At 35.6% G+C, this 576,716-nt stretch overlaps 2 protein-coding genes across 6 annotated transcripts; one reads left to right on the forward strand and one right to left on the reverse strand.

Moving 5' to 3' along the window:
* Positions 1-180,684: 180,684 nt before the first annotated feature.
* Macc1 (MET transcriptional regulator MACC1) lies at positions 180,685-356,603 on the reverse strand. 5 transcript variants are annotated; one of them, XM_047560819.1, is made up of 6 exons: positions 356,585-356,603; positions 198,899-199,021; positions 195,461-197,502; positions 192,845-193,033; positions 181,418-181,573; positions 180,685-181,145 (listed from the first exon to the last, which is right to left on the reverse strand). In XM_047560819.1, the coding sequence occupies exons 2-6, from the start codon at positions 199,011-199,013 to the stop codon at positions 181,047-181,049; spliced, it is 2,601 nt and encodes an 866-aa protein (XP_047416775.1). In that variant the 5' UTR covers positions 199,014-199,021; positions 356,585-356,603; the 3' UTR covers positions 180,685-181,046. The 5 variants fall into 5 exon arrangements, with proteins under 5 accessions (XP_047416775.1, XP_047416776.1, XP_047416773.1 ...); XM_047560820.1 differs by lacking the exon at positions 356,585-356,603 and adding an exon at positions 262,163-262,181; XM_047560817.1 differs by lacking the exon at positions 356,585-356,603 and adding an exon at positions 241,294-241,404.
* On the forward strand, positions 355,367-442,036 carry Itgb8 (integrin subunit beta 8). Its single transcript, XM_047560822.1, is given in 18 exon segments — positions 355,367-356,868; positions 388,324-388,409; positions 393,869-394,043; positions 406,804-407,050; positions 408,344-408,509; positions 409,091-409,249; positions 420,710-420,805; positions 423,869-423,958; positions 427,229-427,363; positions 429,254-429,302; positions 429,305-429,479; positions 429,481-429,656; positions 432,077-432,302; positions 433,233-433,339; positions 436,438-436,485; positions 436,488-436,514; positions 436,517-436,596; positions 436,694-442,036. Coding segments are annotated over 18 exon segments (2,292 nt in total). The 5' UTR covers positions 355,367-356,741; the 3' UTR covers positions 436,817-442,036.
* Positions 442,037-576,716: the final 134,680 nt, after the last annotated feature.

Raw genomic sequence — 576,716 nt, forward strand, 5'->3', positions numbered from 1 at the left:
TTGAGACTTTCCTGCTTTTCTCAGAAAGCTTTCATAGATAAGTAACCAACTATTTCATACATTTCTGGTGTGAGTGACATCACCAATCTCGACATAGAAAGCAAATGTTAGGTAGGATTTAATACCATCCCCACAAACTGATCTCAACACCTGCCATTTTGCAATAGAACAAAAATTGAAATGAAAATGAGAAGACTGAAATGAAAGTGAGGTAATGGCTACTATGACTATGATGCTATGAAAACCTGAAAATTTAAAAATTGAAAAGTTATATATTGTGTATGTCCAACAATGACAAAATCAATGCATGAAGATATTTAAAAAATAAATAAAATAAACCATCGAGGTCACATTTGATCCAGAATCCATTTAAAATTAGAACCACCCTTTTAGTCTTGGCTTGCCTTCTACTATATACTTTTAGATAAATGTCAAAAATAAAATGATGAGAGAAAATATGTATAACTAGAATGTACTAATAAAAATATTGAAATAAATAAATAAAAATTTGAAAAATAAAATAATGACAAATCTTAAAACTAATGATTTTTTAATTTTAGGATTGAGCAAATTTTCCATTCAAATGTAATTATAGAATTGAGAATTCTAATTATTTTAAAAATATATTTCAAAGGATAGGAGAATCTTAAATGATAAAAATATTGTATATATTTCTAAGAACCAATAAAGAAATATTTTCATTTGATTCTATCCATATTTTCTGACAAAAAAATGTGAAAAGCAGAAAAATCATTCTGGTAAACACAAGGATACATTTATCCTTTAGTCAGTATAAAAATGCAAAGTGGACTTGAGTGATATCTCTGCTCTGACTCAGTGTTCCATTTCCAAGGAGTGCCTTAGTTTACATCTGAGCTTGAATTTGAGTATCTCTGAGACTAAGATGCTTCCTGCTTACTTTTAGTTAAGGAAATTTGTCCCTAAAATCCAATATCTATGTTTAATCATTAATACTTGCTTCCAAATACTGCTGATGCTAACTGCACTTCTATATGGGCTGCAATGCAATGTTTTGGTCAAACAGATAGAATTCCCAAAAGCATACATCATAAAAAACAATATTAGTGAACTGATGACATCAACTTCGGATCATATGTATCATATTTCTGAATTATGTAAGTTTACAAAACAACACAGACCAGAATTAAAATGCTAGACTTATGTAACAAAAGATTAGTATTCAAAATGTAAGAATGTTCTACTAATTATAGAAAAGAAATGATCTGATAAGGAGAAAAAATTATGAACAATTGGAGAGGAAAAATGCAAATGATCATAAATTTGAAGAGGTACTCAAACTTGCCAGTAATTAGAAAAATGCAAATTAAAGCAAATTAGCAAAAAGTCTTAATAAAATCCAGTAACAGTGAGAATGGAATGAAATTTATATTCTGGTGAAACATAAATACCAATGTTGAAGTGTAATATACAATGTCCAACAAAATTAAAAGTATGAAGGATTAAATACATAATTTTCAACCATGGGCCATTTTATCCCCCAGTACACTCTAAGAAACTGTTAGAGATATTTTTACTTTTCACAACTGTGAGAGTGCTACGGGCATCTAAGGGTAGAGGCTAGGGACGCTGCCAGACATGATAAAATGCACAGGATAGTATCTCACAGCAAAGAACTATCTGACACAAAACATCAATCGCACCAAAGTGAGAAACCTTAGTTTAATGTACAGAATTTTTACCTCTTTCTCTCATCTCTCATCTTACTTAGCCATAAGGTAATACGTACAGGAGTTTTTTAAACATCTACTTCGAGATATAATTTATATGTAATAAAATTCACCCATTTAAATTATACAATTCGATATTTTAGTAAATTAACAGATGTGTAGTCATCTAAATTTAGAACTTTTTGTCACCCCCAAAAGTAATACGGTATGCTTTAGCAATTGTTGTTCAATTCTCTAGCCTCTGGGCTATAAGCAAACTCTAATTTACTTACCAGTCTCTATGGATTTACCTACCTCAGACATTACATACAAATGGAGTCACACAATTTGTGGTATTTTGCAATTGGCTTCTTTTACTTAATATATTGTTTACAAGGTTCACTGACCTATCAGTTCTTAATTATTTATCTTTACAGTGCTGGAGATTGAACCCAAGGGCACTTTGCCAATGAACTGTATCTCCAACCCTCTCTTTTGATCTGTTTGTTTGTTTCTTGTTTTTTGTTTTGAGATAGGGTCTGGCTAAGTTGCTGAGGTTGGCCTGAACTTGTGATGCTCCTACCTCAGCCTCTGGAGTTCCTGGAATTAAAGGTGTGCAAAACTGGGTCCTTCCTTTATTTCTTTTTAATACTGAATATTTGTTGTATAGTATTCTATACATTTTGTTTATGTACTGATCAATTGATCATCATTTTAGTTGTTTAAACACTTTGGCTATTATAAAATGCTGCTATGAACATTCTTTGTATAAGGATCTTAATGCAGAATTATAATAGTAAAATTAGAAAATAACCAAAACTAAATAAAATATTCTATATTCATGTGTTTGAACATTTTAACAAAATAAGCAAAACCTTCAGGCATTAACATTATCATAACAACATTATGAAAGAGAAAATAATTGGAGAGGTTAGTGTTGCTCACTGCATTTGTAGGTGAAAATTTTTTTTCTTAATTAACAAAATATGGAGGAAATATATGCTACCTTGAAAAAACTTTTATCAAAGTTCATTGCTAACTATTACATAAAATTATTTATTCTACCTCTTGCAAAAGGATATTATTTACTCAGAAAATGCTTATGTTAGGAAACTTTAATGGAAATGTGACATTATTTTAAGCCCTGGAGTTCCTTTGACTTTTATATTCTTTCCATTTATAGTGGCAACTGCATACTTGATTTTAATCATGATATTATCAAACTAGTATACAAAATGAAATTCTTAAAATAACCATAAGGTGATATGTACAAGGGCTTTTTAACACTTAAAATATTTTTTTCTAAAAAAGAGTTGTATATTTTATATACTAAATTATAACATATTTAGGTAAAAATGCAATTAAAGAGTAAAAATATAATGTGATAAAATTTATTAGTTCATAAAGCAAATGCTTTCATTTCAGTAAGATCTTCTATCATTACATTTATATATCTCTTAAAAAAAAAAGGTAATTAAATCAGTCAAATATCTTGGTACCATTATAATCAAATGCAAAATATATTTTCCTTTTATTTTTGACTAAACAATTTATTTATTATTTTAGGAATAGAAATTTTATTTCTCTTTCATACTTAAATATTTTCAATTTTGAAATAAGGAGTAGCAATACAAATCAAAATCTTTTAATGTTAATAACAAACCTTGATTTGGTTAATTTGAATGAACTGTTCAGGAGGATCTATTGAAAAATTATCAGGTTATTTCTAGTATGTGTTTCTTTCTAAAACATGGGACTTATATATGTAGAAGCATTAAAAAGAAGGGAATAGAGAACAATAATAATCATTATTTATTCATTTGTATGCTTACAAGAGGAGAGCTAATGTGAATAGTCATATTCTTTTTAATGAGTTTATATATTCTTTAATTCATAAAACTGCCACTGAAGTAACCCTTTTTTCTTTACTTGAATTTTCTTTACTTGTCTAAAAGTGCAATTAAAGAAACCTAAAGGAGAAAAAAAAATCTTTTACAAAGTAAGTGTTTTTTTTTGTTTGTTTGTTTAATTGCCATGTCCCTAGACAACTCACTTACAGAAATGTCCCTGGTGTTCTGGATCACAGCATATAATTTTCAGAAGCTGGGAATCAAATTTCAAGAAGTACTCAGTTGCTTGTATGTCCTGAGTGTTCGCTCCTCAGTGCTGAAATGAATGTGCACCCATTTACTTCTTCTAGTGAAAAAAATGAAAAGAAAATCATAAACGTGTAACTTCAGAGACATGGAAGAGAAGAGCTAAACCTCTATTTTTCCTCATTCTACAGAGGCATTATTATTTTTTTTTTTTTGCAGTGCTAGGGATTGAATCCAGGGACTTGTGCTTGTGAGGCAAGCACTCTACCAACTGAGCTATATCCCCAGCCTTCCACAGAGGATAATGGATAAATTCTCAAATACATAAGCCTATCAAGCCTTTGAAGACACATATAGTCAAAGAAGTTAGAAAAAGCATTAGACAGAATTCAACATTGCTTTGTGATTATAAACTCTCAACAAATTAGATATAGAAGTAATGTACCTCAACATAATAAAGGTCTCCTGTGACAAGTTCATAGCTAACATTATACTCAGTGGTAAAAAGTTAAAAACTTTCCCCTAAGATCAGAAACAAAATAAGAATTACCAATCTCAACAATTCTATTTAATAATGTAGCATTAAAAAAAAAAACCTAACCAGAGCAATTAGTCAAGAAGAATATAACAAATAAAAGGTATTCAAACCAGAAAGAAAAGAGCAAAATTGCAAAATTGTCTCTATTTTTGGATGAAATTATTTCATATGTAGAAAACTTTTAGCCTCCAGGAATAAACAAAGGAGGGAGGGCTGGGGGCAGATCTCATGAAAATCTAAGAGAGACAGAGAGACCAGAGCAGAAAAAAAGGACCAGGAGGAGGGAGGAGAGGAGAAAACTGTAAAACACTGGTAAATAAGATACCAAGTTATATTGTTATAGCAGGTGTACATATGAATATGTAATGATGAATCTCATCATTATGTATAATTATAATGTACCAATAAAAAATATGAAACTAAGAAAACCCTTAATCTCCATAAGGAAAAACTGTTATAAATTTAGTAAAATTGCAGAAGAAAAAACAAAGATATAAAATCTGTTGCATTTCTACATACTAATAATGAGTTATCTGAAAAACAAAGCTAAAATAATAATTCCATTTACTGTAGTATCACGCAAAAGTCAAATTAAAATACTCAGGGGTAAATATAACCAAGATTAAAGATCTGTACTCTAATAAGTAACAACATCGATAAAAGAAATTGAAGAGATGGAAATAAGTAGAAAGTTACCCTGTATTCATGGATTAAAATAATTAATATTATTAACATGTCCACACTACTCAAATTTAACTACAAATTCAATATAATCTCTGTAAAAATTCTAATACCATTTTTAAATTTTTAATTTGTTCTAATCTGTTATTGACAGTAGAATGCATTTGAAACACTGTACACCAATGGAGCACAACTTCTCATTCCTCTGGCTCTACATGGTGCAGAGTCACACAGGTCCTGTAAACACCAATAGCAGAATAGAGAAAATATTCTAAAATTCACGTAGAACCACTAAATTCTCTAAAGAAACAAAGCTTTCTTGATCAAGAAGAATAAAGCTGAAATACCATGCTACCTGATTTCAAAATCTACTAAAAAGATAAAGTAATCAAACTAGCATATGTTGGGGTCTTTAGCCCCCTTGCTCTTCTGAACCAGCAACAAGGGAAGGGGACACTCCCCAACAAGGCCAGACCCGGAAAGGTAGGGCCGACTGACTGCCTGCACCCAGCCCTCCAGGAGGAGGACAATCAGACGCCTCAGGGAGGCCAGTCACAGCAGAAACTCGTTTATTGAGGAAGTCACACAGCTTTTATGTAGGGTGGAGGCTAGGCGGGAACCAATCAGCTTAAAGGTCATCAAGGCAGGGGGGGCAGTTCATGCACACGAGAGTCCCATAGGACTATATAGCAAGCACGAGCTGATCACGTTCGTGGAACTGTTGTTAACCAAACCCTGACGGTGGTCCGATTTATTGTCATTAACTATTGAAACCGCCTTTGAGGCCTTGATCTTGCTCATCAGCCAGGAAGTAAGGAGTCAGCCTGAGTTAGTTAACGTGTCATTAGTCCCAACAAGCATACATCTTGGATGGTATACAGACCTTTTTAATTGAGTAAAGAGCCCAGAATGAAATTCACATTCTTACTGACAGAATGTCAAAAAACACACAAAAGTGAAAGGACAGTGTCTTCAATGGAAAGTATTAGAAAAACTGGACATCTACATACAAAAGAATGAAACTAGATACTGATAACACACCATTTTCAGAAATCAACCCAAATGTACTAGAAACTGAAATGTAAGATCTGAATCAGTAAAATTACTAGAAAAAAACACAGGGAATCATTTCCTGACATTAGTATAGGCAATAATTTCTTAATCTGACACCAAAAGAATAGTCAACAAAGGTAAAAATAATAAATGGGATTGCATCAAACAGAAAGTTTCTGCATAGCAAAGAAAACAGTCTGAGAGTGAAGAGATAGTCAATAGGATAAAATATTTGTGAACCATAGATCTAGTAAGAAATTATTATTTAAAGTATACAAAGAATTCAAATAATTCCACAGCAAGAAAACAAATAAGCCAATGGGAAAAATGGGCAAAAGACCTAATAAGACATTTCTCAAAAGAAGAAATGCAAATGACCAATAGTATATGAAAAGATGTTCCACATCACATCATGAAAGAGATACAAATTGAAACTACAATGAGATATCACTTCACATTTTTAAGGATGGCTGTTATCAAAAAGCAAAAGTCAAGCATTGGCAACCACTGGATGAAAGAGGACACTTATGCAGTTTTTGTGGTAATGTAAACTGATAAAGTCATTATGGAAAATATTGTGAAGTTTTCTCAGAAAATTTAAAATAGAAATACTTTATGACTCAGCAGTACCACTCCTGGTTATATATTCAAAGAATTAAAATTAAGATGACAAAGAAGCATCTGCACTCCTACGTTCACTGCAGCATCATTCACAATTACCAAGACAGGGAATCAACATAAGTATTCATTAGTGGATGAATGGATAAAGAAAATGTGCTACACACACACACAGACACACACACAGACGCACACACACACAGGAACATGATTCAGCCTTTAAAAGAAAGAAATCCTGTCATTTGTGACTGCATGGATAAACCTGAAGGACATTATGCTAAGTGAAGTAAGCCAGGAACAGAAAGACAACTATTACATGATCTCACTTACATGTGGAATCTAAAACTTGAATTCAAACAAGCATAGAGTGGTAGTTGCCATGGGATAGGGGATGGGACAAATGGGATAATGTCAATAAAAGGGTACAAAGTTTTAGTTATTCATGATGAATAACTTCTATAGATGTAATGTGTAGCATACGACTACAGTTAATAAAACAAGTCTGTATATTTGGAATTATTAAAGAGAGTAGATCTTAAATGTTCTTATTTCAAAAAAGAAGGTAATATTCTGAGATGAGGGATATGTTAATAAGTTTAAATGTGGATCTTCTCACAACGTGTATGTATACCAAAACATCACATCATACACTATAAATACATAGAGTGTGAAGTTTCATTAATATTAACAAAGTTGGGAAAAAACAAAGAAATCCTTATAAGAAATGAAAGTGTTTCAGGTAATCATAAACCAAAAGGGATATTTGAAAGAAAACAGGTAAACCTCCAAACCGAAAAAAATAACAATGTTCTTCATCATTTTTAAGAAGGATCTTTTTTTTTAATAAGAAAATTTTATCTACTATATGGAACATATTATGGAACTGTAGATTCTCCTTGTTTCCTTTAATTCTAATCATTTCAGGATCCAAAATTTATCTTTGACTGTCTTCATGGGTACATGGTATTATTATTTTAGTTCTACAGAAGATGAATGAGTATTTTAGGGTACAAACATAAATATTTTCAATGAATAAAAGTAAAATATTTTCTAGCCCAATTGCTTGTATTACTTAGAATTTGGGAAATCAAAATGGTAATTTTCTACCTATTATAAAGTTTTTCTTTAATACAGAAAAAAATGGGATTATAAGTTAACTTTTTAAAGAGATCACAGATAGTGTTGATTTTTATAGCTAAAAGGAAAATCAACACAAAGTTCAAAATTATCAGGACATTTCTTTACATTTTCTGTCTTCTGAAAATAAGGCAAGTTAGAATCCAAACAAAATTTAAAAGTGCTCCTTAAGCATCAGTTTCCTTTTTAAAAGGTGAAAAGTGACAGAGCAAAGGGTTTATTAAGGATGATTTTCCCTGACTTGTAATCTTATGCAATTAGTATGACCTAATTAGGACAATTCTTGCAAAACCATTATAAACATATACTGAAGAAATGCTTATTTTCCTGAAAACACCAACAGAGACATTCTTTAGTCCTATGTCAGACACAGTTTGGTTTCAACCTCTCCCTGTAGGTGATATCACATACCATCCAGTGCAGACAAATCTACAGTTAGGTTTAAAAAGTTAATCTTCCTCAGGGCAAAGGGACTTGAAGAACACACGCTCCTACTCAACAGGAAGTACCCAGTCAGTTTTTCTGCTTCCCTTGACTGATTATATCTTCAGTTTTGCATTTTTCACAGGCCAACTACCAGCGTTAGCCCAGTTCACTAATTTCTGATACATTTCTTATGTCATAGCATTATATTTTAGTACTGACTAACCCTCTGCTTTACCGTCACTGACTCTTTCGTTGAAAATGAGATTTTTCCCCCTATGCCCAGGTGAAACACTAATGCCTTTCATCTGCAAGAAGACTGAGACACTGCACATCTAGATGGTTCTTCTTTCCTTCTTTCGGTACTGTCTTACTGGTATCAAGCTCAAGAGATAAGGAAATGAAAGGCACCACACGTGGAAAATAATTCAACATTTTCTCTGTGTTTGAGAACTCAAAGAGAATGTATAAAAGAAGAAAGACTGTTGAAGACAAATATCTAAGGGTTACCTTCTTCCATCTTTCCTTGAATCTTCTTTAATTAATGGAAAGGGAGAGAAACAGAACGTACTAAGATAAAGAATGATGAAGAAAAGTTGAAGCCCGCATATGGTAAGGAGACAGACATGAAATCTTGCTGGAATCAAACTCAATGTCAGAAACAGAATCAACAACACAAGATACAAAATCTAAAAATGGTAGCCTGAATTTAAAGTGGTTTGGATCTTAAATGTGTACTAGAGACTCATGTGTTTAGGGTTTAATCCCCAGCTTGGTGCTACTGGGGAGGAGATGGAATCTAAAGAGCTGGGACCTAGTGCAATGTTTTAGGTCATTGGGGGTATGCTCTCTGAGAAGATGTGAGACCCAGGTCTCTTTCTCTATCTTTTTACTTCCCCTCTATGTTTAATCTACCACACTCTGTATGTTATAATGTGGGTTACCACAGGACCAAATGCAACTGAGTAGTCAAATGACTCTCTGAACCCCTAAAACTGTGAGACAAAATGAACCTTGTTTTCTCTGCAAGTTCATTCATCTCGGTGTTTGTTATAGTAATGGAAAGCCAACACAACACTAAGAAATTTTTTTCTTGGAGTCAAGATGGTGGAATACAGAAAGGAAGCAGGTCCAGCAGTTCCTCTGCATAAATAAATTAGGAAGACTGCTCCTCAGCAAGGTTAGTAACAAAGGAGCCTCAGTGAAACACAATACTAAACTAAACATCAAATAAATTTTTAGAAATTCATAAAGCTACAGAAAGTTGGAAGTTGAGCTTAAGAAATAATACCTTAGAGATGCGCCAGCTCTGGCCACCAGCAGAGCGTAGCCGGAGGCGCAGAAAGAGACACAGGGCCAGCAGATAAAGAAATTTTTAAAATAAAGAAAAATCGACTTAGGAAAACCTGTGTGGTTTACACAGGAAAGCTGATTTTAATGGACACAGTTGGTAGGGAAAGCATTTCAGTGAAAACAAATCCAAAGCACTCTGCTGGGATGCAAGTGTTCTGTAGGTATAAGCAGCCCTCTGTGGGCAGGCTTCCGCTAGTGCGCGGTGGAAAGCCCTCCCCTGTGCAGCGTGGAAAGCCTTCCGAGAATGTGGAACATGATAGCACATGAGGAAAATGTTCCCAGGTGCTGAAAGCTGTCCTCTGGCAGCTTGCACAGCTGTGAGTCCAGATGGAGGACTAGAAGCTCATAAAGGAAGTTACCAGAATCTGTTGAAAAAATTCCCACAGGGTGCATGAATCAGAGAAACTGAATATTTTACCTGGACCGTTCAGCCTATGGATAACAAAGGAGAAAAATTCCACAATAACTGGCACCCCATAAAAACTATTGTGAAGATGCTCACTGTGGCCACACAAGTGAATCTGTCCTAGGGTGCATGCTGGTAATTCACACATCCATAGAATTGAAGGTGAAAACTGTGGAGGCTTAGTCCCTATGTCTTAAAAATTAATTTTTCCAGAAGCCCCAGAGATCGAGAAGCCCAACAGAGATAAAGCTCCACACTAATAAGGGAAGTGGACCAAATCCCAAATACCCACCAACAGAATTTCAAACCCCACTGAAGTCCAAACACCAACAACTGGAAATGGCAATCTAGAACTCTGCATTGACCCCGCTACAGGATTACACTATTTATCAGCACTCCCCAGTCTCTCTCACCCAATACTGGGAGATTGGAAACTGAGCACTACTACAACCAGCTGGCAGCTAGGTAAGGAATGCAAGGATAGTGGCCAAAAATACAAGGCCAAAAATAAATATAAAGACTGAAATCCCATCCTTCCCATCCTTGTTCTTTCTTTCCTCCATTTTCCCATTTTTTTACTTTTAAAAAGTTTAATGTTTTTTTCAATGTTTTTCAAATGTCATTTCATCATATTGTATTATTCTTCACATTTTTTCATTATGAATAAATTTTTGTGTATATGGTTGTGTATGTTCTTACTCTGTGGATAAGTTTGAATATATATATGTATATACATGCATATATATCTATACATATATGCATGTATAATAATTTATACATATATTTATATATAAATAAATAGTTACATATAAATAAATGTTTATGTGTACATATAAACACATATATGGAGAATTGGGAATTTGGGGGAAGATTTGTTTGCCTTTTTCCTAATGTTTTCAGAGGTTTTGAACTTGTACATCAACTGAGATGGATTCCTCTCTTTTGTACACATGAGCTTTTGTGTGCAATTATCTTATTTGTTCTGTGACTTCTGCTTGTTTTTGATATATAAGTAAATGTCAAGGGGTGGGACCTGAAGTCCCTCTCTATTTATTCTTTCCTGGGTTTTATCTCCTCAATTCTTTGAGTTGGAGTAATATTAAGGCTAGGTTGGGCTAGATTTTGTGTGGACTGAGATTCACTGTTTCTTGATCAAGATGCAAGTATTTCTTAGCATCAAGACCTCTACTATGTGAACTTGAAATTCCCAATTCCTTTCCAAACCCTTTTGGACGGGGAGCCAGGAATGGTACTGATGCCAGCAGCAGATGATCAGCCTTAAGATAAATGTTTTGTATCTACTTTGATACCTAACAACATAAATTGCCACCTGTATAATAGTGGCAATGTTTAATAGCAATAGTAACATTAAAAAACTGAACTAGATTAGGCATTCAACAGAAAGTGTATACTGTGTATATTAATGTTTAGAATACACAAAGAAAGTTTTAAAAACTTAACACCAAAAACTAAGTAAACCAATCAATAAATGAGGGGGAAAAACTAAACAGAAATTTATCAAAAGAAGAAGTACAAAAGGCCAAAAATACATGAAAAAGTGTTCAACATCTCTAGCAATCAGGGAAATGCAAATCAAAACTATATTAATATTTCATCTTACTCCAGTCAAAATGTCAATGATCGAGACTAAAAATAACAATAAATGCTGGCAAGGTTATGGGGGAAAGGTACACTTTAATTGTTGGTGGGATTGCAGACTAGTCTAACTACTCTAGTAAGAAGTATGGACATTTCTCAAAAAACTAGGGACGGAACTATATGATGCCACCTCTTGGTATTTTCCCAAACGATCTAAAATCAGCATACTATAGTGTGATACAGCTACCTATTTATAGCAGCACCATTCACAATAGCTTAGTTAAATCATGGAATCAAACCTAGTTACCTGTCAATAGGTGACTGGATTAACAAACCATGAAATATATATATATATATATATGTATATATATATATATATATACATATATATATATATATAAATGTGTGTGTGTGTTTACATATATAGAGTTCTACTGAGTCACAATAAAGAATAAAATTATAGCAGTTGCTGGTAAATCAATGGAAATGGAGACAATCATGCTAAGTGAAATAAGCTAGACTAAGAAACTCAAAGGTCAAATGTTTTCTCTCATATATGGAAGCTAAATAAACTAAAGGAAAGAAGGGAAGAATGAGACATCAAAACGATCTAGGGAAGATCAGCAGTGTAGAAGAAAACTGAGAAAACTGAGAAGCAGAAAGGAGGAATGGGAAAAGGAAGACCATGCAGAATAAATTCTTTTAAAAATCATGTTATTTATATAAGAAAATATACCACAGGGACTTTCGCCCTTATGTATGAGTAAAAAGAACCAAATATATATAAAAAGAGTAAAAAGGAAAGTCTAGTAGAGTAGAGGAAGGAGAATGGGGGAGGGGAAGGAGGATATGAGGGAAAAGGAGGATGGTGAACTGAAATCCAATTCCAGGCATGTATGAGTTTGTGTAAATGAAACAAACTACTATGTATAACTATAAAGCTCTAATAAAATTAAGTAAATGAAAAAGTAAATAAAAAGCAAAGAAAAAATTAATTCTTGTTTGCTTGGTTTTTATTTTGTTTATTTTAGTGGTTCTCACCAACTTCCCAGAAGAAAAATAAAAATCCAAAACAACACAAGAATAACAAAACAGGTTTTCCTAATCAGAACAATGGGTATGGTCTGAATTAAAGGACCTGGATTTGGGTATATATTTCACTTATATTTACTTCCTTTTCAAGTGTCTTTCAGTTATATTTTAATAAAATAAAATGAAATTATTTTATCACATTCTGTTCTGAAGTGTCTGGTTCTACTACTTAAAAATTTTTTGACCTTGAATGAATTATTTTATGTCCTTAAGCTTCAGCTTCTTCTATAAGACAGTTATAATAACAGTCCATACTAGAAGATATTGACATGATTAAATGAAGTGATGCCTACACAATAGTTAACTCAGTGTCTGGCACACAGCTAATAATTACTTGATCATAATCATTAGTGAAACTAATAACTATTATTATTTAAAATGGAAATGGATATAATCTCCATCTGACTACATTCATTTCTAAGTAGATCAATGTACATTTCTTACATTCTCACAAATACAATATATACTTATATTTTGGAAACATTTTGAAAGGAATCTTATTTTTTAAGAAAATTCAAAAGGTGATCTTTCATAGAAATAATTTGATTGTGAAAAAGCTGTTTAGAAAAGTCATGCCTTTTCTTAGATATTAATCAGGTAAATGGAGAGATGGCACCAGAACTTTCATCTCCTTAACCTGGAGGTTTTCAAAGACTTCCCACAAGGTTTAAGTGTTTCCTATCAGCTGTGGTCAATCTGTAAAACCATTCAAATTTCCGAAAGCAGAGCAGGGACAAAATAAACAATTTCCCTGTGATTGCTTAAGTGCTCTACTGAGAAAAAACAACTTGGGCAGAGTTTCCTTCCATCATGTACAAGATCTATGGAATCTAAGTTAAGAACATGTGAGGGGCCCCAGCAGATCTCCAGCATCAGCCTGCCCCATGCAGACCCCACACCCCTGTACGAACCCTGCTCTCCTACACCCCCGCATGGCATGGATCTACCAACACTTTGGGATGCCTCTGCTGCCATCTTGGATTATCTCCACTGCCACTGCAGCCATCTTTAGTTGGGGAAGCTTCCATCTGGGGACACCTGCCATAGACTAGAAGCTCATTATCAAGGTACCTACCTACATGTTAGTCTTTGCAGTTGTCACCAACTTCGGATGTGGTCACTTACAACCAGGGATAACAGCCAGGACCTGAAAGACCATCACCAAGGACCCTGCAGGCTTGGTTGCATCGAAGGTATCCCTGCTAGGTGTGCTAATAACCACCATCTTGATACAGAGGCAGGAGAGAACCTTGCAAGGGGTTGGTAGATGGGGAAATGGTGTGAGGGGATCTTGATCCAGGCTTGTCCAACCAACCAGCCTGGCACCCACCAGGATCCCAGAGACAACTTAGGAGCATTTGTTGGTACCCAACATCATGCTGGTCCATGACTCCACTAGCATGTAGTCCTACTAGTTTGGTAACCAACAGGGCCCTCTGACTCCTCAATTCATAGTGTCCAATTATCCCTTAGCCACCAACCGGCTCAGTGTTGGCAGCTACATGACCGACCCACAGCTTTCAATGCCTGGTCCTGATTTTCCAAATACAGAACAACTTTCCAAGACAGGTGCACATGTTTCAGTACTCAGCTCTCAGGAACTCCAGGGAGAGAAGTTCCTGATTGGGAAATCAAAAGGACAGGGGCAGGAGAAATACAATTTAGAGACTAAATTTTAGACCATGAGTTGTGGGGTCCACAAGTGAGGGAAAGGGCTAATACCAGGCTCCTGTGCCACATGAGTGGACCCCAAAGGAGAGTCCTGGGGTGCACTTTTCCAGAAGGACTAACAATTGCTATACCCTGCCTGCAGGAGTCCTGCCTCCAAGTCTAATTCTCCCACCTTAGAAACTGTCATCATCTTGAGAATGGAGTTACCAGCAAACTTCAAACAACCCCACCTATCAGAACAGAAAGAAGGCAGAGAAGATAATGAACTCTAACAGAAAAAAATTGTTCAATTTTCCCTCAGTACTCTTTTTTTTTACTTCATTTTTTTTCTTTTTTCTTTTGTCATTTCCTGCTCTGGCATCCCCATAATCTTTGAAATCAAGTACTATTCATGCATCAGTCTACTGAAGACTGGGAAATTTGAATAGTATATTACAGCTTTGTTGTAAAATTTTTAAAATTATCTTTATTTTTTGTTTTTTATTTTTCTCACTCTATTTTCCTCTTATTTATCTGTTTCCTCAGAGTCTCTTTCTCCCTTTTCTCCTGCTAACAACCAAATTATTTTGATTCCACTTTCACTCTTCCTATGATCTAGTACCTATACATTTTCACTTCTTACCTCATTAACATTACATGCTACACCCTCCCCCATTCTCTTTGTCCACCATTAGAAATGGTAAGCCTTATTGCAAACATATTGTTTATGCTGTAAATAATAATCAAGCACATTATCTCTTGTTTATTACAATAATACTGTTAACATCTTAATAGGGGCTATTTGGTTTAAGACTGCAAGTTGTTTGCTTTGGGTGCTGTTAATATTGATCTTCCCTTAAAAGTGAGTCTTGGAAACCTGCAGGGACACTATAAATCTATAAGAGGAAAACTGCAATACCTCAGATCTGCACAGCTAGAGGGAAGATACATGAACAACATGAAAAAACAAGGGAAGAAAGTGTCCCAAACAAACCAAGAAGCTATATTAATATAATCCATTGATAGCATGGTAGAATTGTCAGAAAAGAAGTTCAGAATGTACATACTTAAAATGACCCATGTATACAATCATATCATCAGCAAATAGGGATAGTTTGAGTTCTTCTTTTCCTATTCGTATCCCTTTAATTTCTTTGGTCTGTCTAATTGCTCTGGCTAGAGTTTCAAGGACGATATTGAATAGAAGTGGTGAAAGAGGGCATCCCTGCCTTGTTCCAGTTTTTAGAGGGAATGCTTTCAGTTTTTCACCATTAAGAATGATATTAGCCATGGGTTTAGCATAGATGGCCTTTACAATATTAAGGAATGTTCCCACTATCCCTATTTTTTCTAGTGTTTTGAGCATGAAGGGGTGCTGTATTTTATCAAATGCTTTTTCTGCATCTATCGAAATAATCATGTGATTCTTGACTTTAAGTCTATTGATATGGTGAATGACATTTATTGATTTCCTGATGTTGAACCAACCTTGCATCCCTGGGATGAAACCCACTTGATCATGGTGCACTATCTTTTTAATATGTTTTTGTATGCGATTTGCTAAAATTTTGTTGAGAATTTTTGCGTCGATGTTCATTAAGGATATTGGTCTGAAATTTTCTTTCCTCGATGTGTCTCTGTCTGGTTTAGGAATCAGGGTAATATTGGCTTCATAGAATGAGTTTGGGAGGGTTCCCTCCTCTTCTATTTTCTGGAATACTTTGAGAAGTATTGGAATGAGTTCTTCTTTAAAAGTTTTGTAAAACTCGGCTGAGAACCCATCTGGTCCTGGACTTTTCTTTGTTGGAAGGCTTTTGATGACTTCTTCTATTTCATTACTTGAAATTGGTCTATTTAAATTGTGTATGTCCTCCTCGTTCAGTTTAGGCAATTCATATGTCTCTAGAAACCTGTTGATGTCTTCGAAATTTTCTATTTTGTTGGAGTATAGATTTTCAAAATAGCTTCTAATTATGTTTTGTATTTCGGTCGTGTCTGTTGTGATATTTCCTTGTTCATTCCGAATTTTAGTGATTTGGGTTTTCTCTCGTCTTCTCTTGCTGATGATATGATTGTATACTTAGAGGAACCAGGAAATTCCACCAGAATACTTTTAGATCTCATAAGTGAATTCAGTAAAGTAGCGGGATATAAGATCAATGCACATAAATCGAAGGCATTTTTATATATAAGCGATGAATCTTCAGAAAGAGAAATTAGGAAAACTACCCCATTCACAATAGCTTCGGAAAAAATAAAGTATTTGGGAATCAATCTCACAAAAGAGGTGAAAGACCTCTACAATGAGAACTACAGAACACTAAAGAAAGAAATTCAAGAAAACCTTAGAAGATGGAAAGATCTCCCATGTTCTTGGATAGGAAGAATTAATATTGTCAAAATGGCCATACTACCAAAAGTGCTATACAGATTCAATGCAATTCCAATTAAAATCCCAATGATGTACCTTACAGAAATAGAGCAAGCAATTATGAAATTCATCTGGAAGAATAAAAAACCCAGAATAGCTAAAGCAATCCTTGGCAGAAAGAGTGAAGCAGGGGGTATCGCAATACCAGATCTTCAACTCTACTACAAAGCAATAGTAACAAAAACGGCATGGTATTGGTACCAAAATAGAAAGGTGGATCAATGGTACAGAATAGAGGACACGGACACAAACCCAAATAAATACAATTTTCTCATACTAGACAAAGGGGCCAAAAATATGCAATGGAGAAAAGATAGCCTCTTCAACAAATGGTGCTGGGAGAATTGGAAATCCATATGCAACAGAATGAAACTAAACCCATATCTCTCACCATGCACAAAACTAAACTCAAAATGGATTAAGGATCTCGGAATCAGACCAGAGACCTTGCATCTTATAGAAGAAAAAGTAGGTCCAGAGCTTCAACATGTCGGCTTAGGACCAGACTTCCTCAACAGGACTCCCATAGCACAAGAAATAAAAGCAAGAATTAATAACTGGGATAGATTCAAACTAAAAAGCTTTCTCTCAGCAAAGGAAACTATCAGCAATGCAAAGAAAGAGCCTACAGAGTGGGAGAAAATCTTTGCCAATCATACTTCAGATAGAGCGCTAATCTCCAGAATCTATAAAGAACTCAAAAAACTCTACACCAAGAATGTAAATAATCCAACTGACAAATGGGCTAAGGAAATGAATAGACACTTCACAGAAGAAGATGTACAAGCAATCAACAAACATATGGAAAAATGTTCAACATCTCTAGTAATAAGAGAAATGCAAATCAAAACCACCCTAAGATTCCATCTCACCCCAATTAGAATGGCAATTATCAAGAATACAAGCAACAACAGGTGTTGGCGAGGATGTGGGGAGAAAGGTACACTCTTACATTGCTGGTGGGGCTGCAAATTAGTGCAGCCACTCTGGAAAGCAGTGTGGAGATTCCTTAGAAAACTTGGAATGGAAACACCATTTGACCCAGCTATCCCACTCCTTGGCCTATACCCAAAGGACTTAAAATCAGCATATTACAGAGATACAGCCACATCAATGTTCATAGCTGCTCAGTTCACAATAGCCAGATTGTGGAACCAACCTAGATGTCCTTCAATTGATGAATGGATAAAGAAAATGTGGTATATATATACAATGGAATATTACTCAGCCATAAAGAATGATAAAATTATGGCATTTGCAGGCAAATGGATGAAACTGGAGAATATCATGCTAAGTGAGATAAGCCAATCTCAAAAAACCAAAGGAAGAATGATATCGCTAATAAGTGGATGATGACACATAATGGGGGTGGGAAGGGTTAGTGTTGGGGTTGGAGTTGGGTTTAGGGAGGGGGGCAGGAATGGAGGAAGGAAGGACTGTATAGATGGAGGGAAGGGTGGGAGGGGAGGGGGGGAAGGGAAAAAATGGCAGAATGAATCAAACAACATTACCCTATGTAAATTTATGATTACACAAATGGTATGCCTTTACACCATGTACAAATAGAGAAACAACATGTATCCCATTTGTTTACAATAAAAAGGAAAAAAAAAAAAAATAAAAAAAAAAAATAAAATAAAATGACCCATGAAGTAAAGGATGATATAAGAGAGCAAATGCAACAACAAAAGATGACTTCAACAAACAGTTAAAAGATCAAATGCAGGAAGCAAAAGATTATTTCAATAAAGTGATAGAGATTCTGAAAAAAAAAATCCCAGAAATCCTTGAAGTAAAGGAAACAATCAACCAAATTAAAAACTCAATAGAAAGCATCACCAAAAGATTAGATCACTTGGAAGACAGAACCTCAGACAATAAAGATAAAATATTTAATCTTGAAAATAAAGTTGACTGCATAGAGAAGGTTAGAAATCATGAACGGAATCTCCAAGAATTAGGGGATAACATGAAAAGACCAAATTTAAGAATTACAAGGATTGGGGAAGGCACAGAGATACAAATCAAAGGAATGAACAATCTATTCAATGAAATAATATCAGAAAATTTCCCAAACCTGAAGAATGAAATGGAAAATCAAATAGGAGAGGCTTAGAGGACAACAAATGTACAAAATTACAATGGATCCACATCAAGGCACATTATAATGAAAATGCCCAACATACAAAATAAAGATAGATAAAGAGAGAAAAGTATCAAATTACATATAGGGGGAAACCAATATGGATATCAGCAGATTTCTCTGTCCAGACCCTAAAAGCTAGGAGGCCTTGAACAACATACTTCAAATTCTGAAAGAACATGGATGCCAACCAAGAATCTCATGCCCAGAAAAACGAACCTCCAGATTTGATGATGAAATAAAATCCTTATATGATAAATGAAAGTAAAAAGAATTCACAATAGAAACCTGCACTACAGAGCATTCTCAGCAAAATAATCCATGAGGAGGAAATGAAAACAATAATGAAAGTCAGTAAAGGGAGGATGTACACTAAAGAAAAAGCCAATCAAAGGAGAAACCAAGTCAAGTTAAAAACCACGAATAAGCCAAAATGACCAGGAATACAAATCATATCTCGGTAATAACCCTGAATATTAATGGCCTAAACTCATCAATCAAAAGACATAGACTGGCAGATTAGATATTAAAAAGTCCAAAAATATGCTTCCTTCAAGAGATTCATCTCATAGGAAAAGACATCCCACAGACTGAACGTGAAATGAAGGGAAAAAACAAATCATGCACATACATTCAGTAAAAAAGCAGGGGTTTCCATCCTCATATCAGATAAAATGGACTTCAAGCCATATTTAGTCAGAAGGGATAAGGAAGGACATTTCACACTATTTATAAATCATACATTATAAATCAATAAAACATAAAAATTGTAAATATTTATGTCCCCAAACAATGGAGCATCTACATATGTCAAATCCTTTTCAATTTCAGGACCAAATAGTCCACAACACAATAATACTGGGTAACTTCAACACACCTCTCTCACCACTGGACAGATCTTCCAAACAAAAATTGATCAAAGAAACCATATAACTCAATAATACAAACAATAATTTGGACTTTACAGACATATATAGAATATTCCATTCATCAACAAGTGAATACACTTTTTTCTCAGCAGGACATGGATCCTTCTCTAAAATAGACCATATGTTATTCCACAAAGCATCTCTTAGCAAATACAAAAAAAATAGAGATACTACTTTGCATTCTGTCAGATCATAGTGGAATAAAATTAGAAATCAATGATAAAATAAAAAATAGAAACTACTCCAATGCCTTGGAGACTAAATAGTATACTATCGAATGAATCATGGACAGCAGAAGACATCAGGGAGGAAATAAAAAAATTCTTATAAGTAAAGAAGAATACCAGTACAACATATCAAAATCACTGGGACTCTATAAAAGCAATACTAAGGGGAAAATTCATTGCATTGAGTTTATTCATTAAAATAATAAAAAGTCAACAAATGACCTAACATTATATCTCAAAGTCCTAGAAAAAGAACAGATCAACAGCAAAAGTAGTAGAATACAGGAAATAATTAAAATCAGAGCCAAAATCAATGAAATTTAAACAAAAGAAATAATTCAAAAAATTGACAAAACAAAAAGTTGGTTCTTTGGAAAAACAAACAAAATTGATAAACCTTTAGCCACAGTAAGAAAGAGAAGGTGAGAGACTTCTCAAACTACAAAAATTCATGATGAAAAAGGAAATATCATGACAGACACTAGTGAAATACAAAACATAGTTAGAAGTTATTTTGAAAATCTATACTCCAACAAAATAGAAAATCTTGAAGACATTGACAAATTTCTAGAGACATATGATCAACGCAGACTAAATCAGGAGGACATACACAATTTAAATAGATCGATTTCAAGCAATGAAATAGAAAAGTCATCAAAAGCATACCAATCAAGAAAAACCCAGAAACAGACAGATTCTCAGTCAAGTTCTACAAGATCTTCAAAGAAGAAGTAATAACAATACTCTTCAAAATATTCCATGGAATAGAAAAGAAGGGAACCCTTCCAAATTCATTCTATGAAGCTAATTTCACCCTGATACCAAAACCAGACAAAGACACATCAAGGAAAGAAAACTTCAGACCAATATCCCTAATGAACATAGATGCAAAAATCCTTAACAAAATTCTGACTAACTGCATTAAAAAAAACATATTAAAAAGATAGTGCACCATGATCAAGTGGGGTTCATCCCAGGGATGCAAGGATGGTTCAATATAGGAGATCAATAAATGTAATTCATCACATTAATAGGCTTAACATTAAGAATCATATGATCATTTCAGTAGATGCATAAAAAGCATTTGATATAATATAGCACCCTTCATGCTCAAAACACTAGAAAATATAGGAATAATAGGATCATACCTCAATATTTTAAAGGTTATCTATGATAAGCCCAAGACCAACATCATTCTAAGAGGAGAAAAAACTGAGAGCACTCCTTCTAAGAAGACAGGGATGCCCTCTTTCACCACATCTATCCAACATAGTCCTTCAAACTCTAGTTAGAGCAATTAGACCTAAGAAATTAAAGGGATATGTATATGAAAAGAGGAACTCAAATTATAACTATTTGTTGATGACATGATTCTACATTTAGAGGATCTGTAAAAGTTCACCAGAAAACTTCTAGAATTCATAAATGAATTCAGCAAAGTAGCAGGACATAAAATCAACACACATAAATCTAATGTATTTCTATTCATAAGTGATGAATCCTCTTGAAAGAGAAATTAGGAAAACTAATAGCCTCAATAAAATAAAGTCCATTCACAATAGCCTCAAAAAAATAAAATACTTGGGAATCAATCTAATAAAGAGGTGAAAGACCTCTACAATGAAAACTACAGAACACTAAAGAAAGAAATTAAAGAAAACCTTAGAAGATGGAAAGATCTCCCATGTTCTTGGATAGGAAGAATTAATATTGTCAAAATGGCCATACTACCAAAAGTGCTATACCAATTCAATGTAATTCCAATTAAAATCCCAATGATATACCTCAAAGAAATAGAGAAAGCAATCATGAAATTCATTTATAAGTGATATATGAATCAAAGAAAGCATAGATCAGGTCCATATACATGTTATATGCACGGTCTCTCATATACTTTACCCTTCCTGACAATTCCCGATATGATCAACAGGCTTGCAAGTCACAGATTGAAGATGTCAGGCTTCAAATTAGAAGGGGCTAAGGTTCTTCAATCACCAGGTAGAGAAAAGTTTTCTTCTAATCTGAAGACCTTTCACAAATCTATGCAAAAAAGGAATAAATGGAAGTTAAGTCCGTTATACCTTTGGAGTTAAGAGCAAAGCAAATATTCTACTCTAATTAATAAATCCACTTTTAAGGAAAATTATATTACATGATATACTTTGCTTTGTGGCAGGGATTAGTTTTAAAAGATAAAAAAGTAGAAGTAAAAGAGGAAATCAAAATTGCATAGGCCATTTTTCATCTTTGTTTGTTATTTCATTTGTTTTGTAATTATCTCATTCAGCCATCAGGTTGTGTGATTCACCATGATATTTTATATTTATAAAGTACTAACAACATCTATGAATTGTGATTGTGACACAAAGATGTCTACAGAGCTATTCATTTCAACTGAATCTACTAGTTCCTAATCAACAGATACACTCCCCAATATAGTGAGCAGATATAGACACAACAAATACTTCTGAAAACAACGAAAATATGTCCTCACATACATTGTTAGTAATAATGATTCCTTTTTTCTGCTTATGATAGTAATAACAAAAATAAAAATATATCAAATGACAATTTTAGTCAGAACAACAGAACAGAACAGTCCATTGGGACTAACAACTTTTTAGTGCCAATATTCTATACTCATATATATACTTATGTGCTCACATTAATGGGGATTTTTTAAATATGCTCACTGTCCAGTAACACTAAAGAATTCACTGTCAAATAAGACTCTCCGTATTTTTGATTTGTTTTATATTCAGGATGCAAACAGGTCACATATTTTCTTTCCTTAAGTAGAAAACTCAGTATTTCTGTTAGATTTCATCTAAGTTCAGTTAAACATTGTATCTTGCCAAGGTCGTTTTGGACCATAATTCTGTCCTTGAACATACCAGCAAAACTTTATTTGCTGCTATGTTTAAATTTTTAAGTATGGTTTCATTTTCCTTGTCTCACTTAGGTTCACCTGGCAAATGGAGGTAGATGATCAAGAATGGAGGACTTTGAGCATGCCACTAGAAACCACTATGCAGACTGATATTAATTAGCAACATTTTGGGGAGAATCATGTAAATAATTACTTTTTAACCTAATTGCTATTGTATTTGTCCATGTTTTCTCTACCTTGACATTAAGAACATCATGATAAATCTTTTTTTCCATCTCTTACACATGCAGATGTTGAGAATAACAATAATGGCAATAAAATATGGTGAACTTTATCCATGGCAAGTAATAATATTATGTTTCAAATTATGATAAAGAGGAAGTTAAATGTGTACAGACAGTGTATCAAAATAACAGAGTACTTTCTACTATTCATTTCTTATTTGTATGCGATGACTTAACAAATATAAAATTCTGGCTCCAGGATCCAAGATATTCATAAAAGATACTTGTTTACAAACACAGCAGTAATAGTTCATCAAGGGGCTGGGGTAGGTGTCTAGTTGGACTTGTATTTTCACATTTCATAAGCTCTCATATATTTAGGAGGATGATTGAGCCAGAATAAAGAATTGGTGGTTCTCTGTTTCCTTGTTCACCCTCCGTGGACTCAAGGATTTACATGCTATCACACGAAATATTCCTTGTGACCAACCTCCCTTTCTGATTCTGTGGACATGTATCTGCTGCTATGATACTGTTTCTGGGATTTTGAAAGCATCTGTCTGTTTTTCCAAAATTTTTCTCTCTCTTGATATGCAGGCACCAGACACAGTGATCTTCTGTGGCCTATAGGCAAACTGGGGCATTTGCCCTAATTGAAATAAAAAGAAAAATTCTTGAAGGAAGCTTTAATATGTGTAGGCTCGATAAGAATGCACATGATTTGGATATATTTGAAATCTTTTTTGATTAACGTTTTATATATATATAAATTATATATAATTATATATAATATATATATTTTATATAATTATATATAATATATATATTTTATATATATAAATTATATCTATAATTTTTATAAATATATATTATATTTATAAATATATATATTTTAATATATATTTATATATATAATATATATATTTTTATATATATAAATTATATATAATTATATATAATATATATATATAATTATCAAATGTAGTTTAGAAATAGAATGAGGACATCTCAATCCAGAATTTAGAAGGGCAAAAATGGCAAGGGAGGACCATTTAACTCTTGTTAAATTGTTTGCCTAATCTCATGCTCAATACATTTTTGTGAGCCTTCTGTTTAGTAAACCTACCAAAAAAGAAATGTATTCACTGAGACTAGTTCTAAATGCACACATGCTGATTCTTCAGATCACTTCATTTGTAAGAGCTCAAAAACTATTCTTTTAATAATGTTTCCTAGAATATTGCTAAGATAAATTCCAAGCTATGGGGCCATGGTTCATAGAACAAGACCTTTGCCTGCTAGCTAATAAGCATACTCTGGAAGAAGAAGAAGAGAATTGAAAAATGCTAAATAATATCTCCTGGAGAAAATTAATGCTTTCAAGATATGTACAGAAAGTTAAAATGAAAAGTAAAGCAAAAGGCACAAGATTCTGAGAAGGAAAAGGGAACTTAAACTTTCATCAAGAAAAAGATAAATGGAGAATGGTAACAAGAAAAGAGAGAAGGATACATAAGAAGGGTATAGTAAATAAAAAGTATTGGCAAGATCCAAAAGAAAGGAAGAATGGAGACATTTTACAACACTCCACTGTTCTTTATACAAAAAGTTTGATGTACTCCCCCCCACACACAAACACAAAAAAATAACAGCAATTTAAGAAAACCTTTTTTTAAGAAATTTACTATAGTTCACAACCTCTTCCTGACAATTCATTCATGTGGACTAAAACTAAGAAAGCAATATAGAGGCCAAGATGGTGGAGAATGGAAAACTGATTAACTGTGATTCACATCAATCACCACACTGCAACTCTATCAAAGCAATCATGATTGCTTATATAGCACTTAATATTTACTGTATAGCAACCTATGCTTTACCCTTATATTGATTATCTTTTTGAATACCATGCTTAAATTCTAGTCCTAAATTCATTTTGTGGATAGACAAACTGAAATTAAGAAAGTAAAAGCAATTCGCTCCAAGTCACACAGTCAATAAGTAGTAAAAATGGCATATTAACTTAGGAACTATTAGTTCCAGATTCTAAATTCCTTACCAGTAAGTTGTTTAAAAAACATTTGTTAACATGTATTAATTTCAAATGTTAAAAAGATTCGGTGTGGTATTTTAAAACATGAATACAGCATGCATTGAACAAATCCAATCTCTCTTTATCCAACTTTCCCACTTCCTAACTTCTAGTAATCATTATTTTATGCTCTGATCAACATTGTTAAGCTTCCACATAGGAGAGAGAACACATTTTATTTGCCTTTCTCTGTCTGGTATATTTCACTCAACATCATGTCCTTCAGTTTCATTCATTTAGCTGCAACTGACAGAATTTGCTATTTTTCTTTAAATAATAGTAATTCTAACTTGGGTGAGATGATACCTCCTTGTAGTTTTCCAATGAATTTCTCTAATGCTTATTACTTTTGAACATTTTTCACATATATTTTGTTGATTTATGGTTATTTTTTTTTCCCCTGCTACTTGGAATGAACCCAGGGGTGCACTCTACCACTGAGTTATATCCCCAGCCCTTTCTACTTGTTATTTTGAGATAGGGTCTCACTGAGTTTCTGAAACAGTCCTTGAACTTGTAATCCTTTTACCTTAGCCTCCATTATGATCATATGTTATTTATCTTTCATTCTGTTGATGTAATATGTCACATTTATTGCTTTACGTGCTTTCCCATCTTAACATCCTTGGGATAAATTCCAACCTGATAATTGTGAATGATTTTTTAAAATGCTGTTGGATTAAATTTGCTAGTATTTTGAGAATTTGTGCAATCTCTCTCTCTGTGTGCGTGTGTGTGTCTGTGTGTGTGTGTGTATGTGTGTGTATGTGTGTGTGTATCCTTGTTTAATATTGACATCAGGGTCATACTGGCCTCATAGAATGAGTTTGGAAGGATTCCCTCCTCTTCAATCATTGGAATGGTTTCAGAATTCTTCTTTAAAGGTTTAGTAAAATTCATCAGTTGGACCCTCCAGCCCTGGACTTTTATTTTTTGGGAGATCTTTTTTATTACTTAGTCAACCTCATTACTTGTTATTTTTCAATTTAGGCTTTTTATTTCTTCATGATTCAATTTTGGTAGGTCATATGTGTCCAGATACTTATCCATTTCTTCTAGGTTTTCTAGTTTATTAGCATACAGTTTTTCATAACCGTTCCTGTTATTATTTGAGCCGTAGATGCCCCTGAAAACTCATATGTTAAAATCATAATCACTAACCTGTGGGTCTACTGGGAGGTGGTGGAACTTTTAGGAAATGGGGCCTAGTGGAATAAGTTGAGTCATTACAGTCATGCCCTTGAAAAAAATATTGGCACTCTGGTCCCTTCTTCTCTTTAATTCTTCTGTGCCATGAGCAAGTAGTTTTTCTCTTTTGCATTTTTGCCATGCCATCATGATATACTGTGCCACCATGGCCTCAAAGCAAATGGCCCAAGTAACACAGACTGAAACCTCTGAAACCATGAGCTGAAATGAACCATGTTTTTTTTTTTTTTTTCTTGGTACAGATTGCATTTTGATTCATCGTACAACTTTTCATTTCTATGGCTGTACACAATGTAGATTCACACCATTTGTGTAATCATACATGTACACAGGGTTATAATGTCTGTCTCGGGAAATGATCCCTGCTTTTTTAAAAACTGATTTTCTCAGGTATATTGCCACATCAATGGAAAACTGACTAAAACAGTGCCTAATTATCCTTTGTATTTCTGTAGTATTGGTTGTAATGTCTTCTTTTGATGTTTGATTTTTGAGTCATCTCTTTTTTTTCTTAGTTTGTGTAAATTTGTCAATTTTATTTATCCGTTCAAAAATCCAACTCTTCATTTTACTGATCTTTGTATTTTTATTGACATTATTATTTTTAGTTTCTTGTTTCTCATCATTTCTGCTCTGATCACTGTTGTTTCTTTCCTCCTGCTGATTTTGGATTTGTTTGTTGCAGGCTAGGTCCCTGAGATGCATCATTTGGTTTTTCATTTAAAATTGTTTTTCATGCAAGTGCTTATTGCTATAAAATTTCCTTAGTACTGCCTTTGCATAATGGTGTTTCATTATGCAAAATCCATAATGATGTTTCTTTGTTGATTCTTTTCTTTGCCTTTTATTTTGGGTGGGGGCTGGATGATCTGTCTATTGATGAACATGGGGATTTGATTACCCCATTATTAATATGTCAGAGTTTATCTCTTTTTTTTTTAGATCTCCTACTGTTTGCTTTATAAAAGTGAATACTCTGTGTTATAGTTTGGATGTGAGGTATCCCCCAAAAGTTCACACGAGAGACAGTGCAAGAAGGTTCAGAAGAGAAATGATTAGGTTGTAAGAGTCTTAACCCAGTCAATGAGTTAATCCTCTGATAGGGATTAACTGAGTGGTAACTGAAGGATTATAGTTTACCACTATAACCTATAATAGTGTTATAAATGGAGGAGGTGGGAATTGGTGTGTGGGGTGCATACTTCTATCTGGCAAGTGGAGATGTCTTTTTGCTTCCTGATCTCATGTTGCTTCCTTCTGCCACATACTCTGCTATGATGTTCAGCCTCACCTAAAGCCCCCAGGAATGGAGCCGGCCTTCTAAGACCTCTGAAATGGTGAACCCTCAAATAAACTTTCCTCCTCTACAGTTGTTCTGGTCAGGTCCTTTAGTCACAGAGGTGAAAAAGCTGTTATAGCTTTTTGTTGAGTTGATCTCTTGATCATAATATAATGGCCTTATTTGTCTCTTAACTTTTTTGTCTTGATATTTATTGTTTTTCAGATGTAAGTATAGCTACTGTTTTTTTTTTTTTTTCTATTTCCATGAAATATCTTTTACCATCCTTTCATTTTCAGCCTGTGTGTATCTTCAATGGTGAAGTGAGTTTCTTAGAGGCACTATATTGTTGACGCTTGGGTTCTCATTTGTTTAATCCATTCATCCCATCTGTATCTTTTCATTGAAGAATTTAGTTCATATAGATTCAAAGTTATTATTGATGAATAAGAATTCCTATCATTTCATTAATTCTCTTAAGTGTACTCTGAGTAGCCCTTGTTCTTCTTTTCTCTTGTTCATCTTCATGGTTTGATGGTTTACTGCACTGCAATGATTCGATTTGTTTCTTCGTCTTACTTTTATATCTGCTTTACTAGTGGGTATTATACTTTCACATTTTTTTCATGGGGGTAGTTATTTTTCTTAACCTTCTGGATGTAGGACAATGTTAAACATCTTTTGTAACAACGGTCTGGTGGCAATTCTCCATTTTGGAATGTTCTTATTTCTGTTCCACTTTTGAAAGAGAGCCTTGCTGGGATATAATATTTTTGGTTATCCATTATTTTCACTCAGGAACTTGAAATGGGTCTTCCATTCCCTGCTAGACTGTAGGTTTTCTGCTGAGAAATCTATTGGTTTTAAATATGACTTGGCTCTTTACCCTTGTTTTTAGAATTCTCTCTTTATTTTGTACTTTTGGCAGTTTGACATTAATATAACATAGAAAAGATCTCATATTTTCATGTCTTTTGGGGGTCTCATAGGCCTAATGTTTATAATATACATATCCTTCCTAATATTAAGGATATTTTAAGCTATTTTTAATAGGTTTTCTATGCCTCTGTCCTTTTTCTCCCCTTCAGATACTCTAAAAATATGAATATCTGTTCTTTTATTAGTGTCCCAGAGGCTTCTAAGTCTCTCTTCATTCTTTTGTATTTTATTTTATATTTTGTTGGACTGGGATATTTCAAAGGACCTGTCTTCAGATTTGGATATACTTTAACCTCCATGAACTAGTCAGTTGTGGAGGTTTTCAACTATATTTTTATTTGACAATGATTTTTCATTTACAAGATTTCTCTTTGATTCTTCTTCAAGATCTCTGAATCTTTCTTTCTCATTCATACCTTGAGTTGTTTTTCTAATTTGATTGGATTCTCTGTTATTTGAATTTCACTCAGTTTTCTTATAAATATTATTTTAAGTTATTTAGGAGACATTTCATTCATATTCTTTTCTTTGAAGTCTGTTGATAGATTATTGGTTCCTTTGGAGGTGACATGTTATCTTGCTTTTTCCAATTTCTTGTGACCACGAATTGTGATTTGCAGATATTGTGGGTCAGTTGCTTCTACCAGTTGTATAAAGTGGCTTTCATAATAAATGATTCTCTCCTGAGAATATGTCTAAGGTGTCATTTTGGTAAGCCGTTAGTTTTGTTTTCTCTTACTATATTATAATCTTCCTATAGCTTCTTGAACTGTAATTATTGGGTTTGTGTGTGGTATGAATGGTGCCATGGGTTGAAGAGCCTCAGGGATAGAGTAGGATACCAGGTACACTCTAGTGGCCTGGGCAGTTTTGGTACATACAACAATAGGGGTAGAACATCAACTGTGTGGTCACTCCAGTGATGGAAGTGGAAACACTAGAATTGTGGACCATAGTAGGTATTTTCTTGGCAGGTACAGCTCTACCACTAGTCTTTGGCCTTAGCAGTAGCTCAGGTGATTAGAGGCCATCTCCAATCAGGGTAGTGGTGGTGTGAAGCATGGAACTGTGCCTGGAAACAACCAAAACTGGGACTAACGAAGACATTCAGATTGATTAAATTCGCAACTTGGCTGTCCAGCAGAAGACAGAAGTGGAACATCCTCAATATGTTGCTTGTGCTGTAAAAGCCTGGGATCTCAAAATACTGCTATTTGTTTTCTGTTTCTTCTTTGTGGAGGAGGCAGTGAGCAGTGGGGACCTTTATTTGGCAGTCTTCCCGTTTCAACCAGTAAATTCTTAACCTAGGATCACCTCCCTTTATATTTTAGTTCCCATATTAACAACTAAATACAAAATTGAAAATTTTTTCCGAATGCATATATAAAAAATATTTAAAGGTAATTCCAGATGTGAATTATCTGAAGATGAACATGTCACATTTACCTCAAATAAAAAGGGAACATGAATGTATTATTAGAGCTTATATTTAAAAGCAAAAAATTAGTTCATATATTATTTAGGTATAGCAGCTTCTGAAACTTAGAGGGCTCTCTCTTTTGTATATACAATTAGACAGATGGTTAATCTAAGCTGCTGTATTTGAGTTTTGTACTCATTCACCAGTATAAGAGAACATAATGTACATTGGAACACAAACTCTATTTCTTTCAACTCATTTCATAACTGAGTCAACAAAATTTCTCCAACTCTGACATTTTCAATACTGTTAGAGCTGTTATGGTCCTGAGGGATTTAGCTCCAGCAGAAGGTACCCAAATGGAAGGCCAGGTTGGAGCAGTGCTGTTGAATACTCCTAAGTATGTAGGTTGTGGTGAGAGTTGGGTCACAGACCCAAGCAGCCAGTGACCTTTCAAAAGTAGGTTGCAGCAGAGAAAGCTAGTTGGGAAACTCCAAACCAAATTCCTCAAAGGAGATATGAGGAGAGATAAAAGGCCAAAAGTGCAGATGCCAAAGTTGATTCCTTCACAACTTTCTAACATGAAACTGGTTTATTACAAAATTCCTAGAAAAGTGACTCAATCTCATAAAAATGTCCAATTTGAGCCAATTGAAATAAAAATATGCTTATATTTTATCGGTCACCCTTTTGGGTTTAACATATGAAGTCCTAGTATATTTCTTTTCATTCTGACATAAAATATAGAGTTTGGGTGTTAACATGAGACTCAGAATTTCTTTCCAAACTTTGGGGCTATGAAAATGTACTGAACCATGGTCAACAATCACTTGTATTTTTTAGCCAGAATCATGCTCCAACATATTTCCTGTTGGTAAGAAAATAACAAAAGTACAGCCTTTTCTGAAGTATTTGGCCATTTAACTTTTAATTATTTGACAAACTTTAAACATACTAAATGTAAGAGTGAAAAATTACATATTATAAACTTTCAAAACTAGTAAAGGGACAATAAAATTCCTTCAGAATATTTAGTAAAGAATTTAAAAAGAAATCATCAAGAATGTAAAGGTTTTATGAGAAATAGCTGTTTTACACAATTTGCATGACTTAATCCATATAACACTAATTATTAAAAACATTAGATAACTATAACCTAAAATTAAAGAGTAAAATATATATGAATCTGTGTTTGATATGTTGAATTAATTTTCTTGGTGCTCTTTGATGGGCAAGATGATTATTATATATTTCAAAATGGGGTAAAAGTGATAATTAGATAAGACATTAACTATTACTCTCAAATTCATATTGCTCTAAATCTTAGTTGAGAAAATTCAACAATGGAATTTTGAACCATTTGCAAGCATGTACCATATCATATCCTAAATTTCCTCTCTACCTGAAAGAGGTAGAGAATGATAAATTAAGATGAACATAAACAGTATGAAAAAGAAAAATTCCCGGCTAAACTTTATATGGCAGACAGGTCTAGCAGCACCACAAAGGTAAGCAAGCTAGTCATGACTGCACTAGGCTATGGGATTTGGTCTAGACACTGTTAAAGTCAGGTTGGCAATACTGAATTTGATTTAGGACTTAGTTAAGAATCCTGAAGTGGGTGGTTCTGAAAATAAAACTCCACTTAAACCATCTGGCCTTTTAACTATGCAAAATATAAAACAATTTTCCTGGTTTCTTCTTTCCATAATTCCTAATCTCAAGATTTTCCTTGCTAGGTTCTATTTTTGGTATTTTTTTGGGGGGGTATAGTTTAGTATACTAAATCCTCCTTTATCAACAGACTTTGATAGCAAAACTTTTCAAGGAGTAATATATAGATAGCTATAGATAAATTTCCTTTAGAAGAAAAATACATATATACCCCCCACACACTCATGACATTAAAACAGTGAGTTTCATACTGCTTTTAACTATCACATATTTCTACTTTTTAAATGACGTTATATATGGAAACAACATACGTAGTGCTCCAGTGGCTGTATTTTAAGGTTTTATAAGCTATCACACGATTATGTAACCTACTCAAATAATAAATCTTTTAAAATGGAAAAGAGCCAATCATAAAGTAACGATATAGAACAAGAAAATAAATTCAGGTAACATTCATATTTAATGGATATAAACCTCAATGGACGTGCTACTGAATGCTAAATAATTAATCTAATTTACTAGACAATGTCTTTTAAAGCAACCCATCCTTTTGGAGAAAATTAAATAAATATTACACACATATTTTTGGAATCCAAATTTTCTTTTATTAAATGCATTTAGAAAAACACACAAATAAGGATTAACAATATAAAGCAAAATGAAATGTGTGGTTTTTGGATTTAATCTTTTGCATTTTAGTCACATTGCTCATTTATCTTAGCAATTGTCTCTTGATTCATAAATATAAAAGTATATATTGTCAGTAACAATCAAAGAATTTCATATATTGATGAGACCACTTAAAACTACCAACTTAAAAATTATAAAAGATATTAGGTACTCAATATTGCCAAAATGATGAAGAAATATGCATACTTGCACACTGTCAAGAATGCAATATACTTACTCTTTGATTCAGATATTCTATATCCAGCAGCATATTCTGGTGGTATAATTGGATCAATATGAAAAAACAGATTAACAGATGTATAGCAAAAAAGGTAATTGTTGAATATGTATGTATGTTTACATATTTTATGTGCACATGCATATGTGTATCATAGCAGTGTTATTTCAAAATAAGTAAAGTGGGCTAAGCATTTTTGTAAACTCTGCCTGATAATAAATTCAAAGAATAGAATGCTATGAAGCCAGGAAAAAAATTTAAACTGATTTTTATAAACACATCAATCTTTCAATGATACCAGTATTAAGAGAACTTTTACACTGTTTCTGAGAAGCGTGACCATTTTTCTGTTTTTTAAATGTGTTTGGTTGTGTGTGTGTGTGTGTGTGTGTGTAAGTGAAAACTGTGGTCAAGTGCAAAGAGGAATGGTAGGATGTTGAAGCTGAATGATGTATACATTACAGCACATTTTATTAAACTAACTTTGCTCATTTTGGAAAATTTTCATAGAAATATTTTTAAACAGAAAACAATGCAACCTTTTCATAGAAATATTTTGTGTGTTGAAATTGTGAATGTTTCTTTTCTGCTTTTGCTTATCAGTGAATATATACTACTTGGTAACTTTTTTAAATGTAAAAATGAAGAAAAACCTACAAAAAGCATGCTTGTTTCCTTGTTTCCCTAACCCTGCACTCCACCTATGTGTTGTGGACAATTCCACCTTCTCTCTGCTTGCCCTCCAAAGCCTATTCTTAACCAGAGGCAAATGGACATGGTGTGTTGTACCCCAAAAAACTTTGGTTCAGCATCATTCCCTTTGCTGCTGCTGAAATCTTCATTTAGTCTATTGCCCATCTCTATTTTATTTTTTGCTATAATCCAGAATTGAAATGTAAGTCCTGGCAATTTTCCTGGACTGAGTTCTTTCTCTGTCATGTTTGAAAACCAATATTTTGGTTTATATTTATGCATATAGGACATACACATCTGCTTGCTCTCCCTCAAGCTAGTCAAGCTCCATCCTCTCAAATCTTTCCTCACACCTGCCTTAGGACCCTTCCTGCTCTGACCATTGTCCCTGGTCTCCCTAGACACTTGGCATCACTGGGTTTTTCTGTAGTTGATTATCTTCACTCATCTGATTTACATGGCAAATTGTCCATGTTAGTTCCATCTCCTGCCTGAACCAATTATCTCAGTGGACTGCATTGTTCTGGTGCTACCTGAGTACAATGAGATCAATCTTAGCAGAGAAAGTCAAACCAAGATGTATCAATTGTGAATGTCAGATGCAGAACTTTTTGACATCTTTATGTTCTTAGAAATACAGCACATGACTGAAGGCAAAGCTCAATTCTGAAACTAGACCACCTGGACTCAAATTCTGGATCTGAAACTTGGTAGGTATAGAACCTCACACATAAAATGTCTCAGTTAGCATTTGTAAAATGAAAGCAATTCATTTTACAAAAATAAAATGTACTAATATACATAAATGTACTAATATACATAAAGTCCTTAGAGCAGTAATACCTGACACATGGGAATACTAAATTAGTAATGGTTCTTAATGTTAACTCTTTTATTTTTAATTCCTTTGAACATAGTAATTACTTTAGTAATTTACAATAAATATTAAATAACAGAATAACAAAATAAAGAAAACTTTGTCTTGAATGAATGTATGAATTCATTCAGTTCTTCACGAATATTAAATTTCTTTATGTAACAGTGACTGTGCAAAATACCGGGTATGTGACTGGGAACAAGGTAAATGCAGCCTTGCCCTATGGTACTTACATTATAATGGTGTTTAAATTTGAATTAATGAATACAGACATCAATTGCTTTGTGAATACCAAGGAATATGATTCTAACCTTTACTCTGAAGTGTCTTTCTCTTTGCTGTATAAGTAAAGTCATCCTGGGTGTGTTCAATTTTTTGAAAATTCTGTCTTTATTCTTTGTGATCTTAAAAGACAATTCATTATAGTATGTTTACTAACCATGTTAAAGTTTGCAATTAAATTTTATAAGAACCACTTTGAATAACAGGAGGTTAATAAATCCCCATCTGTGATGCCTTACATTAACATAGCAAATAAAATATTAACCCTGATGAAATATTCAACCTTTTTTGGTTTTGCTTTTATTTTTTGAAAAGAAAAAACATAACCTTATTATGTTTATCACACACTTTTCACATTACTGTTATTCTATTAGACACATTAGATATATTTATTTTATGTTGTGTATATTTTGCAGTGTCTGTGCTTCAGACTTTATTGAGATATTTTGTTTGTAATTGTAGAATTTTTAAAGTGCTATCTCTAAGAGTAGAGTCTTAAGTATTCTAGATACATGCTCATATCATTAGCAAGCAGAGATAATTTTTATTTTTCCCATATTTTTATCAGTTATTCAAGTTTCCTCCCTAACTGCACTTACTGGTTGCTTCTAAACAATATTGAATGTAAAATAGTAGTATGTCTGTCCTCTTTTTGGACAGTTTTTCTATTTAATCATGTTTACTACTCCCTAATTGCGAACTGAAAATGCTGATTGGTAACACACTGCTGACTAGATAGTCAAAATCTATCACAAACTCAAAAATCTACAAAATGCAAACAAAACTACATTTTTAATCTAATAATTATTTTCAAGGAATTGCACCTGAAAAGCATTATTTGGTACTGTTCTTGCCCTTAAACCAACAAAAAAAAAAACAGGAGAAATGACATAAGTCACAAAGGACATAAAGTGTACAAGTATAAAGATAATGTTTTGGAAACGAGGAAGCAAGTGGATGGTGGATGTTTTACTTTCCTAAGGCTGCTTAACACAATACCACAAATTGGGTGACTTAAAACAACACCCAATTATATTTTTTCCATTTCTTTGATGTCAGAATCCAAAATGTTTTCACTGAACTAAATGAAGGTAGGTACTGTCTCCCAGAACATTGTGTCATGATCCCTTTCCTTCCCTTTTTCAGGTTCTAGGTAGCCCTTTCTCTATGTTCAAAACTATCATCTTCAAAGCAACTTCAAAGCTAGCTGTCTCTGCTTCTGTTACATCACTTTCTTCCCCTTTTGTTATCAAATCTCACTTTGTCCCTCTTTTATAATGATACATATGACTACGTTTAGGGAAACCTGGAAAATAGAACATAATCCCCTTTTTCAATGAACTTTAGCTTAATCACTTAATCTGGGAGGCCCCTTTTGCTACACAAAGCAATGTTACCATGGTTTAGGTGTTACATCTCTTGGCACCATCATTCAGCCTATTCCAATTGGTAAGGAGCTTAGTACATCGAAGCTAAAAACTTCCCTGTCTATAAGGAAAACAATAGAAAGAGGGTATTTTGTCACAGAATCTTAGCAAGGCTCAGGAACGGAAGACAGCAACCAGGTGCCTCTGTAATACGAGGTAGTGTGTAGGGTGGAAATCAGAACTGGTTGGCTATGAAAGAAGTTACTAGATTCTATAGATGGGTCCACTGTCCTCCCCTAACATGACGGACTCAAGGACTATGTGTATTGCTAATCACAAGGACACCATGTGGAAAGTAATGAAATTTATTAACAAATCATTGAAACCAGTCACTTTCCCAACTTGGCACTAAAAATTCTTATAGATAGGCTCATTCATCTCATACAGCAGGACTGGTAATTATTCTTTGTGGAAATTACCAGGATAATAGGAGAACAGCAGACATCAACAATCACAGATCTTCCTATAAAGTCAAATTAAGCACTACGACATAGTAAATTCCACCAGTAAATAAGGCCCACACAATCACAAGTACCTTGAAATAAGACTTTCATTATTTCTGTCTTTAATCTGCATGGAAAGTCTTATATATAATCAGGCATATAAGAAAGTCTCTAAAATTCTTTGTATTAGAATTTCCTTTTTTAAAATAATTTTTTAGATCTTCAGAAAATGAGTTACTATACTTAAAAAGTGGGAGGATGACATAAATTTTATTATGTTATTCCAGAAACTTGCAACACTGAACATTTAGAATTCCAGAAAGATAAGTAAAGAAAAAATTATCAGGAAAAATGTTTAAAATTTTTCCAAGTCCAAGAATATAAATTTTCACTTTGAGAAAAATCATAAGACCCACACAAAATATATCTTTGTGAAATTCCAGAACGCTAGTTCCAAAGAGATTTAGAAGCCTCCCAAGAGAAGAGAAAAGGAGTCTACATTTTCAGGAATCAGAATGACAGACATCCCCTCAGAAACAATGGAAGCTAGTAACATTTAAACAATGCCTTCAAAAATGTCAGGAAATCTGATTTCCAGCTAAGAATTGCATATCCAGCCAAACTGTTGAATCAAGGAGAATAGCTCAAATTAACACATGCAAATTTTCAGTAATTTTACAACCCATGCATTTTATCTCAGGAAGATATAATTAACTGAAATAAAGAGGTTAATCAGGGAAGAGTGAAACAGGGGACCCAGCAGCAAAAGATCCATATAAAGATTCCTTAGATGAAAGAAATGATAAGAATTCTCAGAAATATGGTGATAAGAACTCCCAGAACAGTTTTTCCTAAACTGAGGGTGATGTTATCTCCCAGGGGACACATGACAACGTCTGCAGTTTTGTCATCACAAGTGGAGGAATGGCGGCGAGGGCTACTATTATCTTTTGGGTAGAAGCCAGGGAAGCTGCTCAGTATCCTGCAGTGGACATGATAATCACCTACAACAATAATTGTCTAGCCCAAAATGTTAATAGTGCCAAGTAGGTGGAGAAGCCCAGTCTGAGGCTGGTAAGCTGTATAACAGGAGAAATGGGAACCAGTGTAATTCAAAGACAATTTGGCCATGGCCAGTTTAGAACTACTGACTAATGAAAGCTAAGTCTCAGAGAGTACTATTAAATAAACATCAAATTGTAATACAGCGTGAGAAATGTATTTATAGAGTCAGTCAGAAAGTACATGGTTTTGGTTGCTACTTTACTATTATTTCTTCCCAAAATGAAAGACTCTTTATGACCACAAACTAGCATTTTCTCATGTCAATTCCTCCTTTACATGATTTGTGTATTTCTGTATACACATAGATTCAATTTTCCTTTTAGGGGACATGCTGTTCTTTTCTCTAGAATTTCTATAACTTGTCCTCATAAACAATTCATCATCATCCCCAAACTAAACTCCAAAATTTAATAAATTAGAAATCAATTAAAAGCAAATAAAATGACCCCAAATAATAATGCATCCTTATTATTTTTGGACAATATATATTCATCATATAAATAATTGGTATATGCATTAATTAAGATAATGCTACCTACTGAATTCAACAACTCCCAAAATATACAACAGTTCAAGCATAATAGACATTTTTTGCTCACTCATAAAAATCAAATCCCTGGTATCTATGTGACTTGTTCTCAGTAGTGATTAAAAATATCATGCACATTTCACTTTATAGTTCTATCCTTTTGATTTCTATTTTTAATTTGTCCATTAGCATTAAGTGGGAAGATGGATAAGGGCATACAAAATAATATGCAAGAGATTTTTATAGTCCAGGTCTATACATGGCACATGACACTTCCACTCATGCTACATTTGATAAAACTCAACCACTTGGGATACGTAACTGCGAGGAAAATATTATTTACCTGCATGTCTGAGAAGAAAATGACTGCTGACAATATGCACTACAAAACTTTTCTAATAATGATCAGGAGAAAACAAACAGAAAATGTGCAAACAGATTTGTTTAGTCAGGCGAATATAAAATACTTGACTATCACATAGCTATTGGAATCACAAGACAAAATTGACAGTGAATGGAAATGTTAAGGCAGAAGCATTACAAAATACAGGGAAAGTTCCAAATGATGAAGTATAAAATAAAGGAAGAGGGAATGATTATCAAACAGTGTCAATTTCATACAAGGGGATGCTGTTAGAAATGGTTGCAAGCAGTGAGCCAAAATTGCTATAAAATAGAAGGAGGGTGCTGGTCCTTTTCCTGGAAGTCAGGAAAAAATCTCTGTCAGCCTTAAGAAAAACTGGAAATACAATTTTGTCCAGTGTGTAGAAAAAATAAATGACTTGTAAAACATAGGAATATATATATATATATATATATATATATACACACACACTATATATATTATACAATTTATATATATATTGTATAAAGATATTATATATTATATAATATATATATATATAATCTGATGTGTGGTGCTGAGTTGGATGAATTGAATTGTATTTAAAATGTATGTAGGATAGGGTGCGTGAACATTCTGGATGTGATGCTCTTATGAAGATAGTCATTTGCTTCATAATGTTGGAAGCAATAACAAAAGGCAGAGCCCAGGCAATTTAAATGTATTCCAGTGCTTTAACCATGTAACCTTTCATAGTAACCTTACTTCGCCAGGTATTATGCCAATCATCTAATCCTTACAATCACACATTGAGGTGGGAGCTGCTATCCTGTGTCTTCCGGGAAGCAGATCGGTTGCTACATGTTATGCAAGAAAACAAGAGATCAAGGTGGAATTAGAATACTGGTCCAGTTGCCTCCAAAACCCTTTAACATTTATTCAACCTGACTACATTTCATTATTGTTACTGTTTATCTGTTTTGTTGTTGTTTAAACAAACCTACAAAGTTGTATATAGTAAGTGTTAAAAGAATGTTTCATATCTAAAGAATATTTAAATGTTTAAAAGAATACTATATAATTTCAAACTTATTTTTCAGTGTCCATTAAAATGGTCACCACAAATAATAATGACTGAAAACAATGCAGAGCTCTTTTGTAGTAATTTTAAATATGAAAACAGGACTATTAAGTAAAAAATAAACTAAATGGCTCATTGGTAATTCCTAATGCTAGCATCCTATTTTTAAATTTAAGATTTATAAGGGTAAATATATATTTAAAACTTCATTCATCAAATTTCATTTAGAATATAGTAGTGGTTGCCTACCATGCAAATTGTGAGTTTAGAAACTCCACTGGAGGTGGAAAATATTGTAAACCTTCAGTGTGTAAAGAGTTATATGAATTGTTATTTGGACTTACATTTCCAAAATGAAATTTTATAAAACAATTAATTTGGGAAAGTGTCACAACTAATATTAAATTGCTACTACATATTTAGGAATTTTAGCATTTTTACAAGTCATGTTAGCAAAAGATCACTAGAGAAATTCATATTAAGAAATTGTACACTCTTATTAAGAGAACTAGAATTTAAATGAGCTAGCTAAGCCTCTCATATTTAGAATATTCTATCTTGAGAACTTTGAAAATAAAAGAATCAAACTCAGACATAGAAAATAAAATAGCAGTTGCTAGGACCAAGGAGTCAGGGAAGCAATGAGGAAATGGTCAAAGGTATGAAGTTTTCATCCAGACAGAAATATTCTGGACCCTAATGTATAGCATGGTGACCATAAATAACAGTATTGTATAAGTGAAATTTGCTAAGGGAGTAGAGCTTAAGTGTTCTTCACACACACACACACACACACACACACACACACAATATCTAAAAATAAAGAAACAATTGTATGTAATGGTGACTATATTGTATAATGAAAGTTAAGCAGATTTTGGAAATAAATATTGTGTTTCTTCCACTTATTTGGAAGAGCTTAACATTGGCACTATTTATTTATCGAATATTTGGAATAGCTTATCAGGAAACTCATTTGGTATTGGAATTTTCCTTAAAGGACATTTTTACCTGCCAACTTAATTTTTTTTAATTAGAGCATTATAGCTTTACATAGTAGTTGGGTTCATTTTGACAAAATCATATTTGCATGGGTTTTGATTTCAATTCCTGTTCCCCGCATCCTGCTTTCCCTCCCTTCCTCCCTCTGGCATTCACCTCCCTCATTCACCTCCATTTTACTGATCTTCTTTTTGCTCCTTATTTAATTTTGATTGGCACTTTCTACATATACATAGAGGTGAAATTCCCTGTGGTACATTTTTATATGCATATAACATGATTTTGTTAAATCCATTCCATATTTACTCCCAATTCCCGTCCTTCCTCTCTCCCTCAAATTCTCCTACGTCTACTCCCTCATATTCTCTTATTTCTTCCCTATACTTTGTGATATCAATCCCCCCACCAACTGCCTTCTTTCCATTCCTTTGCTCTAACTTCCACATATGACAGAGAATATTTGACCCTTGATTTTCTGAGACCGGGTTATTTCACTTAGGATGATGTTCTCCATTTCCATTCACTTACTGGCAAATGCCATAATTTCATTTCTCTTCATGGCTGAGTAAAACTCCATTGTTTATATATGCCACATTTTCTTGATATACTAAGGGACATCAGGGTTGATTCCATAATTTGGCTATTGTGAATCATGCTGCTGTAATCATTGAAGTGGCTGCATCACTATAATATGCTGATTTAAATTGTTTTGGACAAATACTGAGGAGCCGAATAGCTTGGTTATATGTTGATTCCATTGCTAAATTTTGAGGAATCTCCATACTGCTTTCCAGAGTGGTTGTACCAATTTGCAGGTCCTCCAACCACACATCAGTGTACAGTTTCCCTCACATCCTTGCCAACATTAGTTGTGTTCTTGAAAATTGCTATTCTGATGAATGAGATGAAATTTTAGTGTAGTTTTTATTTATACTACATTGCTAGAGATGTTGAACATTTTTTTCATGTATTTTTTGGCAATTTGTTTCTGCTTTTGAGAAATGTTTGTTTAGTTCTTTTGCCCATTTATTGATTGGGTTGTTAGCTTATTTTTGTATTTTTTGAGTTCTTTATGTATTCTGAATAGTAATCCTCTGTCAGAGGAACAGATGGCAAAGCTTTTCTCCCATTCTATAGGCTCTCTTCATTCTCTTACTCTTTTTCTTTGCTATTCAGAAGCTTTTCAATTTTATGGCACCCCACTTATTGATTCTTGGTTTTATTTCTTCAGACTTAGAGGTCCTGTTGCAGAAGTCAGCTCCTGCAACTATATGATGAAGTATTGACCCTATGTACTCTTCTAGCTGTTGCAGTTTCTGGTCTAATTCCTAAGCCTGATACATTTTGATTTGATTTTTCTGCAGAGTGAGAGATAGGAATCTAGTTCCATTCTTCTACATATAGATGTTCAGTATTCCTAGGATCATTTGTTGAAAAGGTCATCTTTTTTCCAACATATATTTTCATCACCTTTGTCAAGTATCAGATGTAAGTATGTGGGTTTTTCTGTGTCTTATATTCTATTCCATGGGTCTTCATGTCTATTTTGATGCCAAAATCATGCTGTTTTTCTTATTATAGCTGTGTTGTATAATTTGAGATTGGTTACTTGATGCTTCTGCATTGCTCCTTTTGCTCAGAATTTCTTCAGCTATTTTGTGTGTCTTAGTCTAAAATGAATTTGAGGACTGTTTTTTCCTAGTTCTGTGAAGAATGTCATTGATATTTTGATGGGATTTGTACTGAATCTGTATTTTCCTTTTGGCAGTATGGTCATTTTGACAATTTTAATTCTACCTATCCAAGATCTTGAGAGATCTTTTCATCTTCTAATATTTGCTTCAATTACTTTCTCTGGTGTTATGTAGTTTTTATTGTAGAGATCTGTCACCTCCTTGGTTACATTAATACCCAAGTGTCTATTTATTTATATATTGAGATTATTGTGAAAAGGATGGTTTTCCTGATTTCCTTCTTAACTGAATTGCTGTTGGAGTATAGGAAATAAATTGATTTATGAGTGTTCATCTTATATCACACTATTTGGTGAATTCATTTCTCAAATTTAAAAGCCTTCTGGGAGGTTTCAAGATGGCAGACTAGAGGGTGACTGTATTTCATGTTGCTCCAGGACTCGGGATTCAAGAAGAGGAGATATTGAGAGACTTGGAACCAACTCAAAGTCGCCAGTGAGTCTCTCTCTTTGGGGAGGTGTCCCGGATGGGGAGGTAGTCCCAGAACTCAGGGAACTTTGTGAAGTAGAGTTGCCCAATGAGACAGCCCTCCCCCCACTGGAACAGTGAACTCGGACAACTGGGAGCATTGGAAAGGAGGCTGCTCAGAGCAACACTTGGACTCGGAGCAACCCACCGGGGTTCCGGGTGGCTGCCCGGAGGAGGAGGCATGTGTCAGGTCACTTGGACTCGGAGCGACTGCTGGGGCTCTGGGCGGCTGCTGGGAGGAGGAAGTGCACAGCGAGTTGCTTGCACTTGGAGCGACTGCACCAGAACTCCGGACGGCTGCCCGGAGGAAGAGGTGCGTGGCAGGTCGCTTAGACTCGGAGTGACCGCACTGGAGCTCGGGCAGCTGCCCAGAGGAGAGGGCCTGTGGCGGGTCGCTTGGACTCAGAGCGACTGCACCGGGGCTCTAGGTGGCTGCTCAGAGGAGGGGCTGCACAGCCAGGCGATTAGGTGCAGAGCACGGCCCCAGGACCTAGGAGGCATCTTGGTGGGAGAGCCACACAGAGACAAGCTGAAGGGCTGAGCAAAGTTTCCAGGACTGAGAGCAGGTTCTCTGAGGAGGGGCAGCCTAAGGAGACTGTTCTGCACAGGGCGAGGCTCCCAGGCCCAGAAGGTAGGTCCCGGCCCCTAGGAACGTTGCAGAGGAAGGCTGCCCAGCCCAGGCAGTAGTTGTGGATTGAGGGGAAGCTCTAGGAGGGGAACTGAACAGCAAGACCTCCCCACTGAGTGAGTCTTCCCTGCCGGGTGAGGTTTTCCCACAAGGACGGTAAAACCAGAGACACAGGCCCAAACAGACCTTGCCTCAGCCCACAGCCTAGTCCCCCTTTGGATGACCATTGGTCAACAAGTGTAGGCGCCTCTGCCCACTAGCAGGGAATATACCCCACCTGAAGGCCACCACCCCTAGAGAGGCAGCTTCCTTGTGGAGCACCGCATTATCAACTTCCTCCAAGACTTCAGGCTACTGAAGGTTAAGAGGGGATATACAAGAAATCTTCAGGGACACTATAAGTCAATAGAGGAAATCTGCAATATCTCAGCGATCCACTGATACCTGAAAAATATGAGAAAACAAGGGAAGAAAATGTCCCAAACAAATCTAGATGTTGCATCAATAAAATCCAATGATAGCATAGCAGAAGAAATGACAGAAAGGGAGTTCAGAAAGTACATAATTAAAATGATCAGGGAAGCAAACGATGAGATGAAGGAGCAAATGCAGGCATTGAATGATGAGATGAAAGAGAAAATGCAGGCATTGAATGATCGCACCAATCGACAGTTAGAAGAGCAAATACAGGAAGCAAAAGATCATTTCAATAAAGAGTTAGAGATATTGAAAAAAACAGAAACAGAAATCCTTGAAATGAAGGAAACTATAAACCAAATTAAGAAGTCCATAGAAAGCACAACCAGTAGGATAGAACACCTGGAAGACAGAACCTCAGATATTGAAGAAAAAATATTTAATCTTGAAAACAAAGTTAACCAAACAGAGAAGATGGTAAGAAATCATGAACAGAATCTCCAAGAACTATGGTGTACCATGAAAAGACCAAATTTAAGAATTATTGGGATTGAGGAAGGCAAAGAGAAACAAACCAAAGGAATGAACAATCTATTCAATGAAATCATATCAGAAAATTTCCCAAATCTGAAGAATGAAATGGAAAATCAAGTTCAAAAGGCTTATAGGACTCCAAATACACAAAATTACAACAGACCCACACCAAGGCACATTATAATGAAAACACCTAACATACAAAATAAAGACAGAATTGTAAAGGCTGTGAGAGAAAAGAACCAAATTACATTCAGGGGGAAACCAATAAGGATATCAGCAGATTTTTCAATCCAGATCCTAAAAGCTAGAAGGGCCTGGAACAACAATTTTCAAGCCATTGAAAGAAAATGGACACCATCCAAAAGTCTTATACCCAGCAAAACTTACCTTCAGATTTGACAATGAAATAAAATCCTTCCATGATAAAAAAAAAAGCTAAAAGAATTTACAAAAAGAAAGCCAGCATTACGGAATATTCTCAGCAAAATATTCCATGAGGAAGAGATGAAAAACAAAGATGCAAATCAGCAAAGGGAGGAACTATCCTAGAGGAATTGTCAAATAAAGGAGAAACCAAGTAGTGTCAAAAAAAAAAAAAAAATGAGCTAAATGACCAGGAATACAAATCATATCTCAATAATAACCCTGAATGTTAATGGCCTGAACTCATCAATCAAAAGACATAGATTGGCAGATTGGATTAAAAAGAAAGATCCAACAATATGTTGCCTGCAAGAGAATCACCTCATAGAAAAAGATACCCATAGACTAAAGGTGAAAGGATGGAGAAAAACATGCCATGCACACAGACTCAGCAAAAAAGCTGGGGTATCCATCCTCATTTCAGATAATGTGGAGTTCAAGCCAAAGTTAGTTAGAAGGGATAAAGAAGGACATTTCATACTGCATAAGGGAAGCATAAATCAGCAAGACATAACAATCATAAATATCTATGCCCCAAATAGTGGCTCATCCATGTATGTCAAACAAATCCTTCTCAATTTCAGAAACCAAAGAGACCAAAACACAATAATACTAGGTGATTTTAACATGCCTCTCTCACCACTGGACAGATATTCCAAACAAAAATTGAACAAAGAAAACATAGATCTCAATAACACAATCAATAATTTAGATTTAATGGACATTTATAAAATATACCATCCGACAAAGAGTGAATACACTTTCTGCTCAGCAGCACATGGATCCTTCTCTAAAACAGACCATATATTATACCACAAAGCTAATGTTAGCAAATACAAGAAGATAGAGACACTACCTTGTATTCTATCAGATCGTAATGGATTGAAATTGGAAATAAATGAAAGGGTAAAAAGCAGAAACTACTCCAACACCTGGAGATTAAACAATAAGCTATTATATGATTAATGGATAACAAAAGATATCAGGAAGGAAATTTAAAAATTCTTAGAGGTAAATTAGAACAAAGAAACATCATTTCAAAATCTCTGGGACACTGTGAAAGCAGTACTTAGAGGAAAATTTATTTCATGGAGCACATTCAATAAAAGAAGAACAAATCAACAAATAAATGACCTAACACTACAGCTCTAAGCCCTAGAAAATGAACAGACCACCACCAAAAGTAGTAGAAGACAGGAAATAGTTAAAATCAGAGCTGAAGTCAATGAAATTGAAACAAAATAAATATTAGAAAAAAATTTACAAAATAAATAGTTGGTTCTTTGAAAAAATAAACAACATTGATAAACCCTTAGCCACACTAACAAAGAGAAGAAGAGAGAAAACCCAAATTACTAAAATTCGGGATGAAAAAAGAAATATCATGACAGACACTAGTGAAATACAAAACATAATTAGAAGCTCTTTTGAAAATCTCTACTTGAACAAAATAGAAAATTTCGAAGACATCAACAGGTTTCTAGAGACATATGAATTGCCTAAACTGAACAAGGAGGACATACACAATTTAAATAGACCAATTTCAAGTAATGAAATAGAAGAAGTCATCAAAAGCCTACCAACAAAGAAAACTCCAGGACCAGATGGGTTCTCAGCCGACTTCTACAAAACCTTTAAAGAAGAGCTCATCCCAATACTTCTCACAGTATTCCATGAAATAGAAGAGGAGGGAACCCTCCCAAACTCGTTCTATGAAGCCTAAATTACCCTGATATCTAAACCAGACAGAGACACATCGAGGAAAGAAAATTTCAGACCAATATACTTAATGAACATCGACGCAAAAATTCTCAACAAAATTTTAGCAAATCACATACAAAAACATATTAAAAAGATAGTGCACCGTGATCAAGTGGGTTTCATCCCAGGGATGCAAGGTTGGTTCAACATCTGGAAATCAATAAATGTCATTCTCCATATCACAGACTTATAGTCAAGAATCACATGATTATTTCCATAGATGCAGAAAAAGCATTTGATAAAATACATCACCCCTTCATGCACAAAACACTAGTAAAAATAGGGATAGTGGGAGCATTTCTTAACATTGCGAAGGCCATCTATGCTAAGTCCATGGCTAATATCACACTAAATGGTGAAAAACTGAAAGCATTCCCCCTAAAAACTGGAACAAGGCAGGGATGCCCTCTTTCACCACTTCTATTCAACATTTCCTTGAAACTCTAGCCAGAGCAATTAGACAGACCAAAGAATTAAAGGATCTGAATAGGAAAAGAAGAACTCAAACTATCCCTATTTGCTGATGATATGATTATATACTTAGAGGAACCAGGAAATTCCACCAGAAAACTTTTAGATCTCATTAGTGAATTCAGTAATGTAGCAGGATATAAGATCAATGCACATAAATCTAAGGTATTTTTATACATAAGTGATGAATCCTCAGAAAGAGAAATTAGGAAAACTACCCCATTCACAATAGCTTCGAAAAAAATAAAATACTTGGGAACCAATCTCACAAAAGAGGTGAAAGACCTCTACAATGAGAACTACAGAACACTAAAGAAAGAAATTAAAGAAAACCTTAGAAGATGGAAAGATCTCCCATGTTCTTGGATAGGAAGAATTAATCTTGTCAAAATGGCCATACTACCAAAAGTGCTATGCAGATTCAATGCAATTCCAATTAAAATCCCAATGACGTACCTTACAAAAATAGAACAAGCAGTCATGAAATTCATCTTGAAGAATAAGAGACCCAGAATAGCTAAAGCAATCCTTCACAGGAAAAATGAACCTGGGGGTATCACAATACCAGAACTTTAACTATACTACAAAGCAATAGTAACAAAAACGGCATGGTATTGGTACCAAAATAGACAGGTAGGTCAATGGTACAGAATAGAGGGCTAAGACACAAACCCAAATAAATACAATTTTCTCATACTTGACAAAGGTGCCAAAAATATGCAATGGAGAAAAGATAACCTCTTCAACAAATGGTGCTGGGAAAATTGGAAATCCATATGCAACAGAATGAAACTAAACCCATATCTCTCCCCCTGCACAAAACTCAACTCAAAATGGATCAAGGACCTAGCAATCAGGTCAGAGACCCTGTATCTTATAGAAGAAAAAGTAGGTCCATATCTTCAATATGTCGGCTTAGGACCAGACTTCCTCAACAAGACTCCCTTAGCACAAGAAATAAAAGCAATAATCAATAAATGGGATAGATTCAAACTAATAAGCTTTCTCTCAGCAAAGGAAACTATCAGCAATGCAAAGAAAGAACCTACAGAGTGGGAGAAAATCTTTGCCAATCATACATCAGATAGAGCACTAATCTCCAGAATCTATAAAGCACTCAAAAAACTCTACACCAAGAATACAAATAACCCAGTCAACAAATGGGCAAAGGAAATGAACAGACACTTCACAGAAGAAGATATACAAGCAATCAAAAAAATCTGAAAAAATGTTCCACATCTCTAGTAATAAGAGAAATGCAAATCAAAACCACCGTAAGATTCCATCTCACCCCAATTAGATTGGCGATTATCAAGAATATAAGCAACAACAGGTGTTGGAGAGGATGTGGGGAAAAAGGTACACTCATGCATTGCTGGTGGGGTTGCAAATTAGTGCAGCCACTCTGGAAAGCAGTGTGGAGATTCATTAGAAAACTTGGAATGGAACCATCCTTTGACCCAGCTATCCCACTCCTCGGCCTATACCCAAAGGACTTAAAATCAGCATACAACAGAGATACAGCCACATCAATGTTCATAGCTGCTCAATTCACAATAGCCAGATTGTGGAACCAAACTAGATGCCCTTCAATTGATGAATGAATAAAGAAACTGTGGTATATATATACAATGGAATATTACTCAGCCATAAAGAATGATAAAATTATGGCATTTGCCACCAAATGGTTGAAATTGGAGAATATCATGCTAAGAGAGATAAGCCAATCTCAAAAAAACCAAAGGTGTAAGGATCTCTCTGATAAGCGGATGATGACACATAATGGGGAATGGGAGGGGTTAGTGTTAGGGTTAGGGTTAGGGGTGGAAATAGGATTAGGGAGGGAGGCAAGAATGGAGGAAGGAAGAACTGTATAGAGGGAAAAGAGGGGTGGGATGTGTGTGGGGGAAGGGAAAAAATAACAGAATGAATGAAACAACATTACCCGATGTAAATTTATGATTCCACAAGTGGTGTGCCTTACTCCGTGTACAAACAGAGAAACAACATGTATCCCATTTGTTTACAATAAAAAAAAAAAAAAGCCTTCTGGTAGTTTTTTAGATCTTCTAGATGTAGGATCATGTCATTAGCACACAGAGGTAATTTGAACTCTTCTTTTCCTTTTTGTATCCCTCTAATTTTCTTCTCTTGCCTGATTGCTCTGGAAATATGTTAAATAAAGTGATAAGAGTGGACAGCCTTGCTTTACTCCATTCAAACAATCTATGCAAACCCAAAACCATTACTTTTGGTTTGCATAGATAGCCTTTATAATGTTGAGGTAAGTTTCTTCTATCCCTAGTTTCTCCAGGATTTTAAATATGAATGGGTACTGTATTTTATCAAAATCCTTTGCTGCATCTATTGAGATGATCATATGACTGTTATTCTTAGTTCTATTTATGTGGTATAAATGTAATTACATTTAATGGTTGCATATGTTTAAACTATTTTAAGCCACATTGATCATGGTGTATATTCTTCTTGATGTGTTTTTTTAATAAAGTTTGCTAATATTTTATTGAAGATTTTGGCATCTATGTTCAGAAATACTGGTCTATAGTTTTCTTTCTCTGGTGTGACTTTGCCTGGTTTTGGTATCACAGTTATACTGAGAGTAAATGTATTTGGGAGTGTTCCCTCCCTTTCAATTTCATGGAATAATTTAAGAAACACTGGTGTTAGTTCTTCTTAAAATTCTGATAGAATTCAGCTGAGAATCCATCTGGTCCTGCACTTTTTTTGTTGGAAGGCTTTCATTTGCTGTTTCAATTTCTTTATGTGATATTAATGTGTTTAGGTTTTCTATATATTCCTAGTTCAGTTTGGGTAGAACATTTATATCTAGAAATGTTTCAATGACTTCTAGATTTTCCAGTTTATTGCAGCATAAATTTCAAAAGTTTCTGATGATCCTCTGGATTTAGAGTGGTATGTGGTGATATCTCTTCATTTTCACCTCTAATTTTATTTGTGTATTCTTTCTTTTGATTGGTTTGGCCAAAGGTTCATCAACCTTATTTATCTTTTCAAAGAACCAACTCTTCATGGCATTGTTCTTATGTATTGGTTTTTCATTCTCAATTCTATTAATTTTGGTTCTGATCTTAATCATTTCTTGTCTTCCACTGATTTTTGGAATTAACTTGTTTTCCTTTTTTCTAAGGTCTTGAGGTAGAGCCTGATATTATTTATTTGGGATTTCTCTAGTTTTTCAAAGACATACCATACTAACCTTTTTTCTCTCAGAACTGCTTTCATACTGTTCCAGAGATTTTGATATGTAGTATTTTTCTGCTCATTGTTTCTAAGAATTACTTTATTTCTCCTCTCATTTCTTCTATAATCCATTCTTCATTTAAGAGTATTGTTTAATAACTATGTGTTTATGTGTTTTTAATTTTTGTTCTTACTATTGATGTCCAGTTTCATTCCATCATGATCTGATAGGATTCAAGGAATTATATCAAACTTTCTTTTGTGTTTTATAAGGCTTACATTGTGTCTTAGAATATGCTCTACTTTGGAAAAGGTTCCATTGTTTTGGGGTGAAATATTCTGTATATGTCTATTAATTCCATTTGATTTATGGGATTATTTAAGTTGTAAATATCTTTACTAAATTTAAGTTTAGATCACCTGTCTATTGGTGATAAGGATGTGCTAAAATCCCCCAGTATTATAGTATTGAAATCTGTATGGGATTTCATATCGACAAGTGTCTTTTGTATGTAATTAAGTACACTGACATGTGGGGCCTATGTATTTACTATTTATGTATCTTGTTGGATTGTTTCCTAAAGTAGGATATAGTGGCTTTCTCCAACTCTTCTGATTAATTTTTGCTTGAAGTCTGATTTGTCAGATATGAGAATAGCTACTCCTGCTGTTTTCAGACTCCTGTTGCATAATATATCTATATCTATATCCATATATCTATATGTCTGTATACCTATATATCTATACATACACATATATATGCCCTGCCCATTCCTTTTACCTTCAGCCTGTGGGTGTCTTTGCCTATGAAATGAGTCTCTTGCAAACAGTACATAGCCAGATCTTGTTTTTTGATTCAGTTTTCTAAATTATGTCTTTTAATAAAGGAGTTGATACCATTTACATTCAATGCTATTATGAATATATATTTGCAGTTGCTTGCCTTTTCAATTTGTTTACTATATTTAATCCATTTTGATTTTTATTCAGTGGTTTAGTCTTCTAGTAATCTTCATCTATTTGGGGACTTTGGGGGTTGTTTTTATGTGCTTCTGAATATAGTATATCTTTGAGTATTTTTTGGAGTGCTGATTCAGTGGGCATGAATTCTTTAGTTTATCCTTGTTATGGAAAGTTTTATATCCCTACCATTTGTGAAAGAAATTTTTGCTGTAAATAACAATCTTGACTGGCAATTGTTTCTTTTAGAAATTGAAATATCTCATTCAGGACCTAACTGACTTTAGGGTCTGAGTTGAGAAGTTGGGGTTAGCCTTATTGGTTTGCCTCTAAATGTGACCTGACAATTTTCTCTCACAGCTTTTACTATTCTTTCCTTTCTTTCTATATTAGGCATTTTAATTATGATGTATCTTGAAGAATTTCTTTTCTGATCTTGTCTATTTGGTGCCCTCTGTGTTTCCTGTGTGTTGATATCTACTTCATTTCTAATATGGGAAAGTTTTTTTTTTTTTTTTAACTATTTCATTGAAAATTTTATTGATGCCTTTAGCTTGGGTCTCCAGGTTCTCTGCTATTCCAATGACTCTTATGTTAGTTCTCTTGATGCTGCCCCAGAGTTCTTGTATTCTCTGATGACAGTCTTTTTTTTTCTCCATTTATTGCATAATGAGTAGTAAAGGTCATATACCCTGTCTTCAAGGCCTGAAATTCTGTCTTCAGGGCTGAAGTTTTATTTTCTATACAATCTAATCTATTAGTAACGCTTTGAAGGGAATTTTTAATTTGATTCATTACATCTTTCACATCTAGGAATTCTGATTGGTTCAGTGTTTCTATTTATTTATTGAAGTGGTATTTCATCTCCTGTATTTGCTGTCAGAATTCATTCCATAGATGTTACTTTATCTTCTTAAAAATTTTAATAATCAGGTTTGTTATAAACTTTCTCTGGAATTTCATTTAATTCCATGTCTGTATTTTGAATTTTGGGGGCATATTTGTTTGCTTGTTTCCTCATGTTTTCAAAGGTCTTGGACTTGCAAATCCATTGAGATGGCTTCCTCTTCCTTTTTTATACAAGTGTCCTTTTGTGTGTAGTTATTTTGTTATTGTCATTGTTCTGGGATTTCTTTCCTGTTTTTGATATATGAGTAGATGTCCGGGGATATGACCTGAGAAGCCTTTCTGATTGTTCCTCCTTGGGGCCTGGTTGTTGATGGGTATTTTTGTCTCCCCAATTCTATGTGATAAAGTAATGTTGAGGTTCAAGTGGGGCTAGATCCTTGGGGTGAGATACACTGTTACTAGACTGAGTTGTGCGCATAGCTCTGCTCTGCATGATTTCAACTCTGTGAACTTGAAGTGTCCCGATCTCTCTCCAAGCCAGGAATAGCACTAATCTTAGCAATAGATGTGCAGCCTTAAGATAAATGTCCAGTGTCTACTTAGATATATATAACACTATTTGTCACCTATACAGGATTGGTGGGGGTCAGCATTTAACAACAGTATACACAATAAAAAACTGAATTAGATTAGGAATTAGACAGCGGGTGTATACTATGTAGCTTACTATATTAATAATCACATAGCATGAATGGGGTAGGAATTATATAAAATGTAATATTATATTATTTAATGGAATTATGACTTCTTAAATAAGAAAAGTAGGGTAGGAAGGAAAGAGAAAAGTTTTAATTATTTAAAAAAATGAATATAAAGAGAGGCATAAGATAGGGAGCAGATGTTAGCTATAAAGAAGGAGGAACAAAAATTAACTAAAATTATTGAAAGCACTGAAAGAGTGGAAGAGGGAACAGGAAAATTTTGCTGTTAATGGGGGAAGGGATTGAGGAAGGGGTATTAATAGGGACAAAAACCAAGATGCAAGCCTACATGCAAATGTAAGATCAAAACAACTCAAATCCACATAAAATTATCTCCTATCTATCTCAAACCAAGGCTAAATAATAAACAGGTGCAAAGAAAAGCAGTTAAAATGAAAGTAAAGTTATATAAGTATGTATTTATGTACATATTAACATGTATGTATTTTTAACCTATTTGCACAGTGAGAACACATACACATACATCCACAAAATTTGCAAAATGGAAAAAAAGCAAAAAGTAAAATACAATGAAATGACATTTCAAAAAAATTTTAAAGTTAAAATTTTAAAAAAGAAGAGTGAAAATAGTATTTTTTAAAATGGGCTACATGGAAGGAAAAAGAGAAAAAAGAAAAAAGAGAAGATGAGAGAAAAAAAAATAAAAGGCTTGTGCTGAGGAAATGTTGGGAAGTGCATCCTTCCACTAATCTTCCCATCTTCTCTCTCCCTTGTTTTTAATACTTATAAAGCTATTCAGTTTATTCATTTTTTCAGAAACCAAATTTAGTAAGATTTTTTTTTCTAGGAATTTGTTTACTTCAATTATAGCTTAAATTGTTCACACTATCTTTCCAACCAATGACCATCATTTTAAATAAACATTAAATTGTGACCAGAAACTATGCTTTGTAAGATTTCTGAAGTTTACCAAAATTTGTATTATAGCATAACATGTTGTCTGTTAGAAAAAAGTACTTATTCTGCATTTGTTGGGCGTGGTGTCTACCTATGCCACTAGGTTAAATTTGATTATTGGATCTAAGTTTTTCTTTTTTCATTCTAACTTCATGCTTGAATAAAAGTTTTTTATTTGTGCTATTTTCATTGCCAAGGTAGTTTTTTTTTTTCCCACCGTGATTGTGAATTTATCTATTTATCTTGTAATAAGAATTTTAGACATTATATGTAGATGTGTGTGCATATTTGTTATCTGTATAAATGTTAACAATGTGTTATTAGAATTCTGAAAATATGAAAACTTTAAATGTTCCTGTTTGTTTAAAGTTTTTTGTGAGGTAGCCTTCATCATCTGTAACAGATTTTTTCAGTTGAGTTTTTACATTATGCACATTTTTCCACTTTTACTTTCAACTTTCTATTTCATACATTTTTCTTGTAAGGATAATATGGTTAAATTTTAAGATATATTCTGATGTTGTTTAAGTTGAAGCAAATAATCTATCTATATTGTATGCATTTACTGATATATGATTTGTGGTTTTACCTATTTATCCTGTGTCATTCTCTATGATTCCTTTTTATCTCCTGTTATAGTTTGGATATGAGGTATCCCCCAAAAGCTCACGTGTGAGACAATGCAAGAATTTTCAAATATAAATGATTTTAAGAAGTGTAGCCGAATCACCTAATCATTAGCTGTGTGGTCATTATGGGCAAGGTGTGGTGGGAGGAAATGGGTCACTAGAGGTGTGCCTTTGAGGTTTATATTTGTCCCTAGTGGGCAGAGCCCTCTGCTTCCTGGTTGACTTGTCCTAAGCTGCTTTCCTCTACCATGCCCTTCCACCACGATGTCCTCCCTCACTGGGTCCAGAGCTATGGAGTCAGCTGGCCCATGGACTAATCTTCTGAAACCATGAGCCAAAATAAACTTTTCTTCCTCTAATTGTTCTTGTTGGGTTTCTTGGTTACTGTAATGCAAAAGTTGACTGAAGCATTTCCTTGCTTGTCTCCTACTGGACTGACTGAATACTTTTAAATTTTTTCAATATTTTCTATCTTACTGATCTGGAGGTATTCTCTTTTTCTGTTAATGGTTACCATTAGAAATTCAAAGATAATTACTTACTTGTCAAGGTTTTACTTCAATAAATTTATTCTTCTTCCAGATAGTATGTAGAAGTTATATTATTTTATTCCATTTAATTCAGCACAATTTCTACATTATTGCTTTATTTTAATTATAAAGACCAGAAGATATTAATACTATTATAATTGTATACTTGATATGCATTTAGAATTCATCAATAATCACCACATCGTTTGCCCTTTATTCATTCCTTCTCTCAGAGTTACCTACTGGAATCATTTTAACTCTGCCCAAAATATATTCTTAAAATTCCCCTTAAGTAGAATTTTCTTGTGATGAATTCTCTCAATTTTAAAATTTTTGTATGTTTTACTTTTATATAAAAATGTTTTTTACATCTCATTCTGGCAATCCATTTTGGCTGGATAAATAATTCTGTTATGATAATTCAAGGCATTTCAGATATTCCATTGAATTTTTGCTTGCTTTTATGCTACAGAGAAACTAGCTATAAATTTAATAACTATTTTTTTTACTCTGGCTACTTTAAATTTTTTTCAGTCTTATGTGGTATGTTTCCCTGTCACTTATTGGAATTCTGGGATATAGGGATTGGTATTCTCAGAGCTCAAGGATTTTCAGACATTATCTTTTCAAAGCCCCTCACAAAAATGGAAGACTCTTTTTCTGAAACTTATTAACTATAGTATGTACTTTCTCAGTTTATATTGCATCTCTTATATTTTCCTTGGTAATTTCCAACACTGTGTCTCTTAGTTCTATATATTAGTTTATTTCTGTCAGCCTATTTATGAGTTTTCTAATTATCTCCTCAGATGTGCCCATTTTGTTCTTTACATCATTCCCTGAATTGTTTAATTACAATAATTATAATTTCATTTATAAAATTCCAGCTAGAAAAACTGTCAATTTACAAATCTGCTATGTATTGTTTTCAGTTTAATTATTTGCAGATATTTTCAACATTGTCTGTTACTTAAACATGCATGCATATTTCTTCCTGTAATATAATACCTTGTATCTAAATCTGAAAATTCCAATTAATTAGAATCTTTGTGGGTCTCTTCTTATTGATGGTACAGTATATCTTTATGTGATTTTTTTTGACTATTTATTCTTTATCCTTTAGGAAAAAAAAAAAACTTTTTAATAATGTGCATCTAGGTAAATGTGGCTACTTCCAAAAAGGACTTACAATTACTTTGGCTAAGTTCCTTGGGACAGCTCCTGGTAGATTCACCTGGTAGATTCACCTTAAAGCAAGCATGGAGCCTGAAATTCCTGGACTGCTGGAGCAATGTGAATACATGATACAAACTAATATGTCTTATTTATCTCTCTCTTTCAACAGTCTATCAAATGCGTCACACAGTAGGTGTTCACATGTACAGTATAAACAAATGCAGCAATTTAACAAACTGATATGATTTATTCACACGAATTTTGATGGAAACAGGAAGCATCATCTCTTAAACCTACAACTGTGTAAACAGAACTTAACATTAGATACTTACTCATTTCTCTGGAATATGAGGGTAGGAGGGGAAAATCTCTGGAAATTTAATTTGGACAGAGGTCTGGAAAGGAAGAGTAAACACAGAACTATTCTGTACTCCATTCTTCTTACATGGGGGAAGGGTAAAAGTATTTTTAGGGTTGGGGGGAGAGTTCTAAATCATACAAATCTGAATGTAAATCTCAGTTCTGTCATTCTCTGCTAATTGATATTAGGCAATTTTCTTAATCTCTTGTGGGAAGATAATATATATTTCATCACGTAGGATCGACAGGCAATGAAATAATGGAGATAACACAAATTTCACATTGACAGAAGCTTAGAAAATATTTGTGATTATTATTTATTATTCTGTTCTGAGAGAGTCAGCACAAATTCTTACTATTGATAAGCATACAGAAAATGAATAACAGAAACTTTTAATATCAACTACCCATTCTGATAGATAGCTGGTGGCTGTTTAGCACACAATATTGAGAAAGATTGAAAAGAAAGGCTATGTACAAACAGAGAAACAACATGTATCCCATTTGTTTACAATAAAAAAAAAAAGAATTATACCTGAAAAAAAAAAAAAAAAAGAAAGGCTCTCATAACTTCATATCAGCCACTTTCATGAACATAGATTTAAGAATTGGATGCACACTGCCGGTTTTTGTTGTTGTTGTTGTTGTTTGGTTTTTTTGTTTTGTTTTGTTTTATTTTTTTATTTATTTATTTATTTTTGTACCAAGGATTGAACTCAGGGGTGCTTAACCACTCAGTCACACATTTTTAATATTTTATTATAGACAGATCTCACTGAATTGCTTAGGGCCTCACTATTGCTGAGGCTGGTTTAAACTCTACATCCTCCTGCCTTAGCCTCCCAAATCACTGGGAACACTATTGACTTTTATCTGCTATGACTAACATAGATTGATGGAGGGAAATAGACAAACATACTGAATACATTGTTAGTAATGATGTTTTCAGTCCATACCCAGATTTATTTGTCAGTTTTTGCTCAGATTATATTTTTTGTATTTATAAACTTTAAGCATACCCCTTCTTTTCCACATTCACCAAATCATTTGCTCAGAAAACAAAAATAATCTTCAAAGTACAGAGTTCAGAATATTATACTAATTTAAACAGATTAGCACTAATCAACACTGTCTAGCACAACCACCTAGGTATGTGTATGGTGTCCCTTTCTCTGATTTCATATCCAGTTGAAATCACCAACTCAAATCATCTTTTGTGTTGACATGCATTGTTTGAGTTCTTCTATTTGGTTATGTATTTGTTTTTGCTTAATCAAAGAGTATAGTCTCATTGTAATATGTTGCCTTTACTTAATAAACCATAAAACACTTCAAAATATAACTTTCCATCTTGCTTCTTCATTTGTTTGGCAATTTAAATAAGGCATAAATTTATCTGAATCACTCTCCTATCCACTTGCCAATGTTTAGAAGAAAAGAAGTTAAAAATTTCAAAACGTGGAGCCAGAAAAGGCTCTACATTTGTTTGAATTAATGCAAAGGGCATGAGAATCTGACATTTTGATCCATCCGGTCAGACATAAATGTCCTTATAATGATCCTTTGGAAAGTTACTTTTGAATTTCCATTTGGTTGTACTATATAATGAGAGTGGCACCAAGAGTTGCATTGTCTGTATCACATTCCCACTCCCCAGAGATGGATCGTCCTTTGAAGCATTTGAAAACTTAAAAATAGATTTTTTAATAGAAGTCCCATCCTTTAACAAAGACTGTCAGTCCTGATGTAGAATATTTTGTAGGTCTTTTATTCTTATTCATATGTACTAATTTAAGAATGGAAATGCCTTTGCAGATAGTAGAAAAACAACTACCCACTTGATGAGCAAAACAACTAGTTCTTCCTCCCACAGAATGAATATTTATTTCCTGAAAACCCAGTATTATTCATTGTTATTTTTAGCAGTAACATATCAGTGTTACCAGTGAGGTAACATTATATCCTTTGCTGTTTCTAATCAGCTCTTACACTCACGTTAAAGAAGGAAGAGAAATGGAAGATGGAGGGATTAAAATGAGGGAGATACGAAGAGAGGAAGAGAAAGAATGTGCTTCTGCTATCATTCTCTTAAGCTGTGCTGTCACTAGAGTTAAAGACTTCAGTTTATTTCCTCTACAAATCAATCTGACACCTCTGAAGTCTGATGCATTCACTTGCCTATTCAATTATTTCTTTAGACACCAAACTCAAAGATAAGCACTTTTAGAGAAAATAAGTAAACAAATCCATTGCCTGCATTTCATCAAACTTTCTCACACAGAAAATGCAGTCAACAGAGATCAACCTACTGAGCTGTGGATGACTCAAATGTCACTTCTACTGGGTATCTCCCTCCAGGACAGATTTTGCTTTTCCAGAGGAAAATACTTTCCAAATACCTTTTTTGGCCTAAGCAGTCTATAGGCATTTTAAATCCAACACAATATCTGTGCTGAAGGGGCCAGTGGTGGCTCCCTTTTGCTGAGAGACCATAGGAAATCTAACAATTCCAAGGTACAGAGAGAAATCTTGGGCCGGAATGACTTTTGCTTTCCTGCTTTGCCAGACAAAATTTGCATTGTTTCAGTGAATTATATTTACAATATTAAAGCTGATTCTTCAAATCATCATGATTCTGTCTCACCAACTGTATTAATTTTCCATGTCTTATATGACTCAGGAGCTAATTCTTACCCTTAAAATGTAGCAAGGATATTTGTTTGACAAAGGACAATATAGCTATGACTACTAACAATGAAACTACTTTGCAATCAAACCACAACACATTAAACAAAAACAGGGAACCTAGTAATTTTGTGGGGAAGGGTTGTTTTGCATTTGGAGTCATTGGGACACATTTCAAAGTTAGATTCTTTATTGACTTTGTGTACTGTAACTTCAGGAATCCTCTATTTAACATCTTTGAGTTTCAATGTCTTCATATTAAAAGGAAATAATATGTCATTTCAAGGGGAATGAAAGTTATAAAGAGACAATATATGCAATGCATTTGCAGGACATGTGACATACTTAAAGCACTCAGAAACACTGGGCTTCTTCTTTTCCTCCTTCGTGGAGAAATTATGACTCACATTCAAAAGAACTCCTTAGTGGGCAGGAGATGATTGAAGTCATTGATTGTTTTTAATGGTGTTACTTAGTTTGTCTCTAGTGTTTTCTTCTTGGTTTTCCTGTTGCGCTTATCTGATAGAAATACCATGATGCCTAGGCAATTATTCTTATGATGACATTTTATACAGTTCTCACCAAATGTTTGAAGAAATAGGAGGATCATGAGAAATAATGTGCTGTTTTATTATTTTAAATAAACTTTCATTTTTTTAACTTTAACTTCTTAATTAGCTATTATAGTATATAACACTATAAGCTGGGAAGTTAGTCTGGTTTACTGTGTGCAGTCATTTAGAATTTACAAGTTATTTCAAAGAAAGTTGTTTTCCCATTTGATTCTCATAAGAACACTAGGAGTTGATTCTGGGATTTTTTTCCTCTAAAGTAATTATAAATTGAGGATTGTGTTAAGATCTTATGAGAAACTTATTAAGGAGCCAACACTGAGTTAAAAGTCCAGGACTAGAAACTTAGGTCTCCTATAATGAAAAAACAAAAAACAAAAAACAAAAAACATTGTCAGAGTGGGGAGGGAAATTCTCTCATAAGCACACAAACTGTACTCACATGTAACTGGGTCACCATGAGCAGGACATATAACCTTTCTATATATTATGGAGGATAATGACACTTGACTGAATACATCACTGGGGTTTTAGGAGAATACACTAAGACAGTGTTTATGAAAGATTGTGAAAAGCTTAAAAGAATTATCATCATCATTATTCATGAGAGAACTGGAAAGAATTCCCCATATGACTTTGTAATATTCTAAATGATTTATATGTGACATGTTGTGTGTGTGTGTGTGTGTGTGTGTGTGTGTGTGTGTGTGTGTAACAGAGGAACATATCAGCTATTTTCTGAAACAAAATTCTAAATGGTAGAGTGTATTACTGATCATTCTTCCTATGAATTATGCCCAAAATAATGGAAAAAAAAAACTGTAGCCATCTTAGAGAAACAGTCATAGTTCATATCTCTAGACCATAACTTTATAGAAGATCATCTATGATGCTTAACAAGTCACCTGAAAATTAAGTGATTTGAAACAAAAAATTATTTCCCCTACGATTATGTGGGTCAATGGGATGTCTTCTAGTCAGATAAAGTTTAATGAGATCAGCTTCTTTCACATGACAAAGACTGCCTCTGGGACATGTAGGGTAACTGGGGCTTCTCTCCACATGGTCTGTAATTTTCAGAAAGTCAGTAAAGTTGTTCATATAGTGAACAGTTCCCTCAAGAAAACATCCCCAAACCTTGGGGCACAATCACTTTCCAATCATCTTCTTGCATTACATTAACTCTTACCTAATTTGCCATTTACATGGTCAAGACCCAAGCCAACAGGAATCTGAGACTGGCCTCAGGGTATGAACACTCAATTTGTCATAAAGTTTTTTACTTGCATATAGTTTTTTCTTCCAAATTTTAATTTTATTTTTTGCAGTGCTGGGGAGTCAAATCCAGGGCCTCATATATGGTAAGCCAACACTGTATCACTGAATTACATCCACCGCCCAAATTTTTTAAAAATATTAATGCAGTGTAGATATAAATCATTTCCTCTATCACATATGAGTTCATTCCAAGAATCAAAAGTATTTCCTCATAATCATGTTGTAAAATAATTCATCCTTTCCATTTGTATTGTTTGTATTTTTTTTCTATGTCTTTTACACTTAGAGTTCTAATCGATTTAGACTCTTTTATGGTATATATTATGAGACGTAGATTCAATTATATTTTTTCTCTGGTTCTGTTAAGTTGTCTTAATATCATTGATAATAAAGACTGAATTTTCCTCAGTTTTCAGATGTTGATGTTGTCATAGACTCAATTTCAGTATGTAGTTGGGTCTACTTCTCATCTTCCCATTCTCTTCTATTGATCTGTTAGAAACTGATGAGTGAATATATTATTAACCAATATTTTAATGACAGAAGTCTTAGAATATGTTTACTATCTCTCAAGGCTAGATTTTAGATGTCTTTGATGTCCTTTTACATGGTTTTACTGTTATATTGTCTCCACAATATTCCTATCTTCCATGTATTTTTCCAAATGTACTTTAAAAGCTGCAATAAAGTTATTGATATTTTGAATAACATGTTTGTGATATTGAGGCATTCCAGTCAACAACAAGGAATGACGTGTTTCCATTAATGAAAATCTATTCTTGAGTTTTTCAGGCATGTTTTAAGGTTTCATCAAATTTTATAAGTTCTTTAAGTTTCTTCCTAATTTACTTTTAATGTTATTATAAATGAATTGTTTATCCATTATAATTTCTAAGACATTTTCTTCTCTATATGTGAAGTCTATTTTGTAGGCTGATTTAATATATTTATTACCTTAATAGATTCTTTTCTTCTATTTGTGTTAAGTTTCATGTGGATTTGTTTGATTTTTCATGAATAGTTTATGTCATCTGCAAAACTATTTTATTTCTGTAGTGGAAAAAATCATGGCCCCAAGGACTTCAAATCCCCATTATCTATAAATGTGTTACCTTTCATGGCCAAAATAATTTTGCAGGTATCATTACATTAGAGTTCTTGAAATGAGATTATACTCTATTACACCAGTAGGTTCAATGTAATTGCAAGAGTTCTCATAAAAGGAATATAGGGAAACCTGAGTCAGAAAGGAAAAGTGACAACAGAAACAGAGGTTGAGGTGATGCACTCTGAATACGATAGGAAAGATCACTAGCCAAGAAACTAGAAAAGGCAAAGAAATATCCTCTAGAGTCTCCAGAAAGAGCACACCATACCAACCCAGAGATGCTAGCCTAATGTGACCTATGCCAGACAGACTTCTGACCTTGAAAACTATGAGGTAATTAAGCTGTGTTTTTCCAAACCACTAAATTTTTGATAATTTTTACAATCATAATAACAATTGATTAATTCCCCTCTTCTTCTAAAAATTTGTATGTATTTCATTTCTTCTTCTTATATAACTGCATTGGATAAAATCAATAATAAACTGTTAAGCAGTTATGAAGACAAGGAAGCTTATCTTCTTTCTGAATTACTTAGGGGTTGCCATTAAGGGCCACCACTCATTGTGATGAAACATAACATTATATATATATTATATATATATGTATATATATAATATATATATGATATACATATATATCATATGTATAGTATGCATATCCATGTGTCTAGCTTCAGAAAGAAAATGTATTTAATGACCTTAGGATGTTGAGCCACCCCAACATGGTATAAATGCTTATCCAACAGAACAACCTCTACTGAATGATGATACCTGGCTGATCTAGTCTAATTGTCTTTCTTGGGGAGTTTTAATTCAAAATGCAAATAAAGTCAGCACATAACAGAGAGGCAGAGAGTGAAGAAAAGTACAGAGCAAATGTAGTAAGCAGAAGACATGCAAGTGTTAGGTGTTGTACAAAGGGGAAATATGAGTAGGTTTTGATTACATGAGGTGTGAAGATGCTTTCTGCTCTAGGATCAACATACCTCTCCATAATATACATTGATGTGTTTTGTAAATTTAAGAATCCATTAACTTAGGTGTTCTAATTCTTTCTGAATCTGCTACTCTGAAATTTAAACAGTGAATAGTAATAACAGCAACAAATTAAAATGTCAATATATCATTCTCATAAAATGTATTTTAAAAAATAATTTAAATTATGCAAGGAAGAATAAGGTTGAGGTTCCCAGTTGAGAACTTCCTTTGCATAAAGATTTCTAAATATATATGCTATGTTCTATGTATGAAATAAAGAAATATGGTTTCAAACAGAAGGGAAGGAAAAGTCTAGAATGCTCTAGACAAACTCCTAAGGAAACACTGTATAATTTGCCTTCTAAAACAGACAGTAGGCCTCGTGTGGTGGTGCATGCTTGTAGTTCCAGAGACTTGATAGGCTGAGGCAGGAGGATCAAGAGTTCAAAGTCAACCTCAGCAAAAGTGAGGTACTAAGCAACTCAGTGAGACCCTGTCTCTAAATAAAATACAAAATAGGGCTGGGGATGTGGCTCAGTGTTCCAGGTACCCCTGAGTTTAATCCTTGGTACCCCCACCCCTGCAAAATAAATAAATAAATAAATAAATAAATAAATAAAACAGATGGTAGAAAACTGTTAGGGGTAACTTGACACACAGGTGCAAATCCTGAAGCAAAATGGCAGAAAACTAGTGATTGCTGATTTATCCAAACTCTACAAAATCATTGCTATCCTTTTTCTGTTTCTTTTGTCTGCTTTTATGAGTTGTGCATGTTCTACATTTCTTACACTGTCATGTTTTATTGACAGTTAGTCCAAAGTGGCAAAAATCAAGTTATAATCTTCTCATTTTAAAAATATTTTTTAGTAGTAGATGGACACAATATCTTTATTCATTTATTTTCATGTGGTACTGAGGATTGAACCCAGTGCCTCTCATATGTGAGGCAATTTGCTCTACTACTGAGCTATAGCCCCAGTCCCTCTTCTCATTTTTTGTTGCTTAGAATAAAGAGTAGAGATACATACTTCTTTCAATGCATCTAAAATTCTGGCATTTTCCAGTTCTTGAGCATGGCAGGGGAGTGAGGGTGAGCAGTGGAAAAGGCACTACAATACTCTCAGGTAGCGCCCACCTTGGAAGTGTTGTGTTTAAAGTGACTCTCCATCATTTCTTAGGACTTCACTGGAGTGTCCCTTGATATCCTTAATTGTAGTTTTCTTATCTGGAAACTATTAAGACCATTAATTAGGTTAAATTATGTTTTATAAACTGAACATTTATGGAATTTTATTAATTTACATGTGTTTATATATTAACATATATTGTTTTTAAATATTATATCTCATTTACATCAATACATATAAACATTTACATTACACATATATTATCTAAACACACAGAATTTAGAATACAATGTCAGGCACTTTCAAAGTATCTTAAAATAATAACAAGTTATTTAACAGGATTTAACTTATTTGCACAAATGTAAGAGCCATTGAAAATTTTAAGTGAATACATTGATCCACATTATATACCAGTTTAAAATTCCAAGGGAGTGTCTTGAGCACTAAATTGGCAAAGAATTTGGGAAGTAATAGAAAGAACATATGGCATCTTTCATGAACTTTCTCCTTATAGCCTTTCCCTTATCCTTAAGGCAGATTAAGAGCTATGATGAAATACATTATTTTAAAACCAGATATATATTTGAAAACAGGCACAATTTTCATTGACTTGTATTACTTCTGTTTTTCTGATGAACATTAGATGTATGCTGAGTTTTAAGTTCTTAAAACACTTTCCCTTTATTCCTAAGGTTAAAAAAATTTAGAAGAGTATGATGCATTTTGTTCTTTATAACTCAAAAATATATACATCCATTTGTCTAAGATTTAAAAATAGCAGTTTACTTTAAACTAAGCTTAGGCAGTTAGAGTCATAAGAAAGTTTAAGGGAAAGAAAATAATCAGGAGATAACTGCAATTGGGTAGAAAATGAGAATGTGCTAAATACATTCTTTTTTAGGGCCCCACATTTCTAAGAGGCAAATATTGCTCTCAGTTGTTGAATTTATCTCTTACAATATGCAAGTAAAGAAGAAGAAAAAAATTTTTTTTTTTTTTTTTTTTTTTTTTTTTTGCTTTTAACAAAGAAAAATCCTGAAGAGCTCAGTTTTGCTTGGGAACAAGAAGCAGTCACAGTTGGTGGGAGGTTCCAGTCATTGCCCTCAGAAAAGAATTTGGCAAGGAGCCCCCAACTCCTCAGTGTGCTCACTCTAGGGGGGATTTGTGAGACTTCAAGCAGAATTATATATGTAGTAGTCAAATGCAATGACTCAAAAAAAAAAAAACAGTTTAGTAAATTCTATGTAAGGAAGGATTTATTGTATACTGGCTGAATGGAAAGGGTATTGTGAGACTTTAGGCTCTCAGGAAGTTACTGAAACTGGAAGGTGCTGAGTTACAATGAAGCATCTAATAAATAAAAGATACCAAGACTATAAACCAATCCCCCAAAATTCAAAGGTCAAATGTTTTCTGTGATAAGTGGATGATGATACCTAATGGGGATGGGGGAAAGGGGGGAGGAAAGAATGGAAGAACATCAGATTGTGTACAGTGAAATGAGGGGTGGGGAGTGGGTGGGGGGAAGGAAAGATAATGGAATGAAACAAACATCATTACCCTATGTACATGTATGATTACAGAAATGATGTTACTCTATATCATGTACAACCAGAGAAATGAAAAGTTGTACCCCATTTGTGTACAATGAGTCAAAAAAATAAAATTTAAAAAGATACTAAGACAAATAATGAGACCCAAACTGAAAGAAGTCCCATTTTTCAGAACTAAGGCCCTCTTGTCAAGTTCAGGACCAACAGTAGATCCTGTATAACTACACTATCATTATAGTCATGGGAATTATTCTGAGGAATTCTGAATGACCATCATTATTATTATTTTTTTTTTGTAAACAAATGGGATACATGTTGTTTCTCTGTTTGTACATAGAGTAAAGGCATACCATTTGTGTAATCATAAATTTACATAGGGTGATGTTGGTTGATTCATTCTGTTATTTTTCCCCTTCCCCCCACCCCTCCCATCCCTCTTTTCCCCATTATTCTTAACATAAAAAAATGTTGTCTGTTTTGAGTATATGATTTTGTTTGTTAAGTTTTAGCCTTATAGCAAACATTCAGTAAATCAGGTCTGGAGTGTAAGAGTTATTTCAAGCATTTTAAATTATTTATTGTTTTTTTAATACATTATCAAAACATAAGGGCAACTTTCAAGGATTTTAATGAGAATGAGGTTTTCAGAGTGCTTTATTGAAAAACTTTAATAAATGAAAAAGTGAAATCTGAAGAGTAATAGAGCTGCCCTGCTTAGAAACTGTTGTTTAAAGGTATCTAAAAGAAGGGACCCAAAGAAAGATGTGTGCTGAGATGAATTAATGGAAATCAAATGGTAGAAAATAGACAAGACTAAGAGATCCAAGATGGTGGAAAGAGGAGGTCACATTCCTGGTTGCTCCTGGTGTGAAAGGAAGAAAGCAGAGAAGCAGCTTCTCCCCAAGATGGGTGAACAAAAAAAAGGTACTTTACTGGAACCTAAAACTGGACATTCAAAGCAGACCAGGGACAGAGGAGGTCAGATATAATAAAATAAGGAAAAAGTCCCCAGCAGCACAGTCACTGCCCACTGTGGGCAGAAGCTCCAGCCAGAGTGGTCCCTCCATGAACATAGCAGAGGGATAAGGGAATTAAAGGAACCTGCATTTTGGGGAGACCCAAGGCATGTCTGGGTATAGAGCATTTAAAGACTAAGGACATTACCCAACAAACCTGAAGGACATGCTGCATGATATCTGAGTGTGGGGAAAGAAGCCACCATCTCTCCAGGTGGTATTCAGAGGACAAAGGAAGGAACCATTTTGCAGCTGTGGTTGGGGGTTAGCAAAGGAGGAAGCAGATTCCTGACAAACCCGAGTTTGGCCCAAAATACAGGCCCACTAAACACAGGATGCACAGAGTATGCTTAAGTGATCAGGAGAAAATCAGATGTGGAGAGAGGTTTACACAAGTCACAACCAGTAGAGGTAACCCACCTAGCTCTATCCTTCTCCCTCCAATTCAACTGCTTACAGGACCCCCTGGGAGAGAAGAATCTGGCCAAGAACTCAGAAGGGCTGGGGTAGGAGATATAGTTTGGAGACTGAACCCAAAACCAGAAAATAAGGTGTCTGCAGGTGATGTAGGGGACTAAGAATTGGCTCCCACACCACACAAGTAGAACCCAGGGGAGCTCTGGGGTAAAGTCCTTCAGCATGGACCAGCAAGTACTGGGCACTGTAGGTACCCTTATTTAAAATCTCCAGACCAATCAGCATTCAGTGAAGCCTGGAGCCCACCTAAGCCTAAACCTTGCCTCCAGGAATTCTGCCTACAGGATTACCTCACTTACTCCAGCAATCCAGAGGGTGAAGCAGAAAACCCCACCTAAAACTGCTGAGAAGAGAAGCTGAGAATATTATGAAATCCAGTGGAAAGAATTCTTTAATTTTTCATCAAAAATTCTTTTTCACTGTTTAATTGTGACCTTAATGGTACATGAACATTTATGTAGTTTCTTCTTCTTCTTCTTTTTTTTCCCTCATCTCTAGCATTTTTAGAGCCAATTATATTACATAGAGTAGTTTATTTTGTGAACTAGGATGTTTGATTTGTATATAGTATTTTTTGTATTCTTTTATTTTTAGTTTTTTTTTTTTTTACTTAAATGTTTTCTTTATTCTCCTACCTGTTTCCCTTGATTCTCTCTTTTCTTCTGCTAACAATCTCTGCTGTTCTCCCTTTCACTCTTTCTTTAATCTTTTACTTCTGTCTTCTCCTCCTTCATAATCATCCCATCCTATTTTACTTCAGTTCTATCCCTGCCCACCATTTGAAAATGTAAACCCTTTTGCAAACTTGCTGTTTTTATTATAGGCATAAAGGATCACATCATTTCTGTTTATTGTGATAATTAACATTATTGATGTTGTAGTAGGAACTATTTTGTTTAATGCTCTAAATTGTTTGCACTGGTTGTTATTATTTGTCTCCCCTTAAACAGTGAGGTACTGGAAACCTTCAGGGACACTATAAGTCCACAGGGTAGAAACTCTACTGCCTCAGATCCATACTGTTAGATAGGTAGAAACACAAACAGCATTGAAAATCAAGGGAACAAGTCACTCCAAGCAAATCAACATGCTCTAATAACAGAATCCATCCACATAACAGAGGAAGAAATGTCAGAGAAGTTTAGAATGTACATAGTTAAATTGATCTGTGAAGTAAAGGATGATGTAAGAGGGCAAATGCAAATAGCAAAAATTCACTTCAATAAAGAGATAGATTCCCCAAAAAAAAAAAAAAAAAAAAAAAAAAAAAGCCAAATGGAAATCCTTGAAATGAAGGAAATAATAAACCAAATTAAAATTCAATAGAAAGCATCACCAGCATCCTAGACCACTTGAAAGACAGAACCTCAAGCAATGAAGACAAAATAGAATTGATCATGGAGAGAAGATGTTAAGAAACCATGAACAGAGCTTCCAAGAATTATGGGATAACATGAAAAGACCAAAATAAAAAGCACTTTTTATTTACTTTTCTTGTGTATATTCCATTCCAGAGTACATAGAATAATTATAAAATATATTATGGCAGTCTCAGATCCTTCAAGAAAGAATTTTCCATTTTGCTGTGATAAGAGAAGTTAACTGATAGTTATCAGCTATTGGTACCTTCAAAATCAGCCTGGACTTCTTTTTGAGGCCTGGCTATTTTTAGGTAGGCCCCAGTCAATGATTGACAAGAGGTATACCAGGGCCTGTGTTCTGCCCATGGAAATCCTCTCATGGCCAATCTTTGTTCTCAAATCCTAGTTTGGTATGTCTGGGACTTCTCAGATCTGCACTATAATTTGAAATCTCTTTCCCCAATCTTGCTTTCTTCTTCCTGTCTTATCACATGGGTAATATTTTGGCATCTTGAATTGAAGGCTCTTCCAGTCCTATTCTACTTCTTCCTCCTTTGACCCTTGCCTTTTAAATCTCTTGTACATTTATCTCAGCATCTGTTTTATGGAGGATCCAACTGATGTATCTGACACTTTTCACAATCAGGTACACAATTCATGATGCCCAGTGCAAAATGAAAATGCAGATCTCCTTATTTAAAAATTACTATTTTATTAAAATTTCTGAATTTGTTTTATAATTTTTCCGTATGTTCTTATTTTTCATTGGTATTTCAAGTCACTGCTGCCTCTGCTTAGCACCTCCAACAACACTGAGCAGTAGATAGTGGGCCTTCTCTTGAGCCCTGTCTTAAACAGCAGGCTAGCCATGGTTAAACAGGATAAGATTTGATGTCTGGAGTGTTGATTGAATTATGGTCCTTGAGCTGTCCAGTGACAAAAACAATTCCTTTTCCAGGAAATTTTGGTGCAAGGGTGCCAATTGATTGCCTGGTTGCTATGGTGACACCCTGTTCAAAAGGAGGTTCTGTGCCTGTTAAAGAATTATCAGTTCTTGACTTTAAGTTCAGACACCAGTTGCCTGGGGCCAGAGAATTATGGGCACAAGCTGATAAGTATAATTGGGTTGCACAGAATTTTGTCCTTCATTTTGAGTGTTTTGCCATTAAATTCTTTAATTGATAAAACATATAATAAATGTACTGAGCTGGCTCATGATCATTATACTCCTCCAGAACGTAATGCCCACTGGGCCTCAGCTTTTTCTCTGTTTGTGTGTCTGTCTTTTCTAATCTTGCATCACCCCTCCTCGGGTTTCCTGAAGTAATGCCATGCAGGTTGAGGCAGTGTGCTCTGTTTTATTGTAAATATCCCTGAGTACATAAAGGCAATTTCCTTTTCTTCCCCCCTCTAAGAATTATGAACATGAGTAATGGTTAATTTTGTCAAAAGTTTTCTCTACATCTGTCAATATGATCTTGTGATTTTTTTTTCTCTTCTAACCTGTTTTTTTGTTTGTTTGTTTTTGTTTTGTTTTGTTTTGTGGTGCTGGGGATTGAACCCAGAGCCTTGTGCACGCGAAGCAGATACTCTACCAACTGAGCTATATCCCCAGCCCTAACCTGTTTTTGTGACAAAATATATTGAATTACATTTTAACATAACACTAATCCTTTAAAGTCAACCAAATTCGATCCTGGGATAAACCAAACATTTTCATGACATATAATCATTTCTATGTATTACTGAATCCTTGGTTTATGAGTTTAGCAAGTATGTTAAAAAATGAAGTTGATTTCTTTAAGTTGTCCACTGCACTTTCACCAGTGGCCCTCTCTCAGATCATGTCTAGAGTACTGAGCCAGAGTTTGTATTCTCCTGTTTATAGACTGGCTCTATCTGATTCGTTAAACTTTCATCTTGGTTACATGGCATTTAGCATGAGTGCTTCATTTGGTATGTTCTGTTGGGCGTTAGTATATGGTGACACATGCCAAGCCATCACTTGTAAATGGGTCTGCTTCAGGTTTGGCTGCAAGCCAAAATAGAGAGCCTCTGTATTGCAACCACACTCAAGAGTGATCTATCAGGATAGTGACAAATGGCATGGCTGATCATGTACTTTGCAGGAGAAAATGGTCTCAGATGAGACTATTTGTAGACTCACAGGCAACAGGGATTGACATGGCTAGCTGATCAGGATTCCAAACACACACAAAAAAAAGTCAGAAAGGTTTGAGACAGGTCTGGAGTAGAGTTTAGGGGTAAGCAGATGGGAGTTGGCCTATTTCATCATGCACTAACACCCACCAGAAGGCAGTGAACTACTCAGTAAAAATGGGAAGCTATTGTTGGAGCTCCTGCATTAGCCCCCACAGATCAGAAAAAAACAAAACGAAACAACACATGCTAAATGCCATATAACCAAACTGAAATTTTAAGAAAGCAGATCAAACCCCAAACAAACCAGCTTTTTCCTGTGAATAGGACATTGCAGTATACCTGAGTCAAAGTGATATGGGAGTCCTTTTGTCTTCAATTCTTATCAAAAAGTAACTGAAAGTAATTGATGTTAATCTATGAACTTTTTAATCCATTGTTCCTTTTTCATTTTCACACCTTTTAAAAACCCTGGTATTGCCCAGTGGGAGGTAACTCTCATCCTGTTTTATAGAATAGAGGCCGCTCCAATTCATGAATCATGAATAAAACCAGTTAATCTATAGCTTAATTTGTTGCGATTTTGTCTTTTGACACTACATTTAAGAGCCAAGTGGACAAAATGAATCGTCCAATTTCTATTTAACAGCTCATGTCACCGGCTACTCCCAAATTAAAATGCTGGGCAGGCACATGAACAAATTCACCATAATGGAAGAGTCAGAGGTCTCATGCACCATGAAGTGTCACTCAGACAGTGACAATCTGTTTTATTCCTTTCTTTCTCTGTTCCATTGATTATGAAGGAAGCCTCATGGTGAGATGGCAGAACCCAAAGAGCAAATTCCTAAATAGTTGAAATTAGATCATTTAACATATGACTTAATCCCAACACTACCAACATATATAACACAAATGTAACAGCTTAAAACAAATCTGTCATTTTACAGAGCTGGGGCCAGAAGTCTGAAATGGATCTCTCTGGGCTAAAATCAACAAATTGACTAGAGCTGGGAAGTGTGGAAGTGGTGACTCAGAACAACACTGCATTTGTTTCCTGTTGCTTCTGTGACAAACCTGGTGGCATAAACAATGCAAATTTTATTATTTCAGCTTTAAGCTCAGAAATCCTAAACAGTGTTTCAAAGATAAACTCAAAGATGTCACTGCAGTGCACCTGGAGGCTCTGGAGGAAAATACACTTGCTTGCCTTTTGCAGCATCTAGAGGATACCTGGATTCCCTGACTGAAGGCCCCCTATGACCTTTAAAGCCACAGTGCTGCATCCCTTAGTCCCTTTTGAACTGACAGCACCATCATCCCCTTTGATTTACATAGGAGCTGTGTGATTACATTGGGCCCACCCAAATAATCCAGAATATTCTTCCCATCTCAAGATTTATTAACTAGACTATTTTAAATTCCCAGTTTAGCTAGAGGGTAACTGCCCTAAAGAGTCACTTAAATCAACAGAAGACTGCATGCATGCATGAGAAAAACACTTTATTGTGTTAATTGTGGTTTCAAGGACATTTGCCACAGTATATCTCATGTTCCTAGTTTATCTTGTTAGGTAGAACATAGGTGTAACCTTAGAAATTCCATTACTTGTTAATGTTCCTTCTGACATATGTGCACTAACAAAAACTAGACAGGGAGAAATCAGATCCATATGATTTCAGATATTAGAATTACAAAATTTTAAAACTATGTTCACCATATTTAATGATATAAAGGATGGCATTTATATCATTAAATGTGATGAATAGACTTGACTCGAAATGTCTGCAGGGAAAAATTATAAGTGAAAATGCAGACTTGAAGAAACTACTAGCAGATATTCTAGGAATAAATATGCAATAACCAAAATAAAGATGGTAATGAAGATACTTGGCAGAATTCTGAACACAAAAGAAAAGAGACTGATGAACTGCAGATACAAAAGAAGACACACCGAGAATCAAAAGATTGGCCAGGTGTGGTGGCTCATGCCTGTAATTCCAGCAGCTAGGGAGGCTGAGGCAGGAGATTTGGGAGTTCAAAGCCAACCTCAGCAAAATCGAGGTACTAAGAAACTCAGTGAGACCCTGTCTCTAAATAAATACAAAATAGGACTGGAGATGTGGCTCAGTGATCGAGTGCCCCTGAGTTCAATCCCTGGTACCTGCCACCCCCCCAAAAAAAGAATGGGAGGATGAGGAGAAGAGTAGATAAAACACAGAGGATGACCATAATGGAAGGTTACGTGAAACTGAAAAATAACAAAGAAAAGAAATTATTAAAAACAATCAGAAACACAGATGCTGCACTTGCAAAACCACCTGATATCTAACCTTATATAAGCACAATTAAAGTCAAAAGTCAACTCAATTTTGATCTTCAAAATGTTGAAGGATACTAATCTTCAACCTAAAATTCCCTATCTTTAAAAACATGGTAATATTTTGACATTTTAAGATGAAAAGTGTTGAGTGGTCACCAGCAGCACTTACTAACAAAAATTCTACTTATACTATAGACAAAAAGGAAATACTTTCAGATTAATGTTTTTGGCTGCAAGAAACAACTAAGAGTAGAAAAAGTAGCTTAAAATGTGGAAAAAATCAGTGGTTGTATGAAACAAAAATAATGTATAGTAGCATCTTGAATTTTTATAGGTATTAAAATAATAAACACATTCTTTTATTTATCTAAAATAAATGTGCTAAAAAATTAAATAAAAAAATCAAAAATATGTTTTTAAGTAATTAATTGGGCAAGGAAGAAATCTGTATGGAAAATAGAAGCTAAAGTCTTACAAATCAAATAATGACTCAAATAGCATGCCATGTAAGACAATTGTTAAAAAAGATTAAGCAAAACTAAGAGGAACAATCATAGTTGTAGGTGCTTTTTTTGAAAAACAAGATCAAAATTTAAAGACTAAGTATCCATTATAAGATGCTATTAAAGTGATGATGGCAAAAGCCTAAGAGAGAAATAAAATCTGTAAGAACAGAAATTAGTAAAATAAGTGTAAAAGCAATACTGATCAAATAGCTGAGCAACAAAGCCAGAATGAATCTTATAACACAGCATAAAAATTGACAAATCTATGAGGTGAATAAATCAAGAAAAAAAAGTCACAATAACCCATATAAGGAATGGGTAACTATTAGATAGATTATAAAAATTCATTAGTAAAAACAAAAACAAAACCAAAAACAAACAAACAAAAACATTTCTAAATACTAAAAAAGAAGTTACTGAATTTGAACATTTGTATTACCATTTTAAAAAAAGTTAATTATCTTCCCACAAAGAAAACTTCAGGAACATATGGCTTCACTGACAAGTTCTAAGAAACACAGAAGAAATAATTCCAATCTTACACAAACACTTCCAAAGAAAAATAAATAAATAACACATTCCAGTTCATTTATGGATTTATTTTTAAAAGATAGTAAATGGGGAAAATTAGAGGTCAACTTTATTTTTGAATAAGTTACAACACTCATAAACCATGGATTCTGTAATACATAGAATTGATTATATGTCATAAAAATGTTTGGTTTATCCCAGGACACAATTCAATATATTTTGTCACAAAAGCAGGTTGAAGGAGAAAACAAAAAAATCATGAGATTGTCTTGGTAGATGTAGAGAAAATTTTTGACAAAATTCACCATTATTTGTGTTATCAACTCTTAGAAAACTACAGGGACAAAAAGGGAATTGCCTTTACCTAATAGGGGACATTTATAATTTAATGTAGAGCAAACCTCACACTTATGGGAGCACTGGTGACCTGCAGTTTAAGATAGGCTCAAGAGAAGAAGGCCCGCTATCTACCACTCAATATTGTGCAGAGGCCCTAGGCAGAGGAAGCAGTGAATAAAAAGACCATGAAAAATAAGAACATATGAAAAAAAAACATAAATCTTTTATTCAGAAAAGTTAAATAAAATCTGAATAAATGGAAAATCCACAAATGCATGAATTGAAAAAGTCATTATTATAAAGTGATAGCACTCTTTACATTGACCTATACACTTGATTCCTATTTAAATTCCAAGACTGGTATATGTGGAACTTGAAAAACTAATTATAAAAAAAAATATTAAAATGCAAAGGACCAATTATATCCATGACACTCTTAAAGAAGAATCAGGTGAGAAGACATATTTAGTAAATAATTCTTTTAAACTCTTTAAATAAATCTAGCATGTTACTATTACATGTAGACCAAAAGACCTAGGAAAAAATTAAATGAAGTAAAATAAAATTTAATTTTCAAAGGCCAGAAACAGAACCCTGACTTATGTATGGGCAATTGGTTTATAAAAGAAACTTTGTTGGTATATGGGTATTTAAAAGTTATATATTTTTATATAGTCCTTATTTCACACTGAGTACAAAATTAATTCAAGAGTATTAAAATTTAAAAATGAGGGGTGGGGGGAAGGGAAAAAAATAATGAATCAAACATCATTGCCCTATGTAAACGTATGATTACACAAATGGTATGCCTTGACTCCATGTACAAATAGAGAAACAACATGTATCCCATTTGTATACAATAATAAAAAAAAAAAATTTTAAATGAAACCTCAACTTCTCATAGTGTTAGAAAAGAATACAAACAAATATCTTTATATCTAAGAGGGGGCTTAACAAGTGGTAATATGAAAGGAAAAATGAGCATATTTTATAACACAGAAATTAAGAATTTCATTTTTTAAAAGATATTCTAAGAGTTAAAAGAGAAGTCATAAAGTAGAAGATGTGTAACACATTGTAGATAACATCGAAAACAATGTGTATAAAGAATGCCTGCAAGGTGGTGCACACCTGTAATCCCAGCAGCTCTGGAGGCTGAGGCAGAAGGATTGCAAGTTCAAGCCAGCCTGAGCAACTTAGCAAGGCCCTAAGCAACTTAGAGAGACCCTGTTTCAAAATAAAAAAATTAAAAGGGATGGGGATGTGGCTCAGTGGCTAGGAGCCACTGGCCAGTACCAAAAATAAACAAACAGAACAAACAAAACAAACCCAAACAAAAAAGAACACCTGCAAAGCATGTGACATAAAGGTCTACAGTCCCATTAAAAAATGAAAGACTTGAATAGGTACTTTCAATACAGAGCAGTGTTTATAACCAGGACAGTTCGATTTATGCCACTCAGATTTTTCATAGCTTATAATGAACCCTTGTATTCTCAAAAGCATCCTAATATCCTCCATAAATTATGTCTTCTTTCAAACAATATTTATACTTTGAAACCCCCTTCAGCCCCAACTTCTTCTTTTTTTTTTTATTTTTTTTATTTTTACAGGCTGCACTTTGATTCATTGTACACAAATGAAATACAACTTTTCATTTCTATGGTTGTGCATGATGTAGATTCATACCATTCGTGTAATCATACATGTACCTAGGGTAATGATGTCTGTCTCATTCCACCATCTTTCATACCCCCGCCCCCTCCCCCTCTCATTTCCCTCTAAGTGATCTAAAGTTCCTCCATTCTTCTCTTACCTCCAACCCCCCCCAACCCTATTATGTATCATCATCCACTTACAGGGAAAACATATGACCTTTAGTTATTGGGGATTGGCTTATAGCAACCCCAGCTTCTGAAGCAGTTGATGCTTCTGATTCAAGGGCTTGTATTAACTTTCTTGCTTTTACTAAACTTCTCCATCTTCGAGCTTTAGCTTTCTGCTCTTTGGGTTTCTATTTCACAAACTTCTCTCATCACTTATCTCCTTTCCTCTTTGTCCTTGTGAGTTTATAACACTGTATTTCTTTACTATCATTTCAGAAGGATAGAGATAAATCCAAAATAAGTGATTGAAGTCACAAGCACACTTTAACCTTTTAAATACTCATTTGCTGCTTTCTGTGCTATCTGCTCAATTATATGCCTTGTTGAAATCATATCTGCTTTAGAAATCTTTCACAACAAAAACATAAAAGAAATGGTAATGTTTTTCTAAGAAGAAAGAAGCCTTATTATCTTGAGAAATACATTTTCCTTTTTGCTTATTTGATCCTGTTATCTGTTGATCTTACTGCAGTATTTCTTTTAAAGGCATTTTTTTTTTCAGAATTACATATGGTCATTGTGTCTACATGTTATTAATTATACACTGAAAAGCAATCAATGTCTATAAAGCAAGACTGTTCCACACTAAGAGAATTGTTAACAAAAATTTCATCTATGGAGTTGGGTGTGGTAGTGTACATCATAATCCCAGAGGTTCAGAAGGTTGAGGGAGGAAGATTACAAGTTCAAACCCAGTCTCAGCAATTAGAGAGGCCCTAAGTAACTTAGCGAGACCTCGTCTCAAAATAAAAACTAAAAAGAGCTGGAGATGTGGCTCAGTGGTTCAGCAGTAAACACCTCTGATTTAATCACCAATTTAAAAAAAAAATGGAATTTCATTTATGGCCTTCTGTGCAAACTGAGGTCCCTTTAATTTGTTGTAGTCTCTATAGTCAGAGATGCTATGTTTGAGACTCATGAGAATGAACTATTTTCTGTCTGTCTCTTTCCCCCCAGGTCTTTATATCATTAAAGATAGGGACTTAATCTATGAAAAGATACTTCCTGTTCAAGAACATCAGATTCTAGGGAAATAATAATTGACTGAACTTATTTTGCTTGCTGTCTGATAGAGGACAGGAGACATGTTCTATTTTTTCTGATTGCTAGTCCCAAAGAAGGTTTAAACAAATGGGCTCCATATTTGATGGGTAGTTAGTGCCTATGTATGGTACTCTCCTCGAGTAGAGATGCACTTGCTATTTTAACTGAGAGAGATACAATGATGCTCTTCTATTTCCTTCCTCCAAGTTTTCTCTTCTTAGCAATAAAAGCAAAGATATGAGATGACTTGTCTGAAAAGAAATGCAGTTGTATCAGCGTGTCACTTAAGTTTGAGTAAGAACATCTGTCCTCAGAAAGTTTTTGTGAACTGATAAGCTTCTTGAGAATATGAGACTTCGAAAATAGCAGCTTTCCCTTGCAGAAAAAAAAAAGGGGAAAAAATGATACCTTTACAATTGCAGATACTTCATTTCTATTTTTACTAGCATAATGAAAAGATCATCAGAAAGTGTCATTGTGAAGGAAACAGATAATTGTTTTCTATACACTGACATTATGTTCTGAGATTCATAGTCCTGAGCCTTAAACTGCAGTAACTGCATTCACAAGAAGATAAATCTGTCTGTAATAATTTCTCAGCAGTCTATATTCACAAGAAAATTTTCTCACAGAGCCTTTGTGAAGCAGGTCAGGAGTATGATGAGCATCTTTATTTGAAATCTGCTGAAACTGAGAACAGAAAGAATTTAAATAACAAGAATAAAATTGCTTTGTCTGTAGTGGACTAAAATTAGAATGTAGAGCTCCTGATTCAAGGTTGAACCACCCCCACTGGGTCTGGTAGAAATCCAAGTGCAATCACAAAAAACAACTCTTGCCAATATCACAGTACCTCTGGCACTGGGAACTCAGTCTTCATTTCACTTCTCAAAGAGGGAGCTGGATTGAAGAGCACAAATGCCAATTTCCCTTTGATAATTTCTGTCCCGGTGGAATGAATGAATGGCAGTGACCTAAAGGTCCCTGGTGGTGCGAATCTAAAGAGAACAGCTCAGTTAGAGAGCACCATGTTTGTTTGAGTCTGAATGGAAGTAGTGAAAATGTAAGGAAGGATAGCCTAGTCAAACATTCTGATCATTACACTAACAGTAAGCATTTAAAATAAAACAGTAATGAGTATGTATTGAATATGATTGAAAATTCAAATTTTCTACACATATCAATTTATTAGATGTATGTAATCTTCAAGACATATATCTATGTAATAGATATTGTCATTTCTATTTCTGTAAATGAATAAATGGGCTCATGGAAGTTAATTACTTATTCCATATCATCTAACCATAGAATAGTGAAGAGAGTAAGGATAGTTGTCTCCATCAACACTTCATATTCACATCTTTATTTTTATTTTTTGCAATAGGAATATCATTAGTAATTGTGATTTCAGAGCAATGTGGGTGACTTGAAGCAGAATTTAACAGTCTCAGTATGTTGTTAATTCTAAGAGAAAATTGTATTTGGTATAAAACATGTTGAGTACCATCATCTAGAAGAAAACATTATCCTTCTTTAGGTCATTTGTAGTAAGAATGAGAGAATATAGAAAATTTAGCATCAGTCATACCATGCTGAATATTAGATCATCCCAGTATGTACACATTTAGAAATATTTTCATTACCATTTGCTCTAATAGCTTCCTATTGGAAACATTTTATGTAAAACTTGCTTAGTAATTGCTTCATCTTTGAAACTTAGCGCTCCTTCATTATGTTATGTCCTTCATATATGTGTGTGCCAGGCATGTGTGAAATTGGGGATCAAATCCAAGAGCTGTCTATCACTGGGCTACCCTCCCACTTCCTTTAGTTTTGTTTTGACACAGGCTCATACTAAATTGATGAGAGTGGCCTCAGACTTGCTGTTACAGTTAGATATTGGTCGTCCCTCAAAAGCACATATGTGAGACAATGCAAGAAGGTTTAGAGGCTAAACAATTGGACTATGAGATCCTTAATCTAATCAGTACCTTAGTTCCCCATAGGGATTTACCAAGTGGTGACTGAAGGCAGGTAGGGTGTGGCTGGAGGAGGTAGGACATTGGGGGCATTCCTTCAGTGTATATATTTTGTAATATTTTGTATCTGGAAGTGGAGTCTCAGTCTCCCTTTCTCTCTCTCTTTCTCTCTCTCTCCTTCCTCTCTCTCTCTCTCTCTCACTCTCTCTCATTCCTCCCTCTCTCCATTCCTGGTGTGATGTCTTGAGCTCCTGAGCTGCTTTCCATCTCCATACCTTCTGCCATGATGTTCTGCCTCACCTTGGGCCCTGAGGAATGCAGGTGACCATCTACAAATTGACACTTCTGAAACCAAATAAACTTTCTTCAGTTGTTCTTGTAAGGTCTTTTGATTGCAAGAGCAAAAAAGCTGACTAAAACACTTGTGATCCTCCTGCCTCAGACTCTCCCATCGCTAGGAGAGATGTGCTTTTTTAAGGATGAAAATATAAAGACTTCCAAGAAAAGAGGATATTGTGAGAGCACATAAGAGACTGTATTTGTTGTGAATGCATCAAAATCTTCTTGATAAACACCAACAACTCCTATACAGTGACTAACATGTACATCATCAATCAGGAAACCATCCAGACTGCCCACAAACCAACTAAATAAAACTAAAAAATTATAGAGGGGGATCCTAGAAGAACACCTACAAACTAAATGAATGAATATTTACATTATAAAACAAAAATTTTGGGTTAAATATCATAATATCTACTATTTTTATAGGATAACATCAGTTTAATAAATTTATGGCACACAGACCTTTCAGTATTGAGGGATTTAACTTGATCTTCTATTTTCAAATTTTCAAAATGTCTCCTTCTTTGGATCCTTGTTAAACATATTTTTCTAGTGCATGGTTTCCACTCTTTCAATTTAAAGAGTGATAATAATAGCTACTATTTTTCAAGCATGGACAATTTGCTGGATTGCTTTAGACACGTTCTTATTGAATCATTGCACTGTCAGCAAGCTATTTTTCTCATTTTACAAACAAGGACACTGAATCTCAAAGAAGGTAAGTAAGTGTATGTAATAGTAACCAGTAGATTCAAGATTTCAATATGGAATTAAAGTCCATGAGGATGAGACAGTAGCTTTTTTTATATCTCCCATATTAGTAATTTGTGTGTTTCCTATATTAGTATGTCCACTGGAATCACCTAGAAACTTAACACACTTTCCTATTTCACACCTTCTGGAGATTCTAATCCTGTTGACCTAGGATGGAAGAGCAGAATGTACATTTCAACAATTTCCTTGGGATGGTTCTTATGTAGCCAGTTGAAAGATGGGCTGTTCAGAGTTGTTGGCAAATTAGTGTCTTCTGTGTAGTTGGAAATTTATATATATTAAGGTTTTTGAAGAAAATTCCAGATAACAAGGGTGGCACTGAGTAAGCTAGGTAAATCTTCTGCTCATTCTCACCCCCATTTCTATCCCCAATGAATTCTTATTCTCAAGCAAATTATTGAATTTGTTATTACCTATTCTGGTGTTAATCTCAGCACTTTGGTTTGTTTTTTATTTTTATTTAAAAAAAATACATTCAGACACAGATATGCAAAATCACTTACAGAAGGCATTGTGTAAGCAGCACACTTTGTTGAAGTTTTAGAGTTTAAACAGTTTCAATTGCTGCAGTAATAACAAGTTAACAGTAATCATCAGATTTACCCATGTTTTTTCTTGTAACTTTCTGCTTCCTGTATCTACATTTCCAATGCAGAGGGGCTTTGCTCTCCCTCTGTTTCCTGGTCTTCCTCTAAACCTCTTCTCATGGTCTCATATTCCATTCTGGATAACCTATCTGGGTATTTTCCTATATAAAGAAAGTTCCCATTGGTGCCAGCTATTAATATTAATATTTATTTTCACTCTGCTACTGAAGACATTTACCTTCTCATGGGAAGTCTTCATTTTACTGTAAGATGTCATCTTAGGTCCATGATTTAAATTGTCCCCTTCTTAGGTTTGACTTTGTATTGCTATCCATAATAATTGTACAGTAATTACCTTTTCTACTTAGCAGCCTCTGAATAGAGTAGGGTGGTCAGAGAAGGGCTATTGGTCCTCTTACTTTCTTTCACCTGTAGATTACACCCACACTATAGAACATGTGGCTTGAAACAGATTTCACCAAATTCCTATTTCACAATTTATAGGACCAGGAGAAATTAATGACAAACAAAAATCAGAAGTACAATTGTAAGTTCTAATTGGTATAAAATCACTGGTAAAGGAAGGAGGGTAAAAAAAATAAGTAACAGTGTCCCATTTTGCTTGAGTGAAAAAAGAAAAAAATAGAATCCCACTGCTTACCCTTCTTTTTTTCTTAGCCTCAAAATTTTGAAATTTGTCAGGGCTCAGTTTTCTACCCTGCTTTTACTCTTTCTCTGCTCACTCTCTACATGACCTCATCCAATGCCATCAGTCAGTGCCTCCCAAAGAAGTCTCCAGCCTCACTGGGTCCCTGAACTCTGCCCACTCACTGACTCCCCATAGGTGCCTAACGCACTTCAAGACAACTTCCTATTCAAAATTCTCTAACACCTTATCACATTTTGAAAACTGTAAAAATGTGTTAACAAGTCCTACAGCTCTACATATTCTGGCTCCCAATTTCCTCTTTTACCACAATTCCAACAGTTTATCCCCCCTCTTCTTTCTTTGGCTACAGCATCATTGGGCTTCTTATAAATCCTTGAATATCCTAAAATGTTCCCATCTAAGAAATCATATGATTCTGGTACACTTGATCTGGAATGAACTTTCCAAATCATTTCTTTTCATCAAAACAGGCAACACCACATGAGTCTTTTTCCTCTCTTTTATGTTCTCTCTCTCTCTCTCCCTCTCTGTTTCTTTCTATAGACATAATTATTTCTTCCACTAAACTTTATACTTCAAGATGGTATGGACTTTGTGTTTTTTCTTACATTTTAAACCCTCTGCCTAGAAAAATATCTGACACAGATTAACTGTTGAATAAACATTTGTCGAATGCATGGATGAATAGATCTATTTTTCAAATCTTAAACAAGTACAGAAGATTAGATATATTAAGCAATAAATATACAGATAATAGATAATTCCTAAAATTATAATTCATATTGACAGCTTGCATAAAACAACCAAAATAAGCAATATTTATTGCACATTTATTATTTTGCTTGCATTGAGCTAAGTGCTTCATGGATAGCATCTCATTCATTTCTCACAACAATCCTCTTGACTTCCTATATTAAGAATGAGCACCCTGAGTGTCATAGAGGTGAAATGACTCATTGTCCCAATGTCACATAGCTTTTAAATAATGGAGTGGGCCCTTGAGCTGATTCAAACTCCAAAGTCAAGGTTTGCAATAACTGCATTATACAAAAGTAACATGGTAATTTTTCCTTAAAACTAATTTTCCTGAATCCATGTCTATGTTACTTGAAGGTTCTGGTAACCTAATCATTCTATAAAAGAATATGCTGGAAAATATATTAATGTACTATAAACAACATGAAGAAGAGGAATGGGACTGCAGAGAATATTAGATTAAGGATCAGAATATTGAATTCCAGTTTTATGTGGGCTGCACTCTAGTTTTATAAACTGCATTGCAATTTTTTTTCACAAAAGAAATTAGACTAAAATAAAAGGTTTAAACTGGATAGTTCTTGAGCAAAATTCAGTTAACAGGCATGTTTTCTTAGGTTCTTACAATACTTTTCTTTTTTTTTTTTCATTGACAGATATATATTTATTAAGTATACCATACTTAGTAGGTATACATTTTGAAGTAACTAAATCAAAGACATAAATTAACTCAAATAGTAATGTATTTTGTCGTGAAAACATTTTACATCCAATTTCTTAGCATTTTTAAAAAATATGATATATTATTAAGTGTAGTCCCCATGTTGCAAAATAGATATCTTGAAATCACCTCTCCTGTCTGATATTTTGTATCCTTGACCGACATTTCCAAACCCCATCCTCCTTTTTAAGGTTTGTACCTCTTTGGTAGGGAATTCAGTCCACTCCCAGAGTATCCCAAGGAGCTCCTATTGTCTCTCTACTTACTTAGTAAATATTTCCCATCTTGATCCTCAGTGTATTTGATTTTGTGACATATGAGCTAGATTCTGTGGTGTTGCAATCTTTTTTCATGTCAAAACTGTTATGAAAAATTCCATGAGGAGCTACCAATGAAATAAAAAAGAAACTTTAATAATTGCATCATTTTTCAATTGTCAATCTAAGCATAAGTTAATGTTTTTCATGTCTTTCATAATTGTAAAAAACAAAAGAATACTAATTGTATGTTTATAATAAATCTGCTGATTTTCAAACATCTTTATAGCTTTGAGTTGACTAATATGTGAGAGATAAATAATTTATTTCATCACTCTTGTTTATAATCTTCTACATTCTAAAGAATCATGACAAGAAATGAATGTTTCATATAAACAACCAAGAGAATATGTCTAGCAAAGCATCCAGATGCAAAGTGGAAAATCCAATCATGTGACATTTTCTTTACAGAATAGCAAACATCTGGAGGTTTGTGGAGAACTTCACAGTTACCTAAATATTTGATTTCTTATCTGAATGTTTATTTTCCTGTATCTATGTTCTAATTTGGGACATTGTCAGTAAGGGGCAGGGTGGGAAGAGTGTTGGATTTCAGCAAAAAGTTGTTTGTTTCCCCCTGAGAACTATATAAAGATTTTATTGTTTAAATTATTTTTTAAAGATTTTTGGTCTGATCAAAACATTTTGTAAGTTTGCAACTCACATAACACAATTCTAAGTCATGAAACTTTTGATTTTCCTTGTTTGTTTTTTAATAGGCATAAACAGTGCAGAAAAGAGTTATAATTGCATCCTTTCTTTCTAAAATTGCAGTAATTTATTATCAATCAAGTTACAATGCATAATATGTACATTAAAAATACTAGGAAAAATAAACTAAATGTCAGAATTTTTATTATACACTTTAGGATTTGAGATGATTTTCTTTTTCTCTTAGTCAATTTTCTATATTGGATTAATAGTATTTAGAAAAATGAAAAGTTTAGTTTTTCAGCTGACTGTAAATACTTGTAGATTTATTATTCAAAAAAGGAAAAATATCTTGTCAAAGTCATATTCCATTTTAAGTTCCTAATCAGTGTGTTCCCGTATGAAGAATACCCAAGTTCCTGAGAATATGAACGTGGGGCCTACTAATATCAAGACTGCACCATTGATACTTGATACTAGGTAAATAGGGTAATACAGTTTTCCTCACTAATTAGGGGAGGCAAACATCCTCAGGAACATCAGACTCAAAATAGTACATAGACAAATCACCCACTAATTTTTTATTGAAAGTAGTAAGAAACTAAATGTTTAAGAAAACTAAAGAATTTCCATGAGACCTGTCTTTATATTTTATCCTCCTCATAAAAATAAATGTATTAGGAAATTTTTGAAATATTATGACACCTGAAAAAGGCCTAATGTTAATTCAGATACCTAGATAATCTACAAATTAAGTTAAAGATCACTTATTGGTAAGTTGTTTTTCTTTTATTCAATTATCCTCAATCCAAAAGCCTACATTCACTACACTGAATAATTTCTTAGAAAAATAAAACTTCATCTTAAGATGTCGCATATTTTCTATGACAAGAAAGTTTAAGGAGTTGCATATGTTCACATTCTGAAAAGAGATGCTATTTAATAAACTATTTAATAGGTTGCAACTGGATGATCCTGCGGTTGTAATAACAACAGCCCAGCAGTAAGCTGATAAGACAACACCAGAATACTCAGAATGGATCACTTGTAAATGATTCCTAAATCTTCTGCATTAATCAGCAAATCTACTGCATGCAGTGAATTAGTAACTATATAATAAAGAAAACTGTAAAAGAGAGTGTAATTAGATTGGGCTTGTTCATTATTCTGCTCAGGCTGCCATAACAAAATATCACAGACTGGTGAATAGCTTAAAGAACACAAATTCATTCCTATAGTTGTGAAGGCTAAAAGTCTGAGATTATGGTCCCTTCAAGGTCCAAGTCTGGCTAGGGCTCTCTTCCTGGTTTACAGAGTGCCACTTTCTTGCTGTGCACTCATATGAACTTTTCTCAGAGCATGTGTGTGTTTATGTGTATGTATGTATGTGTGTGTTGGAGGTGTGTGGGGAAGGATATTTGAGAAAGTATTTACTGGCCCAGTATTGTTAAATATTTGTGTAGGACTGTACAGAATAGATAAAAATATCACAGTATTACTAAGATCCTTACACACCAACTGGTGAAGTTTTCCATCAATCAATGGATTCATTTTACTCTATAACTCATGGTATTAATAGCATGGTTTGAACTAATAGCAAAATTACTGATGAGAATATGGAGCATCTGGAATACTGCATGCTACTGGGTAGGGGAATAAATACAAATCTATCCACATTAGAGAAGTTGGGCAATCCTATAAAAAGTTAAGCATATGTTAAGCATGTGACACAACCACACCACTACTAGGTATTTGCAAGAGAAAAATGAAAGCATATATATACATGAAATCTTGTGCAAATATGTTCCTAGAATATTTATATTTGTAATGGTCAAAAATGTAAACAAACCAAATGCTCATCAAATAGTAAACAGATAAACCAATTATGGTATATCCATACAATGGGACGGTACGCAGCAATAAAAAGAAGCAAAATAAAATGCACAATTATGAAAGAATCTTAAAATAATTATGCTGAGCCAAAGTCCCCTAAAAAAATAGAAGATACATATGTATGATTCCATTTATATAAAATTTGAGGAAATACAAAATCTGTAGTGACAGAGGGCAGGTCAGTATTTGCCGGAGGATGGGGAATCACAAAGGTCAGAAAAGTTTAGGGATGGTTGATATGTTCATTATCTTAATTTTATATGATATATGTGTCAAAAATCATAAAAAGTACATTCTAAATATGTAAAGATTAATATATGTCAATCATACCTCCATAAAACTGTAAAATATGGGATTAAAAACAAACCTATGGACATAGGTGTCGAGGTTGCCCTGGCTAATGACTGGGGAGTCAGTGTGAGAGGGAGTACCTTCTGGGTTTGTAGTAATGCTCTTTCTGGGTCTACGTACTAATTTCATGCATGTGTTCACTTTCTGAAAGTAATTTAACTCGCACATGGGATATATATGCTTGTCTAAATGTATGTTCTTCTTTAAACATTTGACATTAAAATAAATATAAATTAGGTTTTGCCTTTTCTGTGTAGATATGACTAACATGAAGCATACCAAGTAGGTTTTTGGAAATGTGAATAACAGATGGAAACAGAGGTAGAGAGAAAGAAAAAGCAGTCAGCTAATATTTAATTCATTCTATATTGAAATATAACACAAAAACTTTGCCCAAATTCTTAATCTTGTAGGGACCTTTATCCTAATTTATCACTAGAAGTCTTTGTCAGAAACATCATTTTTTCTTATATTCCTTTCTACTAAGACATTATTTCTAAAAGTGGAATTTTCAAAAGTCTTCCGCAGCACGTTAAGGAATTATACGGTGAAAAAATGTTTTGTAGGCAAGAATGTTTGGAAAATTTGTGTTAAAGTTAAAATGTTTTTCTCTGAGCAGTATTTATATATGAGACTTAATATATTAAATTGTGTAATGATTCACACACAAGGAATATGCAATGTTTTCCAAATTTATATATCCACATAACCTCCTATTTTGAGTGACATTTAGTGGACTAATAATCCAAAGAATATACATTGCAGTTCTAGAAATGCAATACCAACTATGATCAATTATTATTATGGTTAAAATATGTGTTTTCAAGTTAGAACATCTGGGTTTGAATTCTGGTTCTGTTCTTTTTTTTTTTCCTGGTGTGACCCTGAGTGCTGAGTTCCTTTCTCAAAAGGATATTAAAACTTTGGTTGTTATGGGTTAAAAATGAATAAACACAGATAAAACACTTAGAACAATGCCTGCTACATAGAGAGTATTAAATAGTTAACTCTTGGTATTAAGAAAAGTTGCCTAAGCCAGAACCACAGGGATGAGGTCATTTCCATTATTGGTCTGGATAGACTAGAGTCTGTCTGCTGCTCACCAATCCTGCAAAGATCCAGCAATAGAATTACATGGGATGCTATATTTACAACCACAGCTATTGGTATTCAGGGTTAAATCATAAATTCCTTGACAGAAGAAACACAATCTGTCTGCTCATCATCATCCTTTCTGAGTTAGAGTTGAACTTAATTAGCCTTAGCATCTTAGGAACTTTGGAATGTCCAATGATTCTATTAGCATGAGGGAATCCAGGCCCTTTGGAGTAGCTGTGCCAGCGAATCCCCAGCCAAGATGGTCAGTGCCTTGGGTCAGCAAGACAAAGATGTGTCAGCAAAAAGATGGTTAAAGGCTGTTTTTAGGAAGATTTTATTTGGGTGATGTATTTCGGGTTCTTAAGCTAGGATTCTTCTCACTAAACCTCCATATTAGAGGAGAGCCTAGGAATAGAAAACCAGGAACACTAGAATGGAAGAGCACTGAAGTCTGCAGTTAAAAGCTGCTGTGGTTGTTACCGAAGTGCTTGTTTTTCCTGAGGCTAATATGATAAAGACACAAGGTCACATGCTGATCTCTACTTGTATATATGGATATTAATAAATAAGTTATTTTGAGCATGTGGTATGATCAGAAACTGTAGTAATAGTTCAAGAACTGACAGGCACCATCTCCACTCTAGTTGGGGAAGGAAAGATTAAAAAAAAAAAAAAGAAAGAAAATTTAAAAAGAAATGAACGCATGATACAGAAAAGAAGGTTTTTACAAGGAAAAAAATTTATTTGCAACAAGAATCATGCTTTAAATCTCAAAGAATGGAGACATAGTATGCACCTTCCAGTCCTTCTTCAAAGAGTTAATCTGGTGAACAAAGAGCTCTGCAACTGTGGTTATGAAAACCACTTAAATGCAGTCTCACCAGGGCTGCCTGCTGCACTGTGTAGCTGCTATTTTTAGCTCACATTCATGCTGCTCTGGGTCAGAGTTGGGGACATCTGTGGAGAGAGGAATGAACTGCTTGCAGCAAGACAAGTTTTGATGAATAATTACTTGTGCTATAATGCACAGTTGGGGCCAGCTTCATTCCACACTCTAAAAAACTAAGCCTTCCAGGAAGTAAACTTGGGCAGGTCCTCAGCAGCTGCCTATGGCTTCTAGCACTAATGACACTTGGCAGTGCTGCCAGGATGATCAAGAATTAATTGATTTGTTGTGAACTCTACTAAAGGTTAGCAACAGGGCTGATGTTATATAATGCAGCTATATTTTTAAAGTACTTTATGATCATTAGTTATTTTTATTCCAGTGTTCCATGCAAGTGAGTAAAAATATCTTTTCCTTGTGATTTTAATGTTATCTTTGCAACTTTTTATTTCTAAGACCTAGAATATTGACCAAGTGTTAAGTTTCTTTTGCAAATTCCATGTTCCAAAAGCTAGGGTAACAAAATTTCTCATTTTTAAATGTTTGTTTTTAGCTGATTTTTAAAGCAGGGCTTTCTTTATTTTTCTACTTTCTTATAACGCAGTGGTACCAGCACCTGAACAGCTTTAACTTCCTATAAATATCTGGTAAACATCAATAGGCATGAGATGCTTCAGCCCTCATCTTGAATCCAGCTTTAGGGAGTTAGGAGATGCAATTTTGATTCTTTGAAAATAATACATTTTGAACACATTAAATGAGCTTAACTGGAAATATTAGTATTTGTTGAGGTTTTTAATTATCAAAATTATATATTTATTGTGGAAAAACTAGAAAAATATCACTGTTCAACATTTGGATACATGTCCCTCTTTTTTTGGTGCATTTATACTTATATGTCCAACATTTTGAGCTTGATTTTTTGTTTGATATTTTGTGAGTGTTTCTGTGTGCAAAAGCATTGTCAGAAAACATGATTTAATTATTTTTAATACTGAAATATCATGATTTATTTAACCAATCTCTTGTTTTGAATTCATAGGTATGTTTTTTATTTTTTCTAAACTTTTTGCAATATACATAATATTGTAAAGCACATTCTCCTAGTAATACATTCATGGATATCTCTGATTTTATATATATATTCAGAGTGAAGTTATCATGTCAAAGATATATTTGACATATAATGTTAAACATAAATGTTAACATATAATGTTAAATTTCTAAGATCACTTACCTTTTTTTGATGTTAATTACATTTCTATCATAGCTCAAATAATTCATCAATTATTTGTCTTTGGCATAATTTACAGTAAGAGGGGTTGATATAATGAGGCTTTAAATTTTTTATATAGTGAATTTGATAATATCTTTTCCAAAATACTTTAGGGTTTGCATCCATCCTCTTTTTAAAAAAAATCTATGTTAGGACTAGAAGTGAAATGCTACACAACCCAATGTTAAAACCTGTACCATTGATTTGGGAACTAGACATAAACACAGACTCTACCAAAAACTTGAAGTACCAGAAGAAAGTAGTAGGACCAACTAGAAAGAGAAGACCCAAGTTATCCTAGCAAGACAATTAGTAAAAATCACATTGTAATAGTATGAGATTAGAAAAGGTACTTAATGAACTCATGATTTTGGCTAAGACGTTTTCCAGCCAGATGTGTTGAAAAGGATGCCTGTGATGAAATAGAGTAGAAGAAAGGTAAGTAGAATAAAGAAAAAAAAAAATAAGAAAGCTATTCAACTTTCAAGCAGAATGTAAAGAGAACATAAAGGAGCAGGTTCTCCTTTACTGACTAATTGAACTGTTTCTCTTCAGACAGCAAAATTCTACTAAAATATGAAATGACGGGATCCAAGATGGCGGACTAGAGGGAGGCTGCGTTCCTTGTCGCTCCAGAACTCCGGTTTCAAGCAGAGGATATCTGTTTCTTGGTGAGGCAGTTTTTGCTGCTTATCGATTCCCTGCTGTTTACCCCATTTGTCTGCTGTGATCACTGGCAGTCTACCAGCATATCAACGCCTTTTATGAGTGTAGATGGCTCACTGTCAGGCATCTATCATCCGCCATTTGCCTGCCTCTCGCCTGTCCATCGCCTGCCTTATACCTATCCATCACCCAACTCACGAAGTTCACCTCCCGATCATCTGACAACAGTCAGCAAACTGATCGCCAACCACCAGTGCAGCACCAGCGGCCTTCAGTTGCCTGGAAGTTCACTGTTACAGTACCTGCAGGTTTGATTACACGTGGCTGCCACCATTTTGAGACAACAGCCAGGCCCCGTAGGACCCCTGACCGGAACTGAGCCCGTCTCCAGGATCCCTCAGTCCAAACGATCACTCCCTGCCTTTGGGACCCTCACATGGACTGACTGCTCCCTGCCGCCAGGACCCCCAGACCAACTGACTGCACCCTATCAACGGGAATCCAGAGAGACTGATTGCACCTGGCCTCCCGGATCCCACAACCACACCAAACACACCCGACCTCCAGGACCCCTGCCTGACCAACCACATCCCACCTCCAGGACCTCCAACTGACCACGTCCACACCCTGAGCTGCAGCTCCCCATTTGCCAACACATTTGGAAACCAGAGTGGTCAACTTAGATAATCCTGGAAGCCATAGCTCCGATCTTTAGGTGGGGCAAATCCCATCCTGAGATGCCTGCTGGAGGCTTGAAGCTCATTGTCAGGTACCTCTCATGCATCAGGCTACTGAACACTGGGAGGTTTCATTACTCTATGACTGTTATACTGTAGATTTTCTTTTTTCTCCTTATTGAAAAAATTTAAGTTTTTATTTCTTTACTTTTCTTGCTCTCTTTTCCTTTTGTTTACCTGTTCCCTCAGAGTCTCTTTCTCCCTTTTTTGCATGCTAACATCCAATTTCTTTTGATTACACTCTCACCCTTTCTATTATCTGGAACTTCTCTATATTCTTTTCTTATCACATTAACAGCCACAGTCTGCATCCCTCTGCATCCTCTTTGTCCTCCATTAGAAATTTCAGACCTTATTACAAATCTGTTTGTTTTACTGAAGATAATATTTGAACTCATTCTGTTTATTATGACAATTTTGCTATTGTCCTCATAGGAGCTATTTGGTCTAGGATTGCCTAGTGTCTGAATTGGACACTGCTAATATTGATCTCCCCTTAAAGAAAGGGTTTTGGAAACCTATAGGGTCACTATTAGCCTCTAGGGGGAAATCTGCAATACCCCAGAACTGCACTGCTACAGGGGAAGATACATGAACAACATGAAAAAACAAGGGAAGAAAATGATCCAAACAAATCTAGATTCTATATTAATAGAATCCAATGACAGTATGTTAAAAGAAATGTCAGAAAAGGACTTCAGATTATTCATGATTAAGATGATTCACGAAGCAAAGGATGAGATAAGAGAGCAAATGCAGGCAATGAATGATAATACCAATAAGCTGAAAGAGCACCTGCAGGAAGCAAAAGATCATTTCAACAAAGAGAGATTCTCAAAGAAAACCAAACGGAAATACTTGAAATGAAGAAAACAATAAACCAAATAAAACACTCAGTGGAAATCATCACCAAAAGACAAGAACACTTGGAAGACAGAACCTCAGACAATGAAAACAAAATGTTTAATCTTGAAAATAAAGTTGCACACACAGAGAAGATGGTAAGAAATCATGAACAGAATCTCCAAGAACTATGGGACATCATGAAAAGACCAAATTTAAGAATTATTGGGATTGAGGAAGGCACAGAGATACAAACCAAAGGAATGAACAACCTATTCAATGAAATAATATCAGAAAAATTTCCAAACCTGAAGAATGAAATGGAAAATCAAATACAAGAGGCTTACAGAACACCAAATGCACAAAATCACAACAGACCCATACCAAGGAACATTATAATGAAAATGCCTAACATTCAAAGTAAAGATAGGATTTTGAAGGCCACCAGAGAAAAGCATCAGATTACATATAGGGGGAGACGAATACTGATAGCAGCTGACTTCTCCATCCAGACTCTAAAAGCTAGAAGGGCCTGGAACAATATATTTCAACCTCTGAAAGAACATGGTTGCCAACCAAGAATCCTATACCCAGCAAAACTAACCTTCAGATTTGAAGATGAAATAAAATCCTTCCATGATAAACAAAAGTTAAAAGAATTTCCAAATAGAAAGCCTGCACTACAGAATGTTCTCAACAAAATATTCCATGAGGAGGAAATGAAAAACAACAATGTAGGTCAGCAAATGGAGGAACTACCTTAGAGAGAAACCACTCAAAGGAGAAACCAAGCCAATTTAAAAACCAAAAATAAGTCAAATGACTGGGAATAAAAATCATATCTCAATAATAACCCTGAAGGTTGATGGCATAAACTCATCAATAATAAGACATAGACTGGCAGAATGGATTAAAAAGAAAGACCCAACAATATGCTGCCTGCAAGAGACTCATCTCATAGAAAAAGACATCCACAGACTAAAGGTGAAAGGATGGGAAAAAACCTACCACGCACATGGACTCAGTAAAAAAGTGGGGGCTTCCGTCCTTATATCAGATAAAGTGAACTTCAAGCCAAAGTTAGTCAGAAGGGATAAAGAAGGATATTACATACTGCTTAAGGGAACCATATATCAGGAAGACATAACGATAGTAAATATTTATGCCCCAAACAATGGTGCATCCCTGTACATTGAACGAATCCTTCTCAATTTCAGGAATCACATAGACCACAACACAATAATTCTGGATGACTTTAACACACCATTGTCACCACTAGATAGATCTTCCAAACAAAAACCAACCAAAGAAACCATAGAACTCAATAACACAATCAATAACCTAGACTTAATAGACATATACAGAATATTCCATCCATCAACGAGTGGATTCACTTTCTTCTCAGCAGCACATGGAACCTTCTCAAAAATAGACCATATGTTATGCCAAAAAGCAGCCCTTAGGAAATGCAAAAAAAATAGAGATACTGCCTTGTGTTCTATCAGATTATAATGGACTGAGAGTAGAAATCAATGACAAAATAAAAAACAGAAATTACTCCAACACCTGGAGAGCAAATAACATGCTATTGAATGAAACATGGATAACAGAAAACATCAGGGAGGAGATAAAAAAATTCTTAGAGGTCAATGAGAACAATGATACAACATATCAAAATCTCTGGGACACTTTGAAAGTGGTAGTAAGAGGAAAATTCATTGCATGGAGCGCATTCCAGAAAAGAATGAAAAGTCAACAACTAAATGACCTAATATTACAGCTCAAAGCCCTAGAAAAAGAACAACAGAATAACAGCAAAAGTAGTAGAAGGCAGGAAATAATTGAAATCAGAGCTGAAATCAATGAAATTGAAACAAAAGAAACTATTCAAAAAATTGACAAAACAAAAAGTTGGTTCTTTGAAAAAGTAAACAAAATAGACAAACCCTTAGCCACACTAACAACAAGAAGGAGAGAGAAAACTCAAATTACTAAAATTCATGATGAAAAAGGAAATATCACAACAGACACCACTGAGATACAGAACATAATGAGAAGCTACTTTGAAAATCAGTATTCCAACAAAATAGAAACTACCGAAGACATTGACAAATTTCTAGAGACATGTGCTCCTCCCAAACTGAACCAGGAGGACATACACAATTTAAACAGATCAATATCAAGCAATGAAATAGAAGAAGCCATTAAAAACCTACCATCCAAGAAAAGCCCAGGACCAGACGGATCCTCAGCCAAGTTCTACAAGACCTTCAAAGAAGAGCTTATTCTAATACTTCTCAAAGTATTCCAGGAAATAGAAAAGGAGGGTACCCTACCAAATTCATTCTATGAAGCTAATATTGAAGCCAGAATTAAGGACAGGTAGTTAGTGTAGAAATATGGGATTGGGTCAAATCGAGGAAATGAAGTCATCTGCCTCTGGAAGTTGGAGATTGTTCCTGGAGGAATGGAATGTCAAGGATCTCCAGAGCCCATTGATTACCAAATTTACCTGCCTTATCAAGGACTACAAGCATGGAGCTGCTAATTAATGCCCCCTGGGCCCTTATCTGCCTGAATCACCCTCCCCCTGGCCATGGCTTCTCACTTTATGCAAAACCAGGCCTAATCACTTAGGCAGGAAGGAGAGATAAGGGGGGAGACTACTGGAGAACAAAAGAGACCTTAACCTAAAAAAGATGTAGGGTGCGCTCACTTCTTGAGACTTTAGAACATCAGCAATGGCCCCCTTCTTCCTGCCGGGAGAAGTCTGTATTATTGCCTTTAAATAAAACCTGCTTAATATGCTTTCCTTGGCACGCTTCTCTAGTGTTCAATCTTCAACATTAGAAGGAGCAGAACTCGTCACCAGTAAATGGTGGTATCAGATTTGGAGGTCCCACCGAGATTTAGGCCAAGGTAAGTAAGCTTCTCTCTCCACACACCCCACATCTGTTTGAGGTGCATCTTTCTGTCTCTTTATTTTTGGAGGGCAAAATGGGCACCCGTTGGCTTAAATGCAGTTAGTGCAGCTGCCATTCTTCAAGACTGGGGTGAGAGGTTCGTGGTCTAGGCAAGTTCCAATCACCTGCTCTGTAGGCATGTTGGACTCTGCCAAAGCCGTTTCCTACTTTTTTGTCCAGGCCTGGAGCGCAATTGCCGCCAGTACACTGTGTCCTTAGTCCTGATCTACCCAGGATGCGTGGAAGAGGAAGAAGGGTTGGAACAACTGCGGGGTTTTCTGGCCCAGGCTACTCTCAGGCGGACCCTAAAGGTTCCTTCTCCGGACTCCCCCTGCCGGCCACCCTGAGGGGTATCCAGGGTGATCGGTAGACAAATGGCACTGAGGGAAAGCGCCAATTACCTTTGCCTCCGTATGGGTCACACAGCACTCCCCAGCACATCCAATCCCTCCTGGATCCTCCCCTTCCCTTGCCGGTCAGACATTAGGAATTCAAACTGTAGGATTAAGGCCTGGGATGATTGGTCTGAAAATGCCCAGGTTCTCTTTGTTCGCATAGTTAACCTTCACTAGTCTAGATATCTAGAGTCTCCCCATTACTGTTCCTGTGTTTAAATGTGCTCACTGTGTTCTCTTTAAGCTGCAAGAAGGAGGCATTTAAAAACCCCTCCCATGAGACCCTCCAAGCAAAGGGTGTTATACGCCTAACAACCAACAGATGTCCCCTCGCCCTTCAGAGATTCCTTTAGTCTATAGGGCAAAAAGATAGGCAAAAGGCATACTTTTTACTTTTGTCATCATTTTCATAATTAGGAGTTTTTAGTGGTAGGGAGGAAAGCAGTAATGCCCATAAGTCTGAATTCTCCCAGGGTCTCTAGCACAGGGCAAACTAGGACCCTAGCACTTTGCCAAATAGGGCCAGAAATAACTTTGGCAAAGCCAGGTAGTGAGAGATGGGTTTTTCTGGACTGTAAGGAAGCTCATAGTTAGGGAGACATCCCTAATACTTCTAACTCAGAAGGGAGCTTCTCTCTCAACAGTATTGCCAGGTTCACCACTAGCCTGCATACTGCTAAATTGCAAATGAAAAGTGCCTTTCATATGTTACCATGCTTGACATCAATAATCTCTACCATGAGACGAGAAAGCCTTGAGGAATCACCTACTAAGGGAGGAAAATCGAGGGGACCCTCCCAACTTAGGACAGACAAAAATTTAGGGAGGTTTTTGGAGGATCCTAATAAATATTGAGATGTTTCAAAACGTATGCCAGGTATTTGACTTCATCTGGGAAATTATGCTGTTATCCATCTAGAAAACAGGCAGTTCCCAGAAACCATCATAACTGGGATTCAAATAATGAGTAGGATGCCTAGAAAACTATGAGGCCTTCAGGAAAGTCCTGCTATTTTCATGGAGAGATTTAGGAAAGCAATAAGAAAACACACCACCCTGAATCCTGAATCCATAAAGGGCCACCTACTTTTAAAGTATAAATTTATCATTCAGTCAGCCCCAAACATTTAGAGGAAATTACAAAAATTGGCACGTGACCCTGATCAATCCTTAGATGATCTTCTCCAGCTTGCGTCTTCCATTTTTTAATAGAGATCAAAAAGAAAGAAAAGGGAGCATAAAGACAAGAAAAAGGACTTATTAAAGATCATTCAAAATGACAGAAACTTTTAATGCCTTGCAATAGTCCATGCAATTCACCCATTTTAGGAGTTAAAAAGCAAACTGCCTAGTTCAAAACCTTAGAATAATGAAGCAGTAATTTCCCCCATCCTGTAGTTCTTAATCTATACACTTTTATCTTGGATTCCAACTGCTGCTTGGTTTACTAAGTTAGATTTTAAAAGATGGCTTTTCCTGTTCATGCTAGACTCTGAATAGCAATTTATGTTTGCCTTTGAGGAACCAGATACTGTGTCTCAACTAACCTAGACAGTGTAGCCTCAGGATTCAGATGGCCTTCACCTGTTCTGGACAAACCTTAGCTAAGGACTTAACAAAATTCAGAGATAAAACATCTGTGATTGTTCCCCAGTAAGTAAAGGACATCCTTTATGTGTCTCCACCCAGGAGGAATGTCAAAAGGCCATTGCAGAACTCCTAAACTTCTTAACTGATAGGAATTATGAGATCTCTAAATAAATAAATAAATAAATAAAGCTTAATTATGCCATCAACAGGTTCAATACTACAGAAAATAGCCACCATAGGACAATATTCTGCCCCAGGAATATCAAAAAGGGGCCTTACTTCAAGCTCCTGTCCTCAGCTTACCTATGAAGCAAGATTTAACGTTTGTCACTGAGGGGAAAATAAACCCCAGATAGGCAGCTATAGGCAGCTCAATAACCAATGGTATATCTCAGTGAGGAACTTAGCAAAGTAACTTCATTCTCAAAAGTAATGGAAAATAAGGTCTCATAATTTTCTTTGACATCCAAGCCTGTCCTGATAGAAATGGCTAAAATGTCCTAGGCACAAGGTTTCTGTTAAAACCTGTTAGATACTTCCAGATCTCAGTCAAGGCTTACATTGAAATGTAAATGGAGGAAGCCTAAAGGCTCAGTAAGAGACCAGTCTCAAACCCAAGGCAGAAAAAAAAAGGTAAAAAGAGTTACCTAAACTCCAGCAAAAGTAAATTTTATGGTGCTTTACTAAAGTAATTAACGGTCGTATCATTTTTCCAGGTCTCTTGTCTTTTTATGAATTCTACATTTTTTTTGAGCTCATGACTTTTTGATCAGTTCTATTTTTTCATTCAACTAGAGTTTTTGAACATCTGTTACATTGCAATGGAGATTCACCTATAAAGTTACAAGGCCTTTGATTTTGTGTTATTTGTATTGTCCTGCTGTCTGTTGTCATGTTTTGTCTGTATCGAAACTGAGTGCTCCTAAAATTAAAATTTAAAAAATGGATCCAGATACTCTTAATTCACGTGATTTTAAAAAGGTTCAATTCAAATTGGACAAGCTAATAAAAGTAAAATGTCTTTGAAAATAACTCTCAAGTCTCTAGTTGGTCAAGCTAATAAAATTTTGATGTTAATAAAATGTCTAATATCAATTGTTTCTAGGACTTTTCTTCAACAGGAAAGAGACAGCAAATACTCTTCAGGACACTTGTCTGATATCTTGGTTTTTACAGAATAAGTGAATTAGAGTTAACATGTATGGGATTACTCAATTGTGTTTGTAGAGACATCTGATTAATTTACAAAGTTAAAATGCTAATTGTTAAATAATATCGAGTACTTTTAACTCCTTAAATTCCATGGGGTAACATACTTAAACATTATTGGTGTTTTCATAGGTTGGTAAACAAAAAGGGTTTACAATTACTTTGTGTCCTCACTAAATTAAAAACAAGGTTACTAAGAGTTATGTCCTAACAAGTGCAATTCTATATACAAAGGGTCCCAAAAGTTTCAACTGTGTTTCAATTAGAGTACTACAAATAACAAAATATTTAATCTTATTAAAATAGAGTAATTTATCTAAAATCAGAAATATCATAAGTTGTTTCAGAATGTGAACAAAAAGGGGTCAACAGATAGGAAAGAGAAAATAAAAGGTTCTGGGTGTGGAAATATATTTAGTAAAAGGGAAAGGGAAATGTTTCTGGGTAAGAAAGTGCTTGTGTGATGAAATACATGAGTGTCTAAGTAAGTGCTAAGAAAGTCTGTGTAAGTAAAGGGCAAATTTCAACAAGTTTGCATGTAACTAATTTGGTTGTATGTATGTGAGACAGTTAAAGCTATTTAAGGTTTTTCCTAAGGTGAAATACTAATGTCCTGATATAAACCAAACTTTAATCTATATGGTAAAATAACAAGGATTTCTTAGAAACACTAATTTACTTTTAACTTTGTGTCTATTAAGTTTTGTTCTTTAGAACAATTAGTCTTAAAAATTGGAGTTTATACAATTATGGTTAAGCAACTGTTATAAAGAGTATTGTACTACGTTACAGAGTCTAAATTTTTCTTTAAAAACTAAATTTGATAAGATAAATGTGTCAAGGTAATTGTGAAATGGTCACTCTTTGCATATTAAATGGGTTCTTATTTTCCAGGTATACAAGTTTTTAAAACAGAAAATTTATCAAGCTGCTATTCTCCAAACTAAACTTGTCTGTAATGGTAATTTTAAACTTATAAAGAGTAAATTTTATTGGGAATTTATTTCTATCATTTAATGTTCTATTATGGGACCTGTTATCAATAGGGTATATGTAAAATTTGTTACTTTTTACACTGAGATAAAGAATTTTAAATGTAAATATATTTCTAAATGTTAGAGCCTGATTTGTTTAAAGGTTAATATTGTGAAACATAAAAGCATTTTGTCACTTTACCACACAAAAGAAATGTTAAAAGCTCCCTCAGCCTTTCTTTAATTCATGTTTTAGATATAATGTTAAATTGTTTTAACTAGTGTTCACATAGACTCAGGAATCAATATATGTAAACTTCTTAAAATGACATTTAAGAAAGAAACAAAGAACAACATCAGAATTAGAACACTTAAGATTTGTAAAGAGCCATGGCTTACCTGAGATAAGGCTCTGCCTCCCACCTTACTGCATGTTAGAGTGACTCCAAAATAAGTCAGACTTCAGTTTATTTACAGTTATAGTCAAAAGATTGGTTCTTGTTGTAAAAGTACTGTGATCTCAAATAGGGGATATAATGTGGCTCTCAGTCAAAATTCAAGATTGCTATTATACAAGCTGAATATATTTTTACTCTTGCTAATTTCATTTTGTAAAACTGTTACCTATTAATGTTTTGCATAAGTAGCTGCTTCAAGAACACATAACCTAGGTAACTTGTGATAATAAGCCATCACCTATAGAACAGATAGTGGTAACTTCCAGTACTAATACAGACTCCAGTTAGATAAAAGGGTAAATAACTGTAAAGTTATAGACATTAAAGTTAAAGTCCAGTACTCTTACTTTATGACTGGTGAGACTGGTTTGCTGGATGGTTAAGATCAAATTTAGAGATTGAGATTAAATACAGAAAGCAAGATAGACCAGTATTTGGATCTTTTGCCCTCAGTCAGCCTGAACCCAGGGATCAAGAGGACTTCTCTAAGGAGCATTGCAACTCTGGGTCACACAACCTCCTGATCAAGGAGATTGAGGAGGCCACTAGAGAATGAAAAGTCAGTGCACCTGCTGCAGAGGAGGGTCATGAAAAAAGGGAGACATTCCTTGATGCTTCCAAAGGAAGTCACCTCATCAAGGAGACCCTGCCTAACCAATGGCACAGGTGGAGCTAAGAAGCTGCTCTTAAGTTCTCTACAAGTGAGCCCTGTGGGAACTCAGCTGACTCCTTAACAAGACAGGAACAGGTCAGTTTGACCAGCTTGATCTGAGACACCCAGCAAACAGTTAAAACCAAAATATAGCCATTCTTGGGCATTTAAAATAAATAATAGTTAAATATAACTGAAGACGTACATTTGTGTTAGTCCACTAGAATAAAGACTAAAAGCTACAAAAGAGAGATTCTTAGGCAAATGTGCCTGATAACTATCAAGAGAAACTGCCAGAGTCAGAAGTATTTAGTCAGTTTAAAGCCTGCAGACTTCCTAAGTTACACAGGTAGACTTAATCTATGTTTGCTAGTATGATTATCTATCGCTAAGTAACAGAAGTATAGAGGTCTCTACTAAATGTTGTGTTTACATTCCTGATAACCTGGACAATGTTAAAGTTCCCAAATAAAGGCCTGGTTCTCTCCAGCCTTTGGTAGGCCTTGTTATGGGAACAACTTCTCAGTTCTTCCACCCCCTGGTGAGGAATTATTGACTTCTGTCATCTTTATTATATTCATTGGCATGTTCCAGATGCTGCAACATTTACTTTGTACTAATCTCATTTCGTTATTCATGTCTTTTTGTTCTTCTCTCATAAAAGCACCCACCCCCAGATGACTTTACAACCTGCTCTTCTCCAACCAGACTTCTACCTCAGACCCCTAGATTGACCCGATTTTAAAAAGGAACTCCAAACTGCTTGCCCCTCGCTGCCCCCTTCCAGCTTCGAAGCAGCCAGAACGATCGGCATCCCCTTTTCCTTACAGCAGTTAGGAGTTCCTAAAGCAAAAGAGGGGAATGAAGCCAGAATTAAGGACAGGTAGTTAGTGTAGAAATAGGGGATTGGGTCAAATTGAGGAAATGAAGTCATCTGCCTCTGGGAGTTGGAGATTGTTCCTGGAGGAATGGAACGTCAAGGATCTTCAGAGTCCATTGATTACCAAATTTACCTGCCTTATCAAGGACTACAAGCATGGAGCTGCTAATTAATGCCCCCTGGGCCCTTATCTACCTGAATCACCTTGTCCCTCTCGCTGGCCATGGCATCTCACTTTATGCAAAACCAGGCCTAGTCACTTAGGCAGGAAGGAGAGATAAGGGGGGAGACTACTGGAGAACAAAAGAGACCTTAACCTATAAAAGATGTAGGGTGCACTCATTTCTTGGGACTTTAGAACATCAGCCATGGCCCCCTTCTTCCTGCCGGGAGAAGTCTGTATTATTACCTTTAAATAAAACCTGCTTAATATGCTTTCCTTGGCGTGCTTCTCTAGTGCTCAATCTTCAACATTAGAAGGAGCAGAACTCGTCACCAGTAAATGGCAGTATCAATATCACCCTCATACCCAAACCAGGAAAAGACACATCAAGGAAAGAAAATTTTAGACCAATATCCTTGATGAATATAGATGCAAAGATTCTTAAAAAAATATTGGCAAACAGTATCCAAAAACATATTAAGAAAAGAGAGCACCACGATCAAGTGGGGTTCATCCCTGGAATGCAAGGATGGTTTAACATCCGTAAATCAATAAATGTAATCCATCATATCAATAGACTTAAGGATAAGAATCATATGCTTATTTCAATTGACACAGAAAAAGCGTTCAACAAAATACACCACTGCTTCATGCTCAAAACACTAGAAAAAATGGGGATAGTAGGAACATACCTGAACATTGTTAAAGGTTATTTATGCTAAGGCCATGGCCAACATCATTCTTAATGGAGAAAAACTGAAACCATTCCCTTTAAAAACAGGAACAAGACAGGGATATCCTCTTTCACCACTTTTATTCAACATTGTCCTCGAAACTCTAGCCAGAGCAATTAGGCAGACTAAAGAAATTAAAGGGATACAAATAGGAAAAGAGGAACTTTAGCTGTCACGATTTGTTGATGACATGATTCTATATTTATTGGATCCAAAAAACTCCTCCAGAAACCTTCTAGACCTCATCAATGATTTAAGCAAAATAGCAGGCTATAAAATCTACACACATAAATCTAAAGCATTTTTATACGCAAGCAATGAAACAGCTGAAAGGGAAATGAGGAAAACAACTCCATTTGCAATAGCCTCAAATAAAATAAAATAAAATAAAATACTTGGGAATCAATCTAACCAAAGAGGTAAAAGATCTCTACAGTGAAAACTTAAAAACATTGAAGAAAGAAATTGAGGAAGACCTTGGAAGATGGAGAGATCTCCCATGTTCTTGGATAGGCAGAATTAATATTGTCAAAATGGTCATACTACCAAAAGTGCTATACAGATTCAATGCAATTCCAAGTAAAATACCAATGATGTACCTTACAGAAATAGAGCAAGTAATCATGAAATTCATCTGGAAGAATAAGAAACCCAGAATAGCTAAAGCAATCCTTAGCAGGAAGAATCAAACAGGGGGTATCGCAATCCCAGAACTTCACCTATACTACAAAGCAATAGTAACAAAAATGGCATGGTATTGGCACCAAAATAGACAGGTAGATCAATGGTACAGGATAGAGGACACAGACACAAACCCAAATAAATCCAATTTTTTCATACTAGACAAAGGTGCCAAAAATATGCAATGGAGAAAAGATAACCTCTTCAACAAATGGTGCTGGGAAAACTGGAAATCCATGTGCAACAGAATGAAACTAAACCCCTGTCTCTCACCCTGCACAAAACTCAACTCACAATGGATCAAGGACCTTGAAATCAGACCAGAGACCCTACATCTTATAGAAGAAAAAGTAGGTCCAAACCTTCAACTTGTTGGCTTAGGATCAGACTTCCTTAACATGACTCCCAAAGCACAAGAAATAAAAGCAAGAATCAATAACTGGGGCAGATTCAAACTAAATAGCTTTCTCTCAGCAAAGGAAACTATCAGCAATGTGAAGAGAGCCTACAGAGTGGGAGAATATCTTTGCCACTCATACTTCAGATAGAGCGCTAATTTCCAGAATACATAAAGAACTCAAAGAACTCTACACCAAGAATACAAATAACCCAGTCAACAAATGGGCTAAGGATATGAACAGACGCTTCACAGAAGAAGATCTACAAGCAATCAACAAACATGTGGAAAAATGTTCACCATCTTTAGTAATAAGAGAAATGCAAATCAAAACTACACTAAGATTCCATCTCACCCCAATTAGAATGGCGATTATCAAGAATACAAGCAACAATAGGTGTTGGAGAGGATGTGGGGAAAAAGGTACACTCATACATTGCTGGTGGGGCTGCAAATTAGTGCAGTCTTTCTGGAAAGCAGTGTGGAGATTCCTCAGAAAGCTTGGAATGGAACCACCATTTGACCCAGCTATCCCACTCCTTGGCCTATACCCAAAGGACTTAAAATCAGCATACTACAGAGATGCAGCCACATCAATGTTCATAGCTGCTCAATTCACCATAGCCAGATTGTGGAACCAACCTAGATGTTCTTCAATTGATGAATGGATAAAGAAACTGTGGTATATATATATATATATATATATACAATGGAATATTACTCAGCTATAAAGAATAATAAAATTATGGCATTTGCAGGCAAATGGATGAAATTGGAGAATATCATGCTAAGTGAGATAAGCCAATCTCAAAAAACCAAAGGTCGAAGGATCTCTCTGATAAGCGAATGATGGCACACAATGGGGGGTGGGAGGGGGGCAAGAATGGAGGAAGGAAGGACTGTATAGAGGAAATAGAGGGGTGGGAGGGGTGGGAGGGAGGATAAAATAACAGAATGAATCAAACATCATTACTCTATGTAAATGTATGATTATGCAAATGGTATGCTGTTACTCCATGTACAAACAGAAACAACATGTATCCCATTTGTTTACAATAAAAATAAATTAAAAATAAATAAATAAAAAAGAAATGACTTCAGGGAAAAAATTTCAAAGCTAGAGAACTTCTATTGAATCCACTTACTACATAAACTTCATCTCAAATATGTGACTGTAGAGGGAGTCATGATGGCGGATTAGAAGAAAGCTACATTTTCAGTTGCTCTGTGTCTCAGGACCCAAACAGCAGGAGTAATGCTCCTATGTGAGGTGTATTAAAGAGAATTCACTGAAAATCAATAGTGAAGAGTCAGAGTCTCTTAGAGACTTAGAAATTTGGGTGCATTGAACAAAGAACAATAAATTGTACATTGGAGCCACGCTGGTTGCAGCAGCAGTGCTGTTTCACTGCAGAAGTGAGGGATAAGATATAGAGAGAAATACAATGGACAAAACTCGTATGGAAAATCCTGTAGATCAGAATAGTGAGTCTGGGAGGCAAAAGGACATTGGGTGTAGGCAATTAATGTTTGGGACGGACTGGGAAAATGGGGGCTAGTTGGAAAGAAAAGGAAATAAAATGCTAAAACCTCCAGAGCGCTTCCCCCTTCTCCACCTGTTGCCAAGGTGATCTGCCCCTAGGGAATTATTCCTCTCTACAAGGAGTTGTTAATGATGAATGCCCGCTGGGCTGCTCCCTTCCCCTCTGTATCCCTGAAAGCTTCATTCTCTCCTTTGGATCACTCCACCTTTTGGTCACTAGTTATATAGGCAGGTTGAGGAGAGGAGAGAGCATGAGAACAAAGGAAATATAACATCTATAAAAGGGGCAGGACACCCCCACTTCCTGGGATACCCAGCTCTGGGGTCTCTTCTCTTCAGAGAAGTCTATCTCTGTTCTATCCTTTAAATAAAACTTGCTTTCTATGCTTGACTCAGCGTTTCTCAGGTATTCAATCTTCAACATCAGCTAAACAGGACTGGGCCCTGATGCTCTTCACTGTTATCAATAGCAAACTGAATTTAGGTGATCTAGAGGCTGCACAGTGAACTGGTGTTTGAAAAGTCCTCTGTTTCTCTACAGGATAGCAGAATGCTGAGACAGGAGCCATCTTGAGGAGGCCATGCAGAGCCCAGGAGATCATAATAAACATCGCCATACTGTCCCAGAAAGTGCCTATCATGTGGCCTAGGATGTATTTAGCAAAATATGACTGAAAAAGGCACAGAGAAGATTGTGCCCAGGGAGATTCAAGTCAGAAATATGGAGGGGAATGCAACTCACTTTCCTTTTGAGTCTGGAGACTCACATGACCAGAGGAAGAGGATCTGGAATCTGAGCAGTGTGAAAACAGAGACTAAGCCTGGAAAGGCTGTGTTCATGGGCAGCTGAGTAGGAGGAGGATTAGCTCCCCAGCCCCATGAGTAGAATTCTTGTGAGTCTCTTGAGATTCAAGTGAACAGCAAAGATCAGCCTCTGCCTGGCCCCAGGGATGCATTGGTCTAATCTCTTCAGAGTAGATTAACACAAAAAAAGTTCCTTAAGACTGGGTAGGCTGAAGTTCCAGCAGCTGTAAACCTCCTTTTAGAACTCTGCGGGCAGCACCACCTTGAGAGTACATTCATCTGGTATACCCAGACAAAACTCCAATTGATAGTACTTTCCATTCCATCCTACTTTATACTGGTGATAAGGGAAGCTGAGAGTTATTTCAATCAGCTTCAATTTTAGGCCACTCCAGCTGTCAGCTCTGTGAGCAACACAAAATGATGCAGGGATTAATGACCCCCCAGCCCTTTGTCCTTTCTATCTATCTTGGTACATAGCCCAAGAAAAAAATTTAATGAAGACAGTAGGTCATACTTTTCAATAGTTTTGACCAGTTTGGTGGAGAGAATTCTTTCATTTTTTTAAAAATATTTTTTCTATTTTTTTTTTTTTTTGTGTGTGTGTGTGCGCATGCCATACTTACTGGCTTGTGTATAATTTTACATATACATATTTCTTTATTGTTTTCTCTTTTCTAGCATTTTTATGATAGATTCTTTTTCTCACCTTATCTATCAAGGGTTAGGTCATTTTAAAAAAAATTTGGTTTTACTCATTTTTTTCCTCTAATTTCCTTTCTTCTCTCACTAACAGTCAAATTCTCTTCTCTTTCTCTCCTTTGACTTTGTTTTTCTATTTTTTTCTCCTCCATATTTATAGCCATTAGTTGCTACATTTCTTCTGTATTCTTTTGTTTCATATTGTGGACATTCTAAACTTTCTTTTACTTCCTTGTAACATTTTCTTTTCTCTAACTGAACTGTATTTTTACCATCTTTTAGAACTATTTGATTTATATGACTCCCAGACCATTCATGTTTTGCAGTTATTAGTATTGTGGATGGCATAGTTGACACCTGCTGTTTACATTAATGCAAGATCTACTTCATGGCTATTCATTGTTCTTGCTGTTGGCAATTGATGACCCCACTATTCCTGTCTATGTGGCAATTAATATTGTAGATGTCATAGTAGACAGCAGGTATTTATTGAAATGCCGTGTAGGACTTGCTTTAGATTCTGCTATTGTTATTTCCCGCTTTGGTGTGAGGTGCTAGGAATTTATGGAGACACTACAAGTTCACAGGATAGAGACTGCTACAGAACTAAATTCAGCAGAGACATCATACCTTGCTGTATACACAGAATGACCACAATTAAACTTCAGTAATACTTTTTTATATAAGGAATAGACAAAACAAAACCCCCAAATTAATGACCAAGACCCAAGCATAAATGGGATGGGGGGGTCCTCAAGTCCTACTCAGGATATCTACTTTTACAATTAACACAGAGAATTAACACAAAGTCTAAGGATACCACATCTATGAAGGAGTCTCAATATAGCTCACTCTAGGACACTTTAGCAAGAGAAGACTATGCCTTAAAAAGATCCACACTTAAGGGTGGAAGAGAAATTCACTCCAAAATATGCATAAAACCCAACATAAGAATATAAGACATATGAAAAAAACAAGGTATCATGACACCAAAAATTTGTAATTCACCAAAAACTGACTCCAAACAATATTGAAGTGGATGAAATATCAGATAAAGAATTCATTAGAATTATTATAAAAAAGATCATGAATTCTAAGAGAACACAGAAAAATAACTGAATGAAGTCAGTACAGGATTGAATGAATATTCAATAAGGAGCAGAAGATACTGAAAAAGACAAAACAGGAATTGTAGAAATGAAAGAAAATAAATCAAATAAAATGTTCAGTTGAAAGTCTAATAGAGTAGACCATGATGGAAACAGAATCTCAGAGCTAGAAGACAAAATGGCTAGGCTTGAGTATTTAGATTACATTAATTACAATAAAATAAGTAACAATGAAGAATATACAAGAACTCTGGGACTACATTAAGAGATCAAATTTAAGAATCATTGAAAATGAAAAAGTTTGTGAAATGCAGACTAACGACCTAGATAACCTTTTCAGGAAAACAACATTTTCCAAATATTGAGAATGAGCTGGACATCCAGACACAGGACACATTCAGAATCCTAAATAAACAAGATCAAAAAAGAACCCCCCTATAACATATAATAATTAAAATGTCTAACATACAGAACAAGGAAAGAATTTTTAAATCATGAAGAGAAAGACAACAGGTCACATTTAGAGGTAAGTCAATCAGAATTATTACCAATTTCTCACTACAAACCCTAAAATCCAAGAAGGTTTGGAATAATGTACTCTATGCATTGAAATTCTTAACCAAGATTGCTATGTCTGCAAAAGCTATCCTTCAGAATTGATGAAGAGATAAAAATCTTTCAAGAAACTAAAGGGATTCATGGCTACCAGGTTGGCACTACATAAAATACTTAAAGTACTACACACAGAAAAAATTAAAAAAAAAAAAAAATCTCACAAATGGATAAGACTCATTTGAAGAGTAGCTAAGTAGCTAAGCAAATGAGAAACACCATCAAATTAAACATTAGAAATAAATTGAATTGGCAGGAATTAATAAACATTTATCTGAAATAACATTGATTATAAATGGTCTCATCTCTCAAATTAAAAGATGTAGGTTGAGAGAATGAATTTAAAAAACAACTCAATTACATGTCATTTGCAAGAGACACCTTCCAGGTAAAGACAACCACAGGTTGAAAGTAAAATGATGGAAATTGATATACTATGTATATGGAGCCTGAAAATAGGAGTAACTACTCTCATAGCAATCACAGCAGACTTCAAAGCAAATGTAATTGGAAGAGACAAAGAAGGTCACTTCATACAAGTAAAGGGAGAAAAATCCAACAAGAAGATAAAATGAGGGGACTGGGGTTGTGACTCAGTGGTGGAGTGCTTGCTTAGCATGTGTGAGGCACTAGGTTTAATTCTCAGTACCACATATAAATAAATTAAATAAAGGTCTGTTGACAATTAGAAGATATTTAAAAAAATACAATAAAATGTAAGTAAATATTGATGCCCCAAATGGTAGTCTATCTAATTACATAAAACAGACACTATTCACATTTAAAGGTTCAGATAGACCTCAATATAACAATACTAGGTGTTTTCAATATACTTCATTCAGCAATAGATAGGTCACCCAGACATAAACTCAGTAAAGACACTTTGGACATAAAAAATATTATAAATCAACTAGACTTAACAGACATATATAGAATACTTCACCCAACAAAAAATGAATATACTTTTTTTCTCAGCTACTCATTGAACCTTTTCAAAAATGGACCATAATTTAGGCCACAAAGCAACTTTAACAATTACAATAAGACAAATATATAATTCCTTGAGTCTTATGTGATTACAACGGAATAAAATTAGAAATCACTACCAAAAATCTCTACTATATCAAAAATGGAGATTAAACAATACACTTTTGATTAATGAATAGGTGATAGAAGGAATCAGGGGAGAAATTTAAAAATTCTTATAATCAAACAAGAATAGTAATACAACATACCAGAACCTCTGAGACATAATGAAGGTGATTTTAAGAAGAACCCTTATAGCTATGATTGCCTACATAAGAAAGTCAGAAAGATCCTCAAAAAATAACTTAATGATGTAGCTCTAGGTCTTTGAAAACAAGAACAATCCAATTCCAAAACCAGAACAAGGAAGGAAATAATTAAAATTAGAGCTGAAATCAATGAATTTGGTTATCAAAAAAATACAAAAGATCAATGAAATGAAGAGTTGTGTTTTTGAAAAGATAAACAAGATTGATAAGCTTTTAGCCAAACTAAGTTAAAAAGAGAAAATTCAAATTAATAAATTAAAAGAAGAAAAAGGAGATATTAGCCAGACTGAACAGGAATCCAGAAAATCCTTAGGGACTATTTTGAAAACTTAAACTGCAATAAACTGGAAAACCTAAAAAATGACTAATACATTTCCAGACATATATAACTTGCCAAAGTTCAATGAAAAGGACACAGAACACTTAAATGAACCAATAACTGGCAATTAGGTTGAAGCAGTAATTAAAAATCTTCCAACAAAGAAGAGCCTTGGATCAGATAGATTCTCAACTGAATTCTATTGGACATTTAAAGAACAACTACAGTCACTGCTTCTGAAATTATTCTATGTAATAGAAAGGGATAGAACACTTTAAAATTCATTCTATGAAGCCAACATCACCCTCATACCAAAACCAGATAAGTACAGATCCAAAAAAAGAAAAAATACACACCAAAATTTTTGATGATCATTTTGAGGAAAATGGATCTAACTTGAGAATATTATGTTAAGCAAAATAAACCAAAGTTACATGGAAACTAGACAGGAGAAAGGAAAAGGTGTTTTGTGGAATCTCCTGAAAATCAGGGGAGATCTGTAGAGTAGAGGAAAGGGACCAGGGGAAGGAAGAGAAAAGGGAAATGGAATTACCAGGGATATTGGCCAAATAATATTGTTGTATTGTGCACATGTATGAATATATAACAACAAATCACAACATTATATACAACTATTATACACCAATAAAAATGATATGGAGAAAAACAATATGTGAATGTAAAATCTTTTGCTGCAGACTCAGAAATACTGTGCCTCAGACACTCTCAATTACTCAAGAGGGCTGCTAAGTATCTTAAGGATACTATAACACAATATCCTGACTTCTAGTCTACTGCAGAGAAAGGCCTATCTCAAAAAATTGATTATACTTTTGGTATCATGAAGTTAATTCCAGTGGTTTCATAGGTAACTCACAAAGTTTTTCAGAGAGAACCATTAATAGGAGAATTGTCTGTATGAACTGAAAAGAGAAGATAATTAAAAATTAACACAATGTGGGAATCCCAGCCTAACATGGTGACAGGATGAGAAGGATAACTTAGATGCAAAATATAGATCATTTTTGTGGAAAAGAAATGTTGACTCTGAGCTTATCGCCCTGAGAGCATAGTTAAGAGCTTCAAAGAATCACTACCAAGTAGGAGAACTGGGCCCTAATGAAGGACCTCATAGCATGCATCTTGGCTATCTTTAAGAATTACTATGTAACAGTGACTGCTAGCTATCTTTATGTGTCATTCTGTAAAGATATATATCAGATATCTAGATATGATACATAATACTTGCATCATTGGGAATTGAGTAATAAGCACAGGCAAATTTGAAATTTAAGAAAGTTCTCATTTAGTGATTAGCAAGCGCTAATCCATCGTGCACAGTCACATATGTTCTGAACAACTTAACAATATGAACTGAAATCTCACTTCAGGTTTGAAGATTAGAAGGTACCTCCATGTGGCCACTTCTCAAAAGTGCCTAGATAGTAAAAATATTTTACTGACTAAACCATAATAAATTTTGGGGGGAGGTACCAGGGATTGAACTCAAGGGCACTAAACCACTGAGGAACAACCCCAGCCCTATTTTGTATTTTATTTATAGACAGTCTCACTGAGTTGCTTAGTGCCTCCCTGTTGCTGAAAGTGGCTTTGAACTCACAAAAGTCCTGCCTCAGTCTCTGTAGCCACTGGGATTACAGGCTTGTGCCACCACGCCCAGCTGAACCATAATAAGTTTTTATGGGCTACTTTTCTATTCAATAAAGATTGCATATGGCATAAGAAAATGAATTGTCCTTACCTTCACTGCTCCCTACTCCTATGGGAACTCAATACAACTGTTTTCCTTTAGAAAATCTGTTGAACTTAAGGGAAAAGTCAAAAAAACTACAACAATCTATTTTCTCGCCATGGTCTAGAAAGATTCCAAAAATCCCATTTTATCATAGAAATGGGAATTCACGACATTCCTGTGACCCTTCTTCTCTCCAAATAGCTCTTGTAGATGCCACTGACTGACCAAGATGCTATTTTCTATTCTTCCAAGTCTGTATCTCATTGTCTTTTACGATACAATATTGCAGGAAGCTTTGGCTACAATGCTGTGGCACACAAATTGACATTTATTTACCAATTTTTGTCTATGATATTTGTGTTCTCTGATATGTGACCCCATAAATTTATAAGGAATGAGCCATGAATAGTCTAAATTTTCAGATGAGCTATTAAGAGATGACAAAAACTATTTATTGAGGGTTATGTTCCCTTAATCAAAGTGGTTGAGTTTCATACTAATTCTGTGACTTTGTGGCCAAATGACTTAGGCCAATTTAACCTCTTTTCACCTCAAATTTCTCATTGATAGATTGGAGATAATAATATTATTTACCTCATAAATCAGTTATAATGATTAATTGAGAAAATATATGATGATTAACATATATAAATACCAAATCACACTCAAATAAATTGGCTACTATTATTTTATAATTATTATCACAGTTTTTACTCCTAGCTCCATATGTTGGGCAAATTACATAATCTTATTTGTGTTTGTGAACTGGAAAATATTTTTCTAGAACACATGTGAATATTTCACTAATTGTCCCTATGCAATTTCACACCCAGCATGCTGGAGTTTTAGAATTATTTTATAGAAATAATATATAAGAAATATCTAAAGTATGCTATGTTTCCTAGTCTTCTTAACAGTGTGTGTGAACAGTGTTTTAGTCACCTGTCACCATAACAAAATACTTATAATAATTTATTTAAAAGGAAAACATTTATTTTGATTCATAGTTTTGGAGGTTCCAGTCCATGATTGGCTGGCCCTGCTGCTTTGGTGAAGCAGCACATCATGGCAGGAGTGCATATGGTAGCAAAATCACATGCCTAGATGAAACAAGAGGAGGAAGTAGGAAGAGTTCAAGATGACTGAATAAAAGCACACAGTACTAATTTGCTCCTTCACAAACAAGAACCAAAGCAACAGTGTGTTCCTGCATTTTAATGTGAGTGATCCTGGTAGAATATGGAAATCAGCAGGAAAAAGAAAAAAACAAAAACTTTAAAATTCAGAGACCCAGGACAACAGCATAGTAAAAATAACACAATATCCCAGAATCTGCTATCCTGGCTCCACAGGTGGGGATGGGGAACATGCCCCTCTGCAGAGAAAAGGGTGAAATAGGGTCCTAGAAAAACTATCAGTGGAGACATCGGAAATTCTAACTGCTGTAAAGTTTTACAACACTTCCAGCTTTACAATCTAACTGGTAAGTAATTCTTCCATGGCCTGCTAAGACAACAGGTCTCTCTGACACTATTATAGTGTACACGGTGCCCAAACTCACTAACAATACCCAAAGAATCTACCAAGAGACTAAATTACAGGACCAATTGAAATAGAGGCAATATTACAAGTGAATTCCCAAGACACATCTTCAAAAGCAAATTCCAAAACCACTTACTAAAAAAGTCATCCCATAAAAGTGGCAGAGATATCTTATAACCAGAAGGACAAATCTCAATGTAAAATTGTAAGAGAAAAGTGCCAGGTCACATTTAAGGGCACCCATTAGACACACATTTCTTGGCAGAAATCCTACAGGCCAGCAGGGAATGGAATGATATATTCCAGTCCTGAAAGAAAAAGAAAAATTTCCAACAGAGATTTCCATATCAAACAAGGTTATTGTTCAGAAATGAAGGCAAAACAAATACCTTCTGAAACAAGCAAAATCTAGGGAATTCATGATCACAAGACTACTCTTCAAAAGGTGCTTAAGGGAATCCAACATTGAGAAACCAAAGAAAGATAATTTTTATGGTTTGGATATGAGGTGTTCCCCCAAAGTTCCTGTTAATGCAGGACTACTCAGAGGTGAAGTGATTTGATTATGTGAGCTATGTAGTAATCAGTCCATGCCAGTTTGAATGGATTAACTGGATGGTAGCTGAAGGCAGGCAGAACATTGCTGAAGGAGGTGGGTCACAGGGGGTGTGCTCTGAAAGGGTGCATCTTCCCTATAGCCCCTTCCCCTTTCCTCTCTCAGCTTCCTAACACCACTATGAATTCAGCAGCTTTCCTTTACAGGGTTCTTGAAGGTGGTCATCTGTGGACTGAAACCTCTGAAACCCTGAATGCCACATAAAGTGTCCCTCCTCTAAGTTGTCTTCCCAGGGATTTGGTCACAGCAATGAGAAGCTGGCAGATAAAATAACTACCATAATGTTGGTAGTTGGTGTATAAATTCCACCAGAAGAATATAGGTACACAAAAGAGAAATAGAAAATAATGAAATATTATCAGTACAGTAAACCATCAAACTACAAAGTTGAATAAGAGAGAAAAGCAAGAAAATATTTTTTAAAAAACTAGAAGAAAATCAATAAAATGAGAGGCATATTCTGTGTTTTTTTCAATACTAGCCTTGAATGTAAAAGGATTAAGTTCTCCAATTAAAAGACACAGTTTGGGTAATGGATTAAAAAAAGAAATGAACCCAACAATGTATTGATTAAAAGAAAACTAACCTCACCTGGAAAGAAACACATAATAGTGAAAGGATAGAAAATAAAATCCAAGCAAATGGAATCCCAAACTGAGCAGGAGTGTCTATTCTTATACCTGGCAAAATAGACTTCAAGACAAAAACTGTAAGAAGAAACTGAGAAGGTCACTATATAACTATCATGAATTTAATTCTCAAAGAACAGAACAATTTTTATCTATATGCATCTAGTGTTGGAGAAACCAATTTTACAAAACAAACAGTATTTGATATAAAGTAAGATATAAGCTCCAATACAATAATAGTTAGGGATTTCAATACCTATTAATGGATAGATCATCCACATCTCTCTCCAAAACATCAACAAGGAAACATTAGAATTAAACTGTGCTATAGCTTTAATGGACATAGGAGACATTTAGAGAATATTCCCCCCTATAGCTGCAGAATACACACTATTTCAATACATGAAACTTTCCCAGAACAGACTATACATTAAGTCACAAACATGCCTCAACAGATTTTTTAATAATCACAATCATATCCTCTATCTTTTCTGATGACAATGAAATGAAACTAGAAATTAATAACGGGAGTGAGACAGATTTTTTCCCACTCTCATTTTTACTCAATACAGTACCAGAAGTTTTACACAGAGTGGTTTGACAAAAGAAAGAAATAAATAGCATACGAATAGGAAAGAATGAATTAAAATTATCCCTGTTTGCAGATTATGTGATTCCATACATGGTAAGAGCTAGAGTCCACCAAAAGACTATTAGAACTGACAAAGTAATTCAATATAGTAACAAAATACAAAAATCAACATATAAAAATCAATAGTATTTCTATGCACTAGTAATGAATTCACTGAGAAAGAAATCATGAAAGTAATCCCATTTAGAATACAAAAACAGGGGGTTTTCAAGATGGCGGACTAGAGGGCGGCTGCATTTCACATTCCTCCAGGACACAGGATTCAAAAGAGGAGATAGTGAGAGGCTTGGGACCAACTCAAAGCCGCCGGGTGAGTCTCTCCCTTTGGGGAGGCGTCCCGGATGGGGCAGTAGCCCCGGAACGCAGGGAAATTTGTGAAGTAGAGTTGTTCGGCGAGACGCCCCTCCCCCCACAGGAGCGGTAAACACGGACAACTGGGATCATCGTAGAGGAGGCGGATCAGCATAGCGCTTGGACTCAGAGCAACCACTGGGGCTCTGGGTGGCTGCCTGAGGAGGAGCTGCGTGGCGAGCTGTTTGAACTCAGAACGACCGCTCCAGAACACCGGTGGCCTGCCTGGAGGAGGAGTGCGGTGGGTCACTTGGTCTCGGAGCCACTGCTCTTGAACACCCGGGGGGCTACCCCGAGGGGCTACCCCGAGGAGGAGGAGGAGGAACAGGGCGGGTCACTTGGACTCGGAGTGACTGCCTAAGGCTACTGGCGGTTGGCGGGAGGAGGAGACGCGAAGTGAGTTGCTTGGACTCCTAGTGACTGCGTCGGAAACTGGGCCGCTGTCCGGAGGAGGAGGTGTGTGGCAGGTCTCTGGGTCTCGGAGTTATTGTACGGGGCTCCAGGTGGCAGTTCAGAGGAGGGGCCGCATAGCCAGGTGATTAGGTGCAGAGCAGGGTCCCAGGACCTAGGCGGCTTCTTACTGGAAGAGCCGCACAGAGACACGCCTAGGGGCGGAGCCAAGTTTCCAGGACTGCGGGCAGATTCTCTGGGAGAGGCAGCCTAAGGAGACTCGCCTGCGAAGGGTGAGGCTCCCAGGCCCAGGAGGTAGGTCCGGGCCCCTGGGAACATTGCAGATGAAGAGAGCCCAGCCCAGGCGGTAGTTGTAGATTGAGGGGAACCTCTAGGAGTGGAACTGACCAGCGAGACGTCCCCACCAAGTGAGTCTTCCCGCTGGGGGAGGTTTTCCCACAGGGACGGTAAAACCAGGGACACAGGCACAAACAGGACTTGCCTCAGCCCACAGCCTAGTTCCCCATTGGATGACCATTGGTCAACAAGTGGAGGCACCTCTGCCCACTAGCAGGGAATATACACCAACTGAGGGTCACCACCCCTAGAGAGGCAGCTTCTTCATGGAGCTCCACATTATCAACTTCCTCCAAGACTTCAGGCTACTGAAGGATAAGAGGGGATATACTAGCAATCTTCAGGGATATTATAAGTTGATAGAGGAAATCTGCAATATCTTAATGACCCACTGATTCCTGAACAATATGAGAAAACAAGGGAAGAAAATGCCCCAAACAAATCTAAATGTTACATCAATAAAATCCAATGACAGCATGGCAGAAGAAATGACAGAAAGGGAGTTCAGAATGTACATAATTAAAATGATTAGGGAAGCAAACGATGAGATGAAAGAGCAAATGCAGGCATTGAACGATCGCACCAATCGACAGTTAACAGAGCAAATTCAGGAAGCAAAAGATCATTTCAATAAAGAGTTAGAGATATTGAAAAAAAAACAAACAGAAATCCTTGAAATGAAGGAAACAATAAACCAAATTAAGAACTCCATAGAAAGCATAACCAATAGGATAGAACAGCTGGAAGACAGAACTTCAGATATTGAAGACAAAATATTTAACCTCGAAAACAAAGTTGAACAAACAGAGAAGATGGTGAGAAATCATGAACAGAATCTCCAAGAACTATGGGATATCATGAAAAGGCCAAATTTGAGAATTATTGGGATTGAGGAAGGCTTAGAGAAACAAACCAAAGGAATGAACAATCTATTTGAAGAAATAATATCAGAAAATTTCCCAAATCTGAAGAATGAAATGGAAAATCAAGTCCAAGAGGCTTATAGGACTCCAAATACACAAAATTACAACAGACCCACACCAAGGCACATTCTAATGAAAATACCTAATATACAAAATAAAGACAGAATTTTAAAGGCTGTGAGAGAAAAGAACCAAATTACATTCAGGGGGAAGCCAATACGGATATCAGCAGATTTTTCAATCCAGACCCTAAAAGCTAGAAGGGCCTGGAACCACATTTTTCAAGCTCTGAAAGAAAATGGATGCCAACCAAGAATCTTATACCCAGCAAAACTTACCTTCAAATTTGACGATGAAATAAAATCATTCCATGATAAACAAAAACTAAAAGAATTTACAAAAAGAAAGCCAGCATTACAGAACATTCTCAGCAAAATATTTCATGAGGAAGAGATAAAAAACAAAGAAGCAAATAAGTAAAGGGAGGAATTATCCTAAAGGAACTGTCAAATAAAGGAGGAACCAAGATGTGTCAAAAATTTTAAATATGAACCAAATGACTGGGAATACAAATCATATCTCAATAATAACCCTGAATGTTAATGGCCTGAATTCATCAATCAAAAGACATAGACTGGCAGATTGGATTAAAAAGAAAGATCCAACAATATGTTGCCTGCAAGAGACTCACCTCATAGAAAGAGTTACCCATAGACTAAAGTTGAGAGGATGGGGAAAAACATACCATGCACATGGACTCAGCAAAAAAGCTGGAGTATCCATCCTCATTTCAGATAATGTGGACTTCAAGCCAATGTTAGTCAGAAGGGATAAAGAAGGACATTCCATACTGCTTAAGGGAAGTATAAATCAGCAAGATATAACAATCATAAACATCTATGCCCCAAACAGTGGCTGATCCATGTATGTTAAACAAATCCTTCTCAATTTTAGAAACCAAATAGACCATAACACAATAATACTAGGTGATTTTAACACGCCTCTCTCACCATTGGACAGATCTTCCAAACAAAAATTGAACAAAGAAACCATAGATCTCAATAACACAATCAATAATTTAGACTTAACAGACATTTATAGAACATACCATCCAACCAAGAGCGAATACACTTTCTTCTCAGCAGCACATGGATCCTTCTCTAAAATAGACCATATATTATGCCACAAAGCTAATGTTAGCAAATACAAGAAGATAGAGACTCTACCTTGTATTCTATCAGATCATAATGGATTGAAGTTAGAAATAAATGAAAGAGTAAAAAACAGAAACTACTCCAACACCTGGAGATTAAACAATATGCTATTATATGATGAATGGATAACAGAAGATATTAGGAAGGAAATTAAAAAATTCTTAGAGGTAAACAAGAACAAAGAAACATCATATCAAAATCTCTGGGACACTATGAAAGCGGTACTTAGAGGAAGACTTATTTCATGGAGCGCATTTAATAAAAGAAGTAAAACTCAAAAAATAAATGACCTAACACTACAGCTCAAAGCCCTAGAAAAAGAAGAACAGACCAACACCAAAAGTAGTAGAAGACAGGAAATAGTTAAACTGAGAGCTGAAGTCAACAAAATTGAAACGAAAGAAACAATACAAAAAATTGACAAAATAAATAGTTGGTTCTTCGAAAAAATAAACAAAATTGATAAACCTTTAGCCACACTAACAAAGAGAAGACGAGAGAAAACCCAAATTACTAAAATTCGGAATGAACAAGGAAATATCACAACAGACACGACTGAAATACAAAACATAATTAGAAGCTATTTTGAAAACCTATACTCCAACAAAATAGAAAATTTCGAAGACATCAACAGATTTCTAGAGACATATGAATTGCCTAAACTGAACAAGGAGGACATACACAATTTAAATAGACCAATTTCAAGTAATGAAATAGAAGAAGTCATCAAAAGCCTACCAACAAAGAAAAGTCCAGGACCAGATGGGTTCTCAGCCGACTTCTACAAAACCTTTAAAGAAGAGCTCATTCCAATACTTCTCAAAGTATTCCATAAAATAGAAGAGGAGGGAACCCTCCCAAACTCATTCTATGAAGCCAATATTACCCTGATACCTAAAGCAGACAGAGACACATCGAGGAAAGAAAATTTCAGACCAATATCCTTAATGAACATCGATGCAAAAATTCTCAACAAAATTTTAGCAAATCGCATACAAAAACATATTAAAAAGATAGTGCACCATGATCAAGTGGGTTTCATCCCAGGGATGCAAGGTTGGTTCAACATCAGGAAATCAATAAATGTCATTCACCATATCAATAGACTTAAAGTCAAGAATCACATGATTATTTCGATAGATGCAGAAAAAGCATTTGATAAAATACAGCACCCCTTCATGCTCAAAACACTAGAAAAAATAGAGATAGTGGGAATATTCCTTAACATTGTAAAGGCCATCTACACTAAGCCCATGGCTAATATCATTCTAAATGGTGAAAAACTGAAAGCATTCCCTCTAAAAACTGGAACAAGGCAGGGATGCCCTCTTTCACCACTTCTATTCAATATCGTCCTTGAAACTCTAGCCAGAGCAATTAGACAGACCAAAGAAATTAAAGGGATATGAATAGGAAAAGAAGAACTCAAACTATCCCTATTTGCTGATGATATGATTGTATACTTAGAGGAACCAGGAAATTCCACCAGAAAACTTTTAGATCTCATACGTGAATTCAGTAAAGTAGCGGGATATAAGATCAATGCACATAAATCTAAGGCCTTTTTATACATAAGCGATGAATCTTCAGAAAGAGAAATTAGGAAAACTACCCCATTCACAATAGCTTCGAAAAAAATAAAATACTTGGGAATCAATCTCACAAAAGAGGTGAAAGACCTCTACAATGAGAACTACAGAACACTAAAGAAAGAAATTCAAGAAAACCTTAGAAGATGGAAAGATCTCCCATGTTCTTGGATAGGAAGAATTAATCTTGTCAAAATGGCCATACTACCAAAAGTGCTATGCAGATTCAATGCAATTCCAATGAAAATTCCAATGATGTACCTTACAGAAATAGAGCAAGAAATTATGAAATTCATCTGGAAGAATAAAAAACCCAGAATAGCTAAAGCAATCCTTGGCAGAAAGAGTGAAGCAGGGTGTATCGCAATACCAGATCTTCAACTCTACTACAAAGCAATAGTAACAAAAACGGCATGGTATTGGTACCAAAATAGAAAGGTGGATCAATGGTACAGAATAGAGGACACGGACACAAACCCAAATAAATACAATTTTCTCATACTAGACAAAGGGGCCAAAAATATGCAATGGAGAAAAGATAGCCTCTTCAACAAATGGTGCTGGGAGAATTGGAAATCCATATGCAACAGAATGAAACTAAACCCATATCTCTCACCATGCACGAAACTAAACTCAAAATGGATTAAGGATCTCGGAATCAGACCAGAGACCTTGCATCTTAGAGAAGAAAAAGTAGGTCCAGAGCTTCAACATGTTGCCTTAGGACCAGACTTTCTCAACAGGACTCCCATAGCACAAGAAATAAAAGCAAGAATTAATAACTGGGATAGATTCAAACTTAAAAGTTTTCTCTCAGCAAAGGAAACTATCAGCAATGCGAAGAAAGAGCCTACAGAGTGGGAGAAAATCTTTGCCAATCATACTTCAGATAGAGCACTAACCTCCAGAATCTATAAAGAACTCAAAAAACTCTACACCAAGAATGCAAATAATCCAATCGACAAATGGGCTAAGGAAATGAATAGACACTTCACAGAAGAAGATCTACAAGCAATCAACAATCATATGGAAAACTGTTCAACATCTCTAGTAATAAGAGAAATGCAAATCAAAACCACCCTAAAATTCCATCTCACCCCAATTAGAATGGCGATTATCAAGAATACAAGCAACAACAGGTGTTGGCGAGGATTTGGGGAGAAAGGTACACTCTTACATTGCTGGTGGGGCTGCAAATTAGTGCAGCCACTCTGGAAAGCAGTATGGAGACTCCTTAGAAAACTTGGAATGGAACCACCATTTGACCCAGCTATCCCACTCCTTGGTCTATACCCAAAGGACTTAAAATCAGCATACTACAGAGATACAGCCACATCAATGTTCATAGCTGCTCAGTTCACAATAGCCAGATTGTGGAACCAACCTAGATGTCCTTCAATTGATGAATGGATAAAGAAAATGTGGTATATATATATATACAATGGAATATCACTCAGCCATAAAGAATGATAAAATTATGGCATTTGCAGGCAAATGGTGAAACTGGAGAATATCATGCTAAGTGAGATAAGCCAATCTCAAAAAACCAATGGAAGAATGATATCGCTAATAAGTGGATGATGACACATAATGGGGGGTGGGAGGGGTTAGTGTTGGGGTTGGAGTTGGGTTTAGGGAGGGGGTCAGTAATCGAGGAAGGAAGGACTGTATAGAGGGAGGGGAGGGGTGGGAGGGGTGGGGGAGAAGGGAAAAAAATGGCAGAATGAATCAAACAACATTACCCTATGTAAATTTATGATTACACAAATGGTATGCCTTTACGCCATGTACAGGCAGAGAAACAACATGTATCCCATATGTTTACAATTAAAAAAAAAAAATGAGAATACAAACACACATACCCTACCACACAATTGCTTAGGAATAAATTTAACTAAGAAACTCAAATAGCTCTGTGATGAAAATTACAAAACACTAATGAAAGAAATTGAAGAAGACACTAAAAATCCTCTAAAGTACATGGGTTTGGAGTATTAATATTGGAAATATATTAATATATATTTGAATAGTAATTGTCCATAATACTCAAAGCAATCTACAGATTCAATACAATACCCTTCAAAGTATCAAAGACATTCTTCAAAAAACTAGGAAAACAACTACCTTAAAATTCATATGGAAATAGAAAGACAAAGTAATCCTGAGCAAAAAGGGCAAAACCGGAGACATCATAACACCTAATTTCAAGACATATTCCAGAGATTTAGTAATCAAAACAGTGTGGTATTGACACATAGACCAATGTAACAGATTAAAGAACCCAGAAGTAAACCTATTTCTTTATCCATTCATCTGCTTATCAACAGATGAATACATAGCTACTGCATAGTTACTTTTAATGAAGAAGATTAAAATTTGATTCATATCTCACTTTGTACAACAATAAATTAAAAAATGAATCAAGGACAGAGGGGAGTGAAGGGGTGGGAGAGGGAATGGGGGAGGAAGGATAGGAGAATGAATAGGACATTATTATCCTATATACATATATAATTACAAACTTGTATGATTCTACATCATATATAACCAGAAGAATGAGAAGTTATATTCCATTTATGTATGATGTGTCAAAATGCATTCTGCTGTCATGTATAACTAATTAGAACAAATAAAAATTTATAGTAATAAATGAATCAAGGAACTTATTATAAGACTCAAACTCTGAAACTGCTAGAGAGAAACACAGGAGAAATACTTAAAGAAATTGATATAGGCAATGATTTGGGGGTTATACATAGATAACAGAAGAAGAAACAAAGACAAATGGTATTGCAATGGTTTTATGCATAGAATCCTAAAAGCCCAGAAAACAAAAGCCAAAATTGACAAATAGGATTGAGTCAAACTAAAAAGTTTTGCACAGCACGTAAAATACCTTATGAGGAGAATGAAAAGACAACTGAGAGAATGGGAGGTATATTTGCCAACTATACATCTGACAGAAGGTTAACTTCCAGAATATATAAAGAACTCAAAAAATTTAATAAAAAGAACAAGTATTCAAATTTTAAAATGGGAAAATGAACTTAATAGGTATTTCTCAGGAGAAGAAATTCATGTGGCCAAAATGTATATGAAAAAATTGCTCAAAAACATTAGTAATTAGGTAAATGTAAATCCAAACCACAATGAGATACCATCTCACCCAATTAGAATGGCTATTACCAAAAAAAAAAAAAAAAAAAAAAAGTAGCAAAGGCTAGGGAGGATGTGAATTAAAGGAACTCTTATAGACATTGGTGGGAATGTAAATTAGTATAGCCATTCTGGAGAACACTCTGGAAGTTCTCAAAGACTGAAAATAGAACTACCATATGATCCAGTTATCCTACTCCTGGGATGTGTCCAGAGGAAATGAAGTTGGCATATAAAAGGGATATCTGCCTGCACATGTTTATTGCAGCTGTATTCACAATAGCTAAGATATGGAAACAGCTTAGGTGCCCATAAACAGAAAAATGGATAAATAAAATATTGTACACATATACAATACTTTCATTTTCAGTAAATGGAGGGAACTGGAGGAAATGATGCTAGGTGAAATAAGCCTGACACAGTAAAACAAGTATTATAACTCAAAAAAGAAGTCAACCTCAAATAGAATAGTTATTAATGCTTGGGGAGGGGTGTCAGGATTGAGGTAGGAAGAAAAGTTGTTGGATATGATCAATACACACTATATTTGCACATGAAAATATCACACTAACTCACCTTAATATGTATAATTACTATGTGTTAATTTAAAAAAAATTCATGACAAAAATGGAGGAAGAGGAAGGGACAGGGTTTTCAATCCCCTTTAAAGGCACATACCTAATGACCTAGGGATCTCCTACTAGGATCCACCTCCTAACACTTATACCACCTCCCAAGAGCACCATGCTCAGGACCAAACTTTTAACACATCAGACTTTGGGGGACATTAAAAATTACACTATAGTACCTATTTTTCTTTATATTTCAGACTCAATAACTAGGGTGCTATAATAGTAAAATATTTTAGGGATATTAGTTTATGTTTTCATTAAAGAACCCCAAGACATATCAGCATTTCATTTTCTATGTGTTTTTGATGTTCACTCATTGTTTCTCTCAAGGGTTGGTAAGAGGCATGGAACTATTTAGTCCAAAACCGTAGCAAGTGTGGTGTTTTCCTATCTCCTTTTCCTAAACAGTTTTCTTCTTGTTGTCATTGCTTCTCTCACTGCTCTTTAATCTCTTTCATTCCTATTTTCTCTCTTCAGAACTCTTGCTCTGTTTTCCTGCTTTCCTAACCACCTCTAAAGTATAACTAACCATTGCTCTTTTCCTTCAGGTTAGATTTGTAAAACAGATGATGGAAGTCACTATAGTTGTCTGTTTTCCACATTCCTCGCATATTGATGAATCTTTGTTTTGTACCTCTTGATTCATTTCAACTGTTGATTTTGCGATAAATTTTACCTTCCAACAAGTTCTTCTTGTTATTGATAATATGCAACATGTGTGATGACTAAAGAGTAAACTTAGGGCCCCTGGATGAGACGTCCACACCAGGGAGGCAGACCGAGAGACTCAGGCCCAGACCAGCCAGGCCCCAGCCCACAATCTAGTGCCCATGCTGCGGTTGCCCATCTGTCAACACATAGTGGCAACTCTGCTCACTGGCAGGGATAATACCCCACCTGGAGGCCACCACCCCTAGAGGGACAGCATCCTTTTTGAGTCACTGCATTATCAAGCTCCTCCAAGACATCAGACTACTGAAGACTAGGAGGTGAGTTATTGGAAACCTGCAGGGACACTATAAATATATAGGGGGGAAATGGCAATACCTCAGATTTGCATACTAGAGGGGAAGATAAATGAGCAATATGAGAAAACAAGGGAAGAAAGTGTCCTAAACAAACCTAGATACTACATCAATAAAATCCAATGACAGTATGGCAGAAGAAATGTCTGAAAAGGAGTTCAGAATGTACATAATTAAAATGATCAGAGAAGCAAAGGATGAGATAAGAAAGCAAATGCAGGCATTGAATGATCACACCAATCAACAGTTAAAAGAGCAAATACAGGAAGCAAAAGGTCATTTCAATAAAGAGATAGAGATTCTGAAAAACAAACAAACAGAAATTCTTGAAATGAAGGAAATAATAAACCAAATTAAGAACTCCATAGAAAGCACAACCAGTAGGAATGAACACCTGGAAGACAGAATCTCAGACATTGAAGAAAAAATATTTAATCTTGAAAACAATGTTGACCAAACAGAGAAGATGGTAAGAAATCATGAACAGAACCTCCAAGAATTATGGGACATCATGAAAAGACCAAATTTAAGAATTATTGGGATTGAGGAAGGCACAGAGAAACAAACCAAAGGAATGAACAATCTATTAAATGAAATCATATCAGAAAATTTCCCAAATCTGAAAAATGAAATGGAAAACCAAATACAAGAGGCTTATAGGACACCAAATGTACAAAATTACAACAGAGACACACCAAGGCACGTTATAATGAAAATACCTTACATACAAAAAAAAAAAGATAGAATTTTTTAAAGGCTGTGAGAGAAAAAATCAAATTACATTCAGGGGGAAACCAGTACAAATATTAGCAGATTTCTCAACCCAGACTCTAAAAACTAGAAGGACCTGGAACAACATTTTTCAAGTTCTGAAAGAAAATGGATGCCAACCAAGAATCAAGTTTTACCCAGCAAAACTTACCTTCAGATTTGATGATGAAATAAAATCCTTCTATGATAAACAAAAGTCAAAGAATTTACAAATAGAAAGCCAGCACTACAAAACATTCTCAGCAAAATATTCCATGAGGAAGAAATGAAAAACAACAATGTAAGTCAGCAAAGGGAGGAACTACCCTAAAGTAATAGCCAAATAAAGAAGAAATCAAGTCAAGTTCAGAACCAAAAATAAGCCAAAATGACCAGGAAAGCAAATCATATCTCAATAATAACCTTGAAAATTAATGGCCTGAACTCATCAATCAAAAGACATAGACTGGCAAACTAGATTAAAAAGAAAGACCCAAAAATAAACTGCCTTCAAGAGACTCATGTCATAGAAAAAGACATCCACAGACTAAAGGTGAATGGATGGGAAAAAACATACCATGCTCATGACAGCAAAAAAGCTGGAGTATCCATTCTCATATCAGATAAAGCAGACTTTAAGCCAAAATTAGTCAGAAGTGATAAAGAAGGACATTTTGTACTGCTTAAGGGAAGCATAAATCAGTAAGACATAACAATCATAAATATTTATGCCCCAAATAATGGACATGGCTCACCCATGTATGTCAAACAATTTTTTCTCAATTCCAGGAACTAAATAGACCACAACACAATAATACTAGGTTACTTTAACACACCTCTGACACACTGGACAGATCTTCCAAACAAAAATTGAACAAAGAAACTATAGATCTCAAGAACACAATTGATAATTTAGACTTAACAGACATATATAGAATTATCCATCCGTCAATGAGCAAATACACTTTCTTCTCAGCAGTACATGGATCCTTCTCTAAAACAGACCATATGTTATGCCACAAAGCTACTCTTAGTAAATACAAAAAGATAGAGATACTACCTTGTATTCTATCAGACCATAATGGAATGAAATTAGAAATCAATGACAAATTAAAAACCAGAAACTACTCCAATGCCTGAAGATTAAATAATAAGCTATTGAGTGATGCATGGATAACAGAAGACATCAGGGGGGAAATAAAAATATTCTTAGATGTAAATGAGAACAAATATACAACATATCAAAATCTCTGGGATACTATGAGAGCAGTACTAAGAGGAAAATTCATTTCATGGAGTGCATTCAATAAAAGAAGAAAAAGTCAACAAATAAACAACCTTACAGATCAAAGCCCTAGAAAAAGAAGAACAGATCAACATCCAAAGTAGTGGAAGACAGGAAAAAGTTAAAATCAGAGCTAAAATCAATGAAATTGAAACAAAAGAAACAATCAAAAAATTGACAAAATAAAAAGTTGGTTCCTTGAAAAAATAAACAAAATTGATAAACCCTTAGACACACTAAGAGAAGGAGAGAGAAAACTCAAATTATAAAAATTTGGGATGAAAAACGAAATATCATGATAGACACTATTGAAATACAGAACATAATCAGAAGCTATTTTGAAAATCTATACTCCAACAAAATAGAAAATCTTGAAGACATCAACAGGTTTCTAGAGATATGATCCACCAAACTGAATCAGGAGGACATACACAATATAAATAGATCAATTTCAAGCAATGAAATAGAAGAGGCCATCAGAAACGTACCAACAAAGAAAAGTCCAGGACCAGATGGTTTCTCAAAAGTTCTACAGGAACTTCAATGAAGAGCTCATTCCAATACTCCTCAAAGTATTCCATGAAATAGAAGAAGAGGGAACCCTTTCAAACTCATTCTATGAAGCTAATATCACCCTGATACCAAAACCAGACAGAGACACATTGAGGAAAGAGAATTTCAGACCAATATCCCTAATGAACATAGATGCAACAATTCTTAACAAAATTTTAGCAAATTACATACAAAAACATATTAAAAAGATAGTGCACCATGATCAAGTGGATTTTATCCCGGGGTGCAAGTTTGGTTCAACATCTGGAAATCAAAAAATGTAATTAACCACATCAACAGACTTAAACATAAGAATCAAATGATTATTTTAATAGATGCAGAAAAAGCATTTGATAAAATATAGCACCCCTTTGTACTCAAAACATTAAGAAAAATAGGGATAGTAGGAACATTCCTCAATGTTGTAAAGGCTGTCTATGCTAAAATCATGGCAAATATCATTCTAAATGGAGAAAAACTGAAAGCATTCCCCCTAAAAACTGGAAGGAGGCAGGGATGCCCCCTTTCACCACTTCTATTCAGCATTGTCCTTGAAACTCTAGCCAGAGCAGACAGACCAATGAAATTAAAGGGATACGAATAGGAAAAGAAGAACTCAAAGTATCTCTATTTGCTGATGACATGATTATATATTTAGAGGTACCAGGAAATTCCACCAGAAAACTTTTAGAACTCATAAGTGAATTCAGTAGAGTAGCAGGATATAGGATCAATGCTCATAAATCTAATGCACTTTTATTCATAAGTGATGAATCTTCAGAAAGAGAAGTTAGGAAAACTACCCCATTCACAATAGCATTGGAAAAAATAAAATACTTGGGAATCAATCTCACAAAAGAGGTGAAAGACCTCTACAATGAGAACTACAGAACACTAAAGAAAGAAATTAAAGAAAACCTTAGAAGATGGAAAGATCTCCCATGTTCTTGGATAGGCAGAATTAATATTGTCAAAATGGCCATACTACCTAAAGTGCTATACAGAGTCAATGCAATTCCAATTAAAATCCCAATGACATACGTTACAAAAATAAAGCAAGCAATCATGAAATTCATCTGGAGGAATAAGAAGCCCAGAATAGCTGTAGCAATCCTTAGCAGGAAGAGTGAAGCAGGGGGTATCACAATACCAGAACTTCAACTATACTACAAAGCAATAGTAACAAAAATGGCATGGTATTTGTACCAAAATAGGTAGATCAATGGTACAGAATAGAAGACACAGGGACAAACCCAAATAAATACAATTTTCTTATACTAGACAAAGGGGCCAAAAACATACAGTGGAGAAAATATATCCTCTTCAACAAATGGTGCTGGGAAAACTGGAAATCCACATGCAGCAGAATGAAACTAAACCCATATCTCTCACCATGCACAAAACTCAACTCAAAATAAATCAAGGACCTTGGAATCAGACCAGAGACCTTGCACCTTATAGCAGAAAAAGTAGGTCCAAATCTTCATCATGTTGTCTTAGGACCTGACTTCCTTAACATGACTCCCAAAGCACAAGAAATAAAGACAGGAGTCAATAATTAGGATAGATTCAAACTAAAAAGATTTTTCTCAGCAAAAGAAACTACCAGTAATGTGAAGAGAGAGCCTACAGGGTGGGAGAAAACTTTGCCACACATACTTCAGATAGAGCACTAATCTCCAGAATTTATATAAAGAACTCAAAAAACTTTACACCAAGAATACAAATATCCCAGTCTACAAATGGGCTTAGTAAATGAACAGACGCTTCACAGAAGAAAATCTACAAGCTATGAAGAGATATTAAAAAAAAAAAAGTTCAACATCCCTAGTAATAAAAGAAATGCAAATCAAAACTACCCTAAGATTCCACCTCATTCCAATTAGAATGGCTATTATCAAGAACACAAGCAACAATAGGTGTTGGCAAGGATGTGGGGGAAAAGGTACATTCACACATTGGCTGATCGGGTTGAAAATTAGTGCTGCCACTCTGGAAAGCAGTATGGAGATTCCTTAGAACACTTTGAATGGAACCACCATTTGACCCAGCTATCCCACTCGTTGGCCTATACACATAGGACTTAAATTCAGCATACTACATTGATGCAGCAACATCAATGTTCATTGCTGCTCAATTCACAATAGGTAGATTGTGGAACCAAACTAGATGCCCTTCAATTGATGAATGGATAAAGAAACTGTGGTATATATACACAATGGAATATTACTCAGCCATAAAGAAGAATAAAATCATGGAATTTGCAGGCAAATGGATGAAGTTGGAGAATATCATGCTAAGTGAAATAAGCCAATCCCCAAAAACCAAAGACCAAATGATCTCTCTGATAAGCAGATGTTGATATATAATGGGGGGTGGGTGGGAGGCAAGAAGGGAGGAAGGATGGATTGTATAGAGGAAAGAGGGGTGGGATGGGGGGGGGGGAGGAAAAAATAACAGATTGAGATAAACATTATTACCCTATGTACATGTATGATTACACAAATGGTATGACTCTACTTCATGGACAACCAAAGAAACAAGTTGTACCCCATTTATTTACAATGAATCAAAATAAATAAATTATAAAAAAAAGAATAAACTTAGGTTACTGTTCAAGAAATAAACTACTCTTCACCCACTAGAGAAACTTATACAAGGAATTTCTACTTGGGATTCCATTAAAAACGTTTAATTATAGAGAGGTCAACATAAGTCTTACTTTCTACAGTACTCTTAGCAGAAGATGTACTACTATCAACCTGTTTCATTCCAGTTGTTCTCAAAGTATGGTTCCATGATCTTGTTAGAAGTACAAATTATTGAGCTCCATCCTAAACTTTTGACCTTCTCGTGATGAGGCCCAGGAATGTCTAGTGTGACAAGTTCTTCATATGACTCTAATGCACACTTTAGTTTAAGGATTAATATTAATGTGTAAGCAAATTTATTAATTAGTATCCTATTTGAATCTTGCTATTAAGCTCAATTTCTTATCTGAACTGAAGATTAATTATGGCTTATCACACCTATGATCTCTACAACCACAAGATTTTTGAATGTGTTTTCCTGGTTTGACCTCTTCTTAAGGATCCATATCCTCTGTATAGTGTCACATAGTAGCTACTATAAGGAAGACACAGGGATTATAATCATGAACTTTACTAATTCTTAGTAAGACTAGAGCAAATAGTTTAGAACTACACAAAAGGAATACAAAGAGAGCTCTGGATAATTACTGTATGGATTATTCTTTAACAAACAGAGTTCTGGATAATTAAGATATGAGCTCTTCTTCCATTTTCCATTGGTTTTTCCTCACATGGGGTTTAGAAAAGTCATCTGGATTGAAGTAATTAGGAAGCCTTGGTATGTAATGTTTGCCTAGTTGGAGGGGTAAGGAGAGGCATCGTCCACAGTAGCGGACTTTTCACCTACACAGGTTGTCTTTACCTCCTTGGTGGAGGAGTCAAGTTCTAACTTCTGCCTTTGTAGGAAATGACATTTGGATTTACCTCTATGCCTTGAGTTTATCAGTCTCTTAGAGATTGATTCACCCTAACTATATTCACAAGAGAACTAGAGAACTTCTTTACTAAAATTATAACACATTATTAATTGATAATAGAAGATATTTCTATTTTCAATTACTAAAATATTCAAGTCTGATCTCCAAAGCACACTATCTCTGGAGGCAGATATTCTGGGAAACTAAAATAGTGATCAAAAGTCTCTTTGTTTTACTGCTTTGATGGCCTAATGATTAATGTTCATTTCTAATTTACCTCATCAAGTAAGTGTTGATTTTACTCATTAAGATCTCAAAGGGGATTCAATCCAAAAACCCTTAAAATATCTTTAAAAACTAATAACAATGAGAAAATGCATGTTATCTTGCAAAACCTCAGTGACCTTAATATCAATAGCAGAAGGAAATCAAACCTCTTTTTTAAACAATTACATGAGTTTGTTGTTAAAATAATAAATGTTAAGGAATAAAATTAATAAAGTACAATTCCTGACTCTGATACATTTACTGTTTAGTGAGGTGTATATACCTTTATATATCTGTAATAGAAATATTCAAAAACATTATTGGGCACCCCAAAGAGAAATATATATGATAAGAAACTGAGAACAAGTAATAATGACTTTTTTATTTTAAATATCAAAATGTTTTCGCATATTCTTAATTTTAATAAATTTCTTATTCAAAATTCCCCCAGGTCAGGAAAATTCTCAGTACAATGGATTTTTAAAACAAAACTTAATCAAATGAACCTTGTTTTTATAAAATAAATAAGTATAGGAAATCACTATATATAAAAAGTTAGAACAGAGCATGATACAGATTATTACATATTAGTTTACATAAATTATATAATATGCTAACGATAAAGAAGAACTCTGCCTTGTGTCTTAGAATCAATATAAAAGTGGATAAATGTATTTGTGTTAAAGGAGATGTACCTTTGTATCTTTCTCAATGGACACATAAGTCAGTTACAGTAGTGTCTGAATTTTAACACATCTAATTTCCTGCTGGGATGCTAGATTCTATTACTACCTTCACATAGCAATTTAAATCAAAGCATGTGGTTTCACTTTCCTCAAACCAAGAGAATTTCTGAGACTTTAGTTACTAAGTTGAGTATTTACTGACTACAGAATACAATCAATTATTTTTTAATAAAATAACTTCAGGTAAAAGATAAAAACACAAAGACAATACATTTCTCATAAAGGACATAATAAAATTACAGAAGGTTCTTGGACATCTTATCATATTTCAACTACTTTTTTCCAAAGAGAGCAACAATATTTTAATATATAAAGTTCGTGGTTTGTTACAGGTAGCTGACCCAGGATCTCTTGCACATACCTATGCACACAGAAGGTCAATAAAATCACTGGCAAAACAGCGAGATTAATAAAGAAAAATGTTAGATGGAGTACAAAGATATAGAAGTTAGAAGGCATCAAAAAGGGGAGGAAGGGAAAATATAATGTCTTTTGGTAAGAAAACCTCAGTAATCTAGAGAGAAGAGAAACAGTGTGCTCTTAAATTTCAATACTTTAATGATGAACAGAAAACAAGAGAATTTGTATTATTTGTTTGGCTTAATTATTTGAGTTATTTTTTTAAAATAACAAGTATCTCTATTCTCCTTTAAGAAATTTTGATAGTTGTTTGATAACAGCCATTCTGATTGGAGTGAGATGAAATCTTAGAGTAGTTTTGATTAGTTTCTCTAATTGATAGAGATGTTGAACATTTTTTCATATATTTGTTGATTGTATTTCTTCTTCTGTGAAGTGTCTGTTCAGTTCCTTAGTCCATTTATTGATTCGGTTATTTGTTTTTTTGGTGTTAAATTTTTTGAGTTCTTTATATCTCCTGGAGATTAATGCTTTATCTAAGGTGCATGTGGTAAAGATTTACTCCCAATCTATAGTCTCTCTCTTCACATTGATTGTTTCTTTCACTCAGAAGAAGCTTTTAGTTTGCATCCATGCCATTTTTTGATTCTTGGTTTAACTTCTTGTGCTTTACGGGTCTTATTAAGGAAGTCAGTTCCTAGGTTGACATGGTAAAGATCTGGGCCTACTTTTTCTTCTAGCAGATTCAGAATGTCTGTTCTAGTGTCTAAGTCTTTATTTCACTTTGAATTGAGTCTTGGGCAGGGTGACAGTTAAAGGTTTAATTTCATTTCGTTACATGTGGCTTTCCATTTTTCCCCAGCATCATTTGCTGAATAGGCTATCTTGTCTCCAGTGAATGTTTTTGGTGCCTTTGTCTAGTATGAGATAACTGTATGTGGGGAAAAATGTACACTCATATGCTGCTGGTGGGAATGCAAATTGGAAAGCAGTATGGAGATTCCTAAGAAAACTTGGAATGGAACCACCATTTGACCCAGCTATCCCACTCCTTGGTTTACACCCAAATGACTTAAAGTCAGCATGCTACAGTGATGTAACTACATCAATGTTTTATAGCAGCTTAATTCACAATAACTAAACTATGGAATCAACCTAGGTGTCCTTCAACAGATTTATGGATAAAGAAAATGTGGCATATATGTATACAATGGAATATTACTCAACTTTAAAGAAGAATGAAATTCTGGCATTTTCTGGTAAATGGATAGAGTTAAACAATATCATGCTATGTGAAATAAGCCAATCTCAAAACACCAAAGGTCAAATGTTTTCTCTGATATGCAGATGCTAATTCACAATAAGGAGGGGAGGGCACTTGGAAGAATAGAGTTACTTTATATTAGGTAAAGGGAAATGAAAGGAGGGGAAGGGGATTTGGGAGTATGGGAGGAGAAGGACAGTAGAGTGGAACACATAATCACCTCATGTTCATATATAACTGCATGACTTATGTGATCCTACAACATGTACAATCAGAAAAATGAGAAATTTTACTCCATTTATGTATGATTTATCAAAATGCATAAATACATTCTGCTATCATGTATAACTAATTAGAACAAATTTTTTAAAAAAGAATTTTGTTAGGCACTTGAGTATGTGACTTCCATTGGATTTTAGGGGCAAACTCTTTAAACTGAGCTTGACCAGCTTACCTCTCTGAATAAAAGGCCTAGTAATAGTTAGGAGGAAAAAAGAACCATAGTGGATAATGGGTCTTAAACAAAACTGTAAAGAACATTTTATCTTTGGATATTTCAAAATACACAATTTGAGAGAAGGCATGCACATGAAATTATAAGCCAATCATTTAATCTATTACCTTTACAATGGTAAAAGTAAAAGGTATAAAATAAAATTTAGAACAAGTAGGAACAGCAAAAAAAAAAAAAAAAAAAAAAAAAAAACCTTTGCTTTACCAAGTTGTTTGAATATACAATTTCCAAAGTGTCATTGTGTGTGGCAAACATTAAATCAATGACATTAAATCAATGACATAAAGGCATCAGGCAAAAGGATGAACACTGATGAACACTGAGCACTGTCAAGTACTGCTCCTTAAAGGGATGGTTTTGTTATTATTTACACATTACATCATACACTCTCCAGTATGACTTCCAGAAACAAAGGAACGTTTTCTCCTCCACAAAGGCAGCATGATACAAAAGGCCAAGTAGAATTAAATTACACTGGCAGCACACAGGTACAGGCAGTAACCACCTACTTGTCCCTGTGCATTTGTATTAAATATTAATTGAGATTTCATCTATATTTTATTCAGGTTCACAAAACTATAGTAAAAGAATAACGACTTTGAGTTCAGAGAATGAACCGTATAAAAAGAGGAGTGTATTCAACAAAGGTCTTTAAAACTATGTAGTGAAATAGTAATAATGTTAGCTTTGTGTTCAAATCTGATTACTATAGTCTCCACTGAGCACTTAACTAATTTTGAGAATTTTCTCACTTCACATTTTTATATGAAAGTGAAGATTGTCAAATGTATCACTCATCCGCTGAGCAATTTATGTACAGTGCCGGGAAAATGCCTTGTCATGAAATTGCAAAGTAAATGGTAGTTATTAGTTATTTTATGGAAAGTTCTTATTGTTACTCTTGTATCTCAAGATATTGAGGCGAACATTACACCAATTCAAATATTTATGTAGAAGCTAAAATAAGTCACCTATATTTAACCCTTTATAGTGCTTTCTCTGAAATAGAGACAAAATAAATGTGTATTTTAAAAAAGACTCATTGTTTACTTGAATTTTAGAATTAGAAGACCTAAAAAGAAGTTTTACGGATTTTATCCTTCTGAAGGAGTTTGTGGGAATGGAAAGGATTTTCAAAAGTTACTACAAAAGACTATACTTTCAGGGATGCATTTGCAGGCAAATGGATGAAACTGGAGAATATCATGCTAAGTGAGATAAGCCAATCTCAAAAAACCAAAGGAAGAATGATATCGCTAATAAGTGGATGAGGACACATAATGGGGGGTGGGAAGAGTTAGTGTTAGGGTTAGAATTAGGTTTAGGGAGGGGGGCAAGAATGGAGGAAGGAAGGACTGTATAGAGGAAAAAGAGGGGTGGGAGGGGTGGGGGGAAGGGAAAAAAATAACAGAATGAATCAAACATTACCCTATGTAAATTTATGATTACACAAATGGTATGCCTTTACGCCATGTACAAACAGAGAAACATGTATCCCATTTGTGTACAATAATAAAAAAATAAATAAATAATTAAAAAAAAAGAAAAAAAAAGAAAAAAAATCAAACCTCTGCCCAACTATTATGCATTTTAAACACATTTTAAAACATACTTATTAACCAAAAGTACTCTAAATCTATTTTGGAACAGAATGTGAAACTATATGAGCTTTTTGTATGCTTGAAATAGTTGTAAAAAGTTAAAAGCAATATTATCCAAGAAGGAATTGTATTAAAACTATAGGTTTCAAAAATCATACGTTCATATGAAACTCCTAAAAGATTTATTGTTTGTTTGTTTATCTTAACAGCTAATGAAAATAGGTTCTGATGTTGAACTGTTACTCAGAACATCTGTTATACAAGGTATTCACACAGACCACAATACCCTGAGTAAGTAAAATTAAAAATTATTTCTGGCTGCAAAAAAAAAAAAAAAAAAAAAAAAAAGTTACTACGATTCATTGGAAGTTGAAATTTATGAGAAATTAAACATGACACTTAGGTTAAGATATTTTAATTTGACCTCTAAATCTGTTTCTCAGCATTGTTGTGGAATCTGTAGTCAGAATTCATAAATGAATTTTGGATTTCTCTCATTTTAGATACTTCATGAGATGAATGAATTAGTACTAGGCATAAGTATGAATTCTGCCCATCTGCTAATTTTTAGACTTTGGAAAGGGTACTTTAATCTCTGTGAGTCTCATTTTCTCACTGTTGTCAAAATTGAGTAATGGTAACTTCCAGTTTTTAGTGGTTATGAGGATTAAATAAAATACTGTTTATACAGTGCCTAACCTCTAGTCAGGGACTGGGAAAAGTGAGCCTCCTCTTCTGTCCAACCAAGGAAAGAGTGTTTACAAACCGATGAGACTAGGAAAACCTAACTCTCAAACCTTAAGAACACTGAAAATCTTATTTCTATTAAAATGATTCCATATGGTTGTATAGAAGAAATAATAAAAATGAACTTATTTAATTATTTAAATACTATTTATGGAGTATGACTAGGAATCAAATCTGGGGATAGGACTGAATCCCAATTTGTACAACTGCATAAAGTTCTTTACTATCCAGTATTCCTAAAACTATAGATGTCTCTTGAATCTGGAAACTTCTGATAACCTTCAGTGCCCTCTCTCCAGCTCAAGATCTCTTTTTATCTAGAAGACAGAAAAACCTTCCAGTTTATTTCCCACCACCCTGCTCCTGCAATTATATCACACCACATCCCTGTTGGCTTCCATCTCATTTGGAGTAAAATCCAAATTCTTTTCCACAGACTACCAAATCCTGCCTGATCTCACACTTCTGTCTCTGACTACTCTCATCTCCCTCTTGAGTACACTTTCAGCCATATATTCCAAGCTTATTCATATCTTTTTGCCATTGTTCTAGTGTTCTCACTGCATGGATATTATGTGATAATATTTGCCCACATTATCACATAATTTGCTCTCATTGAATTCATATTTATTTCTACTATCTCTTGAGAAAAACCTTCACCTTCCGTAATTCTTCTTTATAATTCTTCTTAGCATTTAACATGATGTAACATTATCTGTTTGTTTGTTTCTTGGTTTGCCTAACTCCCAACTAGAAAATAGATTCCATGAAGATGTAAATGACACCACACTTCTTACCCAAAATACTGCCAGGCACATAAGAGTTTTTCAATAAAATAATCTTGGAAACGCTGGGGGTGTAGCTCAGTGCATGCAAAAGGCCTTGGGTTTGATCCCCAGAAACAAAAATAAATAAATAAATAAAATAGAAGAAGAAGAATTATCTCTAAAATGTTTGTTTAGGAAAACCTGTTTCCGACAAAGAGTCTATATGGTTTTATTGTTTTTACACATGGAATACTTATAAAAGTTGACCTGCTATTGGGGCACCCTAGGAAGTCCAGCCAAAAAACAACAGTAGATCTCATATTCATTACAAAGAAACAATGCAAATGCCCACTTAAACCTTTACATTATAAAGGAAACAAAGTTTCCTTCATAAGACAGATATTTTCCTGTCCATCAGAATCTATTACAGGCTGAGACAGGATGATCCTAAGATTAAGACCAGCCTCAGCAATTAGCAAGGCCCTTAGCAACTTGTGAGGCCATGTCTTAAAATAAATATGAACACAAAGGAATGGAGTTGTAGCTCTGAGGTAAAACATCCTTGGGTTCAATCCCCAGTAACAAAAAATAAAATAAAATTTTTAAAAAAAATCTATTTACTGCCAAAAGAGAAAGGTTCAGTATGTCATTTATTTCAGAAAGAATGATTATTTACTTTATTCTTATATATACTTTTATCTTATATCTACTATTTGCCAGGCTCCTGACTTAGAACCAAAGATAGTTTTAAGTTGTCGAAGGCAACAAAGGAATATGGGAAATTTAAACAGTATATACCACAGAGGCCAAATATAATGTGGTAAAATTTTGTAATGCAGAAGGTTAAAGTTAGTGGCCTTTGAGCTAGGACTTAATTTCTGAATAACACTTAATGACTATAGAAGGGTAGGGGAAAGAAGAAATCTCCAAATGGAGAGCATAGGAAATACAAATCAATGGAATCATGGAATTTTATAACATGTTTAGAGAAATAACAAGCTATATAACTTGGTGGAAATATAGATTATAAGTGGTAAAGATATAGTGCAGGCAAATCCTGAGAGCTACAGAAGAACCAGGCTAATGGAAATAGACCTTAATGGATAGGTGACAAGGAACTGCAGACAGCTTTAAGAAGAAAGTGATGCAAACGCAAGTCATACTTTGGGAAATTTTATTTGGCTGGGGATACTGCACTCAGAGAAGGACTCACAGAGATCATGGAACACAAATGGGCAAATCCTCCATGAACACTGTGCTGCTTGGACGGGTTACTCTAGCATGAAGTCAACTTTCTGTGTCTGTGTGAGGGAATTGGTCACTGTAGAGATGGGACTAGGTAATGTCACATAGAGGTTATGGGCACAAGGATTGATCACCGAAGCACTTCTAATCCCTAGGAAAAAAGAGAAAAGAAATGTGTTTTATAAAGTTCTTTTTTTCTAATACATAGTCCTGCATTCTGATTACTAAAGATTCATGTTATATTATGCATTCCTGCCTATGCCTCCATAGGAAAAAAACAAATGCAAAGTCCCATATGATTTACTAATTTCCAATCCATTAGAAAAGTTAGAGTGTAAGAACTCTTCACTTAAGACTAAATAGTTCCTGGCTTCCATCATTGAGAATAAAGAAATCTCTGTTTTCACTGCAGAATTGGAGGTCACTAAGTGAGATGAATAATGTTCTGCAATTACTGAACTATGCAGGATGTGCTGAGTAATATATTTATGTGCAATTTGCACAACTCCTTAATTAGTTTTAAATATCAAGTTTACCCTCACTGACATCTAAGCTTTAATATTATCCAATTCAAGCCAAGTATGTGGTTTTGAATTTGCTTTGCAAATGGTATGTTCTTCAGGGTTACTTATGCAGCAATATTTTGATCTCAATTGCTACACGATCTGTCTTACGAATTCTGACCAGATAATTCTATTTAGCCCCAGAAATAGAATACAAATTTCTAAGCAGATCTGTTGTGAAATAATTCCAGAATATTGCATTTATCTGACTTTTAAAATATTCTAAATATTATTTCTGACTTATGATGGCAGATCAAATAAATATGTTGTATTATAGCTTCCACCAAGGGTGGTGGAACACATGTAAGTTATCACAAAGGGATTTCATAAAAAAGCAAAAATTCACAAGAATGAGATAAAGAGCAGATGAGGCTGTGGTGCCCATGGCCAATGCGTATGACAGAAACTGGGATCAAGGCCACTGGGAGATAAAATCCAGCTCCTCACTCTGCATTCTCCAAGCAAGACTTCTGTCCTCCTAATTTACACAAATATAACTGGCTTAGCAAACCCAAGAAGACCAAATTACAGTTGGCAATAGGGAAAGCAAAGACGTAACACAATTTATATTTCAAGAAACACAGGGACAGCAACAAGGGTGAAAGTAAGTAAAGGCTCTGGGGTAGTGAGCACAGAGAAGCTGGATCCCTATCTTACAACATGCCTCTGGGGAATTGTTCCCCAGCCCAGCAGTCTGGAGATTTGGTCTCTGGCACAGGTGAAATGTCTTTGTACCGAGGATTCAGGATAATTTTGGAGATTACTGAAAGCAGAATTAGGTGATCATTGGCATTCCAAATGCTGAATGAGAACCAGCCCTTCTCGTTCAGGGATTTGAGAATTCTGGAACTCATAATTCCTAGAAATCCCACTGTCTCAAGATGTTGACCTTAGGGGTTACTCAAAAATAACTCGCTCAGATAAATCTTGAGAGAAACCAAAGGTTACAAAGAATATAATCAACTTCTTGTTTCCTACTTTTTTTTTTTTTTTTTTTTTTTTTGATACCAGGGATTGAACCCAGGGTGCTTAAGCACAGGACCACATCCCAGACCTTCTTTATTTTTAATTTAGAGACAGGTTCTGCTTAGGTTGCTTAGAGCCTTGCTATAATGCTGAGGCTGGCTTTGAAATTGTGATACTCCTGCCTCAGTCTTCCAAGCTCCTGGGATTATAGGCATGTGCCACCATAACTAGCTGTCTTCTACTTTTATCCATGAGAAGGATGCCAAATTTTAACTGATGTTTCAGAGAGATAACTTTAATATGGATTATAGTGATATATGCAAAGAGGTAGCAAATCCAACTAGAAGAAATAGAGATTACTCAGAACAAAGAAACATTGGTATTATTAATATATGCAGAGATAAGAGAAGATATTGCTTGAATTATTTTAAGATAAACAAAATAGACCAATGAGAATTCTGGGATTTAAAAAAATATGCTAATGGAAATGAAAAGTCAATAGAAGGTAGAGAGTAGGTAGATAAAATTGAGGAAATCTTCTTGGAAAATGCAAGAAGAAAATTAAATGATAAATAAGAAAAAAGTAAGAAAACTAGAAGACTAGTCCAGGTGGCCCAACATCCAACAGCCTTTTCTTATTCATCTTTCCTATTTTTGTGCCTATTTTATTGTCAATATGGAAGAACAAATATTCTCATTTGAGAAATCTTTGAAAGATATATGTTGCTTTGGATAGCAACAGAGTTTGAAGAGCATCAGTCCAATAAGTTTTTCATCAGGGTCAAGATTATTCTTCTAATCACAGACTGAATTATTTTCTGGTATGACACCCAACTACAGAACAAAATCATCTACAAGACAAACCACTACCCAATCCATGCACAAAGCTCTTTCTTCCATGATTAGATCTTCTCTTCTAGAGGCCAGGATCCTATCCCTCTGATTCATTGCCATGCCTGAACATGAGCCTGCATCTGTTTCCACACAGTGAACTCTTAATAAAATTTGATACAATAAATATTAAGTAAACATTTATCCAGTGAAAATGGATATGTTTTCTTTGATATGTATATGTGTGTTCGTGTATATAATTATGTAATTGTAGGTGACTCAACATCAGCAGCTGCAGTTAATGAAGTAATTATTGCCTCCCTCATTTAATGTCTCTGATGAGATTGTGGCAATATAGTAGCAAAAAGGAACATACAAACATCAACCAGCTTGGCAGAACTGATTCTACTGTTTTTGCAACTGTCAAATTGCTCTATGATGAATGTATTCAACACTGAACAGCATGTAAATGCCATGCTAATCAGTCTCTTAAGGCCATGTCATTGATGAGGTCCGGAAGCTTTGGTGATGATTTATTTACTGTGTACTAAACTTTTTCATGGGAACCCAGAGGTCTATCACAAAAACTTATTTTCACACCAAGTCTAAAGTATTATTGAAGTATGACATTCCTGGAGGGTCAGTAATTCATCCTTAAAGAAGATAAGGATGTTAATGTTCTGGAGATGGCTTTTCCTTCCTACTTCTAGTGACTCTAACAGCACCAACATGTGGGGCTTACAAATGCTTGATTCATTCGTTTGCAATCCCACATTATATTGCCTCACACCAAGAGACACATTTCATGGTAAAGTTAAAACACTGGGCACATGACCAAAGGTCCTCCCACTTATGGTAGCAATTGCCTACTTAAAGGATGAAAAGCTTAATAAATATTGAATAAGCCATCAAATGCAAAGTTCAGGTTCTGAGGGAAGCTGTCTTCTAGCATGGGATGCATGCATTAGATGGATACCAGTGCCTGGCACGCGTGTCTAACAGCGAGGTACATGACGCAGGAAGCAAGAGTGCAAATAGGACTGACCCTTCTCAGCATCATTGCCAGTGCAGCACTTGCAGACTTTCCTTCCCATCTCTGAAATCTTGGACTTGCGGGGTTGGAAATCCCTGTACCCAGGAGAGATGCTTCTACCAGGGAAGAGGATAAGTACTGCACTGAACCTAATGCTACACTGGTGAACAGGCAGGCTGAAAATAAAAGTTACCATATTGACAAGGATGATTCTTCTTGACTCTGAGAAACTAAGGAGTTGGCAGGTAGGCAATAGGGTCAGGAATGAGGTCATTTGCAAATCTAGAAAGCTTACTTTAGGTTATGATAACTATAAATGACTGATAATGACATCTATGACTCAAGAAGAATGAAGCAACTGAGGGCTTCAGCTTCTTAGTGGTGTCAATCTGATCATGCTACAGGCAAAGAACCGGGACACATTAAAGTACTTGAAAGTACAATACAGGAAAATGATGGATATTAATTGTAACATTGGGACCAGTTTCAGCAGGGAGATCTGTAGCTATTTTTTGTGAGTTAAATCTTTTATAGAGACTACAACAGCCACCAACTTGAAAACTCAGCCTGCACTTAATGGAAGCCATGAACAAATGATAAAGGTGTAAATTGTGGTCTGTTATCAGATATCTCTTGTTTGTCACATCAAAGTTCCTCAACCAATTTTATTTTATTCCAGCAGTTTCTAAATGATCAGATGCAAGCAAGTGTAACTTCATGCATTTCTCCTCAGCTGTGCTATTAAGTTGCTCACCTATGACCTTGGGGCTTTTCTGCCACAATATGTGAGATGTGTACAAGAACTTGCCCAACCATTCTGATGTAAATACAAATCATAAAAGGCAAGGAAATTTATACTCTATGAGGGCTGAGATGTCACCACACAGGGAGCATGACATGTTCTCTGACACTGGGCAATGAAGGGGCTAGTGTGGAAGAGGAAAAATATCTGGAAATACATCATCAGTAGACTAGAAAATGTGTCCTAGTACACAAGTAAAATCATAATCTTTAGATATATTTTTCTATGCTAAGAAGCTGGAAGACAAATTAAAGGACTGCAGATGTCCTGTTATTTGTTTTGCTCTTTGAGACAAATTACTTTTTATTCCCTATATTAACGGTTACATATTATTTTCCATGCCTTTCATGATTACCTTTTCTTTTGATTTGGATGTGAGATGTCTCCCAAAAGTTCATGTGTGTGTGAAACGATGCAATATTTAGAGGTGAAATGATTGTGTTATGAGAGCATTAATCCAACTGGTGAATTAATCCCCTGATAGGGATTAACTGGGTGGTAATCGAAGATAAGTAGGGTGTGGCCAGAGGAGGCCAGTCATTGGGGGTGCCTTTGGGATATATATTTTGTCTGGTGAGGTGATAGCATTCTCTTCTCCTCCTCCTCCTCCTCCTCTTCCTCCTCCTCCTCCTCCTTCATGGTACCATGTTCCCAGCTACTTTCCTCCACCATACTCTTTTGCGATGATATTCTGCTTCATCCCAGACTCTGAGGAATGGAATTGGTCATCTATGGACTAAGACCTTTAAAACCATGACCCCCAAATAAACTTTTCCTTTTCTAAAACCATTCTTGTCAGGTCTTTGTTCCCAGAAACAGAAAAGTTGACTAAAACACCTTCTTTGATGCTTACTAAGAAAAAAAAAAGAAAGAAAGAAAACTACCTATATATGAAAATAAGATAACAATAGTATTCTTCACCAAAATTCTCTTTTTCCTAGTGACATCCCTCCCATGATATCAAATTTAGAATACTGTATCCCCACTGCCTCCCCTCTTTTTCTTCTACTTCTTTATCCCTAGGAAATATCTTTGGAATTCTCTCTTTATTTCTCCCCGTGAACCTAACTCAACTTTTAAATTTTACTGAATTAATTTTACCTTTTCAATTTCAAACTATTTTTTGAATTTCCTCCCACAATGTCTCCTCTATTTTCAGAACCTTTATTTAGGTCTCTTACTGTCATTTCCCAGACATCAATCAACATTTCTGTTATCATCTGATCATATGTAACTGGATACTGTATGGCTCCTCGATTACTTGATTCCTCTATCAACTCTTTTTTGTCTTTCACCATCTTGATAATTCTAATTGATCTTCTCTCAAAATAACTTTTTGATTTCCTAAGATTAGATAAATAGTGATATATTTTCTAAACATTTGTAAATAAGTAACATAGGATTTGGGGGTTACCTTCCTTTTCCTCCCCGGAGTCTGTAGATGAAATTGTAATGTTAGAAATTAGAAATGATTAGGGAGTTTAAAAAATATATCAATTATTGGTTTCATACCCATACCTAAAAGATTCTAATTTAATTCATCTACAGAGGAGCCTTGCATCAATAATTCTAAAACTTCCCAGGTGTTAGTGAAATTTCTATCAGAAAATACCTGAAAAAATCAACTTATAAGAAGGAAAGAATGATTTTGGCTCATAGTGCCTGAGTTTTCAGTCCATGGTAGGCTGAGTCTGTTGCTTTAGGTCTCTCATAAGGCAGCACATCATGGTGGCAGCACCTGGCAGAGGAGATCTATTCATCTCATGCTGATGGAAGGTAGACAGCTAGGAAGAGGTCCAATGTTATAGGGCCCTCATCCTAAAGGTTACGCCACCTCCTAATAGTGCCACTGGCTAGCAACTATGCCTTAGCATGTGGACCTGTAGGGGACATTTAAGGTCCAGATCATAACACCAGCATACTCTAATTTGCAGCCCGGATTGAGATATTGTAGAGGTCATTCTACTGTGATGCTACTCTATCATAGACAATTATTCCACTATATTTTAGTGTGAGAGATGAGAAGCCCAATTGCAGTTTGATATTCATGCTTTTACAATGCATGCTTTCCCTATATGAAAACTTTTGATATTTTATACTTACACCTAAAAGTTGGGATTTTTATCTTGCTTAGGTGCGAGTTTCTTATAAATCTTGATTAGAACTTTATCCATTAATTGGGCTTTCTCAAATTCAGGGAATTTTTTCTCCTTTGTTTATTTAATTGATATCTTAATTTACCCACCCCACCCGACCCCTTTCTGAAACTTTTGACCCTCTCCTTAATGTCATTTAATTATTTTCACTAATTTTCTATCCCTGCACATTTTTCTTTGTGATTTTCCTCCACATTTTTTCCCCTATGCTACTAATTCGGTAAACAACAGTGTATATGTTCTCATCAAACTTGAAGATGGTTGTTAGCTTTGCATTTTTGTGACAAGAATAGCTTAAATAAAAGTGCACTTCTGTTCACGATTTCAGAGGTTCCGTCCATGGTCAGCCAAGTCCATTGCTCTGGGTCCGAGGTGAGGGAGGACATCATGGTGGAAGAGCATGGTGGAGGAGTACTGCTGCATTCATGATGGCCAGGAAGCAGAGAGGGGAAGGGGCTGCAGGGAAGATGAACCCTGCAGGTCCCCAGTGACCCACCGCCTCCAGTTACACCTCTCATAACCTAATCATTTCACCTCCAACAATGCCTGCATTAAAACAGAAACTTTGGGGGATACCTCATATCTAAACCATAACAATGGTGTTATATGTGTTTCATAAAGTCATTTCAAGCTGAACTTGAACACTATTACATACTTTTTATCATTTATGTATTCAAATGTTCAGTATGTGTGCCATGCAAGAGCCTCATTTGATGGTCCTATTAGTACTTTCTCTTTGTTGGCCCTTTAGGTGAGCTGCAATTTTCTGGCTTTTCATTGCAGTTAAAATCCATTACCAAGGAACACTACATGGTAGCAGATCCATGAGGGATGGCCTCTGTTGTCCTCCCTAGTAGCAGAAAGTCTTTCTGTTCCCTAGTACCATATACCTCTGATCTTCTGGGTTAGAAAACTCAACCTACTTTCCAGTTATTCCTTCACTCAGAAAAAGTTAAAAAAGAAAGAAAGAAAGAAAGAAAGAAAGAAAGAAAGAAAGAAAGAAAGAAAGAAAGAAAGAAAGAAAGAAAGAAAGAAAGAAAGAAAGAAAACACTCAGCTGGGCTTCTTGACCTTTTTACTTTTACTCTCATTAAGCACCCCCGACCCCTGCCAAAGTAGAATCACTTGAAACTAAGTCGATGATCCACAACCTTTGGATATTCATCATGGGTTCTTTTATTCTGGTTGTTGCCTTTTATTTCAGTCCTGGGAATGGAGCTAATCTTGTAGCAGTTCCACCTGTCAGAGTTTTGAGAGTCAAAGTCTCACTCTTCAGTTCTCACCCGCCTGCTTATTATACTGGCAGCTTATCATGAGAAGGAAACATGGTTTGAAATTAAAAGTAGAGAAAACTAAATGCATTGCATCAAAATCTAACCAAGAAGCTCTGCCCATCATGTTTTAAATTTTAAGAAATTTGTACTCATTCTATAATTCTCTGCATCTATAATTCTCAGTTAAGGGACTATGGGCTAAATAGTGCCTGCCTACCAATTTCTTGTAATGGTCACAATAAGTTGACCTTCTAAGCATTAATGTAAGGAGTGTGCCATAGCATACAGAATACAAATTTATATATATTTATCTCCTTCCTGATAATCAGACACAAGTCTGTTCTGTGGTATGGCCTATGCATTGATAATGTTTTAAAAAGTTTCCCATGCAGCTCTGATATATATCCAGAGGTGGAGAACGGTTGATATAGATGAAAAAGGACCATGTTTTTAAATCTTTTACTACCACTGTATACACCAGTGGTTATCAAATTGTGGTTTGAGGAACATACAAATTAGAACACATGAAGTGCTATTTAAAATGATAATACATTGGCCTCACAAATTTGATGAATTTGATTTCTTGGGAAGAAGAATGGTCACCTTTACTAAATTGTTGAGATATTGTGCATACCAAATTTTTAAGAATTATATAATAAATGTGGTTGAATATCCTGTGAAGATTAAGACTAGGATAAAAAAAAAAAAACTATTTTCTAGTCACAAGGGGAAAACTCCTATTCTAGTTTAACCTCTCTTTGAGGCTAGATGATCCAGACTGGTCACTAATATTTTACTAACATGGTGTAGAGAAGTGAAGAACTGTCACTGAAGAGTTAACATGGAAGTTCTGACTTGTGTAATAAAGAAATACAAAGGAGAACATTAACACCAAAAGGACAAAGATGTGGATAGAAGAGAGAGCTAAGAAGCTATGAAGACATGAGAGAGCTAAGAGCTATGAAGACATGAGAGAGGCTAGCTAGATATGTAGACAATTGAGAATAGAGAGGTGAAGAGTCCACATGTGAATCACTGGATTAAAAAGTTAGAAATAAAGAGAACAGTTTGAATATAAGATAGGTGGTAGAGTTGGTTAGTTTTATTCTCCTTCCTTTTATTCTTGGATAAATGATTTTATCCTGTCAACAATTCCCATGCACACCTATTATGATGTTATCAGAAACCATTTGAAAACCCTGCAGTTTGGTCTCATGCTGAAAGAAAATATATAAAGTGTCAGCAAGAATTGGAGTTTGGAAATGGGAAAGTTGACATCCTATGCTCTCTTTCCACTCCTCAACCCAGTCACCAATTCAAAGTTATTAAACTCTCAACCCAAAGGCACCAAGCACATTCCTGCCATTGGAAATTGTCCATAATGATCCCTCTTTTCTCTGGCATTTGATGGAGTCCTTCATCTTTCAAAGATCTAGTTTGATTGACACCCCATCTGTGAAGTTATTTTTTCTAATCCCCTTTTATAGGTCAGAAGTGGCACTTCTTTCTGTCCTATTTCTTTGTTAATGTTATTTTCTACTACTCTCAGTTGGATTTGTGAGCAGGAACCAGGCATTCTTCACGATCGAATCTCAAATACCCATCAGAGGACCTGGAACATAAGATGCTCTGTTCAATAAATTATGACGTGGGTTTAACTCACTGAGTCAATTTAGTTAATGTTGAATCAGCTGTTTCTGTAATGACAGTTAATATACCACATGTAGTGCAACCACTTTAGCCCAGGCAGGTTGACCTGAGATTCAGGAAGCCAGAAGAAGATATGCAGGTGCCTAAGGAGATCCAACATACCTTTATTGGATGGGTAGGCAATCTGTGCAGCAGAAAGTCCAGGTCAGTTTACATAGTAAATTGAAACAAAGCTGGCAGCATGTCAAACATGATATCAGAATTTACTTAAGATTGTGTATGTGCTGTTGTTCTTGATCTACAGAAAACATTTTAGTCATTCCTTCCCCTACATCCCGATGAGGAAGCCTGAATGATTCCATTTTTCTTACACTATGTTCCCCTTTCTTCTACTCATTTACTAATTTGTATGTTGAGAAGAAATGAAGAGAGTGGAAGAATCAAGGGAAAAAAAAGATGTGTGTGCTCTGGAAGGTTTTTATACATTGTCTTGCATGCCCAATACCCATTCATGTATTAGCAGCATAGGCTGTTAGACTAGGTAAAAATCAAATCTCAAATATATCAAGAGCTCATAAATCCATTAGTGTTTCTGGTTTGTACTATCTTCTCAACATGGATGGGAGGAAGATTATACTCTACTTATCAATCAGGAATCTGGAATTGACAAAAGGTCTGCCATCATTCCATATAACCATTTTAATCCAAGTTTCAGCATTTGCTAAAAAGTGGGTGTGGAAAAATAATGTTGAAAATTTACATTTCATCTTAACTGCCTCTATGCCGAAATTAAGAATGTTAACTTCCTCTCAAAATTGACTAGTCAAAATTAAGCACAGTGTTTTAGTTAGCTTCATTTTTTTTTTTTTTTTTACTTCTGTGACTAAAAGACCTGACCACAACAACTACAGAGGAGGAAAAGTTGGGGGCTCACGGTTTCACAGGTCTCAGTCTATAGATAGCAGGTACCATTCCTTGGGGCTCAAGGCAAGGCAGGACATCATGGTGGAAGAGTGTGGTGGAGGGAAACAGTTCACATGATGATCAGAAAGCAGAGAGAGAAATCCACTTGCCAAAAACAAATGTATACCCAAAGTCACACCCCCAAGGTCCCACCTCCTCCAGTCACATCCCACCTGCCTTCAATTACCACTCAATTAATCCATCAACTGATTGATTCACTGATTGGCTTAACGTTCTCATAACCCAATTATTTCTCCTCTAAACCTTATATTGCCTCACATGAGATTTGGGGGACACCTCACATCCATACCATAGCAACAGGGTTCCAATTGCAGGGCATACTGGATAGTTTCTCCATTTGTGCAGGAAAGAAGGAAGAACTAAGTGAGATAGTGATTTCTAACAGAAAAATATTTATTAGACACCTACTACGTGCTAAACGCTGGGCCAGAAAACAGGAAAATAACTGAGATCAGAACCATTACCTTCTTGCCTTTATGGAGCTCACGAGACAATGAAAAGGAAATAGAGATAGTCTACTTTACAATAAAAATGCTGAGTTTTCAGTAAGTCTCACAAGAAATATAAATATTGTCAGCATCAAACTTTACAAATGATTAGCAAAAGTGGAAAGAAAGGAACTTTAGTAGTACATGCTACAACACTGTCTGGCAGACCTGAACCTATCAATTGCAGCCCCATTTTTGGTACTATGAAGTATTTTGGTTCTGGATTGAATGGTCCTCCCATTGTATGGCTTGAGTTAGCATTGGAAGGCCTCTGAGTACCGTGGTTTTCCATTTATACATCATCTCACTGCTCACTTCTAAATATGTGATTAGCTTGTATTCATTAGCACAAGCACACCTCATAAATCTTTGAATTACAGACACGCTTACAGCAGGCTCAACAGATAGAGTACATTCTGCTAAAAGCTTTCCTAGATCAGTGATTGGGAGCTAGGCAAATTTCAGTAGTCAATCTTTGCAAGGAGGATGGTTGGGGTTAAAACAGCCGGAGGTGTTCCCAAAGAGGAAAACATGACTTATAGATCTAATGTTAACCTTCTCCTGCATAGTAAACGATCCAATAATTAGCCAAATAACACAGGGGCCGATCACAGGGACAAGTGCCCCAAGGGAGAAGTGCTTCCTGCTATGAAGAGAGGAGCTGAGATTTCAGAGAAGTCGGAAGTCTGTATGAAAAAAAAGTGGTGATTAAACTGAGCTCTGAAGGAAGAATAAGAATTAGCTAGGTGACAGAAGGGTTGCTCCAGGCAGAGGAAATAGTCTGTGCCTTGGGAATGAGCAGGCCTGTTTGAGTAACTGAAAGAAGCCAAGGAGATTGAACTGTGAAGAACAAAGGCAGTTCCAAAGATATCTGCTGGGGCCAAACCATGGACAGGCAAGAAAATTAGGGATCTTTAACTCAGAAACAAAGAGGAATACTGAATATAGTTTTAATGGGGACAAGCAAAGAATAACATAATCATTGGAAGAAGGAAAGAGTAGAAATTCGGAAATAGGTTAGATAACTGCATACATCTCAGCAGATAGATGGTGCTATGTAGATGAAGGGAGGTTTTCTGACTCATGAGATTAGATAGATGGTGCTATGTAGATGAAGGGAGGTTTTCTGATTCATGAGATTAGATAGATGGTGCTATGTTGATGAAGGGAGGTTTTCTGATTCATGAGATTAGAAGGAAGTGGCTAGCATCCATAAATGACTTGTATATGAGGAGTGAGTACAGAAAGCTATGAATGAAATCTCTGTAACTTGGGGAACTGGATGATACCATTCCCCACCACAGGAAACAGGAGAAACAGATCAGTGGGAGAACACTGGGAACCATGAAAGTGAATCACTGGCCTCTGTACTCAAGCAAGCATTATTCAGTTGTTGGCTGGGTTTCTCCAAAAGGTCCCTCTGAGAAATGGATCGTGAAACTGCAGTTTAAACAAAGAGTATGTGAAAAGGAATTGAAGGGGACTTTTGAGATCAGCATCCAACATCTCAAACATGAGTAAGAGAAATGACACAACAAAATGGTAATTGAAGCATCAGTGTCCCATTGTCAGTGAAAATGTGTATTATGAGACATTCAGCATTAAAAGGGCAGACAGATACATGTGTCCTGTATAATTAGATGGTTCCTGTTATAATCAGTCACAGAAAGGAATAGCTAAGAGCATAAAATAGGAGGATTTGCCCAACTCTTGTCGAAACTTTGTTAAACTTCACTTCTGCTTCCTCAGCTGGTATTTAATAGCTGTGTGACCCTGTGCAAGTGTTTAATCAATGTGTGCATCTGTTTATTCATCTTTGAAATAGAATTAATAGCTGCCCTAACTACATTAAATAAAATAATGTATGAATATACTTTGAAAATTTTAAAGCAGTTTTGTTCATGTCTTGCAATTTTATATCATAAAATATTGTATTGTTACTAGTAAATGTTAATATTAATTCTTAAACAGTCAAGGCACTAAAGAAGGTGGGAGAAAGATGAGGTGGGAAGACTACAGAACAAAAGGGAAATTTACAGTGGAAATTCTGTATAAGGACAAGTAAGGTGAAGTCATCACTGTTTATATTTTGAGAAGTTTTACTGGAAGTGCATGTGCAGGAAAATACAACATTCAGGCAAATGACTACAATCGTAGAATTATCTTGCCAAGCATGAAATCTCAGAGGAGGGGACTTCCAAGTTTGTCTTTCTTTCCCAATTGTGGTTATTCTTTTTATCCTTTCTTTTTTAAAGGTGTAAGACCTGGGACTGCATTCTCTTTCCTGAGAATTCTGCAGAGCAAGTGTGTGGTGACCTTTGTTTCTCTTCAGATCTTAATCTACTAGATATTTCCATGAAGTCTGCAGGAATGAAGATATCAATAGTAGATCCTGGGAGTTGTTGGAGATGTGAAAGAAAGGTGAGCATGTCACAAATGTTCTCCTCAAGTCTTCAAGAAAGGATAGGAAAAGAGGATCTTTACATGTTCATCCAGAAGATGTTTAGTATTTTAGAAATTTGGATGCAGCTTATAATTATGTGTACATTTAGTGCAATACACACACACCAAATAACTATTGTTAACTTGATATGTCTGTCACTGAAAGCATAGTTTAGTAAGGAAATACAATATATCAATTTAGAGTGATCACACATTTGTAACCATCTTGTCAGTATAAAGGAAAACAACAAATAATTCTTTTGCAAAAATTTTATCATCTTGAAGGCAATTGTTCACTCTTCTTTAATTAAAAATATTTTATTAAATCCTTAAGTACTTGTCTTACCTTAGAAAAGCTGAACCTATGTTCTCAAAAGAGTATGTGAGGAAAAAAAAAAAAAAAAAAGAGTTTGTGAGGAAGTCATCCTACCGGAAAGATGATTACTGCTGCAGACCTCTGGATTACCTTTGCCCTGTACCAAGAAACTTGCCCTGGAGCCATCTCTTAGCAATACTTCTCATTTTTGCCTCCAAGCCGCTGATTCTTTAGACACGGCTAATTTTCAAGCCAAAGATCATGGGATCTCTTGGACAGTCTTTTCTGGGGTGGAAGGGAGCTAAGTGATTCTGACCATGCACAGGAAGCACTAGCTACGAAAGGATAAACTTCATAGAAATCACAGTAAGCTTCCCAGAGGATTCCCAACCCACTCCTGTATTCACCAGTTTACTCTAGTGGAATTCAAGATTAAGTGCCCCAAAGTAGAATCCCCAAATTAACTCAAATACAAGAAATAAAGTCTAGTTTCTTCATCATGGCATTTAAGACTTGATATGATTTGAAGATAGTTTAAGGGTCCTCTAAGAGTTCAAGTGTTGGAATTTAATCTCCATTGTGAGGAGTTAGCTAATTACCTTCCTGATGAATTTTAACACAGATGGGCTATTCTAAAGTGTAGTGCAATAATAGTATGGTAAGGTCTGATAAAAATGAGACAAAAAGGAAGAAACGAATGGAAAGGAAAGCATATCTTAGTTCCTTTTGACTAGTCTCTTATTTCACTAACCTCCCCACTATATACCAAGACCCATGAGTTGAGCCTGGGATGCCATTTAGCAATATCAGTGTCACAAATTAATAAATACTGAATCCAATGTTTCCCAGTAATGACCAGGAGATAAGCTGGACCAACACGTGACAAAGAAGAGCAAAACTATATACTATGTTATAGAAAAGCTATCTTTTTAAAAAATGATTCCTTTTATTCTACTGGAATAAATGAAGACATAAAAACTATTATTTGAATTTTATGTTTTACTAGTATATATTACTGTGTGCTTTTTTTAAAAAATATTTTTGGATGTTGACAGACCTTTACTTTATTCATTTATTTATATGTGGTGCTGAGAGTCAAACTCACTCCCTCACACATGCTAGGCAAGCGCTCCACCACTGAGCCACGACCCCAGCCCTACTGTGTGCTTTTTAATGTTGATTCTAACAAGTCTCCAGAAAGCTGTTATTAAGGGTTTGAATATGAGGTGTTCCCCAGGAGCTCCCGTGTTCATGAAGGCGTATTCAGAGGTGAAATGCTTGGATTGTGAGAGCTGTAACCTACTCAGTCCATCCAAGTTTGAATGGACTAACTATAGGCAGGTGGGGCATGGCTAGAAGAGTTGGATCTCTGGGGGTGTACCCTGGAAGTCTGCATCTTTCCTGTGACCCCTTCCCCCTCTTTTTGCTCCTGGTCAGCCACGAGGGCAACAGCTTTCCTCCACCATGCCCTTTACCATGATGTTCTGTTTCACCTTGGACCCAGAGCAATGACAGTGGTGGTCTATGGACAAAGACCTCTGAAACCATGAGCCCCAAATTAACTTTTCTTCTTCTAAGTTTTTCTAGTAAGGTATTTTGGTCACACTGATAAAAAAAGCTCACGAAAGTAACTGTTCTGATTTACATTATTCAAAAATAAATGTTGTAGAATGACATTTCAGCATGTTCCACATAAAGTCACTCTTCTTTGAGTCATTGATCAAGAGACTGAGAATCTAATTATTAAATCAGCTGTAAGTATACCTAATAATACTATCATTGATGTTGAGTTTCTTTGATTTTTATTTAAGGATATCACATAACAGTTCATTAAACCCAGATATATTATGTTTATAGCATATTCTGACTGACCTGTGTAGTGACCCATGAAAAAGAAAATCAGTTTTATGAAACAATTTTCTTACAAAATTTCTACTAAAATTGCCTGGTGCCTCTTGATCATCAGCATAACCATTTTTATAGCTATGTGTAGGGTACCATACAATGCAAGAAAGAGGAAACAAACCCATTGTTAAATTAATGAAGATTCTTAATAGTGAAGATAAAAATATAAAAATGATTGCTACCTGGAGTCATGTAAAGATGAAGACATATTTTTATATTTAAAAAGACTATAAGAGGATGAGAGTGGAACTCTTTGGCAATTATGCTACCAACCCTCACCAAGTAAGTTGGGAATGTAAGAGTTAGAAAAGAGTCATTTTGGGAAAGGTACTAGGGACCTTCAGGTATCCTTTGAAACCAAGTATTTACAACTGCAATATGTCTAAACTCATAAAACTCACCCTACTTCTGCCACCAACTCTATTATTGCTAAAGCTCAAGGACAAGGAGTGACAGCAGAGTAAACACTGTCAGAGCTCTGTGTTGAAATTCAAGGAGTTTGATCCCTAGGATCATCACAGGACCAAAAGATAATGCTCCAAATGTTACCCTTTTCCCCTTGACTGTTAAAGAATATTAGGATTGTCCTCTTTCCCCTGCATCATCCTATCTAGGATGAAACTTAGAAGTCATCCAACTTTAGCTAATATCAAATCAATCTCTATTAATAGAAAAATCCAACTCAGCATTGCATTTTCGTTGCTTGAAAACTGATGCTCAGAACCATCCATCTGGAATTTAAGTTCAGCTTCTCCATTTGTCTCTAAATGGAATAAGTTAGTCTTAAGAGTTCAAGCAAAATTATAATCAGCACACTGAAGAGGTTAACCCATGCCTATTTCTTTACATTTTAAAATGCACAGAAAATGTAATTTATAATTATTTGACAAAGAAAACTACATCCATAACTAACTCCTTAGACATCTCATTTCATTTATTGCATATTAGAATACTTCGTTCAGATATTTTGGCTGTACAGATGGCTCATAATTCATAATGGACAGGGAAAAAAAAAGATTTGTCGGTTTTCTTTTCAACCTGTCTTTTTATATATCTTGAGGATATATAACATTCCCAAATGGTTCAAGGATGAAGGATTGGTATTTTTGCTCCTTTTCCCCCTCTCAGCTGCTCATTTTATTTTTAATGTTTGAGCCAAAGTCATCGCACTCCTACTCAATGGAGCAGAACTCTTGCTTCTCTTCTTGCCTTGAATATTTGAGTCCACCAAAAATTGCTTCTTAAGGAAACATTATGTTTGCCCAAAATGGTCCCTGAGCCCAGTTTTATTTGGAAGGATGGTAACCTTTCTTCTAATGAAAACTGGTAGCTCATTATTTCCTATTTGTTCATTTGAAATATTTGGCCACTCTTATTATTAGAAATTTACCTTTGTCAAGCCAAAATCCAAGCAAAAAACACTGGTCCTATTCTGACATCTGAATCCGAACAGTATCAGTCAAGTGCCCTTCCATATAAAAATACAATCTGTGCTGCATAATGACATTTCTGTCAATGATGGACCATGGACATGAAGGTGTTCTCGCAAGACTCTATTGTGTAGTGATGTCATACCCATCTTGGTTTGTGTAAGTACACTTCATGATGTTCACACAGAAACAAAACTGCCTGTCACATTTCTTAGAACAGATCCCTGTCATTAAGTGGTACATGATGTGAAGGAATCTTTGGAATGTTAGCTCTTATTTCTCCTAGTTAGTAAGATTTGATTGTCCAGGTAAAACAGGATTTTTTTTTAATCAAGACAGAAAGATGAAGAAGTAAGGATTCTCTTCTGCTTTTTCACCGAATTATCCTTTTTACTCAAATTCCCCATTTGAGGAATGAGAACACCCAGTTTCAACTCTAGTCTTCAAAAATAAATACAAGACATGATGGTTACATTTTAAGAGTTAATTCTCTACCAATAGAAGTAGTTTACATATTTGCAAATTAGAATTAATTGATCAGTGAGGAAGAAAATGTATGTGATTCTATAGAATCTTGAGCATTGCCTAAGAAGAAAGGAAAAGGGAACTCTTCTTTAGTTATCTAATTTAAACTTCGTATCCTTTCCAGTTTCTGTCAACCTTCAACCATTCTCTGTTTCCCTTGAATGTATTTGTTAATAATAGTCTTAGCCCACCTTTGCATTATGGTTTGAGGTATCCAAATTGGTCTCCCATCTAGGTAGTGGTCTACTGGAGGACAAGAAAGCTAACCACTTGTTGTAACCCAGGTACATGGTGAGGAATCAATACATATTAATTGACTTGAATTAGAAGTTGAATTAACTCCATTTCCCAGAGACAAGCTGAATAGATTCTATTGATTTGTTCCAAGGTCACAAATGTTGACGGTTTTGAATGAAGCTGATTCAGCTTTCCTGGTCTTATCTAGACAGGCTCATTCTATACACATCATTCATGCATTTCATGAAACTGTTGTGAAAATCTTTTAAGCTTTCATATTCAGAACATGCAAAATTTTTGTATTTTATAATTTACAATATTGAACACACTATTATCTTGGATAAGAGGACATTTTCCATCATAATTGCTCTCAGAAGAATAACATGGATGGCTACACATTTTTAATCTTAGTCATTTTCTGCAAAATCTTAGACACATCCTGACTATTCATACAATTTTTAGATCACAAGTCATATTATTTAATTATCTTAGTATTTTCAGGGGATTTTTCCTAGTCAAGCAAAGAAATAAATAAGCTTTATTCTGAGCTTATCAGAATAAAGCAAACTAATTCTATTGCATAAGAATAGTTTAATTATAAACCAAAAATAAAGCACCACTCTGGGTTAAAAATGAGTACACTAATAAAAATAATAGAGCCTAAGGACAAAAATTGATATTTTTGTTTCTGATTACAGACACCAATCTCACAAATTGCCTAGAACATCACCACAGGACACTATTATGATGGAGTGGTCAAACTTCTATGACATTTGATTGAATTTAATGATACCTGTCTAGACTTTGAAGTCATCTAACAAAACACAAAAGCAAGAAGATATTGTGGCAAGGGCAAGGTCCTGACTGTTTAAATTGTGCCTTCTCATCTCTACAGAGGCAGAGGAGAAACAGTTGTTTAGTGGAAGACCACATTCTCTGTCCAACTGATCTAGGAATGAACATCAGTGATGCTGAACCACTTCATTCTTTTTTTTTTTTTATTGTAAACAAATGGGATACATGTTGTTTCTCTGTACATGGCGTAAAGGCATACCATTTGTGTAATCATAAATTTACATAGGGTAATGTTGTTTGATTCATTCTGCCATTTTTTCCCTCCCCCCCCAACCCTCCCACCCCTCCCCTCCATCTATACAGTCCTTCCTTCCTCCATTCCTGCCCCCCTCCCTAAACCCAACTCCAACCCCAACACTAACCCTTCCCACCCCCCATTATGTGTCATCATCCACTTATTAGCGATATCATTCTTCCTTTGGTTTTTTGAGATTGGCTTATCTCACTTAGCATGATATTCTCCAGTTTCATCCATTTGCCTGCAAATGCCATAATTTTATCATTCTTTATGGCTGAGTAATATTCCATTGTATATATATATACCACATTTTCTTTATCCATTCATCAATTGAAGGACATCTAGTTTGGTTCCACAATCTGGCTATTGTGAACTGAGCAGCCACTCTGGAAAGCAGTGTGGAGATTCCTTAGAAAACTTGGAATGGAACCACCATTTGACCCAGCTATCCCACTCCTTGGCCTATACACAAAGGACTTAAAATCAGCATACTACAGAGATACAGCCACATCAATGTTCATAACTGAACCACTTCATTCTAACTTCCCCTCACTACTCGTTTGGAGTTAGGGACTGAGTCCCCCAGGGCCAGGTTTTTGTTTGATTTTAAGGGACGTCAATATATGAGAAACCTGTACTGAGTTCTGAAGTGTACAATACAGGATGCTTTGAAACTCTGTCCACCTAGGCAAATTGGAATAAATTTCTTTTATTTAGCTTTCTGATACATTATTTCTTAGGATTTTCCAATACCAGAAAATAAAGATATACAACAACCATTGAGAAAAATGTCATCACCATCATTGTCATCTTGGTTGTCATCCTTCTCATTTCTGTTGCTGTTTTTCTTGATTGTCATATTCATTGCAATGTGGCAGAATATTTCTTAGAGTTCCATGTTCTGTTTCTTAGATCAGATCACTTAGCTCCCTGAGGGTTACAGTCTTTGAGCAGTAAGTACTAAAGGGAATAAATAAACTCTTAAAACTAAATACTTACATAAAACTTCATGTGAAAACCTGTTAATCTTTACTGTCTGTCACTTAAAAGCTAAGATAATGGTTACTATATTAATGACAATAATGATGAATAATGTTAGAAGTCAGTGATTGGCATTTGTGACACATTTCACTCAACTTTCCACACGTCCTCCTTCCCATTCTTTCTCAATCAATATGCTTTACATAATGGCAAGCACTCTGGACCTAGCTCTACAATTTGCTGTCAGATGCCAAAAACATACATCAGAGGACTCTGAACCTCTCAAAGAGGCACTCAGAATATTATGATCTTTTCTCTGTGTCCTACGTAAGAGGTAGCCTTCATTATCATATTTGAGTTTTAGATTATTTTTCTTCCTTTTAGAGATCAAATATGAAGTCCTATTTTAAAGGAGGGTTAAACATAACCTGCTTTCACTATTTGAGTTTTGAATCAAATGCCAGCAGCTAGAGTTATACATGACATAAACATGTTTTCCTCAGTCACAGGCAACCCCATTTTCACAGTGACATGAAAAGTGATGTGTTATGCAAAGAATGTTCCCTGAAGGTTGTTGTGAAAGTAATGGAGCAAGTTTGCTCATGATGCTGCCATCTCTAAGACACTTTAGTGGCATGCCACACCTCATCGTTGAAAGGAAAACTCCTCAGCATAAAATGTAAGAGCTTTTGCTATTTTCCTCCTGCCTATTCCTCCATTCCTTTCCTGTTAATGACATGTCCCACACCTATTCTCTTTGTCTTGTAGTTGAAGTTACAGCCCTGCCAAATGACTTGCTGCTTTCAGATGGTACCACACTTCCAATGTCCATTCCTACCCCAATTCACGTTGCTTGGACTGTCTAGAGACCCCTCCTCCACCTCTTCTCATCCCTAACTAACAGACGTCATATTTCTGAAGATATCAACCTTCCAGAATATTAAGTAGAACCTGGTATACAATTTGAATAGGTAAATACATTAAAACCAATGTAAGAGAAATCTAACTTAGAACCTGTTAACTTTAACTTAAGAACTATTATCTACTTTCTATGTTTATAATAGGTGAGAGAAACAACAACAAAAAAAGGTGTTTTGATAGAGAAGTCATGGTTATCAGCAAAAGTTAAAAGGTGAGATGCCAGATAACAGTAAAGGAAGACAAAGGGAAAAAATTAATACCTTTGTAAAAGGTTGCAATATAAAGCAATCTACATTTTCAGAAATAATTATATTCAGAGTAATGTACAGAGTACATTTAGTATACATGAGTAGGAATTTTACAAATCAATCTAGGAAGATCAAGACAAAATGTTTAAGTCATAAAAAGGATAGTTTATAAAGGTAAGACTTTAAAAAATTCAAACAGATTAAATTAATGAGGAATAATCATATGAGTCTAGACTAATATAGTACTATTTACTCTTTACTTGGAAGTCTTGACACACAAGAACAGAGTAGATCTGTACTAGAGGGAGATTCTCAACAACCATGATTACATATTTCTTTCTTCAGCATATTAAATTCTGACAATACCTTTTCAAATAAAAAGGAAATATGTATATGTCTTTATCCTCAACTACACTAATTTATGATATTTGCATTCAAAGAGAGTGCTAGGTGTGGATCTCCACACATGATAGGACAATGCTTAAAGTATTGTCAAAACACTTATCATAGATTTTTATGATGTAAAAATATACATAAGTTTAGTAAAGCAAGAAAAACAGGAAATAGGGTCTTGCCAGGTGTTTGGTAGTCCATGCCATTGTAAGGATGATTGACAGTTAATTTGAAAGAAATGGGAGTCCAGATCTGTCCATGTCCCACCATAGTTCCTATGAAAAATCAGGGGAAAGAACATTTGTTTTCACTAATGCACAGTTTTGTAAGATAATTAAATAAATCCACAGAGTGTTTTACACTGCCACAAGAAAAGGAAAGAACAGTCTCAATAATGAAGGTACTTTCCCTCTTTCCTTAACTGTATATTTCCTTATAGGATGAATGATATCACTACTCATTTCCTTTGAGCTATAACAAGAAAAATCTTTGGTTTCACTTTGGTTACCAAGTAGGGGTAAAAAACCTAAGGTTCCTCTGAGTATGTCTGATTCATGCTCTCCTTTTTTCATTTCTCCATTGTGAGCTACTTACACACATCATATTTCTGATTTAAGATTTTCTTGTAATTCTTTTACAGCACAAAATGAAAACATTTTTTCTGTAATCATGTACATGATGAAATATATGTATTGAAAAAAGTATATGATTTTTGTAGCAACTTGTAATTTCTCTTCGTAGAAGATTGCAATTTTAATGGGACATTAAAATAGCACATATATCTGATACATTTCCTTAGGGAAATTTAAAACAAATCCAAAAATAATCTGATCATAATAGATCCTCCGTCTGTAGCCTAATTCCATCTGTGTCTTTCCTAATAATACCTGCAACTGTCTGTCTGATATAGAAAGAGAGGTGGGAGCCTTGTTGTTCATAAGGACTAAAGAACTTGGAGCTGAGATAAGTCTGTACAAAATGGAGTCTGTATCTGGATGGGGTACCCCATTTGCAAATTATCTCATTCCTGCCGTTCAAATGGTATCTGAAAGAAACAGAAAATATAGCCTCTTTTAAATACATTCCCCAAGTGTGATTCTGCTGGAGTTACAGTTCAAAGACTCAAGTTTGGATCCAGAGCCGACCACTTATCCTTCCAAGCCTGTCCACCATGAATTGTTCCCTTATGTTAAAGTTCTTGGTAGAAATGCCTGGTATACAGTTAATGTTCAACAAACTTGAGTTATTTCTATAATTAATGTAACTGGGTTATCAGAAAGGAAAGCCTGGGAAGCATGGATAAAAATTGAAAATCCCTTGTGGGACTCATTCTGTTATGGTTTAGATGTGGTGTCTCCCCCCAAAATCTCATGTGTAGAACAGTGCAAAAAGGTTCTGAGGAGAAATGATTGGGTTGTAAGAGTCTTAAACCAATCAGTGAATTTATCCCCTGATAGGGATTAATAGTGGTAACCGAAGTGGTAGGGTGTGGCTGGGGGAGGTGGGAATTGGGGCATGGCTTGAGGGTATGTATATATATATGTATCTGGTCAGTGGAGTATCTCTCTCTCTGCTTCCTGATCACCATGTGAGCTCCTTTCCTCTGCCACACTGTCCACCATGATGCCCTGCCTCAACTCTGCCTCACCTCCAGTCTCAGGAATGGAGCCGGCCTTCTATGGACTAAGACCTCTAAAGCTGTGAGCCCTTAAATCTTTTCTCCTCTACAGTTGTGCTGGTTGGGTCCTTTAATCACAGCAGGAAAAAAAAAAAAAAAAAAAAAAAACTGACTAAAACACATTCTCATTGCATTTAGCTGATAACAGTATATGAGACAGCACATAATTATATCCTTACCCTTCTTAGCGATGTATGGTTTCATGGGGTCACTTTAGAAAGAGGTCTGGATTTTTTTTTTTTTTTTTTTTTTTTTTTTTTTTTGTGTGTGTGTGTGTGTGTGATGTGTGTTTTAAGCTGAATAAGGAAAACAGAAGAAAACACTTGCGTTCCAGAAATACCATCACTAATAGGAAAGCTATCAGGGGTTCAGGGCCACTCTCAAAAGAGCTGCTCTCTAGTCATCTTCTGAAACTAAAACCACACTGATAGTACAGACATGATGTAAGAGGAGAGAAGCCAGTTATCAGTTCCTTTCAGTCAAAAATAGTGCTCTTTGTTTCTGTTTCTTTGTGAAAGGCAGCAAAAAAGAGTTTCAGTGATTTGATTGGTATTGTGATTAGAAAACCAGCTGAAGTGGGGGGAAAATGGCATGAAACCAAAAAAGGAACACAGAGACTCAGTTTGGAGTCTAAGTCAGATTTCTGAGACCACCTGGTTCAGCTCAGTGAAAACTCTCTTTACTCATATTCTTTATACATCAAATCATAGGAGACATTTGAAAAGCTACAAAACAAAGCAAAACAAAAGCTTAGCTGTTGAGACACATGTTAAAGTGTATTAGCATGAGATGATGTGATGCTCCTAGGACAAAATGCTAACAAATGTGGGTAATGGCAGTGTGCTGGGCACACCATCCCCACGCCTAGTTATACAGCTGGTCTGGTCAGGAAGAAAGGTCTGTATGACTGTCTTCTCATCCCAGTTTTCTTTCTTAACCAACTAGTCTTGAGCTTTAAAAACTTTTCAGGCTGTGGATATAGCTCAGTTGGTAGAGCGCTTGCTAAGCACAAGGCCCTGGGTTCAATACCCAGTATCAAAAAAAAAAAACAAAAAAAAACACAACTTTTCAAATGTTGGAGATTCAAATATTCTCCTTATATTTCCTGGAAAATAAAAGTAAAGAATTAATATCATGATTTGCAATGCTATGGTTTACTTTATAGAAAATGAAGAAAGGGTAAAGAGATGGGAACTAATATACATGCATTGAATTCTGTGTGCCACATAACACATAGTTAACCCTTTTGGGAGTGGTTTACTAAGTATTGTGAGCTATCTTGGTAATCCTCACAATAACCTAATGAGGTAGGTCTACTTTTATTTCTAGTTTACAAATGAGTAAATAATCTGAGAGAAAATAATTTGCCCAAATAATCTTGCACTTTGTAGAATGAAGCAGACAACACAGATCCATCTGCCTGTGAACCTCTGTTTATTGCAGTCAGTCAGAGAGAATGGATAAACTCTTCCACATCAATTTCCTATAAGGATCTAAAGACTGCCTCTCTAAGAATCATTCTAGACACTGGATATTAAGACTCTGCTTAATGCTGACTTCCTCCTTTGGTGAGGGCTAAAATATCCTCTAAGTTCAAACTAAGAATCACAAGACCAAGTGCCTTGCCTCAGCGAGCAGGAGTTGAGTAAGGAGCATGTAGAGGAATTCCTTGCAGAGAGGAATAAAAAGTAAATGACTTGTTGGGAAAGAGAATTTGAGTTTCAGAAATGAATGGAATTCATACTTTTAAGTAGAGGAATGCAAATTTTGGCACATAAACTTTTTGCCTCAGGTTGTAAATAATTAAGTCAAATTCTTCCCATAACCCAGAGCCCTCTTTGTTAGTGATGAAATCACTGAGGACATTGTCATTCCATTCTGTCAATTAGCACTGACAGTGGCTGAGAAGAGACTAAGACAACAATGGCTACTGAGACTTCACTGGGTTCCCACATTATTCATTAAATCTGTTTTGAGCCAGCTCCAGCCCCAATACTAATGTGTCTCATCAGTGAATTCCTCCTCTCAACTGGGAATGAACCTTACCACTCAGCTCTTCTCTGAAACTATGGGGATTAGTAACTATGTACTTCTCTTCTCAAATACATTGCTAACTCCCCAAGGCTCAGACCAGGGTATGTGTGTATGTGTGTGTGTGTGTGTGTGTGTGTGTGTGTGTGTGTGTGTGTGTGTATTTTCAATCCTGGGTGCAATAGATTATTATGGAAGTATCTGATAAGTAATAAACCAAAACAAAGCACTTGGTATTGTAAACTTTCAAAAGGCTAGCATGGATCTGAGCATATGGGATCGTAGTATTTTGTAATACCATGAGCTCTTTTATATTTCCTGGGCACTGTTCTAAGGGTTGTGTTTCTTTTATTTTATCCAGTCTATACAAGTACCTTGTAAGAAAGGGATTATTGCTGCTTTTACATATTCAGTCTGACATCAGAACCAACTTCTTTAACTTTGCTATTTTGCTAGCTGTCAAGAGGACCCAGAGTTAGGAAAGATATTAAGTCTTCATTTTATAAACAAAGAGGTAAGGACTTGAAGAGGCTAACTGACTTACCTGTTATTTAACTATTTAACAGAACTGAGCTAGAATCCAGTTTTGTGATTGTAGTTCCAGAGTTCTTTAGCCTGTATGAGAGAGAATTCCTACATATAATTTTTGTGCAATTTTTTATTTGTTCTTTTTAGTTATACAGGACAGTAGAATATATTTTGACATATTATACATACATGGAGTATAACTTCCCATTCTTGTGGTTGTACATGTTGTGGAGTTACACTGGTCATGTATTTACATAGAAACATAGGAGAGTTATGTAATTTTAATATTTTAGAGGAAAACTATGGCAATTTCAATCTTCAACCTATTGCCTAACACATTTATGGTATACGAATGATCCTTTGTCAAATAGTAATACATAGGTATTATGTATTAAATAACAAATAATTATTTAAATGTAGTATCTTAACCATTTGTGTTAGATGAAACAATATTTTCAACTCCTAAAGGAAATATTCTGTAAGAGTGGCAAGTGAGTTGGTGAGGTAGCTCCTAGCAGAAGCATGGAGTTTAGACTTTGCTTATATATTTAAAATTTTAATTTATTTTCATTTTCTAAAACATTTCAAATATACAGAAAAAATATAGAATATATTGTTAATTCAAGGATCAGTGTACAAAAACATGACTAAACATATATTAGCATTTGGTGCATATGGCTCAGAGTTCCATTTATAAAAACAAAATTAAAATGTTATGGAAATAACTAATGTTCCATTAGTCATCTGTTTCTCCTCTTAAGTGTCAACACTTTTGAAATTGCTACATATTTCTAATACAATCATAGATAATCCACAATAATTTTGAACACTTAAAATGTACATGGTTACCTATTACATGAACCCAATTTCACTTTACTTTCCTTTGGTCAACTTTATGCTTTTGTTTTAGTTGTTCGTTGGGAAGTGCTGTCTTTGAGTACATTAATTCTATCCTCAGGTGCTAAGGTAGATGACAAGTATGAGCAAAAGATATGACTATGAAGGAAAAACACATATTTAACTAACAGAACCCTGTAAGGCAAAGACTTTCATGTGTAAATCGTGTATTTTGCCATCCTTAATGCAGGCAGTATATTTTTTAAATAAAGATGACAAATTGACCTAATAAAATTGGAGTGCAGATATGAACAATACCAGGTATAAGATGGAGAGAATTAAGCTATAAAATATGAAAATCTAGGATAAGGGAGACCCTCCAGAGAAGGGTAAAACATTCCAAAGATTGTCCCATTCCAATCCTGTTCAGTCCCAGGTTGCTGCCCATTCACTGCTGTGCAGTGCCCAGGTTCCTGTGCAGAGCCACTTCACCTCCTGTGCTTAAAAAGCTTCTTTATCTTCTCTCAGTTCAGTTGAGTTTTGACCAGAGGAAATGCTAATGATGCCTCCTCCTCTTCCTTTGTCTTGAATCTTACCACCCAGCAATGGGTCCTTACAAATCCCCCACATGCCACTGGAACTCTCTTAGAAAAGTCCTCCCTTTAGAGACAAATGACTTTGCACTTGTGATTTGTTGCATTATTCATGCTTTTAGTCTAAGAAACTAACTCCTCAGGGCATATTATTCCTTTTGACACAAATTTCTCATTTCCCATATCTGTTTTGTGTGACTACAACATAAGCAATCATAACTAATTTTAATAGTTCAATGGCTTCTCTTGTGATGTGTTTCTCAGGTTTTCTATTGTCATCCCATGTAAAATGAATGGTACTGATTTTTTAATTAAGTGAAATGATCAAAAAGAAAGTCTAAAAGTGAGAGAGACCAGTAAAAGTGCTGATCTCTAACTCACCAAAATGCTAGAAGATCACCAGGAGCAACAGGACCAAGAGGACTACAAAGTGATGATTTACATGTCACTCATTGATTTTACAATCACTTTGTCCACATTACATTAGCCCATTTGATTTTCACAAGGAGAGGTTAAAAACTATGCCGGCATCTGAAGTTGCAGACTAATGTTCTTTTAAATTGGCCTCTATTTTCACAATCAGTAGCCATTATAAAGTACCTAAAGAAGCTTGTTTTCAGAATACTGAATCAATGAGGTAAGTGCCTAGCACTCCCTGAGAGACATAAACATTGTGGATAGTTGGTGCTTTCAAGGGCATGCTCACCATCTGATGTGAACCAATTGGCTCTTGATACTTGATGAAACATTGAAATTAGGGCCAATCAACCTAAATATCTGTAATGATATCTAGAAAGATTTATACTTCAGAACTGCATGAAGATATCAAAAGAATAGGTGAGTTTGCCATAATCTAGTACTCTCGTCTGGAAATTCTATGTGTGCTTCTATAACCCCAGTTATATGTCCCTCATAGGAGTGAAGCACGGTCCATGATAAATGCTCTGTCACCTATTCATGTACATATACTAGTAGCAGAAGAAAGTTCTCATTTAATACTAAGTATATATAGTGCCTGGTACGGAGCTTCATCATGTCCGTCCAAATTTATAACCTCAGCATTTCATAATATAACTACATTTGGAGATACAATTTATAAAAAAGTAATTAAGTTAAAATGAGGTCCTCAGAGTTGGCTCTTAATCCAGTATGACTGTGTCCTTAAAGGAAAAGGAAGAAATCTCAGGGTTGTGGTCATAAGAGGGTCCAGGAACTGTGAAGAGATATTAAGAGGTCAGTTTTCTGCAAGCTAAGCAGAGACCTCAGAAAAGGCCAACCCTGCAGTCACCCTGATCTTGGACTTCCAGCTTCCATAACTGTGAGATAATAAATACCGCTACTTAAATCCCCCAGTCTGTGGTATTTTGTTATGGCAACTCTGGCAAAGTAATACAATGGAGAAGCACATAACCTCAATATATAGCCAACTCTGCATTCAGGAGAAAGGATCACTTGGAGCAGAGACCTTCAGCCTTGGTTCTTAGTTCTCCTCCACAAAGACACCACCTCTTCTTTTGTTTGACTTTACAGTCAAAATAATTATCCTTTGTCAGTCATTCTTTATACCATGGATTCTGGTGATGGATAGCAGCTTGGTATATTTAAGTGCTGAGCACTGAAAACAAAGAAATTCCACATCATCTGGTCTGAGGGCCCAACATCTGAAGGGTAATCAGACATTGCCCTGAAGAGAAACCTCCTGCCATCAGATCTTCTATGTATCATTGTATAAAATATCAACTCTTCATTGTGATTTATATTGATAAAAACAGTTCCCTTTTATTATTTAAACTTTGATATAGGACACATTCCAAGAAGAAGTGAAATTTCTGGAATTGATCGTGAAAGGGTTTAGAAAATTCATCCTACCTCACTGAGTTAAAAAGTTAAATTTGACATACAAAATTTATCCTTGCAAGTATTTTCATCCAGTTTCTGAAATTCTCTGCAACATCTGGTTCTTTCTTACTAAGGCACTAGTGATAACCAGGTAAACTTCTATTTTAGTCCTGCCTGAATTCTTCTTCTGTTGGTTTCTGTTTCCCATGTCATTTTTTATAGGAGTTGATAACTTCTCTGTTCCTGGACCTTACTTCTCAATTTGTACCTACACAGTTCCCCGAAACATATGCAAGAACAATATTTAACAACAGATCTATATTAAGAGTTTTTCACTTGCAAACCTTGACAATCTACATATTTATGTTCCTGGAAATGACACCTGCTTGCTTTATCAACTTGGCAATACTGTCACCAACCTAAGTACAAGTGTTTTGCTCCCTCTTGTTGAGAGGACTGAAGGATCATGGAAAAGTCATTCCCAAATGGTGTCTGAGCTGAAGGCAGAACCAATGGTGGCAGGGCTGAGATTTAAAATATTTAATAGCAATACTGACATATAATATTATGTAGCTGTAATGAACTACCTTCAAAATGATCACGAGATCATCACCCTTTGTGATGTCCCTATACTGTTGGTGTCATCTCTCTACCACAAACTTGTAATTTCATCCACCTGCAATAAATCCAGAATTTGTTTTGCCTACTAAGTACAGGTATATTCTAATCTACAGAGAAAAGTAGTATTCCAGCTACTTGGGAGACTGAGGCAGGAGGATTGCAAGTTCAAAACTCAGTCTGAGCAACTTAGTGAGACCCTGTTTCAAAATAAAATTTTAAAGAAGGACTGGGAATGTAGTTCAGTGACAGAGAGCTTGTCTAGCATGTACAAGGCCCTGGGTTCAGTCCCCAGTACTGCAAAAACAATATACATTTTTAAAAATGAGATTGACTGACCAAATTCTCACCATTTATTCACTCATTATACAAAATTTACCTAAGTTTTGAACATGGATCAGGCACTAAATTTTAAAAGCTTAATGAATAAATGGAATGATATGAGTAAACCAATGCCTAAAGCTATTTTGTTCATCCCTTTGCAGCACAAGTCTGAACAACTCTTAAAATACAGAAACTTCACACAGAGAACAAGGAGGAAGGAAACTTCCTCCCATGTAAAGGACTAAAAGGACAGAGAAGGAATGTTTATATCCAAGATATGACTGAGAGAACTGTGTCACAGACTCAGAAACTGTCACTCCCTTGGAGGAGAAAGAGGCAGCAAATAGGAAATGTAATTAATTCATAATTAAATGTAATTAATTCATGAAAACTGCACATGGTTCTATCATAAATATTTGCATGTTCTCTTTCATTTTCATACTAGTACTGATCAGAAATCTACCAATCTGCTATAACTTACCACAACCCACTTTATCTTAAAAACAAAAACAAAAAAGCACCTGATTATTTTGCAATCTGTATTGTTTCTCAGAGGCCTTTGGTTCCAGATTATTTGCTTAGCTCAGTGAATTTGGGCCTATGTCTGTGGTCACAACTCCTTAAACTAACATAAATGATGAAGTTAAGTATCAAGTCTATCAAGATCCATTTTCTTATCTCCAGAACACAGACCAAAAATGGAACTATGTTCCCCACAATTAGAGAAGTAGTTGCCTTGTTCATTCATTCTGGAACTCTTTTAGAATGTGAACTTTTCAAAGACAGTAATTACAGTTATATTCACATTTGACTAGCACATAACAGGGAACAAAAATGTGTCTAAACAGAAGGCCAAGTAGATGAGTGTTCTCTGGACAGACCTCACCAAGAAATTGGGTTTTGTATTGGGTAAATATCTAGAGGAGCATGGGCAAACCACAGTGAAAATAGCATAGGTGGTAACGGAACTGAAAACTCTTTAGCTGAAAGGAGGACACTTTGGTTGTGTAACCTAATGAGGAACTGTTTTTAAAATCTGAGAGTAACATAGCTGTCTCCAAATGTGTGAAGGAAGAGCTTGTAGGAAATAGTTTCCTCCCACTGATTACTAAGTCCAAGAGGACTGGTATGTGTCTTTTTATTCTTTCTTCCCCAGTAATTATGATTTATATTAGACACTTGATTATTTATTAAATGAGGAAAGAATGAATGAGTTCCCAAAGGGACATTTGAATTTAAGTTCAGGCACACCTGCATAAAAGAAAAAATGTTCAATATGGAGAAAGCTGTATTTATGGTTGGTGACTTTTTCTGAACTTAGACTATAAAAGTAAATCGAGGTGACCATCGGATAGGTTTATTTCATTGTAGATTTTCTGATTATGTACTGGACATCTAACGAATCACTAAATATTTTGTGGGTTGATTGGCTCTGAAAATAATACCCAATATGAAGGTGACTGATGCTCACATAAATTACTTCACCAGTGAGATTATTCAATCATCTTGGAAATCATTTATTGATCTAAGGGCCACCAGAAAAGCAGTATCAATGATTAATTCAATCCATCATTCTACCAAAGGGAAGACACAATGATAATAACAAGATTCAAAGTAGGCATTGAATTAAACTCTTTTAATAAAGTACTTCAAAAAATGAAAAGCCTGTATTTTATAGAAAATAATTTTTATCAAAATAAACAAAAACATAAAAAGTCTATTATAGTACATACTTTTATTTAAAAATCACTTTAGTTCATAGACTGATTAGAATAGTCTATCCTTTATAATCAATTCTACATGATATATATTTTTATATACTGCTTTCATGGCTACACTTTAATACTCTACAGTTATGTTGATTACAGTAATTTTAGGGAAATATATCAACCTCCAAGAATTTTTTCCAATTACTTTATCCAAGATTCAGGATGCATGCATTTTTTATATTCCCAATCACTGAAATATTTGTTTCTTTCAAAAAGAGAGAAGCAACTCGGTCAATGTCATATCTTCACAGTTAGTCGTAGTTGGGTCTCTCTGAAGGTCTTTTCCTGTGTGAAGTACTCAGTGATAGAATAATTTCTGTGGTTCACTGTTTAGGCAGCATTACAGTTATTATAGACTCTTTTAAACAATAGAACGTTTTGGAAATACAATCTTTTATTAATGTAAAAGTCCTGCCGGTAAACTGGGTCTGATTCTGTTGAGTCAGGACTTACTGATAGATTCCTGAATTTACCAAGAGCTTTAAATGTTGTGTTTCAAGTGCCCTTTGGCCCCAAGGAATCAAGAAGTGCATTAATGTGGTTGTCACTGTAAAATTTAATAAGGAATTTTGCCTGGGATTTTAGAAACTTTCCATTTGAAGGTGTGTTCTGTTCCTAAATAATACAGAAGCTATAAGTATACAAATAGGGATGAGAAGGCAGGATAGGAGATCGATGGTGCTTACTCTGCATTCCCAGGACATAGGGAAATGAAATTTCAGAAGCAGGTAGTACAGAGAGAAGAAGAGTTTAAGTCTGCTCTTTCTTCAAAGAAACACTTGAAGTTAACTGCCCAATCAGTTTGTAACCTAGATAAATGTAAATATGAAAAACAAATTATAAGTCTGTCTATTGTTATGCCACAAAACCACAAGACAAGAATGAATGAGCTGTAATAAAAATGATAATAACAAATCTCACTGCTTTTCATATTGTAATATTTGTAATCCCTTAAGATAAAGAGCATTGATCCAAGGCCTCTCTGCATGTAAATTCAATGACTATTGATCAATTATTTCTTCTGTCACATCTATAATTATTTGTCTACACACTTAGCTCCTCCACTAGATTGAAATGTCCTAGAATTTTTTTTCAGTCATGTCTCATGCCATGCATTAAAACATGATAGATCTACAATGAGATTATTTTCTCATGAATAGTAACTGTTCATATATTGTTCTAAAAATAATAGGTTTACTCCTACTCTTTCTGTTGTTGTGGCAGAGGGGGGAGAAAACAAAGAGGAAAAAGAGAGGAAGAAGAAATGAAGGGAAAGAGGAAGAAAATAAAAACAGAGAAAGGAGACTAAGGTTGACTGAACTGTCATAATTAAAAGTCAACTCTCCTTTAAATTTATTTGGATATCATTGCTCACACACATAGGGACTGGTTTGGCATAAATTATGTTCCATAGTGTTACCTGATGGGCTGGTTGATAATTGCAAAATCTGTGTCCATGTTAAGTCACTGTCAGACAATTCTGAGAAGGATTTGCAAAGACTTTTTGCGAAGATGGAAAGATTAGACACAAGTTTTTTATACTTTCTTCATTTTTAAAATTTATTGTGCAGATGAACATTCCCTAGTACTGGTTTTCGTAAACCAAAATACACTTTGACAAATACCCTCTTTATAACCTGTTAGGTTTATACAAAGTGACAAATTGCATTCATATATATATATATATATATATGTATATATATATATATATATATATATTTGGTTTTTTACTAAATTAATTCAGTATTTTGTAGTCAGATAAAATGGTAATTGAGTAACTAACACATAAACGTCCTTGCAGGGATTTAACTACATCAGGCAAAAGCTATATTGAGCCTGGTCCTCAGTCAGAATTTTCTAAACAAGTTTTGCTATCAGATTCTTTTCCTAACAAACACTGTGGGGTACTATGGTGCTTATTTGAACTAGGCTGCAAAGTGCCTGATGATGACTTAAGGTGCTATTCCTCCCAGTTGTCCTTTTTATTTTTTACAGTGACTTCCAATATTTTATACTTAGAGTGACCAACTGTCTTGGTTTGTCTGGGACTTTTCTGGTTTTAGCACTGAAAATCCCATGTCACAGGAAACCCCTCAGTCTTGGGCAAACTGGGGAAGGTTGTTTACCCTAATTACACTGAAATCACTCTGTTTAAAATGGCCATTGACAGAGATTTTTTTAACCTTTTCTCTCAAATTGCAGTTCTCAGTTGGAGATTTTTTCAGTCTCTTCCCTCAGTCCCTGTTCAGGATGATCTCAGTGGGTTCCTCAGGAATGCAGCGCGTCCAGTCTTTATTTCCCACTCTCCACACACTTCAAAAACAGTCTCCCAGGAGCTTTGCTAACTGCGCTTCCTGGGTGATCTAAGACTTCCACTGTTTTGTTTTGCTCAATGTTTTGATTCCCAGGCAACTCAGTGCTCACCAATATTTTATGCATCTTTATCTATATCTCTATACCTAGCTATAAATAGGTATCTCAAAAGGATCTAGATTCATGTTGCAGTCCACAACCCCAACACCCAATCTGTTAGTACTCCTTTTCTGCAGCATCCTGATCCTATCATTATATCAAATATCCATGGAAAAGTATCTAAAAGTATATATTATCTACTACATTGCTATTAGTTCTAATAAGTGGAGTTTGTATGTCCATGGTTAAACAACCATATTTAATGTTAAACAACAATGTCTGGACAGAGTTTCAGTTATTGAGATTGGCTATCCTCTGCAATTAGGATCATCCTGAGACTCTGGAGTCCCACCCCACCACCCACATTTTGTAGATTTCTACAATTTTTGGATGATAGAAAAAGGAGGAAAAAATTTAAAGGTTTATTTAATGACTGTTTAAAATGCATTTGACCAAAGTAGTTGATTTCAGTAAATAAAATATAAAAATGGACCAAATAATTTTTGTTGTGAGCTGAATTATGTCATCCTTTCAATGTTGAAGTGCTTAGGTTAGGTACCCCAGTACCGAAGAATATGAATACATTTAGAAGCAGGGTCTTTAAAGAGGTAATTAAGTCAACATGAGGTCACTAGAGTGAGTCCTAATCCAAGATGAATGGTGTCCCTTAAAAAGACATGACAGAGGCCTGGCCGTGTAAAGCCACAGGGAGAAGACCACTATCTATAGGCTCAGGAGAAAGGCCAGGACCACTCGTGGTCCTCAGAAGGAACCAATTTTATCTAAACTTTTTGTTCTTACTTCTAGCCTGCCAAGTTGTGAGAAAACGATTTTTTTTTTTCAAGTTAACAAAACTGTGGTACTTTATTACAACAGCCCTGGCAAAATAATGCAATTTTCTGGTAAATTTTCACAAAATTTACTAACTGGTCAAAACAGAGCTTTCCTGAAAGATGGATTGAAAACCTTGCTCTAGGCAGGAGCCTAGGGCAAATGGGCTAATTAACCGCAGTGGGTTTGCAGCTCTCATGGTGGAACTTGAACTCTTATTCCTAAGCAAACAGTAGCTTCTCAGTTATCAAAATGGAGAGGAATACAAAGGTTCTCTACCAGTATAAAAAGAAGGTCGTTAATGTTTTCTTATTTCCTAACTCTCAGTGAAACCTCTTGAAAATGGCTTTAGAAATATAAAATCAAGTCCTCTCTCCAACAACCTTTATCACTCATCTATTATTTCCCCAGAACTCACAGCAGCCTATTCCACCTTGAAAAACATAACAAGGTGATATTCCCTCTGAAGAGCACTTCTCTAAGCAGAGTAAATTATGACTACAATTGAAAAGTCAGTAAATGGGAACTACATTTTAAGAAAAAAATAATTATGGGCTCTTTAAACTGAACAGATATGGTTAATCATATGAAATGTGAATTATGTTAACAAAGTTGTTATGCATTTACAAAAAGAACAAACAGCACCATTGTGTGTAATATGCCTTCCATTTTGCCCTATTTTTTGATGATCTTTTAGAATCACATAATTCACTTCTATCCTTCCCACTGTTCCACTTTTCCTTTGGATAACATTTAGGTTTTTGCTTACTCAGAAAAGGAAATAAGAGTCTCCAGTAAAAAGTCAGATGGCTGAAAAAGATGGAAATACAACTGCCTTTGTCCTAGTTTCATAATTTCATTCAGGAAATGTTCAAAGGAGTTTGCCATAATGGTTCTCACCAAGTCATGGCATTGGATCCTAACTTTACAATATTCTGAATCAGGCATTCTGGAAACTTCTCTCTCAATCTCTCCCCATTAGCTTCTTTCCTGAACCAGGTGCAGCACACCCACCAAATTACTGGCCCTCTTTGGCTGTAAGCCTGGGTCAGGTATACCCATAGTCTTGAGGTTTTTGATGGTTCTACCATGACATCAGCAATTTATAAATTGGCATGTGGAGGGCAGACATTGCCTATGAAGTTCCATTTACTTAGCATTTGATTTAGTGCAGAAATACATAAACACAGGCCCATTGCCCAGTCTGAGGTGAAGGACTGAGAAGACTTAACTTCTTGAATTACACTTAAGAGAAAAGGTTTCTTAGTACAGGAAATAGTAAATCTCATGTCCCATTTTTAGGGGAAAACTGCTGTTGGCCTCACCTATCCACCTCTTCCCATTTCCAAGTACATATCCAGATTTCACCTGGTGTTCAATGACTCTCAGGTGTTCTGAACTCTCAGGCCCAGGTGGGGTGCCAACAAATCAGCTCATGACCCAGGCCTGTCCAATTGAAGGTCCACTGATTACAACTCTCAATGACTGGCTGTGGGATAAACTCTAAGCCCAAATTCTCCAATCAGAGTGAATCTATTTGTGGGGTTATCAGAAAGCATTGTCTTACTCTTTACTCTGTCTCTCAGTCAAGGTTGCCTTGGAGAAGCAAGAACCACTACAATGAGAATTTATTACATAGATTTGACCTTATACATTTGTGAATGATGATGGAAGACTTGGTCTGACTCTTTGTTCTATCTTTGGTGATGATTCTGAAGTCACAGGTCAGGCTGAAGGAATAAAGGTAGGCAAGAATTTTCAGGAGAGCAGTAACAACTGGAAACTACTCGTGTCATCACCTGCCCCTTCCCCATGTTGGTCTCCCTGACTCCACCCTGGCTCCTGTGAATAGCCTATAGGACAAGTGATGGTCTGGCTACAGAAGGGCACTCACATCTGGCCAGGATTTGGAAGAAGGGGAACCCAGGGAGACTAACTGGTGCTTAGTCAGCTGCCCTTGACCAACAAGCTGAGTCAGGGGCTGCAATAAGGCCTAGCCTACATCTACTTTCCATGAATATAAATAGCTACTGCTTCACTGTTGCCTTCTGAATCTTATATAGATTTCACTGAAGGAAATTCTGGGAAGCATTCTTTAGTTTAACCATACATGTAATCATACATGTACATAGGGTAACAATATCTTTCTTATTCCACTATTTTTCATACCCCCCCCATTTCCTTCTACATAATCTAAAGTTCCTCCATTCTTTTCTCACTCCCCACCCCCACCCCCATTATATATCACCATTCACTTATCAGGGAAAACATTTGGTCTTTGTTTTTTTGGGATTGGTTTATTTCACTTAGTATGATATTCTCCAATTCCATCCATTTATTTGCAAATGTCATAATTTTATTCTTCTTTATGACTGAATAATATTCCACTGTGTATATATACCACAGTTTATTTATCCGTTCATATGTTGAAGGGCATCTAGGTTGATTCCACAATCTAAGTATTGTGAATTGAGTGTGGATATGGGGGGAAAGGCACACTTTCACATTGCTGGTGGAGTTGCAAAATGTTCACACTCTTTAAGCTCTGATCCTGGAATGTCTGAAACTGCCTCTGGAATTTTCAAGTTGTGAGAAACTATAAATTCTTTGTGTTTAAAGCCAGTTTGTAATAAGTTTTCTGACAACATCTCCTGAAAGACTGCTAAATGATGATTTTAGTGTAGGACTGCTGTCTTTAGCTCAAGTTTCTCAGTAGTTTTAAAAAGCAGTCTTAAATAATATTAAATCCACCCTAGAGAAAACCAAACAACAGTTCATTTCTCTCCTATTATTGATCAGATAAAAATAATGAAAGATATTTTCCATTTTTAAAAAGACTAACAGAAGGCAGGATACAGTTTCCACTGTCGTAAATAGTTCCTGTCATAAGAACTGGATCAACCCCCCCTCCCTCCCCTTCATACCACCCTTACTTTCCTCTCTAATATAGGGTTCTAAGCATTAAATGTGTATTTCCCAGGAGCATAAGAGGGTATTTTCCCCCCACAGAATGGAATCCTATAGTATGGTAAGTAGGGGTGTGGTAGCTAATTCTGTTATACCATTTAATCCAATATGTATCGGGGCAATATTATACCAAACTTGCCAATTCCAAAATCTTCTTAAAAGACTGAGTTTGGTAGAACCCATTTAAGTAAAACAAATAATTCCATCGTAACCGACTTTGATTTTCAACTAACAATCATACATATATAGATACATTAAATGTAACAGCATATTCCAAGGGTTTAAGAGTGGACTTAAGCATTAGGAGCATTTTAAAAATCTGCTTTCAGGCACAAAAAGAAAGTCACTATCTTTTTCAAAACAGAAAAAAGTAAAGCCAGAGATTTTCTCCGTCAATCACCAAAGAACAAGAAATGATGGCGGAGAATGAAATTTGATATATTATGTCTAAGTTCAATTTGTTATCCCCTTCTTAGGCACTATCCCCTTAAATGTGAAACTCTTGTTGAAAAGAGAAAATCTAGATACCTTATAAACAAATGCATGAATCATTTCTACAACAAAAGTGGGACATAGAAATGGTTGTATTCATCCCGTTAGTTGAAAATATTTTTTCAATAGGGGAAATTAATTTAACAAGAAATTATCAGTCAATAAGGATGAGATTTCCCCAAGGAGATTTTAGAATCGATTGCATATATTTTTCAAAATTATCTAAACACACTGAGTAAATGTCCCAAATAATCACTCAAATATTTTAATTAAAATGTACTTACATTCTGAATGAGACATGTTGGAAACTGTCCTTATTTAGCAGAATCAGACTAGGTTACCATGGGACAGAGAAACCTGGGTTCTAGGAACTGCCGAGAAGCATGTGGCACTGTGTGGGAGTGGTTCCCTGTCCCCTTCTGGAATTTTCCCCTAAGAGGATGGGTCCCCTAACTCCACCTTATCCTGTCCATCACAGAAGGAGCTCCTCCCAGTCCTTGCCCCCTTTACCTGCATATTATAAATAATGGAGAGTTGGGTGACTCCGTGTTGTTGTAAGAGGTCAGAGCTGGTATAGCCAGATCCATCATGTCCCCTCTCATAAAAAGAGTATTGGCTCTTGTGTGTTTATTGAGCAGATAAATTTGGGGGGAAATAGAAAAACCACCAAGATCCTCCTCCGCAGTTAACCCTTTTCTCCTCCATTCGAGACAGAAAGGACCCCCACAGAAACACAAATCTTAATTCCTTTTATAACTAAAATTATTTTTATGCTTTTATTATTAACTCATGACAGTTTATTTTATAGAAATAGAGATATTATTTAAAGTGATTTTTACTTCTACAATTTTAACAGCTTATTTAATAGAATGACATGAAAATTTTGCTTATCTAAAAGTAAACTTTTTGGTTTAACAAATACCGATTTTGTTTCCATATAGATGAAAGCAACTTTGATGTAGTGGTTCTCAAAGTGGGGTTCCTGAACTAGCAGAATCTGCATCACCAGGGAAACTACTGGGTAAGCAAAGGACTGACCTCCAACCTGTCAAAAGTTAGTGTTGTAGCCCAGCAGTCTGTTCCAACAAGTCCTTCAGGTGATTCTGCTACTCCTGAAGTTGAAGAACTGCTGCTTTTAAGGATTGGTCTAAGGCCTTTGCAATGAGACTGGAACATGTTTTGCAGTGTATCTCCAGTAGCTCCTGGTACAACTATTGCTGATCTTCCAACCTAGTGCTGTAGTCTGTTTTGTGTAGTGTTAAACTAGTCTTAAAAACAGTGGTTCTAAATATTCAAAATAGTACATATTTCATAACCAATTTCATAAAATTGTGTGAAAAAATGAGATATTTGTAAAGTGCTTAGTTTATGCATATGTGCTGTGCTATACCTTGCAAATAGAGGACACTTTTAAAGTGAGTAGCTGCTCTCCAAATTATTACTCTTACTTCATATTCTCTTCCCTCTTATTGAAATAAATAAGCAAAACCACAATGTATTCTGCTTATAAATATCCACATTCATAGACACTTAAAGGGAACTTGAAAAGTTTCCCCATTCAAACTCGTCTTTTTACTGATGAGAGAAGTGAAGCCCAAGAGGCTAAATGACTGGTCTAAAATCTTATTGGGATTATTGTGCAAAGATTTGAAGCCACAGATCTCAATTCCTGGAATAATGTATTGCAATTTTTGCTGTCCAACAGTGCTTGGCTCTGGAATTATTTTCTGTGGTATTACAAATTTTTATCCAGTGTAAATCTCTCCATCCCTACTCCCTCCTATATAAGTTGACACTGTTTTCCAAAATTGTCAAAGTGTTTATTAGGCTTAAAACTTTCTGTATAAACATAAACAGAAAGTCAATGTAAAATATACCATATATATATTTCAAAACATTTGGTAAAATATTGATGCTGAATATCAGCTACATATCATATGGAATGTTCAAATTGAAGTTTCCTGTTTATAAATAGTCACTTTTTATTTTGTGCTGCAGACTGGTAAACAGATATGCAAGAAAGTAATCTTAGCATGCTATTTTATTTTGAAAAATGTCTTTGGATTCTGTTACCTCACATGATTGTCGTACTTAATATTTGGGTTATATGATTATACTTTACTCCCACTATGCCATACAGCAACATACGGGAGAAAACATCGTATAAAATGGGAAGTGGGGTGTTGGTGGATTGTACCTCAGTGGTAGAGCACTTGCCTAGCATAGGTGAGGCACTGGGTTTGATCCCCATTACCATATTAAAAAACAAATAAATAAGGATTAAATTCTTTAAAATATAGCTTGTATCTTTTAAAAATGGAAAGGAGGGAGTTATGTATTTGTACATAGAAAAAAGATCTATATTAATTAGAGGAAATCCTGTCACCTATTTTTTTATTATTCTCCTCTTATAGTATATTCCTTAAGCATTAAAAATTACTAAAAATGTCATTTATGGCAGCAAAGTATGAGAATTCAAGTTTTGAAACTACCACATATGGCATTGTCCAATCTTGTGTTTTTACTCTGTTGTATGTTCACATCACATATTCAACACTATTTACTAGTATTAGCATTTCTCAGCCCAATACTATCCTTTTATTTAGTATTTTGCTCCTTCCAGAAATCTAGTTACCTCATGTTCAAAACTTACATAGTACTCTCTATAATATAGGACATGAAAGTATTCTGTATCCATTATTAGTATGAACTGTTAATGACACACTGTCGAATGAACCTTATTGTTTTATGTGAAGACTTTCACAGAAAAAAGCAGAGGATCTATGGCTTAAATAAAAAAAAAACTCATATTGCAAGCCAGGGACTGACATAAAAAAGCTCATCCTAATTCATGCATCATTAGACCAAAAGCCCGAGGAACTGAAAGAATCACTTAATCATTTTCCACTTTTGAAATGCTCTAAGTAGTATTGGATTAATAGCTTTTGATGCTTTTAATGATGTCAGGAATAGGATGTAAGTTCCTTATAAATTCCATTGACTTTCTGCCAAATATCAAAGATGATTTGTGATCACTAATTTAATCATTTCTGATTATGAAAATCCATGATTGTAAGAATAATATAAATCAGAAAAGTAGAAATTATTTACTAAAACTCTTAGAATTAATTTCTAACAGAATGTTTGAACATGGACTTAAAATTCCCCTGGAAGAATTTAATAAGAGCTCATAAAATATCTTTGTATTTATCAATATTTAAATAATTGTTTCATCATCCAATTACAGAGATGATATTTTTCTAGTTTTAAAAACTCTCCTTAAAATTCCCAACCACAATCTCAAAACATGACGAGGTGTACATCTGAAATGGTTTATTTAATTGTACTACACTAATCAGCTAACAAGATCTCTGCATTCTCAGATCTTGCAGCCTGGAAAAACCCAGTTATTAATCCCTTTCTATCCCTTCCCGAAATTCTGTGGTTTGCTGACATGTTAATAAGATTCCAAGAATGTTTTAAAGAAGGCAAGTTCATCACTAAGAAAGATTGTGTCCTGAATTTACAAATTAATTCTTTTTTCCTTTTCCTCAATTTATTTTCAATTAAATTTAATTCTGTCCTTGAGTATGTATACATAACTCCTTGTTTAGGCTGCATTCTCCATCATCAAATATAAATATTAAAAGTCTTAAAGACTGTTCCTAAACTCTAATTCAAATTACCTTTGCCAGCATACCAAGTACCTTAGGGTAGGTGGGTTAAAAGCTCTATACAGATTTTTACTTTCACTTTTTAGCCAAATGGACATGTTTTATTCAGGATCCTGAAACAAAACCCTTATTCAGCTCGTCCACATTACCTTCATGGGTGTGTCTTCCTAAATGCTAGCAGTCTTAATGGGCCTAATGTGGCCTCTTCCCCCTCTCCACTTGTACCCTTCACTTCTCCCCGCCAAACTTTACTCCCTCACCTGGCTCCCTGCACTCCTGAACTCTCTCCTGTCTGAGGGCTTTAATGAGTTCTAGCACCTTCCCAACATCAGGTGCCATGCCTGGTCCTCCATCATTTATTTCCTGGGGAAAAATTATCTGGTACCCACCCCATTCGTATGATGGCCCCAGACTTCTGTATCTCTTAGCATCACAGCCTCTCCATTACAACTGTCACTAAAGATGCCACTTTACATTTAATGGTGTCATTTTTTATTGTCTGTTACTGTCACTTACCAGTACAGAAGTCAGGGATCATGTTTTCTCCACATTACTAACCTCAAGCATCTAGGTGCCTGCCACAGAATAGGTACACACTGCATAACAACATGTGAATGACTGTCCCAGTACAAACACTAGCCTGCCACCAAAAGACAGAATATACAAGTAAGCACAAGCACCTTTTTGTGAACTCTGCTAGCAATTAGCATTTTCACAGACTGAAGTTCTTATATTTGTTTTCCAGGAGCACTGAAAAACATGCTGGCATACTCTTGCATGCATGTGCACACAGGCATTTTTGAGAATACACGTACAATGATATTAATATTGTGGGTGGTTAAAACTGCTGTATGCAACAGTGATTAATTAGGTTTCTGATGGGGGCTCTTTTTAATAACTCTTGTTATTAAAAATCCCTGAGAGGTAAAGAACTACTTTATGTTAGGTTCCTGCAGAAAATGGATGAGTTAGGATTAGCTAGGGCCCAAGATGTTGAAGGAAGCTGATGAAAACACCAGGTCTATGTCTGCATTTGCAGACACAGTTATGTGATGATAAGTCATGTTCTCCTTCTGGAAGTCTTTCAACGAGATGGTTAAAAAAAAAAAAGGAACAAATGTCAATGAAAATTGAAATCACTATCATTTCTTAATAAACTTTCATATGCAGTTTATTTTAATTATTATTATTTTTTTCAGTATTTTGCTAGGTGGTATGAGCATCTTAAAACCAGAACCAGGTTTTTCAAGCAGAAAACATCACACTGGCTTTGGGTGTCCTCTTTAGTTCTTGGTTTCTCACATCAGAAAAGGGAGTAATGTTGGCAAACTCCACTCAGGAACATAAGAAATCAGCCATGCATCCCGGAAGGAGGGGAGTCCTCTGCTTGGATACCGAGTGTCATTTTGCTCCTTCTCTCCCCTTACCTCTCAGCAAAACTCCAGTTGCTCATGTTGAGCTTCTAGTTTATTCTGATATCAGTGTGATATAATTATTCTAGCAGTCATTTGTTTTAACTTCGAAAAATTGAAATAGCTTTGAAAGAGAGAGAGGAGGCTTTTCTTTCTCAACAACAAAGCAGCCTAATGTTTGCCTCTGAAACATAGACAGAAAAACACATTTGATTACAAAACCCAACCTAGGATAGGAGGGTAGGCTTACTTTCATCAGGTAAAAAGCAGTTTTTCAAACATGAAAATAAGTAATTTTCTGAGAATTTTTTTTCTCTCTCTCTCACACACACACACACACACACACACACACACACCTCTCTCTACCATTCTCCCTTTCCCAAAAACTACACCCTATTCCTATACATCCTCAGAAGTAGAGAATGCGGTTACTCTCAAAATCTCCAAAGAATTTACTAGTAGTAAAGCTCCAGTTAAGTCTCTCCACTGTTTGGTCACAGGATTTTTCATTCTGTCCAAAGATGATTGAAGGTCTTGTAACACATCTCTGTAGCTATTTCCATAATGAGCGCTCCAAGTATAGAGAAAATCATAGGCAGGTTTCCACATCATCTATAAAGGGAAAAAAAAATAGACTTGAGTAGCTTGGAAATAAAACAGAGAGGAAAATAGATGCCTTTTAAAAAGGTTAAAAACCTCTTAAGACTTAATATGGAATGCCAATTATATATAGGCTTATTTGATGTCCTAAGAAAGAAGCTTTAATAGCCATCAGTTCCTTGTTATATCCCTGTTTCTAAAGCTAGAGATTTTTAAAATTGTCTATAAGTGTGGTCTTTTTCTTTTTTTCTTGCATCATCTTATTGCTCTTTGTTTTGATGTTAAGATAAAACTCCTTCCACAATATTTTGACAATGACAAACATTACTGAGATAAACTTTTTAAGGTTAATGGGATGACTCTTATTTTTATATGTATATGTGGTAAATTTTATGCACTACATATAATGACTTATATAACATATTTTACACTTATAATTCACTTTATTACATCAAGTCTATTAATAAAGAAAAATGTAGCTTGGTGATCGAGTCAAAATGAAAGCAAAAAATAGCTCTTTAGTTCAAAAATTGCTTCAATGATACATTTTATGACCAAAAGAAAGACCAATATTCAATGCTTCTTCACTTTGCTTTCTCTAAGCACCTGCCCACATCAATGATGTCATTGTTTCCATAGAAATAAATGTACGTCAAAGGAGTACTTCACATACAAGTGCATATGTAATGGTATCCAAGGCAACTGGGCTCAGAGAGAATAGAGAAAAAGGCAGCTCAAATAAGACAAATGGAAGAATGAACACACACACACACACACACACACACACACACACAGTGTAATGACAAAACAGGAAAATGACAAAATGAACTATGTACTTACAATTGGAATATTTGGAATACAAACTTTATTACCCACTACTTATTTGGGCTCACTAAACTAATTCAGTTGTGATTCTGTCACATGAAAAATGTAGGAACACAGATTCCAAGCTTAATATTATGCAGAATTGCCCTCTTAAAATAGTGTTCATTAGCAGTAATAACACAGTAAGTGGGAACTTGGAATATAATTTTTCACTTTCCTTCAATATCACCATGTAATCTACAATTGAAGTGAAAAGAATTAAAAACCAAAATAAGACATTCCATTTTATTTTTGTTCAATCCATGTAAAGTCTCAAAAGTGTAATTTGATGCTATTTGTTGAGAGCTGTCATGAACACATATATGCTCACCTCTCTTGACAAAGCTCAATTCTGCAAAATAGAGAAGGAAAGATAATCATCAAGGTTGTATCATATTGAGGTCTATGATACAGCAAAAAAATGTCAGATTTTTATATGTTGTTTTATCCTCACCAACCTTATTCATAAAGAATTGTATGTTTCACCACTAACAGACTGTGAATGATCTGCCCTCTCTTCTCTTTTTCTGAAGACTTACATTGAAATCAAATTTCTCAAAGTTTAGATCATCTTTTGTAGCTCAGCAATGGAACACAAATTGAGACATATTAATGGAACCTTTTTGTTAAACTTGGTTTTGACTGTCACTTCTCAGATACAAGGAAATGCTAAATAAATGGATTATTCTGTAGTGGGTTTATCCTGCCTGTAAAAGCTCTGGAACCTATATTCTATGTTGCCTCCACTTAAAAGCCTCTGATGCTCTACCTGGTACATCATTTTTCAATTTGTCATGTATTGTTGAAAATAATGGTATTTACAGCTAATACCTTCTAAGACTGTTCTAAGTTCCTTTGTTGTTAAACCTAATCAATGATGCATTTGGAAATATTTATGATAAATTGTAACTGAGAACATTTCAGTAACAAGGTGATGGCAAAGGAGATTAGCATAAAATATCACAGAAAACAGATGTCTTTGAAGAATTGAAAATGGGTAATTTTGAGGTTGTTTACTGCTTTGAAAATTCAAGTACCTTGTAATTAGAGGTGGTCAAAATGGTCCCCTGACTTTGCTAGGTAGAAAAGCTCTGGATCATTTCTCTTACTGCAGCACTGTGAATTGCTATGTATAGAAAAGCCTTGAGGTGCACTCAATCATGAAGCAGCTTCTCAGTGATGCTGGGGGCAGGAAATACGCCCAGGTGATGCATAAATTAGAAGCTACAGATTCAGGAGAGATCCAGTGATACATCTACTTACGCACTTAAGCGGAGTGCTGTATAAACCCCTCATATTTGCTGATTTGTACTGATCACAGAACATGCACTCAGCTCTTACAATTCAGAGACATTTGGATAGATGACTGAGTCCTGAATCCTAATTAATACTTCTGAAACTATAAAGAGATTTCCTAGGAGTCCCCTGAATTAGTTAGAAATGCAAGGAGGGACATTTCCCTAAAATCATGTGAAATCCCCTGGAGTCTAAACTATAATTTGTTTAGAAATGGGTACAATAGCTTTGGAATAAAAACAGTAGGACATTGGTAAACTTCATGATTTGTACTAAAATATGAGCATATTTTGCATATGATTTTGGTTGTTCACTGCAGCAAATTGAATCTGCATACTTCTTCAATGTAAAATCTCATCTCCCATGTATAAAAATCATTGGTGGCTGTCCACACAGATAACACAGAAATGCTCTCATAGTACAAATACAGTAAAAATATTCAAAATATTGTTCAAAGCCACTGTTCATTAATTATTTAACTTATTAAATCAAGATTTATTGAGTTTCTAGTAGTACAAAGAATCTTGTTACAGCAAGGAATAAAATGATGAGGAAAGTATTGCTATTGCTTTTAGAAGCTTATATCATAGAAGAGGGGTAGATACTTGCACAGACACTGATTCAATGGGTAGATAGGCGAGACTGGATAATCAACAACAGTTAGAAAAAACTAAAAAAAATATATATATATAGTTTTAATATCAATGGGAGAAAAAAGAAGACCATCCTATTGGCTGAGAGACAAGATGTTGCAATGGAAATAAAGACAGGTTTTGTGTCAGGCTTGTGTCCGTATCTGAGTTCCACTGCTTATGGGATGAGTCAAATTGAATAAATTAATCAAGTTATCTGAGCTTTGAATGTATTAAATCTACAAAATATGAATAATAATTCCCATGTCTTATGTTCTCATGAAGGCAATTCATAAAGTTTATGATATATGGTGTTATGGTTTGTGTGTGAGATGTCCCCCAAAAACTCATGTGTGAGACAATGCAAGGACATTCTAAGGAGAAATAGTTGGGTTGTGAGAGTCTTAACCTAATCAGTGAATGAATCCCCTGATGGGATTAACTGAGTGGTAACTGAAGGCAGGTAGGGTATGGCTGGAGAAGGTGAGCATTGGAGGTTTTCCTCTGGGGTATATATTTGGTATCTGGCAAGTGTAGTCTCTCTCTCTGCTTTCTGATCATCATGTGAGCTGCTTCCCTCCACCACACTGTTCTGCCATGATGTTCAGACTCACCTTGAGCCCTGAGAAATGGAGCTGGCTGTCTATAAACTGAGACCTCTGAAACTGTGAGCCCTCAAATAAACTTGTCCTCCCTTACAATTGTCCTGGTCAGGTCTTTTAGTCACAGCAGCAAAAAAAAGATGACTAAAACATGTGGTTTGCATTTAATGCTACCTAATAGGATATGGAGGAAAGTGGATATGCTTTAGTGGGAGCTTCTTAACTGTTGAAGCCTAGTTTTACCCTTATTGAATATGAGGTAATAGAGGGAAGTAAACCGATAAGAAATTGGATGGAGCAGTCAAAGGCTTATCATAATTCATACAGGGGTAGTGTGCAAGCAGAGGAATAACTAAAGAAGAGAATAAAGGGATGAAAAATCTAAGCCTAACCAAGTCTACAATTAGTGGATACCGTAAGACACAGAAAGCAAGAAAAGGATGGTGAGAGGCTAGAATCAGAATGATAGAAAATGATGCCAGGTCTTTCATGTTGCAAAAGCCAGTGACTAGTAGCATCCCAAGAAAGGTATCCAGTGATTTATGAGAGCCAGTTCACACAAGCTCTCCATGACTGATCACTCACGTATCCCCCAACTCCTTGTGACATCACATTGTTAGGCCCAAATCACACATGTTGGGAGTAGTTACACCAGGGAAATCATCAAATGCTATAAATGAGAGCTTTTCCTCCTTGGAGAGCTGGGTATTAAACATTTTGCCACCACAGTACAGAGAATATTCATTTTCTGTTACCTCCTTCGCTACTGATAATGTAAAGTGATGTGGAAATATAAAGAGAAACTTAGAACAGTCAAGATTGGGCAGTTGGCTAACCTTTGGTAATCTTGGAGAAAGCAGTTTGAAGAGAGTTAGTGCAGAGCATACTAGAGATATGATCAGGTGCCAAAGAAATAAAAGTCACCAAATAAAGAAGTCACATTTGAAATTTGACTGTTCAAGAAGAATGAGATAAAAAGAGAGAGGAAGAAGCAGGAGGAGGAGGAAGAAGAGGAGGAGGAGAAAAATCACCAGAAAATAGAGGAATTTTTAAAAGGGAAAATAATCTATAAAAAGTAAAATTTTAAGTAAAAAGATTTTGGTTTGAATTCTAACTCTGCTAGATGGAAAATTTAGGATCATTGAGAATTAAAGTGGAACATATATAAAACACCCAAGAACAAAGCTAACTTCCTTTAGGCATAAACATAAACAGAAGTTAAGATTATTACGAAGTTGGAGTGGATAATTAGAAGAGCAAGTATTAACAGAAACTGAGAAGGAAAAAAAGCATATGTCAAGATTTATATGCTTAATATCTGATAAAAATATTGAATTTCATTATTTATGCTTTCCCTTAATAAGCAAATATCTGCCAGGTATGGAAAATACAACTTTTTCAACATTGAACTTTGCCTTAACAAAGCCTAATAAAAGTCCAGCTTTCATGAATGCAATAGTCTAATCAGTTTGGGTTTTTTTGTTTTGTTTTGTTTTTTTGTCCTTTCTGGAATGAATAAATAACATTTGGATTCAAGTCCTTAAATATTTAAACTTTTATTTCTTCAGTCTTTCCTATTTTGTTCTAGAGTTCTTGCTAAAATGAACATATGTTATCAAACACAAAAACACAAGAGGTAACTTTCATATATTAACTATAAACTTCGAAATCTTGTTCAAAAATACATATTCAGGAAGGTCACAATGGATTCTACATTTTGTGATACATTAAAAAGAAAATAGTTATCATCTCTAGAAATGTTTGAAGGAGTAAAATGGGTAGAATCAATAATTTTCTTTCCAGATTGACCTAATTTAAATCCTATAAAAGCTGGAAATGAATTGTGAACAGCCAAGATCTCTTCCAGGTTTATGTTATATCTATTCAGTGTTTTAAAAAGTTTTTCCACACTTGCTTAATATGATTAAGGGAAGATGCAGAAACTCTGTACTTATTCCTCAACAAATCAAAAGGAAAGTATGCTCTTCTGAGTTTTTGTTGAATTATTCTTAACCACAAAACAAATTCTCTCAGCATTCTCATCTCAATCATAAATACATAAATATTAGATACATAGGTTGCATTCTTATGTCTCTAAGATTTTTGATGTTGATCTCATGGTGTTATGGATGCACCCTTGAATAGAAAGCATGAGGCTGATAAAAACAGAGTTGTTCATTTCTCATCTCTGTGCTGTGATCCCTTCTATAAAGGGCAGTATCAGTAATAATATAGTCTATCAAGCTGAGCAGTTTTCCAAAGTCTCAACTTCTGTGCACAAGGAATGTCTTTCCTTTGATTATTCTTCTCAATATTTGGGGACAAAGTAAAAGATAAGGGAGCAATGGAAAAGTAACATGTGGGATGTCAAAAGAAATGAAACAGAATTAGAGACAAAAATAAAGTTTTCCATATTTAAAGTGCTTATTCCCAGAAGCCAATAAAACTCATTAGATAAATGCACTAGATGATGAAATGCAGCATGAATAAAAGCAATTCGGATCTGAGCATAGCATTCTATGTCTTTTTTTAACTCATAAAATATGAATAGCATAAAGAATGTAATTGATTTTAACTACCTTTGGATAATTACATTTTGCCACATTTGAGGATTAATAATCCACCTACCTTCCTCATAAAATTATAGAAGCAACATTTCATTTTAAGTACCATTAGCTGAAGAAGTATTAAGGCAACCTTGCCTGCTTAATGATTATTACATGTGTTCTGTCTTTAGTACATCATTTATAATATCCAGGTAGGTCTTATATCACTTGCAATTAGTAATTATATAAATGTTATTGAAGATTAGGTTGCCATTGTCTTCAAAAGAGAGAAGAAACTAAAGTATGGGTCTGATACTTAGCTAGATATTGGTTTTCTGAAATTCCTTATGTTAATATTCTCTAGTACTAGACCTTGATAAGGACAACCTAAAATCAAATGGTATTATACCTAAGTTCATTTAAAAATATCCTTAAAATATTTAGCCTGATATGGTTATTATTTCTATTCTTTTTCAATGTGTTAATGAGACATGATATATAATTAAAGGCCACTGAAAAACTATGCAGTAACAAAGAATTTCATTCTTTTTTTTCTTTCTTCCATCATTCCAAAAAGTGAAGTATACTTTTGAAATTGGAGATAGCAGCAACAAGTATAGAATTGTACAAAGTAAGAGGATGGTAATCTAATAGCATTGTGCCTGGTCTCTAGTTTGAACAAATAAGATTTGAGAGATTATTCTATACATTTTACCACTGGTAGGTGAATTTCCATATAATCTTTTCTCTTCTTTAAGAAAGTATAACTATGTTTCTCACTGTAAAAGAACAGCAAACAAAGCACATAAGTACCAAGGCTAGAACTAAACCAGGTCCAGATGCAGAACCAGATAATTCAATATCCCTGTAAGCAGACCAAGGAATTGCACATAAGCCAGAAAAGCATATTATTCCAAGGACATTCTCATTACCTTTTGCAACAGAGATTTTCCAAGGAAAATTAAATGTTCAGCCATAAGAAAAAGGTAATCAGCCAAGACATTTTCTCATTTTTTTCCATACATTAACATTCTGCCAGTTTCTCAGAACATTTGAAATTATTGCTGACTTTTTCCTCACCTGCATTCTTTCTCAATTGTATTAGTAAAAAGTTTCTATATTTTATTTCCTTTTCCATAATCACTCAATATCATATAGTGGTGAAATTCACCTCTTCCTCTTTATCGAAATAACAGGTACTATGTATTTAGTGATTATCATATGCAAAGTGATTATCACAAATATTTTTATTACTAACATTTGATCCTCAAAACATTTGCCATTAGATAAATAAGATAATATTATCCATTTCATTTTACTAAAAAAAAAAAAAAAATCCTACAAAATTCACTTGCCCAAGGTCCTAGGCTAACACATGGTCATGTTGGAATGGGAATTCATGCCAGGAAACTTGATCTCTATGATCTGGAAGTCATTCAGTACTCTCCTCCACTGATCCCATCATGTACACCACTCATATCTCCCAATAATTATTAAAGTGAATTCTCACATCTTCTCTTCATTGGTCTCTAGAGCTAACTGTTTTCCAGAAGCCCTGAAATCCCAGTCTTCTCTAATTATTTAAATGCTCCTCATCCTTTGGGACTAGTACAGGTCCCCTGATTGTTCCTGACTGCTTTAATCTTTTCTTTTTTAACTTAGTAATTCATCGTCACCATCATCAGCTTAGCACACTAGTTAGTACTTTGTATAAGACAAACTGGATTTGAATTTTAGCAATATCACTCAATAACCATGTAACTCTGGGTAGATTATACAAATGCACTCACACTTAATTTGTATAGGCATAAATGTGGATAATAATAGTGTTTTCCTCACAAAGTTTGTTGATATAAATGAGATGTTATAATTAAAATGTTCAAAATGATTAAGACACCCAGTAACAGTGAATAAATTGCAACTATAATCATTCTCATCTAAACATATATTTCTTTAAAAACTTGTTATTCAAATATTGATAGTTTATCCCAATTCCTAAGTCAACGTTCAATTTAGCTTTTAAGAGAAAAAAAAAACATCATTTTTCATTCTGTTGGTGCTTTCTGTAGTTCCTAAACCAATGCTGAGAACTGATAGACCCATAAAGCGTATCACTGATTAAAACACTGAGGACAAAGATACAAGGGAAAGATGCTTAACAAGTGGGAAGAGTTCCACATAGAAGCTTTCATTCACTTAATAAATAAATAAAATTAACTGTTTGAAGTGCTTTCTTATCTTTAAACTAGACTTAGAGAAAAAAGTGCAATGAATACTCCACTTGCCAGTCAGAAAATGAGAAGGAACAAAGAAGGCTGCTATATAATATAAAAGAGAGTTAGGCCTGCATGGATTACTTGGTGACTGCAAAAAGACTTAAAATACACCTTACTGATTATAACTTTCTACAGGTGAGTGATTTCTAAGATGGAAAAAATATCATGATTAAGAGTATTGGCTTCACTGGACTTTCACAGGGAGGGTAGCTCACTATGGTACATCAGATAAATCATCTTCTGGAGGGCATATCGGTATCTTTGGTTGAGGTGGAGCTTAATGGGCTAAGGTGACTTCAAATTGTAGTGAGCCTTAGTGTCCTTAGTGAATGAGAGTTCTTAATGAATAAGATGGAAAGATCATTTTCTTTATTGTTATACTGGGGGCTTTAAAGAGAAATTATTGTCATATATGATACTATACCCAAAAAAACTAAGTGAAGATCACCCAGTTCAGGCCTTTTAATATTTTAGCATAAGCTAGGCATGGTGACTCACACGTGATCCCAGTGGCTAAGGAGGCTGACACAGGAGGATCACGAGTTCAAAGCTAGTCTCAACAACTTAGTGAGGCCCTAAGCCACTTAGAACACCCCTGTCTCAAAAGATAAAATAATGGGCTGGTGATATGGCTCAGTGGTTAAGTGCCCCTTGTTCAATCCCCAGTACCAAACACACACACACACACACACACACACAATTTTAGCATATAAATCCACCAAATCCCTAGCACTTTCCCTTGTACCAATTTTTTTAAAAAATGGTCTATTTTTCTAATTTATTTTCTTCTATATATTTAAATCTCTAAATATCTTCAAAAGAAAACTTCAATGAATTTGCATTAGCTTTTTCAGAAAAACATTGGCAATAGTTACATTTTTATATAGCATTAAGTATATTTTTCTCAAATAGTCTTAAAAATGTATTTTGCTTATAATCAGATTCTAAGCTTTATAGCTTTGATTTTATGTATGAATTATAGTGTCATTAGAAAAATTGAGTAACATTTTTTAATTTTAATTTTGGGAGATGGTTAATTTAAAAAAATGGCATCCTCATATGTCTCCAAAGACAGGGCTTTTCTTCTTATTGTTGAAAGTTTATGTTTCTATTAAGAACACTGAATTTTCAAAATATTTCCAGAACCTTGCCTGGTACAGATAAGTGACAGACAATTGTCCATTAAACACAATAAAGGTAGAACAAAGATAAGAGAGAGAACTTGAAAAGAAGACAAAATCAGTGTAAAAGCCCAGGTAAAGGCACTGACACACCTGGAGGTCAAGTATGGATCATGCTCCCTCTAGGAAGTGAAATAAAGGAAACAGAAGTATCACAGGAACCACTAACCTGGCTTTCTCCCTGTTGTAATCCTGTTTCTTTCCTTCTGTATCCCCTACTTGGAACTAATACCTGTGTGTGTGTAATTAACTACTTGAATTATAAATGGATCATATTTAAGAAACAATGTCTTTCAAAGAGAAAAAAATCATACAGCTACATTTTGTTAGGGAAATAGAAATTAGCATACATTTCCTCTTTAGTCTGAGTGGCCTAACAGGTATAAATTCCTATAGGTTATTTGGAATGTCTTTAGTCCATACACCATGGATTTTTCTAACTATTAAATAACATGTTCAGAGTGAAGATTGTTAGTATTAATCACAAGAAATTGAACTATAGCGCCTAGGAGAACAATTAGGGGCTTTCCTTTTAGCTTCTGAGTATTTATCAGTACCAAGCACAGACTTAGTCATTTATGATTTGGGTTATGCAAAAGTAAATAATGGAAAAGTGTGCTGTTTGTTGGTTCCCATCAAGATTTGAGGGAAGACAAACTATAAACAATTAGAAAGAAGCCAGATGCTTAAAGAGACTGACAGAATAAATAACTCTCCAATAACTCTCAACAAAACTCTTTAAAAATAGGGTATTATTAAGAGAAAAAGGTTGTGCTTTCAATTGGACAACTTTTAATCAGTGAAATAAAATGTCCAAATCCAAAGGGCACATTCCTTATAATATTGTTTTTTTCCTTTGTAACGACTTCTGGTCTTTTGTCTCATTTACTGTAAACACTTGTGTCCATTTCATGCACAACACTTGATGCTATGGTATTTTCACTGAGAGGTTGAAATGCCCTGTACAGTTTATAGCCATAAACGTAGTCTATGAGGGAGAGATAAGTCCTCAGTTCTCAGTTGCTCTTGGCTAAAGTGATTTGGAGTCCCTGCTGGAGATGCAGGCTCCGGGAACGTAGAAATCATACTGCTGACACTTTCTGCAACTGCTGGGATCCTACTGATGTGGTCCAGCTCTTTACTCTTTGTGGTAAGGTTACTTTGTCCTCCTGATCAACCTGCTAGAATAGTTGTTGCACAGTTAAAAAAAAAAAAATCTCAAAACATTAATACCCAACTCTATGCCCCAAAAGGAGGTGGAGAACATACCTCCTGCTTCTATCAGGTCATCATTTAATATGAGAGTATATTTGTTAAATGTCAGTATCTTGAAATGCTTATTCTCATTTGCAAGATGCAGAATATTTTATACCCTTGTTTATGACAACTGACTTAGTCAATGTCTAAGGTTTATGAATACTTAAACTATTAGATCTTTACTAATTAGATTAGTATTATTTACTATTAGATTAGTATTATGAATACTTACTATTAGAATACTTACTAACCTTATGAATACTTACTATTAGATCTTCCTCCTTTGCCTTTCTTGGTCCTATAACCTCCCTTCAAAATTTACCTTTTCTACATTTAAAGTTGTTACCAGCTCTCCTACTGACCCAATTTGATCAATTTATTTGACCAAAGGCCATGGTAATATAAAATCTAATAGGAGAAACAGTAATGTATTTTAAGGGAGCTCAATGCCTCTTAAGAGTGAGAAATGCATGTTTCAGATAGTTTTGATTGGTTACATGGGTAGTGACCTCAGTGGATCTTCATGGATGTGTCCCCAATTAATCCATGAATGTGGTTTGGGCTTGATTGTATTTTCTTCATATGTTCTGCAACTTTTCACTATTGAATTAGACATACAAAAATCTCACCTCGGCAGCAACATCTCCAGTTTTTCCACGGTGAGGAATTTCGTATGCCTCCATTTGTTGCTTTGTGAGTCGTACTAACTTTTCAGCAAGTTCCCTCCAGCCTTTTCCAAGTTTGACAGCTGAAGTCAGAATAACAGCCTCTTGGAGAAGATGTGCTACCAACCCTTGGCAGTCCATCTTCAACAAAGCCTGCGGCAGCAATTGTATATCATAATTAAAAGCAATTCATTTTGATTTTTTCCTTTCAATTAAAATTTATATTATTTATTCTAGAAATTGGAGTCCTTTTTTTCACCACACATCTAACTAAGTTTTCTAAAACCCAAATTTTCGATTTACTGTTAAGCAAATTCAACACACATACTTAGCGTTCAACATATATACTTACTTGGGTGAGGCTCTGAGTACAGTCTGCAGCACTCTCCCTCCCAACAGTGTCTAAAATTTCCCAGAATTATGCCTATTACATATAAATTAGGTATTCCTTCAGCTTTGAATGAAGCTATTGATGTTTATAAATTTTACAAATAACCAAATACCTCCCTTTATTAATGTAATTATGTTAAATAAAAACCATAAGGTATGAAAGATAAAACACAGTCTTCTACATGCAAAATGGAAAACTCTTTCTTTCTTTTTTAGGCATCTGAACTTTGTCGCTCACCATGTATGTTTCAAACAATTCTATAAGTTACTATACTGCTTTGAATACATTTTTGAAAATGTGATTATATCTATGTATTCTCTTCTCTGGTCAAATAAGCAAAAAAAAAAAAAAAAAAGAAAGGTGTTTAGCACTGCCTCATTACTTAGTGGCACTTGGAACCTTTATCTACAAACCAATATAATACATGCAAATGAACAACCAAATTAGATAACTATTGAAGTTTGAGAAGTGTTGATTCCCATGTAAATATACATTTAGAAGGGCTGCCTGTGGCTTTTATACAGACTAGACTGAGCCGTGCATTTCTCCTGAGGAGTTACAACCTCAGTGAGAAGCAATTCTTAGCCAGCAGGACCCTGAAGGAATTTTAGTAATGTGGGATGGCTTTACTGCTCCAGCATCCAGTTTTGTTTTGTTTTGTTTTGTTTTTGTTTTGTTTTGTTTTGCTTTTTGTTTTTTTGGCTTTTTTTAGCAAAACAAAACTTTTCACTTGAAGTCATAAAACCTGAGTTTAAAATCCATCTCTACAAACTATAAGACTTCAGATGAATCATTCAATCTATATAATGATTTTAAAGGGATATGGTGTTAAGACCACTGTCCACTCAATAATAAACATGAAGATTAAATCAGGTGCTGAAGGACTTCACAGAGTGTCGCGTATATAAGGACAGCACACTTTAATTTGTTAGTTTGGCCAGTTCTTCAAATTCATATACAGTGCAAGAACAAAAAGTATGTTTATTGTACAAAAAAGTTTCAAAAGATAAGAATGACCCCCAGTCCATACTCAGTCACTTTCCTAATTGATGACCTGGCTAAGCCTTTCATTCAGAAGTCCTGAATCCTGTAGAGCAATAATACTTGTTTGACGGCTCCTTTGGGACCTACTTTCACGATTGGTCTTTCCACCAGCATTTTCTATGTAGCCATTCAAGGCACTCTATTAATTATCATACCCCCAAAATGCACAGGTATAAATAGGCTTAAACTTTTAGATCATTGGGTCAATATAACTTTTTTTGTCTACTAAGAGAAAAAAGAAAGCAATTTCAATTGAAATTTTTGTGAATACATACTGAATGTGAGCTATGAGAGGTAATGCGTTTTGTGTTGCAAAACTTACATGAGCTCCCACCAGGTAGTATAGCTTCTATCATTCAGTCTCCAATGGCCCAGATGAAGTGAGAAGGCGGCCACCATAATAAAACTATCCACTTAACAAATGGAAAGTGGCACTTTTAAACTTTAACTGTTCTTGGTATCATTGTAGAACCAACAAAAATATTGAAGGAGAGGAAAAGGTGTTTTTTATATTTATTCCTTTAATATATAAATTATTGTTAATGTCAGAGATTAAATTTCATCTCCAGTTATTTTTCCTCCTTTTGTACTTTGATTAAGACTTTACTCCTCTATATGAACCTGCTTGCATAATCTCCTAATTCATCTCTTATAGGGCACCATTTTTCCTAGTTATGTATAATGTCATTTAGAACACACTCATGTGTACTTATACAAACATTTTCCTCTCCTTCAATATTTTTGATGAAGTAGACCTCCAGCAATGCCCAAGTTAGTTTTGTTTAAGTTCGCTTTTATTTACATTCATGTTATGAAACTGCTGTGATATTTTAGGGCCATCTAAATATTTGAGAGAGGAAGAAAAGAAAATGTCTTATAAGTTTTAGGCCCAACACAAACAGAATCCCTAATCTCCCTTTAAAAGATGATCCTTGGGTCCACACTTTCTGAGAAAATCATTACTGAATCTCAAATCTAAAAATTCAATTGTATGATCTTTTACAATAGGTTCTATATTTGCTGTAAAGTGACTTCAACTTATTTGAAGCTGCTTTCTAAAAAAAAAATTCTTATCTCATATGTTTGATTATAAGTTAATAAAATTTTCTGTGGTAAATAAGTTACTATGATTAAGCAATACTCACCACAATAAGTTCATAAAGAAACTTCCTTGTATTTCTGTCTCCATGGCAATCTTCCTTTAACTTCTTTACAACATAAGAAACCTTTTCTGATTCTTTGTCTACTTGCATTTGATCAAAATCTTCCAATGCCAGATGAGAGTACCCCAGGACGTCAGCTAAAACTTTCCAGTCATAAACTTTTTCTAACACCAAGGTCAATACAACTGAGTATATATAAGTCAGTTTTTTAAAGGGCAGGGCAATTTGTTCAAGTAGATTCCTGGTTGTAAAGATACTATCAGACACAGGCATGACTTGTTCTTTGGAAATCACCTTGACATTTTTGCAGTGCACAAGTCCAATCTTACCTCTGAGGACCCCCACGTACCATTCCTTCACTTTAGACTGCCCCATGGCTTTTACCTTACCTTCTCCAAGAAGAGCTATTGTGTCCCCTTTGAAATATTCCAAAAAGTAGTCAATCTTGCTTTGTCTGAGCACTGTCTTCAGGGTTACCCCGTAGTTGGTAAAGTTCAATTTTTTATCTTGGAATGTGGGATATTTAACAAGCACTGCTGATAATAAAGGAGTGGACTTGCTCTCTTTCTCCTTCTGCAGATAACCTGGCAGATTCGAGAGCCTTTTTAGGTTGGGAGCCGGATCAGGTGAAGTGATAAAGAACTGTGCAACTGGTCTACCATTAGGAGGCTCCACCTGAACACGGAAAACAAACAAGTGCATCTCTCTGCAGTCCACTACAGAAAAGAAAACTTGTTGATGAACTACCTCACCTGCTTCCAACTGCTTTTGTTTAATTTGCTTCCCATTCCCTTGTACCTTTACTTCAAAATCAGGATCACATGAAAACACAGAAATATTTAAATCCTGGGGCTTGTCAAGCAAAAATGAATGCCTCCCCCAGAGTTGAAACACAACAGGAGATGCGTTTTTTCCACCCTTCTTAATATCAGGGATTGTAAGCTTTCCTGGCATATAGCCGTGTCCACAAACTGTGAAAATAGCAGTGAAACTGGGATGGATGTATTTGGGGCCATAAATTCCAATTGAGGTGGTTTTGTGAATGTAATCCCAAATGGTGGCAGGTGGTGACTGAATAGCTTTAGGTTGTGCAGCAATCACTAGATACATCACCTGACTCAAGTCCATGAGCTTGACTTGGATGGTGTCTTTATAAACATAGCAGTTGTTTAATACTTTGAAGGGACCTTCTTTGACCAGGCTGTGTAAACACACCATTTCTGTCATCACTTGGCTGAAAGGATCCTTTCTTACTTCAGCCCCAATTTTCATTTCTAACAAAATAGCTTCCATTGTATTAAGGTTGCTTAACATGATTTCCAACAGAGGGCTTACAGTGCATGAAAGATCATGATTAAGCATTTGTGGAGGATCCAGAAAAGCCCTTAGAGATACCTCTTGGAATTCTCCCACAGCTACATGACCTTGGGGCACATGGACAGTGATGTCTGATTCAGGTAACTGTACCGACCCTCCTTGGTGGTTAAGTTTACAGACTGTGATGGTCTCTGCAACTTGCGTTTGTGCCCATCCAGGACTCTGATTCATTATATTCAAATCCAGGCAGGAGCGAGCCAGTTGACGTTGACTTAACCAAGCCATTTTATAAGCCTCTCGATCATTCTGAAGCCATTCTAAATCTTGTGCTAGGATCTGGTCACAGTCTTGCATACTCTGATGAGTATGTGCAGTATCATCTAAAATGCCCAGAAGTTCTGAAACGCTTTTAGATCTTCCTGATTTCCTTGAGGAAGACTTGCTGAGCAACTGGTGCACATCAAGTTCATCACCGGAGGAATCAAAAGAATTTCCAGTTTCAATTTCTCTTAAAAAAAGAAAAGGATCTTCCTTCAAGATGGAAATGTTCTCTCTCTTCTGGTTATTTCTTAGCTGAGTTATGTCATCCAAAAATGGGTTAGAAGCAGACAGTTCCTTCCAGAATGGATTTGTAACTTTCAAAGCCTTGTCATCATGAAGAGTGACAGCATCCGACCAATTGCAAAGCAAGTCTGGGTCTTGCCATTCTTGTTATTTAAACAAAAACCAAACAAAACAAAAATCAGGTGGCAATTTGAGATATAACTAAGACTCATCTTAAAAATTCAAGACATTACTTTTCATTTTGTGTTTTGCTCTCTAGTTTAGCCACTACAAACTTAATGTTAAATTTGGTCAAAGTCTCATGTAATGAGAACATAAACTAAACAAATAAATATTGATTGCTTCAGACAGTGATTCATTTAACATATTTCCTTGAAAATGACTTAGACTGGTATTCATTTATTTATGCCTTGTTATTTTATGTTTCATTTTCCCTAAATGAACAAACTGAATTCAATTATCTAGATTAGACATGATTAGAACCTTCACAGTGAGTCTAATTATATAAAACAATCCCACTGTATTAAAGATTCAACACTAAATTCTTAGATTATTTTCTGACAAATTTGTATTAATAACACTGAATTTGTGTGTGTGTGTGTGTGTGTGTGTGTGTGTGAGAAAGAGAAAGAACATTGAAACAATAGACTACTGATGGATAGTGCTTGAAGGAATTTGTAGAGCTTGTTGTGAACTTGCAGTGGCAAGGAATGGTCTGACTACTAGAAATGGGAACTTGGAAAGTGAGTGTTTTAAGAATTATAACACATTAAGATATTCACATTTTCATATGAAGAATTTCTATATATCCCACAATGTTGAAGACATTGTTTTTAATGAAACAATGTCTCATTAATGAAACAATGTTTAGAGTGAATCATACTTGGCTATTTCTCAGAAAATATTAGTAACAACTCTGGGGACTTTGTGAAACTGTTGCTACTTTGGAGAAAATGAAAGCCAAAATGGGCAATCAAATCACCCAAGTTTCTGTAGAAAAAAAAAAAAAAAAAAGAATTAAAGTAAACTTCTGAACTTTTGGTTTACTATTTGTAGAACTATTACACAGTAAAGTGTTACATATTAAAAATTAGAAAATAAAAGTAGTTTCTCTTTTATTTCTACACTTCTCTTCAATCCAGTGACCCGTAATTCTTAAAATTTATTTTTTCTCTAGGACCAATTCCATTGCTTTCTGTCCCAGAAAGTTTTCTTAGACCACCCCAACTTCCAAAGATCTCTTTTACACCAGATTCCTTCTATTTGCTACATATACTAATCATTTATTAATGAATTTTGCCTCTTTATAAAATTTATTATAATCTGACTATAAGCTGTACTTTTTTGCATGTTCTCAATGAGACAATAACAATTTCTGTGATAGCAAGCGAATTTTATAATTATTTTAATCTCCTGTGGCAGGAGGTAGACCCTGAGTACTTATTGTTAGTGGATTTTAGAAGTACACCTTCAGTAGTTACTGGTGATGGATCTGATTTACTTACATGGAAAAATTACAATAGTCATAAATTTCTGTACCTGTAATATTGCAATTTTTTGAGAGTTTTTGTGCTTCCATGTCAATCAAATTTCCTTCAGCTCTACTTGGTGCAGTTCCTCCTGACCAAAAATGGGCTATTTCACAGATTACCATTTTCCCACCTACAAAGTAAATAGACATGTGTTTTTTATAAGTATACATATACAAGTTGGCAGAAGAAACATACTCAAAATGGTAATAGATATTTAAATAGAAAACAGTATTTAAACACTTTATATAAGTCTTCTATTTCTGGTAGAATGCTAGACTAGATATGAATTATCACTCTGTTGAAAAATGCTCAGATTATGTATTAATACCAATAAGGAAACCTGGAAATACATTATTGTGCCCATAAAAATGACTAATGGAAATCCTAAGAACAACAAAAAAGAATAGTAAGTTGAAATCTCAATAAATAGACATTCTCAATATAATGATTAGAAGACAAAATATACAAGCCTAAAAATTCTCAAATCCTTCTCTCTATCCAATGCCATTCTCAGAAAAATCACCTTATGTTTGTATGCACATGTGTAACATCTTTTTTTTATTTTTAAAATTTTATTTTTAAATTAACAAATGAAGATTGTATATATTTGTTGTGTACAGCATATTATTTTAAAGCATGTTGTTTTGATCCATTGTTGCATCTGTAAACGCTTAAGCTATTTAATTTTTTATACAGAAAAGCAAAAGGCAAATATTCAAGAAAATCCAGAAAAAGAGCATGATGGAAATAATGTGTGCTACCTGTCAGATATCAGAATTAGATATAAATATTCTGTAAGACAATGTGGAGATAGAACAGAAGTAGACTCAGGGCACAGAAGACTCCAGAAGTAAGACCCGCTCTCATATGAAAACTAGTTACCTATCAGAGGCCATGCAAAGCTGTTTGGAGGTGATGGATTACTAATTAAATGATGGTGTTATAGTTGATCGTTCATGCTGTAAAGAAATTGCATTGATCACAGCTTCATTTCATACACACACACACACACACACACACACACACACACACACACAAATCAATTCTGATTTAGTTTCAAAAATGTGAAAAAGAAAATCTTTAAAATTTGAAAAGTAGAGAATTTTTTAGGCCATACACAAACACACACATGCACACACACAAAAGCAATTACAAAAAGAAAAATTAAAATGAGAAATCCTGTAAGTCAAAAGATATTGTTTACCAAAAGTAAAAACACAAGCCAAAAACTAGGATAATTGATTTCCAAAGCACATGACTGAAAAAGAAAAAAAAAAAAAAATTTGTACTCTAAAATATGTCAGACTCAAAAATATAAAAATAAAAACAATGCTATAGAAATTCCTAAAAAAAGATCTAGACAAGCATTTCTCAAAAAAGAAAATAAATGATCCCTAAATAAATTGAAATATACCCTATCTAATTGATAATAAGACAAATGCAAAATAAAACCACCTAAAACAAAATTATCACTTACCAAATTTGCAAAACTTTTAAAGTCTGGCAACAACAATTATCAACAAAACTATAAAGTAAAGAGAAGCCCTATATATTCCTAGGAGAAGTACTAATAGGTACAACTACTTGGACAACAATCTGGTAATATCTCAGAAAGATGTTTGCAATCTAGGACCGAGTATTCTGATTCCAGTTACTTAGCCTAGTTAAATTTTGTACATGTGCATAAAAAGAGATATATGCATGAATGTTCATTATATTATATTAATAAGAAACTGGAATAAACCAAACTATCCTTTATCATATGAACTGATAAGTAAAGTGTGGTATTTCTTTTATTTTTTCTTTTTGTTTGTTTGTTTTTTCTTTTTTTGTATTGGGGATTGAATAATTCAGGATACCTAACCACTGAACCGCATCCCCAGCCCATTTTATTTTTAAAAATTTTGAGATACAGTCTTGCTAAGTTGCTTAAGTCCTGTCTGTGTTGTTGAGGCTGGCCTCAAACCTGCAATCCTCCTGTTTCAGCTTCCCCAATCATTGGGATTATAGGCATTCACCACCACCCCCAGCCTAAATTGTTGTATTTTAATACAACTAAGTACTATTCAACAGATGAATCATAATTAAACATATGCACACATGCTAGGTGCAGGCTTTTCATTTGCTAAGACTCCACCTTCATACATGTATGGTTTCCCTTAGCCCTATGACAACATGGAAAACTATGCATTTAGCATCTGATTTTCAGGTGGAAAAACAAGTCTCAGCCATGCAGCATAACTAAGCCACAAGGTCAAATAGCAAGTAAATGACCCAGAAAAAAATTACTTCTCTACATTATAGCTACCACACCCAGGCCATATACTTAACCCAGACTCAGGGTTCCCAACGGTGCGTTCCAAGAGCACATTCTGAGAGCACCCCACTTTTCATTTCACATTTCCAAGATGCTGAACGCTTCTTTTCTCCTTCCTGGGCTGGGTTCTTCTTTAAACCCAACCTTTCTTTTTTGTCATATTCTCCTTTCAAATTCTTGACTTTCAAATTAAACAAGTCTATTTGATTAAAAAAAAAAAAACCACCTAAGGCATTTTCTGGTATATAAGTAAAATAATATATATTTTTTAAAATGAAAGAAAAGAGGAGAGGGGAGGTGAGGAAAGGAAAAGAAGAAGAAACGACAAAGAAAAGGAAAGGAGGGGAGGAGTATGTTTTACAAACAGGACGAATAAACAAAAATTATCTCATAAGGTTAGGCATGCTTAAAAAAAAACAAATGGGGCAGTAATATGTTTTTGTTTTTGTTTTTCTGGTATGGGAAACAACATCAAAAGATGGAGTGAAAAATTAAATTATACAATATGCAAATTGCATTGAGACCTCAAGTTTCCTGGCAGCTCTTTAAAAATTCTGCGGTTGGTTTTTACCAGATACAGTGTCCAAAATTGTAAGCATTTAGCGCTACCATAGGTAGTCAAAACTTTGAGTAGGAAAACTGATCTCAAGTCCTTCAGCAAAATTTAGCAAATCAAATTAAGATGAAAGGGAAGAAAAAGGGTTTAAATAGAAAAGTATTTTCAAAAAGATAAAATACATTTTAGACCAATTTCACAATCTACCTAAACTCTTTCATTTCTTGTGAGGAAAAGAGCAAAAAATGAACAATTTACACCCAGGAATCCTTTGAAGCAGATAACCCTTGATACAGAAAAAATAGTCATCATCTGGGGAGAAAAGTGAGAAGTCCTCCCCAGGTGTGGTGGCACACACCTGTAATCCCAGCAGCTCAGGAAGCTGAGGCAGCAGGATCAAGAGTTCAAAGTCAGCCTCAGCAAAAGTCATGCACTAAGTAACTCAGTGAGACCTTGTCCTAAATAAAATACAAAATTAAAAAAAAAGAAAAATAAAAAAAGAAGTCCTCAACCACAGGAAAGCCAGGACAGGTGCCTGACACAGAGGTGATCCTGAATGATGATTACATCTCAGAAGCAAAGGCCCAAAGTAGTCATTGGCTACCATTCCTTGTGGAGCTGCCTTTTTCTTCAGCCGAACTTTACTGTCCTCTAGAGCAGTTCTTCTAAACTTGTATGAGAAGCACCTGAAGGAGTTAATCAAGCACGCCAGGTGGACCTTTCGGGTGTTTCTGATCCAAAAAAGTTTGGGGACATATCTAAAAATCTGCATTTCTAACAAAGTTGCCACTGATGTCAATGCTGTGGATCTCAGGAGCACATGCTGAGAACCACATTCTGAAAACCATTGTGGGAAATGTTTTACCCTGGCCAACTAGTTTCCCTGTTTCCACCGCCCCCCAACATATTCTCCATCTCCCAATCTTTCTTTAACCATGTGCATGCGTGTGCACACACGCACACACACGCACGCACACCCATGGTACTATATCCTAAATCTGGATTTGTTTTCTGTGAATACAGGGAGTATCATCTAAAGAAGTATGAGTCAGTCTTTTTGGAATAAGTAAATGGGAAAAGAGCAGCCTGCTGTCCATTTAATTTGGGACACATTCTTTTAGATGTGCCTTTTATTTATTATGATATTGTATAGCACATTATACAGCACATTATATTTTTCCTCAAGAAATCAATGAAGAAAATTTTGCCCATCACTGATTTTAGTATTAGAACTATGCCTTAAGCAACTGGGGGAATTCACCAAATCTACAACTTAACAAAAGTTCTGAAAAGATATTTTTGAAGGGGGAAGAAGGTGAGGAAGGAAATGGAATTTTGAAAGAATAACCAGGGAAACAATATCTTTTAAAAGAATTATTTCTTTAAAATGTCTCCTTTGAAGTTTTTCTAGTAGTCTTTATACAGTGAAAATTGTTATTGCTAGTCACTGGCAAGTTCAAGATATTTTCCACCTTGTCTTTGAGTATCTCAGACAGCTCTGATTTCTGTGGACTGTACTATATTTAACTCTTCCTAGGATCTGTGCTGCATTTAACTCTGGACCTATGTGTTATGAAATCATGTCCATGTTGGCTACAACTCTTGTAGGTGACAGCGGAGTCTAAAATATCAGGAGAGCTGCTGTTCAACAATTAGACTTCTCCTTCACCCTCAAGTGCCAAATCTACCCAAATGCTACATTAACATGTAAAAGCAACTGTTATAGAAAGCCTGAATGGTTCATAAAGGAATCTAAATCAGCAATGATATTCACCTGGTATAATATTTTTGGGACCTTACCATGGTGTGTGGTCTTTTTGGGTTATCCTAGGGGACCTTCTAATGAGCTAGTGATGCAGTATGATTGGTAATGCATATCCCTAACACCAGTTATTAAGTAGTTTGAATGTGTGTTACCTCTAATCATTCTGAACAAATATTTCAAAGATCATACAGCTTGGCAGGGCAAATTTCAGCAGTCACTTTTCTCCAAGAAATAATAAAATGACTTTAGACAATTATCCAGGGAGGGCAGCAGGGAGCTTGGTGCATTAGACAGTATTAATAATTCACAATAATTTTTATGATGACTCTAACCCTAGTAACTCAAAACATTTCATCAATATATCATCTTGTTAATATTACTATGTCAAGATGTCTATCATTTCTTTGTATTTTATTAACCTTCCATCACCAGCAGAACTAAAGTTCAGGAAAATTACCATCATTGTGCAGCATAACATCACATTAGTGAGCACAAATCAAGAACAGAGAAATAATAGGTCAGGGATTTCTGTATTATCTAGCTTACTGAAGTAGCAATAAACATTCCCAGAAATTTCATCCTGGAAGGAAAAGTGTAAAAGACTTGGAATAGATACACAAAAGAAATATCTAAAAAATTTAAAAATATTAAAAAAAAAAAAAAACAGCCAGGTGCAGTGGCACATGCCTGTAAACTCAGCAATTTGGGATGCTGAGGCAGGAGTATCTCAAGTTCAAGGATAGTATCAGCAACTTAGCAAAATCCTGCCTCAAAAAAAAAAAAAAAAAAAGGATTGGGGATGTAGTTCAGCGGTAAAGTGCCTTTGGATTTAATCCCAATACCAAACAATAATAATAAAATAATAATTGTAAGAACTATTAATTTTTGAGGCAGAGGGGAATGAGGCAAGGGGAGGGGGGAGGGGGTGGGAAAGATGATGGAATGAGATGGACATCATTACCCTATATACATGTATGATTGCATGAATAGTGTGACTCTACATCATGTACAACCAGAGAAATAAAAAGTTGTACTCCATTTGTGTACAATGAATCAAAATGCATTCTGCTGTCATGTATAACTAAATAGAACAAATTTTTAGAAAAGAACTGCTAATTTTTGAGAGTTTCCCTACTTTTGGCACCATGCATACAAAATCACATTTATTACTTGAAGCAATTTTATCATTGTTACTTTTTTAAAGACAGAGCAAAAGACAGAGCAAAAGACAAACTTAGGGACTTTGTGTGCCCAAGAATATAAAGCTACTATACTGGAAAGCCAATATTTCAACTTAAGGGCACTGAATCTTAGAGAACTCTACCATGTTTCCATGTAGATGGGATAGACTGTCTCTTCCAGAGGAAGTGACAAGGGATCTCATATTTTCATTGTTCACCAAGTCCTGAAAATTATGTAGCTATCTTGGTTCACAGGGTTGACAACCCTAACACTTCACACTCAGAGAATGGTTGAAATTATAGGTGGCCATGAAGAAGGGAGAAAGGCATTATTTTAAGTGAAAGAATTTTTTACAGATGATGAAACCAAGTTGCAGAGAGGTTATTTGATTTGCCTAAGGTTTGAGTTCATCACTAGCAGGTTTAGGGATTCAACTGTCATTGCCTGATTCTAAAATTCATAAGAAAGAAGAAGCATATGAGAATTGTTTTCCCCATTTACAGGAACTCTATAAAGTATAAAATGAGATTCTTTAACATTCTAGTGCTATGTATGGCATAGACTTAAAGTCTTAGATTTTAAGACTTGAAAACAAAAATGACGAAAGATTTAATAACCCAAGCATCCAAAGAGAATAAACCACAGTGATCTCCAGGTCTGTGCTGCCCTGCAATCACATCTCCTAACAACCAAGGTCCTTGGGATGTGAAGTCCATTGGCAACGACAGTCCTATTTGCTTTTACCTTACCTCATGCATTTAACATCTTGCCTTCCCGTCACAGAGCAGAGCTCCATAATTGACATTGAAAAACGGGTAAGGCATCTTTCAAAAGTTCAGAGAGCAATTCATGAACACAGAGATATTTAAAAGAGCAACATAATGATGAAACTTGTGGCACAAGTCTGTAATTCCAGCAACTTGAGAGGCTGAAGCCAGACGATTACAAATTTGAGGCCAGTCTCAGCAACTTAGTGAGACCCTGTCTCAGAATAAAAAATAAAAAGGGCTGGGGAGGTGGGTCAAGGTAAATCACTCCTAGGTTATATCCCTAGTATCAAAATATTTTTTAAAAAATTTAAAGAGCATTATAGAGTGTTGTAGTCAGCTTTTTCTCTCTGTGACTAAAGGACCTGAACGGAACAATTGTAGAAGAGGAAACGTTTATTTGAGGGCTCATTGTTTCAGATGTCTTAGTCCATAGAAGGCTGACTACATCTCCAGCCCTGAGGCTGGAGATGAGACTGAACATCATGGCAGAAGAGTGTGGCAGAAGAAAGCAGCTCATGGTGATCAGGAAGCAGAGATAGGTCTCTATTTGCCAGATACAAAAATATACCCCAAAGTCATATCCCCAATAAACCACTTCCTCCACCACATCCACCTCTCCCCAGGGATCAATTCCCTGATTAGGTTAAGGCTATAACCCAATCATTTCTCCTCTAAATCTTCTTGCATTGTCTCACACATGAGCTTTGAATCTCCCATCCAAACTGTAATATAGTTCTGATAAATATCTACTGTAAATCAGCAATCTTTTAATAGTAACCTAAGCATATAGTTATTAATAGATATTTGTCTTTATTATTTGAATTCTTTTCAGTATGTTCATATTATGTATGTGCAATAAATTCATATGTGTGTGCATATACATTCACACACCCTTCCTTGATTTAAAAAGAATTTGAAAATACTTGCCAATACTCAAATGCATGAGCTTATACAAGTGCATTTTATTCTTCAGTTAAAAAGTTCAAAACAAAACAAGTAAGTGAAAAAAATTAAAGTGACATTTTCAGGAAGTTGGTAGGAAGATCAAAATAAAAATAATTGCACAAACATGTTGTAAGTTCCAGTACACTTACTATTGATGAACCACAAATTTGGCTCTCTAACTTCTAAAAGTGACCACAGTTAGGAAAACACGATTAGTTACAAGTTTTTCAGTTACCACATGTTCCAAATACATCACTTAGCAGAAGCACAGTATTACCAGGAATGAAGAGGAGTGGGGAGGAACCTACCACTACTGGGAATAACATCACAGCCGTGTCCTTGTGTCCTTTACAGTATGCTCAAAGGAAAATACCGTTCATGGAATTCTGTCTTGATGTGGTTGATGTCATCTCATCTAAGGGCAATTCTGTCAAGACAGATGGGGAGCCGTGGGATACAGCTAAGCAGCCATTCACCTCCCTATCCTAGTATAGGGACACATTTCAGATGAGTTCCTAAAACATAGGAAAGACCACCTGGTCCAGTGAAACACTAAGTTCCTCTCAACAAAGTTTGTTTTCACTTTTCAAGCTACACTGACTTGGACATTCTATCCCTAAAATCCAGAGTAGCTCTTTCTCTCGAAGACCCAAACAATCAGCTCAAATTAAAGATGGGAGGCACATTCTCTTGTGAACATTTAGATAAGTAGTCAAAATGCAGACCCTAGCAGAGGCCCATTCTCTCTCAGTCTTTTATGCCATGATTTTTGTTGGTCATAGACCAAGAGTTTTAGTACTTTCTTTATAAGAGAACATTTAATGAGTTTGTTATCAAACCCCCACTGTTGCAATACAGTATCCCCATCCCCAGTGATGTGACTCTCAAGGTCAACTCTAAGCAATAAATATCCCAAGCAAATTCTCAGAGTTACATTATCTTCAAAACCTTTCCTGATAACTGAACAAGTTTGTTACATGAGTTGTCAGATATGACATTTGTTGTGTTATAATTGTTGATTTTAACTACTTTTCCTCTGCACCCGTCAGTGCAAGAGCAGCTTTATGGTTGCATTTTACAAAAGGTACAAAGGTCAACTCCTGATTCTGGGAAGGGGCAGACCAAAGGCAGATGACTAATGAAGCTGAACCTGTAAGGCCCTCACTTTCCAAGGAACTGAACCTAATTCTGCATTTGTTTTCTTCTGTGCTTCATTCTACTGTTTCAAAGAATTCTTAACAGGAAATCATAAGCTCTCACTGGTTGTCCCTGATCATATATATATTTTTTCTTTTTTTCCTTTTTAGTACTGAAGATTGAACCCAGGGGTGCGTAACCACTGAGCTACATCCCAGCCCTTTTATATTTTATTTTGAAACAGGGTCTCACTAAGTTGCTTAGGGTCTTGTTAAACTGCTGAGGCTGCTTTGAATTTGTGAACCTCCTGCCTCAGCCTCCCAAGTCACTTGGATTACAAGTGTGAGCCACCATGCCCAGTGTCTTTTTTCTTTTCTTATATGTGAATGCAATTTGATAAAGTACAAAGACTTTGGAATCACAATTATCCTGTTTTAGATCTTGGGATACAAACTTGGAAAACTTCCTAAACATTTATGGGACTCTGTTTATCATCTCTTAAAAAATAAAGTATTCTTATTAGTATATAACAATCCCACATTCATGCTGCTCTTAAGGATTAAAGGAAATACTGTATAAAAGCTGCCTGACAAGGTGATTCCCTTTCCCTTCCTCTGGTCCTACCCTCTGGATTAGTCAGAGGTAATGTTTAGAAACAAACCTTCCCTACTGGGCCCACTCCAGAGGCTTCTCCTCGCTCAGCTGACTTGAGACCCCAGCCTCACTCCCCCACTCCATAAGAAGTAAAAATAACTGCCAATCGAACCTGCCTTGGGATCCTGTGTCCCATTCTTCACTACTTACAGAATATTTTACCATTCGTTGCCATGACTCCTGTCAAAAAGAGAGCCTGGCCACATTGTTGCTTGTATTCTTGATAATTGCCATTCTGATTGGAGTGAGATGAAAAAATATATACTCATACATTGCTGGTGGGAATGCAAAATGGTGCAACCATTATGAAAAGCAGTGTGGAGATTAAGAAAACTTGGAATGAAATCAACATTTGACCCAGTTATCCCACTCCTAGATTTATACCCAAAGGACTTAAAATCAATATACTATAGTGATGTAGCCACATCAATGATTACACCAGTTCAATACACCATAGCTAAAATATGGCACCAACCTAGATACCCTTCAGCAGATGAATGGATAAAGAAAATGTGGTATACATATATAATGGAATATTACTCAGTTTTAAAGAAGAATGAATTCTGGCATTTCCTGGTAAATGGATGGAGTTATAGAATATCATGCTAAGTGAAATAAGCCAAACCAAAAAAACAAAGGCCAAATGTTTACTCTGATATGTGGATGCTAATTCACAATAAGGAGGGTGGGGTAGAGAAGAATAGAGTTACTTTATATTAGGTAGAAGGGAGTGAAGAGAGAGGAGTGGATATGGTGGTATGGGTGTAGTAATGATAGTAGAGAGAAAACAGACATTATTACCTCATGTACATTTATGACTGCATGACCAATGGGATCCTACAATACATATAATCAGAAAAATGAGAGATTGTGCTCCATTTATGTATGATCTATCAAAATGTATAAATGCATTCTACTTTCATGTACAACAAATTAGAACAAATTAGAGAGAGAGAAAGTCTGGCTGCATGAAGACAGAGGCACAGGAATGGAGTAGAAAGAATGTGGTCTTTGAAATTAAAAAAGATATAAGTTGTTTCTAAGCAACACTTATAAATAAATTTACTGATCTGAGCATCATTTTTCTAATTGATAAGAGGAGGAAAATAATATTTACTTAAAAAAGTTGTTATGACAGTATGTAAACTAGATCTCAATAAAGTTTTTAAAAGATTAAATATCATAAGTCCCCAATGAATACCAAATGCTGCTTAAATGTAATTCTTGTCTATTTTATTTTTTTTCATATCTGTGCCAATTCTGATGACTTTAAGCCAGAGTTATGAGAAGTTACTGACAGATACTTAAAAAAGTATTAAAGACAGAATAAGCTCTGTACAAGTTTAATTGCCATTTTATCTTAATTGATTATTCAATCTGACAAGAGCCCTTCCATCTCTCTGGAGAAGTATACTATTTTCTAATTAGATTTTTATCCTCCTTTTGCAATAAAATTTAATGTTTTTCAGCCAACACTTGCTCCACTATTAGTGTAAGGAATTAAAGAATCCCAATCTACTTTACCCAAAGAAAAACACTCTCTGACAAATATTTTCTTCATAGCCACTGTGTTCCTGTACTCACACACACAAGCACATACACATCTGTATAGGAATGACTGATTTTAATGTTCAAATTAATTATAATTCGATTACATAATTAAGTTAATCACATTTTGTTATTTTGTTATTCTCCTTTCAACTTGTTTAATTCTAATAGAAATAGCAAATTAAATACAAAGGGAACCATCCTGAACAGTATCAGCAGAATTGCCCATCAGCATCTTTTCATTTCATAAAATCAACTTAAAACTCAACCCATCACTTAAAAGCCCAAAGTGATTGCAAATCTTTCCAAGAAGGAGCTTTTCCTATCCATCTCCCCTTCACCTAAAGCAGATGGAATATTCAATGTCGGGAGTTGCTTTTCTCTGTGCTGAGTCCCTCTGCAGCTCTGTGGTAGCTGGTGGGCTCCTTGGGATCAGCTGGGAAAACTGGAAGGTGGCTCAGGGTTGTGGCCACAGCACCACCTGGTGCCAGGTCAGGGTCGTCCTGGGCTATATCCTGGAGCTTTACCCTGTTCCTACTACCCACTCACCATTTGTCCATTTGTCCTAACCAGTTTGGTATAAAATGTTGGTTCCCAACTGTTACTCTGTAACCAAGTCAATTTTGGAGCTTAAAAGAAAAGAAAATACAGATGTCCAGAAACCATCCCAAGTGTCTGTGGTAGAATCCAAACATCATTATTTTTACAAAAATCTCACAGAGATTCCACTACACATACATACAAACACACACACACATACAAACACACACACACGCACACACACACACACACACACACACAAGATTGAGATTGAGAATCACTAAATCATAATTTCCAGGTGATAATAATATTATGTCTCATTTTGTTTTGTCTGAACCATATTACTAAACATGATAAAATATATGGCAGTTCATGATATCCATCCTTGTTAGGCAAATCTTCCACTGACCAAGCACTTGTTGGACCATTGTGCTACACATAAGATTTCAGTCTGATAAAGAAAACACTAATTTCCTCTTCTCTGTGGCATGGCCCCTCCTAGCACAGTCTATGAATTATGGCTAAGACCAGTTCTGCTCTAAGCATTAGGAACAAATACTCTCTCCCTCATTATGCTTTGTTGAGGTCCATGTCTAAGATCTAGATTGAAAAACTTCTAGATATTGAATCAAAATAAAGCATGCCTTTAGCATAATCCCTTGTTCTGCCTGTATCTTAGGCAAAATGTTTTCTGTGCTTCAGGTAGAATTTTCTAGCTTACCACATTGCATTGGGAGTTCAGCTACTCATAAAAATGGACAGGGACCTGGCATTATTTACTTCAAATGGTCTTCACCAAACCTTGACACTAATAGAAAATGTGATCCTGTATCCTAGCCACATATAATCTTGACCCAATAGGCCAGGAGTCTCTAAAGATAGTACACTCATTCCAGACATGCTACCATAAAACTGTTTTAGAACTATATAGGGTAGTTGAGATGAATACTATTAGCTACAATAGGAAAAGTAGCTCTGAAAATGGGGCTGAGGAACTCTATTCTCTGTTGAGTACTAGTTACGTCACATGAATATTTCTATACTATGGATGACTATGTTCCTTTACATATGTAGATTCTAATATGTTCATTTAAAAAAAGCTAGCTTATTTATGATTTCAAAGAAGTGGGTAAGTTGACAGTCGGATGAACAGTGAACACAACATTCAGCATTGGAGTGTGACTTCCTGAAGGGCAGGGATTGCCTGAATCATCTCTGGACCCCAACACTTGGCATGACTCATAAAGTAAGTTCTGAGTAGAATTGGTGGATCATTAAAACTAAATGATATTGCACACATGCAATCTGTGTAGAAAGACAAAGAGAATCAGATAGGACTTGATGGTAAGCAAGATTGCAACTCACATGTGAAATTCATGTTGAAAAGACTCACCCTACCAACACCTCGCAGAGCTTAACATATTTCAGAGAAAAAATATGAGGCGATCATTTTAAAATGTTGAGGTTAAAATACAATGGAACTACCTGCTCGAATTCAGGTGTGAGAAAGAAATTTTAGAATGGTTAAGTAAATGTCATATCAGCAACAAAAGCTAGGTTATAAAAATATATAATTGTATGGGAAATTCCTTAAAATATATGCAAAAGCATGATATAAAATATATATATATGCCTTGTGTATATGTAAATGCACATAACTTATAGGTGTTGTAATGTAGAAAAGTACAGGAATAAAAAAATTTTATGAAAAAAAGATACCCTTGATCTTTTATGTATATCATTCCAAGTAGCACTCCTCTGATCTACTCAAAAAAATATCAAAAAAGGAAATACAAAGTATGTGGCAAAAGAATGTTTGTACTGTATATCTCTGAATGTGAATTCATATTCATATTCATTGCATGTATAACCATGGCATAAATATTCATTCAAATGCTCTTAGTACTTTGTATATTGAAAACAATCTGCTATCTTATTATACTTTAAATATATATATTTCATTACTTTTGAAAAATGCCTTATCTCCATTTTCAGTTTTCTCTTAAAAAATTAAGACAACTTCTAACACTAAAGATAACATTTTGTGTCTTATATATCACATATCACCAATGCAATCTTCCAATATCTTGTCAGTTTTCTTACTTTATTATATTTTATGGCATATATTCTGATTTTTTTATGTTGACCAATTTAAAAATTTTTTTCTGACTTGACCTCCTTTTATGTGTTTATGATTAGAAAGACTTTATCTACCCTGCAATCAAATGAGTACTAACTTTTATGAAGTTCTTGTTCCTTATGATTTTAACTTCTCTTTTTTAAAACTCTTTCATTCAGTGAGATTTTATTTTGATGTATGATGTAGCACTGAGGGTCTTATTTTTCAAATTACCCATTACTCCAACAGTCACTAAAAAGAAATATGTTACCACTGGTACAAAATAAGTATCTCTGAATGTATACAAAATCTGTACATGTATTCAATCAATTATGGTCCTTGTATTTTTTTCAATGGACCATCAATTTTAAATTATGGCAGGCAAGAACAGATTCCAAAAGAAATTTGATGCAATGTGGCACAAAATACAATTATTTTGAATTTTTTCAAAGATACCTGCATCTAACAAATAAAATAAACTCATACATTTTCAAATATATTGCAACATCACCATTTTCATTTAACTGCATGCATTGTATATGATTTTTAAATGATACATGTATATTTATATTCATGTATTAGATTTTTTAATAGTTCTATCAGTAAAAACCTAAGAAAAGTTTTAGATAAGATTGCAGTGTCTCATCCCAGTACTCTGTCATTATTTTAAATCTTGAAATTAGATTTTTCTTTTATTTCTCCTTCTTGCCCTTGTTTTGGACAAAGAAATAGCATTTTAACATGTTTCTTGACCCCAGTGAGAAAATCTAATGCTAATAAGTTTGTTGGTGAAGTTGAAGAAATCTTATATCAATTCCCTTAGAACTGTTTGGAATATAGCAAAGATTCAGCTGAAATGCTGATAGAAATCTTTCCTTTGCAAACCACAGGAAAGAGACAACATGAAAGCAGGAGATTAGTGTTAGAATCAGACTCCACTACTGACTTGTCCGAAGTCCTGGAGTAAGTACCTCTTGGGCCTCTATGTTCTGGTGGTCATCACTCAGGGCAGGTGTGGAAATCAAATCAGATATCAAATATCTGGTGATTTGTAAACTGGGAAGAAAATTATTAAGTACAGTAAATGTTTTCTTTAAAAAATATTAACAGAGCACATTTTTTAGTTTATAAATGTCTGGAGAGTACTATTATTTTATTTTAAATTATGATTTAGTTTCTTTGCACAATGTATGCATATAAGAAACATCATGATGTGTACCTTAAATATAAAAAAAAACTTAGACAATTATACCTCAACAAAGATGAAAATGTTAAAATTTTAAAAAACTTCAACTACCTTCCTACACTGTATTTCTCCAAATCTTGCCTATGAACTGTCAACTTTGCTTTGGGGACCAGAGATGTTTTGATTTTCTATATTAATATAAATTGGTATTAGTGGATTTTGGAAAGAAAGGAAAATGCCAAAGCCTCAAATCAATCATCTTGATCAGAAGTCTGTTAAATTTTTTAATTTTTTGATTAAAAAGTAAAACTTTTGTCTTGTTTAGGAAAGAATAAAATACCAATTCATTCCAGATAGTGATAGAAAATATGTATCAAAAATTTATGAAAACAAAAATATTGAAAATAAAGCAATTGAGCTTTTATTTACCAAGCTTAAAAACACCCAAATCCAACAACAACAACTCTCTCTCTCTCTCTCTCTATATATATATATATATATATACATATATATATGCACCTGGCAATTGAATTGATCGGTAATGAGAAAAGATGATTCATTCAAAAGACCAAAATAATTAATACAGACTTAGGAAATTTTTATAGAATAAAAAAATTAAAAATTAAGAGGAAGAAATATAACTGCAGGTTCAAAGAATAAGAAATCATTTTGAAAAAAATTACAAATAATAATTTAATAAATTTGGGAGGCTAGACTAAAAAATATTTTCTAAGTATGGGTGTGTGTTCAACATAAGCTCAACAAGTAAACATGAGTTCACGAAGTAAAAAATTTCAATGGACAAATAAGCAGGAAATAAATAGAAATGTTAAGAATATGTTTTTAAAATTTATCTGGCTAATCAAGGTTTATACCAGGTTCTACCAAAGTTTCTAATTATAAAATCTTTATATAACTATTCCATATCATAAATTATAATGGAATTTTCTTAAGCATAGAAAGGAAGAATAATGATGGCATAAAATTATAATAAGCCCCAATGAATAAGAGGTTCAACATTCTACATAAAACATTAACAAATGAAATATACGAATGTATTAGATGAATAATACATGGTAACTAAATTAGGTTTCTTAGGAATGAATGCCTATTTAAATATTTGATAATGTATTAATTTAATAATGACATTAATTTAGTAAATGAAAATTATGACCATCTTACAGCATCATGAAAAATCTTTTGCTAAAACATGCCAATTATCAAGGAATAGATGAATAAATTTGACCTAATAAAAATTAGCTGCCACAACCTCCCTTATATATCACAATTAATGGTAAAATACTAGAAATACTGAATCTAAAAAGCACAATATGTGGAGCTACCATACTACTGTTCTACTCTGCACTCTACACTACTGTTACACTTTGCAAAAATGCAAAGAGTGCATAACTAAAGAAATGAACAGGAAAAATAAATTAAAATATAAACATTTAAAAGGATAAAAAATATTTCATGTAACTATGATGATAGTGCTAATAAATCCAAAAGAAGAACTAACAGACTACTAAAAGGAGAAGTCTAAGTAGCCAATATAAGATAAATACCTAAAGGCCAGTGATCAATTAGGTAATGTCAAGGGGAAAAAAGTCTCATTAATAGAATAAATCACCCATAAAATAGAACAGCTATGCAAACTAATGTTGCAAATCTTATATGAAAGCAAACTCAATTGAGCCATATAAAGCACATACTTAGTGAAGATGTCAATTCTTCCAAATTAAGCATAAGAGAAAGAAACAATTGAATTTAACTCGTGTGGCAGGCTGAGTTCTAAGATGATGCCCCCTGATTTTCAACAATGTCTAATCCCTTCCTTTGAATGTGAATTGAATCTTCTATCATAAGATGCGTCACCCATGACTATGTTACATCATGTGACAAAAGTGAAATTCTTCTGCGGGTACTCAACTCAGCCAGGTGGGCTCTTGAATAGTGGAATTTTCTGCACATAGTCACAGAACTGGGAGGCCTCGTGAAGGATGCGAGCAACTTCCAGGAGCCCAATGTGGGCCTTGGCTGCCATTGGGAAGGGAATAAGGAGTTCCATACTACATTTGCCAGAAACTAATTTTTACCAGTAACAAGAATGAGCTTGGAAGGACGTTTTCCACCAGAACTCTCAAAGATAAATTTGGCCTGTCTGGCACCTTGATTTTGACCCTATGTTACGTTTAACAGAGGACCCTGCCTTATTGTGCCAGGCTTTCTGCACAACATTGAACTAGTAGATTGTTGCTCAGTGTGTGAAAATTTATTTTGTAGAAAGAGAAATCAAATACAACAAAATCATTCTAAAATTCACCTGGAGTAGAAATGTCCACAATTTATATCTTAGCCTCCCTTTCTACCTCATTCTGCTCCCTGCCTCTTGTAATATCCCAATGCTACCAATTATTCAAGACAAGGACTTTCAATACTTCTAGTGCTATTTGCCACCCTCTCGTGTCATGATGTATCTCCTTATCAGCTTAGATTTTATTATTCATCGTTGTAATAATCTGTTCTCAACTCCTAAGCCTGCTTTTGCTCTATCATATTGGTAGGAAAAACTCCATTCAACTCCATTGCTCCCTAATGCTGAGACCAGCACGGCATGACCCTCAACTTTGCTCAATGAAGAATATACCAAATCCTATGTCCTTCCACCTAACCACCCTTCCACCCTCCACAACAATTTTCTTGTCTCTTTCACTCTCACGTAACTTAACAATATCCATTCTTTTTCTCTCTTGGATAAAGCCCTTGCTATCTACTTTGCTAAAAAAGAAAAAAATAGAAGCAAGCAGAAAAGAACTTTTGTAAGCTTCTAACCCAGTCTGCCAAACTTCTTGCATCTATATCTGTGTAATTATGCTCATGGTCTGTCTTGAGTTTCTGTTCATAAGAATAAGCTATAGAAAATGAAAAATATTCAGCTCCTTGTACATTAGAGATGTCGGAGACATACAAGATGTCTGTGATTTATGGTAAAATATTTTCACTGTTGAAGCAACACTGTCTTAATTAAGAAGATTTTTCTTTCCAAAAAGAGTATATTTTCCAGCAGCACTGATTAAATATTTTAAAATAGTAACATCATTTTTTCTCTGGAGCAATTATCTTTTAAATAACTTTGTTTATGAAAGACAATACTTCAATGTTTTCCAAAGAAAACTGGAGAAAATATTTTTAATAACCAATATTTAATATTATTTCTTAATCTTCAAAGGTAAATCATAATAATTTTTATATTAAGGGTGTGTAATTGAAACATTACTGCACCAAGGCTTAGGACCCGAAAACCCTCATCTTGAACTTAGAAACTAGCAGGTGAGAGGCCCTTTGGTAATTCATAAAGTCTTTCTCCCTGAAGTCTGACATGTAGAACACACATTACTCTTTGACCTCATGCCAAGATTGTGAATGACAGTAACAGCCTTCACGAAAAGCAGGAAAACAGACACCGAATTAACAAGAAATGGATATTTGTACAGAGGACTACAACTTGCTATAAGAACTCATAAGAAACAAATCACTCATTTAAAGTAAATCAATATTCCAGCCAGTTATCCATTTTAAACTTTAAAAATCTTATAGGCATATTACAAAATTTATTCTAGGGGTTGGGGAGATAGCTCAGTCGGTAGAATGCTTGCCTTGCAAGCACAAGGCCCCAGGTTCGATCCCCAACACCGCAAAAAAAAAAAAAAAAAAAATTATTTTTCCAAAGTACATCTTCTGGATTTTAAACAGTATCTAAAACAAGTAGTCCAATTAAATTCAATTAAAGAGATATTAGCTGAATGAAATGAATGAACATGACATGTAATCACAAAAAAGGAATAAAGAAGGTTCTTAGGATGAGGTTAGATGTTCTAGCTAAAAATGTGATGGAACTAACAAAGTCTACAAAAGGAAAAGGAAACATTCCTTTGCACATATTTCAATCTATAAAAACTAATTTGGTCTGCTTTACTATAAAGGGAAGAAGAGGAAAATAGAGAACAAAATTTAAAAATTACCTTTAACTACACTCATACATTGCTGGTGAGGTTGCAATTTAGTGCAGCCACTCTAGAAAGCAGTATGGAGATTCCTCAGAAAGCTTGGAATGGAACCACCATTTGACCCAGCTATCCCACTCCTTGGCCTATACCCAAAGGACTTAAAATCAGCATACTACAGAGATACAGCCACATCAATGTTCATTGCTGCTCAATTCACCATAGCCAGATTGTGGAACCAACCTAGATGTCCTTCAAAGGATGAATGGATAAGGAAACTGTGGCATATATATACAATGGAATATTACTCCACCATAAAGAATGATAAAATTATGGCATTTGCAGGCAAATGGATGAAATTGGAGAATATCATGCTAAGTGAGATAAGCCAATCTCAAAAAAGCAAAGGACGAATGACCTCGCTGATAAGCGGATGATGACATATAATGGGGGGGGTGGGAGGGATTAGCATTAGGGTTAGGGTTAGGTTTAGGGTTAGGGTTAAGGAGGGTGGCAAGAATGGAGGAAGGAAGGACTGCATAGTGGAAAAAGAGGAGTGGGAAGGGTAGCGGGGAAGGAAAAAAATAACAGAATGAATCAAACAACATTACCCTATGTAAATTTATGATTACACAAATGGTATGCCTTTACTCTATGTACAAACAGAGAAACAACATGTAACCCATTTGTTTACAATAAAAAAAATTTAAAAAATTACCTTTAACACTTAAAAATCATTAATAAAATGAATAATAGAAATCAAAGAGAATAAAAATAAGATATACAGAAGTAAGAAAGAGATTATCCAAGTAGGTTAACTTAAGCCTGCAGTAACTAATAATAGCTAGCAATTTCTGTACGTACTCTGCCAAGCAGTGTCCTCCATACTTTGCATCTGTCATCACTTCTAAACCTCATAGCAATGCTTGGGATAGATGACATTATTGCCTACTTTCTGGAGTTGGGGAAACAGATTCACAAAGATTAATGAACTAACCCAACATCATAACCTCTAGGAAGGAAAACGAATAACAACCAAATCCCAAGAATCTTGCTCCTGAGGCCACTCTCAATGACTAAACAAAATGGGGGATGCCCTTGGACCTTCGTTAAGAAACCCTCGTGAAGCTCTTCTGAGAAGCCAACTGTGGAATTACCACCCAACAGCAGAGCCAATGTTCAACCCATAATGGAATTGTTCCAGATTAAGGAAGACTAGCTTGTTGGCCTCTCATGTTGTTTTTCTTCCTTACTTCCTCATCTGGCCTTTCCATAACCTCTCGTAATTTGAAAATGTCTTTGATCCTTACAAAGTGAAAGGGACCGATTAACTGGGATATTTTCTGAGTTTTTCAATAAAAGTAAGAGGAGGCATTTGCCACTAACAACATTCTAAAATGGTCCAGGAGACTTTCATAGGAAAATTGGTCCAAAAATATGAAGTGTTTACTAAATTATAGTAAGTAGTTAGAAATAAATTATTGTTTTTATAAAAAAAATAATAGGCTGTGTGAATTTACACTGTGGTCAGGATGGAGCATCATAAAAAGTGTGGCATCATATTGAAAGGAGTAGGTAAAACAATAAAATAGGTAAATAGGAGTCAAACATACTAAATATGGCAGCTCAGCCTATATTTAAATCCACTGAAAGTGTTATTAAAATGCTATGTGGAAGTTTTGGGAGGGAACAAATATGTCAAAGGGTTGGTATGAGAAACTTGGATTTTTGTGTTTGAAAAAGGAAGAATGAACTTACAATGATTCCTAGATTATATAAAAATGATTAAAACAAAAGATGCACAAAAAGAGAGTCATCTCCACATGATTTTAGTATCTAGAGTAAATTAGTATAAGTATCCTACAATGTAAACAATATTGAATAAATTGCAAAATATCCCTTAACTTCCCCCTTGAAAACTGAAAGGGAAATGGGCTACATTAACAAATCAAAAGTCATTTGCAGCAAATCAATGGAAGTCTGTGAAGGTTTTCTAGTAGTCCGCAAGTCTTTTGCCAATATGGCATAGTTAACATAAATGGCCTTCTTAAAAAAATTGTCAAAAGCAATGTGAAAGTTCTCAAAATCATAACCAATTTATATTTAAATTCCATCATTTGTTAGTTCTAGACCAAAGTAAGAAGGACTGCTGGAATACACAAAAACAGACACACACACACACACACACACACACACACACACACACACTTAATCAGCTTTAATAATGTAAGGTTACTATAAACAAATACCATAAATGGATGGCTTAAGCAACAAACATTTTTTCTCACAGTTCTGCAGGTTTGAAGGCCAACTAAGATCAATGTGCTAGCCAAATCAGAATCCTTGTGAGGGTCCTTTTCTGGCTTACAAATAGTTGTCTTCTTCTTGTGTCCTCATATAGTAAAAAGAGAGGCAGCTATCTCTGACCTCCTCCTATCAGGGCACTAATCCCACCCATGAGGGTTCCACCCTCATTTACAATCTAATTACTCCAAAGACCTCAACTCCTAATCCCATCACATTGGGATTAGGGTGTCAATATATAAATTTGGGGGAATCATAAGCATTTAGTTCATAATAGAAAGCTATCCAGGAGCCAGATGTGGTGGTGGACTCCTGTACTACCAGGGACTCAGAAGGATGAGGCAGGAGGATCGCAGGTTCCAAGCCAGCCTCAGCAATTTAGCGGGGCCCTAAGCAACTCAGCAAGACCCTGTCAGTAAATAAAATTATAAAAAGGACTGGGGATGTGGCCCTGGGTTATATCCCCTGTGCTAAAATTAAAAAAAAAAAAAAATGCTATTCAGGAAAGTACATGAGAATCTTTGATTTGTATCCTTCTACACTCCTATCTCTGTGGTCAGGAGAAACATTTTTACTACCTTTGGGATAGTCATTGCTGCCTTACACACCTCAGCCTTTCTGGACACCTGTGGGATTATGCTTGCTGGCCACTCCGGTAGTCAGTGAGGCCTGTGGCTAGCTGTACTCAATGAACTGTGAGTGGAAATGAGTCATTGATGTTTCTAAAAGAACCTGTAACCATCTCTGAGAGACTCTCCCAGTGTTCTTGAACATTTTCCTTTGGAATGAATCATTTTTTAACACAGATGCTATTCTATCATTCTAGGTTTCTTAGATATAACAAAGAGAAGTCCATCACCACAGCCTTCAGATAAAAGCTGGCAAGGGAAATGGAACATGAGCAAACACTGAACTTTTGATATTTTAAGTCACTGATATTTGGGGAACTTCTTACTACAGCATAAAACAGGGAAGCAACTCTTATTCCACAAACTTTGGTTATGCAAGGGATAGTCAATTTAATAAAATAGTGTTTCCCAATCTTTAATGATATACACAGATTTATTGAAAGAAAATAAGATAATGGCCTCAACTTTTTAAAATATTTAATGTACTATTGCCTTAAAGTTGTCATAAATTTCATGTTTATAATTGTAATATGCAATTGAAACATTAATTTTTTTAAATACTAAATAATTTCCAAAATAACAACAGTAATATAATTTCATGAATGATATAACTTTGCTGAATGAAATTGCCACTAGAACATAAATAGTATCAATATAGCTCAGAGTCCTTTGAGTCCAGTGTTATTACTTAACAAATGCCATATGATTCAATTTTTCCACCTATTCTTGTAGTGAAGCCTCTGCCAATCTGTCCCTTTCACAATGAATTGTGACATTATTTAACATTTACATGAATTATTTTTATATCACTTGACCTTATTTTGTTGCTCTTATATAATTAGAATAGCACTTATTAGTCATACATTGTTATACACATCTGCATATTCTCAAAAAGATGGCATCAAGGATAAGCAGGATGCCATTGCACCAAAATAACAACAAAAACTTTATGAATTCTCATAGAAAGTGCATAGCTCCCAAAACTGTACTCTTTAGCTCCAGTTGGAACAATGCTATATTAGAGGGCTGAAGTGCCTCATTGTAAGTGAGAAGACCAGACAAGCACAAATGTTTTCTGTCTTCTAGATTATCTTGAGTTTCATTCGTCTGATATAGTTAATGTTGTTCTAGATTCCTTGTAGTCTTTATGTCCTTCCTGAAACCTCATTCTCGAGGTTTGAATAGTTCACTCATGACCTCGCTTGGATATCAATTTTAAGCATTTGACCGCCAAGCTCACAGAGGCAGACAGTCACATGAAGCAGCATTCTGTATCTGTCCCAACTGGCTTTAGTGGATAAACCTTAAGTTTGACTGAGGCCAAACTCTTGTGTTTCAAATTTACTTAATAATAATGGCCAGACTCTTGAATTTCAAATTTACTTAATAATAAAGAAGGATACCTAGAGCATGCAATTACTATAAATAAATTGTAGTCTAAAGATAAAAAGATAATTATCAAATCTGACATAAGAATATGCCCATTAGAGCCACAGGACCACTCACCAAAGGTTGTAAAAACAAAATCAGGACCATTTTGTATGTTTATTCAAATATATTATGCCATATTACTTTTACCTGCTGAGTATCAATGATAATCATAATCATGCCAAAGTAAATGTTTAATTTTGAGCAGCTTTCTTCTTTGTTTACTCTAAACATTTTGATTCTAATATTTTAATTATTAATTAGCATATGCATAATATTTTAAAGCCACAAATTAATTTTAAAAAATTATTAGCAGACCTTGTTAGTAAATTAAAAATTTTTCTAGAAACATATTTTGCAGAACTGGAAAATTAATATAAGCGCCAAGACATAATAAAAATTCCTCTTTGTTGATTATTTTGCTCAAAAGGAATTGGCAGTGTCTTTTTCCATTCCCAAGTCTGCACAGATAATTCAAAGGCACAAAAATTCTGGACAAGTTCAAGGCTTCAAAATGGCAACAAAGCTGAAATCTGTTGGTTCCTGTCAAACCAAGAAAAATGGAAATATTTTCATTTCAAGGTTTTGTTTTTTATTTTTTTGACTTTGAGAGTCTGCTTGTGAAAGGTTAATGACAGAATGATCTGTGAGATATCCCTGTGACATCTTCAGTTTCAAAATTCAATTTGACACTGACAAGAAAAATCAGAATTACTGCCAAGAATATTTGCTTTCTGTTTTTTGAACATATAGTCGTACTTTGTAGAACACATGTGGTACTATGAACACAGAGTCTATAACCAAGAGAAAATATTAAAAAACACAGAAAATAATGCAATGATATTTGATGAATGGCTTGCTAACATAACCGCCTTTCCATCCCACCTGTCACACTAACATGAGTATCCTTCCTTAATGAACATTTTACTCCTACGTGCAAAAGACTGGCAGGAACAAAGTATCTACCATATCACCCAGAGTCCAATAAGGAAAATAGAAACCACATGAGATATTTCAGAGAGAGGGGATTAGTTTTAAAAAGTTTTAGAAGACCAAAAGAGCAAAAATCAGAATGTGATCTAACCCAGCTATTAATGACTACAGAGAGCAGCTACTATCTCTAAGGCAAGGAAACTAAAGGGAGAAGGAAGTGGTAGAATTCTGTAGCCCACTAACCCTTCTGGAATAACTCAAGAGATCCTGGAAATGTGAAGGTCAGTCCTGATTGTATTGGGAGCAAGAAGGAGGTACCAGGCAGTAGGTACTGGGATGAGCAGGATAAGGTGTGCTTGACACCAGTCTGGAAAGCCAGTTGGGTCCTATGTGCCTGTTGTTGGGCCACTGAGGAAGTGCTGCATAACAGAGCTGGATCTGCCAAAGGGGCTCTGCTTACGGGTGCTGGAAGAGATGGAAGGAGTGTCATGAGGCAGAAGTTGGGATATCTGAGGTGACATCATGCTGGAACCAAAGAAGAGTTCTGTGCTATGAGTATTGGAGCTACCAGAGGATGGTGAAGTCCATAACTTCATGCAGCTGCAGGAGGAAGGCCCAGAAGCTAGAAACAGGAAATTAGGCACTTTCTCCCTTCTTCGTATCTCAGTCTCTTTCCAGGACCACTCATTAGCAAAATCTAACTGAAATCCAAAAAGCAATAAAAACTTGCATAATCATCTGTGGTATCAGAAACCCATAATATGTAGAAGAGCACAGAAGGAAAGAAATGGATGCCAAATATAAACAGGTAAATGTCTGTTACATCAACTATATTTATTGTCAATTTTTCTATAGTATTTATTTGGCATGATTATGCTTAGAGTTACTAATGAAAATTCAGTGCCTTATTTTTCTCATTTTACTAAAAACAATAATAAATAAGATGATAAAAATACAAGAGGGGTATGTAATAATGTAAAATATAATAAACTAGTGACTTTAAGCCTGCTATTGAAGAAATATTTTATTTCAATAAAATCATATTTAGTAGATTTATGCAAAAATACAAAATGATATTGCATCTATCTTTCCTTATTTTTATGAAACCATGGTAATGTTCTACTTAAATCTTTGTTATTCTGTTCAAATTCCAACATGTGACATTATTAAGCAGATAATTTATGTAAGAAATCAACAATTAGGGAAAAATCATTAGCCTATGGTAGATTACAGATGGCTTCTAAATTCTTTGCTATCCTTGTTGAGATTTCTCCTGAAACTAGATTGGCCATAGTGTGTAATAAAATGCAAGAAAAGCAAGTTAAAGGATTTCCAAATCTAGATTATAAAAATTTATAACTTCTATCTCAAATGCCTGAAAACCAGCTGCCTTGTAATATGTTCAACTGTCCCAAGCTACCATGCTTGAGACATCACATAAAGGTACTCTTGTCAACAGTGCCAGCAGAACCTGATTTCTCCTTACTCCCTCCAAAGTGCCAAGATAAAAGTGAATCCATCTTGCACTCTCCAGACCAGTATACCTGCAAAATGGGAACCACAGCCTCTATAAAGAGCAGATGAACCAGCCAGTAAATTGCTATCTAACTCTTTCAGTCATTGAATTGCAAAATATAATAAAGCTGATGTGTTGAAACACAAGTTTTGGAGCAATTTGTTACTTAGTAATAGAAAATGGATTGTAGTAAGTCTAATAAACAAAAAAATGTGCACAAAAGCAAATTTTCAATTTTGACCAGGTTATGCTGACTGAATTAGCTAAAATTACTAAAACATGAAACAGTACTCATGAAGTTTCAAGGATAAAGTTTTCTTTTATTGATGAGTAGAAAGTTATTATAGTACTCCAGGAAACCTCTTTGAGAATGTAAATCTGATACAAATGAAGCTTACAGCTCTTCACTGAAGAGTCCCTTCAAGGTGGGAAGTTCCCTGAAAGTTTATGTTTGTAATTTTATATATTTTTTTTCCCAAGGAGCCCCACCCTTATCCAAGTTGAATAAACTTTAGGTTCCACAACATATAATCTGTCCCTGGAAGACAGACTTTAATAATCATAAAACTCTTTTGGCTATTCTTAGTAATTAGCCTTTTCTCCAAGAAAATAACTCAAAAAGAAAATAGAGAGCTATGTTTATAAAACTCTTTGTCAGAGCATTAGATATAACTGAAATTTACCTAATTGTTCTAAAATAGATGGATAATCAAATAAATTATAAGATATCAACTTAGGGCATGATGTCATCTTTTTGAAAAGTAATTACAAAGTCTCTAGTGATGAGAAATTGTCTGTAAAATGTCTAAGTGGAAAAGTTCATCTTGTAAGTTTACATGAACTGATTATAAGTATAAAATGTATATATTACATATCATAACTAGAAGGAAATTTGGAGAAGTGAGAACGATTATGTTCAGATGATGGTCATAAGATGCAACTCTGCTCTTAAGTTTTTTTTTTTTTTGATTCCCATTTCTCATCTAATTTGCATCCCATTACAGACGATAAAAGTTATCAGAGGCTCTCAAAAATCCACTTCTGAGGTTTTATAAGTGATATCCTGTAAAAGATGCAGCTAAACTAAAATTACTGTAATGTCCAAGCTAGGGAAAGCAGGCCTGGTTGTGGGGAGCTACTTCCCACTTTGCAACATGTAATGTGGAAAAATAAACTTGTCATTAGGAAGGTAAATGCAAATGCTTGGGGAAGTTTGGCATCTTTCTATTCCCTTTTTGTCTCACAAGTGGCAAAGTAAAACCAAGAGAGGCCAGAAATCAGAGAGCCAACATTGATCTCCATCCTCTTACCCATCACTGTCACACAAACAGGTATGAGCATACACACACACACACACACACACACACACATGCACACACACACACAACAACAACACCCTTCTTCAAATAGGTGTGTAAAGAAAGCATTTACTATTTAACAGCAAATCGGGGGGATAGGTATTATGGAGTGTCAGAAGATAGTCAGATCTGGAGTCTAGTTCTAGGTCAGTAACCAGTGGGTATGACAGGCAGGGACTTCCTTGCTAGCAGAGACCCTCCATGTCTCCATCTGTAAAAGGAGGGTTCTTCTTCATGGAATCCCCAAAGCCCATTTGTTCACAAATAAATTGAGCTCCAATGAAATAATGGGTACTGTGTGAAGTCACATGACCTCGAGTGGTTTTTACCTCTGTTTCTGTTACAATTTTGGATCACGGAATCTCAGAAAACAAAATTTTAAATTATAGAAAGAAGTAAGATTTAAGCAATAGAGAAGAAATGAAAGGAATGAAAGGAAGCCACATTCTGATGTACAACTCAGTAGTGTCAGGAGGCGAGTACCCAGCTTTTCTTCTCTTAAGCGTAGAAAACCATACAACAAAGTTTTGGTTCCCTCCCATGTTCTTTTTTTTTTTTTTTTGTATTAGAGGGAAACTCAGGAAGAGGCATTCTGACTGCCACCATGGCAGGGGTATGAAAAGCCTTGCTGAAGTAACACCTCACTCCTTCCATTGTACCATTAAAGGTTCCCACCCCATCCACCTGATTCACTCTGGTGTTGCCTGAAGTTAAACTTGACCTCTGGCCCCATCTGGCTGAGGTTCAGTGGGAAGCTATTAAGCAAAATCATGTCATTTTCACACAAAATATCTTTTTCCTACCTTCAAGCAATAGTAAGGAAAGACTCCCTTTTATACACCCTTACAAGGTGAATTCAAATTGCCTACCATGTAATTTCCATTGAAGTTCATGCCAGTACCAAGAGAGAAACAGTCTTTATACAGAACACACCAGTTGCCTCATTTTAACCCTGAGTCAATTGCAATCAAAACACAGTTTTAAAAGTAAAAAGTAAAGCATCAAACTTACAACCTCATATCAAAATCGTCTTTTTAAAGTGATGGCTTACCACTGCTTCCTTCTTTTTTCTGCTCATTGTAAAGATGAGATGTGATCATATATGGCAATTGTCTGTATTTTTTTGTGAAACTCTAATGAAGGATCTTGCCCATTCAGATAAACATTTCTCTTCACATAAAATCATGTATAGCAATATATTTTCAGAATTTGAGGATAGGAAAAAGTATCTTCTTTCTATTCTTAATATTTTCTCTTCTTCCATCCCTATCACTGTTATGGATGGATCTGGAGTCACCTCTCAACCTAGTACTATCCCATGATGTACATCTGGTACATCTGAATACTACCACACCCAGCAACACTTCTTTCCTCCTCCTGTCCTACCTGTAGCAGGAGGCTCCCCTCTTCAGGCTTGTTTTCCTATGGTTCTGTTTCTTACTTATTCCCTAGGGATCCCTAATGAATCTAAAGAAAATCACATGACCCTGTGTTATTTGTATGTTAAATAGGCTACACCAAGATAAAACTATCATGAAATCTTAGTGACAACTTGCTTTTTTGTATTGAGTAAAATTTGAACATGTTCTTGTGTACCTATTGTCAATAAATCAGTACTGAACTAACGTGGGAGCATGGTTTATTTTGTAAATATCTCCACACGATTATATATGTACCATACACAAAGCTTTCAGACAAACTGGATAGGTCATGGAAAGTTTAAGAAGTCATAATGGAGCTTCAAATTTCAAAGTTGTGATTCTACACACTCAATCTCAGATCTAATACAAAAGTTTTGACCGAATTTTTGCATTGAATAGTAGACTTAACATCATGGCTTTTAGGAGGATGTTTGCAAAGCTTCTGGATGATTGTTTTCATTTTTATTCCTTGCAATATAAAAGCTTATTTTAACCTCTAGAAACTTGGTTATTCATTATATGAATATTTATTTAATATAACCATTTCAATATAAGCAGTCTCAAAGATCACAAGAAGAAAACACCTCCCTTTAGCAATGAAACCCTTAAACAGCAAAGTCATGGGGGCAGACTGCTTCCCAGTTACCTCACTGACTAATCCCAGTGGAGAAGGGAATAACAGAAAGGCTTGAGATTTGCATATTATCAGACTTCTCAAGAAGACCAGTGCATCTGGAGGTCCCTGAGACATCTGATCTCTGAGGTATGGAAGAGAGTGGTAGGAAAAGAAGTCAAACATTGCCTAAGAGATACTGATCAAAGCAATGTCTGATCCTTATTCACAGGAGTTTGGAAAACCTGGCACTAATTAAAATTGTGCCTGAGTAAAGTCCCAGGGGCTTTTCTGAACCAGAATTAGGCATCATGTCCAAATGCAGCATGGGAGATCTTAAAGGGATAAAGAGCCAAGTATATCATGCTAGCTCAGTATGTAAACAATGAAGAGAGCTGTACTGCCAAGGAACAGAATTTAATGGATCTTGGTCTCCTAGTGGGTGAGGGATGAAAGGGGATCAATTGGCCAGTGTAAACATTTCAGTCTTTCCCAGATAAGTAAACATTTTGTCCAGGCTCCTCCCTTTGATTATTCAATTGTGTCTTGATAAGCTCCTGAAATCTGTCCCTGGTTCTAGCCTCCATTCTGAAGTTCTCCCTCCAGACCTCAGCCTCACTTATAAATCTCTCCACTCTCCTTCCAAAGATGCAATATTTTATGAGGGTAATCAGTTTTTAAGTTGAATTAATATACATATTTTCAATTAATTCAATCAAAAAATAAGTCCCATATACTCCAAATAGACTTGATATAGGACCAATTCTTCAAATCAGAGATACAATAGAACTAAAATAACAATAATTTGAATGGGCAAAACAATAAAGAATAAGTGAAAAAGAGATATCTACTGAGAATGCTTAACAAATCCTTTATTCATGGAGGTATGGTGCTAAGACTATGCAGAAAGAGGTTTGTTTAAATTAACAAACATTATAAAATACTTTTAAAGTGCAAAGCTCTCTGTAAATACTAGATCCTCAATGATTATTACTATTATGATTTCAGTATAAAGGAAGGATATTAAAATAGTAATTTGAATTTATGGAGGGTCTCTCAGTCTAGACACTTGTGCTTTGGAATGCCAGTGTATTAATCTGCTGGAGTATTTTAGAAGAAAAGTAGCTAATTTTATTAACTCCATTTGCAGATAAGAGATTGAGATGCAGAAAAATTATGAAATTTATATGAGATCTGTGCAAGAAAACTGGGGGTAAAAGGAAAAAAAAAGTTATTAAAGTGAAAATGTGTTCCACAGATAAATAGTGGGCAAGATTTGACCTTCTCCTGTTCAAACTCATGGAGAAAGTAGCCACCATTCCAGCCAAAGCTACCTGAAACAGAAAAAAGACTACACAGAGAAGGGACTCAGGGTAGTGTGGGGAGTGTAGGAGGCAGCAACTCAACTTAGGAGATACCGGGGAAGGGTCTGCTTGCTTTGTTCAACCCAATAGCAGCTTTGGCATCCTCTTGGCCTGAAGCCAACCCTCTGCTCCAGGACTACCTCCCCAACTTGCATTCTGTGACAATACCAAAGACACCATCACTAATCATCAGGAAGCAGTCACTTCTGATGAGGATTATAATCACAGAATAGGTAAAATCGCCCAAATTAAACGGGACACACACAGAGACAGGAGGTCACTTATTAACATGAGAGACACCAAAATGAATGAAGAGCAACTCAGAAGTTTAACAAGGAGTACAGAAATTGTCATTCAAAAATAATAATATAGATTTCATTGTCAATCCTTACCTCCTCCATTGTTTAAAAAAATATCCTGTTTTTTGAAAGAAACCTATTCTTATTTAAAAAATGAATCAATAAAAGTAGTGAGTTGTACATACTTTCCTAAATGAAAATGACTTTTGCAAACTGAGTCTTATGATCAAATGTTAGTCTATGCATTGCAAGGAATAAAATAGAGAACAAAGAAAAATAAGTGGCTATACCATACACACTCATACACACACATGCACCATGCTCTTAAAATATTGTAACAAATTGACAGCTACTATTGATAACAATTGTTTTAGCCAACAATTGATGGCTATGAATAGTCATCTCTCCCATTAACATATATTATTAAGTTATATTACAAAATAATTAAATACTGAAGAAACACATAATGACATCCAAGGAAACAAGAGGTTACTGAGACACCTTTCATGTTAATCTTCTCAACTGATTTGCTGCTCAAAATCCTAGAAAAGAAAGGAAATTCTTGTCAAATTGCAATAGGCAAGAGTGCATAGGTTAATCACAGGGAAATTTCTAGTTTAGGAAACAGCCAAATTTAATCCAGGACTTGAGAAATCAGTGATGCAATCACATAAAAGGGGAGCCAAAGCCATGCACTCAATGCTCAGTACCTTATTTCCTTCTTGTTTGAGTTAAAAAAAAAAAAATTCCAGTGATGCACATTTTGGCTCCTAAAACATGCCTTGCTAGCCCAGTTTAGAAACATGGCTGTTATCCAGTACTGGAAGTTTACAAGGACCAGGCAATATTTTCATGCCTATCTTCTGCTTCCTGGCAGTTTGAATATTCAGCATGAGCACCTAACTACCATATTCCAGCCAGCACCCATTCTTATGGATCATGTGTACCTGCCATATCATCCCTGAATATTTTTGTATCATTCTTCCTCCAAGTAAAAGTCAACTACACCTATCCAGGTAGTTGTTCATCTCCCTTCTTAAAATTCTTTGAAGATGACTGACTATTATTTGGTAGAATCAATTTCTGTTATTATACTTCTTTCTTTAAACAATAATGGGACAGAAGTGATTCCATATCATCTGAGCTGGTAATACAATATAAAGACCTTCATGGAAGTCAGATATAAGGAAGACCTTAAGGCTAGCTGGACCCAAAGCACAGATGGCACAGTCTATAGTTATGATAAGAGAGGAAAGAAAGAAGTAGCCAGAATTGTACAATATGAAAGGGTAGGACTTCAGTGTATCCTCCCTATGTTCTTGTGTATTGTTTATAAAATGTGTTCTGGAGGTCGAACCAGCTGTGTTCATATGCCAGGTTCACATGGGAATTCACAGAGTGAATAAGGGTGAAGAGTGTTTCTGATAAGAGAAATATGATATACTAAGAGTGATTGTGGTTCATTCAGGAAGCAGCAAGTAACTCAGGCTGGGACACAGCAGTGGGGTAGGGCCAAAGCAAGAAGATGAAGGGGGCAGGGCTGGGCTTCACATATTTCACCTGGTGAGCAACTTGAACTTTAGCCTACAAGAAAGAAGATGCAGAGGAGTTTAAGGGAATGACAACTTCCAATTTATGATTTACACTTTGGAAGGTGGAAAGCAAAGGGTGGAACACAATCAGAAATAAGAAATGGCAGCAGCATGAGAATGTAGAGAAGTGGACAGAGCCCCCTCCCTTATCTGTCACTCCCAGTGTCTCAAGGGTTTATAAATCACCCCTTTGAGATTTTGCACTCAGGAACACCATAGGTTCCACTTTTGAGCTTTGGCTTCTAAGGATCCAAAACTTGGGCAAACCCCCTTTGCCTGGGCACCAGTTAGACTCACTCTGGCCTCTTATAAAGAAGTGAGTTTCATTCCTTATTCAGGGATAATTATTCTTTTCTTGTTTTCTCCTTCCCCTCATCCTCCTCCATTCCACCTTTCTCCTTTTTTTTTTTGGCAATTGATTTCTGTATTTCCTTTTCCCCAATAAAACAGTATCTCTACACACCACTAATAGTAATGGGAAGCAATATTTTTATGATGAATTCTGTTTATCTTCATTTGCAAAGGAAAACAGAAAGCAGATCTGGTCTCCAAATAATTTACCCACATCAAAGTCAGTGAGTAGTTTCCTACTGGACCATATCAAAGTGAGCGATAATACAGATAAGTGATATTATTTTGTACTTCACTATTGCCACCTAAAACCTTTCCCATTCACCAAAATGCTCTCCATTGATAATACATTTTGTGGAATTTAAAATGGATAGTGTCCAAAATAGGATACAAGATTGTGTTTCCCATCAATAACGATGACGGTCTCTTTCCCTCAAGTTTTTAGATGGCAGAATATTCCCCTGTGTATTTTGAAAGTAGAGTGATGTAAATTTTATACTACTTGAGTGTCAAGCTATGTGATTTAGAGAGAAGAACATGAAATCTGGAATCAAGCCATCTGATTAAGATTCTAAACCACTTAGATATTCAGCATTTGCATCTATTAAGTAGAATAAGAATTTTATCTTTTAAAAACTCTGAAATTGGAAATGCCTTATACATACTCTGTCTAATCAAGCAGTCAATAGCTATATGTACCCACTGAACACTTGAAATATGGCCAACTCAACAGAGAAATTGACTATTCATTTTAGATAATTTTAACTAATTAAAAACTTCAAAAACATATGTAACTAGCAATTGCCTTATGGGAGAATTTGGTTCTAGAGTCCTGTTTCAGTTGTTCTGGAAATCCACAGATGAGCAACGTTGCCTTTGTTTGAGAAAGAATATTTCCCCTTTTCCTTTCATCTGGACATAGGTCTGTTACCATCTGAAACATAATCAATGAGATAAAATAGAACGTGAAATTGCTTTAGCCTACCACTTTTAAAAAAGTATTCAATGGAGGAAGTTTTTTCCATTAGTACTGATAAAAAGTCCCTAGTCAGTCCCATATCTCTTCTGACCACTCTCAGATTTACAAGAAAAAAAAAAAAAAAATCCTGTGGTTACTTGAAGTTGCAAGATGCAGTTTCCATCAACACACCAATCTGCTAGTGTGAGGCTAACCCTCCTCCCTAACATCGTCTGGGTCTGAAGTCTTTAGAAAAGAGGTTTGGCATGCATCTTCTCTTTTACCACCTCACCTCTTCCATCACCCAGCTTGCTATAGTTGCTGTTACGGATGACTCTAAAGTTTGAGAGGATAAGGAGGGAATAGTAGAAATAAAACAGAACATTTTCACTCTACTTGTATGATTGAAAGCTGGCTTTGACCCTCCTTTTTGGACCTGGCTAATGTTTATTGCTGCTGTTGCTGCTAATGTGGGATGTGTGTGTGTGTGTGGGGGTGTGTGTGTGTGTTCCTGTGTGCACTTTGTTGGGGGATCCTCTGCTGCTTTTGGATGCAATGCCTGTGAGGAAAGTAATGCATCCAACTCCTCAGTTCACTATGCTTCCCTGATCTCTGGTTTCCTAGCAGGGAGACACACCCACCTTTCCTGGAATGTGCAATGAATCCACTTCCTCCGTACAGGACATGAGAGAGTAGTATGGCTCATCTCCACCCCTTTGCACTGGGATTGCCTTTCAAAAATCTTTTTCTCAAAATTCTGTGTTCATTCCCTTGCTTTGGCTTTTGTTTGGTTTGGTTTGGTTTTTTTGTTTGTTTTGATTTGGTTTGGCTTTTTTGCTGCAACTGTAAGTCAGTAAGGAGATAAAGAATTGTGAAACTATTTCCAATTGTAGCCGTAACATCCTGACATTCATGTCTCAATCCAAGTTCAAATGAAGAACACTTCCTGTGTAAGTAACCAGCTTGTTTATAAACACCAGTCTTTGGAAAACTGAACATAACAGAGAAGATGCAATAAGGGGATTTGTATTTTTCAGTAAAAATGACTGAGCTGTAACAAACATACCCTCTTTTTACAAGAACTGACAGAAAAAAAATAAGTTGAAATACAGGCATAACATGAAAATTGCATTCATAATGTAACTTTGAGAGTTTCATGAAAACATGGAGAAATTAGCCTTTATACTTAATGACATTTTATGCTTGATATTAATAAACAAATAACATTTTACTGCTTTTCTAGTTCATTATAATCATCCAAATAGAGGATGATTTCACTTAACAAAGACTTTTCCTTTACATGAAAGCATCCTCTGTTTCAATTAGCAAAAGAGAGGTTCTTCCCAGCATCCAGTTTGAGCATCTAGGAGTAAATTTATTCTATGATTATCAAAGAGCATTTTTCAGCAAATAAAAACAATGTTTTGGTATACAAATCAATATTTTCTTTCACATTAATATCCTAAGAATGGCCAAAGAAAATGATAAAGGGAAAAAAAGTTTTACCTGTCAAATTTTTGTGATGCCATAGAGGTTACTTTTGAGCATTTCAGTTTAATCATTAAATATTGCTTGTGGTTTCAGTCAAAAGAAAAAAATCAAAAGCTATCTTATAGAAATAAAGAAGTTTTTTTGCTTATTTGTTTGTTTTGCTTGTTTGTTTCTTGGATTTGTAAGGAAAAAGAAAGGCTAAGCTTTTAATCCAATACCAAAAATGATGAAAATGGGAAAAAATAACTTGGAGAAACTTAAATCACAGTATTACAGTAGATAGTCTCTAAATGTATTTTTCAGAACAAAGTGAGAATTGGAAGAAGCCCAGATCCTAAAGGGCCTTGTTGGTCCTTTGCTGTTTGACCTGTGGATTTTGTCTGATCTAGCCAAGATCTTGGCTTTGTAAAACTCCTCCTTCTTTGCTTTCCTGGATTAAACTCCAGTGTTTCTGTTGTTACTTTGATCATCCCATCCTTGTTACCTTCAGTGTTACCTTCATCCCATTCTTGTTACCTTCTGATTTTACATATTTATTGAAACATTTCCCCAAATCTTGTTGTTTCAGTCTTACTTATGATTCCAAATCTAATTTTTGTGGGAAAAGCCCAGTGATCTTTGTGTCTGATCTGGATCCCTACCCTGAACTGCAGAACCGTAACATTCACCTGCAGGATGTCTATGTGTGAAAGCTGCCCACATCTGCGTGCATCTTCTTCTATACCGCAGTGTCTCTTCCCTTCCTTACCTCCTCCAACAGAGTTCTGCTCCTGTTGATGGTTTCACAATCTTCATTTCCCTATTGAACTCTGTCCTCTTCCCCAAACAGCAAATCCTGGCAGGCTTTTCTGACTGATACCATGGCACCTGCACTGATTTAGTTCTTATTATTTCTTTTCTGCTGTCCTCTCCACTGAATAGGCCCCCCCGGCTTTCTCGTCTCATCCTTCTCTAAGCCAGTCTACCCACTCTCCAGTCCTCTTCCTGAAACACAGGTACAAGCAGGGAATTCCAGTACCTATTTCTGCCACTCTACCAAAAATCCTTCCGACAAGGCTCCCTTTAAAAGTCAAAGGATACCTTTCTTGTTATTTGGCCTCTTTGTGACATGAGGCACTGTTAACCTCTCTCCTCTTGAAATGTTGTCCTCCTTTGTCTTCACTTGCTCTTGATTCATTGGATTTCTTGCTATTTCTCTGGAATTTCCTTTCAGTCTCCATTGTGGCTGCTGCTGCTGCTTCTGATTAAAGGTTTAACTCTTGTTAAACCTTTTTTGTTACTCTATTAAAACTTTGCTTCTCTTGTTTAATATGATCAGGGGGTTTTGTGAGTATCGTGATCTATAGTTCAAGACCTAGAAATTTGTTTTTAAAAGTAATTAGCTATATCTTAAGATTTTTGTACAATGATGTACACCACAGAACTAGTAACAATAGAAAAAGTTGAAAAAGACATATTTTCATCAGTAAAGAATTGTCAAGTTATACTACTATATACAAATAAGCAATCTAAGCTGTTGTTATAGAAGAATATATAATTGCATGAAATGTACAATACATGGGTAAGAAAATTAAAACAATCACATAACATTTTCGATAAATCGTGTATTCTGAACACCTATTTTAGGCATAAAAAGACTAACAGGATAACACACACAAAACTTTAACATGCGCATCCTCAATAAGTATGAGGGTAATTCTTAAATTTTCTACAGTGATTATGTAACGTCAGGGAAAAAAAAAAGAAAGAAAGAAAGAAAGAAAGACTAAATCAAACTTCTTTAAGCAATATCCTTTATCCCAAAAAGCATCTTGGGAACCACCTGGTTCTCCCTTCCTCACTCCACTTTCCTGGCCTAAGTTAGATATCCTTACATTTCCAACATGTAAACCTCTGCCTTAGCTCTCACATCATATTAATTAAATTTTTATATGTATTTGTCACCTCCAATGCTGTGGATTTCCTTCATTTCTATATCCCCCGTGCTAAGCACACTGCATGTAGAATTAACATTTACTGAGTCCTGACTGCCCACAGAGAAGAAAGTGTACACCCCTTATACAGATATTTGAAAATCCTTCCCAACCACAGGCCACCATCTTCTCAGTCTTTTTCCTTTGTATTTTTGCTTCTGTCTCCCTAAATAATACATCTTTGCAAGCAACCCCATTTAGGCAAGGGATGGTGTCTTTCTTACTCTGCTGTATTCCATAACATCCCAGCTCTCATAGAGTAGATGTTCAGAAATTATTTGTTGAATCAATGATTGGATAAATTAATTAACTTTTTCAAATATATCCTGCAGTTGCCACTTCTTCATATCTTCTAAAAACCATTCCCTCCAAGTTTTCCCTCTTTAACTTCCTCTCTCAAATCTCCAAAGCTTAATAATGTTTGGTCATTTTAAAAAATCATTTTCCTATCTTCCTAAGCAAAAGTAAATTCTCTTCGGTACAATATTGCACTTATTAGACTCCTCTCATTAATGATGCTCTTCTGATGTTATTTAAATGCCAACCAGATTCTAAGTTTTTGGAATTTAAGGACTACCATACTTAAATGTCTCCCCAGTATTTTTCCCATCTATTCTTTCTTACCTGTCCTAATTGGAAGACACCAACTAGATAAAAAATCCACAGTATGTACTTAGTACTTATATGATAATTTCTGAGAATCAGTTTCTTGATCTCTAAGACAGTTTTAATATTATTACTTGCCCCTTAAAATTAATCAAATCACATGATGTAATTAAAAGTTCTTAGAACATAATATGTATCCGATGTTAACAGTTGTTATCAACTTTGTCATTGGTGCTGTTATTAATGTAATTAATACTAAAAAACATGACTATTAAATTGAAAAGCCAGTCCATCTCTAACACCATAAGTTGAGAAACAAAAGAACTTGATTTAAAAATTTGTAAAAGTCACTGTATTTTAGAGATTGCACTGTGAATCTCTCAAATGTCTCAAGTGTCTGGTTTTCCATGACATCTAGGAAGATCATTTGATTATAATATTTGAGATAAAAAAGTGTGTTGGTAATGGGGAGAAAGGAACTCTCATTTTTGTTGGAGATATAATGTGGTATAAATATTTGGAAAGCAAGTTCTCAATATCTCATAAAAATGCAGCGATCTTATTCCTAGAAATATTCACTAGAGTAATCTTTACATTTTCATACAAAGTAAAATGTAATAGAATATTTTATAGTGCTACTTATGAGAGCAAAATACCATACAGCTATGAAAATTAATAAGTTGTTCTACAAGAATCAACACGGACTGATCTCAAAAGTATAATGTGGAGAGACACTAGCAAGTTGCAGATGAATAATGTATACTTTATTGTTTATATAAAATTTTTAAACACACAAAACAATGTTATATGCTGTTCATGGATATATACACAACTTGGTGGAAATAAAAATATTTTTAAAACAAAAGAATAAAAATGTACTCTGGATAATATCTACACACAGGATAATAGTGATCTCTGAGGTTGGCAAGAGAGAAATAGGACAAAAGAGAATGCTTTATTTTTTATCTTTAATATTTTATCAGCTCTGTATTGTATGCATTAGAGAAATGTTTAAATTAAGTGTTTTCCCATTAAAAAGAGAAAACGTGTACAAAACTCCTCTATTATTTTTGGAAATAGAACCAGGTGTCTGTTCTCTTGACTAGAGAAGAAGATTTTTTTTTTTTTTCATTCCAAGGAAAATCCCTATAAAGAAGCTTCATCTCTCTGGGAAAGGTGGAAACAGGCCACAGTAATCAAGAGAGAAACCCCAAGAGAAAAGAAAGCATTGGGAAGGAAGATCAACATGACTTTCCTTTGCCATTCCATCCCTAGTACTGGAAGATTCTCCAGCTTTCTTCCCCTAACACCTTGAGTGGGGCAGGCCAGAAGCACAGGCCTGGGCTTCCTTATTAATAGGGGTGTGCTTGCTCTCTCCTTGGTGTCTCTGTCTGTCCCTGGTGACACTTAAGTCAACTTAAAGTCAAACAAAGTAGTTTCCCTTTTTGCTTCAAGATCCATTCTTATCTCAATTTCAAATTGACTGAGGTTCAAAGTATCTTTTCCCCCACAAGAACTAACTCCCCATCTTTTGCCTCATTCTCTCACACTACCAAAACCTCAAGAGCTTCATGGGTGTCTTTACTATTATTCATTGTTCTTCTTTACTGTGTGACTGCCCTCTCCTTTCTCATTTTAATTCCTAGCACTGCTCAAATTCACGCTCAAATTTTTAAAAACTGTTTCTGAAGTGTTCTTCCTGCCTTTGTATTCCCAGTTCTCCAACCCACCTGAATGCTCTTCCCTGGATGAATCTGCTGAAGCATGTAATGCTCTCAACATATCAGTTTCTGGGTCAGGACATTTTTGAATCTCTGCTATCTTGAAGCAAAGTCCAAGTCCCTTTGAGGCTTCCACAACAAACCTTTTTCCAGTGTCATCATCCAAAATCCCCTAGAATACCCTCCATAGAAAACCCAGTATCCCTTCTTTCCAGCTATACATAAAAATAGCCTATTCAATTTCACTTCCTAATTTCATGCTTGACATTCTCCCTACTTCCGTGTTTCCCAAACTCAGGCATTCAGGGACCTTGTCATGAATTTTTCATTAAAAACACCATCTGAACTATTTTTTACAATTTTTTTCTGTAAATTTACTCTCAGTTTAGCTTAGATAAAAATTTAAAAGTTAATTTTTATCATTACCATAAGCGAAAAGCACAGTCGCTATTACAATATATGGGTAATACCTGCAAACATAAAATAGAATTTTCAAAGTTATTAAACTGAATACTCCTTTCCTGCTAAAATCTGTTGCTCACTCTGTTGTTATAAAAGTGGCTTAAATAAGTGATAAAAGAATTTTTAGTTCTTATCAAGATCAAAATTCATACTTGAAGAATTAAACATATGTTAAAAAATATAATCAATAATAACTTACCCAACCTGTCATTTCAGTGTTATTGACTCTCTAGTCCATATGGTGCCTACAATAATTTCATATCTGCAAACTTTGGGAAATGCTGCTGTATGTGAGGTATTCTCATCATTTCTTTCTGCTGATCTCAGCTGTGCACATACTTCCAGGCCTAGCTAGAGTTGCACCACTTCCCACGGTGTCCTTTTAAAATTTAGCACACTGTGACTGCCCTTCCTCTGGGCATCTCAGCTCAGCTTCTCTTCCATGTTTGGAGAGGCCACTCCATCCTGCTTTTAAATGATAATGTACACGTTTTCAAGTTTACTTTTTCTGGTCTCCAATGATCATAGTTCAAAGATTTATGGAGGTTTCTTTTCTGTTTATTTGTTTGTTTTGTTTTTTCAGTGTTGGGAAATGAACCCAGGGCCTCATGCATGTTAGGCAAGCACTCTACCACTGAACCACATCCTTAGGGCAATGGAGCATCGCACTTTCTGTGGAGTGGGATTAACGAAGATGACTCCATGAATCTCCTACAGGACTGATGAATTAGCACTTCCTCCCTCTATTTATGAAACACATCTTCAGTATAGATAAGATCCCCTCTCGAGAGCTGGTTCTGTTCATCCTTCTAAGCAGACCCAGCCCAAGGGAAACCACTTAGAATTGCTAGAAATCCTCATCAAACAAATAAATGACACTTCCTAGAGAATCGTGGCCTTAGATGGCATGTGACAACAAGAACAAAGCTACTCTGTTAGGAAAAGTGCTGTATGTCCTAAGAGTTTCTGCAGCTACCCTTCACCTTGGGTTTCGTTCCAGTGCCATCCTGCTCTTGCTAACAGGGCTCCTGAAAGCTTACATTTATATGGCATATCACATACAAAACTGCACACAAGTACTGGTTGTTACCTTCACCAGATGCTAGAGAGAATGCCCGATCTTATTAGACAGCTTGTCAGATGTGTGGTCTTTCAAGAAAGGATTCTCTAAAACTTTAACAATAATATGACTTCAAGTTTAAAATCAATATAATTTCAAATTTCAACAAATGCATTTTAATATAAGGTGACTTTTAATGAACTCCATCTTGATAGTCTGTTATCTTTAAGACACAGACAGATAAAAATATCCTGTTTATAAATCAGCTACATGGAAAGTGTGAAAACTGGAATAAATAATCCATTTGCCTTTAGTTTTTTTTTTTAATTTAATGTTAATGGTTCTTCTTAGTTATACATGAGAGTAGATGCCTTTAGTTTTATAAATGAGTTATAACCAATTTTCCAGAAAATTTAACTAATAATTATAACTTCATAAATTCTATATGCTGCACACTACTTAAGAAGTCATTAAAAATCACCATTATAAGTTAAAAATAATCATTTAATTATGTTAAGGAGAGCTTAAAGGATCACCATGAAAGTTGAGGCAACTTTAAGAATATATCTGAAGGACCTCATCATCCCCTGGTAACTACTGCTATGTGAAAACCCAACATTAACATAGGTGACTTCATATCAATCTGAGATTAAATCCCCTGAATACAGATTTAGATCTTTTTAAGCCATGTGGTAAACCTTCATAAGTGGAAGGTACCAGAATTTTCACTATGGGTTCTTTGATCTGACTTTCATAACTGTGGTGAAAAGCATATAACATAGCATTACCATCTTCACCATGTATAAGTATACAGTTCAACAGTGGTAAGTTTATTTATATTGTGCAAACAATCTATCATGGTTTCACCTTGCAAAACTGAAACTCTATGCCCACAAAACAGCTACCGTTTCTTCCTTCTCCCAGACCTGGCAACCACCATTCTATTTTCTGTTTTTGTAAAAATTTGACTAATATAGTACCTCATATAAGTGGAATCATATAGTATTTGTTTCTTTCATTTGTTTGTGAAGCACAACTGAAACTTAATTAGTATGAAGCTAAGTTACCTTCCATTGGTTATCAGCCATCTATTCAGTGCTGTACACTCTGCTAATTTCATCCTATTAAACCAGTGAGGCAGGCTATACACACTTTACAGATGAGGAAACCAAGGCTTTACAAGGAGAAACATCTTGTTACAGGTTACATATCCAATAACAGTGGGACCAATTCAACTTTATTTAGCTCACAGTCTTCAACATGCCAAGATGTCTTTTGAAATATTTAATTTTTTTTTCCAGAGGATTTCAAATGTCTACATATTTGAAGCAAGTCAGAGTGGTTCTTTTCTTACATTTGACTTTTAATGTTACATGTATTGCTCCTTTATTAAATAAACCACTTTATTCTAAACCATATCTCAAGGTGTTACTCTAATTCATTTCCCACAGGATATCGGTTACCTTTCATGTGCCCAAGCAGGGCTTGGGAAGAAAGAAGCAGTTAGTCTATTCAATTTTTTTCTGGAAATTATACAATTTGCCATTGTACAGCCCTTACCAGCAGTGAAAGGAATAATGTTTTTTAAAAAGTAACTTACATCTGTGAAAGTAAGCCTCAGCTTCTTCAGGTCAGGCACATTGTTTTAGTGAATGGAAGTCACTCTATCCAAGCCAGGTACTCTCTTCAAACGTGCCCTGCTCAGTATGTGGGCGAGACTGCATTCCTTCTTACAGAGCCACCTGGGACTCAAAGTCTTGCCAGAGTGACACCAATGCTGCCCAACCAGAAAGCCTGAAAGGCATAAGAACTACAATACCCACAATTCAGGCTCCTCACCTGAAACCAGGAGAACAGGGTAATGGCTAGAGTTTCACTCTAGGAATAAAGTGGGAAAACCAGAGTGTTGGGGGGGACCCTGGTGTTGTATTTAAAAATGAGCAGTATATATGGTCCTATTTGCATAAAAGGAAATTAAAGTGGTTTGGTGTTTGCCAAGGAGTAAAAAGGGTTTTTCACTGTTGGCAAGAACTGAAAAATCATGCAAATAAATTGTCTCTCCTGCAGCTGTGAAACCTGCCCTACCAGATTCTCTTTCGGTGATTCAGAGGCCAGGGCGCCTGCTGCCCTGGGAAGCAGGTGAAGGAAACTGCTGAGGTGAGGCCTTGCAAACTCAGTTCCTCTTAAAACTGTGATATGCCACACCTATAATGAAGACCTTTGACTCCTCATCTTCTCAAATACATCCTGATATTTTAAAATGTGCTTTTTAAAATATGAGCAAGAACGAGCCTTTCTGAAGATGTCCTTCCCCTTTCCTTTCTATTTCTGGGGTTCATGTGTTCCTTCTTGCCTATCCCAGCATTATTTCCAATTGTTCAAAATTCAAGAAAGAGAAAATTGAGGGCAGAATTGTTTTAAAGCTTAGTAAAATAAAGGATGCAATCATTATTTCACTTCTTTGCAGTATTAGCCACAGAGAGTGAAATCAAAAGCTAAAATTAAGAAATGTGTTTTCCTCATTTGTTCATAGAGCATCTTACTCTGAGCCTTTTATTTCCTCTTTGACACAGCCCAGAAAATGGAAAGAGCCACCCTTGACTTGATCTGAGCTCAAATAAACAATAGGAGAATGCATTTAGAGTAGACAGATGCCAGAGTGGTGACGGAGGGCATTTCCTTTCCCTTTCCCCCACTCTCTCCACCTCCTTTCTACTTGCCTCTGCCTCCCTGATGTGACCTGCCTGAGAGTGCTGGCCCATTCCCCTAGGCTACCCAAGTCCCACCAAAGTTTCCCCCAGAGTCATCCCACAATCCAAATTTGCCATCTAGTCCCCTTTGTCGCAGGTCCCTCAACTCCTGATTAGAACCAAACTTTCCTTATGCTGTTTATATTCATTCCACAGAAAGACTCTCCTCTCCCCCAGACTAGTGGTTTGTTCTCCATGCTGTTTCTTCTCCTTGAAATCCTCATCTTTGAATATGCAGATCCCTCCTTCCTTTCAAAGTATGATGAAAAAACTCTCCCCCAAAAAGCCCTCCCCAGTCTGTTCCATCTGAATTATTCTCATCTTCCTAATCAATTCCATAATATTGTTATCTACTCCTCTCATAACACTCTGCACCTTGTTTCATTGTTTTGTGTGAGCGCAGGTGTACACATGCAGGCTGACCTTCCTGTTTTCAGACAAGACTTCATTTTTACTCCCACCTTATCATGTAGATGTTTCTAATAATGGATGCATCAAACATCTGCAATATTAACCCCAAGTTGGATTTTAACACTTAATACCAACACTATCTATACCAGAGTTTTGCATTTAAAGAATTCTTTAAATATCAAGAAAAGAATCCTGTCCCTTCTTTCACAATCTATACCTTCTGAAAAGTGTGGTGCTAAATGCAGCAATTCAAGCCCTGATGGTACCTGAAATGCAGGCTGTATTGAATCAGCACTAAAGGTCTCCACAGCTCCCCTTCATGCTGTGCTCTTGGTTTCTAACAGCTTCCTACAGGCTGGCCTCTCTGGAATCCTCTGTCCCATGACTATCTTCTTGAGACCTGACCCTGCCTCCATCTATGATTTTGATTTTCAGTTCCAGCATTGGGCTCTGTTTCCCTATAATCTCATCTCCCTCATCTGCAGACTAAGTTCTGTTCTTATAGTTCTTTAAATAGATCTTGGTCTCTGATCTCTCTCACCCAGGGAAGGGAATTCTTAGCAGCTATTCACCTTACACGCCTGTTTCTTGAAGTTTCTCCTGGTCCTCACATGTTCTGTGTCTTCCAGTCATCAACCCCCCCATGGAGGGCGTGAGACCAAGCTGATTGCACAGTGAGGTTTCTGTGAACGCTCAGACATAAAAGCCAGTTGGCAAAGACAATAGTTGTCTGACGGGTGAAAACAAACCTCACTTTCCCAGCTCTCCTCTAATCATGTCGTGTGCTCCCCAGCCCCTTAGCCTGCCTGTGTGAGCATAATCTAAGTGACCTAAAGTTGTATCCATGGTTCATCCTCTTCGTGTGGCTCAGGACCACTTCCCTCCTTCACCTCTCTTCCTCACACAGAAGTCTGAAACCATGATCACTCGGAGCCATGAGAATTGTACTTAAGAAAAGAGCCAAGCGCCGTGGCACAAGCCTGTAATCCCAGGAGCTCAGTAGGTTGAGACAGGAGGATCTCGAGTTCAAAGCCAGCCTCAGCAACAGTGAGGTGCTAAGTAACTCAGCGAGACCCTGTCTCTAAATAAAATACAAAAATAGGTCTGGCGTTGTGGCTTAGTGGTTGAGGGCCCCTGATTTCAATCTCTGGTAAACACCCCCCAAAAAAACAAGAAAAGTAAAAGAAAAGAGTAAGATATGAACATATATTATTTCTTGACAGATAGTAAAAGCATATAGAAAGTCAGACCTTTCCAACTCAGTGTGTGGGAAGAAGAAAGAAGAGGTTGAAGGGAATTTTAAGGGGGTTTCAATAGACATATGCTAGTAGGTACTAAAGAGTAGATGTGTCAGGAGCAGGGTGTCTGTGATCGAATACACAACCTGAGCCATTATATGCTTAACCCAGTTGAGAGGGCTAATTGAGAACTAGCTATTTCCACAACCTTCAGTGAAAGAGTGTAAAGGTGTCACAAAGGCCAGTGGATGTGCACAGGCTAAGGGTGAGGTCATGAAAAATGATTAGACTCACCCACCAGTAAATGTGATGCTCTACAGTGCTCCCAAAAGACCTCTAGTCCAAGCATTAAACCTGTCTCCTCACAGCAAATAATGCCTTTGGTTTCATTGCGTGGGCTTCAGAACTCCATTTTGTTCTCACACCCCAATGTTATGTCCATTCCTCTACCAAACACTCAGGTACCATCTTGAAAAGAAACTGGAGGAGGAGGAGAAACTCAAACCGAGAATTAAAAAACATTAAAAAAAAAAAGTCATCAAAATGTTTAAGCCAAAAGAGATAGATGCACTTAATAGTAAGTTAAAAATCTATTCCTGCCCTCCATCTCTACACTCCAATGGTAACACCAACATAGAAGCTAAAATTCCAGTGTCTCATTTAAATTGGCCGTTGTAGATAAGGGAGAAGCACAACATTTAGAATAAATAACTAATCCAACACAGCTATCTGGGACCTAGAATTTGGAACTGGCTGGAAAAGAAGCAGGGACAAGAGAGAGACCACTCTTCTGGTGAAGAGAGGCAGCTGTGCAAACAACGCCCTCCTCTGGGGTGTGATTGTGGCAGCCATGGAACATAGGGTCCAGGACTCACAACCCCGGCTGGTCATGCAAACTGTGGTTTCTAAGGCTTAGCAGAAACAATGAACCTATTCAGTGACATTGTTTTGGCTGCTGCCATGGTTCCCTAAGCTGTGCGCCTGATTCCCCAACCCTCCCAGCAATTCTGGAACTGGAGTTTGGTGTTACTTTTTCATTTAGGTCAGCCACAGGCATTTACTGTTGGTTGGAGCTAAAAGTTATGGTACAAACATCTCACACAGCTCTCACTCATTTTCACAGATGTCACCTCTGCCCATCTCACCCTATTTAAACTGCAGAAGATCAAAGACTAGATCTTATTTATTTATACATAGATAAAACTCACAGTACTTGGCCATAGTACATATTTGCTGACTTAAAATGAATGGATCAGTTAAATGAGGAAGTCTTACTTAAACTTCCTTCTCATGTAAAAATTCTCTGACCACATGGAAACTATCAAGTTCCTTATTAACACAGAGGTAATTTTTTTTTTCTTCTAATGCTGCAAGTGGTTTAGAATTATACTTTCCCCCTTCTCTGTATCTAGGATGGAGCAGAACTAGTGATTTCCTACACCTATGGGGGAAATCAAACACATGAAAAGTGATCTGAATATGCCCAGGGTGTTGCTTACTGTTACTTAATAATCAAAGAGGTTTGTTTGTTTGTTTGGTTTTTGTTGTTGTTGTTTTGTTTTGTTTTGGTTTTGGTTTTTAATTGGCCTATGTTAAATATTACTCATGTTTAGTACCTGAAGTTCAGATACACCAACGTGATAGGAAACAACACTTTCCCCACATTCTCAGATTTTTCCCACCACCCTGTCTTGGAAAGAGAAAGGCATTGCAAGCTCAGAAGAAAGTTCCCCTTGGAGTTTTTTTTTTTTTTTTTTTTTTTTTTTTTCTGTTCTGATTCAGTATGCATGAACTCTCAGACACTGGTCTGCTGGGACTTTAATTTCTGGGTCACTTTGTCCTTGAGTCATGATCATACTTTACCTTTCTAAAAATGGTCACTAACAGAGTCATTTACCAGTTAATTTCAGTGAATAACTCAAAACACTTTGTGAAATATTAGGTCCAGAGTTTTAGGTCAAATTGCTCTTATTTCCCCAGATTAAGAAAGTAAGTGAAGTCGTTCTTACAATTTCATATTTCGATTCATTATATGTTTCTGGATATAATATTCCACACTTCATATTTCTAGTCATTATATCTTTCTGGATTCTTTACTCAACCATAAGATAAATTATCCATAAATTAACCTCAACCAAGAAGCATTTTAGAAAGTCATTGCTATTTTTTTCCATTTGTTGCTTTCATGATATCCTTCAAGGAAACAGGGGTCAACTTTTCATGTGATCCCAAGACTTGCTGCCCTTTGTCACTAATCAGGAACAGAGTGCTCTGTGTAGTTTTCCCTAAAATTGCCTATGGATTACTTGCTTCATGTTTTTTTACATAAAGAATTTTCTGTTTGTCTACCCTTCTTTATTTTTCCTGGTACAATTTCCACTTTCATGCCATGATCATTTTTTGGAAAAGGTCTTCATATGTCTTTTTATCAACTTCCCTGGAGCTTCAATGAAAATTTCAGAGACATATTTTTGTCAGTAAGCCCTAGGAAGATGTAAAGTTTTGCGCCTCTAGGCAGTGATTTTTGTGCATTCCATTAACAAATGTGTATGCGTATGCACGTGTGTGTGTGTGTGTTTGTGCAGTATATCAACTACCTCACTCGTGTAAGGGGCAAAAATTTACTCTAAATCCCTGGTATACCACAAGGTAAGCTGAGAATGGAATATCAACCTTAAAGTGTGTTTTATATAGTTCACAATCTAAAAACCAAGATAAGGGGTAGCTGATATTCCTAATTATCTGTCAGTACAATTATGCAGTATGAGCTATGCTTTTGATTTTAAGAGTCCTCCAAAAGCCCACGTGACAAAGATTTAGGCTCCAGCATAGTGCTTTTGGGAGGTGGTTGAACCTTTAGGTCAAATTGACGTAGGCCTCGTGGAAGATCTTCAGGTCATTGCGGGGGAGTTCTTGAAGAGAATAGTGGGTGCCCAGCCCCTTCATCTGCCTCTTTTTCAGTTTCTAGTCACAAGTTGAGCAGATTGCTCTTCAAGGAGCTCCTGCCATGATGTGCTGCCTCACCACCGGTCCAAAAGCAACAAGACCAACTGATCATGGACTAAAACCTCCAAACCTGTGAACCACAATAAACATTTTTTCTGTAAGATGATTATTTCCAGTATGTTACAGTAATGGAGGGCTAACTACTGAATTATGGTACAGACATAGATATTTATTTATAAAGGGAGACAAAAGTATTTCTTGCACATTTAAAATTTTGCACAAGAAGACACAAAACAAAATTTTAAAGGAGGACAGAAGTAGTATATTTCCTATCCTTGGAGTACTGACTCTTATTTTTTGTATTCCTAATAAGTATTATACTATAGTGAGCTCTACCCTCTAACTTGAAGATGAAGAATTGAATTCCATGGATACACACACAATTTTACCTACAAGAGACAAAATCCCAGTATCTGTGACAGAGAAGAAGAGGAGGACCATAGTCACTCATTAAGTACCCTGCAAGGACTCCCATCTAGAAAGTTGGAGACTTTAGAGTGCTAGTGCTAACAACTTCATTCTTGCTATGTTCATGTTCAGGTGCTGAAAATCACTACAGATTTAGTGAATTGAATTACACAAATTTAATATCTTTTAGTTCTGGAAGTAGAGAAGCTGAAAAGAGTCTCAATGGGTCAAAGGAAAGGTGTCAGCAGGGCCACATTCACTTCTGGAGGTGTTGAGGGAAAATCCTTCTCTTTGCTGTTCTCATCTTCTAAGGGCCCTGCACATTCCTTGGTACAAACTTCATCCATCTTCAAAGCCAGCAAGAGTAGTTGTGTCCTTTCATATCACATTTCTCGGATCCTTCTGTCATCACATCCCTCTCACTTGACTACAGCAGGAAAGCTCTCTGCTTTTAAGGACTCATGATTAAACTGAGACCATCCAGATAATCCAGATCATCCCCCATCTCAAACTATGGACCTCTAATCACATCTACTAAGTTCCTTTTACCACGTCAGGTAATATATTCACACATACCAGGAATTAAGGCAAAGACATCTTGGAGGGGCTATTATTCTGGCTACCATACCAGGTTTCCTTCTCAGGAAATTTTCTACACCTCTTTATAGGGTTGGAGTTGGGTCCTGTACAGGCTTCTCATTTAGATTGAGTGAGGGTTCGATTTTTTCACACAAGACTGGGGTTTGAAGATGTATGATTGAATAGGAGGCTTTGGGTCTCCAAGATATCACCTGCTGGCCTCTGGATCATCACAAACTATGTCATTATGGGACTCATGATTCAGTTCCAAAAGTGGTTTGCTCTCAATAATAATTGAATTGAACTAGTTAAACAAATCCATATTAAAATGGAAAAACATCTTAAAGAGTTTCTCACTGCAAAAATTCTTCAGTTGACATTTTAGCGGGGTTAAGTTTATGAGAAACACTGATGGGGGAGAATATGAGGAGTACTAAATGGAGGAAGAGGAGTTTTCCTGCACCACAGGACCACATGGCTTGCCTCTTATACCCACAGTTTCCTTAACATGAAAGAACCTAGCCACACACAAACTTTTTATGTCTTCTAATATATGACTCTTCTATCCTGACCAACCATGGATGACTGACCATGATGACTTGACTGTAAGCTGATGGCCCAACCAAAGTTGACCAACTTCAAACTAGATCAGTTTTTTTTTTCAATTTTAATTACATATTTCATCAGTGTATGGAGCATGAATCAATTTATCCATATTTTAAAATGAAATAAATGGAAACAATGGAACTGAATGGATGTAATGGAATGAATAGACTAGATTAGTGTTCACTGCACTAAAAACAATTCAGTGTTACTCCATGAGTCATTCATTTCAATGAGTATGTAAATGTTTGTGCCTGTGTGTAGTAGTATTTGTGTGTGTGTGTGTGTGTGTGTGTGTGTGCATGTGTGTGTGTGTGTGTGTGTGTGTGTGTATGAGCATTGGACCACTTATACCATGATTTCCTTTCTATGGGGAAATCTGAAAGCTACACAGCTAGATAGTGGTCTTATTGGGTAGTCAAACATGAAAGCCCTACTACGTATTTTTACGTATAATACACTATGCCCTATAAGTGTATTTTTACACTGGGAGGTAACCCACTAACTAACTAACCAATCAAGTCATCTCTTTTTGGCAAACACATGAAGTACTTCAATTGGAGATACAGACAGGAGCACTGCAAAACCACAATAAACACCTTGACAAGACGGAAAGCAGAAACCACAAGCTAGTCAAAAGCTTGATTAATATCCAGAGACCGTGGGAGTAGAGAGCAGCAAGATAGAGGAGGTGCCTGGTGGTAGCAGAAGCAGCAAACGAAGAATGAAGCAGAATGGGAGACAGGCTAATCTCAGGAACAGAAGAATCACAGAGTCAGGAATATTAGACACCCATGCATAACGGCAAGGCAAGATGAGCTGTCATTCTTATATTCGACAAATACTTATAGACTGCCTGCTGTGTGCTAGGGACTGTCCTAAGAGCTGAGAACATTGCACTGAAGAAAACAGACACAAATCCACAGCTTCATAGAGCCTACATTCTAGGGAATGTGTTCTAAGTTATATCCTAAACTAAAGGTAAATTCTTCCTGATTGTACAAATGTTGTGGGTGACCTCCTATGGTCCTCACTTTGTCCTTTATTGTTTCAATATACCCTCATAGTTTTATTTCTTGCAACATGAAAAAGCCTAACCGATAGAGCCCAAAATAAAAATTGGTTACATAAAGTTGTGCCCAGCACCAGTTATAAGAGTAGAAAGTCCCACTCTGATGGGGAAGAAGCAGGAACTTCTCTCTGCTTGCAGATGGCATTGGCACCAACAAAGAAGAATCAAGCAAATTCAATAAAATAAAGTTTCCATCATTTTTGATTACATGTGACAGAACTTCTATGTATGTATTTATTATAATAGGGGGGTTTTTTTGGAAGGAGGCAAGGAATATTTGGTAAAATTTTGCCTAGCACAGTTAACAGTTCTCAGGCATATCCTTCTGGTCTTTTCAAGAAGTTGTCAACACCCATCATCTCTTGCTTCCTTTAGTATATTATCCCTCTTCTCCCATCAGAATCCCTCCTCTCCACACATCTCGCAGTTTGTAGTAAACAACAAACTTTCACATCCCTCTCAAGCAAGCTCCTTACCTGCACTCCCCGTGACTGAAGGGCTTCTTGACAGAATCTCTCTCCATAGTTACATGCAGTCCCCTCCTCTTCTCAGACCTCAGTCCTTTCTGATCTGGCCTGTCCCTTTCTCAAGCTCTCGTTAAAGCAGTATTTTTAAACCTCATGGATCGTCATTCTTGTTCTTTCAATCTTTATCTTTCTCACTCCGTCAGCAGATTTTAACACTTGTATCAGTCAGAACGTTTAAGTTATGCTACAGTTAAAAAAAAAAAGCAACAACTCAAAACCTCAGGCTCACATCAACAAAGGTTTCTTTTCTCACTCACTCTACCCATCCACTAAGGGTTAGCGGGAGGACTTGACTCATCTTATCACAAAAGGGTTTAGACATTAGGAGTGGCCTCCCTTTTGAACATTGTTGCCCTGTAGAGGGTGAGTCCTGGTGAAGGTCACCCAGGCACATTGTAAACTCTTCCCAGAATCAACACACATCCTTTTTGCTCACAACCCTTCATGCAAAATCAAATACATGCTCATACCTTCCCACAATGGGCTAGGACACAGATATTACCCTGTATCTATAAGCAGAGAATTGACAAAACTTGGGATGACTGTAATTCCTGTAGTGAGATTCACTGATCCCTCTGTGGAAAGGACTCTCCCCTGGCATCTGACCCCACACTCTTGAAGCCTCTCCTCTCCCTGTGACTGCTTTTCCTCTGTCTTTGCAGGCTCAGTTTCCATCCTGTACTCAGCTTGCCTTAGTGCCTCATCTCTTTCCCTGGGCAAACTCACCTCAACCTTGCCACTTGTATCACCTCCCAACATTAGTGATTTTAAATTCATGCCAGAGCCCTCCTCTGAGCCAAAATCCAGACGCCCAGTTCTTATTTCCACCTGAGTACCTCCACCTAAAACTGGACCTATAAATTTGACCCCAAATGGTTTCTCTGCCAAGCTTCCTGTCTCAGGGAGTGGCACCATGAGCCACTTCATTTTGAAAGTCAAAATTTCAAGATACATCCTTGTATGTGTTTCTCTCACCCACTTGTCTAATCCATCACCAACTCCTGGCAGATTCACCTCCTAAGTAGATTTCACCCTGTGTTCCCTTTTTCATGTGCACTCTCACTGGCCTCCAACAAATGACCCACATCCCTTGCCCGGAACACTGAAAAGGATTAACTGGCTCTTATCCGTTGTTGATGCTTTCAATTCATCCTTGACCTTGAAAATGGAATGTTTTTTCCAAAATGTTTTTGCTTTATAATTCTTGAACAGTTTTCCTTTGCTGTCAGGTAAAGCTGAAATCCCCATTGGGTTCCTAAAACCCTCCAGAGTCTCTTGAGTCCATTCCTACCACACCGCCACTCTCATAATCTGTCACTTTTAACAATTCGCTCTGCTCCAGAGGAGATGTATTTAATTCTGGAATTTTTCAAGTTCCCTTCCACCAGAGACTCTTCACATATTCCCTTTTTGGATTTTGCCCATTTATAGATAAGGCTTCCTGAAGATAGTCATATCAAGTTTTTAATCTCATGATAATTTTAGGGAATAATTCAAGTTTGTTCTTCAAGTTAGCTCCATGAAGTCAGGACCTGTATTTGTGTTTCTTTATCTTTATTTTCCCAGTTGTTAACATGGTATCACAGATATTTACTGAACATAGTTTGAATGCATGACTGAATGGCAAGTACTATATTCATTTCGTATAATAGATTTTAGTAGAAATAAAATTTATATATTTACTTCAATTTGCTCCAAAAACATAGAGACTGTGTGTGTGTGTGTGTGTGTGTGTGTGTATTCCTTATCATTAGAGAAATTCATAAAGACATTTTTAGGAACAAATGAGGTGTTTGCTAAAATGTGCTTGCTAATGAGAGTGTAAGTGATAACCTCACTAAAAATAGAAGCAGCACAATTTCTCATCTTTTCCCACTTATGTTTTATAGATGTTCTTCTTACATGACACAAGGCAGTGAACAGACACCTCCAGATGTGTGTGGCCACTGCTAAAAATGAGCAATTAACTAGATTATTGGTACAGTGATTCTCCCTTCTTAGTTCAGAAAAAAAAATATGAATCACCAAAGTCAGAGTGCAAAGTCATAAAGTCACACTAAATACAGAGAGGCTGAAAGATTTCACTGACTTTCTGGGAAATGAAATTAACTAGTCCTACACACAAGAGATTGAAATAATGTGTCATGCTAAATTCCAAACTGCTATTATTATGTAGTCATATTATGGACTGATGCTTCCAGTAAGAGGGAAATAATTTATCTGGATTTGGACATATATTAAGTCTTTTAAGTTACAAATTTCCTCTGATAGAATTTAAAATACTATTTAACAAATATATATTTTTTCTTAAAGGGCATGATTTGCATTCTAAAATTGAGCTATCTATTTCCCAATAAAAGAATAGGAACTAACAATTTAAAAATTTTAAGGTTAAAAAAATCAATGTTCAAAGTCCATATACAATCAAAGGTTTTATAATGAGATGAAAATTATATATATATATATATACACGTATATATATGTATATGTAAGAAAAAACAAAATATATCAAGTATGTTTAAAACTAAAGTTGGAAGATACTCTTTGCATTAATTTCTGTGGGTGATTAAATTATTTTGAGCTTTCCTTAACATTTTAAAGCATTATTAACTTCTTGAAGACACCTAATTAGTGAAATTTGGTGCTATATAAGAAAATCATTTGCACCTATTATATGTACCTATAAAAGAGAGAGTATCTAAATCTATAAAAAGGATATTTTCCTTTTCCTCTCATCTTATCAGAAGACTTTAAGAGTATACTTACTACTTTTATGTTTAGATTCAACAAAGAACAGTCATGTATAAATGTGCAGTATTCCTTCCCAGGCCAGGTATATGGTAGGACCCCTCTAGAGTGAGGGTCTTATGACTACTTTTAGCCAAGGGAGGTCAAAGAAATTGCTTATGACCATGCTTCACACACAAAAAGAGTGGAAGGTCAGAAAATGACCTTTCTAGGTCTTATAGCGTAGTGTGAGAAGTGGAATTCCAAGTTTCTGTGACCCACTTTGGGGGAGAGAAATTCTAGTTTCTATGGTCTGCTGGAAGGAGAACTGGAAGAGGAGAAATGACAGTGGTCAAAGGTTAGAAAGACCTTGCGTCTGAGGCTCTCTGAATCAACTTCAGGTCAAAGTTCTCTGTATATCAAGGTGCCTTCCTTTGGGGTATTTTGCACTAATCCCAGAAACATACAACATATAGTGACGTATCAGATACCACAACAAGTAACACTCATAGGACTTTAAAGAATGGTTTTAGTGGATGCAGTGGGCTAGACCCGAGGTTCTGGACTCCTGATCTAAGTTCTTTCCACTTTACAATGGTCACACTTAGTATAATCTTTTCTGGAATCATCAATGTCCCAACAGTCTGGAAAGAGTGATTCTGCATACTTTAAAATAAATATTTTGTGTAAGAAGTTAAAAGGCACCATTTACTAAAAGGAAAAAGAGTGATTTAATAAAGCATTTAAGGATCAAAAACGCTTTAGGGAAATACTTTAGGATTCCAAAGAAGAAATTAAAACTGAGAAAAGTCCCTTTCATTTTCACTAGTGAGTAGATGAAAGTAAAAGTTATGAAATACGAAAGAACCCTGGGACTCATTTGGATACATTTGCCAAAAGGTAAACCACATAATAGAAGAGATTTCTGACCAATTGAAGAGCCTTAGAAAGATAGTTTGTGGTATTACCACAAAATTTCCTTTCATATTTACGCTGTTGATATTGATTTGCCTGTTGGTCTCTTTCCTGGCAGATTTTTCCAACATCACAGAGGGATTTCAGAGAAATACTAGATTTGAAAGGGATTTCCAAAGAATCACTCTACATAATCTCTTTTTGGAGAGTTAGGGATAGAGAATTGACAGATTACTGTGAATACACTATCATTCAAGCTATTCTTTAATAATTTAAAACTCTAGAGTATATGGCTATTATCTCACACAGGAGTTAGAAGCATCTATGCTAATATTGTTATGGAACTGTTCAAAGAGAATGAAAATGCAGATCTCCACTAACTAATAAATGACCCAGAGAGTAACAGGGTAGTCTTCCCTGTATTAGCCTCCAATCTTCCTCTCCCAACTGGGCACTGCTCCATTGCTTTCTTTCAGATCTCCCTGGAAAGGAAAATCACCTTTGGTAAATCCAGAGAACTAAATAATCACTAGAATCTAGTGACTTCCATGAACATTTTATTTCCATGACCCTAATTTTCAGGATATTTTGTGAGCTGTTCTAAGACCCTAGTCACTATTTTGTCCATCATTTCTTTCAGAAGCTGCATTCCTCTTAAAATAAACTCCAACTCCAACACAGGGTTGATATGATTTTTTTAAAGTACATATAAGTCATAGAATAGTGAATAATAACAGTAAATTTTGAGCGGTATAAAGGTCTAATTAGTATTTCCAATTATTTTTAAGTGCTTGTGGAATTTTGCAATGTTGCATAGCTTAAAAAACTATGAATTCATATTCCAGATCATCCAGTTACTAAGTGGTAAGAGCTTGAGTCAAGATTCTTAAACTGAAATTCACTTTCCTCAACTGGAAGTGTGTGTAATCTTTGCCCCATCATATCTTGGGGTTGTGAGGCAGGGTAGAATAGTTAAAAGACATGAATTTCAAACTGAGACAAATGTAGGTTTGGCTTTTACCTTCAGCTTTTAAGAAGTTACTATATGTCTCTGTGTCTCAGTTTCTTACCTTTCAGGATTTGGAAGTGAATTCAAAGTAATATGTGACTAATAAATGTTGGGTTATGAATAGTTGCAGTGAGTATAAGAGATGAGTCGGGCAATTCTAAACTGTAGAGTTTTCAGTCTATTGTAAAGTATCACATTATTTAACATAAGAATATGTACAGATATTATGCAAGTTAGATGAAAACCATAGGACATACTGAACTTGAAGTCTTGTTATTTGTCTTCCTAACTATAGTGATTGAATATAGGCAATGGGAAATCAGGAGCTTTGTCCACCTTGATTGTTATTTTATTCTAAATTCTTAAGAGAGAGACTGGCACATAGTAGGCACTAACATATCACCTATGTGTCAGACATTTTATCTTCATAACAACACTGTGATCTAGATACTGTTTATGATAAGCTACAATTTATAGGTAAGGAAACTGTGGCATTAATCCTCCTCATAGCCAGTAAATATCAGAGGAAGAATTTGAATCTTATCTGGATCCAGAGTCCATTCTCTAGAATGCTGCTGTTACTGGAAATAAATACATATTGAATAAATGAATGAACTTTTGAGTTCTTCCACAATTGTTTGACACTATCTCACCTTAAATAACATTAAGGATATAATGTTAGTTAAATCCACTTTATGAAAAAGGATGACCATGTCCTTTTGTTTTCATATAGAACCACCAAGAAAATCTTTTTGGATCAATAAAGGAAAATGGTCTTATTTTCTGAGCAGGCTGAAGGTCGGATTTTACAAGGCAACAAGGGGCATAGGGATTGCCCACCAAGTCTAAGTGGGCATTGCATAAAATAATTTGAAGACTTTTCTCCCTTGATTCAATCCCACACAGTACATTTATTCTCCTGGTAAACTTTGGAAGGAGAACTTATGTTCAATGGAGACTTCTGGCACTAGGGGCCTTACTTCCAAGCAACACACCCTAAGGAAGCTGCTAGGGCTGATGCCTAATGTAGGAAGTAAAAATTACACTTTCTAGATTATATCTGGCTTCACTATCCTGAGGGTTCACATCTTATTTGGATTTTTCATTTTTCTGTACTTAAAAGGAAGCTTTTGTAGCCTTGATAGTATTTTCCCTCTGAGGCAGCCCAGGTCATGAAACTCTGAGAAAGCAAAGCAATCTTACAGGACACAGACTCTCTGAGTCTCATTTCCCTAATAATGGTTGTCCTCCTCAACAGGTAGGTCTGCTGAGTGTCAATATGAGATAAATGCATCAGATTATAGATTGCTGTGCAAATGTAAGGAATGTAACTGCTTTTCTTAGAGAGTGAAGGAAGTAAGTGGTATAGTAATTAGAGACAGGGCCCTGCCCAGCACAGCCTCTCTCATTCCCTGGCTCATGACTCATGTGACCTATGACCTTATGCCTCAGTTCCCTCATCTCAAATGAGCTGGTAATAATAACACCTACATTGTTAGGATTTCACAATAATTGAGAACACTGACACACACAAAGTTCCTACAACAGTATCTGGCATGTGATAATAATTTCTTAATAAATGTTACTTATTTATGAAAAAGTTGAAGCACATGACTGAAATATAAACATGAGCTTTTCTTGCCTCCTTAATAAATTTGCATATTCTGCAAATTCTTCCTAATGTATTTCTCCACTGTTTGACTTCATTCATTCTCCAAATATGACTGTCTTCTACACTTATAAATAACTCTTAATAGTCCCAATTTTGCTTATTCATGAAGGACCCTAAAGGTCTCAAACACATAAAAATTTGTCATTTTTCTGGGCTCTGTGTCTGGCTACTGTGTTCTATAGAGTAACCAGAAGTTCAAGTTAGCATGAACCAGTGAGTTTACAACTCAACCTATGTGTTTGTTCTCTATTATTCATTACCTAAGTAGTTATGTTCATTTAAGCTTATTAAGCTTTCCATTATGTTATAATGTCTTTGTGGAAGGATGGAGGCTTCAATTACACAATAAATTGGTATTTACAAATGTGATTTTTTAAAAAAAACCTTTGAAATCTATTAGTAGTAGATGTGAACAGTCAACTTTATCTATAAGTAAAATTTTTTAGGTCTGAATTTTTCTTTTCAATTTTTTTCTAGAACTTTGTACCTAGATGTTCATTAGAAAACTTAATTTCATCATTATAAAATCGGCTACTTCCTCAAAATTGGGTCTTTCCCTTTGACCTCCATCTAGGTAAACAATTCATTCTTCTGGGAAGGGAACATTTCAACATGATCACTCACTCCTCTCTTTTAATGCATATCTAAAGTTTTTGATAATTTTTTGATTCTATCTCCAAAACTCTCTAGTACTTTCAAATCTTCCTTTTTCATAGGTGAGGCTCTTGTCTTTTCAATGTGGATTGTTGCCTGCATCCACCTAAGTAGGCTACTTGTCCCTAGAATCTTACACACTGGCCGTTATCACCTCTCTAGCAAAACTTTGAAAGCTCCCTTCTACCTAAAGTTTAAAAATAAATTTCAGGTTATGAAGGTCCTTGGATGCCGTGGTCAAGGAAAATTTTTCAAGTGGAGTCAAGAAATTGATATTTTACTCTGGAATGCCTAACTCCAGAGCATCCCAAGAGAGTCCCTAAACCATGTACAATTCTTCCAAAGAAGAAAACCAGATCTATAGTTGATGATGAGCATTGTTTGCTTCTTTGTTTATTTGACAAATTCACAGTCACTCTGGCAACCTCCTCCACAAGGCCTGTGTCAACACAGACCTGCACAACCACCCTCAAACCCACTGCTGTGCAAACATACCCTGACATTCCAATCCTGAGAACTCACCCTGCAGGGTACAGCTGCATTTTCATTCATACATTGAAAGAGGACAATAGATCAAAACTCCCTCTTCAGATTCAAATTTTTGGAGTGTCTATGGAGTGACTTGCTTTTGAAGTCACAACTGGCTTTCCATTTTCTCAGGAGTGTGGATTACACTCAGTTTATGTATTTCTGTCTGGAACTACAGTGATCAGGCATTTGCTATCCCCTTTTCTCCTTAGAGGATGGCTACCGTGAAGCCCCAACATAGACTTCTGTCCTGCCTAAAATTACATAGTAAACTCCCCAGCCATTAGCTGAGTCTTATTCTTGTCCATTATATAGGAAATGCAAAAGTGTTAAGAGAAAGACTTTTTGGTTGCTGTTGTTTGTTTTTATTTTTAATAAATAATGCTATGTTCTGGGACTGAGTGGTAACTGAAAGCAAATTCCCAATCTCTCTATGCCTCATTTGGCTCATCTGAAGGTGGAAATAATAAAAATATCTACCTTGTAAGACTCTTGTGAAGGTTGAATGACTAATACTTATAAAGTTCATAGGGTGTTTGACTCACAACTATTATAAAATTACCACATAAATAGATATCAGGGATTCCTTGACAATAACACACTTGACTTTGATCTCTGTATTTTCCCTCTCCCAATAAGGTTTAAGATCCTCACTCAAGGAATAAAACAAGGAACTGAAAATCAACTGAGCATGAATAAAGACTTTAAAGAAAAACACCAGTTTCTAACTGAAAATAAACTTTTTGAAGTCATTAATGTAGAAATAGTTGTTGAAGTTCTGATAATTTAAGAGATCTCTAAAGTAGAAAGATGAAAATCTTAGTTCCCAGAAAGTCCTAAAGACTAAACAAGGACAAGAAAGAGAAAAAAGAGCCTGTTGAAAAGAAAAAAAAAAAATCAAGAATGTCTTTGAAAATTATTTTAAAAATCATTAGAACAGAATGACATGAAAGAGTCTAACACATGAGAGATTCTTAAGTTTCCTTCATCCACATAAGCAAGTATTTACTGAGTGTGTAATGTAGTTGGCCCTCCTTATCTCAGAGGTCTGCATCTGTGGATTTAACTGAGATTGGAAAATCTTCAGAAAAACATCACATCTGCATGGAACACATACAGATCTTTTTTCTTCTTCTTTTTTGTTATCCCCAAAACAATACTGTAAAACAACTATTCACATAGCATTTGCATTATATTAAGTATTACAAAATAACATTGAGGTGATTTAAAGTACATAGAAGATATTCATAGGTCATATGCCAATACTCTGCTAGAGAATTGAGCATACTTGAGTTTTGTATCCATAAGAGATTCTGAAACCAATCCCCCACAGATATGGAGGGGCTACTGCAAATGCAAAGCTCTGGTCAAACAAATGATAAAATATACTCTTTAAGAGAATCTCAATACCAAGACAGTTATATACAGTGAGAGTATGTGCAAGGGAAGGGATACACAGGGGAAGAAGGATCTCAGTCTACTTGGGCAGAGAAGGCTGTGAAGCCAGACTTAACAAAGAGGTAGGGCATTGAACTAGAAAAATGAGAAGAAACTGGATGGGCAGAATGAAGGAGAGACGTGTGAAGAAGGAAACGCACAAATGAAGGAGAGATCCAAGGATGTACAAAGCCACAGAGGCTTAAAACAGTGCTTGGGGAATTGCAAATTTGGAGAGGAAGCATACCATGTGGATCAAAGAGTGGGAGGCAGCTCTCCTTTAGGGCCTTGGTACCATCAGTGATCCTGTCCAGAAAGTTCACTCTGCTGTGCTTCGTAAGTCTGCTTCTAGTTACTCAAATGTCACTTGTGTAGAAAACCTCAGATCACACAACTTTATTTAGTTTCTCATACCTTCTTTGGTCATTACCCTATTTTTAAGCTGTGAATAGATAGCACTTACTAATTTTTTTTTTTTTTCAATTTCTCTTACTGGCTTGTCTGTTTATTTGTTTACTGTGTCTTTCCAAGAGTTCTTTGTTCCTATCTTTTGTGGCCAGAGTATCCCCACTACCTATAATTCTCCTGACATAAAGTAGGCACTCAATCAATATTTGATGAATGAATAAAGATATCTGAACCTGCAAATAGGGACAAGGTATGAAGGGATTTCCAAACTCTGATAAGAATGGTCTGTTTTCTTTTGTTTGGTACCGGGAATTGAACCCAGGGATGCTCAACCTCTGAGTCACATCTCCAGTCCTTTTTTTATATTTTATTTAGAGACAGGGTCTTGCTAAGTTGCTTAGGGTCTTGCTAAGGCTGAGGCTGGCTTTGAACACACAATCCTCCTGCTTAAGCCTCTGGAGCCACTGGGATTATGGGACCAGGCCACTGTGCCCCACTAAGGATGATCTGTTTTCTATAGGTAGAGAGGAACCACTGATAATTAAGAAAGAATATAGTTAGTTTCCTGTTAAGAAGCCATTTGCATGATTATGGATAGGTTGCATTTGTGAAGAATGAGACTATTTCAGAACGCACTGTCCCGACTGAACCAGAACATCTATGACAAGGCAGGAGAAGAGGTAACAGTTCTTATTTGGAAAGGCCTAAAAATGAGAAGGAGACATGAAGGGGAGAGAATAGACTAGGTTTGCTCTCTGGTTTATGACTTATTCTAAATTTTAAGGAAGTCAGTAGCACTAAATGAAGGAAAGAGTGAAAAGGAAATGAAAATAGAAGGAAGTTGTGACAATTCAGAAGATCAGTGACATTTCAGAGCAGAGATAGAGGATGTTTCTTGAGCCACCAATAGTAAGTGAAGGACGGTGAGTGCAGTTGTGTGATTCTTTATTTTCGGCTCATCCTGTGTAGTGAGGAATCTTGCATAGGACGGTGTAAACCCATGGTTTGAGAAGGGAGAAAAGATCAACTCTAGGCAGAATAAGAGGAAAGGATGCTGAGGGGTAGTGACTCTAAACATTTGCACTGTGACCGGAATGAAGCCAGCATGTTGGGAGATATGGGGGACGTTGGGACAAAAGTGAATTGGAATATATAAAGCAGCATGTATAAGTTTGGTCTCAAAAAGAAAAGAAAAATATAAATACATCTGAGAAACCTGAATATGATCTGATGATTTCTTTACAAATAAGAGAAACCTCACACATGTCTGAATGTGGAAGAGAGAGTTAAGCTTTAAAATGCAAGGTGTGCTTCTGGTTTAAATGTAGACTAAGATTCAGCAGGTCTAGGGGTGGGCCTTGCAATTCTGCATTTATAAGCAAGCTTCACAGTAACTCTGCTGGTTCAGGACCTCCCCTTGAGAAGCAAGAATATAGAGAATTAAGCATCAAAGGAAGAATGAGATTGAAGCTATGGCAAAGAAAGGTGGGATGAAAATAACAACCCCTGGACTGTGCTCCTCTCTGGCTTCCTGTAACAAGCCATTTCCCTAGCACAGTGATGCAAAGCAGCATTGTGGAGTCATATGAGGACCTCATGACATTCTTTGAAGAATACTAGAAGACTATTCTGACCAAGGGCTCATCTAGTATGAGCAGGAAGCAGAAATATTGAGTTTACCTTCTTCCTTCCCATATCCACAAAGCTGCTGAAGTGTTGAAGTGACAGTTGTGGTCATACTCAGGGTATGTGACATAGAAGCTGAATGAGTGGCTGGAAGTTGCTCTGCTATTCTAGTCTTAATGAGAACATGACTTAAGTGTATGTGTGTGTGTGTGTGTGTGTGTGTGTGTGTGTGTGTGTGTATGAGTGCATTTGTGTATGTGTGTGCTTGTGTGTTTGTGTATGTATGTGTGTGTGCTGGGTTCTTTTGATGACCTTGCAGCCAACCACAGAGTTTCAGTCACATTGTTAGTGGTTCCCTCGTGATTTAATTTTTAATCAGTCATATAAATAGTGAAACTAAGTGGATTAGGGATTTACAATGTGTTCGTTCTATAACTCAGAGATCTAAAAGCCATATAAATTTGCCAAGTAATGCAGTATCAGCACTTGAGAATGACATTGGTAAAAAGTACCTTGTTAAAATAAGGATGTGAATTTTCATTAGTGAGAATTTATTTCTGCAATTTTGACCTGACACAAAAATTATGTCATTTTTTTTCCATAGCTATTGACCTCAGCAGTTATTTTCCTGAAACATAAAGAGGAGTATTATCATCACAAACATTTTCAATAAAGCTTTTTAATTTAAATTTCCAAATACTTCAGAAAAAAATCTAACACTCCCACTGTCTCAATACACTGTTGGAAAATAAAATTTTTTAGAAGTATAGGTTGTGCATGCTAAGATTTAATCTTGATATATTATTTGCTCTATGAAGAGTTATTAATTCTATGAAAATACAATTTATCCCTTAGAATCTGGAAGACTGGCTAAAATTTGAGTACAATACTTTCCTTACTTCTTCATGGTTCTTTGATCCACTTCATGTTCCTCTCACCATCTTGGAAACAGGAAATCATAATGGAAATCATCAGAACAAGTTTCTAAAAACCTGGTTCATTCCTGACTCCACAAATAATACCTTTAAAAAAAAAGTCTGTATTAAATAGCAAAATTCATCTCTTATTCCACTCACTTTGCATGGTAACCCTCCCATTTTTTTCACCTCTCTTCCTCCATTAGGTCGGCTCTCATAATTCCATCTCAGCTGTCTCCTTAGAGTGCTTAGTGCATAAGTCCTGGGAGACAGTCTCCCTTGTTTTTGCTTGTCAGCCAAAGATCAGCAACATATTACATAGAATTTACTGTCATAATATGTGTAAATGATTATATGAACAAAGAAAGCTCTTTTAAGATAGTAATTAACTCTTTAATATCTCTATTTCCCAACCGCTATGGTTCAAATGTGATTTGTCCCCTCTAAAACTGAAGTTCAATCCCGATTGTAAGGTATTAAGAGAATGGAAGCATAATCCAACCATGGTGGGCTTTGGGGAGGTGATTAGGATTAGATAAAATCATCAGGGTGGAGCCCCCATGATGGAACAATGGTGTCAAGAGAAGGGAGGCCACAGCACACACCCATGCACGCTTCCTTCTCTTGCCCTGTGAGGCCCTGCACTGCCTCAGGACTCTGTCAGAGAGGTCATCACCAGATGCAACACTCCAACCTTAACCTCCAGAACCATTTAAAAGAAAAATATATATAATTTTCTCTAGGGTTTTTATTTGTATCTGTCCATGCTATTAAGTTCAGCAACTTTTCTGTTGCTCTCCTGGGGATCACCCTCAGGAAGAACAGACAGATACTTAGAAAATCCAGGGTCTTTTCATCACATTGAACTTCTTTTGTACTGATCATGACCAGTGATCACACCAGGAAAGTCCATGCTTCAGGACAAGCAGTTTATTTTTTTCCACTTTTCACTTTGAACCTGCTCTACAAATTATTTATCTCACATAGATGACTTGTGTTTAAGAGTTGAGGCCCTGGATTCAATCGCTAGGGCCTATACCTCACTCTCTCAAGGCATTTGTAAAACCATGATCAAGACATTAACCTCTTTAGGACTTCCTACATATAACCTGAACATAATGATAGTTAACAAGGGATTTATGTCATTAAATTAATTTCATGTAAAGTACTGAGCCAAGTATCTCTGACAGAGTAAAGACTTGATATTAGCTGGGTATTATAGTTATTATTATTAGCAACTTCGTAATTGCTTTTCAATTGTAGGGGGAAACCCTGAAGTATTTGAAACAAAAGGCAGAGGAGGTAATAGGCAAGAAAAAGCTTGTTCCTCAAAGCTGTGCAGGAACCACAAATACCATGATTACTTTTTATTTAAAAAGTAATTTTATTTAATTTAAAAAGTAAGTTTTGCCATGTGACAAAATGGGATACATATAGACAGTACAATGATTTCTATAGTAAAGCAGATTAATATGTCTATCATTTAAGAGATGCTAATATTTACCTATTTAACAAAAATCCCTAAGAATATAATTTTATTAAATCTAATACCTTATCATGTACATCTTTAGATGTGTTCCTCTTACACATCTTCTCTTATATTCTTTGATCTACATCTTACAAATCTCTTATATTCTTTTACCTACATCTCCTCATTTCCTTTCTAACCAACCACCCTACCCATGAAACTCATGATAATCCCTGTTTTACTAACTCTATGTATTTTAGGTCTTCTTTTATAAAAAAGAAATTTTATGACTGTATAAAGAAAATATAGTATACATATATATGTTATTTGTGTGTGTGTGTATATATATATATATAGTGATATATAGTATATACATATACACATACACATACAATTGTATGTATGTATAATTGTAATATAATTACAATGTAATATAATTACAACTGCATAGTATTTAGTCTTAAAAAAGAATGATATCCTGCCATTTGTCAAAACATGGAAGCATCTAGAAGGCATTGTGTTAAGTGAAATAAGCTAGATCACAGAAAGAAAATATCACATGATCTCAGTTATTTGTGGATCATCATTACTCTTTCCTGAGAAAACAGTATAATAGGAAATGTTATATCACTCTAAATGTCTTCATCTCATCGTTACTTGAGAAATGAATATAATCAAACAACAAATTTATGAAGTTACTATACAATATGTACTATATCCTTATACTCATTTCTATTACCATATTATATGATGTTATTACTTGAAACATGAAGACAAAGAATTTGTCTATCTCATTTATAGCAATATCCCCAGCACAGAGTAGGTTCTTAAAAAATATTTGGAAAGAATAAATATTCCTTAAATTCTGTAGAAATGCTGAGGCAACATATATTTATGTGCCTAGCATGGATTCTAGAGGAATTAGTTGCTACACTCAGTATAAGCAACAAAGGATTGTACATAAATGTTAGCTTGAAGAACTATGCCTCCAATGTGAAAGAACTAAGCCTCCAAATATAAAATGACGTTTCTCTGATAGTCTTGATTCAGTTCACTAAAATTAGTATCTTGCTTATTGCCTATTATCAAACATGGATCGTTTGTTTTGTAATGATGAATATGGGAAATGAGGAGATGAGAAGGGGCAAAAGACAGTAGATATGTTTAAATGAATTTTTACACCCAAGGAGTTATTAGTGATAAACAGGGAGGAGGATAAAAGGAGAACAAGATAATTTTATTATTTTGTTACCTCTTACTGAAAAATGAATTTCTTCTTTGGAATCTCTGTTTTGCAAAATAAAACTGGTAGTAACTCAAAGCAGAATCTAAACAAAATTGTAGAAAATAATGAAGTTGTTTACAGTGCAAGTATTTAAAACCTGTTATCAATTTCTAATTAGAAATGTCATGAATTTAGCCTTTATAAAAGAATGTTGAAACATAACATTAAGCATATGCAAATATAGACCCAATGATTCCCATTCATCATTTTATTGACTCAGATTGCAATTTGTTTTAATAATGGGTTTCTTTTACTCAAAAACTCAATGAAAAGCACAAGCTACAATTTTCATACATTTTGCTTGCCCAAGAAAAGATTTTAACCATCTTACTCCCATAATACATTGTGCCCTTATGGGAAGTTTGTGACCAAGTGTTAATGAATTATATTTAGTTGTTGCCTAAGTATTTGGAAATTCAACATCATTGATTCTGATCTGTAGAGAAATAATGGGCATCCAATAGTAGATTCATCTTTTAAAAGTTTTTATACAGGATTCTACTGCCGAAATGTCAATTGCAATGCATTTTAGTTCTTTGAAGTAAAATTATAATATTAAATTCCTGATTCAATAAAGAAATATCAAACTTCACAATTCCTGGCATGAATATATCTATTCTTCCTTGCAGCAGTCTCATAATCTTTTCCCATGATATACATGAACTATACAATGCTGTACTGGGTCAGCAGAAAACAATGTGAGATTTATAAAAGCCTTAGTAATTGCAAAACACCTAATGATTTAAAAGAAAAGAAAGTAAAAGATAATATCGTATTGGGGGCAAACAGGGCATAAAAGGGAGTGTTCCCTCTGTATTTTATTTTGTACAATAAGAAAAGCACATGTTTGATAACACTGCCAGCCAAATAATTTTTCAAATGTGATTGCTAGGAGTAGTCCTGTATATTGTGTAAATCACCCCATGAATACTTGTCTTTAACAAGCTTCCCAATCTTAGGAGAGAGCTAGAAATGAGGTATTCATAGTGGAAGGTGAATCACAGTTGTAAATAGATAAGACATGCCACAGGGACACATAAGAACGAGGTCTGGCCTACAGTGGTACCGTACAGAAGATGGACTGTTTTAGTTCATTTTCTTGTGGATATCCATCATGTCACTGACCTCATGCAATTGCAGGAGAGTCAGCATTGTGGATTAGAAAGACTTGATGGACACTGGAGTTTTGAGTTTCAAAACAAACTGCCAATTTCTGGTCAGGAATCAGGGACTAATTATTTCACTTCCCTTAAGATCGTTTTTTCTTGCAGGGGTGCATGCCTGTAATCCCAGTGGCTCAGGAGACTGAGACAGGAGGATGGAGAGTTCAAAGTCAGTCTCAGCAATGGTGAGGTGCTAAGCAACTCAGTGAGATCCTATCTCTAAATAAAATATAAAACTGGGCCAGGGATGTGACTCAGTGGTTGAGTGTTCCTGAGTTCAATCCTCAGTACCAAAAAAAAAAAAAAAAAAAAAAAGGTATACTACCTCTATTTTGGTGTATATTAAAAGAAAGCATGTGGCACCATCCTGGTGTATAATTGATATTCAATAAACATTAGTTTCCCCTTTTCCTTTTCTAAAATACAAAATGGACTAGGAAAAGCCAAGTGTTTTCCATGACCATTACATAAAATTTTGAATATTTCAAGCAACAAATGACTTTTGTTTGACAGCATGAGCTATTTTAGTCAGAGGGAGTTTTATTTTATTTGAAATAATCACCTCAGGACTTCTATGGAAATAACAATAAGAGTTACTTCTTAATTCCCAGTCTAATGACCTGAAACTACATAAAACACCCCACCAAAATGGATAAAAGCCCTTCATTCATACCCATAAGTAATACATGCAAAGTCTTTTCACAGTTGCCTTAATGAAAATAAGACATCATAGAACTTTTAGACAGAAAATGTATTGTAGTCAAGCTTTTCCACCATGTAAGTATCTCTCATGAGATGATACTGATTTCAATATGGCAGACACATTGGATGTTCTAAGTAACAAATCTAGAAAAAGGAGCATTCACTAAAATCAGTGTAAAAGGTGTCAAATGTTGAATTTGATCGAAGCATTTTTCTAGAGGCTGGGAATACACAGATAAATAGAATGCTTGTCTTCAAAGAGTTCAAGGTTGAATGGAAGAGAATAATCCCAATACAATCTGAGTCAGTGTATATATACAATAAAGGCATATGCAAAACATGCATACATGTACATAAAGACTTGGTGCTTAAAAGTAGGAGTAAATGCAGGTGTGAGGACAGGGTGTAGGTAGGAAGGGGAACACTGAGATATGTTAATGAGCCTGAGAAAGCTTTTAAATTGAAAATAATAAGAATGCATTGATATTTTAGGGATTCAGTGCCTAGATTTTTACTGCAGATGAGAGGAGCCCAAGATCAGATTCTAAGATTAATTAGATTGCCCAGGGTTGGAGAGGGGTGAATTCCCTGGAGGATCACAGGTAAAATGAAGAACTGGCTACTGAAACACAAATTCAGTGTTCTTTAAAACTCTTCCTTACTTTTCAAGAATAAATCACTAGACTCAAGATTAAGAAGAAGATCAGAATTACAGTCTCAGGCTTTATTTGGGATTTTTACACATATCAAGGTATTCTTCACCTGATAAGGCATAAAAGAGTAAGATCAGTCTTGGATGCAAATTTTGAGTTAAATTTGAAATACTTAGAATCCACCTAAAGAAAAACATGAATTTGAGGATTGAGCGTAAGCATGTAGGGCAAGAAAAAGGTTCTAGACTGAAGATACAACTTTCAGAGTGTCTTCAGAAGTAAACTTGTAGATCACTCAGGGAATGGGGGAAGCACACAAGACATGTTTTATTTTATTTAAGGGAAAGTTGGGGGAAGAGAATGCAATTAAAGAAACTGAGTAAAAAGAGTGGGAAGGACAAAAAAAATCAGGAGATAGTAGTGTCACACAAGATAATAGATATTTCAAGGAGACAGTCAGACACTACAGAAAGATCGAGTAACACAAAGACTGAGAGGGACCAGCTGAATTTGGCAACGGGCAGCTCTTCAGAGTCCTCAGCTAAGGCTGGTGTGTTGGTGGGATGATGAGAGAAGAGGTGGGTCAATACTTAGAGAAAAGGTACTAGGATTCCATTTATAAACAACCACAGAAACAAAAATATTCATCTGTGAGTGTAAACTTGGTTAGAAACTCTAACAAAGTCAGCATGCGTGAAGGGAAATAGCAGTAAGTATAAACTTTCCACCACCTATAAGACCAGTAACACTTATAGGATAGAGGTATTAATGTTAAGGAGATTTTTTTAAAGTAAATTAAGAAACTTTTTTATTTTTTGAGGGAGAAAAAAGAATCAATGAACTTCAGGTCTGATAGCTTATTTAAAACTTCGTTTATGATTCTGCATCCATTCCATGTGTTGCCACGACCATAGAAGCTTAGATCAAACTAATGAGAAAATCCAGATTCTAAAATACTGTTGACCATAGCCAGAGTGTTGGTGCCAGGAACGGGCCAATCCCTGTGTGTTGTCTTGAAAGAAGAGATGAAACACTGCAGCATTCTAAAGCCATAAAGCAGGGCAAAGAACACGTAAACAGCTGTTTCCCAACTAGACCAGAAGAACACCATGGCCGTTCTAGCATTAAAATGTGATTTTTTTTTTAAGTTCAAGGGCTAACATATTTAGTTAATTTGTTGAGAAAAGCAATGACCTACTTTCTGTAACTATGCTCTCAGAGAGAGAGAACAAGTGAACCTTGCTTTTCAAAGATGTTTCTTTCCTAAGAAATAAAGTGTTTACTCAGAGAACACTTATTTTTCAAAAATAAAGAATATAATTAAGGATTTATGTATCTTTTAATCATGATGAAAAGACTGAGATCTTTCTTTATGAACTAAAACAATCCTAAATAGGTAAAAAAAAAAGTTTTGTTCTTCTAACTCTGTTCTATTTAACTGGTTGTAGCCTTCTCTACCCCAATCCCATAGTTCTATTTCTGGATTGTTGACAGTTGATTGTTACCAGGCAGAGAAAGTCTCTAAGTTCCTGGAGAGCAGATGACTGCATCCATAGGACTTCGTAGATGTAACATAAACTCTTTCTTTCTTTTTTTTTTTTAACAGTAACAACAGCCTTTATTGGTTGCAATGGTGAATGGAAGACAGGGCATATGGCAGCTCTTGTTCCTGCGGTGGCATTTGCAGATTGGGTATTTGCTCTCCAAAAGCACATAAACTCTTAATGCACTAAATCAAGTCATATACAAAAAAATATTGACAAAAGTTTACTTACTCATATCTTGAGATCACCCTATTGTTTTAAAAACTACTCTCCAGCACTTAATGAAGATTTCAAAAAGTCAATAGCTAGCCGATCTTGAAAATAGATTTTATTGGGACATATTTGATTAATTGACAAAGTTATCATTACTTATACAAGTAGAAATAATGTTATAGTTTGGATATGAGGTGTTTGTGATGGGCTGACAGATCTGGCTCCATGAGAATGTTATAGGCCAGACTATAAGGGAAATGAATAAACAGATTCCATTTTGCTCTCTAAGACTCCATGTTATGTAGGAAATAAGCTTCTCCCATGGGAACACCCCACCTCTGTACCCATCATCAGTTACTTAGCATGACATGTTTAGCAATATAAAATGACAATTCCTATGTAATAAAAAAATGCTCTCTTTCGATTCCTGTACCATGTGAACAGTGATTGTGTGAATGTTAGTAGCCATTCTTTAGTTTGTACCTAGGTAAGAGTGGTTTTTACCCACTTCCTCCTCTGTCGATGATCTCATGATGTTAGTTTGTAATTTTGAATCATAGCAACAGACACTTATGATTGATGTGAATTTTGGTATAAGAATCCCTACAACCCTGTGGTGGGGGCTGTTCTCCAATAGCCATTTTTGGGGGCATTGTGTGAGACAATCAGCCAGTCGGCTTAATAAAGACTTTCAAATTTGTACTTCTCAGTGGTGATCAGTCTGTTCTTAAGTTGCGCCCCATAACAGTGCCCCCCCCCCCGCCAATTCCTGTGTTAATGAAGGAATGTTTGGAGGTGAAATGATTTGATTGTGAGAGCTGTAGCCTAATTGTAGGATGGACTGAGTAGTAATTTATAAGCAGGTAAGGTGTGACTGGAGGAGGTGGGTCACTGTGGGCATGCCCTGGAATGGCTCATCTTTCCTGTGGCCTCTTCCACACCCCTCTCTCAGCTTCCAGAATGCCATGCCCTGAGTGGCTTCCCTCTGGCACACTCTTTTGCAATGCTGTTCTGTCTCACCATTGCCCAGAGTAGTGGAATAGGTCCACCCTAGACTGAACATCTGGAACCATGAACCAAAGTAGATTTTCCCTCCTCTAAGTTGTTCTTGTCAGATATTTTGGGCACAGTGACAAAAAACTAACAATGATAAAAAGCTAACAGTTTAGAGGCACACAGTTTGGGGACAAAATCGTGGTGTGGTGACTAGAGATACTTATGAGACACAGCTACCCCACTTGAAGATATTAAGCTAGATGAGCAACAGATCCAGATAACCTGATTTTTCAAGAGAAGTCAGAATATGGAGTTTGATGATAAATCTCCCAGTTAAAAAAATGTCATATCAATTACTTTTTAAACACCATGTGATTGAGACCTTGCTTTGCTTTAAGTAGAAAAATCTAGCAATCAAATCTTCACACAGTTAATCTATTAAAAGGGGTGAACATTTATAATGAATGGATTATGTGTTCAACCTGAGATATCTGAATCACAAACTCTCACTGATGAGCATATAAAATACATTCTGTACAGCTGTGAAAACTATTGACAAGGATATAAAAACATTCTGTACAGCTGTAAGAACTATTATCAGATTCTCTTTTCTTCCTCTCAGCTGCAACAGTTTAATTCTACTATAATCTGAAAGTCGAACATCAAAATAATTAAGAAGAAAAAACACTCAGAAATGCTTGCATAATTCATCATTGCAGCTCAGTCTGAAAGATCCATTGTCCTGTAGCATAAATATGCTACAAACTGTAACATGCAATGGAAATTCAGTTAAAATAGGCAAGTGAAAAGATGTAAAATATAATTCTTTTCATTACTGGAAACAAAGTTCATTCCTGCTAACATAATTGGGCCAGTCTCTGTTTAGATGTGTTCTATGGAGTAGCTTTGTTAGACCAGGGAGGACATATTTGTGCAGTTCACCCGTGACATATTCATTCCACATGGCTGGATCTTAGGTATTACTATTGTTCCACCACGTGAGAAATCCTGGGCCAAAGCCGGCCTACAGTAGAAATACCATATGTGGTGCCAACTTTTGTCACACTTCAGTAGAAGGATTTAGAATAATTTATTTTTCATGTGAATCTTTCCCTAATGAAGACTGTCAGTCTGTACCATGCAATACTTTCAAGGCTAGATTTTAATAACTGCACGTTTAGGTGAGTGTGTGGTGGAGGAAGAGTTGCTTCTCAGCACAGAGGAAGACAAATGCCTGGGAGGCAGATAGATCTCCACTTTAATCCAGATCTGCCACTCATTAGCTGAGAAATCTTGAACAGATTACCAAAACCTGATGGAGCAGAAATTAATTTTCCCTTCCTTCCTTCCCTCCTTCCTTCCTTCCCTCCTTCCTTCCTTCCTTCCTTCCTTCCCTCCTTCCTTCCTTCCTTCCTTCCTTCCTTCCTTCCTTCCTTCCTTCTCTCTTTCCTTCCTTCTTTCTTTCCTTCCTTCCTTACCAGAAATTGGGAGAGAACCTAAAACTTCTGAAGTCCCACTCTTGTTTTATGTGGCTGTGTCAATGGTCATAGTGAAGTATCAGCTGGAGGATCCTTGATGCGTATCACAAAGACAGGTTAGAAGAAGAGCCAAAGACACAGATATTGCTTACTACCCTTATTCTTCATCTTATTAAACAATTACTTAAATCTACTGTGTTTAAGAACTTGTAGTCATTACTTTCATACAGATTCCATTAAATTTTATATTAAACATAGCAATACTCCTGACACTACGGTTTGAAGTAGAGATCACGATTAACTTTCACAAAGAAAATGCTCAATGTAGGATGTAACAAACCTCACAGTATCTGTCCTGCAGAAAACTAGTGTTAAGAAGTATAATTTTAAAAAGTACTCCATGGGAATAAAAACAAAAGAATAAGTGATCAAATTATTTTAAGAAAGCAATCTCTTGTCCCTATTGCATACTGGTTAATTGTATTAGCATATTTAATATTCTAAGAAGTCCCGAAGAAAGCAGAGCAATCGTCACTGTTTTCCCCAGGATTAGATGAGGGTTAACTGGCATGAATTTAATCAAGAGGCAGAATCTCTGCTCAGTGAGTTTGGGATTGATTCCATGAGTTTGTTATTTTCAAGGGAAATTCTTGATAACATGCTTGACAAAGATTTTAACCCCTGAACACTATCATATAAAGGCTAATTTATCCATAAATTATAAAGACTAATTTATCATATAAAGAGTAATTTATCCAGCAACGAAACTAACCACAATTGCTATCTATGATTTTTACACAATGTATATCAGGAGCTATGACCCTTCCTAGAAATAGTATATATCCCTACTGTGAAAGAAAGCACAGTACAACTACAAATCTCTTATACAAGTAAGTTTTTTTTTTGTATGTGTGTGTGTGTGTTTTGTTTTTTGTTTAGTTTAGTTTTGTTTTGTTTTTGTTTGAGAGTTATACTAATTTGTTTGCCCTTTGAGTTACCTTAAATTAGTAGGGGGCAATTTGTTTATGGCTATCCACATATTCGTGAAAAGGAGCTAGTGATTTGTTGCCATCAAGTTCAAAATTTCTTCCCAGAGAAGTTATAAAAGTAGTTGGGATGCCTCTCCTTTCTGTGTTTTCAGGACACCATGGGCAAGCCTGTCATCAATCGCCACTTCCAAGTGAACGGTGCCACCTGTCAGGGTTCAGTACTTTTCAGACGTTTAGGGAGAAATTTATTGGGCAAAGGGCAGCCTTTGTGCCAGGTGTTCACTTGCTGCTAAATTTGATAGGAAATAAAATATGAATGAAATCCCTATTTTATTTAAAAAGAGGCTCCCTGAGGATCCATTTCTCAGCCTGACATAATACACACAATGTTTTGCATTTTTTTACCTCATTGTCAAGAAGAAAATAATTGCAATATAGTCTTTCATGGAGAAAGGAAGCATCCAGAATTTTGGAAGATTCTGGTATACCTATCTACCCTTTGCATAATAGCTTGATGATAACATGTTGAAGTTTATACAAGAAAAAGAGTCACATCAACCTATTCACTCTGGAATCTCTTGCACCTAACCTGTGTGTTGCATGGAATGGACAATCAGGAATATTTATGGAGGAAGAGCAGAAAGGAAGAAAAAAGAGGAGGCTTGGACATTGAATTGAATATAAGCCTGTCACTTTCGGAGGAGCAAATGTCTAACACTAGTTGCCTTAAAGAAACCAATAAAATTTTCAAAAAATAAATTTTGACCTGTTTGGAGGAATATGTTTCTTTTATACTATTTGGTACAAAATGGAGACCTAGACCTACTTACAAAAATGTTATCCTGCTTTTCCTTATGTCACACTAAACTGGGACATCAGCATAAGTATTGATAGATCTGGTTAAAAGTGGCCATAGTTGAATATAAAGAGTCAACTGGTATAAACACAGAAACATATTTAAGGCCTTTTGTGTATCCTTGATGCTCAACATCATGAAATTTTCAGGATCGTTAACTTTGGATATGGAGATAATGAAATCATCAGATCCACCTATTGTATTAATAAATAATTTTTCAGTGACAAGTATCAGAAACCCACGTCAGAAAGGTGCATGCAAAAAGAAATAGATTAGTAAAATAAAAATAGGGCTATATAGACTTGCTTTAACAAAGTCTGAAAATAAATTTGGCTACAGTTGATGTCAAGAAATACCACTAGGAAAATATATCACTGCAGTTTTAGCTTTTCTTTTCCTGTGCTGACTTTATTGACTAACGGGCTCTCCATGGAGCAACAAGGAGGCCCACAGCTTCAGGCTCAGTGTCTTCCATCTTACCATTAGGAACCCTTCTTTCCTAATAGCACCTAAAGGAGTTTGATTGACCAAGCGTGGAACAGCCACGGCTAGAGCTTGGACTAAACGTGGGATGGTAGTTCCCTGGAGGTAAGTCAAGGTGCTGTTTACCCAAGGAGAAGCAAGGAGACTGGATAGGAGAACACAGTGGTGGTCTGCTAGGTTCATGGTCTGCATTCCTGTGGAAGGAGTCAGATGTCAGAGCTATTGAAGTAAGTTTGAATTGTTTACAGAAAATTCATCATCTTTCTGTTTAAATACTACTAAGAATCCGTTGTTTTCAAACCCGAGTAGATAAAAAAAAACCTCAAGATGGTGTGTCTCATAAAACTTATGATTGAAATGAACAAAAATACAAGCAGTTAAGCCTTTCACACCTTTGTGTGATACTTGATTGTATCAATTAACTTACATAAATCCATTATTTAAATATTAACAGTGGCAAAGATCAGTCTCGTTTTAGACACAAACATAACAACAGGCAGATGTAGTGAGTTTGAATGTTCATGATTATAAGCAGTAAGTTACCAGCTAGATGGTAACTTTGAAACAAAAAAAAATTACTGAAGGAACATAAGTAATATTTTTTCTTTTACTGTTTCTTTTTCTTTATTTTGTGGTGCTTTGAAACCCAGGACCTCACTCATGCCAGACAAGTGCTCAAATTTTCTCTTTTAAAACATGAATAAGCCCTTGGTTACATAAGCAATTATGAGTCTATGTCATTTTCACTTTATCTTACATAATAAAAAGAATAGTAAACACAAAGTCAGAATATTTTTCAGTTTTAGTAAAAAACCTTATATATTAAAGCCATGCAACCCCAGGCAAGTAATAATTCTTTAAAAGTTACCCAATAGTCAAAAAGGATGTCATGTGGAAAGTAGTTACAAAACTTAAGAAACTTAACAAAGATATTTTTCTCTATATGTATGTATAATTCTGTTTTTCACATGAAATTGCTTTGCTAGCTAATGTTCCTTTATTGTTACTTATTTTGTTCTGATTAGTTTACTTCTCTTTATTACTTATTAACTTTTTTTTTTACAAATATTTCATTATGTAACCTATTCATGACCAAACTAGAACATGGAATTCCCTGAAATATCTCACATATTGTCCTGTGGATTGAACTTTTTGAAAATGTAGAGAGATTAAGATAGCAATTATAGAAAGTAAGAGATAAAACTGTTATGTGGGTAACATTTAGAAAATAAGATATGTGTGGTAGTGCAAACCTGTAATTCCAGTGACTCAGACAGGAGGATCACAAGTTCAAGACCAACCTCAACAACTTAGAGAGGCCCTAAGGACTTAATGAGACCCTGTCTCAAAATAAAACATAAAAAAAGGGCTGGGATGTGGCTTAGTTGTTAAGCGACCCTGGGTCCAATCCCTGGCACCAAAAATGAAAAATAACTGAGTGAGGATTCACTTGCTATTTTAACAACATTTGATTGACTCAACCTATAATATTTTAAATACCTATGGTTATACTCCATTATATATGATATATCAAAGTGCATTCTACTATCATGTTTAACTAATTTAAACAAAACAAAACAAAACAAAAAAGCTGAAACAAGTGCTCAAAGTCACTTGTTTCATACATTTTGTATGAAACAAATTCAATTTTTCAGATATGGTGGAAAATTATACAAAATCTTTTCTAAATTAAATGTTAAAATTAAGGCCCTGTAAATTAAAACGTCTCATATGCAACACAGTTATTTATACAAAAACTATGACAGTATTTATACAACACACCTTGGCGTCTGACCATATATTGATGCTCAAATTGGAGTAATTATACTTGCAGGAAAAGTTCTTGCATAAATGCAAGCCTTCTTTTGAGACTTTTTGACCTTGTGCAATTGCATGTTAGCCACAAATAGATAAGTCACATAACAAATTATTTTCCCTTTCAAAGGTTTGAAAGATGTGCTGCTACTTGCATTTCCACAGGAAAATGTGTTAATATGTCCATGTTCACTCTGGCGGGGGGATATATGCCTTTATGATTATGCTTTATTTTCTTGGAGTTTACTTCCTTATTTTAAAACAAGATTTATTATCTGTTTATTATATGTTCATTTATTTTGTTATTTAATTATTATCTGTGATTTTAAATACATCTTTACTATCTGTGCTAATAAATATCCAAAAAAATCATTCTCAGTGAAGGAGTAAGTAGTTAGTTATTTCCATCATGCATGATGTCATTTTAATTTGCATTTTGAATATTTTTAGAGTTGGAGTCCCTGGAGCTTCAAGTTTATTTTGACATCTGCTTAATTCAACAGCTTAATAATCAAATTACAATAAAATAGTTGTGCTGTCAGAAGAATTGATCAGTGTGGTTCTATTCTTAGTCACACTGCTTTCTGTTTCCTACCTTCTAGACTTTAATAGAAATTCAACCAACAAAAGATACAAGCACGCATTTGAGGTATAAAATCATAAAATAAATTCTAGATTATCTGTTCAGTTATTTAGCTATCTTTCAGATGTCAAAATATTGGCAAAAATGAGAAAAGATCAGAATATGATTTCACTATTTCCCATTTTTTCAATTCAAGCTTATGCAAACATCAATCTTTAGGTATAGTTGGTAAATGGAACTCTTTTGTTCATATTCTAGTTGTGAGAGTTTCAATAAAAACTGAATCTAAAACCAGTGTTTAGGGAATCCTAAACTTTGTGCCACATATAACTCCATATATAAAACTAATTTCATCCTCAAAATAAGCCAATGTTTATACTATAATCCCTCCACACGGGATGTGGCAGAGAGAACCCCAACAGGGCATAGTTTTTTACAGATTACAAAGAGTGATATAAATGATTCAGTCAGAAAAAGTAGATGAAACAGACAAACATAAGAAAACACTAAACAATAAGATATATGTAATTCAATTTTGTGTAGTAAGGCTATAAATAGTTAAGATTATATTCTCTTAAATAAATTAACATTCCATTATAAATGTATAATTTATTTATATATACACATATGCATACACACATATACAATGAAAGAGCTCAATAAATAAATAAAGTCTGGTACTCCCTATATAGTAGGGACTTAAACATAGGAAACAGTATGTTTTAAAATTAACATCATTCATATGTAAATTTTATAATGCCCCATTTTAAGTGTATTGGTCAATGCATTTCGACAAACATATAAACATGTGTAATGACCATACGACCAAGATATGAAACAGTTATGTGGTCCAAAATTTCCCTTGTAACCCCCCCTCAGCAGTTATTCCTAATCTTTTGGCACTAGGCAACCACTCATCTGCATTATGCCACTATAGATAAGTCTTACCTATTCTTGAACTTCATATACAAAATCATAAATTGTGTGCACCTTTTGACCTAGCTTCATTATTAAAAGCATCACTAGTTTATTCCTGGTAATTTCTGAGTAACATTTCATTGTAGATCTACTAGGAATAGTTTATTGATAAAAGTTTGGATCATTTCTAGTTTTTGAATCTGAAAAATAAAGAGGATATGAACATTCATATGCAAGTACATTTTCAATTCTTTTGGTAAATGCCTAGGAATTGAATTTTAGGTTTGGATATGTATATGCTAATTGTATATGAACTGTCAAAATGTTTTCCAAATAGTTTGTGTCCTTTTCTACTAGACAAGCAGTATCTGACAGCTTTGGTTGTTTTGTATTTTAATCATATTTGGTACTATTGGTTTTTTTTTTTAATTTTAGTCATTTTGATTAATGTGTAGTGATTAATCATTGTGATTTTAACATGCATTAGGTAAGCAGTTTCTCTCTGAAGAGGACTAAATTAGCAACTGAGAATCTTAGTTACAAGAATTGACACTAGTCACACTTGACTCTAAACCCCAGATCTGGTACCTCCTGTTTGTGTGAACAACCATGAACAAGTTGTCTTAGTTTCTCTATGCCTTGATTTTAACCTTGGTTAAGTCTTAACAAAAATAATACCTCCTTGCTCAGTTTTTTTTTTTTTAACTCTGAAGAGAAGATAACCATAAAGCAATAAGCATGATGCCTACATCATATAAAGTGTAAACATTAACTAAAGTAATCTTTGCTAATTCATATAGAGGGTTATAGATTTTTTTAAATATTAGTTTTATTTCTAACAGCCATAATAATAATAATGCTATGCACTTAAAGGAATTATCTCGCCTAACACAGGAAAGTTCTTCATAATAATTTTTAAAAATTGATACATCTATTCAAAGTAAGCGGGTCATACCTATTAGAGAAGCATTACTGTAGAAGTATCTTTGTACTCTTTTGTTAAAGTTTTGTTTTATTTTTAAATTGGGGCTTGGTTCAGACAATGCATGCAGATTTATTACATAACCTTGATCCTAGAAAGTAGCAGTATTGAATATCCAAATAGCCTATAATAGGTCATAAGCATTCTATCTGCACTAGTCATTGTCTGTCTACAAGCAATATTTGTGCTCTAAATAACTTCTAAACTTCCAACTTCTGTCTTATCCCAATATTAAGTAGACCAATATGTTCTCTTTCCTCACTGGGTCAAATTCTCTACCCATTTGCTACCTAGAGCTTGTGGGCAGTTCACTAGCACTGCCTGCAATGCTCTTCTGCTCTGTCCTAGTGACAGCCCAGTTGGTTTTCCCTACCCTCATCCCAGGGTCGGATTTCTCCTCCCATCTGACAGTTCTGCCAAATCATCCAGTTTTTGCTTCTGTGTGGTCCCAGAGAGTTGGCACAGGGAGAAACACTGAGTTCTGTGACTTCCTGTGGAATTTTCTTTGACAATTAATAAAGAGGGTTGAGTGGCCAATTGACATTTACTTTAGGAAAAGTGTCTTTCTGAAAAACAGAGATGGCTTAAAACTCTGAAATGTTAAGAGTTTAAACAGATTGCCATTCAAGTCTGATTTATTTGGTGACTCTAAATGCTTACCACTTGAGTACTCAGGTTTTTTATAAGCTTACTGTCACAGAATTAAAAAACAAAAACTAAATGTTACTTTTAATCTGTTACCATGATATAGCAATTAACAAATTTATATATTAGCTACTATTCTGTTTCTTTCATGTAAAATCTGATTTGAATGTCATAGTCAGTGAGTTTGAAAACATTAGGCAACAGGGCATGTCACCATAGCACCATATCAAGAATGGCATCAAACTTAAGTTTCCAGACAGAATTTGAGCAAGAAAAAAATAGAATCCTGGTCCTACAAGATAGCTGGGGTAATCATCTATTGGTAAGGGACCTCAGGGAGAGCAAACAAGTAGGAGTCTATCAATCAGCAGTGGGACTGGACCACAGGCCAGGAACCAGTCAACAACCAGAGTATATGAGTGTCAGAGTTGCCTGCATTTATCTGGGCAGTGAATGGATCACGTTGGTTTGAAGATTGGTGTGGTTTGTCTTCAACTGAAAGGCAAATGAACACAGCCATGAGGAGTGTGAAGTGAGACAGGTGGAATGCAGCTGTGCATGCCTTCAGATGTGCATCATTGGGATCAGATAAGGAGAAGTCATTTGCCATGTTCACAGCATGTTCCACTTTTTATACCTCATTTCTGGTCTCTTTTTTCTTAGGTCCATACTCAACTTCTCTCTAAAGTTGAGTCAAAAGCAAATTGGAGTTCACTGCTTCCCGCCATCTTTAATTTGTATTGATTTTGAGTCTATATTCACTGTCTAGACCTCTCACCTAGAGTTGAATCTACTGAAGGCTGGATATCCCTAATGCTTGACTGTTTCTCCGTGCCTTACCAGGGCTTGCTGAGCTTTGCTCTATCTGCCCACTCAAGTTTGTTCTACCTAGGTCTAACTAGGCTTAAGTACAGGCTCCTCCTATTTAACCATTCCTGTGGCCAACCCTGATGACACTAATAAGCACTCTTAGCTTATTTCCCTTTCCACTAACCTGGAAGGCCATGGTGTGTTGGCTAGAAAGGACACCAAAGAACACCATCCACCATAGTCATGGAAATACTTCCATTAGTAAGCAGCATGCAAGTCCTTTCACAACTGGGTGGAGAGAGTTCATGGGAATTCATGGGTGGAGGTCTTCCTAAGGTGCTTCCACAAAGTATTAAGAAGGCATCAGTGTTACCTCATTTTGATCTCCACTCCAAACTGTAGGAAGATGCTACAACCCCTTTTAAAATCTGGGTCTCAGCTAACGCGTCACGAAGAGCACATTTAAAATTCCAAGGAAGAAACAAAGAAAATCAGTTGTCTAAAAATCAGTTGTAAAAATAATGCTGTTCTGTATTTTGAAATGAAATTCCTTTGTCTTGTCCTAAAAGAGGTATCCCAACTTTATAGATTGCTTGTTTGTGTGCGAGGTATGAATTTTAACAAGCATATATTCAGATGTCAGAAAACAATTCCATTTCACAACTAATATCTTGTTTCCTTTATTCTAGAATCCCCTTTTCCATGAAAGATGGAATATATATTTTTTAATTGTACATTTAGGATGTTCTAATTCTTTCATTGTTTAAACCTTCCTGTTCTCCTCACGGATAAAGCATCTGGGTCAGAATGAAGCTGTCATGTCCTCAGATGTGGAGATGGAATACACAAGCCTCTAGATGATATGCCACATCATGCTTGGTCTTTTTGGTCATGGTCGCTTCTGTAATGGGACAGCCATGTGACCAATGAGGATCCTTAAGATTGGTTGGCTAATGTTTCAGTTGGTCTTTGGAGTGCTTTCTGCTACCATTGTTGATATACATGAACTTTGTTGTAGCCTCTAGTCACGAGCATCCCACATCTGCCTGGCATGTCAGAGACATGGGACTTCTTTGTGAAACTTTCCATTTCATAGGCTATGCCCAGGAAAACAAAGCAATAGCCCTGTGGTCTTGGTATCTTCAAACCTACCTAGATGAAATTCATTCCTTTTTTGGAATTCAATCACAGAGGACAACCAAGACATTTCCTTGCCCTGCATGTTTTTTTCCCTATTTCCATGGTACCACAGTTTTAATTGCTTTATTCTCAAGTAGAATGCCTGTTTAGGGAGTTCTAAGAAAATGATCCCCTTCTCAACTAAGGCAGGCATTTTCAATGTTCAAAGGTGCTTGCTTTCAGAGTAAAGAAAATAATCTATTTTTAAATTCAAAGCCAATGATTCCCGGCTTATAGCAGGACTCTGCTTATTTCATGAAGCAATGCATGCTATTGATGCAGTGGTTTGGAGAACTAGAAACTGAGGTGGGTGAAACTAAGACACATTAATTCATCGTTTCGAAATTAGTATTTCTATAATCCCTGCCCACAAAATTAGTGTCTCTGTAATTTCTCCTAGTCTTCCAGTTACTTCTCTGTAGTACATATATCCTACCATGTAATTACAATCTCTGGACATACTCAACCATCAGGGCAAGGGCAAAGGATTACACCCCATCCATCTAAGATTCTTCCACATAGTGAGTGATTGGCAGGATTATGAAGGCTGAGGTTAGAGTTCTTGCCCCACCAATGCATGTGGCCTTGTTTATTACAAGAGCGCAGCTTAGTAATGAGGCAATTTGGTAATTGAGCAATTTCACAGTAAAAAATTAATATATAATGAATACATATTAATAAAAACACAAATATAGAAGGGTTGTTCTGCTATACATAGACTAAAATGAAAATAAACTCGTATTTGAATGAGAAGTATGTGAGATTAAAGTCTTAATTATTTATAGGAAAAGAAAATACACTGTTCTGGAAAGAATTACTGTATATTATTAGGAAAACTCTAAAAGGATTGGGATTTCACTTTTCTATGGCTAAAGAGCAATTTAATTTCATCGCTGCCCCAAGGGTTAGGGCTAAAATGTGCTTTCTGATAAACTCTATGGAATCTAAAAGGAACACACCATTTACTGAATGCCTGCTAAATGCCCTTCAGAGTTTGGTATGTGTTCAGGTATGGGTTTAATCTTCATTACTCCATTTAGTGTTCATAATAATCCTGAAAAGTGGGCATTATTAGCTTCATTTTTAAAGGTCAGGAGATGAAGATCTCCAGTCACCAGCAGAGTTATGATGGGCCTCATTGCTGACATGAAAATGTCTTCCAAGTGTGATTGAAATGAGTTCATAGAATTGGTTCACAAATTTCCTGAGTAGAGTGAGAAATTAGAAACCTTTTCTCTACCTCATGACACAGTGCCAAGAAGAATTACACTCTCATGTCTACTGGTGTGCGGGCTTGCTTGCTTTTCGGTGTGGTTCCAGGGATTGAACCTAAGACCTCACACAAGGTAGGTAAGCTCTCTACCACTGAACCCTGGCTCCAGCCCTCTAAAGATTTTCTTTAAACTCAGCATTTAGTTCCCATTACTGGAAATTCAGTAGTGTGTGACTCCTGTTCAAGTCAACCGGTACTTCAGTCCACTGACTGGTGAATAGACAGGCTTACAACAGAAAATCTGCCTCTTCAGAGAAGGATCCTCACAGTGTGTAGGCACTGGGGGGCAGAGTGCTCCCCTTTCAGAGAACACTGACTAAGGTGACCCCTCTCCTCAGTCCTCAGGTGCCTCTGAAAGGAACTGAAGTTGAAAGCAAAAGGAGAAGCAGAAAGAACTAGCCAAAAAAGTGACACACAGTGGTGTTTTATCTCCCTTTGTCCTTTCTTTCCCTTTCACAAGGAGTTGTGCTCCTCTGTCTCCTGCTTTGCTAAAGTTCATGTTAAATATGCTTTGGTAGTTTGAGAAGATTTTTCAAGTTCTATTTGATTTTTGTGTTTTAAAGTGATTTAAAAGATGGCACAGGGAAAAGGCTGCTCTGTGCCCTCTTATTCTTGAAGATCCAACAGGGAGCAGAGATAATACCGCTTTTCATGTTTTGCTTTTTATTTTATTGAACTTAATAATATCCCCTTAGAGGTTGAGAGAGGTCAGGTTTTAATATTTTCATTTACAGGCTGGAAGGAGAGAAAAGCTCAGGTAGGTGTTAAATGTCATACTAGAAACAAATAGAACATACAGAAAGGTGTGTGTGTGTGTATATATATATATATATGACTTAGGTCTCTGTCCAGGGTAAAATACACCAAACCAGCATTTCTCAAAGAATACCCAGGAGATCCAAGAAATAATTTCTTTGGGAAAAGAGTTTCTTAGTTAAGTATATTTGTGTAATCATCCATACTAAATGTTCTTGAAGTGTCAACATTCTGTGAAATCCTCTAACAAATGACATCAATAAACTCTTCAACTCAGCATCATTTCATCTAGTACTTTTTGTTTGTCTAGTTAATTATCTGCATATATTAGCAAAACACGTTTTGGAAAAATATTCCATTAAACCTTACCAGCTCTCTTTTACTTATAATATAAAATTAAGCAACTAGATGAGCATAAGTCTGGAGTGTGAGTGAGCTGGCTACTTCTTGGTTGGCATTGCCATTTCTGTCAATGATCATTTTCAACTCTATCCCTTCTCCCATCCCATCTCTCTGCTTATTATTTGGTCTATTCCATGGCCCCTTGCTCTCATTAATTGGATTATATTCCTCTGCAAACAGAAAGTGCAACTATTAAATCAGGCACTGTGTCAAAAACAGGAAGACAAAAATTACAGAAAATTTCCTGTCCCAATAGAACTCTCTATTAAAGAGGAGGCAGGCAAGGAAGCACAAAACTAAATAAAATGCCACAATGCAGGCAGAGAACACAGCTCAGAGGAAGCGCCTCCAACACAAATGGGGCAGAAGGGAGCCTTGCTGAAGGAGCTGTGACTCAGCTCGCTCTGGTTTCTCCAGTGATGTTAGAAGAGAAATTTTGACCCATTAAAAATTTAAAGAACTTATTTGAGCGGGTTCATGTTCATCTCCTGCCTTGACTTCAGGACTCCAATCTTGCTGCTCTTTGGACTCCAACAGCTTCTTGCTGGGTACTGGGGCTTTCAGCTTGATTGCAGACTGACACCATTAGTGCCCCTGGTTCCCAGGCCTTGGAACTTGTACTTTGCCCTGATTCCTTCTTCCCCGTGTCTCCAGTTGACAGAAGACCTGTCATGGGACTTCTCAGCTGCCAGGGCCCCTATATTAAAGTCCCTCTCCTACATCTGTATACATATCCTGCTGCTTTTGTCTTTCTAGAGAACCCTGACTCATACATATAGAACTGAAAGGCACAGAAGATGCAGTCAACAGAGAATTTAGCTGTTTAACCACATTTCACACCACGTATGCTCTTTTTCCTTAGACATTACTGTTTCCATGGAATGATGCTGCTGAGAACATTGACCAGGAAAGCAGTTACATGCTCAGTGTGCCTGGGACTCACAGGTGCTACAGAGGAAGCAGGGCATCTATTTAAAGGAACAGGAGGAACCAACTTTTTCATAAGTGGTTACCATGGATTATTCTCTTGATTGAAAGCTTTCTCACATGATTCCCTAGACTACGAAGGTTTTGAGTCATAAGGGCTTTCCACCTTCTGTCTTTCCTGGGACACTTTCAATTCCAGTAAAGAGAGTTAGTCTGCTGAATACTAATATCTGTATTCAAGTGGAAAGGTATGCCTAAGCATGTGTTATTTTACATGACATAGGAAAGAAAGTCAGTACTTATATAATTTGAGCAGAATGTTAAACTCTATCTTAAAATTGTATAGCATAAAACTTAAAAGATCTTCTAGTGGTAATTTTTTTAAAAAAAGAAAGGAAAGAAAAGGAAAATGATACATAAGAAAGAAAAAATGGAAGAAACCAAAGAAACAAGCCAACAAACATATAACCCCTTCAAAAACCACAATACAACTACTTCTGAAAAAGAAGCAAAATAGATATCTACAGGGAAATCCTAACCATTACTGTTATTCTCATAGTCATTATCTCTAATGCTTAGTTTATTTTGTTTACACAGCAAAATAAATCTGTTTTTAATGGGGAAGTTAGAATTCATTTTATTCTCATGATGATAATGTTAAGTCAAATATGTTAAGTTTGTTGGTCAAGGTCAGAAAAGCAGTAAAGCTGCAGAACAGAGAATAGCATCTATATCTACTAATGTTCAAAATCATACTGAGTTGATAATAACTGAATAAGTTAGTAACTGAATGATTTGCCACAGAGGAAAAAGCCATTCTAATTTAGTGACACTATTAAGAATAAAAATTGTAACAGAGAAGAAATGAAAATGTAGGTGGAATGAGAGAATTTTAATGGAAAGACAGGTTTAAGCAACTATCTGTACAGAACTAGTATTATGGTTTGGATCTGGAATGGTTCCCAAAAGTTCACATGTTGAAAGTTTCATTCCCAGCTGGTGGTACTAAGAGAAGATGGTGGAAATGTTAGTAAGTGGGGCCTAGGTGGAGGAAGTAGGACACTGGAGGCATGTCCTTGAGGATTATATCTTATCTCTGGGCCTGCTCCTGTCTTTCTCTCTATCTATTTCCCAGGTAAAATGAGGTAAGTAGCTTTGCTCTGCCATACCCTTCTATCATGATGCTCTGCCTCAGGCCAATGAACAATGGAGCCAGCAGACCATGGACTAAAATCTCTGAAACCATGAGCCAAGGTAAACCTTTCCTCCTTTATGTTTATTTTCTCAGGTATTTTGTCACAGCAATAGCAAACTGACAAACGAAGAAAGTCAAAAGAGTACCACTTTCCCTATTTGTCCTATTCATTTTATCTACAAAACATTGGTTAGAAATGTTTTAAGAGAAACTTGAAAAACTCAATATGTCTCTGTGAGTTATCCTCAAAAATAAGGGAAAGAAATGACTAATTAAATAATTTCAATGAATCATGAATGATTTCTTTAACCATAGCAATGTGTGAACTGTGTAATCTATAAATGATGATCATAGATTACTAAATATTCCAGTATTATAAGTAGCCAAGTTAAATCATTTCCTTGAATAATTACTCACTTAGTCACTCAATTTTCCCCTAACTAAATAATTGCTATCTGGAGAACTTTTAAAAATAGATATTTCACATTTTGATATTGCACTATGGTTATATAAAATGTTATCACTGTGAGAAATTGGATGAACTATAAATCTATAATCATTTCAAAATGAAACTTTAAAAGTTAGAGGGATAGATATTTGTTCTAGAACTTCACCCCTCCAGACTCTCATCCAGTAAATTTGGAGTGGAATCCAAACATCCATACTTTTTAACTAGGACTTTGGATGATTCTGATGTGCATCTAGGGCTGAGGATATAGTTCAATGGTTGAGTGCTTGCCTGGCATGTATGAGACGGGTTTGAGCCTCAGCATTGCAAAAACAAAACAAGATGAAAATTAACACACACACACACACAAACCCAATATGCAACTGTGTCCAGCAATCCCTGGGTTCCACAATATAATAATCATAAAAGGGAAGTTTTCAAATAGTTTCTTTTTGATAAAGAATTCCTCCATTATCATGACATTTTTAGAGTCTTTGGTAGTTAGGGACTCATTAACATTCATCTACTCCTCCATCTCAACCAGGTGTGACTGAATACAAGGACTCCTGTCTCAAATGCTCCTGCTCATTTCCTTATCCATGTCCACTTTAGAAGTCTTCAGCTCTCATAGACAACCAATCAGCACATTAGCCTCATAGCTTCCAATTCCCCTCAGCACCACCTCCATCATTGCTTCACTGATAGGTATAACTGTCTGTTGCAGGAAATGGAAATGAACAACAAATACCTTTTCCTTCCTGCAGCCCCCTGTGCAGCTCAGAGACACCACTCTCTGAGCCTACGGACTTGAGCCTCCAGCTTAAGGTAATGAACTTACTTTCCCTCAAGGACTCTGAGATTCTTACAACAAAGGCGTGAATGTCCAGAATCAGATTCTGATCTAGTCTGTGCTATAATCAATGGAAAATGACTTCTAGGACTTACATTCCCATATTTAAATGCAAACATGTATCAGAGAATATCACTGTAAATTGACCTGATGGAAGAAAAATGTCAGAAATGCAAGTTTATGGATCCCATCATTCATTCGAGACTTGAATTCAGGAATCCACATTTTGATACCTGTATGCTGACAACATTCAAGGAAACCTTAAGCTGAGGCTTCAAGAAGGATCAATTATCTGCTAATCTAGAAGAGGCGCTACAGAGATAGAGTCTCTAAAGTGTTTTCAGAGAGGGTCTACAGTGAATGAAGTGAAGAATCTAGAAGAAGACAGCTTAAAAAAGAAGAAGTCAAGAAATGTTCTGGGAAGTCAAGGAAATCTCAGTCTTAACAACTGTCCCTTGGACTGACATTGTGTCTGTGGGGTTGAACTGGAGATGGAGTTGCAGGAAGCATTTTTTCCCAGCTGCAGGACCATCTGCTTTTCTACAAGGAGTTAGAGCAGGAGAGGAAGGAGGGAGTCACAATATTCTCATGAAATGATATGGATAAATCTGGTTAATATGTAAAAGAACTAAGATATAAACAGAACTCAAGATATTCAAAATAGAAGACCCAAACTAGGAAGTTTTCCTTTTCTGCTCTTGTTTTTTCTAGGAGATTGAGAGAACTATGAATTCAAAATTTTCTCTGCTCCATTGTTATTGCTAACAGCAATTCCCAGAGGTAGTCTCACACCAAAGGGAACATCCTCAAAAGTAGAAAGTAATTCAGTAATTTCATTTTAAGTCTTATTCAAAAGTCTATTCATTCCCTGAGCTCTTTATACTTGTGAAAATTTAATTTGCTTACCAGATGAAATGTTTTAAGAACAACTCTGGTCTGTTCTTATCTCTCAGATGTTTTAATTATGTTCCAATCAGAAGACAGAAACCACATAATAATTTGAACAAGAAAAGTTTAATATAAAGAAATATCAACCAGGAACTGGAATCATAGGGAATTAAGTAAAAGTGGGTGAAAGGAAAAAAAAAACTCTAAATGATAACTGAAGAACTGCTGAGGGGAGTTCTCAAGGAAGGAACAACCTAGGGAAGAGAATCCTCCCCAAAGATGGAATTCAGACCTCACTGGAGAGAGCTGAAGTCCACTGAGTGGTGGAAATTGTTCAGGGCCAGAGTTCAGGTGGAGTTCAGGTAGAGTTGTTCAGGGCCAGAGACAGAACCTAGTTTTCAGGCAAATGAGAGCTGCCTGCTAGGATACTGCTGAAATTTAATGAAAGCTGCCTGCTTGGGTTGCTGTTGATTTGAGGAAAGCCAACTAAGGCAGCAGCCGAACTCATGGGGAAGCCGCCTGGAAGAGGCAGGGGGAGAAAGAGGGTTACTGGTTGATTCACTGAGAAGCAAGAAGGGTACACCTTGGAACTTATTAACTATCCTCAGGAAAACCACTGGACTTGTTGGAAACTGAACAACGTGGGGAATGTACTGGGGAAGTGCCACTTGCTGTAGATGTCATGCATTCTGTACTAGATCAGCACTAAGAGCATAACCAAACCGGGAAGGAAAAGCCCTATACCCCAGTGTCCTTCCACTGACAATGTTTCACAAGGTCTTCTTTGTTATCACAGAGCAGGAAAAGTGGATGGAGCAGAGCTGAGAGTTAATACATTGATAACTAGCACACCTATCTATCAATTGAATTAAGGCTTTTATGTTCTTGAAAAGTATTTTTCTAACATATATACCACTATACACATACACACACACACATACACACACACACACACACACACACACACACACACACGGGAAATATTTTCCTGAGAACTAGGTTAAAAATATATTATCTGAATCAGCATTCAGATGATGACTTTTGTACTTTCCCATGTATATTTGTCAAAATGCCTCAGTTTTCAAGCTGGACAGATATCTGCACTACCAGGAAAATATACTTCTTGTTAGTGTCCAGCTGACATTGCTGCATAAGTTATTTATTTAAAATGAACTGTAAATGATCCTGGAAAATCTTCAGATATCCTTTGAATTCTAATTTTGAGGATGAGGGGTTTGGAAGGCTCATGGTACCCAGAGATGGGAGCCATACACACTTATGCGGTGAGAAAACATAGGTCCATCTTTCCCAGACTTACTATTGCTTCCACTCCTTTTCTAATAAATTTCCATCTATAGAATTCTTTCTTGGATTAATTAGCTGTTCTTAGAAGGCTTTTTAAAAGAAATACAGATGTAATTCTAAAAAGAATAACAAAGTAATTAAGTTATTAATGTGCTCTCAGAGACAAAGTGTATGCTGACAACAGAAGAGAAGAATTGTTTATAACAGAGCAGAGTCAGTGGACATTTTCTGTAAATGAACAAATAATAAATATTTTAGACTTTGGAGCCATATGACACCTATAGTAACTCCTCAGCTCTGTCCTGTTCCATGAATGTAGTCATCAGTAATATGTTTCATTAAAACTTTATATATAAAAACAGGCAACTGTCTGAATTTGGCATATGTTGAGACATTTTTCAATACCTAAAATACAAAAACAGTCAGAGACTTAGGTGAAGAGGACACTGTAGAGGAGACAAATATGCAGCATCATAGTTCTTGATACCTATAGATATACAGGCTTCAGAAAAATCCATCAGGGGTAACCAACCAGTTTTGAAATTTTGCCCAAGGAAGATGACGCAGAGAAAGCATAGAGTATGGATGTAGACCAACCTGGGAGCTTCTGCCTATAAGCTATGCCTCAGTTTTCTCATTTCCAAAACAGAAATAATATCTTAATCACCGAGTTTTTCTGAGAAACAAATGCTCTAAAGCTACATTATAGGTACTCATAACTGTTTTCTACACTGTAACAGATCTGTTTCTTCATCTTTTATTAAGCAGTTTCCATTAGTTAAGCTCTAAAATCCTTCCCAAGTTTAACACATTTAGAATGAACAAGAGTTTTGGAAGTGTCCAATGTAGGACATGGGTCATGATTTAACCATTCAGGAAGGACCTTTGTTGTCTACCCATGATAGCATCATCAGAAAAAATTTTCCCTAGTTCAAAAGAACCACATAGGGAAACTTTCAAGTAATTGCACTGAACCTTCTGAACTTTGGTTCTCGATAGAAAGTGGGGGAGACAGAGGATTATTACTGCTGTGATTCTTGTATGTCTCCAAGATTGGGAGATTAGTAGCATTTAGTGGGCAGGAGGTAAGGATGTTAGCTTTCCTGGAATGCATGGGACAGTCATGTGTAATGACTAAGCATTGTGATTTGTATCAATGTTTATTCTCATTTAGGTTAATTCAAATTTTATCTGTTATTTTCTGAAATTAGAATCTAATCCACTTCACATATAAATATAAGGCAGTTTTAAATTTTTATTATATGCTTTTTTCCATAAATGCAAATACCACATAAATTGATACTATTTTGTTCATATCAGTACTTTACTAAAAATAAAAGAAAAACATTTTCAAGAAAAGCACATTATTTATGTCAATGTCTGTCATGACATTTTAGTCATAAGTATAATACACTAGTATTTGTTTTAATCATATCCACAGTGTTTTTCTATGTGGAAGCACATTTTGTTTTTAATATAGTTTCATCCTTACACTTGCTTCAGAGTGAATACACATAATTTAATTAGAAATAACTAATCTTTTTAACCATTAGATTAATACATTAATTTTTAGCAGTACATTAATGTCTACATTATATATGAAAGTAGGTTATGTTATTATAAACTTTTTTCAGGTTACTAATAAGGCTGTTGTTGCCTAGCATCTGATAGGATTGTGGACTCCTCTCCAGATTACCCTAAGCAATCATTGTCCCAGATATCTTTCCATTAATTATAAGTAAACAAGACAATATAGATTTTTTTTCAAGTTTCCTAGAGCAGACAGATATTTATCAAGTACCTTATATTTGCAGATGCCTCCATGTTATTAAGATGAAATCTCAAATACACTTTCTAATACAAACATTAAAGTAGTTTAATTTTCCATGTTATGGGAGAAGAATGGATTCTGTAGCCCCCTTCATTGTAGAAAGATAATTAGTATCTTCCTGATATGAACAATATGGGAGCTCTCCCTAATGTCCCTACCGTTAACTATTCTCTCAGAATAAGATATGAGAATGAGGGAAAACTCTGAAAGCAAGAAAGAGCTATCAGTTTCCCAACAAGTCTTCAGGAGAAATGTCAGCGTTTATTTGTCTACTGTGATTCTTATTGACATTATTATCAATCTCCTCTTCAGTGCTGAGTTTGCATACCTATAGTTTTTCTGATTGAAATGTTTACAGTGGTTTCTCAGCTATTTGGAAAACCCTCTAGCAGTGCCCCTGCACAAAGATAAATCTGAGCAAAATTTCTTCAGTGATAATTATTCCTTTTTATTTGAAACAGAAAAAAGCACTTCAATCTGCTAAGGGATGATGTCCAAAATTTCTTCTTGCCCTAAGTGAAATAAGCCAGACACAGAAAGACAAGGCATGATCTCACATGTGGAATCTAAAATAGTCAAATTCATAGAAGCCGGCAATAGAATCTCCTTGTTGAGAGCTTTGGGGAAGGGGAAGATGGGAAGATGATGTTCAAAGGGTATAAGGTTACAGTTATGCAAGATAAATAATTCTGGAGATATACTACACAGCACAGTGCCTATAACTAACAATACTGCATATAGTACACTTAAAATTTGCTAAAAGGGTAGATTTTATATAACATGTTTGTATAATAATAATAAAGGAGGAAGGAGAAAACTTTGAGAGGTAATAGATATGTTTATGGCTTTCATGGTGGTAATGGTCTCATGGTTGTATACTTATCCCCAAACTCATACAGTTGTATGCACAAAATATTTATAACTTTTTATATGTTAATTGTAACAGAATGAAGTGCTTTTAAAGTATGTTCTTGCTGAAGAGAATACCAAAATATTCTTTCATGAAAACAAAAGTAAATATAAGGTAATCCTCTTGGTTGAACATGACCAAACATATTAAAAACTTTATATCATTACCCTATGTACATGTATGATTACATGAATGGTGTGAATCGACATCATGCACAACCATAGAAACAAAAATATGTATCCCATTTGTGTACAACAAATCAAAATGCGGTCTGTAAAATTTTTTTAAAAATTTAAAAATAATTTACAGCAATGGGTGAGGACTAGTTCTACCTTCTAGTTCTTCCGGAATTCTTATTGGCTCTGTATTTCCTGTTTTTCTAAGCAAATTGAGATATAAAAAGAATAATAATGACACATCATATTTTAGTTTAAAGAAAACTTCAATTTTGAGTCCCCTTACGCATTACTTTTTCTAGTTGTTTCTAAGTTGATAATGACAATATTCAGACAACTGCTTTGCTTTTTAAGAGAAGGATTTTCATTTGAGGTAAAAATACATGGTCATTTTTAAATGGTTTATTTTGAACTGATGTATACTGTCAAATATAAATACTTTTAATATAAACAATGTTTTTTTTTCTATTAAATGAAAATTATCCTGGGGGGGAACTCTGCCAAATAAGTACATTTTAATTTATGCTTTTTCATTTCCTCTGTAAGAAAATGTGTTTTGCAAAGAGCTCCGTAAGACTTTTGGCAACTCCCTTATGCCACTGCAATGATTCACACTGGCATTAGGAGTGTCAAGTTGTTATGTGCTTGCATGACCACTTCAGAAATTGTAGTCCAGAGTGAAAATTAATGAACTTGTCCTCCATCTCAAATGAGAGACTCAAACTGTCAGATCCGGTTTTATATTGAATCCCATTAGTTTGGTCTTTGCTTCATGCTTTTCTCTTTTGATAGAGACCAAATTACCAGTTAACTAGGCTGATTTCCAATTTATATTATAAGTTAGACTGCAATAATCTGTGTCTACCATTTCCATTTTACTAACATTTGGAACATTGGATATACCATAGCAAAAAAAAAAAAAAAAAAAATTCAAGCTGGGTGTGGTGGTGTGTCCCTGTAATTCCATGGCTTGGGAAGCTGAGGCAGGAGGATTGCAAGTTCAAAGCCAGTCTCAGTAAATTAGTGAGGCTCTAAGTAACTCAGCCACATCCTGTCTAAATAAACAATTTCAAAAAGGGTTGGGGATGGGGCTCAGCTGTTAAGCAACCCTGGGTTTAATACCTGGTACTACACCACCACCACTACCACCACCGAAAAAAAGAAAAAAAGCTTGAAAACAAAAAATCAAACCAATTCAGCTTTTCAAAACATTTTGCCACTTGTATGCACTTCATCGATATACAATTTATATCATTTTTTGGCATTATCTCTCTGACATATCAGAAAGCTTGCCTGCTGTATTTGGTGAATTTCTTCTAGAACACATATTCGTTTGAATATGTTACCTCTGTTTTCACTTCAACTTCAGGTATCCTCCGCCTTCCTTTTCATGTTAGAAGAAAGACTAACTCACCCCACACACAGTGCCTCTGAGATTCAGTCAAGCGTGAGCACATCTGACAACAGGGGCACTTCATGGTGGGTTTTGACTCAGAGGAAGACAAAGAGTGTTTACATCCTGATGGAGGACTAAGAGATGAGAATGGAGATAGCAATAAGATATCTCCCCCCATTTATGGCTCCTGCTTTACAAGGCTGGCACTCTGGGTGCCGTCTGAAAAATCACTGAGAAAAGGGAGTGTCGAGGGCTGAAGGTGTTAGTGTGGGATCTGGTGACACAATGAGGGTGGGGTTGCAGTGTCTGAATTTTGACATAGAGTGGAAGAGGTCCTGACAACCTCCATGTGATTCTGGTGTGGGGAGAACTCTGGCTAATGGGGTGTAGCTCTGTCTTCTTGTCAGTACGAAGAGACAACTAACCACTTGATGTTCTAGTCCTCACCTGTGGTACCAGTGGAGTGCCATCTTCAAATGTCTGTAGGGAAACACAACTCAACAGCAGAGTCAAAAACAAAAACCAGTATATCATTTGATGACTCTGCATGTGCCACTCTTAGGAAATACCACAAATGATTTGATGAAATTTTGGGATGATGACACTTGTACATTTTTCATAAGGGAGGAAGAACCACTGGTTTTCATAATTATGAAGACCCTCTTTCTAACCATAGATGAGAAAATTCCCATGAATTCAAATACCATCCTAAAGGCACATCCCCATCCAAGACCACACTTCTGAACTCAGATCAGGTATCCACCTCCCTATCTCATATCAAGAGTTATATATCTCACATACACCATAAATTAATAAGACCAAATAGAATTTATCATAGTTACCTAAAATCCTGGTCCTTTTCCATACATCAATAAATGACACATCCATAGAAACCAGTAATTCTCAACCTTGACTGCTATGTGTTAGAATCATCTGAGAGATATAAAAACCTACCAAGGCCTAAGCCCCATCCAAACCAAGACTCATTAGGAATGGGACCCAAGCATAGGTTCCTTCTAAAATCCCCCAAGTGATTACAATATATTTTTAGATTGAAGAACTACTGCTCATCAATTTATGCCAGAAACCTAGAAATCATACCAACACTCCTATGAACTCATCCACTGCCCTCATCCAACATATCATTAAAAATGCTTATACTTCTGGTATAATTCATACATCTCTCTACACTTTCCATGCCACTGCACCCCCTCCTCCATGATCATTTGAGTTAATCAGCACAACACTTTCCTCTTAGTCTCCCTTCATCCTTTCTTGTCTACATCCAAGCAATTCTACTAACACATGGATTTTGCTCAAGCTACCTCTGCTATTTGGGGTTCTTTCCCTTTATTCTTCACCTAACTTATTGCTACTTATGCTTCAAGTTCTAGTTTAAAGAAAGCAATTCCCTTCTCAGGAGACCTCCTCAAATTTAAACTATGCTCAGACCACCTCTTACTCCCTACCATAGCATCTTAAATATTTTATTTCTTGTTGCACTATCAAAATTAATAATTAGAATATTTTGAATTTATGATCATTATAGTTAAATAACTTATATAACTATTGTTCAATTTTGACCCTCTCACTCAACTCTAAGGTTAGAAACTGTGACAGGAATAACAAATGTAGAAAAGAAAAATAATTCAAAATATTGGATCAAATTTGGCTCTTTTCAAATTAGTTATAATGAGAGCTAACATTTAATATTTGCACTGTATTCAGCATATCACATATATTATCTCATTTAGGCCTTACAACAATGCTATAAAATATATCCATTCATTTATTTATTCATTCAATAAACAATTTTAGGGTGCTACATGCACAATAAATTAGGGCCATATTTCTCAAAGTGTGGTAAGACAGACACACACAGCTTCATCAGGGATGTTTATTGAAGATGTAGATTTGGTGTTACCCCCTGGAGCTGCTGCAACAGGCTCATTGAGAATAAGGTCTTATATTTCTACATGGTTAATAAGCTACACAGGTTATTTATATTTGGCCTAAGTTTAAGAAGCTTGGTCCCCATACAAATATTTTGATAGGGACAGCTTTAGAATATATAAACAACTTGACACTTCTCTATACCTTTTGAATCAGAATTTCCACTGGGTAGAGCCCACATAAGTATAATTTACAGAAATTCTACAAATGATTGTTAAACTAGAATTCTCTGAATAATAATCACTTTTTCCAATGCTTAGAAACTGGCTCAGAGGTGGCTAGAGCACATGGAATTTTTCATTAAAAATAAACTCAATAAAAAGAAACGGGGAGGTTGGGGTTGTGGCTCAGTGGTGGAGCAATTGCCTGGCATGTGTGAGGCACTGGGTTCCATTCTAGGCATCACATACAAATAAATAAAATAAAGATCCATCGACAACTAAAAAAGAATGGGAATTAAAAGATGCATAAGTAATTTTGAGATGATTGATTCATTAATACTGCTTGGTACTGTCAATGACTAGAAAAATACTTCTTAGTTCACACAAAATGTCAGTGGTTAGGCAAATTGTGAATTGGTGAATCACGCGGCATTGTCATGGTCACATCCTGCCGTGCACACAAACTTGTGATCCTGCCCATGGTAAATAAGAACATCAAGAAGAGATGGGACCGTGCCTTGGTGCATGCCTGTAATCCCAGTTGCTCAGTAGGCTGAGGCAGAAAGATTGCAAGTTCAAAGCCAGACTCAGCAACTTATTGAGGCCCTAAATAACTTAGCAAGACTCTGTTTCAAAAAAAGAAGAAGAAGGAGGAGGAGGAGGAGGAGGAGGAGAAGGAGGAGGAGGAGAAGGAGAAGGAGAAGAAGAAGAGGAGGAAGAGGAGGAGGAGAAGAAAGAGGAGAAGGAGAAGAAGATTTGGTCAAGTGGCCAAGGAAATGTGACTCTTGGAAGGAGAAATGGTGGCTAAAACTGCATTATATACTAGATGACTTTTTGGAAATGTGTCCCCTTGCAGTGAAAACTAGCTTCCATTAAGGGAGTTTTTGAAGAAAATCTAATTTCTCCTACTCTAGAGGAGAAAGACCAAAGGAAAGGATGAATAAGGAGATATAAATTATTAGTAATAATGTTGAATATCAAAATGCACTTTCAAAGTGAAAATAAAAATACATGACAACAGAAAAAAAAAAACTCTAAAACTTCTCTGGAATTGTCCACTTTTTCTAACTTTAACAAAAGCCAACATCTAACACTCATTATATACTCAAGGAATTTAATACACATCATCTCACCTAGGTCTCACAGGCTGAAATCTTTCAAGTGATTATAATGACAATTCCAAGAAGTACATATTGTTATTCAATCCTGCAGTTATTCATGCAACAAAAGTTTATAATACATCAACCACAGCTGCTCTCTCTGGCACTAAGGAATGATAACAAAGCAGTGAAAAGATAGGAAGTTCCCCTTCTACTGAAGACAAATAAAATATACACATTCAGTAAATATGTGAACTGAAGACCTTGGGTAATTTATGTGTCCCAGGTTCATAATGCAGAATCTGAACAATTGCCCCAGGTTAATTAGCATAGGGTAATTAGTACAGTGGAGTCATTGCCCTTCCTCACTTTATGTGTGGGAAGATCAAAACCAAATACTAGTAGAACCACAGGTAATTGCCATTACTATAGGTAAAAATGTCAGCTTTTGACAATATTATAGGCAGGCATCAACCCGTGCTTATAACAACTTTTTCATATCTCTCAGATATTTTCTTTTCATTCCCAACAACACCTCATCCTGGAATTTCTTATAGTCATTGACTACTCAAATTGTATAGCTCAGAATTAAACTTCACATCACAAGATTCTCGTGTAGGCCAGTGGGCATTATAGTTTAATGGTGACTTGTGGATTCTTTTGAATTTGCGAACTGGGGCCCCCTGATAGGCATGCAAGGGGAAGATAATGGCCTTCAGCAGTTTTAAAGCACTAAATGATATATAGAAAGGGCTTGTTTATTTACTGCTGGTCATTTGTCCTCATTACCAACATAATATAGATCAGGTCAGACTAGTTAGACTGGGACAAAGATGACTTCATAAAAGGATTTTTACCCAGGCCTGTGTCATATATACACATACACACATGCGGAGTTTTTGAGCACAATGTGATGATAAGACACCTTGGACACAATACACTTGGGTGTCAAGGACAATGTGGTACTACTATTATCTAGACTGGAAATAAGATAACATATTTTATGATATAATAAGCTACTAGGAGAATCCTGAAACTCTCTAAGAGCCATTGTATCCAACAATGTCTCCAACAACCTAAAAGAAGACCCTGAAGGGAAAAAAAAACTTCTTGAGTCTGAACACATAAATATTTACATTTCTTTCTCTTTGATCTGGGTTTCTCAATCATATCATTATTAACACACCAGGCCAGATAACTCATTGTTGTGGGAGCACTGTCCTGGGCATTATAGGATGTTGGCAGAACTCTGCTAATAACACTGGCCCCGTTATAACTAAAAATACCTCCAGATATTGCCAAGGATCCCATGGCAGAAAAATCATCCCCATTTGAGAACATCTGCTCCTAAGACACACATGATTAAGTACAGTGTGACATGGAGGCATGAGCCTACAGCTACATATGGAAAGGGAGATCGTGTTTTTAGGTTTCATTTCTGACCATGTGATAAAACAGTGGATAGGGTTTGTGTTATTATTGACCAAGTGGTAGGTGGTCGAGAAGAGCTCCATTCATACTGACCAATTATAAATTTAGTCAGCACAATATTAGTTGTGAGATTGTTCAAAATAGAAGTAACAATGGGATCTCATTTACTGAGATAAAGCTCATGGAATATTGCTTAGCATTAAGTACTCAGTAACTGTCAGGTCTTATTATTATAGAAGGTCCTGATAATAGTTTTTCCCCCCTATCTCAGTGCTAATGTCTCTCTTCATATTGCACATAGGAACATGTGCATACATATGGAGGTTAGGGAGGTTGCATGTGTAGATATTCATGTGCACATGCGTATGCATAAATGCAGCATAGTAAAACATACCAATGGCATGCATGAGTGTGAGTGCTGGAGAATGTGTATCTGGGGGAAGGGCACAAAGAGAGTGTGACTCACACCATAATACAAAGCAGATGTTAGTCTGTTTGATAATTTTTTTGGCAGATTAAAAAAAGAGGAGTTAAGTAAACTTTATCTGGCATGTTTGAAGAATAAGGTAATCAAATGTTATAATTAATAGAGTGTTAGCACAACAAACCAAACATGGATTATCAATTTTAAAACATTTAAAAATATAACAAAATACATTTAACACTAAAGCTTACTTGGATGATTCAAACATTTTATTTCAACAACAATTTATAAATCACTCTTTTCTTAGTTCTCTGCTAAGCAAGGATTTATTTTTTGAAATTTTAGACACTTACAGGTCTTCAAGGTAATAGTTTTAAACATCTCTTCTCTTCATTGGTATGAAAGATGTAGAGGTTTATGCTGACTACATAGAGCATGTGCCATGATCTGAAGGTGTTCCAGAAAGTATTGACATCGCTGACATTTCCCTATTTCCATTGCATTTGTCTCTTTCATATAAATTTAGGATATAGAGTGTAGTTTGGGTCACCTTCCTTGTACAATTTAAACTTTCTCATTAGAAGTTAAGAAGCTATTTTGTAAATTTAAATCATTTTCTTTTTTATCACTAGAAGACATCTAGTTCTTTCCCAGATCATTAATAAAAATTAATTCCTCCTCAGCATCCAGGATTATTTATTATTTATTTATCAACAAGGCAACTTGTCATAATTATGGGCAGCTGGGATCCTGGAAAACTGAACCAAAGCCTGCCTCAGATGTATACATGTTTATTAACTCATCTCTGAAAATGGAAAATAAGTTGAATTTTTTCATAGAGCAATCCTATGTACACTAGAGGTCAACTCTTATAGTTCTCAGTCAGCCTACCCCTCCCCAGAAAAACCAACCCTGGCCTCTTCAATTATTCTCACCTGAAGTGTTTTTTAGTCCTTAGGATTTTTAAAAATATTCCTCCTCACATGTGATTATCTGGGCAAAAAAAGTAGATTCAAATGGAACTGTTTCACATCCTTTCCACTAAATACTTCTTCATTATCTTTATCTTTGGCAGTAAATATTCTGTGATTGAAAATGTTTTGCATTAATATCCAGGTGTAAATGTTGTCAGCTTCAATACATGCTGGACTCATTTCAGTGAAGTGTATATAGACAAGGAATGAGCATGCAGCCTCCGCTATTTCAAAAGTATGTCCTTCTCTTTCATGTTATCCCCCCCCTCTTCTTTTAATGCATAGTTCTTCATCACCCCTGCCACCTGTGTTTAATTCAGCAACAAGACAGCCAACTTCAACTATACCATAACTTCTTCAAAACAGTAAACAAGCCAATTGCAACATCAGAAAATTAATTTTTTTTTTTTTTGCTATTCACTCACTCTTTCAAAATAAGACCATAGGAGATGGTTGCTTCTCAACCACAACTAATATTTTAATGCATTTAATCATTTATACCTTAGGAGTCAAAAAGCAACCCTCAAACAGAAAAGAGTGCTACTTAGTAAATTTTCCCAGAATCAAATATTGTTCTGAAATTATTTCATTTGTACTAAATAAATAGAAGAAATAATTAAATGGTCTCTTAGAAGACAAACAACCTATGTAAATGTAAACTCATTCATCAAACAGGTATAGATTTCTTTAGGATAATTTTTTCTATTCTCAAACACACCACACACACACACACACACACACACACACACACACACACTGCTCAACAGAGATTAAATACTAGTGTCAAAAGTAAATGTTTTCTTCCCTGCTATTCTATGTACCAATTAGACATTGAGAGTAATTTTTAAAATATTATTAAGGTAACTTTATAAAGTGATAAAATCATTCTACATTTTGACAAGAGTTGACCTAAGGGCATGCATTTGTCAAAATTATTTTTATTATACAACTAGAGTTTTAAGTATTTCACTAAACATAAATTCCACATTTAAAATTGCAAAGAAATATTAAACCCTAACAAGTGTTTTTCTAAATGGTATGAGTTTGCAATTTTGAAATGACCTTATGTATATTCTTCACTTAAGCAAATAAATGTATGATATATAATGGAAGTCAATTTTCTCACAGTTGGAGATAGGAGTTCCATATGTGGAAATGAGAAAAAGAAATGCAGCCTGCAGTGTCAGACTGGACTTAGATATAATCAGAATGGATTCTGAAGGAGAGGATAGAGAGAGTGAGAGCTAAATACAGATGACTGTATGGTGTGTGCACATTTCATTTCTTATCTTCATTTCTGAGAAGGCTCCAATAGCAAGGAACACACCCAGTATACAGACCTTGGTTTCTAAATCACATTCTTCACCAAACACAACTAGTTCTTCATAGAGAAATGTCTGATTTGGCAAATGGGACAGAGGAAATTAAAGAGGATCCTGGAATATGCTTTATGGCATATAGTAAGAAAGTCTCAGAGAATGATGTGGCATGACATAGTAAAATATGGACCAGCTTGAAGAGGCTGTTACCAGACAAAATAATTGCAGTGATTACAACTATTGCATAAAATAAGAATCCACAAGTTGAAACTCATCAGGTTGTGGGGAGAAGGACACTCTTGCTAATGCTGTCAACTTATAATGCAGAACTATTAAATAGATTGACATCAAGTTTCTCTTGATATTCACTGAGAAGGACAGGACACTCTTTCTTTGGCATTCTGATGAAAAATGTGTAACCTGAATCTCATCCAGAAGAAAACCAAATAAACCCAATTGAGAGGACACTGTACAAATTAACTGGTACATGCTTTTCAATAGCATCAATGTCAAGAAACAGGCAGACATAAAATGCAGCAAAATAAAAAGATGGGTCAGTCTTGTACTATTATTGCAAATATTTGTAAACTTGAAATTATATCTCGATTAAAACATTTTTTAAAGTATCAAGTCATATGGGAAGACCCAAAATACTGCCAAAAAGAAGTCAAACTGTTATATTCAAGACTTTTGTGTTATACTTATAGTTTGGTACTTATATTAATGTACATAAAACTAGAAGTCATAATGCCAGAAAATTTAAACTTATAAATACACAACAATGAGATATTATTAAAAAAATTTTTTTCTAGTTGTCAATGGACCTTTATTTTATTTATATTCAGTGCTGAGAATTGAACCCAATGCTTCACACGTGTGAGGCAAGCTCTCTACCACTGAGCTACAACCCCAGCCCAACAATGAGATATTTATAGTGATATTTATATCAATGTATTTTCTTTCCAACTTTGCAGCCCAAATGGAAAAAAAAAAATTATATGACTATAGTTAAGTATTGGGAATTTTTAGATTTGGAATAATTTTGTTTATATAAATACTTTGGAATGTGTCTTTTATCTGCCAAATAAATGTAAGACAGTATTTATCAGTTTCAAAGACTCTATACCAGAACTGTGAGAAAGTGTTTCATTTTGAAACCTAAAACAAGAAGAAATTCAACTAATTAAGGGTCAAAAATACACTGGCTACATGTTTCTTAAATGTCTGACAAATTACAAAATACATTTCCACTTTTCTTGCTAGGTCATACTGCATATAGTTATTTCATTTTTTTTTTCTGTGGTGGGTTATTCCTCCTTGTTTCCACTTCTGGTTTTAGATGAAAACTCACGGTTCTGCTAAGAACCTTGCTTTCATATTGTTTTTGAAACCAGACTTTCATAATGAAGCCACAAAACAACTCAGCAATGATACACATTAAAGAAACATATTGAAGAGGTTTGGAAAAGGAATATATAATAATTTGACAAATCAGTAAAGCCTTAACAGACAAAATCTAAAACTATATCTAAATTCAAAGTGCTTATTCATTTCCTTATTCACAGATCTCTTTTCCTCTCTCTCATTCTCTCTCTCTCCCCTTCCCTCTCTGCCCCAGCCCTTTCATTTTGAATCTTTGGTCTTTGAAGAAGTGAAGACTGAAAAATAAATTTGAGCTGAATCCTTGATTTTGCAAACCATGTAGTGGAACCAGAAAATAAGTACTACAGTCAGTTTCACAATCCCAATCTGGTTATTTTATCATCTGAAATCATAAGCAAACCTAAGTAATCCTGAGCAGTTAGTCACCATCACAAATTCAAGAAAACTCCATATATATCCACAAACACCCTGCTAATTTAAAATTAGGAGAGCAACACCATAGGTATTCCCCAGGTGGGAAGGGACACTCCCCATGGAAGCTGGTGAATTCCCACTGGATGTCCCCATTTCTGTTGGGGATCCCAGCTCACATTCCCTGCTTGGGGAGCCCCATGGGTTTCTTAATTGCTTCCTTCGAGGATGGGAACAAAATTAAGAACTCTGCCATGTCGGGGAAATCTAGACAGCTCCTCACTCCTTAATGAGATATGGGGAAATTAAAGACTGAGGAATCCCTAAAATACTTCCTTATATGACTTCTAATCCCTAACTCCTATAAATGACAAGATTTAATCATTTTTGTATTGAAGAGACCCAGGTAATATCACCATGAGATTTTTATTAAACATTGCATAAGTAATGATTATCTTTTCCTGTCTTCTGTTAGTTAGACATTTCTTCCCAAAATGATACTTTATTAATTCTGCACATTTAATAAAGTATTCCACCCATACCATCATCACTAAAAGGTTTTCTCTTAACTGTTTTTCAAGCTGTTTTTAAATTTAAAAAATAGTCTGTTTCAAATACTAGTAAATAAATGTATCTTATAATTACATGTGTAGGTCTGTACATATGTCATCAAAAAATATCAAAATGTTGGCAGACCATTCATTTATTTCACACTTATTGAGCCTAATGTGTGCTGCTAGCCTTTCATTAAGCAAATATGAGCTTATTCCTACTATAGAGTAATTTGCAAACTCTTTCCCTTTTCCCATTACTAGACTTAAATACAGGTGTAATAAGTCAGTATGTTGTCTACTGCTGCATAATAAACTACTCCAGATTTAATGGAACAATATTGATCTTTTATTTCTTGCAATTCTGTGGGCTGATTTTCCACTCCAGTTAGTTTTGACTGGGGTCACTTATGTGGCAATATTTAAGCTAAGAATTCAGCAAGGATTGCAACATCTAATATGACTTATTTCATGTTTCTAGTCGTTCTTGGTGGCTGTTTGCTGAGAGCCGTCCTTTCTCCTTCATATGCCCTCTTGTTCTCAAGGGCCTTTTTCTACAAGCTTTTTTGCAATAGAGTTACCTCAACTTCTTTACAATATGGTTGGCTTCCAAAAGAGTGAAAACTAAATCTTCGAAGCCCCTTAAGTACAAAGGCTTTGAAGTCACAATCTGTTAAACAAATCACAAGGCTAAATTCAGGGAAACAGGACTTAGGCTCACCCTCCTGATGGATAAAGAAAAAAATGTGTATTATATAAGGGCACATGGGGTGGGAGAGATTACTGTGGCCTTCATGAGGAATGATCTCACTCCAACATGCAATACTTTTCCATAAACTTATTTCAAAATTATATTGCTTCTGAAATTTTAAATATTTATAATTTATAATAAGCAAGTATCATATACAGTTTTCTTTATAGAATGAGAATTTGACTTTAAGTCCTAAACATTTATCATAAGCCAAATTGTTAAATTGCTAAAATGCCATCACATATATACCCCAACTGTGTTTCCCAAATAAAGATCCTCTTGACAATTTTTGAGAGATTTCAGCAGGGCTGGATGCAGATTACATGGATTGATTATGTGGGCTGGTATAGTATGTGAGTTAGTTTAGTTCCTAATATTAATGAGAATTACACATAACCCATTTTAGTTTAGTCTTTTCTTCGACTATGTAGAAGTATTTTGTGATCTCATCAGTAAGATTTAAAAATATAATTATTAATTGTTTTATTCATTCATCTGAGATTAATGTATTTTTGGATATTTTTGGCCTATTTCTTCGCTTTGAATGTAAGTCACTTAATTTTTTTTTCAGAAAGTAAGAAAAACAAACTTTAACCAACATCATTTTAATATCCAAAAAGAGAAAAGAAGATTGATGGACAATGAAATTATTTTATTGATCAGGAAAACAGACCTGTGAAAAGTAACACATCTCCTCAAAGTCTTCCCACATCATGGAGCAGTAGGAGGCACTTGCCTAGATTTTCAAAACCAAAACTAAGCTCATAGTTAAAGATTTAAAGTCCAGGAAACATCTCCAGGTGGTAAATTTAGGGTTGAAACCCAGATATGGTCTTTCTTCTCTAAGATTGGCACAGGAACAAATTTTTCTGCCCTGTACTTATTAATATGCATATGCTGAATCTTACTCTTATAAATAAACATCTTTTAAAAATAGCCAACAAATTTTTACCAAAAGATGTTTAAACACATGGTGGAGGAATCTTAGGGAAAATCCAGAGACTGAACCAAATTTATTCCAGGAAAGGGACAGGAAGTCAAATCACTAAATTAACTCATTATTTGTGTACTTGAAGTGCTGTTGGTTTTATCCAGTTTGCCATGGATAATATAGATGTTCCCCGAATATTAATGCTGAAATTTCCTACCTGGTCTTATTATATTTGTTTTGAGAGGGGGGAAAATGTTGCTTTTCCAGATTCTAAAAAAATCCCCATTGTATTTTATATGTCTCAGTGTGTTTAATTTTCTAAAGCATAATTATACAGGTTATAAAACTAAAATATAAATAATTCTCTCAGCCCCATAATTGACTAATTCTTTGTTGTGGGTAAAACTGGAGGACAATGAAAGAGCAAAAGAGGGCATGACATCACTTGTAAACTATTCAATAGTTAGGCTTTTTGTATTGTTGGCTTCAGTAAATGTTTCATTTTTTCATAAAACAGTGTCTACTTCTCCAACATTAACTTTACAAAATTTGACTTCAAATCAAGATATTTGGCTTATACTACATGACTTCCTTTTGTTTTATAATATGTTATGTTAGTCAGCTCTTCATCATGGTGACCAAAATATCCAGCAACTTAGAGGAGGAAAAGTTTAACTGGATGCTCATGGTTTCAGAGGTCACACTCCATGGTGGACCAAATTCATTGCCCTGGGTCCAAGGTGAGGCAGAATATCATGGCAGAAGCTGTTTAGTTCATGGAGGTCAGGAAGCAGAACCCCAAAGGCATGTCTCTAGTGACTTAACTTCCTCCAGCCATGCCCCACCTGCCGGCAGATACCACCCAGTTAGTAGTTTTTTCAGATTAATAATCAACCAAATAGATTAGGTTGCGGTCTCATAATCTAATCATTCTACCTTGGATCATTGCTGTATTAGACAACCAACTTATGAGATTTTGAGGGCATTCTTCATATCCAAACCAAAACATATGGTTTTCTTTGTCTCCTCAGCAAGTGATAGGCCCTTAGCTAACGATACTGTACCTGACAGTGGATAATGTAAATCATTGCCCTTGACAAGCCTCCTTTGTTTGCAAGAAGCAAAACACCACTTAAACTAACTGAAAAAGAAAGAAAAAAGTCTTATTGAAGAATATTAAAATACCCAAATCCTAGGATGCAAAATGAAGTACATTTGGACTGCTTATTATTTGGAACGGCAAGTACAGAAATGAAGACAATTGACTTTTAAAAATTGCCTTTCCCATTTCATCCTTTTTCCATTTTACTCTATGATTATGCTCAATCTGTAATGTTGTATTACTGTCCTCTGCTTATAGATACATCTTCACCACTGCCCAATAGGTCAACCAGTTCACTCTATGTGACCACCAATTAATTCCAAGATTGAACTCTGAATGATCTAGGTTCCTTAATGCCTGGATTCCAAATTCTGAAGAAGAAATGTGATTGTTCCTCTCTTGAGTGTTAGTCCCAGAGTTGGTCACAACTGTCAAGGACAGCTTGTCCACCTACAGATTTACATTAACTGTGATCATAGTGAGGTAGAGTCGTGTGATAACCAGAGTTGTGGATAGGCACATGCCTCATGATTGACATGCCCCTTGCAATTTCCTAAATGTACACATTGGATTAGTAACATATAATAATCTGTTTCTTCATGTGTAAAACCCAGTAGTATTTATTTTATATTTGCTTTGCTGCACTTCAGTTCTATCCATGGGAGCAAATGAGTTAATCAAAGGAAAGGCAGGGTACAACCATAATACACTAGAATAAAACCAATAGTAACAATATTTATATCTATTTTCAAACTGTTGATAAGGAGGTCAACTACAGGTAAAAATAACAGACTATTAACATGTTAGGAGATTTCATATAGTTCATTTTCATTTAAGTGAAATGAAAAATCTGATAGAATGTAAGTATTGTTCTTTCTTCCCTTGTCAGTCAAATTATAATGTCTTTTCCAGAAAAAGTGGACAGCTGAATCTCTCACTTTAATATACAAGGTTTGGAGATATATGTTGACTTTTGAATCTTGTTCAGATGATCCTATTATCACAAGTATATTTATTTGGCTTGGAATTTTAATGCTTGCTATGACTTTTCTTTGCTTACTTATTTGTATTTGATTTTTCCTGAGCTGCTATCAGTTTAGTATCAGTGACATACTAAAACTGTACTTTTAGTAGTAGCAAGGATTTGAAGATAACTCCGATAAAAGAAGGGGGAAAGTTGTAAAGAATTCAGGCCTGGAAGCAATGGGATTCATCCAATAGTTTACAAGAAAAAAAAGAGTTCTATTAAAAAATAAGTTACAGAGTTACAGAATAGATGCCTGCAGTCTACATTCACTTCTTATTATTGTTCATTTTGGGATAAATGGTATATTTACTGTAGATTTAAAATAAGTGCAAAATCCTAGAAATGCTGAGCCCTACCAGAAACATAATTAAGCCTATCTTTTGGAGATATCCATTATTCACAAACTATAGTAATTTATTTACCTTTTTAACACCTTATATGTATATGTCTATGGGAAATATTGGTCTTAGCAAATCAGAACACAGAATATATGTTTTTAACAAACAATTTTCCTACTAATCAGCCAGACAGGATATGCAGTCTTTATTTTTCCTATGATAATGTTAAATTTTTAGCAATTGTAAAACTCTTAGAATAAATGAAACAAAACAGATGATTTAAAAAATAAAGTTGATATTTAAAATATTTATTCAGTACCTATCTTGAACAAAGCATTGGGTTTGTATCAATAAAAATTTAGAAATTCTAAAGGGATACTTGTCCAATTTAAAGGGAAAATTCTTATACAGATATTAAAAAGTAACAAGGTTAAGAGGCAATATAAGCATGATGAATGATAAGTAAGAAACACAAATTTTCAGGTAAGAAGATAATAATTGTGGGGGAAGTGACTATGAAGCTGATTTTTTAAAAGCAAATTAAATTTAACATGGACCCTAAAGGATAGAAAATACTTCACACAATAATATGGTGTTTCAGCCAGGGTTAATTGCTCAAGGAAGATGCATAGATGGAAATGGAAGAGCTGGTTTAAAAGCCATGGGAGATCTGTTTGGGGCTGCTTCACAAGAGATAAATCAAAATCGTTACCTTTCCTTTCTCCAAAAATCATATTGAAATGACAGGAAGACACAAATTGCAAATAAAAACCACAGAAACAGGGTGTCAGCAGTAGACCAAAATTGTGAAGGGCTTTCTGTAACAGAAAGTAGATGGGAATGTGGAGAAACCAAAAGAGAGAAACCCACAGTGAACAGAAAAAAAACTCCTGTAGAGAGAACTCTTTTCCTAGAGGAGGTCCCCAAAATTTCTAAGCTTGGATTGAATGAGCCCAGGGATGAAGAACGATTCATAGGTTATTATCCAATCAATCACATTAATTCAAAACTAATATATTACACATTTATATTTTAGCTAATACATAAAGATAATTTAATTAACCAAGTCTTGATGAAGGGGTTGGGACAGAAATACTTCTATCCTCACTCAATTGCAGTTGCTGCCTCTGGGATAAGTTTGTAATCTGTTCTAAAGACAAAATTCAGGATATTTTCTGACAGCATTCATGGGTTGAGTATCAATGACAAAGGGCAATCTTAAACAGAAATAAAAACATCCACAGTGGATAAAGAGTATGGTTTATTTTTGTTGTTGGTTTTTTTTTTTTTTTTTTTTTTTTTTTGATACTAGGTATTGAACCCAGAGGTGCTTAATCACTAAGCTACACCCCCAGCCTCTATACTATTTTTTTCATTTTGAGATAGGGTCTCATTAAGTTGCTTAGAGCCCCACTAATTTGCTGAGGCTAGTTTTTAACTTGTAATCCTCCACTCTCAGCCTCCTGGGGTGCTATTATTACAGGTTTGTGCTGCCACACCTGGTGAGGAAGTTGTTTTTTGTTTTGTTTTGTTTTGTTTTTGTGGTGCTGGGGATTTGAACCCAGGGCCTTGTGCTTGTGAGGCAAGCACTCTACCAACTGAGCTATATCCCCAGCCCAAGGAAGTTGTTTTTTAAAGGGAAGACAACTTTACCTGAGAGTAATATGAACTGATGCTTTCTACCCTCAGAGTAAAGTTCTTTTCGTCTTTTACTTACCAAATGTGAGGACCTTTACACTGCCTATCTATTTCATGCCTTCCACTCCTGGGAGTACCTTTCCCTCACTGACATCATGCCCATAATAACCTGTCCCTTGAGCCGCTTAGGGAAATATGCTTACCTAACTGTAGTGAAAATTCACACTATCTTACTTCCAATCATATTAACCACTCAGTGAAAAGTATGAAGAGATCACTAAGGACCACAAAATATATGACAAAAAATAAGATATGCAAGAGAAAGATCAAGATAAATAAACCAAGTATGTATATATCTAAATTTGGAGAAAGGAAATAATACATGTAAGAGAAAAAACTTTTAGATTTTAAAATCAGAGATTCACAGGAACATTATATGTATAAAACAAGAACAGTTTGCTCCAGAAAAGGAAAAATCAGAAGACTTTTATATTAAAAACATGATTACCAAAATAGAACATTTAATATCAAGGTTGGATAATAGAACGTACCTAAATAGAGACTAAATAAATAATCCAAAATATAGAGTGGAATAATTTTCTAAATGGTAAAGCAAAAGGATAAAGGAATAGAAAACATGAGAGAAATGGGTAAGCAACGTGGATAATGAATATATGACCTACAACATTCCACAGGAGTTTCAGATAGAGAAAACAGGCAAAATGTGGTAGACTAAATAATAGGGGAAATAATGAAAATATATTTCTCTGAAGACTTTGTTAGTGGGCTTTTCTTCAGGGAGCATGGACAGAATTAATTAGATAACCAGGGGCCTCCAAGAGCACCCCTAAGCACAAGGGAGATTTTCCTTTTGGACAGAGTCTTACCATCCTATTCTGCTATGTTGATGGTTCTCAAGTGAAATGGGCTGGAAGGTGAACTCTTCCACCAGGCTATGTCTGGAGATGTGTTTATTTGTCACAATTAGGGATGAGGGACTACTAGCATCTTTTCCCTACAGAACAAAAATGTTGCTAAACATCCTATAATACACAAAAGAATCCTACACAACAAAAAGTTGTTCAGACAAAACAATACTGAAAAAGTAAACCCTGGGCTAGACCATTTCTTCCCTTATTCTGAATCCTTTATGGCCTCCTGAACATACTTCTATTATCTTATTCTTTGCAAGTCATAGAATCTCCTCTTTTTTCCACTTCCAGGGCATTGTTATTAGTTTATGAAGCTGTGATCTCAAAATTTTGAGAATATCCTGAGTAAACACCATCTTCAACTCATTAATAAACCTGTTTAGTACAACCCTGGGAGTAAGCATTGTTTTGTCATTTTAATTGTGAGAAAACCAAAGTTATGGGAGGCTGGTTGACTTTTGAGTACAGTCATGTATTTGGGTCTAAGCCAAATCTTCTAATTCTGTATTTAGTACATCTGCTGGTCTACCATATTCCTTTCTTAATTAGAAGAATGTTAACAATAGAATTGTATAAATTGCTCTATTCCACCACAGGGAGGGAGTTATATAAAAATCCAAATGAGAGTCTTGTACTAGATGTTCTCTCTTGATGTCTCCGGAGACACCATCTACAGAGTCCTGTTAACATGACCATGCTACGCACAATCTTTATCTTTCATTATCTTTACAAAACCAATAAATAAATGACAATGGTCATGATTTAGAACAGATTCGAAGACATCTGAGACATAAGAGGCAGTCAAACCTCACTTCTGGAATATCAGATCAAAAAAAGAAAATAATTTTTAAATTTTCCCCCTGCGGTTCAGATCATGTCATTTTGTGTGCACTTCTTTCTGATATGGAAACCTCAATTTAAGTCCTCTGATTCATTATTTGCTTGCTACCTTCATTCAGTACTAGGGAAGTTAGATGGCTTTTACTCTCAGTTCTTCTACTCTTTTAGAAAGTCAAAGCTTCTCTCATAGATGCACTGATTTCTAGTAAAACTACAGATTCACTGTAAGTCCTTTTTCCCTTGGAAATAGAAGGACTGTGATTTGTCTCCAAGAATGTGAACCAAGTAGTCTTTTCTTCCTTCTTACTTGCTACAACTGGTCCCCTTTTAACCAAAGGGAGATTCTGCTTTTCCCTGTTGGTCGCCCTTGGTGACGCTGGGTTGGAGAAGTCTTTCTATGTACTAACAGAATTCCTCACTTAGGAGCATGCAGGGGCAGAAATGTCCACAGGAGCCTGCCATGAAAGGACAACCACTCCTGCCTTCACTTTTCCTTATGACAGGTATCAGGAATGATGATAATAATAATAATAATAATAATAATAATAATAATAGAACTTTAAAATTCCATCCAGTGTTTATATGTCAAGTATTGTTTTAAAAATGAACAACTTGCATTATTGCATAGTCCTTGCAGAAACCCAGTGAAGGGTCTTGTTTCTACTCTGATCTAAATGACACCAGTGAGTGAGAATGAGAAAGGTTCAGTAGTTTGCCTACCAAGTAGTGAAGTCCAGATACAAACTCAGTCTGTCTACTGTGGGGCTTGCTCCTAAATAGTTTGATATCTTCATATCTTCATTTTGGGTATAAATAAAAGTTTTTCAATACAACATCCACTCTCAACTGTCCTGTTCCTCATGGAAAACAAACAAGCCACTTTCCCATATGTGGATGAGAACGCTGGTGTGACTTAAGTAACATTGTATTTGTTACAAAAAATATAAAATAAAAGACAAATTTTTTTCCACATTCAATATCCATCGGATTTAGTAGTATAGACAAAGAACCTGTGTTTTCAGATCAGTTCTTGAAAACAGATTGTGACTTAGATACAAAATGTTTTTCAGCATTAATCCTTTCATTTTCACTTGTTTTGTTCCTCATAAACTCCCTTTTGCATTCCTAAAAGGGACTGTCCCAAATCTCTACCAGGTCCTTTAGATCATTACTCTCACTGTCATCTCAGAAACAACGGCTCACAAGCCACAGTCCATCCAGCATGGCAGCTTTTCCCTTTCACACTTGTGAACTTCAGGGACAGCGCCCAACCTCATGATCTACCATCTATTTTGGAGGAAGAAATGTTCTTTATTCCTGGTAGGCTAATTTGCTCTGAATCTCGTTCTTATCTTTTATGAGATATTAAACTAGGAGTTTGCCCTAAGTTTACCCTAATCATCTCTATTTTCAATCTCCCTCTTTCCAGAGTCTGCTTTTCCTCATGGTACAAATACGCTTATGTGGAAACTAGAGAGAAAAAGGGGGGAAAAGGTTGGAGATCTTATGAAAATAGAAGGGAGACCCAAATAGAGTGGAGTAAAGAGAGCAGAGTTGTAGGAGGGGAAGAAAAGGAGAGATTCCAGGGAATGAAATTAACCTTTATATTATGATATTGTATGCATGTAGGAATATGTAACAATGAATTCTACTATTATGCATATCAATAATGCACCAATTTAAAAACTCTCCTTCTGACAAAAACCTGTTACCCATTTCCTTCTTTGTATTTATCAAGTTTCTTTTATTCAAGTTTCTTCAAAGTGTCAGATAACTTATAGTTATCACTTCTTCAAGTTCATTCATGCCTTGCTCCATCTCTAAAAATCATCTCCTTCAGCTCACAATGATCTCATAATCATCATATCCAAACGAATTTTCAGATTCCATCTTGTGATTGTGCTTAAAATATTCCTTTCTTTAGTCTCTTTCTTTGTTTTCTTGCTTTTATTTGGGAGTGTCATTCCTTTAACATACATATTGCCTAGAATTTTAAAACAATATTCCATATATTTTAAATGTAAATATAAATTTAGATATTAATATATAGAGAAATATATCCTATACTATACACATATGCATTTTTGTTGAACTTACATAATGCAAAATAGGCCCATTCATGCTTTTCTTTACCAAAACAAAGTAAGGTTATTGAATCTTGCACAAAACAAACCATCTTTCTGCTTTCTGTCCCTGTGGTTTTGACTACTGTAAGGACATCATCTGAACAAAACCATGTATTTGTCTTTATTTGTATTATTTCACTTAGCACAATATTCTCCAAGTTTATCCATGCTGTCATGAATGACTGCATTTCCTTCTCTTTTTATGACTGAATATTTTTCCACAAAATGTGTGTGATACATTTGTTGATCACTCATCTGTCTGTGGACACTTGGATTTGCCTCCACATTGTAGTCATGTGAAAACAGGAGTATACAAATACCTTTTGGAACCCTGCTTTCAATTCTTTTGGTTACATACCAACAAGCGGAATTGCTGGATCACAATTCTGTTTTATCATTGTGAGGAAGCACCACACTGTTTTTTCACAGTAATTGTATCATTTTACATTTCACCAACAGTGTGTGAAGATTCCAATTTCTCCATATTCTCACCAACATTTTCTTTTCTCCATTTTTTATCATAACTATACTAATGGAAGTGAGGTGGTATTTTATTGTACTGTTGATTTGTATTCCCTTAATGATTAATCATGCCAAGCATCATTTTATATGCTCTTTGGCTATTTGTAGGTCTTTGGAACAATGTACAAGTTCTTCAATCATTTTTAATCAAATTTTTGTTTTTGTTTTATCGTTGAGTTTTAGGAGTTCTCTATGTATTCTAGATACTAATTCCTTATCAGACATAGTATTCACAAATACTTTTCCCAATCAGTGGTTTGCTTTTTAACTCTTATCGGTACACATTTTGATACACATTTCTACAAATTATCATAAAGTCCAATATATTTATTTCTCCTTTTGTTGAAATTATTGTAAAATACAATGACACGAAGTTTCTGTCCTGCTTTATTTTAAAAGTTTTAAAGTTCTAGTTTTTATATTTAGGTTTTTAACCTATTTTGAACTAATTTTTGTAAGGGTCAAAAACTTTATTCTTTTTATATAGATATGCAGTTTTCCCAAAACTATTTTTTGCAAAGATTATCCTTTCCCCATTGAATGGTCTTTGTTCCCTTCAAAAGACTGTTTGACCATATATCCTTGGGTTTATTTCTGATCTACCTATTCTATCCCACTATTCTAAATGTCTGTTTTTATGTTCTGTTACTGCAGGTTTGTAGTAAATTTTGAGGTAAAGAAGTGAGAATCCCCCAATTTTACTCCTTTTCAGGGATTACTTTAGCTATGCAGTGTCATGTGAAATTCCATATTAATTTTAGAATGAAATTTTCTATTACTTTCAAAAATGTCACAGAGAATTTGATAGGGAACACATTGAATCTATAAATCATCTTGGGTAGTAGTAGTATCTTAACAATCTAATCTTCCGATTTGTGAAATTGGGATGTCTTTTCATTTATTTAATTCTACTTCAATTTGTTTCAGTAATATTTTATAATTTTGATTGTACAAGTCATCCAACTGTTTTAATAAATTTATATGTATTTTAATGCTATCATTAATGGGATTGCTTCCTTAACTTCTTTTATAAATTTTTCATTGTTAGTATATATGCATGCAACCAAATTTTGTGTGTTCATTTTGTATCCTGCTACAGTGATGAATTCATTTATTAGTATTAGCAACATTTTTTTGTGGAATCTTTTGAACATCCAGCGTATAAGATTATATAATCTGAAACACAATTTTATTTCTTCTTTTTCAGTTGTGATGACTTTTATTTATTTGCCTTGCCTAATTACTCTGGCTAGATCTTCTAGGACTGTGGTCAGAAGAAGTGACAAAAGTGGGAATTCTTGCCTTGCTCCTCCTCTCAGATGAAAATGTTTCACTCTTTCACCATTAAGTGTCGTGTTTGCTGTGGGTTTTTTATATAAGACTTTTATTCTGCTGAGATAGTTTTCTATCATGAAAGATTGTTAAATTCTGTCAAATGCTTTCCTGCATCAATTGAGTTGATCATGAGGATTTTTTGCTTCATTCTAGTAAGGTGGTGCAGGCCATTGTTTATACGTTGAAACATCCTTTCAAGGTACAAAGGAAAAGAAAGACAAAATGACATGTGATTCCACTAATACGCAGAATCTAAAGAAGTTGAGTTCTTTACACTTTAGAAAATGTAAAATGTTTATAGCTAGTGGCAGGTGGCAGCAGGTTAGGTGGAGATATGGATATATTTATCTAAGGATATAAAATCTCAATTATAGACAAGTAGAATTAATTCAAGAGGTCTGTTGTAAGATGGTTAATAATAATGTATTGTAAAATTGAAAGCAGCTTGGAGACTGGATTTTAAATTTTCTTAACCGTCCCCAAAAGTGATAAGTATGTGAGGTAATGCATATGTAAATTAGCTTGATTAGCCATTCTACAAGGCTTATGTATCAGTTATAGACTTTTTCTTCAAGAGGTTAATTTTTATGATGAATTTAATCTCACCATAAGTATTTACAGCTTTTCTTTAACAATTAAAAAAAATTCCTTTCATTCTAGAAATAATTTTTTATGGTGGGTAATCTTTTTAATATGCTGCTAAATTCAGTTTGCTAGTAATTTGTTGAGAATTTTTTCCATCAATGCTTGTAATGATGTTGGTGGGTAGTTTTCTTATGGTGTTGCTTTTTGGCATTGGCATCAGGATTAAAGTTTGCTTTACAGAATGAGTTAGGAAGTGCTTTTCTTCTTCAGTTTTTTTTTTTGGGGGGGGGATTTTAGGAAAGATTGGTATTAATTTTTTAAATATTTGGTAGAATTCGTCACTGAAGTCATCAGTGATAGTTGACTTTCTCTTTAAGAGGTTAATTTTTATGACGAATTCAATCTCCCTGTTAGTCATAGGTCTATTCATATTTTCTAGTTCTTCATGATTTAGATTTGGTAGATTTTCTGTTTCTAGGAATTTGTCCATTTTTCAAGGTTACCCAACTTCTTGGTGTTTATTTTTTCATAATGCTCTTTTTTATTATTTTTTTTTTATTTTTACAGACTGCATTTTGATTCATTGTACACAAATGGGGTACAACTTTTCATTTCTGTGATTGTACACAATGTAGATTCACACCATTCATGCAACCATACACATACATAGGGCAATACTGTCTACTTCATTCTACTATCTTTCCATCCCCCACCAGCTCCCACCCCATTTTCCTCTACACCATCCAAAGTTCCTTTATTCTTCTCTTCCCCCTGCCAACCCCCCGGTTATATATCATCATCCACTTATCAGAGAAAACATTTGGACTTTGGGTTTTGGGGCTTGACCTATTTCACTTAGTATGATATTTTCCAACTTCATCCATTTACCAGCAAATGCCATAATTTTATTCTTCTTTATGGCTGAGTAATATTCTGTTGTGTATATATACCACAGTTCATCAACTGAAGGATATCTAGGTTGGTTCCACAATCTAGCTACTGTGAATTGAATAGCTATGAACATTGATGTGGCTGCATCACTGTAGTATGCTGATTTTAAGTCCTTTGGGTATAAATCAAGGAGTGAGATAGCTGGGTCGAATTAGGTAGGTCCATTCCAAGTTTTTTGAGGAATCTCCATACTGCTTTCCAGAGTGTCTGCACCAATTTGCAGCTCCATCAGCAATGTATGAGTGTGCCTTTTTCCCCCAACACTTATTATTGCTTTGTTCTTGATAACAGCCATCTAATAGGAGTTTAGATTTTTCCCACATAAAATCAGTAATAATGTCCTTGCTTTAACTTCTGGTTTATTAAATTGAGTCCCCCCCAAGGCTTTTTTCTTAATTTGTTTGTCAATTTCGTGGATCTTTTTGAAGAACCAGTTTTGAGTTTTGTTAACTTTACTTTCTTCTATTTAATTTATCTCAACTCTAATCTCTATTATTTCTTATATTCTTCTAGTTTAATTTGCTTACTTTGCTTCAAATTGTAAAGATAGGCTATTGACTTGAAATCTTCATTCTTTGTAAGTTTATTTATATTTATAAATTTCCCTCTTAGCACAGCTTACATCCTGTGCTATAAGTTTTATTATTGTGCTTTTATTTTTATATATCACTAAATATTTTCTAATTTCCCTTGTGATATCTTCTCTGATCTTTTGGCTATTTAAGAATTTTTTATTACGATTGGGTGTGTGGCTCAGTGATAAGAGTATTTGTCTAATAGACTGGGTAGGTTTGATGTCCAGCAACGGAAAAAGAAAGAAATGTATTGTTTAATTTCCACAAATTTGTGAGTTATCCAGTTGTATTTATGTTATTAATTTATAACTTCATCTTATTATCATCAGAGAAGATATTTTTATGATGCCTATCTTATTTAAATGTATGATGAGTTAATGTTTAGCTCAACATATGATCTACCCTACAAAATGTCACATGTGCACTTGAGAAAAGAGTTTATTCTGTTGTTAGATAGAGGGATCTTTATGTCTCTTAGACCCAGCTGGTTTATTGGTTTGCGAAGTCCTCTATGTTCTTATTTTCTGTTTGGCTGTTTTAATCACTATTAAGAATAGAGTATTGAAGTTTCCAAAGATTATTATAAAACTGTTTTTTTCTCTCTTTAATTTTGTCAATTTTGATTTATATATTGTTATGGTCTGTTATGAAATGCATATGTATTTATAGCTGTCATATCTCCTGCTATATTGAATATTTTACTAACATATAATATCTTTCTTTGTCTCCTGTAATTTTTTTTTTAATTTAAAGTTTACTTTTCTGATGTTAGTATAGCCCTCCTGCTCTCCTTTGTTTACTAAAGAATGGGAGAATGTGCTTAAATTCTTTCACTTTCAACTTGTTTGTGTCTTCAGATCTAAAGTGATTCTCATAATAATCAGCATATAGTTGAATCATGGTTTTTGTTTTGTTGTTTCAGCCCAGTCTGTCAGTTTCTTTCTTTTGTTTAGATAGTTTAATCTCAAACTTAATTGCTGCAAAGGAAAGACTTCTATCATTTTACTCTTGTTTTCTGTATGCTTTATAACTTTTGTCCGTAATTTTCTGCATTACTGTCTTCTCTTCTGTCTAATTAATTTCCTGTACTAAAAAGTCTTAATTACCATCACATTTTCTTTTGTTCATGTTCTGTAGTTATTCCTTCTTGGAATAGCATGAGAATTACTTTTAGCATATTAAAGCTATAATACTCTAATTTGAATTTATACTCTATTACCTTCAATAACATGCAAGATGCTCTTCCTTCAAAGTTCTGTTCCCTCTTCATTTTTGCCTTTTGATAATTTGATTATAATGGATCTAAATGCAGGTCTCTGGGTTTATTGTACTTGGAGTTCATTGAACATAGATGTTTATATTCATGTCTTTCATCAAATTCAGGAAAATTTCAACCATTGTTTCTTAAAATATTTTTCTTATCACTCATTCTCTCCTCCATCTTGCATCTCCTCTATATTTATATATATTATATATGTATAATAATATATATAAAATACATATATATATATATATGTTAGTTTATTGGTGTTGTTCTATAGGATCCTTGGGTTCTTTCCATCTTTACTCCTCATACTTAGTAATTTCAAGTGTTCCATCTTCAAGTTTTCTGATTATTTCTTCTGATGCTCAAATCTTCTTTGGAATCTCTCTATAAATTTTTAATTTCAGTTATTGTACTTTTCAGCTCCAGAAATTCATTTTAGTCTCTTCTTAGATTTTCTATATCTCAGTAGATATTTGTTTTCTCAATACATTGATTTTCTTGCCTTCCTCATGTCTTTTAGTTTTCTGAGCACTTTTCTAGACAACTATTTTAAAAATTTTGATCTAGTAGTTCTGCCATGAGTTCTTTCTGTTGTCTTATTTTCTTCTCCTTGAATGGAATATACTTTGCTATTCCTTTGTATGCCTTATGATATTTTTGTTAAAAACTGGACATATTTGAAACTAATGGTGTATAATTCCTTAAATCAGCTTCTTTCTCTTTCTTAGGGTTTACTGGTATTTTTAGTTAAGTTTTGGTTTAATTTCTGCAAGCTATCCCTATGCTGATGCTCAGTATGATGAACAAATTTGGGGCCTTTTCAGGTCTTTTCTAAGTTTTCATCTGTCCCAGGGCTTAATGGTGACTATCTAATTAAATGCTTGTGTGTGGTTGCTTTTTAATGTTTAATTCTTTTATGCTTGGATCCCAAATGATTAAAGAAAAAGAAGAAAAATAAAGGGTGAGAGAGGACTAGCCTTTTAAATCTCCTACAAATCATTTCATCTGGAGTGCAAAAGGCTTCTAACAATGGAGAGAGGTATAACAAAAATGGTAACTCACCTCTGTGTTTGTACCTCAATGACTACAATAAGCAAGAAGTGATCAGAACACAGATATCCATTATCTGGAGGACAGAGTCCTCCCTGGCTAATGTAAACTATGTGTAAGCTGCTTCAGAAATACAGGAACAGGTGCCTGCCACAGGGCTGTGGAGGTGGTGAATGAGTAGTTACCAAGCTAAGAGTTGACACTGATTGAAATGATCCACAATTTGCCATCTAAACCTTCTCTGGGTAAATACAAGATTTCAATAGACCCCAAATTTTCAAAATAGTCATATTAGACTCTGTCAGTGTAACATTATCTTCATAAAGAGATAGATTCCTGGTGCTTTTTACTCTGCCATGTTCCCAGAATCCACTTATGCCAAAACAAGCCTATTTAAGGGCCATCAATAGCTTCTGTACTTGAAATGGATGCAAAGATTTAGTAGGATGAGAATATAATTTTCCTACAATACTTTCTAAATCAGATCTGAAATATTTAGAATCATGTGCTACTGTTTGCTTAATACATTATACAATTTTGAGGTTTTCTCAGTGATTCTAAAATATATTCTAATAATATGATGAATCGATATTGAAAATTGATAAAAGTTTTCATTTTCTTCATTCTTGTAGATTGTTCCATTTCAAACATATTAGGTATGTGCTTCTTTTGTGGCTTCCATGAATTTCTCTTGACAGGATTTATTTTCCTTGCCTGGCAATATCACCTACATTATCCTAAGTATTTGCTCTCACAGTCCCAACTTAGATGTTGGGGAAATCTATTTTGAAGAAGCAAATACTGTCTTAATCACATCTGAAAAACAAGAGCTATGTCCATATAATTTTTAAAAAGAGTTATACTCTGTTAGGTAAGAAGGAAATTAATACACAGAACTTCAAAAAATAAACAATTAAATACACAGATGTAGTTCCTGTGGTGACAAGGTACGTGTTTTTATGTGAGGTATGAAATACATGTTCTGCCCTGAGGAATTTAGTCCCTTTCTTTATGAACTACTATGGGGTAGACATAGGGGATTCTCCTTTCCCTTGGAAAATCCCTGCTTCTTTTCTCTTAGAACTGAAAGGGGTTTACTCTCTTTTGAGACTGCTGGGAAATTTCATCTAACTCCTATGGGGAAAAGGATGGAAACAATCATTCCTCAACAATTTCACTTATCAAACACAGGTGTCTTATGAGCATATTTAGGGTTCCTATAAGTCCCACTGAGGGATAGGTGGTCAAAATAGAATCATCACTTTCAATCATACTTATTCTACTGATGACCATTAACTAACAACTATTTATTTCCCCAAAGGGTGGATCCAACTGGCACATGCTAGAAATTAAGAAGCCACAAGTGGCCTTAATAGTCGTCATGACTTCCTGACATGCTGAATCACTTCAGTACCAATAGAAGGATACCTACGAAGTCAGACACCTGCAACTTAGATTCATGATACTAGTAAAAGTATTTGAAACTGAATTTCCACACATTTTACAGAACTTCTATATATCTATCTTATACACCATAGATCAATCTACCTTGTACTAACATCCCATCTTTTATTTCCCTTCACATATTTTCATTTCTACCCTAATTCCAGACTCTTCTACAAGTCTTTGCAATCACCCATTCTGAAAAACAAGAAAGCAAACCAAAATCTCCTATATCCTTAAATCCTTGAACTCTCTCAGGACATATTCTGTATACCCTTTTTTAAAATAGAAACCTTTGATGGGAGGTCAATTTTTTCAGGTTGACTTCTCCCTCCAAAGCTACTCAACTGTCTTCTTCTATCCCAAAGATCTTTACCTCTGTTCAACTTCCACATTGTGCTTTCCAAGTTATGCCATGAATGTAGTCAACTTCTAGAATTAAATCACCTCCAGAATTTTAAACTCCACTACAAACCACTATTTTAATTCCTTTGTCTCATTAAAAGCAAAGAAGAAACAAAAAAGAGAAAGAAAATTCCCTTCACTCCCTCTATCACCAATTCCTTTTTTCTTTCACAACCACATTCCTTAAAAGAATTATTTGCCCTCACCATCTCCAGTTCCTCTTTCTTCAGACTGCTGTAGTACAGTTTCTGCCCCAACTACTGAAACTTCTTACTGTCTTCCTAATCACTTGACATTAACTCACCTTTGGAATCCTTTCTTTCTTTTGCTTTCTTGACTTCCCTTTCTTCTACTTTTTCCTCTCATTTCTCTGAATTCCTTACTTATTTCTCTAACCTTCCCTTTAACATTAGTCTCTCCCAGAGTTCCACCAGTTTACTCTCTTTGTTGCATCCTCATCTTCAACAATAGCTTACCAGTGCCATTCCATCAGTCACCTGTGGTGAATAATGATAGCTCATTCTGTTTATATCAGGATTGTGATGCTCTCCCAAGTACCAGATTAGGTTTTCCTTTTCCCCTCAAGTATCTCCACTTAATTATACTACAGAAACATTAACGTACACATTAACATAGCTTCTTCAGAGGTATGTTCCCAACGACCTAAGAATGACCTTCAAGACCCCACCTGTCAAAGGTTCCATCACCTCCCAATAGTATCACCTGGGGACCAGCTCTTTAACACTTGGGACTTTGGGGACATTCAAGATTCAAACTATAGTAAATATGCTATGTATCTTGTAAGGAAGAAAAGATGAGGATAGGAGTTGATGGACTTGGAAGAAATACAAAAATATACTAGGCGACATGCTTGGCATTTAAAAAGTATTACATTTACTTGTAATTAAATTTACATTTAATTTACTTTTCACAGCAAATAAGTAAGTGCTAACCCTGTTTTGCAGATGAGAATCCTGAGATCTAAAAAGACTAACCGCTATCAAGTAGGGTAGGAGAAACTCTTATTTATTCTACTAAAATGCCGAGTTAGAAAGTGAGATAGATGCATAAGCTTTTTTTTTTTTTTTTTTTTTTTAGCATTTCTTGTGTCATGGCTATGATATCACTCTTCAGCATAAATTCTTCTTCTTTATTTTTTGTGTGCACAATAAGTCAAAATGCAAGCAGAAGGATGTGCCTTGGTAAGAATTTAGGCTAACTATAGTCTCAAGGATGAGTTTCAAATTCCAACACTTGGGATATCATCTACTTCTTCTGGAGCTAGTAACAGGGGACACAGTTAGATGTCTACCTATGACATCAATCACTATTTCATTAAATTGTCTTATTAACTCCAATTCTTTAAAGTCAAGATGAAATTCGAAACTGAATGTGGATCCTGTACTCTCACAAATGCCTGTGACCTTAACATATGTACCCAGACTTTTACCACTCACAGTCATGCCCCAGACAGAGGAAATGACTCATTATTTAAAAAAAAAAAAGAAGTACTAAATACATAATATAAAAATGCCATCAAAATATTTCTTTACATATAATATAGGAAGTATGAACCCATGTTTTTATAAATCTAATTTGTTTTTAGCCCTTTAATTATTGAGTACCTCTGTCAAAATTATCAGCAAAAAAGTTTACCTATTCTTGGGCTTAATTATACCTCCAAGTTTTATACAAAATCTTAAATTTTTACTTATTTAAAAATACACATCTATTATAACATGATATCTCTACATGCCACGAAATTTCCAAAATCGTTAAAAATGAGAGACAATGAAATGCTTTAGTTGACCACAAATACAGTATGATTAATTAAAAATATGATGCATTGAATTATACTTAAATAGTTATTCTGAAAGTTGCTTTGAGTCAGTCAGTTGAAATCATAAAGTGACGGACTGACCTCATTGTAGACATTCAATACACTAGCCATTTTCATGGAGCTGGTGCCCAGTATATTGTATGTATTTTTGAATATGATAAAACACATCATTTCAGAAGACAGAGAATAGCTGGAGGTACATGTCTCAAAAAGAAGCTCAAAAAGGAAAAATAATCCATTTCTAAAGGAAGAAATAAAAATTGGAGGTCTGGCTCCAACAGAGATATTTGCTCTACACTACTATTAAACAAAACAAAAACACAAACAAACAAACAAAAAAAACTATAGTGACTGATTTCCAAAGAAGAGCAGAAATCCTTTGACATTCCTGACTTTGGATATTTTGATGTATGATAAATTAAAAACAACAACAAGAAAAAAACTATACCTTTCTGTGTTAGTCAGTTTTCTACCACTATAACAATATACATGAAATAATTAACTTATAAGGAGAAAAGGATTATTTGGGCTCATGGGTTTAGAGGTTCCAGTCCATGATCAAGCAGAACCATTGCGTTTGGTCCCATGGTGTATCAGCACGTCATGGCAGGAACATGTGGTAGAGCAAAACAGCTTACATTATGAGCCAGGGAGCAAAAGAAAGCCAGGAGACTGAGGTCCAACCATCCTCCTCAAGGGTTCACCCCCAATGACCTAAAGACTTCCTTCCAGGCCCCACCTCCTAAAGTTTCTACCATTGCTAGCAATGGGGTCCTGGGTTCCAAGTCTTTAATATGCAAACCTTTGGGGGGCATTCAACATTCAAGCCATAGTCATAACCAAATCAAGATAAACCCCCAGTGCAGGAAGGAGATCATCTTTTGATAAAGAGAATAAAAGACAAGTTAGCTGTTTACCACAGGAGTACAGATACCACGATCTGAAAGATGGGAGATAAAAAGTTTGAATAAAATATTCTAGAAGTACCCAAAAGTGAAAGCTATGAAATAAAGACCTGTTAAAGCCCTCAAATTTAAAGTCAAAACCAAACTTGACTAAGACAAAACTAGGAACCAAAAACATAACCTAGGGTTAATGTCTGACAGAAGAAAAAGTAACCTGAGCATGTTGTGGGTGAAGTGAGGCTGTAAGAGGTGGGGCTTGCCCATGATAAGGTTGTTTTCATGCTGTGCTGTCATTGGCTGCATACTAGAGAATGTGAGGTCATGTTGGATATGACCTTGAAGTTAAGGGATCTTGGTTTAAGTAAACTTTGTTGGACATCCAGTAATAACAGGCAAGGTATTTCTTAGTCTTGGTTTTTATTTTTCTTTCCTTTTCTCTGACTTCTTTCCTGTAATTCTTGTCTCAGTTCATAGCTCCACCCCTTCCCCCAGTTGGAGCATCTCAGAAACAAGGGAATAATCTCTACCTTTCCTCCTGCCACCACATTTAATGCTTTAGAAAGTCTTTAAAAAGATTCCACATGTTTTACTTAAATGTATTTGAAGGGAAAACTTCATATTACTTATCGAAATGGAAAATGACTATCAATTTCTCTTATAAAAATTATCTTCTTAAAAATAGATGGAAATAGAGCAATGTTATAAAGTTTTAGCAAAAATCTTTATCCTCTTTTTTTTAAGGCTGATTAGCAAATACTTCCTAAGACAGATTAACATTAGCCTAAGACTTTCCTCTTAATCAGAGGAATTAAAGGATAATTGAAAAGAATTTTTATCATGTGACAATATGATTTAAAGCTGTCTCCTAATACCACCAAAAATATTAATGTAGCTGAGGCACTTTGAGGAATACCAGACCATGGGTTAAAATCCAAAATCAATAGTCTGATATAATCTTATCCTAACTACCTTTCAATCTCATTTCCTGCTATCCCATAAGCCACATACCCTAACCATATTCTAGGCAAAGGATTTAAAATTCAGCCCCAGGTACTTCCCCATGTTGTCTGCCAATAAACTGCTTCTCTTCCTCAAGAGGTTTCCCTGGGAAGTCTCGGACCCACCCAGGCACTGTTCTCAGCAAGGGAAGGCCTTTTCTCCACCATATTCCAGTCAGGCTCCTCTGAGGTCTCTCCTCAGTGAGATCTCTGCTTTGGAGTTCACAGATTAAACAGACAATAACAGCTTCCAATAGCTCACAACCACATCTTTAGAATGATACAGGAGGTGAATGGGAGGTAGTTCTAAGCTAGACCCCATTTAAAGCATTGCCCTAGAAACTCAAACCCTATCAAAACAATGTACTCTGTTTCATTCATCACCTGAAAAAAAGGTCCTTATCTCACAGTCTCTGAGAAGAGTAGGAACCACTTAAATAAGTGCCAGATGGGTTTTATAGGAACCAACTTCCACTTCTCACTTTTTGTAATTGTTAACTTTCCCTAGATCCATGATATATACTTCTTTAATGATGGTTTTTTTTGTTGTTGTTTTTTGTTTTTTGTAACAGACTAAATTTGGATATTTGCTTCCAATCAATCTGGAATTTTTTTAATTAGTTAATTTTGGTTATGCATAATATTAGGGCTCATTTTGATATAATTATACAAACATGGAAGACAATGTACTCTAATTCAATCCCCCTTTCCCTTCCCTCCTCCCTCTCCCTCAATGCCCCTCCTCTGCTCCACTGATCTCACTTCTAAAGTCATGGAATTTCCCCCTCTCTGCCCCCCACATTTTTTTCCCTTTCTTCTTTTATCCTTATATTGGTTGAGTCAATCAGGGCTTCTGTGACAAATGTCTCTATTTCAGTTCTTGGCACTCAAGTAGCACTCATTTAATACTGGCTGTATGCACATCCAGCATCGTGGGAGAGAAAAAACAAGGAAAAGACAAAACTGATGCTCAATGATGTACTTTCCAGACTCAGCAAGGGAACAGAAACATGAAAATACTATAGCAAAACTACCTGTGAATGTTGAATACTAAAAATGTGAAGAAGGAAAAATGTGGCTTGATATTAGTAAAGGCTCCACAGAGAAAAGTAAACTAGTGAATTTTCCCAGTACATTCAATGGCAAAGAAAGTAAGCATTTGGATTTCAAAGAAAGACTATTTCCATTACTTAATGTCAGTCTTCCAAAATTATACTATGCCAATGTAGATGACACAGTAGCATTGAACAGTTCCTTTTCCGAATGTTTTCGACTACATTAAGGCAATGGAGATAATGAAGTCCCCTCTCAAACAACTATGTTGCTGGATTACGTAGAAAGAGAATTACCCAGAAATCACTTCAGTTCTCTAGCTATTTGCAATACAAATCTATCTAGGAATAAAATTAGGCTGAAGTCCAAGAAAGTTTCATCCATACTATTTGTATGGTAGAACTACAATATTTTTATGTTGCTATGAATTTCTTCCAAATGATATTCCCAAAGCCGGGAATCAAGAGAGCTGGCACTAGTCCTGACTCTTAGGGTGTATATGGTAATAAAATTGTGGTCAGGATTCGTCATTTTTTTAGGAAGCATCCTCTTCTGTAAAATGGAAGAGGAGAACACGATGATCTCCAAATTTTACCTCAACTCCAAAACATATTTTCTGATTTTTAAAAAGCAAATCTAGACTTAACTGAACATTATCTGAAAAGAAAATTTTATTCATCTGATGAGTCAACTTACAATAGAGTTTCAATGAGAATTGCAAAATGAATTAAACTGTATACAAGGCTCAAAAATGACCCCAGCATCATTCTATGCTTAACCTATATGATTGTGTGCTATAGTTCTATAATTGTATCCATAAAAGAAGAAGACACAATTTCTCTATTCTAAAAAATGTTATGGAGCAGTGGAATAGTTTCCAACTTTTTCCTCCCAGAACTTGAGGTTTTAGCAATATAAAAAATCTGTCAAATGCAAAAGCAGTATACTGAGATAAACAGAAAGGGCAGGTTATCTTAACTGTGGTGGGTATAATTGATAGACCAAGAGTCTGAAAGCTATAAAACCAGTAGCTCTTATGGGGCATCAATATTTTTCTCATAGATTTAAAAGACTGAAAACTTAACAGCAATTCCAAAATAATGTATGAATATGATTTATTGGTGCTTAATAAATGTAATCTAAATAAAAATTTAATTTCAAAGGTACCCAAAACATAAGGAACCTACCACTATGCTAAAGAATTTAGTAGAAAAATAATCATGAATAATATATACATATATAATATAATGTTACATATTATATATGTTACATATTATGTACTATATAAGATTTTATGTAATATGTAACATATTATATAATTTATAAGATTTTATATATATCTATTAGTCAATGCATTTAAACCTGAATGGACCATTTACTTTTATATGCAATCTGCTATTGCATACTTTTGGAAATTAAGTGAAAATCTATATAAGAAAGACCATCCAATGCTCAAAAGTTGAAAAAATTCAAAGCTTATGCCCATCTGATGACAGGGGATCAAAGAAATCGTAGAATCTTGTATCATTATATTTCTCATGTGGAATGACTGACACAAACTTGTGGGAATACCAATCTCCAACAACATATACAAACAAATAGGAAAAAACTCTTTGTGTCTTGTGTCCTTGTAACTTTTGCTTCAAACACTGCAGTTAATCCTGGTCTAAATTTATATTCCCCTCCTTGCCAGTCAGTCATATAATGTGCAAAGTTATTTTCTCTGCTGTGGTTGCAACTACTTGTGGTGGCAGGATGGGTTTACTGATTGAGCCCTGCTCTTTACAACTTAATTAGGGTGAATAATGTCTAGTGTAAACAAGTACTGGAGATGGCATATCTCATTGGTTTTATTTCCCGTGAACCTAGTAGGGAACAAAGAGACTTGCAAAAAAAAAAAAAAGAAAGAAAAAAAAGAGCAGTCTTCTATTTAGAATGCTAAGGCTAACTTTTAAACTTTTTTATATTGAAGAAATTCTTCAGATCGTTTCTATCATAATCCTTTGAACAAAGTCAGAGGAACTGGGCTTAAGCAATCAGAATAAAATAGTATTTTACATGGAAAGAGAGAGTGAAAAGGAATTCATCCAGGGACAATGCATAATAATTTTAAAAAAAGAGCAAAATTCACAGACTTCCAGAGGAGAAGGTCAAAGAAATAAAAGAGGACAAGAATGAAAATAAACTAAAGTTTTCAACAGAGAGAGAGGTTGATTGCAAGGATAAAAGAAAGAAAGCTAAAGATTGAAAATGGAAGAGAGTAAGAAAGGAGAGTTAAGTCAAGGAAAAATGATCCAATGTAGAGCAGGAACAGCAGGACACAATGGGAAAAAAAGAACTATGTAAGGAAAAGTAAGCACATAAAGGCTACAGAGAACAAAGAAGTATCAAGTAGAAAGGGAACAAGTGTCCAGATTATAAAAGGGCAGGGAGGGGTGTACAAAGCAGCCAAGAGGGAGGATGGTAGCAGAGCAAAGGGTCACAGAAGCCCAGGAATTTTTGTTTTGTCTTTTAGAAGTGGATTTTATGTCACTTGAGTGGAGCTTGCAAATGCATGTGAATTATTTTATTGGTGTTAGAAGTCCTGCTGTAATGGTCTTTAGGAATTTGGCACAGGAGTGTCACACTTAACTAAAGCTACCTTTTCCTTCTATTAAACCAAACAGCATAATTTACATCCTTCTGCAGTTTACAAGCTCTTTCAAATGCTATAAACTAGAGATAGGCAAGGAAAATTCTAGATATTGAGAAAAGGAATCTGTTTTTATATTTTAAAAAAATCTCATACTCATTTGCTCATAGCTATTGTTTTAGTTTATAAGCTCATTTTTAAATGAAGTATATTAAATTTAGACAATTTCATGAAAAATCCCCCAAATTCTTGAAACACAGAAATAAAAATTGCTGCTATAAGAACCAAATTGTTAAAACAAACCACTAAAAGGAGAACTTTGTCTAAATAGTAAGTTTTAAATATTACTTTGGGGGCAAAATTTCTGCTTAAGAGTGTTACTAATAGCACCAGGATTGATTTGTTACTTAGCAGGTCAATTAAAAAAAAAAAAAAAAAATAGAAAAGGTTTCTTATCTTTGAGCTGGGACTTAAAACCTAGATATATTTTTCGTTTTTTTGTTTTCCTCCTTAATGAACTCTGAGCAAGCTATCCATCAAGTGAAGTTTGCATCTTCAAATTCAGCTGTGTTAAGTGTTCTGGACTTTTTTGTTGTTTTGTTTTCTTTTGGTTTGGTTTGGCTTTTTTTTTTTTTTTTTTTTGTGGGTTTTGTTTTTTCCTCCATGGGAACAAACACATTGCCATGGAAACTAGATAGTACAAAATACAATAGAGGAAGCCTTATACAAAGAATCAAGCCCCAAACACATTAATTCCACAATGCAAGTACTTGCTGGTTCTTCTATACTACCATATTATAGCATCTCAGCAAGAATAAACTGCTCCTGTGCCTTGTCAAATGCTGTTTTCTCATTAGAGAAAATTGTAGTTTTATTTATCATTAAAAATTTAAAACCACGAAATTAACTGTGGTGATTATTTGCACTCTCTAAAAAGATCATTCAGGATTTCCTTTACATGATGTGTGCTCCTTGCACACTGATGTTGTCTTATGGACCAACACATGAGCTTGAGATGTGCTAGGTCATAAGTCAGGGAAAGAGAAGTAAGTAGGAAAAGGTGGAAATGGGGGGAGACCAATGATCAAATAGTGGGGGTAGACTGCCAGCATTCCAAATCACAGTATCTGTGGGTGGTGGAACTGGGTTTTTAAGTCAGGAATAATTTTTATGGGGTTGTAATCTGGTAGGGAAGACATGACAATAGAAATTCCAGGCTGAGCTAAGGTGTTAGCTCCAGGAAAGGGAAGTAAAAGGCCCATTCAGTTGAGAGCACACTCCAATCAATGTCTAGGAAACAGGGTATGAAATCAAGGCCAAAGAGTAGGTAGGGGGTAGGGGTCCTAATAAACAGGTGGAGATTTAGCTTAGGGCACCAGTGGCAACACCAAGAGTGGAAGACTGGCAAGGACAAGCATCCAACAGTGAGGTTTAGATGACAGAATCACAGGGTAGGAGAGTAGCTGCAGCTTGCTGAACACTGGGCCCCAGAATGAATGGTCAGCTCCAAGTTCCATGTACTGACTGTGGGTAGAGTTCTTGATTTTGTCTGGTTACCTTAGGATTGACTCAACCTGGATGGAGTAGAGACTGAAACAAGAAAGTCTTAGGTGACTGGGTGATGCTGTCAGAGGCAGTAATTGAAAACGAAAAGGAAACCTGATTTACTTATAGTGACTCACAATAAGAATTCCATCTTTACTTTTTAGTTTTTCGTTGACTATACCTAGACACATTTGTAATTTATTGGCAAAGGGATTCCTACACAGGCCCCACACAGTTTTACATTCTCAATAGTATGCCATCCTAGCAATTATTTTTTGCTATCTTAAAGTCAGAAAATGTCTGATGTGACATGGACCTCTTTCATAAAAGCAATAAAATAAACTTCAGTAAAAGTTAACAAATTTAATTTGTGCCAAGGCACCATCTCCATACCTGTGTTTTTCAGAGTTTAGCAGTGACTATTTGGCAGATGCTCAAAGCTGCTGCAGGGAACCAATTTGAACTGTGTGGTTCATGAAGTCTGAGCTCAATGGACTGGCAACTCTTCAGCTTTCAAAAACAACGTGTTTGTGCTGTGTGTGTCCCATTGCACATTTGGGTTATGGCTAATTTAATTTTATGGAACAAAATAGGCCTCCACGAATAGTAGCATTTTCACCTTTTAAGTTGGAAGTGAATAAAGCACACTAATTTTGAAGTAAAAACCCAATCTCTCTTATGACTTGCATGTACATTCCCTGTGCCATGACAGAAATGCCTTTCCCAATTTAAAACAGATGATGTAAATATTAATCAACAGTTGTTATTTAAAAGGAAGTAGAAATCCAAAAGAGGTATAACATAAAAATTGGAACTAAAAACAATGCCATAAAACTGAGCAAGAAGGAAAGTAGGGATTGGAAAAATGGCAGAATAGAGGAAACCAGTGCAAACCTGCTTCTTCACAAAGAAGAACCAAAGCGATAGGTGTGAAGTTGCATTTTGAAGTGAAAGAACACAGGAGAGTTCAACAGTAGAGAAATGGAAAACTTGTAAAATCCAGAAACCAGGACAGCAGCATAACAAGAGAAACAAAATGTCCCAGTACCCAAGTTCAACAGCTGGGGGAGGGGGAATCTCCCCTCAGCAAGGATAAATGTAAAAGAAAAAGTCCCAGCAAACTATCAGCATAGATACCTGTAATCCTAGCTATGATAATCCTAGCTGTTACAAAGTTTTACAGCCCTTGCAGGTCTAGAGCCTGAACAGATAAGAGGCCTGAAATTTGCAACATAATCTGGCTTTGGAGAAAGAATGCCCTTCATTTCCCAGCGCCCCCTCCCCCCAGGGAGCTATAACCAGGAGCCATCTTTAGAAGGGAAGACTTCTCTGAATTTGGATTGGTTTAGGAATCAGAAGCATATTCCCATCTCTGGGACCCCACAGATATTCCACTGTACAAACCAGACTTGTCTTGGTGGAGAGATTCTGACAGAAGCCCTCAGAGTGCTATGCTGTGAGGAACAGATATTGAAAAGTGGAGAGGAGGAAGGGCATGCCCTAGAACTCAGGGATTGGGGAGATTGCCCTCTGAGGCCAGGAGCATGGCCAAAGCACGTGGTTTTGTGCAGGTGCAGGGACAGATGGCAGTTGCCTGTCATGGGGAAACAAAGCCTAAGAAAGCCCAGAAAGAAAGGTTGCCTTGTGCTAACTGCATTCTGCTCTTGCTCACTCCTGCAGGCACCTCAGCTGAGAGGAGTTTTGTGTGACTCCATCTGCAATCTACTTCTGCTTCTATCCCTGATGAGCACCACAACCGAAAAAAATCAGCGAGGTGTGGAAGTGCATGCCTTTAATCCCAGCTACCGAAGAGGCTGAGGCAGGAGGATCAAAAGTTTAGGGCCAGCCTGAGCAACTTAGAGAGGCCTTGTCTTAAATTAAAAACTAAAGAGAGCTGGGATGTGGCTCAGTGGTAGACACTCCTATGTAAAATCCCCAGTACAGGTGTGTGTGTGGTGTGGGGAAGATCCTGAAAACATCAGTAGGAGAAAAGCCTCTGATCATTGCCGGGTTCCTAAGCATGTACAGCTAGGGTGAGTCTGAGGTCCTGCTCCAGTGTGGGCATGTTTCATTAGAAACAGAAAGGAATAACAACTTTTACTGCCACAAAAGGTGTAGTCACACAGGTGCCCTGAATCTGTTGTGACTACACCTTTTCTCCTCCCTCACTCCTGACAAGACTGAGAGTCCCACCAATGGGGTGATAAGATTTCTGTACTCACCTCTCCCCATGAAGCACCTGGACCCACACAAGCGTTCATTAGAGGACAAGGGCTTCAGACCCCCTCACCACTACCAGAGCAGCAAGGACCAGGTATCATCTGTTCTAGTCACAGAGCCAGTATCAACAGTGCCTGAAGAAATCCTAATAAGGGCCACTGCTCCCATTACAGGAGTAACCACACAGCGTGCACATCACATATGCTACTGTCTACACCACACTTGTCTGAACTGGTAGAGGTTCCTCAGTCTTGAAGGACTCTCAAAGACAGTGGGTCTCTCCGACTTAATTTGTACCAAGTCCAAATGAATTAATCATAGCCAAAGAATCTACAGGGAGATTCCAGCCATTGTATCTGGCTGGAAATAAACTTAACATTGTATGCAAATGGATACCCCAAGACGCTTTCTCATTTGGAAGCTGCTTATTAAGAAGGCCATTCCATAAAAGTGGGAAAGATATCTATTCCACCAGATGCATGAATCTCAACACGGAACACAAAGAATATGAAAAAACAAGGTAACATTTCCTAAAGATCATCATGTACTAATAACAGATTATAAACATACCAAAATAGATGATTACCTGATAAAGGTTTCAAAAGAATGATTTTTAAAAAACTTAATGAGATCCAAGAGAATATAGAAAAATAGTTAAATAAAATTAGGAAGACAATGCTGGATGCGAATGAGAAATTCAGGAGAGATGGAGATTTTGAAAAGGAACCAAGCAGAAATCTTGAAAATGAAGAACTCAATAAGCCAGATAAAAAATAATATTGAAAGCCTCAACAACAGGCTAGGTCAAGTTGAAGAAAGGATGTTAGAGCTTGAAAACAGGTCTATCAAAATATCACATTCAGATAATAGTAATAATAATAACCATTCAGGATTTTTGGGACATCATTAAAAGACCAAATATCCACATCATTGGCATACCCAAATGGGAAGAAATTAAGATCAAGTCACAGAAAAATCTACTCACTGAAATAATGGCAGAAAAATTCAAAAGACTCCACCAAAAGATTATTATAACTTATACACAAATTCAGCAAAGTAGTAGGATACAAAATCAACATATAAAAATCAGTAATTTTTCTTGGTACCAGTAATAAGTTTGCTGAGAAAAAAATAATGAAATAATGAAAGCAGTGCATTCACACACAGAGAAAGAAAAATGTTTAAGATCACCTTTACCAAGTAGTACAAGACCTCTACAATGAAAATTTAAAAAAACATTGAAGAAATTAAAGAAGATGGTTAAAAGTGTAAAAACTTTCCATGTTCACAGATTGAAAGAATTAATACTGTTAAAATGACCATACTACCTGATGCAATTCCCATGGAAAACAACATCATTTTTCTGTAAAGAAAAATTCTAAAATTCATAGGGAAGCACAAAAGAATTCAATAGCCAAAGCAATCTTGAGCAAAACTGAAGCATCACAATACCTGATTTCAAGACCTACTTGCAGAGCTATGGTAATCAAAACAGCATGGTATTGCCATAAAACAGACACACAGATCAATGGAACAGAATAGAGGGCCCAGAAATAATTCCATACATCTCCAGTCAAATGATTGTCTATGAAGAGACCAAAAACCTACACTGGAAAAAGAACAATCTTCAACCCGTGATACTGAGAAAACTGGAAACCCACATGCTAAAGATGGAAACTTAACCCCTATCTCTCACCCCATACAAAAATTGAGTCACAGTGGACCAAAGACCTTATTTTAAGACCTGAAATTCTGAACTACTAGAGGAAAACATAGGGAAGCTCTTGAATTATAAGGGCAGGCACTGATTTACTGGACAGGATTCTAAACACACCAGAAAGAAAGTCAAAATTGACAAATGGGATCATGTTAAACGAAAACATTTCTGCACAGTATGGGAAAAAATCAACAGAGTGAACAGACAGTCTACAAGATGGGAGAAAGATCTTTGTCAGATATTCATTTGACAGAAGGTTAATATCCAATATAAAAAGAACTCAAAGAACAACAACAAAAAAATCCTCAAGTAATCAATTTTTAAATGGACAAATGATCTGAATAGACACTTCTCAAATAAAAATGGAAAAAGTACATATTTTAAAATGCTCATATCATTAGCTATCAGGGAAATGCAAATCAAAGGTGTAATGAGATGTTATTTCTTTCCAGTTCAAATGTTTATTATCAAAAACAAAAACGACAACAAAACAATTGATAGAATGTGGAGAAAATGGAAACCTTTTACACTGTTGTTGAGAAGGTAAAAGAGTACAGCTATCATGGAGAACAGTATAGAGTCCTCAATAAACCAAAAATAGAACTCCCATATGATCCAGTGATCCTACTCCTGGGTATATATCCATAGGAAATGAAGTCAGCATACAAAAGAGATATCTGTATACCTATGTTTATTAAGGTACTATTCACAATATCTAAGAAATGGAATCAATCCAGATGCCCATCAACAGATGAATGGATAAACAATATATGTAAAGCCATAAAGAAAATGGAATCCTGACATTTGCAGCTAAGTGGAGGGAGGGAGGAAGGGTGGATGAAACATGATCAAAACATGATGTATGCACATGTGGAAACACCACAATGAATCCATTACATTTTACAATAAATATTTGTTGCTAATGATGATGATGATGATGATGATAATGATAAAAGAAGAAAAGCAAGCTGATATAAATTTTTAAATTGTATCACTATAAAATTTAACATTTGACATTATAGAATTTAACATAATGTGTAATGTCTCATCATTTGGAGACCAATACCAAAATTCAGTCACGTGTGAAGTCCTTTCTTCAAGGCCTATTCAGAGTTGTCAGTTAATTAACATAGTTCCCCCTCTCTGTGCACACAGCGATTTGAACTTAAAGACTGAACCTAAGAAAATTTTCCCTTTTTGGTAAATGGGCATTTATTTGACATAATGTTGTTTAATTATTTTACTTTATTGGTCCTTGAGTACAAAGAAAATGTTTGCCATTTCTAATCCAGGAGGCCTCATACAGGTGCCGACCTGAGTAGCTGGAGTATAAAGATGAGCACAGCATAGTGAAAGAGAATGACAGTTGAATGAATAAGACAGTTGAATGACAAGAGTGAATTAGAAGCAAGAATAATGCTGTCAGAGATGAAGCTGGACACTAGTTAAAGTGGTAAGGACAGATTTTAAAAAGCAATATACTATATTAATATTTGATTTGTGCAAAGTGGAGTAGGCAAGTTAAGGAAGAATGAAGGGGTAGAGAAGAGCAAGTGGGAACTTATTCTAAATGCTAACAGAATGGAATTGATCTCTAATTAGAAAACTTTTAAATTAAAATTACCATAAAACAATACCAAACAGTGATACTTAAAATGCTTTCTTCTAGCAGATGAATGCATACTGGTGCAAAGAACAAGTAGGGACTTAAAACTAGTGAGTGCTATCAAAAATTATAATGCCCATTTAAAAATATTTTATCCTTTCCTGTTCCTCGAGAGCTGAAAGAGGCATATGGTGGATATGATATAAATTCTCCATTTGAGAGCACAAGGAAAGAGAGGAAGAGCATACTAACACTCCACGAAAACATAGCTTCTGCTAGATGTTGCAAGAATAAGGCGTAAGTGGCGTTTATTCTGAGGTCTGTGTCAACTCTGAGTGCAGTTTCCAATTGCACAGGAGCATTGGACATCTTTATTATACTCTCTGATGACTTTAAAAGCTATCATCTTGTTTAAAGATGATTTATTTAAATATTAAAACAATCTTTACTTACGTGGCACAAGTAATTAATCACAGAACCAATACAGTTATCTTCTTAGCTCTGGTTCTTTTCCAGTTAAGACAGGAATTGTTAAATTGAATGAAATTAAAATTTGATTCTTTAATTATATTAACATTCACATGTATTTCTTTCTGATGCCTAATTCTGTTTTTTGTATTTGCTTTGCACTGAATTAATGTAGTTTAAATAGGCTGTTTTACATGACCACTTTCAAACAAGATCATAAATTCTCATAAAAGCATACTAAGGAATTCATAATCACAGCTCTTGGTCGCCACCTAAAGGTTTGTTTCTTGTTTTATTTTACATGAGACCTACTGTGCATTCCTTTTATAATATAATTGTTGTGGTTTCTATGTAAGTATAGGGTAAAGAGACTTATTTTGGCATTTGTTTTACTTTTATGAATTTAAATGAAGAGCACATGTAATTGTGTTCACTGTTTAATTTATTTGGTACTAAAAAGCAATTTAAACTATGTCCTCTGAATGTTCTGAGGATTTTCCATTTGTTCAAGAGATATTTAGTTTGTCCTCATTATGTACCATCCCTACTCTTAGACTCACCTTGGAAATAGAGATGTATTTAAGTTGTGGTCTCTGACTGCAAGAAGCAGGCAGTAGTTACTTACGTAAGAAGCAGGTTCCTCCTTTGTCATAACCTGTATTAAAACTACCCTTAATTGTTTATTACGGAGTAAATCTAAAAGAAGCCTAAACAGAGAAACATTTCTCATTTCCAACTTTCTAAGGTCAATTCAATTAAATACATGTTTTTTGACATGTATAATGTAAATATTAAACACCTGAAATTTCAGAGAACATTAGTAACAGGCATATCTCTTGATTATACTTGAGAACAGATGAGCTATCATAGTTAATGATTCCCTGCCCAAATCCTATTTTCATTTCCTTTATTCTCCTCCTAAGAAACATTTGATTTATCGAGTCACTATCTCCAACTTCTCACTTGGACTTTGACAAAGCCAACTTTGGAGAATGGAATCAGGGCCATGTATGATACTATAATGAAAAGTTAGTTGTGATCTCTATAAACTTCTTGTTCCAAAATCCATATGGTTAGAACATCTAAGGATCACCTAAGTTCTTGTTAAACATGCAGATGTGTTATATGAGAACATGAACTTGCCATTACAGATTTATATGAGTACATGAACTTGCCATTATAGATTCTAAGCATTTAGACTTTGTTTTGTTTATAGAACACCATTCATTTAATCAGAAAATATTTTTTAGGATCTTGCTGTGAGTCAAGCACCCCCATTGTCCATGTTCAATAAAGCACACTAGTCTTTGTCCTCCCTAGAGAGCGCTTATGAAGGAAACAGAAAATAAACAGATAAGTAAAACATGTTATGATACGAGTCAAAGGAATCAAACATGGTACTGTGATAGAGGATAATGTTGAGGTGAGACAATCCTCAGTAGATAGGAAAGTAAAGAAAGAGCATTCTGAGAAGGCAACATTTAAACAGAAACCTGAAGAATAGGAGCCAGCTCTGCTATAAATAGAAAGAGGCAGCGAGATTGTGCATGCAAAATCTAAAATGCTAAGAGAATCAAGGGAACTAGAGCAGAATGACAAAGAGGAGTGTCGTGGGATGGGATGAGAGAAGTAAGAAGGAGCCAAACCAGGCAGGGGTTTGAAAGCCACAGTTAAGAACTTGGGGTTTCATGTCAAAGAGAATGGAAAGCCACAGCAGTGGGTTGAAAAGGGGAGTAATTTGATCTGCTGGCTGCATGCAGAAGGGATTGGAGGCAGCCCAGGGTACAGGGAGATGGAGCTGTATTACAGAAATACAGAAGAGAGAAGGTGATGATGGTGAAGGGAAACAAAGATGGTGGAGGCAAAGAGGAGTGAACACATTGGAAATGAGTTTGGGAGCTAGAATCAATAGGACTTAGTAACAGATCATGTGACCCCTTGGTTTCTTGCATTTACAGCTATCACCATAGCTTTGAAATGCTGATATAGTGTTCTGTATTAGATTAAGACTTCCTTGTTAAATTTTATGTCACTAACTTTTAATTTAGCTAAATTTTTGAGGAAATATCTTAATAAAAAGACCAATTTGTACATCAAGAAGGAAATAGTTATTATCTAATATCTTCTGCAGATGCTATAGTACATAAAAATTATTTTATAGATAATGGAAGTCTATCTATAAAAAGTAGCAAAGATTATTTACAGTATGTTCAAGGAATTCTAATTTTTTCAACATTTCCCTAATCTCTTAAACAGAATTTATGTAAAATAAATTTAACTTTTTATAAGCCCAAACTTATCCTGGTAACATAGTGGCCCCCATAAAAATAGTGAATTCCCCTACTTTGAAAAACTGAATGCTAGTCTGCATTTAAATAATTAAATTTTCATTTTGTTGCCTTGGCTGCTTTTGGTGCTCATTGTTCCTGACTGTCGCCTCCGACTTCTGAGCCATCCTAATGTGTTGCTCCCTATGTTGGAATCTGGGAACATACTGTCACATTTTCATGCAAGCCAATTGTCATTAGGCTCCAAGTAAAGGATATGAAGTTTTATTTTCTATTTTGATTGTGCATAAATCTTTTTCACATGCTAACTTCTCGAGTATATTTTAGGATATTGAAGTTGCTTGATCAGCAACATTCATGTCAGGGAAGTGTCCCTATACTAGCATTTTATTTCCCACATTTTCATAAGTCTTGAAAATGGAATTCATATTACCAAATGCATTATTATTTTAAGTTTCTACAAAAGCTCGTTCCTTATGAGATAACATCAATTACATCATTATAAATGTTGGTTTTTAATTTGATGCCTAAAGTATAGTTTTCATGTGTAACATAAAACTATATAATATTTGACCATAAAACTAGACTTAAAAAATAATTCCAGAATAATTCCAAATGCCTTGACATGGACTATAATGTTTTGGGGTTTTTTTGTTTTGTTTTGTTTTGTTTTCTCACTTTGACATGGCATGGAAACTCAAATCAAATGGTCACAAAACATTAATCAGCAACACCATGTTCAAAGTGTCTTCTGACAAGAAACATGTACATATTATATACCTAAAGGCAACATTTCAAGATTTCTCTTCAAATAGCTGTATTCCTCAAAACTATCTCTGTATCATTGCCTTATGTCACAAAAGAAAATGAATGTGAAACACAAATGTGTACATGATTAAAGAATTAGTATAAACAAAGAACATTCTTAACATGCATGAAAATTACTTTAAATGCCTATTGAACCAGATCCCAGCTGTCACTGACTATATCCTGGCAAATGAAATCCTTGAGTGACAGGTACAAAAATTGACATTTGAAACAAATATTCCCCTGCTGATTGATACAGGTGTTTCTTAGAATAGTCTTTTGACAGCAGTATAGTTGACCTTGAGTAAGCAGTCCTCAATGATTTACTTTTGCAACTATCTGGCCCTGTATTTTTCAAAGATAACTGTTCCAATATATAATATACCACCCTGTATGCTCTTCCTGTAAGATGAAATTGACATCCACCAAATGATGAAATTTATGTTACCTCTCTTAACTCTGGACAGACTGCGTGAAAGTGATAGTATGTGATGGCTAAGACCAATTATGCCATATAGCTTCCACTGGTTCTCTTGGGATGCTTGCCTTAAGACTAGCCACCATACTTTTTCACAAAAAGCCAGGATGCCACATGGAAGAGTCATGTGAAGGTCTTTGTGCCATAGCTCCAATCGAAACTCACACCAGTAGGCAGTCATCAACCACCAGATATGTGAGTGAGTGAGCCTTTAGATGATTCTAGCCCCAGGTTTAGGTCCCACCAGACAAACAAAGAAAAGCTCCTCACCTAGCTCTAGGCAAACTTTAGGTTTGTGAATATGATTAATGTTGTCACTGTTAAAAGCTAATGTGGTTTGTTATGCAGCAAAGTCAGAAAAAAACTCCAAATACTTTGCAACTTTCGATGAAATGTACAGTCCCAGAGAAACCCTCATGTATTCCAGCTTACATTTAAGGATTTTCTATTCTATCGGTCAAATCCACTGCTAGTCCCAATCAGCTTACTGGATCCTCTCTTATGAAATTCCCTAGATCTACCATTCTCAACCACAAAATATTTGGCAATGTCTGGGGACATTTAAGAATTTTCACAGCTGGGGAGGGGTATTCAACTAGCCCCTATTGAGTAGAAGATAGGAATGCTGCTGACCATCTATGATCCTTAACACAGTCTTTCTCCCAGCAACAAAGAATTAAGAAGCCCACAGAGTGGCAAGGTTAAGAACTCTGACCTAGGTCTGGGGAGAGCTGTGAGATACTCCACATTTACCCATGACCTTCGTCACAGTCCCATATATCTGTTGTTCTCACACCAGAAATTAAAGAACGTGGCATGTATTGGGGATGGGAGGATTAGACTAACAGGATTATATATGGGGATTTTTAACCTATACAAGTACTAGATCTGAATGTTTGTGTTCCTCCAAAATTCATGTTAGAACTTAATCCACAATGTGTTGCTATTGAGAGACAGGATCTTTGAGAAGTCATATGGTCATGAAGGCTCCCATGAATGGGATTCATGCCATCTTAAAAGAGGCTTGAAGGAGTACTTTCTTTTCCTCTGCCATGTACAGCCATGACTGTAAGTTGCCATTTATAAGGAAGGGACTTTCACCAGGCTTGTAGTGTGCTGGTGCCTTGGTCTTGCACTCCTGGTCTCCAGAACTGGGAACGATACATTGTTTTTGTTGTTGTTTCTACTTTAGTAGATGTAAGGATTTTTGTTAATAACAATAGGGATGGCCTAAGACAATTGACACTAGGGTGCTCAACTATGGCTATAAATGAAGGGAACCCCTTTTTCCCATAATACTAATGCTCAATCCAGAGATTATAAATTAAAAAGCGCTGGATGCCAGTATTTAAAAAAAAAAAAAAAAAAAAAAAAAAAAAAAAAAAAAACTTAGTATGTTTCTAACATGCAACTCTGCATAAAAACTAGAGATATTGACTTCTTCACCTGGGGATTATGACTCTTAACTTGGAGAGGAGCATTAAGGAAGTCTAGAATTGAACTCCTTTCCCATTCCCCCACTGAGAGCCTTTGTCCTACATTTCCCTCTGCATTTAGCCTACCATATTCTGGTAAGAAAAAGACCTGAGACAAACTCGTCCTTCACTCTTGTGCATTTATTTGGATGGAAGCAAAATTCCCGTTAAAGTCAGTGGGAAGCACCATTTAGTAAATGCTCAACCGCCAAATGCTGCACAGTGGTTTCGGTCTGCTGTGTACCTCTCACCAATAAAATCAGCTCTGCTTGCTAGACATTTTCATTAGTCACCTAAAAAGTATATAAAAACATTAGTCTGCATTCTGAGTGTTTCATCACTGGAGTGTCAAGCTAAATCAAACAATTCATTATTTACATAGATCAAAATGATGATAAAAATTTCATGATAGAACATTATTCAGCTGAAGTCCCATTCATCTCTTTCTGAATAGGACATACCTTGTCCCTTCGCAATGCAAATGCATTGCCATCTGTCTTAGATTCTAAGCAGATGAAAGTCTGCTCATTAAAAAAAATTATGGGTGGAGAAGGGAAAAATGTGAAATAGTCTATTATTATAATAATTACCTCAGCAAAAATGTGTTATTTCATCATGACAATGAGTTTTTCTGAACATGTTATTATTACATTACACTTGTGGTAAAAAGAAAAAAATAAAAACTATGTTTTCCTTTCCAAGATGTATTCATCAAAGGAAAACACCAATTTAATAAATTTCTCAATAATTATCAAGTTGTAAATTTTCTGTTTTTAACTCTTTATCATTAAAGCCAAAATAAGAATCTTTCTTGTCACATTTATGCTCAATGAGCATCTAGAATAATTTTGAGTGCTAATTGTGTAGTGTATTTGCATACATCAACTAGAAGTCAATCATGGTTAAGGGCAGATTAATCAGATTGCCTAGGTTTAAATCCTAATTCCACCATTAATAACATAGTCTTAGACAGTTATTTAACTCGAGTGAGTTAGTTTTCCCTTCTACAAATGGTGATAATAATAGTAGTGAGTTCATAATTTCCTTTGAGAACTAAAAGATAAAATGACTAGAAAGTGCTTAGCATATTCCCTGGCACATAAGATATACTTAGTGAATAAGTGTATTTTCATTCCCTAATACATAATGACAAACTATACTTCTCCTTTAAGCTTCAGGCCTATATTTCCAACTATATATCTCCATCTGAAATTCCTCAGGCCATTTCTAAATTATCTTCCTCCATATATATTAATTTTCCTCCCATACTCCCTAACTAATAACTCTAATAACTAATCTACTTTACCAAGATATAGTGAGGAATTTGAAATGATTTTTTCAAACTCTGAAATCTATCTAAACTAAGGTCATATGACAATTATACTTTAAACTTTTATTTTTTTCTCCCTTTTCTAGGGGCATAATTTTTGCTTCCAACAGAATGTTTAAAATATTTTAAGTGACCCTTTAAGTTCTTCAAACCCTTATTACCTTTTAAACTCTCTAATGGTCTGAAATTATTTGTAATGGTTTCTTAAAGGTACTAGGCCTAATGTGTTCCTGAACTTTTTACATAAGTAACTAACCTTGAGGCCGTTCAGTTGTATGTACATCTTATCTTGGGCATCTTTCTTATACTATTCTCAGTGTTCATGATAGAGAATCACATTATTAGTTTCAGGATTTAGACAACTGGGCAAGGTCAAAGACTGAAGCCTTTTCTGATAGAAACTGGGGTGGTAGATAATGACCCTCAGGCACATATAGCTAGCTAGACCCAAGTTTATATGTTAGAAATTAAGTGGTTGTCATAATAGGATTTAAGGAAATTTATTCATTCACTGAGATCGTCATTTTTTTTCTCTCAGAACAATCAGAACTTCAATAAATAATACTTTCTGGAAACGAGGAAACATCACTTTATGGAACTACAGTGAGCACAACGTATTTCAGAGGATTCAAAATCAACCAAACATCAAGAAAAACCAAGTTCTCCCAAAACAGGAAACTTTCAATTGCAGAAAAGGAAATATAATTTAATGGGAGAGAAGCTGTTATAATGTGCAATTTCTTCCTACAGACCAAGTAAGTACAGGGAGAAGGAGCCCAGAGGAGAGTGATAAGGGCTGAGACAGGGAACAGGTAAAAGGAATCGGAATGGAGAGATCACTGGTGATTTACTTACGCCCACATGCCATTGGCCATAGTGTAGTTCCTGTTGCACTGATTTTTTAATATCCACTCAATCTTAAGGACATTAAGAATTGCAGGCTGGACACTTCCCCGTTTGACTGTGGAACCACTAGTGCAGGGATCACAAATGTAAATGCTTATAGGACTTGGGGCATGTAACATACATGAGTGAACCCAGCTTGGGTATATAGAAAACAATAATATCATCATGAAAACCAGTAAGTGACTCTCAGGAGATAGGAGAGAATTAGGAGGACTGTGGCAAACTGGAGAAACTGGACTGGGTCTTAAGTGGGCAGAAAACATACAGCCCCCGCTTATTGACTTATGTCAGTTGTACCCATATTCTGATTACTTACGAGAAGCTGAAATTAGGATTTTATAAAATCTGATTTTAAAAACTTAACAAAGAAACATTAATTTTAAAAAATCACTCTTTGGGTTGATAACTTTAAGAGTCGAAAAACAAGTCTACTGGTAATATTTGGCCCATAAAGTGCTAACATACTAGTCTTTACAATTGGATTTTAGAACTCTACAATGCCTTTCTTTTTTTCTCTTCCTTCTTCATTTATTTGATTCTGAGACTTGTGTTTCCCAATCAATCCAGAAGAACAGAAAGTCCAAGCAAAAAGTCAGGAGTATGTGTTTGGGAGGAAAGGGACATTAATTAACAACAATACAAACACTTAATAATTAATTCAGTATGTGAAATTTTAACTAATGAGCAATTTTTTATGTTTCTTGTGCTAAACTTGTGAACAAGGAACACACTTGAAATAGTGACTTTTGGGCTGGGAATGTGGCTCAGTGGTAGAGTGCTTGCTGGGCATTCATGAGGCCCTGAGCTCAATCCCTAGCACCACAAAAAAAAAAAAAAAAAAAAAAGAAAAAGAAAAAGAAAGAAAGAAAGAAACGTTGACTTTTTTTTTTGTCCCTTCAAGCCAGGGGTGCTCAAGTCTCCCCAGTTTTACAAGCCTCAGGTGACAATACTATCCTTTTTTTTTTTTTTTTTTTTCCTTGAAAACCTGCCCTACAAACCTCAAAATACCAGCTTGATTCTGCTTTGTTTCCATCTGAGAGCCTGAATTAAAAAGCCATTTCAAAGGACACAATCATTCCCCAGGGTTGGGATCCTAACTGGGCAAAGTTTCTCATCAAGCCCTTTAATTCTTTCTCTGGGAGTTTTGGCTGGCCTTGTCTTCCTCTGTATTTAGACTAGAAAGTCTCCTCCCAACCAAACCAGCCACACCCACTCTTTCCTTTTTACTAGTTGTCAGAAAGCTTTTTCTAAACCCCGAAGTTTAGTATATAATGGAAGAGATGCTTTCATACTTTTCTGGTTGGAGGATGAGTTTGTGCAATCATTTGGAAAGGCAAAGCTATTTGGCTGTAAATGTTGGGAGCCTCGAGAAAGTCTAAACTTTGAACCAGTAATTTCACCTTGGAGACTTTCCCAAGGGAAGAATCTTAAATATTCAAGAATGTGGATAAATATTGAATCAGCTTTTCATCCCTATGACCAAAATACCTGACATAAAAACTTAAAGTAGGAAAGATGTATTTTGGTTCATGGCTTCAGAGGTTTCAGTTCATGGTTGTCTGGCTCCATTGCTTTGGGCATAAGGTAAGGCAGAACATCATGGTCGAAGGATGTGTGTTCAGTTGTGTGTGTGTGTGTGTGTGTGTGTGTGTGTGTATGTGTGAGAGAGAGAGAGAGAGAGGTGAGAAGGGGGGAGGGGTCAGTTTCAAGGAGTACCCTTCCATGGCATATCCCCGGTTACCTATTCCTCCAACTAGGTACTACCTCCTACAGTTTCCATCACCTCATAATAGTCCATTTAGATCATCAATTCATCAAATGGATTAATCCATGGATGAAATTAGAGCCCTCATGATCCAAACATTTCTTAAAAGCCCCGCCTCTGAACCTGGTTGCACTGAGGACAAAGCCTTCAACACATGAATTTTTGTGGGGGACACTTCATATCTAAACTATAACAAATATGTGTGCAAACTATAAATGAACCACATCCAATTATAGGATTGACCTACCAGCTTGTCTCTCCAGTTACTTTGTCCTGAGAGACCACCTTCCTAATACTTGGGCTCTGATTTTACTACCCTCTAACTTTGGGATGAACGTTAGTAATGATATGTCTTTGTAGGAAATTAGAGAAGAGGAGAAGAGCAAAGTAGGAATAGTTAACCCTGTTCGCTTCCTGCAGGTGACCTCAGGCTTACTGTGACTCTTGAACAAAAGTGAAAGTGCTTGTACAGTGACCTATCCTCAATTCAATCTCCCTAGGATCCAGTAATGTGCCTTCTGCCCTTTGAGGCCTAAGGATAGTGAGTCCCATTCCCCTGTTTCTAATTCAGGGATTCTATACTATCACTGGCTCCATATCTCATGTTTGTAAATAGTTCTTTAATTATCAAATCCCCCCCCAATTATCCAATTTAAATGTGATTCACCACCAAGAATCTGGTGGAATCATACAGCATATTTAAGTACAGGGGGTAACAATGTACAGTTCACTACAGACTAATTCCTAACATAGAAGATATTTGTGAAGAATACAATAAAAAATTGTAAATCCAGTATGAACATAGCTACATAAAAGTGAAGCAAATAAAGTTCATCATGAAAATGTAGCAAGTCTTCTGAATTTTGTGGAATATAAACATATAACCTTTTGAATGCAAAAAGGAATGATTTAAAAGTGAAGGCATTGTAAGAGCATGCCTAGAGGAATCTGGAAAGACTGTAAGAAGTGACATTAGCAGTGATTCTTGACAATCTCACAGGACAAATAAGAAAAAGGGGAAAAACATGTCTGGCAAAGAATGAAGCCATGAAAAGGCAAGTGAAAGTCCAGCAGAAGGCCAAGACTCTGCTCTGTAGTTGGAGTTGGAAAGGGACGGGGGAATTTTATAGAAAAGGGTACTGGGAATGTGATTTGGGGTCAGAATGTCCAAGGTTTCGTTGTTGGTGATAAATATCCACTTTATGGCCTTGGAGAAAGACAGGAAGTGGTATAAAATGAATCATAAAAGGGTCTGAGAACAGGATAACCATTTTAGATTTGGGTTTGAGAAGAAAAGTTCTTCAAGCACTCTGGAGAAGGGATGGCTGGGAGTTTCAGAAAAGAATGATAAAGCCTGTACTAAGGAGACTTGCTAAAAAGAGTAGAGAGGTCAGGCATGTTGGCACAGGCCTATAATCCCAGTGACTGGGGAGGCTGAGGAGGGAGGATTGCAAGTTCAAGCGGCTCTTAGCAAGGTCCTAAGAAACTCAGCAAGGACCTAAGCATCTCAGCAAGACCCTGTCTCTAAATAAAATACAAAACAGAGATGGGAATGTGCCTTGGTGTTTAAGTGCCCCTGGGTTCAATCCCTGCTATGAAAAAAAGAGAGAGAGAGAGAGAGACAGAGAAGAGAGAAGAAAGAAAAGACATGAACAACTCACTAAAGTGGTATTTACATAATTTATAAACTATTAATATTCAAAAACACCCAAAGGAATGAACAATCAGAAGAAACCAAGGAAAAAGTCATGACATACATTCAACACCCTACAGTGTTCTTCAAGGAGGACAAATAAAATCTAACAAGGTCCATCCAGAGTTCTAGATCTGATGTGCTCACCCACTGAGAAGAGATGATTGTGTCCTGGTACTGGTACCTCTGGGCAGGGTCCAGCTATTGCCACTACTCCCTGCTGAAGTCATGGTCACATCTCTTTAACAATATTCCCCAGGTCATTATGAATTACTAATCACTAGGGAACGGGGAAGTGACATAAAAGGACATGCTTTTAATGATTTTCATAATAATACATCATTAACCTTTCCACCAAAGACTTGTTTCATATTCTATTTAGATAGAATAAAAATTTATATAAACATCCTGCCATCCATTGTATACTACACTTATTCATCCATTCTTTTTTTCCAAAAAGAACGTGAGAAATGAATGTCCTCTGATACTGAACTAACCAGGAATAACCAGCATGATGTTTATTAAGCAACTACATGCCAGGCTGTAGTTGAGCTAAGTCCTTGGGACTCAACACAGAATTAAATAAATTTCTGCTATTTTAGCAACTCAGAAACTTGGAAAACAAGAAAAACAAGAAATAGATAGCTTAACTATGGAGTTAAAAGGGGAAAATAGCTGAAATATAAGCAGAATACATTGTTGGGAGGGACAAATTAGGGACAAGCAAATATACCTGCGAGTAACAGTCATGCTACTTAGAATTGGTGAAGCTCAAATTGGAAATGAGAAGTTTGACACAGAACATAGAGAAAACCACTTTTCAGAAAAGAGTATGGGTAAAGGTGAAAGGTCGGAAAACCCATGGTGAATTCATGGAGCAGCAGATCATTCTGTTTAAGAGGAGAGGGGACGGTGTCATGTTTAGAAGAAGATTATCATCCAAGTTTCAAGGAGGTGGGCTGGGTGAATCTGACTGTGAAATGGGCGTGGATTTTTTTTTTTTTTTTACTGTGATTAATAGATTGTGATTTAAGTACTTTAATTCAGGGAAAAGATGACTATATTTTAATCTTCCAAAAGATGATTTTTTTCTATAAGGACCAATTTGAGTTTACTTAAAGAGTTGGAAAGATCTTCACTACAGGATTGCAACTGACAAAGTAAACAAACCAGGATTATCTAGCATACACCCATAAAAGGGAAGAATAATGCCTGGGGTATGCTCCAAAACAATGATAGTCTCTTCTGTTACTTTAGCTTGTAAAGATTCCAATGACAAAAATGTTTCCATCTTTCACTGCACTTGTGTATCATATTGAAATGCACATTTTAATAAATTCCTTATATTTCTGAATCATTAAAGGATTAATTTATGAGACCTGGGATTAGTGTTTAAAATATTTTAAAGATTTTATTACATATCACCAACAGATTGCAAGAAGGTTAAAGACAATTTACAATTCCACCATAAATGCATTCTTATTTCAATCTTCAATTGCTAGCATTAAGTGTTGTTTTTTCTGAAAAAAAGTCTTTGAGCTTCTGATGTGTGATAAAGGCATCTTATTTCTTTTCTTTTCTTGTGTGGGGTGGGTAGAGGTTGCAGGGGTATCAAGGATTGAATCCAGGGAAACTTTAGCACTGAACCACATACCCAGCTCCCGTTTTTCTGTGACAGGGTCTTGATAAGTTGCTTAGGGCATTGTTAAATTGCAGAGTCTGCTTTGAACTTGAGATCCTCCTGCCTCAGGCTCCAGTCACTGGGATATTAGGCCTGTGCTAGCACACCTGGCTCTTTTCTTAAATTAGTGTTTTTTGATGACTAATGAAGCTGAACTTTCCCTAAATGTCTTTTAAGCATTTGTATTCCCCATCCTTTTGATATATTTATCTATTGTAGACTAAATGTTTCTAATCCATTTGTATGAACATGCTGTATGGTTTGCACATTTATGTTCCTCTGGTATATTGATAAGCATATCAATTTTTTAAAAATCATCCAATTTGTCGGTTTGTTCTTTTGAAATTGAATAAATTATTTTTACACTTATAAAGAACTTTTATTCAAGTATCAGAAAAAAAGTGTCACATATGGTCTTATAGCTTTACACTAAGACCTTTATTCCATCATAAAGTAAGTTTCTGGATTAATTCTCTTCTCCAGAGAGCTGACAACTGTCCCAACATCAGTTGTTGAATTTTTCATCCCCTCTCCACTGATCTTTGGAGCATGTTTTATGTTATGTGAAATTATTACTGATTTTGAGGTCTATTCTTGAGCTATCCTATTTACCAATTTACTAAATGAGTCATTTCTTTTCCAAATCAGATTACAACATCTTTGAGAAAAAGGATTAGGTTTCATTGATGCTTTTATTTTCTATAGGCCCTATCACTTTACACATAGCAAATGTTCAATAAATATTTATATGTTTTTTTAAACCAATGCTTAAATCAAACATCCTGTGCCTCATTTACAAAGAATTTCCTCGCTATGTTAAAAGGTCACATTCTTCAAGGTGAAACATGAAGTAATTTTGAAATTAGAGAAGAGGGCTGAGAATGGCAGTGTTCCAAGTATAAAAATTCCATGTGAATTTGATTAGAATAATTTAAATTTTGTGGTGACTTCATTCTCCAGAGGCCATGTGATCATGAGAAAATGCTGAGAGGGAGATTTGTAGTTGTGGGCTTGCTCTGAGTTATTGAGGTTCAGAAAGTACTTTAGCTGTGCAATGATGTGCAAATCAGTCCACATACCACAGTGGCTCAACAGATGAATTCTGTCAGTGGTGAAATGTTGCCTTTATAATGCCTGCTGATACCTCTATTTGAGAGAACCAGCTGTCAGGCCTTAAAACTACTATTCATTGAAAGCCATGACATTTAATACTCATGTTCATTTACACTCCTAACCACACATAAGTTCAAACATGCTAAATTTTAATTAAAATGCAATATTAAGTATACGTGCCTCTGTCATGTACACATAAGTGAAGCTGTCTTATAGTTGTATATCAAATTGTACAAGAATGATTTCAGACTGAAAAGATTACAGAAGAATTTTGTTGGATTAAGTAAACATAAAACTAGATTGTCATAAAGAATGCTGGAGGTATAGGCTTCCATATAAAGACATACTTGCTCTATCAATGTAAGAAAAGAATCGTAGAGTTACTGGAAAAGGAAAGGTATGTGTTCAGCAAAACCAAAGGTATTTATTATTTTTCCGATAACGTACAAGTCTGAAATTAAGTATTTATGTATTTTCAATGTTATGTATATTGTGAAGATAAAAGAAATCCTAATTACCATTATAAAAACCCTAGGGATAGTGCATGGTGAATTCTAACATGTTTCTCTCATGATCTATCTTTTGATTTTCACCACCATTGTACTGGGTAAAGTATGTGTGTGTGGTGTGTGCTTGTTCTTGTATTTTTTAGATTAGACTTTAGATTCAGACCAAAACTGAAGGTAAAGTACAGAGAGTTTCTATACATCCTTTCCCCTGTATCTGCATAGCTTCCCCTACAATCAACATCCCATAACACAATGGTGCTTGATGAACCTACACTACCACATCATCGCCCAAAGCCCGTAGTTTACATTCAGATGCATTCTTGCTATTGTACATTCTGTTTGTTGTTGTATCATGACATGTATTCACCCTTTCATACAGAATAATTTTACTGCCCTAAAAATCCTCTCTGTTCTGACTGTTCATCCCTCCAGCCTGTCCAGCCCCTGATCTTTTTCTTGTCTCCATAGTTTTGTCTTTTCCAGAATGTCACATAATTGGAATCACACAGTCTGTGTAACCTTTGCTTGTTGACTTAGTAATGTACATTTGAGATCCCTCCATGTCTTTTCATTGTTGAATACTTCACTTCTTTTTAGTGCCAAATACTATTCCATTGTCTGGATATAGTCTAGTCATCTGTTAATCTATTGAAAGACACCTCAAGTGGTTCTATAAGTTTGGACAACTACAATTACAGATGATATAAACATTTATGTGCAGGTTTTTGTGTGGACATAGTTTTCAACTCTTTTGAGTAAATACCAAAGAGTATAACTGTTGGATGGTTTAATTTTGTAAGAAAATGCTGAACTGTCTTTCCAGAGTGGCTCTGCCACTTTGCATCACCACCAAAAGTGATTTATGGTTTCTGTTGCTCCACATCCTTGTTAGAATTTGGTGTTGTGAGTGTTTTGGATTTAAGCATTCTAATAAGAATGAAGTGTTATTTTAATTTGTAATTTAGTTACTTTACTATTGTTATCACATAAATGGATAAACAGAATTACAGGAAAATTATTTTCCCAAGATTCTATAGATACTAAGTAGCAGATTCAACTTAGCTTTTTCATATTTCAAACTCCTTTTTAATTTTTATTTTATGGTTGCCTAGCCAGGTAAGAATAGATATTCATATTTTCACATGTAGGACACTAAAGGTTAATTTACAGTAACTTTTCTTACCTCTCTTAGTTTAAGTTTCTCCAGAAGACCCTGAGACAAGGAAATATCATGGAGCGCAGGGAAATGAGGAGGGAAAGGCAGTCAAAGAAGAAAATGTTTGAATCTAGTTATCACTATGGGCAACTAACAGCTTACTCCTACAGGGATCATGGGGAGAGGTGCTCAGTATTACTAACAATGTAATCTGTGACAATATGAGTCCTTATACTGTTTGAGACTGGTTCAGAATTTAAAAATTTATATATCTACAAAGATTATTTAGGAACTTTTACAGCAATTTAACATTTTTGTGACTTCCATTTTTCTAATAATTCATTTTATTTTATTTTTATTTTTTAAAGTATCAGTCCATGATTGGGGTAAAAAAAAACTAGTCCCAAAATAGTAAAGAAAATCAGGCCCTAAATGATTCCATCAAGGAGCAAGGGAACTGGGTTATTTTTACACCTCCCTTCTTTTCTTATGGGTATACAGTTGAGACAACATCCAGGAATTTTCACTCCCAAGCACTTCAAGTGGATGTGCAATGAAGCAGTAAGCTGAATCAGACTTGAGAAGGTCACCTGCTATAATTAAGTAGATAAAGCTAAGAGATCCATTCAAACATCATCACATCTCTACAATTATTGTAAAAATGAATGAAAAGCTAAAGAAGCATTATTTTCTGTGTGCTATAAAAGGATATCAGAAAACTGAGATTAGTCTATGCACAGATAAAATGCATCATTTTAAAGTATCCATATTTTCCACTGACTCAGGGACATTAAATAACTTACCCAAAGATGAAGAGATGGTTAGAACTCATTCCGGTGAGTTAGATACTTACTACTGTTGTTTAGACCTCCTTTATTTTCTGGTCTTATTCTATCTTGGTCTCCCAACCCACTGCTGAGTCTATGGGATCCCAATTTCTTTCTAATAATTTTTTCAGTTATAACAACCATGATATGACTCTACTATTTGAAACCAAAAGTTATCACTGATAAACAGTGGTTGAAAACAATCTGATCTCTGATTCATGCTTGATCAGAAATTCTCTTAAAAAATTGAGGTTTGTCTCTGCCATTCTGGGTCTCAGTTTCTACATTTATAAAATGGGAATGGCTCACAAGTTTGATTCTTAGGAAATTAGTCTGCAATATATTCCCGAAAAAAAAAAAAAAAGTTTCTTTTTCTAGAGAATTCTAGAGAACCTAATACATGTTGGCTTATTTGAGTTTCTGGAAATTTCTCCAGGCAAGGATTTAATTTAACTTTAACCCAGTATTTCCCAAGTTTAATCATGGAAGTCTTACTTCAGAAAACATTAACATTTCATAGACTCAATCATCCACAGACTATCTTGGCAAGAGACACTGATTCTAGCAGTTCATTTTTTTAAATGCGCACCTGACACTGGACTTTGACAATAAAGTCACATGAAGTCTATGTACTAACCTATTATAGTAGAGGGTGTTTAAACTTCTCTGCATATAAGAGCCATTGAGGGGGCTTGTTATAGTATAGGTTACTAAGCACTATATACAATACCTACTAATTCAGAATCTCCTGAAAGAGACACAAGGATTACAGCTCAGAATTACTCTGCAGGTGATTGTGGTATAGGCAGTCTTCACTCTACAGTACAATGAGAAACACCGTCTCATTGAACATTTCAGAGGGAAGTATCTTTCAGTGGCTTAGGTCCTTTATCATTGGATGAAGCTAGAAGTCATGATCTGAATAATTTATGCACCAGTGAGACCATTCACTATCTCCTGTGAGCTATAGATGAGGTAAGTTCATAGTCAACTTATAAGTATCCACTGAAAAACTACTTAGTAGTTCTGATCTCAACTTCAGAAAGATATAACATTAAATGTGAATATAGCTATAGGTGCAATCAGAGGTTCAGTAATGTGGGCAAACTTTGGTTAAAGTATGAATACTCAATAAAAAAAGTGGGTTTTCCAATGTCTCCCTTACTTCTGCCTATAATGTATTTATTCACCATTAATGAAGTTAGTGAGAAATCAAGGTTAAAGAAGTAGGGAAGAAACTTATGTCATCTAATTTTATGACTTATTAACAACTCAAATAATCTGATGCTAGGAAGTCTGGAATGAATAGCTAAATATTATTTTTACACTATCTGTGAATTTCATTTGCTCTCATTACCACAAAGTGATGAAAAATTAGCTGTCAGAAATTTCAAAATTAGACTGCAAAACATGATAGAAAAACAGGAATTGGTGATGTCATCATGTCCTGAACATTTTTTTTTCTCTTCAGGTAATATGAGAATAATGCTGCACTTCTTCACAATATCATATACATTTTTTTTACAGGAAAAAAGATGAATTACTGTGACCAGTGACATTTATTGGAAACAAGCAAACGTGTTCCTAGGTTGCTAGCTATATTTACTGTAAGAAAACTCTACAGATGATATGCAGGATTTCACAAGAATTTACTTTTATCTTTATAGTTCAAAAATGTAAAGATAACTTGTTTATAAATAAGTTGCAGGATTACACCCTAACACCTAGGATTTTGTGTTTTATTTCATTTTGATAACCAGAGTTACAACCTCTTTCCAACTGGGAAGTGGTGATAAATGGTGCTGTGCTTATTCTTCAACAACTCTATAAAACTGGCATCCTGACATTTATTTGCAAGGGCTTCACATCACAAAACTTGCACACCCTTCTTTCTTAATGGCTTCAAACTTTCCAGAAGCAGATTTATGAGCTTCATTTTATTCCTCTTGCTACACAGTTGTTTTTGTCTTGGTATATAGAATATATTAACACTTAACAATACAAAAAAAATAGTACATACCTTATAGGTTCCACAAAGTTACAGCCATTCTTATTTGCATTTTTATGTTTTATTGAATATTGTAACTGCCGTTTAAAATGTATCTTTGGTGTGACTGTCACTTTATAGGATGGACTTACATATCTTTATGTGAATTGGGAATTCAACCTTTTTCCTTAATTGCAGCATTTCTGTTGTTTCAAGGGTGACTGCATTCCTTAGGCTTGTGACATCATCTCTGGAAAACAAGCATGCTGCCCAACTGAAGAGTCCCTAATCAGATCTAGAGTATGTTACTTGTATGTTCAACTTTTCAAGTCTTCACTCCCATTCCAACTATTTTTCAGGCCCTTCCTTTGAGGCTTACAAAAACAAAACCATAACTATTCAGACTTGAAACCAAAGAAAGTTGTTAATGAAGTAGAGTTGGATTTAGTTTTTTACTTAGTGTGCATTGCTGGTACTAGAATTGAATCAGTTTTTGAGGTTTGAATCATGCCTTTGGTCTCTCAAAAGTATCTGCTTTGTAGTTCCAGAGTACTTTTTCCAGCTGGGTTTCTGGTTTGATGAGCCTGTTTTGTGCACCCCAATGTACGATACACACCTGATAAAAGGGGAGTTTTCAATGTTGTGGTGCATTAACCAGGTACTTTCCATTCACTCAGTTAATAATCAGAAAACAGAAAGAAAAGAAAGAGAGCCTCCTACTTGTTTTCTTACTCTAAATAAGGAGACGGAAACTATTAAATAAGGAGGGGAAACTCCCACATATTTCACCTTGACCTGGCTGGACTGGTCTGATGTCTGGAAGAGGCGGTGTTCTATTAAAGAAAACGGGTAAGTTACTAGTGGAATACTGAGGGTAAGACTTCGAGATGGGGAAACTACTTCAGCCCCTAAAGGAAAAAGGGAACATTCATCACCCAGTCTCAAATTGGAAACAGTGTCTCGTTTCCAATCCCGCGAACTGGGTTCCCTTTCTCTCTGGGTTTAGAGAGGTAGTGGCAGGACTCAGAGAAGGTCCCCTGCTTCCCCAGTTGCTCCAGCATCTAAATTTCTGAACTGCAAGCAATCCATGCCCTCCCGCCTTGTGTCCTTAGCTTCTCTCTGGCTCCTTTGCTGCCGTCTCTAACTTCTTTGTTCCGTTTACTGGGAAGGTGACGATTAAGGTCAAAAGACAAACTGTAACCAGCAAAAGTCCAGAGCCACAACCAGACCTTGGGGAAAAGCAAGGCTGTCCAGCTCAGGGGCGAGGCTCTGCCTAAAGGAATAGCGAGAAATCTCGGCAAGTAGCTCCGGGAACAGCCCCTGCGGAATCATCCAACTCTCGAAAGGCTGGGGAGACACGGGGAAGCCTTGGGATGGGACGGAGGGCGAGCTCCTAACTCTGCGAGCAAAGTGGGCAGCGCACACCCGCGAAGCAGAGCTCTGGAGGCGGGGAAAGGCCCCTGGACTCCACTTTGTATGCAGCAGCTGCGGGGCAGTGAGTATCTCTGAACAAAGAGCGCGCAGTGCAGGGGTGAGAGTTCGCGGTTTGCTCACAGCTGCCACTCGTGCTGAGGAAGTCTCCCACCACACCGCTTGGGCTAGCTTTGGGGTGCAGGATTCCAGGGAAGAGGGAAAAGGGAAGGCGGCGTACTATTCCTGTTGCGCGGCTACGCACCAGGAATTCTTGTGAACGGTGGGAATGGCAACTATCTGATCCAAGGGGGAGAAAAAGAGCTGGAGTGAGCAAAACAAAGAGCGAGTGTGGGCCGCGGTGACTTCATGCCTCACCAATGTCCCGCCCACGCTACTCCGAGCTGTTGCTGCTGCTGCTGCCGGGGCGCCGCCGCCCCTACGGGCAACCCGGCAAGGCGCACCATAGCGTGGGGCGGTTTCCTAGCAACTCCGGGTCAGAGCGCGCCCAGCTAACAGCAGGTTGGGACCCCCCACTTGGGGGTGGGGGAGACAGGGCAGGACCACCTTAATCCTGTTCATCGCCAGCCTCCTCCATTGCATCCTCGCTGTGTGCACCCCAGAGCACGCCAGCTGCCAGGGGTCTGGGACGCCTGAGCCAAACTCTGGAGCCAAAAGGACTGGGGCACGAAGCCCCCGCCCCGCACGGCTGGGCTCTCGCACCCCCGCGGAACCTCCCCTCCTGCGCTAGCGCCGTGAGCTCCAGTCCTGGCTAGACTGGAAGCAGAAATGCCTTGCTCTGTGCTTGGGGGCGTCTACAGGCGCTTCTAGAGCGCTCCCAGAGCCGCCTTCCCAGCCTTTGGCACCCCGAGCCTCAACCTTCACCAGTCAAAACGCTTTTGCCTGTTCCTTGCCCGCTACTCCGCTGACGAGGCTGCAAAACTGCAACAAAGTGGAGTTGGCCTCCCTGCCCACCTGTGGAAGAAGCTCGCGCAGATTGATGCGCCATCGACATTTTTCCCCTTTCGGCCTTCTGGCGTCCCCTCCCACAAATGCGGCATCGCCCAGTGAATATACATTAGGGTGATCCCCCAGCCTCGGGCTTTGTTTGGGTTTGATTGTGTTTGGCTCTTGGCTAAGCTGATTTATGCAGCAGAGCCCCATCGGCTGGAGAGAAACAAAAGCTCTTTTCTTTGTCCCGGAGCGCGCTTTCGAGCCCTCGATCGCGTCGCCGCCGCTGGCCATCGGCCGTCGGAGGAGGTGCTTTTCGCAGAGACTCCAGGGCTGGCCGTGTGGAGCTGGGAGGGCCGCGGGGGCCCTGAGATGCAGAGCAGTGCTCGGGCCCACGTACCTGCACAGCTTGCTCGGAGCCGGGAAATCCGCCTGCCGGGCCTGCGGGAAACATCCTAGCGATCCTCAGTCTGCGGGCCCCGAGGTGCGCCCGAGAGGCAAGAGCGCGCTACAGGAAAGAAGCCAGGCGGCAGGCGCGGGTCGGGCTGCTTTGCATTATGTGCGGCTTGGCCCTGGCTTTTTTTACTGCTGCATTTGTCTGCCTGCAAAACTGCCGGCGAGGTCCTGCCTCATTTCTTCTGGCGGCCTGGGTGTTTTCACTTGTTCTTGGACTGGGACAAAGTGGTAAGTTGTTTTGATTTATTTTCTTCTCTTTGCCCCAAGTCTTGGGCTGGTACCTAGAGTTTCCTGGCCCGAGCATCTCGGCCAGGTAAGTGGGGGATGTCAGTCTATGTCTGCCCTGGGAACATGAGAAACGTGTGTGTGGGTGTGTGCGCGCGTGTGTGTGTGTGTGTGTGTGTGTGTTGTGTGTGTTGTGTGTGTCAGCGTCCTCTACCGCAGGCGGCCTCAGAGAGGCCAGGTGTCAAGCATTTCCGCCCTGGAGTGACAGCAATAGCTAACTATACTAGGAGACACTGTATTGCTCCAGGCAGGGTGCTAGGGAAGCAGCGCTTGAATGAAAGTTTCGAAGGGAGCGTTTGGAGAGTGTTGCATTTAGGAATTGGGGTAAATCCTTAAGGACAAGATCTGTATAGAATGTGCTCCACATCTTTCTGGTATTTGATTCCACCAACCTTTAACTTCCATTTGACTCAAGGCTGTGGATAAATTGGTTGTAATAGAAGATATTCTTCCATTTTTTCAGTTCATGAAAGGAGATAGCAGCAATGCACACGTTTCTTGTATCACAGGGCTCAGTTTGAGTAAATTGAATACTCTTGAGGAATATGCTCCGTTCAGCTTTTTCTTCAACAACAAAGACAAAAATACTTGCCTAGATAATTGAGCCTTCACTGAGCTCAATCTCTCAGACTGAGAAGCAGTGAGAACCCTGGACTAGGATTGACAATTTTTAGTCCAGGCAAAGCCATTAATCAGGCAAGGGTGGCTCCAGTCCTGGCCAGACTGGAAACAGAAATGCCTTGCTCTGTGTTTGAAGGGTTAAAATCAAGAGTTACCTTGGTTTGGAAAGGTTAGCCCTTCATAACTATTTTGTACTCATGTGTAAAATAGGGATAATAATACCTGCCCTCCTTACATCATAAAGGAAAGTTCAAGTCAAATAACTTTTGAGAAGGGGTTGAGGAACTTTTGATTAATGTAATCAAAATCAAATATAAGGTAGAAGCATTGTATTGTTAGTAAACCATAAAACAAGATAAGCAATGATAATCAACTTAGGATGAATTCTTACTGGATTCCCATATAGGTCAAACATTCATTTTTGCTCATGTAGTGACTATTTCAATACTTTAATTTTTTTTTTTTTTCACTTTTTCTCTGTTTGGGCACCAGGTCATTAAGTTCTATTAGAGTTTTACTCTAACTTCTTTAGTTCAAGGAGTGTTTAATTAATAATTGTAATTGTTTTGTAGACTAAACTTTATTCCTGTGCCTTGAAATGATATGCCAAGTTTCTGCCTGAAGCTGATTAAAACAATCATCATAACCTTAGAAATAAGGGTTTATAATGGAAACATCCAGATAACTTCCATTCATTGTTACATGTACAGTTGTCTAATATTTCTTTCAGGGAGACTCACCCAGTTATCTGAAATGGGGACAATTAGAGTAAATTTTTATCTTTTTTTTTTTTTTTTTTGCTTACATATGATTTCAAATTAAATGAAACTTAATGCAAAGGAAAAGGTAACATTAATTATCAGTTATCTCTGGAACATGTATTTGTTGCAGCAGATTTTCCATTGTACATAATTCCATCCTGTATAAATAAGTAGCAGAATGTTTTTCTACTTTTAGTAAACATACACATATATACCCTAGCAAAATGACCAAAACTTATGTCAACAGAGTATATTTTGTTCCTCATACATAGTCAAAGGAAAATGTCCTGCTTTCCTCTATAATTTTTTAATAATAATAATCTTTAAAAATTCAATGTACTTGTAAAGATCAGTCGAGTTCTTGTGTAACATCATTGCATTTCCCTCCAGTGACCAAAACTGATTTAAAGTCAGTGTCATGAATGGGCCCCCTTGCACCTGCCGACCTGAAAAGGGAATGCTTACCTGAAATCAGAACAAGGCATCCTTTCCCCATCTCTGTCAATATACAAAGGTTTCTGATTTGAATGGCAGTTGAAAACATGCAAAAAATTTAAATTATAGCCGGTACAACAAAGAAAATTAGAGATCAGCGTAAACTGTTGTACTTTCGTGATATAGCTACAAGTCTCAAATTATATGTCTTTACAGTGCAAATTAGATGCTTAAAGCAGGATAGAAATTTAGGTATCAATTACAAAGGAAATCTTGTTCCCATGCTCAGTAGTTTACACCAAGAAAATGTTGAGGGCAATAAAATCATACTAAAGAGACCATAAACTGCACAAGAACAACATAACGTTGGATTCGATTTTTGAAGTAGAATTTGTAGGTCTCAAATACATAGTATATTTTTAATAGTGAATGTATAGTGAATGGAGGGTTTTATAAGTAAAACCCAAATGTTTCTGATGTAGAAGAAAGTTTTTTAAAAATAAAAACTTTACCTGGTGGAAATTATCAGCAACGACAAGTGTTATCAACAGTGATACCATGAAGTGGTTAATGGGTAACTGGAAAACATAAAGAATACCTATTGATTAATATTTGAAGAGTTAATGTAACAATACTGTTATTCCCACATTTGCTTATTTTAAAATATTAGGGAAGAGTTTTATATAGCTATAACAGTGACAGATTTCAAAATCGCCATTTTTAAAAAACTTATAATTATTATTACAATGAAATTTCATTTCCTATATCATGAACTATCAAGTGTTTAGCCTTTGAAATTGCTATTGACCGGATTAGCATTACTTTCCCTCAAAACGCATTTCATAGCATTAAGTGTTCTGAAAATTTTTCATGCTTTCATAAAGTGATCAAATATTTAGGAGAACCTAGACTTCACTTAAAAATTAAAATGTAGTCATGCAAAATACTTGCATATAAATTATCCAAATTAATTATATCATATGGCAAATGAGAAATTTTGGGATCTGTTAGAAGTCATTTATTCTTGCCTTGTGTATAACAAGACAGCGCATATGATTTGAAAAATGCCAAAAAAATTTCTGTAACCCAACATATCTCCTTATCCTGCTACCACATCATCTGAAATTTTACCATTTAATGGATACCTTTGGGTTAGCATAGTATTGATACTGTGTTTCTTTAGTTTTTAGCATTGTATTATGGACATTTTCAAACACAGACAGATGCAGAGAGAATGGTATAAGGAACCACCCATTAACCAGCTTCATTAACTATCAACTCAAAACTAAATCCCATGCACACCTAGTTCGTCCACTTCCCCTAACTAAATTATTTTGAAACAAATTTCTCATGACATTTTATCGTAAAATATTCCAGCAAATTTAAGCACTACTGGAGGAGAAACACATTGTCATTAAGCTCTAAGTTTGAAATTTTTTTTTTTTTTTTAATGAATGTAGGTCCACAAGAATGTTTACAAGTTTAAAGGGAAGAACTGTGGAAGAGAGTAGAACAAGAAAAGACAGAAACAGTTTCTACCATTTACTTTACTGTTAAAGTTGTATTCAGAATCTATTTAAAAATATTTTTCTTAAAAAAGCATGCATATGTAACATCTTATTTTGGTATGCATGCATATGAAGAAGAAAAATAACATGAATAAATCTACTTTCCAAGACAAATGTTAATTGCTCTATCCTGGTGGACTCACTGCAGGTATACCTTGCTGAAGTTTCCGTTTTAAGGATTTTCTTCCCCTCTCATTTGTATCATCCTCTATTTCTCACTCTCCTGTTGCTGTAAATCCTTGGAAGAGTTCTCCAAACTTGTTTTCTCCAGCCCTTCTGCTCAATTTTTTGAGTCTGTGGCAGCCAGACTTTCTTCATTACCTCTGCAGTCCCACTCTGTTCAGATCAGTTCACTTCCCCACCAAATCAGATGGCTAATTCACAGTCTTCATCTTGTTTGACCTCTCATCTGTCAGGGAATTGACATGGTTGGAAACTGCCCTTTTTAGAATTGCTTCTACCTACAATCTCTTGGTTTTAGTTCCTTTTCAATCTCTGATGTTGGTTCTTCTTCATCTTCCAAACTCCAAAGATAGGAGTGGACCAGGACTCAATCTTTCAATTTTTTCTTTTTTTTTTTTTTTTGTACTGAGTCTTGGTTGTAAATATCATTTCTATGCTGACATCTTCCAGAATATCTCTCCAGTCCTGACTCTTCATTGATCTCAGAGAGCTCAGTAAACTACCTATTCAACATCTCCACTGAGTGTCTAAAGGAAAATGCATGCTAACATATACAAAATCAAACACCCAATTTTCTTTCACAATCTTGCTCTTTTCACACTCTTTATCAACTCAGTTAATGGCAAGTCAGCCTCGCAGGAGTTCAGGCTAATATTCTGGTCACATCCTGATTCCTCTCTATCTCTCACAATCCTTTTTATGACCTCTACTGCCAGCACTCTGCCCCACACCATCATCTTTGACTTAAACTCTCAAAAGCCTACTTTCCATCTTTCCTGCTCCACAGTGCAACCAGACCTACTTTTCAAAGGTACACTATCAGGTCCTATCATTCCCCCACTCAGAATTCTTTGTGGCTTTTCATTTTTCAGATGGAAGGCCATGTCCTTCCACTGTCTTCAGGATCCACATGAACCAACTCCTGATGACTGTCTGCCTCATCTTCTTTCCCTCTTCTTTTCTTACTTTCTTCCAAGGGTCAGCAGCACTGACCCTTGCTATACCCTAAATGCACCAAGAATAATCTGCCTCCAATCTTGAATGTCCTCTTCCCTACCCCCAGAATGCTCTTCCCTGAAATATATTGCTGATCCTTCTTCCTCATTTTCTCCCAGTTGGTTCAGATATCACCATATCAAAGAGGGCTATCCTGTCCTCCCTGTCAATCTCTTAATTCTGCCAGTTTCCTTTCCTAGCCCTTTGCACCTCCTGGGACTACATACTTGCTTACTGTCCTCTTCCCCTTCTCCCATTCCTGAAACTACGTTACAACTCATGAGGGAAGGTGCTTTGTTCTCTTCCTTTGAAAAATGCCAATCATGTAAACGTACCCAATACACAACTTGTTGAAGAATGAAAGAACAAATAAGTTTTATCTCAACTGAATCTCCTATTGATCCCCTGTTCATTCAAGACAGGGTTTCGTTAATCTCTTCTTTTTGTAACAAACAGGTGAACTTCAAACTCAGGTTCCGTTATATTTTAATAGAAAAATAGAATCTTCTTCCAAAAAAAAAAAAAAAGGTATTTCTCCATTTAGCAAAAACATAGGGGGAAAAGAGGACCTTAATGATTTTTTGACCATTCAGATTTAATAAAGAATGAATCATTCCTACAACCTCTGTTTTTTCGAGAATTATAAAAAGTCTATGATATTTTCAGGTGGTGGAACCACATATAGAACTCTAAAAAGACTTAACTGGGTGAAAAATGTTCTGAGAGTAAGTATATTAACTGATAATTCTTAAAAATGCATGTTTCAGTTTTAAAGATATTATAATATGTACTCATAAATACATTTGCCTGCCAAGTTAACCATACCTTGGTTATAGACTGAAAACAAGGTTAGTATTTTAAAACACCAAGAAAAATGGAAGGATATCTCAGAAAAGAACGGGATTTTTTAATTAAAAGGATCTAACATAGGCAATTAACAAGACAAAGATGATAATTAGTTTTCATTCCAACTAGATTTTTTATGAGATCTGAGAAATATCATGATACTATAACACTATATTGCCTTTCCAAGTTTCCTGTACTCCTTTTCAAATGAAACTTTCTGGTAGAAAATATACTATTTGAGATCATCTGATCTTTGTTCTTTAACAGTTTAGAGTCTTTTCTGCTTCAACTGGTTAAATTTGATATACCCAGGTATAAATAGTTTGGTGTTAAATTCCTCACTTTGCTCTTGAACCTCCCCCAAGGCCATTTTCTGGAACACTAGAGGCTACTGTTTTGATCTAAGTTTCTTTAAACTTAAAAGAAGTAACCTAGTACACTGTTTGCCTTTGATGCAATTTTTCTCTTGTCTGTACTTATTAAGCTAAGGTCCTTAATAGCCTCCTCCTTGAAAGTGCCTGTTATACAGCCTCTTCAGATATTGAAATACTCTCCTTTTTGCTGGTTTGATTCATAAGTAAGTAGCTTATACTAAAATTATGTCAGTTATGACATGCTCAAATCTTAACCTTGCCAAACTGACACAAGAAAATAGTCTTTTTATTTGTTCATCCAATAACCTAACAACTTTATAATCAATTTTATATGTACCTTTTCCAATCCTTCTTGTCCTTAAAACTCTAGTCCCTGTTGCATGTAGCCCAAGTCTGTACAGTTAAAGGGTTTTGTTGGCAAAGAACTGTGAGGCCCTTTGTATCCTCCAATTATACATGAAATACAGTCTATAAACCATATTATTGATGATAACATATATTGACAATAATCCATAGAAAAACATAACAATTCATATTGGATTGTATTAAACTGAGCAATTAAATACTGAACTTCTTAAGTAGGCGACCTACTTGTTAATCTTTAAAAATGCAACTTTTCCAATTTTATCCTAAAGATATCATGTAGGTACGACTTCTACATACAGTGGACAGAAAATGGAACGCCCATATAATTTAACAAACATTTGGGTAGCTTTCATTCTATTCCACATCTTGATGTAAATGATTAAACATATTAATCTTTAGAATAACACTGTGAGAGTCAAATTATAACCTCTGTTTTAGAAATAAGAACACTGAAGTACAGAGGAGATAAACAACTTGTTCAGTGTCATCTAGCTAGTAAACAGAACAGATGGGATTTATTCTCACTTGTATGTCCTCACAATTTCTTCACAAATTTTCTAGTAGTTATACGTTTGGCATGACTGTCAGATGGTGGAGGACCTCACCACACATGCCTTACCTGGTGATTCCTTGGACTCACCCCATAGCATGGGAAACTGTGGGAACCTTGCTGCCCACAGAGTCCCCTCGAGGGGATTTGGATTTGTGAATCATGGGCATGGTCAAAACGCACTTCCCATGGAAGCCCCCAGAAAAATCTCAACTCACCTTAAGACACTCGCTATGGGAGTTTTCATATGTGAGTGAGAAAGGGACAGAAAACGTGGTTTTGTGGGGAGTGACCTGGAGTAAAATTTGGCTTCTCCTGTAACACTTGGATTTCCAATGTGTCATAGATGTGCATGACTTGTGGTTATGGGAGAGCAAGGAAAGAAGAAGAAGACTGACCAACTGAGTAGCTGGTTACCAGTTCAATTGAAAATACTCAAAGGGTCAAATTCATGATATGGTCAGCTCACCACAGAGCTGACTGTGTTTCTAGCCTCTTGGAGCCACTGTACTACATGTTGAAGTTCTATATTTTTAATACATTCTTATGATTTCCCCCATACATTTTTACTAAATTATGCATTTTTTGGCTGTTCAGCTTTTGCAATCCAGCCATATCTAGCAGGAGAGGTACCTAGAGCTTGACATTTCCAGGGGATATCCTGGACTCCATGTATGTGGAGTATCCATGTATGAAGTATCAGACAGCAGCAGATGCTCACATGGCTTTGCTGTGAGCACTGGGAATACAGCAGAGAGCACAGCAAAGCCCTGCTCTCGTGAGGCATGTATTCTACTTGAGAAGGACTAATACGTGTGTGTGTGTGTGTGTGTGGTATGTGGGGTATGTGAGTGAGAGAGAGAAGTGAGAAAGAAAAATGAAGCAAGGAATTGAATTGACCTGAGAAGGGCAGGCTGCTATTACACTTACAATGGGCAGAGTAGACCAATAAGGTGACATTAACTTTCTTTAATTTTTTGGTATCTATAAGTTCATATAAGGCATTTCACAATCTTTCCTAGAGTTTAACTTTATCTAGAAGAAGAAAGGGGGGGCAATATATGTTAGAATTTTCAAGTTGATAGGTATATAGGAATGCTTTTCCTCCTTTGCTATTAAATAAAATTCTCACATAGAAGGTAGAAAAATGTTATAACTCAGCAAAAGCGTGACAAGAAAACCAGTGAGAGGGTGACACTGTATAAGATGATTCAAGGAAAACAGAGACTCTTCACATTTCTTAACCTGACGTTTTTTCACAATGGTTTCCACTAGAGTAGAAATTCTCCTTTATTGTATGAGTTTCCTAAGCAGGCTGCATCATTTCAATCCTTCCACACCTGTCCTCTCTACTCCGGATCTGCCATGGCTCCCCCTTGTCTTCAGGCTTCATAGCATGGTATCCAGCCCCCTCCCAGATCACTACCTGCTCAAACCTCTGTGCCTTGCTTATGTCCCATCCTGTGACCCACCTGTGACCTCCTTGAAGGGAGACACTGAGCCTGTTGTTTTTGTGTCCAATCCCTGGCACAGAGTGAGTTCTCATAACTTATTTGGAGTGAAATGACTTCACAAATGAAGTGAGGATAGCAGTGAGCAATTGAAAATTGCACAGCTAAGCAAATAAACCCTAATCAGCTCTAAATCTTACTAGAATTTGAACTTAAGAGAAATGAAGTTTTCTTTTGAAAGTGGGTCATACCATAAAAGACACTTGTTTCTGCTTTCCAAGTTCACTCCAGAAAGTAATCTCTTGACCTTCCAGGCAAATCTTTAGTGAAGATCAAAAGCTCAGACTTCATATTCTTGAATCTTATTTAACTTTGTTTTCCTTTCAAAATTTCTGTAGCAGTTATTCCCATTCTTGGTAAATAAATATGAAAATACTCTTGATAACCTACCTTTGGTGTTGAGTTTTAAATGCATTTCTATTTAGGTTATAAAAACTAGAATTTGTAGCCATTTGTTAACAAAATACCAAAATGTAGTAGTTAAAAAGACAAACTATTGCAATCCATTTAATCACTATACTTTCTTAAAGCACCTACAACTTTATGACAGGCATTATAATGAACTCTGTAGTTAAAAGGATAACAATTGTTTAAATTGGGAAGGATTTCTATAGGTCAGGCACCCTCCTGGATACATGATATGAAAATGTAATATATTTGTGAATGCCACAATCCTCCAAGCTATGAACTGTTATTACTATAAGTAAGAAACTAATTACAGAGAAATTGAATAAATTCTTCAAGGCCTCTTAGCTGACAAGTAATGGAATCAGGCCTGAATTCTCTGAATTCTGGGTTTGCCTCATCATTCTAAATCTCCATTATAGATTGCTTCCAGGGGTGAGCCCAGTTCCTACCCAAGTCTTGGAGGTCCTGCACCAGTCCTCCTCTGATTATGGTCCCAAACAGGGGCAAGGAGAGTACTATCTAAAGTTTGTCATCCTCTTCTAGATCATCTCCAGAATTCTCTGCCCAACAAACCCGAAGCTACATTTAGGGCCTTTGTTCTGTTGGCAAATCACATCATTCATGTTCCAAATCCTAAGCAAGGATGGCCAAATGCGTCTGATTCAAGAGAAGAAAACAGAGCTCAAACATGTAGGCTGGAGTGCCCAGGCTACCTGTGGTACAGAATGAATCCAAATGTGGAAGAAGACAGGGACAGATCCTAGACAGGAGAGGCAGTGCTCACCGCCAAGTTTCCAGCCAGAAATTCGAACTTCAGATCTAGCCTTCTAAGTCATAAGTGCATATTTCAAGGAAGGAACATCAACTTATTGTGCTAAATGATATCTTAGCCTAGTTTGTGTTAAATATTTATCTTGCTATGCCCACTGCTGTTTACTCTCTTGCCCTTAACCCTGAAAATGTTAGGGCAGATTGTCTACTAGTTAAAATATTATTGGGAGTGGGGCAGACAAACAATGGAAGTACCAGGTCAATTGTATAAAAGCTACCTTGTGTCATTGAACTTTTAAATTTCAGTAAATAAATCCCTATTGGTATACTCCAACATCTGTACAGATTACCAAGTTCTACCCTCTTACAAAGTGTTATAATGGGAGCTAATGTGTGTATATTCTTAATTTAGTACTATATTTTATTTTCTGCTATTAATTTAAAACTTGCCACAGGCAAGAACATTTTACTGACATGAATGAACTAAATTTGGTCAAATTATTCAGCTGACATATTTAATATCTGTAAGTGAGTTAATATGTTGAAAAACACTACCACACTGCCTTTGTGGAATGAAAGGACAATTTTTCAGTTTAAAACCAATCTTAATGTGACCTTCTTTCTACTTTCACAGTCAGTAAATTGGTATAATTTACACACCAAAAAACTAATGAAAGTCTAAATTACTTCCATTGTAAGTTTATAATTTAATTAAAACAGTCCCACCTTTCAACAAAAGTGCCGGGATCAGTTCTTGGTAGAAAATTATAATATTAAACAGACATATTCAGATTATTTCCCTGTGCTAGGGGTAGGGCTCAGTGGTAAATCACTTGCTAACCTGTGTCAGGCCCTGGGTTTGATCCCATCAACACAAAAACATAAATAAATAAATAAATAAATAAATAAATAAATAAATATAAAATAAGACTTTTATTTTAAAATGTCCCTAACTCAAATTAATTTAGCAAGTAAAATTAAGATCATTAAATTAAAATTGCAGTGTTGAATTATAGTGGTCTTCTTGAAGTTCATCTTACTTTTAAGATGATTTTGAAAGATGTTTTGAGTACTGCTATTCAAAGTATTAAAAATTCTTGTTTTGAAACATTAGATAAGGTCTTAAAGAGTGACCTTTCATGCTGACTTTATCAGTGAGCCAGCTATCATGATTACACTGGTGACTGGTTTCAAAAATACATTACCTCTCCTAGCAAGATATATTTTTGTGTTTTCACTGATAAATAGTGCTAAATTTGTCAAAGACAGAGTCTTTGCAATTCCAGATACATATTGGTGCCATTTGATTATTCTAGAATGTTGCCTAAGTAAATGAATTGTCACAGTCCACAAGGTGAAACAGTAATAGCCATGAAGGACTAGTTAGCATCAAATCCCTGGGGAAGGATTGAGTTTGTAAGTGAGGAGAAGGGCTGGCAATGAAGGCAAGAGGATGGGAGACTAGAAATATTTTAGCTCTGAAAACCTGTAATGAATATGTCTTCCAGGTATAAGAGGTGTACAGTGGATTCTTGCCATGGATGACTTGATATTGTGTATAACTTTGGACTTAACTTCCATTGATATTTCAAGATATACCAGTGGTAAATGAAGTCACAGTTGAAAGTAGTGTGATTCTAAGTTCCTTTCCTTGGAATTGAACTGTTGCTGGTACTAAGCAGAGACAGGGTCTTCGAGGAAAGCTTCATTCTTATGAATGGGGGTGATTACTCTGCTATAAACCAATCTTAGAATATTTGGAAGTCAAAAGAAGTAATTAAAAGAAAAATTGAAAAATTCTCTTATAAGGACTGAGCTGACAGAATGTACCTTTAGGGATGCCAAACTAGGTAATGTCTTTTCTAATTGCCTTCTGGAGAGGAGCTAAAACACTAGTCTGGCTATGCCTGGTCATGTAAGATATTCATTGACTATAGCTGGACAAAGAATACAAGAAAGTTGTGGGATGGTCGGGAATTGCAGTAAAACTGGATGTTCTAGTTGGAAACAAAGAAGTCATTGTAGCAAACTATATTTTTGGCAAAAAAGCAATTTACCATGTCCAAGCTGGTCCCTTTCTTAGCACTAGGCACACCTCCCAAGGTATTGCTCCATTGTCTTTATGCATTTGGGTTGAATTTTTATGGTGAATTGAACACACATGGGTCATAACTTGCAAAAAAGAACCCTCTACAAATGATAGGTGAAGCTCAGGTTTCAAGAAAATTCATTTGGAAGGTGGTAACAATGAAAATAAAAACAAATACAACACTCAAGAAGGAAGTCACAGTTTCAGCTATCCTGTTTTGATTGAAAATGTCCCTTTAGACAAGCATTTCAATTATAATCAGGTAGAATGAGAACCCTCAGGTGAGAGCCAATATCTAGAATCACAGTACCTCCTGACCTTTGAGGTTGGAAATAGAAATGGGAGGACTAAATATTATTAGTAAGAGTTCTTAATTCCAAGGATGTACCATATTTGATACCTCATGAAGAATTTAATCCAAGACTTCAATGCTCTGATGTGCCATGACACCTGATGGGTCTATGAAGGCTTGAGAGAAGGGGCAGGGACTCCTGAGCACTCTCTGTGCCCTGCTGAAGGCAGCAGAGTGCAGCTGGAGAATGAGGCCCAGCCCTCCCTATTAGGGTGCACATGTCGTGAATATACACATCCAGGGCTGACCCTGGGCTGCTGGAGGTCAGTTTAGCATCAGTGCCAGAGCTCACAGTTCTCTGAGATTGGGTGTCTGGCTTCTGGGGGCAGAGGATGACTTAGAAGGATATTGTGAAAAGTCAGACATCAGGGCTTTGTGGAGAAATTCAGCTTCCCAGGGATGTGTTTGATTTTGAAACAAACAAACAAAAAAAGACAATGTTGCCTCTGACTGAACTTCCTGGCAGTGTAGGAATGTTTGGTCACTCAGAACTATCACTGGATGTTACTCTTTTCTTCCTTACAAATTAACTTCTTAAATATTGATGGCATGAATTTTTTATTTCTCCTATACTAGATAATTCTAAATCCTTTGTGTTTAATTTTTTTACAGCAAAAAAAAAAAAAAAATCCCTGGTGTGGAATGCAGGTGTTCTTGGCATTTTGAACAAACTAGTTACTTCTACAATCACATCAAGGGACATTCGGCCACAAAATGCACTTGGGCCTTTGAGTTCTCTAAAGCTTCCACAATGTCAGAGAACCCACTAAATCCCCAATCCACTTGAAAATCTTCATTAAGGGTACTTATTGATAAGCAGAGAACTAAATGCCCTCCCAATAAATACCTTAACTTTTGGAGGCCCATATGTTATTCTGGTTTGGATATGAGGTTACCCCCAAAGGTTCCTGTTAATCTAGTAATGTTCAGATTTGAAATGATTTGATTATGACAGCTATAACCTAATTAGTGGATTAATCCAGTTGATGATTTAATAATTTGAATGGACTAACTGGGTTGTCTGGAGGAGTGAGGCATGACTGGAGGAGGTGAGTCACTGGAAGTGTGTCCTGGAAGGACTTATCCTCCCTGTGGACCCCTCCCCCATTCTCTCTTTGCCTTTTGATTACCATGAGTGGAGCAGCTTTCTTCACCATGCCCTTCGGCCATGACACTCTGCCCAACCTTGGGCCCAAAGCAATGGAGTCAGTTGACCATGGACTAAATAAATCTCTTAAATCATGAGCTCAAATTAAACTTTTCCTCCTCTAAGTTGTTCTTGTTAGGTATTTTGGCCACAGCAGTAAAAATTATGACTAACATTCCTCTCCAGCATAGTGTCACTCTTATACCTGACTTTCTTAGAAGAAATTTACCTTCCCAAGAACTTTACCTTCAACAGTGCAAGTTCATCTTTCTAGAGCTTTCAGGGGACTGGACAGTAAGTGACACAAGATAGTCCAAATGCATTAGTTATGGAAGTCTAGCTTATTGGATGTTACCCAAATATATAGTGATGTCCTCCATCCAAGGGATCACAAGAGCATGAATGCTGTGAGACTGGCAGGGAATTCCAAAATCCAAGATGGCAGTTCCAATCATGTGCATGCCTGTGGCACATTTGGCAAAAGGTCTTTCATCCATTTCTTTTCTAAATTGTTATCATGCAAAGGTGAGGTGTGGTGGGGTTCTGGGTGCTTTAGAGTTGTACAGTGGGCGGAATCAACACAGGCTCAGGCTGAGTTGAGTGCACAGAATCCTAGAAACACTGAGTTTGGAGTTGAGTTCATATATGGGAATAGAGCAGAGACTTCCAGATCAGAAGGGATAGATAAATTCAGCCACTTTTGCATGGGTCAATGGATCTGCAGCATGGGTCTGACAAGATAGACATCCTGTGGTCTGTCATGATGAGGTAGTTTCTCCTATAATGCCTGTTTAAATAAGTCTTGACTGTAGTTTCAAAGGCAACTTAGGGATTTAATAGAAGTGTTCGGTTGAACCTGAAAGGGGTCAAGTGTTGGAAAACAGAAGAGATCTGAGGTCTAAGGGGAAGTGGAGTAGGAATGAGAGGAGTTCAGGGATAAAAGATTATACCAGGGGGTTGGATATGAGGGAATGATTCCATGTCTCAGAACAAGTTGCTGCTGTTTTGGTAGTTATCACTAATCCAGCTGAATGAACCAACTCTTAATAGCAGCCTGACAATATGGTGCACTTTTAAGAGATAGAATCTATGGGGAACCCGACAGAATAGAGATGCAATCCTGTAATAAAAGGACCCAGGAAATTCCTCAAGGAAGTTTTCTCTGACCCTCCCTGTTTTTCCTGGAGGTGACATCCTCCTGTGATCTGATACCATATACCCTGCCTGTTCCTTTTCATGACACACTTCTTAAGGTTCTACCTTACATCAGATTTTGCTGTTACTTCATAAGGTTCACGCAGGCACATACCATATCCCTAAGATCCTCCACAATGCCATGAATTAATAGCAGGTATTAAATAATCCTTTAAAAATTCATGGACAGAGAAATACCATTGAAATCATTATAACTGAAAAAATCCCATAAGAAGTGGATTTTTATGCTCTGTGCTCTCAAATAATAGTTATTCCTCTTTTGACTAATTCTTTGTCCATCTCTTCCTTCTAATTCAGCAGCTTTTAGTAATACAAAGAGTTCTTCCCATGAGAAGGTGAAGAGCAGAGTAAAATTCTGGTTGCCCACAGTACATCTGAAAGGTGGAGTTACATTAGTTAAATTCTATGATCATTCATATTCTGACTCTATCTTTTGAAATCTTTTTAAGATGTATATGTACACTGTCATGTCTTGGAAAGCACATCATTTAAATTTTCTTTGATATTTGAGAAAATCCTCACAGTTATTATTTGATCAGATTTGCAAAACCTCACAGTTCCTACTTACTCAATAAATCAGGAAGTATTGCTTGAGCACCTGTCTGTGGTATTGGCCAGTTGCTATGGAGAAAGAGAAGATTTCGTGTGGACAGTGTAACTTCTTAGGAACTATGTGGGCACGCACTACAAGAGAGTGACGTGGTCTGGGAGGAGTTTTTGGCTACCAGTGCTGTAGAACTTCAGATTTCTCAATCAGACAGGATATAGGGCAGATGTGTTCTGATGCAAGACAGAACCTCAAAGTCTCTTATAAATATTAATACTTAGTTTTAGTTTCTTTCTCCTTCAGCTGAGAACCAGAGGGCAGAACTCTGGTTAATGGAAGGTTCCAACTGCTTTGATTTTACAGTACATATGGCCTGCCTTTGTAGGTACAGCGTCTTCCTAGAAATACCATAAAACCCATCAATATAAAGTGGATTCCAGGATGTGCATCCTGTGGCCTAATGGTACTCGAGATAACTTGTGCCTATTTTAGCCATTCTTAGAAACTGTGAAGTGTGTGTAAAGACAGGAAGAATAAAAGTGTGAGGATTCATTTATCAGATAGTGGGGATAACAGAGGCAAATTCAGGGGAAACAATAGGAAAAAAAATACTACCATGTGTGCCCGGGAGCAGTGAGGAACAGCTACAGGGGTAAGAGCAGTGTCCAGGCAGAGCTTCTCCAAGGCACCACATCCTGAGTTTCCAAGCTGACTGAGCCAAGGGGACATGGTTGGGAGAACATTAAATGAAGAACATGGAGATAAACACATTGTGTCAGAGACAGAATGTGCACATAGGGCATTCCGATCAATGCAGAGGGGACACCATTTATCTCATTCAATAAATTCATATTGAGTCTTTACAATGTGCCTGATATTACTCTAAGCCCTCAGGGTTGGCAGTAAACAAAATGGGCAAAACATCTGCCCTCTTGGCTCTTACATTTTAATGGCGAGACAGACAATAGACAAAGACATAGAGTGTACAGCATGCTAGCCAGTGCTCTGTGCCTCCCACTGTCTACAGAGAACAGACCCAGATGGGCAGTAAGCAGTGCTAGTGAAGGAGGTGGGAGTGAAGCCATCATCGGGAAGCTGATATTTAAGCCAAGTCCCTGGGCCTCGAGGCGCACATGTGAACAGAGAGTCTCCATCTCAATATATCACTTTAAAGGTGGAAAGTGGCACTCATACATATAATTTAGTAGATACTCTAATTTCCACTTAAATCTAATAAACTAACTGATCATTTGATGGATAGTTTTTCAATTACTGTGTGGCAAGCACTGTTAAAGGTACATTCAAAAATTTGGGAAGAAAAGGATGAAAGTCCCTGTGCAGATGAGTCTTAAATTTGGAGAGGGGAGACAAATTAAAAAATGGATATATGGTAGTAAGCAATTATGTAGTGTATTAGAAGGTTGAAAGTATAATGGGAAAAAGTAGAGCAGAGTTGGGGGACAGTCAGGGGTTCCCATTTTCATTAGCAAAGGTGAAACTTGAATGAAGACCTGAAGGCACTGGGATATTAGCGTGTGAATAGTGGAGGAAGGGTAGAGAGAACCGGATGCCAAGAGCTGTGAGAGGCATTTAATAGGAGAGGTCAAAGGGTAACAGATTGTGATGGTTGATGTCTGGATCCTAGAAAGAGCGATTTAGGTGGAAGGAAAGGAGGTGGTGATCAGAGAGGGTGATAACTAAAATCTAGATGGGAAACAGGTTGCAGTTATTGGTGACAACAAATTCTAAAGCTGTGACCAGGGAAGACTGACAAAATTGGGGTAGTGGACAAAATAATTGGAGGAGAAAAGAGTGAGGACTGAGGCATGCAGGGGTTGTAAAGATGTTCAGAAATAGTAGTGGAAAGGGACAGTAAGCCAGCAGCCACAGTTTTCTAGAGCTGAGACAGGATTGCCTGGGGTCAGTAAATACCACTAAATGACTGCAACAATTCAGGGTAGTGGAGGACATAACTTGACTTACAAGTATAAAGTGGGGGTGGGGCAGTTGGAGATAATGGAGGGAGGATGCTGTGTAATTGGTCTGGAGAAGACACTGATGCATACCCAGGCCCAAACCATGCAGGTTAAGGGAGAGAGGTCAGTCTTTACTCTCAATGTCAGCGGTAGAAGCTGAGTCCTTGGGGAAAGCCAGCATTCTATTAGAACAAGGAGGGAAAGGGAACATTCAGAGAAGAGACTGAGATACAGGCTGTTCTTTTGGAAATGCAACATGAATTCAGGGGGCAGGAAGGTGGGATTTCGAAGCTGTAAAGGAGATGGGTAAAGGGGTTTTGTGCAGAGATTTAGAAGGTGTAGGACATGTAGGGGAGATGAGGGCAAGCCTGGGAGTTTGGAGCATCTTCTAGGGACTGATTAAACAAGGATCAGTGAGATTAGGAACTTGGGGAAGATAGTGGTGAGGATGCAATTAGTGGTGATGGAGAGGGGAGGTTCCAGGGCTCACTCTTGATTCCTGTGCAAGAAAGGAAAGAGGTCAAGAAAGCCTTATGGGTTTCCAGTATGAGAGGCTCACTCTATCCATCTCTTCCCAATGAGGAGATAGGCTTTCTTCAAGTGCTTCAAGCTACGCTTGACTCCAGATGATGAAGCTGATCCCCAGCAGAGGTGCACAAAACCTGAAGTTATACCTGAAGGTGAAACACACCAACAAAGCTTTGGCAGTGAAGTGGTGTAGGGAAGATTTTCCAAATTGCCTATTATTATTTCCTCTCTTGGGATTTTGGTTTCTTGATAAATATATTTGCATATATGTAATAGATAAATCACAGATGCATGCACAATATACAAATAAATAACACAAATAACTTTGCAGAATTTAAATTACATAAGGATTTGGAAGTGAAGAGATCGACTATACCAGAAGAAAGGAGGGAGGATTTGGTGGCAGAAATATTGTGTAAGTGGCATAAGTGTCAACCGGCAGGACTGTAACAGGGAAATGCACAGGATGCCTCTGCTGGCAGGGAGGAACATTGACTGTACACAGGGCATTGAATGAACAAGGAAAGAAGAAGGTGGAGAATTCAAAATAGTAGATTTTTTAAAGAACTTTTTGCTGTGGTCTGAATGTTGGTGTTCCTCCAAAATTCATATTTTAAAGTCTAATTCTTAATTGGTAGTATTAAGGGGAGAGGACTTTGAGGCTGTCTAGGACATGACAGCAGAGTCCTTGTGAATGGGATTAGTGTCCTTACAAAGAAGGCCTGAAGAAGTTTGTTTGTCCCTTTTGTCTTTCTGCCATGTGAGGAAACGGCAAGAAGCCACCATATGTTAGGAAGGGGCCCTCATGAGACAACAAATCTGTTGGCACCTTGGTCTTGGACTTTCCAGCCTCAAAACAATGAGAAATAAATTCTGTTCCTAATAAATCACCCAGTCTAAGGTATTTTGCCTGTAGGACAGTTTCACACTTCTACTTCTCCAGGGGTAGAAAATCACCCAAGGTTTTTTTGTTTGTTTGTTTTATAAGTAGGGTAATAATGTGATCACACGGTATTAGCTAGTAGATCTGGCAACCGTGTATATAATGATTTAAAAATCATTATGGTTGTAAATGCTGATTGTGAGAGAGTCTAAGAAGGTTGTTGCAATAAAGCAAATGACAAATGAGAGTCTAAACTAGAATGCAGTCAGTGGGAAGAGAAAGGGGAGATGTGAATGCTGAAGATGCAGAAGTCAAAGCAGAGTCCTGGCAACTGACGACCAGGTTTTGGGACTGTGAGAAGGAGGAATCTGTTTGACTACAAAGATTTAAATCAGTGTAAATGGGATAATAATGTTAATTAACAGAAATAGGCTATTCAAGTTAGGAAGAGCAACATGACTTTTATTTGAGACTTGTGAATTTTGAAGATGCTTGAGGAATCTAAGGGGGATGTCCAACAGATTGCTGAAAATTTGACAGAAACTTGGGTGCCAGTTTGGAACTGAAGATACTAATTTGGTAGTCATGTGTGAGGAGCTGAGTCTTAAAGTTTTGTCAGCTCATGAAGACTTGAGGTATGGAGGTGAAGGAGAGGATATGAAAACAGTCCAAGAGATAAAAAGGGGAGTAGTGGTGAGAGTGACTGAAGTAACAGAGTGCCCACTCACTGTTGAAAGGCAGAGGACATTTAAACATTGCTAAACCCTAGTTGCTAAATATAATTAGGAAAGTATTGTTTGCCTTTGAATGAGCAGTTCACTAGTCACAAAGAGGAAATGATATTGGCAAGGAAGACAAGTCTCCTTTTTTCAAACAGGGAACAAAGACAATTTTGAGTTGAAAGGAGATTACTTAGGTATTCTCTGTAATATAAAGGTAAGTCTAAGGTCATATCTAAGTGGGAAGACATGGTAAAATTTCTTGATGATTAAGAAGAAAGAATTAGAATAGTGAATGTGAAAATGCATGATGGAAAATAACATGAGATGAATGAAAGTAGGGATTAGGAGTCAGGTGAGGTGAGAAAGAAATTTAAAAGGGACTCCGTCCTTACCTGGCTAATGATTATGCTCCCCAAGGCAACTTCAAATTCTCCAATTTAAGCTTTTGCTTAGGATGCATTATCCCCATTTGTGTCTGACCTACTTCTGTGTACTTTCAACTTCAAGTTTTAGAGTTCTTGGTGCAGTAGCCTGATATCTGTCTCATTCTCTGGTTCTTCTTGAATTTGTCACTATATAGCTTCTCTTTGGTTTTTTTTTTTTTTTTTTGAGCCTAAATTCTCCCACATGACTTTATGATTCTATGATCCTCTTAATGGCCTGTGAGAATTCTCACTGCAGCTGCTGGCCTCAGAGATTCCAATAGCTCTGTCCATGGTGGAGGCAGTGAGACATGGGAGTGAATTGGGTAAGGCCAAAAAACCTGGAACAAGGTTATAAATACATTGTAAAAATTAGAAAAGTGTCTGGTGATGATAGCAAAAATAGGGCATATTAAATCAGAGCTGTGAATTTAGAAAGAATAAAAGTTAATAAGTGTGCAGAGGTGGGGTTGGGGCAGGATCCTACCAGTAGTAGTCAGAGCAAGGAGAATATTAAAACACTGTTCAAAAATTTCTCCAAGGAATGATGAACTCCAGGCAAAGATGACTTACGATGAATGGGAAACAGTAGCTGGATTATTTTGGAATTATGGGGACTATGAAACAAGAATTTCAAAGGATAATATGGCATTAATATTTAATTTCCTGAATATACTAACTCTACCATGTATATTCATTCAAATTCCAGCCAAATTAAATGGAACAAATATTAATTGAAATAGTTGAAGGTAATTTAAATATTTTAATAGACTCAATATCTATCCTATATGATACAATTAGGTTAAAATATTTTTATTTTAATTCAGAATTTCCTATTGCCTGAATGCCTAAATAAGATAAATTTTAGAAAAAAGATATAAATATTTAGAATTATCCTTGAAATGAAGTACAGAAAAAATTTAGAGAATGGAATATAAAACATATTATTATTGTGTAGTTCAAATCACATTATAGTATTAGTGATAATAATAGCCCTAATTACTATGATGACTTTACATTGGTATAACTACCTTTTCTGTTCAATTTCTTATGCTACTGAGAGTTTTCAAAAAACTTCAAGAATATAATAAATAATTTTCAAATTTGAAAATATTTTTATCACCTCACCAACTGAGCTCAATCCCTATGAAGAAACATTCAAATAATTTACCTCTTAAGAGAAAGAAGAAAATTTGTAAACCAATCAAATACTGTGTAGGGATAAACAACTTTAATTAACTAGTAAGTGATCTGTAAGCCAAAAGATTAATATAATGTGTCATTGGTTTACTTTCTAAAAGCCATATAATGTAATTTAATGTTTTTTTAGGTAGAATTAGAAAACACATATTTCTTCACTATGCACAGGTTATACAAATAGAACTCTATCTAAGTTTATTTGTAGTGTTTTTTTAAATAACTTGTATTGTTATAATTTAGCCAATAAACTGCTTCAATTTCAAGTATCCTTGTATGGGATTTGACAGACATATAGGCCTGTGAAACTTGTGCTGCAGTCAATGTGCAGAACCCTCCAAAAGTTTGCTCACACCTCTTTGCTGACACTGTTGAAAGTAAAACAGTGAGTCATCATTTTGCATTACGAGCAACTGTTAAATCTGAAGTATAAAGGATTTTGGTGATCTTTTAAAGTAAAATTTTTCTATTTCTTATTGTATCCTTAAAGTAATCCATAAACTAACAGAACTATACATGCTGTAAAATAACAGTTTCCCACCAATCATTTTAATTCCTACTCTACTTTTTAAATGTTTTCATGGCTCAGTGGATGAATGCAGCACAGAATGAGGTGAATCAGTTTCCCCACTTCATCAGCAAGCAGGCATAGCCTCAGCAGAGTTAAATTATGAAACCAAAGTCGGGAAACTACAGGGTTAGGACAAGGACAAGTTGCCTTCTTCCCTGTTCCAGATTTGGCTTCCAGGGCAGAACTGGAAATTCACAAATGGCAACAGCAACTGCAAACACCATTTCATGTGCTTCTGCCTCATTAGCATGCAGCTCAGAGACATCCCCTGGCAGGAGATGGGGAAACACAGTTGTAAAAGGAGCTGCTCTCCCATGCTGAACAAGCACCGGCCAATCTGATTCTTGCGCTCAGAGAGACGTTCAGGCTGGGACTTTCATGCTAAAAACTCAGAGTTTCCCTGTGCATAGTAATAAAATGAATTTTGAAAAGGGCACTGAAGTATTTGGAGAGGTCTTTGGCACTGTGGGGGTAAAATAATCCTGCTGGAGAGAACCTAGCATCCTCATTTTTAGAGTGGGAAAATGAGACTGCCTTAACTTGGATGATTGGAAAAATAATGACATTCTGCTTGTACTAAAGGATTATCTGAGGTACACAGGAATTATTATTGAGTCATCACTTAAGGACTAATAACAGAAATACCAAATGGTTTCCAGTTTTACTTTGGAGTAGCTATCTTTATGTTATTCCCTATTGGACAGTGTTCACAGGAAAGGCTCTGTAGTTAGAACTGGGTTCCAATTCAATCCTACATACTTGTTAGCTTCGTGACTTTGGGGTGCAGTTTAGCCTCTCTAAAGTTTAGTTCCCCTTCTGCAAAATGGGCATTAGTACTTTTCTCATTGAAGTTTTATAAATTTCAATGAGGTGATACCTACAAAACTCTTGATACAGGACCCAATTTTTAAAATTTTCCCTACTATCTTTCTATGGTATATATAGATTTCATTTTAGGAATGGTAGTGTACAGTTTTTAAATTTGTTTGAACTGTGCAATGTAACAAATTATAAGTGAACTAAAATTTACTTTGGGTTTCATTTATTTATTTTACTTGAAACTAAATTCCTTACAGTTTAGGGTGGTACTTGGCTGTTCTAATCAAATGCACACCTGCAGTGTGACATCAGATTTAAAAGATACTACATGGTAAATGCATTCCTCCTATCCTAGAGCTTTAGTTTTAAGTCTTCTTAACCAAGACATTTAAATTTGACATGAAAAACGGTGGTTGCTGTTTTTTATTGTTTTGTTTTGTTGTTGTTTTTAAAGAGGAAAAAAGGAAATTCATACCTTCCAAGAGTTGGAGAGGAAAATAGGAAGAGCCCCTGGAACTCTTTCAATCTAGTATGTTAAATTGAAAACATTATTTAGAAGAACAGAATGGGAAACCGGTGAATACTTTGGCTTTTATAGAAAGGGAGTGTGCCTCATAAACAGGACAGTTGGAATGTATGGAAAAGTTCCAGCTAAAACAAGAAACAAAGCACATGACTAATATTGCTTTTCCAAGTTAGACAAATACAGCTTTCACCAGAATTTACCTCAGGGGCCTCTGGAACCCTCCTTGAGTCTTGAGATGCTGAGGCTTTTTGAAGTTCCAGGTCTGAAGTAGGAAGAAGTGTGGAAAGCCTGGATCCCCATCTTTCTTTCTGAGTTTTTCTCACTTTACTTTCTCACAGATTCCCACCAGGTGTCAGAAGACAAACTGTGGTGCTTAGATAAACAGCCAACTGCAAAATGAATGGGATGCTCCTCAGGAGATACACTTGTATGCTGAGTGACCAGTTGACCCACCAAAGAAATGTCATGGCCTAGGAAAAAATAAGAACTCTAAAGTGATTTTCAAATGCAGATGACAAACATTATTTTCCTTCATCTGCTTTGCACATCAAATAATATATGTCAAGATGTACATAGGATGTGATCTAAAAATAATCAGCTTTCAATCAGATTTCTACAGTTTACTTATTCTTCAAAACCTGCTCCAGGTCAACCTGTTTGTGGTGAGAGTCCTTCCTGGCTAACATATGGGGTTCTTTTTTCTCCTTTGATGTTTCTTTGAACCTCTGAATAAAGTGTCTTGGTTATTTTTATTTTTCATTCCACCATGTCAAACTACCATAAATTTAGGGTGACCTTCACCTTCCACTTGCCTGAGGAGCTCCAGTTTACATTTGTTGTACCAGTAGAATTAATAGTGTCCCTTTCAAGGAAAAAAAAAAAAAAGAATGATACACAGTACAGCATAAAATATATAGTCATCCAATATGTGCAACAATTGGAACTTTTTTAGAGCAAAACTGGTTACAATGTGTTTAAATTTATTACAACAAAAAGTTCTGCTATGGTCCCATCTGACCAGGCTTCTTGTGATGATGAGTTTCAATACCAATGAGTGCCATTAGTGGCTATACAGTGGTTCTTTTTGTAAATTCCATCATAAACTAGAGTTATGATTGATGCTGTCCCAGTCCTTTTAAGCTCTGACTCACATTGGGATTGCCCCCAAAAAGGCAGGGCAGACTAATGGAATGTGGAACATTGCTCCATCCTTTCTTAACCGGCCTAGGATTAGAAGGGACTTTTTTTTTTTCTCTTCAGAAATCTTTATGCCATCATAAAACCTTATTATAATCATATGAATTATTGCTATGTAATAGAAAAGGTTGAAATTTTTTCTGAAACATAAAGGTTATATATAACCAAAGCCTGAAAAAACCCAACCAACTTAGAGAAGCAAAGATACTAGTGGTATTTCCTAACACTGGCATTATAAGGAAGTTTTGCTCAGTAACAAATTATTCAAATCTAGAGGGAAAAGGAACATTTGCTGGATCAAGATTTGGTTTAAATCTAAGCAACAACAAAATTTAAAGGAATTTAGTGGTTATTTCAATCTGGTACCATTGTATTAAATATTCAAAGTTCTTTAGAAAGAAATTTTATTTTCTTTGAAATAAATCAGCAGAACTGTACAATATCAGAATGCCAATGTTAAAAAAAAAGTGTCACTATAGGTATGTTTGTTTTCAGCATTTGGAAGAATCAAGATAAATTCATCCAGATGTGTATCATTAAGTAAACATAATTACATGGCATTTTGAAATAAATTGCTTTTGGAAATGAACATCATTTAAAAATGTAAGTAGTCAAGAGCTAGAAAAATCTCAGGAATTAAATTGCCAAATTAACCTCAAAATAGAATGTCATTTTTTCATTACATTTTTTTCTGAGTGTGATGAAGGTATGAGGCTCATATAATAGGGAGATAAAGAAAATGAGTTTAAATTCCTTTTGGGCCAGAAACCGATAGTGTAGTAATCTTCGTTTTCCAAGGAAAAACAGACTAACAAAACATTAAAAATTAAATCTCTTTAGTATGCATGGTCTGATCCGCATAGAGTAATGTTAGGCTTAACAAATGTTTTAAAAACCATTAACCAGAATTCTGTTTGTCACTCTCTTATTATCTATTAAAACTCAGATGAAAATTTATAGTTAGACATTGTTTAAATCTGCTAGATTTAAGAGAGTTCTGAAAAGCAGTAGATTAAATAGGATTGGGGTAAAATTTCTTCTTCCCCTTAGGCAGTTCTGAGTGACAGTGCGCTGGGAGAGCCGCAACCCCATGGTGTCTGTATCTTTCCCACTGGCTTCCATAAGACAAATTCCCTCAGGTCTAAATATGGTACTGCAGTTTGAAACATCATATCTATGTTCCTGGCAGAAGGAAGGAAGACAGACAAAGGACGAAAACACTCTTTTTTGAGGTGCTTTCACAGAAGCCCCATTAAGCAGCTTCCGGCTTCATCCAGTCACTAGATCTAATCATACAACCACTACTGTTGCAAGAGAAGTTGGGGATTGTGGCATTTTAGTTCCTCTCAGTGCCATCTTCAATAAATCTAGGGTACTGTCAGTGAAGAAAAGCACAGGCGGGCAAATAGCAATTTCTGCCACAATACATTGGTCGTTTATCACTTTCTGGGGTAGACCATTATAGTAGATGGTGTTGGCGTTCACCCAGACTTATTTTATAGGGCAGGCACACCCATCCCCAGATGCTCTGAGTGATGGCTGCTGACGGCCAACAGCTGCCACCTTCTCGAAAGAATTGCCCTCCACCCAAAGGAGCCACATTGCTCAGAAGTATCTGGGAGGCCAGTGCCACTCTACCCTCCACCAGTTGCCTAGAGCCAGTAACACACAGATCAGGGTTTAAATCCAGGTCACTTTGCCTCAAGGCGGGAGAACTCTGTGGGGTCTTTTGTACTCAGAGCCGGGGTAGGACTGGGCCAACTTCAGTTGCTCCAACTTCTTTGCTTTTTTGCCTTGTCCTTTCCTAACCTCTTACCTCGCTTCCTTTCTTAATAAATCACTTGCAAAGAATCTATCTCAAGTTCTTCCTCTGATAATTATTTTTTCTTACAATTTTCTTGTTCCTTCACCTTTCTCTTAAACTGATATATAGGAGTTGACTATCATTATGCCATCTCCTTTCCTTCAAATGCACCTTCAAACTGCCAAACCTAATCCATGGAACAGCTCTCAGACAAGGAAAAAAAAGCACCCAAATTGTACTTTCACTCAACATAGGTGCTGTTATATGCCTTTTCAAGTCAAAAAAGAGTTGAAATTATTCAGAAAAAAATAATTTTCACCATTAAGATACTCATTTTCATTGTTATGGGCTGAACGGTCACTTTCTACAAGTTTGAAATTAATTAAACAGTAGGAATTTGTTGGATGATACTATAGAGGGTAGTACTTTCTGAATCCATAACTTAGGACCATAACTACAAATATCAAGGTGAATTTTTCAACTACTTCTTTATGGGCACAGTTGAAACACACATTCATTGCACAGAAATCATTTTAGTAGCTAAAATTTCATCACAGGTATTATGTAATTTTTTACTCTTCTTTGCCAGTAAAATTTTGTCCCATATGTTCTAAATACCAAATAAAACAGCAAGTGAAAAATGCTAGGAAATAATGTGGTTTGTGTTATGTATTTATAAAATACAAGGATAAACCCAGAGGAAAAGGAAAAATGGAAGAAGTTGTGTGGATTTTTTGCTCCTTTGTTTGGAGAAAACATCCCATGTGCTCATTTGCTGGTCTTCTATCTTCTTTAGCTCCTCAGAGTTTCCCTACTCACACCCAACTTTTCCAATGAGTTTTCCACACTTCCTCCTTTCTTCCTAGCCCCTTTACTGAATCCCTATTTAAATTTGACTTGTGTCTGATTTTCAAAGAAGTGGTTTAACCACCTACTCCCTCCTTTTATTTTTGTAGGAAGCTTCAGGAAACTTCAAACCAAAATTTAGAATTAGTTGGTAAGGGTAATTAGAATGGAATACATTTCTTTGTCTTAATTTTTATATCAAATGATAGCACATATTAAACTTCCATGTAAAAAAGAACTTCAAAAATCAGGTACTATATTTAGAGGACCATGATTTTATTTATATATATATATATATATATGAATATATATACATATATATGTTATATATATGAACATATATATATAACTGCCATATATATATGAACATATTCTATAACATCCTAATTATATGTACATGTATATAGAGAAAAAACAAAAAAAATCCAAAGTTACACTTTAAACCTTACCGTTGTATGTGCGGTCAATTTGTCTATTTTCAACTGTTATCAAAGTAGAATATGTATTCTTTGTTAAGTGTTTACTTTTTTTTTAAAGGAAGTAGCTTTATGCAATTATGTGAGTTTAATTTGTTTAGTAAGATCAACCAAGAAAGGGCTACTGCCTAGAAAAAATACATTTCTCACAAATCATTCTGTCTAATAGTAATAGGAAAATCTAATTGGTTCTAAATATCAGGGAATACAATCTTTATCAGTCTTATTTGTTCCTTCTTCCAGATAACTGTATATATCCTTTAAGTTATATTGGAAGTTTGTTATAAAGATTTACAACAACAACAACAAAAAAACAAGAAATGTTTCTTATAACTTTATAATATCCACTGATCTGGTCATTGGCTTATGGACAGATCCCCATCCAAACACAGAAATATTGATTTTTTGTTGTTGTTTTGGAGATTTTTGTTTTTGTTTTTGCTTTGTGCATTTGCTTATTCTCACTTCCATATATTAAATATTTACAAAATAATATGAATAAATTGCATTACATAAAACAAAGAATATCTAAACATGAATCATGAATATGTAGTTGCCGATATTTGTGTACTGTAGTGTGTTGATGTTGGTTATTTATAAGATTTTTGACTGGCAGTTAGAGAGACCATTTCACATGTGTCATACACATCTGATTCTGGGAAAAAATTTTTAAATTTTTTTGAAATTCATTTCAATCAATATTTATATGGCAAAATGCAAATAAAATGAAGGTATTCTAAGAGATTTTCAGTGTGATGCCAAAACTGTGTTTGTAATAAATCAGCCTGATATGTGTTTATTTAACTTCCTTGCATTTTAAACAGTTAAACTAAATGCAATAATTTCTTACATAATAGCAATTTTTATATACTAGTTATATATTTCCAACTTTGTTTTTAGGAACCAAGAGACTTTCACATTAAGGACAGCAAATTATATTTACTACAAGTTTAAAGACATATAACTTTTTTCTGAACCTAGAACTAAGTGCGCACACACACACACACACACACACACACACACACATACCCTCAAATAGGCAATCCATACATACTTGTATGTATATATATATATGAGTTATTATAATGAAAATATGCTGGCTTCTTTACTGAAAGCCTACTATGCCCTGAGCACTCTGCTTGTCATGTTTTGTCTCACGTCACCTGCATATTAGCAGTTTGGTGTGGATGTAGTTAGCCTTATGTTGCAGTGGAGGAAATGATGGCTTAGAGACTTTAAGTAGTAACCTAAGAGCACATGGCTGATAAGTAGCAGTGCTATGGAGGTTTGGAAGTTCCTTCCCCGTAGACCTTTAGCAAGGCTGCCTAATCAGTCTGTTTTAACATAAGGAGAAAAAGCAAACCTCCCATCCTTGCTCCCAAGCTCATAGACCAAGCAATAGAATCATTCAGAACGCATGCACTTGTTGTTAATAAGCTGTCAAATCCTTTACAGATTCTGCAAAGGCAGCACATTTTTAATAACATCGGGTTCCTGAGGGACTGAGGGCTAAAACGAATGAGCACAAAAGAAGGTTTGAAGATTGGTGGTTTTAAACATTTTCATTCTACTTCCAGTCCTTACAAATTTTCATAAGGATCAATAAAAATTATACTTCATAAAAATGCGATGGTAGAATATGAAGAATGGGGTGCTTAGTTCAACATCCATGGATAAATGGTAAACATGTAGCAACTACAGTCACAGAATGGGAAGAAGAACGTCAGGCACATGCTCTAATGAGGTATGGGGCAGTGTCCAGGGCTGCTAGGAAACCACTACGGGAAAGCGCCTTCCTGCTGTGTTCTTGCATCAGAGGGGAGAGGGCAAATGAGCTGGGCAGAGTGAGGCCGATGACAAATTGCCAGTGTCTGTAAACAGCAGTTGTGCTTTGTTGTTGATGTGTATGCTTCAATTTCTACTCTCACAGAAAGGTGTGTGTGTGTGCAGGAGAGAAAGAGAGAGAGAGAGAGAGAGGAGAGAGAGAGATTCCTAGTATGTGCTGATACCATTTATAATGCTTTGCCCATTCAGTGATGAGAATTGCTATAATTGATGTGATATTTGCATGTTAGGTATTTTACTCACTTACATATTTTAAAATTAAAGAGAAAACCTTTAAAATTCTGCCTGTCAAAGTGTATCTAGCTTGTCTTCTGTGAAATGTAACCATGACACTCTCCAGAAATAATGTTTGACACTGTTCCCATGGAGTTCATTTTATGGCTTTCCTCCAGTTCTGCAGAACCATAAGATCTGCCTCTTCCAGATCCATTTATGGGATTTTTTTCCCCCTGTAGTTATGTAGACTCTGAGAAATGTCAGCCTCAGAACCTGGGAAGTATTGACAGGACTGAAGTGTCCATCCCTCTCAGTCAACATCTTTAGTTGTCTGAAGTTTAAGAACAGAAGTTGGCACTAGAACTTTTTAAAGAAGAGAGATTTTTTGCCCTTATAAATTTGTTATGTGTCATGTGTGCTACCAGAGTAGGAGCCCAACCTGAGTTTGAATTTGGATTAACTTGGGACAAAATCCTACAACCATTAGAGTCTTAGATTTAGCAGCTTCCCTTCCATGAGACTGCATTCTTCATCACTGACAAGAAAGCTCTACCTGTTGAGTGAGAGGCTTGGTGAACTGAAATAGCTCTTACTTCATGATCCACTTGAGTCAAGGCCAACAGCTTGTAAAAATCAGGTTATATCTATGTCTCAGTCCTTTCATGTTGCTGTAAAAAAAATACTAAACACTGGGTAATTTATAAACCACAGAAATTTATTTTTATTTACTTTGTGTATGTGTGTGTATGTGTGTGTGTGTGTGTGTGTGTGTGTTGTTGGGGACAGAACCCAGGGCCTCATGCATGGTAGACAAGTGTTTTATCACTTAGCTACATTGCCGAACCTCATAGGAATTGATTTCTTACAATTCTGGAGGCTGGCAAGTCCAAGACGAAGACTATCAATCAGAGTCTGATGAGGACTTTCTGGCTTCACATGGCAAAAGAGCAACGGGTTTAGGCTGGATATGCGTGAGGCCTCTTGTCTCAGGCCTGTCCTATTCACCAGCGAGGAGCCTCAGGTCTTATCACCTCCTCCAGCTCCCCACTCTTAATACTATGGCCCTAGAGACTGAATTTTAACTTATATTTTTGGTATACACGCTCAGATCTTAGAACTCTGCCAGAATGCCCAATTTTTAGACCTATATTGATTTTCTTAGAACAAAACTGAAAAGATATCTCACTCTTCTGAATATTTTTAGGAGTAAGCAGATTTTACATTTTGCAATTAAACCAGATGGAAGATTTTTAGGTTAATGAGCCTTCACACTTAGGTGGGCATGCTGGTAGTGAATTAACTAAACTAGTGAATTAACTGTAAACAATAGTAAATTTTAGTTCTTGGAATTCTAGGCCACATCTGGAAAGAGCAGTGAAGGATTTTTAGATAATGTGTAATAATACAATATATAATAACAATGCGATATAAAGCCAAGGACAAAGGATAGGAGGGGACACAGACAGCAAATGGCAGAACATCAGGGGTTCTAGGGAAGGATGCTTCACTTAACCCAAACCAGGCCCTGGGGACATACAGGGAGGGGTGCCTACTGTTGCTGGTTATCACCTCTCTGCAGACCACTGCTGATACCCACACTGTGCCACATCCAAGGCAAAACTGTTTTTACCCTGGATTTCAGAATGTTGGGAAAGGTGAGAAAGAGAAGGAAAATAGAAGCCAGTTGGAATGATCCCTATTCCTTTTTAAATGACCATGTCAATGTGTGGGTATATACACAGAACCACACATCTGGGTGCACGTGTGTTTTCTTTAATTCCTATTACAGATTTTAAAGAGATAAACATAGATCAGGGGAAACAAAATAAGATGGCAAAGTGGTATCAGATGTCACTGCCTCCAGGACCCATCCTTAAGGGTGTCCTCCTCCCCAGCCCTGCCCATCCCAGGAATCTGTGGAAAAGTGAATTGTACGTGATCTTTAAGTGATCCAACCTGAGAAATTAAATTGGGTTAACTAAAACAACTCATTCATTTTGACGCTTTACTTTTGACCACGTTACTTCTTTCATATTTTTTTGACCATCTATAAAATACTGAGTCATGCCATTGTGTCTGACTCTGATATTCCTCACACCAAAAAAAAAAAAAAAATTGATACTGACACAATCAGAATTTCCATTTTAACTATGTTAAATGTTCATCAAGATTATTTCTCTGAAACTTCATTCACTGTTACTCAACATGGCTATATACATTGTGATTTATGTCTGTATATGCTAATTTTTATAAGAATAACTCTAGAATCTCCCTGCCAAGATCTACTTGGTTCAGAGAATAGGAAATACAATGAGACTTTCAACATACTAAAAAATTTGGAGGATCCCCTCTTACTGCAGCAGACTTCAAGCTAAACCACAAAATATGACTAAAATAAATTTCCATCACCTCCTTTCTCCCAACCTTATAAAAATAAGTAATACCTATTCAGGTATCTAATAGTTGCAATTACCAGGTTAACTGTTCCTAAAGAAAATATACATTATTTGATGTCATGTATTTAAAACAAAGGTCATCTAACTTAAGTTTTCAAAACCTTTCTGGTTTGAATTGCTTACACTTCCTAATAAGAGATCAACCATAACAGTTCATTTTATCCTCCATTGCAGAAGACAATAGATGTGCATCTTCAGACGCAGTGTCGTGTGCCAAGTGCCTTGCGCTGGGTCCAGAATGTGGATGGTGTGTTCAAGAGGTGTGCCTTTTTTCTTCTTTTTCTTCCTTGTTTTTCTTTTCATCACAGTTGACTTTCTTTCTAGCATGACTTCATTGCCTGAATATTCTTTGCCATAAAGGTGCATCAGGAAATATAAAGATATGCTGACAGGGAATTTTTATTTGGTTTTATGCTTGGAAATAGCATATTTGGCTGATATAAAATCAGATATAACTTTTTATTGGGAAAATTTTGGTAATTTTGAAATGAAGTGAAAATCATTTTATGTTTTCCATCTGTTCTATAGAAAGAATTGGCAAACACCGATAATAAGTTTTGATAGTTCCATAGGCTTTGGTGTGAAATTCTTGCTACAGCTTGAGATATAAGGTTGTATACTCAAGTTGGACCGTTAGCTTATACTTGCTAAAGAAAAGCAAGCTAATTTATCAGTCCATTTCATTTGTTTTTCTTTGATCTACTTGAAGATAAGTAATTTGCTTCATTTCTTGACATTGTACATGAATTTATTGGTTACATGTGGAAAATGTGATGCTTTTGACATGTGACCTTGTTCATGAAATATGAGGTACTTTTAAGTTCTGTGGGATAGAGAATAACTCAGAAAATGTTTATTGTTCAAAATTAGTGTCTACATTCTACAAGAGAAAAAATTCTAATGACAAAATTCTTATTATAATAATTATAATGTATTCCTTCTTTTTTGACTCTCAAATTGTTTTGAAAGTTTTTACCCTTTGGTCAATTATCTTTAATCAAAACTACCTGTATATATGTAAAGAAGTGGTCTGCTACATTGGGGTTTCTTTTGTTGTTAGATTGCCTAGGCAATTTTATATTTACTTATGTAGCACCTGGGAATTGGAGCGGATAAGGTTTTAATAAGGGTCTTTTGCTTGATGTGGAGATAAAACTCTGCCTTTGATCTCCTCTGAATAAACTCAACAAATGTATTTACCATCATCTTTCCACCTTCTCTTGTTACTGCTTGTCCTAAGGCGTCTCCCAGCAGGAAAAAGTAATCAAGTATAGTGGGCCTAACTTTCTTCGATGAAGCAAATCAAGATAAAGGCAGGGGAGGGGTACACAAGACAGAGCCATGTCTGTAAATCAACCTTTCTGGCTGATAGCCTGAAGCTCCCACCTGCACTCTGGGCTCTGTCTGTGAAAAGATTAGAAATCATTCCTGAACTAGGCTTCACACAACCCATGGAGCCAAGCAACATCACAGACAGGACAATTCCAGTTTCGGGGTGCAATCTCATGGCTTCTTACGAGCCAAAGATCAGCAGACTTCACTTCATTCTCTGAGTCTCTCTTTCATCTCTGTAACCTTGAACTTGAAGTTTACTTATAGGTTTCTCTTTGTCTTAGAATGTTTCTGACCCTAAGCAACATGCTATTTTAGATTCTTACTTCCTCACTAAGAAAGATCCTTAGAACCCTGAAGTTTTCCCACCTGACCTCCAATGCTTTCAGGAGGGTGTTTGGAGGAACTCTCAAAGGTGGTTCTGAAGCCCATTTGTCAGCCAACTGGAGCATCAAGTTTTGGAGGAAGCCCCTCTCCATCTCATAGTTCTAACTAGCACAGAATTTCAGAAAACCCACAACTCTGGGAAAACAGTCAGTCCTGTCACAGAAGGAGGGATCTGGGGTATTTAGAGGGATGGGTAGTAAGGTGGAGGAAGGTAAGCTAAGGGAAAGGAAGGTGGCTGCCAGGGCGGTGGGATGGGGAGTGTCCTATGCCCACCATGGGCAAACCCTCCGATGGACTCCTCAGGGAAAAATTGTTCAGAAATTCACTTGACTGTTCATGTCACCAAATTTTTTTCTGTACAATGTGGTGTAGTCTGATTTATATGTCGAAAAATAGGCTCTAAAGAGAGACTAAACTGGATTCAAATCCTAGTTTCTCCAGTTTCTAACTGTAAACTTGGATATGATAATCACTTTGAACCTCAGTTTTCCCTTCCTCTAAACTGGGAATAGTAATTGCACCTGCCTTACTGTCTTTGAGGCCATATTAAAGCAATGTGTGGCACACAGGTACTGCTTAAGAAATAGGAGTCATGATTCTGTAGGGCTTTGGTGAGGCTTAGAAAACTGGGATGATTGCCTGTATTGATAGCAACCTCAGGGCAAGCACCCAGCCTTAGGACTCAACCAATGTTGGCAAGACTTGCGGGAGGAGCTGTCCACTCCCTGAAGGCTGGCCTAACATCATCAGGAGACAGAAAGCATTGTTGAATTTTGGAAGGTCACTCATCATTTTGGCATAGATGCAACTGATGTCTCTGATTTCTCAGCCAGTAAACTGAGGGGAAAAGGAAGAATGAGGTTTTTGTTTTTGTTTCTTTTTCCCCCTGTTTATGATGAGAACATAAATAATAATAAAATAAGCCTGGCCTGTATAATTTTCAAGGCTGGTAGAAAGTAAAAATAACAACAATAACAACAACAACAAAATAGGGGGTACTCAGTTGAATTGCATTCTTATGTAGTATGTTAATCTGCCATTCTATGTCTTTTACTTTCTCCTTTTTTTCCCATGCTACATGAAAGTAATCAGAAAATAATTGGGATAGAAAGAACCTGATCAGTATTAGGTTTAATACCTCATGTGTCTTGTTAATATCTATGAAAGACGTGTTAAGTTTTGAAGAATTATCTTCCTCCCCTGGCTGCTAGTCTGATACAGAGTGTCACAGCACAGCCAGAAGCTTAGAAGGTAACTGTGGAGCATAGTTATTCTAAAATATGATATGAAGGTCATTTGCTGTCAAAAGGAAGATGATAGAATTTTTCCATTTCTGTGCAGGTTGCCATGTTTGGCAGTCAAAAAGACTCAAGACATTAGTATGGGGAAAAACTTGTGTTATTTTTATCACCAGAATACTACATTAAAACAGATGAAAGTTACAACTGATAAAAAGCCTGCCAGGGTTAACTTCAACCTGGCCTTTTCATCTCGAATGCATTTTAGAAAGTTAGATTATGAATTTGCTTTTGTTTTTCTTGTAGAAGAAGTCAAGCATAAGGATTTGAAGAAATTAAAATGACACAGAATACCAAAAATTAAAAGGGTGTGGTTTCAAATTGCTTTTCTTTTATACAAAGTGAAAAGTAGGCCACAATGGGCAGGAACAACATTCCATTCTTGAGTTTGATGCCACGGTCTTTTCTTCCCTTTTCAAACGTAATTGGCCAATTGGCAATGTTTTTCTGACTTAGTTTTTACAGTGGGATAAAAACAGCCATGCTGATTCAGATATTGCAAAATAATCGAGACCATTTTGCCTATTTCAGCAAAACTATTTGACATTTAAAGGTCACATGGCATAGACTGATGTATAGTTACAGTAAATGACACCTTCTCCTTTCTTCTCTATTCTTTATGCACAAATGACATTCTCTGACTGGCTTAAAAGAAAAATTAAAGCTATTTGTACTTTATTTCCTTTTCATGACTTGAAGTCTTGGGTTTTTACATCTGTAAAATGCATGTGGTCTTCATCTCTAACATGTCATGTAACACATGAACAAGCACACGTGTGCCAAGCCTCCTATACTTTCAGTATCCCCCACTCAGGAGAAATGGGGTCCCCCACTTACCCTGGGGATCTTGGGAAGAATGTGACACATACTAGAGCAGTTATTTGCCACCTCTCTCCAGGTAACTCCATGTTGTTTACAAATGCCATCTCACACACAGTACCTCTAAGTTTTAACAGTACATAGAATAAATTCAGATAAAAGAAACTAAGGCTTTGGCAATTTTCAACTTCTGGTATAGGGTTAATCAATAAAGCAAATTGAATGTTTCTGTTTCCATAATGAGCTAATCAAATGACACCTGGAGATTTTGATTGGCAAGAAAGACACATTCCCTTTTGTCTTTTCATTAATGCATGTATTACTAGACGGAGCAGGCTCTAATTCAGGATGAGCACTAGAAAGGACCACATAGTAAACAGTCTCTGTGGGCCACACACCATCCCTATCACGCATTCTGCTTTTATTGTTGTTTTACAACCTTTTAAAATGTATAAAGCATTTTTGGCACTTAAACCATAGAAAAACAGGCCAAAGACTGGATCATCTCACTGACTGTACTTTGCCATGCCCTGCTCTAATTGAGAAAGGAATGTATGAATGTTGTTATATCACCTACCACCATCATATCTAATTACTCACCAGTGCCAGGGTTGTCCCTGTTTATAATTAGTGACCTCATATTCAATACTCAATGTCCATTTAAACTTGATGATCCCTTTCTCCATACCATGTGATATTCTGTGTTTCTCCCAAATTTAATTCTCATAACATATATTTATTTAATAAATTTACTTGCTTAATGTGTGAATTCACCTACAGTCAGTTGACTTTGATGAGGACTCTATTTGCCTTGCTCTGTTCCATTTCATTACTCTAGCACCTAACAAACTATTGACTTTGAGTAAGTATCCAATCAATATTTTTTAACCGAGTGATTAATTGATTAGAAATCCAATTCTCTATATCATCTTAATTAAAGGAGAAATGATTGAATGATGAATCTATAGAGCCACTGCTGGGAATATCTCTGAGCAAATATCCAACTCATATGTAAGCAAATATCCCAAATAACTCAGACCAATATTGTGAATATTGGGACATATTTCCACACTTTCAATACATTTTCCATTTTTAGGAAAAAAATCCCAAATGAGTACTGAAAAATAAAAATATCAATCTTTTTTCCTCAGGATAAATTATTAGGTTATTCCATTAATTCCAAGTTTATTGCATGTCTCTTAGATAACTCTCAACCACTTAAGGCTGAATGATAGTGTAAATTTTACATTTAGTCAGGAGAATTCAATCTGCAATATTCTCTCTCTCCACCTCATCATGAGCATGTCCATTAGTTTACTCAATTGTTTACAGGCTTTTGTGTCTATAAGAGGCAGATGACTTTATGGTCTAAGAAATTAGATTTCTAATTTATTCTTTTGTGAATTTTTGGCATTTAATTAGGCTTGTGATTTCTAAGGACTTGCTTTCATATTCCAAACATAACAGTATATAATAAACATACCAGTTGAGTTCTTTGAGAACCAAGACTCACATTTGGAACCAATGAGTGGCCTACTTTGGCTGAATTTTCTTTTGGATCTGTCTTTCTAAAGTAAAATATTTAGAAAGAATTAAGCTGGTATAATTTTACAGTGATCAGTTAACATTTAAAGTGCTTGGTTTCAATCTCTTCTTTAATAATTCATTTTATTCTTTTAAAATGAGATTTAGAAATTAAAGTTTTATTTATGACAAATATACCAGTGCTCTTATTGGAACCATGCAACTAATTTAAACAGTTGCATAATTTGTTCTGCACTGGAAATGGCTTATTTGAAATATTTGCTATGTATAGGTTTTCTTTGGTTATAACTGAGATTGTATGTGCTAAAAACATCAGTGATTTTCCTTCTTTTAAACAGGATTTTATTTCAGGTGGATCAAGAAGCGAACGTTGTGATATTGTTTCCAATTTAATAAGCAAAGGCTGCTCGATTGATTCGATAGAATATCCATCTGTGCGTGTAATCATACCAAGTGAAAATGAAATTAACACTCAAGTGACACCAGGAGAAGTGTCAATCCAGCTGCGTCCAGGTGTGGTGATTTTCACATAAACCTATGATGATTCTTAAGTTGAAATTACAGTTCATAATAATTTGCTTGTATTTAACATTATGTAGCAGGCAGTTTTATTGAAGAGATCACAGTGAGCTTAGAATCAAGAAATCAGGGGGCTGGGGAGATAGCTCAGTCGGTTCAGTCGGTTGAGTGCTTGCCTTGCAAGCACAAGGCCCTGGGTTCGATCCCCAGCACTGCAAAAAAAAAAAAAAAAAAAAAAAAAGAATCAAGAAATCAGAATTCTGGGTTTTATCATGCTTCTAGCTAGCTCTGTGACCTCAGACACTATGCAAATCTGAAGAACATATGTAGTTAGTATGTGTTCCGACCCTATAATCCAATCACAGTGTGAGGTAATTGTATTCCTTCTCCACTGCAGGAAGGGAATATGCTTTACTGTACTCATTCTCCCATTCCTAGCAGAGTGCAGGCGTGTAGTAAAAACTCTATAAATATTTATTGGATTGATTGATTGATTAATTAGCAGGAGATATTAATTAAACTAAGTACTTAAAGTCTTTATGATGAACTTTTAAACACAGAACTTTAAGTCACGATTATCATAATTACCTTGGCCAGCTTTGTGATGATCCTTGACATTAATGTATATCTTGCTCCTATTCTCCAGTATTTCCTCTTCCATCAGGCAGGGTCCCACCGTTTGACACATTTTGTAGGCCTCTGGAAAGTATTCATTTCCTCCAGATAATTCCAGTGTAGAAACTACATACAGCAGATAAATCAAGGTATACAAGTATGCACCACTCGATTAGATAAATTGGTTTAAATCAGTATGAAATTACTTTCAAGGCTTCATTATTTTGGTGTAGGTGGTCATATCTTGTCATTAATTTTTTGAATAATCATTCTTGACATACTCCTCATCCCATTCCAAATGCTCAAGTATTTCTTCCTGACTCTTTGGTTACCAGAAAAACAAAGTCCACTTCACTCTTGGCCCTAGGCATGTTCCCAGCTTCCAATTAAAACTGTGCTCTTCATCAGATAAAACAATGACACAGCCCAGTATGAACATATACGAGCAGCAGTTGGAAAGGTGAAAGGGTGTACACAAAAAGGAAAGTAATTAGGTTAGTGAGATTACAGCTCTTGCCACCTTCAAATGAAAAAAAAAAATCGTGTTGTTGAGTTATTAGAGAGGGAGAGAAACAAAATGATATGCTCTTGTTCACCTAATTTTAACTCAATATATTCACTAAAATCTTCCCTAAGACATTCACAGGGATCTCTGTTGTTGACATAGAGCTTTTTAATGCTATGATTGCTCAACTGTCTTTAATGATTTTTTTTTCTCTTTCTGTTATTCTAAGGTTCATTAGCCCAGTTTTTCTGATCTATATAAGCTGACCTAGGTTTTCCCCTAGACTCCTTCCAAAATCCCCAATTTCTTAAACATTTCCATATCCCCAGTAACACTTTCATCTAGTTCCTTTTCTACTATTCATCCATGAGATTTCAGGGTCTTAATCCAGGCTCTTTCCCCTTTCAGGCTATATCAACATCAAACAGTAACATCCACAAAATTCAATTATATTTTGACTTTCTGACACAAGTGTTTCTGGGCATGCTCCCCAGAGCGGTACTTGAATTAGAGGGCAAGTTGTTAATATCATCTCTACTACAAATCTTTCTTCTAATAGTCTAGCCTCCAGCCTCTGCACTCTTCATTTTCTTTCAACAAGTGTTCATATTAGGAGAAATTTAAAATACAACTGGTTAATATTTGCAGATAAAGTAAATAGGAATTATATAATACAGCTCAACAATTAAACATAATCAACAAACTTGATGCCTTAGTCTGTTTGGCTCTCAGAATAATACTATACACTGGGTGACACAAACAATAGAAATTTATGGTCTCAGAGTTCCAAGATGGCTACAGATCCATAAGTCTGAGAAGTTCAACATCAAGGTGCTAGCAGATTTGGTACCTGGAGAGGGCTTACAGATGGCCACTTTTTTGATGTATCTTGTGGCATATGTCAGAGAGAGAGAGAGAGAATGTCCAGGCCTCTTTTTAGAAGATCACTGTCATGACCTCACCTAAATTTAATTATCTTCCAAAGACCCATCTCCAAATACCTTCACACTGAGGATTAGAGCTTTAATGTACGCATCCAGTGCAAATATAATTAGTCAGTAACACTTGATATATAAAATACTGTTATATAAAGTCCATGGAATATTTCTAGAAATTAATCATATTTTAAACCAGAAAACTCAGTTTCAAAAAGTGAAAACTGTTTTTATCAGCCAACATCTTTGAGCACACTACAATAAAATATGAAATCATTACAAAAAAATAAATAAATATTAAATAACAGCAAAATTAAGAAAAACTTCTAAATAATTCTAACTACAAAAGTAAAGCAAAACTCTAGTCATAGACTGATAATAACATTAGCAAAACACATCAAAATATATGGGTGTGACTAAAGTTGTTCTCAGGAAAATTCAAAACATTAAATACTTTAATTTTTAAAAAGAATAAGTAAAGATGAATGGTGTATTCATACAAAGATATAAGAACAGCAAATCAAAATAGTAAAGAAAACAAGAGACAGAAGGTCATAGATTTATTTAAAAAGTAATGAAACACAAAAATAAAAATGCAAAATGGATGTATAATCCAAGAGCTGGTTCTCTATAAAGCCCAATACAATAAGTAAATCAGTGGCAAATCTAATTAAGAGAACAAAAAAACAAATTATCTAGTTATATAAACTACAATCACAGAAATAAATATTTAAAAAGAACAATAAAATATTAAGCACAAAATCTACAATAAAATTTTAAATGTTTATATTAATAAAATATTAATATTTTCCAATAAATATGTAATTATTTATTTATAGTTATAATATATTTAATATAATATATATGTGAATATATATTTATATATACACGTATATGTATATATATGTTTGTGTGTGTGTGTGTGTGTGTGTGTGTGTATACATATACATAAATTAGGCCTGAATGTTTTCATGGTAAAAAATGTTTCATGTTTATTCAAACAGTCAAAAAACATATTATCCCTATGTCCTATAAATAAATAAATTTAGAGACAACCTAGAAACTGCTCAATTGTTATAAGGTTAGTATTATCCTACTATCAAGTTCATAATGGAATTTTAGCAAATAAATTAGACTACATATGCTAAAAACAATAGCACAAAGTAAATAAGCTTAAAATAGTAAGCCAGAGGTAATTGATTTTTGGAATTAATGTATTTTTGCAATCTCAGTTTAGCAAAAAATAATAAAACATATTGTTATCTCATTAGTTACTGAAAAATCATTCAAAAAATTTAGTGCCCATTCCTGGTACTAAAATTAAAGAATATTTCCTTAATATATATTAGTGAATCTATATTTTAATATATATTAAAATCTTTCTAGAAGTTGTACAAAAACACAATTAAATATGAAAACCAAATAGGAGTTTTAAGCATTTTGTAAAAACCAAGCAAAATTATCATATGTATCTACCTGGAAAATCCAAACAAATCCATTAAAACTATTGATTTTTTTTATTGTGGTATATTGTTTTTCAATATATTCAAACTCAATTTGCTATATAGTATTAAATATGATAAAAAAAGATGAATTCATAGGGGAAAAAAAACCTAAAATGTAAATTATCTAGGAATAAACTTAAAAAAAATTACAGAATCCATTATCCTACCTAAAAAGAAGCTATGAATAAATAGAAAAGAATTTTTTGTTCTTGAATAGGAAGATAATACAACAAAGACAGTTCTTCAAAAACTTATTATGTAAATATAACAAAATTCAAGGGAATCAATAAATATACAATTTCAGTCAAATTCAAATGTATTTTAAACAAATATTTATTGAAACTTAGTATTCATGTATCTTGATATGTAACACCATATTTCTTCAGAATACATTGCTTGAAGTGCATTTTGTAGGTGTTGTCAATCAGTTTTCTATCACTGTTATGAAATACTTGAAATAAATGACTTAACCATTAGGCCCCAAATTTTCAGTTCTTTAAATATCTCAATGAAATTGACACAGGTACATTAAAATTGGTTGGAAATAAGAACCAACATCTTCTATGCATTATATTTACTAATATTAATATCATTATATTACAATTGTTACATTATAATTATAGTCTCAATATTATATAATTCTATGTTATATACTATATTTAAGTTTTTATACATGTTCCACACCTGAGACTATGGGAAAAATGAGTTAAAATGAGGAAAAATTTATTTTGGCTCATGGTGTCAGAAATTTCAGTCCATGGTCACTTGGCTCTGTTGCTTTTGGTCAAAGCAGAATGTTATGACAAAGAATATGATGGACAAGATCTGTCCAGTTCATGATGGCCAAAGAGCTATGAGCAAAAGAGCAAAGAGTGGAGAGTTCTATTATTTCCTTCAAGGCCTTATAGCCTTGACCTAACTTTCTCTAACTAGGTCAAGCTTTTAAAGGTTTCACCACCTCCCAATAGCACTGCAGGCTGCCTTTAGCATGTGGGCTTTTAGGGGACATTTAAGATCCAAACCATAACACTAAGTCAAATGTATATAAATTAATTTAGATTTCTAATGTACATTGCCATATGATTCACAAGAAAATCTGAGATCTAGTTTTGACTTTCATGAGTGAACATTACCTGTTCAGCCTTTTAACATCTTCAGTTTGTTAGGTATTACTGGTCCCATTTTCTGTTTCCTTTTGTCTTTCTTATAGTACTAAAAAGTCCAAATATTTTTCCTAAGCTTATTAACCATCTTTGTCTCTTTTTTGGTGTGACTTAACTCTCTATACAATTATTATTATTATTTTTCTAATTAAACTCTAATTTTTAGCAGACTGTCATTATGTATGAAGTTTATGTATTATTTGCCTCTAAGGAATGTAACCAAATCCTTAAAAAGTCTTGCTCTTTGGAAAATATTTAAGCTTTGAAAACTAAATTGCATTTTTCTACTTGTGTGTTACATTTAATTTATGCACATTAATAAATGTGGCTTTTTGTAGATAATAAAGGTATTTTAGTTTTTCTCAGACTATAGATTAACCAGTTCAAAAGTTGGAAAGCGACTTCAGTGCTGTACACAAATAATGATAATAATGATGAGCCAGGAGAAAGCTGAATGGACTTGATGGAGGATGGGAGTTGGAATCCACAGGGTTGGTAATTGTTGAGCTTTGAGGAACTCCAAGGATCTGGCTAAGCAACCGAGTGAGGTAGGGAATGTTACCCCCTATGAAGGGCCTGGTGTTGAGTTCAGACTAGGATTACGTGAGGCTGAAGCTTAGGGAAGAGAAATGGGTTAGAGATTGAAGAGTGTCAGAGATGTCCATGGGAGATGGCTGGTGGTGGAAATATGAATGAGATCAGGGGAGTAAGCAAATGAAAGGAGAGATGCCTAATTCCATGTCAGTCACTACAAAACTGGATTCAATTTCCCACCACTATTTGGAATTTCTGTGTACAAATTAGCCTAATTATCTAATATGTATAAATCATTTTCCCAACAAAGCTGTGAGCTCCTTAAAGCAGAACTATATATTAAAATCCTCATATATAACAGGTAATTTATTAAGTCGAAATATGCTCATCTAAACAATGAGTTTTCTTATCAGAGACATAAGAGATTTGGGGTATAACATATATAGCTGTATTTTACCACCTACAGATAGAAACATGACTCTGCGATGTGAAAGTCTTTTCCACTGCGAGACACGTAAGAGTTGAGGACTTGATATGTCACATACTGAAATGAAAAATGTTTATCACTAATATTAACTTTGATTTATTTATAGATTATCACTTTCTTGATAAAGTTTGTTAAAAACTGAAATATAGTTTATAACCTGAAATATAGTCACTATTAAGACATTTTTATGGATATTTTTATTGCAACACACACCAACTGGAGTCCTTAGAGAATCTATAGCTTATAGGACTGCATTTTCTATATTTAAAATTGAGTATTTTAAATGAGGTTTAAAAAAAAATGACCTTTTTTTTTTTGTTACTTTTCACTCCTTCAACTTTACCTTTTTTCCTAATTTTTACTCATCAATCTTAGGTTAAAATAATAACAAAAATAGGCTACTGGTTCTAGCTGATGTTCTCTAAGGACAATGAGATTAAATCTTAAGAAGAAAAAGGAGAGAATGGAATTCTCTAATTCTCTAATTTTAATTAGCACATGATAAAGATTAGACTTCTACTGATTTAAGAATATTTTCAACCTTGATTTATTTGAATACTACAGGGGAAAAATTCCTTTAACTTAGGGTAAGTTAAATTTTTAAAAAATCTGGAATGTTTTACTCTTTCTTAATTTCAAATTTAACTCCCCTCCCCTGCAAAATAGAAACGCATACATTTTCCCTCCAACCCCTGGCACATATCCCCATTTAATTCCCCCTTTCCCCAAAATTGGAAATGTGCTTGAGTCTGTGTCTTGCTGTTTTAATCCAATCCTGTTTCAAGAGGTCTTCTCCTTCCTTTGCTCAAACGTAATGAATAGACATTGGCTTCTCTTTCTTCCTCCTACAGTTTTCCACATTTTCTTGTGGTTTTTCAATTTCATCTTATGCAAAACATTTTTTCAGTTGTCTCTTCTTAGTGTCCAGCAATGTTCACTGTAGCCAGCACATCAGAGATGCTCGCATCATTATTGAGTCGTTCAGAATGCATTCTAACCACTTTTGTTCCTTGGGGCTATTCAAACCAGTCACTGGCAATACCTCTAAGTAGGTCGTCAACTTTCCTCCAAGTCCTTTTTCTCATTCTATGTCACAGACTCACTTCTTCCCTTTGAAGTTAATTGAAGGAAATAAGGATTCGATCCTTTAGAATCTCAAAAGAGATGAGGAGGAGCTTTCCTAGTGATACTACAGGTGGCACCATGAACATTTTGGGGCCAGATGATACTTTTCCTCTTAAACTCTCCCTACACTGTGGGAAAGAAGTTCTAGATACTAACTTCTTTCTGATCTTTTGAAATGCTGTCCCAAATGTACTTCAAACACAATGTACTCATAGAACATGGAGTAACTATGCATGTGCTAAACAGAGACTTCAGAGAGGAAAACAATTCTTACCCCAGTGTTGTTGCTCAGAGTCTAGTAGTAGTAATGGTAATAACTACTAACATCTACCATGTACCAAATACTGTCAAATATTCTACACAAGCTATCTTGTTCAGTAGCTCTTAACCAGCAGAGAAGATAAAGATGCCCTGTCTGGAATCTCATAATTATATGGTAAACATTATAATGGTTGTATGATCCAGTTGCTATGGAAACACAGGGAGGGATAGCCCCAGTCCAGGGAGGAGCAGATTACTGAGCAGTGTCTCCAAACAGTAATTACATAAAAAGAGGGAGGGTAGGACACCACACCACAGGCAAAGGAAGTAACATAAACAGGGCATAGGAATATATATTTGTGGGATGTATGTAGGGCACTTACAAGAAGTTCTGTTTTGCTAAAGATGTAGATAGAATCAAGATTATGGGGGTACTTTACTCTGCCATGTTTAGGCATTTTGGACATTAACCATCTGATGGAGAGCTACTGACAAAGTTTACTGGGAATGACAGAGCAATTTTCAGTTTTAAAAAGATGGGCTCACTGGTGGTCTGACTATAGGAAAGTGGGACTCTAGAGGAAGACAAAAGAAGAGACTACGGGAAATAGTGCAGGCAAAACCCAAGAAAGGCTGGAGTGGATTGGACTCTATCCTCATGTTGTGGCATACTGTAGGAATTCATTTGAAATCTTTAACTCAATGAATACTAAGGAAGGAAATTGACTAAAAAATAAACTACCAGATTCCCATTCTCAATTATAAATAACCTGATTCCACCTTGTGTTTAGAATTCTAAATCTATAAAAGTAAAAAATACATAAAAAACCAAAGAGGAAATGTCATGGTTAGCCCCAAATTATAGTCAGGTATAACTATTTTCTTTATAGTTGCCCTTAGCCAGTCATCAACTATGTTTAGTGGTAAGAATGGACTGTTTAATGATGGGAAAAAAAAGTCCTACAATTGGTGAGAAAATGGGATTGAAATCCCAAAGGGAAAAGAAGGAAAATCAGATAGTACCACATCCAGGAGAATCTGATGATATTTTAAAGACACTCACATAAAAACATATCTAAATAGATTTTTAACATTTACCTGCTTTCCAAAAATGGAAAACTGTTGAAAAGAAGGATGTATTTGTACCATTCCAATAATGGATATGGACAAAAAGACAACTCAGTCGTCACTGGAATCTCAATCCTTCTTGTAGAAAAATTACTTGTTACTTTCTGAGATTGGTAAAAAGAAGATCCTGGAAACATAAATAAAGTAATTATTACCCTTCTTCTCCAACAGCCCAAACTCCTAAAGTAACAAGAGCAGCTATAATTAAAGGACATATTGACTTATGTCCTGTATTAAAATTCAATGTAATTATTAACTCATTGTACCTTACAACTGAAAATATTTGGGAAGTACACTTCAGATCAAGTTTAGCCTTATTTACATAACAATTCCAGTTGAATATAACTGTTCAGTAATATCTGATACTTGGAATATTCTTGATAGTTTTAAAGTAATAATGGAAAGGTATTAAATGTGGATCATGAAAAATTCATATCATTCTTTGGATAAAATTACCTTGTAAATCATATATTACTCATGAGGAGGCATGAGTGTTTAGTAGGAGGGTTATTCTTATAGAAGAAAGATCAAGAATGGGAGTACTCATTTCTCCTCCTTCCCCAGCATCCTTGATCTCTTTGTTTTCAACCATTGGATGTAGCTATTAAGCACTTGATGGACCTGAGTTCATTGCTGCTTCATGGCAGAGTACAGATGTCTATCAGAACAGTTATGCTGTCATTTCCATATGGCCACAATACCATGCCAACTATAGATCCTTTGATCACAATCCTGGCAACCTGCGGTGCTAAGTACCACATCCTGAAATGGGTCATAACACTTCTTCAATTAAATAATGCCCAGATTTCACACTCCATTCCTCATTTCAAATTATGCCTATGTACCTTGTCCAATACAGTTTATAAATGGTTCTATAATGAGATTACATGAAAAGTTTAAGATATTTATATAACTCTAAAATACCACAAATTATGACAAAAAAAATCACATCATTATAAACTTCCCCCAGAATTTGAAATTTGAAAACTAAATTTATTTAAGTTTAAATTCAAAGTTATCCAGCAGTCACATTCTTTAGTGAAAGTTCAAAGTCTGATATCAAATATCTGACTATGTGAGTTAATTCACTTAAATTTAAGTCCAGAATTTATCATCCCCCACTTTTTCACCTACTTTATCTCAATTAGATGGATTCTTGATGTTGTGGTGGAACTAGGAGTCTTTCCTCAGCTAAACTTTTGAGTTTTGCCTTTTATTGGAATGGAATAGTTCATTCAAGATTTAAATGATTTAATACAATTTTAATTTCACTGCAGCGAATTATATGTCTCACTTTGGAAAGATTTTATAGTAAATTGGATGCCCAAGATTATTATATCACTGGTCCTTACCAACCCAGTTTCAAAAACAAGCCAATCCCAAGCCATTTAGTAGTTTCCGTAGACTAAATTATGTTCCCAGAACTGAGGGCATATTCCAATTCAAAGGCAGTTCCCAAAGACCTTGGCAGAAACTCAGTAGCATTTTAGAAGCTGGATAGTGAATTTTTTTTTTGTTTTTATCAGCTAATCTATGCCAGTTTTGTGGAATCCACAAGCATAATCCAGCTCTGCATAGCTCCTCTCTCAGAGTAGCATCTAAGGCACTGCTGTCTTCTTTAATAGCCTCATGATGGCGGCAATCACAGACATTGCCATATTTTTAAATATGTTTCTTTCTGAGCAAATATATTCAATCCTTCTCTAATGTCATCTGGCCCTTGCGCCCTGTGTTGGTAGCACCCCAGTAGGAAATACGTTGGAGTTTTACATAGAGACACAGTCTTCACCATGCTGTGGGTATGTACTTCTGCTGCCTCTTACTAATGCCTACAAAACCTGTCTCCAAGACTTTCCTCCCTCATATATAATTATCCAATCCAAAGCTAGCTTAAGAGCACATTGTGGGGAATGTTTTAAGCTCCAGGGCAAGATGTGGTAATCCAAGTATGACCTCTTCAATTTCCTTCTTAACAAACAAAGTGGGATTTGGGTTCAGCCTATATAGAGCTAACTACCTTAAGCTGACTACTTAAAGCTAGACCGTAACAGGAAGTTCAGGAGCCTTGCCATGTAAAAGTAACAATTATTGGTCTCTCCAGCAATGACTAAAAGGTTTGTGTATGGAAAGATTCTCTTTGCACCCTTATCTTGAAAACTCATGTTACTGAGCTTTCAGTCCACACTGAGGAGTTCAACTGACCAGGACACCTATGTTAAGGCTAGTACCAATGTCATCTAAAATCAAGCCACAGACACCAACACCCTTAAATCCTGAGCATTTGACAAGACTTCCTTACAGCTTCTTCTTTGCTGAGGCCAAAGATACCAGGTTTTGCCTGCTAGACCATGAACAGATGGCATTTGCTGAGGTCCTCATGTGTGGCTAGCATTTGGTTGGAGTGCTCTGAATAGCTTAGGATTCCAAGAACTGTGCCTTTGCTGAAACTACACAAGCTCCACCTTTGGCTGAGGTCACTAACCCGGATCTTTGCTAAAACCCCTACGCAATATTCTGAATATCTGTTGCATGTAGTAACACCTCTGTGAAAACAAACAGCCATTCATGTTTAGGCAGTCACCATAAACTGCAGTGATTCACCAAGATAAAATTACCACATGGCCTGTGCCTAAGGCCTTCAGTAGGACGCCCAAGTCAACAGTAAAAAAATCAACTAAACAGTTTATACATTTTTTAAAATCCTGACCATACTCAGGCACAGTGGCACACGCCTGTAATCCCAGTGGCTCGAGCCTGAAACAGGAGAATCACAAGTTCAAAGCCAGACGCAGCAACTTACTGAGGCCCATTCTCAACATTAAGAAATAAAAATAAAAAAAGCTGGTGATGTGGCTAGGTGGGTAAGCACCCCTGGTTTCAATCCCCAATGCAAAATAAATAAACTATTTTTAAAAATAAAAATTAAAAAAAAAAAATCCTGACCACACATTAAAGTTCAATTCCCTTTGTTACATGTTAAATTTCAAGTCCCACCAAATTACACTGCCCAGTTGTGTTCCATGAGTATTTCTCATTAATCTGGCTCTGAGTACCATTTTCTAACATTCTCCTAAATTTAATTTCTTCACCCAAATTGCAGAACAATTCCACAGGGACAGGCCTCTTCACCAGAAGTCCAAAAGCTGAGCAGAATAAATGCTCTTTGGAGACAGTTCAGCTTGTAAAGGGAACTGATGAGGGAATAGACTGGGCTGGGCTACATAAGCCCAATTTCTCTGCACAAACTCGGGCTACAACACTAGAGGGGTTTCCTGTACATAAGGAAAAATAGGAATGAGTTAATAGTCCCCTTTTCCCATAATTATTATATTATTATATGCCTTAATATTTTGAATAGATTGGGTAATTCTGTTGAAAGCTTTTGGTTTGTGAAATAATTAAAAAAATACTGCTACTTTAAAATGCATTAAGATTGGGTCAATTAGGAGATTCCTTTAACAAGAACACCTGCCCAAAAATTAGGTATACAAATCCAAACTTATGTTTAAAAAAAACACTTTCCACTCAAAATAGTCTCCATGGGCAAATAATTAATGACTTGAAAAGCATTTGCTTTATTGTTTAAAACAGTGAGATTCACAAACTATAAATAATTACTTTTCCCAATGTACTTTAAATTAAAAGCAGACCTACCAACTCTATCTATAGGACCCTAGAGGAATTGCCCAGGTCCTTGAATCAAATGATAATGTGACAGAGAATGAAATTAAACATTGCAGACAGTTGTCCTTGGGAACCATTCCCCCCTTTTCTCCTTGGGGTGACTCTCTCTTCACATCCACTTACATTTTTATGGAGACCAGAGCCTCATCTCTATGATCCCTCTCCAGTATGTGTTTATTTAACCCCTTTTATATGTTGGAAGGACATCCTCCAGGTCCTCCACATGGCACCCCTGGGTACCATTCTCTAGTCCACTGTCTCATTCACTAACTGATGAAAAGAACCTTATCAATTAATTCATGATGAAATACTCACTAGTTTGAAGAGCTTAACATACTGTTCATACAAGAATTTTTCTCATCTCATATATAAACATGCCTTAATTCAAAAGAATGAATTTATACCTGCATCATACAATCCTCTTCAGGCATCTTTCTTATTTGCCTCAAATCATTCCACAAGCATAGCCACCTACACCCTCTGGAGACGGTGTGCTTTTCTAGCTACTGAGAGCAATAGGCAACACAGGTTCATGTGATGATACCCTGTTACATTTATATTGAGCTGGTCTATTTGATATTATTTCTGTCTAGCCTATAGAACTGTGAGAAATGCATTGTAGAATTTGGTAATTATTACATTGATTTTTGAAATGCCTTGTAACTAACTAACCATTCCAGAATATTCCAAACTTCATGATATGCAAATTTGTGATAATTGTTCTAGGTGCTCAAATGCAACTAAATTACTGGCAGCATATCCTGAGATGCATAAAATGAAGACTATGTCATGATTTTCTTTCTTTGAATTAGGAGCTGAAGCTAATTTTATGCTGAAAATTCATCCTCTGAAGAAATATCCGGTGGATCTTTATTATCTGGTTGATGTATCAGCATCAATGCACAATAATATAGAAAAATTAAATTCCGTTGGAAATGATTTATCTAGAAAAATGGCATTTTTCTCCCGTGACTTCCGCCTTGGATTTGGCTCATATGTGGATAAAACTGTTTCACCATACATAAGTGTCCACCCTGAAAGGATTCATAATCAATGCAGGTATCTAATGTTTGATGTGGATAATAGTCAATGATGTTTTCTTCAGTAAAATCTCATTTTGTTTGTTGCTATATGAAGAACTTGACAAATTTAATAATTTTGTCTTATTAAGTAAGAATAAAAAATATTTGAGAAAGAAGTTTGTTCCTATCTGAAACTTTTATTTGTACCTTGGGTTTTTTATTTTATATCAAGTTTTATTTATTCAGTTTTATCACCAAAGAAACCCCTTACCTTTTATTAGTAACTTCGCATCACTTCATGTGACCTTAAAGAAAGTTCAGTTATCCCACAGAAAGAAGTCAGAAGGATGAGAATTTGATGTCTGAGCCATTTTTCTTACCATTTTGCAATTCTGATTCTAAATGGTACATGCTTAGCAATGAAAAGAGAACTTAACTAAGTTACAGGTTCTCACACAGCATTACTTTGGCCTGTTCAGTATTCAAAGAATAAATCTGTATAATTCTGGTTTCCAAAATCATTTTATTTTGATACATCTTCTATTTTCATAAATTGCTCAACTTACCTTACGCTGCACATTCCAATTTACCAAAACAACTCTGTTATCTGGTGGACCAGAGTAGGACTGAATTATCTCCTAGTGGAATTTCCTGAGTTTCTCCTTGAAGGTGAATGAACCTGAGGAATGGTTCTTACTTTCTGAGATATGATAGGATTGTCAAAACAATTCTAGTGAATTTTGATAGCTCATCAATAATTTAACATCAAGAATCATTTTAAAAATTAAGGTAATGTCTTTTTTTAGAAATTAAAAAATATTATGATATTACAACTAAAAATATTTCCCCAAACATATTTCTCAGCACTCTCAAAGAATTTGGGATTTTTATATTTTCTTTGATTATGGAGTGAAAACACATTATAGAAGAATGCATTTTCTTCCCTCATTCTTCCTTGTCACCAATGTGTGCAAAGTTATCAGTGGCAAACTGTGATAGCAAATTACTGCAAATTCTTATGCTTTTCTTAAGAATTCACAGTGACAACTAGTATATCAAAAGCCCTTAGTTGTCCTGTATTTAAAAAAAAATTAAACATTTTTGTTTTTATGAACATCAAACCTGATAGCTCTATTTTCTGCTCACAAGGAAATGTTCACCAATGTTAAACTTGTATCTAATTTTATAGATTGTTGAGTTTTAAAATTTCTCTGGCAAAAACAGTTCTACTCCCATCTCATATCATCGCCACAATTTTACTGTTATTACTATTCTGAAACTTAACAAAGCAGAGCAAAACAGATTTTGCACTTCTTCTTTTCCCCTATAGTGACTACAATTTAGACTGTATGCCTCCCCACGGGTATATCCATGTGCTGTCTTTGACAGAAAACATCACTGAGTTCGAAAAAGCGGTTCACAGACAAAAGATCTCTGGAAACATAGACACCCCTGAAGGAGGTTTCGACGCCATGCTTCAGGCAGCTGTCTGTGAGGTGAGAGGTTGCATTGTTGTTGCGTGTTTTAGTGCTCAGATGCCACACACTCAAGAATGGAAGTTTTTATTTTCTCTTTGATTGTGGAATGAAAACATAGTATAGAAGAATACTTTTTCCTCCCATTTGTTATGGTCACCAATGTTACTCATTTTGGTATGTGTTTGGGGCAGAGGGGTTAAGCTGGAGAGGAATATAAATACAAGACACAAAGGAAAGAGAAGCTTGTATATATGGCCTTTCTGATGAGGCTGCCTTTTCCCACTTCACACTCCAAGGAACCAGAAATGGCCTGTGGTCTCACTCAACCACACATGGCTCTGCTTTGTAACCTAACTTTTTCTCCCTCCAGTAGAACACTAGAAACCTCTAGCCGGGAACTAAGTGTGGTTCAATGACTGTGGTGAAACAGAGAGTAGAGAAGTAAACGTGAATGCTATTTCTGAAACAGCATTGTACTTATGCACATGATTCTAGCCTGACTTCATGTTTGTCAACTCAAACATATCGTTTACTTGAGGCAGAGACCACAGTGCAGATCCATGTTATTGTACAAGATCTAATTACATGTTTATTTTAAGAGTCATATTGGATGGCGAAAAGAAGCTAAAAGATTGCTGCTGGTGATGACAGATCAGACATCTCATCTTGCTCTTGATAGCAAATTGGCAGGCATAGTGGTGCCGAATGACGGAAACTGTCATCTGAAAAACAATGTCTACGTCAAATCTACGACCATGGTAATGTAGCAATAGCTCCTCCACAGCTATGACTCTTTGTATTAAAGTACAAGTTTAAATTGGCAAATCAGCTGTTCTTATGCCAGCAAATTAACTAAAGGAGCAAGACACAGAACCAAGATTAGCCAGGAAAGAGGATGTATGGAACCACACAGTCTATAAATGGTGCCCAGTTAAACATATGGCTTAACTTAATATGTAGTGACTCTTTGATGAGCTACAAGGCACTGTATAATGTTTTAGAATAAAAATGATACAAAAGCTTACTTTTTAATGTAATTTATTGAAGGAAAAAAATTTTACCTTTACCTCATACACAAGCTAGTGATACATGGTTGCTGTCTACAAAGATATTAAGGAGGGATAATGAAATGTGGTTGGCCTGAGGAATCTTCACAGTACAATAGGTAGAAACTAAACAGAGACCAGGAAAATGGAATAGTAAAACAAGGCAGGTTTAGTCTACACTGTATTTCACTTCCTCCCTCTGAAGCACATCTTTATGTAGGGTCACTTCTTAGATCAGTGGATACCTAATTTGCTTCCTGAGAGGTAGTATAAGCTTTGAATTCTATGTTTAAGTGCAGTCTTAGTGCCACATCTAACTAATTCTAGATGTGAAGAATGAATGACAAAGCATCATCTGTTTCTGATGCCGACATCTATTTGTACTTTCTTGAAAATGTGAGAGCAGAAGCTGTCAAACTGTCTCAGTTAGGAACCCTCCTGTCTTGGAGGTCTTTTTCCATAGTACCCTTAGGCCAAAAGATGCGCCTCCCAGCTGTGTTTGTTAAGCAACTAAATACAAACACCACACCTGTTTATGCCTAACTTAGCAATCAGTTAAAAACATTACACTTGATTGAATGAAATATATAGATTTATATTTATGTCATTTTTAACAAGTTACCCATGAACGGGAATTTCCTAAACTTTTGTCGCATTGGACATTGCCACTCTCATTTCCAGTTCCACATGGATATTTGTGTTGACCACCCTGGCAAAGGTCTGATGTTCTTTAAAGGAATAAAGCCCAATGTAATCTTAAAACTGTGACTTACCTCCAGCTAGTAGTTTATGGCTACTTGACAGATGCCACCACTATATTGATTCCCTTGAAATTTTTGAAGCATTTTGCCCACTCCTTTGAGTATGCCGTGGTACTTGAAGGCACCTTGCACATAGTTTGGGAAATGCAGTATTAGAAGCATATGAACTGTGTTGAAATTTGTGTGGTTTTCATATGTAAAATTCAAACAGGTCATCAGTTAATCTAGAATTCCCTACCAGACTTGTTGAAAGTCAAGGAGGACGATTGTATTACCAGACAAAACAAGTCCAGTCCTTGGATAGTGTATCTAAGATTTGGAATTTGGAATTATTCCACCACAACCTTTCCTTTTGCTAATTCTCTTCTAAGCAGCCTCCTTTCACTTTGGCAGACCCCCCTGCTTTTTCTTAGTCATTTCTTATCTATCCTTTCTTCTGTTTAACCTCTTTTCATCTGGGGTAGAGTTCCAATTTATTTACTGGGAGTGGAGAAGGAGACAGGAGGAGCCATTCTATTTAGACAAAGAGAAGCTTTTTAAAAAAGAAAAGGAGAAATAACAATGGCATTATTCTCAAATTGCATTATTCTTTTGAAGTTTTGCCAAGTTACTGAAGTCATCCCTCCTTAAGAGTATTTGAAAGGATGGTGATGCTTCTCTAGGGAGGATTTCTTAAGCAAAAAGAAAAAGAAAAAAATGCTGTCATAACTTCGTCATAGAGAACTTTAAAGAATTAATTTGGAATTCTGGTTGAAACTTTAGACAGTGTTTGGGTTTTTGCCATGTCAGGAAATTGAACAAATTATCATGAATTTCTTTTACCTTCTTTGTCATTATTTCACGTATTTAAGGAATGACCTTTCCATATGTCCTTAGTGTGATATATTGAGCAAATCAAGGAGGAACGTGCTTATTAATAACATAGAATATTCCTACTTCCGTTATCTCAGGTCTGTGTTTTAAAGGATCCTCTTCCTAAGCATGCTCATTTCTCTCTTTTCTAGGGAGACATCCCTAAACCAAAAGAAGCTAAAACATTTTGATGAATCCCTTAGCCATACATTTATTTATACATACAATATGTGCAACTGCTCTGAAGCCTCCTGTATCTAAGGCTACCTTGACCCTGACTCTAGTCATATTTACCTGCTAGTTTTGAAATGACCCGCATCCTCTCCTATTCAGCTATTATAAAGGAATTTCAAAACTTTTAATAGTTAGACAAGTATTCAAACACTTTGTTTCCTGGCTTTATCTCCAGTAGCCAATATCAGTAATGTTGATTAGGAGCTAAGCTTTTTGGACCAAGATTCTTGTTCTTTTATTTATTAGGAAAAATATTGTTAAAACACCTTCTGTATATCTAAATTATAGGGGCCAGAGTTCTATTCTTTGTACAGATAACTATTTCATGAAGATCATTGTGTAACAGCAGTTACTGTTTTTTTTTTTTGAGTATGTATTAATTGAAAGCACTGTAGCAAATATTTTACATATAGTATTAAATTTATTTGTACAACAACTCTACAGGATTGTTGTATATTATTGTCCTTTTACAAATAAAAAGATTGAGGGTCAGAAAAGTTAAGTGACAGTTGCCTGAGGACAGACAGTTTAAAACTTAATAAATTGCAAATCTGGGGACCAATCCATCTCAATCTTATATCAAAATCTGTATTCTTAACAATTTTGTCAGTGTTTCAATCAAAAAGTAGAAAAAATAAGGAAACAATGTTCTTTTAACATTCCGCTTAACTCATGGAACTATAAATCAGATGATTTGGCTTATGTAAATTACAAAACAAAATATTATTTAAAATAACTTCTCTTTATACCTTTTTCATATTTGTACATGGTTATTGATAAATGGTATTAAGCTATTGGATGAATTATATTTCCACTGCTTTTTCTGCAAGATTAAATGCCAGAATATAAAACTTGAATAATAATGTAATTCTGTAATTCGCCTCCTAATAATGACAGTTTAAAGTATGGCATTGCTTTTGAAAAGGTAGCTATTAATAAAAAAAATTATTCATGGTGTAGAAGCTAAGTTATTCATACTGAGGGCCTAGAATTTCATCCTGTCTTCCCACCCAGCTCCTCCAGGGTATTGCCATCCTCTGTCAGAGCCCTCCCAGAAACCATTCACCCCACCCTTGATAGAGGCCAAGAATAGCACAATGACCTTCAGTCACAGTGAAAGGAGACCAGGGAGCAAGAATGTGGAGGTCATCCAGCGAATCTCATCAATGGGATTTTCAGATGTTGGTATGACTTGGTCCTGAATAGAGGGATTCAAATAGGCAAGAGCCTACCATATCCTTAACGTATGTACAAGAGTGTGCAATGTATTCACTCATATTAACTAGATTAGGCCTGATGTTTCCTTTTCCACACAGCTTCTCCTGTGCCCCATCACTCTATGGCGAATGAGTCTTCACCTTTCTCCCACATACTTCCCTATAATTCCCTATGGCTGACTTCAGAGCTCATGCCTCTCCTTGCGGCCACATTTGGAGAGGTATCGAGTGGATCAGCATCTTAGATGATGAGGCAGGACTGCAGAAGTCACATTAGGCATTAGTGCACACTTATGCCTCCTTGCAATACAAATAGTCGTTGCTGTGCCTCTTCCCCAGCAATTTTTTAACATATACTTGGACTTTTAGTATACTTGTTCAGGGAACCTTATTTTTTCCATATTACCCTCGATTTTTCTAGAATTGCTGATAGAGAAAGAGTTTTGGAACATATTGAACTAATTTTATCTATAACTGTGCTGTGTGAGTTAACAAACTTTTATAAAGTTATTGTATTTATTTCAGTGGGTTTTTTTTATCTGATAGGGATATTTTTTGACATTGTCAAAGTCTGGAAGATATTTGTAACTAATAGTGATATCAGACAGAGTCCTATTTAAGGGGATAATTGTAACCTTTTAGTAAAGAAATGTGATAATGTTTTGCACCTCCATGACCAAGAATAGCTTCTTCAACTTCAGAAAGTGTTAAATATCTCTTTTTATGCTTCTCAGCTTCTGTGTCTTGAACACACGCTATAAAAATACTAATCCACTGAGCATTTGTTTTGTTTTCTTTTTTTTGTGGTGCTGAGGATTGAACCCAAGGCCTTATGCATGTGAGGCAAGCACTCTACCAACTGAGCCATATTCCCAGCCCCATTGAGCACTTGTTTTGTGACAGGCACTTTAAAAAAAAAAAAAAAAAAACATATATATATATATATATATATGTTTTTTTTTTACATCTTTGAGGCTTTTAAAAGCTAACAAATGACAATAGGCCCAGTGGTGACTCCTGTAATCCCAGCTATTGGAGAGGCTAAGGAAGGAGGATCACAAGTTCAAGGCCATTCTCAGCTACTTAATAAGACTCTGTCTCAAAATTTCTTAGAAATTTTAAAAGGGATGAGGATGTAGCTTGGTAGTAAAGTGCTCCTATATGCAGTCCCCAATAACAATAGTAACAATAACAGTAAGGCTAGCAAAATGTCTGATTTTACCTTACTGCTTACTGAACTCCCTACTTTAAATTGTAAACACCATAAGAATATTTCTACCTTCATTTTTTGAAACCGAATTTGAATGCTTTCCACGTTCTCAGAAAAGTAGCCAGGAAATGATCTCTGCAAACAATAGTCAGCTGGATTTCTTTCTCATGGAATGTGAAGGTTGCATGCAGAAATTACCTATCCTAGTCTCAGAGGAGCCCAACTCTGCTTTTATAGCATCTCTGGAATGGGATAAAATGAAAGTTTGGAAAGACAACACAATAAAATTCAATTTTGACTTGAAAATATATGGAATGAAATATTGTAATTTTCAGAAATATTGTATTGTCAGATGTTTTGATTAGATCATATTTACCCAGAAAACATTTTGCTTTAAACTTTTCATCTCTAAATAAATCTGCTATCAGATTGCTTGTTTCTTTCCTATGATACATTTTTTTTCCATAGCTTTATTGTGGTAAAATTGAAGTACAACAAAATGCATATGTTTGAAGTATGTGATTTGATCAATTTTGACATGTATGTAACCATTACAAGCAATATAAAAAGCATTTCCATTAATTTTTAAAATTTGAAATCATGCAGACTGTGTTTCCTGCATGATTTATTACATTACAAATCAATCCCATTAAGATATATAGGACCTCGCCCCCACATGTCCACTATTTCAAAATTAAATGGAACACTTATAAATATCTCAGAGGTCAAGGAAGAAAGCACAAGACAAGTAAATAAAAAGTGCTTTAAACTAAGTAATGATACAAGTTTAAAATATCAGGATCTCTGGGATGAAGTGCTACTCAGATGAACATTCGTAACAAAGTGCTTGTATCAGAAAGAAGCTAAAATAACAATCAGATTATTTTCAAATTATGTGGTAGGAAGGAAAAAATAAGAGCAGGAGCAGAAATATATGAAATAGAGAAGAAATAATACAGCTAAAGTTTGATAAAAAAATAAATCTAATCAAAAAAAAGCAAGAACATAAAAAATAATATCAATGGAAAGGAAGCTATCAAAATAATGTTATAGATGCTAAAAATATGTTAAGGTAATATTATAACTGTATGCCAGCATATGTTATAGCTTACATTAGAGGTCTATATTCAAAAACTATTGGTGTGCTGCTGAGAATAAAACATATTCAGTCATTCATAGATGAAATATTCTATATTTTTCTGTTAAATCTGAATTATTAATTGTATTTTTTACTTCTATAATTTCTTTATTTAATTTTTGTTTGGAGGATCTATCCAGTGGTGACAGACACATGTTAAAGTTACCCAGAATTACTGTGTCATGGTCTAGTTGGTTCTTGAAATTGATGTGTTTGTTTGAGGTATGTAGATGGTCCATTGTTTGGGGCATAAATGTTTATGATTGTTATGTCTTGTTGGTGCATAATTTCTTAAGCAGTATGAAATGTCCTTCTTTGTTTCTTCTGATTAAATTTGGTTTAAAGTCCACTTTATCTGATATGAGGATAAAAACCAGGGCTTGTTTACATGATCCATGTGAGTGACATGTTTTTCTTCTTCTTTAGTCTGTGGATGTCTTTGCCTATGAGTTGAGTCTCTTGGAGACAGCATATTGTTGGGTCTTGTTTTTGAATCCAACATGCCAGTCTGTGTCTTTTGATTGATGAGTTCAGGCCATTAATGTTCAAGGTTATTAATGAGATATGATTTGTATTCCCAGTCATTTGGATTTATTTCTAGTTTTTAATTTGAATTAGTTTCTCCTTTGATTGATTATTCCTTTTGTGTAGTTCCTCCTTTATTGGTTTTCACTTTTTTTTTTTTTCATTTCATCTTCATGGAATATTTTGTTGAGAATGTTCTGTAGTGCAGGCTTTCTAGTTGGCTTTCTAGTTAAATTCTTTTAACTTTTGTTTTCATGGAAGGTTTTAATTTCATCTTCAAATCTATAGCTTAATTTTTCTGGATATATGATTCTTGATTGGCATCCATTTTCTTTCAAAGCATTAGTATGTTATTCCAGGACTTCCTAGCTTTGAGGGTCTGAGTTGAAAAATCAGCTGAGATCCAGTTGGTTTCCCCTATAATTAATCTGATATTTTTCTCTCATACACTTTAAAATTCTATCCTTAATTTGTATTTTAGGTATTTGGGGTCCTGTACGCCTCTTGTATTTTATTTTCCATTTCATTCTTTAGGTTTGAAATTTTTTCTGATATTATTTCATTGAAAACATTGTGCATTCCTTTGGTTTGTATCTCCACACCTTCATCTATCCTGATTAATCTTAAATTTGGTCTTTTCATGTTATCTTGGAAGTTCTGTTAATGATTTGTTAATATCCTCTCTCCTAGGTCAACTCAATTTTTAAGATTATATATTTTGTCTCCTTTCCTGAGATTCTGTCTTCCAAGTGGTCTAATCTGTTAGTGATGCTTTCTGTTGAATTTTTAAAATGGTTTATTGTTTCCTTCATTTCAAGAATTTCTGCTTGTTTTTTTTTTTTTTTCAGAATCTCTCTTTATTGAGTGATCTTTCACTTCCTGTATTTTGTCTCTGATTTCATATCTTATATGGTCCCTTACTTGGCAGATCAATTTAACTATGCACATTTTAAACTCCTTCTCTGACATTTCTTCTACTGTAGTATGGATGGCTTCTGTTATTAGAGTATCTTGGTTTGTTTGGGGCAATTTGTTTCCTTGTATTTTCACGTTGTTTGTGTGTCTAGCCATCTAACAGTATAGATCTGAGGAAGTGGAGTTTCTACGTGTGGACTTATGGTGTCCCTGAAGGTTTCCAGTACCTCACTGTTTAGGGGAAGACAAATAATAACAACAGTCAATGAAAACAATACACAACATTAAACCAAATAGTTCCTACTATGATGTCTACTTACTTTATTAAGAAGTAGAGTATCATGATTTATTGCTTCATTAAATAAAGTATCATGACTATACTTGGTACCATTTTAGGCAAGGACCACAAATTCAAACACCTGAGCATTCAGTGGGTTAATAAGTGAAACGGGTCCATTAAGGTAAATCCAGGAAGCATATCTAGCATCTGTAGTAATGTCTCTTAATTAAGCATCTTTTGTTTAAAAAAATATCTTTTTTTGAGCAGTGTGTGGTGTCTGTCCTTTTACTTTCATGTAACAGCACTCAGCACCCCAGTGAGATGGAGCTACTGTTTTTCTTCTGTCTTAATAAATGAGAGAATGGAGGTACTAAAGAATCAGTCCCTCACCTATAGCCACTCCCCTGTGTAGCTATGGATGCCAAGCAGGATGACAGAAAGACAGGAGTTCCCACTAAACTTTAGTCTGTGCTTGGTAATTATGGAATAATCAGTGAAAGCCTTTACTCATTGACCCACTTAGCCCTACCCTAAGTGAGAGGCAGCTACTGCCATTTTTACCAGTTGATGCACATGGAAACTGGATCCCAGAAAGGTTAAGATGACCAGTCACATAGTATATTAGTCACCTTTCTGTCACTATAACAAATACTGAAATAATCAACTTATAAAGATAAAGGATTGTTTTAACTCTTAGTTTTGGGTTGTTCTAGTCCACCATAAGTTGCTCCCACTGCTTTGAACCTGTGGTAGCACATAATAGTGAGAGCAAGTGGTAGAACATAACCTCTCTCTTATTGGTCAGGGAGCAAAAGAGAGAAAGAAGAAGGGACCAGGATCCCCTAATCCCCTTGAGAGCACATCCCCAATTACCTGATGACCTTCTATGAGGCCACACCTCTTACAGATTTTAACCTCCAGAGGACTTTTCCATAGCCAGAGACATTTGATGGTCACAGCCAAGGAATGGAGGTGCTACCTTCTGGTGGGTAGATTCTGGGGAGCTGCTAAACATCTTGTCTGCACAGGACAACCCCCAAACCTGAAAATGTCCAGCCCAAAATGTCAAAACACTGCTGTTGAGAAACGCTGGTCTGTGAAGTTACCACTGTGGTGCCATGCAGATGGGACACAGGCTAAGACAACAGATACACACTGACAACATATGCTTCAAACTTTTCATCTCCAGATAAATCTCTGCTATCATATTGCTTTCATGTTATTTCTCTTTCTCCTCTATTAAGTGAACTCTAAAAAATAATCCAGATAATTGAATATTTTATTTAACAAGTTGTTAAAATACTACTATATCCAATGCTCCAAAGTTGAAGTTATTTTATAAACTTTTAATTATTAATTTTGTGGAAGGAAAAGGGAATCTTAAACACTTCCCTTTTGTTCCCTTAGACATACACATTTTTAAAATTCTACCACATGTCTCCACAGTTAACTCTTTAACTGAACTTGCTCCTAATGAACCTTTCATGCCCCTCTTACCTTCTGACGTTTATGAGTTACTTCCCACCACCTTCAGTATCTAGTAGCTATTTTGACATATTGCTTTGCCTTCTCCATTTTGCCCCTGAAATGCCTGTTATCTCTATTAATTATTCTCAGAGTTTGGAAAAACACTGTGAACCGGGTTAGAGAGAGGAGGAGTGAGACTTGAGAAGTACTGACATCACCCAACAGCACAGCTGGCTGGGAGGGAGTGTGTTCTCCTGCCAGCAAAGTAAAAGACACAGGAGATAAGATACTTAAAGGATATGCTTCATGGAGGAAAGGGGAAGGGACTTCAGAACGGGCCATTCATCCAGAGTCTCTTGTCAGCAGTGGTTTATTTAAGCATCTGTTATACATTTGTAATTTTTAAAAAATCAGCCTCAAGGTACTTGGAAATTTATTTTCAAACTGATTTCTCTCCAGGGTTCAAAAGTGTGCTCTTTCAGACTTAAAAAATCTGACTTATAATGAGCTTCTGACCAAACCAGATCATTGTCAATTTAAATTTTGTGTACTTTTGGTCAATGTGACTTCCTGTTTATGGAAGGAAGGAGATTAAGAAACCTCCCAAAGCTGTATACACTTGTGACCATGCTTTAAATGTTGATTTTATGTGAGTTAAATATAAGCTGGTTAAAAATATGTGGGTAAAATTTTTCTCAAAATATGAATGGTTTTATAAATTAAGAGAAGTACTTGAGAAGTTGCAATTATTTTTTTCAAAGCAAAAATATGTGAAAAGTAATTGTTGCCATTAAGACAAAAATTCCAATACCTCTACACTTAACTTGCCTTCACTCATTCTCTTTATTTTATTAAGCATTATGCAAAGCGTCATAACCTATTTTAAGATTATACATTTTGTTAGGAATGGGAATAAGAATTTAGCTGGCAGAATTTATATTTGGGGGATTTTTTTTCTATTGCTTTAAAATTACATTTTTAAGAATTGTTCTGGACAGAATTTTTCTTATGCGAACCCATGTGGTATGCTTTCTAAGCTCTTTATAAATTAGTTTCATATCACATTTAAGTGCAACTCATGACAATTTGGGTTGCTTTACCACAATACAGACAATATAGAAATTGAAGTATATTTGTTATGATTTTTCCTGGAGTTTGAACCCAGGGCCTCGTGCATGTTAAGCACATGCTGTACCATTGAGCTATAACCCAGCCATGATAGGATTTTTTGAACACTACTTCCTAGGTCTATATACATAAATTTAATATGTGGGCCACAGAAGTTGGGTTATAAGCAAAAGTAGTTAATTTAGCTTTTGTACTAAGTTTGTGCAGTTACAAAAATACAGAGACATTAATGAAGTCGACTTAGTAAATTTTTCTCTTAAAGCAGTTAGTATTGGAGAATGCAACCTGGAGCAAAAATATGGAGTGATTTGAGCTTGAATTATATGATACTTGTTAGGTTCAGTCACAAAACCCTCAGCTCACAGTCAGCACCAACAAATAGGCAGAGGCTACTGCAAGTGGAGTTGGATATCTCTCTGAGAGATGTCTAGTCATGAACTTGTTAGTTGAGACGATCACTTTAATTCCTAGGACAGCATTTATAGAAAGAAAAAAAAAAAACCCACTAAGTCTAACTATACAATTTCAGATGGCAATTCTGATTGCCAATTTCTCATATTTTCTAAAACAAATTTTACTCCCTTGCCCCTACTCATCCCTAGCTTTCTCACCACCACAGAGAATGCCACAAACAGCTCTGCCTATTTTATTTGTCAAACAGGTTTATAATATATTTCATCTGACAAAAAAGATCAAGTGTAATAATGAATTGAGAGATATTTAATCTATGCTTTGTGTAAGAAGTTAGAAATGAAAATCACAATTGCTATTAGTTTTGAGTACCTATTAAATGCAAGAAGCTACACTAAATAGTTCACATATTATTGTTATCTTTTTAATCTTGCCAGCAGTCATAGAAGGCAGATAACGTTCACATGATACGGAGGACGGAAGTGAGACCTTTTGTCATAAAGTGACAAACCTCTGATTTGAGCACAGGATTTTAGGCTTCTAAAGATAATTTGTACTATATCATGTTATAAATCAAATACGTGTGTGTGTGCACATGCACACGTGGCTGTATGGGCATATATGTGTATATAGGTTTACAGGCATATACATATGCACAAGCATTTGCATTTCAACACTGCTGCTGAATTTTGCTTCAGAATGTGGTTGTCACTAATATGTCTCTATTCTGAATATTAAATTATCTTTCAGTTATACAACTTTGAGTCCAATGTTAATCTAAAGAGATCCTGGTCATTCTTTGTACTATGCTAAATGAGGTTTTCAGGGAGATTTTGTCTATAAATTGCCCTTAACACATTAATGTTGATATTATATATGAAAAGAATTGAAATGTCTCCAGTAAAACCATAACCCTTCCCAAGTACGTACATTGTTATATAAGTCGCATGACTGTCTTCATAAGAGCTGTTTGGATGTGTGTGGGGCTGAGCTACAAAATTTCATTTCCTTATTTATTTCATTATCCCTTACAGGAACATCCCTCACTAGGCCAACTTTCAGAAAAACTGATAGACAACAACATTAATGTCATTTTTGCAGTTCAAGGAAAACAGTTTCATTGGTATAAGGTATGTCAATTCTTGAACATAAGAACTAGAATGTTTACATTAGTTGAAATTAGTGCACTTCTTGAAATCAGAGAAAGGATTTCAAATTGTACAATCTGAATTTAATAATGTATTTAATAAAGTGGCTTTTACTGTGTCTTATATTACCATTTAAGTACAAGTTCTACCTAGGTTTGTAACACATAAAACCAAATGTGTGCACTAAATGCTGTTTGAGGATTATATTCAATATACATGGGCACAGCCTAACACTGAAGGACGTGATGGACATGACAGTAACGGGAAAGATTTTTATCAGGTGAAAGTACTTCACACTCCATCTCTACACCGTTCACATCCAGATTCCTGCTTATAATCTAGCCATGGACATGCTCTTATCTTAGGTTAAAGTTGGAGACTTATCCGCTTGATTTTCAATAGCATCAGCACACCTCGCTTTGATCTAGGCTGTCCAATAAAAGAGCCATAGAAGTGACTGAGCCAGTCCAAGTCCCATGCAGGAGTGGTCTCAGTGGTGTCCTGAATCCTTTGGGGGCAATTGCTCAATGTAGAATTCCTCTTCTGTGCCTTGCTCTAGCTGTCTTTGGTCTTTTAGGGTTTCTCTTCCAGAATTTCTCTTTTCTTCATCTCTGTGATGCTGCGGTGTCCTTTGTGTCCGACATGCATCAGTGTTCTCCGGCTTGTCATCTCCTTTGCAATCTTTATTTCTTCCTTCTACCCCTCTCCCTGGCCAGCCACTAGCACCTTTACTTATTTTTTAAAACTTTAGAGAAACTACATTTTCTTTTGGTTTAAACAGATAATTAAAATCATTTTCATTGTCCCTGAACTTGTGTTCCTTTCCCTGGTTTACCTAACACCTAACCACCACATTTGTCACCTGAAAGTGTCACTTTAATCATATCACTTCTTCCCTTAGAAATACATAGTGAAACTTTATTCACTCCCTGATTTCCATATACCATGGAGCCACTTTTTAAGGTGAGGATAAATTAACATCCACAGGAGTAGGACTCTGACCCAAATGAAATAGCTTAAACCATTTTAATAACAAGAGGAACAGCTTGTACTGATTGAGTACTTAACTGTTGACAGGTACTGAGTTCAGAAACACTAATGCATCTGAGATCTTAGCATCTCACTAAGCGAGGGCAGAGTTATTAATCTACTCATTTTAAGATGAGGAGACATTTTTAGGAAGATAAATATTTGCCCAGAGTTTTCTAACAACCCAAATCCTGTGATCTGAACCTCTAAGCTAAATAGTTGACTTTCAAATACTGGGTAGCTTTGGTAGTTTTGCCTTCTCTTTCTCTGTTGTTTGCTTCTTCTTAGTGTTATTGGTTGTAGCATATTCTCCCTAGTCCTTTATGAATTTGCCACTGACTGACAAACTATAGAACTGGGTTTATTATTAACTGAATTGTGATAAAAGTAAGAATCATCATGCTCCAAAAGCCCATGAAGAACCGAGTCCCACATGGACCTTCATAGGCACCTACTTCCCCTGCCTGCCATCTTTTTCTGTCAGCCATCTTTCATGTGGGTTCAAACAGCCTTGACAGTCATCCCCCCAATCCATTATCCACTTGGTGCCAGAAAATCTGTTAAAATCACAAGTATGTCCATAGTACTTTCTAGAGCAAAATGTCCTAGGGGCTCCTTTTGATGTAGGGGACCAAGTTTCTGATTTGGCATCTGAGACTCTCTGGTATCTACCTTTCTCTCAGGCCACTTTCCCCTACCTTGCCTTTGTCCCCCCAAGCAGTGCATCTGATCTTCCCATGCACACGCACTCACCAAACTGTGTCTTTCCTTTGTACTTTTGTTCTTGCTGCCCCCACTCTGCCCCCATACTTGGAAGTCATTCTCTCTTATGACTGGGTTAACACCCACTCGGCATCCTTTACAAAGAGCTCATAAGTCAGCTCCTCAAGGGGACAGCCCCTGTGAACTTTCCCTGGCTCTGCAATCCTTGCCAGGTATCCTGCTTAATAGTCTCTGTGCATATATGCTTCATGTGTCCAGCATTTTGTGGAATTATCATTTATATATCTGTGAGATTCTTAAGGATAGAAACTATGTGGTCTAATAAGTTAGCATTTCCAAAGTGCATTTAACAGATGCTCAATAAAGGCATCTATTAATAAATGAATTTTAAAAATCTGTGATACATTTTCCCATATGAGTTAAATTGTTAGTGTCTAAATATGGCTGGTATATAGCAGAAAGTGAATGATGCTTGTGAACTGAAAAAAATTAATGAATAAGTGGATTTTGAGACTTTCATAATCTGATTCCCTAATAAATATGTATGTTTATTCGAGTCAGACTGTTTTTTTCCTCCCATAGCCCTGTAAGCCTTTGCTCACTCTCACTTTCTCCCTAGTAATACCTAGCAGCTCCTCCATAATTAGTAAGCATTATCCATCACAAACTCCTGTTCCTTGAAACTTTCACCTGTAACTGTGACTTTTCCTAGTGTCTGACACAACATGTCCCAAAGGGCATTCCATGGGACAGCAGTTCTATAAAATATTTATATTACGTAAGAAAAGAGTTTGGTATTTAAGCATTGGGAAGTGCTGCATTAAACTGAGTCACATTATTTACAAATTACAAGACTACTCAGCATTTCAGTTTGCAAATGTGCATTTTGGATCTCTGGATAAAAGAAAGATCTGCAGAATTTCCCAAAAGTGTTTACCGTTAGAACCCTTTTCATGTTTCAAGTCTCTTAGGTCCATGTTCCATGGAAAATACTTTGGAAATTCTGGTCTAATTTTGATTAGATTTTAGGTCATCATATAATTCAGGATGCAGACACTCATGGTCATGCACATTTATTTGCACATGTGTATGCACACACACATACACTTTACCTTTTCATGAGTATATGGGTTTGCAGCCCTACCAGGTTGCTTATATTCTTCATGACTTATATTTTTTCCTTCATATAATGTCTCATCTTCCACTGATAAATGGAAAAATGTTGAATATTTGTTGATCACTGAACCACTGCAGAGTGTTGCCATTACATAAATACAACCAATATGTTTTCAGGACCTTCTACCCCTTTTGCCTGGCACCATTGCTGGTGAGATAGAATCAAAGGCTGCTAACCTCAACAATTTGGTAGTAGAAGCCTACAAGGTATGTATGTATCATATACAATTTTTTACCAAATAAACTAACTTGCCAAATAAACATTTCTGTGGCAATGCACCAATTAGTGCTATATCATCTTGTGAGCAGTGGTAGAAAGAACAAAAAATTAAGAACCAGGAACATGGAGTTTAGACCTCCTGGTGCTAGCACAAACCAGCTATGGTCCCCTGGGAGACCTCGCTTGTCTCATTAATGATAAACCAAAACTGTGCCTGAGACTTTCTAGATTTCCTTCCAGATCCAATATTCCAGTTACCTACTCATGGCTACACAAAGCACTTTATTACCAAGAAATTTCATAATTTCCTTTGTCATAAATTATGAAATTCACACTGTTATTTAAAGAAACAAACTTCCAGGGGAAATGAATTATCTGGGACATAGAGATTACTTAGATGATTTTGTTGGGTTCTCTATGATCAACATTTGATTGGTCAGTCAATTATTTTAGCAGATTTACCAAAACAGTTTGACTAAAAGAATCACCTTAACAGATACAGTCTGTTATTTATGGTTGCATGCTCTCATCAGCCCTGTGAAGAGTGGACAGCTGAAGGCAAAGAATTTAAAGAAACATCTGTTTTCTCAAACTGGGGCCTGGCTTGATGACTTATGTGCTACAACGTTGTAATAATGACTGTTAACTTCAGACCACTGAGAATTAGCCACTTTTCACACATAACTTCATTTAATCCTCTCACAGGCAGGTGTTAGTACTCTAACACCTGTATATTCTCTGTATATTTGTAGAAACAGAGAAGTAAAGCAAATTAATCAAAGGTCACACAGCTAATCAGAAGAAACAGGATCAGAATCCAGGTGTTCAACTCCATGCCCCAGGTGCTTCCTGCTGTGTGATATCACCTGTTTCTCTCTCTCTTTCTTTATTTTTTTGTTTTTACATAGTGTCAAACTTCCTTTATCATACCTTGAATTTATGGGTCAGTTTTAAAGTCTCACTTTCCCAAATTCTCTGACTCCCTTCCCAACATGTACAATTGAATAGTGTAAAGAACAGCCCAAGCATTGAGAAAAAATCCAGACTTCCCTAATCATCTCCAAGCTGCACCTGCCTTCAACTTCAACTGTACAAAAAGGAAAGGCAGGAAGTAGACAAAGGATATAAAATGAAGAATTGTTGAAAGTTATTCTTTTAAAAGCAAAATAAATCTTGCTAGATTTATTTTGCTGAGAACTTTTATTTTCTGTCTGAAAACTGTAGAATGAAATAAGGAAGAACATCTTAAATGACATCTCTCACAAAAGAGTTGTGATTAGGGTTTTTTTTATCAAGAAAAATCAAATGTGTACAAAGTTTAGTCCCATCAATAATTTGTTTATGAGAATAATCCAAAAAAGAAAGGAGCTTATACTGTTAGGAGTCAACCTGAATTGTTATAGTATGAGCCCATTTATTACCCCAAACCAAGAGCATAAACGGACATGTTTTTACCTGTGTGTCAGACAGCATCCACAGAAAGGAGACAGCAGTATTTACTTTCATGTTCTTTATTTGTCTAGAATAGGTGTGGGATGCCTGAGCCCACTATCCTGACTGATCTTACTGTGGAGTCAATTTTAAAAAAAATCATTCTGGATAACTACCTTAGGTTGAGATTCTGTTATTTTTTATGGTCTATATTTTCAAAATTCTTCTGAAATTTCATTTTGTCTTCACAATCCAACAGAAATAGTTTCCAATTCATTGAAGAATCATAAACCAGGAAAAAATAATCTGTCTCATTACTGATTAGATATTTAAAAAGAAGCTTCAGATTGTGCCAGGAGATAAATTTCTAAATCCTAAAGCTGGGAAATGTTTTACAGATTTATCTTTACACACTACTTGCAAAATATTGACCTCACTGGCTTAAAGTCTTAAACAGAATTTCTGAAGGGTAAACTGAGCATGTTCCTTGGATTAGGCATTTCCTTCTGATCTGATAAATTATTGCATATAAATCATGTGTATTTCTTGGAAGTTCCTCTTGGTTTGCCAAAATTATTCAATTAACAGTTGCATTGTGTGACTTCTCTGAGATGGTGGCACAGACCTATAGTCCCAACTACTCAGGAGGATTGTAAATTGGAGGCCAGTCTGTACAATATTGTAAGACCTGCCTCAAAATGGGGACAGGGGGAGGGTGATAAGGTAGTCTTCCCTAATCCAAATAATACTGATGAATTTGAGAAAAGTATCTTGTTCTAAGGATGTGCTACTAGAATTCTATACTCAATTATTAATTAGTAAGCCCATATCCTTTATTGATCATACCATTAAAGAAGTAAAATTATTAAAGGATTAGAATTCTCTGAAATTATTTTTTTCTTCTTACATTGCCGCTTCTCTTCCTTTGTTAAGTATAAGCCAAGGATTTTTGTATATAGTTGGACTCTTAGTTTTATGGGTCAAAATGTGCACAGATCTGAAGGACATATTTAAGGTGGCTAGAACCCCTGGAACTTAGAGATTGTGACAGAAGAAATTAATGTGTGCCTAATATATGATAGCCATTAAATCATTTACTGAATGAGCATATAAATGACTGAATAAATGAATGAATGGTATTCTGCCTAGTTTAGAAGCCTTATTTTGGAATTAAGGCTTGGAACAAAATTTTTCATCTTTTTCTTGTTAATTTGTTAGACTTTGTACAAATTTGATTGACAAAAGCAAGCTCTGGGGACTCAATACAAATTCTAAGCCATCCTTAAGAGCATTATAGGAACATGTCTGTCAGGTCATTCCTTCCAAAAACTTACCTTTCAACTCTATCAATAAAGCATTTTAACTTTCTTGATAGTCTAAAGTGTTTCCAATTAAAATGTTTCTTTAGCAACTGTATCTGTCAGAAGCATGTTCCATGTTTTTAGCTATCAACATTCACCCTTTGTGATACAGATTCTCAATGTTTTATTTAAACTTTATCATAATATATAAGTAGCACTGGATTTGAAAAGATAATTTTCGTAACAGGCTGAGTGAGAAATAGTTTCGAAGTGATCAAAATGCATAGTCATAGGTATGTGTGGAAAAAATGAATCATGCCGATAATCTAATCTTTCAGTATTTCTTACATATTTCAAGTAGAATTGGGTCAGTATGTGGAAACACTGTATTCATCCTTTTATAGAAACAAGACTCTTCGACTTAGTTAAAAATTAAAACTAGAGTGATTGGATAAACTTGACACTGCTTCATTGCTTACATTTGAAACCATTAGAGCATTTAATTAAAAGACGATGTCTCCACAGAAACTCATTTCAGAAGTGAAAGTGCAGGTGGAAAACCAGGTACAAGGTGTCTATTTCAACATCACAGCCATCTGTCCAGATGGAACCAGAAAGCCAGGCACTGATGGATGTGGAAATGTGACAAGCAATGATGAAGTATGTGGGTGTGCGTTTTCCTTATTTAAAATAAGCTAAAGTTGTTTGGCATGCTTTCTCACAGAAAACCAAATCATTCTGAAAAATTCACTTAACTGCTGCCTCCAGGAAGCTTATTTACACTTTGAAGTAACTTTCATTGTCTCTTCTCAAAGTTATCCTCTTGTTTTAACTCAATTAATTATTCTCTTGAAACTTCAAGTGAAAATAAGTAAATACATATTACATTGAACACTTATTTAATAATAGTAACTTCATACGTAGGTGACCCAGCTGGTATAGAAGAGGAAATCACATCTCTTTATACAACTAGTATGCTAATTATAACAATGACAGTTTTTGGATTCAGATCCGTTCATTCTGAGGGTAAATGTGATAATGAAGGATATACGCTGCAGAGAAGAATGGAGCAATTGATAAAGGCTAAGAATTTCAAAATCTTTCGCTTTGCATTTGCCTCAATCCATTCACAATCAGGTAGGGAAATTCACTGAGAACAATAAAAAAGGAGGAGTGGAAATGAGATGTAAAGAAGAGAGGCCTGAATTACAGTGGCATCAGGAAACAGGACCAGAGGAGCAGGGATTCTCCAAGAATCGGCATAGCAGAGAGGAACACAGAGTGATCCTTGTGGGGTGAAGAGATCTCCAGTGAGTCATTACCTCTTGGGGGCATCACTTATCTCATTCTTAAGCAGATGACTTGGACTAGAAGCTTTCTCATCTCCCTGCTAACTCCAAGGTTAATAATAATAATAATTTTGTTATTATTATTAATTTTTTGCTGTGCTGTGGATTGAACTTAGGGCCTCACTCATGGCAGTCAAGTGCTTTACCACTGAGCTACATCCCCAGCCCCCTCTATAATTTTATTAATTGCTTATGTATCCGGTTATAGAGAGAAAAAGTGGTAGAAAGAGGTAGAACATCCTCAATAAAATAAGACTTTCTCTTTAGTTAGAATATATTTTTCCCTCTTGAGAATTTTAGAATCTGTGGGCAGTGTAATTGTGCCTACAAGCTGTATATTTTAAATTAATTACTGCAAGTTTCTAATTCTGTAGTTTCCTCTATAATCAGTCCTTGGATTTTGTTCAAAAGACATCATATACCAGTTTACCAAATACACATTTGATTTTCATTAAATAGAAAGAATTTTTTTTCTAGCATAAGATAACACTAAGTTGCTTTCTGAAGAATGAAGTAATTCTTTCAAAAATCTCAAGTTTAGAAGAATTCTTACTTCTTAGGTTGTTTTTTTTTCCTTTATTTCTTTGCCTACATCTCTTTTTCCCCTTGATTTTCAACCAGGTTGTATGAACATGTGACTCTAAGGTATAGTCATCTGACCTCTTAATTATATAAACCCCAAGATTTGCTCTGCTATTAATAATTATCCTACACATCTGTTAATCCTTAACATTCTAAAGACAAAAACAACTCAAGAATAGCACCAAAACCAACTTATAATAAGATTGAGTCAAATTCCCAATACATGTTGAAACCTAAATTTCGTGTCTTGTATCATGATATATAGTATAATTTCCAACCAAAAAGCACAGATTATTTTTAAATTATAATGGATTTTAGTCCAACTTGAAAATAGGGAAGGTAGAGTGAACACTTCATATAGGCAGACTCAGGTCTGTTTAATGGTGTATTACAGGCAATTAGCAATCATTGCATCCTTTAATTCTTTAGTTTGTTAATCATAAATAAAGGATTAAAAGGGATTTTGCATCTACTATGAAAAAACTTGTCTGGGTAATTTATAAACAATTACTCTATGATGGTATTATATTATTGTTTCAAGTATTATTGACAGGTATAATATTGACCATAAAAATATCAAAGAATGTAATTGTATTTCCTTTTTTCTTCCTAAACTTAGGTTCTTTTCAATGTAACAGTTACAATGAAAAAATGTGATGTCACAGGAGGAAAAACTATGCAAAAATCAAACCTATTGGTTTCAATGAAACCACTAAAATTCACATACACAGGCACTGCAACTGTCAGTGTGAGGACCACAGAGGACGTAAAGGAAAGTGTGAAGATGAAACTTTCCTAGACTCCAAGTGTTTGCAGTGTGACGAGAGTAAATGCCATTTGATGAAGATGCATTCCGTCCGAGAGTTGCAGGTTACACAAGGACCAACCTGTTTGTAGTGGTCGAGGAGTCTGTATTTGTGGGAAGTGTTTATGTCACAAAATTAAGCTTGGAAAAGTGTATGGAAAATACTGTGAAAAGGATGATTTTTCCTGTCCATATCACCATGGAAATCTGTGTGCTGGTGAGTATAAATACATAGTTTTTATTAACCACTATCCCGGTAGCATATAAAAGTTCATGTATCTTTAAAGATATGTTACAAATTGCCACCACTGAATCTGAATTTAATATTCACATTTTCATAGTCCTGCAAAATTAAGTCCCACAACACTTACAGCATGTGTTTTCTATTTATGCTTCAAGTATACAGTATATACTTCGGAATAAAAAACTGAAATTAATTGTAATTCTCATGAATTCTTTGATCTTGGAAAGAATATCCCAGAAAGGGAAATTACTGATGATGGCTGACATGTTTTCCAGAAGAATGAGGGTATTCTTCTACAAGGGTCTGATTCATTCTGGCAAAAGGTTACTCACTCCAGCTTGCTCAGAGGATTTTATTTCTGTCAGGATGAGGGGGAGTAAGCTATAAAATATACTTCTCATTCATTGGAAAATTCTTAAAGCATCTTTATAGATGGTATTGTAAGTTTGTGGTAATTTAAACCTCAGGAGTTTATTTTTGGACCACCACCAGCAACAGAATTGCCAGAGGACAGCATTCTTCAAGAAAATACTGGATTATTAAGTAATCTAGAAGATTAGTCTTTGTGACCACACACAGACCAAATTTTAAAATGATATGAATTAAAATAAAAATACCAAGATTACTTTGCAGCTAATTCAGCTTACTGCCACCTACAGGTTAGAGTCCAATAAATCTGTGCAACTCTTGAATACTAAAATATTGTTTTTAAATATATTAAACTGCCCGTCATCTGAGTTCTTTGATTTCTTTCTCTGACCAGGCAATAAATTCACTTACTATGTAAATACCTTTTTAGTATTTGCATTGTAGTGGATAAATATTTGTTAAATTTTTGGTGACTGGAAATATTTCATTGCTGTTAAGGATATAGAAAGCAACAACCTATAAAAAATAAATTTTGTATTCTTGCATAAGTTAAAAATTTAACCTATGTTACCTATATATGTGATGGCAAGTTATCTTTTTATTCTATTATATACGTAGAATGTTATATTTCAACATTTATTCAACTGTAACTGGAATCATAGAGAAGATGGATTATAGACGACTTTAGAGTGAACCAGCCATTGTCTACCATATTTTATAGGGAAAGGAAATATTATTTTACAGGGAAGAGAAAGAATTTCTTTACAGCTGTCAGTCTCTCAGAGGCGTGTCCAATACATTGAGAATCCCAGTCTCTGCAGCAAAATATCAAAAAAATCTTGTACTGACCTTTCTATGTGACTGTGATACTATTGACCCACAGGCAGTTGAGAATCTGCTTTGAATTGTTTGTATGAAGTGAAAACTGAAGGGCTGATGTGCATTTGTCTCCTCTAGCCTCCCCTAGGAATAAAAGCACATGTTCACAGGTCGGCTGGCCAGGACTCGACATGCCAGCTGAACAGGGGAGCAGGATCTGGCAGACAGCTGTTTGGCCTGGACCTCATTAGTTTTACACTTAGCAAGCTGAGCTGATCCAGCAGCAGACTCTGTGGGACAGTTAACTTCTAAGGTGCTCAGCAATAAAAGAGAGAAAGGAAATGAGGAAAAGAAGGGAAGGAACAGAAGGGAGGGAGAGAAGGAAGAAAGGAAGATTAGTTGACTTGTAGCTAAATAAGCTTGAAAACACAGCACAATCTTGTCAAGTGTACCCCCTGCTTGAAGATTTCTGATTCACTTTGGCAGATTAAATTTTGGACACTTTCAGCAACCTAAAATCCATTTAATTATGTATAATCAGTGTTTCCTCAACTTGTCTACACAAAGGCCCCTTACACACACATGCGCACACACCATCTTTCTTTCTTGTTGCCATTTGCCACCTAATAACACCTCACAGCATAAATGAGGGCTGCCCCTGCCAATCTACTAGATACTATTTTGAAGATGTGAGAGAATTATTTCAATTCCTCAGAAAATCTTTTCTTTAAACATAGCCGTCACCATACAGAAGCACTAGAAGGGTTTGCCCCATAGTCCTTCAAAGGCCTACTCAGTCCTTAGTAATAGTGAGACTATCAGAATAGATTACGGAAGTTATTAATCAAATACTCCTATTTTCTGCTTTCATGTCATGTGACATTACTTTAGCCTTCGTAACTTCTTTATGTTCATGTATCTTAATTTAAAACTGAACATATGAAATTTAGAGCATTGGCAGCCACCACAGGAGGGGCTCCCTTCACATGTGTTAGCATAGTATATCAGTACAGGAGATCATCCACACTCGACCTCTTTCCTAAATCCTGCCACTCTTTAGGTCAGACAAGCAGAAAACGACGCTGTTTCTGTTCACCTTGACTGCCAGTGCATTTCCATGGAGGTGGGATGTAAATCCACACTTGAATACTCTTCACAAAGACAGTGGCCTCCCTAACGTAGGTGGTGGTGTGTCTTGGTTGCAGGGCATGGAGAATGTGAAGCAGGCAGATGCCAGTGCTTCCATGGCTGGGAAGGGGACCGGTGCCAGTGCCCCTCAGCATCATCCCAGCACTGTGTCAATTTGAAGGGCCAGGTGTGCAGCGGCAGAGGCACGTGCGTGTGCGGCAGGTGTGAGTGCACAGATCCCCGGAGCATCGGCCGCTTCTGTGAACACTGTCCCACCTGTCACACGGCCTGCAGTGAAAACTGGTAGGAGCTCTCTGTCTTCCGCATATGTAAAGCAGCCCTGCCAGCTGCTGTTTTTATTGGTTATTCTGCCTTTCTTAATCTCAATAATTGCCAGATAATTGTTATCTCCATGCTAAAAAGAATTGACTGGAGAAATTTAGAAGTTAGGGCACTTGGATTCCAATATCTAGCTGCAGAAGCATCACATTAAATCCAGAGACCCACTACCTTAGTTTTTTATTTTTTAAATGTTTGGAAAATAGGGGCTGTCTGCTACAAGACTGATGACTAGTTAATTGTGTAAGACAAACTGTTAAATCTCTAAGCCTGTTTCCTGAGTTGAAAGTGAGGCTGATGATGATAGTGAAGTGATAAAAATAATAATGTTAAGTTCTGTGAAAGAATGAAGTTAATTAAATGACCTGTAAAAAGCAAGATAAAAACATACCTTTGCATTTGGTGCATGATGATTATAGAATAAATGTTAAACTAAATTACCATTGTGCTTTATTTTTAATACTTTCATGATAAAGAATGATGGTAGCTATTACTTACTCTTGAAATAAGTGATAAATAAATGAAAGGTGACATGCTAAATGAAGGTGACATAATGGTTTTGTGTTAATAATTAATTTTTCCAATGACAGTCTGAGACCTGCTCAAAGACCACCAATCTAAACATCACTGTACCTTCCAGTTTGCATTATTCAGATTTTTAAAATGTTTACACTCTCAAATCTGTAATTCAAGTAAGATTTTTAGAATTATGCATAGTAACTTATTTAAATCATTTTGAAATGCAGTACTTTAACATAATTATGGAGTTATTTCAAATGGACCTAATTAAATTTGCAGCTTCTATTTGGTATTATTTTGTTATTTTATTTTTCCTAGAAAATGTTATGGTCTATATCTTTTTAAAAGGATTAATGTTTTAAATTTCTCTCACAGGAATTGTATGCAATGCCTTCACCCTCACAATCTGTCTCAAGCTATACTTGATCAGTGCAAAACCTCATGTGCTCTCATGGACCAGCATTATGGACATCAAACATCAGGTAATCAAAAGATTCATAATCCAAGTACTGTAGTGTATCTATGGAGGATCACATTCTCCCAAAGCCCCCATAATTACCCATGCTAAGGAAAGGACTAAGAACTTAATTTCAGTTTCAATATGAAACATTTCTTTACTTTTAATAGAGCTTTTTTAAGGAAACATGAAATACACACAAAAAAAAACTGCACACATTCATGGACAAAATATGAGTTTGTGATTTGCTTTTTGAAATTTCCCAGAGATGATGTTTCTGAGTAATTAGGTTTTCCCACCTTATCTTCGCTGCTCTATTTCCATGCTGTGTCTCCATGGAGGGGCATCCAGGCTAGAGAGGCCTCCATGAGTCAAAATACAGGTTCCCTTCAGAGAGTCACTTCACCAACAGATAAGGATTGTGGAACCATGAGTTTCCTTCATAACCAAAAACTTGCTTTCAGTTCAAACCTTTCTTTAACTCACACTTACTCTCCTGTTTCAGGTGAAGCCATGAAATTTCAAGTAGCAGGATCTGCTTTTGTAAAGTAGTAACATTACAAAAATGTTACTACAATGGCAAGGGCCACTGCTTTCCTGGTACTTCTCATTCTGATATGCATGCAACTTAGGGGCGAATGATTGTAAATGTGACACAATGAAACAATATGGAACTTCTAGTCAGAAGACCTTGGCTTAAACCCTAAGCATTACAGGTTAAGAAATAGCAGTTCTTCTACAAAATTTTCCCTGAGCCTCAGTCTCCTCAACTGTTAATGGAGATATAATAGTGCCAACCTCAAAGGGTTGTGTGACATCAATAAGCCAGTGACATGAAAGAAGTATCTAAAGTAAAAGATGACTCATAAATGGAAAAACCATGTGAGAGTTATGAGCAAAGGCTGTTTTTAAACAGAAGTTCATTAGAACTCAAAAAAAGGAGCCCTAATTGCACAGGTGTAAAAAGTTAGAAACGAATTCCTAACTCCACAAGAGCTAAACATTAAGCTAGTAATTAGTTCTTCATTGGAAACATTTCCATTGCTTCTATTATGTCAAATCTGTCCTCCAACCTGTAAGAAAATTCCAGCCCTTAGAGAGACTGCAGAGAAGAATAAATGTTCTCCAGAGCTTTGTTCCTTTTTGCTTCACATCTGCACTGACCTTAGCTCATATGAATTTGGCTCCAAAAAGAGTCCCATGTGCTGCCAGCTGGGGCTGCAGCAATCACTCCCAAAAGCTAAGTGCCTTTCTAATAAATAGGGCCCTTACTATCAACATGTCATTTATTATATAAGTAAACACTACTGTGACTTAAGTATTGTTACAAATAGTATTGCCCAAAGCTCCTAGGAAAAGCTCTGCCATAACCTCAGCTAAGAAAAGCATGGGCCGTGGGTAGATGTTTGACCATCCATAACAACCTTTAAAAATGCATGCAGATTGGAGCCCTGAAATTGCTTCTGTAATCTAATAACATCCAAAGGGTCATTCCTTCCTGTTCTAACCTATTAGAAATACTTCTGAACTATATCAGGAGCTGGAGGGCTTCCCCTCCCCTTGACTTCTATTGTGCAAGGACAGGGAAAGGGCATTTGTTAGGCACCTCTATTTTCTATCCTCTCAATCACACTTCAGGGTCTTCTTTCAGTCTCTCTGGCTGAGCTCCCACTAGGCCGGAAGCCAGTAAGTGCGATCAAGCCACATGCTCCCTCTGAGGATCTGCCTTAGCTGGTTTGCGTAGCCAGAGCAGCCAAGAAAATGACAATTTGTCAGTGGGGAAAGGTTTGGGGATCATTCACCTATGGAAGACTCGAAGGTGCCACCTTCAAAGGTAGCATTTGGATCCTGTCTCCATGAGATCTGTGACAATGGGAGACTTGCTCTGGCATCTGATGTTTCCACTCAATGAGTGGCCCTGAGGTCTGCCTTTGACCTTTTTTTTTCAAGACCCCTTATTACCGGACCAAAGGAAATTGGGCTCCATTAAGTTTTCTGATTCAGAGTGACCCCACACCCCTTGAGTTCTGGCCTTATTCACGAGCATACTTGGTTACCACTAGAAATTTAGTTCAAATCACTGTGATTGGATAATGCATTGGATAATGATTGCAGTGGCCTATTCAAGGAAGACTGAAATTAACCTAAGGTCCCCAAAGTCTGTAGCATGGACGTAGGAACACAATGTCCTCTTCTGGCCGGGAAATAATTTTATGAATCTGGGACAGCTGGTGAGTTCTGTGGAATACTTGTCTGTTTATGCAACCATGTTCCTCTAAGATAAGGGGGATGCCTCTAGCAACAACAGAGGCTGTAGGTTTTCCATGAGAGTTTTCCAAAGGCCTGATACTAAAGGAGAGACCTGGCATGGCCCTGTTCTTAACAGGGCATTTCTTTCATTAGATAGTAATTGTCTTTGGAAAAACACATAATAAATTTTTAGAGGCAAATAGATTTGGTTAGCAGAGAAGTAAAAAGTAAATGAATTAAAATTAAAGCAAGAGATTTGTGTATTATCACAAATTGGACACTCCTATTTCCTGGAGAAGTCATGCATAATAATAATGAAATCTTACACTGTGATTTCAGAAGCAATATTTGTTCATCTGCTAGAGTAGTACGGATTTTCAGCTTCTGAAGATGTTTACTTTATTTTCCATTACTGGTATGCAACAAATGAAAAGAAAGCATAACAAGAGGAACACATGCTAATGCCTAGAGCTGTTAAATAGTTTTTTAAATCTGACTTTCCACTTGGTGCTCAAAGTACACACCACAAAAACTGCCCCACTCTCTGTCATGGATATAATTATATTTGGGTGAGGGACTTGGATATATTCCAGCTAAGACAATTATAGAATCAAGCTGGAAAGAAATGATTTATTAAATATTTTCATTGTGGCCCATTCCCAAAGGGAAGTTTTCTTTTGAAATATTTTAATAATAAACATGCAATAAAAATTAGTTTACTTTTCCAAGTCGATAGTAATGTCAGTCCCTTGTTTTGAAAATGCAAATTCCTACCGATCTCTGGTTCTATTAATTGTAAGACGTGAACACTGTTTTCTTTATAGAATTCTTTGATTGACTCACTTTGTTTAACGTTTGTTTGCTTTATTACAGAATGTTTATCTAGCCCGAGCTACTTGAGAATATTTTTCATCATATTCATATTACATTCTTGATTGGGTTGCTTAAAGTCCTATCATTAGGCAGGTGATACTACAATGGAATAATAATAAAATAAGTCTCATCAGATACAGAGTGTCTGCCTCAAAAAAGGTCAGTGGATTTTTAAAAAAGAATAATTATCAATATTTTATTGTCTAGTTGCAATATTTAGGCCTTTAATTGATAATAAGTTTTCTTCTCCATCAAGGATAAGTTGCTTCTGCAAAGTGTTTGCACAAGAACAGTAACCTACCACCGTGAGAAACCGGAAGAAATAAAAATGGATATCAGCAAATTAAATACTCATGAAACTTTCAGGTGCAACTTCTAAAAAAGATACAAGAACACTTTATGAAAAACTGGATTTTTTTAAAAATATTGCTCCTAAAAAAGTATAATTTTAAAAGTCACAGGAGGAGAAAAATTGTTCAAGATCATGCCAGTTCCTGGTTGTATACTCGAATGAAGACTGACAAGCATCCTCATTGTCATGTGACTCACGCAGCTGCTGAATTTTCAGAGAAAAATGTGTCTTACTACTGTTTGAGACTAGTGTCATTGTAGCACTTTACTGTAATATATAACTTATTTAGATCAGCATAGAATGTAGATCCTCTGAAGAGCACTGATTACACTTTACAGGTACTTGCCATTCCTACACTTCCCAGAGAGACATGATGCCATGAGACAGGCTAGCGTTGTGTCCCTACACGGGTGCAGTAATTCCTGCCAGAACAAGTGGATGAAAAATATAACCTGGTAGTTGTTACATACTGAAGTGGCCAAATGCTTCAGCAATTGGCAGTGACTAGACAAAAACAACTAGATGAATAAATGGTTTGTGTTTCATTCATTCAGGAGGTAAACACATAGAACCTTAATCATAAGGAATACTGATTTTGAGACTGTGTAGTTTGATGCATGTGTGTTTATGTTTCCTTCTTTTCACAAAATGGATACTAATGCCAATGTTCTTTCCTCTTTGCATTTATATTTTGTTTTTCCTCCTTCCAGGATAAGTTCATATATATTGCAGATGACTGGATTAAATAAGTGCTAAGTTACTACTGCCATAAGACCTGTAATACAATGTCACTTTATTAGAATACTGGTTTTAAAAGCTGAATGTTAATAAGGGACACTGTAAAGTATCATCTAAACCTGAATAACTTCATTGTTTGAAGATGTGGTATCGCCTTACCTGGTAAACTGGATGGATTGTTTCGCTATTTCATTTGCCTCATCTGTAGGTTGGAATTCACAAGATATTTAGAAACTCTGTCTCAGCAAAGTACCACACTTTTGAATGAGTTTTCTTAGATTTTGAGTCCAAGTAGATATCAACATTTTTCAAATGAAAAACTATATTATTTTTGTCCTTCAGTGCAACCTAAGGACATTCTTTCCTTGAATCACCCCAAACCTATTCACCAGAATTCATAACAATATAAAATTGGAAGTGGGTAGGTAATATCTTAAAAATAAGATAATTCTCCTTTTTTAGTTAGTCAGGGAGCTGAGGCTCAAAAAAATTTAAATGATTTCTTAAAAACCACCCAGTAGATAAAAGTGGCAGCATTAGAAAAGGGTTCTGTCTTCTAATTGCTGACCCATGTTCATTGCACATTATCATGCTACCTCTTGAATCTTTAAGATATTTAATTGGCAAATATTTTTTAAATGTGATTTACTAAAGTCTTAAATATATGGGCATGAGAAATTTTCAAAAGTAGAGAAGAGTAATTCCAACTGAATTATCCATAATGGGCTTCCAGTCTTTCCTGCTAATCAGCTTCTGAGAAGAGACGGCATCATGGTAGAAATATGGGGGAATCTTTCACACTATAATCGGTATGAACAGCATCCCCTGAAGTTGTGCCCTGCTCAACTCAAGACCTGAATACAGAACTCTACTTTCCCCAGTCAAACTTCTTCACTATTACCGTATCTCTACAGACTTATTCAGTCTTACTTTATGGACATGCAGTCCCACTGTCCTATGGGTAGTCCAGAATTTTACCTATGATAACCAAACACTTTATTTAATACATCTTCTTGTGATTGACTTCCCAGATATTCTGTCTTCCAGAACTTCAGTGAAAGTTCTATATGAAGACTGACTTCCATCCTGTATTTAACCATGAAGAGAACTGAAATAAATGTTAAGTTTTTCTGGAGCCAATGGACAGCAGCTCCGTGAGCTGCCCTCTGCAGCCAAGCAATTATAATACTAAACTGAACTGCATTTCTTTCCCCAGGTGAGAGACTTGGGGACATTGACATAATTTAATACTGGGACTCTTATAAGAAAACTTTGGTAACTAAAGATAATGTAAAATTTCTATTTTTAAGCTTATCAAATATAACATCCTTTCTAAAACACATAAGTAAATGTATGTCTGACAACCTCCCAAAAGGAAAAAAGTGGGAGATATCTTTTAATTAAAATGCTGGTAATTTAAAAATTAACTGTTCAATGTTTATGAGGAACAAACTAATTTCCATATGGAAATGAACAAAAAAGCTTAAGAAAATGAAATCCTTAAAAAGCAAGGATTTTGTTTTTTTTAACTCTCACTAGTTTGCACTAACTTTCAAATGGACCAAGCTGTTTTCATAGGGAGGGACAAACTTCCTTGCACGCATTTGAAAACTGGGTGATGACTGTCTCTGTGCTCCAAATGTCTTGTGCTTTTGTTCTCTTTTCCTTTTTTTATTTTCTACTTAAAGAGCTAATTCTTAAAGGTTTTAGGGCTTATACTTTACTTGAATAATTGATACTTTTCTGTGTAATGGTTTGTGAGAAATGAACTAATATTTGACTAGTTAGAATTAATTAAAAGATAAGGGGAAACAGGGTATTCTTAGATTACGTAATTTATGTAAATAGAGCCTACTTTCATCTACTATAACTACAGGAGCCTTTTGAAATTCATTGATATTAAAGACAAATTTAAATTATTAACAAAATTTAGAACTTGAACAACATGTCTTGGTACAGCAGCATTTTTGTGCCCTCAAGTATGTAATGATTAAGAAATGTGCCATAGGTACTCTATGACACACCTGTATGCAACTTAGTTCTCTAGGGCATCTTTACACTGCAGTGCATATGTGCTCATGAGTGTTTGACATATTCTTTGAAATTTGCTAGTGTTTACCAAGTCATAGACATTCTCTGGAAGACATAAAAATTCCCTAAAAATCAGATTATGCTCCAAATGTTCAATTTAGTTTTGATTTATAAAAACAACCACCACCACCACACCAGCAACAAAACTAGATATCTCTGGAAGCAAATTTTTAAAAACTTATTAAACTAGCATTGGTGGATGCTAAATTCCATTTCTGTTTTTTGTTTAGCATTCATTTAATCTCCATAAAAGATATTGTTATGTGTAACAAAAGCATCCATGAGATGCTGAAATATTTCAGGATGGACTATGAAAACTTTCCTCCATTCATTATATTGCTCCTGGTATCCTGACACCTTTATTTTCCATTCACTTTTCCCAAAATTTCCCTAAAGCTTCAGGCTCAATTAGCCTAATTGTGAAAAATAATGGAATTTATTGGCATAATTACATTCTTCATTTCCAAATATCTCTTCTTGATTTTAACACTCATTTGATTTTATGTGCCTAAACAAAGACAAACAGACCCAGTCATGTGCATATTGTATTCTCTTTTGTTCACTCTTAATATTTAATTTATGGCTATACTTATCTATGTTGACCTTAATAATTCCACTTCATGCAATGCAAACCTTTTCAAATGAATGTAGAATGAGCCTTCTTTCGGATCATTTGCTGCTTCTTTTAAAATTCCTCCATAGCAGATTTATTATGTGTAACTGATCATACACATCCATATGTGTGTCTCATTGATTCTAAGATACTTTTTCAATTTAACCTCTCCAAAATTGTCTTGTCTCCAGAAATTGTTGGCATCTTAGGTGCAGTGTTGAATATTGTGCCTGAATAAATATTACACTAATTCACCCTTAAATGAACATTCATGGGTATGGGGATATTCCTTTTCTTTTAAATGTTTATGAATTCATTTATGATAACATCTGAAGCCAATTTTCAATACAACTGAATCACATACAACTCAAAAGGAAGCTTAACTAATTATCAAATCAGATTCTGAGTATCTTTAAGTTGCAAAAGCTCTTCAGGCTCCTGTTCATAGTTTATGCTTCAGGCTCCTGTTCATAGTTTATACTAAGTGATGATAGGTTCAACAATCCTCACTAACTGACTAGAATGGGTACATTTCTTGCACTATTCTTAACGAATTTGTATTCCTTCTATTCCTTTCTAAAGGGATCCCTTGTATATGATCATCTCACTTGTAAACAAAATTAACTGGAAAAAATTCCATGAAACCATCATAATTAGATTTTTTAGCATCTTGTATGCCTTTTATCAAGGGCAGAAAATATGATACAACCAGTCTTATGGAAAACAACTTTCCTCTTGGGTCCTCCTACTTTTTATTTTTCTTTATCCTTTCTGTTCTTTTGATGTTTTCCTTGGCTTTGATAAATTTCCCTTCAAGCCCATGTAATGACTGTTTTAAAACTGCATATTTAAATTATTTGATTATGTGAAACAATTGTTAAGCTCTCTGGGCAGCTTTTATTGAAATACCTGAGAGTAATGACACTACTCTTATATCTACCTGAAATATTTTTCTTCATAAAATTTATCTTTGGAAGCTAAGTCTATTAACCAGGTTTCTAGTATCTACAACCAACTTCAGTTAAGATTGTCTAACATGATGAGATAACCACTGCAGTCAAGGGTGGAAAGTGTGTGACATGTGTAAAGATCTTTGACCAACTTTACACAACTTGCCACAGGCAAATGTGATTCTGATGAGCTCCACACAATAACAAGTATGGTACATAGATTTTATTAAAAATATTTAGTATAAAATATTTTAATTCTAAATTATAAGAAAATACAAATTTGCACATATTAATATAGAAATTCATTCTGTATATATTTTAACATACCTACCTTTAAACTATTTGACATTTATCAGCTACTTTATTAAGATTTTTTAAACCTCTGCAAGAAAATTAGAAATGTTTTTAAATTATCAGTAACATAACCTTATTTTGTTTCACTTAACATGTACTGCCTTTGTAAAAAACAGAAATTTAATATAGAATGTATTTTTAAATTAAAATTTTTGATTATAAAATAGCTCTAAGAAAGAAACAAATTCTTACTGAACATGTTTCATATTAATTCTGACTTTGGATTATACATAAAGTTAAATGGCCTTAAATGATACAGAAGATTGAGGATATAATAATTTTACATAATATACTATGAACTTGTTCATGTAACTCTGATTGACTACTAACTTCTGTTTTATGTATTTATTAAAGAGCTGACACTGTAGATTGTTGTGAGATGTTTATTTTTCTAACAGATATTATAACAGTTATGACAAGGCGTTTAATTAATGCACCATTTTGTTTAAAAGTCAGTGTTAAGATGAATTTTTCTGTTTTAAAATAAAAATGTAAAGGCTAAGAATATACAGAATGCTTCATTATTTACCACATGTCTTATGACCCTCAAAGTTACCAGACAGTGGCACATTGTCAAATAAGAATGTGTAGTAACATCCACACACCATCACTGGCAGAGGCCACTTCTTTGTGTTTAAAAGCTACAACTTCGAGACTATTATGGGGTCAATGATGAAGAAGTGGGGCCATCCTCACTGCCCTTTTTCCTTCCCAGTGGTGGAAACAGGAGGAACTTCCTATGACAAAGAACTGGAAAATTAGATATTAAGACAAGATTTTTCTACCTGCAAGGAACTTGTACCTTTAAATATATGTTACAAATCATAATACAATATAACATGAACTTCAGTTGTAACTTCTAGGACTGGGAATATAGTTCAGTTGGTAGGGTGTTTGCCTTGCATGCACAAGGCCCTGGATTCAATCTCCAGCATCACCCCCCACCCAAAAAAAAAAGAAAGAAAGAAAAAGCTGTACCTTCTAGAGAGTCATACTTCGACAACTGAAATTTAGTGAGTTCTCATGTGTTGTGCTTTTCCTCTATTTAACCTAGGGAAGGAATAAAAGAAAGATGTGGGGGACACACTAAACATTAAATAAGGCATATAGACAGAGTCCCAGTCCTTAAGAAGCTTTTAACAGCGCAATGCACCTTTAGATGGAAGGGTTATGCTGGAGAGATCAGACAGAATGTCTCACAGAACCTTATTTTTGAGAGCTCATCCCAGTTGTATCTGGAGGGCAGTCTTTCAGGCTCAGAATTTTGATTTTGTAGCCAGGCATAGTGGTATGCCTGGCTACAAAATCATGCCTATAATTCCAACAGTTCAGAAGGCTAAGGCAGGAGGATTGCAAGTTCAAAGCCAGCCTCAGCAATTTTGTGAGGTCCTGAGCAACTTAGCAAGACCCTGCCCCAAAATTAAAAATGAAAAGAGCTGGGAGTGTAACTCAGTGGGAAAACAACTCTGGGTTTAATTTCCAGTACTCCCCCTCGAATCTAATTTTGTTATAACTTGTTTGATCCTGTTCCTCCCTTCCTCCTTTAATAAACAAATCTGCCTCCTGAGTTTCAGCAGAGGACACCATAAACTCAAATGCCTAGACTCCTTTGCAGCTATATGTGGATACAGTGAGATGGAAGAGGAGATTATAGTGCAACTCTGGGTCTTATTTTCTCTCTCCCTTTTTGTTGTCTGAAACAAATGAAATAACTGCCTTAGCAAAGGAAGTCAAATCTATAGATGTCTACCTCAAACCTGATCCCTGGCAGGTGAACTATTTTAGCCAAACCACTGCAGTTGATATTATAGTAGACAATCTATACTCCACTGATGCATTCTTTATGCAATTGTCTCACTGAATCCAGAGCAACACAAACACCATATTCCTTAACTTTCTAATAAAGGAAAATGAGACAGAGGATCTTACATAAATGCACGTAGCCAATAAGTGACCAAGGCAGATTCTGCCAGATCAATTTTTCTTTCCATAAATGACTGTCCATATTCATTATGAGGACAGATTTTACTAGTTCATCTATTGAAGTTTAACTTTTGTCCCTATGTCTTATAAGTCATCTGCAACAAATAAAGCTGAGGAGATCATATGCACAAATTCTACACAGGAAAAAGCAATCAGGCCTTCAAAATGACAAATGAAGTGTTAAATACACTCAGAAAAGAGTAGGGACTTCATCCAAGGACATTGAAATCCTGTTGAGACAGCATGGGAAACAGTAACTATAGATCCTAGGTCATGGAGACTTTGATTTTGAGGCTAAGAATGTCAAGCTTTGGTTACTAGGAAGGAGAAAACTCTGAAGTTTTTGCATAGAAAGTGATATTATTGAAATTAAATATGGTTAGTATATACCTACATAAACCATAATTTTAAACATCAATTTTTATACTCTCCAATACTAAAAGCAAATTCTTCTAACACTATTAACTACTTAATACTATTAAATTCATTTTAATGCTAACTTTAAATACCACTTAGTAAGGTGTGAAAAGAATGAAAATATTCAAAAGCAGAAGTAAATTCAAACTCGTCTTCTAGTGGCAAATACTTACATATGTAGGTATATTTTCTCATTTTTCTAAGCACTTTATAGTTATTGTTACATAGATGGAACACATTTAAAGACCCAGATATTCAATTTAAAATCAATATTAATCAGATCCAACCATCCAGTTGACCATTACCATGTATTTTCATGAATACACACACCCCTATTTATGACTAATAAATACACTATAAATAAAAGGTGCTTTATGTTCTTTATAAAAATTATTGGGCTTTACCTAGTAAAAAAAGATGTTTTGTAATTCAAACATATTATGAAATATTTTTCTACATCAAGATTTACAACCAATTTAATAAGGACTAGTATCCCATACAAGACTGTCACAACCACACTTCTTAGATTCACTGAGGAAAGAATAAGCAGCATATGATACCAAATAGAAAACACTGGTAACAACCTCAGTGTTCAACGTGAGGGAATTGTATCAATAAATAGTTTTTGAATATGAGAGACTTGAACCTTTATAATGCAGAAAAGGAGAAGCCAGGATGGAAAGATTTGTGTTGGAGGGTTCAGATAAATCTAGAGTGTAGTAGGAGGCATTTCAAATTGCAACAAAGAGGAGTCAATGTAATGACCAAGAAGCCTTCTCACGAAGAAGTAAAGGTCTAGTTAGTTCCCAAGTTCTCTCAAATCTTCCTTTCAGCAGTTGGCTAGATTATAGGTGATAAAGGAAGGAGTTAGTCAAAGAGAATTCTAATGCCAGCTTCAAAAGTCATGATGGGCTTCTATCCAAACTGGATAGAACTCCCAATCTCATCTCACAAATCACACATCTTGCCAATCCACTTTTAGACTAAATTCTCACTTTATCAAAATATTTGGCCAGACAAAACTAAAGCTGGGAATTGTTAAACCATGTCAATGATCATACTTTCAAATATTATTAAAATAAACAATTGAAAGTTAAGCACTATCTCATTTAATGTAATTGTTTATGTATGAATATTATAGTCATAATGGGAAGCATCATGAACAGCATGAGAAAAATAAATGTCACCTTGGGTCTCAATGCCATAATCCTTTAGTGCTTGTTTCAGCCGGTGTGTTATTTGGAACGGAGAGCCCAGTGTTCTTCAGACTTTTTCCAGAGAATTGTCTTAAGATCTCAAAATATCTTCAGACTGGACTAGTTAAAGAAAAACTCTTTACTGGGCTTTGGCATGCTCTGTGATATATTTTTTTTTCCTTTTTTATAATTTAAAAAAATCACTTCAATCATCATTTAAAGTCATGAGAAATAATTTATCTACTCGAGAAAAGTTTAATTTAATGATTTTTAAAAACATTTTCCCCTATGAAATAAAAGATAATCTATGAGTTTACAGCTGTTAAAGGGTAGTTCCCAGGTCAGCAGCATCAGCATCACCTGAAAACCTGTTAGAAACACAGATATTTTGGTCTCCAGCCCAACTTTCTGAATCAGAAACTCTGGGAATGAGTCCAGAAATGTGTTTTAACAAGCTTTCTAGTGGTTTCTACTGCCCATCAAAGTTCAAGAACCACTTTCATAAAGAAGAAAACTGGCATCAGGAATCCATAAGGTATGAGAGAGGTTTTACCTGACTTTGAGAAGAAAAAATATTGTCTACAGAGCATGCATTAAAAATTTTCTCTATCCTACTGCAGTTTGCTCTTAAATTGTTAGCATATCTTCTTTTACTGGGGGCCTGAAAAAAGGAAAATATTTTCTCAGGGTACCAATGAATAGCAAAGAAAAAAAAAAAAGTGTAGGTATATGTTAAGGGTCATTCAGACCCAAAGAATAAATGACTATAATGAAAAAAAATAAAGGTTGTGTTTCCTATCTGGAAAAATGAAGACGGAACAATAAGGGGAGATCATCAGTCAATATGTGGTGAAAGGAAAGAAGACGAAGAAAGAAAGATTGATGTGAATTATAAATCTAAAAGTGTACATTTATCCACTTTAATTTCGATAGTATTCCAACTTGAAGGTAAGTGTCTTGGCACTACTATGTTAGGCTTTTGCATATTCCATTTTTCTAGTAACTTACTAAATGAATGCAGGCTCTAGCACATTAACCGTCCCAGTGAAAGATTCCCATCCTGTAAGAGCTTACTATTTAGCTGAAGAGTGGCTTTCATTTTGGACAAGAATCTAAGTTGGCCTGATGGTAAGAAGGAGCTACAAAGTTAACCCTGGACCTCATTTCCATGAATATTTTGGGGAAAAGAATCACAGACCAGGAGTGCCATTCTAAATACTATCAACTAATTACTCACCATGATAAAGGAAAAATGCTTTCTATTCTTTCCAAAGATTATTGGGTTTTACCAAGGATAAAAGAACACTTTTGAATAACAAATCAAATTTTCTCCCTTGTTTATCTTATGCACTCCTTATTTATTAATTTGTTTGGTCTCTGCCTAGAATATTAGTTACAAAGAACAAAAATTTTGTTTGAAGTTTCTCACCAAGTTTTTTTTTTTTTAGAAAATATAATTTCTCATTTAATTTTAATGTCATATTTAATGGGTCAGAAAAAAACTTAGAAGGGTAGACAGTTGCTATAAAAATTCACTTTGAGTCTCTAATCAGTAATGAAATAGACAAATGAAGGCACAGGATGTAAGCAATGGAATCTACCTGTATTGGTTTGGACTGGGACACCTACTAAGGGTCATTTGGATGCCAAAATGAGTATATAACCTCCATGTAACATTTTCGAATATTCATGGACCAAGATGTAGCTCAGTAAAGCACTTGCATGCATAAGGCCCTGGATTCATCCCAGCACTAGAAAAAAAAATTAGATTTCAAAGGAATGGTATTGAGAACCTGCTCTGGGAATTAGTATCCCTCAGTTCATGGAGAATACAAAGAATGAGATGGGAGGAAAAGATAAACTAATATATATCATATATATTTACAAATATTTAATATATTAATTATATGTAATATGTATGATATTACTATATATTAATTAATTATACATCCATATTTAATATATTGATATATATGAGTGTATGGTGTATATATATATATATATATATTTTTTTTTTTTTTTAAGATTATTGTTGTGATGTCTCCGTCCAGCTCTCTTGAGGATAGGTGAGATATATTCCTTCCACCACCAGCCTGGTGGGGCTTCAAGGGAACTGCTAGAAAATTTGAAATGAATTATTCCCTACATTTAAGATCAGAGAAGTCTGATGCCTAGTTCATGCATAGAAAAAATCTTCCTCATAGAGAAGTACTGACAACATATAAGGCTGGCCTTCTCCGTCCTCCAGAAAACCAAAGGCACAAATGACTGGTTCTCCTTTTGTGTGTTTTCCTGGCTCTATTTAAATGTCTATTCTCATTCTATAGATAAGTTTATCATTTGAAACAGAATAAAGAAGTGTCATTTTTTCCTTTCAAATATTAAAACAACCCATTCTTTTTAGGAATGATTTTGGAAAGAATTTACAATCCCCTATCCCTGACTAAAGAACCTGAAAAGAACAAAAAGGATTTGTTGAAAAAATTTTCAAATAAGATTATTATTTTTCAAAATTCATTACCATTTATATTTTAGTGCATTTCAATTAATGAGATTACTTGCATAAAATATTACCTTAATGTACAGATTGGTTTTTCAAATACTGATTATTTCTCCCTTGGCAATTTCCTAGGTTCTTTTTTTTTTAATATACTAAGCCCTTTAAAAAAAAAGAGAGAGAAAGAAAGAAAGAAAGAAAGAAAGAAAGAAAGAAAGAAAGAAAGAAAGAAAAGAAAGAAAAGAAAGAAATTCAAAATGTTTCTGAGAATTTAAAATGACTGCTGTGTTCTCCATTTGTTCTTGGATAAACTGTAAAAGAGACTATGCATAAAGTCCCACAGCCTTTTCCTCTGATGACATGAACTGTATTTGTAGAACTCTGAGTAAAACTGGATGACTAGAATGGTAACTATATATGCCATCTTCGATTTCCTTTCTTAATAAGATACGCATACACCATTTAAGCCTCTTCTACCTCCTCAGTCATTTGGTAAGAATAAGCATACATCTTATCTCTCTATTCTGATGAGGGGAAATAATGGCCGAATTAGTCAGTACTCACTTGAAAACAAGAGCAGAATAGAAGAAACCCACACACTTCCAAAGAGTTGGGGAGAAAATAAATGCTATCTTCAAAATGGTAGTGAGTGAAGGTGGCAGTGAGTTTTCATGATCAGTATGGGTGGTTCAAGAATAAGGGAGACAAATGGAGAGAAATGTCACAGCAGGAAAGATCTCCATCACTTACCTACCAGGACTGACCCACATAGACATCACACACACACACACACACGCACATGCGCGCACTTACATACACATATGCACTCTTAGACATACATGCATGCACACTTCACACATATATAATCATACCCACACATATGCTTATGCACACACACCACTTATACACACACACACACACACACACACACATACATATGAGAAACCACATCAGTCATGGCAGTTTCCCAGGAACTCTTTTGTATTTTTTATGTTATGTATGATTTAGGTCTGATATACTGCAGAGATACCAAGCTTACAAATGGATGAGTTTTGAGAAATGATTTACACCCAGGAAAGCATCACCCAATTAAGATAAAGAACATTGTGATCTCTTTAAAAGGCTCTTTGTGTCCCTTTGCAGTTAATGGCTTTCCTCCTGTGATGGTTAATTTGATGTCAACTTGACTGGGTCAAGGGACCCAGATTTGATCCAATATTATTCTGGATATTTCTGTGAAGATATTTTTTGGATTAGATTTACCTTTGAATCTGTGCACTTCAGGTAAAACAGATTGCCCTCTGTAAAGTGGTCAGGTCTCATCCTGTGAGTTGAAGGCCTGACCAGAACAAAAGGTTGATGTCACCAAGCCAGAAGGAATTTTCCAGTAGACTGCCTGTGGACTTGAACTGCATTTCTTTCCTGAGAGATATTAAGTGCCTCTTCTTATTAGTATTCCTTATTTTCCTGTGAGATATTAAGTGCTTATCTTTACATTATGCCATCAAGCTTTGCAGCTAAATTGCTAGTGCTATAGCTGGTGCTAACATCCCATTCATATCTTCTTTGGAAAAGTGTCGAAAACTTCAGTCTAATTTTAAAATTTATTTATTCATCTTCTTGTTATTTGAATTAAAAGAGTTCTTTATATGCTTTGGGTATAGGTCCTCTCTATGATATTTACAGAACAAGATATGTGTTCTGTAAATATTTTCCCAGTTTTCAGCTTTCTTCTGTTTGTTTTTTTTTTTTTTTGTATTTTAATTTTCTTAACAGCCTCTTTCTAGAAAAAGAAGGTTTGTATTATGAAGAAATCCAATTCGTTTTTCTCTTTTATGGGGTCATGCTTTTGGTGTCATATCTGAGACATCTTTGTCCAGTGAAAAGTCACAGTATTTTTTCCTACATTTCCTTTCAAAAGTTTTATAAATTTAGGTTTGTACATTTATATGTGTGATCCATTTTTGAGGGTTTTTTTTCTTATACAGTGTGTGTTCAATTTTTAGTTATCTAACTCTCTCAGCATTATTACTCAAAAGCACTATTCTTTTTCCATTAAATAACTTTGGCACCTTTTTCAAGAATTAACTGAGGGGGCGATCCAAGATGGCGGCCTAGAGGGAGACTGCACCCCCATTCGCTCCAGAACCCAGGAGTTAAGAAGGGGAGGCATTGAGAGACTCGGACTGAAGTGGAGCCACGGGTGAGTCTGCCCACTGGGTAAAGCTCGGCCCGGGTGGCAGGCCCAGATAGAGGTGGCTTATCGGAGCCAGGCAGGGCAGCTACAGTCATCAACAGGCAGCCCTGCGCACTCCGGCGGTGGGCCCCGCCCACACAGCCAGCTTCTCCAGGTTCTCGGAACGGAACTGGCCCGCTAGTGAGAGCCTTTCTGAACAGAGCAGGCTCCGAGTCCCGGAGCCGCTGCAGCACAGTGTACTCCTGCAAAGAACCAGCGGAGAGCCTCGATCTGCAAGCAGCCTCAGAGATCAGGGCAGGGCAGCCGGAGACCTCTTCAGGCGGCTCTGCCCACTCCGGCTGCGGGCTCTCTTCACGGGGAGATCCAAGATGGCGGCCTAGAGGGAGACTGCACCCCCGGTCGCTCCAGAACCCAGGAGCTAAGAGGGGGAGGCATAGAGAGACTCGGACTGAAATAGAGCCACGGGTGAGTCTGCCCACTGGGTAAAGCTCAGCCCGGGTGGCAGGCCCAGATAGAGGTGGCTTAGCGGAGCCGGGCAGGGCAGCTAGAGTCTTCCCAAGGTAGTCTTCCACACTCCGGCAGTGGGCTCTTCCCACACGGCCAGCTGCACGGTGCAGGCCCACAGTGAGAGCATTTCCGCACAGAGCCAGTTCCAAAACGTGGAACCAGTAGGGGGCTAGGGGCAGTATTCTTCGAATGAGCTGCTTTATCAGATTCCTCCAAGACAGCAGGCTACTGAAGGCTGGGAGGTGATACACTGGAAATCTACTGGGACACTATAAGCCAATAGTGGAAAACTGCAATATCTCAGGGTCCCACTGACAACTGACCATTATGAGAAAACAAGGGAAGAAAATGTCCCAAACAAACCTAGATACTACATCAATAAAACCCAATGACAGCACAGCAGAAGAAATGTCAGAAAGGGAGTTCAGAATGTACATAATTAAAACGATCAGGGAAGCTAATGAGGAGATGAAAGAGCAAATGCAGGCATTGAAGGAGGAGATGAAAGAGCAAATGCAGGCATTAAATGATCGCACCAATCAACAGTTAAAAGACCAAATACGGGAAGCAAGAGATCATTTCAATAAAGAGTTAGAGATACTGAAAAAAAACCAAACTGAAATCCTTGAAATGAAGGAAACAATAAACCAAGTTAAAAACTCCATAGAAAGCATAACCAATAGGATAGAACACCTGGAAGACAGAACCTCAGACATTGAAGACAAAATATTTAACCTTGAAAACAAAGTTGAACAAACAGAGAAGATGGTAAGAAATCATGAACAGAATCTCCAAGAACTATGGGATATCATGAAAAGGCCAAATTTGAGAATTATTGGGATTGAGGAAGGCTTAGAGAAACAAACCAAAGGAATGAACAATCTATTCAATGAAATAATAACAGAAAATTTTCCTAATCTGAAGAATGAAATGGAAAACCAAGTACAAGAGGCTTATAGAACTCCAAACATACAAAATTACAACAGACCCACACCAAGGCACATTATTATGAAAATACCTAACATACAAAATAAAGACAGAATTTTAAAGGCCGCGAGAGAAAAGAATCAAATTACATTCAGAGGGAAACCAATAAGAATATCAGCAGATTTTTCAATCCAAACCCTAAAAGCTAGAAGGGCCTGGAACAACATATACCAAGCCCTGAAAGAAAATGGATGCCAACCAAGAATCTTATACCCAGCAAAACTTACCTTCAAATTTGACGATGAAATAAGATCCTTCCATGATAAACAAAAGCTAAAGGAATTTACAAAAAGAAAGCCAGCATTACAGAACATTCTCAGCAAAATATTCCATGAGGAAGAGATGAAAAACAACAATGCAAATCAGCAACAGGAGGCGCTAGCCTAAAGGAATAGCCAAATAAAGGAGAAACCAAATCATGTCAAAAACAAATATGAGTCAATTGACTGGGAATACAAATCATATCACAATAATAACCCTGAATGTTAATGGCCTGAATTCATCAATCAAAAGACACAGACAGGCAGATTGGATTAAAAAGAAAAATCCAACAATATGCTGCCTGCAAGAGACTCATCTCACAGAAAGAGACACCCATAGACTAAAGGTGAAAGGATGGGGAAAAACATACCATGCACACGGACACAGCAAAAAAGCTGGAGTATCCATCCTCATCTCAGATAATGTGGACATCAAACCAAAACTAGTCAGAAGGGATAAAGAAGGACATTACATGCTGCTTAAGGGAAGCATAAATCAGCAAGACATAACAATCATAAATATCTATGCCCCGAACATTGGCTCATCCACGTACGTCAAACAAATCCTTCTCAATTCCAGAAATCAAATAGACCACAACACAATAATACTAGGCGATTTTAACACACCTCTCTCACCACTGGATAGATCGTCCAAACAAAAATTGAATAAAGAAACTATAGATCTCAACAACACAATCAGCAATTTAGACTTAACGGACATATATAGAATATACCATCCAACAAAGAATGAATACACTTTCTTCTCAGCAGCACATGGATCCTTCTCTAAAATAGACCATATTTTATGCCACAAAGCTACTGTTAGCAAATACAAGAAGATAGAGATACTACCTTGTACTCTATCAGATCATAATGGATTGAAATTAGAAATAAATGACAGAATAAAAAACAGAAACTTCTCCAATACCTGGAGACTAAATAATACACTATTATATGATGAATGGATAACAGAAGACATCAGGAGGGAAATAAAAAAATTCTTAGAAGTAAACGAGAACAAAGACACATCATATCAAAATCTCTGGGACACTATGAAAGCAGTACTTAGAGGAAGATTTATTTCATGGGGTGCATTCAAAAAAAGAAGTAGAAATCAACAAATAAACGACTTAACACTACAGCTCAAAGCACTAGAAAAAGAAGAGCAGACCAATACCAAAAGTAGTAGAAGACAGGAAATAGTTAAAATCAGAGCCGAAATCAATGAAATTGAAACAAAAGAAACAATCGGAAAAATTAACAAAATAAATAGTTGGTTCTTTGAAAAAATAAATAAAATTGATAAACCCTTAGCCACACTAACAAAGAGAAAGAGGGAGAAAACTCAAATTACTAAAATTCGGAATGAACAAGGAAACATCACAACAGACACGAGTGAAATACAAAACATAATTAGAAGCTATTTCGAAAATCTATACTCCAACAAAACAGAAAACCTCGAAGACATCAACAAATTTCTAGAGACATATGAACTACCTAAACTGAACGAGGAGGACATACACAACTTAAATAAACCAATTTCAAGCAATGAAATAGAAGAGGTCATCAAAAGCCTACCAACAAAGAAAAGTCCAGGACCAGATGGGTTCTCAGCCGAGTTCTACAAAACCTTTAAAGAAGAGCTCATTCCAATACTCCTCAAACTATTCCATGAAATAGAAGAGGAGGGAACCCTACCAAACTCGTTCTATGAAGCCAATATCACCCTGATACCTAAACCAGACAGAGACACATCGAGGAAAGAAAATTTCAGACCAATATCCTTAATGAACATCGATGCAAAAATTCTCAACAAAATTTTAGCAAATCGCATACAAATATATATTAAAAAGATAGTGCACCACGATCAAGTGGGTTTTATCCCAGGGATGCAAGGTTGGTTCAACATTCGGAAATCAATAAATGTCATTCACCATATCAACAGACTTAAAGTTAAGAATCACATGATTATTTCAATAGATGCAGAAAAAGCATTCGATAAAATACAGCATCCCTTCATGCTCAAAACACTAGAAAAAATTGGGGTAGTGGGAACATTCCTAAACATTATAAAGGCAATCTACGCTAAGCCCATGGCTAATATCATTCTAAATGGTGAAAAACTGAAAGCGTTCCCCCTAAAAACTGGAACAAGGCAGGGATGCCCTCTTTCACCACTTCTATTCAACATCGTCCTTGAGACTCTAGCCAGAGCAATCAGACAAACCAAAGAAATTAAAGGGATACGAATAGGAAAAGAAGATATCAAACTATCCCTGTTCGCTGATGACATGATTGTATATTTAGAGGAACCTGGAAATTCCACCAGAAAACTTTTAGAACTCATAAGTGAATTCAGTAAAGTAGCAGGTTACAAGATCAATGCTCATAAATCCAATGCATTTTTATACATAAGTGATGAATCTTCAGAAAGAGAAATTAGGAAAACTACCCCATTCACAATAGCATCGAAAAAATAAATACTTGGGAATCAATCTCACAAAAGAGGTGAAAGACCTCTACAATGAGAACTACAGAACACTAAAGAAATAAATTAAAGAAAACCTTAGAAGTTGGAAAGATCTCCCATGTTCCTGGATAGGCAGAATTAATATCGTCAAAATGGCTATACTACCTAAAGTGCTATACAGATTCAATGCAATTCCAATTAAAATCCCAATGATGTACCTTGCAGAAATAGAGCAAGCAATTATGAAATTCATCTGGAAGAATGAAAAACCTAGAATAGCTAAAGCAATCCTCAGTAGCAAGAGCGAAGCAGGGGGTATTGCAATACCAGATCTTCAACTCTACTACAAAGCAATAGTAACAAAAACGGCATGGTATTGGTACCAAAATAGACAGGTAGATCAATGGTACAGAATAGAGGACATGGACACAAACCCAAATAAATACAATTTTCTCATACTAGACAAAGGGACCAAAAATATGCAATGGAGAAAAGATAGCCTCTTCAACAAATGGTGCTGGGAAAACTGGAAAACTATATGCATTAGAATGAAATTAAACCCCTATCTCTCACCCTGCACAAAAATCAACTCAAAATGGATCAAGGACCTCAGAATCAGACCAGAGACCCTGCATCTTATAGAAGAAAAAGTAGGTCCAAATCTTCAACTTGTTGGCTTAGGATCAGATTTCCTTAACAGGACTCCCATAGCACAAGAAATAAAAGCAAGAATCAACAACTGGGATAGATTCAAACTTAAAAGCTTTCTCTCAGCAAAGGAAACTATCAGAAATGTGAAGAGAGAGCCTACAGAGTGGGAGAATATCTTTGCCAACCATACCTCAGATAGAGCGCTAATTTCCAGAATCTATAAAGAACTCAAAAAACTCTACATGAAGAATACAAATAATCCAGTCAACAAATGGGCTAAGGAAATGAACAGACACTTCACAGAAGAAGATGTACAAGTAATCACCAGATATATGAAAAAATGTTCAACATCCCTAGTAATAAGGGAAATGCAAATCAAAACTACCCTAAGATTTCATCTCACCCCAATTAGAATGGCGATTATCAAGAATACAAGCAACAATAGGTGTTGGCGAGGATGTGGTGAAAAAGGAACACTCATACATTGCTGGTGGGGTTGCAAATTAGTGCAGCCACTCTGGAAAGCAGTGTGGAGATTCCTCAGAAAGCTTGGAATGGAAACACCATTTGACCCAGCTATCCCACTCCTTGGCCTATACCCAAAGGACTTAAAATCAGCATACTACAGAGATACAGCCACATCAATGTTCATTGCTGCTCAATTCACCATAGCCAGATTGTGGAACCAACCTAGATGCCCTTCAGTTGATGAATGGATAAAGAAACTGTGGCATATTTATACAATGGAATATTACTCCGCAATGAAGAATGATAAAATTATGGCATTTGTAGGCAAATGGTCGAAATTGGAGAATATCATGCTAAGTGAGATAAGCCAATCTCAAAAAACTAAAGGACGAATGATCTCGCTGATAAGCGGATGAGGACATATAATGGGGGGTGGGACGGGCTAGCATTAGGTTTAGGGTTAGGTTTAGAGTTAGGCTAAGGAGAGCGCTAAGAGGGGTGGGAGGGGTGGGAGGGGTGGGGTGGAGGGGAAAAATAAAATAAACATCATTACCCTATGTAAACGTAAAAAAAAATAAAAATAAAAAAAAAAGAATTAACTGAATACGTGTGCATGGTTCTGTTTCTAGATTCTGTTCAATTCCATTGATCCATACGTCTATCTTTCAATGACATTTATTACCTTGATTACTCCAGCTTTATGGTAAATCTCAAAATCAAGTATTCTGAATCATCCAACTGCATTTTTCCTTTTCAAAACATCTTTGGCTATTTTGGCCATTTTTCTTTTCCATGTACATTTAAAAATATATTTTTCAGGTTTTGTTTTAGAAGTCTGCTGAAGTTGAGACTGAGACTCTATTGATTATGTAGATCAATAAGGGGAGAATTAGGGTCTTAATATTGATTCCTCTGATGCATGAACATAATATATATTTCCATTTATTTATGAATAAGAGAACTTTGAGTTCTCTTATTCATTACATAAACATACAGATTTTGCACATATTTTGTTAGAATTATCTCTCCATATTTATACCTTAATTATCTTTTAGTAGTACTGTTTTATTAAGTTTAATTTTAATTTTTCACTGTCAGTGTAAAGACATAAAACTGGTTTGGGGGTATTGGCCTTTTATCCTATGACACTGCTAAATTCACTTGCTAGTTTTGGAGATTTTGTTGGTGTTTTCTGTGCAGATAATCTCATCATCTGCGGCAAGACCTCCAGGACAAGGTAGAGCGGGAACAATGAGAACAGACCTTTAGCACTGTCATTAGCTTTGAGTTGAAGGCATTGGGTCTGTTGTGGTTAATGAAGATACTAGCTGTGAGCTTTTGTTTTATGTTCCCTGTGTCAAGTTGAGGAAATTCCCTTCTGTTTCTAATTTGCTAAGAGGTCTTTCACAACAGATGTTGAATTTGGTCAGATGCTTTTACTACCTCTAATGGCATAATCATACTTTTATTTCTTTTTTTTAGCTGGCTATGGTGACTTATATTTATTGATTTTTTGAAATGTTAAATCAACCCATCTGCTTGTATAGCCCTCCATATTATAACTTTACACATTCTACCACGTTTCATAGGAGGTACGATCACAGGCCCTAAGGTGTGGTTCCTCACTCTTCTGCCTCACTGATGCTTATCTTTTGACCTGCAGTACTTCTTCCCCTTCAGCCCTTGGGTTTCCTGTCTCACTTCAAAGTCAGATCTTAATTTCCACCTCCTCCATGAGCTTCCCCAGTCTCTTAAACTCTCACCTCAAGGGACCAATCATTTGGGCATGATTTTTCTTCCAATTTATTTTTTATTTGCAAGAAATTGCACCAAAAGGAAGGAGAAGTTGTCAAGGCAAGGGGTGGCAGGAGGGTGGCTGTGAAGGCAAGAGTCAGTGGGAAGAGAACTGGGGAGGCAGGGCAGATATTTGAGTTCCACAATGGATAATTTTTCCTAGTACAATACAGGCAATTGCTTGTTTTAGTTTCGGGGAGATTCCAGTCATGTTATTTATGATTACCAATCGTCCTCCTCCCCCCTTACTGCTCTTGGAGCTGTAATCTGGAAAACTGTAATCCTTTTCTTTTGTAGAACTGCAGAGATAAACAGAACCTCCTGTTTCCTCCAAAATCTTTAGTGAAATGATGGATTCAAGAATAAGGTACAATGTTACTTATTCAAAAAATGCTTAGCAGCATCTTGTATGAGACACTTTGCTAAGCTTTATAAAACAGGATGTAAAATGAAATCTTTTTGACACCTCTAAATTTGTTATATATAATGACCTATGTTTACTTATTCTTTATGTTGAAATTTCTACTCCTTTCTAGTTTCCAATTCCAGAAACACACTTGGGTTGTTTCTCCACATGGAAAAGTACAATGTGGTCTACAAGTACGAAAGTATTTGGTCACATAAATACCTTAAAATCAGTTCAGCACTATTTTGCATAGTTTTACATAACCAGTTTCATTATCAAACTATCATGAAATGCAACCCTTTGTTGAAATCATTTTGAATATTTTCTCATTGTCTTTGAATAGAAAATCAGCTTAAAATACAGCAAACTGGTTTTCATTAAAAATTTAAAATAAAAACCATCTTACTTAAAACCACCTTTGAGAATTAACACTGTGTAAGAACCCTTGACAGGGTAGCTTGGACTGTATCAGGACCTCTATGATAAAACTGGCAGCACTTTCCACGGAAGGGTTTAGCCACATGTGAATTAGACATCTTCAGCATTGACCTTAGTAACAGTCTGCAGATGATTATTAAATTACCTGAGTAAGGAATTTCAATTTGCTAAATATTTCTTTTTAAAATTTATTTGTCTTAGTGTGGCAGACATACCACAGAGTAACTGTCTGGGAAAAGAGAAATTGCCAAACATTGGATTAGCACTACTTCTACCCTCAGATCAGAATCCTAAGATATAACCATGAAACTTTGGTGATTTCCATGATCCAAGATGAAAAACAAAGAAGAAAGTCTTACACTGTAAGTGATAGTGGGGATTTTTCTCCCTTATGTTAGAATTCAATCAACTGAAATCCAACTGGAATATAAAGCACTACGTGGCCAGAGTCAGATGTAGAGCTTGAACAAAAAGCACGAATCTTCTGCAGGAGGAATTATAGGATAGAACACCCCAGGGACCCCAGTGCTGTGTTATACACAATCTAATTCTACCTGGAACAATAAATGAGCCATAGCCTGAGAAAGTTTGAGTATTCCCCTTCCTTCAGTCCTCTGAATCTCTTATTTTGGGTAAGTTTTTCTGGTTTAGAGTGGTCAATTTTAAGTAAATAATGTATTAGTTCCAGGGGATATGTAATGGTAGAAGAATAAACATCATCATATAGTTTATTAAAGGCACATAGCCATGTGCCTACAAACCACTTATGAAAACAGTAGGAACCGTCCAGGATATTAGAGCCAGGAGGGAATGTCAGCAGAGGGGAGGGGAAAAAAGGACCATACATACCTGATGCCAGCTCCTGCTGAACCATTCCACACCTGGATCCAATCTCCACACACCTACAGACAACTACCCTCTCTTACTCCCTAAGTCCTTTCTATCTCTCTTCACATCATCCTCTTTGTAAGGTGGTTTGCTGTATTGAGTAGATCCAATTCACCTACAGAATATAAGGAAAGCAAATAGGATTAAAGAAACTTATAAGAAACATTATGTAAATAGTAAATACCAAAGTAGCTTGAGAAACACAGGAGAAACTTGTGTTATACAAAGTTTGTGAGATACATGAGACAGGTGAAGAAGAGCATGAGCATGATAAATGATGATAAATGTTATGCAGGAATGGAAAGACCAGAAGCCACCAAAAATTCACGTTCTACAAATGTTAATGAGGAAAAACTAATGCCAAATATAATATTGAGAAACTGAATACTTATGAGACCTTAAATGGCACCTACCCATGGATGAAATCCATTCTGGCTCAGATGTTCCCTACCTGAGACATGGAAATAGAATCCAGAGTTGCTCCATAATCTAATGGGAAAGTCACAATTGAATCTAGTTCACCTGGTTCCGTGTCTCTTCTGTAGCACTAGTATTTATTGACTTGGACACCTACCATCTGCTGAGTCCCATGATCACCCTCAATCCTTATCCTTGTCATCATACAATAGAAATGGTCAAAAGGTAGAGAGAAAGATAAGACAGAAGTATCGTATGAGTGTGGCTCTAACATTCTACTCTCTCTTAAAGACTATTAACTGACCCCATCTCTTTCTCTTGCTTCTATTTTACATTGACTCAGCAAACCATGAGCTTTGACAATTTTCGTTTAGTCTGAGTCTTTGTGTTCTGTAACCTTTGGGATACCTTTCCTGGTTGTATGACTGGAGACTACCATCGCATGGAGATTGTTTCCATAGGGTACCCTCTCTTACATCCAGTGTTGACTTGGCCTTGCTACCCTGATTGGGGCAATGAAAGATATTTAAGGATTCCAGAAGATTCCAGATGATACCATTGAGTTCCCCACACTGATGACCACTCATTGTCTCTAAGCCTAAATCATGAAGTGCTTCTCCATACCTGAAACTTTTTTATGAGTTGGCTAATGTCCCTTACATCATCGCCCTTGCTTTTATGATCTTCACATTGCCAGTTTTCCATTTTATTACTGTTTTTGTCTGCTTCTCTGTTTACTTATTTTTGGCTGGTTTTACCATTATGAAACCCAAATTATTAATGGAATATTAAATAAAGTGTTAGCTCTGTAATAAAGAATATGACAGAGTGCATAAGTTTTGGTTTTATTTCTTGTTTTTTAAGAGTGCATAATTTTTTTTTGTTCCACATTTTGATCAGTGTCACTTGCTGAATACAAGTAGTTCATTAGAAGTAAGTTCTTGAACCCAACAAAGGAAAACTAAGAAAGGCAAGTGATTCTTGCATACACAATACTTCTAAATACGATTCAGTTTAGAAATATTTTCCTCTGTTGGGCAAAAGAATGGCAAAAGCTGTAATCTGGTTTTACAATTTTGTATGTTATGGATCCTTTAGTCATAAACATTAGGAGTGGAATAAATGGAACATTCTCTTGGTCTAAACAGTAAACTGGACTTCACAAAGGGATTTTCTTCCTTTTTTATAAATAAATTAGAAGCTGCTTGTAAATTACAAAGTAAACTTGTAGTTCTGATTCCAACAACTTGTTTATTTACTGCCATTTTACTATTTTATCATTTAAAAATTTAACTATATTGGACCCTTATTAGAAAAACATTTCAATGTTCTTGAAATTGTTTCTCCCTCTTGAATCCACAGTCATTTGGTCCCTTCTCCACAAATGTCAAATGTTTTTAGTTTTTTGAGTATCAGGAGAAATTAGATAAAATATAATGACTCGATTCACTCAAACTAATTTTTATACCACTCTCAATTCTGGTCAATTTAAGAGTAAATATTTAATCAATTTCCATCATAACACATTTTAATGTTTTATTATTAATAATAAAGTAATAAAAATAGTTGAAAAGTTTTGGTACTTTGTCACATATAAAGAAATTTTCAAACTATATTTGTGAGACTCACTGAAACTCCATAACAAATAAATATTATGCTGTTATCTGTGCAATTATGAGCTAATTTCTTAATCTCCCTGAGTCTCAGTTTCCTCATTTAATAAAATCAAAATAATAATAACAGTACTTGGCCTATATGATTATGGAAAGTTTTAAAATTATGACTGCATGTAAAATTCCTAAAATAAATGTCTGGTGTTTAATCATTTGAATCTCATTATAAATTGTTCATGTCCTTTTTAAACGTTCTATAACATGCTCAATTTAAAAAAAATTTCTAAGCATTCACTACAAAAATCAGAAAAATGAGAAATTACATATACAATCAGAAAACTAAGAAATTAAACTCCATTTATGTATGACCTACTAAATGTATAAATACATTCTATTGTCATGTACAATTAATTAGAACAAATAAAAAAATAAAAAATTTAAAAATTTTAAAAAATAATGATGGCTTTACAAATAAACACTTTTTGGGAAAAAAAAAACACAACAAAAAGATATAGACTAGTTTTTAAAACAGTAGTACTTAAAATTAGATGATTTGAGGGCTGGGGAGATAGCTCAGCTGGTAGAGCGCTTGCCTTGCAAGCACAAGGCCCTGAATTCGATCCCCAGTACCGCCAAAAAAAAAAAAAAAAAGAAACAAAAATTAGATGATTTGAATTCTTGCCATGATTTAAGCATTCTGCAAAGTAATTTACCTAGATAATCTCATTTAATACTCCAAACAATCTTTTGAGTAAGTTATTATTATCTCCATTTCACAGATAAGGAATAAAGACACATGAATATAATTTCCCCAAAATTACACAGCTAGAAGATATAATCAGATCTTAAGTCAATGTGAGTCTCTATTTGTATCTCCAAAGTCAATAATGTTAAAATTATGTGTTCATCCCTTTTCTAAAACCTTCTTAAAACAATTGTCCACTCTTTATTTAAACTTTTGGTTTTGTTCTATTAATTATGATACTGAAATTTTTCATAGTAATATCAGCGATGCTTTGTAGTTTTATTGCATTTTTCCCTATAAAGTCATTTTCCACTTTGAAGATAAGATAAACATTTGTTAAAATTTCTAGTTACATTGAGTATCATTTTTTTCTATTGAATTACTGATAAATTTGGTATTTTTTTCTGATATGAAATTGGGAGTAACTTGATTTTTGCCCCAAATAATTAACTAATTGTCTTAACATCAATTATTGCATACCTTTCTTTTACTAATATGTGAATTCACTTTAATCACACAGACTAAAGTTACATTCTTGTCTATTCATTGGAATTATGGGAATTTGGAAACATACTCTACTATGATAATGTTAGTAAAGCATCACTTTGTGAGAAACATTTACTATCTGCACTTTATGAGAAAAAATATCTCAAGAATATTGTCACTCCCAAAAGGGACAACCCTGTCACTTTGTTGCACAATGCCATAGTGGTGCCCATAGCACAACATTAAACATCCTGGTGAATGAGGCTCTTGGTCTCTGCAGCCCTGGCCCTGCAACCAGAAACTCTAACTTTGGTTAATGTGTCAGTTTGTGCTCTGAAAAGTTGTCCTCACTAAAGATGGGGTTGGAAGTAGTGTGAGAGGTGATCTCAGGAATCTCTGGTAGGGAAATGGGGAATTAAAAGAGACTAGACAACAACCACTAAGGAGTGCATTGCCAACCCTCCACTGCTGCCTGGAGCTTCTGCCTGCTGGGAGCTCTGGTTGTCCAGTGTAGACCTGATCCTGGAGTTGTTGTCCACTGGCAAGGTAAAGGAACTGGAGATTTTATGGAGCAACTCCCATCAGAGAGAGGCACTGGGAGGTGCCTGATGTAACAGTGAGACCCTAGGGGGTGGGATGGGAATGACAGCTTCTATTCCATTTGAAAACTGGAAGCCCATTTAGCAATATCATGAATGAGTTGCTGAAGTATGGGAAGTTGTTGAGGCTTAGATATGAGACATCTCCCAAAAGCTCATGTGTGAGACAATGTAGAAAGTTTAGAGGTGAAATGATTGGGTTGTGAGAGTTTTAACCTGATCAGTGCATTGATCCCCTAATAGAGATTAACTGGGAAGTAACTGTAGGCAGGTGGGGAGTGACTGGAGGAGGCGGGTCATTGAGGATGTGACTTTGAGATGGAACAGTGTTCTCTCTGCTTCCCAATTGCCATGTCCTGAGCTGCTTTCCTTCACACCAGTCAGTCATGGTGTGCTGACTCACCTCAGGCCCAGAGCAATGAAGTCAGCTGTCTATGAACTGACGCCTCCAAAACTGTGAGCTCCAAATCAACTTTTCCTCCTATAAAATTGATGTCAGGTCTTTTGGTCACAGCAGCAAAAAAACTGACTAAAATAGAAGTCTTCCGGAAAGAGTCCCTACTGATTCCTTTGTGAAGTGTGTATACTCACCAGAGTGATCTATCTATTCTGCCTTACCTATTTCTATTTCCTCTAGGGTGACTGTTCTGATCTAGTACTCTGTCAGTCTGCTCTTGTATGACTGCAACATTTTAATCATGATAGTTAAGCATTTTAAGAAAAAGCCCCCTTTTTTACATTTCTTAAGAAGGTTTTTACCCTGTCTCATTCTTGCAAATGAAATTCAGAATTTTTCATCAAGTCTAGTATTTACCTCAAAAAATATATATCCTATTGGTAATTATTTATGATTACAAAAATAATTTAATAAGCACCGATCTGTTTAAAAGCAAAAGCAGTATTTTGTATAAATCTGTGTTCTATAATTCTGCATATTCAACTCTTCAATCCTCAAGGCATTGTGGCTTTATTCATAGACTATGATATATTTTGGAAGATTATGGTTGGGTATATTGTAAGTTTTTCTTTTTGCTGTTTAATAAAAAATATTTCCAACTCATTTATTTATATATCTTCTAGCTAGATATAAATTGAATTTAAGAAAGTCATTGATTTTTATAAATTTCTTTTATATCCAATCTATTTTTTAGTCTTACTTTTTTCTTATTTTCTTGTGCTGAATATGTTATAATCTACTCTTCTGCAATAATGAACATTGCCCCTTCTGCCTTCATAAAATTCTATCAATAGCATGTATTTCTTTGAACCAAAGTATCATCACTGAGGCACCATATCCTTTCCTGGGGTAAAGATGTTTTTGGCTTTTATCACTCACTCTTAAATTACTAGTGCAAATTCACTCATCAGAGTCTTTCCAGGAGGATACTTAACTAAGATAATGACTTAGCTGGGAGAGGTGAGAATTGTGAGAAAGAGAAAGTGAAGAGCTGATTCTAGGTGTGTGAAGGTAGAATGTGAAAGCTGCCAAGCTTGACTGGGGAAATGCCCAAGAGTGTCCTTCTTTTGCAGTGCTGATTAGAGAAGGCCTGATCTCAAGTGCACTTCCCACTCACGGAGCTGGCCCCTTCCCAGGCCTCATTCTGGCTACTGTCTCCACTTCACTTGATGACAAGAAAGAACTAAGTGAGAAATGCTTTTACAAGGAGCTTGGACCAATACCCACACATTTCTTGAACTTCCTGGAGCTGCATGCTTAGGACACAAATAGTAGGATATTCTGGATTTGATTACTACACAACTGGGTTATGAAACATTATGTTTAAGTTTCTCAAAATTAGCATATACAAAATAAAGAGTTTCCTTACTTTTTATTGTAATTGCTCCAGACATTAAATGTTATTCAAAAAGTGCTTTGATTTAGCAGAATAAGGAAACGATTTCAGATAGAGGGTTAGTAGTATTTATTTATTTATTATTAATTGTTTTATTATTTGTTCTAATTAGTTAATCTTGACAGCAGAATGCATTTAGTCTCATTGTACACAAATGGAGCACAACTTTTCATTTCTCTATGCAGGATGCAGACTCACACCATTCATGCAATCATACATGTAGATAGGGTAATAAAGTCTGCATTTTAAATAACTCAAGGTAACATGGAAGAAGAATGTCTACAATTGGAAAACTCAAAATTTCTCTCAAGTATTATATGGTTGAAAATAAAAAAGGGGTAGGAGGAAGAAAAGAAGCAAAGAAAAGGAAAAAGTGGGCTGAGGTTGTAGCTCAGTGGGAGAGCACTTGCCTGCATGTGCAACACACTGGATGCAATTCTCAGCACCACATATAAGTAAGTAAAATAAAGGTTCATTGACAACTGAAAGATATTTAAAAGAAAAGAAAATGAAAAAGTAGAAGAAACTCTTACACAACCATTAATTTAAGTGATTTTTTTCAATCATATCTAATTTTCACTTCTGTATTTTGCTTTTTACTTTCTTAATCAGTACACTCTTCTGCAAGTCATCTTCCTTGAGATCTTTGAGGAAAACCTTTTCAGGGTTCTCCAGATGGAGTTCCTCTCTAAACTCAGAAAAGGTTGCCAAGTTAATTACCTTTAGAAAGAATTTAAACTAAAGCTCAAACATGCATTCAGCCTCAGGGAGTTAAGACTTTATAAAATCATTCAGGAATAGTTTTTGTGATTATCTTTTTTAGTAAATGAAATAGAATTAACATGTTCTAATGTTTTGAAAGTCTTCAGGCAGAGAATAAAAAAATCCTAAAATATAAAACTAGAAACATATCTCTTAATTGGAACCAAGAGAACACCATCTGGGGTTTCTTATTCTGCAAAATCAAGCTATGAAATTTCCATGTACTGTAGAACTTATTACTAAAAATAAAGGAAAGAAATTAGCTAGCATTACACAAATATTTAATTATAATCATCTGAATACAAAACTCAATGAATAACTATCACTGCCTTAGTCACAGATTGGAAAATATTAATTTTCAAGTGTCTGTCCAGTGAAGCATGGTTCTTATTCAAGATTTTGATTAACACAGAATAGGGAAGAATTTTAATCTTTATTTACTTTTTTAAAATCTGATAAATGTATACAAAAAGGCAGATTCTGAATCAAAATGAAAGCTCTTTATTTTTTATTTAAAAAATTGTCACATGCTCTCTCCCATAAAGTCATCTAACACCTTCCATAATTTGTACGGTCCTGGTAATTCAGGCTACTCTGTATAATAAAAATGAATATTAGATACTTGAAACTCTCGAAAATATGAAAGTTTTTCAAAATGTATCCCTGTTACTAAGAAGTGCAATGAATGCTTAACAGTACCTTCACCTTGAAGTCTTACTCTTTAAACACCAACAGCTTTTGTACTCCAGAGTAATTTATGAAATTATAATTACAAAAATAATTTAAAATTCAAGGCTCTATCAAACTTTGATGTGGCAACACTGTCATAGTTTGGTTCCCTTTTACATAATGAAGAATTGTACTGACCTTAGTTCCTGGTTACCTGAAGGTATCTTCTAAAATCTTAAAATTTCCATAGTGATAGGAACATCTTTGTTATTGATGTGGGGTCCCTAGGACCAGACCTGAGTTTATGCTATTGAGGTAGGTTCAGGGCAGGCACTTAGATAGCTTATGTTACTGAGATGATGCAGGATGGGGCTGACAGAAAGACCAAACTTGTGATTAGAGGATTATAGCTTTGTACTAGTTGATATCAGCCCAACTTTGGAGGAGAAGGAGAAGTAGAGATTGAGGTAAACAAATGACCAATTGTTCAATTAATCAAGCCTATACAATGAGACTGCAGTACACTCAGAACACCAAAGTTTGAGTTTGTTTCCCTGGTTTGCAATATGTATTTTAACACATTTTAATTAATTTAATACGTATTTTAACATATTTTAATAGAACACATTGATGTGCTAGAAGGTGACATATCCTGACCCACAGAAAAAGGATACACAAAACTTTGTGTTGGGGACCCTCCCAGATTTGCCCTCTGCATCTTTCCCTTTGGCTGGTTTTGATTTGTATCCTTTTGCTATAATAAAACTATAATCATAAGTATAGTGTTTTCCTGAGTTCTTTGGGTCATTCCAGTAATTTTTTTACACTTGAGTGGCTAGTGAAAACCTCTGAATTTATAGCCAAAAGTAAAGGCAGCCTGGGGTTCCCTGAACTTGCCCCTCATGTTCAAAATGAAAGTAGATTTGTGGAGGACTGTGCCCTTAATCTGTGAAGTTTTGCCTACTTAGTATCAGAATCCATTTCAGTGTTGTAAAATGGAAATCACATCATGTTCTAAGGACATTCTTCCATTTTCTTTTCTGCTTCCTATCCTCTGTTATTATGTCTACTAGTGATTTTATAGGTAAATTGGAGATTGAGATAGTGTTGTTTCAAGAAACCATTAGGTTAAGTAGGTCAAGCTTTTACACTATCATTTTTCCAACCACTTCGTAGGGAGTAGAGCAATGCTCTTGCAATCAGAATTCTTTGCCACAGCCCCTGTTCCTGAATGCCACCTAACTTCCCTAAACAATTATCTTCATCCCCAAATTGTTTTTAAAAAAATCCTTTATTTAAAAAAAAAAAAAAAAGCCAGCCCTGTGTGGTGGTGGAGTAAGCCTATAATCCCAGCAATTTGGGATTTTGAGTTCAAAGCCAGCCTTAGCAATTTAGCAAGATTCTGTCTCTAAATAAAAATCCAAAAGGGCTGGGATGTGGTTCAGTGCTTAAGCAACTCTGGGTTCAATCCCTGGTACCAAAAAAAAAAAAAAAAAAAAAAAAGCCATATTCCTTGAGATAATTATCAGAATAAACTGATTTAAATAGACAATTTTTAAAATAATCTAGCTCTTTTTTTGCCAACTTGTTATTAGATCAGTTCTATTTTAAGGAGAAATATTTTGAACATATAAGTTACTATTAAAACAGATTTTAACTATATCTCCTATTATTTTTATAAAGGGACCTTAATTTGTATTCATAATATAGAGTAATAAACAGATAAGCAAACAGTTGAATGAGCCTTAAAATCTCTCCATCTCTTTTTTCTGATAGGACACCACATATTACTCAGGTAAATAGGGTTATTATGGTCCCTGAGCTCCGCATTAAATCTAAGGACTCCTGGCCGCAAGAAGTTTTCTGTTGGTGGGAAATGCACCATATTAAATAAATAGGCCTCTGGTTACATAAAGACTTCTCTTATCAAAGGTTTTAGTGTTCTCAAAGACCTTAACTGCAAGAAGAGAAGAGATCCTGGCATTTCCCCTGCCATTATCAAGGAAGTTCATATTTCTGATTATGTTTTTTGAAATGAAATTTCCAATGAGGAAATAGAATCAGAAACCATAAATGTCTTTGATATGGGATCAAGAATCAGTTTATAAGGAATGTTAGCAGACCCTATCACTCACTTATCCCAGCAAAACACAGTGTCCAAAACTTTGTTTTCTGCTTGCCAAAAGCGATAAACATATGAGAGTCATGTAAATGAATTGAATAACTGAAAAGTTCTGTTATCTAATCCTCAGGCTATTTTTGTGTCTGGTAACTTTGGGTTACAACAAGGGTTTGAAAAATGAGGAACTGAGAAGAAAAGCCATGCCTGCTTGATAGGAGCAATTTAGACTGCACACTGCTTCATTTCTCCAGAGATGAATGGCTTGAAGTGGTGGGGAATAGAGCCATCCTGATAAAAGCAATTTACTGACAATCATCTAAGAGCGAAGATGTAGAGGACTGACTAATCCATGGACCATCTGCCTCCTGAATTTCCCATTTCACAGTTAGCTCTTCCGTTCCCCTAGCTTGCTTCTTAGGAAGTAAATTCAAAGGAAAATACAAGTGCATGCACATCTTTTCTTTCTGTTTGGCTTTTCCTTCAAGCAGTCATAGCTGTACCCCAATGACAGGAAGAACAACTGAGATGCTAAATAGTGCAACACATCTATCTCCTCATTGCAAGGAATTTCAATACACACACACCCTAAGTACACCTAAATCTCTGTGCTCTGAGGTTTCTTTTTGTCTTCCAAACAGACTATGTTCCTATTTATTTGATTTATTTACTCATTGAAGTTCTGCCTTTCTCTGCAAAGAAGCTGAGGCACATTGAAGTCAGAATATGATAAAATAATCTTATAATGTGAAAAAAGAGAGAAAGCATCTGAACAGGAAGGTACACAAGTAAACAAACTAGCCCAAATCTATGAATATGTAGATCATGTAAGCAATTCAAGCTTCTTTGACTGGGTTTCTAAGCTTCTAGGTGAAGTGAAAGGGGGATATGATTACAGAGTCCTGTTTTTGGAAAAGGAAGGGGTCCTAAGTCATGCAGTCCAGGAAGGAAACTTACAGGCAGAGATTTGATTGGGGAAGTTTTCTGGTGAGGGTTCTCAGGATTAGCACCTGTTGGACAGTGAGGAGAGCCAACAGATAAGCTGGGCTATGATGATATAAACAAAGGTTCCCAATGGCTATAGCTGTACTTGGGACAGCTCTGCAGAGTTGATCCATTGGGTGACATAGCCTTTCTACTCCTCACCCACCACCACTCGACTTGGGCCATCTGTGGATGCAGGCTGTTCTACAAGAGGTTGTGTTGGGCCAGGTGGCTTTCCTCAGCAGAGGGGAAGGGAGGGCTGGTGGAAATGGGTCTTAGCTGCAAGTCATCAGCAATCAATTCTCCCAGGAGCTGGGTTATGTGTGTTTTGGTCCTGAAGGTAATGGATTTGGGCAGCTCCCCTAATGTCCACTACAAAACAAAAACAGATTACTCTGGGAAAGCAAAGTTATTCCAAAACAGGATGAAAAATAAATTATTTTTCGTTGCATGTTATAAAGAAAACTGAGTAATATAATGAGGAAAAAAATTCTCACCAAAAGCCTTACTGGAAATATAATTAATAGATTTCATGGAACTGTTTCCTACAGTATCCTTTGATAAGAGGGTAGCACTGAAATGCTTCTCAGTGAGGGGGATTCTCTAAGGCGGTTACCCAAAACAACCCAGAGACCCAGACTATTGGAAATCCAACTTCACCCACTCAATAAATAAATAAATAAAAAGGTATTGAGTGCCCACTGTGTGTCAGGCATCAGGATAGGAATGGGGAATATGATGAGAGAAGAAGGAATAGTTCCACTAAGATTACAGATTTTATCAAGGAATCACATGAACAAAGGTGAAATCTTACCTGTGCTAATTACACATCAGAGAGGCTTATAGTCCAGAGTTATCATAGCATCTAATTGGTTATGGAGGTCAGAGACACCTTGAGAAAGTAAAATTCTATCTGAGGTTTGAAGGGAGAGCAGGAGCTAACAAACTGAAGAGGAAAGGTAAAACAGATCCTGTGTTAGAAAGTACCATAATCCCAGTGGCTCAGGAGGTTGAGACAGTGGTATCGCGAGTTCAAAGCCAGCCTCAGCAAAGGCAAGGCACTAAGCAATTCGGTGAAACCCTGTCTCTAAATGAAAACAAAAATAGGGACGGGGATGCTGCTCAGTGGTCCAGTGTCCCTGAGTTCAATCCCTGGTACAATATATATATATATATCAGTGTAGGCTTGGAAGAAGACCAGAGAGTCAGGGAAGGGTAGCAAGTCAGGGCTCATTACAGAATATGGTCTTTATCTCAACAGGGTTAGCAAAATCATTCAAGTGTTTAACAGAGAGTTCTGGATAGGGAGCTATTACTGACAAGCTCCATTAAGAAGATGTAGTAGTGTTCTATGGCTGCTGTAACAAACTACCACAAACATATTGGCTTATGCCATATCAATTTAATATTTTAAGATTCTGTTCTTCAAAAGTTCATAACAGGTCTCACTGGTTAGAATTAGGTGGTGGGTGGGTGCTTTCCTTTCTAGAGTCTCTAGGATAGGAACAATTTTCCTGTATTTTCCAGATTTCAGAGGCTATTCACTTTCCTTGACTCATGGTCCACTCCTATCTTCAAAGCCAGATGTGATTGGCCAAGTTTTTCTCACATTGCAATACTCTGATACTAATTCTTCTGCACCCCTTTTCCACAGGGACCCTTGCAGTTACATTGGGCCTCTCCAGACAGTCCAAAATAATCTCTCCCATTTCAAGTTTAGCTGATTAATTTCATCCACAACCTTAATACCTCTTTATCATACATATAACTTATTCACAGATTCTGGAGATGAGGACATAGATATCTTCTATATCTGCCCACCATAGAAAAACCAGAGTGGAGCCAAGGACAGCAGGTAGGGAGGCTGTTTTAATTGGTGGTTGTAAATATGCAAAGCTATGGACAGATTTGAGATGCATAGGAACAAAAACTGAGAGTAGGTTATGATTATCTTAAGAGTAAGCTTTATGTACACAAATTTATTCTTTTTAAAAATATTACCTGTAAGCAGATAGTGTTCTAATTTATGGGGATAGACCATTGAGCAATTCATAAATGCTCCTTCTTTCCTGGAGCTTAACTTCAAGATAGCTGCTTTGCCAAAGATGATTTTGTCTACAAATATCGTTTTTCTCAAACAAGCATTGAAAGTTTGCTAGGCAGACACTCTTTTTTGATGAAAATGTGGTTGAAGCCATCTCCCATTATTCTATTTTGGAAGGATCCTAGATTTCTGACACAGGCTACCTGAATTTTAATTTCAGTTTTGATATGAGCTCACACCTTTATGGTGAAACCACAAATTACACAATTTAGCAAATGTCCTCGGTATGTCACAGTTGAATTCTTCATCTTTCCAAGAGATATGGAAATTTGTATTGAACTTGCGTTTATTCAGATAGTCTGAATATCACATGATATCTGAAGGTTCTAAAAGAGAAGTGGTACCTTTTGATATTCAGATTAAGAAGTTCCATGTTAGACCAGACTTCACAGTTTTTAATCTTAAAGGAAATATTTTGTACTTAAGAGAATGAATCTGTATAGCACTTTTGGTAGTATGGCCATTTTGACAATATTAATTCTTCCTATCCAAGAACATGGGAGATCTTTCCATCTTCTAAGGTTTTCTTGAATTTCTTTCTTTAGTGTTCTGTAGTTCTCATTGTAGAGGTCTTTCACCTCTTTTGTGAGATTGATTCCCAAATACTTTATTTTTTTTGAAGCTATTGTGAATGGGGTAGTTTTCCTAATTTCTCTTTCTGAAGATTCATCTCTTATGTATAAAAATGCCTTAGATTTATGTGCATTGATCTATATCCCGCTACTTTACTGAATTCACTTATGAGATCTAAAAGTTTTCTGGTGGAATTTCCTGGTTCCTCTAAGTATACCATCATATCATCAGCAAATAGGGATAGTTTGAGTTCTTCTTTTCCTATTTGTATCCCTTTAATTTCTTTGGTCTGTCTAATTGCTCTGGCTAGAGTTTCAAGGACGATATTGAATAGAAGTGGTGAAAGAGGGCATCCCTGCCTTGTTCCAGTTTTTAGAAGGAATGCTTTCAGTTTTTCACCATTTAGAATGATATTAGCCATGGGCTTAGCGTAGATGGCCTTTACAATGTTAAGGAATGTTCCCACGATCCCTATTTTTTCTAGTGTTTTGAGCATGAAGGGGTGCTGTATTTTATCAAATGCTTTTTCTGCATCTATCGAAATAATCATGTGATTCTTGACTTTAAGTCTATTGATATGGCGAATTACATTTATTGATTTCCTGATGTTGAACCAACCTTGCATCCCTGGGATGAAACCCACTTGATCATGGTGCACTATCTTTTTAATATGTTTTTGTATGCGAATGATGTACCTTACAGAAATAGAGCAAGCAATTATGAAATTCATCTGGAAGAATAAAAAACCCAGAATAGCTAAAGCAATCCTTGGCAGAAAGAGTGAAGCAGGGAGTATCGCAATACCAGATCTTCAACTCTACTACAAAGCAATAGTAACAAAAACGGCATGGTATTGGTACCAAAATAGAAAGGTGGATCAATGGTACAGAATAGAGGACACGGACACAAACCCAAATAAATACAATTTTCTCATACTAGACAAAGGGGCCAAAAATATGCAATGGAGAAAAGATAGCCTCTTCAACAAATGGTGCTGGGAGAATTGGAAATCCATATGCAACAGACTGAAACTAAACTCATATCTCTCACCATGCACGAAACTAAACTCAAAATGGATTAAGGATCTCGGAATCAGACCAGAGACCTTGCATCTTATAGAAGAAAAAGTAGGTCCAGAGCTTCAACATGTCGGCTTAGGACCAGACTTCCTCAACAGGACTCCCATAGCACAAGAAATAAAAGCAAGAATTAATAACTGGGATAGATTCAAACTAAAAAGCTTTCTATCAGCAAAGGAAACTATCAGCAATGCGAAGAAAGAGCCTACAGAGTGGGAGAAAATCTTTGCCAATCATACTTCAGATAGAGCACTAATCTCCAGAATCTATAAAGAACTCAAAAAACTCTACACCAAGAATGTAAATAATCCAATTGACAAATGGGCTAAAGAAATGAATAGACACTTCACAGAAGAAGATATACAAGCAATCAACAAACATATGGAAAATGTTCAACATCTCTAGTAATAGAGAAATGCAAATCAAAACCACCCCTAAGATTTCATCTCACCCCAATTAGAATGGCGATTATCAAGAATACAAGCAACAACAGGTGTTGGCGAGGATGTGGGGAGAAAGGTACACTCTTACATTGCTGGTGGGGCTGCAAATTAGTGCAGCCACTCTGGAAAGCAGTGTGCAGATTCCTTAGAAAACTTGGAATGGAACCACCATTTGACCCAGCTATCCCACTCCTTGGCCTATACCCAAAGGACTTAAAATCAGCATATTACAGAGATACAGCCACATCAATGTTCATAGCTGCTCAGTTCACAATAGCCAGATTGTGGAACCAACCTAGATGTCCTTCAATTGATGAATGGATAAAGAAACTGTGGTATATATATATATACAATGGAATATTACTCAGCCATAAAGAATGATAAAATTATGGCATTTGCAGGCAAATGGATGAAACTGGAGAATATCATGCTAAGTGAGATAAGCCAATCTCAAAAAACCAAAGGAAGAATGATATCGCTAATAAGTGGATGATGACACATAATGGGGGGTGGGAAGGGTTAGTGTTGGGGTTGGAATTGGGTTTAGGGAGGGGGGCAGAAAAGGAGTAAGGAAGGACTGTATAGATGGAGGGGAGGGGTGGGAGGGGTGGGGGGGAAGGGAAAAAATGGCAGAATGAATCAAACAACATTACCCTATGTAAATTTATGATTACACAAATGGTATGCCTTTACGCCATGTACAGACAGAGAAACAACATGTATCCCATTTGTTTACAATAAAAAAAAAAGAGAGAGAATGAATCTACTTTTGAGTGGAGACTTAATTTTACATGAAATACATAAATCTCCCACACGTTTTGAGGGTAAGATCAAAGAAAAGTTACTGTGGTTAGAAAGTAGTAACCTGGTTGGAAAAAGGTGAAATAGCACTAACCAGAAGACTTTTGCAATGTCGAATGTCTTCTGAGTTACCTGGTGCATGATTTTAATCTCTAGCTGTTGAAGTAGATAGAGAATTAGTTTCCTATGTTATATCTAACCCATTTCTTTTTAACCAAATTATCTTGTTACAAATTAAGAAATACTAAACATGATGATGACAGGTTATATACTTGCATTTATTCAAGTTTTATAAACTAAAAATATCTATATTCTAATTGAGGTAGTGTTATTTTTGCTTCTCTTACTTTTATAAAACTTAATACATGGAACAATATCAAAACTAAAATCAGCTCCTAAAAGCCAGAAAGTTTGGAAAAGCAGCCCCTACATCTTAAGGACTTTTGCTATTTAAGTTAATTGCCAAAACTTGCAGATAGACTCATTTGAACGAAAAACACACAAACACAAAATTTTTAGCTCTCCTGCAGTTGGTTAATTTTCCTGCATGGAGTTTATAGTGCTCTCTCAGTACACTTCGAGGAATTGATTTGTTAGCTAAAAATTATAAGGGTTAACCATGAATTTTCTTCAAAAAATCAGTTATGGCAATTAACCTGATGAATAACTGAAATTTTCTAATCAAGCACTTTAAATACATATACACACAGTTCACATATCAGATGTTCTACTTTAACACACAACATGGAAAAGTAATTGCAGCAGATGCTCCTAAACAGTTGTCTTCCTTAGAAGACCATATGATTTAATAACTCACCTCATAATTTTGAATTGCTCATTTCTATTTTTGTGATGAAAATTAGTGACCAAATTTTTAATGAACTGGAGAAAATGGAGGCTGACAATAATCCTTTCTAAAATTTTACAACTAGTTGGTTATCAATAAGAATGGATATAAATGCAATACAAATAGTGTTCATATTCATACATGCCTCACCTTGAAGGTTATCAGTGTGCCATGGATTGTAGAGTAGCCTGGGAAGAGTGAGACCATGGTGGGAGAAGAACCTACATTCCTTTAAGAGTGGCCCAAATGAATTCCTTATAGGAAAAAGAGGAAGATGGGGGGATTAAAGAAGTCCTCATATGAACCCTTGATATAGTAGCACTGCTCACCACAGCCAAGAGGTGGGAGCAAACCACATGTTCATCGTTGGATGAATGGATAAGCAATTTTACAGTTTATACACAGAATCGAATATTATTCAGCCTTAAAAAGGAGGGAAACTCTGCCACATGCTATAATATGAATGACCTTGAAAATGTTATGCTAAATGAAATAAACCATCACAAAACACAAATGCTATATGATTGCACTTATATCAAGTATCTGGAGTACCTCAGTTCATAAAAGCAGACAATACAATGGTGGTTACGAGGGACTGTGGGAAGTGAGGATTGGTTTACTGGGTTCCACTTTTGCAAGATGAAAAAGTTCTGGAGATTGGTTGCACAAAAATATGAATATATTTAACATTAGAGAACTGTATACTTAAAACTAGTTAAAATGACAAAAAAAAGTTTTTTTTTTCACAATTTTTAAGAAGTCTTCAAAAAGATCACTTGAATCAGATAATAATATGAATGACTACAATAAATTGAGAGAGTGTGATAAAATTAGAGGTAATCTTAAAGAGAACAGAGTATAGCAGATTTACTTAGATAGATGCCTGTACATGATGTGTCATGTTGCAGAGGCAGAACAATGGACCTGGGGGAGTGCAGCTCTGTACCAGCTGGTAAACAAACCTACTCTTTGCCTGGAGAGAAATATTACCTCACCTCTCAAGGTTGTCTCTGCAAATATGACCCTGAAAAGAGGAGGTGATAAAGAGTGGTCTGGGTATATCTTAGCATACCCAGCAAAATGGATGTGTATAAGAAACCCAGAGAAGACTATCTCCAAGGGGTTGTTGGGTGGGTGGAGTATGATAACAGGTGCAAAGTATTAAGGAGAGCAAGAATTCTGTGTAAGTGGTAGCAGTAATAACAGCAATCTGTGGATGATAGCTATTTTTCCTTAAATCCTTCAATAATATATGTATACATCTCATATATAATATATATATTAAATATTAGATATATATATATATACATACTGGGAAGAATATGTGTATGAGATAGAATATATACATAATACATGTATTAGAAAATTAGGGAAATACAAAAAGGAACTAATAAAATACCACCATCAAATATTACCTATTATTTCTCTTTTTTCTATGCATATACATATTTTATTTGCCTAAATAGATCTCACATCCATCCACTATATTTATTCTACTTTTTTATATTTTTGTTTCATTGTGAGCATTTTTTATTTAATAAATAATTGTCTATTACCGAATATTTTTGTCCTAGTTATACATGACAGCAGAATGCATTTTGACACATCATATACAAATGGAATATAGCTTCTCATTCTTCTGGTTGTACATGATGTATAGTTACACTGATTATGTAATCATGTATGTACATAGGATAATAATGTCCAATTTTTTTCTACTATCCTTTCTACTCTCATAAACCCTCCCTTCCTTTCACTCTCCTCTGTCTAAACCAAAGTACCTCATTCTCCTCCCCTCTATGGTGAATTAGCATCCGCATAACAGAGAAAACATTCTGTCTTTGATTCTTTGGGTTTGGTTTATTTCACTTACCATAATATTCTCCATTACCATCCATTTACTGGCAAATGCCATAATTACATTCTTTTTAAGGCTGAGTAATATTTCATTGTGTATATATACCAAGTTTCTTTATCCATTCATCTGTCGAAGGGCAGTTAGTTTGGTTCCATAGTTTAGCTTTTGTGAATTGAGCTACTCTAAACATTGATGTTACTCTGTCACTGTAGTTTGCTGATTTTAAATCCTTTGGGGATAAACCTAGGAGTAGAATGACGGGACCAAATGGTGGTTTCACTCCAAGTTTCCTTAGGAATCTACAGACTACTTTCCACTGTGGTTGCACCGATTTGCAGTCACCAGCAAGTGTAAGTGTACTTTCCCCCCATATCCTCACCAACATTTATTGTTGCTTGTATTCTTAAAAATAGCCATTCTGACTGGAGTGAAATGAAATCTCAGTGTAGTTTTGATTTACATTTTTCTAATTGCCACTGATGTTGAACATTTTTTCATATATTTGTTGATCAATTGTATTTCTTCTTCTGTGAAGTGTCTATTCATTTCCTTTGCCCATTTATCAATTGGGTTATTATTATTTTTTGGTGTTAAGTTTTTTCAGTTATTTATATGTTCTGGAGATTATTGCTCTATCTAAGTTGCACATGGTAAAGATTTTCTACCATTCTGTAGACTCTCTCTTCACATTATTGATTGTTTCCTTTGCTATGAAAAAGCTTTTAAGTTTGAGTCCATTCAATTTGTTGATTCTTGATTTTACTTCTTGAGCTTTAGGGGTCTTGTTAAGGAAGTTAGTTCCTAAGATGACATGATGAAGATTTGGGTCTACTTTTTATTCTACTATGCTCTGGGTCTCTGTTCTAGTGTCTAAGTCCTTGATCCACTTTGAGTTGACTTTGTGCAGGGTGAGTAATAGGTTTTTTTTTTTTTTTTTTTTTTTTTTTTTGGAAATCCTGATTTTTCTTTTTTTCAAATTTTTTAATTTTTTTTTCTTATTATAAACAAATGGGATACATATTGTTTCTCTGTTTTTACATGGTGTAAAGGCATACCATTTGTGTAATCATAAATTTACATAGAGTAATGTTGTTAATTTCATTTTGCTACATATGGATTTCCAGTTTTCCCAGCACCATTTGTTGAAGAGGCTCTCTTTTCTGCAATGTATGCTTTTGGCACTTTTTCTAGTATGAGATAAATGTATTTATGTGAGTTTGTCTCTGTGTCTTCTATTCTATACCATTGGTCTAAGTATCTCTTTTGGTGCCAATACCATGCTGTTTTTGTTACTGTGACTCTGTAGTATAATTTAAGGTCTGGTATTGTAATGCCTCCTGCTTCACTTTTCTTGTTAAGGATTGCTTTGGCTATTTTGGGTCTCTTGTCTTTCCAAATCTATTTTATGATTGCCTTTTCTATTTCTACAAAGAATTTCATTGGTATTTTAATAGGGATTGCATTAAATCTATATAACACTTTTAGTAGCATGACCATTTTGACAATGTTAATTCTGCCTATCCAAGAGATGAGAGATCTTTACATCTTCCCAGGTCTTCTATTTCTTTCTTTAGTGTTCTGTAGTTTTAATTGTAGAGATCTCTCACCTCCTTTTTTATATTGATTCCCCAATTTTTTTTAGTCTATTGTGAATGGGATAGTTTTCCTAAATTCTCTTTTAATGGATTCATCACTGATGTATAGGAACACATTTAATTTATGGGTATTGATTTTATTGCCTGTTACTTTGCTGAATGAATTTGTTAGTTCTACAAGTTTTCTGATAGAATTTTTTGGATCTTCTAAATATAGAGTCATGCTTTCAGCAAATAGTGATAGTTTGAGTTCTTCTTTTCTTATTGACATCCCTTTAATTTCTTTCTTTTAGTTACTCTGGCTAGAGTTTCAAGGACAATGTTGAATAAAAGTGGTGAAAGAGAGCATCCTTGTCTTGTTTCAGTTTTAGAGGGAATTCTTCAATTTTTCTCCATTTAGAATTAGGTTGACCTTGGGTTTAGCTTATATAACTTTTATAATGGTGAGCTATGTTCCTACTATCCCTAGTTTGTCCAGTGTTTTCAGCATGAAGAGGTACTATATTTTATCAAATGCTTTTTCTGTATCTATTGAGATGATTATATGATTCTTGTCTTTAAGTCTATTGATGTGATGAATTATGTTTATTGATTTCCATATGTTGAACCAACCTTGCATCCCTGGGATGAACCCCACTTGATCATGGTGCACTATATTTTTATATATGCAATTTGCCAGAATTTTTCTGAGAAGTTTTGCATCTATGTCCATCAGGGATATAGGTCTGAAGTTTTCTTTCTTTGATGTGTCTTTGTCTGGTTTTGGTATCAGGGTGATACTAACTTCATAGAATAAGTTTGGAATGTTGGCTTCTTTTGTATTTCATGGAATAATTTGAAGACTATTGGTGTTAATTCTTCTTTGAAGGTCTTGTAGAACTTGGCTGAGAATCCATCTGGTCCTGAACTTTTCTTAATTGGTAGGCTTTTGAGGGTATCTTCTATTTCATTGTTTGAAATTGATCTGCTTAAATTGTGTATGTCCTCCAGATTCAATTTGGGTAGGTCATATGTCTCTAGAAATTTGTTGATGTCTTGAAGATTTTCTGCTTTATTGGAGTATAAATTTTCAAGATAGTTTCTGATTATCTTCTGCATTTCAGTAGTGTCCATCATATTTCCTTTTTCATCACACATTTGATTAATTTGAGTTTTCTCTCTTTCTCTTCATTAGTTTGGCTAAGGGTTTATCTTATTTATTTTTTCAAAGAACCAACTTTTGTCAATTTTTTGAATTGTTCCTTTTGTTTCAATTTCATTGATTTTAGCTCTAATTTTAATTATTTCTTGTCTTCTATTGCTTGGTGTTGATTTGGTCTTCTTTATCTATGGCTTTGAGATGTAATGTTAGCTTGTTTATTCATTGACATTCTATTCTTTTAATGAATGAGCTCAATGCAATGAACTTCCCTCTTAGGATTGCCTTCATAGTGTCCCAGAGATTTGATATGTTGTATAGTTGTTCTCATTTATCTCTAAGTACTTTTTCATTTCATCCCTGATTTCTTCTGCTATCCATTCATCATTTAATAGTGTATTATTAGTTTCCAGGTGTTAAAGTAGCTTCTACGTTTTATTTCATCATTGATTTCTAATTTAATCCCATTATCATCTGATAGAATGCAGGTTATTATCTCTATGTGTTTTGTATTTGTTAAGAGTTGCTTTGTGTCATAATATGGGGTCTATTTTAGAGAAGGATCTGTGTGCTGCTGAGAAGAAAGTATATTCAGTCATTAATGGATAAAATGTTCTATACATGTCTGTTAGGTCTTAGTTATTAAACTATTTTTTTTTATTAGTTCTATAGCTTCTTTTTTCAGTTTTTCTTTGGAGGTTTTGTCCAGCGGTGAGAGAGATGCATTAAAGTCACCCAGTATTATGGCATTGTAGTCTATTTGGATCATGAAATTGAGAAGAATTTGTTTGATGTATGTAAATGCTCCATTGTTTGGGGCATAAATGTTTATGATTGTTATGTCTTGTTGATGCATAATTCCCTTAAGCAGTATGAAATGTCTTTCTTTGTCCCTTCTGATTAACTTTGGTTTAAAATCCACTTTTTCTGATATGAAGATAGAAACCCCTGCTTGTTTACGTGATCCATGTGAGTGACATGTTTTTTCCCATCCTTTCTCCTTCAGTCTGAGGATCTCTTTGTCTATGTGGTGAGTCTTGTTGGGTCTTGTTTTTGAATCCAGCATGCCAGTCTATGTCTTTTGATTGATGAGTTCAGGTCATAATATTCAAGGTTATTAATGAGATACGATTTGTTTTCCCAGTCATTTGGGTTTATTTCTAGTTTTTAATTTGAACTACTTTCTCCTTTGATTGGTTATTCCTTTAGTGTATGTAGTTCCTCCTTTGTTGGTTTTCACTTTTTTTTTTTCATTTCATCTTCATGGAATATGTCATTGAGAATGTTCTGTAGTACAACTTTCTAGTTGCAAATTCTTTTAACTTTTGTTTTTCATGGAAGGTTTCAATTTCATCTTCACTTCTGAAGCTTAATTTTGCTGGATATAGGATTCTTCATTGACATCCATTTTCTTTCAGAGCTTGATATATGTTATTCCAGACCTAGCTTTGAAGGTCTGAGTTGAAAAATCAGCTGAGATTCAGATTGGTTTCCCTTATATGTAATCTTTTTCTCTCAGAGCCTTTAATATTCTATCCTTATTCTGTATGTTAGGCATTTTCATTATAATGTGACTTGTTGTGGGTCTGTTATAATTGTGTACATTTGGGAACCTGTAAGTCTCTTATATTTTGATTTTCCATTTTATTCTTTAGATTTGGAAATTTTTCTGATATTATTTCATTGAAAAGATTGTACATTCTTTTGGTTTGTATCTCCATGCCTTCATCTATCCCAATAAATCCTAAATTTGGTCTTTTCATATTGTCCCATACTTCTTGGAAGTTCTGTTCACCATTTCTTAACATCTTCTCTGCATGGTCAACTTTATTTTCAAGGTTATATGTTTGTCTTCATTGCCTGAGGTCCTGTCTTCCAAGTGATGTATTCTGTTGGTGATGCTTTCTATTGAATTTTTAATTTGATTTATTGTTTCCTTCATTTCAAGGATTTCTTTTCAGGATCTCTATCACTTTATTGAAGTGATATTTTACCTTCTGAATTTTATCTCTCATTTCACTGCTTATATTTTCCTTTACCTCACAGTTAAGTTTATGTACATTCTAAACTTCTCTAACATTTCTTCCACTTCGGTGGAAGTCCTATTGTTGGCATGTCTTGATTTTGGGGGTGATTTTTTCCCTTGTTTTTTCATGCTGTTTGTGTGTCTACACATCTATCGCTGTGAATTGGAGGCAGTACAGTTTCTACCCTGTAGACTCATAGTGTCCTGAAGGTTGCCTTTAAGTGTCCCAACCCACAGGACTACAACGGGAACCTGGAAGGGGGAGCGGGGATTGGGAGAGACAAGAGACAGGAGAAATGGAGACAAGACAAAAGCCCGATCAAGTCTCGTTTATTAGGGAAGTGAGTCCAGTTTATATTAAGTACAAAAGCCAATCAGAGGAAAGTAAGGAAGCATACTTGGCCAATCATAAAGCACCACGCAATCTAGCCTGATACACACATAGTATTGTCTGACAGTTACGTGTGCAGGAAAGGCACACCCCACCAGTATTCGGCAGGCGCCATCTTAGCTCAACATATGGCAAGGCAGGGGTGTCCCGGATGGCTCCGGACATTTAAGGGGGAGAGAAATAATAACAGAAACCAATGCAAACAGTATATAGCCTTAAACCAAATATCCCCTACTTCTACATCTACCATTTTGTCACAATAAACAGAAACGGTGTGTTCAATTATTGCCTACAATAAAAACAGTAAGTTTGCAAAATGGTTTACAGTTTCAGATGATGGACAAAGAGAAAACAGGATTGGTGTAGGATGTGATGTCTATGAGGAAAGAAGAAAGAACATAGAAGTACAAAATTATAGAAAGAGTGAAAGAGGGAATAATCAAGGTTGATTGTTAGGAGGCAAAAATAGAGAAAGGGAATCAAAGGAAACAAATATGTAAGAGAAAAAATATATATATGTAAAATAAATTTTTTTAAAAAATTAAAAATAGAAAGAAAAATGTATAAAATAAAGAGTACAAAACACAACTGAAATATACTATTCAGACATCCCAGTCCTCAAAAAACATGTGTGAAAAACAGTTGCTTTCGAAAATGATAGAAATGTGAGGAAAAAAAGAAAAAGACAGTTGAAAAAAAAAAATCTAAGAACAATTGAATAATTGTTTCTGTTGGAGTCCAAAAGTTTCTCAGCTTCCCTCCTCAGCAGTTAGGTGGGGTTGTCATCTGTTCTGCACAGGACAGATGAAGGTCAGGCACCAGAACCTATAGGCAGGTACTGTGATCTGTGGGCAGCTGTGGAATTGTGTGCTAGACTGGGTGAGTTGGTGGCTAAGCAGTGTGTGGTGCAAGCTGGGGCCTGGCCTCATCAACTGCCCAGAGGTTCTGCATGGCATGGATCAGGATCAAGCACCCAAACCTGTGGGCAAGTGCTGGGATCTGCAGTTGCAGGTGAAGATGTGCACTGCACTGAGTGGGTCTGGCAGCTACTTGGGTTGTGGGCCAATTTGGGACCTGGCCACACTGGGGACCCAACTATTTAGTGTCAAGTAGATCAAGGCTGGGCCCTGTGATCTGCAGGTCAGCAGGAAGCTGTGAGCAGTGGGCTGGTTTGGGGGCCACGGATGGATTGGGAGGCTGGGGAGAGGAGAGATGGAGGGCCCTACTGGGTGCCAGACTGATGGCAGACCTGGCAGGCCTCAGGGACTGGTGGATGCAGTACTGGGGAGGGAGGAAGTAGAGGACCAGGTTGATGCTGGGACCTGGTGAATGCTGGCCAGGGCCCCATAAGCAGTGGGTGCCTAACAGCTGGCTGGGTGAGCTGAAGGCAAAATACCCTCACATCCTCTTCCAACCTCCTGACTCTGACCTGCTCTAACCAGTCCCTCTCGTGCCCCTCACCTGTGTTTCCCCGACAAACTCATGCATCTGGGTTTCCAATTTCCTTGGGTTCTGCCACCCTACAAGTCCCAAGATGGCTCCTGGATGGCAGACTGGTGGGGAGGATTTTTTCTTTTATGATACGTCCAATTAATGAGTCAAACAGTCTCTGGTTCAGTTAGGGCAGATTGCCCCTCCAGAATCAGGAATTTTTACTCTAGACCTTGGGGAGATGTGTTACTCTGGCTGTTTGAGTTCTGGGTAAGCAAGCTAAAAGAAATTTTGTCTCATGCTAATCCTCCATCTTGAGAACCTCCCTCTATTACTAATTTTAATGACTACATAATATTCCATTATGTGTATGCGTCATACATTGTTTACTCATTCCCTCACTGCTAGATATTTTGACTATTTCTCATTTTCTGCCAGGAGCTTAACTTCAAACTTGTGAATGGTTAGGTTAAAGAGATTTCCATTTAAAAATAACCCAAAACAAAATATTGCATAAATCTAATTCTTAGACTCTCAACTGTAAGTCTCTAATTAAGTGGCAAAGAAGTTGTCCTTTTTCCTTGAGCCTTGTGAAATAGCATCCCAAGTCTGCTCAATCTGAACAATATACACTTTTTATTAATAGTGAATCACTGTGTAGCCACAGTGTGCACACCTGTAATCCCTGAGACTCCAGAAGCTAAGGCAGCAGTTGGCAAGTTCAAGGCCAACTTCAGCAATTTAGTGAGGCTCTAAGCAACTTAGTGAGCCATGTGTCAAAATACAAATAAAAAGGGCTGTGGATGTAACTTGGTGGTAAAATTCCCCTGAGTTCAATCTAAGTGCCCAAAACAAAAACAAACAAACCAACAAACAAAAAAGATCGTGGTTCACTGTGGTAGTGAATTTTAAGAGGGCAGAGGACTAAACTGGCATTGATACAGTCTATATAGTTTAGGAAACCTACTCAGAAAATTTTTTTATGATTCCCTATGGAAATATGTCCCCCATCCTTCACCCAGTTACTAACTATAAAAAGCAAGCAATAAAAAAAGAAACAAAACAGGTATCAAAGAATCTATGTATAAAACATATATTTTACCCATACGACAGCTGTCCAGATCAACTTTCTTTCACTTTAGAGCTCATTATAAACAATTTTCTCCCCATTTAACAGTCACTGAATCCCTTCAATGTACCAGGTACCTTAGCATGTTAGATGTCTCATTTTAGTCTCTGCAAGTTGTGCAACATTTATTACTAATGAGGAAGATTGTTAAAGCTTGGGCGAATTGTGTAAGTCAGGCTTACATGTCAAAAGCAAAGAAAAAAAAAGAAGATCAATGAAAAACAGATCTGAGCTCTAAAACTTTAATCATCCTAGCCCATTTAGTATATGGGTGTCTCTCCTCTCTAGAACATCTGAGGGGAAACAGATTCACAATTATTCCTTCAGGCTATCAAGAAACACTTTACTGATGTTTACTCTTTGAGACTGATGCATTTCCTCAAGATAGATTTAAAAATATTTCCACTCATGTTCTTAATGCAGTTATCTTTTTAATGAATTTGCATAAAACCAATTTTTTTATTATTTATAATAAGTGGAAATTTTAGTTATTGCTTTGATGAATGAGCCACCTGTCATTCTTTATTTCCATTTTGCTTTCAGATCATCTGGCAATTAGTTATTTTCTTTCCAATTTTTACCACAATGAAAAATATAGCTTCGGCTAGTCAAATAAACTAAATAGTAACAGGGAAGAATGGAACACCTAGATCAAAATGATACTCTGACCAGAGGATACAGAAATGGAAAAAAGTGCATGCTATGAGATGTCAGCATACATTTCCTTTGTTTATAAACCAAATAGGATTGGTCTAGTCTTCCAGGATTTTTGGAAAGAAAATCAAATTAATGGAATGGTGTTTATCTGATCGGCATCCTGTTCCATCTTGCTCCTCAGCTCGCTCTGTTGTGTTCCCTGCCCTCTCTCAGTTCGCTAAGTTAGTGCTTTTGTGCCCAAATAGTTCTGTTGGAGTAAGTGCCCTGTAATGTAAAAAGGCAATTAACTCAACTCTGCTACTATTCAGATTTGTCAAGACAAAAGAAGTTTAACCTTCTTTAGTTTCTTTTAAACTTCTATTTATCTGGAAATTTCCATTAGAGGCAATTAATTAAAAGCAAAGAAATTTATAATGCAGATAAAAGCAGAATAGTGGCAGGGAAGCATGAAACTCAGGGACTGAACTGCTATGCAGAAGCTGAGGAGATTTAGATAAGGTGAAGAAAGTCTAAAATCCTGAGTTTTCTTTCCTAAATTCTGAAGACCATTTCAAGTTGAGGAAGGCTGATGGAGATTGTTAGGATTAGAGAATGAAGTCTCTGGAGGACCCACAGTTAGGAGAAAGGAAGACAGGAAAAGGAGACTGCAGGTAAAGTCCATCAAATCTCTTTGGGGTGCAGGCCCCAGTGATCACCCTCCCAAAGTAGGTCCTGATACCTTGGAGAAAGACCACTTAAACTCTGGAGGTTTTCTTGATTTTTGTTTTTTGGTTTTGTTGTTGTTGTTTACTTGGGTTTTTTTATTTTTGAGGGGGGAATTTTGGTGCTGGGGATTGAACTCAGGGGCACTCAGCCATTGAGCCACATCCCAAGCCCTATTTTGTATTTTATTAGGGACAGGCTCTCTCTGAGTTGCTTAGTGCCTTGCTTTTGCTGAGACTGGCTTTGAACTTGAGGCCCTCCTGCTTCAGCCTCCCGAGCCACTGGGATTAGATGTGGAACACCACACCTGACAACCTGGAGTTTTGATAGATTCAAACATTCTCAGTTTGCTAGTTGAAAGAAGGTCATCATAAATAATAATTTGCAAATAGAAGGCACAAACACCAAAACATGCATTCATTTCTGTACCAATATAAATGAAGAACCCTGCACTGTGCATATGAGGGGAAAGTTTTCAGCCTTGTTAAATAACAGCTCACTGAACAGCAAGATCCAAGAGGGGCCTAATTGGCTTTTTCAGCATAGTATTTTGATGTTTAACTGGATGAAAAACAAGTATTCTGCCAATACCATGGTTTGGTTTCAATACATATCTTTCAGTCTGGTTTTTAAATACAATCACTCAATTCTATGATAATAGATGCCATTAAAAGGATACAAAAATTATAGAAAGAAAAAGATAGGATATGACCGAGCCCCTACATGCCAAGCACTTTATATAGGTATCCTATTTGATTTTCATGACATCAGAAAAGTTGAGCTGACATTCCCCTTGTCCAAGTTGGTGCAACCTAGAGAAGGATAAGCCTAGATCTGGTTCTAAGATGATTCTGGCTTCCTAATTTATGTTCTGCCCATTATACCATATTGCCTGCTACTATTTCCTCATACAGAAAGGTGCAGGATTGACTTTTCAGCTGGTAGAGACACAAACCATGCATTATTTTTTCCAAATGAACCGTGAGTGCATTGTAATAACACAAAGATATTAGGAAATACTTTAAAAGGAAATGAGAAATGGTCCTATCTACTGGAAAACTTTCTTGATGTTCTAAATATTTCCAAAATACTGGGGATTCCACAACCAGTCAGCAAGGACCAAACACCAAGGAACCAACTGCACATCTATCTAGCAGGGATTCCCCAGGCTCTTACCTCCATTTCCCCTGATTCCACACTGGCAATACTACACCACGCAGGACACGAGCACCTTCTGCTACCTGCCCCAGAACACAGTCCTTTAAAATGTTTGTAAATATTGACATAAAAATGTATGTTTAAAAAGGCACAGTCAGTCAAGTATCCACCACCCAACTTCAGAAATACCACCCCGTGGAAACTGGAAGCCTCTGAGAACAGATGCCTGATCATACCCTCCTCGCTCCCCTTAGCATCACCACTTACAAATTTTATGCTTATTTCTGTGCATTTTTGACACTTTTACTCCATCTGGTATGCATTTCTAAACAATACACATCATAGTCTTTTTATTTTTCCAAAACTAAATGTAAATGGGTTCACAAAGCAGGAAGTCTTCTGCAATCTGTTGTTCTTGTTTTCTTTTTTTCTCCTTTTTCCTTCCTATCATTGTTTGTGAGATTTACCCATGTTGACATAAGGATCTGTATTAACATTCCCACTGTTCTCCTCCATCAACATAATACTTTTCCATTTCCAAACAGGATTGCTATTACAAATGACACTGTTCTAAATGTCTTTCTATCTATACCCACATGTGAGAGTTTCTTTAGGCTACACGTAGAGAAAGCCTTGGGTCAATGGGTATATGCACCTTCAACCTAATGAAATATTTAAAAAATTGGTTTCCAAAGAGGTTGTACAATTTCACAATCTCTTTCCAAATGTTTCAACAGGTTCTAAAAATATGAACTTCAATAATGCTTGATTCTGGGTGGATCACCATTTCAGCAGATACTTTAAAACACTTGTTATCCTTTTGTTCCACAATCATCTTCCACCTCTTGAACCTAAGTAATTAGCTAAGACAATCAGACTATAATCTTACCTGATTAGTAGTGATTAAATGTGGTCCTTCTTATCTTTGGTATGCCAAGTATGAAAAATAAAGACATACCTCTTCGTGGGGTGATTTGGCAACATCTACCAGTAACTTTAAAAACTGCCTAGTCTCTGATTCAGAGGTATCTAAACATTCACTCCAAGAGAATATTCAGAGGTATATGTGAACTTTTGAATATCAAGACATTTAGTAGTATTAGTGTTAAACACCATGTCCATGGCAATGTTATTGGTGCAAATAAGCAAAATAATCATTAGATAGAAGCTAATGTAAAAAGTTCTTGCATACTCCCATAATTGAATACTAAGCAGAAATTTAAAAGAATGAGAGAGATACAAGTGAACTGATAATGTTACTGTTTCAGTTAATGATCACTGCATAATTAACTACTCAAATTTAAAGCAGTTTTTTGTTATACCTTAGGATTCTGTGGCATGACTGGAGGTGTTACTCTGTTCCTTGTGATGGCAGCCAGGGTCACTCATAATGCTTCATTAGACTGACAGTTGATCTTGGTACTGGAACATCCAAGATATCACTCACATCTCAGTTGGCTGTCATCAGTGTAACCCCAATTCCCTTCTAGGCAGTTTCTTTTCATCTAGAAGTCTAGACCATCTAACTTACAGCATAGTGACTGGGTGTCAAGAGGAAGTGAACCAAAAAGAAAAGCCCCAAGGTGCAAATTCTTATTAAAATTCTGCTTGCATCAAACTGTTGTCCATTGGTCAAAGCAAGACACAGGACCAAGCAGAGATGGTGTAGAAGATGACAGCACAAAGTGTAAATTCCAGTAGGCATGATTCACTAGGAGTCATCAGTGTAACAATCTGCTTTAATTATTAGGTGAACAAGTAAAAAATCAAGAGCATAATAGGATAATTATTTTTAAAACATTTACATAGAAAATGCCTGGAAGAGTGCATTCTAAGCACTCTTATAAAAGTGAAATTTGTGTTAGATTTGGTAGCCATGAATGTGAGGCTTACATATAATTATAATTCACTAATTAAATTAATAACAATAACAGAAAGAGATTGGGAGAGTAGAGCAAGTGAAAGGGGAAGGGAAGAGGGGAAGGAAAGGAAAGGTCCTGGGGAATGAGATTGACCAAATTAAGTCATGTGCATGAATGAATATAACCTAATGAGTCCCTTATTCTATATAATTATAATGCAATATTTTTTAAAGAGTGAGACTTTTTTTCCCTTTTATTTTTTATTTTTTATTTTTTTGGCAGAGCTAGGTATGAAAATCAAGGGCCTAGGCAAGCACCCTACAACTGAGCTACAGTCCCAGAACCTATCGTGAGTGGGTATGTGTGCCCACAGCTTGAATTGTTTATAATAATGATATATGTTATTATTTAAAAACAGTGACAGAAAATGAGGTTATTAAAGAATTATGTAGGAGAATGTCCATAACATATCAATTAAAAAAACATTAACAGTGGTTATTTCTTAAGTAGTTATTTCAAAATAAAGAATTGTGAGAAATGTATTTGCTCTTCATCACTTGCTATGTCTTCCTCACTTTATATATTCCTCACAAATTTTGAAATCAGAAGGAACAGTAAAGAGGAAACAGAATCAACTCAAACCACTGGTCATGTCCTTCTTCCCTATGCAGAAGATTGTAGCAACCTTGTTTTGCATACTTCATAACACCAAAATGCTCATGTGTCCAACAGGAACAAAATTTTCTCAGTGACCAAGTGAAAACTTTGTGTGTTTTTATTTTGCTTTGTGCTACATGTTGTGCAACCTAGTCAGATCATGAAGCAACTTCAAACTGCTACATGATGATGGGTTTTTCTAAATGTGCATTTTGGATTTCCCAAACTCAAACTCATTTTTGCTAACTCACAAGGCAGTTTCCCTAATGTTTGATGTCATCATTACCTCTTAACCATGTCACCAGTCCTTTGATAGCAAGGAAAAAGTAGACTTCTTTTTGATACTGTTTCTTGAAAATGCATTTTCCCGCTCACATTCAATGTTTTTAAAAATTCACAAACAGATCTTGTTCTATGTGGTCTTAATTTATTTTTTAAAACAAGCAGCATTATCATGTTCAGTTTCATTTACTGGATATGCAGGACACTACCTGGTGGAAAAAATCAAGATCATTTCCCTCTTGCTTCTTCTAGTAGGAATAAATTTTTAATTTAACATTATACTATAAAAATGTACCCATCATAATTCATGGAGAGCTAATTGAATTTACTTTTGATACATTTACTTAAACTTTGAAATGTCCAACATATTGAAATATGTTATGATTAAAACATTTTTAATAGAAAAAGTATAAAAGTAATTTAAGCGTAGCGGGTGCCATCATCAGGATGGCTAAGATAAAGCCATGTGAAACTAATGAAGTGATTTCTGAAATAAGCCAGGCCCAGAAAGGAATCAGATTCTCCACAGCCCAATCATGCCAGCGTTATTTTTAGGCCAGGAATTCTATCCAAGACATGTATACAAGAGGACTGAACTTTCTTAATATGTTGTCTCTGGGGTAAAAAATACAGTCCTAGTTTTGGCAATGTGTATTTACTTTTCAGGCTCTTGCTAGAGATTGAACAGAGTCTGAATCCAACCATTTCTTCTGCTTTTGGGACTGGTGCCTAGGCAGAGGCAAGTCTAATTAGAATCTAGACAAATCTCAAATCCTTGGAATTTGTTTGACTAAGAAAGTACCAGGGCTGGAACTTTTTCCTCCAGTGTCCAGAGTTGACCTTCCCCAATAATGGTGAAAAAATGCCACCATGGGATTTGAAGAAGAGATGAATGGCAGTTCACGGTCTACTAAATGTAGGAATAAATAACTTAGATATATTCAAAATTCTGGAATTCCTATGCTGCATTGGATGTAAGATTCTCCTGGGTCTTTTATACAAGATGGACACTGACCTCCACCATGATCCACTGTGTGCATGGTCTGGGAAAGAGGCAAGGTTATGTACTTGGGAAAGCAAAAGCAATCACATGTGAGCTACATGCCAGGGTGAGCCAGCAGGACAATTATGAACAGATGAAATCTCAAGAGAGCATTGGTTTCGTAAGTCCTTGGACCATCATGCAAAGCAGAGTCATTACCTCTATACCCAAGTTCTCCAGATTTCCAGTCACCTGATTTTACCACTGAATTGGTGTCCAAAATCTTGATGATTAAATGATTAGAATTTTCCAGCACTTTTTATAAATGACAGATTCCTTGCTCCCTCCACCCCATGCCTAATACTCCCTCTGAATCTTTGGACATAGGTGTGGGTGTGTGTATGTTTGTGTGTTTAAGATCTCAAATATTTCCAATGTAGTCTATCCTGTAATCTTGGCTTCGAAAAACACTTCATTTAGACTAAGCTATTTATTACTGATACAATTAGAGATTAGTCTTTCAAGCAATTTTCACTACTAACACCATCAGGAAGCATTTTCTAACATCAGAGATGGTGTCCTATCCTGAGTGGTGGAGCTGAGTAAGTAGTTTCTACGTTTTTGAGTAAAAATTTGGCTTGGTTCTTAGGGTAGGCTCTCTAATTTGTGTGGACAGGACAAATTAATTGTATGAATATAAGTTCTGTGAGGACAGTGAACATATATGTATTATTTAACACTGTATCCTAAATATTTGGCAGAGTACCTGGCACAGAGTCAACAATTAATAAATATTTGTTCAGTAAACACAGGATGGAAGAAATGTAGAATTAGACTTTATATTCAGGAAAGTTCCTTTGCAATGAAGTATCTAAATGCAGATGTTCAGACTGAGCCCTTAAATCATATGCACTGTGATACAAAAGGCAGTCTCTATCTGAAGCCTAAAATGGCCCAAGGACAATCATATATTTGTCTGGTTTTTCTGGTTTTGCTGTTTGGTTATTTATGTTGATGTTTTCCTTCCTTGGGGTTAGGCTGAAGGCAAAGAAGTTCTGGGTTCTGGCGACAACCAAAGAGGAAGAGAAGGGAAGAGGATCTCTGAAGGGGATTGTCTGATTTGGGGAAAGGACACTGGTCCAGAGAAATGTGTTGGACCTCAGTAGGAGGCACTTTCTGTGGAAACCTGAACTTCAGCAGTGACCCCTGTCGCTGCAGCAGTATTAAGTTCTAGTCTGCATTGTAATTCCTGGGATGTCCTTGGCAATAAGAAAACTATGCTAAAACCATCACCCAGGGTCGGTTGATGATTGGAATTAAGTTCTGGGGACAGGAAGGGGAAGCAGCACAGAGGCAGTGTTATGGGGCAGCAAGAGGCAGAGAGCAAAGGAATGAAGAGCCATCATTAAAAATGGCCCTGGCAAGCACAAATCTCCATGGATTTGTGGAATAAGTAATAACTTCCTGTGATACTCAGTAAACACTGGTAGGGAGAATGCAAAATATGAGATTTGAGCAGGAATTTGGAAAGAAGCCTTAGAATAAGATTTTGGGCCTTGAAGAGAATGGTGTCTTCTGCAGGCTGAAGAAGTTGAAATTTGAATTGAGCTGGTAGTTATACGAGGATCTAAATCTCTCTGCTTCTTAGATTAAGGCTGAACTAATATTTTAGTACTCAAACATTCAATAAAGATTCGAGTACTCGCTAGAAGCAAAGTGTTGTACTGGAAGAAAAGGTATGAGGACACTTGTATGAAGGATAAAAAGGTAGCATGCATCCCTCTTTTGAGCACATTTGTTAATGGCAAGACACTGAAATGTTCGTGACTGACGTGAGTCTTCTCTATAGGGTTGACACCATCCCCAAAGAAGAAAAAGAAAATCCGATGTATTATAATAGTCTATGGACCTGCAAAGGGAAAAAACAAAAATACAGTATATGTCTAATGTTAAAATTCAGAGGTTGAGGTAGAAATTAAGATAAAATGTATATGAGAAAATTAATGAAAAACAAATTGAAAAACATTGTCCTATGCTAAAATTAAGAGTTCAGTTTTGTTAAGAAACATAAAATTATAACCATATATTTACAAAGTTTTTTTCCAAAAAAAAAAAAGTAGGGAAAAATCTGTTAAGTATGTTTTATTTTCATATGTGGAAAAGTCATATATGATGATCTTATATATTAATCGTAAACATCTATATCCATTTGCTCTCCTTCTTAAAACGTCTAATTATTGCTAGTCCTAAAATTAATGTATGATCATTTAAAAAAATTAAATCAAGAAAAGCCATCTGAAAAAAAAAAAAGAAAAGTCATCTGAAAATCATATAACTCAGAGACCATCACCATTCTCATTTCGTAAACTGCTATTGTAACATTTTAAAAACTGCTGTGAACACTTTTCTAAGTTCACATGCATGTATATTCTTGACACATGTTCAATATATACATGCATACGTACATTCCATACATACTATAAATCATACTAAACACATCACTTTTTTTAACACATCACTTTTATAGCTTTGGTACACCATTGCTATACATAATATATATGCATATTATGTCATGTCATATTCTGTCAAGTCATTCTGTCATGCCATTTTCTGTAGACAGACATGTAATGAATACTTACTGAGTGCCTATGAATCAGAATTTATTCAACTGCAAATAATAGAAAACCTTGCAGTGTGAGATTAGGATTGCCCAGTAAGGGCCGGGAGCTCACTCAAGACAACAGAAGTATCTGAAGCTCTCCTTTCTTTCTGAGGGTGGGGATGCACCCCTGCTCACCTTCAGCAGGTCTCATGGCTTCCTTCACGTTATGGATTCCAAGACAGCTGTTCCCAGACAACTCCTGTAAGCACACAGAGCCCCCCAAGCCAAGCAACTTGTGTCTTATCCCACTGACAAGGCTGCTGTGTGTGCGCACGGAGGAGAGCAGTAGAGACCCACACTGTGCCTTCTTCTGGAGTTTGCCAGGGTGATGATGGAGGGTGAAACCCGGTCCTTCTTTGATGAGGAGGCTGGGCTGCTGGCCTTGGTTGAGTGGCTAAACTACTTCAAGGCCATTGTTTCTGCTATTTTCTAGGCTTTTCTATCATGTTCATTGCCTGAAGTCACAAGATGTCTTCTATTTACTATCTTGATTTGTAATTTTAAAACTTTAGATAAACAACTCATGGACCTCAAATTGTACTCTCATTCTAGACCCTGCAAAGGGTTTTTGTTTCCACCGCTCCAGTTAAACAACTTGTCAACCCCACCAGTGACTAGCACATTGCCTAATAATTTGTTGTACTCTGACTAGCAACATTTGATAGAGTTGATCGGTCCCTGCTTCTTAAAATACTTTCTTCACTTGGTTCTAGGGTGAAACTCTCACTTGATTCTTCTTCTCCACTGACCACTTCTTCCCAGTCTTCTTGGGAGCCCCCTCCTAATCATCTCAGCTTATTAAATGCAGAAAGGCCTGGAGGCTGGGTCTTACACTTTCTCACATTCTTTGCATATCTCATTCAGTTTAATGTCTTATTTCATAGAAAATTTTAAAGTTATGTCTCCTCTTAAACTCCAGATTTATTAATCCATCACTTCTTGACTTGCCAGCTAAAATTTCAATAAGCATCTCAAGTTTAATAAGACTAAAACCAAATTTTTTATTTCCTATGCTCTTCCCCAAATTTTGCTCACTCACAGATTTCCCCACCTCAATCAGTGTCAGCATTCTTTGTTGAATTACTCATGGCAGAAATCTTATGGTTGTCCTCCATTTCTCTTTACTCTCATGCTTAACCCAATAAAAAGTCCTACTGGTTCTATCTTCAAAATAATTTCATGATCTGTTCCTACCTCCAATGCCACCACTCTGGTCCAAGGACCCATAATTGCTCACCTGACTAATATAAAAATCTGCTAACAAAATTGTCTGCATCAAATCTTGTTCCCTATCGTCTACTCTAAAACATGTCAGTCCATTTAACTCCTCTGTTCAAAACCCTTTGATGATTCTCCATCTCACTCCAAGTAAAAGGCAAAGTCCTCAAAACAGCCTCAAGGCACTGCATCATCAGACCTTCAATTCCTATCATTTCATTTTCTTTTTCGGCCTCTTGATTTCACTTTACTTTATTTCAAGAGACAGAAACTATCCATGAAGATAGTGCATGTTCAGCGGTTCTTATTTTCTTGGTACATATTTCACCAAGGACAGTGATTTGCTAAGTACCATTAATTCATTTTGTCATATGCACCCTCTTCCCCCTGCTCTACCCTTTTAGTTGCCATTGCAGAATTTTAAGCATCAGGACCTTGGCAAAATACCAAAAGGGTTTCTTCCATTCGGGAAATAGACTATTATTATTGCTATTAATACTTATAGAAAACCTGCTGCCAATAAAAGCATGCTTAGTGAGGTTTCTTGGCTCTATATGTTTGTTTTATGTATCATTTATATAATTATATATGATATATTAATATAAAATATGTATTATTTTATATATAATAATCTATATAATGTATATTTTTATAGCATATGTAATAATATATATATATATGCTGATAGAGGAATTGAAATTTGTTGTGAGTTCACACTTAGAATATAAACATCTCTGTCTACTAGATTTTATTGATTTTTGTTCCATGGAATTTATTCCTCCTATGTATCTGAGATAATTATGCCAATTTCCTAACTCAATGTAAAATCATAGTACAGACACACTAGGGTAAATACTGTTCAACCTCAAACACAGTTCTATCTTTATAGGCTTATTTTTAGCTGAACCCTTTATACTGTCATTTCTTTGTTAGAAGGACTGGCTTTGATCTGGAAACTATAGACACACATTATATTTAGGGAGGTGTTTATTAAAATGAGGAAGAAAGAGGAGGGTTAAGAATTTCACTGAATTCTTATGTGCCCATTTACTGTGTATTTTTTAAATGGTCTCTCAACCTGATTATTAAAATATTCTTGAAATAACTCATTTATATAAGTCTCTTCCTATTTTACAGAGTAGAAACTGAGGTAAAAAGAAATTAAAAAACTGACACAATGTCAGAACAGGAGTCTGTCTGACTCCCAAGCTTGACTCTTAGGTCTGTAGCACAGCACATCCCAGTCTAAGGGATATCCCACAGTAGAAAATTCCAGTGACTCCAGACAATTTTCTTTCAAGAAATCCAGCATTAAAATGCCCCCATTAATTTCTCCATCAAATCCTACAGTTTGGTCTTTCTTAGTCATTTATTTCATAAAGATGAAGGATATTAAACCATGATCCCTGAATTCTTATTTTACAAATGGGACAATTTCCAACAGACTAAATATTCATTCCAATGTTTACCAACTTTTTACAACATTTAAGTTCATATTTTAAATTTTGCTTGTTTGTTTTAACCATATTTCTACAACCTTTAAATCATAAAGACCTAACTTCAACTTTTTTTTTTGCCTTGTCATTCTTTATTTATGTTGACTTGTCCATACTCAAAAGGCTGCTGAAGTCTTGTCTTAGTCAGCTTCCTTTGATCCACACTGTGCTTAAAAATCACATCTTAGGTCCTTTAAAGCTGATTAAATTGCTCTCCTCATGGCCTACTTTTCCACACTGTTCACAAAAACTAAGCTAATACTTAATTAAACAATATTAATTAAAACCTAAAATATCTAATTCTATGACACAATCACTCATGTCTGGTCATGTGTGTGTGTGTTTTTTTTGTTTGTTTGTTTTTGTTTTGTTTTGTTTTGTTTTTATCCCAAAAGACCTGTTCATTGATGTACTTTAGTACCTAGGATACCACCATTAAGAAATTCAATTCTTTAATCCTTTTGCATATACTATCAATTAAAATTCTTATATCTGGGGAAAGGATCCATTTTGAGCCCTCATGATCTAACATTATAGTAGAGAAATCTTTCAGATTTCTTATTAACTGCTAGCCAGGTCCTTCACTACTAGGACAGGAAAGGAAAAAAGAGGTTGTCTTAAATTAAGGGTCAGTGAAAGGGCACCAAAGATGAAGTTCCCTTACATCACAAATCTGCTTCACTTCCCCTTTAACTGCCGATAACATAGCCTTGGAAATGGATCTCAATGGTAGTGTCATGATCTCTCATCCACCGTGGCTTTACTTGTGGATAAAGAGCAATCAACTTCTTGAAAAGAAAAACTTGCAACCAAATTTGGTTGCCCAATAGCGTATGATTCTGAATCATTTTCCCATCTGTGACACCAAAAGAATCTGGCATTATTGCTTTTTCTCAAAACTTTGCAATCAAGTCTTTAACCACAGGGCATTTACTGCCCAACAACCACATCCCAGGCCCACACCCAATAGCTTCAAGGGGAACCTGGGGCTTCCCCAGAAGGGGGATACAGAGCAGCTGGCCACTGTGATGTGACAAAAAGATCACAGGCCTTAAAGTCAAAAAACCCTAAGTTTGAATCACAGCTCTGTCATTTATACTCTCTCTGGCTTGGGGAAAGTCACTTAATGTCTCTGAGCTTTGATTACATCATCTAAAATCTGTACATAATATGATCCACCTCACAGGATTTTTCCAAGAACGACATGTGAGAACACTTAGCGACAGGAACATTAACAAAGGGAATGTACTCCATGAATGTGTTTATTTATTTTTAAGTTAGGGCTCTGGTTTTCCTCTCTTGTCATGCAGTAAAGAGTCTTGAACAACTGAGTAGTCCTTTTCCCCTAAGAATCCCCCAGGATCTTGACGCCATTATACCATATTAACCTGTACTCAAATGAGAGGATGTAGTAGTCAAACACTGTTATGGTTGGGATCTGGAATGTGTCTCAAAAGTTCATGTGTTGAGACTTGGTCCCCAGTGCACCAATGTGCAGGGGCTTTTAGTGAGTAATTGGATCATGAAGGCTCTGACCTCATCAGTGGATTAATTCATTGTTATCTGAATGGACTACTGAGACATAGTAGAAATTACGGGCCTTGTGGGAAGAAGTAGGTCACTGGGGTATGCCCTTGGGGACTATATCTTGTCCCTGACCCCCTCCTCTTCTCTTTGCTTACTGGTTGTCAAGAGCTGGGCAGTTTTCTTCCAACACAGCCTTCCATCACGATGTTTGCCTCATCTTAGACCTATAGCAAAGAAGCTGACCAACCATGGACAGAAACTTTTGAAACTATAATCCAAAATAAACTTTCCCTCCTTGAAGTTATTTATATCAGGTATTTTGGTCACATCAATGAAAAGCTGACTAACATTTGAACACTAATGTTTACTTGCAAGAGAAGAAAAATAATTTTATCCTCAAAACCACCTCCAGTAGTTTTAATTTCTTCAGAGAAATTCTCAAATTCTACAATTACAATTTTTTGCTAATTATTATTTTGGTACCCAATTGCAGTATAAATGCCTCTGATAGGGGTAAAACCTTGTCAGTCGTGTACATTTCAATAGGAATAAATTTGTGATGTAGTTTTTGTTTTTTTGTTTTTTTTCTAATAAGATTAAATGTGGTCAGAAAAGAAAAGAGGTGCAAGGGAGTTTTCTGAACGTTCCTCTGAAAAGAGTACTTGAGGGCTCTGAGAGTCAATTATTCCCACTCCCTGATTGCACATTGTGAATTTCCCTGTATGGAGAAGAGAACTCAGAGGAAAGAGCCTCCTGAACCTACAGATAACCTTCTGGGCCAGATAGTCTTCCTAGTTCCATTCAGAGAATTGCTTTAAACTATGGTTGCCATATTTAGCAAATAAAACCTCAGGAAGCCAATGAAATTTGAATTTCTAGTTTACTGCCCTTCTTAGTATGCTAATTGTTTACCTGAGGCTCAAATTTAACTGAGCATCTTGTATTTTACTGGGCAACCACATCTTGGAAAGGCCCAAGGAGAGTGGAACCTGCTTACCATTCTAGAATTCAGATGTTGAATCACAGACAGAATAATGTCACTGATGTTGTCACTGTGAAAGAAGGTGGTAGAATGAGATTTGCCATCCACAGAGAGAGAAGCACTCTGTCTGTGTCCTTCCTTCTCCCAAAAAAGGTGGGGTACTGCAACTCTTTCTTTATCTGTCCCTGCCTGCTAATCATGTTGGGAATACTATACAGTTGCCATACTCCAGCACTATGTTTGTCCTGGGGAATAAATCAGTGACTTAGATGAACACTTTCTGTGCCCTAAGACAGCTTTCAGTCCTTTAGAGGGAGGGGTTGGACCAAAACAGCAATCCTCACATTTACTGCAATAATTGCAAGTATACAAGCACTGAGCTAAGACTCAAGGAACAAAATAGTGACTTTAGCTGGCATTCACTGATCTTGTCAGGTGTCAGTGGCTCTGTACTAGATAATGTCAGGCATGTAAAGTCAAGGGAAGGGTACACCCTGCTCTTAAAACTTATGAGTTTGTAAGGAAAACTCACAGGGACAATTATTGGCTAAGGCCAATTCTCATAAGGCTCCAGTGGGAACACTCCTGGATGTAATACAGCTTCTTTTTCACATCACATTATTTTACTTTCCTTTAGGGAAGAAGACAGAAGTTTATGGTCCTTTGAGTATTTCTTCAACACATGATAACGTCACTTGTCTGGTAAGTGTGATAATTTCATTACTGAGTATTCCATAGTTTATATGTGTATGTTAAAGGCAATTAAAAGAAAACTAAAGTCATGTCATTTTCCCCTCCTGTTTAAAAATCTAATAAATATGTTTTATTTATTTTTAAATTATCTTCCTCTTTTATTAGCATTATATCTTTGGAGACTAATCCAGATAAATTTAGCTTTGGATTTATCATGACTTTTCTCTCTTAGGTCATATAGTCAAACTTATGTATAAACTGTACATTTTGAACTTTGAAGTCAATATTCAAGCCAAGTTAGGTATCTTTTGTGCAAGGGAGATGAGTGCACCAGTTATCTCTTCTTGACACTGGAATTTTCTGTTCATAACAGAAGTGCATCATCCATAAGAGATCTTCTCTTTTCTGTACTAAATCCCATGGTGATTGACAAAAAAAAAAAAAAAAAAAAAAAAAAAAGATTAACCTGAGCATTGGGCAGCCATGTCCAGCCAGCCAAATGGGAACTGGTAATCTATTAATCTCTAATCATTCATTTCTGTGACTCTTCTTGCTAAAAAAGTGAAATATCCTTAGAGTTATATTAAATGAATGACTACAAAAACATTGTAACTGATATTAGTATGCTAGATTAAATGTTCTGAAAAAACACTTAAGAGTATTATTTAGAAAAGACTTTTTAAAATTCATTTATGATTCAGTGTGTTAATATTATAACCCAGAAATCATATGGAATCTACTCTCATTAAAAAAAAAATGATAAACTCTTCCTTTTCTTATTAATGGCCTGAGGTGATCTATGAAATGGTTTGCTACCCAAACTGGTTCCAGATAACCCCCAAAAATCATGGAAATCAAGAGGTTCACAACTTTGTGTTCATTTTAAAAACATATGAAACTCTCCAGGCCACCAAAGACATACATATCTGAAAAGCCACCAAGTACCTGAAAGATGTCACATTAAAGAAGCAACAAGTGGCATTCTGCCATTACAAGGGTGGATTGGTGAGTTGGTGGGTATGTCCAAGTCAGGCAGTGAGGTTGGACCCAGTGTTGATGGCTTAATAGGAGTAATGAACTTACTCGTGCTTACAAATGCAGAGAGAAATGCAGAACTGAAGGGCTTCAGTGCAGATTCTCTGGTCACTGTGTATACCCACGTGTACAAAGTCCTTAAGATGTGCCACACTGGACATAGAGAGCTCATGACTGGATTAACCCATGTGTGAGCTTCCCCTGCCACATGAGATGATCCCCACTCAAATTGTTCCCAAGCCAAAAGAGGAGTTTGCACAGGAGAAAAAGGTATCCCAGAAGCAACTGAAGAAACAAAATATTATGGCACAGGAACAAATTCAGCATGAAAGTGCAAATAAAAGTTTCAAAAAAGCAAATGACAGTAACTGAAGGATTAATGCAGATACTAAGAATAAAACCTACTTTATGATAATGTATTCTATCTGTTTTTCAAAAAATTCTTCATCAGTCACACAAAGCAGACTGGATGACAGAGCACTGTTGCACAGACAGCTGCCTTTGATTAACAAAGAAGTTTGTCCTTTTCCTGGGCATTTTTGCCTACTGTTTCCATCCCTTCTCACTTATCATTTCCCTCTCTCTCTCTCTCTCTTTCTCTCTCTCTCTCTCTCTCTCTCTCCAGTGCTAGACATCAACCTAAGGCTTCACACATGGTAGGCAATCATTCTACCACTGAGCCACAACCTTAGTCTGCCTCATCCTTTCTCCTTGACGTCAGTTTGTACCCATTTCCATCCACTTCTGGGGCCTTCTTGCTCTCATTTCGCCTGGCCCTCCTCTACATAAAGAACAATTAAACGACACAAAGCAAAACATTCGAAAGCATAGCTTAGTTAATGATCAATTCTTTAATATGCAAACTAATGAACAATCTCACCAAAGGCCTGTACATTCTCAGATTTTTAAAGGAAATACATACATATATTCTTAAGTATGAACCTTTAAGGTTAATCCGAAAGAATACTAATTAAACTTTGCCCCCAATCTAGAGTAGCAGCAACTCTCCAATCTGGGGCACTTCTGAATCCTCTCTTCCTCAAGTTCTGCTCTTTGTTAATGGCACCACTTGGCCAGCCTGTCACTGATGCCAGTGGTCCAAAAGTCATCCTTGAAACATTTCTTATGCTTCATTGTTTATATTAGTTATTCCTAATAAAACTCCTCAAATCACAGTGGCTGAAAACAATAAAGATCTATGATTTCTCATACCTCTGGGTTGGTTGGGCACTTTCTCTGCTGGTGTCTTCTGGACTCACTCATGAAGCTCCTTCCAGTGAAACATTCAGCTAGGATGCTCCCCACTCTGGCAGATGATGCTAGTGATTGGCTAGGGGCCATCTCCTCCTCCTCTGAACCTCTGCCTTGCCAGACTGGCTTCCTTCCATGGTCATCTCAGGCAGTGTTCCACAGTCCAACAGCAGAAGCTTCAAGGTCAGAAATTGCATGCTTTATTTTTCTTCATAGCACTTAACATCACATAACATGATGTCACCATATAAAAATAGTGGACTTCTTTCTTTCTCTCTCTCCCTCACTAGAACATAAGCTTTTGTGGGAGCAGGCACTTCATCTTTCAACTTTGATATCCCAGAATCTAAAATGCGATCTGGCACAGAATAGGAGCTTTACAAATAACTATTGAATGAAAGTAAGTCTAGATCTTCCTTTTCCTTAGTCACCATGTCCTGCCAATTCAATGTTTTAAGTTGCCAACAAACTCTAGATATTCACCAATTCTCACAGGGATTCTATAATAACCTAGAAGACTTGCTTCTTGCTTAGGTCCTCTTCATCTCCAGTCTACCCTCCAAGTAAGTCTGAGAATTGTTTTTGATGAAGAGGACTGATCATGGTTATTTTCTTCTTCAGAACATTGATGATTTCCCCTACTGACAATAAAGTAAATCCCAAACCCTCATCATGGAAATTGTTGCCTTCATTACCCAAATCTCTCTTGTCTGCCCCTATTTCTCATCAAACACTCCCATTTACAACCAGTAGAGCTTGCTTCCAAAAGGGACCTCCCACAAAGGCTCTGCCTTCACTGACTGCTCCAAACTCTTTGATATAATTTATACTTTTGCACATGTTGAAATATTCTTTTGGCTTTTTCTGGCTGACAAATTCCTGCTTATCTTCAAGATCCAGAAATTCCATCACTTCTTCAGTGAAAGCTTGTCCAACATCTCCTTCCTATGAATTTCCTAAGAATCTGAAACTAGCTAAATAAATAGTTTATTATAATTGTTCTTTTTACATGGCTATTGCTTCTACTCCTATGCACTACAAACTGTTATCTTCCTATGCTTTTTAAAATTTTTCCTTTAATTTCTATATTACACTCCAGGTGTATTAGTCAGGGTTCTCTAGAGAAACAGGACCAACAGGATATAAAGATTATAAAAAGGGAATTTATTAAATGGTCTTACAGTATCAGAAGCTGAATAGTCCTACAATGGTCATGTGCAGGCTAGAGAGCTGGAGAAATTAGCAGCTGCTCAGTCCAAGAAACTGGAACTTTGAGAGAAGGACCAATGATGCAGCCTGATGGGGACTGAAGGCCTGAAAATTCTCTGGAGAATCTCTGGTCTTCACTTTGGAAAAGTGAAGGAGCTAGAGTCCAATGTCTTCAGGGATTTGCAACAGCAAGCAAAGTACCTGCTCAAGAAGAATGGAACTTGTGTCTGCATTTGCCTTTCCTTCTTCCACCCTTTTGTGTTTTCCAGACCCCAAGCCTACTGGACTGTGTTGCCATGTTCATGATGGCTCTCCCCTCTATGTTTGCTGCCCCATATGCCAATCATTTCTGTAAATACCCCAAAGCTTCTTACTCTTAGGCATCTCTTAATCCAATTGAGTTGACAATTCAGATTAACCATTATACCAGGCAAGGCCTGGCACAAAGTTGATACTGAATAAATACTCCCAAAGAACAAGTGGGACTTGGGAGATATCCATAATAAATGACTCAGTGAAGCTCAATACAACCCAAGATAATACTAAATGTGGAAACAGGCATTATGAACAGGCCAGTTCACAAATGATAACTCTGAGAATATAACTTTAGATAAACATCCATTCAGATAATCAATTATGGAAAGAGTCTAGAGGTTGTTTTTCCTACTCATTTCATAGGGACATAGGATATGAAGCTAATGAACTTGAAATTCCTGCAGGTGAGGCTTTGTACCAATGATTAATTTGATTCTGTATCTGCTCAGCTTCACCTTAAGTCTACTCTAGAACTGGTGGAAACCAGAAATTCCCAGAGTAAATAAACAATTCCTCTCCAAAATATCTTTTTCCTACCAAGGTCAGTGAACTTCTAAATAAGTATACATAGTTTTGCTCAATGAAATATTGAAGTGTTCTTCTTGTACACTGATACTGAGAACTTTTGAAACATAAGCTAATATCAACACTGTTTTAGTTCTCACCATATAATACCTTTTCTTGAAACCTCCCTAACATGGTATTTTTAGTAGAAAGTGAGTCAAATATCCTGACTACCTACTCCCTGACATTTCTAGCAGATATGCATGGGCTTTGTTGCATGAGGTGCCCCAGCTGGTAGGCCTCAAGTCCAGCATTCCTACTGGCAACACTCTCATATCCCAAGTCTCAAGACCCTGTGTTGGCAAGAAAACTGAGTACAGATCCTTCTACCATGCAATTATTTTCCCTAGTCAAGGACGATCAGATCCCAAGAGGGCAGTTTGTATATATTTTTGTTCAATGAAATGTTGAAACTTTTTTCTCGCACAGTTCTTTGGAAATATACCAACTAGTATTGACCTTGTAAGTACTGAGTTCCTTTTTGGCTCTGTTTTCATTTCTGTAATCATTTTTTTTAAAAAACAACCACTTTCTGTGTTTTTCAATAAGCATATGACTAAATGTGGCCAGTGAAATATTGTTTATTTTTCTAAGGAAAATGGAATTTATTAGCATCTTTTTGCCTTTATTGATCACAGTCATGAATGTAAAAATTTTTAGACTAAACTGAGTGATTCTACTAAGATTCTTTCTACTTTAAAATTATATTAACTTGCCTCCTCCTGGAATAACAACTTCGGTGATTAGTATTAATCCTTTCATTAAAACAGAGATATTCTTGCCTGAAAGGCACCATTGCCTGAAGATGTTATCTACACCATGGTTAACATATCACCATGATTGTTTTGGGCCTGACATGGCAATTATGAGACTATTATGGTTGGGACCTAGAATATTCCCCAAAAGCTCATGTGTCAAAGGTTTGGTTTCCCAAGAGGTGGCACTAATATTAGGAGGTGGTGGAAACTCTGAGATGTGGGACCTAGTTGGAAAAATTAGGTCTTTGTGGGCATGCCCTTGAAGGGTTATTGGGACCCTCCTCCCATCTCTCTCTCTCTCTCTCTCTCTCTCTCTCTTTCTCTCTCTCTCTCTCTCTCTGCTTCTCAGTGGTCATGAGGTGGGCAGTGTTACTCCATTATGCAGTCCCTGCCATGATGCTCTGTCTCACCACAAGCCCATAGCAATGGAATCAATCACAGACTGAAACTTCAGAAATCAGGAACCAAAACAAATCTTTCCCCTTCAATTTTATTTTCTCTAGTATTTTGTCACAATGATGGAAAGCAACTAACACAGAGGCTCATGTACAGTCAATATCACCTCCTGAACCAATGATTTCATCACTAATTCTTATCCTCCTACCCCACTGAACCAGATCACAACCTAAATCAGACCCAAGAATCCCCAAGAATCCCCTTCAAAAAATACTTCTGGTACCCATGAACTAGTGAACAGATTGAACATGTGATGTAAAAAATCATTTACTATTTCTATTTATCACAATTAAAGTCACTTCCCAATTCTGAAATAAAGATGGTTAAGCCATGAGATCAGGAGCCACCTTTTAAATAAAACATGCCTTAGTCAACACAAAACAACCAACAAATAAAAACACTAAAACAAGAATATCAGGACTTAACATTAAGTCCCATTAAATATATTAATATAGACTTGAAGGAAACCTGGCTGAGAAGGATGAATCAGTATGAAGGAGGATCAAACAAAAGTCTAAATATAAAATTCACCAAAGATTATTCACCATGCTATGAGACACTGAATCAAGGATAACACTCCAAGTATTCTCTTTTCTGGTACAAGGAGCGCTTTTTAGGCTTTAGCAAAATAAGGATAAACTATTCCCTTAAGTTATTCAATTCTCTATGACCTGATTCTGCATCCTCCAAACAACTTTCTAATTATAACTTCTCAGTTCTGGTACTGAGTTAAGTTCCTGGAAAGCCATCACTAACAATCCCTAGTAATCAGTATTCCCCATTTAAATGATAAGATGACAAAGAGAAATACTTTTTCAGAAATGAATGTTAGTATCAAATCTTATCCAGCCTGGGTTTTCTTTTTATAAATAAATATATCAGAAGCTGGATTTATACATCAATTCCTCTTGAATTTAGTCACTAGGCTATTCCCCAAAGAGTTCCAGTCATTCACCTGCTGGGCTTATGTAAGATTGCACATCTTGGTCCCTCGTGATTAGATAAGGCCATGTGACAAGGACATATTCATGGGTGGAAGCGATGTATCATTCCCGGGCTAGAACATTTAATGACCATTATGAGACTTCCCAGAGCTTTCATTTCCCTTGTGATGATGACTTGGCAACATTTAAGCTTGGCTTGTTTGTCATGGGTCCTGGAAAAAGAACAGTGTAGAGCACAGGCACCCAGAGGGTGGCAGCAAGAGCCAAAAAGAATGGATCAGTAGTTCATTCCAGAGATGACAAAATGAAACTTATTTTGATGTGTTTTCTAACCTTGAGTTACACACAGGCATAAATTCTTTAGAAATATTTTAGATATAGCTTTAAGTTTTTTCATGATGATCAAGAATCAGTATTATGAGCAAGAACTACCTTAGGGTCCACTGAGTCATGAAAGCTATTGAATGTACATGGGGAATAGTGGGCCACGTCAACCAGACATTTTACAAGTTGTTTCACTTAATATTTTCAACCATTCATCCAGGTATATTGTGTTATTTTCATCTCATGAAAGATGAAATGGATGCTTGAAGATTTTAGACATCTTGACTAGGGTTGTGTAGTGAATAAACAGGTGGTGGATGGAAATTTTATACACAGGACTGTCTGCATAAATCATACGCTTTCTCTACTGCGATCTCCTTGTACTTAACATTAACAACTTAAAATTGACTTCTTTCTATCTCTTCCTATGTTTAAGTGCTGTTATAACCCAAACCTTCCTTATAAATTTGGTGCTTCTAACAAGTGGTAATCTAGAAAGAGCAAATAAGCAATCTTGTTATGTGTGCGTACTGGGTGGAAATGTGATCTGGCCAACAACCTGGAGTATCTGTCTATCAGAGCAGGAATTTCAACAGGTGGGCATTTTCAAGTCTTTTTATGAAGCATAAGGTCTATATTTTGCAAACTTCATGTTTTTCATGAAGAATAAATTTTATCAAAAAAAAAGCAAATTTCAAATAACTAAAATATATTCAACCAAATTTACATCTTTCTGTATTTCCTTGGAATTTTCATGAAGTTGTGCTATTATTATTTTTAATAGATTTAAAGATATGACCAAATGGCTTCAAAAATAATAGTTTTAAGAATAGACTGTGTAAATGTGCTGGGTTTAAATGGGCTTCCTAATGATCTAACAGAATCACTTTTAGGTTATTTGAATTTTTTCCCCGTTTCATGCTTCTTCAGTTAAATTAAAATTGTTTTCTGATTGCATTCCTATTCCTATTTTATTCAGTAATTTTTATGAAATCTCTATAAAATTAAAAGAAAATGTTATTGCCTTTTCATGAACATAAAAAATAAGAACCTAATCAAGCAGTAGATAAATTAACCAAATGGCTCAGGAAAGTTATTTAGTAGTTTTACCATTTAGCAGTCTAATCCTTTTGCATTACTAAAATATAAAATAACTGCTGTAAACTGTTATTCTATCAGAAGGAAGTTACTATGCTGTTTGTGATATCCTTTCAGGTCCTTTCCTTCCCCTTACTTCTAACCAATAATGAATACATTTAAAATTTAAAATGTTTCATTAGAGCAAGCAGAAAGAAGTTTCAATTGTATTCAAGCACTATTTCAGGACCTAACGATCCAAAAACAAAGTAAGGGTTGGTTCTCTACTCCAGACAAAAGGAAGGTTGTTTGATGGTTCTGATGCACAACTGTGGGGTTAGACACTTCGGACTCTGACTTGGGATTCTGGCTCAGTCACTTGACAACAGAAAGACTTTAGACAAGATGCTCCTGAGTCTCAAATTCCTTATCTGTACAATGAGAACAACACAATTAGAACACCAGTACCTCCCTGAATGTGGTTATCCTGAGTCATTTACATGAGAAAAGGTAGGAGAGAGGGAGCTATCAGTACAGCCGAGTCTGTGGGTGCTGGAACCTGACAGCAGTGGCTGTTACCTGGTTCTCACTCATTAGCCCTTAAAGAAGGTCTACACCTAACATCCCTCACTGGCAAAGTAGGGATAATAATAGTATGCATCCTACAGTTGAGCATAAAAGTAGAGATGATGAATGTAAAACCCTTAGCACAGCATCTGACTTTATTGGTTGACTAGGACTGCCACAATAAAATAAAACAGACTAGGTAGTTTAAACAACAAAAATGTATTTTCTCACAGTTCTGGAGGGTAGAAGTTAAAAATCAAAGGGTCAAAAGGGTTGGTTCTTCCTGGAATCTCTTTCCTTAGCTAGGAGATGGGCAACTGCTGCCTGGGTCTTCATGGGATCCTCTCTCTGTGAGTGCATGCCTGTATCCCTATCTTCTCTTCTTAGAAGGAGAACTTATATTGTGTTAAAACCTACCATTATGAATCCTTTCACTTAATCTCTTTAAAGACCCTATTTCCACCAGGCGCGGTAGTGCACACCTGTAATCCCAGTGACTTCGGAGACTGAGGCAGGAAGGTCACAAGTTCAAAGCCAGCCTCAACAACTTAGAGAGGCCTTAAGAAACTCGGCTAGACCCTGTCTCTAAATAAAAAATAAAAAAGAGCTGGGGATGTGGCTCAGTGGTTAAGTGCCCCTGAGTTCAATCCCTGGTACCAATAAAAGGAGATGGATAGAGAGAAAGAAAGACAAAGAGAGAGAGAAAGACCCTATTTCCATATGCAGTCACATTTGAAGTACTGAGGCTTAAAATTCCAACATATGAATTGGGAAGGGACAATCTGTCCCATAAAACTGTCCTACAAAAAATACTCAATAGCCAGAAACAGTGGCACATGCCTATAATCCCAGCAATTTGGAGGTTGAGTCAGGAGTATTACAAGTTTGAGACCAGTCTGGGAAACTTAGTGAAATCCTGTCTCAAATTTTAAAAAGTAAAATTAATAAATAAAAAAGAAAACAAGAAAGGTTAGGCATCATTGTCACTGCTGCTGTTGTTGTTTAATTATCATTTCTAGAGTAGTCATTTAAATAGTTTATTTGTTCCAAAAAGCATTAAGGCACCAATATCAAATCAATAATAGGTTGCTTTAATAGGTTCCTGGATTTTATTTTACAAATAGAGATATTTTAATCACACTGATGATTAAATAGAGCTGTTGACCACATCTTGTGATTCAGGAGACTACTAAGCACAAGCTTCTGGGAGTTTCCCACATTAGTCAAAGTAATAATGGGGTCTGTGCCAAAGGTTTACTCCATGTTTTAGGCCAATGATTTCATTCTGTTCTGTAGTTGCAGAATGTACCCCCATCCCTGGTCAGTCATATTACAAATAAGGGTCATTGTTTCATAATGGGAAACGGGCATGAGGGTGTTCATGGATCAGCAGAAATCTATGGGCCTGACCCAAAAAACAGTCCTGGTACATGCCCTTCTCTAAAACAGTAAATGATTTCTTATCAGGTCTTGTTTTCCAAATGAAGTGCAAAAATACGTAAAAAATGACAATTGTCCCTCCAAAGAAACAGTGATGGAAAATGAGACTTTACTTTGGTTTTCTTTATTTAAATCACTTAAGCTAGAATAGAATGAAACTGGTGGCATCTAGAGAAACACGGAGGGATTGACGATCGCTTACTTAGCTCATCATGCTTCTGGTCATTTTCTTAGAGAACTCAGAAACACTGTGCTTTGAGGGGAAATCGGGGGAATAAAGACTTGGTTATACTTTAAGATATGGATATACGTACTTTATATTCTATCCAAAAAGTGTCAAGAATCCAGTTCCATTATGACAATGATTTGCCAAATAGCAGACATAGGTTAGTCTTGTGTGTCCAATAGTCTACCTTCAAGATTCTCAAATTACTATAATTTGAAATCACTGATAATTACTTGGTACTTCAGTTGATAAAAAAAAGAAAATTAAAAAGGAATGATTCTCTTCTTTTCACAGAAAATCTACTACTTAAAATTATCTTTTTCTGTCCATGTATGCTTATTCACAAAACCGTATTAAATAAAAAATAGAAGTACCACTTGTAAAACATGCCCTAATAAAATTCTCCTAACTTGGTTCTACCATTAGCAGAAAATAACTGGTAGAAATTTGTGCAAGCTACAGTTTTATTGGACATTATTATTTTATATCGTATACTTCTAACTTACATCCAACATTTGGAAACCTCCCATAATTTGGATACGATATTCAATACAGATTTTGGGGGGGGGATATTATTATCTCTTTCTATCCCCCCTCCAAAAAAAAAAGTCACTGCTATAGTTTGAATATGGATAATGTCCTCTAAAGGTCCATGTGTTAAAAGGGTCATCCTCAGGCAGCACTATTGGGAGGCAGGAGGAATCTTTGGGAGGTGGGGCCTTGTGGGAGGTCTTTAGGAGCTGCCCTAGAAAGAGATTGTGTAACCTCATCGATCCTGTTCTCTTTGTTCCTGGTTCAAGATGTTCACTTGCTTGCTGTGATATATAATCCTGCTACCCACCATGATATGGCTAGGAACTGAACCAACGCCAGAGTCACGCCCTTGAACCTCTAAAACTCTGAGCTAAATAAATCCCATTTTATTTTGGACTTAGTTATCTCAGGTATTTAATTGCAGTAATGTGAACCTGATTAATTTAGTCACTAAAGCAAGTCACTAAGCAAAAGCCCTAAGGGCCTCTTAAGCTCAAAATCTGTTTGAACCACAGATAGTCACCATATCTCACTACCACAGTGAACAGTAACCCTCATAGTTGGCTTCAAATTTATATGGTTCTGCAATATATACAGACCCTAAGGACCTTAAAATTTCCCCATCTGGACAAGAACTTCAGAGACTAGGAAATAATTAAGGTATACCCACTTCATACTAAAAGAGGAATGCTAAGCAATAAATTAGAGCTGTAGGCAAATAGTGTTTGTTTCTACATTGGTAGAACAGCTTTTAAAGAAATCAAATTTCGTAAGAGCTCAAATACCAAGAAAATTAATTTTAAGGGAACATGACAACTGTAAAATAAGGTTACAAGTGGGTCAGAAAACAGAAGCTAAGAGAGACTAGATAATTTGTCTAAGATACCACAGGCAGGGTACCTTCCCAAACCTATGCTGTTTTATGCTGTACTTGACTGATTCTGTCTTTAAATCTCTCAAGGAAACGTAAATGAAGACATAGGAACAAGAAAAGTCAATAATTTGTGACTAAAGTCAGTTTTAACTCATAAGTTTCTTTGTGCATTTAAAGAATGTAACTTGAGATAAAAGTGCAATTATAAGAGGTACACTTTTGGAGATGTTTTGTTTTTATAGTAAAACCAACATCTCCCTGTTCCACTTGTTAAGATCAGTTTATGGCATGGAAAGATGTTCTCTTTATATGGAATTGGAAAGAAAATCTGCCTCTACACACCATAAATGTACACCCTGCCTCTTAATCAGATTCAGAAGTTTCTTTGAGAGCAGGTCCTTTTATTCTCTTTCCTTTACTCCCACAATTGTTCTGCCTTTTCTATTTTGATATTTCTGTGATTCACAGATGTCAGGTACCTGAAAGACAAAGGGCCCCCTGCATTTCACACTCAGCTACTGTGCAACTGGGCCTGCATCTATTTTGGGTACATATAGCTCTGTTCTACATGGTTGGGGAAAACAATGATTGTTTGCAAGCTATAGGTAAACCAGAATTTAAATACTGAAAATATAAAAGTTACTTCTAAAGAAATTCTTAAAATTTAGATATATCTAGTTTTTAAAGCCTATAATTTGTCCCTAATATTTCCTAATAAGCTAGTACAAAAATCACTGAAAAGTTACTATGCTAGACCATAATTTTGCAGTTATGAAGTTTGAATAAGTTAATCTAAGAATATATATGATAAAATAAAGATTTTACTGTATAGTACTATGCATTCCCAAGAAGTCCAAAAATCCCAGGAAGAACACTTTGAAAGTGGGCAAGCTATCAGAAAATTTCAGAAAACGTATTATTCTGATGTTTTCAATTTTCTAAGTAAACTTTAATCTGTTTTTTTTTTTTCAGAGATAATGAATAGGTAGTCCCTGAAAATTTTAGTACTGATAGTAAAAATATAAGCTATCAGACATATATATCAATTGAATAGAATAGAGAGGCCAGAAATAACTCTCACATAAATGTCAATTTTTGACAAGGAGGCTGTGATGATTGATTTTATGGACATGTGCTAAGATGTTCATTTGTACATTATTCTTGGTGTATCTGTGATGGTGTTTCTGGATGGAATTAACATTTAAATTCATAATTGGGTAATGCAGATTGACCTCCTTAGTGTGGGTAAGTCTCATCAAATCAGTTGAAGAACTGACTAGAACAAAGACATTAAGAAGAAATTTCTCCCAGCTTTGAGGTAGAACGCGGGTGTTCTCCTGCCTTCGGACTGCAATTGAAATATGAGCTCTTCCTGGGCTTTGATGCTGCTGGTTTTTGACGTGGAATTTATGCCACCAGCTCTTCTGGTCATCAGGTCTTCCTGACTGAAACTACACATTGGCATTCCTACATGTCCTATTTGCTAACAGCAAATCTTAGTACTTTTCGGTCTCCAAAATTACATAAACTAATTCCTTGTGCAAATCTCTTGACTAGTACAGATTTGGGTACCAGGAGTAGGATGTTATTACAACAAATATGTGTGAGTGACTTAACAACTGGGTAATGAATAGAGATTAGGAGAGTTTTGATGTAAATGTTAGGAACATGGATGTTAAGAATACTTCTGGCGAAGCCACTGAAGGAAATGAAGAACATGTTATTGGAAATTGGAGGAAAACCCATCTTTATTATAAAGTGGCAAAGAACTTGGTTTATCTGGGTTCTAGTGCTTTGTGGAAGGTAGATATTATAAGTAAGGTAACTTCAATTAGCTGAGACAATTTCTAAGCAAAATATTGTTAAACCACCTTGGTTCCGCCTGACTATTTATAGTAAAATGTGGGAATTGAAGGAATTGCTAAGCAAAAGAGGGTGAGAGTTTGGATATTTGAAAAATTCTCAGTCTATCCATTATTGCAACAAGTGAGAAAACTTAATCTGAAAAGAACACTAAGTTATATAGCTGAAATCAAGGATGACACCAAAAGATTTAATCAACCATCCCAACAGAAGCCAAGAATAGAGTAAGATTATGCCTACAGAAACAATGCCAGTTACAGGGCCACCACCTTGGTTCCAACAGGTTCAACTGTCTCTGCCCAACACTTTGAGGGTGAAACCATTCAGCAGAGTCTTTGGGGGTGAGTCCTCCTGTAGCCTCGTCCCTGCCCAGCAATCTCACTCCAGTAGGTTAGGAAGGCAGACATCTAAACGAAGAGGATTATTCTAGGTCCCTAAGACTAAATAGAAATTCCCTTGCTAAAGTTAGAACTTGCTTGGGACCTATGACCTCTTCCTACTTTCTTATCTTTCATTTAGAATAGAAATGCCTATCCTATGCCTGCCCCCACCGTGATATTTTGGAAGCACAATTTCACATTGTAATTTGGAAGGTCACAGGTTCAAAACTGGACAGGAATTTTTGCCACTGGATGGATTGTTTCTTGAATCTCATCCATATCTGACTTAGAGGATATTTAGATGAGACTTGGGACTTTACACTTTAGAGTTCAGGCTGAAACGAGTTAAGGCTTTTGTGGTTGAGATGGAATGCATGTATTTTTCACACAAGAAGGACAAGAATTGTGGGAGGCTGGGTAGAAGGTTATAGACTGAGCATGTTGTAGAAAAAAGCACATAAAGGAGAGGAAAATCCTGAAGAAAGAAGTCACTCTGCGGTGAAAAGTTCAGTGATTTGTACTCCAGAGATGGATTAATCAGACTCAGTTTTATATAACCTAAGCTTAATATGCTAGGACATACTTCTTAGTCTTGGTCACGAGTGAGGGGTGAGAGAGAAGTTAGGAAAAAGAAAACAAAGGTTCATTCAACACTTACAGGCAGCAAGTGTTGGCCTCTTTTTCCCTCTAAGATATTTAACAAAAGTGTGATGTCACACAGAGCTTACTGAGCTGAATAACTGTGGGATTTCATGGTGACCTTAACATTTGAATTCACACTCCTACTCAATGGGTGGCTCTTTTCAGAATAAAGGATTTTTTGTTTTGCTTTTGTTTTTTAGCATATTTGCTACAAAGCACACAAGATTTCAGGAAAATAATATGTAACAATTGAAGAGGGTGTTGCGCAGAATAATTAATATAACTTATGGATAAAACACAAACAGTGGCTGCATTGGCTATAATAAAATTCATATTTAATTCCCAAAGAACAATGAGTCTCATATGAGTTATTAACTGGGCCTTTCATTTTATAAAAAAAAAAAAAAGTGTCACTCTTTTGTACATGAATGTGTCCATAAAATGATGTTTTTCTGGGTCTAAGGATGGTGCTGGTAGATCAATAGAAAGAATTAAATGCCCAGGAAAGATACACCCAAAGGTGTATCTTTGGGAGATACCTAGGGAGAGGAGGGCACTCTTTTTGGTCTCATTTTTCAATTATATCTTACTAGAAAAGAACTATTGCCATCTCTTACAGAATCCAAAAGACTTGACTGGATGTATTGCATGCTTACTATATGATGCAGCAAAATGAGACCCTGATATCTCAGCTGCCCATAGGGTTCTCCAGAATCTAACTCTCAGAGGTTCTGATACCTAGGAAAGCCAACAAGGATGTACGTAACTATAAAGCCAAAGCATCACAAAGCAGTCAGTCTGACTGTCAAACACATATCAAGTTCTTTTTGGTAGTTACTGGAAACCTCTAATAGAGATGGAGGAAGACTGTCATCCCCAGTATTGTACCTCACTTCCAAGGAGTCTACTACAATGAAAAAGATTACAGACTGCCTTGTACCAAATGCAAAGCTATGTATTTGAAAGTAGATATGACCTATCTGGAGCTTCAGAGTCCCTCTTTTTGACCTCAGATGGAGACAGCATTTTCTTGTATGTAATGTCCACTTCAAAGGAACTCAGAATCAGCCCATATAGTCTGATCTCCATCCTCTGAAGCAAGGGGATCTGCAGGTCCATCAGACATCAACCTTGAGTCCTGCACAGACACACAGGTTGGCTAGTGAGCATCCTTTCCTCTGTATTTTCTTATCTATTCATTTAGGCCTGTGTTACCATCACAACTCATCTCCTAATTTAAATTACTCATTTCAATGTCACCAGTAATTATATTACTAACAGTAAGACATTTTATTTTAAATAAGAAAATCATCAACTAATGCACTAAAGGATATTAAGACAAAAATCATAATTTATTAGGCAAAGAAACTGTTGGAAAAGGCAGATTTGCAGAAAGGAGTATATACTAAAGCCTCATGTTATCACCTACCCCCATCCCCACTCTGGGCCTCCACAAGATTCATAGCTCAGCAGACAGCACACATTGTACAGGATTCTCAGGGACCCACTGGCTTGGGCACAGGGGTGGGGTCACAGAACTTTGAGGTCTCAAGTGCTCTCTTGATCTCCAGTGAGGACTTGAGAACACCAACACAGTAATCACTTCATTTTGTCATTGTCTACTCAAAACCTTTTTAAGTGTGACCAGCACTCTGAAGAAACTGCATTGCTAATTTTTGCCTAAGATGAGTTAAATCAAATCCAAAGCTAACACCTTCAGCACCAGAAAAGAGGGTGGTATTAACCTAAGTAAGAACTATAAAATCTTTTGGAGGCAAAACTCAGAATTCAGAGAAGCATTATAGGCTCATTATCATATATTTTCTAAATTTTTGTGCAGACTTGGTGCTTCCAAAGCAATAGATACCCAAACAGTGACATGTTGGAACAATGAGAATCAGCAAGCCAGATCTGATACTGAGGGAGGTCTGTTAACCTCCCCAGCCAAAGGTTGACAATGTTTTAAAAATATAAACTATAAATGGAAACAGAAATAAAACATAAAGTGATTTAATACAATAATATAAATATGAACATAAATCAAAACTTTAATGAGGGGAAAAGATAGAAATAGAACCCTACCACCACTAACACTTGGCTTGTAAAATAGAGATATAGGATTTTTTTTTTTTTTTTTTTTTTTTTTTTGAAGTCAGGAGATGAAGTTACCTACTTTAGAAGGTAGGTGGCAAGCAGATGGAATGGTAATTCTCCTTTTAACCTCTGACTAGCTGACTCATTGCAGGAGGATGTGATGATGTCAGCTTGTAACAGAGCCACCCACAAAGAACACACAAATTAGTAAGTAATGATGAGTTTGCAGAGGAAACAAAGTTACAGATACAAGAGACTAGGTTCAAACTTTTCTTCATGTAACACTAGATAACTGAACTATTCTGTAGAGAAAATTAACTAAGATGGTAAAGAAATAAGTATGTATAGTTTAAGTTGTAAATATATACCTGAGTTTCAATAGAAGAAGAAAGAAAGCAAGAAAGCAAAGAAAGAAGAGAAGAGGAGGGAAGGGAAGGGAAAGGAAGGGAAGAACAGAACAAACAAGTGTCTGTGGAAACTCCACAGGAATGCTTGGGAAATAAGCTATAAGGCTCTTCTTCCCTCTGATAGTCTCTTCTCAACCCTGGTCACCTGCATTTCTTCTAATGACTGCATAATATGCAAGGGCAGGTAGATAACAATACTTGACACTAACTCAAAATGAGAGAACTGGTTGAATTTTCTTCCAACAGTATAAAAACAAAAAGGAAATAAAGTTTGATGCTCAGAATAAGGCAAGGAGCATTGTCTGTCTCAGCCCTGGTCATACATGAGGACAGGTAGAGGGTGGAGTAATGGGAGATTTTCTTCTGAGAATTCATAAGCACAGTATCAGACCCTTATGAATTTACACTTTAAAAAATAATCCTCATATCATGTTTTATAATAACTTGTTTTAATTACACTTTTAATTTTGAAGCAATTATAGAATCACATGCAATTTTAGCTTCATATAGATTTTTATAACTTCATATGGGTATTTTTAGTCTGTCATCTAAAAACTCTCTAGTAAGAATAAAATTTAAAGAGTTTAAATACCAAGGTGACTAGCAAAAGAAATGAATGCCTAAGGATAAAATTCATAAACTGAAAGATAAATCCAAACAAATTGTCCAGACTGGAGTCAAGAAAAGGAAGTTAAGAAAAATATAAGTAAGAGATTAAGGTGACACCTGGCTAAACAGAACTTCAATAGAACTAATAGATAAAAATTGAAATGGAGAAAAATTAGAAAGGTAAAAGCTAAACATTTTCCAAAATGCTGAAACACATTATGAAAATAAGGAATGGCTGCTATGAATTCAAAATCCATTTTACAATTCCAAAAGTTGACAAGCATAACCAATAAAACTTCCAAACTTCTGCATGGGCAAAAATAAATAAATAAATAAACAAAGTGAAAAAACAATGATAAACTAGAAAGAGTTAAGGAGAAAAAAGAAAAGGTGATGCAAGTAGAAAAAGAATAGTGGATACATAATAAAATGATAGAACAAAAGGATGGGGATGTAGGCAGGTGGTAGAACACTTGCCTAGTGTGTGTGAGTCCCTGGGTTTAATCTCCAGTAACACACACACCCACACATACACACACACACACACACAGACACACACAATATTACTGATCATTATAAAAATTTTAAAAACTAATCCTTCAATAAAAACAAAATTCATCACAATGTTAATATTTTAAAAAACCTTGTTGAATTTTGCTTGTAAAACATACATGTATCATAGAGAATCAAAAGATTTAAAGTCTATAGAATGGAAAAAATGGACCAGGCTAGGACTAAGCAAAGAAAAACCGAAGAGTGTTAAAAACAGACAAAATAAGCATAAAGGAAAAACTATTAAAGGTCAGAATCATCACTATAAAATTAAGTATTTTATTTAAAAATAAAATACAATTCTTAATTTTTATGTCCCTAGTTTAAAAAAAAAAAAAAACTTTAAAGAAAAACTGACAGAAGTACAAAGAGAAATTGAAGTCAGCATTCTTGTGTGACTTTTAAAACATCTCTCTCAGTAAACAGAAGATCAAGGAGACAAAATCATTACAGAGACTTGAAGGCGAAATTAACAGAGTTGATCTAATGAATCACAACAAACTTTATACTCAAAAAACGTAAAATACTTATCATTTTCCCACACAGGTTAAGTTTCTATAAAATGTTTTCAATGCTACTACTATGGCTTGGATATTGTTTAAATGCCCCACAAAATTTCATGTGTTGAAATTTAATCACCAATACAAGGTATTAAGGGGGCAGAAATTTAATTCAACGATGAGGCTTAAAGAAAGGACCTTTGGGAAGTGTCTAGATTCGATAAAATCATTAGGGTAAAGCTCCATCACTGAATCCTGGCTGCTTTATAAGAGAGAACAGGCAAACATACGCATGTCCATGATCCCTAACTCTTGCCATGTAGTGCCTCATACCACCTAAGATCTCTGCCAACCAGGAGGCCATCCCCACAGGTAGTCCCTCGCCCTTGGACCAGAACCATGAACCAAAATAAACCTCTTTCCTTCATAACTTACCCAATGGTAATGTGATCAGCAACAGAAAACACATACACATACAGCTTTCTCACAAATTTTAAAGATTGACATCATACAAACCATTTTATCTAACAAAATGAAATGACGTCAGAACTCCACTGCAAAATAATAGCAAGAAAAATATTATAGAGAGCTAGAGATTTAGCCCACTGGTATAACAGTTGCCTAGCATGCACAAGGCCATGCACAATCCCAGCACTGCAAAAAGAAAAGAAAAATGTTACATGTTGTAAAGTTTTTAAATGCATTTATCTCATAGTGGAAGCCAGAGAGTAAAAAAGAAAAGGAAGATGGAGGAAATCTCCTGAAAATCAAAAGGTGATCAACATAATAGAGAAAAGAAACCTGGGAAGGGGGTGTGGGAAGGGAAGGGGAAATACAGAAGAATGATGACCAAATTATATTGTTATATTGTGTGTATGTACAAATACACAAAGTGCACTTATGTCTCTCTGTATTGCCCACATCCTTCTCCACCACCCTGCAGAATGGTGAGCGTCTACAGGACTGGCTTCCTCTCCTGTTCTCTGCTGCCTCTATAACATCCAACATACTATCTTGAAATGGAATGCATGCTTGATTGAGTTTTGACCGATGGAGTATAAAAGAACAAGAGAGATAAATAATAAATAATAAATAAATAAATAAATAAATCTCTTCTTGAACTTGTTCTTGACCTTTTTGCATTTTAAATTAGAAAGATACTGAAAGGGTACCAAGAACTAAGAAAATAGATACTTTAAAAAAAAAAAAAAAGCAAAAGAAGTTCTTGGCTTCGTTTCCTCTTGCAAAGAGAAGATGACAGCTGAATCAATGCCTTCAAGTTGATGAAGGATAGTGACCAGTGGACACCAGTCAAAACTGAAAAATAATTGAGTCTAACTTACAACAAAAGGGCCAAAATAGGTTTAAAACCCCCTAAGAAACATCAACTTAACCACTGAAAGGGAAATAAGCTCTTCTTAGCAAGCTGTGGCCTTTCTGTATTCAGGGAGATTCAGATGAGAGTGTCAGTTTTGATAAGTTAGCCTTGTGCATGTCTTAGGCAATAGGGAAGTGAATGACCCCATAAAGTCACTTCCAGTTCTTTAATTTACAATTTGCCCTTAAAGACTAGATTTGAAATTAAACATTGAAAAAAATATAAGCAAATTTGACAAGAAGGTGCATTTAGATTTTTTTGATTTGACTATACTAACTCATAGCTCTGGCTAATACAAGTATCTCAAAAAAATCATTTATAAAAAGATTTAGTCAGAAAAAAAATATGCAGGGGCACATTTAGCCTCAAGCTGCCTGTCCAAGTTTTATTAATAGTATAAAACTTAGTCGCGGTGTAAAAAGAATATGTCAGTATTTTTAGACACAATCTCCAAGAGAGATAAGTAAGTTCTTAAACAACATAAGTCAACTAGTTATTTCTATAAACATACTAGGACATCTTGTACATACACACTTGAATGTGTAGTTAATTATACATTTAATTTATAAGTCTTTGTACTAAAGGAGACATTTCTCCATTTGGTTCAGGAAAGAAATTTGTTGCTTCTTATTCTTTTATTTTAGTCAACATTTTAATTGTTCAATAGCACCTATGCCAGAGAACATCTAGGGAAAAAATAAAATCTGCAAAATCTAGATTCCTTGCATCTCACTTGTGGTTTCTGAATGGTTCTGAGATCTTTGAGACTATCTATGAATATCATAGACAAAATTTAAAAGAAAAATTTTGAAACATAAGGACTTTGACCAAAAATAAATTCCTGAAATAATCTTCCTTTTAATTAACAATAATAAAAATGGCTGGAAATTATATAAGCATTCTACATTATTTTTATTTTTCTTACAAGGAGCTAACCCTACTCTTTTGCCAGATATTGACAAATACAAATATGTATCTTAGATTTAAGGTAGTGTTATGGTTTGGATATGAGATGTCCCCCAAAAGCTCATGTGTGAGACAATGCAAGAAGGTTCAGAGGATAAATGATTGGGTTGTAAGAGTCTTAGCCCAATCCACTGATAGGGATTAACTGAGTGGTAACTAAAGTAGTAGAGTGTGGCCAGAGAAAATTGGAATTGCGTGTGGCTTTGGGGTATATATTTTGATTCTGGAGTGTAGAGATTCTCTGTCTCTACTTCCTGATGATGTGAGCTGCTTCCCTCTGCCACACTCTTCCACAATGATATTCAATTTCACCTCGACCTCTGAGGAATGGAGCCAGCTGTCTATGAATTGAGGCCTCTGAAACTGTGAGACCTTAAATAAACTTTTCCCCCTCTACAATTGTTCTGGTCAGATCTTTTAGTCAAAGCAGCAAAATAGCTGACTAAAACAAGTAGTATAGCACCAATGCCTACATTTATTTACATACATATCTTTCCTACTAGACTTTATGTAAAGGACTCTATCTAGCTCAGTGCCTGGAACATAGTAGGTATTCCCAAAAGGCTTATCAAATAATTGAATAAATGGTTAAATGAATCTTGTAAATGAAGGAGAGTACAAGTATTTTCAGTTAAATTCTTACTATTTATTTCTTGAGAGAACAAATGGTGGATGGAATAATATGGGGTCTAGAACATACCAAGAATGAACCATTAAAAGGCCTTGCAGATAAGCATCAAAACTGCAAGTTTTAAAAGGACTTCTGAACTCATCCAAAGTCACAGAAAGCATAGGATAACTGATTCCATCAAAAACATAAATATAGGATCTTGAATAAGATATGAGATAGCAGGTGGTAAGTTTGGAAAGATAGAATGGTAGAGAACATGAACATGGTTCAGACTTTAAAGAACTTAGTATGGCAAATTATAATACAAAGAGAAGCTTAAATTACAATAAGTATTTCTGAATCATAAAGTGCTATGAATATTATTTTTGTAGGTGGTCAACTCTGCCCAGAAGCTGTATGTGTGAGCCAACTTTGTGTTGCAGTGATAAAATACTGACATAAACAATGTAAAGAAAGAAACTCAGTATATTTTGGCTCACAGTTTCACAGGGTTCCATCAAGGGTCAGTTGATGCTATTGTTTTTGGACCTGTGGAAAGACCGAACATCATGGCAGGGAGCTTGTTTAGAGCAAAGCAGCTGGCTGAGACGTAGAGTGAGAGTGATGGGGCAGACTCCCAATGTCTCCTTAAAAGGCATACCTCCGCCCAATGACCTAACTTCCTTCCACTAGCCCCACTCCCTACAGGTCCTCCACTTGCCAATAGCATCTCAGACTGATGATCATGTCTCTGATATATGAGCCTTTGGGAAAAATTTAAAATCCAAACCATAACTACTAGACCATGAAGAAGAAAATGATTTTTAAAAGTCAGGAAGACCACAGAAGATTATTTTATATACCACAGTTTCTTTATCCATTCATCTGCTGAAGGGCATCTAGGTTGGTTCCACAATCTAGCTATTGTGAATTGAGCTGCTATAAACATTGATGTGGCTGCGTTACTGTAGTAAGCTGATTTTAAGTCCTTTGGGTATAAACAGAGGAATGGGATAACTGGGTCAAAAGGTGGGTCCATTTCAAGTTTTCTGAGGATTATTTAGCCATAATGAAGAATAATATTATGGCATTTGCAAATAAATGGATGGAATTGGAGAATATCATGCTAAGTGAAATAAACCAATCCCAAAATACCAAAGGTTGAATGTTTTTCCTGATAAGTGGATGATGATATATAATGGGGGTGGGAGGTAGGGAGGTAAGAGAAGAATGGAGGAACTTTAGATTATGTAGAAGGAAATGAGGGGGGTATGGAAAATGGTGGAATGAGACAGACATCATTACCCTATGTACATGTATGATTACACAAATGGTATGAATCTACATCATGTACAAACATAGAAAGGAAATGATGTACCCCATTTATGTACAATGAATCCAAATGCAATCTGTAAAAAATAAAAAAAATTTTAAAGATTATTTTATTAAGGTATTAAGAAACAGAACCAGTGAAATAACAATCATGAGAAAATATTGAAGGCAAGTTAATAAAATATTTTGAGATTAGAATCAAAAAACACAGTGGCTGATTAGATATGGAGAGAGAGAGAGAATTCAAGGATGAGTCCAATAATTTTAGTTTGGAAAACTAGGTTGGTGGTGATCCATTAACAGAGATTGAAAATATTAGAAACTGAATAGGTGTAGTTTTGGGGGAGGGTGGAGAAAGGTCACTGGCAATGTAAATCTGGAGTTAAAGAGGCCTTGGGTTGCAACAAAGTCTTAGAAGCTACTAGCATGTCTGTGTGGAGGGGTGGGTGTGTGTGTGTGTCAGGAATGTAGAAACCATAGGAGTGGTGAGGATAACACCAGTGACTATGTCAAACAAGAAGAGAAGAGGTCAAGAGAAGAAATCTGAGGAATATCCCATTATTCAAGGGATATGGCAGACATCCAGTTCATTCTTTGGCTGTTTTGTGTGCAACATACTAATACATTGACTTTATAGTGCCATTGAAAGAATTAACTCATTGACATATTTTAAATGGTTATCAAATAGAAAACAAAAAAAAGTTTATCTACAATAGATCCAGCAAAAGGACTAAGAATAGCCATGTCTAATGTTTGCAAACTATATATGATATTAAAATCCTTGCAGTATATGCATCATACCAAACACCAAACATTTTCAGAGTACCTCCACCCCAAAGTCCTCCATTTGTTTATGCAATTTCTGGGTACAACTAGTCTTCTGGGGTAGATGAGGAACAGAGATATTTGGAGGTAAGAAATTAATCCAAATGGCTTTTTATTCCCCAGAAGTCCTCTGTCACTCACTTAGAAGGGAAGGCACATAACACAATAATGAAAAATTTGGAAAGGCACAGTGAGGACAGCTAGAACACATTCAATCACAATTCTGCCCTTGCAAATTCTGACCTCACGAGCTGTCTGGGCACTTAGGTTGTACAAGAAGTAATCGTTCAATCTATCCCAGTAATAGGCAGCAAAGAAGTAAGATATTACATGCAAGTTTCTCTCTCTTTTTTGTCTCCTATATAAATAAATAAAACAGGAGAAAACCAGTTCAAGATTACTCTTCTTCCATGGTATTTCATATGTAATTTAGATATGTCAGATAGCCATATGAGTAGTTTTGCATTTTTCAATAAGTCATGAACAAATATTTATTCATTCACTTGTTCACTCATTCAATCCATCAATGTTAATTGGGTTTCAATGTTTATATGCATAACATACAGGAAATCAATGGTGAACAAGATGGACAAAAATCTCTTTCAAGCCAAGAATACAAAGATTCTCTTAACTAAGAAAAAAATATCAGATATACTGATTGTAGCAACAGGCATTCCCATGAAGAAAAGCAGAATGTGATTAATCCTGTTCCACAGGGATGTGATTTGGACTGAAGAGTCAAGTAAGTCTTACTTAAGGAAGTGTACTTTAAGCTGAGCTATAAGGACTTAAAATTTAACAGAGTGAAGAACTGGGCAGGGACTTGTCAGATAGAAGGAATAGTATGTGCAAAAGCACTGAGATGGAAGCAATTAAGGATATATTTCCAAAAATGAAAAACTTGTAATGTAGCTGAAACTCATTGAAATCATAAGAGAGTGACCAATGATAAGCCATTTGATGTAGGAAAGTGTCAGATCCCGCAGATCAAGATCAGAGCAGGTCAGACCAAGGATCTGCTATTCAAAATGCACTGATTCTTCATGTTACCTACTCAGTACTGCTCTTCTTCAGGCTGATCCCTGCTGATGGAATGACCCAGGATCTTTGCCTTCTGGTTTCAGATTAGATTTGATCAATAAGCATTTCTGACTTGAGATCTGAGGCTGGAGGAAAAATGATGATCCAGGGACTTTCTCCCCCCATTTCCTCCCTGTTGCACAGCAACATTACCAATCCGCTGTCATGGTAACTAATCCCATCCGGGATATATATGTGTGTGTGTGAGTGTGTGTGTGTAAAAGAGAGACAGAGAAAGAATTAACAGAATTAAACCAGTTCCATTAGAAAAGCATTAATTCTTCTTAACAACCTAATTATCCTTTAAATCACCACCTCTCATTACAGCTGTATTAGGAATAAAGGTTTGAACATAAGAACTTTGGGTACATAATCAAAGGGTAGCAGATCTGGAAGAATTTTTAGATAGTAGCATAATAAGAAGAAAAAACATTTTGAATTGCGAGGGCTCCAGAGTGTTCTGAAGTGACTTTTTAGTGGCTAAAATTAGCTAACTTATTGAGCTTGAAGAGGTACTATGCTAAGAACTTTGCACATATGAATATTCATTACTTCATTATGCTTCCAACAACTCTATTTCCTTTCCTACAAAGAAAACTATACATGTACCTGAAATGTGCCTGAATGTTCTTGGTTTAGTTCTATCTAAGAAAGAAGAGGTTTCTACTATACTTGAAGGAGCTCGAGACAATTCATGCTTGATGTGCCTTTCAAGCCCCTAGAGGTAAAGAGGATTTTAGGGATTAGTTAATCCAAGTTCTCAATCCCTTGCATATTTACAGATATGAGACTGAGTCCCAGAATACCAGAAGCCTAATGAAGTTTAAACAACTGGTTACTGTCCAAGGTGGCACTTGAATTAGGCATCTCCTTATACTCTTAAATATAACAGTGCTGTTATCTTTCCCTTCTTTTCTAGTATCTTTTAACTTTACTAAATTTGTTCATCTTTGCTCTCAGATGGGTAGACTTGGGATACATCGTTTTTTAACCATTTGCTACTTAAATCTGGTGGTAGAGACAGCTGCTTATTAATTAAATCACTCTTCTTTAGTGTTGTGGGCACCAGGTGCCAGAGGACATTTCCTAGTTGCCCTTGCAGCTGGAATGAGGGGACAAGTGACTGAGTCCTAAAAAAAAGAATACGGGAATTTTTCAGTAGTGAATCTCTCATTTTCTTCCTCTTCTTTATTTTTTTAAGTTGTTGGTAGCGGGTGCTAGAGTAGGTCCTGTTTGTGGAAGGATAATTTGCTTCTGACTCTCTTCTCTTAGCTGCTGCTAAGAGCTTCACATTCTGTCTCTCACCCTCCCATCTTTTTCCTCTTCTATCTTTTTCTTCTTTCATCTTTTCTGTTGTTCATGAGCAACTTTGTAATTTATCTGTTGTCATGGTAACAGGCATGATGGCTGACCCAGAGCCAATGGAGGAGGGAGCAGCATTTCTGCCTGGTGTCTCTCCCTTCTGCTTTCATTTCTGTATCCACTTGATGTTTTACCTCCTCACATCCATCTCAGGCTACCTTGATGACCTTTCCTCATTTCCAGATGCGCCCATTACAGATCTTTCATCTTTCTCAGGTAGATTCTTAGAGGTTAATCTTTATTAAGAACAAGATTCTGATTAAAAAATAAATACATTTGCTGTCTTGAGTTCAGTTAATTTAGGTTTTGTTTTTGTGGGTTCTAAAGTGACAATGACATAAACTCATCTGGATTATAATTTTAATAGTCAATTATGTTTCTCCTCTTCGTATCAAGGTTGTCTTTTAACACTGGACTCCCAGATTTAGATATAACAAATGCTACTGTAATACTGGAATTCTAATGTTGTTGACTCAAACGAGAACCTGCAGTACTTAATCATATTGCCACCCCTGAGTTTTTACTAAATGCATGTCCAGCAGGCAGCAATGTTTTGCTTCACATTGCTGCTTACTGTTTTACTTCTCTGAGGTACCATACACTTGTGCTTCTCAAATTGAGCATGCATCAGAATTTCTTAGAGGGATGAAATTAAAAAAAAAAAAAAAACTTAAGAATTAAACGAAGATAAAACACAGTTTCTCTCCATATTTTTGTCTTCAAAAAAAATCTATCCCGAAGTCTGTTTTATTTGCCAGTAATGTTCACTTAAGTCATAAGACAAATCAAACATTTATGGAACTCCTATAATTTCCATTATCAGGAATGGGCAATCAAAATGCTCTTAAATAGATTATAATGGAGGCAAACTCTTTATTGATTAGATTTTCATTATGGACCACAGAAAGCTACAGAACAGGGCTTATCACTAGCTATCTTGTGGTTTAAAAATTGTTGGATGGTGGCCAGATCAATTGTTGGATTGTTGGATGATCAGATTAAGCTCTAGGCAAAATATCCTGGAAGTTCCTAGACCAAGGATTGCCCCACTGCTCCTATGTTTGGGGGATGTTGCACCTGTCACTGGGGAAAGCTGTTGAGTCAGATGATTCAGACCCATGCTACCTGTGCCACCCAGAGAAGCAGAATTGTGGTCTGTTCCGATTAACTTAATATTCAAGTCTTCTAGAAATGTCCCAGACTGGAGAAACCAAAATCACACACAAAACCTTAGCTGCAAGGATATTTGGAAAATGATTTATTGTGTTTTTTGACCTCTAGGCACTGCAGCATGGAAACCACAGGAGAAAGGAGCTCAAATGCATGATTCAGAGAACCAATACACAGGATTCAGCACAGAAGTCCTCAGAAATTTTAACAAATGAATACAGAAGTCAAACTACAGGATAAAAAAGGTATATTCTTCTCACTCAACAGTAAGGGTTGAAAAAAAGTCAGATTGGCTTATCTGTTACAATGAAGATCATATGCAGGGATCACAATAAAACCACAAGGACCAAGGGAAATACAATTTTTACCTCTTTTAAGTCAAATCATTTGTTTAAAAATTGTGAATGCAATCGTTATGAACTGTTTTCAGAAACATGTTATACTTCTTTAAAGCTAATCATATAATGTTTTCATCATTTCCTTTTCTGTTTTAGCCCCCAATATGGTTTTTTTTTTTTTTTTTGCAGTGCTGGGGATTGAACCCAGGGCCTTGTGCTTGCAAGGCAAGCACTCTACCAACTACCTCCCCAGCCCCCCAACATTTTTTGTTATAAAATTTGAGACAGTTCTAATGTCTATATCAGAGAAATTTTGTTTGATAACACATTTGCAATTCCATAGTATTAATGTCATATGTTTTGACATCTTTTAATTTTGAATATTTTAAAATAAAGATTCAAAGATATGAATTTGTATTTTAATTTCCTTACTTCTATATGTGATTTGATTTGAAGACATTATCATTTCCTCTCATAATACACTATGTAGCAGAGACAGGTAAATGCAAGAAGAAATAATACACAAATGCTTATGAAATTGTAAAAGTCAATTCTGGATTATCTAGAACAAAAATTCCAAAATAGGATGCATTTGTGAAGTTTTAATTCCCAACACACACAAAAAAGAATGAATAATTTCTCTAAAAGCTTGAAAAAGTCACAGTTTTCCTGTGATAAGGATATATATTTTGTAAATGTGAATCTTAGTGAAAAAATTAAAAACAGTTAAGTTTCTCACAACCTAACCTAATGTGAATAATGATTTCTTGAAGTCGATGAATTTTATTAACTTTCAAAGGCTCATCCAGAAAACTGAAAAGTTGAAATCTTATCAAAAAATAAACTGAGAGGAAAGGAAGCTCTGTGGTTCAGTGAGGAGTCAGATGTTATTAACGATCATGGACTGCAGCTGTAACACATGAATCATTATAAGGAGCTGAAAGTCTCACTGTTCAGTACACAAAACTATTAGTCTAATTCAGCCTCAGCGTGGTGGCAGAGAGTTGGCAAGGAACCTGCTGGATGGCAGGATGCAGTTATCGTGATAAATTGGATTTTGCTTTTGTAAAACATAGGCAGCTAGAGCTCCTTCCCACAAGGACAGACTGATGACACTAAATACAAAGCCTAAAGAAATAGTATTGGTGGAATAAAACTTTGTAGTCATTCTTTACTGCCTTCAAACAAAGAGATCCTGGAAGTCACATAATAAAACAAAAGTCCCTCTATCTTGTTTTATGTCAGACCACCGAAAATATTGGTTTCAAACCCTCCACCCCTCAAGTTAGCAACAACAATAACAAAATCAGGTAATCTCCATTACTAGTGATAATTTAAGAAAATAATTTCTTTCATACGTTCAGGTGGGAATTTAATTTGGTCCAATTCTCTTGTAAATTAAAACTGGCAATATTTACCAGGAGTCACAAAAATATTCATATAAGGCTCAATAGTGGAGGGCTTGCTTAACATGCATGAGGCCCTGTCTGATCTCCAGCACTGCAAAGAAATATTCACATATTTTGACCTTGCAATCTCTGAAATATGAAAATTAGGACACTTTAGACATGGAGATGCATAATGATACTAAATACAAGAGACTAATTGTGTTTTCTCTTCCATGCATTACATTGAATAATACTGAATGCTTGATACAATTAATTTTTCTCAATCAAAATGTTCCAATCAAATAAAGTCAGTATACAATATATTTAATAGGAGTACTTATTTTTGTTCTTCAAATAGAAACAAATCCTATTCCTTTTAGATTCTGAAATTTGTTGATACTGCTTAAAGAAACAATTTAAATGCACATATAAAAGTCAATAGTATTAAAAAGAATATTTGATCCATTTCAGGGCCAAAATAACAATGTGTTATGAACACACACACACACACACACACACACACACACACACACACATCTTGATGCCCAATGATTAATACTACCCTATTCTGAGCTTCTTCTTAAGTATTATGGTTTGAATATGAGATATCCCCCCAAAACTCCTGTTAATGCGGGGATATTCAGAGGTAAAATGATTGTATTATGAGAGTCATAACCCAATCAGTCCATCCTAGTTTGAAGCTTGCCCTGGAAAGGGTGCAACTTTCTGTGACCCCTTCCCACTTCCTATTTCTCTCTGCTAGGCCTTTCCACCATGATGTGCTACCTTACCTTTAGCCCAGAGCAATGGAAGGGCCATGCAACTTTCTGTGACCCCTTCCCACTTCCTATTTCTCTCTGCTAGGCCTTTCCACCATGATGTGCTACCTTACCTTTAGCCCAGAGCAATGGAAGGGCCATCTATGGACTGAGAACTCTGAAACCATGAGCCTTAAAAACAAACTTTTTCCCCTCTAAGTTGTTCTTGTTGTGTATCTTGGTCACAGCAATGAAAAGTTAATGAAAGCATCAGGTTATATTTGTACTAACTTTATGGCATTAGATATTAAATTTGATAATTGATAATATGTTCTTTTCAGGGAAATCTAGGAAGAATACTTTAGAATATGAATAATAATTATTTCCACTAAAGATTGAAAGTACTAAGCAGTGGAATAGTAGCTACCTCAAAAAGTATTTTAGGCCAAGACAATAATCTTCTGATAGAATCAACTAAAGAGTGATGGAGTAAAATTGCCTAGATGCTTATAAAATTAAATGTAAAATTAAATATAATTCAATGGTTGTATTGAATTGCAAATTCAATTGGAAATTCCTACTAGATTTAATATTTTTCTTTCCAGAGTTTCTTGTTATTAAGCAATTAATAAACATATATACTTCCATTATTACAATCTTTGTCGCTGCCTTCATAACTCCTTCATGCCCAGGTTTGAATTTCTGGTCATTATTTTGTGACCCTTATGAGAGAATTTTTATGATATGTGAATCTTACATTTTCATTTACATAAACAAGTGTGGTTTTGTCATTTAGTTTGATTAAACTTTTACTTTTTTATTTGATTCAATATCTTAAGGCATTATCACATAGATTCTTCCATGAAAATGCATTTCAAAATGTTTTCTGTTTTTAACTGACATGTGGGGTTTACTTACTGCAAATCTTGTAGTTTTCAGGATTACCCAATTGTTAAAACAAGGCTGGTAAAATAATATTTCAGCTCTAAAGCAAGTTGCTGGGATCCTGTAGCCCAATGGAGGAGGGAAATAGAGGTCTGGGAGCAGGGAGAAGTTTTCAGGGTAAAGTCATCTTGAAGTGTGTAGAGAGAGGGCAGGGCAGGGATACTAGCAGGACAGAAACCTCCTGGGTATTGAGAGGTGTGCAAGGGCAGTCTTAAGGGTGCACACTACCCTGTGAAGCACAGGGCTGTTCAGTGCAATCATGTGTTGAGTGAGGTCTCTGTGTGGGTGTATTTCCACACAGTCTGTGAGTCCCATGATGGAGGGGCTGTGGCACTTTTTGGTCCACACCCTTGAGTCACAGTAAACCTCCTCAGTTGGCTGCTACCCCACTGACATTCAATAATATTATTGAATGAATTGATTCCACTTCAACTTTAGTATTCCATCAATGTATTTGCTTTAAAACTTAGATTGTTTGCCATCCCTATGTGATATTTGGCATTCATCTCAAATGGTGCCTGGAAACAAATACAGCCACATTGTCATGCCCCTCCCTTTCCTAAAATAGCCCGGTCTGACTCCAAGCCAAATAAAACAAATGGCATTTAAAATCCATTTTCAAATACTGCTAAGAGAAAATAGAAGGGATTGTGTTTTTCATGTTAATCAATCCTCTGTATTGCATAGATATATTTAAGTTTACATTTACATGTTATTTTTATTTTTGCTTCTTTTTCTTTTTCTTTTTTGGTTTTAGGAATTGAACCCAGGGCCTCACACATCCTAGGCATATATCCTATACTAAACTACATCCCCAATGATACTTTCTTTCTCATGATGATTTCAAAATGGCCTAAATCCTTCGTGTTCAAAGATTCTTATCTATTCAGAAATTCCAGGTACTAAGGATTTACTCAGAGTTCCTAGAGATGAAGCAAATGTATCCCAAAGTAGGATCCCAGGACTTCCAACCAGAGGAAGGGCAAGGGCAATTGCAGTTTGCACCCTCTGTATTACTACCCTTGCCTCCCTGCTATCTAGGTGATAATATTCTGAAAACAAATAAGGTTAAATATTTAAATGAAATATTTAATATAATATGCAAAGGAATGCTGAGATAAATAAATGCATAATATTGAAGTAATGTATCTGTGAACATGGAGTTCACAGATGAAAAATAATTCAGGTGGTTTTGTGAAAGGTACTAATGTAAGGAAAAACTGAGAATAAATAATGAAATTAAATGCATGAAAAGATCATTGGAGATTTAAATATCTGAAGTCTTATAATGCTAACTGAACCAGTCACAGTAGGCTGACCTGGGTTTTTTTTGTTTGTTTATTGTTTATTTTTTGTTTGGGTTTTGGCAAATGAACCCCAAGGCACTTTGCCACTGACCTACATCCTCAGTCCTTTTTATTTTCTGAGATAGCGTCTTGCTAAGTTGCTAAGAATCTTCCCGAACTGCTGAGTCTGACCTTACATTTGTAATCCTCCTTCTTTAGCAACTCAGGAGTTGCTGAGATTACAGGCATGCACCACTATTTCAGCAGTAGGCTGCCTGTAACAGTACCAATATCTCAGAGACAACACAAGATTTATTTCCTGCTCATGTCACCTTCTTTTGCATTCAGAGACCTAGGTTTCTTCCATTTCTACCATCCCAGAGCCTCAAAGTCCTTCACTGACTCCTCTGCATCCCACTGCTGAATAATGGAAGATAACAATATAAAATGATGTACAAAACTTTTAGGAGTCAAGAGATGTTTCCAACATACTCTGAATTCTAATTCAAAATAATTTTGTATTAAAACTTAACTACATATAAATGTTTTTATAAAGTAAGTTAATAAAAAGAAATCCATTAGATATTTAACAACACAATACTGGACTTCACTAATATGGCAAAGAAAACAATTGTAACAAGGTTTGTGTAGGACTAAAATATTATACCTAAGGTCCCTTTCAGGTCATAATTCTATTACTCTGTCATGAGGTTGTCACTTGGTCTGATTTCATTCAAGTTCCTGAGTTTCAGGTAAGTCATTTGCAGTTAGGTTCATATGTCATGACCCATGGTTTTGTTGAGGAAAAGTTATGGGTGTGTCCAGTTAATGTTTCCCTCAAATCTCAACTTAGTCAAGGGGAATTACACTTACCTGGTACATTGGCCCTAGTGTGAAGGATTGATTTTATCCTTTTGTATATATTTCCTGATCTGGAAATAGTTAAGAAACCAGATGTGTATATAAACAACCCCTATGCCTGAGTTGGTTTTTAAAATAAAGCACAGCTGAAAGTTTCCTTTTTTATAGAAGATCAGGAATGCAAAAATCTAGAGAAATTCATAGAAAAGCAAAAGGAGCCTTAAATACCATTACGCATTCTCATTCGCCATGAAATTTTGCAACATTTGCTTGTCTCTGAAATGTTCCCAAAATGTTTGACCTCATGGAACACAGGAAGAAGACTCTGAACAAAGGTTACCCAATGTTATGAACTGAATCATGTCTCCCCCAAATTTATATGAAGTCCTAACCTCTAGGACCTTGGTATGTGACTCTATTTGAATATAGAGTCATTAAGTGGGTAGTTGAGGTTAAATGAAGTCATTAGGGTGGGCTCTAGTCTGATACAACTAGTAGTTCTTTCAAAAATAGATTAGACTGGGTATGGTGGCATGGGCTTGTAATCCTAGTGACTCAGGATGCCATAGCAGGAAAATTGCAAGGAAGTAAAAAAAAAAAATCCACAGAATAGTAAAATATATATGTATATTATTTATACATTTCTGTTACATTATACTGTATAATATGTAATTATTATATAATACAATTATAATGCACATTTATTTTATATATCTGATAAGGAACTTCTACCTAGGATATACTTTAAAAGTCTTACAACTCAGTGATAAGCAAATGAACCAATATTTTAGATGGGCACAGGATATGAATAGACATGTCCCCAAGACACATACAAATGACCAACAAGCACATGAAAAGATGCTTGACATCATTAATCACCAGGACAAGGAAAATCAAAATCAAAATGAGACACTTTATCCCTACCAGCTGGCTAGAATTGTAATGGGGCTGATTTAAAATTAGAAATTTTCAAAGAAGTCCCAAATTGTATCTTTTTTCCTCAGTACACAGTCATTTCCTGTTAAGCTGTCAGGTAAACTGTGTTCTTCGTTCCAGCTTCCTACAGGACATCTTCTCCTGCTGAGAATGGGAACCCAAAGTGCCCCCAAAGCCCTCACCTGGCACCAGAAGATCACACAAAATCTGAGAACCACATTGTGACCTATCTCTGGCTCACACAGTTGGCTGAATATCTATATCTATATTTTCCTGTTTTTTCCCCTACAAATTGTAGCACTTCAAAAAAAAAAAAAATTGTAGCACTTCTATAGAATGGGTAAAGACCAATTAGCTGTCTTTCCAGTTTGGGCAAGACTTTGATTAAATTCCTTTTTATATGATTCTTTTTATTTCTGAAGTGTATGAGTGACTGAATTTACTCAGATCCTGGTCCCTGGTAACAGAATCAAAAGGTCATAAAACAACAAGTATTGGCAGATACATAATGTGAAATCAGAATTCTCAGATATGGTGGGAATAGAAAATGGTGAAACCATTTTGGAAATTAATATGACAATTCATCAAATTGTTAGTCACCACATGACTCAACAATTCCATTCCTAGGTATATATGAAAGGGATATGAAAACATATATCCACAAACACACAAAAAAACTTTACTTAAACGTGTAGCAGTATTTTTCATAATAGGTAAAAGATATTAATAATTCCAGTGTCCACCAACGAACAAATGGATAAACAAAGTGTAGTATGTCCAAATAGTAGAATATTATTTATCCATAAAAAGGAATAAAGTTTGATACATGCTACAACTTAGACAACCTTGAAAATATTACAGTAAATGAAAGAAACCAGGCACAAAAATCTACATGTATGATTCCATTTATGTAAAATTCCAGAATAGAGCATACTGTAGAAACAGAAAGTAGATTAGTGATTGGTTGGGGCTGGAGGTAGAGTGTAGGAAGATATGTGGTGACAGTTTAAAGGATATGGAGTTTCTTTGTGAGATGATGAAATGTTTTAAAATTGTGCATACATCCTTGAGTATATTAAACCATTGACTGGTACACTTTAAATGAGTAAATTGCACAATGTGTGAATTACATTTCAATGAACCTACTTTCTAAATTGAAAATATCACAAAAATGTTAATAGAACTAAGGGAAGAATTATAAAATTTTGTCATCATAACAAATTGAAAAACATCTCTTTCAATTATTGAAATATCTCTTCCAATGATTAGTAGATGAAGCAAATAAAAAATCAGGTAACTACAGAAAATTTCAGCAACATTAATAACACTGAATAAATTGATCCCAAAATTAGAATATTTATTTTTCTGAAGCACAGATGAAACGTTTACAAAATCCATCATATATATCCATAAAGCAGGTCCCCAAAGTTTCAACCATTAAGTCACACACTACCCAGTTCTAACAATGCATCTGTTAGAAATTAAATTAATAAAAAATAGAATCTTTAATCCCACATATTTAGAAATGAATGCATAGGTGAGAGAGAATATCAAAATAAAAATTTACTAATATTTTCAAAGAAATCTGAAACATGATAAATGTATAAATGCTATCTATAGTATAATAAAAATTTCTACAAGTAAACACGCAGAAGTCTTACGGTATCTGAAGGACTCTTACAAGTCTTCATACCAAAGCACTGGATAAGAAGAAATTTCTAGCTGACGAGAAATTACTCAGCTATTCACAAATATCTTGATATTGCTAGGAGAATCCTTTATGAACAGGCATATGGATAACAAGCTAACACACTAAGTCAGACTTTCTTTACTTTTCTCCCGTAAATGCATAAATCCCAGTATCCACCATTTATGTGAGAAACATGCCTAAAAGAACCAGATCTTTGTGATTGTTCTCTCAGCAACAATTATTCCAATCATGAGGAGATTCAGATATGAAGAGCCTGAAAAAACAAGGTTTTGTGTGATTTTCCCTAAGATTTTCCTTTCCCTGTCCAAATTAGTCAAAGTTTAAGTACACCTATTTTAATAGGTTTCCTAGAAACAACAGGATAACTTCCATAAGCAAAAACATACCCATATTTTTATTACTTGGGGCACTGGTTGATATGATGATTTTATAAATACTCAAGATGGTTTGCAGATCCAGCTTAAAATAGATTTTCCCTGATAAAAATGATATGTGACATATAAGTTGTGTAGAATAATACCAAAGTACAGGGAGTTAGGAATACCACCAGATTAAAATATTCAATTTTTTTAGGTTATAGGCACAACTTTGAAATACTACTATTTTTAAAACAGTGATTGGTTAAACTATGTCAATATATATCTGATAAATATAACTTCTTTAGCTACCAAACTAAAATTTCTGGAGTTTAAATTGTCTTTGGACATTTGGAAGAAAACTTAAAAGCTGGTTGCATAAACTGTTGTGATGGAGCATGAAAGACTTTTTGTTCAATGAAATTTAAGAAAAATTGCAACAAACTGTTATTTTTAAATCCTTGGTAATGTTTCAAGACATAGATGAGTTAGACAATTCTTAAGGAGAGATATATCTTTCAATTCAATGGTTTACAATCATATATATATCTTAAATATCACACATAATGTGTGCATTCCCTTCTATTTTATCTCTATAATTTATGTCACTTTTAATAATGATGAGGTAGGTCACCATTGAGTAACTACTTTCTTAGTATCATGATCTGTGTCATGTCCTTTATAGGTTCTATCTCCAATTCTCATGGCAATCCAACAAAATAGTTAATATTATTATTATCACTAGTGTTATTATTACACTTAAAAGGTTTAAATCTAAGGCCCCAGACATTTAATGAACCCAACACAAAATACCCAGTAAGTATTCAATTCCAGGTCTGTAGTTCTCAGTAGACTAACATTTTTCCTACACTCCATGATTTCATTTGTTTCTCCTTATTTATCAACTAACAAAATCCAAATAGGTATGTATACGTTCTAGAACATGAAAATATAATATGCCTCTGACAATTTTCCAGATGCCAGAATAAAACACAGGAATTGTGTCAACCTGGAACAAGAGGTTCTTCATCTGTGAACCTCTGTGTTTGCCAGAGAAGATTCATGTATTTCCTCAAGTTTCCTTTATGGAGTTGGGTTTGGTGTATTTTGAAAGAGCTTCCCATTCTCAGAACACACCTACGTGACACTTCATTTTCACCTTTAGAAGGTGAAACAGTACAGGTATTACTTTTACTTTTTGCTTTCCCAATGTCTTCCACAGAGCAGGAGTATTCAAATTTTAATGGGTGTAAATAAGGCAGACCTGCGAGGCTTGTTCAATTGCCATATTTCATGCCTGTCCCAAAGATTCTGTTTCAGTGAGATCTGGAATAGGATTGAAGATTTCCAAATGATGCTGAATACAGATGATACACAGATTGCACTTTGAGAAAAATGATTAGGCTTTAGTCTTCTACATGATAAGCTGAAATAATTACAATTGTGACTAGGTTCAGAGGAACCTACGGCTTGTTCCACTACTGTTACTTTCTACCTCTGCCCTAGGACAAATCTCTTAACCCCTCTGAGTCCCAGTATTGTAAAGGATTTAATGAGAGCAAATGTGAAAGACCTTAACTCAGTGTCTATCACTTACAGCTCTCAAAAAACATTCACTTCTTTCCATATCCCCTTTTAATGCTCAGATCTGCTAACAAAAAGTGACATGCTGCCTGTTCAATATACTGCAGCTCAGAAATGTTGCCTGTCTTCTTAAAATCCCATGCATCAAACCAAAGCTGTTCATTTCCTCGATGATTAATCTCACACTCGTCGCTAGCTGAATTTTCCACTGACACCAGTTTTGGTATTCCAAGCTTTCTTTAGGCTATAACGCCATTTGTTTGGAGAAGCAGAATGAAGATAGAAATTCAACATTTAACCAGTTTATTAGATGCCATATTCCATTCCAGGCAGCAGGAATTCAACCGAACTTTGTCAGGGAGACTCATTGCCTCTCTGGTGCCTTGGAACATGGCTGGCAGGTAGTTGATTAATCCCGCCCTCACTGGCTTTTTCTTTGACTTCAAATTCAAGGGAAGTATCTTGCATTACAGGACATGCTTCAGGAGACATAACTATCTTCTATGTGGCTAAAAAAGCCCATTCTCAACCCTGCGCTAGGGAAGAGGATAGGAAAGAGATGAAAAAGCTGGGTAATTGATACTTGAATCTTTAATGGATATAGATCCTTGGTGAAATGCAAAAGAATATTCTCTGATTTATGAACTTCTCACAGCCTAAATACTTTTCATCTTAAAGGGGCCCTTCATTTAAAATGATTTTCTAATGGAAAGCAAATGGTAGTGCACTTTACAGAAAGATAGAATGGTATAGTCATTAAAACATTATTGAAGCAATGAGAAATACTTATTTGAAATGACTACTTGCTTCACCAGAAAAAAGTTCTTTAACCTTTAAGTAACATTATAGTTCTGATTCTTGTTTCCAAATATAGATTTCATCAGCACCAACAGAAAATATAGGAACAGCAGCTTTGGTGCAGTTTTCATAGATATTTGTGGTTTATTTTGCCATTTTTCACTTACATTTCTCTTGTAGACAAAACAATGGAAACTCAAATTAGATAAAATGATATTTACTAGTATTTCATTTTGTAGTTTCCTTCTTTCAGGCATTAAACCTACTTTGGAAATCTAATTCATAGTTCTTACTTTGTCCATTCCAAAGTCTGAACCCTGGCTTGGCTGCTTCCAATCTGAATGATATTGGTGATATTGGTCATTTTCTTAAATGTAACACAGGAATAGCGATAATTGCCTCATAGAGCTATTGTGAGGGTTAAAGTAAGTAAGCATCTAAAACCAATGCTGAAAAACAGTGGGCACTCAACAAATAAGAATTCTGATCACACTATGAATGTTTTACGGTAAATAACAATAAATGCCAAGTAAAATTGCAAAGGAAGACAGGGCATTTTCACAGAGTGTCTAATTGTTTGAAACAACAACAAAAAATCATTAAGTTAATTGCCATAAGAAATTAAGGATGTGAAAGTGTTTGTATTTCTTTAGAAGCAAATTTTGTCTTAAGGTGCTTCTTTTAAATAAATTTTTGGTGCTTTCATTGTGTGGAGGTTAGAGAATCATGCTAATCTTTGGCTTTAATAAATTCGTTGTGTTTTCTTACTATAACCATTTTATCTGAAGTGTGCCTTTATGGGTTTATCTACAGAAAAATGCAGAATCCTTACAACCCCATTAACATGGAGGTCTTATATTTGTAACACAACCTAGTACACTATAATACTTATTGTTGAAAAGTATACTTCTGTAAGAAAAATTTATTGCAATTATAATAAACTAAGGATATCATCTTCAAAATGTTAATTGTGTATAGGAAAAATTACTGAAGCCACAAAATATGCAACAGCTTGGAGTTTAATTGCAACTGGAAAACTATTCTTTTGGAAACTGCATGTGGATGGAAATATTTATGAGTTGGCACAGAGTGAGCTCAGTACATTTGCTATGGAATAAAGTTAACTGTTACCTTGTTTTACAAGCTGGATTTTATCTGGTGCCTTTATGGGAGGGCTGTACAAGTCTATACATTGACTCTATGTGCTGATGCTGTTGTTTACAATTTCAGATATGCTTGAGAAGCTTTAAATAAACTTTTTACAGGAAAATGATCTAATGAAACAAATAACTTTTCCCACATAGAAGAATCATATATCACATATTCTATTGTCTTATATGTCATCAATTTTATATAAGATTTTTGCAAAGAAAAAGATTCTTGTCTCTAGAATTTTTATTTTTGGCCCACAAGCAAACAAAAATAAACAAAGACAAACAAGAAAGAAGGCATAAAACAGTTCTTGTGTGTAAAATCTAAAAGAAACCATGCAATAAGTTTTCTGCTCATTCCAATTATAATCAAAAATTTTCTAAACAGAGTAGTCTTCCTCAGAAAAAGATTCAAAGTCTCTAAGTTTAGTCTTAACTGTGAAAATAGTTACGCTTTAAGATTATAAATAAAGATGTGCATCCACCTGTGAATGTGTGCCTCAAAAATATATAATCAAAATTTTTTATAATCAAATTTTAAGAATATGTCTTAAGAAAATATTACAGGCCCATCAAATCTACATATATAAAGATGTTAAAATAATACTATTAAAATAGAAAAAAATAATACCATGAAAATAAAAAATATTTAAAAACCTAAATTTATTCAAAATACAGAGCTGATTAACAAAATAAATTTATAATGGATTATTCTGCAATCATTAAAAATGATGTTGGAAAATATAACAAGGTAATGGGCATTATATGTTAAGAAAAGACATATATAGTGTGGTCTCATTTTGTTTAAAAAATATTGCTTATACACCAAAAATAGATTTTTAGTTCTATTCGCCAGCTGTATTTTTATGATATAGATTTATAGCAATTTGTTAGAATTAAGTTTAATTATGGTATACTTATTATCATTGGTAATGGTATACTTATCATTGTGATAAAAAATAATTTACTGCAATAATAAAAATGAAAAACTGGTTATAATTAGTAGCTACTGTGTCTTTAATAAGTAAGTGGAATATTTCTACGTTGACATTTCTACATTCAAACATGTCAGAGTGTTCCAAATGGGCAAGTTGCCCGATTAACCACATCTTGAAACCTTAACAAGGGTCAAAAGTGAATTAGAACTAGAGAATCAGAGCAAAGTCAGAATCTAGGGACCTAGAGAATATTTTGCAGATTATTCCAGTGATTAGAAGGTCTAGAAGGTCCAGAGCTGGAACCCAACAGATGAGAAGACAGCTAGTTCTTGCCCTGCAACATGTTTCACTTTAAAGGATCTCTCTCCTTCCCACCACCCCACGCCCCAAACAAATTTGTGAGAGTTTGTGACGGGTTGACACATCTGACTCCATGGAAATGTTATAGGCTAGGCTATATGGGCAATGACTAAACAGACTAAACTTTACCCTGAGACTCCATGTTATGTGGGAAATACTTCTCCCTTGGGAACAACCTGCCTCAGTACCCATAAACAGTTGCTTGGCATAGTATGTTTGGCAACACAAAATGGCAATTCTTACATAATGTAAAATTGTTCTCTTTTTGATTCCTATTTTTCTTAGATGATGTACCATGTCAACAATGATTGTCTAGATGTTAGTAACCATTCTTTAACTTGTACCCAACTAGATCGTTTTGAACCACTTCTCCTTCTGCTTATGATTTTAGATCTCATGATGTTAGTTTGTAGTTTTGAATCATAGCAATAGACACTTATGATTGATGTATTGACTTATGGTATTAAAAACCCCTACAACCCTATGGTTGGGGCTGTTCTCCCAATAGCCATTTTGGGCATTGTGTGAGACAGTCAGCCAGTCGGCTAATAGAGACTCAAATTCGGACTTCTCAGTGGTGATTGGTTTGTTCTTAAAATTACACCCCACAACAAGGTGTTGTGTCCTTAAAGCAAAAAATCTTTAAATCAAGTAACTTTTACCTTAAAAATCCATATTCTCAAGGACATTGTGATATTGAGGAATAGTTTAATTTGATTTGCAATAGATCTAGTCTTAGATTATTTAAGATGAGTTACACACACAAATGAAATATACTTTATTACTTACACATTTGGTTTTTATATTAATGTATCTGTATTAACTTTTTAGCCCCATTTTTCTCTGCCAAAGTTTGAAAACTACTTACTGACTATATGTGACATTTAGGACAGAGTTCTAGGTGAACCCTAATTTGCATGAAATTATATTAGGAAAAGCATCTTTAAAATAAACATCTCAAATTCTAAAGGGCCCTGGGTTCAGTCCTCATCTCCAGAAAAAAAAAAAAAAAAAAAAAAACTTAGAGGAAGCCAACAGCCTAAATTTATCTTTTAAATTTCAAGGCAAAATTTTAGTCCCTGTCTCCAGAGTGGTTTTGTTGCACACAAGGTGAGGAGATAATGAGGTTGTACACAACTGGGGAATGCTGTGCTTGTGTTTCACAAAACTAAAACCTTTTCCAATATTACTATCTCTATGTTGTGAAAATAATTACTTGATTCATTTTAAATCTGTCTTCAGATTAAAACAATCTCAACTCAGATTTGCTTCATAGTCTAAGTGGGTTTTTTAAACTTTCCTTTGCATTTCTTCAATTTTTCTAAAACAGGACTTCCAGAATTGTACCTAGCACTGATAAATACAACATACTAAGACAATGCATATTAAGGTGGGGAGAATTCCACTTTTAGCAGTTTCATGACAATTAATCTCAAATTATGAATAGGCAAAATCTTTAAAGCCACCTGGGCTACAGTTAAAAAGAAAGATGAAATAGAATATGTCAATCAGATTATTATTAGATTATATTTAACTAATAATAATAATATATTATGTTGATCATAAGAAAGAATAGGTTTAATTCATTACACCTGTGAAAAAATTATGCCTCCACCCCCACCCCAAGTGCTGGTTCTTCAAGCAGAATGCTTCCAGTTAGTTTCCCAGAAAGTCCCATTGTCTCCTATGGCAATCCTCAAGGATCAGAAATTCTTCAAGCACTTTATTCCTGGTCCTAAGGATCTTCCCTTACATTTCATATGGAACCCCATTTGTGGCTCATCTCCATAGAGCTAGCCAAAAAGCTAAGTGTGTAGAAGTTCTTCCCTCCATGTATTAAGATCTCAGGGCACAAAACATATTTCACACGAGCACAAGCTGGCTGCTCAATTTACCTTAGCACAGGTCAACATATAAATCCCGGATTTATAGCCCTCTCCAATCCCACTTCCCGTGACAGTTGAACACTACTAGTGCTACTAGTGTAGAACACTCTATAGACCCTCTATACAACTTCAAGTAGTCCACTAGGTGGCAGGGGTGCTTACAAGGAAATAAAGGTGAGTAATGCCCAAGTCTTAAATAGTTAAGCAAGCAGAAAATGAAAGAGAACCTGATTAGAGACATATATGGTATTTCTAAGTTACATCATAAATGTGTATTAAAGTGCAAAACCACACGCACACACAATCTTAAATAAAATATCAAAACCCACCACAAATTACAAGTACTACCTTGCTCAAACAACATTACTTATTTTAAATAATTGTTTAACAAAATTTGCCTTTTTCTTTTTTTTTCATTCTTAGGAAAGGGTGAACTTTAAAGGAAATCCTGGATTACTGCTGTTCCACTGACAGTCATTTGTTTCCTATCTGTACACTTCATGCTCTGAGTTGTTTCCTGTTGTCTGTCATCTGCTGCATGTCAAAACTTGTTATTTAATCAGAGCTAACATATCCCTTAAAGCCATGCAACTGGACTCCGGATTTGACTTGATCACTGTTTGGGGGATTATATCTCTTTATTCTCTTTCTGTAGTCTTTGTTTAAGCCATGTTAGAAAGTATCCTCTTGGTTTGACAATAACATCACCTCCATGTGTTCTAAATGATAAGAAAAAATAAGACCTGGTGGGAAAAACCTGAGTTTTTTTTTTTCAACCAAAGACCTAGATTTAAGTGCTGATTTCACCACTTATTACCTATCTGATTCTGGTTGAGTTTTCTGACATCTCCACACCTTAGTTTCCTTGTTAGTAAAATGAAGAAAACAGCTAAGCACACAGGATCATTGTGAATGAGAGTATATAAAAATCATTTCAGTGGGGGGAAGGAAAAATAACAGAATGAGACAAACATCATTACCCTATGTTCATGTATGATTACACAAATGGTGTGACTCTACTTCATGTACAACCAGAGAAACAACAGTTGTACCCCATTTGTATACAATGAATCAAAATAAATAAATTTTAAAAAATCATTTCAAAGTATTAAACAAATGTAGATGATTCAATATATGTGTGACGTGTAAATATGTATACAATTAATATATTACCATTGAGTATTAACTAATCAAATTTGAAAGAAACATAGGACTCAGGAATATCAATTTTGCAAACCTAGAGAGAATATAAGAGCAATTCTGCAAAACCTTCCTTAAAATTTTCTGGAGGGCAAACCATTGAATTCATGGAAGACTGTGATTGTAATTGGAGCACATAGATTCACCTGTTGGAGAGCTTTTGTGAATTTTGACATGACAATATGAGAAGACAGATAATTCAAATACTCTTCTCCAGAAGTCAAAATTATTAAGAGTGCTATGACGGTTTCCCTTGATACAGATGCAAAGACACATTCTCTAGAACTTCAGATCTACTAGCTTAATTCTGAATTCTTGTCCTTTTAAATTGAATCCTAGAAATGGTACATTAAACTGGTTGATTCCTGATTGCGTACATTTTTTATTGGTTCCTTTTAGTTATACATGACGATAGAGTAGAATCCATTCTGCCATAATTATAAAATCAAAGAATATATCTTGTTCTAATTCAGTCTCCTGTACCTTTCTTCCCCCCACTGCCTGCTTTAAAATCTACCCTACAGTTCAGAGTATATTAGAAGTTATTTTAAATAATTTTCATTTTTCATATAAAACCTTCAAGCAAAACATGTACTTTCTCTGTCAAAAAATTAGAGTCTTCTAAAAACTTATTTCTCAAAGTTTGGACCATGGTCCCCACTTTGGAGCTAGAAATGAAGAATCTAAGACTCTATCTTAGATCCCTTAAACAGAATCTGCATTTAATAACACCCCCAGGTATTAGTGTGCATTTCAGCGTTTGAAAAGAACTGGTTCTATCCTCAAACACTTATGTTTAGTTCAATTGTCACGTCGTTTGATCTATGCAACAATATTGACTTTCTCTGTAACTCCATTCGAAATTTTAAGACTGTTTTTAGCATTTATGCTTTTTCTTCACCTCCATGGAACATTCCATGGCATGAGAGGTTATTTTTGATTGGGCCTCCACCACCTCACCGAGTTTCCATTCTTTCCCTCTTCGTTCTTCTCCCTCTCAAGCTGTTTCAGATGTGCTGCAATATTTGAAATTGTCATTAAGAGGTTAAATGTGAGGGCTCCAATTGGGCATTCACTTTGACTACAGCACTGCTTAAAATTAAAATATGGGGATGCTAAAAAGATTGTTAGCCAGGAAGACATTGAAGAGGCAGTTAAAGTGGAAAATATTCATGGTTTCCCTGAGATTGGACTCAGGCACCATGGAACATTCCCTTTCTTAATCTTTTTTTCATTATATAATCTGTTTATGGAATTCCCAATTCTGCATGAACTGCCATTATGTGGAAATGGGCTTTGCTTATGGATATAAAGATGGTAATTCAATTTAAAAAGAAGAGTGATGAGAAAAAGGAATCCACACATTAGGAAACAGGAGAGGACATAGAATAGAGACCACAGATTTCAAAACCCAGAACAAGATTCCAGGTGGTAAGGAGTAAAGAAATAGTCACAGATCTAGTCAGCTTTGAACACTGAAGACCCACACTCAGATATATGAGGAATCCTGCCTCTTTCCTAGAGTACAAAGCAAGTCTTTCAAGGTCTTAGCAACATGAGACAATGGACATAGGCATTTTTATACCTTAATTTGAGAAATTAGTCAATATTCAAAGTAATGATTTTTAAAGCATTTGTATTGGGAAAACACTTAGAACTATACTGCTAAAAGCATATGCTTTAAGATATTCTAACAATCAAAATATGTTATTAAAAGTCTAGTAATTTGAATTCAAAATATATTTTGCCATTGGTAATTACAAAGCCACTTGGATTTTGGAGAGAGAGAGAGAAGGAAAGGGATCTTCAAATTGCAGATTAGTATAAAAAAAATGGAGAGAATGATCAAGGATGACTATATATGCATAATTATAAACTCACTATAATTAAGGTGCATTTTTAAGTATCTTTTCATTTACTTATTAACTTTTGTGTATTTTATTTGAAGAATAGATTTAAATAAATCCATTTTTTGTTTGGATTGTCTGCCTTATTTTGGGGTTATTGGAGTTCTTTATGTATTTTGGACACAAATATCTTATCAGAAGTGCTTTGAAAATAGTTTCTCACAGTTTGTTCCTTGTCTTCATTTTCCTAAAGGTGTCTTTTCAAGAGACAAATATTTTATTTTTATGAAGTCCAATTTATCAACATTTTCCTTTATGAGTTGTATTCTTGGTTCATATCTAAGAAATGTTTGCCTAAACCAAAGTCATGAAGATTTTCTTTTTTGTTCTCTTCTAGAAGCTATATTGCTAACTTGTACATTTAGACCTATGATCCATTTTAATTTGATTTTTGTACATGATGTAAAACAAACATATTTGGTTTTACATATGGATATGTCATTGTTCCAGCATGATCTATTCAAAAGTCTCCTTTCTCAAAAATAAATAAATAAAAGACAACTTAGAAGCCTTCTAAAGAATTCTACTGCCTAAAGTCCTAGATTACAGTGTAAGTTCAAATAGAGATTTTTTTTTTTCACTTTGAAGAGGTTATTTCAGTCTTTTGCACCTCAGTTTTCCCATTTGTCTGTGTTCATTCCCAATTCTCATCTTGCCTGACTTAATTTATAGGCGTTAATGACGCAATAGCCCCAATTTCTAACCAGCAGTCTGACAGGGATTTCTTTTGCAAATTTTTTGAAAAGTCTTGCAAATACATTTATCAACACTTTTAAGAAATTTCCAAAAAGTATAAATTACATGACTTGAATGCTTATAAAAACTGGGATAATTAATCATAGTTAATTTTGTTTCTGAATTCAAATAATTAATACATAACTGACTAAAAGTTTTAAAGTTTTTTTAAATCGTTAGTTGCTGAACTTTAAACTAAATGCAGTTTTTTACTGGGAAAAAGTAAAGATTTTTGAGTACTTGGAAGAACATATGTTTAAGGCATTCCACTTGTTTTTTCCTTGTAATTAAAGTAATGTGAGTATGAAGGAATTTGATTAACACTTTCACTTAATTGATTTCATACTAGAAGGAAAAAACTGGAAATGAATAATATCTTTACCTTCTTCCAGGGCATAAAGGAGCAGTCCTTAGGCCTGCTTGTTTTCAGTCCTGGCAGGAAGGAAGTGCTAGGAAAATCTATTTCCTATTGCTACTAAAGGCAGTCTTCACAACCATAATGGAAGTCCCCTGGTCATTAGGATATTGTAGAAGGCCTAAGAAATTAGCCACATGCTTTCTCTTTATTTTAAAATACAAAAGTCAAAGATTGTTGTACAAGATTTTGCAAAAGTCTTTCTGTACACATTAGAGGAAAGGAAACATATCTGTTTAGTGGCCAAAAGCGCACATTTGTTTTTACTAAAGTCCTGGTTTGAAGGCACATTATATTTTTTTTATTCTGGAATAATTTTAGCTTAGAGAAATGCTGCAAGAATTATTCAAAGCATTCACCCAAACCCACCAATTGTTAACTTTGGCACATTTTCCTCAAATCCCTCTTGCTCTCTATTTATAAATAATACATGTTAAAAAATTCTTCAAACCATTTGAAAATAAATTATAGATATTTTCCCTTTCTATCCCTTTAAGACTTCGGTGTGCACCTCTTGATAAAGGGGCATTTTCTTCTTTCATAGTTCCAGCAAAATGAACAACTTTGAGTAACTTGACCTTGATACTCTTACCTATCCACATTCATATTTTACCTTTATTCAGCCACTTCAAATTCTAAGTAAGCAGACTAAGTATATCAGCTAGACATTCAATTTTCTTTAAGGGACAATGGACAATCAGAACTTAAAAATAGTCATTTCATTTCCCAAAATGTACCAGAAATAGATGTGAACCTAATTCATTGAACAAACATAATAAAATGCTTTCTGCTGTTCAAATAGGAAAAGAAAAACATTCTTAAACTAAGGTAATGTAGTTACCTACTAAAATGGAATAACTAGGAGAATATACAAACAATAGAATTAATACTTAATAAATTCTTTTACTCCAAGATACCATCAAAGAAAAGTAGAAAAGTCCTTTTTGTCTTGGAGACTCACTGAACAAATTCAAATGTATTAAGAGTATAGGATTCTGATCTCACAGACTCATAAATTTAACTCATTTATTTTCATTTTTCAAAGTTAAACTGTGGGAAAATATTCCAGTAGCATAGCAAAGGCTAAAGAACCAAAAATAAAGTTTCCTTTTTTCTTTTCTTCCAAAATTTAGTACAACATGTGGAGTAAAAAAAAAAAAAAAAAAAAGACTTTCTTCTCCTGAAGCCCGCTTAGTGCTCAACCTAAAAGCAGGCCATGGTGCCAGGACAGTTTACAGTGAAATTAAGAGTAAGAGGGAAGAGGGAATTAATAATTCAGTCAGTAAAGGATCTGCTGTGAGCAATCTATTAGGAAAAAAAAAAAAAAAAATCAGAACATTCTTTGTATGTCAGTACAGATTGTTCGGGAACCCTTGGAAGATGTCCCAAGAGGTCAAGGTCCTCATGTTAAAACTGATCCCAGACAACTGAACAAAACACAGGCATCTTGGCCACATGGAGCTCCAGTAGCTTTCTGGAGAAATGGCCAACATTTGACTTCACAATTGTATATAAAACATATAAAACAAATGCTTTTCATGAGATGAGAGCATTCTAGTGCAATAAAAATAATAACAGAATAAAATTTAACATAATAGTACTAAGGTAGGCACACTCCTGTATAGGCCAAATATGAGTGAAATTTCAGTTCTCTTGTTTCTTTACCTAGATACAATTTTTTATTATTAGTTAATTTTTCAGGATTTGAGTCACTAAAATGTCAGATTTATATTTACAAAGGAATCTCTTAAGTGTTAAAATATATTGACCTTCTACTGACTGCATCACAACTATATTGTATAATTTGTAAGTTGCAGAACTTAATGCTCTAAGAACAATAAGCTCCCAAATATTTTCAAGAAAAAAATAATTACAGAATATGTGCTCAATAGGTATTAATATTTGCCTACAGTATTTTCACTGCAACTAATATTGCACTTTAAAATTAGGTATTTTTAAAATTTTTTACTAATTCCTTTAAAAACAATGGTGTGTATATTTTAGACAGCTTTTAAAAGTTTAATAAGAAAATTCTTACCTATTTCCTAGGTCAATTAAAATAATCAGGTCTTATTTTTTATATAAGACATTTTACAAACAACTAGTTGTAAATTATGCAAACGATGTTTATGATCATTTTCTATACTCTGTGTGGATATGTAAAGAAGTCTTCTGTTGATTTTGTGTAATCACATTAAATACATTTAATTAAAAACATTTTGGTTTTAGGAAAGTACATTTAATTAAGTTACAGATAAAGATAACAACTTAAGGGGGCATAACAGATAATTTAATTATAATGTTCATCCTGCAGATAAGAAATTCTTAAAAAAGCAAAACAACAAAACATCTAAGTCAAACCAAATGGTGTGCCTTATTTGTGCATCATATTTCCATGATGAGTGTGAGAAAAGAGAAGAAATTTAACACAGTATGTACATTTTAATGATTACTTCATTCTTAGCTTCATTTTTAAGGATGATTATGTCAAGTTTTAACCTTTTAAAAATCTATTTTTAAAAATATAATATCTGCTGATGAAATTACCAATAAAATGTATTAGTATAAAAATAAAATATACCACAATACATCCTAACACATCCAATCAACCCACATATTTAAATCGCAATATTTAGTCCCAAGTTAAAATTTTTAAAATAATGGTCAACTAGAAAAAAATTCAGAGCTTCTGGAATAGGGTATATGAAAATATGGTAACAGCTGCTAGACACAGATGAAGATTTGGGGGTTTCATGCACAATATAAAATCATTACTGACTTCAAGAAGAATCAGACACTTTGAATTTTCTGTGATGTTGAAAATCTTTACTGCATTGCCCATGAAAGGAACAGCAGCCTTTAACATTTATTTGGTGGTCATTTGCATGGGCAGAAATTGAAGGCACCTACCAAGCTGAATAAACCAAAAGCATTACATTCTTTAGTTTCACCTCTTCAAATTTCAAACACCCATGTTTTCATTATACTCTTCAAACTTATATCAATAAGAACCATAGGAGTTGTTTTAAAGTAAATGATTGACATGCACGATAGTGATTACTAGAGGTTGGTAAGTGTTGCGGGAGGATAGATAAAGGGAGGTTGGGTAATGGGTACGAAAACACAGACATAACTAATAAGTTCTAGCGTTCCATGACTCAGTGAGGTGACTATAGTTCACAATAACCTATTTATATATTTTATGAGTGACTAGAAGACAGGATCTAGAAGTTTCCAAATACAAAATAATGATAAGGAGAATAGAAATGCTAATAACTTAGATTAAATCATACATACATATTGTACATATGAAGTATCACATGGGCCCTATAAATATGTACAATTGTTATATGTTAACTAAAAATTGCTTTTAGAAAAGGTTTAAGAAGATGGAAATACTAAACACCTTGGTTTGAACATTACACACTGTATGAATGTATCAGATTATCACACTGTACCCTATAGTTTATACGATTAAATAATAATGTTTTAAAAAGCAGCATTGAAGTGAAGAGTTGTCATCACACAAACTAGAGTGACTTAGGAGCAAATAGTGTAAATAAAACAAGATGAGTTCTCTCTACTTACCAAACGTCCTAAACTACTTTGGCCAGTTCTTTTCTCCAAAAGTACCTGCAATTTTGAGTACACTTATGCCAATTATTTCTGTTTGTTTTCTGACTCATCAGATAAATTTCTAATCTAGATTATCACTCCTCTACTGAATATTTTTCTACAGACTAAGAAATCTTTATATTCTTTGGAGGTCATGAATTTCAAATGTGGGCAACCTTGCCATGGGAACTTTTGGGAATTAAAAATACAATGATGGATATTCTGCAGTTTTTGAACTCCAAAACAGGCACAAGTTTGTAGAATTCCATCAAAGTATTCATCAACATTATGTCCTGAAATCTGACAATTTGATTTTGAATTCCAACTGTAATATGGGAAAGATCCCAAAAGAGAAATGCCTTAATCTTTCCCAGTCTCTTTTTCAGTGGTTTTCTTTGGTGCATTACAGTCATACATAATGGTGGGATTCATAGTGGCATATTTGTAAGTGCATGCAGCTTAATTGAATTAATCTCATTCTCCAGTACTTCCCCTTTCCTCCTCTCTTCCCCTGATTCCCTTCCTCTATGTTACCAACTTCCCTTTTTAAACTAGAACATTATAATTTTACATAAAAGTGGGTCCCAGGCTCTTTTATTTCATTTGTACATAATACTTAGCTCACAATGTTGTAAGAAAGAGCTTGAAAATAATTGTGCAACTTTTGTGACCATAATAGTACTCAATCATTCTTTAGTTATAAGTACCAGAATTCCCAAGTGACAACATCTAGAGCTCAATAGTACAAGGGTGCTGAAGGAAAGGGGTTGCACAAATGGGGCTTGGTAGCTCAGAGCTATCAGAGTCGCCTTACTTTCAGTCACTAGGACTTTTTCTCCAGTTTGTGAACTCGTAGTCACAAGATGGTGTCCTTAATTCCCATCATCACATTAGAGTTCTCTAGCCCTTCTCCTCCTAGTTTCATTAACTAGAAACACATCACATTCTCAACATCAAGAGAAGGTAGAGAAGTTAGTATTCAGCTTTTGCAGCTTCTATGCTGAAGGTCCCAAAGGAGATGGTAGTGGGAATGGGTGTTGCGGGGGAAAAAAAAAAAACAACATCTACCATATTTGCTTGGAAGAACTTTGGGGAGTATGTTAGTACTGTATTTAAATTCCCCTATAAAGAAGTATTTAGATTTTATTCTACATAGTGTGCACTTATTTTTCTCCCAGGGTTACTTTATTCATCCCCATAAATTTCTGATTCTGGTCTCAGCTGCAGCAGGTAATGTGTTGTTTCACCAAAGTTGCTTAGTCTGCCTCCTGAGAAACCTGGCACAGGCAGGCATATCCCAGGATTGCTGTAAGGAAGATAAAAACAAACATGCAATTGTTTTAATTAAAGCAATTTAAAATTTTTTAATTGATAATAATTTTATTAATAAATAACTTATATACAATGATTCCCTTAAATAATTATTCTGTAAATAGTTGATTGTAGCAAAATGTGTTGCCTCATTCTTTAAAACTTGACTCCCTTACATCTTCCTTCAGCTAGCTCACACTGGTTTACTTAATCTTCATTCCCATCTTCCACAGGATTTGGTTTTATATGTAAATAGGTAATGCTAAACTAATGCAACTCCTCTCTTACAGAAATCTAGAATAACAGGCACTTTTCAGTGGCTTGAAACATTGAAAAAATAGATCAAATGTCATAACCCCAGAACACCTTAGCCTGCTATGCAGGTATGCCCTTCAGACTGCATTTCATCAATAACAGGAAAGTCACAGGCCCAGAAAAACAACTCCCCATTGACACACAGAGGCCTGTATTTCCACTACTTGAGTTCCATGTTGATGGTATAAAGCTTTCGCCCATGTCAAAAGGCAGATCCCACTGGAAATAATGATCATTTAAACTGAAATCAATCAATTTTACCTTAGTGTAAATGAATTTGGAGTGCTTTCCTATTGTGATAGTTCATGAATGGGGTACAGAGGTGAAAAACACTACTATACATCAGCAGTATGTCATATTCCAGAACATCACCCATTACTGCCCTATTATCCAAAAGGACAGTAATTTGGAGCTAAAACTTCTTAGGAGAGGAAGAGACTAAGCTATGTGGCATGTTCAATTTCTGAAAATCTAGTGTACGCTTATGATTTATACAAACTTTTCTTCTTGTGTTTCATGAATCAATCAAAAATGGTTTATTTGGAGTTTTGTTCATTTTGGTTTTTGTTTTAGTTTTGGAGGGAAAAAAATTAAGTCTGGGATGTGTTGAGACTTTCTATGAGGGAAAATAGAACAAATTCTTAAAAGGAAAGCTTAGATCAACTTTTACAACTTTGGAAATTAGTTGATAAGACATCTCCAAGCATATAGCTATTTTAAATAATTGAAGAAAACACAAGAGGCACATGAAGCTAATCGTATTGGAGATCATTATATTTACCTAAAACTAAATTTCACCAGAACAGTAGACTTTCACAATCACTGCCCACATGAACTTGGCAGCCATGGAACAGTTACTGTCTGCTGCTAAAGTTTTCGTTACAAATGCAAGAAAAAAAGTGTCACTGGAGGGGAAGAAAAAGAAACCAGTACCATTCTGTCATCTGTAGTCCAGTCTAGCTTTATCCCACATTTGCTTGTGATTATCATACACCTGGAATGTCTTGTATTTGCCCTTTTGCCGGTTCAATCCCTGATGCATAAGGGAAGTCCTCATGAAATCATTAACTTTGCACTGGCCTCTTCCTACTATAAATAAAAATAAAAGTAATTGATGCTTACTTCCTCAACAGCAGAGGAAAATCTGAAGTTCTGCTTATTCAACGTTAATGAAACAATATTTTAATAAGTAGCTACTGCCCCTCTGAATGTAGAGTACTTTTGAAGCTTTAGATAAGAATCAGACTCATGTTTTCTCCTCATGACCTATTATACTTTTGGAGAACTTTGTGAATGTAGAACATAAATTATACAGATTCACAATAGTTCTTTACTTTTAAACAAAAGATAGGGAAAGAAAAGAGCAGTTTGTGCATTATGGAAAATTACAGTCTTCAATATCCATTATTTTCTCCATGAATGGAGCCTTAAATTCATTGGAAGGAAAAAAAAAATCCCTGAGTATTTGCTAATGTTGTGGTTTATCCCAGCAGTTGCTTCAGATCAGATCATACAATCCTCATTCATTCACTTGGTTTGTGAAACTAGTTACTCATGGTCACTCAACTTCTTTTTTATTGGGTCCTGACAAAGGCATTGACCCAGGACTATTGTTCTCAAAGGTTAAAATGCCCCCAAGAACCACTACATCACTGCCAAAATATGTCAGTCATAGGGACAAACTCAGCAACATGACCAAAGATTCCTGGAGAGAAATTTGGAGCCCTGAATTTTAATCTGATCTGTGCAAGTAACCAGATGAGAAAAACTCGGTCAATTGCCCTATCTTGACTGTTTGTTCCAGATACATTTTTCAAAATAAAAGAGCAGTTGTGTAGCATAGCCTTTCCTAAACTATGATCCAAAACACTAATTTTTTTCACAAAAAGTTTGGCCAATTCTGAGACCTACAAAACTTTCTCTAAGGTTCACAAGGAACATCAACACTGCAAACCTTCTGAGAATACCTGTAGTAGTGCTTAATTTTGTTCAACCCACTCAAAATATTTTACATTTTTTGTAATCTAACACCCTTTAATATCTGTGGAGCATATAGTGAGAAATGCTGTACTGGCAATTTTCAAGCTACGTTCTGCAGATCTTCCTAGAGATTTCCAGCTAAACACAGTAAGAAGTGGGGAAGGAGCAGCAAGGATCAGCAGGCAGGACACTACGTTAGAGACTTGCTTTCAACTTTTTGCTTTCTGATCTCTAAATATAATAGCATTTTGAATAAAGGAATCAATGAGTCAAAAAATGGTGTATCTAAAGTCCTCTGACTTAGAAATTATTTCTAGTTGAAATGACATTGTACACATACTATGCAAGCAATTGCAAAGAAAGGGTCCTCAGTGCTTCTCAGACAGTGTTTTGTAGTACATTGAATTTTTGTCCCTGATTATTCATAACTGCTCAACACTTACTGTGCTTTCCTGGAGGCAGAATTTACATCCCTGCCTCACTGATTTGGGTTTAATCTTGTGCCTTGCTTTGACCAGTGAACATGAGTGTCTCAAGTGCTTTTGTGATTCAATTATGTCTCCCTTGAGTTCTCTTCACCAGGAGAAAAGCAGTGCCCAGATGATGGGTGCTCATAGACCAAGGACAGGACGTAGAAGACACAGGAAGCCCTACTGAGACTAACAAAACTCCATCCAATTCACAGACCTCATGTAACATGAGCAAGAAATTTATGTTTATTGTTGTAAACCTTTGAAATTTAAGGGGTGTTAATTGACACAGCAAAAGCTGATTGTTACAATGTTAAATCAAGTGTCTCCACTATTACCCTTGAATGGTTTTACATGCGACAAGAAGGTCCAGAATAGAATTTGCCAAATTCTCTAGTATTTTTTTCAGTAAATTTGTGTAACTTTCAGAAAATACAATAAAGTTCAGTCCTCTCTCTACACCTAGATCCCATTCTTTCCCCCCTCTAAAGGTAAATGCTTTATCCTCCATGATTCACAGAACAATCAGAGGTTAACATAATGCCAATAAAACACTGTATATAATTTTCCATCAAGGAAATAATAAAAAAATCTTCCTTTGTTCATAAAGCCAAATACTGCTTTGGGGAAAGGATTTAATAGGAAAAAATTTAATATGCATATCATTGTCTATAATTGTCTTCAGAGAGCTTAATCAGGTCAAAATTAAAATTCAGCTATGTTTAATCAAGTTATAAATCAAACAAGAGCCTTCCCAACCAACTCACATGAAAAGAACTCTAGGGGAAAAGAACTGTCTTCCCTCCATCCTAAAAATTGAAAGCACATCTATTAACAACAGATACATAGTTCATGAATAACTTTCACTTTATTCAATTTCTTTGAATTCATAAGACAGTTTTACAAAAACAGTTTCTGATAGAAAGTGGAATGACTATGGAAAGTGCAGTAAGAAAAACATTCACTCAGAGTAAAAGTCCATTAGGGAGGTGTCAACCCACGGGGCTGCACTAGGAAATGAATAATGAAAGACTTATGGAAGTGACCTAGCCTTCCTGAATTAAACGAAAGCAAATAAGAGAAGTAAAACTAAAAGGAAACTTGTATAAGAGCAATAATAGATGAAACAGCAATGAGATTCCATTTCCTGCGTGCTTATGATGCTTGGAGTTTGTGATTCTTTTGAAAAGGAATGAGCAAAGGATTTGTGATCTACAGAGGGAGAAGATGTTCTCTTACTTATGCAATTAAAACTATCAATACTGTGTATTAAGCACCAACTATGTGACAGTAAAGATTGAATGAAATAAAGTAGAGCACAGAGACCTAGCACAGTACATGACATGCCCACTTTACAAATGAGACAAAGACTCCAAGAGTTCAAATCTCATGTATTCTCAACTATTAAAGAGTGCATTTAAGAAAAAAATCAGTAAGATTGACAAACATTTAGTCAGATTAAGAAAAAAATAAAATAAAAGAGAACAGACTTGACTAAAATCAGAAATGAAAGAACAAGCATTTTACCTAAAGCATTATAACTAAAAAGGACTCTAAGGATACTGTGAATAACTGTAACACCAACAAATCAGATACCCTAGAAGAAATGTATGAATTCCTTGAAACATAGAACTACCAGGACTGAAGCAAGAAGAAATAGAAACTGCAACAAACCTGTAACTAGTAAGGAAATTATACTGGTAATCAAAAACTTCCCAAAAAAGAATCAAATGATTTCATTAGAGAATTCTGCCAAACATTTAAAGAACAACTAAAACCAGTTCTCCTCCAACTCTTCCAAAACTTGAAGAAAAGGGAACACTTCTGCTATAGATTAGATATGGATTTCCCCAGAGGTTCATGAGCTAGAAAGTTTGTCTGCAGTGTGATGGTGCTCAGAGGTGGTGGAACACGTAAAAGGTGGCCTTAGTGGGAGGTAACTGGGTCTTGATGCCTTGAAAGGGATTAATGTTGGTCTCACAGATCAGATTGGGTCTCAGAGAAATGGTTGGTTCTGGTGAGAGAGGGTTGTTATGAAAGAGTGGGACTAGCCCCCACCTGCTCTCTGTTCTCTTCTTTTCTCAACCTACAGCCTCTGACTTCCTCTCCTGCCATGGGATGCCTTCTACCATGTTATAATGCAGCCTTGAAACCTTCACTATATTAGGCTACCTAATTTGGGCTCTCGGCCTCTAAAACCATAAGCCAAAGAGCCCAAACAGCCTTTTCTTTGTAACATTCAACGTTTTATCAGGTAGCCTGCTACAGCAATACAAAACAGACTAAGACAACTCCCAAACTCATTTTATGAGGTCAGCATTACCCTGATACAAAAACCAGACAAATGCACTACAAGGAAACAATAAACAAATATCTCTGATGAACATAAAGCAAAAATTTTCAACAAAATTGAACAACACATTAAAAGGAGTATGCATCAATGTATAATGTATTCTCAGATTGCCAGCATCTTTCAACACATGAAAATCAATTGATGAAATATACCATGTTAACCAAAGAGAGGACAAAAAAATACAATACAATCTCAGTTGATGCAGAAAAAAAAATTGACAAAATTTAACACTCATTCCTAAAAAAACAAATATCCAGCAAATTAGGAACAAAGGAAACTACCTCAATTAATGAAGACCATATATTAAAAGACCACAGCTAAAACCACAGTCATTGGACAAAGACTGAAAGCTTTTCCTCTGAGATCAGGAATGTAACAGGATGCCTGCCATTTTCACTTCTATTTAGCCAGCCCAGCTAGGCATGAAAACAAAATAAAAGGTATCCAAATAAAAAAGGAAGAAGTAAAAATATCACTGATCTTAGATGAGATAATCTTGTATACAGAAAATCCTAAAGATTCTACAAATAAGCTCTTGGAACTAATAAAAGAATTCAGCAAAGTTGCAAGATACAAAATCAACAAACTATATGATGATGATAAGCAATTCAGAGAGGAAATGGTACAATTTACAATAGTGCCAAAATAATAAAATACTTAGGAATTAACTAAGGAGGCAAAGGACTTGTACTCTGAAAACTGCAAAACATTGATGAACGAAATTTTAAAAGATAAACAAAGAAACAGGCATTTAATGTTCATGGGCTGGAACATTTAATATTGTTAAGATGTACATACTCTTCAAAGTAATCTACAGATTTAATGCAACACCTATCAAACTCTCAGTGGTGATTTTAATAAAAATAGAAAAAAGCAATTCTAAAGGTCAAAAGATCTCCAAAAAATCTCAAATATACAAATTGATCTTGAGAAAGAACATGTTTGAAGGTCTCAAACTTCCTAATATCAAGCATATTTCAAAACCACAATAATCCCAACAGTGTGGTACTGACACAGAGACAGATACATAGAGCAATATAATAGAATAGATAGCCCAGAAATAAACCCTCAAATACATGGTCAGGTGATCTTCAGCAAGAATACCAAGACCGTGCAATGGGAAAAAGACAGTCTATTCAATAAATGGTGCCTGAAAAAGAGGAAATGCACATGCAAAAGAAAAAAGTTATGCCCTTACATTTCACCATATATAAAAATTAACCCATGATGGATTCAAGACCTAAGTGGAAGACCTAAAGCTATAAAACTCCTGGAAGAATATAAGTGAAAAGCTTGATGCAATTGGATTTGGCCAGGATTTCTTGGATAGGACACCAAAAGCACAGGTAACAAAAGTAAAATTGGACCATGATAACTGCATCAAACTTGAGAATTTCTGGAAGTCAAAGGGCACAATCACAGAGTGAAAAAACAAACTGAAGAATGATACAAAATATTTGCCAATCATATAACTGATAAAAGATTAACATTTAGAATACATGAAAACAACAAAACAACTCAACAACAAACACAAATAATCTAAGGAAAAAAAAAAAAAAACTGGCCAAAGAACTTACACAGATATTTCTCAAAAGATGACATACAAATGGCCAGCAAGTACCTGAAAAGATGTGCAACTTATCATTTCAGAAATGCAAATCAAAAGTATAATGAACTATTACCTTGCACCTCTTAGAATGGCTATTATTTTTTAAGAAAACATGTAAAATAACATGTATTGCTAGAATATAGAGAAATTGGGACTCTCGTGTACTGTTGATGGGAATACCAAATGGTATAGGGAGTCTGAAAAACAGTACAGCAGTTCCTCAAAAACTAAAAAAACAATTAAAAATAAAGTTACTACAAGATCTCAACAGCCATAGTGCTGCACCCCTGTAACCCCATTGATGCAGAAGGATAAGTTAGATTGTACTAGGTCCCCAGCATAACAACAGAATTCAGCTTTCTTTACTTCTTGATATCTTTACTTACCTTTAGACCCTGTTTCCAAAGACAGTCAGGTTTGGAGGTATACTAGGGGTTGGGGTTTTAACATGTGAATTGAGATGGCAGAGGGCGGGGCACAAATGCAGTCCACAACAATTATTCATACAGTTTAGTTTCTTAGTTGTATATGTGGATTTTACTAAATAAAAATAAGAGATATGGACTCCCCCCCAAAAAAAAGTTTCACGTCTTATGATATCAAGGGAAAGTAAGAGATCTATGCTTATTTTATGATTTTAGCATCAGTATCCACTTATTCTTCAAACAAAATTTTTGAAGATATTGATTATAGGCATTCACAATTACATAAATTATATATTTCTACAGATCCAACCTCTTTTGCTTGTTTGGTTGACTGTTTTACATTTTAATCAGTATCAGAGAAAAACATCAAACAGCATACTATCAGAGTCAAGTGAAAGTTTAGAAGAATATCTCTACAATCTGTAAGTTTGTTCCCAAGAGATCTCAAAACACCCTGGGGGCAGGGTGAAAGCAAAACTTTTCCTCAAAAGATTTTACTATTCACTTATCAGAGAAAACATTTGGCCTTTGGTTTTTTGGGACTGGCTTACAAAAAGCTGTACCCCATTTGCATATAATGAATCAAAATGCAGTCTTTAAAATAAAAAATAAATTAATTAATTAATTAAAAAAGATTTTAGTATTCTGGTGTCCCAACTTCCTCTGGATTGGGAAGTCCCTAAGTATTTTCAATTGAAGTTAAAGAAATCTACAAATATTTCAGAAAGGTCTTTTGTAATATTCTAGATGAAAATTTGGTTAAATTTTATTCCCTGGGAACTATGTATGTTTTCCCTTTTTCTAAGTTCATTTCCAAGTCATTCCAATAAGACCTTCAACTGTCATTACTTTTCCCTTCTGAATTTTACCATACTTATCTTCTTAATAAAATTATATTCGTGTACACACTGATCAGTTTTCTTAGTAGTTGCCTAACTTCAGCAAGTATGTCTAACAGACCAGAGGAGTATGAATTGAATATAAACATGTATTCCATATTCCTGACAAAATACAGCTAAGGACTTGTCTTTAATTCAAGGGTCTAACTATTCTATCTAAGTGCAAACTGGTATCTGGGTTTCTTGGGTTAGTTTCTCTAAAGGAAAATTCAGTTTTGAGGGGAAAATCCCAACTCACATCTTTCTATAATTTATGAACAACTATGGGTGAATACATTCCCTTTTCAATAATATAAGATTAGGTACATCTTTTAACCATAAAATTAAAAAAATGGGGACGAAATTGGAGAATATCATGCTAAGTGAGATAAGCCAATCTCAAAAAACTAAAGGACGAATGATCTCGCTGATAAGCGGATGAGGACATATAATGGGGGGTGGGAGGGGTTAGCATTAGGTTTAGGGTTAGGTTTAGGGTTAGGGATAAGGAGAGCGGTAAGAATGAAGGAAAGAAGGACTGTATAGAGGGAAAAGAGGGGTGGGAGGGGTGGGGGGGAAGGGAAAAAAATAAACATCATTGCCCTATGTAAACATAAAAAAAAAAATAAATAAAGAATGCTTATGAAAACATAAAAAAAAAAATGGGATCACTTGGAATAGTTTCTAAATGGGTGAGAAAATTAGATTGTTCAAATTTAAATAATATTTGAGGAATCAGTCTACCATAAACTTATTCAGATAGATTTAATGTTTCCAATCATTATACTTTTAAAGTACAAATTCATGAATATAATATGCCAAATCATATTTATGAAGGACTAAGTTTTTCTTGATTTTCACAAATATTCATCTACTCAGAATGTGGCTTTAATAAGTAACATACTTCTGTGTGTAAATCAAAGTGCTAATTAAATATTTAATTTAAACATCCTAATATACCAATAATGTCCTCAAATACAGTTTACTACATTTTTAAAAAGTTATCCTAGCTAGGCATGTGGTGCATGACTGTAATACAGTTACTTGGGAGACTGAGGCAGGAGTATCAAAACTTTGAGACTATTCTTTGCCACTTATCAAGACCCTATCTCAAAAGAAAAACTTAAAAAGACTGGGGGCATATCTCTCAGTGGTAGAGCACCTCTAGGTTCAATCAAAAAAAAAAAAAAAGACAAGAAAGAAAAGAAAAAGAAAATCATTTTAATTCAATGGGAACACCAATGGATATTGAATCTAATATCAATAATATTCTTACTATATTGAGGTGTTCAGAGGGGTAAATTTCAATTAGAATGTTGTAATATCAAGTTTTTCCCTACCAACCTGGCAATGTTAGCACATAATACTTTTCTCCAGAAAATACATAAAACATAGTCAAGATAGGTGATTAAAAATATACATCACAGTTGGGTGATCCAAGATGGCGGACTACAGGGTAACTGCATCTCCTGTCACTCCAGAACCCAGGATTAAAGAAGGGGTGGCATTGAGAGACTTGGACTAACATAGAGACATGAGGTGAGTCTCCCCCACCAGGTGAAGCTCTGCCGGGCGGCAGGCCCGGACAGGGGCGGCTTCTCAGAGCAGGGCAGGGCACCTAGAGTCTTCCCCAGGCAGCCTTGCTCCCTCCGGCGGCAGGCTCCATCCACAGCCAGCTTCTTGGAGCAGGCCGCCCAGTGAGAGCATTTCTGCACAGAGCCAGTTCCAAGTCCCGGAGCCAGCAGCGAGCTCCAGCCCGCAGGCAACCCCTGGGAATAGGGCAGGGAAGCCAGAGACTTCACTAAGCAGCTCTGCATCCTCCAGCAGCAGGCTCCTTTTACGGCCAGCTTCTCGGAGCAGACAGCCCAGTGAGAGCCTTTCTGCACAGAGCCAGCTCCAAGTCCTGGAACCAGTAGTGGGCTAGGGGCAGCTTTCTTCGGAAGCACTGCATTATCAAGTTCCTCCAAGACTTCAAGCAACCGAAGGCTAGGAGGTGATATACTGAAAATCTACAGGGACACTATAAGCCAATAGAGGAAATCTGCAATATCTCAGATTCCCACTGATATATGACCAATGTGAGAAAACATGGGAAGAAAATGTCCCAAATAAACCTAGATACTATATCGATAAAACCCAATGACAGCACAGCAAAAGAAATGTCAGAAAGGGAGTTCATAAAGTACATATTTAAAACAATCAGGAGCAAACAAGATTTAAGAGCAAATGCAGGCATTAACGGATCGCACCAATCAACAGTTAAAAGAACAAATACGGGAAGCAAGAGATCATTTCAATAAAGAGTTAGAGATACTGAAAAAAAAAAAAACAAATGGAAATCCTTGAAATGAAGGAAATAATAAACCAAGTTAAAAACTCCATAGAAAGCATAACCAATAGGATAGAACACCTGGAAGACAGAACCTCGGACATTGAAGAGAAGATATTTAATCTTGAAAACAAAGTTGAACAAACAGAGAAGATGGTAAGAAATCATGAACGGAATCTACAAGAATTATGGGATATCATGAAAAGGCCAAATTTAAGAATTATTGGGATTGAGGAAGGCTTAGAGAAACAAACCAAAGGAATGAACAATCTATTCAATGAAATAATATCAGAAAATTTCCCAAATCTGAAGAATTAAATGGATAACCAAGTACAAGAGGCTTATAGGACTCCAAATATACAAAATTACAACAGACCCACACCAAGGTACATTATTATGAAAATACCTAACATACAAAATAAAGACAGAATTTTAAAAGCCACGAGAGAAAAGAATCAAATTACATTCAGGGGGAAACCAATAAGAATATCAGCAGATTTTTCAATCCAGACCCTAAAACCTAGAAGGGCCTGGAACAACATTTACCAAGCCCTGATAGAGAAGAGATGCCAACCAAGAATCTTATACCCAGCAAAACTTACTTTCAGATTTGGTGACGAAATAAGATCCTTCCATGATAAACAAAAGCTAAAAGAATTTACAAAAAGAAAGCCGGCATTACAGAACATTCTCAGCAAAATATTCCATAAGGAAGAGATGAAAAACAACAATGCAAACCAGCAACGGGAGGAACTAGCCTAAAGGAATAGCCAAATAAAGGAGAAACCAAATCATGTCAAAAAACAAAAATGAGTCAAATGACTGGGAATACAAATCATATCACAATAATAACCCTGAATGTTAGTGACCTGAACTCATCAATCAAAAGACATAGACTGGCACATTGGATTAAAAAGAAAAATCCAACAATATGCTGCCTGCAAGAGACTCATCTCATAGAAAGAGATACTCATAGACTAAAGGTGAAAGGATGGGAAAAAACATACCATGCACATGGACACAGCAAAAAAGCTGGAGTATCCATCCTCATTTCAGATAATGTGGACATCAAACCAAAACTAGTCAGAAGAGATAAAGAAGGACATTACATACTGCTTAAGGGAAGCATAAATCAGCAAGACATAACAATCATAAATATCTATGCCCCAAACATTGGTTCATCCATGTATGTCAAACAAATCCTTTTCAATTCCAGAAATCAAATAGACCACAACACAATAATACTAGGCAATTTTAACACACCTCTCTCACCACTGGATAGATCTTCCAAACAAAAATTGAATAAAGAAACCATAGATCTCAATAACACAATGAACAATTTAGACTTAATGGACATATATAGAATATATCATCCAACAAAGAACGAATACACTTTCTTCTCAGCAGCACATGGATCCTTCTCTAAAATGGACCATACTTTATGCCACAAAGCTACTGTTAGCAAATACAAGAAGATAGAGATACTACCTTGTATTCTATCAGATCATAATGGTTTGAAATTAGAAATAAATGAAAGAATAAAAAACAGAAACTTCTCCAATATCTGGAGATTAAATAATACGCTATTATATGATGAATGGATAACAGAAGACATCAGGAGGGAAATAAAAAAATTCTTAGAAGTAAACGAGAGGACTGGGGAGATAGCTCAGTTGGTAGAGTGCTTGCGTTGCAAGCACAAGGCCCTGGGTTCAATCCCCAGCACCACAAAAAAAAAAAAAAAAAAAAGAAGTAAATGAGAACAAAGACACATCATATCAAAATCTCTGGGACACTATGAAAGCAGTACTTAGAGGAAGATTTATTTCATGGGGCACAATCAACAAAAGAAGTAGAAATCAACAAATAAACGACTTAACACTACAACTCAAAGCCCTAGAAAAAGAGGAGCAGACCAACACCAAAAGTAGTAGAAGACAGGAAATAGTTAAAATCAGAGCCAAAATCAACGAAATTGAAACAAAAGAAACAATCAGAAAAATTAACAAAATAAAGAGTTGGTTCTTTGAAAAAATAAACAAAATTGATAAACCTTTAGCCACACTAACAAAGAGAAAGAGGGAGAAAACTCAAATTACTAAAATTCAGAATGAACAAGGAAATATCACAACAGACACGGGTGAAATACAAAACATAATTAGAAGCTATTTTGAAAATATATACTCCAACAAAACAGAAAACCTCGAAGACATCAACAAATTTCTAGAGACATATGAATTACCTAAACTGAACGAGGAGGACATACACAACTTAAATAAATCAATTTCAAGCAATGAATTAGAAGAGGTCATCAAAAGCCTACCAACAAAGAAAAGTCCAGGACCAGATGGGTTCTCAGCCGAGTTCTACAAAACCTATAAAGAAGAGCTCATTCCAATACTCCTCAAAGTATTCCATGAAATAGAAGAGGAGGGAACCTCCCAAACTCATTCTATGAAGCCAATATCACTCTGATACCTAAACCAGACAGAGACACATCGAGGAAAGAAAATTTCAGACCAATATCCTTAATGAACATCGATGCAAAAATTCTCAACAAAATTTTAGCAAATCGCATACAAAAATATATTAAAAAGATAGTGCACCACAATCAAGTGGGTTTTATCCCAGGGATGCAAGGTTGGTTCAACATCCAGAAATCAATAAATGTCATTCACCATATCAACAGACTTAAAGTTAAGAATCACATGATTATTTCGATAGATGCAGAAAAAGCATTCGATAAAATACAGCATCCCTTCATGCTCAAAACACTAGAAAAAATTGGGATACTGGGAACATTCCTTAACATTGTAAAGGCCATCTGTGCTAAGCCCATGGCCAATATCATTCTAAATGGTGAAAAACTGAAAGCATTCCCCCTAAAAACTGGAACAAGGCAGGGATGCCCTCTTTCACCACTTCTATTCAACATCATCCTTGAAACTCTAGCCAGATCAATTAGACAAACCAAAGAAATTAAAGGGATATGAATTGGAAAAGAAGAACTCAAACTATCCCTGTTTGCTGATAACATGATTATATATTTAGAGGAACCTGGAAATTCCACCAGAAAACTTTTAGAACTCATAAGTGAATTCAGTAAAGTAGCAGGTTACAAGATCAATGCTCATAAATCCAATGCATTTTTATACATAAGTGATGAATCTTCAGAAAGTGAAGTTAGGAAAACTACCCCAATCACAATAGCATAAAAAAAAAAAAAATACTTAGGAATCAATCTCACAAAAGAGGTGAAAGACCTCTACAATGAGAACTACAGAACACTAAAGAAAGAAATTAAAGAAAACCTTAGAAGATGGAAAGATCTCCCATGTTCTTGGATAGGCAGAACTAATATTGTCAAAAATGGCTATAGTACCTAAAGTGCTATACAGATTCAATGCAATTCCAATTAAAATCCCAATGATGTACTTACAGAAATAGAGGAAGCAATTATGAAATTCATCTGGAAGAATAAGAAACCCAGAATAGCTAAAGCAATCCTCAGTAGAAAGAGCGAAGCAGGGGGTATCGCAATACCAGAACTTCAACTCTACTACAAAGCAATAGTAACAAAATCGGCATGGTATTGGTACCAAAATAGAAAGGTAGATCAATGTACAGAATAGTGGACATGGACACAAACCCAAATAAATACAATTTTCTCATACTAGACAAAGGGACCAAAAATATGCAATGGAGAAAAAGATAGCCTCTTCAACAAATGGTGCTGGGAAAACTGGAAAACCATATGCAACAGAATGAAATTAAACCCCTATCTCTCACCCTACACAAAACTCAACTCAAAATGAGTCAAGGACCTCGGAATCAGACCAGAGACCCTGCATCTTATAGAAGAAAAAGTAGGTCCAAACCTTCAACTTGTTGGCTTAGACTTCCTTAACAGGACTCCCATAGCACAAGAAATAAAAGGAAGAATCAACAACTGGGATAGATTCAAACTAAAAAGCTTTCTCTCAGCAAAGGAAACTCTCAGTAACATGAAGAGAGAGCCTACAGAGTGGGAGAATATCTTTGCCAACCATACTTCAGATAGAGCGCTAATTTCCAGAATCTATAAAGAATTCAAAAAACTCTACACCAAGAATACAAAAAATCCAATCAACAAATGGACTAAGGAAATGAACAGACACTTCACAGAAGAAGATGTACAAGCAATCAACAGATATATGAAAAAATGTTCAACATCTCTAATAATAAGAGAAATGCAAATCAAAACTACCCTAAGATTTCATCTCACCCCAATTAGAATGGCGATTTTCAAGAACACAAGCAACAATAGGTGTTGGCGAGGATGTGGGGAAAAAGGTACAGTCATACATTGCTGGTGGGGTTGCAAATTAGTGCAACCACTCTGGAAAGCAGTATGGAGATTCCTCAGAAAGCTTGGAATGGAACCACCATTTGACCCAGCTATCCCACTCCTTGGCCTATACCCAAAGGACTTAAAATCAGCATACTACAGAGATACAGCCACATCAATGTTCATTGCTGCTCAATTTACAATAGCCAGATTGTGGAACCAACCTAGATGCCCTTCAATGGATGAATGGATAAAGAAACTGTGGTATATATATTTATATACATACAATGGAATATTACTCAGCCATAAAGAATTATAAAATTATGGCATTTGCAAGAAAATGGATGAAATTGGCGAATATCATGCTAAGTGAGATAAGCCAATCTCAAAAAACTAAAGGACTAATGATCTCACTGACAAGCGGATGATGACATATAATGGGGGGTGGGAGGGGTTAGCGTTAGGGTTAGGGTTAGGTTTAGGGTTAGGGTTAAGGAGAAGGACTGTACAGAGGGAAAAGAGGGGTGGGAGGGGTGGGGGAGGAAAAAAATAACAGAATGAATCAAACAACATTACCCTATGTAAATGTATGATTACACAAATGGTATGCCTTGACTCCATGTACAAACAGAGAAACAACATGTATCCCATTTGTTTACAATAAAAAAATATATATACATTAATGAAATACTGATGATGACAACAAATGTTCCTTTGTATCATTGTTTTCCTTTTTCTGAAGAAATACTATTTTATGACCCCGGCTTAGACTGGACACTTGTGCCTATCAAAACAGCATAACATGGGGGAGGGGTGCATACTTTGGAGAGGGGTTGTACCTAATTACCACCTTCTATGTAACATGTGGAACTCTGACTCCTCCCTGGCTGTTGGGGTCACATGAGCAAGTTAAATATGGGAGCACTAATTCCAGGAAATGCCTCTGTCAGAAGTTCTAAAACACGAGAGGAGCTCAAGACAGCCATTGGAATAAACCCTCACCCTCAAGACTTGCACATGGCAAATGCTTTCTTCTCAGAATTGTTTCTTTTCCTCCCAACATACTTCTCAACTATCTTATTAATTTTATGGCCTTATGAAATGTAAGTTAATTTTAGTATCAGGTTAAGAAGAACATTGAAACAAAAATATGGAGTCACATACAGTGCATGAGAGGGTCAAATAAAAAACGCTTTTAGGTAGGTTTTGCCATTGCTTGCTTTCTTCAGTGAGAGAGGTTGATTGCACTTATAATTAATTTCTGTGATTCCATTTCACCATTAAAGCATTACCAAGTCATCAATGATTCTGCCTTGGGTCAGAAAGCCTCTCCTACTGAGGCTTCAATCTAATCTTATGAAAAAAATGACATGTTTTCTCCTACTGAGGCTCCAATCTAATCTTATGAAAAAAATGACATGTTTATGTATAAAAGCTGGTTTTCTGACTCCATTTGATGGTTGGCAGGAACTGTAAAGGAAACAAGCTATCCAACAACCACATTACCAAGAAGCCAGGCTTCTTTTGCAAGATTTGTTCCTAATTCTTTTGAGGTTAGAGAGCAAAATGTGATAAGAGTGAGGATTGCTTCTAACCCTCTTAATGTTCTGCTCGCCTCTGGACACTCTCCTATCATCTCATGTACTCCCTGAGTTTCCACAATCGCATTTATTTAACTCTGGCCCATCTCCTGCCCCACCTTCCAGACCAGCTCTGCAACTTTGTGCTTGACATTTCCACCCTTGTGCTCAGCCACATCTCTGGCTCCAACATGTGTTCAAAATGGCACCTCTCATCTCTGCCCTCTCTGCACCTTCCTTTCCCAGACTCTACAAATCTCTTCTCATTTTTTGATTTCTTGTTTGCCACCATTATCGGTGGCCCATCTTAGTAGTCACTATGGGCACTTCTTCCATGAACTCCCACATCAATTCTCCATCAGCCTCTCTGTTCCAAGTTACACTCTTGTCTTTGTGTATCTGTTGTCAAAGACTGCAGTATCTCCTTACACCAACCACTCTTATCTTCTGCTTCAAGATGTGACTACCAACAGCAAAGTCATCACAGGCAACCATTATCCTAGAGGGTGCATTTGTACAAATCAAAAAAGGCAGTTTATCTTCAAAACACTTACCCTCCATCTGTCACAATACTTAGGTGACTGAAACATGGTCATAATAAACACAGAAATCCACAGGGTCCTCATATGAAAGGCACTCTAAGATTTCAGAGTACACAATCTGCAGACACCCACCAGACATCCCTGTGATTCTACTGTCCCTCAACTCCAGGCACGTTAATGGTCCCTCATCACCTGTGAAAGTAAGTGCACCTATATTGGCCTATGGGAGATGCTATGCTCAACTTTGGCCTGTGTCTCCGCTGTTATCTCCTAGTTCTTATCCCCTCGCATGCCTGCTCTCCACTCCACCTGACACACCTTCTCAGAACTGACTCACACTTGCCTCTCATCTTGCCTTTATCATTTGTCTGCCTGGTACACCCTCCCTCCTTCCTATAAACTGTAAATATCCTACCTTTTTTTTTTTAACAAATGTTATTTCTTCCACAAAACCTTATCTATCTCCCGCCCAAATAGAAAATGAGCATTCCATCTCTGAACTCAACTTTATTTTGCTTATACCTCAGTTACTCTGTGTGTGAGTGTGTGCATATTGCGTGCGCATATTGCCTTTTATTATAGTTATTGACTCATTTGATTGATCCAGCACCAGATGGTAAACTCTTTAAGATGGCTATTGTGTCTCATTTTAGGTCTTCAGGACCAAGTCCAAGATTTTAGGCAAATTGTTAAAAATTCACTTAATTGAACTAAAAACAGTAAGTCTTACTTCAAGGATACATTGGATTTTCGTGATTCATTTCAAACATTCCTATTCCTTAGGGACCTTATCAAAAATGTTTCATTTCATATTTAATTGCCAAAAATATAATCAACAACTATGTTTCTAATCTTTGTACCTACATTTTGTTCTATTTGCTTTACTTCTCCAATAGCTGAATGGCCCTCCACAGCTACTATATACATAATCTATATGACATATTCATTATTTCATTGTTCTCAGTCAACCAGGATCAAACATGATTTCTTCTTTTCTTTATCTTGTAAATTCATTTTATAGGTCTTCATTCCACAACACCTTCAGTGTAAATAAATAAGACAAATCTTGCAGAGAAAGCAGGGGTAGTTTCTTATTCAAAAACAAACAAATCAGGGCTGGGTTTGTAGCTCAGAGGTAGAGCGTTCACCTCACATGTGTGAGGCACTGGTTCAATCCTCAGCACCGCATATAAATAAAGTAAAGGTATTGTGTCCATCTACAACTAAAAAAAATTATAAAAAGGAACAGATCAAGGCCACAAATAATTATAGGATTAGAAGCATTTTTATCTTGTATCTGCTGAAACTACAATGCCACTGTGAGTTTTAAAGAGGTCAATATCTCAACCAAGCTGGGAACTGTTAGTTCATTTTATCACTATGGTGTTAAACTATATTTAGAGATAATGCTGATCATTACCATATTTGATTCCATTTGGATTAAGTTATAAACATCTGATAAATAACACAGTTTTCTAGAATTATCTATGTATGTTTTTCAGGCCCATGGAACCCTAGATATGTATCAAAAGTAGACCCTCGATACCAACTAGAGGTGGTGATAATCAATGGCACAAAGATATAAATGCAAATGAATTAACAATATTTATACTTTAAAATCACTTGAAAACCCTGACTGTCTCAAACTTCCTGTACTGAGTGAGTCTAATAAATAAATACAGACCTTTATGTTCAATTGTCCTCTGAGATGAAAACAATGAAGTTTACTGTCCCTGACAAAGTAATTTTCTTCATTTTTATCAAATTAAGAATGCATTTCCCCTTTTTATTTTGGCTCTGATTAAGATTTGTTACCTGAGAATTAATTTTTACTTTTCAGGCTCCCAAATACACAGTAACCCATACGTTGAAAAACTCACAGGATGGAAATTGAAATCACAGGCAAGGTCCCCTGGCCTAACATCCCCACTCTGAATCCCCTCTAGTTTCAGCTCCACTTGAATGGGACTAGTAATAGGAAGGTCGCTATTTCACAAGCAAGTTCTTTCCCCTTTGGGTTGATTCCAAAGTCAGAAAATCCATCCTTAGGGTGTCCTGAAATCTACCTTTGCATTTAAATTCCCATTAGTTCCCACTCTGCCCTCTAGAACTACCAATGACAAAAAAAGGTTCCCCTCTCCTATCATTTTCTCCCTTTGAATATCTAATTAAAACTGCTTTGCTCTTCCTTAGAGTGAATCCTGGCTCTGCAACTTGCCTGTTATAACCGCCTGGGAAAGTTACAGTGTCTTTAAGTTTCATTATTTCCTTGAACATGAAGATAATAGTAGGATTCATCTCACAGGGTCATCTTAAGGGTTTCATGAGAAAGAAACTTATAGAAGTGCTTAGCACCTTGTCAGTGCCCCTGTGACTCCTACAGAGATCTCCTTTCCTCAAGTTCATTCTCCCAGTAGCCTGCATGGTAAGCCCTCTTCTCTCAGTCCATCACCAGCACTTCATTTGAAATATTGTTCAATTGCTCTTTCATGATACAGTTCTCATTTGCCCGGCAATTAGAAAGTGGCAGTGATGTTTCTCGACCCCCCACGTGGTACTAATTGTTCCTGCTAACACATTCCAGTCCCCTTTATTGTACTCTACCTTCTCTGCAGGATGGAAGAAGAGCCTGGTCTCAAAAAAGACCACATTGATGATCCCACTTACTTCTTAGAATCACCAACCATTACTCTCCATGCAAAGTCTAGACTGTCATGGAAACCGATTCACACCCATCTTACCTCAGGTTTACCAAAATTAATAAATGAATACATGTCCTGTGTTCTTTTCCTCAATGCCCTTGTCTGACCTGGTATTGGTCAGCTAATCTGGCAATGCAATTGTGTTGTTGATTTAATGGTTTGATTTTTCACTCTTCTAAGTAACAAATAAATATTAATTTTCAGCCAACCTTAGAACCTTGACACATCCTTGGAATCGCTTTGAGTCTTTGAATATACTTGATTTTTTTCACTGAAAGATGTCTTATCAACTTATGCTTTAGAAGTTTAGAAGTTTAGAAGTATGCCTTAGTTTTTAAAATTTGCCTTTAATTTTGTGGTGTGTGTGTGTTGTGTGTGTCTACAGGATATCGCAGCCCCCCATACTTGTTAGTAAAAAGTGATATGTTCTGCCACACGTTTTCACTTACATGTAGAATCTAAAAAACCGAATACATAGAATCAGAGAGCAGAATGGTGGTTACCAGAGGCTGAGGAGTAGAGGGGATGGGGAGCTGCTGCTCAAAGGTGCAATGTTTCAGTTAGTCAGAAAACAAATAAGTACCCAAGGTGATATTTATATTTACCAACTTGATTTCATCATTCCACCTTACATACATATATATATCACAGCATCGTTTTGTGCCCTATAATATGTTAAAATTATATAATTATAATTATATATAATATAATTTGTCAATATCTGATTTTTTAAAAAAGGAAGAAGTGGTACCTTCCATTGTTAGAAGGCAACAGGACAGTGGAAATCTCAGGAATGAGAAGAGGGTGGCATGAGATGAGATGTCATAAAATCTTGTGACCCAGCTTCAATAAATTTCCGTCCCCCTAGAAGCTTGCACCATCTATGACTTAGTCTGAACCCAAATATAAAGTTGTTCATAATATCATGCCATGAACATATTTATACATAGAGATATTTCACAAATACTGCTTGCTGTTTTGGGGGATGAATTTTACTATTAATAGATGATTTCCTAAAATTAAAAAGTTAACCTAAAAAGGAAATAAGGAGTATACCAAATGTCTTAGGATTACATGGGGTAAGTCTCTCTTTCCTCAATAATTTCCTAATGCTTTCTTTTTCTTTTTTTTTTTTCCTGATGCTTTCTTAAGTCAGACTTCAAAATGAACCACCCAAGAACTCTGAAAAGACCCTTTGTAAGCAAGTAGATTTTTCAACTGAAGTCAACAAAAACACAACTTTTCTTCATGTTTCATGTATCTCCCAAACAGGAAATAACTAAAATTCCTGTAAGACTGTTCTCTGAACATATCTCTTCAACCTTTTTTCCATAGAGATTGTCCACACTGAACGTGAGATCATTCTTTAAGAATAAATATGTTTGGGCTGGGGAGATAGCTCAGTTGGTAGAGTGCTTGCCTTGTAAGCACAAGGCCCTGGGTTCAATCCCCAGCACTGCAGGAAAAAAAAAAAAGGAATAAATATGCTTTAATTGATTTTGCTTACTTCAGTAATTGACTGTGTTAGTCATGTTTTCATTTATGTGACCAAAATACCTGCCAGAACAACTTAGAGGAGAAACAGTTTATGCTGGCTCACAGTTTTAGAGGTTCAGTCCATGGTTGGCTGACTCCATTGCCTTAGACCCAAGGTGAGGCAGAATATCATGGTAAAGGGCCTAACAAAGGAAAGCTGCTTAGTTTATGGTGGCCTACAAGCAGAAAGAGGGAGAGGAAGGGGCCTCTGGGAAGATGAACCTTTCTAGGGCACCCCTTGCAATGGTCCACCTCCTCTAGCCACACCCCACCCCATTCAAATTAGGACCGGATTATAGCTCTCATTATCTAATGACTTTACCTTTGAATATCCCTTCACTAAGGCAGGAGCTTGGGGGGAACACTTCATATCCAATCCTTTGGCTTTTCTGAGAAAAAAAAAAAAACACTTTTTTTTTTTGTACCAGGAATTGAACCAGGGACGATTAATCACGGAGGAGCATTCCCAGTCCATTTTTAAATTTTTTTTATTTTGAGACAGGTCTCACTAAATTGCTTAGGACCTTGTTAAACTGCTAAGGGTAGCCGTGAACTTTCAATCCTCTTGCCTCAGCCTCCCAAGCTCCTGGGATTACAGGTGTGGGCCACCATGCCCAGTTCTGAGAAACATTTTTTATTAGCTTACTATCTATTCTGAGAGATGTGGCAAATTGCAGAAAGACTACACTATAAAAATTTAAATGGAAATAGAATGAAAAAAACAAATTAGTGACTGAAAGGGGCATTTCACCTACTAACCCAGCTAAATGCCTAAGGTCTGCTGTGCCACTCTCCATGAAGTGACCATCTTGTCAATCAAATAGAGTAAGAGATTGATAAATACCAAGGTATCTGTAAAGTCCATCTTTTGTTCTCACAAACACCCAGAATTCTAATTGACAAAACAGGAGGGAATGTGATTGTTACTCTACATAAAAATTATAGAAAAAAAACATGCACTTGTCATGAACAAAAGACATTAAAGAAACCTCTTTTATAGAAATTAGTGGCAGGAGTGGAGGAGGATGGGAAGACATGAGCCAATAAGAATATTTAACTAGGGTAAACAAGTTAACTAATTAATTAGGCTTGCAATGGTGTCCTAGGTAAGTCAAAAGAGATCTTTCTTTTTCTTTTTTTTATTGTTTTAATTTGTTCTTTTTAGATATATATGACAGTGGAGTGTATTTTGACATATCACACATACATGGAGTACAACTTATTCTAATTAGGATCCCATTCTTATGGTTGTACATGACGTGGATTTACACTGGTTGTATTCATATATGAACATAGGAAAGTTATATCTGATTCATTCTACTGTCTTTCCTATTCTCATGCCCTCTCCCTTCCCTTTGTCTAATTCAATGAGCTTCTATTCCCCCCACACCTACCCAGCCCTGCATTGTGTGTCAGCATCCACGTCAGAGAGAACATTTTTCCTTTGGTTTTTTGGGATTGACTTATTTCATTTAGCACGCTAGTCTCCATTTTCATTTATTTACTGGCAAATGCAATAATTTCATTCTTTTTCGTGACTGAGTAATAGTCTATTGTGTATATGTACCACATTTCTTAATCCATTCATCTGTTAAAGGGCACCTTGGTTGGTTTCATAGCTTAGCTGTGGTGAGTGGGAGATTGTTCTTAAAGTAATGAAAAAAGAAAACATTAAAACCCAAAGGATCCCATATCCATAAATACTTTAATTTTTAAGGAGAGAACTTTTTTTCAGTATTCTATACATTCTAAATGTACCATTGTTTTAAAGAATGTAACAGAGATTCCTGAGATATGTGTTGCCTTACTTTATGGAAGCATCTCCCTAACTCAAGCTTACCTTCCCATTCCCCTTTGAGACCCATATCATGGGGCTCTACACAATCAATGCGCTATCTGCTCAGTCAACCCTAAGCTATAGAGACCTTGTCTCTGGCAAAGGTTCACATATTGACAGTGACTTATTTCACAGCCCATTCTTTACTCCTGACCAGAGTGACTGGAAAGACCTTGGACTGGGAATATGAATTCTTGAGTGTCACATCCACTATGCCACTTATTAGCGGTTTGGGCAAGTCACTGAACCTCACTCACTTGACTTCTGTTTTCTTGAGTATTTAATATGAATGATACTTTGCTCATGTGCATAACTCAAGAAATAATTATTTGGGGGCTACTTAGTCCAGACATGAACTTGGACCCTAGAGACATCCATCTAAATGAGACTTGTCACCACCCTTGAAAGATTGATGGTTTAGAAGGAGAGACAGGCATTTGAATGGGAAAGTGGAATACAGAATGGTAAGTACTGAGTGGGAGGAGGTTCCAGTGACCTTTCTGGAAGGTGAACATTACCCAGCATCACTGATAAAAGATATCCCTTATACTTAAACTCTAGGCAAAACAGATACGAATATGAGTCAGCTAACATAGAATCAAAACATACACAAAGCCAAAAAGTCAGATGAAAATTCTTTGTTTATAGCTACTAGGATATCCTGTGGATATGTGGAAGCATATCAGGAATCAATAAAATATATACAAAGATTTGTGGGTGTGTTCAAGTTTGGAGATAGGATTCTTACTATCAATCCAACTATCAAGAAATTGAATGAGCCCAGAATGGATACATACAGAGAGATAGAAACATGAAGACTCACATATATCATCTCCTACCATGAGTTTACATGCTCCGAATATTGCTGATGTTTCTGTACTTACCATTATAAACTCTTTAAATATGGTATTTGTCTATGCTCTGTAGAGTGGTCAAAATCTTCTTATGGGTTTCCAAGTAAACTAACATCTAGCTCCCTTTTGAAAAAAACTAAAAAGTTAGCTTGTGTAATCACTATTTCAACAAAGAAGAGAAATAAATTCTTATAAATCATTTACTTAAACTGATATACTTTATATTATGAAGTTGCTACATATGGAGAAGTTCAAGAAGGTTTTTATCTTAAAAGGACATGTCCTTCATTTCTTTTCTGTAATTGATTTGATCTTGTTCTCCAGTCACTTAGTGCTAGATATCAAGAGGGAAAAACATCAAGTTTTCCAAATAAAAATATTCAATTTCTTTAAGTCTGAAATAATTATTATACAAGGTTCATATTTTCAAGTGGAATAGTGAAACCTGTAGAAATTAAAGTGGTATAATACCTTTGATTTGCTTTAAAATATTTTTGAAAGGAAAAGAGGGGAGAACAGAGAATAGGAGGGAAAGGGGGGAGAAAAAAGAAATAAGAAACAAAGAGCATTTTTATCACAAAATACAGGTGTCATAAAATCAAAGGCAAAATAGAAAAGGAAAAGATTCATATCAATATGATTATCAGTGGGCATGCGGATTTGGGTGAGATCATGGGTACTGTCCATCTGTTCTACAAATATAGTGAAATCAACAAAAGAACCATCAGAAAATTTGAGGAGGCTGCTGGGAAAGGACACCTTCAAATATGCCAGGGTCTTGGATAAATTGAAAACTGATTGTGAGTGTGGCGTCACCATTGACATCATCCTATAGAATTTAGAGATCAGGAAACATTATGTGACTATCATTAATTCCACAGGACACAGAAAATTTATGAGAAACTTGATTATAGGCAATTTCTAGGCTCACTGTCCTGACCCTTGGTGCTATTGGTATTCCTGAATTTGAAGCTGGTATCTCTAAGAATGGGCAAGCCCATGCATGTGCCGCTTTGGCTTATACACTATGTGTGAAACAAAATGATTTCCACTGAGCTATCCTACAGCCAGATAAAAAGAAATAATCGTGGAAGTCAGCACCTACATTAAGAAAATTGTCTATCATCTTGGAATGGAACCATCTTTTGACCCAGTTATCCTACTCCTTGGCATATAACTAAAGGACTTAAAATCTGCATACTATAGTGACACAGCCACATCAATGTTCATAGCAGCTCAATTCATAATAGGTAAGCTATGGAACCAACCTAGGTGTCCTTCAACAGATGAATGGATGAAGAAAATGTGGCACATAAATATATAATGGAGTACGACTCAGCCATAAAGAAGAATGAAATTATAGCATTTGCTGGTAAATGGATGGAACCGGAGACTATCATGCTAAGCAAAATAAGCCAATCCCCCAAAACCAAAGGACAAATGTCCTTTTTGATATGTGAAAGTTGACTCACAATAGGTGGAGGTGGCAGGGAGTGAAGGTTCACTGCATTGGACAACAGGGAAGGGGAGAAGGAAGGTAGATGAGAACAGGATAAGCAATAAAATGAATTGGACATAACTTTCCTATGTTCATATATGAATACACAATCAGCGTAACTCCATGTCATGTACAACCACAAGAATGGGAAGTTATACAGCATGTATGTATGAGATGGCAAAATACATTCTACTGTTATGTATAACTAAAAAGAACAAATAAAAAAAGAAGAAGGAAAAGAAAGAAAGAAGATCGGTTATCAACCTGACACAGAGGCATTTGGGCCAATTTTTGGTTAGAATGATAACAACGACCTGAAGTCAAGTGCTTACATGTCTTAGGTCAAAGGATACGAGGTCACCTGTAACCATGGTGATGCTGTGGAACCAAAGTGCTTTAAATTCTGGATTGCATTCTGCCATAA

The sequence above is a fragment of the Sciurus carolinensis genome, chromosome 8 (genome assembly GCF_902686445.1).
Source record: "Sciurus carolinensis chromosome 8, mSciCar1.2, whole genome shotgun sequence".
Classification (NCBI taxonomy): domain Eukaryota; kingdom Metazoa; phylum Chordata; class Mammalia; order Rodentia; family Sciuridae; genus Sciurus; species Sciurus carolinensis.

Bases quoted from the DNA above. Each gene is read 5' to 3' on its own strand.
- Macc1 (XM_047560819.1), bottom strand. From the start codon at position 199,013: ATGGTAATCTGTGAAATAGCCCATTTTTGGTCAGGAGGAACTGCACCA. The intron at 193,034-195,460 runs GTGAGTATTGCT...TTGCTGCCGCAG, and splicing joins TTCTTTATGAACTTATTGTG to GCTTTGTTGAAGATGGACTG. The intron at 181,574-192,844 runs GTGAGATTTTTG...TTCCCTTTATAG, and splicing joins CTGGAGATGTTGCTGCCGAG to ATGATGTGGAAACCTGCCTA.